Genomic DNA, 465,786 nt, shown 5'->3' on the forward strand with positions numbered 1-465,786 from the left:
GTAGCTGGTCACTATGGGAATTTTATACCGACATCGTACGTATTTCTATATGTATACACATTATTTATTTCCTTATTACTCTGTTACCTTTTAACATTTTTCCCATCATACTCTTAACATGCAATTTCCTTTATAACATGCAGTAAAATATAATGAATTGACCATTGAAAACAAGTGAAATATGAAAATGAAATGGAGGATCAAACACGACAAGGTGATACTGCATTTGCTAACCAGATCTAATTTGCTACCATCTCTGATGGTAAAAATCTTTCTTTATACTATCTGAACAACCAAACCATCAGAACCAGCACATTTGACAACCCTGTCTCAGAGAAATTATGTTTACATAGTACTAAATTGGTTTCCCAATTACATTGAGGTGACAAATGTAATTGCTGCCTGGATTATGTTCAAAGTGCTACTTTTATCTACCACACTGGAGTCACAAGCAGGTGGTTGAGTGGATGGTGTGTGTACAAAGTTCCGGAGTTTGACATCAGAGACCGGGGTTCTTATCTGTGGTTAGTTTTAGTCAGCAAAGACACCTTGTTTAAGGAAAGATCGTGGTTTCGGTTAAATGTTAATAAACATGTTGTGTCTTAAGTCACTGCAAACTAAGTGCTGAGAGTGTCTAAACATAAAAAAGTTCAATAATGCTGTGGTCAGTACGAGCGGACATTGTATTGCAAGATCAGATATTTTGGCGAAAAACAAATGCGTTGTCAGTGAACATTTAACTAATACGTTCAGTATCAACATTTTTGCAACTCACCATGATATGTTAATTAACAACATTTTCCCATTATGTTGACAGACAACGTTATCCAGTCTGCATTACGTTTCCCTCAAAACGCATGTTGCAAATTAGTTGTGGATAAACGTAGTTTCTAGAAGACAGGGTTGCTTGTGGACTTACAAAATTTGAAATGTAACCAAGCTCGTCAGAGTTTTGAAAGCAAAGACTACGATCCTGAAATCGCTTCTAAAGTTAACCAGTGAAGTAAAGTAAGGATTGCTGTGATTTCTTTTTCAGTTTGTTCAGTGCTGGAAGTTGTGTTTGTGGACAGGATATCAGCAGGAGAGAGACATTTTACTGCTAGCTGGGTATAAAGAACAAGGATAGCCTTAAATTAAACATAATAAAGGTATGTTTTCCAATATTTTTCAGGATGATGAAGGAAGCAAAATTGCACATCTAATCTGCCTTGCTTATTGAAGCTGAGGTTGCAATCAAAAACAACAGGAAGCTAAGAAACATTGTGAGTGAAAGAGGTGATTATACTGAAATGACAGGAACATTTTGCTCCTGCACATAGGGGTATTTTTTATGATTTCTTTCCGACCATCACAACCTTCATCCAACCGACTGGTGTACCCGCAGACCCCAGAGGTATACTTTTTGTCATGTCTCACAGGTGCTTTATTCTATCATTCCAATGTTTCATGACTCATGACTTTGTCAATCAGTTTGTTCCTAAAGACGTCATATCATTTTCTGTTTTAATTAGTGCTTTATGAAAATACCAATGTCCAATTCCGCCTATGCAGTTTTAATAGATGGAACTATTTAGAGTATTTATTTTATTTTGAGTTCATATTTGCCATGGGTCCTCATTTAAGGGGTGGGAAGGGGCACTGTGTCACTGAAGGAGGCAGACACAGATGCAGCAGACAGATTTCCTCATGTGCTCTGTCGACGGCCCTAAATACTGCTCTTCCTAAGGTATGATCTTCAAAATGAGAAATACAATACAATATGACTCTCAAATTAAATGTTTATGTTCTATTGTACAAGAGAAGACTGTAAAATAGTGTGTCATGCATACGATTGACATGTAGTCTGAGCCTGATCAGGACATGGTGCAAGTGTGGGAAAAAGCACAAATGTAACCATTTTTGAAGCTGCAGAGCGAGAGGGCGAGAAGGAGGGGTATGCAAGGAGGTTTGCTCTGTTTCTCAGAGTTCCAAGATGTGTTTTTTTTAATTAGATAACTAATAATGTTTTGAGAAGAAATAAGTTAACATTTTGCTTTGATGGTTGTTTCTTACTGTAGTTTATTCTTGGGGTCCCCAGTCAGTGGTCCTTGTATGTTAAATATGTTGGTAGGATGATGGGTTAATCACTACCTGAAGAAACACGCAAGCAGAGTTGATTCGTATAGGTTTTTTACTCATATCGCCTTTTCCCTTGGTGTCCAACTGGTGTCGTGATCTGCTTTCATGATACAAACACAGTTATTCAAAATTCTACAGCAACCCTCCTTCAAAAAAACAAACAAACAAAAAAAAAAAGCATGGCGAAGAAAACACATGTTCAAATCACACCAAAACACGATTTGCTTGGAAGCTGAGCAGCGTATAAAATTGATTCATGAAGCCACTCTATGTTACACAGGTATTTTATGGAGAAATGTTAATTTTCATCCTTCTGCTAAAATCCGGCATCATTGCCTGCTTTCATGTGATGCTCCAGGATGGTGTTATTGTTAGATATTGCACAGAATATACACAATAAGGACATTTTGTCTTTGTCACTGATGAGATGAAAGAGGTGAAAGCTTTATTGATTTCGACTTTCAAAGCAGGTGATGAAGAGCAATAAACCAGGCAGAGAAAGATTTTTAAGAGACAAGCGAGATTGTGGGGCTGCAGCTCAATAGCACGAACATCTCCATAATGTCTTCAGTGCACACTTAAATACTCAATATATGGTTTTATTTAGTGAATAACAATATGCACTTTTCCCAACTTTGATTTCACCACAAAGTCAAGGTTGTGTAACCTGTAGTACAGTTTGGGGTCTTCAAACTGAATTGTGTGACTTATTTGCTTCATTGCTCAATTGAAAAAATAAATAATGTGGTTGTAGAATGTTTGCACAGGCTGTTCCCTGCAGTACACATGAAATGTATAGGTTCTCTCTTATCCATGCATCATTGCACACCACTGGGCAAACAGCCTTCCACTGGGTAAAAAGCCTTCCAATTAAACCAGTTTCATGCTGACATCTAGTCTGTCAGAGTGCACATGTTTTATAACCAAGAAGTAATTAATCGTGGAGAATATAGCAGTAAAATATACTGTAACATGGAACAATGTTAATTTCCTTTCATTGCAGCTTCTAATTATGCAGACAACCAGAGAGGAAGAAAAAGCTTTCAAATTTTTAGTCTTGACGTAATAGTACATATCCCAGCTTTGATATTTGTTTATCGCAGCGTTAAGTCAAAGTTGATTTGTACAAGTAATGTAATGCATTCGTAGTCACAGCCAGGACTTTAATTTGCACTGATCTGACTATAACATACTCCCTCAGACCCTTATAGTTTAAGAATCTTACAGGGTTCATTGAGGATGTGGCACAGTACAGGATGTCTATTGTTAGTGGCCCTTAGGTATTAAAAAATAATAGTACTTAAAAAATGATTCAGTAAGGCTCTCACTGTGGAGTATAGAATAGATTATATAATAAAAGTACAGTATAGAAAGCCTTTAGAAGTTGTTCACTGAGGAGCACTGAATGTTTTCTACCATGGATCTTTCTTTCTTCCTCACCCTTGTACACAACAGACACTTTTCTGGAACTGAACCACACTGCACCAACTATCAGCCTAACTTTAGATGAATACGACTCAATAAAAAGTGTGCAGCTCAAGGTAAGGATTTTTTTTTTAACTTTTACTTTTTCCACACTCCATTCATTCATTATTCCATATTCATTTAAAATACATGACATTCTGAAGCATTGTTGTGGTGAAACATTGCTAATCCATTGTTGGATGTAACAAGGGCTCTCATTGGCATAATTTGAACTCTTGTGGTGTGCAAAGATGAATCATGTCTGAGGGGCGGAGGCCCCAGGTGTGACTCCTTTCTGCCATTTTGAAAGTGTAACAGATACCGAAGAGCTCTTCTGAGAGCACAAGTGGCTGTTTATTAGTAAAATAGGCCACAAATTTAAACATGCAGTCATCAATTACCAGCACAACATTAACTTACCCCAACAAACTATCATCTTTTTGTAGGTTACTACAAAAGCTTAAGGGAAGATGCTTAATTGTTGTTTGTTGCAGCTCCACAGATTATTTGCAGTGCACTAAATTCAGCTGCATTTACACAGAGAACAGTTACCCTTTTTTACCAAAAAGGTCAAAGGTCAGCTTCACTGTGACATCATAATGTCCTGGAAAAACACTCTGGCCATTATTCAACACCATAACTCAGGAACAGAAGGGGAGATTGTGACCATATTTCACAGTTGGTCAGACCATGAATAGGTGACATTTTTGACTCAAAGGTCAAAGGTCATTGTGACCTCAAAATAGGTTTTTAGCCATAATTTAAAATGATTTGGTTGATTCCAGATTTCACACACACGTTGACTGAGACAAGACAATGAGTAAACAATAACTGGCACAGTATGGGCTTTCCTCTGTCCTGGAAACATACATATCAGAATCAGAAATACTTTATTGATCCCCGAAGGGAAACTCTTTGTTACAGCAGCTCACCTTCACGTCAGTGCACACAGGAAAGTACTAGCAAAAAATATAATACAATACACTATAATACAGATATGTATCATCAATATAGTGATAACTTCCATTTAGCCCAAAAATACGCTTTATAGCTTTTTTATTCAATTCCTTCCAAGTATTCACTTCATATATTATATGAGTCTGGACAGACAAGGATGTAAACTGCAGCTTGACTGGTTGGCCGAGGCGTACAATTCCAGTCTTGTTACAATGACCTGATTTGCCAGCTGGCCCAGAAGTTATGTTAAAAAATAAACAGATTTGCATACTATCGTATTCTTTATATTATACTGCTTGAGAGATATGTATTTGGTTAGTGGTGAATTTACCATTCTAGTAGTTTATCTTGTTTTTCTCCAGTGTTGGTGTAGAGGTATACAGTAACAGCAAAAATCTTCCGAATCGAACCGAATTGATTAAAGACTAATGTAGCCCCTACCATTTCTTTTGACTGTGGGAAGTGACTGCAGGGCTTTTTGCAGATTGTCAGTTTTCAATGAAAAATGTTAAGCACATGGCCCCAATTTAGATAACATCATCATAATCAGTTAACATAAATGGTTAAGAAGTTGGGACATAGCACAGATACTGTATATGAAAACAGTGTTTTATATCACTGGTATGACACAATGTTGCATTAGCAAAAATCTATATAACCAACCTTATAGTCCCAAAAAAATGTGTTTCCCCAGCAGTTTAAGGTGTTTCGGGCGGCAAGTGTTGCCAGCTTTCTGCCCTGCCATGCCATTTCCTCAGAAGTTAAGAGCGTCTCTGCCATCTAAGTAACACTTTATAATAATACTTTGTAAAATTATTGTAGCGGAAATAAAGTACACACATTTATCACCTGATGTTTTTGCAGAACAAGTTCATGCCTGTTGTTTGAGGTAGTTACTGATTGTGAGAACTCAGTAGGAGAACATTTAATCAAAATAAATGATTAAATGCTGTCTTAGTGAATGCAGCAGCTAAGCTTCTCACTGGTTTTAACCAACATCATCACATCAAAGCACTTTGTAAACTCTGTTTTTAAATGTGCTATATAAATACAGTTATTATTATAATGTGAAAGGACTGAACTAGGAAAAAAGGATACATATATAAAATACTTATATATAATATATAAGTATTTTACCTAAATACAGTAGGCAACCCTTTTTTTCCATATCAGCTGCACCAAATAGGGCCTGACTCAGCCAAACAAATATGTCTAAAAATCTTGTATGTCTCTTCATCCACAGGATGAGGGATTTGAATTAGAATAACTGTTGCGGCTTGTGAGCTGGGTAAATGTATTGAGAATGAGAATAACTGGCACGGTTAGTGCCTCAGCAAGCACCCAACAAGCCCTGATTTATCTCTGCTGGCTGATAGGAGACAGTGGGACTAAGTCATGCAGACGGTGTGTATTAAAACAGCTGCATTATAACTCCATAAACCACACAAAAAGCAACAGTGGAACTGTAACACACACACACACACAAACAAAGGAATGCATTAAAGTGCAAGGAACCAACACACTCAACAGCAAAGTCATTAATTTACAGAATCAGCATAACAGTGGGCATTTTGTCATGAAAAGTTTGCCGTAAAGCAAATATTTGTCAGATTTACGCTCTTCCAAAAGAATTACACTGGAACTCAACTGATGTGAATTTGTTATGTTCAGTTGAGCCACGCTCTGTGAAAACAACTTCACATACTTTCAGAAATGCAAGTTATTTTCTTTGCTTTAGATTTTGAAGACTAGACATCCATACGGAGCCCTGGAGTGGCCATAGAGGGAAAAAAAAATATTCGTTCCCATGTTTTGATTAATTCATGCGCACGAGATAAGTGTATATACATAGAGCCAGCACAACAGACCAGCCTTGTCAATCAGAGTGTTGAGTAATGGGAAATGTTAATTCTGAAGGACTATGAGTTGACAGTTTGAGTCAAGCGTATAGAGGCTATATTATATAGATCTTTACTGTCATTGTGTCATTGTGCTTTATTGTCATTATTTATACATCAAAGGGTTTTTTTGAATATTTTGTTAGCTGCTAAGATAGAAATACCTTTTCAAATATTTGTACTTGTGAACCCAGTGACATTGCTTTGCTATTGAATAGCAAAGTGAGCTCCGTTCTATGTTCAAGACAGCGAAAGCAGAGAAAGCTAATTGTGAGGCCATTATAAAAGCACACAATACAGAGGACTGGGTAATTATGTCATCACCGGCTCTGAAGAAAGTTAGTCTTTTTCTTGAGAGCATGGCTGCTGGATGATATGAATAGAGGAGGAATTATCATACCTAAGCCGAAGAATGAGATGGATATATAAAATATGTAGTGCATGCCCTCATCAGCCAGCCGCATGACTACAAAGGTGAAACTCTCATCCCTTTGAATAAAACATTCTCTTTCCAAAGTGTGTACTTAGTCCAGCATCAATGAATATATCAGGCATGGTCAAAAGTTTTAAAATGTATACACTCTGCACTCCACTGTGGGATTCTGATCGCATTAGATAGGAGAAAGGAAAACAATGTTTCCCTTATAGCTGAAACAACTGATACATGGAATTAAGAGCCAGGGCTAGGGGTCATGCTGTGACTATATAGAGAAGGGGTAGATTTGAGCTGACCTTGTTGTGTCGTGTCACAAACCGGGCCGCACGGCCATGACAAAAGAGGCAGACGCACACATCCAAGCCAATTAACAAATAATTTATTAGAAAAGGAATAACACAAACCAAACAAACCAAATGGGTGTCTCAGGGAGGAGAGCACCAAAGCAACTGAGCTCCCAACAGGATTTTGGAAGGAGCACTGGTACACAGGCTCAGGTGTTGCTGATAACCCTCTGCCACGCCCACTAACAGGAGACTTTCTAGCCCTTACTCCAAAACTGGAGTTCGCGACAGTGCATCCGCAACCACATTATCACAGCCTTTAATGTGTCATATGTCCAGATCATGGGACTGCAGGAACAGTGACCACCTAGTCAACTTCTGTATGGGCATCGCAGAGTGTGCAGAAAGGTCAGTGGGTTGTGGTCTGTCTAATCTACCACTGGTGTCACCCCAGACCCCACAGAGACTGCGAAGTGCCCAGATCAAAGCAAGGGCCTCCTTCTCAACCACCGAGTAGTTTAAGTTTTTAGAATAGAAATTGATTGGCCTGTTAACTCCCTGTACATCTGCCTCCATCAACATGGCTCCAGCTGCTATATGGCTCGCATCCTGCGACACCTGCGACACAAAAGGATGGTCAAAACGCAGTGCAGCCAGCACTGGTGCTGAGCACAAAAGAGACTTGATATTAACAAAAGCTTCCTGGCACTCGGTTGACCACACAAACTGAGCCCTGGCCTTCAACAAGTTAGTAAGTGGTGCCACAACAGTAGAAAAATTCTTACAGAAAAAACGGTAATACCCCACCATCCCAAGAAATCTCATGAGCTCTTTTTTAGTGGCAGACCGTGGAAACTGCCAACAAACTCACACTTTGCCAGATTTACTGTGAGCTTTGCCTCTGCCAGACGGTTAAACAGCACTCTAACACACTGCATGTGAAAAAAACAAAAATCCCTGTAGACAACTGAATCATCTAAGTAAACCGCACAGCCGGCCAGCCCAGCCACCACACTGTTGGGACTCCACAGATTAATTCATTCATTTGGGGTGATTGAACTTTTTTTTGGGAGAGTGCGTTCTCTCCTGAGAGCCACTGAACGCAACATGGTCAAGTCTGACCTTTGACCCGGATGTCACCAGGTTAATGAAAATGTCAGTGATCCATTTGTTCGCTCTCTTTTCTCCTGGAATCTTCCACTGTAGCGGACAGCCCGCGGTTGTCGGCCTCTCAGCTGTCTGCTCACCAGCAGACACCCACCTGAACTCTCTCCTCCTGGCTTTGCCGTGTAATCTGCTCGGAGCAGAAACACACAGCAGAAACGAAGTCTTCTGATCTACCAGGGCGCCGCGAAGGCCTCTTAGATCTCTGCAACAAAGTTTAGCGCAAACACACAAAGCCTGCCAGCTAACTTCACATGCTAACAGGAGCACGAAGTAAGTTAACCACAGGACAACCACAGACGGAGCGACCGGCTTCCTCCGACCTCTACAAGCGGACACTGCACAGCAACAGATGCTTCCCAGCTTGGCTCGTCGACAATAGACTGACCGCCAGCTAACAGCAGCACCAAAGCTACCTCTCGTTCCCTCCTGATGGACGGTAACGTAACAATTGGGCATAGCATAGTGAAACAGTGTACTTGGCTAAGCACAGGACTGTTTAGTTAATGATGTAAGTGTACTGATGTGTTTTCACTGAGGTTTTGTTGTGACGTGTTTACCAGTTAGGTTAATGTTATGATGTTATGTTATGCTCCATACGCAGTCTTTGCATGCTAACTAACTCCTTTTTAACTTGGCACCATTATCCTAAACAGTTCACACACATACACCTCTATTTGGCCCTTAAAGACAACCACACACGGCTATTAATGGTAATTTGGTTATTAGTTATTAATTTAATTATTAATCTGAGTTCCAAATTGATAGTTTAGTGTATTATATGAGACTCAATCAATTAATTGGCTATCATTTCTCTTTTTTAAGAAGAGTGGTGCCCCCGAGGACTTTATACATTAAAGTTATTTAATCAATGATAATAATAATAATAATCTTTGATAATTCTGCCATAATTAATTGATCGCACCTACACAAGTGGGTGCCTCCCCCCCTTAAACATTGAAAATCACAACAACACCATTCATCAGACGTTGAAAAGTGGCTGGTGCATTCTTAACTCAAACGACATCACTTTATACAAATACAGCCCAGATGGACTGATGGAAGCTGCCACTTCCTGTGCTCTTTTGGATAAGGGCACCTGCCAGTAACCCTTCAGCAGATCAGATTTACTGACATACTTGGCAGCACCAACCTGGTCTACGCAATCCTCCATGCGAGGCAATAGAAAAGAATCTGGCTCTGTCACCTTGTTGACCTTTCGAAAATCTGCACAGAACCTGGGCGTCGTGTCATTTTTAGGCACCAACAAACATGGAGTAGCCCAGCTTGAGGACGAAGGCACTGCAATATCATTATCAACCATATACTCTACCTCAGCATCTAAATATTTAGGCTTCGCAGGAGAAACTCCTAAAAATTCTGATGGATAGGCTGCGCACCACCCACATCAGTTAGGTTATCACTGTTTAATTATGCATACTCCTCCTGCGCTTTTCCTGACAACATGCACTGCAAAAGCAAAGTTTGTTCAGCGTCTGACCAATTTCTTGCCTCTGCAATCGCTCAGAGAGAGAGAAAAAACATCTGGATCCCTCTCATTGAATTTATGCAAGAGACGCAAATTACTCACAACATCAGAGCTGGAGGGCCACGATGAACTTTCTTCCCCTCGCAAAACATCCCCAGAGAGCTTACCGTCTCTGACTAACCCCAACCTAGCTGTCTGAAGCGCTATCTTGGCCTGCTCTGTCTCACGCCGCAACTGCTCAATTGCCACTTGCTTGTCCACTTCCAGCTTATGCTTTTCCATTTCAATCTTTTGCCTTTCCAGCTCCCTTTCCACTTCCAACTTTTCCCTTTTGCATGAGACAGCTGTAATAAAAGCAATTCTTTTTGCTGCTCAAAGGTTACGTTTCCTGACAAAACTGATAGTGCCTGTGCTGCTAGTGACTGACCAGGTCCCTCTGGCTTTGCAACCAGCACACCTTTCTCAACCAACTGCAGTTTAACCATAGCCTTTACATTTTCTTTACGCCGTTTAGCACCAAGACCACTTAGGTCAATTTCATACTTGTATGCAATTTTCAGAAGCTGATCTTTAGTGCAATGATCCACTCACGTGGAGCAGCAACAAAATCCTCTATCCCTGCCATGATAGACAAGGTCTAAAGGCCCAGCAGAAGAGAAAAAAAACACACCCAGGTCAACTAGTGCACCAAAGAGACAATAATAGGGTCCCCCAAATTAATGTGGAAGTCACCCTCTACCTAAACTGCCTACCCCAAATGAATCTACCTCACTGACTCCTAGTCTTCATGTGGATTAGCGGTGGGCTATTTAAACACTCAAACCAGTAACCCGGTTAGGCCCCCATCAAGCTGGTTACTCACCTGACAACTGCTCTGACCGCACACCACACCAAAATAACAAACTAAAAAAACAAACCAATGAGCCCAAATGGACCATGTGTACTTACACTTATTTTAGCTTTTAGACTTATATCCACTTTGTACTTAATTTATCTGAACTGTATTATAGTGTATTATATTTTGGTTTGCTTAGTACTTCTATTACTGTGTGCATTGATGTGATAGTGAGCAGCTGTATCAAGAGTTTCCCCTCGGGGATCAATAAAGTATTTCTGATTCCTGTATTGTAGAGCGTTTTTAAGTTTTTGTTTACCCCCATATCCCCCTGTGTTTTCTGATGCATAGTATATATTTTTCATAACCTCATCCATGGCTGTTGTCATAAAAACACTCACTGTCTGCCTTTAGGTATTTTATTTCCAAGGCATATTTACATCATCAACAGTCTTGTCTTACCAGACAATGATGTTTACAGGTATACACTTAGTACAGGCATTTGTATTTTTACTGAGCAAAGATTCTACTAAACATTGCATTACATTAACATCAGCGCACACAAATCAATACTAAAAGTACAAAAACAAAACACATGACCCCTGTGGAATTCATTGTTGTTCAAAGGAAAACAATTAACAACATTGACTAGAGTAGATTTCACATCTGCGTATTTATCTGCAAACAGTTGTACCATAGCATACCAGTCCTCTGTCACTTGTCTAACACTTTCAGTCTGCTTTTCAAATCTAGGACAACATAGTAATCTATCAGTGTCACATACTGCATTATTAACAGCACCACACAGCAAAGTTCTCATCATATACATGACATATTTCTTTTTGACATACTTTTGCAGACTAGATACATTCTCCGATATTCTGTAGTGTTTTTTCCACTCCAAATGTTCAGAGAATCCTTAACTGCAGTATTCAGCTTATTATCCACTGTAGTTATCTGTTTTAGTGTTGCAATGAGAAATGGGTCCATCAACCATTTCTGCAAAGCATCTGCAGCAATGTCTCGAATGTCGTGTGTAGAAGGCGATGCAATCCCAAGACAATCCAGTACATATGCTTGCACATCTGCATAATTTTCATTAAAAATCTCTTGCTTAATTTCTCCCAGATGCCCTTTGATATAATGCAAGGGAAGTATGTCAGTGCATGAATGAGATTGTCTGTACCGTTCATCCGAAAAAATACAATACATATACACATGGTTTTTTTTAGGTCTTTGCTGAAGAATTTTGTGTAAATGATAGGCTATTGTTGCCTCTGTAATATTGCGAACAGTTGGATTAGATGGGGTATCATGATCAAAGTAGTCCAGAGTGTCCAAACAATTGGCATTAAACTGTGTCACTTTGCACGTATTGTCTCCTCGTCTTTCTTCAGGAGAAAGAAATGTCAAATTTCTTTTCCCCAAGTCTTTACCAATGTCATCCACTCAGGATTTATTGCTGCCATCATCTGGGATTTTGGAAAATAATTAGGCATGTCATAAGTTGGCAGCACATCACACCAGGCATAAGGCTCCACACCTGTACAAAACATATGCTGAATTTAGAACAATCGAAATATTCAACATTTACATTTTTTTTTTTTTTTTGCCTAGTCCTTCTGCACAAATGTTTAGAATAGCCCTATAAACGGGAGAGGTTTGAAATATTTGAGTCAGGCCGTGCTGGTCTGGGCAAAGGTCCGCATATGCTGGGGTCTGCCCGCTCCAGTTTGTTCTCCTTATCAGCCTCTGGAGTCTGCTCATTTATCAGAGTGTCAAAAAGTTCAGGAAAATCAGTCAGGTTTTTAGGGGATGACTTTTTCTTTCTAGGAGCCATAAGCAGATCAGCATCAGCAAGATTTATACGTCATTTTGGAGGCAAGACCCCTGAATGATTATCTGTATTCTCCATGGCCGTGATGTTGACAGAACCAGTGCAAAATGGAAAAGAAGCACGGCAAATCAGTCACTCAATCGACATACAGCTGTCGTCCAGAATCAATGCAAAATCTCTGTCAAATGTAGCAGCCGTCGCCCCCCAGTCACTATTAAGTATATGATATGCCCTCACAACAACACTATATAGCTGTGCCATGTCAGAGCCACTCCCACTTGGGACACCAATTTAACAACATCCATGCCCACACTGGGGATCAACAAATGGTCTTGGGAGAGGTGGGGGTTGTGAAAGGAAGGTGTGACCGGACACGTCCACACCCCAGACATGTATGTCACTCAAGGATGCTCGTGCACCATTGGTCATACGCATGTGCGTGAAGGTCATAGGGTCATGCGTGTGCACATGCGGGTCATCACCCCACATTCACCCTCCCGAAAATAGTACCCTTTATATACTACTAACAACCAAAAACAACCAACTAAATCAACTTACCTATCCCAAGATGCATCTCCCAAACACAGGGTGTGTCGGACACAACCATTACCATACGCCCAGCCAAAACCCCATGTACCTGCAAATAACCCTACATCAATAAGGGCACAAAACAGCCTCAAATTAATCAAATTTGGATGGACGAGCTGTGGGGCCACGCGGCCATGACAAAAGAGGGAAATGCACACAAGCAAGTGAATTTACAAATTATTTATTAGAAAAGGAATAACATAAGAGGAGAACTTAAACTAACAGTGGTGTGTGTAATCAGTAACATCAGCAGTGTGAGTGAGTGCATGAGTGGAGAAGTGTGTGGGTGCAATGTTGTATGGTGCCAAACATCAAAAACCAAATGGGTCTCTCAGGGAGGAGAGCACCAAAGCAACTTCTTTGATTTTACTGGTGGACTACAAACCAACCCTTAAAGGCCTACTATATTGGGGTGTGTAATATGACTTTAACCAAAATCTAACAAATTACGAGATAATAAAGAGAGTAATAAAAAAAAAACTTTATAAAGACTTTATATTCCAGATATTAAACCTGTTTCTTTTACATATTTGACATAAAGCCCTTTGAACCTGTAACTGTTTCTCCCCTGTCTCTAATAGACCTTAGATGCTCCACTCCCTGCCCATCTCTACCACTCTGCCCTTCAGTCTCTCTCTTTCTACACTGAACCTCCTGCATCCCATCAGCACACGTTCAACAGTTTCCTTGCAATTACAAGTCTCACATTTATCTGGCACTGACTTTTTCATGGTATACAAGGTAGCACTGAGTCCTGTATGTCCTCATCTTAACCTAGAAAGGATAACATCTTCTCTCCTACATTTACCTTGATTATTTCTGACTCATTTTTGGATTTTATAGTATTCTCTACCCTTGATGTCGTTATTCCAGATTTCCTGCCAAGATGTCATTATTCCCTGATGAGTTAGTGGTTTTGCTTCTGATCTCCCAAAAACAAATTTCCAAAATGTCATTATCATTTTTGTTAAATGCATTTTTAGCAAGTTTATCTGCGGTCTCATTTCCCTCTATCCCAACATGTGCTGGTATCCAGCATAAATGAACATCTATACCTAGTTGCTGCAGATTTAATAAGACCATATTAACCGCAACCAAAAGATCCTCTCGGACAGTTTCTCCTGATTATGTACTTTGAATTGCAGCAGCAGAATCTGAACTTATCACTACTTTAAGCGGTTTAACCTCCTCTACCCACTGAAGACGATGAGACGATGATTATTGTTGTCGGTTCTGTGTATCCTGATAACCTGTTAAAGATTCTCTTAACAATTCCTTTGTCAAATTCTGGGATGTATATACCCACTCCTACATGTTCGTTATTTGAGTGTTTTGATCCATCTGTAAAAATATTAAGATAATTATAGTAACTTTTCTTCAAATACTCTTGAACCATGCACCCAATTTTATTATTCCTCTCTGTCCACTCTCTCCTCTTTTCTAATATTTGAAGATTTACTTTGGGTTGTTGAAATATCCATGGGGAAATGCTGCTATGAAAGACTGCTGGACTGTGTTGTATAGTATCTAATTTGTACTGTTTCACCTTCTTGTTAATGTCCCAGCCAAAACCTTTACCAGAAAATGTTGTGTATTCCCAACAATTCTGCAGAACGGTTGATGCTAAGTTTCCATTTCCTCTTCCCTGTATTCTTATCCTGTATGTTAGTGATAACTTAGTTCTCCTCAGATGCGGAGGCAGTTCACTGGATTCAACCAGCACTGCATTAATGGCCGTTGTTTTGACTGCTCCTATACTAAGTCTTAGTGCTTTGTATTGTATCCTGTCAAGTTTTTCTAGGCGAGTTTTTGCTGCTGCTTCATACACCATGCAGCCATAATCCAAAGTAGCTCTCATCAAAGCCCTGTATGTATGTAATAATGCTGCTTTGTCAGCTCCCCATTCAACTATGCCTAGCTTGTTCAATTTAATTAACAGACCTTCTCTCCACATGGAATCATACGCTTTCTCAATGTCAAAGAATACTTTAGCCATCATTTCCTTCATATTAAGGGTCTTTTCAATTTCATTACTTACCTTAATTAGAGCATCTGCTGGATCTTCCTTTCCTAAAGCCGCTCTGATACTAGTTTAACAATCTTCCTTTTTCTAAAAAAATGTGACAAAGTGTAAACAATCCTTTTTTCCATCCATTTACATGATTGTGAGGTTAGTGTTTTTGGTCTGTAGTTTTCAGCATTTGATGTGTCTTTTCCTGGTTTAGCAAATGGTAAAATTAATGCCATCTTCCACTTACCAGGTAGTCTTCCTTCTGTCCATATCTTATTGAAAAACTTCAACACTATTTCTAATGCTCTAATGCTCTAACTGACTGAACATAGCATAACTCAATTGATCTTGTCTGCTGCCCTTTAATGCCCTTCTCATTTCCCTCAAGGTGAATTCCATATACAAAGCTGATTTCTACCTTTTTACCAAGCACCTTTTCATTATCTTTTAGGACTACTTCTTTCCTTTGTTTATGTATATCACTAAGGTGATTTCCATTGTGAACACTGGCAAATACTCTTCCTAGGAGGTTGGCTATTTCTATATCTGTTACTGCTAAATTGTCTCCATCTGCAAGTACTGATATTTTATTGCTTATCCTTCTTCCACTCATCTTTTTAGCCATATTCCATGCATGACCCACATCTCTCTCTCTTCCAATAGAAGATCAAAATTGTCTCTAGGTATTCCTTTCAGCTGTTTTAATTATTTTGCTTGCTATGGCTCTTTTCCTTTTATATTCCATCAAAATGTCCACATTCATGTTGTTTCTGAGGTTTCTGAAAGCACTATTTCTTTCTTTAATAGCCAAGCTACACTCATCATTCCACCATGGCACAATTCTCTTATTCCCTGTTATCAAAGTTTTAGGTATACTTTTTGAGGCAGCTTCAGTTATCATACATGTAATTTCACGAGCACATTCATCTACATTTCCATTTATTTTAATATTAGCTAATTTCCTGCAGTATTCTTTAGATTTGTCCCACTGAGCCTTTTTAAAGCACCATCTCTATACAGTGTAGGAGTACTTTCTTGGGTACGTCTATCTATATTTATATTACATATAATGGGAAAATGGTCACTACCTATGTTATCGTTGCATATTTTCCACTCACATAGACTAGCCATATTTGCAGAAACCAATGTTAAATCAATACATGGCATCCTTTTCCTATTTCTATCTAATCTTGTTCCTTTACCATTGTTTTTTTACACACAAGATTTCTGCTATCTAGCATTTCTTCAATCACTGTACCATTATAATCTGTATGATCACGTCCCCATAAACTATGTGTGCATTGCAATCACCGCACCAAACTTCTCTTTGACTTTCCTCTCCCAGTAATTCCTCAAACACTGCTGCTGTTAAAGTATGACATGGATTGGAACGATGAAGTATTTAGATTGAGCCTTGTGTTCTGTATACCTAGTATAACAACTCACATTCATGTCCACCTGAAGGATTTATTCTTCTGTATGCTAAATTATCTTCAAGGAATGTGATATCCACCCCCTTGTTTATTTTTCTATCATGTCTGACTGAATTGTATCCTGCCAATACAAAATCTAGATGTGGTCTCAACCATGTTTCTTGAATGCATATTATGTGTGGTTTGACCCAATGACCCATATGACCCATTCTTCGACATTTAAAGCATCTTAATGCCGGAGGAATTAACATTCTTAGTACATAGATGAAGAAGCCTAGCATAACTTTTCTTGGGAGGTTGTTTTCAAAGTCGATGGTTACTGACAGCATTTCTGCTCTTTCTCCATTTCCTTTAGTAGTAATACGTTTAGTATCAAGCACTTTCCCTCTTTTCAGTTCTGTTTTGATATCCTCCATTGAGACAGATAGTGGTATTCCAGATTTGACTCCCCTATATCTAGCAGCTGAGCCAGGTTCATAGGTTTTTACTTTTTTACCATCCAGTGTATTCATTTTCAGAAGAGTGTTTTGGTGTTCTTGACTCACTGCATGTACAGGTATATGCTTGTTAGTACTTTGCAAACTTCACTTTGCCTAGATCCTTTTCCAGAGCTTTAGCCACAGATATGAGATGGAAAAGCTCAACAAACACAATTATGACTTTCCAGTCATTGTTTGGATTAGATATTCCCTGGCTCTCTTTGCCATTTCATCAGACTCTGCCCCCTGAACTGCTTAAATTACCACTGAATCCATGTTTTTCTCTTTCTGCCACTCCATACCTCCATGACCCCATCCTTCATCCTCACTCCCAAAAGTCATGATTGATACATTCACGATACAGTTATTTGTAGTTACCCGCTACTCAATTCCGCCTCCTGCTCACTTTCCGGCCACCCTACGGGGGCGTGAGCAGCTTGATTGTCCACCAAAGCAACTGAGCTCCAAGAGGGTTTTTAAAGGAGCACTGGCACACAGGCCCAGGTGTTGCCAGTGTTGCTGATAAACCTCTGCCACGCCCAACTCCAGTACCTGCAAAGCAAGTAGCCACACAAACCAAGTACAAAACAGGCAGGGTGGATAGGGTTGTCACACTAGCTCTTGCTGTAAATTCATTCATGTGGAATGAGAGTCTTCAGTTGAAATGATAATCTTGGGCACTTGCCCTTTAGCTGCTGTCTGTTTATGTGGTTCTAGTTGCTCGAGCGATCTCCAGCTGAAAGAAATACTAGATTTTACATTGAATCCTTTAACACTATAGACAGGTCTCATGTCCAGTTACATACAGTAAGTAGTCTAAGTAATTAATAAATAAATGCATTTGTTTATTCACTTAATTTCTGAGAGTGAGACGCAAAGATCGATATCAATCTCTGTATGTTTAGTATGCTAAAATCAGGATGTGGTTAGATTAGCTTAGCATAAAGACTGGAAGCTGCTAGCCTGGGTCTGTAAAGTTAAAAAACAGGTCTACTAACAGCTCAAAAGCTTACTAATTAACATGTTATATATCATTTGTTTAATCCATACAAAACCAGAAATGTAAGTTGCAGTTAAAAATGTTTGTAATTAACAACTGTTTATTTGTAATAAACCTACTGTGACACTTCAGAGATCAGAGAAGCAAATCTCAATTAACAGTGTGGTTGCCATGGTGATGGTAACTGCTGAGTGACTCCTGGGTTGACTGGTCATTTAATAGAGATTAAGGTGAGAGGCATCACTCAAATTGGCTTGTTACTCAAAGAGCGTACTTCCTATCGCCTATATTTTTACATCATGAGAGAGAGTCGGCTAGTAATGGACTGGGAAATAGAGAGCAAGATAAAGATTGATTTTATTATATTTTTTTAAACCTCTTAGTGCAAAGTTCCCAAATACTGTGATCGGCAGGGCATCTCCCTGCCAGCACCACACTGCTAAAAGCTTTGGTTTATAATTTCAGGGGACTGTCACAAAGTCCCGTTTATATTTTCCAACTATCACTCTGTCACTACTTTCAGAACACATTCTGGCACTCCAGCCAAGAAGCCACAGTGCACTGTGCAGCCAAACATTTGATTGTTTGTAACAGCAGCCAGTGACATCAAGCCCACAAGCTGGCCACCCTCAAGTTAGCCAATGTTTTTTCTATGACGGTGGCAGTAAAATTTTATTTAAAATTAAAGTATAAAAAGAGATGTGATGAAAATGCCACTGCATTGTAGATGAAACTCATTAAAATTCATCTGGAATTTTCATGACCATAGATTTCTTAATTTCAGTGTTAAATCTGCACTAGACACCTTTACACTTAGGGTAGGTAATGTATTTCAGAAGCATTTTTTGTTATATTTGTTGAAATTCTCTTTATATCCTGACAGCAATCAATAAATCAAATGCTCTGAAAAAAAAGCAAAAAATCCTGTATCTGTGGCTGTTGCCTGCCTGTAATAAGCCCATCTAATTGGGCCGAATGAAATGACTGGCTGGCCTATCTGCCTGTCTACCTGCCTACCTGTACTCAATCTGTCCTGTTGGATAATCTAGCTGCCTCTTGCTAGTTTCTCCAACGTTACCTACCCTTGCTTTAATGAAGTGCAGTGACAGATTATTTATAATGAAGGTCTGAAGGACTTTATTACCATCTCATTTTTAGTATTTGGTTGGGGTCAAGGTGATAAAACAACAACAACAATACTACTACTACTGCTACTACTAACATTAATAATAATAATTCATACCACTACTTTTACCTAAATCCAGCTAATGCCCTCTTTGAGTCCATCTCTTTTTAGTATGTAGCAAAGAAACCAAGTGATACCACAGAGTACATCCACCACTGGTGTGTGGAAATAAAATCTTAACCTAAATCCACTGTAATATCTCTGTCTTGATTGACAGCGTGTTTGTGAGACCTACTTTGCTGCAGCTCATTTCATTGTTTATAAGACAACAGATGAGAAAAGTCTGCCTTGTCAAATAATTACCTGTAATGGTAATTATAATTTATGCATATCCATGTCAACAACAGCTATCACTGACAGTATAGGCTCATTAAACAATTCGAGGTTGCCCTTTGGTTGTCAGATTCAGTTTTCATCATTTCAATAGCACTCTGAAATGCATAATAATAGATATTTCTGACTGCATTTTGGTTTGTAGTCCAGTGAACCCTGTTGTATGTCCAGTTCCCTTCAGAATTAAACGCATCTCTAATGAACATGTGGATAAACCAGATCAAGTTGACTGGTTTACTGGTAATGTAGATATAGGTTTTAATCTTAAAGTGAGTTGGAAGAGGAGGGCTTTAAAATGTATAGTATAAAAAATATTGTATAGAGAACAATATTTAAAGATATGGGAGAGGGAAATATAAAGAAGAGCTGATATACTGTGTCCAGTATGCATATATGTACAGCTCAAAGCCACTGTGGAATAAGGTTCTCACCTGCAAATCCCCCCCCCCCCCCGGATGACGAAAAGAAAATAGACCAAGCATCAATGTTATGGAGCGTGACAGCAGAATCATGGTCCTATACTTATTTATAGTCTTGATTTAGATGGACTGAAGCAGCCTGAGGTAACAATCTCACAAAAACTCCTAAGAATGTCATGTTGGCTGTGCAACTGTCAATGACAATGATAATGGTGTCGATCATTTTGAGAATACATTTACTAAATAATGGAAATTAAAGCTTTGTATCTACCTGTCTATTGCTGCAGATGATGTACAACTATATTGGATTTTTTTATATTAAAATATTATGTAATGAGCATCATAATTAAGAATTTTATTTTTTGTCAAACTGGTCATTAAGTTCACAAGTTCAAAACTATTCAGTCATGAAAGAAGTTTTACAATACTCCTCTTCTTTCATTGATTTTTCCTACACTACACTACATACAGTGCACTACGGTCTGAACAGGGGGAAAAAAACACAGGACGTTTCAGAGAGTTAGCAAACCTATAAATGCTAAGCAGCAGGGAGCGTCTTTGGTCTCTGATGGCACCCATAGATATCACCTACCAACCCTCCCTCGTAAAATCAATAACCTGAGCCGTCTGTCAGATTCAGTATGATAGACGACTTCACACTGAATGTGTGCCCAGTCTGCTGGAGTGTTCATTGCAAGCTGTAGGGTATATATCCTACGTGTGATATGTTGCTCCAAGATGTTAGGAGCTGTGCAATGGCACGAATAATGAATGTGCTTTGTTCTTCTTTAGGCTCTCTAGTAATGACCGGCTAGCTGAGAATAATAACCCGGCTTTGGGAAATGCACATTTTTACCTTCCAGGGGCCCAACAGCTTGAAGGAATCATAGAGTCTTTTGCCGAGTTGAAAGGTTTTACTCTACATCATTTCAAACCTGACTTTCATCCTTCCCACTGTTGGCCGTATAAGGAAGCAGAGAAACACAGAAGCAGTTCATTAATTATATTTCTTGACTGCTGTACCTTATGAGCAATCCAGAAAGTTCAAGATTTAAATTGTCTTTTTTTCTGAGCTCACAGTGAAATGGAAAAACAACTTTGTTAAAGAATGAACTGGCTCTCTGCACCAGTATAACACACATTTCTTATGCTTAAGAAAAGAAAATGTTCAAAGGAGAATGTGCAATAACGGTAGAGCACATGACAACTTAAACTCTATCAAGGAGTGATGTCATGGACAACAACAGATAATCCTCCAATGGTGAAAGCAGCACTGAACCAGAAGGATGCAGCAAAAATGATTACATAGAAACTATGTTTATAAACAGCAAATACGTTTTAAAGACCAAACTTGATGCCACCTGAATGATGTTTTATGTCAACATAGAAAAGGACGAGTTTTTAACCAATGCAGTTTAATCATCAGGCAGGTCATATCAGCAAAATGTTCAGTAAAATCATATTTCCTTTGTTTATTATGGTGGCCCTGAGGGCCAAAACACAACAACACTGGACAAAACACATTAACAAAACAAAATAGAAAACACAAGACAGATGTTATTCTGGAGATGCTTTCAACAAAATGTCCCTTTTAACCCTGAAAACAAGCTAAAAGAAGTGGGTGTGGAGAGACAGAGCGGCTATTCTTAAACAAACGACATCAGAAGAGCCGTCTTTTCAGCGCTGCATGGACCTGCCCAGCCATTTGGATACACTACAACTACGTGGTTGACTTTTAAGCAAAACCGTGAACTGTTTGTTTGAAAGCATAACATTTTTCTGGTTTACCAGGTTATTATGTGTGTGCTCATCTGAAATCAAAATTAAACAATCACACAAATGCATCCAGTGTACACACTCACTGTACATGCGAACAGAACACCTTCATTTGTTTGTGCCATCATTGCTCTCAGGCTACAGCAGTAGTATAATACTGCATCAGAGTGCTACAGTACATGTGATTCAGGCAGTTAAAGTAAGATATCTGCGGTGGCTTCTGCTATGGCGCGCAGTTTTGCACAACCTGTAAACATGGAGACAAAGCAACCAGTCTCGTACCATAATAAATCTTCCAGTTAATTTTCAGTGTTGGAGTTCACTTCTTACTAGAGAGATAAAGAGCTGTGATACCCTGTGCTCACTATCTCAAATATCTCTGTCACAGACCACTGATCGTTCCTTTTGATATCCCACGGTATTTCTATATCCATGGAGGCTGGAGCGATTTGAGTTTGTCATGTAGCTTTTGCAAAAATTCAATAAAGAAGATAATTTCTCTCACATTTCACCCCTCATCGGTTTCTACTATTTCTCTTTAGCTGTCCCCGCTGTCACTTTTCATTCACAAATCTGGAATCTCCGTAATTTCCGATTTCCTACGTTGTCAAAGCACAAAACCTCATCACCATATCTACACATTCAGCAAGCCTCAGCTGGTGGATATTGATCTTTAAATGTCATCATTTTGTCTTTCAGCTTGAGCATTGCCCATGCCCAAACCACCGCTTTTCCTATCAGCATACTGATCTTTAATGTATATTCCCAGCTGGGAGAAGCTCATTCTTCCATATCTCTCTTCACCTACATCAGCATCTAGACTCTCAAGGTGTGTTCTGTCCTTACTGTTAAAGCCTGTGCCTGTGAAGAAGCATCTGTTTTCTGTATTTTAAATTTACAATAAATATTGCTATTCAGCTCGATCTCTCTAAATTAAATACAGTAACTCATGTCAAAGCTTGCCACCACATAATGGTGCCAAAGCTCTTGGGTTCACATGCTCGGGCTTTTCGAGGCTGCTTTGCTAGGATTGCTAATGAAATTGCAAATGAAAAGCAATGTGTACTGCCTTCTGAACTAATTAAAATTTACTGATCAGTAAACATGCATGATTGTATCCAGTATATTTTTCATAACAGTGCATCATACATGTGATCATCCTACAAATCCTACTGGTTATTTATACCTTATAAATGTAACTTCGCCAGTTTTCCAATGACTTTGGGTATGTAAAGTAAATGTAAGTAAATGTATGGATGTTCAGCACTGAGCAGACAATCTACTCTACAGATTTCAATTTAGTGCACTTCTCAGTTTTAAAGCCTGCTGGTGTATTTGAATATATTTCCCTGTTAAATAAATACAGTTTCAATACCTCAGTGTCAAAATGACTTCTGAGAACCATTTATTTCAGTTTGTTCCTATGCTGTGTATATTACTGTATCCAGAGGGTACAACATGTAGACCTACATTAGGCAAAATATGGATGAAATTGAAAAAGCAAATGAATGTACAGTCAGTTGTCCGCATGCTATTACAATATCTCATGCACCTTGTGTATTTTTGTCCTGTGCTAAACTTATTATAATATCCACACTATACTTGATGGGTAATTTGAATTATTTCAGCCCATAGTCTGCAATTTTCTAAAGGTTACAGGCAGAGCAGATGCATTTGTGTGCAGAATTGTGACAAAGCTGGGATCATTTTAAAGGTTAGAAAATATTTAAGTAAGGCATTAACTCCTGGACCCCTGGAAATAAAAGCTTCTCCTCAGAGTGCCTTCTCTGCTACTGCAGGGAGCAGTTTGGTAACACTCTACCAACTGCAACGTACAGCGTAATTCTTCCCAATTTGCGTGTAACAGTACGTACTGATGCATACAAGGGAACAATATATGAAGTTAGTTAAAAGATACCTACATTCTAAATTCTTTTTTAGTTCCTAGATTGTTTCCCGCTTATTCCCCAACTTCACATCTTGTTCCCTTGTATGCATGCATCAGTAGGTACTGTACTGGTACATGCTCCGTTGGTACAAAAAATGACACTGTAAATTGGGAAGAATTACACTGTATGTTGCGGGCCATAAAGCGTTACCATCTGTTTTTATCTTAATCATTAAAGCAAAATAAAGAGCATGCATTCACACTCTTATCAGTAGGTGTGGTAAAACGTAGGTAGCCTAGTAATTGGCACATTGTTGGAGATGCACAGAACAAAAGGCTTTTATTGCTTCCGCACATGTTAGGAGATATTATGGAGTGACAGTAATGTGCAATAAATTGATACTTAATTTGAGAAATGAAATGCAATTGGTGGCTGTTTGAGAGCATATTGATTTATACTTCATGGTAACTGCTTGGTGACAAATTGGAATGGTAGCACTGACAAATCGTTACACTCGGGCTTCATCTGTGTACAGTGCATGAGTCCTGTTAAGTGCTACTTTTTGAACCAACTTCCTTTTAATGGAATGCTGACATCAGCAAATAGTCATGCGAATACCATTTAAAGGAGGGTTGGGAACTGTGAGGCTGTGTGATTAGTCAAGAATAAGAGCCTGAAGTTTAATTAAAGTCATCAGGCAATTAGGAACCAGCACGATATTGCTTTACAATGCATTTCTGTCTTGTCCATTACCCAGGCTTAATCAAAGAAGTCTCTCCACTGATGTTATGAGCTATAAATGTTACGACACTATATGGGTCAGTCACATGGAGACTGCTGTTGAAATAGAGCATTTGTCAATTAATTGCAGACACACCATTTGTTATTTTTAGAATGCTTATGTAAATGTAAGTAAGCTGTAAGTAATTAGGTTGTACTTACGTGTAGATTTACCTTGATGAAATAGGTCTCATTAGTACTAGTAGTAATCGTCGGGCCCATAGTACAACACATTTTATTGGGAAATCATTATTCAAATGGTTGTTGTACCAAAGTGATGTTGAGATTGGCTGTAGTGCATATGTTAATTTGATTTACTGCGATAGAAAGTATTGTTCTTCACATTGTTTTCCCTGTAAGTGCCTTCTAAACTTTTAAATTATGGTATATTTATTGATGGCCAACATGTATCCATGGTTGATTGATTGCAGGGGTGTGAAGGATGAGGAACAACGGTGGGGAGGTGCAGACACAGTATCCACATTGATCTGCAATTGCCTGTGTGCCAGACGGACATGCAGTAATGGAGTGTGAAAGTGGAGAAGATGAAAAGTAACAAATGAGAAAAAATGAACTTGACCAAGTACACAGCCACTGTGAGACCCGGGATTCATCGTAATGATTCAATGGTGTCAATATTTATTACTGTAGCTCCATTAGCACTGACTGTGACTCATTAATATGTGTACAGCGGCTGCGGATGACCTTCACAACCACTGCTGTTTCTGTTCCAGTTACGTCAGATTGGATAGGACATGTGAAAAATTAGGAGAAAAAAACTTTCTTTGCTAACGGGCACATGCAATTAGTCCTTTAGCATCTGATGAGGTCCTGACATGAAATTCTAACACTGTAATTGAAAAACATCTATAAGATTATATTGGCGTATTGGATGTCTCAGCTCTACATGTATTTTTTTTAAAATGCCCATTGCTCATTTTTTTTAGTCAATTAAGGAAGTTACAGATTGGAAGAACAATAAATGTTGGAGATGGAAAACTATTTAAATAAAATTTAAAATGCCCTTGGCTGGCTGACTATAAAATTACCATGAAATAACCCTTAAATTTGCAATATAGTATCAGAATTCACTTAATTAACTTATATATAAACAAAGTGTTTTTTTTCCAGCTGAGTCACTTTCTTAGCACTTGGGTCTCCTTTTCTGTTTTATTATTTATTTATTATTCACCAATGACTGGGGGATAGTCTTAGTTGCCTGTATGAATATTATGTTTATGGTTTGCTCTGATATTAATATTCTATACATACTGTTAGGCTGTGATTTGTGCAGACCACATATCTAACTGTGTGCTGTGTAAAATCACCACAAAAAAAATAAAATGTTCTATACAGCTGCAAATGTATGTGCAGTAACCTAGCATTTTCGAATCTGTCAATGAGTGTAATAGCTGATCACATGCAACATAGAAAAATCCACCAAAGCATAAACTTAACATAATTTTATGACCATATCTGGCAGAAAATAACTCTGCAGAGAAAAATATTAATACAGTAATAGTGATAATCTTGACTGTGAACAGTTGGTGAATTATACAATACTACATTACATTATGCTGGTTGTGCTTTCATGTATTATCAATGATGTCTTTGCTTAAGCTTGTTGACTGTCAGTAAGCTAGCGTTGAGGCTGCTGGCTATTTGCTCAGTTTTAGTTTTTTATGCTGTGCTTGTTGCTGGCATTGCTTGAGATTCAATTTATTATAGCATGAATTGTTGGGGTTTTATTGCTGTCAGGCATACTGTAATGTCTTGTGCTGCTGGTTGCTAAATGGTGCTGGATTTCTGTGTATTCATATGCATGGTGTTGATTGCAAATTACTTTCATGTAGCAGAAGAGCTACATGAAAGATTATTTGTTGGTTATTTGGTATATGAAATATTTTTAACGATATCTAAAGTAATGAAATATGAATACTTATATTTGTGGGCAGAAGTGGTCATGGGCATATTTTCCACTATTGTTGATGGTGCTGGTTTGGGGTTTCTCCTACCAGCTCATTGCAAAAAAGGTATCTTGCAGAGGGTAATTATGGTTGTGCTCTTATATTTTTCCTTATGATATTGGATTCATGGGAAACACAGAGGTCAGTGCAGAAAGTACACAAGTGTTTGAATTAGAATAGCAGGTACCATTTTTTATTTGAGAGTACATTCATTTGTAATACAAATTATAGTAATGTCCACACTTTCTAAATATTATTTAAAAAAACGTGCAGGGCTCTGTACAGACCACGAATGGACAGAGAATTTAGGACATGTGAGCAGAAATCTAAGCACTTTTCCAGCAGCTACAATAGACCACATATTGTACCTAACACTGCTGCACATTTTTGCCTCCTCTTGCGGCATGTTTTTCCATATTCTTTATTCAGCTAAGCATTATAAAGTTTTTCATTGGGTTTCTGTGATGGCTTTACTGTTCTTTATCTAACAGCTAAACTTATGCTCAGTGTTAATCTGGCTAGCTCTCAGGGAGGTGAGAGGACTTTGGTTGCTCACACAACCGTGGTGTTGCATACACAAGCTGTGATGGTGTCAAATTGTTAGACGGGGGGGGGGTTAATCAGGGCTGTGTTAAACGTGTGCGGATGATGTGCTGTGACGGGGGTTGCAGATTGATGAGACTCATCACGTGTGTCCTTCATGTTACCACACTTAAGTGAGAGCAAGGAAACCATGTGTGGAGCTAATCCACTTATGTCTTCTGTCTCAGAAAGTTCACCACCAAAAACTCTGCCCATTTAAATGGAAATGACCTGGCAATGAGCAGTGCAAGCAAATCTGCAGGTGAAGGATTGGATGCACATGAGCCATATTTCCAAGGGATCACCTTGCTACTTATGTACTGTACTCCTTTTTTTTGTCTGATCCTCATTCAACAATTGTGGCTGATCTTGCACCAGAACAAAAAGGGCATTCACCAATGACACACAGAGATAGCTTAAGTGGTATGAATAGTACCTTCTGGCATTGTTGACTCTGCTTGAAGAGGTGTTGGAATGCATTTTGAACAGTTCATGCGAGAGGCCTGAGGCCACGAGTCAATCAGCGTCTTGGAGCTCATATGGCAGGAGCCAGCTCTGACATGTTAATTAGTGACGACTTTCCCTTCTGGCTGCCGTGCGAGACAGCTACAGCAAAGGTGAGATACTGCAGGGAAATATGCAGGATACTTCCTAGAGCTCAGGTTTTTGATCTGCTGGGATCGTTGTTATCATTGTTCAGTTTCATTTATGGAGATGAAAGTGGAGCTCCTCTGACATCTGCAGTGCTGACAGCGTCTTAAAAAGGCACAGTTCTGTTTGACTGCATACTCACAGTTCAATTTGGAATAACTTTCTTTTCTTTCATGTTGGTGTTTGGACATACAGTAGACTGACAGTACGTTGTGCATTTTTAGCAAAAACAATCTGAATAAGAACAATGTAGCGTCCAAAGTTACGAAGCATAAATTAATAACATCAGGTCTTTTTATTTATGTATTTATTTTTTATGTTACTTTTATTTAATTGTTTACAACTGTATTATATATAAATGGTAATACTGTCAAGACAATTTCCTGAGCATCACAAACATTTAAAACCAGAATGGTTATGAGCACGAAAATTGAAAGTGGCTTTCATGGTGAATGCCCAGTGTGAGCAGCCTTCATCTGACTGAATGAGCTGCCATGTTTAGACACCTTATCCTGTCTACTGTCATATATTTTCAGTCTGTGAATCCAAACATGAATTCTTTAGGTCGGGAAATGGGTGATTTTCTCTCTCTCTGTGTTACCAAGACTGCCCTATGCAAGCCAGTGATCTCAGTGAACCCCACAGAGAGTGCATGCCGCTCATTTTAATAAAGGCCTCAAGCAGCGCACGAGCAAAACTTAGAAGCTCCAGACATGCTGACCTTTTATCATGCAGTCATTTGTTTTTGTGCTCTTAAAGGAGAGAATGTAAAAGCCCTTGAGACCAACAGGAATGAGCTCTTAATTAAAGCAAGCTGCACATTACATTGTCCTGTCCCTGTGGCAGTACATTATGTTAGTTGCACAGGTAGCAGAATTGTACCCTTACAGTTCTTGTTAATACCCTCAAATGAAGGAGAGTCCATAATTGGTTGAAGTCTTGATTCAAAACAGGTATTCTCCTCCCATGCACGAATGAAAGGTCAACCAAGCAATATTTCTGACATGAGATTTTACAAAGTAATAACTTTACATTGATTACTCGTGTCAGTTGGATCCACTTTACCATGCCATCATTATGCCAGTAGCCTTGGCACATGAGAAATCATTTTCAGTGGAGAAAGTCACTTTGTGATGGATCTGCTTTGTGGCTTATGAGTGCAAATCTGTTGTTCACGTTCAAGCACATCAACTATTTCAACTTAATGTCAGTACTCTGTATTTGTAAAGAACTTGCCTGTGCAATTAAGTTGTTAACTCACCAAGGCACAGACACATATTCTGTGTTAAACTGCCATAAGGTTACAGATTTTCAAGCTCAGCTCCAATGACAAAGCATGTTTGTGTGTGTCTATGCTACTGTAATGCTTCTGTAGGCATGTCCGTGTACTGTACATACTCATGTGCAGTCTGTGTTCCAATGGTGACGATCAGTACCCTATTCTTCCCACAGTGTGGCTCCCTGCTGCTCCACAGACTGCAGAGCAAGGGCATAACTGAATAATGCAGCAAAATGTAGCCAAGTACTTACTTACTGAGGTATAAATGTGACTGTGAAAGCGCAATATCATGTAGTGAAAAATCCACAAGGCACGTCATTATAAAACAAAAGTCATTTCCAGCTGTGCAACCGTGCAGGATTCAAACCGTGTTATGACTGTCATAAATTTAAAGCAATTCAAGCATGCAAATATAGGATCACTATATCAAAAGTACAGTATATTTTAACCCAGAGGTTGAAGAATGTAGTTTCATTTCAGAGTCAAGTTATTAAGATATGGGCCCGTCATTGCAAAGAGTGGTTGTTACACAGTCTTTTAAAGGTCTTTGCAGATTATTTGAATTTCATCCAGTATAATGAGATGTTCATGAATAGCATCAGTAGTCCATGCATTGCATATCAGGAAGTATAACATGAATTGTATCCGTACAAATGTAAGTAAGCACTAACACATGAAGAAGTGTCCTTATATTCTAAATAACAAACAAAGATGGAGGTAAAGAGCGCTACTATGTGAAGCTGAAACTAGGCATGTATTAACTGATTTATATCTTGGCAAATCAGGTTCTGTTCAAATTGTCATCTTTTGTCAATGTTTGTTTGTAATCAGTGTAATTCATGGTGAGATCTGTTTCACCCATGACTGATGTTGCCTGAAGCAGAAGTATTGTTTGTGTTCAAATATTCTAACCTCAAGTTTCACTTGAGGTCAACTGTATCCCACGGTCTTCTTCAGTGAATGGAACTTGCTCAGGTGTCATCACATGACTTTAGTATGGAACTTCAGTCACATGATAAATGGTGAAACTACAGTATGTGAAGAAGGCCGTGAGATACGGTCATGATTTCTAGAAAAAGCTAGTGAGTGTGCCTTGAGTTTTTGAATATTTTGCTACACATATGTGTTGAATATACATTCTAAAAAGTTGTATTGTTGCTATGGTTACATGCAGTTTAATTGATTTATGTTTCAATTGTTGACCAAAACTATGTTTAAGGGTTCCCAATGTGTTTCCTGGCCACCATCCAGCCAATCAGGAAAGATATTCATGACAATGGTGTAAATAATTAAATCAGAAACCCCATTTTAACTGGATACATACACTGACACATGTGGCCAAAATATGCGACCTGAACATTACACCTATATGTGATTGTTGAACATCTTGGCATAAATCTGATGCTATAACAGCCTCCAATGACAATTAAAATAGCCGTAGACCAATACACAAAAAGATATGGACAGGATAGTCCACATACTTTTGTCCACATGTGTATGTTTTAGATGAAACTAACCTTGAGTGTCTTTTTTTGTAACATTAGCAGCCTCTCTCAGTTACATTACAAGTTATTACAATACAGTTAGTATGCAGAATGCCTTACCCATGCTGTTGTGTTTTGTCACTGATGAATAATGATGGAACAATCTCACCAAAAGTGCATTTTATGTAATTATGTAAATACATACAATGTTATGTAATTAATCATGTAATTTTATTTTACTGACAGGAGACTGTGTCATGTGCAGATTTAATGTAGATGCACATTATTCTGTTTTTTTTTTTTTGCTTGTCTGAGCAACCCTAATCCCATTAACATGTATTATATGTGTAGGGATTCAAATGGAAATTGCATTTTTAATTAAACATGTGATGTCAAATACATATAAGATTCATATTTGCAACATTGCACCCTTGCAGAAACCGTAAACAGTGCAAGAAAACCACAGACCTAGAAGTGTTGTGTGCTGTGTTGGTCCTCAGCTGAGCTACACACAGTACAAGTGCAAAAGATCAGGAAAAAACACACTCAATTTTCATTTTCACTTACTGCTTGGAAAAATATGTACCTTGCAACATTTCCCCAAACAATTCCAGATGGCATAACAGGCAAGTGAGAGGCATATTGCATTCAGAATTATATGCATCCCAGCCTTTGACAATCCCTCTGTTCCCATTTTACTTTGTAAGTCATCTGGATCACTTGCTCATTTCATTTAAAATAGGTGGCATATGCTAGTACAAAAGCCATTATAATATATGCAAATACTACTGCAACATATTCATACACATTCATGCATTCTACTGCATCATAAGCTCTGACTTTATACACTGGTCAAAGTTATTGGTGAAGGTCTGAGAAATGGAAAGTAAAACAATTGCAATTTTATGGAAGAAGGGAACAAATGCTGGCAAGTATTCGCTGAAAGCTGTGGCGACAGCGTGTCTGAAAAATGGGGATAAAATCGTTGAGTTGTCAGATTGCCACCTGGTATAACATATGAGGGAGGAGATGAGCATGAAATCCTCATAAACCAAAATGCAGCAGTCTATCATCAAAGTGAGATGAAAAGGAAATGTTTCATGCAAGGTCACAGCGAAGCAAGTGTGACATTAAAAACAGCTCAAGACGTTAATTCACTCTAATGTGCCATTTATATGCCATGGAAAGCTTACCTGACAATATATGCCTTGTAAAGCTTTGTGCAAAGGTCATTCGCAAGTTTCTCCGACACCATTTGAAACTTTTAGGGATATAACTTGTTAAAGTGTTGACAGTAGACATCAGAAAAACAGTCCTCAGCATGGTGCAGTGTCATTTCTGGCAAAACCCATTTTAATATTTGATCAGCTATTTGCAAAGACATGATGGAGTATGATTGCTATACACTGCCAACTGATGGCTTCATTTGTGAATACTTATTTTATGCTGTCAGAACAATGAAGAGTCTGGATATATAGTTATTTATGTGGGCATGTTCTTTTACGCTTTGCAGACATCTGCTTCTGTAATTTGCTGGTATTGCATAGAAGTTGTGCTGCAAGCAGGCTGTGGAAAATTAGACTGAAATTTATGTTTTCACTCATCCTCTGCACAGTGACTTGACTTGCTTTTCCCTTGCACTGAGACTTGTTGATCTGTCATGGCCAATGTACCAGCGGTGTTCAAAGACATTTAGCTGTGGGGGCAGTCAGGTGTGAGCGGTTGGACCTGGGAAGTCTGACGTGTATGAGCAAGACAATACCTGACCTTGGCCTCGCTGTGTGAGCTGCTTGGCAATGCATGTGCTCCACTGTGAATGCAAATGAAAAGGGTGAGCGCAGAAAGAACAAGCTACCTGGAACACAGAGTCACTGCACTCTGTAGTGGCTTCTTTAGCATGCAGCTCACTCCTGATATTGCCCTTGTTTTCTGATAAAAGGATTTCAGTCCATAAAAGGATGTGGACAAGTGCATCATTTGGGAAGAAAAAGTAGGGCAGTAGGTGGACTGAATGATCGATGTAAACTGGGTACTTTAAATGGTTTTCCATCTGTTCTCCTTGGAGACCAGTGCAGTCTCTCTGGGGCCCTCAGCAAAATTTCGTCAGAGGGCCCCCACCACTCAGTACATGTAAACCATTTGTCAACAGCCGCACTCCATGCCCCAATGCTGATGTGAGGTCCACAATACAATACATAGTGCATAATGCTTTAATTGTTCAAGTCCGACCACTAGTTCTTTTTTTCCCCAGTCTATGCATGTACATTAACCACAAACTGTACTGTAGACAGAAGATAAATGTAAGTGCTGTGTTTTGCTGCAGCTAGCTAACAAGATGCAATGACCTCATTTGGGTGTGTGTGGAGAATGTCTGTGTGTGTGCGTATGTGTCTGTGTTAAACTAATTTCAAAACTTACTGCAGTTCTTGCTTCTGGTATGTTCTGCTAAGTTAGAGAGCTGCAATGGAATCCTTCAACAAGTACTTCTACTTTTCAACGACCAAATGGTTAGTTTCCAGTAGATTTAAAAAAAATGTAATCTATCAATTGGTGGCAGCTAAAACAGGCTGAAAACTCAACAGTTTATTATCACCTTTTAAGTAAATATGGCCAACTTGTTAGCAAACAGTTGCCTATTTACAGATTAGAAGCGACATCAGCAGTCATTTGGAGTGTATGTACATCCATTACTCACTCCCCTTTTAGTTCTGTTTTGGTGGAGACCAGCTAGTTGCTTTGTCTGTATGCTGTTTGGTCCAGACCGTCCTCTACAAAAATACGGCGGTATAGGTTGTCTGTGCAAGCAGTTTATTACAACCCATATTTAGGTCCATTGTTAGGCAGCGACCTCTAGTGGCCGTAGTGATTATGACAGGACTTAAATTACATTAGTAAGTCATGTGACATGACATAACGTAACTTAACTTACATTACATAACTTACATAACTAACGTACTTATTTTTACCCAAACCATGATCTTTTCCTAAACCTATAACCAAGTAGTTTTGGTGCCCAAACCTAACCAAACTGTGACCATTTCACAACGTTAACCACGTGTTTATTATTGTTACCATGACAATGAAGGTCAGGTACGCCTGTCTCTGGTACTCTCCAACGGTCATATGTGTCGTTTTGGGAATCATTGGCAAATTACCTATTCTGTCCTTTTTGTACTGTTGGTTTATCTTTTTCACTGTTTTGAGTGAAAAAGCTGATCAGTGTGAAATGGTGCAGATGAGAGCGGTGAGACTGAACCAAAACTGTAAATTTATTTGGCCGTAAAACCAAAACAATAAGCTGAAAGAGTCGGGTGATGAGAGTTTGTCACAATGAGCTACCCCTTTCACATTACACGTCGTCATTTGACATTGCTAATATATATACAGGCAACAAAAATGATCTAATTCACTTAATTAAAATAACTGACTAACTTAAAACTTAAAATAACTGAAAGATTATGGTCATGGTTAAAAGAAACTGATGTTGACTATTGGTAGGAGAATTTAAAAATAGTAGACAGTGTCAAAGTCACACAGTTTGTAAGCTTGACCATGTACCTTATTTTCCTCCCTAAGAACTTGTAACAAGTACATGGAAGAACAAAAAGTCTTTTTAGGCCTCAGGTCTATTTTCTTCTGTTTTACGTGAACTCCAGTGATAGTGAATTGGGCTTTGCCAAACTGTGGGTGACCCACGCAGCAGTACAGTGGCTGAATGCATCCAGTGCAGACACTGACAGAGGACTGAATCTGCTGCTGAGGTGTTCCTTTAGCTTAGCAGCCTGTGAAGACAGGGTGAAACGCCATGTCTACACAGGTGGTGGAACGTGAGCAGTGAGTTAGAGCAGCAGCAGCAGCCTCAGTGCTCTGTCTGTAGTGAGTGTAGGTCACCCATGCTTTGGCAAACACAATCACTGTATTTACGCGCATAAAACGGAATAAAATAGCCCTGAAGCGTAAAAGTACGCTTTGGGTCACGTTTACGTGATACATGGCCTGTGTTCTGTCATACACGTGAGACGGACGACTGAAAACCACGGTTGAATCACCTCCTGTGTAGACACGCTGTAAGACTTGCTACTGAATGTAAACATACTGTATGTCATTTGAACAAATGACCAGTGCTGTCGTTTATCTGGAGAGGACAATTTTTTACATTGTTAGTTACATTATTCTGTCAAAAATAAGATAAATATGGGTCATTTTATGTGTTTAACTACTGATGTAATTTCTTTTGCAGGATGAACGTGGGATAAAAATGCTCTGGTTGAAGGTGGGTGGAGCTTTAATGGGAATTACATGAGGTTACTTGACTCTGTGTACTAATAAGAATGATAAAGGTGTCATTTGTCCCACCCTAACTGGTGCAACAAAGCTGACAGAGTCACAGAGTCTTTATAAGCCCATACAGTCTTGAGAAGTTCTGTGTAAGTAAAGTTCATTTTTAACTTCTTGAAATCAACTTCTTGAAGTTCAGATAATCAGAAAAGGCTGAGCAACATTATTCTACTAGAAGAAAGCAAATAAGCTGACCTGCTTGTTGCTAATTCATTCTCATTCATCATTCACATTATTTCTTTGTTTCCTTTGCACAGTTGAGGGAATTCACTGTGCAGATTCCATACTGTCATGCTGTGTCACTTTACAGTGGGAGCATGGAGCCCTGTGCATCTTGTGTACAAACAGTTTTAGCCGATTCATCACAATGGTGCTCTGAATATATGGTATGCTACCATCTTTAAAGTGTATTTCCTGTGAGTACCTGAGGTTTTAAATTTGACAGCTATGGGCAGATTAAGGCAACCTGTTTTAGGATGTGATTAGAATAAGCTTTAGACTGCTCCTTATACTTTAAATGGTTATCTGAAATGCAGTGTAGGCTACAATTACTAATGTGCAAATTCAAAAACATATGACTCACTTCGTCAACATGGGAGAGAAAAAGGGTGTACACTAGCAAGATACTAAAACAGTATTAAAAGATTATCATAGAATGGGAGACAATTTGCACGGAAACAACTGCTGGCAAAGTATTGATTATAATGTGGAATTAAGTTGGATTAGCCGCAGGATTTAGATTTAGGATTTAGAGTTACACTTCCACATTAAAGGCACACCCTTAGTCTGTAGGGACTAGATGTGGTATTTATTTTTCACTACAAAACATAAGTGTCGTGAATCCTAAGTATAACAACTACCACATAATGACATTTCTGCACATAGAGGGGGTATAAAGGAGTTCCTTGGAGCTTTACATTTAAAGTAGACATGGGCATCAACTGAAATAACTGTATTCGATCCTTTTTGTACCCAGATCTAGAAAAAAATGACTATTTGTATGGTTTTTGCTCACAGCCATTCACCGCAAGTGTTCTTCGATTTAATGCAACGTGTGATTGGCCCACTTCCGCAGCTACAGCGAGCAGCTACAGCTAGCAGCTACATACAACGGGCTGCCCCTCCACACACGTGGCAGCCTGCCCTGCAGACACCCGGCCTGTCCGCTCTGCCTAGCCCAGAGACACTCCAGCAGCGAAGCGGGCTCCGGAAGCGAAGTGACCGCCGGAAGAGCAGCAGGCAGGCCAGGCAGGACTGCGACAGCCAAAGGGATTGGTGTGTTGCATCACTTTATCCGTGTGATGCAACACAATTTCACACTTTGTTATGATTTTTTCCAATGGCAAGCAAGTGTGTCGACATGAAACTTTTAGAAAATTCAACATTTTTCTTGTGCATTTGCTTACATTATCAGAAATTACATTTGAGTTTGAATCAAAGAGATACTGTACTGTGTAGTATAAATGAAGTGAAATTCATTTTAGACTTATCGTTATAAATGAAATCTTGAAATTCAAGATTGCAAGGTTATGAGGTTGTTGATGTAAACATATCATTGATTGATTTTTCGAAATTTTATTTATTAATTTTGCATACCATGGTAGCCTCTGGTGACCCCTCTCTTCATCTTTAGCTGCACACCATTAACACTGCACATCCTGTCCTTCGGAGACAATAAAAGACAGAATGGAAGCTACTTCACTTGAAAGGAAAAGTTTAAGTACTAAATATTAAAAACTGAAGATGAGTAGACAATACAGTAGCCTTGTGGCTTAATCGAACCTTTCCTCAAGGTAAATGAGCGGTTAAAACCTTTTTTCAGGATGATGGTGAATTAGTTTTTAAGTATTTTACTTAACTCACCCAAAGTTTGAATCACGGGGAGACAAGAGGACTCATCTTCTCCACAAGAGACATGGAAAGAGTGGTAATTGATTAACTATTAATTTTATGAGTAGTGATATTGCTACTCATGAAATGGTTAATGAGATATTAAATAAAGATTCAAATTTCATGAAACAATTTCAAACCAGAAAGTATTGATGCCGACCACTGTGGTCTGTTTTAGGAGTGTAAAGGTACTGGGTTATATCCTTTTCAGTTGCTGTCACCCAACATGCTGTTAAGCTTTACTAAGCTATCTTATTACCTATATATATATTCGAAAAATCATTGAGAGATGGCCCTCATTTACAATGATGTCGAGCAACAGTTTAAAATATTCAAATATTCAAAATAATAAAAGATACAGATAAAGGAAAACAATTAATTAAAACAATTAAAGCAGTTAAGTAAAACAAGTATATAAACATGGTTCATAAAAGATAGTTCATAAAAGATACAAGATACATACAGGATGCAATGATGAGTGCTATAAACATCACCAGAAAAAAACCAAGAGCAGAATGATAAACTGCATCCAAGGGCTTAACGGTGGAGGCAGAGGCATGCCTATAAATCACATCACCATAATCCATAACAGAGAGATCATTTTCCTGCAAAACACAGGAAAGTTGGTTCTATTTCTAACAAATCTAACAATTGTTTGATATAATTTCATGACAAGATTGTCTATATGATATGTAAATGTGAGTGTGTTGTCTATCCAAATACCGAGGTATTTATATTCTGTAACTCTCTCAAAGCTGGATCCTTGTACAGTCGAAATACAAATGTTTTTGCTACCTTTATCGCTTGCTCTAGAGAACAACATAAACTTAGTTTTATGAGCATTCAGTACAAGTTTAAGATCCTTAAGCGCAGCCTGGAGAACATTAAAGGAATGTTACAAGTTCTCCACAGCTTACTGAGCAGAGTCCATGCAGAAGCCCTTTTTACTTAAGATATGTAAAAGCAAGGAATGATCAACAGTGTCAGATGCCTTGGAGAGTTGGCAGAAACAGTGCCACGCATGGACCTGAACCCAGATTGATGCGGGCTCAGAACAGAGTTAATGGTGAGAAAGTTTTTAAGTTGACTGTTTAGGAATGACTCTAGCTATTTTAGCTAAACAAGGCACTATGGATATTGGTCTATAATTACTCGGATCACTGTTATCTCCAACCTTATGCAACGGGACGACAAGAGCAGTTTTCCAGACTCTGCGAACAACACCATTAGAAATAGAAAGGTTAAGGATGAAGTGAGTTAATTTCTCAGCAACTAGTGCAGCAGAGATTAATAAAAAAGTGTCTATTAAATGCAGAACGGATCTCTAAGCATACACTAAGCAATCATCAAACTTGAGATGGGTAGGTGCGTAGGGAGGCAGCAGAATTGCATTTGTTAGATTTTACCAACTTCCAGAATTTTATTCATGAATAACGGTGATAGGGAAAACCATGGACTAGATCTATTCTTCACTCTAAACTTTTTAAAAAGGTGCATGATTATTTACGACAGAGAGTAACATATTAGTATAATAATCCAGAGTTAATTCAACACTAGGAATTCCAGATGTAAGATGTATGTCACTATCATAGAGCTCATTAAGAAAAGCTTGTTTATTAAAATGTCTTAAATTCCTTCCTTCAGTGAAGATTTCTTCATGTGTGTGCTCCTAATACATGCAATAGGGCAATGTTCACTAATAAAAAACACCACTTGCAATGATTTTGTCACTCCTGTTAAAATTAAAGCAGTCAGGGTAGATCTTAAAGGGTTCTTCAGATTAGGCCTGGTGGGTTCATTGATCAACTGAGATAAATTGATCCTTTAAATAATCAGAAGCATTAGTCAACCAGTCAATGTTAAAATCTCCCAAAACTAAATCTCCACCAACTCCTGAGACAAAATATCTGGCTCCTTAGCTTGCAGGTTGCTCCAATATTCTCACCAATTGGTCACCAACTTTGTCTGCCTGCCTTTTGTGCTGGACAGGTAGCGTAGCGCTGGTTTATCAGAACTTTTTGCTGAAAACAGCTGCCTGACAGGCTGAGAACAAGGCTGATAAGGGCTGTCAGACCAAAACAGTAAACGGCTCTGTAGAACTGAGTAAGAAAATTCAGCAGAAGAAGAAGCAGAATTAACTGTGTGTTCAGCACTATAAGCGACACCTTCCACATTACACATAGTCATCTGATTCATTGTTAATATAAGGATAATGATTAGTGCAGCTTTAATTATGTAATGAGGCTTGTGAGAATTGACCACAGCAAGTTCTTGTGACGGTCGGTATAAAAGTTCAAGTATTTGAAAGTGTGTTCCCCACTGCAATGTAAAGTAGCTGTACTGTAGTCTACAAGGGCAGATGGAACTGAAAACCAGTATTATATTACATACAGTATTCTGTGCAGTATTTCAGTGGCAAAGAGCACGACTGACAGTGCTGACAGGGCAATTAAACTGCACATTACAGAAAATTGTGTGTTTGATTTATAACTCAGCCATGACAAAAGTTTTGAAAGTGTTAGAAAGTTGACAAAAACTGTTGACAGACTTGCATTGTTTTGATTACAGTGTGCTATCCTTGCCTCTTCACACAAAGAGACAAAGCTCTTAACGAAGCCTGAGCAGAGTAGATAGATCCAGCGTCAACACTTAAATAACTTTTCAAAGTAATTATTCTGCCTTAATTAGGTGGGAACCTGGTACCATAAAAACAAAAAATTCTAGGTGAGGATTAATAATTTGATGTTATGCATCACGCTTCTAAAATAATTCAATTTTGGTAGATAAACATCCAGTAATATAATTAGCAAAGGGAATACTTTGAAATCCCTTTTCACAGTGAATTGGTGTTGGCAGCTGATACAGGGCACAGGGAAGCAGGGTAAGATAAGAAGGAAAGAAAAAGAATTGCACTGGTGATAAATTTGGTTCTTACCTCTAGGTGCCATTGAATTTCAGGTTACACATAGTTTAGGTACAAAATAAGCAAGAAAAAGTGGTCAGTGTTATGCCAAGGTATTTAAACACTAAGGGCTCCTTCAAAACAATGAGTGGGAAAGTGGCACAGGGTAAACATTAAAACTCATATGTTTAAAGACCATTCACCAAATCAGGCTAATATAGTCGGTGAAGCCTCTGCTGCCTGTACATTTTATTAATCTGACCGATTGTAGGTTGTTGTTTGGGTCTCAGGTTTCCTCAGGTGGGAGATGGTCACATAGACAAAATGAATGCAGTCCCTGGATAGGGGAATATCATCTCTTTGGGTTTTATTAAACATAAGGTCTGTTGTGGTTGTTGAGGCAACATAAACAATCACAGCAGGTAAAAAGCTGGTGGAGGAACCTGACCAAACAGAGAAGTAATTGGTTTGATGGGCTACTATCAATAATAAAGGGAGTGGAGAGTTTTGATGTGAGATGGGATTTCCTGTCTTTGTCTTTATTTATTACAACCAGTCTGAGCTGCTTTCTATCTTGTCTTCATTCTCAGAACACCGGTGCTCCTCCATGCATGTCAAAAGTGACAAAATATTTGGAATACATTTCAATACAATGCAATTCAATGCAACACCACCACAAAGTACAGCCTCAGAAGTACCAAAGCACACAAATAACTGAAGTAGAAGTCTCAGGTGTAGGTGGTTTCTGCCCTTCCTTTTGTGTCCTTTTCTTGCTTGAAGGTGTAAGGTTCATATCAGAGCAGTGGGCAAAGGACAAAGCTGATGTCGCTTTTGTCATTCCTGTGTGTGAGGGATACTAATTATGACTAGTATTGGGACTATTATATGAAACACATTGGGGATTTTTTCCCCCACCAATATCATTGTCATTTGGTTTCCAGGACTTCACACCCACCGCTACTGAAACCGACTGTTTGGGGTTTATTCAGACCCTCATTCCGACCCCACATTACGAAAGTTATATACTGGATATAATTAGTTTTTTTCCATTTGTGGCATGAGGGCAGGTCAGAATTGAAATGAACTGCAACATGTCAAATAGTTGCTGAAGTGGTACTTTACAGCTGTACACAGCTATGGTACATCAGATGTTGCCTAGCAACACTGTGTTCAATGCTCATGCTAACAGCCTTCATCATCATTTCAGTAATGTTGTGTGACTTCTTAATCGGCATTATTCTCCATGTTAAGTCTAGGCTGGGTGAATATGAAGTGCAGAGGAAGTGATCTAATAGCAGCAGAGAGGTGGTGCTAAATTGACCAAAAATGCGTATAGTTGACCACACCAGCTGATATCCTGAGAATAACATCAAGACCAACTCAATGTTGGAGTTGGGGATTTTTAATTGTGAGAGACCAGTGCCCCATCTGATGTGCAACAGATAACCATGAGTGCAAGTGGTTTCAAGCTTCACATACAAGAATTCCCCACCAGGAAGAATCACATGAACACAATTGTCCTACACCACAAAAAACAGTCAGACATGCAGCCTGGAATGCCACGTTGTTATTGGCTAATCCCTCTCCTCCTACCTCTCTGGTGCTGTCCAACCAAAATCCATAAACGTGTCCTGTAGGCTCGGTCAGTCAAGTTGCGATCAGGTGTCCATTACCTACACAGTCAAGACTCAGGTTTGCAACAACCCGTTCATATGTGGCACATGACCAGTGCGTTAGCAAACTACATGATGTGGAACAGTACAGGTAAATTGATCTGAGCTCTGATTCAGTGATAGCAACTCAGCTGGAAACATCAGAAAACTCAGCAGAAGAAGAAGCAGACAGGAAAGATTTTATGCTACATGTACTTACCAGTCGTGTAGCATGTTGTAGTGACAACCAGCAGCATCAATCAAATCAACTCACTTTATTTTGCACTTTTCATGCAAGCACTCCACATTGAAATGACAAGAAAGATCTATACGTGACCAGAAAGAAACTATTTGAATTATGACATGAGCACCAGCTGGAAGGTAGAGAGTGGATGGTTTTCTTCTGCCATGCTGCTTTCATTGTGTTAATAAATGTTTGAATTGTACAACAATGCCTGTGAAAGCCAACACTCACCCAGCATAACAGAGACCAATTTTCAAGTCCCAGCTGTGGTGGCAAATGGAGATGGACAGGATGGACAGGCACAGTTTCTTTGGCTCACAATTATTGTCCTCCAGTGACCACACTCACTTGGGCTCTCACCCGGTGTTTGTTCTTATCTGATTATATTGTCTGATTATATTTCAACTTGGCAGTGCAGCTCATTATTGTTATTTTAGTGTTTACATTCTTCAACATCTCACCATAAGTGATCTTTAGAAGTATGTGCCAAATCTTATAGATTTGATCAAAAATGGATTTTTCTGCATTAACTTTTGTGTCTTTGATGGTTAAATTTGCTTCTTGATAAGATGATAAGAACAAATCCATGTGTGAGTCTACAGTATGTGAACACCACTGGCAAGCTCTGATAAAAGATAGCTGGATTTTCCCCCAAAAACTCACAAAACTTTCTTGAAATGTCTGGACAGTTATTTGGAAAAAGTTGACTGCATGGTGCTTTTATTCAATGACTAAGAACAAGGAATAATAATGTTTTCCTTTATTCTCACAATAAAGGAGTAACTCACCATAATCGATCAGAGGAGGGATTATTTCTCAAGCAGTGTCGAATGGTGTAATCCAATAAAAATTCCATTACCATTCAAACAACAGGATTCAGTATATTCTGATCCTCACTTGTGAGCCTTTGTGTACTTTGGCCTTAACTACATAAGGATCCAGAACTATATATGAATGCCAGTGGGACAGAAACAAAGCAGTATCTTTACACAGCTGTCAACACACACATCTCAGGAGCGACTATAGAGCCTCACATACGACCTTGTTGCTGAGAGCTTTGTTTTTAAGATGTGGCACCTTATCCATAATTTCGGTTGACTTCCTCCTCACAGCAATACCCACAAGGTGAATGGAAAACAAGCGGCAGCGGCAGGGAACACAGTGAACATTAATGTGATATGCCACTCTGGAAAATGTTGACTTTGCTAGAGTTGAATAATGGTTCTCATTTTATGCACTGGGATGTTTGTGTAATTCATTTGATCTTTTCTTCAAGCCATTACAAAGGATTACAGATTACTTTTACCAGCTGTAAGCTGTGGTGTTATTCAGTATTCAATGCATTTAAATCAAGCCATTCTACCATGGCCAGCTTGTTCAAAATAGTAACTATTTATAATGGAGACAATATTATTCTCTATTCATAAAATTACTCTTTATTGATTGTTGCAGCCTGCAGTGTTCCAGCAGAGGAGCTGGTGCAGGAGACCAATATGAGGCTGAGAGAGGACCTGAGGAGGCTCCATTACAGCCCCAAAGTCAGGCTCGCTGTTCAGAAGGGGAGAGTTCAGTTTAATTAGGGAAACTTAAGGCTGCTTTTTATGAGAGCTGGAGGGGCAGCTCTCTTCCTCCTCCTCCCTCTGCATATTCATGATTCCTGTTTTATTCCAAAAAAGAAAAAAAAAGAGACGGATCACAGATCTGACAGTTTGGTTGTAGAAACCAGTCCCCTGCATAGAGGTACAATGCTGATTAACCTTAGCAACTGACCAAAACACATGCATAGTGTATGGAAATCTAAGAATTCACTAATTGCTTACCTAATGTTACATTAAATTACAAGGACCCTGCCTTACAAAAGAGACAAAACAATATTGTTATTTTTTCAGTAGAATGTAATAACATTTAATAACATTCCTTATCTGCTGGTACATTTTCTTTGTGTGTCACATTTCCTTTGTATTACTTTTTGTATGTTTCTGTTCATGAAATTATTTGTCATACAGTAGGCACAGTAGCAGAAAGTAACTGAGTACATTTTTTTTTACTGTACTTTAGTACAATTTTGAGGTACTTCATTAATACTTCACTTGAGTATTACCATTTTATGCTACTTTATACCTCTGCTCAACTACATTTCAGAGGGAAATCTTGTACATTTTACTCCACTACATTTGTCTGACCACTATATAGTTATCAGCTTCCAGGTGTGAATGTGTGTACCTGTGCGAATGTGATCAGGGCATTCCTGCAAAAGAGATGCTTCCTCTCAGTGAAACTTCCCTGAATACATAAAGGTTAAAAAAAAAAGGTGTGTTGTCACATTGATGCATCCGTACTAACAATCTAATATCTAATAATGTCACATATAATAATATATAGGGGCCACTTTTCTGCAGAACAAGTACTTTTACTTTTGATACGTTGAGTCCATTTTGCTGATAATACTTCTGTACATTCACTTAAGTTGGATTTTGAATGCAGGACTTTTTCTTCTAATGAGTAGTTTTACTTTGTTGAATTGCTACTTTTACTTAAGTAGAGGATCTGAGTATTTTTTCCACCACTGGTTAGGCATTGTGTATGTCAAATAGGAACAGAATCTCAACTATCCTAATAAGTCTTCCCATGTTTCAACATCGGCCTGAAATATGTCAAATACAAACATGAATAAGCACATCCACAGGGGCAGCTATCACCAGCAATACTTTATAAAAGACACCTGAGCAACCACTGTTGTTTTCCAAACCGATTAATGCCAACTAGCATGAGGAGCTACTGTCACAACCTTATCCCAAAATAGACAGTTTTATTACCATAAAAGAGACCAGTCGATCTGGAGCTGAAGCCAGAGGGGGTTGCCACATGTCAGGTAGATGACAGCCTGGACGTGATTCTAATTGTTTTCAATGATTCTGTTGGATTTTGATCGCCACAGAAGTGCAGGGAGAGGAGGGAACAAATGTGTGTTTTCTTGCTGGAGTTGCCATTTTTGGAAAGTCAGGGTGCTGCTGTGGGACAAAGACTCAGGCATGGGGAAATATTTGCACATCCAAAGTGGTTATCTAAGCGCACCAGATTCGAGGTTACATTTCATGAATTGACGAAACTTCAACACACTGCTCTTGCATAAACTCTGCTTCAGCAGTCATGCAGTACTTTAGTGTTCCCCACAGTGTGCAAGGCCTGCAGCACTGAAACATTCGTTTTGGAATAAAACGGCACTTGAGTGAAAGACATTGTTTTTGAGCACTGCCACATACAATACCCACAGTCTGCTTTAAATCATTTATAATGTCTTTTATATCTTCTAGCTTGTTGTCCATATCCACAAAACATGTATACATTGATATGATATTTATAGCTTCATGTACAGCTAGACATTATTGAAAGCATCATTTCTTTCCATTTCTCTTCCACTGTATAATGCATTACTGTAGATGCCTTATCAACCTTAGGAAAGTGAATGCTTTCCTGTCTTTGCAGAAATACAGTCATAAGCTGGATTCAAAACATACCCTCAGTGACACATTTAATACTACAGCATGTGTCCCCTTTCCCATAATTTGCTTCATATTTCTGCTCAGAGGAAATATATTTCACAGTCTAATATGTGTGGCTGTCAAAGAGAGTTGCTATCAAAGAGACTTTTTGCTCTCCATCCCACCCCATCATTTCACCAAGAGAGAGGGCTTCACCCTGCAAGTCACTGTCCTTTTCATCTCGGTGTGAAGGTTTTGTATGCACTTTGCTATCAGAGCTTTTAACAAGAGGACAGTTGGCACCACGCTCTGTAACCACTCTTTATTGTTTCACATGAAGTGGCAAAGTCCTTCACCAAACAGAATAGGCATCGCAGACCGCGCCTCCAGGTCCCTGAGGAGGTCATTACGATGGGGATGAGCAGCTCGAAAGCACTGTAGGATGGACAGCAGAGTGACAGCAGGGGAGAAGAGGACACAATGTGAGGGCAAAATATAAATTGAAATGCGCTGAGTTGAAATAGATCATCTTTCTGTTAAAGAAGAAACTTTTGATAGGTTGGGATCAGCAATCCCCCAGTTGAACAAATATGAATAGAATATCTCTCTGAAACTCCAAACCTATAAAAACGTAAATTACTGTAAGTCAATTTATTTCTAAGTATAAATGTGTAATATTTTGTTATATGATTTATGGATTATATGATTTAATTTGAACACTGCTGCATGTTAAGTACCATGGCTTCAATTTCTTCCTCTTTCTTGCAGTACATATAATCATACTTTTTGTTTTATTTACATGTAATACCAATGTATTGTTTCCCACCCATTTGATGACACAACTGAGTATGTGAATCTGCTTTATTTATTCAAACACTTAAAAGAAAACTATGTTTATGCGTCCCACAACAAACTCTTGTGGTTGTGCCAGTGATCACTTGTTGTTTTTACGTAGCAAAGGTGGATAAATCACGACAGTTGTAGCCTTGAAAATCCTTTAAGATCCAACATTCAACAGTGTTTATTTTTATTAGCCATGCTAGCAGCGTGATGTTAGGGATGGCTATGTCAGTCTGTCAGTCAATCAGTTCACCACTTTGGTCCAGACTGAAATATTGCAGCCATTAGATTGATGATATTTGGTACAGAAATCCATGTTCCACAGAGGATGAATCCTACAGACTTTGGTGATCCCCTGACTTTTCATCTAGTGCCACCACCTGGTCAAAATTTTAATTTGTCCAACACTTTCGTTTATGACATTAATTCCCATCAGCATCAGCTGCACTTTGTGTTCAGTGCTAATTAGCAAATGTTTGCATGCTAACATGCTAAACTGAGATGAAGAACATTGTAAACATTATGTCTGCTAAACATCAATGTGTTAACATTGTCACTGTGAGCTTGTGAGCATACTGTTGTTAGCATTTAGCTCAAAGCACCGCTGTACCTCACAGAGCCACTAGCAAGGCTGTAGCCTCAGCCTTTAGCATGATGCTGAGGGTTTCCTAACTTTAACCATGATGTTCTCCTAATCTTAACCAAGTAGTTTTAGTTGCTGAAACATACCTAACCTTAAATATAGAGATGGCAAATCAGAAATCCTTCATATTAGTCATTTTTGGAACAGCCATATTGGACTGACTAGTGATCTAATTTGGTGTTTAGTTGTGAGACCTTGTTGTATTAATAATCTTGCAATTAGCTCACTGGTAGACCAGGTAAATTTCTTCTTGGACAAGGAACATGTTTTTTGCTTGAGTTTCTATGTCATGCCCACAGAAGTTACTTTACACTGAGGTAGAGGGGTACAATTAACAGAGCAAATAGTGCTGAATGGTCAAAGTTCAAAAGAAAAAAATTAAAAAGAGGAAAGAGAGAGAAATTATTTAGACTGCCCTTGCATTACTTGCTGTCACCAATTACATCATCATATAAAATGTGAAGTCAGACAGGAATTTAAAGTTTGAAGGCACTTTAGATGTTAAATATTCATTATTTAATCTCAAACTTGCTCCCTATCTTATTCGGCTTTGGGGCGGCTTCCTCAGGGGAAGCCTCTGGTAGGCCAGAGTACCAGAGACACATTAACGCTTGAAATATTTCTGATTTTTTCAAAACCAACTCCTGAAGTGCTGTTAAAACACACCACACATTTAAGCCACTGCTTAAATGGCAAGGCAGAAACAGTTGTGTGCTTGGAGATTGTAAAAAAAAAAGAAAGAACTATGCCCCCTTTCTTTTAGGGGCATTACATTTTTAATACATTCATTTATTAGTTGAAATGTAATTATTATAACTCCCTGTCGACTCATATAGCGGTTTCATGAAAATAAGCCGTACTTAATCACTAATTACTCTGTGTATGTATACAGGTTTTTTTGCATTGTGAGTGCCATCATTATTTATTTACTCTGTGAGATCATGGATTAAGCAGAGGGTACAACTCCTATAACACAATTTACTTACTTAATATAAATCTTATTAAAATGAATTCATAATAATAATTCTCCAAAGCTCTGTATGCAAGAATAAGATGCCATATAACAAGATTCTTGCATATCAGTGGCTGTTTGCTGTATGCTGCTCACTGCTGGCCATTTGAACAAATACATGTTAATTCATGTTCACCTTAAAACTCTACTCTTTTCATTGTCAATATCTAGTACATCAATATATACAGTAGTGTACATGACTGTTTCTACAGGCAAGTTCAAATAATGGAGCAGATTACAGATTATTCTGTGAAGTTCTAGTTGAAATGTACCTACCTTTTCTGTATTTTCTTCTTTGTTTCTAGCAAATATAGATTCAGGTTGAACAGAAAAAGGCTGTGAGTACCCTTCAAGCTCATTACAGCCCATCATTCTGCTCTTATTTACTTAGCCTTTTGTAACAATCTGTTCTTTTATATCCTATGCTGACCTCAAGAAACCTATTCTCCCTCTCCTCTGGTCTCAAGCGAAGCTCTCTGAACTAACTGTTACAAAAATGCATAAGATTTTATTTTGAGATTGCTATTGGCTGAGGTGGAGAGACAGGGGTGACATGCAGCAAAACATCTTGGACAATGTCAGTTTCAGACATTACATCTACTTTTTATGGTCCTTGGCCTACTAAGACACATGACTATTCAAACTTCTACACCTTTAATTAAACAGCTGGGACAATGTTATGAACTTCCATCCCCCCTGGCAGTGGATGTCTGTGCATTTTCCATTTGATTTTAAGGCGATAGGTTTTTAAGGCAGTGCATGTTGTGGCTCACACAGGTTCACATCCTCAGGGTGGCTCCTGGCAAGTCCAGTCCAGAGGAAACACAAGAGGTGACTGAGTTGTAACAGTGGGAGCATCTGGGAAAGCCCGGCCTGAGGAGATCCGACTAGCAACAGCTGTGTTATCTCACTTCTCAAAAAACACTTTCATGCAAGCTTTTTATTCTTGCTAATTTTTTCATTTTATTACATTGTTACATGGATTTACACTAAAAGATTCTAGACAAGAAGATTCGATTATTAATTCAATAATATCAATCTACATGCAAAGGGTTGCCTTTATTTCATGGACTTGGAAAAGTATCTCCGTGCTTGCCGCCCCGCCAACCTTTCATGGCTGTCAGATTACGTCCTGGGTGCCCTGGCCTGCAGTGATAAGGAATTGAATTGTGCTGCAGGGATTTGGTGAAGGGAGATTGCTCTGTGAGTCTGGAGCCACAGTCAGGCTGCTTGATACGGTTATGCCTCCATTTTGCCGTTTCAGAACTGCTCAGGGATGTTGACTGTTTTCTGTGCATGAGCAGTAGATTCTGTAGATGGGAGGTCAGATTAGACAGACGCCGATGTGCAGCCTTGTTTCCAACAGGAAATTACAGAGTACAGGGCTGTTGTTGATGGCCATTTTTTTAAAGTCCTTTTGTGGAGATAGGCAAAAGCAATAATTGAATATTAAAGGTGTCTGTAGGTGGGTTGTGTATTAAGTGGGTGTATTTTCATGTCTATAAAGGACAAATGTGTTTTAATTTACTCAGATTATTGAAAATCGTCAAGGGTAAGGAGCCATGTAAGACAGCGACTAACTTCACCTTTCAGTTCTGGGTGATAACTGCCTTTGTACCAAGAATTAATTTACAAAAACATAATTAATTTTTATCAAAAGTGAATTAGTTCCTTTAATGTCACTTCCAACAATTTCTTTCTTTGTCCCTTTTGAAGGCTATTTTGAGCCCAGTATGAATGCCTTGATGTCACATCACACTACGTTTTGACATTTTTTTCCTTTGCATATGCAGTATGAGATTAATACATGTGCTACAGTGGTACAATGATATGCAGTATGAAAAAAAAAACCCTGATGATTAATTGTCTTCAATTAATAATAATATATATTTCGATTCATTCTAGCCTCCTTACAAGATACTATTTTTTTAAACCTTCACCTTGGGAGGTCACATGGCACTTTTGGGAGTAGAAAGAGTAAAATGTAGAATTTGCAGAAATGAAACGTCACAATTTTTATAGTAGAAGAGTGGACCTGTGGAAGACCTACCTGAACCCAGTGAGTATAAGTACATTTTCAAAAAGAGACTGACCCAAATAGAGAAAGAATGATGAGCCATTCATTAATTAATAACCTGCTGCAGTCGAAAAGAGCAGGAATAAGTCATTTTTCTTGCTCTTCACAGCTGATACTCTGTCTGCCTCAAAAAACACCTTTTACTCCACGTTATGGAGAGGTGATAGCATTAGCATCTGCTCTAATCCACTCGGGTATTAGACATATTGATATACAGACCTGGGACCTGCAGCAATACAACGGCTCCCATTAGAATTAATGTGATTTGGAATGTGAAGTGAATCAGTGAAGAGCTCTACTTTGTAGACCTGGTCTTTGAAGAAAATAATGCCTGAAGTGGAACACAGGGTACATGTTCATTAGTGTCTTAGAAATTCTCAGTAATATTTAAATAACCAAAGATAGCCACTTCACTTTACTTTAATTACCAGACGACCATAGCCAATATAATTTGTTTCCAGTACAGCATGGAAAACAAGCTCAGTTCACATCCATCACACAAAAATATGTTGTTTACATACAATATGTTCTCTATATACAATCTCTTTTATTACACAGTAGCACCAAGCATTTTAACTGTGTTATTTAACTGTGTTTATTAATGTTGAGGGAATAAAGCAGAATCTATAAACGCACAGTTTGCAAGATGAGTAAATTTATTTATTACAAATAAACATTAAGCGTATTCAGGACCTGAGGTTTAATGTCTTTAAAATAAAACTAAAAATCTGGCCATATTGTGTTCTCTCTGTTGTTCTGCTCTGCATGGTGTTAATGATTTGTGAGACTACATGATAGATGACAAAGTCTATGGTTCAATTCCATGAAGTATCACAGCTTTCTCATTACTTTACATATAATTGTACTGATATGTTCAATAATTAACAATGCCAATCTGTCATAAAAACGTTTCACAAGTTTGCATGTGGGAACTAACCAAGCTCCCGAATATCTGTGCTCTTTTTGAATGAGGGTATTTTGCACATTGCCAGTATGGAAAGAAGCCCTGTAGGTTGTCCAGATAACCCGCAGAGTTGGCCTGAGGGGGTATGGGAATAAAGATTAACGTCCCTGATGTTCATAGATCTCTGCTGTGAGAATAGAGGAAGCTCCTTGAAAAGCTCTTCCCCTGTTCGACCTGCACCTAACACATGCCTGTGCTTTTAATCATATTCTGTAATTTCTCACTACAGGGTGGAGACGTAAATGACTGCTGTGTGTCTTGTGTGTTGCTCGTACTGGCATCCGATGTACCAGAATGAGATCAGATTAAGGGCTTCCCACTGTAGCACTCATCAGTTCATACAGTAAATATGTATTAATCGAACTGCATCATATCAGAGAAGGACAACACTGATAGACTTATGTCAGATCATTAATAAAAAGCTCCTATCAGCCCTAAATACGTCAAGACCTACGTGCCACTTTGTTTCCCTGCTGTATACCTAAAATAGACAGAACCCCAGTCCTGAGGCATATACCACACTGTGACTTTGAGAATATTTCCTCTATGATGTACACACATAACAGGATGAACCAACCTGAATGCAACATATACCTGTTCTAACATGTTTGTCATAAGATATTATTATTTAGATTGCTGAACCTCGACTTATGTCATCTATGTGGTCGAAATACTGGAATGTGATTTTACTTTGTGTTGCAAAAGAAGAGGTTTGCTGCTTATGTCACTTCCGCTTGAAATATTTGTATCATCTTGTATCACAAATTGACAAACACTACAATGCATGTGCTTTGAATTGACTCTAGCACCAAAAAACAACTCTTCTTTTCAATACATTTTCACTCAGAATATTCTGCCTATTCAGAAATAACTCAACAACAGTCAATTATAATTATAATGCAACGACAGCATGTTGGAACAGCATCTCAGGAATATCTAGCCTTCAGTATCTAACCCAGCCTACCTGGCTTCACCAACCACACGCCCTCTGAGAAAGTAGCAAAAATATTAGACTGAACAAATGGAAGAAGCCTTGGGGTGAAGCCATTTACAGATTAATCCTTCTTTTTGAAAAAATTGTGTGTAATAAGTGCAAAGATAGAATGATTAAGTGGGAAATAACAAATTACTAATTAATAATTAGCAAACAACTCACCAGGGTAACAAATGTATGGACTTAAGTCTCGTTTTATTTGTGTTCCTGCATTGTTGTTGTGTTGTTTTTGTTTCCACTGTTTCCACACTTCCATTATGGTTTTACAATTTGAGTGAATGCAGATAGATCATAGGTAATGTTGTAGAGTTTTACCTATCCAGAAACCTACCTCTCTACAGTGACACACAAGAATGCATCTTCAACACAGCATTGTTACGTCTGAGTACAGTTCCAGCTTCAGAACAGTGACCTTATACATATATCATCAACAAATGCTTTCTGTGCCGAAGATGATTAAACATAAATCAAGGTTTGTTAAGTATAAAACTGGATTCTGGAGGAAACCCAATTGTGCAAATGATGCTGAAGGTTCAGAAATGGTAAGTAAATTGCTGCTTATCTTACATTTGAAGGTAGTTAAATGTTGATAGCAGGGTGTCAGTCTGTCAACAACTCTGAAATTATATTTCAAGGCATCTCTGTCTGCCATGGGCAGCAATAATGACAACTTAAATCATTTAGATGAACACATTTAGTTCCCATGAGACCTTGGTGCGATGTCAGACTGAGACTGACATGCCATAAACCCCATTAGGACAGAATTTCACATACCAACGTGTTTACAGTTGGAATAAATGGACAGAAATAAGCTAATATTGCGGTGTAAATGTGTTAGCACATTAGTTCAGCAGCATGCTGAACTCCCCAAGTTGGGGAGCTAAGTCATCTGTGTCATATGATGTCATCTGTTACAGAAATAGGCTTGAACTGTCAGAGCCAATGATGTTAGAGATGGAAACGTGAAACCGTCTGAATGTCAATGAGGGATGATTGCTGCAGTGTTGCATCAAATTGATGTGCACTGAATGAGACTGTTTGAATAAATGTCATTATGTGGTACAGGGCTGTTTAGGAACTGGAATCTTTCACAATAAAGTATGACTCTATTAAAAACGTATTTTCCAATTTTCACTTTTAATACAGTTTTGATTCTTTATTTGAACCTTCCACACACCATACAGACTGACTAAGCCATCACTGCAAGTCTTTATTGTCACCAAACTCCACTACCTGAATATGTTTGTTTTTTTATATTTCCCAAGCTGCGTTGTCTATTTTAGATGGATGACTTCTTGGAAGGAATGCAATGTGTGAGAGTGTTTTAGAAGTCTAGGTGTCACTCATGGTCTGATGCAATCTTGTGCAAATATGTGGAAGAATTATTAGAAGGCTTGAAAATTATTTTCATCTTAACTTTTTATGGTTCTGAGCAAATAAGTTACTTTAAATAACTGTCGGGCCTCATTACTGTACCCAGTTTGCATGAGAATGCCTTATGTTGGCTCAGGTTTTTACATTTTTTCTATTGTTTCCTTAATAATTAACTTAATAATTAACCATAGGATGAGTCAGTCCTTAGCTTTTTGTATCGCTAACTTCTTGGAAAAATAAAGTTTAATCAGTTTAATAAAGTTTATCTTTGTATTAGTACTTCTGCAATTTTTGATGCTCCTTTGCAAAATAAACTATATTCTATGTTATTTATGGCAATTGCTCCTTTCCTGACAATGTTTTCCACAATGTATATTCATTTTCAGCTACACTACAGGTGATTTTATTGCCTCGGCTTCATACACTGTGACGCTACTATTGTATGTAAAAGGAAGGATTTTAAGATTCATTAAAGCATTGAGTGCTAGGATAATGCCAGTGGTTCAGTGTTTATGATTCCACATGTCTACGTTGAATTACAAAAAGTGCACCAAAGTGGAACACTGATTTAACCCTTGTGTTTTGTTGACATTGGCTTCACTTCCTCATTGTTTGGGGTCCCACAGTAGTAAGTGTAAAAATAATAATAATCAACCATTTTTTTATTTTCTTCTTACCTTCTTACCCAATATGTAGAATATTGAAGCGGTAACCCTAATTGCTGCAAACTGGACTTGCACATTTGATGAAGACGACAAAATACAGAAATGAACAAATATATGTTCCTTTTGTTTGCCAAAATGTTATTCACAGACAAAAAATGTACAGCATGTAGTACTACATTGTGAAGCTACTTAGTTTGGAGTCAGTTAGACCCCAGAGAGGCCTAACTCCCTGTTAGACCTCATATAAAAAGGCTGTTATAAAACTCCAACAACAAGAGTTATTTGGGATTTGGGTGGGGTCATGCTGTATAAAAAGTACGGTCAACACCAATCACGGATGGAACACATCAAAATCCATTGTATTAACCATGTTTTACAGCTGAGGTGTCTGGAACCCAAACAGAAGTAAGGCATACTTTCTGTAATAAACTTCTGAAACATGTTATCAGTTGGAAATTCTGTTAGGTAGCACCAACTGACATTCATTTGCAAAAACTTGACAGCAGACCCACACTATTGTATAAATGAAAGAGATAGAGAAAGGATCTACAAATCTACAGTACATTAGAAGTATGTTTCAACCTTAAAATGTTATAATAAAAATAGAATAATTATTACATATGTCACAAAAACACTCAAATGCACATGGTAACTGTCCATAAAAAAAGAGCAGGAAAGTTTTGGTGGGAAGCCTTGAGAAACCCTGACATCACATTCGAACGCAATAATTCAATTTAATACTAAGAACTATGTCATGTCTTTATTCAGGAAGGTTAATGCTGGCTGAATGCCATTAATTAGAAGGGCTGCGTGAAGGTCACAAGTGGAAGCTGTCAGGATATCTCAGTTTTCACACATTTATGTTCAAAACGCTCTTGGCGTATATGTCAGAAATTTAATTGAAAAAAATCCTCAGCCCTTTGTTCCAGGCAGGGCCTGCTCACAGGCCACAGAGGAAATGAAAAAACACAACGGCAGGGAGGCCACAGTGTGAGCAGGAAACCGAGCAAAGCCTGCTGGTCACGGCATACTTGTATCATTTGTTTCTCAAAAAAGAACATTGTCTCTGTACTGTGGATGCACATTCGCCATTTTGTGTTTTGTCTGTGGTGTTGTAGCCTTGGGGGGACTCTCCCCCTGCGGTTCAAGATTGGATCTCTGTCTGGGAGGAAATGTTCCATCACAGTCTTCCTCATGATGACAGCATGGGGAAGACGCAACCCCCCTGGAGCTACACAGAGAGGCAGCCTGCTGGCTCAGCTCTGATGAAATTGAGGAGACAAGTACATTTCTTTTCATTATGTATATTACAATCTCTTGTTTTGGCTTGAGATGTTTGCCTGAGACACAGACACAGACAAAGTCAGGGTCAGGTCAGACTTTTAAATGCTCAGTTTGTTTGGTATAATACTGTATGTCAGTCTGGTTGGTTGTACAGCAGTGAAAAGAGACTGTAAAGTTGATTTTTAGTGCCCTGCTCAGCAAACATTGTACTGCATTAGGTAGAAATAGACAAAACATTCACTAATGAAGTCACGCTTTGCATTCAGTTTCCCTTTTATGTTTCCATGTTTAAACCTGTAACTGCAGAGCTACTATTGGAAACAGTCATGAGAGGCATCATTTCTGCAGGTTTCTTCAAAATCCAAAGAGATTCATGACATGACAAAGAAACTAATAATTAACTCAAACATCTGTCTGGGTTGGGTGGACATGATGTACAGACAGATGCAAACCAAGGTGTCAATTCCCACCTTTTGCATTATATTACAGCAAGATGTTCACAATATTGTGTCAAATGCCTGCCCAACCAGGACTTGCAAAATTTGAATTTTTTTAAAACTTGCCAGCAGAATTTTTAATCTGTACAAAAGTAGTTCACTCTGAGCCAAGCATTTATATACCCTGCAATCTGTAAACACTCCAAAGCCAAATAAATCTTTGAGCAAGTGCCATTGTTTAGGGATAATTGTGTCTAGAAACAAAGAGCTTATACCACAATGATGAATGTGGATGCTCATTTCCACTGAGCAAGAGAAGCATGGGCTGACCCACTTAAGACCCATATGTGAAGGTGATGTATAGAGGATGTTGGGGAGGACGGAAGGAATGAGGCACTGTGTGAAGATGTGAAAGAGAAGAACGCTGTTGGGAATTCCCTCCTACATTTAATTGCTCAAGTTTATTGCCAGTGGATACAGTGGATGCATGTCGGGCACATCATCTTCTTTCTTTCTTTCTTTCTTTCTTAATCAACAGCAGCTCAATAAACCTGTGAGATCAAGTTGCACTAAACGGATGGTTACACTTCTTCTTGGGATCATAAGTACATCAAGAAAGATATGGTTTAATGATAGTAATCAAATATTAAAAATGTAATGACTTAGAGCAATGAATCATTGACCAAATTCTGAGCCCTGTAGGTCCAAATAACAAAGACCCAATATTAGACTTTTTAAAAATCTCTGACAGTCACAGTTAGGGTATGGTATGCTGCTGAATACACTCGCTCCAGTCTGGAGTATTCTTAATTTTCCTATTCAGAGAAAAAACCCTCCATATTTGAGGTCAAACTCTAATGTGGTGGCTATGTTTGGCCTATTTGGATCAGCTGGGATTTGTGAGGTCCACAGATAGTTGCTGCGAGTCAATGATACATGATGCCTATAAGGATGCTGGGTAATTGCCGCTTACTTGCAAACATGACAAATTGCCTCCACCACAGCGAGGTCTCTCAAGTAAAACAAGCCGCCATGAGGTCACTCTGAGGTTAAGAGTATTATCAGCTATTGACCTTGACTGTTCACTCTCACTTGTGCATGGCAAGGGGTGGCAGGGGATTGAGACAAGAAACATGAATGCCCCTTAAAAGTCTGACTCCAGATGTGTTGGGTAAGGGCTGTATGTGCAGAAGCCCAGATGTACATAAAGCCAGCTCAATGTGCATTAAACACAATTTTACTATTAAATTCGAAGGACTATAACCTGGTATTTTTTTGCAGAGATATAGACGAGAAGATAGATATCGCTCTCAGAGCTGAGCTTAGAACAATAGTCCCACACATAACAGCGTAAATTTACGCTTTTTTACACTTCAGTTTGTACAAATTAAACAAATCAGATTAACGTGTTAATTAGTGAGCTTTATAGGTGCTGGTAGGCAGATTCCGTCACCATTTGACAGAGACAGGCTAGGTGTTTTCCCGTTTCCAATCTTTGCACTAAGCTAAGCTAACCAGCTGCTGGCTGTAGCTTCATATTTACCATACAGACATGACATCTAATGCTCGCCAAGAAAGTGAATAAGCGTAATCTAACTATTCCCTGAAGGCCTAGTCCAATAGCCCGCCTGTCTGACAGCAAAGTATTGTTTCTTTTCTTAGATATGAGTGCCTATCTAATGACTCGAAGATGTAAAAGTTGGATCACTTACACTTGGGTTTTTTGAATCCCTTAGTATTCATGAACCTCCCCGTCAAAAAATAAATAAATACATTATTTATTGCTTTTTGTGTCTCATCATTCATACAGAAATCACACCCTGAGACATTAAACTTAGAAATTTGAAAGCACAGCTTTTTCAATGACCCATCAATTTTTAATTTGTCCACGTCAAATTTGTCTTTGGAGCTCATATTTTTAGAATGAATTTGTTATGCCATGTTTCAGTGGGTGGTGCCCCATGTGTATCCAAATGGAGAATGCGGTGCAAGGATGATAACTTGCTAACTCCCTTGATCTTTGCTTGCCTTGGCTTCACGGCTGAATCCTACGTGGTAATGGTTGCTGCTATTTTAAACAAACCATGGGGGATGCATCTATTTTGCATTAAACCATTTCATTCTGACAACTCTCCCTGGGCTGCTGACAAATAAATGTTTCAGAGGCTGGATAGTTAAATACATGAACATATTGGACAAGAAAGCCCCTGTGATATTTCATCCATGGTACTTTTTACAATACAATAAAGTGTTTTGGAATACTGTATGCATGATAAGGCCATCCAGATCTCTCAGTTTAATAATGTTTTGGTCACCACTTAAAGAAACAGACGCACAGGCGGAAGATTTACACACCATAGTACGATTTCACCTTTTTTTCACAAGGTGGTTAAATACAGCCGAGTCTTTGAAATCAAGTCTTAGTCTAAATTTAACTTGCTCAGTCTTACCTTTCTGTGTATAAACAGGCAAACACAGGACCACCGAGACCCTGTAGGTGTGAGATGCAATTATTTGGAGAAAGCTGCAATGTTATAGGATGAGTTAGGGATGTTAATTACCTTAGTGGATTCACAAGATGCTGCCTCTTCCTTTTCTTTTGTTCACTCTCTTTGTGGGCTAATTAATTATGAAACAATGCACAGGTGATTCATCTGAGAGCAGGAAATGTTTAAACCTTTCTTCATCCTTTCACATGTACACAGCAGCTAGGAGAAGGCTCTTTATCATATGTCAGAGAAGTGCGCATAACTCCACATAATGTACAGGAAGCTTTTAATGGAGTGGCTCACTTCATGGGAAGAGAGTCATTTAAGGCACAGACATCAAAGCTGTCATGGATTTCCAAGTAGTCACCAATTAGGGCTTGAGACTAATTTGGTGATTTCATACTATTATAACTGAATAATACAAATGTCTACATGTACTGTACCTGGGGAGATAATGGTGGTGAGAGCATAGACTGAATAAAAATATGAACAAAGGCTAGCACTTGACGTCTCTTGTAGGCATGTGGAGGGAGGTTTTGAAGTGCTTTTCACACATGCAACCAGCAGCATTTCTGGGTTTAAATATTCACTACATTGATGGTTTCTTGCATCCACCATCAGGTCTCCCACATGGAAAAATTCCTTATTGAGACTATTCACTCATGACGTGAGACTATTCACTCATGACGTGACCGTTCTAGACAGTAGTAGCATAGTGGCAGCACTGTGGGAAAGCAACGGTGAGTTGGAAAATCATGACACCAATGAAAAAGAGTGTTCTCCGATCTCACACATACTGCCTAAGTGAACGAATTTAAAACCTATTTTGCAGTTGAATGCCTGTGTTATCCCCACAGCAGACCTGTCAACTTAACTGTAATGAAACAGGGAGAAGGGTGATGAAAAATGTATAGAAATCAGTGTAACCCTCGACACCCATCTAAGCCTGGTGTTGACCTTAAAGCATCACTTTGCAGCATTTTCTTTAATTGTGAAGCTTGAATCATATTAATAACACGAAAATACTCGGGTACTTCATGTACTGACGTGATGGCCACTTCTGCTGACAGTGCTGTCAGGAGCACACCATGAAGCCAAGAAGGGTGCTCAGGAGTGCATCAACATTTTATGACTGAACCAGAATAACAATGCAAGACTTTTAATTTATTATATTAATTATGAAACAATTGGTGATTCAACTGAGAAGCAAGATAAGTTTAGGCCTTGTCTTCCTTTTGTATAATATGCCAGCAAAGGCATTAACATATATGAGTGTCAAAGATAAAATCAGTTTGTATACTCCATTTTGAGAAACGTAAAGTTAGCGACACGAGCGACCACAGTCAAATGTATTCCTGTGGCCAGAGCGGGCAATGTTGAATCCTATTTAAAACTGCTGGCTAAGGATAAACGTAAATACAGTAAGACTGTTATTCACATCGGCGGTAACAACTCCCGCCAATCCGAGGTCACTAAAATTAATGTTGAGTAGGTGTGTACATATGCAAAGATAATGTTGGACTCCGTAGTTTTCTTTGGGCCCCTGCCTAATCTGACCAGTGATGACATGTTTAGCCACATATTTTCATTCCGTTGCTGGCTGTGGAGGTGGTGTCCAGCAAACGATGTGGGCTTTGTAGTTAATTGGTGGACTTTCTGGGGCGGCATTCATCCCACTTTGGATGGAGCAGCTCTCATATCTAGAAATCTGGCCGAGTGTTTATTAGTGGACCTAAACCATAACAACCCAGAGTTGAGACCAGAAGGCAGAGTTGCAGTCCTACACGCTTCTCTGCACTTCCATTAGAGCAGTTACCCACCCAAAACTCCTTAGTGACGGTGTCTGCCCCCCAACCACTTCAATTAATCAAATCACAAGTTAACAGAAGAGTAGTTATACATAAAAACCTAAAAAAAATTACCATAGTTGAAATAGCACAACAAAATAGGAGAATTAATTGTGGACTCTTAAAAATCAGATGTCTGTCATCTAAAGCTGCACTAATTGAACGATTTAATATCAGTTTATTATATTGACTTATTTTGTCTTACTGAAACCTGGCTGGGTCTTGAAGAATATGTTAGCCTAAATGAATCCACTCCGCCCAATCATATTAATATTCCTCACATTCCTCGAGGCACCGGCTGAGGAGGTGGAGTTGCAGCCATTTTCGACTCAAGCCTATTAATCAACCCTGAACCTAAACTATTTTATAACTCATTCGAAAGCCTTGTTCTAAGTCTTTCACACCCAACCTGGATAACACTACAGCCAATTATATTTGTTGTAGTGTATCACGGTCCTGGTCCTTATTCTGAATTTTTCTTATCAAGTTTAGTCCTTAAAACAGATTAAGTAATTATTGTAGATAATTTTAATATTCACGTGGACGTTGATAATGATTAGTACTTCGTTTATCTCATTATTAGATTCGATTGGCTTCTGTCTGAATGTACATAAACCCACTCACTGTTTTAACCGCACCCTCAACCTTGTTCTGGTATATGGCATTGAAACTGAACATTTAATGGTCTTTCCACAGAATCCTTCTTTATCGACCATTAGTTAATACCTTTTGAACTCCTATTAGGCAAAACTCCTACACTAGATGTCTCATAGTGCTATAGCTAAATTTAAGTAAGTGATTTCATCTGCATTTAATTAAATGCTATGTCTCAGTATTACAGAGAACTCATATGCTAATTTCAGTCCCTCCCAAGTTGATCATCTTGTTGATAGTGCTGCAGGCTCACTGCAAACGACACTCGACTCTGTTGCCCCTTTAAAAAAGAAGATAATAAAACAAAGAGCTAGCTCCATGGTATAACCCCCAAACCCGTGTATTAAAGCAAACATTTCAAAAACGTGAAAGGAAATGGTGTTCCACCAATCTAGAAGAATCTCATTTAGCCTAGCAAGATAGTCTTAAAAGGAAAGCCCTCCGTAATGCCAGAGCAGCCTACTACTCATCATTAACAGAGGAAAATAAAAACAACCCCAGGTTTCTTTTCAGTACTGTAGCCAAGCTGACAGAGAGTGATAGCTCTATTGAGCCATATATTCCTATAGCCCTCAGTAGTAATGACTTCATGAGCTTCTTTAATGATAAAATTTTAACTATTAGGAAAAAAAACACATTTTACCTTTTAATTGCATCAGACAATGGGCTTGTCTCTACACTTGACTGTTAGACCGTAGTGCTGCATTCGACATCATTGACCATCACATCCTATTACAGAGATTGGAACATTTAATTGGCATTAGAGGAACAGCATTAAGCTGGTTAAAATCCTGTCTATCAACAATGAATCCTCCAAGCACACCAAAGTTAGTATAAACGTTCATGCTTATGTGGATGATACCCAATTATACCTATTTATACCTTTGAGACACATTATGTAAAGATATAGTTACTCTAGATGGCATTGCCCTGGCCTCCAGCACCACCGTAAGGAACCTCGGAGTTATCTTTGATCATGATTTATCCTTTAACTTCCACATGAAACAAACTTCAAGGACTGCCTTTTTTCTACTATGTAACATTGCAAAAATCAGGCACATCCTATCTCAAAATGATGCAGAAAAACTAGTCCATGCATTTGTTACTTCTAGGCTGGATTCTAGGCTTATTATCAGGCTCCCTTAAGACTCTCCAGGTGATCCAGAATGCTGTGGCACGTGTACTGACAAGAACTACGAAAAGAGATCATATTTCTCCAATATTAGCTTCTCTGCACTGGCTCCCTGTAAAACCCAGAATAGAATTTTAAATCCTTCTCCCAACCTACAAAGCTCTTAATGGTCTGGCACCATCGTATCTTAAAGAGCTCATAGTACCTTATTACCCGACTAGAACACTGCGCTCCCAGGATGCAGGGTTACTTGTGGTTCCTAGCGTGTCCAAAAGTAAAATGTGAGCCAGAGCCTTCAGCTATCAAGCTCCTGTCCCGTGAAATCAGATCCCAGTTTGGTTTCGGCAGGCAGACACCATCTCCACATTTAAGAGGAGGCTTAAGACTTTCCTCTTTGATAAAGCTTATAGTTAGGGCTGGCTCAGGTGAGTCCTGAACCATCCCTGCTTATGCTGCTATAGGCCTAGACTGCAGGGAGACTTTCCATGATGCACTGAGCTCCTCTCTCCTCCTCTCCCCTCTCCATCTGCATGCATTCTTACCCCATTAATGCATGTTACTAACTCAACATCCCGTAGTTTTGTGCTTTCTCGTCTCTCTCTTCTCTCAGCAGGCTGAGGGTAGCGGACGCTAACAGACTCAACAAACTGATCCTTAAGGCCAGTGACATTGTGGGGGTGGAGCTGGACTCTCTGTCGGTGGTGTCAGGGAGGAGGATGCTGTCCAAACTGCATGCCATCTTGAACAGTGTCTCCCACCCACTTCATGATGTGCTGGTCAAACAAAGGAATACCTTCAGTGAAAGACTCACCCCCAAAAAGCACCACAGAGCGCCACTCCTGCCTGTGGCCATCAAACTCTTTAACGCCTCCCTCTAAGTGTCAGTCTGTATGACCCTAAGTCATTAAACTGGACATTGGATCATTAACATCACTGCAATACTTGAAACAATTGTGCAATATGTTGTGTTTAATACTGCTGTGCAATATACTCTTTTCAGTTTAAAATTCATTGATATTTATTCATACTTCTATTACTAATGTGCAATATCCACCATCTCATAATCATCTTAATAAGCTACACTTAACTTGACAGTTCATGCACTATTACTTATTACTTTTATTATTACATTGTATTACTATACCGTACATACTTATCATCAACCGGTAAATCCACTTTGCACTTTACACTTATTTTAATTTTATACTTATATCCACTTTGTACTTAATTTATCTTGCCTGTATTATAGTGTATTCTGATTTGCTTAGAACTTCTATCCCTGTGTGCACTGACATGATAGTGAGCAGCTGTAACAAAAGAGTTTCCCCTCGGGGATCAATAAAGTATTTCTGATTCTGATTCTGATTCAGATTTCTGTTGCTTTCAGCAGCTATTTCTGCCTCCGGAGCTGCAGAGTCTGGATCTATGATTGCAGGCCACCTGCTGCCCCCCTGCTCAACGATTGCTATAATTATTATTCTTATTATTCTTATTACTATTATTATCATTAATATTCTTATCACTATCATTCCCATGATTATTATTTTATTAATATTAATGTTACCGCTACCATTACATTATTATTATTTTAAAATTCTATGCGGAATTTGCATTGTGCTTCCCTCTCCCTCTCTCCCTTTCTCCCTCTCTCCCTCTCTCAACCCAACTGGCAGCAGTGGATGGCCGCCCAACGTGAGTCTGGTTCTGCCCAAAGGTTTCTGCCTCTTAAAGGAAGTTTTGCCACTGTCGCCAAGTGCTTGCTCATGGTGGGATTTGTTGGGTCTCTGTAAATAATATTATAAAGAGTACGGTCTAGACCTGCTCTATAGGAAAAGTGCAATGAGATAACTTCTGTTATGGATTGGCACTATATAAATAAAATTGAATTGAATTGAAAAAATTGTAATCTATTGTCTGTACTGATTAACAAACTGACCTTAAATAATCTCAAAATTAAACTCTTTTTATAGATACTGGTGCAGTCTTGCTTCATTGTTTATTGAGTTAAGGGGATCCCATTGAGGCTTCTGTCATCAACAGTGCTGTTCATCTCCAGATGCATACTCAGTGTTGGGCAGTAACACATTATTGAGGAAATCGTGCTGTAATGTGATTACTTTTTCAGTAACAAGTAGTGTAGGGATTAAAATCTGTAATGTATTTACAGTTACTAATCCAGTAATGCTTTGCTACTTTGACACCAGGACTTGGATGTTATGGGAGGGTTGATATCAATTTTGTTCATTTTAAGTTCAGTGGAAAGACTGGTCCAGGACGTGTTAGCCTGGTGCAGGGACTGGAGGCGAGATGGTTGGACAGAAGCTAGCCGGGCTAGCTGTTTGGCCACCAATTAAGCTAGCCATTTTGCGGAGTTCCTTACACCTCCAAAGTTGTTTTATTTACATGTTGTGGCTTCTTAGCTGGCCACCTAGCGCTGATAAGGCTACAGGAATCATTTGGTTTTGTTTAGCATTAAAAGGTGTGAGGAAGAGTGCTGCATGCTGTCACATGGGCTAAGCTAGCTGTTGATGGTCAGATAATTCCTCCAAACTGTACACTGGGTGCTTGTTAAACCTGGTTAAACCACAACCACCAATGCAGAAGATGTGACATGTGGGTGTGAAGGCTTTGGAGATTTTTAAAGGCACCATTGATGAAACTGAGCTCAGTTCCCGTAATGTAATAAGTAATGTAACTAATTACTTTTGCTGTTGAGTAACTTGTAAAGTAATTACTTTTTTATTGAGCAATATGTCATGAGTGGTTGATTACATATTTTCAAACGTGTCTTTGCTGCTGTAGAGCCCTTGGCGCCCCTAGGTGGCTGAGGAACGTTTTTTTTTCATGTTCCACCCCACCTCTCCCAGTTCCTATCACTCATTCTCAATCTTTTTTTTGTCTTTTTTAAATTCTAGCTAGCAGTGCCATCAACTGTGACCAGTTAATTGGCATCATTGAAGAAGTTAAATGTCTTTTATCATTTAAAAGACAAATAATATGACAATATTTTAGTTTCCTTCAACCTCACTCAACTTCTGCTCCATGAAATGTCATCAACAACATCAAAAACCAGGTGTCTGTGTTCCCAGAGGTTTCACACCAATTCCTGCCTCAATTCATCTGACTCCAATTACTGCCACCACTTTAATAACCTCAAGGACTCACATTAGCTTAGCTTAACAGCATGACATCAATGACCCGCAAAAGTGTAAATGCCTGGGACTCCGCATCAATCAGTAGAGCTAATGAAGCCTCTTGGAGAACTGTTGAAACATCGGCACTTCTAACAACAGTGGAGATTTTAAATGATGAAAACATAGTGAAAACTGTACAGGACCCTGGGATTTCCTTATAAACCCATGGAAGTCTTAGGACTGCAATGGGAAACACTACTTTAAAGGACCAAATATAGGAGAAAAACAGGGAAAATAAGTTTTGTTAATAATTAATTGTGGTAACCAAATGGTAAGAAAAGTCTATCTGGAGCTCAGCTGCTACAATCACTACTACCAGCTTTGAAATCAAATATCGGCACCCACTGATGAAGTCATAAGATAAATAAAACGCATGCAGCCATCTGCTCTCCTGAACCAGCCAAAGGAAGAGTAGCTGGGCGTTTCTCGCTGTCATCTGTCGCAGGGCCGAACCTCTTCCTAGAAAGGAAGATGATGTGTCTCTAGAGACAAAGACGCCTCAGGAGAGCGGCAGCTCTTAATCATCAGGGACCCACTTCTCTGGCATTTCTCTCATTGTTGCAAGCTCACCTCACATTGAACAAGTGTGCAGGGATCACCTGTCTTATACACAGCTGAATGGCTTTGACTCACAAGCACTTAGGGCCAATTTAAATGACAAATGTTGCTGTGTGACGGTTCACATGACAACGTTTGTTGCCCATTTCTACAATTAATACAACTTGCCTCCAGGAAGGAAGTGGCGGGTAATATATGCTTAGCAGCACAAAACAGAAGACAGGGAGTAAAGCTTTTACATTTTTTGACTGGTAGATAGAGGAGGGAAAGGAAAAATAGGTGAAACACCTGTAACAAGTTTACATCTTCAGTAAAGTTCTTAATTGTAATTATTTGGTTCCTAATTTTGAGAAACACTGGTACTAACAATACCACTCAAGTGAAACAGAGATGCCAGTGGTCTTGGCCATGGCTATTGAATAGTAGTAGGCTGAGGGCATCACAATGATAGACTGTTTGAAAGTGCTAGAAACAACATGTTTAAATTAATATTAATAGCAGGTTTTTAACATCTGTGAATGAAAGAGATCAGTGATACAAAGATTTAAAAGGTTTTTTAACAAATTCAATTGAATTTGCTTTGTGGCTTGAATGTCAGATGAACAATAGTGGCAAAGCATCTTAATCTCTAAATATAGCCAAATGAAAACAACAATAAATAGCAACTGAACAGCAGCATACAACTGTTCCACTGAGTGTGTTTGGGTATTTCATGCACCCTTTTAGTTAAGGATACATCTTTGTGTAACCTCCAACTACATGCTGTAATGTATCTGAAAATCATACTGTTAAATCTGTTCAGTTGCGTTATGCACCATTTGCCATGATGATTTAGCCTTGGGAAACGTTTTCTGTTCAAATTGTAGAAAAGAGAGATTGCTATATATGGCTCTAGTAGATTCCTGACTAACCAATTACTGGGGTTTTAGATTTAATTATTTAAAGTCTGCTTTTTTCTCAACATGGTAAGTGGACAAAACATGCTTGAGTGGACAATGACAGAGGGAATCCATTTCCAGTCGTCTATGCCCTCTGTTAGGTCTGTATGGGAGCAGGAGCCGGCCACCGTGGGATATTTCAGCCAGGCTGCAGAGAGCAGCCAGGAGGATGATCAGTTGTTGATCATTTGAGTCTAATAGGCAGACAGCGTGTTGGGATTTTGTCAATACTTTCTGAATTACTTTCTGATTAAACTGATTTAACATCGAAATGCTGACATTTGGTAATTAGCACAAAGCACAAAGTACAGCTGAGTCTGATGAGAACATCAATTTCTGCAGACACTTAGTCACAAACCAAAGTATTAGACATGGAAATTTTGACCTGATGATGGCGCTAGATGACAAGTTAAGGGCTCCCTAAAGTTATAACAAATCATCCTGAGGGAATGAATGTGTGCACCAAACGTCATATCCATCTATTAGTTGTTGACATTTCACTCAAAACCACAAAAGTTAACCCCATGTTGGCAGTACAGGGAACACGAAAATTAAATTTCATGGCAATCCATTTTGAGATATTTCAGTCTGGATCCAACTCGCAAACCGGCCGACAGTCATCTTTAGAGCCACACTGCTAGCATGGCTAAAAATCTTGATATATCTAATAAATAATTAAAAATGATTTCTTTATACATGAATGTGACTGTCTGTCAGGATATACTTGTCACATTGATTTCAGCTCTGCCAGAAACACATACAGTATAGCTTAAATATATGATGATATTTCAAATACCACATGTTCTATTTGACCACATCCCAAGTTGCTTGGCACACCTAAATGGCCAATATATGACATATCATACAAATGGACAGCAAACTTTTGGATTACGCTACAGGAGGGTTTGAGAAGTTTCTACGGATGGTTGTATGTATGCTGTTTCTGCCCTGAAACCTGGTATATATTAGCATCCAAGCACACTATAGTTGCTGTCCTCCATGAAAGAGCAAGATACAAACTTTTCGGAGCTACCTTTCAAGCATACAAGAGGAATATTTAATACTCACAAGAGATATTCTAGTGGAGTATTCCTTTAAGTAAATTAGTGGAGTAATGTTATATTTTTCCACTGTTCTACTGTTGGTCTTATTAAGATAAGTCTGATGATATTCTATATTTTTCTCATTGTCAACAAATGAAAACACAATGAATTGTTGGTTCTCATGCTGAGAACTACGAAAATTTGAAGAAATGTTTAACCTGTTTTGCTGTTTTCCAAAGGTTTGTTTTACAAATGTTGCACAGTTTGTGCAGTTTCTACACTGTTTACATGAACTTATAAATCAAAAACATAAGTATTTCTCTGGGTTTCTTCAAGAGTTTTGTCTCTGAAGTCAGCTTATATCAGCTATGATATAATTTTTCTGACAATTAACAATTAAACTTGTTTAGTTTTCTTTAATTAACAGATCAGCAAACCACTACTGAAACAGTTGTGGAAAGAAAGCGAAGACCATGCTCCATCTCAGGAGAGAGGTAAGAAAAGTTCCTCATAACGACAGTAAACTGAGTGATCAGAAAATTAGAATCACCAGTTATGGTAATGCAATTTGTAGTGGTGATATCAGAGTATTATACTGAAAGTTGTTCCAGATATTTTGACCATGTTTACATAGAAGAAGGAAAAACTCCATACACCATTAGCCAATACAACAACAGTAACTGCAGACTCAAAAATAGTTGAATCAGCTCTTCTCTGACACAACAAAGGATTTACTACAGGACTATCATATTGCATTACATGATATTGTACAGGGGTTTCAGTTTTTCTTTTCACTCCCTTTTGAAAGGAAAATGTTCACGTCAGGTCATTGTAAAGGTCAGCGACCTGAAAGATCTGCATCATGACTTGTAATTTGCTTATGAAGACTTCAGTCTTGACTTAGACTTAAAACCATTACTGGTTTAGGCCTGCAACTAAAGTTTATTAGGGCACACCTATATTAAACTAATGCAGCGTAATACAACAGCCTTGCAATAAATCCTGGCTTTGTTGAAACTGAAAGAAGAGTTGATTCAACTTTAGGATCATTTTGAAGGCTGTAGTTTGTGGTGCTGTTGAATTGTCTTGCATTGTACTGAGATGTGTTTTTAATATTTAATCTACCCTTAATTATTAAATATTAAGTATTGACTGATCTGATGATTACTTGTTCAATTAATCAATTAATTCTAGCCTATATCATGTCATGTCATAAAATACAGAAAAATGCTTGACACAATTTCCTGTAGCTTGAGATGACATTTTCAAATGTCTTGTTTTGTCCGACTAACAGTCAGTAATTCAAATATGTTCAAATAACAATTAAACTCACAGCAAAGAAATCAATTAAAATGATGTACAACAGAGAAAAGCTGCAAATTATTGTTTGGTATTTATGCTCAATAAATGACTTAAATGTTTCATCATTACTGAAATTGTTGTCATTTTGTTGACTAATCAATTAGCTAACTAATCATTTCAGCACTACACTGCTTACTAACATACTGTATTCACTATAGAGAGTGATTAATCCCTTTAAACAATCCCTTTTAATGAAGTCTGATTTATTCTAAACATCTGTTTACATTAGGAAAACCGACTGCGTTTCTGTTCATCACCAGAATGGCCGTCTCAGGCACTCCTGCTGCCAAGACCTTCGGCGGAAAACCTTGGCGGTATAGACTGTTTGGTTGACCCATGGTATGTTTCACAGGAAGTGCCAGATCTACACTTAAACCTAATTTTATTCTTTTGTAAGATTTGTATTTAGAGTTTAGAAGCCAAATATTCTTATATTTGATTTTGTTTTTACTCGACAGAGAAAAGAGTCCAAAAAATACTCCTACCAACAGTATTAGTTTAAGCAGCCTCATTGCATTGTTCACTGCAGACTAGAGAGTGATTCATCCTCTAAAACAATCACATCAGGTGATTTATTCACAGTTAACAGTAGAATAACCAGAAGTGTGTCAGCAGCCACCTCAACAGCTGGAGACCAACAACCAGAGAAAAGAGTTTCTGCAGGTGCAGAGTCTTTGACCGCTGCAGACTAAGTTTCACACCACATATTTACCAGTAAAAAATGTAATCGTTGTGTTATATTACCCTTGAGAGTCACTCTGACTCTGGCTGCTGATGGCGACGGAGAGCAGAGAACCCCTCAGAAACCTCACAGGAGGTAACAAGACTCATTTCACATCACTGGAAGAAAGAACTCAACTAAAGAATCACAGCCAGTTTCTCCCTCTATATTGCAGCCCTGTCAAAGGTTGATGACGTGGTGGAGTTCAATGCTCTCACTGAAGAAGAGGAGGAAGAAGCGAAGAAGAGAGCTGTCGAGAAGAAGGACGAGCTGCCCATTCTTTCCGCCTTAGTGGTCCAGGCAGTGTGCCAGACACAGGCCAAACAGGGCTCCACAACTACAATCACATTTTCTAAGGTCTTATTCAAAACCACAAAAATAACAAGAGTAGGGCTAGCTTTACAGTCCTTTCTTTTTGGTACCAACTGAAATGTGGCCTTAGCAGTATCAAAAGCTGGCATTAAATGTCAGATCGGATTTATTTATGGACAGGTCCTGATTTAAAGACTTTTTTTTGCCCATTTAGGAAAAGTTTTGTGGTTAAACATTTATATGTTCCTCAGTCGTAAGGTATTATATATGTACAGTTTCGGTATTGATACCAAAGATCAGATGAGGCACTAGCATTGAAAATTTTCAAATAACACCGAGCCCTAATCACAAAGAGTTAAGCAAAGAAGTCATGGTCGTTACAATACTGGAAAATATGTGCCACACTCTGAGCTTTCACAGCCGCTTGTCTGTCATGTTTATTGACCGTGTATGCATAAAAAGACAGAGACACAAGAAACAAAGCTGTTGATTTCTTTTTCCCAAAATCCCATAAAGAAGCATTAACGCCCCAGAATGAACTGCAACAAATTATGTGCAAAAATGTGTTTGTTTACATACTACATACAGACATTTGAAAAAGAGAGTTTTTGTCATGGTTTGAGGGTCTATGTTCTGTTATTTCCTGTTTTATTTTGGTAGCCTCATGTGTTGTGTAGTTTTACTTCCTCTCTTTTTGCTTTTCCCGCCATTTTTGATTATCTGATCAGTCTCACCTGTGTCTCATTGTCTCTGAGTGTATTTAAGTCTGTGTTTCCTTTGTTCACGGTCGGATTGTCATCGTACCATGTGCTCTGTGTTGGAGCAGTCCTGTGCATGCCTGCCTGTGTTCCTTGTACCTACCAGTTTGTCTTTAGTTTTGTATGTCACCTTGTTTTTGGATTGTGTCTCAGACTGCTCCCTCTGTTCTGTTGCCTGCCTATTTTTTGGGACTTGTATTAGCTTCAGTTATTAAAGCTAATTTTTGTTTCTTCAACCTGCCATCCTGGAGTCTCGCCTTTGGGTCTCTTTTGCACCTTTACAGTTTTAGAAATAAACTGGTATTTTTTTCTTCTTATGGGACTTTTGCATTTTTAGATGTTTTGTTGGACATTTGTTGCTCTGTCACATCACTAAACCAACAAAAAAATCTGTTACAGGACATAAATCCATCAAATTAATACTACAATGAGAGAGAATTTTCTCTAGTTTGTTTCTGATGGTTGTAACGTGTTGCGTTTGTGGGTCAGGTTTTTATGAGGGCACTCTCTGTTCAGGTGCCTGAGTTTCAGTTTCACAACTAGATAGTCAGCTGCTTGGATGGTTCTTGTTGTTTCACCTCCTCCTGATAGTTTCTCTTCTGTGCATCAAACACTGTGTGTGTTGAGGATTCTCACAGGTTGGTCAGGAGCTTGTCCCCACTGCCCCAGGAAATTGCTGCCTACGTGGGAAGGAGCTACCGATGCCCCGTCGACGACCACCTGGTTGATCTAGAACACCAGGACCTGCAGAGATAAAAGAACACAGAAAAACATCACACCCAGCAGGAGTAAAATCCCACAGTTGACCAAAGTTTTTGTCTCCTCATACAATACATAATTCATTTTACACCATACTGTACATAAAGACCAACAGCAAAACCCCTTCTTCCAATTTACTGTCTATTCTCCAGTACTTTAACCACTGGTTACATGCAACAACAATTTCCTCTCAATATTAAATTAGGATGCCACAGAATTTGAAAAGCTGAACTTTACAAGTCAGATACATTATCTTTATTTTAAAGGGTCATGATGAAACATCTCTCCCTTATTCGTAGTGTCAGTGCCTTCGTTATGACCTCTGCAGCTGTATTATGTGTATTGTCCCTTAATGTGCAGGTGTGGAGCCCGGGCTACCAGAGAGGAGGACTTCACCAACCTGCCTCTGGACCTGGTGCCTGGAGATTCATCCCAGCAGATGCTCCAGGATTACCTGATTGTAAGATCATCATCATCAGATGAACAAACACACACTGTCTGTTTCTATGTTGTTGTGTTTTTCAGTATATAACTGACAGCATGTTGTCTCTGTGCTGTTCTGCAGGAGACAGAGTTGGACCTCAGGTGTGACTGTGGTGCAAACACATCCGGCCAGCAGTCCACCTTTGTGACCCTGCCCAGGTGAGTGACATCACATCCAACATCCAACTGTTGTCCACTGACCTTACAGGACCATACAAGAGTGTTTTCTCTTTAACTACACCATGTTTTAGTGTATGTAGATAGTGATATCATCAAATTGTAAGTAACACTGAATGACTCTGAGAAGAAGCTGAAGTACCTTAATTGCCTCCATGAGTTGTGTGTCACAGCCGCTGCTGCAATTGTTGTTGACTGTGTTGGTAAGAGGGCCAAGTGGGCATCATTCCTGCTACTATGTGATGGCTACAGCTATTTCATAAACTGATGGGTCATAATGCTGCAAACAGAACATCAGTAGTGACTATTCAGTGACATGAACATAATTGGTAAATTTTATCAAATGCATTACAAGACCGTGCAAAATTTGTGTGTGTACCTCTGTCAACTAAAGCCAAGAAAACTGTGGCTTTTACGCTCTCTGTAATGTTAATGCACCAATCTTGGAGCTGGAATGTGGAATTAAAAGCCTGACGTTTAGACATTGTTCTGTGTGCAGAGGGAGCCTTGTTGAAGCCTTGTGAGATTTAATATTCATATATTCAAGATCACTGGGGGAGGGTATATATATATATATATATATATATATATATATATATATATATATATATATATAATTTTTTTAGACAGACCAAGACTAAAGTCTACCTGGTTCATTCTGCATGTATATATTAAGAGAAAAGAAGTCTCATGCAAAATTGTTTCTCAGTGTTTTCCTCATGGTTTCAAAATAGTAATGCACTGTAATCACATTTGTTTCTGCACAGAAATAATTGTACAATTTGTAATTAGAATAGTATCGAACTGCAGATGGGTGAATGTTATAGTCGAACTGCTCTATACAGATGGGTGAATGTTATAGAAAAGACAAAAAGGTACATTGTGATTTTGCATCTTGTCTTCCCCTTGTTGTCTTGTGTGCACAGCTCCAGCACAGCATGACAAGCATTTTCTCAAGAGCAGTTTAGTCTCAACTGCACTGATTCGAGACTGAATTGTCTGACCTCAGTCTGAGAGCAAAAAGGGAAATATAAGGATGAAAAGACACATGTGAAGGGTCCTTGCTTTGGACAAGCCAGCTATTCTGCAGCAAGTCTGCACAATGAGGGCTCATCTGATCTGTGCATAATGACAAAACACTTGCGGCTACAAAATTCAAAATGTACAGTTCATAAAAAGAGGATAAATTATTCATCCAATACTGTTTTTGATCCATCAACCTTTTTCTGAGTCGAGTTAATGCTGCATAAAGGCTGAACATGAGGAGAGAGAGAGGTTTGGGGGAGGAAACTCCAGACAAGGTGGACTTTTTCTCCAGCTATCCATCAATCATACAGTAGTAGGCCATTAGGAAAAGAGGCAAGTGACAACCACAGACTGTCAGCTTCCATAAATGCTATCAACACAACTCATACAAGATGAACAACAGAAAGAGCAGAGAGGGAGAAGACAGAGAGGGAGGGTCTTGACGGCCAAGCTGGATGTGACAAGTGTGCAAGTGGTCATCTAGAGACAAAGTCTCCATGACTGATCAGCTGTTAATGCCACTGCAGATGCAACATGGAGATCATTATTCCTTATCTCAAGGGTTGTTTTTGACTGACTTTCAAGCTTGGCATGGATTTTAAGAAACAGATGGCACCTGTCTGTAGATGCATCCTGGCTGACATCCACCATGCAATCCAACTGGAGATTGTAGTTTTAGTTATACAAACATTTCCAGGAGGCAGAATTTAATTTAATTCTTTGAGTTAACCTCCCTGAGCCAAAGTACCACAGATTTTGAAATCTCAATATAAGTCTTTGCAGCTAACTTAAATAATTTACCAGCCTATGGCTAGTAGCAAGAGAAAGTATAATATTAGCTTCCATCTTTATTACCTCAAGTGCTTATTTTAGTCTTAATATGTAGGGAAAATAAGTCCAAAAGAGTTTTAGTAACATTTGCATTTTACTGATGCAATTTATCAACATTTACTCAAAAGTATTTGTAGAAGTTTAGCCTTGTTTTGTCAATAACCATAGCCATTATAACAACATTGGACAAAACTGTCTTCTTTTAGTCATCAACGACTAAGCATCGTTTTTGTCAAGTGTAAGTCCAAACTAAGTATGAATATTTATTGGGCAACTTCAGCTAACTACTTCCACGTTAAAATCTGCCCATGGCACTTAAAGGACCTGCACACCCATGGCTACACCCACACAGGTGTTTTCTCTTATTTAGCTTGATTAGACAAAACCGTGTGGGTGTGTACAGACTATGCTTGACTGACATGTCTCTCATCTGCCTGTTAGTTATTTGGCACCTGTTATTGCAGGTTTACTTTAACCTTTATCATTATTTTTGGTTCTTGGAGTTTGGAAACCTTAGTATACCCCCAGAATAGCTCTGCCCAGCTTCAACCGGAGCAGAGGTCTAATTAGCCAGAGAAAGAAACGATAACAACAACACCTTTGTGGGTATGCAGGGTCTTTTTCATAGAAGACATTTTGACATTTTGCTGCTTCAGGGTCCTGGTATTGTGCATGCTGGTTCACTGTCACACTGACACGGCTGGGACAGCTGAACAGAACAGAGCCGTCGTTAATGTTATTACTAACACCTGTGCTTTTCATACTATGACAAGTCAAAATGTCTGCTGTGAAAAAGACCTATGTTCACCTTTAGGCCAAAAACAATAACGATTGCCCACCAAACATGATTTAAAATCAAAATTAATTGGCTGACAGAGGCCTTTTTTTAATGGGGAGGGACTTTGGATGCGTATAGAGCAGCAAAATGTGAGGAGTCATTTTGGCCTTCAAGTCCTATTCATTTTCTGGATAGACAATGCTACAGTGTGTAATGATGAGCATAAAACTTGAATCATCAGTACAAAAGAGTCACTGCACTGAAAAAGCCCATGTTCTTTGTAGTTAATAGGCCTGAAGTTACACTGGTACCAAACCGTATCAATGTAATTTTGCCCATTCACCAGTACAGTGCTTGGGATTATCAAAAACTCTGTGTGCATTATTTGTAGAGAGGAGCATGTTTAACATCTCAGTCTACCATGATAACTCCATTCACCATTTGCCAGTCATATTTAAAAGGTAATAGACTTGAAAGTCACTATATGTAATTCACCGTCATGAATTAAACAGTTGTCTGGGTTATTGCTGGACCACTACCAAGCCATTCATATTTTCTAACAGTCATAATCCAAAATAGCACGTTACGTTTGTGGGTCACACAAGGCTGTAATGTTCTCACAGTGCTCTCCCTTAATCACCAGACATTTTGAGAAGTCGCCCTTTGGCAAGTGCTTGCGTTATTTCATTCATTAGCTTGTCAGAGTAATGCAAAGCTATAGTTACACTCTGTCTCTCTCCTGTCCCGCTCGGCATTTTGCCTCTTACTTGCAACACATGACACATATGGATGCAGAGAAATAGAGTATGAGGAAGAAAATAAAAAATAATTACCTTCAAAAATAATCAAACTAACCAAGCATGAAGCTATAGATGACCTAAAGCAACCTGCAACCCAGCGTTATGTTGGGAGCCATCAGGCTTCAGCTGTGCTTGTGAGTAAAGCCTCTCTGCATTATTTCTGTCTCTAGAGCCACTGAGACTCTAATGTTTGTATAACAATGAAAGCTCCAAACTGCACAGATTTTATAAGGTAATACACTCAATAAAAAAAAAACTTTTCTTTCCCATTTACTCCATAATCATTACCTTTTTGCTCTTTGCTTTCCCCCTTCCCTCTTGTCCCAAGCTTTTACTTAGGTCTGATAAGACTGCACACACATGACATCATCGAGTTTTGATAGCAAATTACAGAATTGATCTGGAGCTCAGCAGGCAATTATCAGTGTACAACCACGGTGCATATCAATGAGCCCAAGCAAAGAAAAAAAAAAGATGACAATCTGTTCCTGCGGCACATTGCTAATATTCTACGAAGCTGTTTTGTTGTCAGTACTGGGGAGCTCTGTGAGGAAATTTCCAGATCACTAATGTATTTGATTTTCCCCACTGATCAGAGGAAACTGATTCCTGACCCTTCACATAGGCATGATAAAAAACCTGCAGTATAATGGGTTATTTCCTCTCTCTCTCCCCCCGCTGTTCTCTCTCTCTCTCTCTCTCTTTCCTTGACTCTCTTTCTCTCTCACATTGAGAGCTGAACAAACACCCCAGGTCTTTACAAAACCAATGCTGAAGCAGACATAACCGCCGACATTATTGACGCGCTGTTCCCTCCAAAAGGAGACGATAACAATGATGCTATTCAGTAACCTTGCTGGGAAGTTGGTAGCCACTGCTTGTTGATAGGTAACTCTCTCTCTCTTTCTCTTACCGCCTGTCGACTTGGAAAAGGCAATTAATATTCCTTTGCTGATTAGACGCTTTAGTTTTAGGCTGATCACGTGGAGCATACTGGCTGCCACCTCCCCACTCTTATAAGTCAGATAATTACCTGTTTAGATGTTGTTGAGGAGATGTGTGTGTGTGTGTGTGTGTGTGTGTATGTGTGTTCCTGTGCGAGTGTTGGCCTGCTGCCACAGCTTGTGAAAAGAAGCACCATGAAGTGGATCTGTCACTATGAGTTAGAGACACACGATGGCTGCCCACCAAGAAAAAAAAAAGAGAAAAGCACAGGACACTACACTGAACTATCAAAGCCACAGAAACAGGCTGCGTATATTCATGCTCTGCAAACAGAAAAGATGTTTTTGAGATTCTACAGACAGCAGCCCACAAATTTCATTAGTTTCTTAGGTAATTACACTGGATCTAATCAAAAGCTGTCATATTTCTGGAGTTAATGGGCTCCGCGTGGAGGCTGACGAGGTGAAGGGCTTTCTGAAAGGTCAGCTGACTCACCACTGCTGCTTACCCCCTTCAGCTTTACCTACCCACACATCTTAAATCTCAATCAGTGATAGGAAACGTGGCCATTCATTAGCTTGGTATCCAGCAGCTGTCTATTTCATCTCACCCCTCACGTGCCCACCACCACGCAACTGCCACCCCTTCTTTTCCGATCCTTCTTCCCCTTGCTCAGTAGAAACACTTTCCGTGGACCCCCAAAGGTACAGGGGGGTCGAACTGCTGGGAAACTGCTATTGAACACCTCCAGCTCACACACACACACACACACACACACACACACACACACACACACACACACTCCCTGCCTTTCCCCTGCTGCCTTCATATCTCCCTGCTCCACGCTGAAACCTTCACGATCCTTCAATGTCTCCCGGCTCTGCTCCTCTCTTTGTTTTTTTCTCCTCCACTGCCAATCAGTGGAGCATTTCTCATGGAACTACTTGTGGCAGGAGAGCGAGTGCGATTGTTTGAGTGCATGCTTGCGTGTGCGAGCATGCGCATATGGTCAACAAAGCCTTGCACTAAGCTGAGGGCGGCTCCAAGGTCCCCCCCTGAGGCAGAGCTGAGATTGAGTTCATTATTCAGTAGGAGTGGGTTCCAGCTGTGAAAGGAGAGAGATGGCGAAGTGCTCTGTCTGTGTTGTGGCTCCTCCAACCCTACTGTCCACTGGGAACCAGCACAAAATATTTCAAAGGACAAAGACTGCCAAACACATATGGACAGACAGCATTAGGCTGCATTTGGCTTTTTTTGCCTTGTAAATATATAATATAGTTATACAGGGAATGTTTTATTTTTGAACATAACATCACACTGAGTGTACTTTTATAGTTTATAGTTTCATTGTAATATAGAGTATATAATGCCCCCGATGATGTACACATGGAGCAGTACTTAGAGTACCAGAATTCTTATGTATCCCTAGATGGCAGTAGTAAGTCAGTGCATTGCCTGCCATAGAGAAGAGTGTCATTTAATGTGTGTGAGCATGTGTCTGCCTGTTTGTTTTCCCTTGAGGTTGATAAAGTGTGTTGGTATAATTTCAAAAAATAAATCCAAACAACAAGTAATAACAGAAGAAAAAAGATACAGTATTTTCAAAATAGTCCTGGTGCCATGCTGTTCCTCACTTACAGGACCAGGGTTTCTCCTTCACTCATGAATAAATGCAGACTGCGAGAGCTTTTTTTTTGTTGTTTTTTTTGTTTTTCCACACAAAGCAATTAACTCGAAATTGCTTTGTTAAAATTGCTCCTCAAACAGCTTAGTACATGCACAGGAAATGGCATCACAGCTACTCTGTATTTGTGAGAATTAAATGTATGATGTTCATCTCCCCTGAGAGGCGCATGAAATTGCATCGAGGTACTCTTATACAATACTATATGCTTGTTTCCATTGACTCTGGCTGTTGATGACTTCTGTGTTAAGACAAATGAGTATCATCTAACCAAAAAACATCAGTATTTGGTACAGGAAACACAAAAATATACCATTGTTTTAGTTATGGCCAACTGATGTGAGTTAAGACTCTTAAATCAATTTGATATATCCCGCTGAAACACACACAGACACAAAACAGCTCTACCATCTCATTACCCCGACAGAGTGCAACAAAGGTGCAGTTTACATGCGCCTTTTCAAAAAATGCAAGTCATTTTCAGCATGATGAGAGTGCAGTGATTCATGCAGCAAATGGCCTGTCATCCCACTGCTTGATTAACAAGCACTGAGACCCCGGGGGACACCCGTGGATCCTCATCACTTTATGGCCCTGGCAGAGGACTGCGCTCGCCCTTAGACGGAACCAACCTCCATTCAGTGCATTCCCTGCTTTTCCGACTAATAACTGTCAAAAGAAACAAAACGCGCGGCAGACCAGATTTGCTGACCAATCTTTACTCATTCCTCATTTTATAAAATTGCTTTCGACTTCTGAGGGGAATCTTGTGGTAATCCCACTGGGAAGAATGCTGAGGCTATAAGCTGAGGCAAACACCACATCGGCGGAGTTATTAGCCTGATAATGAGCCTGCAACTATGACAGGGTCAAGCAGGGTGAATAGCTGCTGCTAATTTTGGAGGACGGCATCGCTGTGCGAAGCAAGAGTAGCTAAATGCAGCCGAATGCAGTGCGAGAGCCGGCATGGTGAGTGACAGCGACATCACTCATGTCAGTCAGTGACAGGAGCTCTAAGGGCACAGTGCTCGAAAACAACCCACAAAGCATTACCTCAAACAGATGTACGACCCCGAGGTCATGTGGGGTGTGCGCTGTGTGACTGCATGTCAGTGTGTACTCATGGCAGGTGGGCAGGCCTCATCCAGTCCTGTATGTCAGGACCTGTACTGCAAGTGAGTGACACACAATGCAAAAGTGGCTATTAGACTGCCTTAGCCTATGCAATTCTAGGCCTACGTCTGCCACTAGCTCTTGATTCCCTCTGACACATCTGCACTAAAGCCAAGACTGCTGGACCACGCTGAGTATTACTCCTATTGACAGGTGCATGCCTTCTGTGTGTATGGCAACACTCAAATCGCTCAGGTGATTTTGTATAGGTGGAAGACTTTTGCTAATTAAGGGTAATGGTGAAAAGCAGAGGCAGACAAATACACCATATCCATAGCTCCAGTGTTAGTGCATATGAATCATTCAGAACATAAGTAGAGCACTTTATAACAGTCAGAAAAAGTTGAAGCGCTTCAATCAAATCGTAGCCACTATGATTGCGATGGAAAAATGCAGTCTGCTCTCAGCGTTCAAGGGAAAAAAAATGTAAGACTCATGGAATTATTCATTTGTTTTTTTCAAAAGCAGAGAACTGCAATCCTGGCAGCGAGAAATAGCAGAGAGTCAATGTGAAATGTCCTTGAAGACGTGGACTTCCTCATTCTTTTTGACTACTCAATAATAAAACACGACAGATCGTTCCGCATGAAAGTGAGGCATGTTGCCATCTCATCTAAGATACGTTTCATTGTCACCGTAAACAATGTTTCGCTTAATGAATTTATAACAGCGTGACAGGACATGGCTGCTTATATTTGAGTAGCACTAACAGCTCGGTTCATCAGAGGATAATGAATACGTGTTGCAGCATTACATGCATTTAGTAGACAAGAGGATATGTGAATAGAACTAAGTTCACAGTGATGTAGCTCTCAGTTTCTGCCTGCCATTAGGTCAAGAGATAATAACAGAGACTATGCTTAGTGGCTTTATTAGTACCAGTCTTCACCTATTAGTATGAGATCTATTATTTGTACTCACTAAAAGCACACTACACAACATGTAGTAAATTAATAAAGATAACTACCCATTCTTAAGGTTCAGAGAGTGCTTGTAGAGGGATTTTTGCTGGATTGTAGTATCCTGTGGCCCAGCTGTCAGCAGTCTTTGTGTGGGCAGTCTTCACTACACTGCCATTTGCTTTTACTTCAGTCCAGGAGAGAGCACAAAAATATTTTTCTTCTTCTTGTCTTTGCTACAGTTGATCGCTGGTGTAAACACTGAACACCACAAATTTATTTTCAATGAAATAAGACCTGATTTCTGATATGAAAAGGACGCAGTAGAGTTTTCATGGTATATGAACAATCAGTATCCCAGCAAAACACATTGTATGTGTTCTTAAGCGCTAACAAACACGTTAAATGGATAAAACATTTGAAAAGCAGACGTCAAAACAATCTCACCTCAAGGTCCATTTAGTAGCTGTTCTGGAGCTTTCCATCATATCACATGAGCTTCACGAGCTGATGAGGTTTGTTTAGTTCTCACTGGACTGCAGATGTTCAAAATTCATTGTTTTTCTGAACACTTTAATGACTTCTTGTCCCCGTTAACTTAAAAGCTCATCCTTGACCTTAGAAACAGCAACTGACACATACTACGTAGACATTTTATAAAAAAGAAAAGTATTTTCTTGCAATAACTCATTTGCAATCACTGCTTACTGTCTCTGTCAATAATAAATAACTAATTCTGGCATAAATTTGACAGAAATAGCGCACTTCTTTCCTAACGCTTCTATAAATTTAGTCTGCAAGATCAGAATTTTTATTTTACTGAACCAGAATTTAGAGTGATAGAATGTACTGTTTTATACTGACAGTCTTGTTTACAAACTTTCCACAAATTGCATACAGAGCAGCAAGAGGCCAAAAGAGAGCAGAACGAAGAGGGCTGCAGCGGTTGGCCAAAGGGAGGTTTATCTCAGCAGTATTGAGTCAGAGGGCTTTCAAGTAAATTTTTCTCACTGTGCTTCCGTCATTTGGTTTCTGTCAAAAATAATCACACTTTCTGTACAAAGGCAGCAACATAGTGCATGGCATTAAGGTCAGTAGCCTACAGTTATTCTTCAGACAGTGGTAGTGGTCTGACAGTCACCTCTGTTACTGAGTTTTAATGGGAAAGCAAGGCAAAGAAGTTGCCATATAGTCACATCATGAACTGCTGATGCATTAGGGCAAAGCACTGTTAAAATATAGCAACAGCACCAAAATGACCACAGCGTCTCACACAGATCCATTAAGCTTCACAGTCTGGTATTTAGGAGGGCTGTCTTGAGGTATTGTCATGTAGTCAGGTGTTCCTGATCTAAGCTAAATAATACCAGACTGCTGTGTTCTCTGTGCGGTCCAGTGGGTGACAGTTTGGGGTGCCCTTGGCCAACAGCTCAGCAGTGTCTAATGTCACATTTGCGCACTTTGCTATTTTATAAGAGTCATAGGCTACAAGCTAATTCTGTACTATGTGTGGTTTACAGACTGTACTGGAGAAAGTGGTGAGAGCTGAGATTACTCATGCCTCATCCTACCTTTTCTGACTTTTTCTTCTCTTTTGAGGACCCCCTCTCCGAAACACCCCCGGACCTCAGACTGACACCCACTCCACCTACTGAACAGCTAACCAATGTGATGAATTTCAGGCGAGCTGCGCCACCTTGACGGCATTTAATCATTGGGAAAAGACAGGAAACGTACTCATTCTTTATCCTCCTACACTCGCACCCCGCCTTCCCTCTGCCCCTCTGCCTCTGACTCTCATCTCTCCTGCCGTCTCCGGTGCGTCTGCTCGCTGTGTAGAGCGGCGGTGTGCATGTGTCGCGGAGCGGGGGGGAGCGCTGCACTGTTCTGCGCACCGGTTCCGCTGGACATCACCGAAAAACGGCACTCGACAACCGGGTGGTGGTGGAGGGGGAGACTGGACCCGGAGCAGGACCAGGAGAAGCACCGTGGCTCTTTATAGCCCGCTCTCCGAAAACATGTCCGAGTTTTTTCTACTCGCCTTTCTAGCCCTGTTCTCGGGATTATTTCCGTGCGCCGAGCCCTCGGCGGTGTCGGACGAGGAGAAAGGTAAGGAAGAACCGGGCCGTCGGTGATGCGCAGTCCGGTGAAACTTGGCACCGCGGGCCGTCTTAGTGCAGTCTGGTGTTGTTACGGACGCCAAATGTTGAGCAGTTGCTGGATATAAACCTCTATTTTCCTTGAAAAGCACAGTTCATGAATGACAAAGAGTTGATCATCTAAAATTGCTTGTCATTCATTTTTTGTCCAGTGTGGGATGCCACATTGGAAGTCTGCATCGTTTCTGTTGTAACCATTCAGGATGTTATAATGCGTGCCAGCTGATAAACCACATATAACGATACCGCCTTTATAATAACACATTGAACTTGCCCTGCGCATTTAGCAGCGATTTTGCATTTTCAGGAACATTCTTGAGGCTGTTGGGATACAGAATAGATTCAGTGGGTCTGACTGCAGGCGCGTAGCAGCGCTAACCTACAGTGCAGCAGGTGAAAATATCCCTGTGCCTAAGTGTATTTTGTCTGTCCCCGAGCTGTAGCCTGTATCTCTGCCGTGGGATCACCTCAACATCGGATGGAGACGCAAATGATGGGACTAGTTCTGCACGGTCAACTCTAGATGTACAGCGCGGTGTGCAACCTCGTAGTGATGTCGGGGAAGTCATTTTTGAGCAGCACATTGACTGTTGCATGTGTGAATTTGAATTCTGTCACAAAATGACAGCATATCTGTATGCATGCTGAGTGCTGTTTCACAATCAGCCGTCTTCTTTTGGTGTCATATGGGATGTAAGGATCAAACTCACTTCACATATTAGGCAATTTTATTTGCAGAATAGAGTTCAGGCACATTTTCGGTTTATGCTGCCTATATCTTCAACAGCTACATTCACTGAAGGCCACTTATTGAAAGTATCGGATGTAAGTTTCATAACCATATGGATCCTCAAAGGAGGAACAATCAGTAGGCTACTTACTTACAATGGAAATGTGAATTTTTGCATAAATAGTTATGCTTATACTTCAACTTATTTTAAATTTTTCAGGGCTCCCATTTGTGTAGAGACATGCAGAATTATGGGCACTGGACACTGATTGTAGTTACATGAAGCAATTTTTAAAAACAAAAAAAGAAGAAGCATACATTAATGCTAACGTGGCACATAGTATAATTATGCATTGATTGCTGGCCTCCAGGTCACAGTTCCCTCACTTCTTCATTACCTAGCATAGCAATAAGAGTCAAGACTGCTTGGCTTTTTGTGAGACCGTCCCAAATGTCACCAAATGCCCCCCCACCTCAGTGTGGAAAACGGGGACTTAGAGTTTGCCTGGCAATCACAGTAGGCAAGAAAAACACTGTTTACCTCTCTCTGTGCATGAAATGAAAAGATGAATTTGTCTCTTGAACTCCCTGAGGATGCCTCTGCTCTGAGAGGGGGGAAAAAAAGAACACACCCACCTGAAATTTTAAAAGACTGTTGGAGTTTGTGTTTGTCAGCATTGCAGCACTGAGCTTTATTAGTGTAGCTTGAATCAAAGTGAAGAAGTACGTGCCATCAGATTGTCTCATCTGGGCTAGTACAGCAATATTTAAATTGAGAGCAGTTAAGCAGTTAAGATATATTCAGACACACACACACACAGATCTGAAAGTATAGTTGGGACCTGCATCTTTGTCCGTAAACTGATGCCGTCCTGCTCCTCTGCATTTTCACTGAGAACAAATGAAAGCTCTCGTAGCTGTGTCTAAATGGGCGGTAATGATAATAGCATTTCTTATTTCTTCCAACACCAAAGCTGGTTGTTAGCCTAATTAGTCAGAAATTAATTTGCTTAGTTGTAGCAGCATTGTTATGTTGAATGCCAAGTAGTGAGCCCGCAGTTTTCTCTGCATGTATTTGAAGCATTTCCAGTTCTAATTCATAGAAAGGTATTGCCTCTTTGAAATGCCTCCACCACGTTCCACCCCTTATCACTTGTGTCCATCTAACATTGAGCAGGCTGACCTGGCCGGGCCGGCATGGCAGCACACTGCTGATCTGACAAAATGACAGGCTTGAGTGCTGCCTGTTTATTATAATTTATTTTAAAATCAAAATACCCTTGATCTCAGTCAGTGACCTCAGCACCAGATAAGCATCATCTAGTACAAACAGCTCGAGGTTGTTTGAAATGCATACTCCATTTAAAAGATGATAGTATAGTGGAAGACACAGATAGGTCCATGCACTAATGCAGGGAAGGCTGCGTTTAGGAGCTAATTAAGTGAGATAGTATCGCAGAAGTGTGAGTGCCTAGGTGTGTTAGTGTGTGTGTGTGTGTGTGTGCACAAAGGCCAGCACAAAATAGATGATGGAGAAGTCATTTAGTGTCTATGTGTAGTATGTTGACCAGTAGAGATGAGTGTAAAGGGAGTCTATAGGTTTTCTTCCTTTTAAACCTGTAAAATCTGTCTTCCTTCACATTTACAAAAAGAGTCACCACCTGTTTCCAAATTCATCTTTTCACATCAGAAAAGTACATATTGGGATCAACTGACAATACCACTAACGACATATGGACTAAACCAAACTGCACTAGGATTGTAGAATATGAATACAGTACAGAGAATCATGTTGTATATAGTTTATCCAAGAAGCATAGATCTTAATGTGCCCTGTTGAAATTTGGTATTTTACCACTCCCTGGAAGAAGAAATGCTGATTTGTTCATTGTACGACCTTAATGATATAGAAAATGAGTTTCATTTTGTTTTCTATTGTCCTATTATTGTTCTATTTTACTGGCAACCACACAATGCTTTATTTAGTAATTTAGAAAAAAGCATAAATTGATTTTTTAAACATGGCTGATGCACAATGACTGAGTTGGCTTTTCACACACAAAACATTTAAAGGGGCACTCCACTGATTTTACACTTTAAGTTCAGTTTACTCATCACAAGGAGTACAATTCAGCCTGTAAAAACAGTTGTATAATGTCTTCAGTGGCTCTGGAAGAGCTTTCTAAAGTCTGAAAAAAATGACCCCGATGATGTCATTGCATTATGGCAATTGCAGGATGCAGTGTTTTTGGAACTTGTCCCAAACTAGGGACTAGAAGTCAGGATATTTCAGTTTGTGCTGCTTCGATCTTGACCATTCCATTTAAAATTTGTCTCTTGTGAGTCCTGTAACTTTATGGAAGAGCACCACTACGGGAGTACCACTTAAAGTCAGCCAGTTAGTTGGGAAAAGCCTGAGAGAGGAGGAAAATGCCTCAGGATAAACTTTAGGCTGTAGCACTTATTTTCTTTCTTCTGCTATCGGGTGTACAATTTTTTGAAATTTCACAGATAAATATATGTTATTTGGAAGTATACTCATAATGTTATAACTAGTGTTTTTCTTTTGGTTTTGTATGTTGGTTACCAGAAGATGTCTTAAGTAATATAATAGTATTGATAAATATTTCTTAGACACAAAATGATTTTTACAAATGTTCTTTTTTCATGGATCGTGATAGTGTCACATAATCACTGAATCTGGATTTGAATCACTATGTAATCAAATCCAGACCGTTGGTGTTACAGCAAGGGGCACCATGTTACAAATCAGGGATTTGGGCATTAATAATCTCAGAAAATCAGTAACTAAATCTAAGCTTCCTTAGTGCTGCTGAGTTAAATAAATGTTCACTCTACTTAATGTCACCATTGTATTCTTACTCATTTAAGAGATAGCTTGGAAGCAGGAAATTGGTCGCTAAATTGCAGTCGGACATGATAAATTGCAACCAAATGGAGATTATGTAAATCACTTGCCTTTAGCAGCACTGAACCAAAAATCATTCTGTTTTTGTTGTTCCTGAGGCCTTTCTTTGACGTTCACCCTACACTGAGTTGGTGTTATATGAAGATCAGGATTTTTACAAGAGGTCTGCTGGGTAGTGACGGTTGACCTTCAATGGTTGGACTGAATTCTGTTTTCATAGCTGTTTTAAGCTTTTTCTGGGAAGCATTAACACAAAATGAGCCCGCCAGCTGCGAGGCCTCCTTTGTAGCTTGATTTTCTGTCCGCATCCTGTTCTGACATGGCAGCAAAAGTGTCAACCTCAGCAATAGGTGATCCTCAGGACGGATGGTGGCCCGCACTCAGTCTTCACCTAGTGATTGAAGAAACCACACGTAGATTCCAGTTCCAGCTGGTTTGGAAAGAGTAAATAAAGTGAAGGCAGAGGACGGGATGAAGGGGAGGGTGGTCTGAATAGGAGGTGAGGCAATAGTCAGCACTGTGATTCTTCTTGTGCAAGTAGAAGTCAGCACTGGCTGGTGTTGTTATTGGCATCCGTGTCCCGTGTTCTGTCCTTCAGGTGCTTTTTATTGACTATTACTACACAAGTTTGTCTTGGCTGGAAAACCAGACAAGTCGTCAGAACAGCCTGTCAGCCGGTAACATGTTGAGAGGGTCAGCTTGAGTTTGTACATGAGCAGATTAAGCACTTCTATCAAACCTCAGTGTTTAGGTTTCTTTCCCCTTAAAGTATTTCAAACAGTCATTCCTGGTTTTCTGAGGTTTGTCTGAGCTAAATGCTTAGACAGCATTTTTGCAGGATTGCATTCAGTCTTTTACAAGCTATGGAAAGACATTAAAACAGCTGACACATCTACCGTGTCAGCTAAGTGTTGCTGTCATTGAGCTCTTACATCTATCTCAGGGCAGAGGTGAAGTGTGGCCTCAAGCTACAGGAGGCAACAGTGAACCAGCCCCCACATGTCTCATCATGGTGTACAGTGTGATGGTGGGGCTGGGCTGACTCCTGCAGAAAAAAGTTATTGAATGAAGCCATTGGATTTTGATAGTGTCACATTTAATACCGCCTCTCACAGTCTTAATGGGTTACAATTGAATCAGTAATGGATTGGCTCAGGTTGTAAATTGACTTGTGGCATTGATTACCAATGGAAGGAGGAGCTACATTTTTGACCCACATGATCTATTTGTGTTGATGTTGTGGGCACTTAATTATGTGGGTGGCATGGGGTTTCATTTTAGTTTTTTTATTTTTTCTGAAATGTTACATAATTCAAAATGTGAATAATGAATCAATAAGTCTTTCTTCAGAGAAGCCCCATATTGCAGGAGTTGAATCCAAGAGCTGGGCTCAGCCGTATACTGAAATGTCTGCTTGATAAAAAAAAAAAAAGTGTAGATAAATTATTAATGGAGGAAAGCATAACTGTTTTATTGCCAAATATGCTAATGCAAATTGAGCTAATAAGGGCAGTGGCGGGATAAACGGCTCCTTTCACAAGTTGAGTTGAGTATGAGGTCATTAGTGGGTGATGGATAAGATAGAATGCATCATAAAATGTAAATGTAAGTCTGATATAATGTCTCTTGTGAAAGGGAAAAACCTATGCACATGCACAAGTGAAACCATCTGCTGAACACAAATGAACTATGAAACAGTCTCGTACTTTATATATTTTATGGCACAGCGGTGGAATAAGGATTGCTATGGTCTGCCTGGATAGTAAAGGTTAAAGTTAGTATGCAGCTGGGTGTGAAAAGTGAGGCCTGAGTTGAGCGAAAACATCTTTCTGGAGATGTCTCCAAGGGGGGAAAGTGTCTCCGTCTCAGGCAAAAAATCCGTCTGTCAGTTTGAAAGGGTGAACTGCTAGCTGGATGGAGGCAGCACCCTGAGGAGATGCCTCCCTGCATAACGTTGCTCAGCATGAGTTGACGTTCAATGCAGCAGCAGTGGATCCTTGTAGATCGTACTGTTGCTATCGCCTAGTTCCATTCTGTCTAGACTGGCCTAGAGGAAATGCAATGGTTGCCTTCACTTATTCAGCTTTTGACCAGTTGGCTAACGTATGCACTGCGGCGTATGCCTCATCATTACCTAAATACTAAGGTAGCAGGGGCCCTTCCTGCAGAGGTTGTGCTGCCATGGGAATAGGTGGTGAGAGCATTGTTCAAACATATATAGAGAGGGAGCCGGATCATTAACTTCACTATTTTATAGTTTAACCTTACACTTGACTGGCTAGTCGTTTTTATCACTGGTGTCTGTTGTCTATCCTTGCAAAAAGGACAGAGCTCCTTTGATTGATTAGCTGACTGGTTGGCATGCTGTTGGCAGACCTAAATCATTTTGGTGGAGGTGTTTTGCTGTTGTTTTGTACTTCACTGAAGTCTCCAAACTGACAAAATGACACAGAAAACGTTCTATTAGTGTAATGAGCTGTCACCGTTAACATGATGAAGCATACTGTTCTTAACAAGAGTTAAGGGGCTTTCTTTATCCATGTGTGAGGTGGTGAAGAGGTAACCATCTTTGGTGGGAGCAATTCACCCTGCACTGAGAGTTTGTTCATTGTTGTTTGAAGAAGCTATTATATTTCTTGGCACACTCACATCCAAATATTAAACTGGCAATATGGAGATCCCCTGGTTAATGTATGAGATTGTATGCGCTGAGCCGGTGGCCAAGCCCCAACAACAAGCATCTCGCTGATTAATACTTTAAGATTTCATCACTTTGTGTGGACAGAGAACATTACTTGCTAGTGTCCATACCAGACACAGCAGAATTTAATTTACGTGAATAGACTGGAGATTGATGCTCTGCTGTGTTGCAGCTCTACTTTGTGACTGAAAGTGATCAGCTCAGTGAGTTTTTGCGGGACAAAAAATTCTTGTCTAGCAAAGTTTTAAAATTGTGATTTGCATGGGACACACCTGGAATTATTGCCTGACCAAATAAAATGTGGACAAAAGGCAGATGCTCAGAAAAACTGGCTATTGCAGGCGGACCATGACCAATATGCAGGTCAGAAGTGCTGGTGTCGAGCCCCGAGTGGCAACGGTGGTGGCCAGAGGACCAGAGTGAGGGCTGCTGAAGCCTGGCTGGGGACTCTCTCTCCCAGCTGCCACCTGGCACAGACCGAGGGCTCAGGGCCCCATCATGCAGACTTGGCCCAGAAAACCAGAACAGGGGAGGGATTCATCCATCCCCCAACAAGCTTCATTCAGCAGGCAAACCTAAGGCCAGTTGGTGATGCTGCGCTGTGTCCCTTTTAAAAGAGAAATTGGCGCATTGAGAAATTAAGAAATATTGACCATTGAGGTGTTTCATTTTAATGTACACCTCTGCAATAATCCATAATTTTCCTTTATGGATTTACACATAAAATACTTATGCCATTACAGCTAACCACAGAACTGAAGATATTTTCTATTTTGTCTGATTTGTTTTTCAGTCATTCTCACAAGCCATTGCCTTTAAAGAGCTGCAGTATATTTCAGCCATTAACCAGAAGATGAATACACAGAGTGGAATGATCTTTAGTAAAGATGCAGGGCAGTGTATTGTGTACAGTATTTACATAAGGCACACAGCATTACGGGTTTCTTGGTTGCCAAACTTGCCAAAGGCAAACTGTCTCTCAGAGAAGCAACATATATTGTATACCCCGCACACAAACGTGAACACACAGAAAACACATGCACACAAACACAAATTTAGCGTTTCTAAAATGTGTGTGCCCTGTTGTGGCTGGCTTCCCTGGCAGAGTTCACTGTAGTCCAGTCCAGTTAGATAGAGAAAGGGGAATTACTGGCATCCTTTTCATGCCTGTGTGCAAAGCAACGAGTAGCTACATCAAGCCGGTTTATTGTCAACTACTATGAATTTTTGGAAGAATGTCTACCAGTCTGATTCTTTCAGTATCAATTTGGAGGAGCCAGTCTTAAGTCTATGTCCAAGCTTGATAGTGCACTAAAAGAGGTTTTTGGGTCTAAAATATTTGTGAGATTGCCACTAAGGATGAATAATTTAATGCACTTTCATGGCATAGTGCATGAATTGAAAATCAAAGATAAAACAGCACTGCTGCCCCTGCAGTACTTACACCTGCAGCAAGTACACCGTCACTCTCAACAGCTGTGATACTGTTGGCCCACAAAGATTAAGTTCAGTTTTGTGGCAGCACTATCACCGAGTTATTTTGTGTTAAAATTAGATTGCCAAATCACCACCAGCTGTCATCAATCTGATTCGGTATGATTCCCTAACATGCTTCCGAGCTGCTATTGATCTCTGGTCCCCGCCACCCTCCCTTCTCACACAGTGCTGGATTGGGAGTCCTATTAACTGTGTTCCCATCAATCACACTTCACCCATGTTTGTTTGTAGAAGTCTTTGATACGATTAGAGCGGTGCTCTCGCGCCCATGCTACGTGGTTTTCTCCCGTTCCATTTCTCGTGTAGGCTGATTTGAAATGCATGCACTCACTTCCCTCTTGCTTTAGTGATGCGCCTCACTGCTCCGTAGCAGAGACCAGAGATTAAGCACTTGGGCCTCAAACATGTCGGCTGTCACAGGTATCTCTCCCTGCTCAGTGCCTGATAAGGGCCACTTGTTCTTGAAACAGCCCTTGCCAAGAAGAAAACCCCAGAGAAATAAAAACCCCTCTGGACTTACTGAGATTTAATATGTTTCTCTTAGAGAGTACAGTCCTATGATTGCTTTTATGGCCTTGGATATATCAACTATTAGTGCCCACTATTATTTTCATTTTTTGAAGAATGTTTGGATTGTTTTGCTCATTTTTCACATTTCTTACTTTTTTTCTATTTAATGTTGATTCTGCCTACTTTTCCATGCATACACCATGATTACCCATACTTAAATAATAAACTGTGCCATACCTAATTCATTCCTATTTAATTCTAATGGAAAACATTTCCTGACAAGACAAAGAATGAGAACCCAACAATACGTTTTCTCACGATCACTTAATCTGAGGCAAACTAAGGGTCATGCTCTCTGCTATAGAAATTGACTATATAACAACATAGTGACATCATAACTACCACTCTTGCTTACTGATTAGATCGTTTATTGATCTTTGTACACAACAAATATCAATTGTAAATCATATGTATCAGAATAATCCTTTTTGCATTACTGTTTTTTAATATAATTTTATCAGTGATCTGCTGATTTGGTCCCCGCATTTCATACTACTATGTCATTTTAAATATTTCATAAAGTGACGTCTAATGAGTATTTCATTGTTTCATTGTTCAGAAGCTTGTAACAGCAACAGCTTGGCATCCATTTTTATGCCTCCGCGCCGGCGATAGCCATGGCAGGAGGCATTATGTTTTCCATCAGTCAGTTCCATTCTCGTGAATGTGATATCACAGGACGACTGGAAGGAATTTCTTCAAATTTGGCACGAACGTCCACTTGGACTCAAGGATGAGCTGATTAGAATTTGGTTGTCAAAGGTCAAGGTCACTGTGACCTTACAAAACACATTTTTGGACATAACTCAAGAAGTGATGCGGTAATTATTACAAAATTTCACACAGATGTTTAATGGGATACAACAATGAAGTGATGACATTTTTTACGCAAAAGGTCAAAAAGTGTGTGTGTGTGTGTTAGTGTGTGTGGTACACTGACCAGATACTTCACATGAACAAGTAGCTTACCAGTTTGTGTAACAACAAAGCCAGCTGAGCTAGTGTTGTGGTTTCTCTTGACTGTCCCTCAATATTAAATACTCCAACATTGCTCCAGCGTGTGTACAATAGACGCTATAGCCGCATTAGGTGAGGAATGTGCTAACGGCAACTTCAACAGGCTAACCTGCAAAATAAACGGTTGAAAAATGGTTTGTACTGGTCTGGTATGTACTGGTCCCTGTTGAGAAAGCATAGAGTTTTGCAGTTGGGGACATTTCCATCAAAAATAAAATTAATCCACTGGGTCTTCTTCACTTCCTTGGATGGTGTTAGCAGCCAACAACAGAGAAATTGGTGTGCCTTGCTCGCTTCCACATCTTCGTGTTAACAGAATCGGCATTAGCAAGGAAATGGCAAAGTAGATTCACTGTGTATTCACTCTTTGATCGAATTAAATGGCCTCCTACTTCCGGTGCCCGTGCTGTGACATCAAGAAAACACTTTTTTGGCCATTATTTAACACCATAACTCAGGAACAGAAAGGGAGATTGTGACCATATTTCCCATTTGGATGGACAGTGAATAGGTGACACTTTTGACTCAAAGGTCAAAGGTCATTGTGACCTCAAAATAGGTTTTTTAGCCATAATTTAAGAATGAATTAGACGATTCTAGATTTTACACACGTTGACTGAGACGACACAATGAGTCAACAATAACTGGCACAATACGAGCTTTCCTCCATCTCGTCCATTCTGCCTTTCATTTCCTGCCACATTCTGAATTTCGTATTGGAGCGTGGCTAGCTAATCGTGATCCTGTGAGTGAGTTTCACCTACAGCTCATAGAGAGGCTTTGTATCTAAAAATGCCAGGAGAAAACAAAAGCACCACATTTTGTGTAGAATCCATCTTTACATAGTAATCGAGTATATGTACCTGTTTAGCCAATACATCTATACTAATCCTTCATTAATCAGTTCAACATGTATTTTCACTGGAAACATACATATGTATCATCAAAATGTATCATAACTTTCACTTTATAAATTAATACATTTTATTCAATTCCTTCCAAGTGTTTATAACATATATTATAGTCTGTCTGCACAGACATGGATGTAAACTACAACTTGACTGGTTAGTGGAGGCAAACAACTGCAGGGCGGTAATTCTAATTTAAGACCATACCAGCATGCACTAAACAAAAGGCAGGGAAACACACGAATATGTTACTGGTCTATCTCAGGCTAACACACATACAATCACATTCATGTTCTATTTCACACCTACGGGCAATTTAGGGTCTCCACTTCACCAGACTTGCATATATTTGGACTTGGTAGGAAACCTGAACCACTTGAAAATATGAAAAGCAGTCAAAATTCACACAAGGCCAGAGCATTTTTCTGCAAAATGACAGTGCTAGCCACTCAGCTACAGAGCCAGGTTCACATAGAAATCTGTGTGAAATATTTTGAGTCCATTGACCTAAGTAAAGTGAAATTCGAATAAAAAAATCCTAAATCCAAGGGATACAAAATAAATCTGTCTGTGTAGAAATGTCTTCAAACATCTCTGTGTGTTTGAGTATCTAATGCAGGCATGCGTGCGTCTGTTGTTTGAGGTAAGGTATGCAGCAGTAATTAGGTGTAAATTGAACTTCATGCAGTAGGAGGTGGCCAATCAATGGTAGAAAATTGTCAAGTAAAGGTCACACCAGGATAGTGTTCAACTATTGGAAACACATTAGCTCACAGTCACAATCATTGTGAGGTGGTGGCTGAAAATTTGGAGTTAATACCTGCAGTCATGACCAGATTTAATAAACCCCTGCTTTGTTATAGAAAGAAGGGTGTTTCGTTAGTGTGTCCACGGATTGGTGTGATTTGGTATTTTCTCATTTCATTTGGCCCCGTTGACACATTATAAGTGTGTTGTGTAACGTTTTCTCAACGAAAAGTTGCCCCATGCCCCAAATTTTGACAGTGGTCCATAAGTAGAAATACGTTTTTAATTACTAAGAAGAGTGATCACACAATTAACTTCTTCCACATTACCAGTTGCCTTGGCAACTGTGGAACCCATGGACCTGAAAATATTCACTTACTTTTGCTGGCCTTTTCAAAGGAAGTGATAGATATTACCATGGCAATTAACTATCCAATCACAATGTGTTACAGTCCTGTCTGCAACAAACAACAGCAACAATTACGTGTGTGTGTCGCTCTTTTCAAACATGCTTTATTTCTGTTGAGAGATAGCTCTTGTGCGTAGAGTGACCAAACAGAATTTAAACTTTAACTTGTTTTATGCAATCCAATAAGTGCAGGCTGGTTTGTGTTTAGCCGGGGTGCTTGTGAGGTTAATACTGTGGACTGACTGTACTGTCTGACATTATTGTCTCATCATACTTACACTGTGTAGGGTTCTGTTATGCTCTCTCTTTCTGTCTGCCTATCTTTTTTCTCTCTCTTTCATATTCTGCTCCTCTTTTCATCCCTGTCCAAGGAATTAATTGCCTTTACTGGATAAAAATCAGAGGCATAATTCTAGGAAATCAAATTTTACAGTTTGGTGGGGCCAGCTGAACAGAAGGCAGCACAGGCGGCACTAGCAAAGGTATTTTAGGGGCAGAAGAAAGCGATGAAAAAGTGCAACATCCACTCGGAAATGTTTAATCACTGTCAAGTGATGGAAGCCTTCATAATACATTTCTTCATGCTGGGGTGACATTTATGTTTATGTGCATTATGCATGTGCACTTGTTTGAAGCACCAGATTGTATGAGGGTTTGGTGACAAAGGTGTTATCGCTGTTGTAATGGATGTTGTTGCTTTTGAAGTAACTGTTTGAAATGGCCCAAATTGATGTACAAACAGCAGTCAGTTTGAAAAAAGTTTGATGTTTGATGAATTGTTGTCAACTCTGATTGTTCAAGCCCTTGAAGCCAAGCACTGTGGCGTATACGTCCCAGCAGAGACTTCACATCTGTTCTGATCGTTAGCGAATCACTTTATCCTCATTAACCAGGAAACGCCAATAGAGAAAATAGGCCGTACTTTACTAGAAAGAAAAGTGATAAGCATTACATTTAGACACCCAACCTTGACAAAATTGCGACAGTTTCACTTTGTGGTTTTTGTGATTTTATGATTTCCTTTAGTTTTTTGTTTATCATCATATTAAAGAAAATGTATTTACAGTATAATGCACTTTATCATACAAATTTCAAATTACAGAGACAGATAAAAACAGAAATAAATGATCTAACCAATCAAAAATGAATCATAGACCTAAGTAAAACAGCATGACATAACCAAATTAAAGTGTTCTAGCCTGAGCTACCTTAAACCTGAGCATGTAAGGATTAACTTGAACATGGAAAGACATGGGAGAAACCTATCCACTCTAACCTATAAAGTTAAAGTGGCTGTATTTCAGTCACAGCCACAGAAAACATCTGTGATGTCTGTACAGAGCATGGGTGCGGTACCTTGTGCAAACCTTGATTGCTGACATGCATGCTCAAGTTCAGGTTAAAGTTTTATACAGTTTGAAGCACTATATAGACATTAATAAAACATTCAAACAAAAGAGTAATGAACAACATAAATAGCGTGTAGGCTACAGCTGAGTTTTTTCCAAGCTTACAAATGCACATTATCTGTGCAGTGGCCCCTAAATGGCAATATGTACAACTAAATAAGAACTATACACACTTTAAGCAAGAATTATACATGCCTATTAGTATTATGTCAATGTCAATATATGAATAAGGACTATGTTTTCGAGCATTCAATGAAGGGTATTTAGATTATTGATTAATCTGTGATGATGATGATTAATCTAGTCATTATTTTCTTAATTAAGAAATAAATGGTTTGGTCAATAATAATATGTCAGAAAATAGTGAAAAATGCCCATCACAATTCCCTACTACCCAATGTATTTTACTCAAAGAGCTTGATTTGTCCAACCAACAGTCCAAAACACAAAGATATTCAGTTTCTGATCACATAAGACAAAGAACAGCATTCAAATCCTCACAATTGAGGACCTAGAACTAAGGGATGTTTGGCATTTTTGCTTGAAAAATGACTTTAACGATCACGCGCTAATCAAAATAATTGCAGATTAGTTTAAAGTTTTAAATGGCTAATTGTTTCAGCTTGATTTTCATGTTGACATTTTTGAATAATTAATTTTCTATGAATGAAGCCAACTCGCATACAGTATGAAAACAAAGCATATCCTTCTAATCAATATCTCAGGTTACTAGGAGGTATAAATCACAAACTCAGTAAAATCAATAAATGTCTTTCCACATTTACATTTTCACTTTTATTCAGAGCAATAAATCCAAAAGCCGTGCCTAATGATGAAGCTGACTAAGTTGATTTAGTGGTGATTGTTCTTAAAGTGCCTCATCTTGTGGCTCATGAGTTTGGCTCAATCAAATGTACGGGAATTACATTTTGCCCCCTGTTATTAACCTCTGAGATTATACAACAATCAAGATGGATCTGTCTTCTTTGCGTTAATGTCGTGAGACATTGTAATGACGGTAATTGGCTATGTGACTCTTACCCTAATCTCTTATGCAGAGGTAGAAATTACCTGACAAGTGGCTTCTGTAACTAAACGACCTCTCCTGATATACAGCTCACCAAAGCAGCCTATTAACTGCGTTGACAAGTACGTCTTCTTGTCAGGTGTGTCAAGTCTTTTCTGTAACAGGATGTTCACTTTTCTCCTTAAAAGTGAGTACATAAAAAAAAAAATTCTAAAAATAAACATTCTTGCAAAAAGAGTCTTCAAGGGCTGTCTTCATCAGTTGTGGTAAGCATGACATGACAGTTCTCATTTTTAGATACTCTCTTCTTGACCTTAGTCTTGTTCAGCTAACCAACATTTTCATGTCTGACTCAAATTTACCTCAGTGCTCTGATTCATCATTCATAACAGTCAGTCCAGACAAGGCAAATCAGCTCCCTGAAGTCTTTGATGTAGTAGCTACAATCCACAAAAGAAGTCTGTTGAGATATTTGCAGGCAGCCTGGGTTTCCTGAGTGCACCAGTTTTCGATTTCTCTGCCATCACGCCAAGCTCCCTGACATAGTTATCCGAGGTCAGGCTCCAGCATCTGTCTACCCAAGACACTCCTCACACAGGACATGTCGCTTATCTCTGTGGTTACAGTATCCCTAAGGAGGTCTCAGGAGGATGTCATGATCCACATTAAAGAAATTGTTTAAACTTTTGGAAAATAAGCTTTTTCACTTTCTTGCCGAGAGTAATTTTCGAAGATCAATGCTGCTCTCATATCTGTCCAGTAAATACAAAGCTACAGCCATGAGATTAGTTTAACTTAGCACAAAGACTGTAAGCAAGGGTAAACAGCTAGCTTAGCTCTGTTCAAAGTAAAAGCAAAACAAAACAGAAGAAACAAACAAAGCAACACCTACCAGCACCTCTAAAGCTCACTAATGAACACTTTATAGCTAGTTTCTTTAATCCATAAAAAAACAAAAGTGTAAAAACAACACATTGTAGTTTTACGAGGGGCTGTAACTTCCCGGAGCTTTGACGTCACTCCAGGAAGTTTGGCAAGTCTGACACATTGCTCCCTGTGAAACCACAAGTTGTTCTTTGTTATACTCTTTTTTTTTTTTTTTTACAAACTAAACAAGCCACTAGTCTTTATGCTAAGCTAAGATAACCATCTCCTGGCTGTTGCTTCGTACTTAACGGACAGACACGAGTGGTATCAATCTTGTCATCTAACTCTCTGCAAGAATAAACGTATTTCCCAAAGGAAGTATTCCTTTAAATGCCGTTATTTTATAGGTGTACAGACGTTCAGAAGTCATGTGTAGTTACAGCCTCTTGCTACCTTACACGTAGAAGAACGATCCCAATCAGTTCCACACAGTGAAGTATACAGATTTGAAAGAAAAAATCTCTGATCTCAGATAAGTGCTCAGTATAGACAATAACCTGAGAGCATGTGTTGGAGTCTGTATTGGGAGAGAAGAAGTGGGATCGGTGCATCCTTGGTGACAACAATGTTAAAATGACAGTACCCTTTGCAGATCTCAATGCTGAAGTTGCTGGTTTTATTGTTAAAGAAATGAAACTGGAAGGAATATGATGTTGCTTTCTTATTGCTAGAAAAAAGAAGCCTATTGCACAGGTCAGCTCGAGTATGATAGGAGCTTATATATGTGTCATCTGAGGGTCAAGCCCTGTTTTTCACATTGTAGAGCTGTTGGAGAATATACAATGTGCCATGTGTGCAACAGCCAGTGGAGCTGCTAGGCTTCTTGTCTAAATTTCTACCAAGGCCTAAATTTGGCTGTTCATTGAATCTGCCCAGTATTTTGGTGTGGCCCTGTGCCCAATTCCTCACTGTCGTATTTTATGCCAATGCAGGAAGTCTCTTCTACTGCATGTTGAACTTTTGCTATGTGGCATATTTTGGTACATAGAATGCTGCTAATTTTTCTCAATAATTTGTAGGTTTTATTAATAACTTTCAATGCTAGTATACTCTATATACACATGGAAGTTAAAATTGTATCCATTGCTTGGACATTATCTGTGATTTTCAGACAGTGAGGAATGAGAAATAGAATTTAGGGTGTGGTTCTGTCATAGATTAAAATGCTGTCAACCAAATCAAACACTTTACGGAGTGTTAGCCAGCCAGTTTCTTTCAGATGCGTGATGGGACCTTTCTGCACCTCAGACTCTTTCATTCCTCAGTGTGAATGTCTGCTTCAGGCGGTGTTTCTCTGTGGAACACAAGCTCTTCATTATTAAAGGCCCCTTGCCGACCATCCTCCACACTTCTCTGACCTAATGACTTTCTGGAGAGCAGAGCCACAGCTTAAAGCTCATCCCTCTTTGGCTCTTTCTCTGTCTTCTTCTGGAACAGCAGCCAAGGCACTGCATCCTTGTTTTTATACCAATTGGTAGGATAAGAAAATGGGATTGGCCTTTTGTGGCAATAAATACTGATGTGTATTCTCACACATGCAGCAGAGAACTAAAGTTGAACTAGACAAAAAAGACTATAAGTGTATTTCTAGTGATTGTGCAATTAACAATTAAGATTAAGATGTATTTTAGACCATCTCTCTTACCATCCTGTTACCTCATTTAGTTGTTGAATGTCTTATACTTTAGCAAGGGCTCTTACAGTACACCATGAAAATTTTAACAAATAACCAACATTTTTATCATACATACATATTTTTTTTGGGCTGTGGCATCATTTTGCTGCTTTCAAATGAAACTTAATTCCATGATACCGTTCTGTTTTGTGGTGCGTTTGTACTATTTATTAGCAGGTTTACAATAAATTCCTACCAGCTGCAATTTGAAGCACTTTCCGCTGCTTTGCACACTAAAACTAGTTAATTGTTGATCGCCTGGATGCAGCTCTCCACTACTGTCCTAGAGTAAATAATCCCTAAAGCAATGTATGTCATTTTCATCATAATGACTCTCACTGGGTAATGAGACGTGTCTGCATTACATTTCTACTTGTAATTCTGCACGAATTTACATCATAAGGTAAGCAGGCCAGCAACTGCAGATGGTTGACAGAGGAAAAAAGGTGCACAGAAATATAATTTTACTTTTTGAGTTTTTCTCTCTTTTTTTGAGTTTACACTGAGCATTAGGACAGTCTTGCCTTCATGTAAGTAGTTCTCTACATTAAACAACTGAAAAGATTTTTGAATTTGAATCACCTTGTGTGATAAAAAAAGGACTGGAAATCAGAGTCAAAATCAAGTATAGCTGGAGGCGTACTGGCATTATTTCTTCTTTTTAAAATATTGTTTGTTGTTGGGAAATACTATAACTCTTGAAAAGCCTGTTGTCCGACTGTAGCAGAGAAATGTTATTACTGAGAGGAGAGACACAGAGGCCTCCAAAGCTTGCTCAGAATATTGAAATGGAACATCCTGTTATTAAGTAAATAATCTTTATTTATGTAGCACTTGTATGAAGCACTACCCCATGATAGTTACCCCAAAATGAAAATGCACATACCATAGGAGGCAAGAAACATATTCAAGTTCTTTGCAAATATTATTTTATCATTATTATATTGCTTTGCATATACATTAACCACATGGACCTTTTTTTACATTACAATTCTCAAAATGGCACCAACCTCTGCCTCTGTGGTTGCTATTGTAATATCCCTACCCCTGATATTTGCATTATCTTGAGGAATAAGTCTGCAGCTCATCCCACTCCTTGAGCATAGCATAGACATGCATGGTGAGCTGTGGCTGTACTGGATGGTCATCATGGAGAATATAAGAGTAACTTAATTTAACAACTTAATTTTGCCAGTTCTGGAAGTTTTTGTGAACTTACTTTTTGCCACCACATTGCACCACCATGTTTCTACAGTAGCCCAGAACAGACAAACCAAACACTGGCTGTAGATCGGCCCTTTCGCATTTTTCGTGGCCACCGTAGTTTCTCCTACTTGCTTGGATGGGGAGGATGACCTGAGTGGTATTCAAATGGTTGCAAACTACAATTTCACTGCTAGATGCCACTGAATCCTACACACTGGACCTTTAAATGTCTACTTTGGCCAACTAACCAATTAACTTATAATGCCTACTACTAATACAATAGAACAATAATTGTATATTGTTTCAGCACTCATTGCAATTTATGCATGTGTTTTCACTTATTTGACTAATTAGAACTGTGTGCACAGGCTGTGTATGATTTCCATCACTCTCCTGTTGCACCTGTTATTGTGGGACAACATATGTCTTTATCATTCTTGTTGGTGCATTAACTTTGGTGACCTCATGTAATTCCTTCATAGCTCCACCCAACTTTAATCTGAGCTGAGGTCTAATCAGTCAGTGTAAGTGAAAACACCTGTGTGAGTCTTTAAGGAAAACTAGGACAACCATTGCACTCTATATAAACCACGTCACTGCTCGCAATTTTTTTCAAGTTTTCATTACTTTAACTTTTTTATCACTAATGTTAGTAGGAGCACTTTTATAAACTAAATAACTCCACCACCTTGGAACTCTATAAAGTTGTTATGGCTAACGTGTTAGCAAACAATTAACGCTTACATTTTTATAGCTATCTATTGCTACACTTTGTGCCATCCAATGTTAGCTGCAGCTCAGTGTTTACAAGATAGCAATAGCTAGCTGGATTACTTGGATGACTTAAAGCCCAGAAACAAAGAGTTTAGAAATGCAATCAGCTGTTCATTAACATGATGACGATCATGTTAATGAATGATGTCGCTGCATGTTTGCATGCACACTTGTTTGTGTGGATTGTGCTTGTAAAACTTCATGAGTGCATATTATACACAAAGTACATACCCTCCCTGTGTGGTATCATAATTTCCATAGGATGTGCAGTCAACTGTTAATCTCACTAAATACTCTGAGAACTAGGCAAGAGGCATTAGAACAGCTGGGATCAAGCTGTAAAATAGGAAACTAGAGGGTGAAAAATCTCTCCGAAGAGAGAATGTTGAAACATTGTGAACCATTTCAATCAGCCCAGAGCAGCAGGAGACTGCAACTTCCACATTCAACATGGTCATATATCGGTGCAATATGTGCAGCAGTGATAAGAACAAACAACATCATGCAAAACCCTGCTGCTGTCTGAACTTTTCACATTTCTTTGAATAAGGATAGTGTTTTGTGCTTTCAACGTGAGCAATACTTCATATTGCTACATTTCTATGAAAAGCACAAAACACTAGCCCGTGATGAGAAGAGGTTCAAGAACCCAGTCACTAAAATACCAAACAGCTCTTGTGTATTTATGCATTGTTGGATATTTTATCGCCTTCATGTTTAGGGCATTCTACACTGGTCTTGGTCAGGTCATTTATTGAAGATGTAGGTCATTTAAGAAAAACAGTGAGCATATACAGAGTAGCATGGCAAGAAAAAACATTGAATGATCCTCAGGCTGTACTATTGACAGATGAGTCAAATGGCCGTCTTTCCCGCCTGACATGAGCCTCATTATTTTTAGTGAAACTGTCAGTAAGAATGTCAAAGATGGTGGTTTGTAGCTTTGGGCTATTTCCTGCTCTAGGAAACAATGTTTCTAGTTTTTCTAGAGAATGTGTTATAAATATATTATGTACAGTAAAAACAAGAGCAAGACTTCATCAAATGGTTAACTTATATATAAACATATATAAGTTTTGACATGGCTTAATTGAAGTGGAGGTTGAACTTTCATTTTTAGAAACCCATAATTGCAGCAACCAATTATGAACTTAATTTTTTACTTTTTGTTTTACACAGCTATGTCGGGTGTTGTAAGTTTCTTCAAAAAGGGCTGTGCTGTGTCGGCATAGTATTTATTTTAATCTTCCAAGGCATAACAGCATGTGATTGCATAGCTGTTCAGCTGAAGTTATAGTAATGTAGCTTCTTATTTAAGCCTGTCCTTGCAGTAGAAATATTATGGTAGGGCTTTTATTCATAAATACTCCATTTGCATTTGGTTATTACATCAACTATAGTGTCTTTGAAAATTGGATTATAAAATTGCAATCCTATGGTAATATTATTATTGGTATGCCTGATTCTGATATATTGTACCAGCCCTACATAATACAGTAAATACAAAAAGTATGAACATTTGCTGCTAGTTATTTCATTGTTCCTAATAATTGGTTTGGATTTAGGATCTCTCAATTAAAAGTATGCAAAGATACAAAAACTGCATTAAGGAGTAGCATTTGAGAAACAAATTAGCTGTATTTGAAAAAAAACAAAGCCTTAGCTTCCAAATCCAACTATTCTGTCACTGTCAATGACTTACCAGTCTCTGATTTAGCATTTACCTCCTGTGCAGCAATGCCACAGATTTTTCACATTGTGAAAACTCTGACATGGAATGATTTTTGTTGCCACGCCTGACAGCGACACACTGTATTTTAAGGCTGTGTAGGTGTCATACTATATACCATTGTCATCCTGACTGACTGGAAGACAACATATCGTCTTCAGTTATGCTGTGACAAAGCCTTTGTGATTTCATCACATAATTTTTGGCTCCAGAATATGCCAGAGGAGCTGGGGCCTTGCCACAGCATCCAGCTTACAGCTCTGTGACTATGATTATTACAATATGACTATGGGATTTACTAATAATGTTAATGTAGTCCAAGAACCCCTCTGTACACCAGCGTCCTGTCCCACCCCCACCAGTGCCCACCAATGAAAAAGTGGCCCTGGACCAGAAAATGGAAACCTGATACACTGAGCCAACACATTCAGTGTGAAACATTGTGTTTACATTTAAAGGGTGCCAATTTACTGCTTAAGAGCAACCATTATCAGTTCTATTGAGGCCGAAATAATTGACTGAGAATTTGATTTTCTCAGTCCAAACATGATTATGGTGTTGCTTAGTGGGTGTCTGCAAATGCTGATTTGTTGCAGGTTATTGAGGCTGGAATTCAATCGAAGAGGAACTATTGAGAAAATTACACTTCAACAGCTATTCACAATGTTTCAACAATAAATATTGGTGAAATAACATCAACATAATTAGTACAAATAAAATTCCTTTGAGTGTGTATTTTGATTTGGGAAAACAAAGAGAGGTTCCTCCCAGTCAGCCCACCTCAGTCTGACCACCTTATCATATTACCTTATAGGATAGCCCTTTTTTCCAAGCACTGGACTGCAGTGTATAATTTGATTAATAATGGCATCAATATAAACAATATTTATCTTAGATTATTTGTAAATGATGGCTCTAAAAGTGATATACCATGAGTGAAGGGCTGTGACACTTGTCCTGGTAGTCAAAACTGCAGATATTGACTAAAAATCCTCCAGCTCTAAATAATCCTTGTCTCTGTCCATCATTACAGTATATTGTGCTACTCTGAAGGAAAACAGTAGTAGCTGACATTGAAGCCTGTTGTAAGATGTCCCAGGTGGCATGCCATAAGGGCAGAAGCAGGTGGCAAGGAGTCTTCAACAATGACTCAGAGGAAAGTGCATATTAATCAGTGTGAAAGAGTTTCACACTTTTACACTAGACTGAAATTGTTCCCCTCTTTTCCAAACCTTGCCTTGATATCTTGGCCTCTGTTTTGTGCCAAATAAAACACAGAATATTGCTGCTCTCGCTCTACTGCAAACACACTTTCTTATTATCTTGGCAGTTTGTATTGCTTTAACTTTGCTATAAGCCTCATGGACACACAGAAAAGGCTATGCTTTAATTTAAGTGGGGGATGGTTGGAGGCAAAACGTAACCCTCACTTGTTTTTTCCTTTAATAGCATTGTTAGTAAAGAAGGTACTTAACCTGCTGTTCGATATTCTCTTTGTGTTAAAGCCATGTAAGGTTATTCATACTACTTGCAGGAGGTTTACAAATCAGGTATCACTGTGTGTGTGAGCTGCACAAATATTATTGTATAAAACCCCACATTTCCATTATTATCTGACAATTATTATCTGACAAGTACTTGGTCAATCTGCTGCTTCAAGACACTTTAGAAACAACATAAGGGGGAGACTGTCAAAAGTGCTACATGAGACAGAACCTTTACAACTGTTTTAAATTTAGCTATTGAATTCAATGTTTGACACTTATCTCACATTAGTATTGTAGGGGACTATTCCAGGCAGAAATAATAGTAATTTCTTTGATGGATGATTTGATAATGTTCACCCACTACACTGGTTGGCACAAATGTGAGAAGATAATAAGATCATCGGTCACAAAATGCAAGTCTTTAAGTTGGAGTCCAAGGCAAGTCATAAGTCGTGACAATTGCTCAAACTTAACAACGAAATGGCTTTCTCTAGAAATTCCGCTGCAAATCGGTTCATACCCTCTTTGGAATATATGCGGTCAAATCGGAAATTGTTCTGGAGGTATTAATTAGAAACCAAAGTGTTGATGAGCTGACCGATTGATAATCATCATCATTATTATCATCATCACATTTCTGGATGTGGTAAGGCCCAGTATTGTGTTGAAATGTGCTTGATTTCTGAGTTTGACATTGGCTCATGGTGTCATCAGCAAAGTTTTTAGATTGTGTTATGTCACGTGTTGCAGTAAAGAATGTACTCACTGTTGTCGGGTGCCTTGGCTGTAATGCTGTGCCATCGAAGTGACAGAGGCATTTCAGTGAATGGTTTCTAATCATGTCTAATGTTCCATGTAAGAGTCTACCTTGTCTCTGTCCTCCCTCATCACAGAGGCCACACTATGCTGGTGTTAAGTGTGTGTGTGTGTGTGTGTGCGTACTGCGTATGTGTGTTTGCAAGGCAGGGCTTGACAGCAGCACGTTTGGCTTCTCAGTGGACCATGGAGCTGCAACTCAGACTTGGAAGTGCTCAGATGTCTCTTCATAGCCAGGTCTCTTGGTGCGTGACCTTATTCCCTGTGACATTTTCAGCCATTAATCTGCAGATGTATAGTGATGGAGTACCTCTCTGGGGTTACATTGTGCTCATGTCACACCATTTTCTGGATAGCACAGAGGTCGTGCAACCCTGTGGTGGTGATGCTAGGATGAAATCTTGCTTTGATTCAGTCAGCTGCAATAGGAGGTTGCTGCTGAGTTATTGACATTTTCCATGATATTAACAGGATAAACAGAGTGCTGCTTAATAATGTTGAACCATTGTTTATTTTTGTAAATTAATTTTGATGTAGTGTCAATCACATTTTAGTCATTTGATTGTTGTCAGTTATAGTCTAGTTTAAGTCAATTAAATGAATTGAAATTTAATACTGTGTTGAACATTTTAGTAGCATTTTCAGTGTAATGAAATGGACACAGGAAAGCCAAGATAAATATTGTGAAAATAAAATCACTTTACACATGATGACAATACTAATTGGCTCTTTTAAAAGCTGTGCATATTAGAAAAATGTGTTTACATTTCCAATATATTATCAAACACATTATTTTAACTCTTAACACCAGCTTGTTTCTTTTCTGTTAATTTATTATGAAATTTTTCCATGAAATTCTTCTTTGTTGGACTGCTTACCTCGTAGCTGAGTAGTTTTCAAAAGAGATTAGATATTTAGTGAATATTTATGAGATGTGTGCTACTTTCCGTGCTACTGACCGCATTACAGCTGTATTACCAACTCATAGCTCATATGCCACTCACATTTGTAATCCCAATTGTGGTAACACTTATTTTAAGTCCTCCTATTTAGCATTTGTAAGCAGTATCGAAACATTTAATGAACAGTTTATAGACACATTATATTGTAGTTATAAGTAGATATAAGGACATTTTTAAGTGTTTACTAATGCACAGTATTTATCAACAATTTTATATTATTACCACTGTATTTTACTATATTGTCATTCATTATCTGTTTACACACCAGCCCCCACTTATGGGTGCTCAGAGGAAGAGATATTGTTGACAAATACATTAATAAACACTTATATCTGCTTACAACTACAATATAGCGTTATAGACCATTTATTAAATGCAGAATAGAGAGACTTAAAGTAAAGTGTTTCCAAAATGGTTAAGTGGCTCTCAAGATTCTCCTGCAGGCTGAGCTTGTTAGTGATTCACTGTCTCTTGCAGGAGCTAAGCAACATCAAGATAACCAGGGAAAGTAGGCAGATTTAGGCTGTCAGGTATGTTGCAGTGAAAGGTTGGGCCTGTCACTAAAACAGGGGTATGGAACAAAGCTGACACGCACTTACAGCAGCACATCTGTCCCCTTTTATCGACACTGCTTTATCTTGAGCAGTCATAACATTTTATAGATCTGTTGACGGACTGTCCAAGGCAGTCATTACATACTGCTCCTGTGTTATCACAGCCAGCTGAAATTGCATTAATGTTTGCTTTCTGTTCCATGGGCATTATGGCCACAGGTTACAGTGAGCCGGTGTCTTGCAGTTCCTGGTGATACATTTTCCTTTATAAATTGTGAAGTCATTGCTGCCTGTGGAAGACTTCAATTCCAAACATCAACGCTATGGCTTTGCATGGAACATTTATTTTTGTGGTGACAGCTGTTGCTGCAATCCTTAATAATGCTTTGGCACCCAACATTCTGGCAGGAGAAAAAAATCCCTCCTCCCCAAAAAGAGAAAATATCTAATTACACAATGATAATGGCTTTGCCTATTGTAGACGTTTTGAGCCATATTGCATTGTTTGCTTTCCAGAGTCTTTTCTGGTGTGTGAGAAATGGTAAATAATAAGATGTCTTACAGCGAGAGGAAGCATACTTGGTATTAAAGTTGGATCCCCTCCTGAGCTCTGTTTAATTGAGTGACAACTTTCAACTTCAACAAAATCTACTTTTGTAGTTTATTTTCATGGACATAGGAAACATTTGGATTCCAGTGACACTCTGTTTTGACCCCACATGTGGGCTGCAACCTCCATCTTTTGGTGTGGGTATTGACAGGTGGGCCAGAGAGAAAAGCCACAGTATTACACCTCCAGCTGTTCCAATTTCTCATCTCTGCTTCTGACATGCTGCTGCCGCTGCTGTAAGCTTGAAACTGAATTAATAATGAACAAAGTCAATAGGTCTCAGGATCTTATTCTCCCAGGTATCACCTTGAAGTGACTTTGCTCAGGTATTGAGGTACAGAGTATAAAGGGAAATCCTACATATTTACTGCTAGAGTTGGGACTATCTGTACCCCATTACTATGCGAAAATGTTTTTGTCACTGCCGGCGTTTTATCGTGTCGGACCTCAGATTTGAGCTCCTTATGAGGGAGTGAAGGGCAGTTTCCAGGACAATTAAATACGTGCCCACAGCAAGTGGCCCCTTTGCTTTAACAGGGGACAAATACAAAGCCTTAAAGGGAAACAACTTTTCATACTGTGTAGCATTTGTTACAAGTTTCCTTTGCATTCATTGTCCAAGCCTTTTGCAATCTCTGCTGAGAGACATTTCAATTTCAGTGTGTGTAAGTACTTGGAAATTAGATTGTTCTGCGTCTGTTTTGTTTTGTGAAAACTAATAAAATATGCATCAGCTGGATGCTATTTGGAGCCCTGCTGATCAATATATGTGCCTGTTTTTATGAGAATTCTCTGAAGAGAAGCCTTGTCAATCTGTCAGAGATCATTAGCAAGGCTGGTGGTGTGATAGATTGTGGCTCTGATGGGAAAGAAAATCAGGTAGGCCTGACATTAACCATTGCCAATTTTCTATCTGCCTCGTTACCAATTCATGCTGCTGAAAACAGATTCAGTAAACATTTTCCATTTTTCACTGCACTAGACCAGCAGTTCTGACTCTGATAAGTACAGGGATGTCCTAGAACAGAATATAAGCCTCTATGCATAATCCCCTATATACCTCACAGCTAGGATGCATTTCCCATTCATCGCATTTTTGCTTTTTCCTTTACTGCAAGACAAAAGCCAGAACATTAACAGGACAACACGACGGGAAACAAAACAATGAATACAGGACACTTACAAAAGTTTAGTCAAAGAACATGGGGGTGTAAGTAGTCGGGTGTTGTGTTGATTTGATGTTGGTGTATGTGTGTGTACTGGCAGACTGGAAAGAAGTATATAAGGTGGAAGGAGGAGAGAGAAAGGGAGGTGGCGGGCTAAGGGAGAGCATGGGGAAGTAATAATAATAATGATAATATTAATATTACTATCAACAACAGCAATACTACTACTACTACTACTACTACTAATAATAATAATACACTTTGGTTGGTTGTGGGTGACAGGTGTCACATAATAATAATGATGATAATGATGATAAGTATTATTTATATATTAATAATGTATCATATCAATAATAATATGGGCAAAATTATCAACAACAATAATGATAATACAATAATATCAATAGTGATGTTAATAACAATCACTATCACCACCATCCACAAAAATGAAACAGATGAACAATTCACCATTCATCTTTTTTATTTTAAAACCTTTATTGAACCATGCAAAAAGCCCTTTTGTGGTTACCTTTGAGGAATGTTTCTCCATGAAACTGTTATCTCAACAAGTAGACATTCAAAGCAAGAGAATCTTCCACCAGAAAGTGATTCACCAGAGGGAGTGAGTAGCTAGACACTGAACTAACATGGTGAAATATTGAGATGTGGAGGTCACATCTATTCACTGTAGACAACTTAGGTTCAGTTCCTAAGTCAGTTCAATTCAGTCTGTTTTTATTTCCAGAAAAGGTTCTCTCTTCAGCATGACCAGGAGCTTCTTTTAACCTTATAAATTGTTTTTCTTGCCGAAACCTGACATTTTCATGTAACCAGCAGGTGGAAATGTCATGTCCAATTTGTGCTTCTGTTATACAGTCCTTTTTATTACAATATATACAGTAATACATTTTTATAGAATGTAATGTTCACTTACTCTAAACTAAATCATGACTATGATTAACGCTGACCCCAGTTTATTGTTTTTATGGCGACAAAAGATGAGACAAGAAAGTAGCATGAATGTTCGTCCCCTGAACCAAACAAGGAGACTGGATGGAGAGTTAGCTCTTTTCTACCAACAGATGATGAATGTGGTTTAGAGATATACCTTTTTTATTTACCAATATATGCACATATTTTTGTGATCACCTGGCACACATCTATGATGTTCAAAAAGCAGTTAATTACAGTGAAAATGCATATTAATCAAACAATTTTACAAAATAATTATTTTGGTGTCATTTTTGGTTTTACTTGTGAAATGAATGTATTTTCCAGAAACCTATCTCTTGCAATTACTACTTCAACCTTAGAGGGTGTTCTGCATTCTATATCTAGATGTTTAGCCTGTATGCAAAACTGCAACTGTTTTTTGGATGTTAACTGCACCTGATAAATACAGTTTTTTTCTTTTATTTGATTAGCACTAATTTCTCTCCCATCTAACCTGTAAGATTTACAATAAGTACACGTATAATGCATGTACTTTTGCTGTTCTTGTTGCTATTAATGTACAGTCATCATGAATCAGGGCAATACATATAATAACTGCAGTTATTTTTACATATGAGACTTCCCTGCAGATAAACGTTTTTATAAGTACCAGCAGTTATCATATGCATAGGCCTGATTCATCATAAATGTACTTAAACTCGCACTGGAAAGTTAACACACTTAATGTACCTTATGACAGTATGGATTGGATTAAAACCATGGACATGCCATGGTGATTTAGTTCCCTTCTTCCTCCTGTTAAACTAAATCCATCGAACACATTCACACACTGTCCAATAAAACCACACTAGTGTACTTTTGGCCACCATGTAGCTTCATTGGAGCAGTCGCAGATTCAATAAATGTCGTGCTTAAGGGCACCACAATGGTACAGTAGTATTTCAGAGAGAGGGGACCTGCTATGTCTGGATTTTATCTGGCACAAACAGAACATAATCTTAATAGCAGAACTGCTTAAGACTGTACCCTTACACTGGGGAATAGTGTGTGTGTGTGTGTGTGTGTGAAGAATTTCATCATGGCAATGAAAAGACTGAAACTAGATTGCTTTGTATCTGGCATATAAATGGCTTGGGTGCAGCATTGCAAAAATGCATATACATATAGCAGAGAACATGTGGGCGAATTGTTCGTTGTCAGTGTGTTTGTGTCAAATCATCACAAACTGTATTCTAACTGTTCTGCTGTTTTGGACACTTGCTTGCGCTTGTACCTTCCTGTATGAAACTTGCTTTGTTTGTTTCTTCACATTAGGTAACTTTTGATTGTTCTTGGGAGTAGGTGAAAAGCTTTCACAACATGCCATATGCCAGGTGGTGGATGTGTTTATAAAAAAAAGCATCTTGCAAATCCTGAGTACTTTCATTGTTTTAATATACATGGACCCAGTGGGAATGGACCTTTTAACCTTGCTTTTGGCATTCAGTGCTAACGCTGTGCTCTTTTTCTATTTTGTGTCGTTATGTATTTTTATGTTGAAGACCTTGATTAGACTAAGGTGCCTCTCTTGATTCTCTTTTCCGAACTTAAAACATTATTAAAAGGATATATTGTAGTCAGGATATGCTAATGATATTTTTCTTTTTCAAGGCAGTCAAGTGTATGTGTCTGCTGCCTGAGTGAAAACACTGGTCAATTGGCAAGCTCAGTTAATGTCTGGCTGGGTGTCTCTTTCAATGTACTGTAGCAGTACATGCTCATTATCCCTCCTATAAAACTCTGCTTCATCCTCATTACTATTCCATGCACAATTGACTGGTAAAGATACAAAATGTGACAGTGATGATTTTCTGGCAATATTAAAAACTGACAGTATCATTACTGTAAGGCTCTCATTCATGGACATTGGAGAATCAGCAAAGCAAAACTCATCAGCCCAGGTCTTTGGTAGCTACTGTAGCTTTGGCAAATTCTTTTCACATTTTTTCAGTTTCATAATCAACCTTTTCAAAGATGATAAACATGAACTCTGATTAACTGGTAGTATATTTAATGTTTCAGAAAAAAATACCACAAAGAAAAACATTTAAGAAATGTATAAGCATAAATTATATTCATCATGGAACGCAATTGCTTTTTCATCACAATGATACCAGTGCGATAAGATGTGATGAGATACAGGAATTGTGCCAATCTCAATAGACCTTGATGGGCCTCAGAAGAAGTACATTATGGGTCATCATATGAAATTAATCCCCTGCTCACTTAATAATTACAGCATGAATACAGTATAAACAATGGAACAAGTGCCTGATTGAATTTATAATTTAGATGAAATTTGTTTTCGGTTGTAATTTTCATCTGGTTTATAATTGAAAATGAGAATATAGTGATGATCGCGTGCTCTTTTAAGGGGCAAACCTTCATGACTGCTCAACTGAGAATTCCTACAAAGGCATAAAGAATAGAAGACGATGTTCCACTAAAGTAGAAAAGAAATGCTTTAAATGTTGCATAGCTGACGCCTGGTACTAAGTTACGAGAGAGAGAGAGAGAGAGAGAGAGAGAGAGAGAGAGAGAGAGAGAGAGAGAAAGTGCGTGAGAGAGAGAGAGAATTGTCTTTGCTCTATGTTAAATGACTGAGGAGATCTGGCCAACATCCTGGTTACAGAGGGATGGAGACTAGACAGCAAGCTTGGCATGTCTACAAAGGGCATTGGGTATGATCTGGGATTGCAACACTGAAGTAATTCAACAAAGTAGTAGAATTCTTTGACTCCCACAATGCTGCAAAACTTCAATAATAAACTTTCATAGATTGAGTCAGAAGCAAGGCTTTTCTTAATGGTATCAATCTTCATATTTGCTAAATAGCACGAAACTGCAGCAAAACATCACCCATTGTGTATTGCAGTGAAGTTTAGAAGGTTTTTTTAAGAGCCAAACAACCACTAACTGATTTCCTGTGAGATTAGCTGATCATTAAGCAGTGGGTGGCTGCTGGCATTTGATGCAAACAGCCTACAAAACACTGCTTTTACCCGACCAAGCTGGACTTCAAATTGACTTTTGAAACTGCTGCTGTGTGAGTTGATATGACTTGCTGTCTGCCCTTGCAGGGATTAAAAGAAGGATGTATTGCTTAAACAATCTACTGTATCCCCAGACTTGTCTATTCCTTTTAGTTAATGCCATCCACTGTCTGATTGCCCATAAAAAATATAAAATTGACAAAATGAAAATTATCAACATTTTACATTTTGTGTTTATTGGTATGACACATTTGTTGCTGTTTGTTTGTGTATGTGTTTTGTGTTTAACTGTGTGTATCTGTGCAGGAAAAATGATACGTAGTATATAGCCACAGGTGCATTAGTCATTGAGATGTCTGGCTTTCATCCCCACAGATTTATCTCGACAGCAAGGATGAGAAGGAACGAGAGTGTGTGCACTGAATGATTGGCAGAGCTAGTGACAATTAAACTGTAGCTGTTAAGCAAAAGAGAGGATTTGTATCATGAGAGATGTCCGCTAATGTCCCTGTGTGTGTCAGTCCTGCCTCTGTCTACTGTGCCCCTCTAGGCTTAAACGGACAAGCTTTGCTTTCACCCATGCCGACCGAGCGGGCAATCACGCTATCGCAGCTCCGCGTCTGCTGTATTTTACTGCTATCTTTTAATTGGAGGAACAGGGAGCCATTTTATACCAAGGATGAAGGAGATGTGTTTTACCTGCCTTCAGCTTGCTAAGAATAGAGTGGAATAGAATAAGAATCTCTAGCCGTCTCTGTAATGTGATTTCACCCCTAGGCCACAATTTTAATAGTCAGGATGTGATTTCATGCTTCTTTTGTGCTGGCCTTGCACTCATTAACGGCCCTGTATTTAAAAATTGCCTTCACATTTCTGGAGGGGTTGCATTCATGATATCAGCAAAAGTGGTTGAGTATTAATCAGGTTATTAATGTATTTTTCCTCCCCTGTCCTTGCTTGCAGAGGGAAAATTCTAAATTAACTAATTCAATCGATTAATGGTCAATTATGCATATTTTAATTGGCTGGTAAATGCTGGTTGTGAAATTTATTTTGAGAATGTGTGACATGAAAGGTGAGGTTATGTTGCGTCTTGCAGAGGCAGTGTTGGATGGTTTCCAGAGGTCACATAGCTGAACAGTAGGGAGCTTGCTACCTGCTGTGCTGCCTCTCCCCTTCACACCTCTTCCACTGCCCCCCTCACCCTACACTGCCTCTTGATAGCAGCCAGTTTACCCTTAGGCCGATAAGCGGGACATTTACCACATGTTCATGCAGCTCTGATTTCTCTTTCTGTATAAATAGTCTTAATATAGTCGCCCTCCTTACAATGAAGGTGTTAGAGAAAGGACATGCTTTTGACCTTAATTGGTTATCCTACAAATACTTCAATGGGAAAGGCCAAGATACCTCTGACAAAATGCCGGCATCATTACACGTTTTGACATTTAAGCAATTTTTATCCAAATGAAAGGGGGTTGTAAGTTAATTTAAAAGTACAATAAAATGGCAAATAGATATTGTACATGTCTCATGTATTTGCACATAAAACAGGGAGTTGCAGCAGGACTTCATGTCATGTGATATGAAAGTTCAAAAGTCGGCAGAACAAAGACACAAGGATTCATCATGTCATGGAAGATGTGGAGGTGGCAAACTGACACCCAAATGTGCACCTCTGATCCACTCACTGATCCTGTTAGACTGAAGTCTACAGTTTTGCATGACTGACGTTATGTCATTAAACTAGCTGAATCACCCCAAAAATGATGTACATGCCCTGAACTGGAATATGTGTCTGTGAAAACAATTTGGCTCTCTAATAAGGGTGGGAATTTCACATAAAAATGTATGAAATACTTGCGTATTTGTCATACAATGGTAGGTAGCAGAACAATGTATCCAGGGATTTTAGATGACAACACTTAAATGGCATTTTTTCATTTCACTGGACCATAAAGTACAAACTACTTTTGTATTGTTGAAGTGAAAGGGTTTGTGTAACAGCTTTATATATTATACAACAACCTTATGGCTCAAACCTACCTGTCAACTGAGAAAACAAACCTTTACCTGCTGTAAAGTGTAGCTGACATTTGCTGTGACACTGTGCCAGGTGAACTCCCTTTAAGAGTCAGTGGATGTGATTACTAAGATTTGGTAAATCACTGTAATGGACCATTACAAACTATTGCAAAAGCTCTTTAATGTGTAAAACCACTAATCCATTAGCTTTTCTATTGCAAAGTGAATGTGGTCCAGCAAAGGCCATCTTGGTGCATCCATATTTATGGCAATAGGAAATGTAAGTTGAAAATGGATAGCTAATTTTTCATTAGCTAAGTGATACTGTATCAAAATGTGTTTATAAAATGTTATATCTGCAGTGAGATGTGATATTTAAAATTAGCGTTGAGGCGTGTATCCTTTTAAGACCATTCTGTTGTACAGAATGAGAGCTAATTGAAATGAGAGAGGTTTCTTTAGATAAAGCTAAACTAAATTAGCTTGTGTCTAGCAAAGTTGGACAGAAAGTGTAATTGAAGCTGATAACACATGACTTATCGATGAGAAGTCATGAATAAAGAGTTACTGATCATTGAAATTTAAACAATTTGAATTTTAATTATTTGCTGATTACCAATTACAAACCTTATGTATATGTGCACCAATAACAGTGCAAATAAGTGCTGTCATTGTAAACAGCCAATACACAACCTAACCAGCTTTGTATAAGTTGACTTAATGTAGTGGGAATAAAAAGCAACCACTTTCTTTGTCCCTTCTTTTTGGACAACTTGAAAAGTTGCTTCAATGAGTTGCTGAATAGCATGGCTGAACTAAGTCGTTTGAATGAGATGAACGAGCAGTCACGTTCTTTTAATGTATGAAGAATGTCTCAGGACTGCTTGTAAGCCAATTGAATCAGGGGCTTGCAATAACACTAGCCATAGTCAGGCTGCACAGAGACATAAAAAAAATATATCTATCACATGAGTGCATGTTAACACATGTGCAAAATGGCAGAAAAATTGGCTAAAATCTTATAAAATTGTTTTTGCCAGCTTTCAATGCATATTTCAATTTTCTGAGAGAAATATGTGGTCTACTTTTGAATTGAGGCACTTAAGGAACAGAAGTTGCAACATCAGCAGGCATCCACAGACTCAACTGGGCTGTCGATGCAGAAAAAATTGTTGAAGCCCAAGTGCTTTTACAGGAAAACTCAGAAATGCTTATGTAGTATTCAACTTCTTTTTGGAAAATAGTCTCACTGCCTACATGTGCATCAATACAACCGTTAGAAATATGATTAGCTTTCTTTCATTAATATTCCTGCCTTCTTGCTGCAGAACATAGTCAGATAAATGGACAAAGATGCCTCCTGCATTATGTTACAACATCAGTTACCCTCCAGTAGTTAACCTCGAACCCAATCCTTCTCTTCTCCTTTTGTCTATTGTGTAATAATTTCAACGGCACTTTGTGCACTTCCATACTTTCAGAGAATCATTTTAACAGTAGTGTCAAAACAGTAGAACAGGCACATTGAAAGTTTTTTTGTTGAATGTGCATAAATGACAAAATAAAGAACAAAACAGATTGAAGTGTCTTAGAAGAAGAACATCTTTGGCATGCGGCCTCAAGCAGCTGGATTGCCATGTGTCACAAAATGCAGTGAAAACTCAGAGAGTCATGCTTGAATGACTTGTGTGGTTAAAATGTCCTTCGGTAATGTGACTATAATGGGAGTCCACATATCTTGAAGCTTAATCCAACTGGGAGTATAATTACATTAACATAATCAGAGAACCATGTTTACATGGACTTCATCTTACTCACATTACTGCATTAATCACATTATGATTGGATTGTCTGTGTGCATGTAGACCAATGTCAAGTTTAAAATGGATAGTCAAAACTCTCTGACACAACTTCAATTTGATAATTTTTTTGTTGTTTTGTTTCCTTTTGGCTACTTGTTTTGTTTCTGTCATGTTTTTTTCTAATAGCTATATCATGTTGTTACGAAGATCAAAGATGCATTTAAATGAAGTTTGTCTGTAAAAAGGTGTTGCTTATATTGTTGAAAATGTAAACTGACTGAGTAGGTACAGAAAGCACAGAGCTCATGTCACATGTTGGTTGCTTTGAGAAAAGCGCTGTCCGTGGTGCTGAAGCATAGGACCTTTGTTGCATTGCACATGGATAGGATGATTTTCAGTATGCTGTGGCAGCAGACAGTTGTTCTGTATGATTTATTTCCTCATCTAAAAGAAATAGCAATTCATCAAAACAATATTAAATTGTGTGGGTGAGTTACTAAGTATTGCAAGCAAGTTAAAATTAATTTTCACCTTACCTTTAAGGCTTTTATAACATCTAAACATCTAGATGTTAAATTGAATTTTAAATTATCTTGTATCACTAAATCATTTTATTACCTCACCGTCCCTGGAATGACAATTTTAGTTTATTTTAAAAATGCGTCAAACCAATCTGACCCCATAGCTAAGTTGTCATCTGTATACACTCTAGCTGACGCTAATGTCATTCCACTGCATCTGGTGACTTATGCTAGTTTGACTGTATGTTGTTTTTAAGTAATGTTTTTAAACCTTATTTCTATTGATGCTCATTGTACAAATGAGTCCCTTATAAGCCCACACATGGCCTGCCCACCTTGCCAACTGCTGCATAAACGGTGGACATGATGAATGGATGTCATGCCAAGGTGCAACTGTTGCTACCTTCCCACCTGCTAGGGACATAGGTTCCCCTCTCTCTTTTGAAGCAGTGCATGATGGGAAGGCCATCTGATGATCTTGGAAGCGTTTCCTCAGCACACATTTCTGAGACAAACTCTGGATGTGTAAACACACTAAATAGAGAAAGGCAGAGAAGCTCTCTGATAATAGCGCTGTCCTCATACAATAAAACCATCTACTCTTTTGTCATATGGAGAAACATCAATTTAATGCTGTGAGTTAGAGTGGCCCTTCAAGAGTCCACTTTGTCTCTCCACTGTAATATCAAGTGATAATGCTGTTTGTCCATCACTCTCCTAAAATGGCAATATAGCCTAAATAAGTCTTAGAGATTTCTGGCGGCCAAGTCCTTTAAATATATTTAATGGAGTTCAGTTGTTACACACGTTTTACTGAGATGGTGACTATATCAGATACTTGAATACTTTGTATTTAGATATATCATAGGATAATGGTATTGGGTTATTTCTATGGCTGAACTGAAAAATAGTTTTGCTGCTATCATCTCAGATCAAAAAGATTGATATTCTTAATGCAGCAAACATCAAGATTGCACTGTAGCAATTCTGGAGACAAAGTGATATCGGATTATGAGGAAGCTGAGAGTGTGGGTGCTTGTTTGTATCTATGTGGAGCAGTGATTGGTGCTGATGCACAGAGGGAGGCTAGGATGAAACATTTATGCCCAAAGCAGCCTCCGCGACCCAGCTAGCCTGCAGCCACACCCGCGAGGCACCAGTGCACTCCTTTCAATATACCCGGGGGACTTGCTAAGAGGTGTGACAACTTTATTCTTCTTAGATGCTGCTACAATGTGACTTTGAGTATAACCGTTGGTCTTCAATAAAAGGAAATGATCCAATCCGGCAATGGAAAGATATATTTTTCAATGACTACCTCTGTCTGCACATTAATCACACCATATGCCAAAACCTAGTGCAGTAAGACTGTACATTAGGAATGTGTTACAGCATAACTACCTAATACCTTGAATTACAGTGTTGATATTGGAGCCATTGAACTGCAGGTTATTTTCAGTATTTTGGCTCAATTTCTTAAACTGTGAATAACTGCTCAGCAAAAAGGATTAACCTCCTTGACCCTCTTCCTTACTCATAATAGTTTTGCATTTCCTGGTTTTTAGTCTTTCATCCACCATATTTCTATTTGTCCTTTGTGTGGAAGAGCCCAGTTCCCAAATACCTCAATGGTAAAACTGTATGTGTAAAAGAACATATATTTTCTTGCTCCAAAACATCAGAGGGTAACTCTTTTGTCATCTCCACAACAGAATCCTGTGGCAGGGATTGATTGCTGCTCTACTGATTCCTATGGGCCCGCTGGGCTGTGCAAATGCCTTGACGTGGGGTGCATTTTTAATGTGTCAACTGAGACCTTAGGCAGAATCTCAATGAACTAAATTACAGGCACATTACAATAGCAGTGGAATTTTTTTAGGTTTTTGGGTGCAGTTCTCAACGTTAGGTATGGCTCACTGTTTTTGGCTTTGTTTTTGTTTGAAGGTGTTGAAAGAGAATTTTTTGAAGAGATAAACAAAGGTCCTAGTCCTGATTCACACTTAGGATTCCACATGATAACTTGAGATCTTGGCTACAGGCAAAATACGTTCATTTATCTATTGAAGAAGAATGTATTTTAATGAGGTACTATTATAACAGCTCAAAAAAGTGACATTGACTTTTATTAAAGGCTGATGCAAACAGTGTGCGCTGGATTTCTGAGGAAGATCATTTTACAGACGAGGTCCAGCAGTGGGTAGGGAAACACAACTTGTGTAGCTCTCCACACCAGGGGGTGAAGTTGTAAAGAGCTGCTGTCTGAGCTAACACACTGAGACCTGACCTGCATCCTTCGCACATCTGATAGGTTTGTCCTACACATTGGTTGATCTTGTGGGAGGAAACTGGCTTTTGCGTTAGCACATCACTTTATTTTACTGCAGCTCGGTGAGCACTGTCATGCTCCACAGTTGGATGTCCATGGATCTGTGGATGGCCAGGACAAACAAAACAAAATCACCTGAATAGCAACAAAGGCTTCCTATTACTGTCATAGAAATGCATTACATTATATAACTGTATTCTGAAGTATTGGATGGTGCAATCCTCACAGCACCAGAGTACTGCTTACCAAAGCAAACTAAATATAATTAAGCTGATCTGTGACATGTCAAAGATAACTCTAATCATTTAGAACCAAACAGTTTTCCAAGTACACAGAAAACAAAAAGGAACAGTGTTTTTACAAATGCTGTGCTCATTATTCTCATGTCCCTTTTAGCGTTCTCATAAGCTTAACTGACCTTCAGGTGATACTAATCATCTTTAGCTAATTACTGGCCTACCTGAGTAAACAATATGTTTTTTTCCATACTGCAATATAAACATTAATCATCACATACAAGTGAGTTGTAATGAGTTTGATAACAATAATTAGTTTGTTTGGTTGCACTAGAAAGGACACTCTTAGCATTGTTAATTACATAAGGTGATATTTTCTTTTGAGAAATTTCAGAATTGAGATAAACTAATAATACTAATTCAAATCAGACTGTATCCCCTCATCTCTGGTAGCACTACATTATATAGTTTATCATGGGGGGGGTCAACTCACCTAAATCGCAGAAAAAATACTTACTTACTCCTTAGTTGTGTCATAGCCCCTTAAGATTTTTCCAGAATCCTCAAATACTCTTCTAACCATCCTGATGAAAATTATGTCTGCTGCACAACACAATATATATATATATTTCCAGTTTCCTAATCCAAACAAAGATGCTAGCCGGAAATGACATATACCCTTGCTTAATTTGCACAATGTGAAAGAAAGCTATATTTGTCTTTAGGGATGTTACTTTTTAATTTTTTTTTATATTTTCAAACAAAGTAATACGTTAGTATTTTCTTGTGTTGTATAAAAAGAGCAAGGAGATATTTCATTTCCAGCTTTCTGTCTAGAAAATAGTCGCAACATGAGAAGCAGTTCAATTCAGAGGTCTGGAACCAGGCTACTCCTGTCTCTACTAGAGTGCTGATGTCCATCCCATTGGTTTTATGGGTTACCCCAAACACATCAACCGATTTTCTATTTTCTAAGATACTGTGCTCCAGTGGCTGGAATGCCTTCATTTTCAGTAATCTGGCATTTGTGACAGGTCAGGGTAACAAAACATATTTCAGTGAATTGTTCACATCCAGTGTACTATAGTTATCGCTGTTCCAGTCCATCTAGTCTGCTTTTGAACATTCTCTCTCATATAGAGTTACTTAATAGAAGCAGGCAGCGGGAGAAGCATTGAAATTCCATTTTCTTGTGACTTTAAGTGCAAAATCTGAAGCAATTTTATACTGTGACTGAGCACATACAAAGAAAAGTGGACTCACCAACACTGAACCTTGTTTTGTATCCTGCAGCTGCATGGGGAATAAGTGCGCCATGTGGACTTTACTGACACATTACATGATTTCTAGATGTTGAAGTTAAATGTTAATTTTCCATGAAACATGCATTTCAAAGGTAGGGCAACTGAAAGCAGATGACACTCCTCATTCTTATCGTTATGTTAACAACTTAGAATAAAACTTCACCAACAGATTTGTTTTCACATCAGTAGACTAGGGGACAGTGCAACTTTTGCCAAGTAGGCAAGTGGTCCAGATGGAAAGGCATTAGCAGATGGTGGAGGCTAGTGGAGAGGAACGGGCAGGGTATATGTTACAAATGGGGAGGGAGTCTTTCAGTGTTTGGAGCTAGTTTTCCAGCAGAGGTTGAATCATAAAGCTGCAGAATCTTTACTGAGCACTATGAATTCATTTTTAATCGTCTTTCCTTTTAAACCATCAACTTCAAGGACCCTGGGTAAGTCAGGATATAGCAGCGAATGAGCTTCTGCAGATGCTCCAGATGTTTTGTGACAGATGGGCTGACTTGTTCCTCATGTGGGAGGTGATCTGGATTCCTACGGTAAAAAACAGGTGACATGCTCAAAAAATGGCATTGAAGTACTCCGTGGTCTCTTCCATGACATTGTGTGGGAGCCATACTACCATGTAGTTGCTTGCTATTCCCTCTCCCATGGTAATAGAAATGTGGATTCATTGCTACTTGATATTAGTCACGTTTTTGCATATATGAACCAGTCTGGGCTTATAATTACAAGTTGCAAAAAGTAACACAGAATCTGCTTTAGTTCACGTGGGTGTCTTGAACTCATCCAATGGCTTCCAACCAAACAAGGGAGACCAGAGAGGAATGCGTGAGTGAGTGTATAAACATTCCATTTGGAGTTGTTTGTTGTCAGTGTTACTAGGTGAGGTCTGTGTGGGGCCATTTCAGTGGGAGATGTCACTTGATTAGAACAATTCATCAAGTCTGTATGGAGTGGATGAGGATGTTTACCAAACTGGGCAATGTGTTTTGTCTCAACACTTCATTTCATCTTCACATTTGACAGACCTGCCATACCTACCCCGTCGCTCATGCTGTGCAAAACTGTAAAATGAGTCATTCTGCAGTAAATAGGAGTCCCTTTAGCCCTTGAAAAACATTCAAACTAATTTCTTGTTAGGCACCAAAACAATTATTCTCACATCGTCACTTTAGTATCAGCACTTTGAGTATTCTCACAGGACTAACACAGTTAGAGATTAACTAAAACATGCAAAATATATTAATTCTAGACCTCTATCATTCCATTTCCATCCATCCCTCTGAGGATGCTCATAGCTAATTTGCCCTTGAAGCTACATTTTCCTTGTTAAGACTGGAGGGCTTTTCTTTCATCTCAGCCTTGCCCGTACTGCACATTTTGAGTATGTCTGTATGTGCAGCGAAAGGCCAAATGGAGCTTGAATTGGATATGCTGTTATATTCTTAGGCAGGAAAGCATTATTTTGTATCCCACTGACTGCCTGCTATGTTTGGCTAACATCTGCCATCAGGTAGAGCAACATTCTGCTTGAATTTTGCAGCAAATGTCTCGGGTTACTCTAAGAAGTGTGCATCCAGAAATTACGGGGTTACCTTTCACTTCTCGCTTGTTAGGAGGGTTAGTCACAAGTATGTAATGCCGGCAGAGGAAAACACCTTTGTGGTCTTGTGAACTATGACAAAATCTGTAGAAAAACAAATCTAAAGTAAAGTTATGGGTTCTTAAATACAAAAATAAATAAAGTAAAGTAAATACTGATGATGTGGAAGTATTTTATTATTGTACTAACCCAATTTAAATTTCACACTGGGAGAATTTGCATCTTTGCTTAAAAGAACTCTGTCCTTCACTGCTTTATCTTTAAAATGTCTTTTGAAGAGACTATTATAATTACACATTAACTGTAAATAAAAAAAAAAATTAAAACATGAAAAGAGGTTCTCTGTGCATCTTCCAGCAATGTGCAGCTGAATCATCTGCTTATCACATCAAGGACAGCAAAGTGGAAAAAGGACTGAAACACACTGATTGATTTACAGCCTTTAACAATACAAACAATTTCACTTTTGACTCTGAGGAAGATACAGCTGTGTCAAAACATCTGTAAGTATGATTTTTTTTCCCTCCTGAAAATCAGAATAAAGCAGAAAGGTCCACTTACCAGCTTTCAGGGAATTCAGTAACACATTAATGTCTTTATTCCTGCTAAAATGGAAGCTTGACTGTAAGCTCAAAAAATACTTTTTGTTTGTCAATACTGGGTGTATTTGAATTATGTTGGACTCTACAAACACATGCAATGTTCAAGATTATAATAATGAAAGCAGTGGAGCATTCCTTTAAACACTGGTATTATTCAGGCTCTGTGCTGTGGCTAAGAAATTGTGACAAGTGGCATTTCGGCCTCTGCTCCTCAGAGTGTGGCGAGGGGGTGATGAGGGTTCAAGATGCCAGGTGGGAAAACATTTTTGGCGGGACGAGTGGGAACTAGAGTCACCTTGCCTGGGGAACTTATGCAGTTTCTGGAGTAACTCAGTGTTGGTGCTGAGGACATGGAGTCAGTGACTCACACTGGCCCAAGGCCACTGGAGTCTATCACCTTCAGATGGCCATTTGCCCATTGGTGGAGAGACACTTTGACTGCTGGTGCTCACAGGCTCGGCCTCATACACAGAGCAGGTGGCACGAACATGCTGCCAACAGGGACTTCTTTTTTTGGCTTCAGTCTTTAATGAACATGGAACTCTTATCAGAATATTTCTACTCTGCACTAAGGACATTCACTGAGCTGATTTTTAATTACAGATAGGTGTTTGAGACATTTGATGCCTTAAAGCAAAGTGGCAATAGTATTTCTCTCCTGATTACTAAGTCATTACGTATTACAGTAACAGACGGTAATCTGGCTAAGAAATGAAAAATGAACAAAAGAAACATGGTTCAGAGCATCAGCTGCAATGTGCAGCAATGGCATTGCTTTTTGGCTATATAAATAAGATTGACTTGCCTTGACTTGAGATTACTAATAGTAATAATGACCAATAATTATAAGCTATTCCTCATGATAAGTCCATCCCACACAATATCTGATAGCTGTGTGTTGAAATGCTACAGTGAGCTGAATGGTGCATGTGTGAATCCTTGGTGGTGTGTAGGGTTATTAATTGAGAACATCAATAACAACAGGCCCTGTTTCTCTCTCTCTCTCTCTCTCGAAGAAAGCATTCATCATATGAGGTCAGTGCAGCTAGGCAAAGAAAATAGGGCAGATTTGGTCATAATAAGCAGGGTCTTGCTGAACTGGAAATCTCCCCTACCCTCACCAAAGTGACAAAGTGCCATAACGTCAGCCACGCTTTGGTGTGAAATTACTACAGCATGTTTCTGCCTGTGGTCATGTACATGGGTGACAAATCTAATCAGGTATAAAACATGTCTTTTTTCCCCCTGTGTGTCCTTTTTTGTCTTTGCACATTTGTGGTAAAAACTATGAATGGAATTAGAACATGCAGGGCCTGGAACACAATAGGGAGTTCATAAATTCTGCTCAAAATCATTCACTCTTGAAATTGAACGCAAAGTAATAAAGTAAGGAATTTACACACATTTTGTTGTTATGGTTTAGGACTTTTCTGAGCTCAAAAAACACTTTCTTACAAACTAAAAGCTTTAACATGAAAACTTTGGCCCAAAAATGAATCTGTTGAAATTGGGTCAAGTATTGAAAGGACTGAAATAATTTCTGTTAGTTTACAATAGTTTGTAAACTTTGTTAGCGCTACTTGTCAGTAGTAAAATCTGATTACATTGTACCTTATACAATGTATTTACCTAATGCTCCCTAAATAATTGAAACATTAAATCACTAGTATTCCCAGCTATTAACCAGGTTATGTTATGCTAGCAAATGCTGACAGTCTTTGCATATTTTCTGCATTACAGTATGTAAGGGGTGTAACCCACCAAGACTTTTCTTATTACTTCCAAACACATATCAAATGTCACATTTTATCCAACAAATTAAGTGAGAAATGCTTTTTGTCAAACCTTTTCAATGGATATGGCGGACCCTCATAACCTTGTCCCAAGACACTAATGTGTGCAATAGGATGACCTATTTAAATTATAATAATTAATTATAATAATAATTTAACTTTGTTAAAATATCTTGATTATGCATAGTGAAATGAAGTTTAAAGACAAAAAACAGGTTTGCGAGACCCTGAGCAGCTGTTTGTGATGGCTCTGTCCTTAGCCATAATGATGTTAAAATGGATTCCAAAGCATCAGCATTAACAGGACTTTTCTGCTGTATAGTTTCAGATACAGACACTTCAGTCAGATTAAACTCTTGAATGTTTTTAAGTAGCCACATGGTCTTGCATCAATAGCATGATATTTTATTAACTAACAAGATGCTCTGCAAGTGTGTCTGAGTGATTACATTATAAACTTTATTAGAAAGTGTTGTGTACATTAACTGAATAGCAAGACAAGTCTAGGTTTGTAAAACAGACGTTTATATGTCTTCATAGATCTATCATTCTATGTTAATGTCATTGACTGCAATACTACAGGGCTCTGTTATTTCCCCTTTGTTGCATATTGTATGTACAGATGAATGTGGCAGCAAATTTTGTGAAATTTACCATAACTTGTCGTTGGTGTGAGTTTTTTGCCTAATGATAAAACTGATCATGACTAATTATTTTGAACATACCATGGGGATAGATTTTAGACAGAAGCCCCATGCCAGCTAAGAACCAGTATAAAGGGTATGAATGTTGGCTTTGTAGATAAGTATTCTGGCTTCATCCCTGAAAACAAATTATCATTTGAAGCACACAGTGATTCCTCATAAGGAGAAGCTGTATGACTGTACTGCCTAAGAAAGCTTATTTTCCTTAGAATTGACTGAACTTTGATTGTACGTCTGAGGTAGCTGTGAGTTTTTCTATGATATGTTTGTTTTACAACTACAAATATCAAACGCAGAAATGCCCCAAACTGCATTATTGACCAGGCTAGTACGATCATAGTAGCAAGACAGATATCTCTATCAGAGCTCTGTGATAGACAGGCTCTTTAAAAGACTACTCAGACTGACTATCCACTCCATGATGGATCCTCCCTCTGGTATTGAGTACCATCCGCCTAAGATGAGGTCAAATAAATACACAGTCCTTTATCCATCAGCTGTCTAATTACTGAACATGACTCATTGTTAGCTTATTTGCATTTTGATAAGGGTTCTTTTCTTCAAGTATCTGCTACTTTGTATTTTACCTTGTCTTCCCTTGCTTCTTTTTAGGTATCTTTGCTTATGTTTGACTGTATCTGCTACAAACCAGTTGCTCTATGGAAATAATTAATACAAAACTGAACAGAACTAAACTGAACTGAATGGAAGTGGTTTTGGTAATTTTGTGCATGGATTTTAAGGAGACCTTTTAGCCACTGAGAAATGTTTTCTTCCAGTGGTTTAATGTGAAATCTGGAAATATAAGGAACTTAAATGACAGCATGGACATTAGCTCTATGTAAAAAATCACATATGCTGTATAAATATAGAATTCATCCACATCCTGAAGAGCTCAATCCTCCTCTCACTGTATCAAATATGTAAAACAAAGCCTCATGCTGGTGCTGGTGGCAGGGCCGAAATTTGACATAAACAGCATGAATCGGTGGATCGATCTGACCTGATGTCACAGGTGTACAGGCTGGTTGTGCTTGAAGAATGGTTTCATACTTTCTTGAAAAACAACCTTTAGTACCAATGCTGCATGATCTCATGTCATGTGATCTAGACTTTAGGAAATAACGCCACAAAAAGCTAGAAACCGAAACAAAGACTGGCTAGCACTTAATTTAATTGCAGCTTTAGAACACAATCTACCTGACCAAAGCATCAACTGAATCATAGAGAAACCCTTGACATTAGTGCTGAGTTTAGTTGAGATTGTCCATTTATTATCTGATTTTCATATTTAAAAAAATGGTTGCATGTCCAAAATCCCCTATTTGGGCAATTTGAAGTATGATTCGCATTTACGTTCAGTTTTAGTCAAAACAAATCTGATTCCAGTATGATGGACTTATTCCTGCTCTCTAGAGTATGTTTGCTCTTATTTTGTTGCACTTGGGCTTCCAAGCATGATGCATTTCTGGCTGTCAACATCTATCTTCATTTACCCACAAACCCTTCTTAGTGTTGTTTCTTTTAGTCAGTGAAATTTAGTTTTCATGCCTCACAACCCTCAGTAGCTGTCTTGAGGACTGAGACTCACATTTTTACTTTCACTGTTGTTGAAAATGATTCTTCCTGTTTCATTTCATTGTTCATACCTGGCTAATTGAAAATGTTGGGGATGCTATACCTGGTAATTTTGAAAAAAAAACACACCATTCAATGCTTAACTAAAACAGTGCAACTTACTGCATGTACAAATCCATGGGCTACAAGGGTCATGAAACTGTATTACTATTCAGTGCCATTTTTCGAATGGTCTCAGTTAAAGCTGCAGTGCTGAACTTTTGTCTCCCCCTTCTGGCAGTGAGAGTAATTACACAAACACTGTTGACGTGTGCTTATGAGGTATGCCTACAGTGAACTCGCCCCAGACTCGTGTTCAGAAATAGCTACAAAAATACAGAAATTTCCACAGTTCCAAGACAATAATCCATTATTTAGGTAGAGTAAATGTAATAGCTACGTAGCCTACTCCAAATATTTTACCAACCTTTTTATCTGGAGCATCAGAAACTTTTCTTGGACACTTCTTAAGTTTTACTCCTAGTTGCTGTAGCCTACTCCGTCACTACGGTTGCTCCAGAGCCATGTAGAGAGAGAGTTGTGTCAACTCTGTTCTATTTCAATTCAAGTGGCTTTATTAGCATATTAACACATGCTATACAATCAGAATAAACAAAATAAACAATAAACAATACTCAATAATAAACATTTCTCTCCAATGGACCTTTTTTTCTAATCTAGAATTGAATAAAGGGTTTCTGCAAGGTCCCATCAGCAAACTGTAAAAACAGTCACTTCAGAGGTACATTGGCTTACAGATTGGAAAGTCCATTAGTAGAAACCAACGTTATTCATTAAATGAAGTCATATGTTGAGTCTGGTGGCACCACACCTGTTTCCTGTGCAGATGTTTGGCAAAAATGAGTCATGGCTGTACTTCACACTGGAAGTGAGTATATATTACCTGTTACCTGCTTTTTTCTACAGGATTTAAGTGAGATGGCTTTCTGTGCCAAAATCATTTAAACTGTCAGTGTACGAGCTGCAACACGGTTTTTACATCTTGTACATAATGAGGTCTTTATCAAAGCAACATTCCCAAAGCCTTTTTATTAAATATGTATAAGCTTAAATTCAGGTGTTGACATAATGTTGCCTTGGGAGTTCAGTGAAGAATATGTCATGTGCTTGAACCATTTAGTAATAAACTGTGTTTCTTTGAATATCCTCATATTGCATCATTACTGTCTTGTTTAGGCAATATCACCCACAAGGAGATGCATCTAAACTCACACTAGCATTCCCCTCCTTTTTTAATATATATATATTTTTTTTTTAAATTGATTCACTTTTAACAACTTCAATTTTGAATGACCGTTTCATGTCTCCTTCCAGCACCCCACTGTGCTTGCACTGTGTTGGCATCGCAACTGTGTCTAGGAGGAATAGCAAAATGCCAACCCCCATTCAAGCCTCACAAAACAGCTACTAGCTATCTTGTACCTCTGAAAAGCAGCCGTGAAACAACCCATGGCTTACATTTTGACATTGCTGACAGCCAGCAGCTTTAAACAATCCTAAGGGAGACCAGAGGTGAATAAACAGTACATTTAAAGGACCAGTGTGTAAGGGGGATCTATTAGTAGAAATATAATATAATATTCTTAAGTATGTTATATTAGTGTATAATCACCTGAAAATAAGAATTGTTGTTTTCATTACCTTAGAATAAGCCCTTTATATCTATAGACGGAGAGGGTCCTCTTCCACAGAGGTTGCCATGTTGCACCGCCATGTTTCGACAGTTGCCCAGAATGGACAAACCAAACAGTGGCTCTAGATAGGGCCTTTCACGTTTTTTGCGAGTTTCGCAGCCACCGTAGTTTCTCCTACATGCTTGGAAGGGGGGGTGATGTGAGGAGTATTCAGTTGGTTGCAATCTGCAATGTCACTGCTAGATGCCACTAAATCCTACACACTGTTTCTTTAAATTCAGTTAATCTCATTCAAGACAAAGTTTTGCCTTTTTGTTTGACATTATTTCTGCAGTTTAATTCATTAATGGATGTCTAAAAAAAGGTATTTTTTCTTTTACATTTCCACAGTCAGACACATTTTTTCAGCCATTCCAGGTTTGTTGTCATGGCTTTCAGCTTAAAACAAGAAACTAATGAGAGGACCGTCAAAAAGAGCACCCCCATAACAATGTCCTTCAAACTTTGCATCAAAGTTCCATTATAGTATTTTTCTGTTTGCCACTCAGTGAATAAGTTGAGTACCCATACAAAGTACAAAACCCTCTCTTTACCTGTCATGTTTGAAAGCTTGAAAGCCTTTCTCATCTTTTCAAGAGTAGGGATTGCTATCATTTGTCTTGGAAAGCTTGAAAGCTTTCAGCTTCTTTTTCAAGCAGGAATTGCTGTAATTCATTGAACAATAAGCAAGACAAAGTGTTTGACAGAATGGTAAGAAATGCCAGTTAAGAGTATAGGAAAGAAAAATGATGCCTATGCTACAGTAAATGGACTGAAACCTACAGATTAGCCTGCCTAATTGAAGGGAGACAAACAATAATAGCTAGGTGTAGCTAGTAAGTGTCCACAAAGTCAGGGGACTAAAATAGCCATATTTGCTATTACTGTATACATATGAGTGTGTGAAATATTCAGTCATACTCTTTATAATATTTTGTTTATATCAGTTTATACAGTGCTGTGCCACGTAACAGGCTTGTGCAGGATATAGTGTTCAATAGTGGTTCAAGCAACTGCAGCTTTGTTCTTTTTACCTAAAGTAAATAGCCTAAATAATTATTACAAATATAACTACTATTCTTTCCTTCCTTCCTTTGGCTCCTTCTTCGGAATCAGAATCATAAAAACTTGATTGTTCATCACAAGACTATTGAAATGTGTCTTTGATGTGGCTCGCTAGTAGCCTGGTTTTCATGTTTGCCAAAGACCAAGCTCATACTGTGTGACTGTTACATTCTTAATTGGATTTCATTAAAAATGCAGTGGGTAAACAGGACTTCCACAGGGCCCAGAGAGAGTCAACACCTTTGGAAACACCTTGTCTGCAAAAATGAAAATATTTATTAGATTAGGTTTTTGCATTCATTGATTTGTACACAGTAGGAGCTGTAATAAAACTTGTTTAAAGCACACGGCTTCAAACTGTCTTCATGTTGATTTTTTTTTTGTGTTTCTCATTAAACAGTAAAGTAGTTCAGCAATGGTGACTACATATTGGTTTGGTTCTGTGCTACAAATTTTAGGCTGCAGTTTTCACACCAACAATAACAGAATCTTTATTTGCACTATTTGTTAGTGCTACTGTGTCATCCTGCAATCCTGATGTGGGTGTGTTATGAATATTCTGCTGACAGTGTTGACTTGTGAATGACAAAAGCCAACTGTCAAACATATCTTTCCCCCTTTATTTAGAAAACCTCTGAACAGTACACAGAGTTAAAGCTCACTCCTAAAATTGTTGTTGAGCTATGCCAAAAAATTATGACTAAAAAGGGATAAAATAGTTGGATGAATTCATTTTATGAGTTACTAAAGGGATATTTTAAAGTTTTAGTGATGTTAAATGTTTTTGATGGAATAACCAAAAGTTAAACAAGACATTATATAAATATTACAGGAGTATGATACATGGCAAACTGAGTGAATGTAGTTATTGAGAAAAGAAAATAATTGTCTTTATACTTAATTATTATTTATTATGCACAAGGAATTGAAATCTAAACCTTAAATGTGCCGTGACTATAAAGTTTAAGATATAGGGTATGTTTCCTTATTTTTACGACGATATTAAAACCCAGTGTTTCCCCTGGATTAACTGTGTGTGTAACTGGATTAAAAGGTGTGATTGGTTTTGTCAGGAGACTCATTAGCAAACTCACACTTTACTGATCTAAAATAAAGTTATGTTAAACTTTGATAAGTTTAGGTGATAAGGTAGCTTAAATTCCTGGCAACCTATACAGCTCATTATTTTTTATTTTCAATAAGCCTCTCCTTTTCAGTCAGTCACCACTGACTGTCGTTGGCACTTGGTGATACAGTCTTGACCTCTTATAATTTGTATTAGTACATTTTTTAAAATTGTTTTAATAATGTGTGTTAAGTATTTGGGCAAATTTTAAATACTCCTATAATGTATTCAGTATTTGTGCCCATTGTGGAATTTACAAATAACAAATTTCACCATGTTGTAGCCCATAGTTGGTTAACACTGTAATCAGCTATGGGTATGTCTATATAGCTAAAGTTTATGTAGTTTTATGAATGAAACTTTATATTAGGAGTGACATTACCCTTGACAGAGTGACAACAGAGACAGAGAGAAAAAGGGCTGATGGAGGAAGACCTTCATGCTGGTTTCGAAGCAGCAGCCGGCCACAAACTGAATGATTATGAATCGGCATCTATTGTTAAAGTGAACTGTGAAACATTACAGCCTATTTTGTAAATTGGAAGCAGTTTTAACATGACAGTGTGAATCAACACTAATCTATGTGGTGATGTTATATTCTGTAACTGGAACGACATCCTCAGATCAGTTAATATAATTAGGACACAAGTATTTATATAATTAGGACACACGTATGTATGTATGTGTGTGCCTATGTATGTGAGAGATGAGTGGGGGTGTGTTTTTTTAATTTATTTTATTTTTATTGATCCACTACCCCTCAGAGTTTCTGGTCACGTCCCTGCCAGGTAATTCACAGCTATATCTTAAGTACTAGCGTTGATAGATTATCCCTCTCCTTTGGTCATACCACATCAGATTTAACAGACTGCTGCGCTCATAAATAATAATAATAATAATGATAATAATAATAATAATAAGAACTTTATTTATATAGCACCTTTCAAAACAAAGTTACAAAGTGCTTTACAATAATAAATAAATATAATAAAAAATAATATAATAAAGCAAAAAAGATCCAGAACTTAAGATATAAACATAATAAAAAATGTAAATAATTACAACAAATACCATCAGATTAAGAAAAAGCCATACGATAAAAGTGAGTCTTAAGAAGAGATTTAAAGGAAGATACCGAGGATACCGTGTTTGTTTGAGTTCCACAGCTGAGGGGCCCAGACTGCAAAAGCCACCTTTTGTCACCTTTAGTCGAGATTTTGGAACCATTAGTAGGGCCCTGCCAGATGATCTCAAGCAGCGATCTGGCTCATAGGGAGTTAGCAGATCACAGATATAGGCAGGAGTCTGACCATTCAAGGCTTTGAAAACAAGCAGTAAAATCTTGAAATCAATTCTAAAACTCACAGGTAACCAGCGAAGGGCAGCAAGGATCGCTGTTATATGGTCGCTTCTCTTAGTACGTGTTAAAAGCCTGCCAGCAGTGTTTTGTATCAGCTGCAGTCTTTGGATGTTTCGCCTGCTGATGCCAGAATAAAGTGCATTGCAATAGTCAAGTCTGGGAGAGATAAAAGCATGGATGACTTTTTCTAAGTCTGCAGAGGAAAGGAATGTCCTGATCTTGATTAGCTGTCTCAGTTGTGCAAAGCAGGACTGCACCACTTTAGTCACCTTAGCATTAAAGGACAATTCTGAATCAAATATGACACCTCAGTTGCGGGCCTCTTTTCGAACATTATTGGATAAGGCACCCAGACTAGAGGATAATTTATTAGTGCTACTATTACTGAGGCCACATGGGGTAGTTATAATTACCTCTGATTTGGAGTCGTTCAATTTCAGAACATTTTTGGACATGCAATTTTTAATCTCGGTGAGGTAGGACATAATATAGGTGGTATGTATGTATCCGTGGTACCAGGCTTTATCAGGACATACAATTGGGTGTCATCTGCGTAGCAATGGAAGTCAATGTCATGACTATGCATGATTTGACCCAGGGGTAGCATGTATATGGTAAACAAGAGGGGACACAAAATAGATCCTTGGGGGACCCCACAAAATAGAGGAGCACAAGAGGAGGAGGCAAGTACCACAGAAAAGGACCTGTTGGACAGATAGGAGATGAACCAATCCAGACCCACATCACTGATGCCAACATAGTTCTTCAGATGGTTGATCATGGTCCACTGTGTCAAAGGCTGAGCTGAGGTCAAGGAGAATTAAAATGGAGTACAAGCCAGTGTTGGCTGCAAGGAGCAGGTCATTGGTGACCTTGACCAGAGCAGTCTGAGCGGAAACCAGATTTTCAAAGATTAGATTGTTATCCATAAAAGTATAAAAATCAGTTGAGTGGAGACAGCTTTTTCTAAAATCTATGATAAAAATGGCAGCTTGGAGATGGGTCTAAAATTACTAAAATTAAATCTGTGCTGTATGTATGTTGCCATGACAACTTATTACTGCTATGTGAAAAACCCTATGGTTCCTCCCCAGGCACTGTTAGAAGATAAGGACAATGTAAAATAATTCAGTTCTGGGGGATTGTTTATTTGTAATTGTAAGAGTTAAAATAACCTGATGCACTAATATGATTGGTCTGATTTAATTTTTTGTTAGATTCATTATATTTTTATTGATAAGATATCAAGACAAACACAGAGGTTGTCTTCAAATCTGCTCAGTGTGCCATAGACATGAATACACACACACATTTTCTCACTCTGCTAACTGCTAACAAGTAGCTTGGGCCTCCATATGGCAAAGCTAATGAGCTCACTCTGTATTGGTTCTTTTTGTTGTTGGGTTTCCTAAAATGAGATTATTACATACCATGTTGCTGCACAGTGCTACAGTATAGTTGTGTTTGTGTTGATGATGTTTAGCAAGGCCCCCAAAAGGTCACATACGTTTTTAATAACTTTTCTGCTTATCTGATTTTGCCCATGCTTTATTTAAAGAGAGTATGTATGGTGCTGCACCTATTAACCCAAATCCACAAGTTGTTGACAACCTTTATAATCAGCTGTGTAAAGGCCATATACCTTTAAGGTCATATATATATATATATAAGTAATGAAGGAAGTTACAAAATCCCACCACAACTGGACATTATTCTTGGTAATTTAGAGCAGTAATGCTGGACTGTTATTTTCACACTTAGACTGGTGAGCAAATGAAAAAACAGCTTTCACTGGACATTATGTTGCATTTGTGCTTATTAGTACTACCATATTTATCTGTGGTTGATATAGCCAAATCAAATTTAGCACGTATTGTTGTCTATGTTATCATTTTGATAAAGAATGTAATCAGCCTAGAAACCTCATTGCACATAACAGTATTATAGTGCTGTTGAAAATGAGTGAAAACATGAAACTGGATTAAATGAATTTAATCTTGCATGCAGCGTACAATATGACGGGTTATTCGTTTTCATATGGGAGTGATCATCACCATGCCATGTCAAAATAGTCGCCTCATAATCTTTTAATCATATCTGTCTGTTTTGCATGACAGGGCACATCTGATGACCTTTCTATATTTTTTCCCAGTACCCCATGTCATGAATCATGTAGTCATAGAGCTGTCACAGCCGGCTTTCACTCTCGCACTGTACTCTGTAATGAGAGAGGAGGGGATGCTTAACAATCTCCCATTGCTCATTCCATCCCTCCACCTTCAGCATCGGACACACCAAATTGATTTTAATCAGGCAATAAAGTAGATCTGATCCTCCCTCTGTTGACTCACTTTCATGCCCCAAAGAGGTCGACCTGATCGACTTTTCTGATGGATTTTACTCATAATTGCCTATAGCCCTGTTCAATACGGACAATCTCTTTCATTTTAGTTGCATTCAGAGAATTAGACTGATGCTTTATTGGTGTTTGCTGTGAGGTTTTAACTGTTTATTTATTAAATACTTTAATCCTTTAATTCCTGTCTCCCTGAGCTGCTCAAGAAGAAAAAGATGTGCAGGTCTGATAATATGCGAGTAAGCTTTTTCTGATGGCTCATTCTGAAATGAGCTTGGGAAGTCAGACACAGCTGCATTAAAGTGACGCTGAAATAATCAGTAGTCTGTCTGCATTTGCTTGTGGATACCTTTATTAATTTTCACTTTTATTTTTATATACAATACAAATATATAGTATATAATACAAATATAAAAATTATACCAGTTACTGTATAACAGTATACCAAATCCTGTTTTTTTTAGCAATCAATGAAAACAGTGAAAATAGGGCCACCAGCCATCCCTTGCATTCCATCTCTCTGTTATTTCACTAAAGCACCACGTTACAGAATTAAAGGCTCTATCAAATTTGCATTCAGTAGGCTGACACAAAATCCCCAAAGCTGTGATATTCAGTCACTCATGGAAAAAATATTTCCATTTTAAAATGTGACCTTTATGCAAAGTTAAAGGTCCTTTGTCCATCTTAGTATTTGCTTCAGATTGCATTTAAGATTTAAAGTCCCTTTGGAAATGCTTGCGTAACCTGAATATTGCAAAAATTATGGGCAGTAAATCTTGACAACAATAGTTTCACATTAAAATGTAGTTGAATACATTTTCCATTGTGTTCAGAATTCCCATGGTAGGTTTGTAAAAAGACTGAAAAAAGCTAATGAGTGGGAATAGGTCATGATCAAAACCACAAATGCCTGGATTTGCTTTTACATTCTTAGTTCATTCAGGATTCTACAAGGGCTGCCATATAAGCCTATAATACAAATCACATTATATATCTGCGGGGCAAAAAGGCTGTTCTTCCTGTCCCACAGCTCTGGAGAGGAATTTAGATATTTTCTCTTTTCGGAAGTATTAATGGAGCCAGATTAGTCTTTGCTTCAGGCCGAGATGTGGAAAGCACTCTGTTCTCAGCTTTGTTTAACAAGTAATATGTGTTCCTTATCATTTCCTTACTTTCATTAGCTTTGGGGCCTGTGGCGCACAGTACTGCCACATACATATACGCTCTGCCATGTTAATACATAATTTACATGTAAAGGTAAAATGGCTTAAACACCATCACTATATCAATTTCTAACTTGTAGGACATTACAGTGAACATGAACAGTAATCATCCACAATTAGCACGTGGGAGCAAGAAATATAAAGAAAAGAGACACAAGCAAAGAAAGTCTTCCTATTTGGAACTCCAATTTTTGCTTTATAGAAGTTTCATCTTAGTGAAATTGTATTTTTTGGTTTTGTCCACACCTTTTTTGTCACTGTTAATGGAAAACTACACTTTATTTCTACTAAACTTACTTGGGTTTCATTTTCACTGGCCATCAGTTCTAGCAGTTATGATAGTATTGTAGTCACTGCTCATTGCTGAGATCTAATCTAAACAATGCTAAAGAAAAGGGCCAACAGGGGAATGATTATACAGGTTGTAAAAGAACCGCCATTTTACCCAGTTTAGCTACCACTTTATTAAAATATAAACTTGTAATGCAGCTAAGAATTCCTCACTGTGCATGAAAACCACAAGTGTGTGCAACCAAGTAAAGGAGGTCAAAGTTGAACCAGAACTGCGATGGATGTTTAACAAACAGTTTGGGTTGTAATTTTACATTCTGCCTTCATTTTTCTTCCAAATAAATTTGACTAACCTTGGGGTTTATTTACAACTTGATTGTCTGACTGCTTATGCTTGTTACCTCATTGGACCTATTTTTAACAATGCAATTACTTTGGTGAGTGAAAAATTGTCCAATAGAACTACAAAAGAGCCACGAAAGCCACACTTTTGGGCAATAACAAAAACAAAAAAAAAGGTTATAATGGAATTATGTGTTGTGTCAATCTGCAGAAATAGTTCATCAGAGGAACAGCTAATATTTCACTATTTCACTACATGGACATCGCTGCACAAAATAACCACATACATCAGCAAACCCACACTGATGTATGTTGTTGATCAATACCAGTCACACCTTTGAAACCTCAGTGGCAGCTGAGATTTCAAAATGTCTAAACAGCAGTCCAATAAATAAATCTCTGATATGGAGTGCTTCTTCACACCCTCAGGTATTTCAGGTATTTAATACTTCCTGAACTATATACAGTCTGAATTTATGTTAGTCTCACCTACATGTATAGGTCGTATTGCTGTCATCTGCAACATGCTTTCCATTACGTGGGAGTATTAGAAATATTAAACCAGCATATGAGTTACAATGGAATATTTTACTTCTTGGCTCTACAGTGTGATCACTGCAGATAGATTTGTAGATGAGAAGAAGATTTTTCTTTTGTTTATTTTGGGTTACATTAGAAGAAGATACTTAATAATTGCCTGAAATCTAAAATGTATTCCCTATTTGCAATGCAGTTACTGTACTTGCTTTGTGAATGTTATACAGTCAGACTAAATTAACATACTCTGATCTACAGCAAATGTTTTCTCAAACACCTTCACTGAAGCTTTTTTGTCACCCATTAGAACTAAAAAGAGAGCTGGATGTAATTTTTCAAATCAGTTCCTAGTGCTGATAATGCAGCAGCAGTATTATGTAAACACCTGCAATAAATACTGGTTCTTGGTTATATCTGAATTAGCCACTTTAAAGCTTCCTGAGTAAAACAATGATCGTGATCAGAGAATTATAAGGCCTTTAATGAGACCAGTGGAATATACATTCCCACATTCATCCAAGTGTAAGGGTAGACAGTACAGAATGGCACAGACCATACAGACATGACATGAACGGCATTTTCTCCAGTGCTTGGTTCATCTCACAGTTTAAACAGTCACACTGCTAACATGGCTAATAAGGCTGGTTTGTGTTGTGAGGCACATTGGAAGAGACATGCTTCTCCATTTCCAATGGAACGAAGCTAATCAGATTTGTGTAAGCTGACTCCCAGCTGTGCAATTTTGCAGAATTCACTGAGGAGTAAAGCGGAAAAACTTAAATAAAGGGCAAGTCCATCTTGATCACATGCTTCTATGGTCCGGTGGCAGGCAATGAGACAGAAATGTCACTGTGGAGGTGGGCGTGGTTAAGAGTCAGCTGCAGAGAGGGAGAGGTGGGGGAGTTTCTCAGGTGAGCAGTGCCAGAGAGAGATTGTCGCAGCTGTGTCTCGTTGGACTAATTATGATTTCCCCTTTATAAGCAGTAGCCTGCTGGACTTGAGGCCTCTCACACACCCCCAAAACAATTAGGCAGTGATGTAACGACAGCTCACAAGAGCGCCTTGGGATTGAGCAGATCTTAAGGCGAGATCATCACGAGCGAGCCGGCCTACCTTCAAGCATAGGCTCATTGCGGTGAACATTGTGTGTGTGTGTGAGTGAACAGGACAAAAAGATGTTACCTGAGAGCTGTGCGTGGTGTCTGTCTTCTTCCAAGAGACCCACGGCAGCTGAATCCTGCCACAGTCACATTAGCAATGTGAAGTGGTTTATTGTATACCATTTATACCATGTAGACAGTTAAACCAATGTGCTCTTTGCTGATTCTGGCCTTTTATTAAACATTGCATTTTGGCTAGTTAATCTCCATTGAATACATTTTGTTTTATATTCATAGATAGCTAAAAGATATTGGAAATTGTGACAAAATATCATTATACAGTCAATAGTGTTAAAATAGTGTTTTGCAATTAAAAATGAAAAAGGCCAAAGGTTTCTTTCCTGTTGAAGTAGCGTTAGCAAATAGCAAAATGTACAGGATGGCAAATCCATCTTAAAGAAAATCCTTCTGTCAGTCTCATTCAGCCATTTATCTCTTATGTTTTTGCTCCTTTATTACTTCTTGTAAAGAGCTTCATGAAGATGTAAACGAGTAGGCCTGCAGCATGATATTCAGTATTTATACTTGATTAAGATCAACTCCAGTGGGTGATTAGGGGATAACATGAATCTAACAATCTTTTTTTGTTTTGTGCTGGTGTCTTAATGTGTGTGTTTTTTTTTTTTTTGTTTTTTTTTACCAGTAGTCTTATGTGGGAGAGTATACTTACTCTGTGTGGTGGAGATGTACTACCCATTCCTTATTTAATTTCCCCAATTAGACTTTGATATTACAGAACCCATTAAAATACATTCCTCTAAGTGCCATGATGTTATTTTTCAGTGTCATGAAAATGATCTTTGTTCAGGTAGTTTAATTTCAAGTAGATGTTCATTCTGTTAGCTTTTGTAATGTCATAATAGAACTAGGTAAGGTAGTGTTGCAACGTTCTGTCTTTGAGAGAAAATTTACATTTAAACTTATTTGTACAGTTTTAATGAGGCTAATCCATCTTGAGGTTTCAAGGTAGATATGGAGTTGTTAGGTAATGGATAGCTCACTTGGTGTCTGTAGTGGTACAGTTGGGGCCAAGGAGGATGTGATCCCTCACCATAACACCTCTCCCTCTACTCAGATAATGCAGTTTAATCTGGAGGCTACACCCAAGGCACTAACATGCCCCACAGAGTATCAGCCTGCATTGGACAAACTCAATGGAAACCTTGACTGGCACTTCACCCCTCAGTAATGACAAAAACCCTGTCTGCTTAAGCAGCTATTACTCCACCTGATTGGTAATCATGACATGGAGTGGGGCATAAATCCCTCAGACTGCTGCTGGTTAAGATAGAGGTCTTTGAAGGAACTCTGTGATTAGGTGACCTTGGATGGAGCATGGAAAGGGGGCAAGGGGAGGCTGGGGGATGTACTTTTCTATTATTGGCAGTATAATGACACATTCTCATGCAAATTAAATTCACATATATAGGCTACATTCAAACCACTGAACATTTCATAGCCCTTAAAAAGGTGTTGAATGATTTCTTACAGGAGTGTACATTACAATTCACTTCAATGGTCTTATCAGCCCCAAATATAATGCATTTTATTTGCACAAATTGAGATGCCAGAGGTTTATCCTGTTAGTCCAAATTCATTTGTGGTGGTGTGTGAACACTGTTGCCCCAAGAAGCAGGTTTCCTGCATTTTCTGGGTAACATTGCTGAGTCAAAAACAACTAAAATAAATGCCGCCCTACTCACTGAGCTCTCCCAAAATCAAATTAGCACACCATCAACGGTTTTAGCATTATATGATCTACATCACATATACCCTGCATTGGAGCTAGAAAACTACATTGCTACTGTGTACATTCATGGGATAAATAAAGGTGTCGACAAAACATCAGACATATTTTGTAAGGTTTAAATCTTTTTTTCTTTTTTTTGTAAGGTTAAAGCTTACTTTACTTGGTCTGTTTTTATCTGTTTAGTTGATGACTGCTTTCCATTGAGTAGTTTTGATTACATATGTCTTGACCCTTTTTTGCCTTATTCCAAAGTCCTCTGGAATTGCAAACTTATTTTCTTGAGCAGATTTATACCTTTAGAGTAAGATGGATACATGTTTGTCTGGTACTCTTTGAGACTTATTCATATTTGGTGTCTATGCAATTTCCTTATTGAAATATTTGGGGCTAATTATAAATACAAATGGTTATTTGTAAGTATGATCACCTGGAGTTGAATTTATAATTTGGTCCCCACACCTGTGCAAAATCAGATACAATCTATATAGAAACTTGGTTTCATGTGGAGTATAGCTGATGCAGATGTGTCAAACATGGCAGCTGTGCCAAATAAAGAAGCTGCTAAGGAATAAATGTCAATCAACTAGTTGTATTTAGAGACAAATATGTGGATTTTTTAAGGCTCTGATATCTTGACTGGCATCACAAATTACAGAAGTGTGTCAACACAAGTAGTAAACATAACACAAAATCCTCTGAAATTGGGAGTCAGAGATACTAAAAATCAGTCCTATTTATAGGTTCCTGCTAGTGCAGTGAACTGTACTTGTAAAAAGAGACATATCTTCTATGGTTTGTTTACGGTTGATTTTAAATTTATAGATCCATTTGAGTCAGGATGTAGCCATACTGTACCAATAAGCAAACCAAGTAAAATACTGTCACTCACAGGTAGTTACATGCTATTCTTCAGAAGAGCAGGGGGGAATAGCAGGTAGCAGGGTAGACAAGGTGGTTTTGAGAAATGTGAAAGCATTGAAATGACAGTCTTAACGGAAATGTTGCAATTTAAACGTGTAACTGCAGTGTGAATGTTTGTGTTGATAAGATGTACTTTGATCACATTTGGGAATTGCCCATGTATGTGTTCATTAAGCAACTGCACTTGAGTTGGAGCTGCACAAGTGAAGTATTAAAATGTTGGACCATCATAATGGCAAATCCTAAGAAAATAAAGGCCAGGGTGAAAATAACTAAAATGATCCTTTACTCTAATTTCATTAGATTACTTCTCACTGTCCTTTTGGCGCCACCAACATGATAATTCACCTCATAATTATTTCTTAAATATGCTCAATACCACTGTTTATTAGCCCAGTCCTCAAGATCGACTTGTCCTGCATGTTTTTGCTGCCAACTTGTTCTAACACATCTGATCCAATTAAGAGCTACACATTAACCTGACATCTTAATCAGATCAGGTGTGAATGAGCTTGGTTCAAGAACACACTAGAAGACTTTCAGTATCCTTGCATGTGGAGTAAAAGGGCAGTAAATAGCATACAGCTTAAGATCAGTCTTATGAATCATTCATTGTTTACTGGTGCAGGGATTTATGCCAATGAGCAGGAGGCCCTTCCACCAATGTCTTCTGAAATGTTTCATATGGTGCTCCCTTTTAATAATTTGTTGACATGCTGCTGTTTTAGAGAAATAAAAGTGACCTCTCTCTGTGGTGAAGGGCAGCATCTAATGAAGGCCACAAAGTCTTACAGCATTGATTTCTCTACCCATTTCATGGCTAGAATGCAGAGTTGTTCAGCATTGCCATGGGGGAGGGCCTCGGGTATGAGCTGCCGTTTCTCAAAGCCAGTTATACCTCTGATTCTGTAAATACAATTACTTCTCTAAGTACATCATTATTTTCTCTCTCTCATGTTTTTCTAACACAGCTTGCTATCTTGAGTTGGCTCTGTGATTTCCAAGAATTTCTTTAAAAAAATCATTATTTAGGATTCACGAGGAAGAGAGTTGGAGTTGCTCCAGAACTGACATGCACATAACTGTGGGCATGCGTCCAGAAGTGCTGTGACATTCTGAAATCGTTCATCAGTGAGCAGAGTCACGGTACTCTCTCTAGTCTTCATATTCTGATCAGACTTGACGTGGATGGCATTTAAGTCTAAATACCACATGGCATCTGTCACTTCTAGAGATATGCTTGTAATAAAGATTCATAATGCAGGTGTGAGGCATCATTGAGATGCATCACACTACATTGCATCTTTTGGCAGATTAAAGATATGAAGATTAAGGGAGAGGCTGCATTATACTGTTGTTATACTTAATAAACTGCTTAGTTTGGCTCATAGCCCTATACTCATCCATAATGCATATGACCTGCAGCTGGCCAGGATGCTAAGTCTGCTCTCACAGTGTGAGGATTTAAAATCAGTAATCTATGTGCATGTATGTGGATGGAGTTGGGTTTCTAGTGTGTGTTTGTGTGTGTGTGTGTGTGTGTGTGTGTGTGTGCAGAAACTCTCCAAGTGCATTTACATTGTTGTGCCCCAGTATACAGTATATATATTTTAACCTGTATGTTTGAATTATTTTACACAATTCATATATCCTTGAAAGTTAGATGAGAAAATTAACATAACTCTCATGTATGTACAGTAAATATGAAGCTACAGCCAGCAGTTGGTTAGCTTAGCACAAAGACCAGGAACAGGGGGAAACAGCCAGCCTGGCAAAAACTAATGAATCAGTCAGAGACACTTGCGTCAAGGAATTGACCCTTTAAGGCAAATGGTTACACAGATTTGTAGATTTTGTAGATGTAGATTTGAATCTACACAATCTATGTGAAGCAACAGCATGTTGCCTCATACCTCAGATAAACATGCGGCAGGATGCTAACAGTAACTTGATTCAAGGGAAATATTCAAGACTAAATTTACATGGCATATGACAAGCAACAATGTTGCAGTTACCCTTGAATGCTAACAAAACATATTTCATCTGAGAAGTAGAGACATTACACCTCAGGTGAACATTTAGCGAGATAAAAACAGTATCTCAATTCAAGGGCTCAGCTTAAAAGCATGCATGAGTTAATAGAAAACCCCAAAACAACCCCTTCAAACTACGAGGGGAAAATATGCCCAAGGCCAACTCAGCCCATACAGGAGTATTCAAAACATCCCTTTGGAGAGCAGGCAGCAGAAGACACATGGTTTGTGTGTTTGTATGATAGTCTACCTATTAATGTTGTCATCCAAAACAAGAAGCAGTGACTGTGCCAGGTTAGCTGCAGCAGCAAACTGTTAATTTGGCAAGCAGGGAACAGAGAAAGGACCCAAATGCAGACAGCCAAGGCATACAGAATGATTTCAACGATTTAATGATATGTAGCATACAGACAGGTACATGTAGGCAGGCAGCCAGACTGGTAGGCATGCAGGCAAATATACAGGTAGGCTAGCAGGCAGTTAGGTAGGTAGACAGGTAAGCAGGCAGGTACAGGTATAGGTCCAGAAAACAAACAGCACAAAGCAAAATCCAACATTGCAACTGGGACGAACTGACAAAAACAAAGGAATCACACAGACTATATACACTCAGGTGAGGGGAGATAAGACACAGGTGAAACTGATCAGGGCGGGGCAGACAATCAAAACTGGAGGGGAAAGACACAAAGGAAGTAAGTAAAGCACAAAACACAAAGGAGAGGTGAGTATTACAAAATAAAACAGGAAATGACTAAACTCAAGAACCAAAACCATGACACAAATGGCATTGGCATGAGCGTGATCAGAGTAACAGTGATAAATGTAAGGTTATAATGTCCACATTGTACACCTGCCTGAATATGATGTGGATGTTCCTAGCCACTCAGCTGGGAATGAGCCAGTCACTGTGAAGCATATCGCAAACAGCTGATGCCACTTAGCCAATACAAGTGCAACTTCAGTGCTCTGCCTGAACTAACACTATGCTTCATATCTGCCTACCAGCACCTCTAAAGGTAACTAGCTTCCTGGAGTTTTGTTGTCACTGTGAGATTGCCAGGCAACCAGCAGAGACTCCAGGAAGTAGGTGGATTTTGTTACATTTAGGATGTTTAGCCAGGATAGCTGTTTCCCCCCGCTTCCAGTCTTTGTGCTAAGCTAAGCTAAGTTAACCGGCTGCTGGCTGTAGCTTATTTACTGTATAGTGAGTGTGGTATCAATCTTCTCATCTAACTCTTGCCAAGAGAGCGAATAAGCATATTTCCCAATATGTCAAACTATTAATTGAAATTTCACTATGTGGGTTGGTGCAAAATGACAGCTCTAGAGGGACACCCTTAGTCTTTGATTCTGACTCCAAAACCAAGGCATTTCCCATTTTTGTCTCAAATAGTGTAAACATTTCCTGCTACCAACCCTCATTGTAGCTGGGGCGCCCCGATAACCTAATGCATACTACATAACCGCAATGTCCTTGGTTCAGTTCTGACAGGAGATTTTGTTGTATGTCATTCCCTCCCTCTTTATCAATGTTTTCTGTCTGTCTCTACACTGGCAACTACCAAATAAAGGCAAAATAAAATGTCATTGTCACAGCTGAAATACATTACAACTTATACAACCAGCTACAGTTTTTTTCAGAGAATTGTTTGTTTAGGTTGTTTTTCCCCTTTTAAGAGTTAAATTATCTTTGTGTGTGTCAGTATATACATTATGTTTGTTTATGCAGATATATTCAGCCACTATTTCTCTTTGCTCCCAAAATGGTTATTGGGTGACTTTGAGTACCCTGAATGCAACATAGGTCTAATGGACTATCACTGCCTTGACAAGTTCCCTCACAGCTTTTTATGTAGAGTTGAGCAAGTTGGGTGAGCTGCAAGAAGCAGCTCCTTCAAGAAGCAGCACCTTCTCAACCTGCAACTGTAAGATAGGCCTGACTGAGGAATATTCTCAGATCTGCTTTTTTCAGCTGTACAACAAGGCTGACATTTAATTCACCACTTTAAGCTGTGTACTGCACCGCTGCTATTATAACACAGGTTTTGTTTGAATAGACCTGTGGCTTACGACTTATCCACTATACCATATTGTGAATTGTGTGTCTGATGCAATTCAGGGGATTGTAATGCCTTAGTGGTTTGTAGCTTACCTCATTGTAATATAATATTGTTTAGAAAGTTAAATAAAGACCTAATCTCATGTAATTCAGAGTTTAATAGGAGTGAGCAAATAGGAGAGTGGATGCTATATTGCAAAATTCAGGATGAAGAGATTTGTAGTTGCTGTCTAAGTGCTCATGATGCAGTATACCGGATGTGTTTAGTAATTGGGTCAACACTCTAGAATTCATACCTCATCTCAAGCAAAAAGAACTTGATCAAAATATAAGCTGCAAGGAGTGCTGGCTGGTCTTCCTTCACCAGATTTTCAAACTGTCTTCCCTGTCTGCCTGTCTTCAAATAACTCTTTGTTCTTCTGAAAATCTGGCACATTTCAAAGGCTCAATGGCTTTAATGAACCACAATGTTGTGCCAGTGGTGGCTGTTGGGTGTCAGGAATGAAGCTCATGATAATGTGCCCGGCTGAGTGCCACTGTGTGCTTCCCACTGTTATGGTAATGAAACCAGTTTGGGGGGTTTTTCCACTCACTGAATGCAGCTGCTGCCTTTTTTTTCTATTTGCTATTCCTGCCATCGCCACTCATTTGATGTTTGTATTGAATGATCTGTAAAATACATAATGTTGTGTAATACTGCACCTTTATGTATCTCATGCATATACAGCAGTATACGGAAGAGGAACAAAAGAACAACAGAGCAGTTACTTTCCCTCAGTTGTGTGTTTGTCCCACTACTGTCCCCCCACAGCTGTAGCGACAGTGCAATCTGTGTCAAGGAGAGGCTGTTTGGAGAAGCAGAAGTGAAAGATGAATTGACATAAGAGGTCATTTGGTTGCCTCATATTTGGCCCCTTAGCTTTCAAGGTGAAGTGCCATGAAAGGAGGTAGAACATCAATAGGTAACCGGACTGCTCCAAGTCCAGGGGCAGTTTCTTTCATGGCTTCCATCGCTAGTTGAGTAAATGGCCGTTCTGTCACCAACCCTCTGCTTTTTAATGGCAATCAATTCAGCTTTAAAGGAATAGGAGATATCCCTCTACAGACGTCAGCAAACTGAGCATGCCTCTGCCAACCTCAAGCCCAGCATGTGGTTTTTGATGCCATGCTATTTTTTGAAGGGAACTGTAAATAATGCAGTCGACATATTCAGCTCATATATAGTTGATTTGTTATGTGCTAGAGATGTTAGGTGTTTAAAAAGTGCCAGTGTTTAGACTGGACTACTTGTTTCTGACATAATATCAGATGTAAAATAACAAGTTCTGGGTAGTAATTAATGTCACAATATTGTGTGACCCTAACTGTATTTTACCACTTAAATGTCAAATCATGCACACTCCATTATATTATTAAAGGCAGGTGCTGTATTAATATTTATTGCAATGATAATCAGTATGCATCGAAGTTGACAGCATGTTTTGCTGAAGATCACAATATTGTGTTGCTTGATAGTTGCTTGAATTTGACAGGATGTTTTGCTGAAGATCACAATATTGTGTTGCTTGATGGAAAAGAAGCATATTTGACTGCAGCCAAGTATCACAAAAATAATCTGTGTTATTATGACGTTAGGATTGCTTTGAGAAATATATATTTTTCAAGATACATATTTTATGTTGGTGCTGTTCCACTGTTAGGAGGCCAAATAATAATCATGAACCTATTCCTCATGCAATAGGCTACCTTGAGATACCCTTTTCCCCACTCATGACGTGCATTTAATTTTTTTTTCTTTAAAGGTTTGATGGCTTTGGTGTGCAATTTTAAGAATGTCCCCCTTTTAAAACCTGAAAAAAGGCTTTGAATATTTTAAGAGACCTTGATTTAAATTGTAAGATTTCAGATATATTGCATCAGTGGGAATAGGAGAGGTAGAATGGATGAGATGTTTGACCTTTTCAGATTTGTCCCCTGGTAGTGAATTTGCTGGAGGGTGCCGGGGAAGGGAGCAGCAGTGCGTTGAATTATCACTCTCACTGTTCAAATGCTGCAGACCTGATCTCCCACTTGCTCCACTCCCACCACTAATGGGTTAGAAACACACTGGGAAAAAGATGGAGGGGGGGTAGGGTTTAGAGTCTGTCTGATTGTCTGTGGGTTAAGCTTAGAAACAAATTACTGTTTTTACTCACCGCTGAGGCGAAATAGTGGCAGGTCACATTGTGGTGTCAAATCTTTAGTAAAAGCTTGTGTCATTCTGCAGAATGATCGAGCTGAGTCTCTGACAGCTACCGGCAGGAAACATGTCAACACTTTGATGGATGCTTGCTATATTGAAAGGCTATGATGACTTTTTAGTTGACTGGGCTTTCACTGAACTCCCCCAGTCCCACCATCAAATGAAAGCACTACACCAAGGAGGCAAAAAGATAAGAACAACTTGCCAAACTGCTTTGTAATAGTTTGCCAAGGCACAAAGGACATCATGTCTTTGTTAGAAGAGAGTAGCTGTCAAAATCACAATGCCTGGTCAGCATTCATGTCTGCGTCTTTTGGTAGCATTTTAATCTTGTGGAAAAGAAATGTATGGCCTCCTTCTGACAAAGAATTGTGGTTTGGAAAAGATATGCTCTATTGATTGTCAGCCTTTAAAAATGTACATACAGTATAGATCTGCAGCCTCTTGAAAAACACTGGCTTTATCTTGTGGGAATAATGATAATTTTGCTCACGTCAATACCTCTTCACCAGATCCATTTATGGCATGTGGTTCTAAAGAAAGTCCAAGTGAAGCCACTTCCTCTCTACTCACACTCATGTTCAAGTTTACATCCAGCACACATTTTCTGGTGAAACATATGATCCACCTGTTCACTTTCATCACCTCATGCTGCATCTTTTCTGTCTCTTTCTCCACCCCTTCTTCATGCCATCCAGAAGCCATCTCGTGTGACATAGGGGAGTTTCACTGTCACGACCAGGAAACCTGCATCCCCGAGGCCTGGCTCTGTGACGGCGAGCCTGACTGCCCGGACGACTCTGATGAAACTGACAAAACTTGTAAGTCACTCATTCCATCCATTACTCACTAATGCAAAACTGTCAAATGTAATTCTGCCACAGCGCCTCGATTGTCAATGAGTGTCACCTTTATGGTATAAGGACTCGTGTTGACACGCATTAAGAAAATTTGATGTTCCACCAAAAAGGTATCCTTTTTAGTATCAAACACTTCCGCCTCTGTAGGCTTGAAAGGTGTTAGAAGTCTGTGGTTTCCTCTGTCACAGAGACCAGCTGCTGTGGTCATTTTGAAGACATGAAGCTCTCTCACATCTTGTTTGTAGCTGCCTTGGAAGCAGGCTACAAACAAAGCAGTGTGTTTAAGTATACGTCGATGAAACTGTGTTTGAAACATACTTTGCATCCAACTGAACAGCAGGATGTTGAGGATTGTGCTGCAGGAATGGTTTGAAAAGTTTTGTATGGACATTTTATTAGTTGTATTTTCCTATTTGGTCAGCATGGTAGTGCACTGTAACTGACAAATTTAGGCTGACCACAGCTGCTGTTAACTACCATCATTCCATCTTACATTAAGATTTTCCACTAAATATCACTTTAGGACGACAAGACTTCTGTGCCTTTGTTGGTTTCCTCCAAGTGCTAAGGTTTCCTCCCCTCCAAAGACATGCAGAATATATATGCATTAGCAACTCTAAATGAGTGTGAATTGTTGCCTGTTTATATACGTGTTAGCCCTCTGATAAAAAGGGGACCGGCCTGGGGCGTACCTCACTCTCACCAAATGTATACTGGTATAGGCTCCAGCCTCTCTTCAGTAGGAACAATTACTTTTTTAAATAGTATGATACTGTCAGTAGTAGAAAACCATTTAACTCATGGATATGTAAACCCAGTGTTTTGCTGTATTGTGTTTGTCTGGTGTGTAACTCTGTGTCTAGTATATTATGTATTATATCATCTCGTAAGTGACAGAGCACTCTTATTTTAAACATTCAATGATAATCTCTCTGAGTATGGAGTTACCCTAAAGATAGTCCAATGACTGAATCTGATGATGATTTACAAGGTCAGCAAGTCACTGATGTTTTTTTTATCCAAACTTTCTGCTGATATCACCTTATCACAATTGCACGTTGTTTTAAACAACACAGCAGCATGATTGCAAAATTGCAATTAAGCACTTTGTTTTAATGGCTCTTTTATCTATTTTTACATCATGGGGTGTGTGCTTGATGATTGAGGTACTTATTCTCTTATTGCGACCAGTGGCACATGATTTGTTTTTTCAGTGCAGCAAAATGGGCTGTACCTCCTGTCCAGTACATTGAACTGAACATCAAACTGTGATGAAGAATTAACTGTCAGTGCCAGATGGACACCATGTCTATGCTATAATGCCAGGCTGACTGCAGGTTTCAAACTTGTATAAACTCCAACACTCCAACTCCAGCAATTGGAAACTATTTTATAGTTGAGCAGCTGTAACTGTGACAGGCCAATCACCTATGACCTATAGATAAATGTATTTCTTATCCCATACTTGTTCAAAATCTATCTGATATCTGTCATCTTGGGAAAAAAATACAAATTACTTACTGATTATATTTAAAATTTACCAATCACATGAATCATCATTTGCATGACAGACATGGAATTAGGTTGCTGCAGAATGTAATTGAAATGTAATTGTTTTTTTTTATATTCTGGGATAAGTTTGAGTCAACATTTCCAGATATTATAACATCGGGGAAAAAAAGCATCCAAAAAGTGTTTTTTATCTACCATCTACTATTTGACTACTACTTAATTCCAGAGGCAAGACAGCACAAAAACAGCTATTTATTTCAGAATAAAACAGAAGTCAAAAATGGAGTATTATTGGGAGTGCTGTATTATTCAGTGAACAAATAGAAGTGCTATACTATGCTGTGAAGTAGCCGACCGCAGTCATGTAAACCTTCATTTGTCCTTCACATCAGAAAAGGTTGTGGCATGCATGCTCATGGGTATTATTATTTACGCACTTCTGGGACATAGATTTCCTTTAATGGGTAAACAGAGCAGTAATTTCACGTTATTATGAGCTGAATTAGCCTTTGTGAATCATGATGAGACTGTCACTGTCACACAGTCTATCACAGCCAAAAAAAGGCAACAATACCAAATTATTAACATTCACTCCAGGTTCCTCATCAGTGTGAGTTATTGGGTATAATTAGGACTTTATAATTTTGGCAGTGGCATCTGTCCATAAATTGACCACAGTGCACCATAATTATTAATGCCCTAGTGTGCAAGAGGTCATATATTAAGTTGGCAACTTGTGGTAGGCAATGCTTGTTGCAGAAAAATATGGGTGCCTCACTGCTCATGTCAAAACTATATAATTACAGTCACCAGCTGTTAATGTGTTTACAGCTGCTTGCATGATCTCTAATGTATGAATGCAATAGAGTTGTGGATTGTTGAGGGAGTTTCCCAGCCTCGAGGTATGCTGAGATAAGGTAACATAACGTTGTGACCCTAGCGTTGTGACCCTGGCATTGTGAGCCAGGAGATATAGAAAAGAAATGGAAGGATGGATAGTCTTTCCTCAAGACTGCAAAAGCAAATGTAGATATTGTGCCTAGTACTGTTGCATCTTTTCCCTTGGATACTTTGTTGATAAAGTGCGTTGCTTTAGGTTTTGCTCATGGCTGCACATACAATAAGTCCACCTTTAATATCTTGTACTTTTCTTGTTAAATGCCTACTTTTTTTCTCTAGTTATTCCACACACTGATGATGTCATAAGGGTAATCTTAGTTTAGAATGCCTGTGTTACAAACTGGGGGTAAAGGCTTTAAAGGAAGAGGGTATTTAGGAGGCAATGAGGGTCTAATGAAAGGCACTACCCAGTTGCATTACAGGAAATGTAAGATCAAATCTTCAGGATATCTCGGCCTCTGCAGCATCAATTTTGACCATTCTTTTTTAATCTGTCTCTCACAAGTCCCCCAACTTCACGGAAACATAATACTAAATTGCTGGAGTAGCCAAAACTCCTAGCAAAAAAAGAATATAAAGAATATAGTAAATAAGACGGTTGTGGATTAGTATTTCAACCTGAAAAACAAAAGAGAGCTATGAAGAAGAGTTGGGTGCATAGTATAAACATTTAAGATAAGTTTAAAGTAAGTTATCTTAATGTCCTATTAATGTCATATTTAGTTTTACTGTATGTAAAATTGGTATACTGGGGCCCCATTGGCAGTTCCCAGCAGATTTCTGATATCCTATCTGATTGGTTTCTCTGTCACCTGTGATCTTTCAGTCTCCCTTTGTGAAACATATTTTAAATATAATAGATATAATATAACCTCTACATGGGTTGCTGTGGGCCATGTTGTATAATCTCCAGAAGGCAATTAATTATCACTTTGATTAATGTTGGCTCCATTTTATTTACAATGCCTGGAGAAAGAAGATCTTGCATATTCATCTAAGGAATTTGGCACAGCTCATTATCATGGATTATGTATTGATAGAAAGGGGAATTAGATCAGCTTTGCCCTGCAAACAGAAGACGGGAATGGAATGCATTCTGCCTTCTTAAATGATAGCCACGGCTGCAATAACCTGTGAAAAAACATCCTTTATATAGGATGATATGCACTGAACAAAGCCATTGAGGATTAAAATAAAAGCACAAGAAATTCATAGTGTAAAGCCAATAGTATTTTGATTTCATGTGAATATTTTGGGCATTATACAGAGGAATTTATTATCTTAAGAAAAAGGCAAGGTAATACATTGGTGCCACTCCTCCCTGCTCTGGCTCAGTCAGGGATATGTAATCACTGCATCTTCAGGGTCTGTGGGGAGGAGGGAAGGGAAGGCGGCCTTGGATTGCAATACCCAGAGACTAGAAGGAGGCACCGGTTTATCCGCTCAGCCGTGGGCCTCACAGGACTGGACAGCTGACGACAGTTATTCAGGGAGCCGGAAAAACAGCCTGCCTTCAGGAATGGCTGGAGAAAACCCAGCAAAATGGCAATTCAACAATTGTGTGCAGTACAAGCAGATGCTTACTGTTCAATAAAGAGTCAAACCTTTGCTATGTTATGGGGCTGAACAGCATCTTGTGTGGTGACAGTTAAAGTGGAAAGAGTAGGATAATCACATTCTTAGTTTGGGCATCATACTTGCAAGGACGTCTAAATGTCAAGTCTGTCTTGAGACATACAGATCTGCTGTTTATTGTGCATTTGAGATAAAGTGGGACAGCCATAATTCACTTTCTGTAAATATATTTTCTAGTATAATTGTATAAAAACTGTTGGTGTTAATGGCTGTCAGCATGCAGCTCTCTCCCTGTATTGATGCTACACGCTTGCAAACACTCTTAGAACTTAAATCCTTCACGAATCCTTCAGGAAAGGATTTCATGGACTTTTGGCTCATCTCAGTAGTGCTGCCATGAGGAGCTTTGTGAATCTGGTGGACGTGGAGACCAGTGAATCCTTTGATTGAATTGTCACTCCCAGAGGAAAAGACAATAAAAGGGGTCAGCAGCTGACTTCAAAAACATGGCCACAGAAGCTGTGTTTCATGGCTGTAGCTTGGCTCGACCCAATCAACACCGATGTTGATCTCAGTGTCCTCGAGTCAAGGGGGGAGAAGAACCGTTCAAAGACAGCTCTCCCTGGGGTTCTTACATTCATTCCTCTTTGTCGACAGGGGAGGCCATGTCTCCACCTGCCTTTCTCTAAAGTCACACCAAAATTAATACTACTATTTCTCCATGTTTGATGAATGTGTAAATAGTTAATTGTTTGCTAACATGTTTGCCATAACAATTTTACAAGGTGACAATATGTCAATATGTTGTTTAAGCTTGTTTTGCTGCCCACAAATGCCCATGCAGGAAGCAATATGCCCTACATCTAGCGAGGCAGACAGTAAGTGTGTAGAGGTCGGGTGGTGGATGGTCATGTATCGCATCAGACATAAATGCAGGAGACTGCAGTTTGTAACTGTAACCTTAGCAAAGTCTTTTCGTTACCTAATCTTTACCGTACCTTAACCTTAGTTTATTTGACATAACCATGATCTTTCCCTAACCTTATCCCACTGTTGTTGTCATGCACAGTTATTGTAGAAAGCATGAATTTTAATTGAGGATGTTCTTGTCTGGTGATAAGGGTAGTATATAACAGCTTTATGCTTGTTTGTCTGTATGTTGTTTTGGCTCTGCATGTAGGTACAGTGAGATCCTTTGACAAGCACACTTAGATTCCTCTAACCATACTCGACCAATAAACTTAATTCTAATTCTGCAGTGCATTTTGTAGATGTTAAACTCACATTGTCATTTAAACTTTTGGAAGTAGCTGACAAAGCCCCTTTGGAAACACTGCTTACAAGTGCAGAGCATAGTTCGATCTGTCTGTCTGTGATGAAGCTGCGGTAACTATTGTAAGTGTATTCCAGGCTGCCTATCAACATCCTGCAGGATATTTTATCTGGCAAGTCCCATATTGAAATAAATGTATCACAAATGTGTCTGGCTCCCGTGAGAATTGGCACCAGTAGGATGGAGGTTTAGGGGCTAATGTAGCATAGCACCTTGTTATTGAGCTGAAGGACACGGCCTTTAGCATTACGTTACACACACACACACAGACACACACACAACCCTTCTGTTGACTCATCAAAAAAAATAACTAAAACATGCTATTGTTACAAATGCAGCATGTTTACATTCAAGCATCACTTCTGCATAGTGTGAGAATTATTCACTGAAAGTGCTAGGCTCTTTGAACATCTATGAGACCGTTAAATCTGCATGATTCTGCTTTCACATTACTGTCTTCTGTTGATGATCTGCCCAAGTTATTAGAAAGCTCACAGGTTATGTTGTCACGCTATCTCTACAACGTTTAATGTGACTGTGTTACTGCAGCAGAGTTAATTGGATGTCATGTTTGGTTCCTCAGCCCTGCATCTGACGCCTGGATTTGATTTGAGATCAAATGCACCACATTGTCCTTTGTTATCAATGTATTTGACCTGCCACACATGTATCTTATTTGCAGGCACCGTAATCGGCTGGTTTTTTTTTTGCAGCAGGAAGCTTTGATATAAGACTTCTAATTTGCTGTTTTTCACCCTCTCCCTCCTTTACATTTGGAACAGAACTTATGTACACTTCCTCAGGCTTGTGCCATCTGTTTTACTGGTAGTTTCAGTAGGCGGGGAACAGACACAACAAATACTGTGTGTACTTGTGTGTCTGTGTGCTTGGAAACATGAATTCCCATGATGGCAATGTACAATGTACTTTTATGGCATACTTGTATTAAAGGAAAGTCATCCTCTTTGCCTTTAACATATCATTTGCTCATATTCAGTCCTCTTGCTACATTGCCCCTGTTTCTGCAGTTTAACACATTTCCGTATGTTTGCGCATTTGTCTAAGGTGAAACCATTAGTGTGAGAATGAATTTCGTAGCCTCAATCTTGCACCCACACCATGTCTCATCCATGTCAGAAGTAATGCACTGGGAGGAGCACATTACTGCTTTGTCTTTGCTCTCCCATCTCAACAGTTAAGCTGCCCTGACACATTCTCCCTTTTGTACCTCATTGTAGTATGAGTATTATACAGGACAGCTTCCTAGCTTGTCACCTGAAGAACCAAAGGAAAGAAACATATTTTAAAACTTGACATGCATGCTGTCATGGACCCAATGTGACATTTAAGTACTAAAGTCTACATTATCTCCCTGCTGCCACAGCAGAGAATATAGCATCACAGCAGTATGAGCTTTAACTCAGAGCAAATACAGTGACACATACTTACCATAACATCCAATGAGAATAATAGCCTGTAACATCACAATGATGAGTGCTGTTCATCTCACAGTTATACAGCCAGGACTTGACTCTTAATGAGCATGGATCACATTGACATTGCCCTTTATTTATTTATTAATTATAAAAAATGGGTAGTGTAATAGATAGTGAAAGGAATGAGCTAATGCCTTCTCTTATAGCCACTCTATAAACATGGTCATAGTCCAATGATTATTTCAAGGGAGCTGGGATAGTGCCAGAGGATATTTAGAGAAAAATGCACGTCCTCCTACTCACTGTGTGTATTTTACTCTAACCATGGTCCTCATTAAAGATGGCTTCAAGCTAAAAAAAAAAAAAAGACTTATTTACTCACTTATGATCAATTGATTTACACTATAGGCCAGGCACAATTTGGGCCCTGAAACTCATTATATAGTGTGGAATATAAATAAAGGCAAAGGTCAAAACTTTTTACTAAAACTATTAGAATTAAATGGAGGAACCCAATGCCAGCTCTCATTTGAAAGACATATTTTTAGTTCACAGTGGCATCCACTTACCATATCTAGACTATAACAACAAAACAACTAAACCAAGACAGCTTTCAGATTTCCACCTAAATTCATTAGTGATTATTACAGTAGAAATATGAAAGACAGCCTATTTACTTGTTACTGTTACCCACTTGTACACAGTATAGAAAGTACTGCAATTTATTATTGAATCACATGTCCTCCAAACTAAATGTTGTTTGTCATTGCTTTAGGAAATGACCCAAATGACCCATTTGTTATTTGGCACCTCTGTCTATAGCTATGGTTAGGCTAAAAAAATATCCTTGTATAAGGGGTCGCTTACAGTGACGAACCAACTGAGAATTATCATCTGACTATGCAAGAGCCAGATATTTCCCTCAGGACTTGGTAGAGACCAAAAACAGAGCTAAAAGGTTGCTCCATGTTGGCTAGATGTGTAAATAGGCAACTACATGCTAGCATGTTTGCCATAACAATTTTATAAGATGATAATGTTAATATTGTGTTTAAAACTTGTTCCGCTGTCCCCTAGTGCTGCTTTTAGGTTTTCAAGTTTGGTCTTAGTTAAAAGAAACATTAACAGTCGGGAGAAGATAGAATGCGGCCAGCAGTCTCTTGTGTTAAAGTCTGTTGAACGTTAACTTAGGTAAACCTTATAGGCATGTGAACAAATGACCAGTGTTATTATTTTTCTTCTCCATAAATTCTCCTTGTTACATGCAAAAATGCAATTTTAAGCTCAGCAGAAGCTAATATGAAGCTTCAGCAGTATGAGTTTTACACAACAAATCTTCCTGCATGATGGTCTGTACGCTACCGTATGTGCCTGTTTGAACATTTGCTGTATAGAATGTGTTGAAGAGCCATCAGCTTAGTGTGTGGATTGTGAATTTGCAATGCAATGCATGTTGTCATGAATTCAACTTGACATGATGGAAGAATGCCAGCATTAAATACTACACTGTACACTCCTAATGAGATCATTCTTCTCAGTGAATATTGGTTTTAGCCTCTCTGACTATGACTCTGAATATACTGTATGTATTATTCATTTGAATCTGGCCCCAGAACAATAAGATTGGAACATTTGCATAATGGTTTGTCACAAAAGTATCTCTATTGAGTAATTATGTTGCTGTTTTCCAAATAATGATAAACTGGCCTTTTTGCATTTTTTTTGTATGGTGTTTCTGAAGTGCAGCATTACTACATTGTCCTGAGGCTACTCAGTCCTTTCTGCAGACTGATGTATTGATTCTTTATTATACAGTAGAGCCCGGATGTCACAGATGCCAACACTCGGCTTCATTCCACTGAACAGTGGCGACATTTTTCCTCCCTTTCTAATAGATTTGATTGAATACTCAGCATAATTTACAGCAAATAATAAGATACGGCATACAGGAAATGAGCTGTCAGAGGAGCTCTGTGCATATTACTTTTATGTTTTTGCTCTCATTTACTGCACCCAGTGCATATAACATGTAGCGAGTAATATTGCATTTGCATTTCTGAGCTGGTTGATTTTGAGCGAAACCATGAATCATGCAGGAGCAAACTGCTCATTTTAAAATGTAAATGCAACAGAGTAGGGCTAAAATGTAAGGTATGACATCAGGACAAAAAGTCTAACAGGTCATTTCTGATATTAGAAGAAAAACTACATCTGTATGAATGCTGCCTTTTAGAGGGAATGCACACATAACTTGATGCAAATCAGACATTAATGGTAACAGACTATGCAATAACATATTGGTATATTCACTCAGTATTCTGAGTGAGAATCTGATAAGAAATGCTGACTAGAATCAGTGTGTACAGTGTGTCCCAATGCCGTGGGAGCATTATGTGAAATTAATTTCCTATCATAATACTGTAAATAGTATTTGTGTGACCAGTGGGTAACAGTTGTGCCTCAAGAGAAGATACTGCACTTTCTTAACAATATAATGTTGTTAGCTTCAGTTCTACTTTTTTTTTGGTTTTGTTAAACAGCAAACACTGTTGGGTAGTAATGCATCCTGCCCTCCCAGAATATTAAATGTTACTGAGTAACATGTGCAGTAATGCAGTTACTTTTTTTTAGTACTGGAAATATTCAAATGTGAAATTTACTATCATGTTACATTTACTGATCTATGTTATTTCGTCATTTTGGGGGGTCGCTTGGGACTTGTTCGCTGTGTTACAAGAAGTTGGATGGGAGGGTGAATTTCGTCACTATCTTGTCTAAGTGGAGAGACTGGTCAGGGACGTTAGCTTTTGAGCTTGAAATGGGGGAAAATGGCTGGCCTCTCCTGAAAGAAAAGGAATGCACCTTCCAGTAACTTCGAAGTTGTTTTATTAACATGGTGTGTCTTTTGATCTGGCTTGCTAGCCTCCGGTAGACACATTCAAGAATAACCTGGGGTGTTCAGATTTGGAGGGTGTGTAAACCTCTGCAACTTCACTGTGAGGAGTGCTGCATGCAGTCACTGGGGCTGGCTGATAAACCCACAATGTTGTTTTTTTATTTCCATGCATGTTAAATACAGAACATGTGACCTTTTTGGTGTGGACGCTTTTAATTTGTTGGAAGGTACCTGAATAAAATATAGTACTGTAATTTAAAGTATTGTAACTAACTACTGCTGTTCAGCTTTTAAGGTGATTGAGGGTGTTCACATTTATGTTAAAAGTTGTCAAAAATGTATAGGACAAGTAGCCAATGTAGTACAATACAGAAACACAATGATCCTTACTGACAGACAAGACAACCAAGGAAGTTTTTAGAACCAAACATTGAAATGTTCTTGATTAGCCAGGTCAGTTTGTCCTCAGTCCAAGTCAGCATGTGTTTCATGTGCTGAAGACCAGACTGAAGGTGTAAAGCTGCCGAAACAAGCAAGAACTGAACTGATGGCTGCAGTACAGGCCTGGCAGAGCATCACCAAATGCTGGCCACGCGTATCCACAGAGATGCAAAGGCATACACATTTTCCCACCAGGGACACCAGGGTTGTTCAGTTCATACTGTGCCATTGGCTGCTTTTCAAAATCAGAATCAGAAATACTTTATTGATCCCCGAGGGGAAACTCTTTAAAGCAGCTTCATGTGATTAGTTAGGAGTCAAATGATTGCTCATTGTCTTGTTGATGCTGAGAAAGGAGATAAGACCTATACATAGTCACCTTTGGCATCCACATCTTTCCCTAAGTGTATTGAAAATCATTTAATTCAACATTTAATCCTGTAGTCATACAGTAAGTTTGTTTCTTTCACTGAGTAAAAAATCTCAGTCGTTGGGGATTCTGACTTGTGGAAAATATTGCCTGTATGTCTGGGGTCAGACAGATACAGCAAAATAAGCTAGTACATAATTTCAAAAGCCAAGGATGTAAAGGTCACACAGGAAAATAATTATTTTAAAGAGCCCTCCGTGTTAAAACCACTGCACCTTTTAAAAGCAGAATATGCTGGGGAGAGCTGTATGTTTACTGCTGCAAAATGTGGCTGCGACATTACTAAACCCCACTCTTGTTTACCCCATTGCACTTTATCTGTGCACATTTTAGCAGTCCATTATGTTACCATGGAACAGTTGGAAGTCTCAGCCACATACTTTGGATGACGCATGTTGCTCATGACAAGTAGCAAGATAAGTAGTGCACCGCCACACATCCAGAATTTGTTTGCCTTTCATATATGAACACAGAGCTGGGTACAAACAGTCCATGTAATCAAATCAAGCTGAGATATTGAGAAAATGGCTCACCAGCAGTACTGTTACATGATAGTCATGAATATATCATCCCTTTCTATCAGTTATTCAAGTTAAGCCACAGCATCACAGAGCCCAGACATCTTACAACCCAATCGTCCTCAAGCTTTAAGCATGGCAACAATAATGACTTAACCACAGACCGGCAACATGCAAAGGTGAACTAAGAGTTAATTATTTCCATGAGTTCTTGATGCTTCATCTTGCATGAACACACACACACACACACATACACGCACAAATCGGCACACAAGCAGAATAGCTGAAATATTCATTATTTTTACACTTTATATTTATTCTTCCACACCAGTGGCATAGCTTATGAGCCCAGAGATTAATGTTATCAACATTGCACCACTTCTGACATCTTCTCTGTCATGGTTTGTTTTTATGAACTGCTCGTCCATGAATTTCATGAAAGTTAACACTACTGTAGCTACTAGTTACTAGTATGGTTAGGCCGACTGGATCGACTACTGAGCTCTCTGCCATTGTAACATTGTGATTCAACCACCCCACCCAAAAGAGCCTGTTACTGTTATAAAGCTATTATGGGAAGTCTACATTGGTGTTGCCTCAGGTCAGGCATCAAGATGCTACTTTGAACTTTAACCATAAATTCAGAAAATTAAATCATTATTTCTTAGGGATGTGATGAATCCCTGAACATAGAAGTTCAAGGAGCTTCCTCTGCTGATAGGTTCTCTGTTTGTTTCTTTTAGGAATTCATTATTCCATACAAATCTGCAGTGGCTCAGATTAACATGATTATCATAATGAACATAGCTGCTGAAATTCCCCTCTAGAAGCCTCTCATTTTACATTAAATAGAGGTATTAGTTTGGCCCAGCTAATTCCTTCTCATTCACTTCTCAAAAAGTAGGCAAATAGCAGCATGATTTTAATTAACATGTCCTAAAATCTAAGGTCTTGATAGCTGCCCCTACAGTCTGCAATGTTCATTAAACCCACAAAGCAAAAGTGTTGATATGTGAAATGTGATTCAGCATTCACCCTTCAAGCTGACCTGCTGTACCACAAAAGTCATGTCTTAGAATTCTTTGCTGCAAATTATGTTTTCGATATGATGCACATATTCATTACAGTTACAACACACATATGGGGTTGCTTGCAGCAGTGCCAGTAATATATGTGCAGTATTTAGACTACATGGGAATGTTTTATTTTAATTTATAGTTGTGTTATTATAAAATAGACATTAATAAATATTGATGCTGAACTTAAACGTTTCCCGCTTTACCTGAATAAGCACATCTTTATTTTTTTTTAGCTTACCAGGGGAACATCTGCCTTCCACTCAAGGTGTTATGATTAAACTGGTATTTAAGTGTGCTTGCCCATTTCATCTCTGGACATTATTCATTTATCAAACCATTACTGGGACTGTGCAGTTTTCATCTAAAATAATTGGAGATTTATACATCAAGAATTGCCTAATACTACAGCTGATCTGTTTTCAACATTTTTTCTTTTTATCTAACTTGCCTGTCTATCTCTATATCTGTCTGCACTGAGCCATTTGTATTTAAAACTTTGATTTAATAACAAACAGCTCTAGTTTGCACCAGTGAATGTGAGAGTGAAAGTGGGTAGAGGCACAGAGCAAAATGAATTTGCTGACTTTTAAACATCCGATTTCAAACAAAATCACCCAGTCAGTGCAACTCAGGATATTTGGGAAGTTTGAAACATTTTCAATTAAATGGATGTGCCCACAACTCAGTTAAAAAATCTAAAGTCACTGACATCTTAAGGCCTTTTTCATGAAAAACATTTTGCCACGTCAGAGTAGGAAGCACAGGAGTAAATAATAAAATTAATAATGGCTGAATTCCACTTAGCTGCTTCAGTTTCAGGGTCCTGGTATTGTGCCTGCTGTCTCACTGTCACGGTTTACTGGGACATAGAACAGAGCCATTGTTAGTGTTATTAGTGACACCTGTGCTTTTCCAACTATGAAAACTCAAACTGTCTGCTGCAAAAAAATGTCCATTCTTTAATGTTGACATGGATTACTTTAGAGGCACAGTTAGCAATTAAAGGCACTATGTGTAGGATTTGAAAATGTCTGACTTTGGTGCCAATTCATTGGTGATATAAAAAAGACATTGTGGTAGACAGCCGTGCAGGCTGATGCATCCCTCCCTCTCCGATCTGACCACTGAGACACTGAGACTGCACCAGTTTTCAATGTGATCTTAATTTTCTACAAACAAAAACCCATGCCATCAGAATAATTTCAAAGATGATATAAATATAATAATAATTATAGCTTTTATCTAAATATATATATAAACATATATATACAAATACACATTAAATATTTTGCAAATTGCACATCCCTTCACAAACTGTAATTTAAATAACAATCACATTGTATACATTTATTATTTTCTTTATAATATTTTTTTTATATTCTTTAATATCTTATTGTCAATTTAATATTTTATATTTGTTTATTTTATGATTCTTGACCTGCAGAACTTTATATTTCTTATATTTCTACTATTTCTTTCTACTGTTTATTGTTTTGTACCAAAATACCAAAGCAAATTCCTTTTTCAGGTTTTTTCAGGTCATCATCCCTAATGGCCTCTAGGGAGTTGTAATTACTTTTTGTTGATTTGTCAAATTTGTCCCAGCTAAAACTGAATATATTCTTGTACCATGACACTCCAGCTTTGGTCATACTGTGTGCACTATGGATTGCTTATGAGTATGTTATGTGAACGGATCAGGCACATACAGTATGCAGGAGGGTTTAAGCACCATTCAGCACCTTGGAATGAGAAGCTAAGGAGAGACAAGCTCAGCTGTCAGAGGATGTGTTACATGGCACAGTGTACTATCCTGTATATACGACTTTGAGCGATCATCCAACATAGTACAGTAGTTTGGGAATTGACAAAGGAATTCTGAGCACCTCAGCCGTTGAGACACCATCTGTGTACCCCTGCATGACAGATCAGAGCCACTGAATATTCATGCACCATTCCTCTCCTTATCACATTAGATTAGAACCCATGTGGCGAGAAAGCAAGGGGAGAGGCTGACAACACTGTTACTGTGTCAGAGACCTTTACAGCAGTGTGTTAAATAGCACATTTGCAAAATGGACATGTGTTATGGTGAGGCACTGGGTTGAATGTTCTGTGACAGTATGTCCCTCCTCTGTAGTGAGTGAAAATTCCCTGTGTATTTTGAAATGTATGACAGTACTAGGATCTAGCACTTATTTGAGTGTGATTCCAAATGTGTGAGATGTATGAAATGTTTCAGTTTCAAAAAAGAATTTTTTTCCTTTTAATTCTTATAACATGATTGCTGAGATAAAAGTCAAGCGTGTAAATGCAGCATACACACTTAGCCTGTTCAAGACCATTCTCGACATTTTTAAGATGGAATCCTCAGTGTATATCTATTTACTGATTGTGGGGAAATGATCATTTAGAAAGCAAGTTAAGTCTTTTTAATATGTATGATATATTGTATATATGTATGAAACATAGATATTTGTACACAAAGCCTGAAAGGAGCACAAATATCAAAAAGTCCATCCCGAAATGAGCTGGAAAAGAAATGAAGAGTGATGCTTTAAACACATTTTCGGAGCCCAGCAGATAAGGCTGCCAACTTGCTCATGTATGAAATATGAACTCTGAGAGACAAGGTCACTTATACGTGACTCACCTAAATATGGCATAAAAATAGTGTGAATCACTGGGGCTTGAAGAGAGAGCCAAGAAATAATTATTGAAGAACAAGATCTCCTGCTACTGTTTTTTAAAGCAATAAAAATGCTCGGGAGGAGAAACTAATATGAGTCATTATTTTGTAAATACAGACGGACACCTTGTCCTCATATCCCCTCTGTAAATCAGCAGGGGACGACAGCCCTCTTTGTAATAGCCACATTGATTGCGGCATCTCTTACCTTACAAAGTAGAAATGGATGCCGTGTATAAGTAACCACCCAGTCAAGATGTTCCACGTGGGTGATAAATCTCCTCATTAAGTGGCTGCAACGGCACCTTGGTAATTGATATCAATGTAGTTAAGGTGGCGATGTGACACATTTACAGTGCTGGTGCACTGGTCAGCTGTGTTTTATGTGCTCTTGTGGCTGCCACATGAATGAGGGTCACCTATGTGCCTCATGAATCCTTAAACAGCTGCTCTCCGCTGTTTGCCTGGCTGGCAGGGAGAGTCGGACAGTTTGTTATAGGACTCCACCAGTGCGGTTGCAAAGCAGTGTGGCAAACATCTGTTGTGTGTGTAAAGAGCAATGCTGTGTATAAATACATTTGCATATGCATAGGTTCTTCCACCTCCTATAAAAGAGGTCTTGAGGTATCAGCACTTTGAGAAGGCACTCAAAAAATACTGGAAAAATGTGTTTACCTACAAAAAATACAAATGATAATGACAATGAAATATGCATATGTATTTCACATATGGTCTCACACTGTTAGTGTGCAGAAAAAAACATTGTTAAAGCTCATTTGGCTTTGCAGTAAACTGATACAGTACATTAATAATGCTGAAATAAATGGAGATACAGTTTTTTGACTCTTTGTTTCTCTTCTTTAGGTGCACAGGAGGTGGTGATCAGATGTCCCCTCAATCACATACAGTGTATCGGGACAAAAAAATGTATTCATTTCAACAAACTCTGCAATGGGGCTAGAGACTGTGAAGATGGCTACGATGAAGGAGTTCACTGTCGAGGTAAGAGTTAATGATGCTTTCGTATGCTGATTCTTTTCACCGTTGGTTTAGAATACATATATTAATAAGTATTCTCATTATTATGTTAATTAATCAGATCGTGCTCATCTTATTTGGATTATTAAGATTGTGAAATTTATTTTACACATTAAATCTGTATTACATTTATAAAATATATAGCTGTGGAAAATGCTTCACTTTTATTCACTGTTAATTTGCATAAAATATTCATTATTCCAAACTTCTGTCAAGTAAATTTAAACTAAAGTGTGATTTTCGTTGATTATAGGAGAAATGATCATTTTCACATTCACTTAGATAAGCACTGCTTAGTCTACCCTTTGTAACACTTAAATTCAACTTTTAATGTTCTGTTCTTCTGTTACAATACCCACTGCAGGGGGTTGGGCTCATCACTCCTCAACCCCCAGGAATTCTGTCTAAAACGTTCAGCAGCCAATTTCACAATTTTAAAGCATGTGTAGATGAAAAGCCAAGACAATAATCATGGTCAATGATGAATAAGTATGGGTGATCAGCATAACTTGCCAACCTCCAGACATCATAGCCCAAATCGGTAGACCAAACCTAACTAGGGTATCTGAAGATCTTCCCCAAGGAATTTGTTAATTTCAGAGACAGTTTTTCTGCATTCTAGAGAATTTATGGCGTCATTTTGTTGCCGAAATGGGAGAACAGGGGAAGAGGGGGTAAAATATATGTGTGAATATGATTGAATTTTGTTTCACGTATATTGTTAACGGTTGCTATTGGTGATTTGATTTTCAAATTTGTAGTACTCACCTCAAGGGCGTCAGATTGGCTTAAAAGGGGATCTGGGGGTCTGGGGTCCTCCGCCAGAAAAAAAGGATTTGAATACCATTTTCTGCATTTCTACATGCTTTTATCATATTCTCAGCTACCTAAAAGCAACACATTATGATTAAGATTGCTATCATGCTTAGTTTAATAATTCTGTAAGTAAAGTGGTAAATACATATCAGAAAAGGCTGTCTTACTCTCTGCATGTTTAACCCAGAATCCTACTGAACATCACATGCTGTGGAATTCAATTATGGATGTAAGCTATACTTTGAAGAATGGGACTGGTAGATCTGTGGCACATTATTTATGGAACTATCAACAGATAATGTTCCATTTGCAAGTTCCATCACAACATATAAGAAATGAAATATAATCATGTGTGATTGTTGATAATATAAATGCTAATTCATGAAATGGTGGCTTGAGTTGGCACTTTGTAACTTTTGCGGTTAAACTGGTTGCCAAGGTTACTTCTCATCATCCTTCCTGTCAGACCAGACAAGAGACACAGTGGGACAGTAGCACCAGGTGTTGGGTTGTACACAAGTTTTTGTTGTTGCTTGCATTCTTAGCAACTATACCAAGCTGCTATGGGCACCTGGCTTTCTGTGATAAATCAGCGTCTGCCTCATAATTGTTGCAGTCTTGGCACAACATTGGCCCCTGTCGGGCAGAAACCACGACCTTTTTTGACCTGTAAGACAGTTAAAGTCATGCTGGGCTTTGTCTCTGTGTGAGTGTTAGGTGCAAGGATATGGTAGCCTCTGAGTCACAGCTGTGAAGAGTCCAACAGCCTGTTTGTTGGCACCGAGCAAAAAACTCTTGCTCCGGCCTTTCACTCTTCCCACTATTGCTTGAACTGATGAATTTACTTGGTAGATTGCCTGCGACCAGAGAATGGAATCAAATCAATATTGATTGAAGGGGCAAGATATTGTTACAATATGCAACATGTCTGTTTTGATTTAAAAATTACCATTTAAGTAGATCACATAAAAATGGATACACCTATGATAAATAAAGTGTCTATACAACCTTTCTTAGGGCTGCATGAAGGCCTGGTGTCCAGAGAAACTGTAATGTAACAGTAATAGCATACATTTGATATCCTGCTCTGACTACTTTCTAAATCTGCCGAATTGTTCCTGAGCTACAAAACGATCTTCAGGGTAAATATCTTAAGGTCTGGATAAGAGGTATGCAAATTGTGTTCATGTCAGGTCAGGTTCAATGAAAATGCAAAATGGCACCTGGGAGAAACGCTCAAGTCAAGTGGACCACGCAGGAAGTTTTTGTAGGCTAAGATATTTCCCATTCCTTGTGCCATAATGCAAAAGTGTATCAACAAAGACAGGAAAATGGCAGTTAATCCACTGATGGTGGAAGGACAAGGTAATAAAAATCTAAATTATCAGCTGCTATATCAGCTACCTAGTTCAACTTTATTAATGTCCATGGGAACAAGTCCTTCACATGAAAGTACAAAGTAGCCATCATGATAACACATTCATACTGCTTGCAACTTGTTAATTACTCTCTCTATTACAGATCCCCCAAAGGAAACCAATTAGACACTTTTCTAATATACTGCTTGCATACAATTAAACTATAATAGCAGTAAGCCTCACCTTGCTGTATCTTATGGGAAGCACTAATGAGTCATTGGCCACAGTCTCCCAGAGAAAGTCAAATAAATTTGGAAAGAAAGAAGATTTAAAAAAAAAATGGAATTCTGTTCTTATGAATGTGTCTTTATTTTGGAGACGATGCAAACATCCTCCAAAAGTAAATCAGTGCAACTTGCAACTCGAAAGTAAAGAAAGAAAGACTGGGTACAGAAAAATAATAAGGCTCTCATTGCACAAAACTTGATCCTTTTTTTCTTACTTTACAAGCCAATGTATTGAATATCTCAAAGACCCATGAGGTTAAAATAAATAAATAAATAATAAATATATATATATATATATATATATATATATATATATATATATATATATAATCTTTTTTGGCTCTTTTAAAATATAACATCTTATAATAATAATGGTCATACAATCTTATAATTATATTACTATTCATCAGAAATAGAATTCATGACTATGACATCTATAAATATATGGGGAAAGACCTGTATGTTACACTACTTATACATTTGGTCTTTTTCACTTGTGAATCGACAGCTTAAAATAGTTTTATAGACCATGGTTTCAAGACCTCCAATCTCCACTTAAAAAAAACTTTATTTTTCTCTCGAAATTAAAATGCAGTGAGTTAAATGAAGGATAGAGTCACACATGAATTACCAATAAATCCAGAAGCATGTATGCTCTCTTATGCATCAGCTTAATTTGGATGTACTGCTTTGTATTTTACATTTAAGATGTTTGTTCAAAGCATCAGGCTTAGAATGTCAGGAATTTTAAAGCCCACGACTACCAAACAGGAGATCTTCTGCATATTTCATTCTGTGTCTGTTTCTTTCGCAGTAAGGATAACTTTCTGTTTCACAAGCAGTGTTCACTATTAACGATAATTCTAAATTGGGCCTCAAAATCTGTGTAGAAAACATTAAAAATATTTCCAATGTAAATTGATTAATTGTTTTTATTGTTCAGTATGTACAGTGCATCCGGAAAGTATTCACAGTGCTTCACTTTTTCCACATTTTGTTATGTTACAGCCTTATCCCCAAATGGATTAAATTCATTATTTTCCTCAAAATTCTACATACAATACCTCATAATGACGCCGTGAAAGCAGTTTGTTTGAAATCTTTGCAAATTTATTAAAAATAAAAGCGGAAAAAATCACATGTACATAAGTATTCACAGCCTTTGCTCAATACTTTGTTGAAGCACCTTAGGCACCAATTACAGCCTCAAGTCTTTGAGTATGATGCTACAAGCTTGGCACGCCTGTTTTTGGGCAGTTTCTCCCATTCTTCTTTGCTGGACCTCTCAAGCTCCATCAGGTTTGATGGTGCACAGCCATTTTCAGATCTCTTCAGAGATGTTCAATCGAGTTCAAGTCCGGGCCACTTGAGGACATTCACAGAGTTGTCCCGTAGCCACTCTTTGTTATCTTGGCTGTGTGCTTAGGGTTGTTGTCCTGTTGGAAGATGAACCTTCGCCCCAGTCTGAGGTCCAGAGCACTCTGGAGCAGGTTTTCATCAAGGATGTCTCTGTACATTGCTGCATTCATCTTTCCCTCGATCCTGACTGGTCTCCCAGTTCCTGCCACTGAAAAACATCCCCACAGCATGATGCTGCCACCACCATGCTTCACTGTAGGGATGGTATTGGCCAGGTGATGAGCGGTGCCTGGTGTCCTCCAGACACGACGCTTGCCATTCAGGCCAAGGAGTTCAATCATTGTTTCATCAGACCAGAGAATTTTGTTTCTCATGGTCTCAGAGTCCTTCAGGTGCCTTTTGGCAAACTCCAGGCGGGCTGTCATGTGCCTTTTACTGAGGAGTGGCTTCCGTCTGGCCCCTCTACCATACAGGCCTGATTAGTGGAGTGCTGCAGAGATGGTTGTTCTTCTGGAAGGTTCTCCTCTCTCCACAGAGAAACGCTGGAGCTCTGTCAGAGTGACCATCGGGTTCTTGGACAACTCCCTGACTAAGACCCTTCTCCCCCGATCACTCAGTTTGGCCGGGTGGCCAGCTCTAGGAAGTGTCCTGATGGTTCCGAACTTCTTCCATTTAATGATGATGGAGACCACTGTGCTCATTGGGACCCTCAATGCTGCAGAAACTTTTCTGTACAATTCCCCTGATCTGTGCTTCAATACAATCCTGTCTCGGAGGTCTACAGACAATTCCTTGGACTTCATGGCTTGGTTTGTGCTCTGACATGCACTGTTAACTGTGGGACCGTATATAGACTGGTGTGTGCCTTTCCAAATCATGTCCAATCAACTGAATTTACCACAGGTCGACTCCAGTCAAGTTGGGGAAACATCTCAAGGATGATTGGTGGAAACAGGATGCACCTGAGCTCAATTTTGAGTGTCATGGCAAAGGCTGTGAATACTTATGTGATTTATTTAGTTTTTTTATTTTTAATAAATTTGCAAAGATTTCACGTTGTCATTATGAGGTATTGTTTGTAGAATTTTGAGGAAAATAATGAATTTAATCCATTTTGGAATGAGGCTGTAACATAACAAAATGTGGAAAAAGCGAAGCGCTGTAAAAACTTTCCGGATGCACTGTACATTGTCTGGCCTTTTAAATTACTGCTGTGGGTTCCACACTTCCTTAACATTGTGAACTGCATACAGCCACTTTTCTTGTCTATCTGATGTCATTTCACATATCGTTTGTCAATGAATGGGTAACATTCAACACCTGTGTTCTACAGTCCTTTGATCTAAGAATGTGTGATCTGAATGCTAACTGACTGCAGTCAGCTGCTTTGACTTCCTTGCCTAAAGCAGTAGAAAGATTGATTCTTTCTCAGGGAATAAATTAATCTTGTAGAAAATATGAAGTTGTTTTCTTTCTGCACATTTTTTGACTTCCTAAAGAGAACACATTACGTTCTCTGAGTTTATGTGGCTCCAACCTTCTGCTTAAGTTCACTCAGGGACAGATACCGTACAGTATGCTTAGTTCCACATGGACAGACCAAACTCATTGGGAAGCAGGAGAAATTGAGGTCACCAAAGAGAAGTTTTAGAAAACCAGCTGGGTCTCTTACAAAACTTTTTTTCCCTCCCTTTACCACCCACCTCTTATGAATATACATGCTGAACATCCCGAGAGGCCTTGATATGAAGGTGCCCAGATGGAAAACCACCAAACTCTTTTCGTTCACCTTCAGGAAACTTGCTCATTCTTAATCGCATGCTCATGGCTGTGCTGTGGGATCTCTAATGTTTCTACTGCTTGCATTGAGGAAGACAAATGTCAGACTTAAATAAACACAATTCAGCTTCAGACTTCATATGTTATCTTCAGGGCAGTCCCAGAAAGTGAGCATAAACAAATTCCTTGAAATGAACATGGTGAATTAAAGGAACAGTCTGGAGCTGCTTAGAAACTGAATTTGGAGACTTTGTCAACCCGTATGTCTTAACATTCGGTCTCTCCTACTGTAGATTTAGAAATTGAAGTTTAATTCTGATGCCAGTCTTAATCCATGTCTGTTCAAACAGTTTACTCAAAGTTTTCACTTTTGCACCAAAATGTGTTACATATTAAAGTATCTGTTTTTGTTGTGGGAACAAACCATGTTGACAAAATAATTAGATATTTGTCAGAACTAAGCTCTTGGGTTTGCATTCTGCTTCTTTGAAACAGTGAATCTTGCTGGAGACGGTATCATGATAGCACATATACAGCAGTGTCATCAAAGATCACTGATAGATTGACGCCGACTGCTGTCACATTGCTGACTATATATAGTGCAGGAAATTACATAACTGATAAAAAAACTTAATTTACTATTCATTTCCACAGCTGTTTGGTTATAGTCTTAGTTATTGTATGAGAATCGTCTTCAAATTTAATTTAATTTTACAGCTTATGGCATTTGATTAAATTTAGATCTTCATTCAGTCACTTTTTACTTCTTAAAACATCTGCGCCCCATTTATCAAATTTCAATCTCCTAGTATTTTTTCTTCTGACTTTGGTTTCCCCTGGTATGTAATATTATGATAGTGGTGGTGGATAGACTGCAACAATTTTAACTGAGACTGAGATTCTACATATTTAACTACTTGTATGCTGACACTAGCATATCATAACTGGCTCTTTTCTGTGCATATTGTGTCATCACAAAGAGTGAATACAGCTCTTTTAGTGTGACTACCCAGAAAGATCATCAGCATTAAGTTTTTTGAGTCAGATACAGGTAATAAAAACATCATAGCTTGGGCTCAGTTTTCATGGCAGTGTGAGTATCAATACCTCGAAACAAATATATGATATATGTTCTTTCAGTTTATTTAAAGGTCCAATGTGTTACATTTAGGAGGAGCTACTGGCAGAAATGGAATATAATATTTATAAGTATGCTTTCATTAGTGTATAATCATCTGAAAATACGAATCGTTGTGTTTTCATTACCTTAGAATAAGCCGTTATATCTACAGAGGGAGTGGGTCCCCTTCCACTGAGGTCGCCATGTTGCACCGCCATGTTTCTACAGTAGCCCAGAATGGACAAACCAAACAGTGGCTCTAGATAGGACTGCTCGCAAGTTTCGCAGACACCGTAGTTTCTCCTACACGCTTGGAAGGGGAGGGTGATGCGAGTGATATTCAAATAGTTGCAAACTGCAATTTCACTGCAAGATGCCACTAAATCCTACATACTGGACATTTAAGGGAAAAAGCAGTTCTGCTGTGATGAGTTTTTTTTTCCATCATATTCTTGGCAGTGTTAAACTGGAATAAAGATCATTTCAAATACTATCATGTATTGAGCTGCCTTAGTTTTCATAGCACAAAGTCTTATTCAGCAAGCATTTAAGAACTAAAAGTTCACTAATTATGAGTGAATGTTTAATTCAAATAAAATAGAATTGGGTGAATAGTTATTCATGTAAAAGGTGACTGGTAATATTAGAACGACATGCAGTTCACAACTTCTTTCACTTCTACTACATTTAGACAACACATTAATAAGTACTCTCGTATTTTTATTCCTGACTAAGCTCGAGCCAAACCATTACTTTCATTAATAACCTCATTTAGTAATAGCTCATGGTTACTTGACATTTACTGCAGAATCAGTCATCATGTGTTGATGGTGAAGTGCAGGGCCAAAAAAAAATCGTACTCACACCGAAAGCAGGTCAACTGGAATATCAAAAACAACACACAATGGATATAATTCATGCTGTGTTAACCTTCCAGCCTTAAAAGAGTGAGGCCTGTGAAGCTAGTTCAGACAGCTTGAGTCGCACTGCAAAAATCACAGCGGGACTGTGACTCGACTCACACACTGTATACACATATCCAGAGCCCTACTCTAATATAGTGTTCTGTTTAAGCTGTCACGCATGTTCTCATTCTCTCTTTGCCAATGAAAGAGCTGCTTCACTGCTCACAATACAACCATAGCTGCCACAGTTATTGCTGGTGCTCACTATTCTATTTCATCCCCCTGTAGGCTCATTCTAAGGTTTTCCCCCAGTGGGGAAGTTTATTGCTCCCTGATCTCTCTCCTCTCTCTTTGTGCTAAGCTTTCAAGTGTGTTGTTTCAGGGAAAAATGGATCTGTATCAACTATGTACTATCTACTATGTCTACATTTGTTTCACGTGAGCTGTCTGAATTAACTATGTGCTTCTATGATTGTTAAAATGTGTGGATTTGAACCCTATTAATCCACCTGTTAAAGTCAGGCTTATGCATGAACCAATTGCTGCATCAGTCAACACATCAGTAGCCCTGGGTCTTATGAGCAAAATTAACTATAATGCTTGGTTGTAACAACCCTCCAGACATTTTGCGAAGGTAATCCAAGTAACATGCACCTTGCAGATTTGGTTGTGTCCCACAGAGGCTGTAAAGAGTACACTACTGCTATTGTAATTGCACAGTATATTATATACTGGTTATGGTACTTGTAAATAAATTATATTCTAGATGTTGACCATTTACCCCTATGAAGTCAAAAGGGTAAGTGACATGGTTTGACTGGAGTAAAAGTTGAATAACATGAAATTTGAAAGAGTGCAATTTCCAAATCACAAGACCCGGAATTTATATATATATATAAATTCCGTTAATGTATATATACATTAGCAGTGTCTTAACAAGCTGTAGCAAGTGAAATTTTAAGCTTAAGCCAGTGCCTGTTAATTTCACCCACTACAATAACAGTACTTAGTCTACAGTCTAAGTAAATTTACTCAGATCTAGCTAATTATCGTTCATTTTGCAAGTGGGCAAAATAATGTGCATGCTGGTGTCCGTATTATTTATGCTTGCCAAAGATGTTGATCAGGGCTGCCAACTTTTCAGTTTAGTTTGGAGTGAGATTCGGTATTGGTGAAGTTAGTGCATTTTATGAGTAGGCCTTCTGTTACAATACCCACTGCAGGGGTCGGGCTCATCACTCCTCAACCCCCAGGAATTCTGTCTAAAACGTTCAGCAGCCAATTTCACAATTTTAAAGCATGTGTAGATGAAAAGCCAAGACAATAATCATGGTCAATGATGAATAAGTATGGGTGATCAGCATAACTTGCCAACCTCCAGACATCATAGCCCAAATCGGTAGACCAAACCTAACTAGGGTATCTGAAGATCTTCCCCAAGGAATTTGTTAATTTCAGAGACAGTTTTTCTGCATTCTAGAGAATTTATGGCGTCATTTTGTTGCCGAAATGGGAGAACAGGGGGGAAGAGGGGGGTAAAATATATGTGTGAATATGATTGAATTTTGTTTCACGTATATTGTTAACGGTTGCTATTGGTGATTTGATTTTCAAATTTGTAGTACTCACCTCAAGGGCGTCAGATTGGCTTAAAAGGGGGGATCTGGGGGGGTCTGGGGGTCCTCCGCCAGAAAAAAAAAGGATTTGAATACCATTTTCTGCATTTCTACATGCTTTTATCATATTCTCAGCTACCTAAAAGCAACACATTATGATTAAGATTGCTATCATGCTTAGTTTAATAATTCTGTAAGTAAAGTGGTAAATACATATCAGAAAAGGCTGTCTTACTCTCTGCATGTTTAATCCAGAATCCTACTGAACATCACATGCTGTGGAATTCAATTATGGATGTAAGCTATACTTTGAAGAATGGGACTGGTAGATCTGTGGCACATTATTTATGGAACTATCAACAGATAATGTTCCATTTGCAAGTTCCATCACAACATATAAGAAATTAAATATAATCAAAATATGAAATATAGTCACACACTGTCAATAGTTTTATCAAGATCACTTTAAATGAACGTGTTAGCTTTTATTTATGTTAAAGTCCAGTTTCTAGTACAATGAGTACATTATGATATATACCTTCTCACTGTAACTTAAAAATACATGCCTTTTTAAAAAAATATAAAAATAAAAAAACATTGTACTGTCACCATTTTATTGTCTTAAATGTAATAGCTTATATAGGAACACAATCCTTCTTACTGTCATGTATCCACACTTAACTTTTACATTTTAAGATGGTAAAAGACATCAATTAATCAATGATAGACAGAGATCAATTCATCAAACTTGCTGTTGTTGGCGACACATTTTTCTATCGCAAAACTCTACCATTAATGTTACCACTCTGTCACAAACTGTCTGCGACTCACAGTGCGAGACTGGGTCCATTTCATTACTATCTCGCATCAGCGCAACTCAACTCAACTTTATTTATATAGCACCTTTCATACAAACATGCAGCCAAAAGTGCTTCACATGGCAATAATAAAACAACACGGACAAAAAATAAAAACAAAAATAGACAATAATAGAGAAAATTTTGCAAGACTGAAAATTACAACAATGAAACAATAAAATTTTGAAAATAAATAAAAATCAGTTAAATATAATACAATAAACACCAGGGATAAAAAATAATATAAAAACCAATGAATAAAACTTAAAAACTAAGGCTATAACATTACTACAAATTAAAAGTCAGATTAAAAAGATAGGTCTTTAATCTCTTTTTAAAAATACTGAGAGAGCTTGCCATTCTAATATCCAGGGGCAGTGTGTTCGACAGTTTAGGGGAATAAAAACAGAAGGCACTCTCACTTATGGGACACACAAGGAACATGCAAACGAAAAGCGGTGGAGGACCTTAGTGATCTGGCTGGAACATAAAATGTAGGGAGATCTCTGATGTAGGGAGGAGAAAGGTCATTTAAGGCTTTATAAACAAGTAAAAGAACTTTAAAATCAGTTCTAAATGATACAGGTAGTGGCTTAAGCAGTGGAGAAATGTCATTCATTGTCTTTGTTTTTGTTAAGACTCTGGCAGCAATCTGAACTAGCTGTAGTTTTCTTACAGACTTGTTAGGTAATTCAGTAAAAAGGGAATTACAATAGTCTCAATGGCCAGTAATAAAAGCTTGAGTATTTCAGCATCTTTCTGAGTTTGGTAATATTTCTAAGCTGGACAGAGTTGATTTTTGCCGCAACATTTTCATTTTCACTGCAAGATAAAATGGACGTGTGGCATGATAGCGTGTGAAAAGTGTCAATTGTGTGAGTCTCTGAGAGTTGGCAGCCCAGAATTGTTGATTGATTTTGTGGAAGAAGAAACACTATCATATTGTTTTGATCTTTGGAAAAAATAAGGATTGGGCTTTGTGTTTTTACTACTCATAAATGACCAACAGATTGGTGAGTCTTTTTTACATAAACGATCTAGATGATTGCCTAGGTGATCCATCAGAGAGGTACCTCTGCAGGTAGCTCAACAGAGTTGTCAGAATCTTAAAAGTTAAACTTTTAAGCACATCATATCATCGTTTTAAGCGTATCATCTTAAAAGCTTTGAATTGAGACCTCCAGGATTCAGAGCTGTGAAACGGCTTGTCCTGGCAATCTGTGAAGCTAACAGCAACGTTAGCTTAAGCAGCTACAGTATCATTAGGTGTTGTCAGCATGATATCAAAATATTGTCAGACATGATTTGCCAGCAGTTTATGACTGGCCAACTATGCAGCTGTTAACAATGAAAATAAGGCCACTTTTAAATGTCATGATTAAATTTGAGTAATGTCAAGTACCACAATTATATCTAAATGAATGTGGGCTAAATTGGTCAATGTTTCTTGAACACCAGGCAAATTTGCTTAGATGGTGACTTTTCTGACTGACAAGTTTAAAAAAAAAAAGAGAGAACCCCATAAGTTGGTGATGTTTATTGTTTTACTATGTAGACCACCAATACAGGCCTGTTGTTAAATTTGTAGAAAATAATTATAATTGTATAATACTGATCAGAAAAATAGCAATTTTTCATCAAAATGTTTTCCTCAAATTGTTCAGCCCTACCGTAAACCCATAGTTTGAATTACAGCAAAAACCTCACAGACTTCACTGATTAGTTGGATTGTATGTAATCCATCAGAAGTCTTGACTGCAACTGTTTGTATCACATTTTTTCACTTTCAAATAGCCCTGGTTACCCTGAAAAAGAAATTGTGCAAAACATTCATATTTGAACTTACAGCATCTAAGAGGCAAAAAAAGGAACTGATAGAAAAAGACACTGTTTTCCCTTGGAACAGCAACCAACACAGATGAGATTGCAATCATCTCCGATTTAGATTTCGAGATGCTTTGTTTAAATACAATGTTAGTGGTCTTCTACAAAATCCAAGTCCCAATCTTTCTTTTCAAGTTTGGGTGCATCCAGACACAGAAAACATTAAAAGTTAAGCCATTATATCCATGTTTACTCATACCTATTGAGAATATAGATATTATATGCAGGATCCATATTGGCTTTGATCTGCAAAAAAATATAACACGGTTAATGACACAGAAAGTAAAAACAAACAAACATTGTTACAAATTGCTTCCTAAAGAGTGCAGTTGGTTGTGATTATGTTGGTTGACTTTCACTGTCAGCCTGTGCCAGTCTCACTCACTCCAACAGAAAATCATTTGCAAACTGAATTGCCACTGAATGTTAGGTAGGGATGAGGTGCGGCTGCCTCTCCCAGTGCTCTGCTTTGACAGGATCTCTAATGTATTTGATTCCAAAATATATGGATCTATTTCTGCCACGTAAGGGTAATCTGGACTTTTATGCAGTGATGATTTCCATGTCATAGCACAACTTGTCAAAGGCAATGTGTTTGCCCTCTGCGGAGAACACACTGATTTAAGCTATTTGGGGATTTGAATTATAGTTGCCTTCTAAGTACATTGGCTGAAAAGTAGCAGAAAAAAAATCTCATTACTGACGTTGAAGTGAGAAAGCACTGACTCCCCAGATCATCTTATTTGGCGAACACATACCTTAATCGTTTTTTCTATTAGTCTCTGACTCTGACATTCTGACACTAGAAATAATTCACAAAACATCAGTATACATTTTTCTTTATTTTCTTATGGTAAAGCTCCTGAAATAAACAATGTCAAACATGCACCTTCACTCCCACCCTCTGTCTCTAAACAACATTCAATTATCTCACTTGATTAACTTTTCATTACAACAAGTCAAACAAACAAACACTTTTCTCCAGGGTGAAGGAGCCTGTGATAAGTGATGCGCTTGTTACGAAATGACTAGCCGTGAATACAGCTCAGTGATTTTTTTAGTGTTTCTCAGTAGGTTGAAAATGTGCTGCCAACCAGCCTTGTAGACTGTAACGTATTAGCATATTTATTACATTTTTGCCCCTCTAATGGTTGGAACTTTTACAGTAAGTACTCAAAGTGATCACGCTCCTCTCTCCGGGTTTACTCTACAATGTGCTATGCTTTTAGTGTGTTATTCTACCTCACTGTAGTCACTTTACCAGAGAAGATGTGGTTGTACTTTTCGATAGTGTTTTATTTCCTACTTCTGCTTTCATTACAGATGCATCTGATGATTTAAAGGTCATTTCCAAGGAATTTGTCAAAGTATTACATGTATTTAAGCAGATTTTGCTTTGGTCTTTGAAGAGTTGACATTCCAGGTCTTGTTATCTTGGTAACTCTGGTTAGGAGTGACTGCCAGGCCCCACTACACACTATATAAATAACAGCAGACACTGGCAATCAATATTTCATGCATCTTACTTTGTTGTTCCACAGTCTGGCAAGATATTGTCACTCATATCATTACTTTCTCTAATATGAGGGAACAATCTGGTGTCATCAAATCCTATTACAGCGGATTTTCTTCCTCAGGAGTGGTTAGAATTAAAATTTCATTGTTTGCTGGAAGATTTTGACACCCACACCGATGATGTTTCTTCCAATATTTAAGGGCATGTCAGAAGCCTGGCAGTGCACCAGTTCTCAAATCCCTCAGCGAATTGTGCTTTGAGGGATTAACAACATTTACTGTCACATTTGAGCCCTAGTTTGAGCAACAGGATTACATTTTTTGAAAACTACATGTATATGTGCATGTATCTCTCAATTTCTTGGGAAAATTATACCTTCTAGACCATCCGGACAGCTCCATATCACATCAAAGCTGACACACTTAAGCTTCACAGATAACTTTCTAAAGCCTTGTCAATAAATTGTGTCACTGCAATCATCGCACATCTTATACAAATATATACAATATTTCCCTGCACACACTTCTGACTCTGAACCCTAGGGAATTTATGACCCAATTTCATCGTTGTGAAATCAATCTCGTCACTCTTGCCACCCAGAGGATACCAACCATAGCTACAGACCTACAGAATGGGTTAAGCTCCTAATTTATGGGTGGGAAAGCAACTCATTAAAGGTTCTTGAGCCAGCCATGGGTGTACCTTCTGTGTTGGGTTTGCATCTTAATTTGGTCCCACATTAATTACAAGCCTTGACTGCAAACAAAGTTTTGGGGAAAGGCTTGCTATTCACAGAAAAAAAGGCCATGGCCATCCCTAAAGGGAGGCCATAATTAGGCCAGATGGGGAAATCTGACTGTTAGCCTTGGGTTAGTCTTTTCTCGCCCATGGTGAGGCTTCTTGTTTGTATTGGCAGAGGAACAGTGTCACACTCACCATTCATACTCTACCATCTGTGTGGCCGAATGTGGAAGGCCTGAGAAACTTCTACTCAAGTGGTCTGCTAGATAGAATTCTATGTCCCAAATAAGCAGAAAATCAATGCCTCTGTAGTTTTTCAATGATATGAATAAAACAAAAAAGTTGAACTGAAATTTGAATTCACTTTTGTGTAAGGTAATATATGATGATATTGCAACTATTGTGTATATGTTTTCATTTTTCTAAAGTGGGTGAAACCATTTCTGGAAGTATTTGTGGAAAACAAAATTCAGGCCACTGGGTGGGCATCCCCCATGTTGATTTAAGAGATGCCATTGCTAGGAGTCACCTTCCATGGTGATCTGCTGTCTGCACCACATCATAGCCCTGTATAGTCTACGAACGTTACAAGATGTGTTTTCCCCCTTTTTTAACAAGGCCCCATAGCATTGGTTACGTACTGTTAGTGGTTTCCTTTACAACAATCAACACTTAGGATGACCCACTTTATGGTTAAGTTGATATTCCACTTGGAAAATTGAAGCTTACAAGGTAGGCTAACTAACTTCCTCTCACAAAGTGGAATCCTAGCTTGCTAACATTAACTTGCTCACAGCAACAGGTAGTTCTGTAACCTCAGCACTTTGTACTGTGATTCGAGGGTCACACAGCAATGTATGGAGTCACGGAAAAAAAAAAGTGCTGAAATCACAGATGGATATAAAAGCAATGGCTAACAACATCGACCCCACGTCTGGTTAACAGTCAGTCGGAACCAAAGATTCACACTGCATGGAGAACCTTAATGTAGGGGCCACTGTCACTGCAGAAAAAAACAAAACATACATTTTTTCTTTTAATTAGAATTTTGAAATAAAATGTTCAAAATAAATACTGATGATATACAGTATATATACAGTACAGTATACAGTATATATACAGTACAATATATATACTGTATATCATCAGTATTTATTTTGAATTTTAATTTCAATTTTATTTCAATGGTTGTATACACTAAGATTTGTATCATCTCAATACAGTTAAAAATATAATGATATAAATTCACACATCTCTACATGCTGCAATTGAATTGGCTGGTCCCCCTCCCTATAGACATATTGAAATTACAATTTCCAGATCACTAATACAATTTAAGCAAATCATAACCTCTATAACAAAGCAGTAAAACCTCCTCAGAGCTTCACATACCTCAACTGACATTTTTCTTTTTTTTTTACCAGCCATAATGTGAAAAGAGATGGAATTAATTGTGTGCCATTGCTGGAATCATTCTGTTGATACATTTGATTAGAGCAAATTAGACTGCTGTAGACTGCAGATTAGACAGGGCTTGCTGTTGTGAATGCATATGCCTCTGTGTTTCAGACTGAGGAATATTTGACTGCATATTTCAGATCTCTACATTGGGAAAGTGTATGGGATGACTAGGCTCTCACTGTTTCCTGTTTTATATCTGTTTTGACCATAGAAATTTTAAGGTGCAGTCATTACACTTTTTGGAGAAGATAATAGAACAAATTAAGTATGCTGTTTCTCACATCATCTTTGTGGTTACAATTCATAATGTCAGTGTACTCCATCCTTGCCAATGCATCTTTCACTGCTGTATTATTCCTCATTTGCAGGAGACGGCATGTTTTCATTAATGCCAGTATTTAATAATATTAAGTGTAGACCATAGAAATTTTAAAGCTCTTGCTAAGTACTGTAAAGCATATTTCTTCCACATACTGTATATTTGCAGATCATAGTATCAAGGCAACTACATGTACTTCACTATTGACTCATGTTCTCAGAGGTAGCACTGCATAGCTCTATGGGAAAAGCTTCAAGCAGGCTCAGTGGCAGATATACAATCCCTGCAGCACTCTGTGTTTGCCAAGAGGGAAAGCTGATCATCTGCCGTCTTTGAGCAGATATAAGGATTAGCTTTGAATATCTTCAGCCCGGCATGTAGTCATTTTGCATACTGCTTCACAACAGGGATGCATGCTAGTTACCGTACCACGCGATGAATAATAATGCACAGGTCACATGGGGTCCACAAACAAGCTTGAGAACGAGTAAACAGAGATGGCTGGAAGCAACGTTAGTTTTCGACCCACCTGTCAAGGGCTGACAGGTGGGTACTTTTTAAAAGTACTTACAAACTCAAAATATTTTTACTAGGTAGCATTTTAATACACATTTTTCATTGTGCTGTATGATTTTAATAGTTTTTTATTTACATAGAAATGTGGAAAGGTTTGTAGAAGTTCATATAGAGAAAGGATGTAACCATACAGAGATAACATTATTAACCTATCAACTTATACATCATTATTACACATTCTCTAGTCTATTTTTGCCCACTTGCTGTTAATTCCTGTCCTGCTTCTGGTCTACTCGAGAATTCAAACACAAATAGCCTACAGATTTTTAGCAGAGACGCTACAGTTTCAGAACGCAGCTTTCTTTTACACCCCTGTAGGGCCATCGTAAGAGGCAGCCAGTCAGGAACCTGTTTCATACAAACCCATTGTTTTTCTTTGATTTGATTGACATACAGTGCATGGCAGTCAGAAGGGGCAGAGAAAGTCTGTTTATACTGAGCTATTCAAATGCTAATGTCTCAGAAAGATAGCAGCCAGTGACAATGTATCTATCCAAGCAGACACATTTTACTGGCATGTGGCTCTTTGCAGGTGGGTGTAATTTTGGTTATTTTCAACCTGTGCCTTTTTCCCAGCCATTGGCATCATGATTGCTGATTGTAGTGAATGTTTTGTCATTTCGTTGTAGAGCTTTACATGGCTCCACTTTACCAGGAGTGCTGCTCTCTAGTCCACCCCAATATGTCCGGCACAATCTCACTCCATATAACCCTCAAAATAACCAAAACACATCCTGGTCCTCTGAATTAGTTTGACATAAATGTTTTGCTTTCACAGCTAGCGGCTCATATTTATAGAAAATGTGGTTTGAAGGCAGAAGCAGATGGAGTGACCTATGTGACATCTAGCTCACACATAAAATAGCCTATAGTAAAGTGTAGTAGTTTCCTGTTAACTAAAGTTATGTGAAAAGATGTTTTAACCACTTTTCAGCTGTGGCTGTCAGTTTTGCCTTCATTACATGACATGATTGGTGAACAACTCTCATTGTTAGCTGCAGCTACAGAGTAGCTCAAGACTGAATTAAGGTATAACCTTTAAAAACATTCAGTCATCCTGATAACAGAAACCACACAGCCAAGGTCGAAAATAAATGTAATTATGCATATAATTCACTTCATTGTCATAACTCAAGCTGAGGCTGAAATGTAGTGTATATTCTGAAGAAAGACATTTCAATGGGAAAAAAGGTTTTTCACTGCAAGGTTCTAATTTAGTTTACCCCTGCATGGTAATTACTAGTTAAACATGACTAATTCAGAGTTGAACAAAGCAAGATAGAGGCCATGGTCATAATCAGCTCCACATTACGTCAGTGGCTACATTAAGAAACGCTTTAACAGTGCATTCATTGAGAGGGTAAAACTTTGATGGTCTCTTGTTAAATTCAGCTGAAATGCATTTTGAAACTGTAGATACAGCCACAAAGTAACAGTTGTATGTTTTTCTGAGCGCTTGTGTATTTTTGTATGTACATATGTATGTACATCTGACAGATTTACTTTTTGTCATTTAGAGATATGAAATCCTTTTTCACATCTCTTAAAATTAAAACAACTCTCTCTAAATTAAAGTACAGAGTAAAGGAATGAGCTATTTTGTGGTTTTTTTGCCATAGGTGTGCAGACAAACAGAACAAGAAGCTGTAAGGCAGTGCATAATTATCAACAGAATTGAGCTTTTCAGAAAGTTGGATCAGAGAAACCGGTATTGCATTCTTCAACCGATGTGATGTGCTGCGATAAGTCCTCACATCCACATAAACATTTTGTCTTTACTTTAATAAAAACATAATCTGGCAACATTACATTTCCTGCAAAACCTCTTAGCCAATGCAAATTAGTTGTATATGAACATAATGTTTGGGAGACAGAGTTATATTCAAGGGTTATATGAGTGCAGTAAGCTCCCAAACAGGAACCAGTACTTTCAAACTTTAACATATAAGGAGAGTTTCTTGCAGGCTTTAATATTTTTTACATTTGGATTTGTTAGGAGCTTGCTTAACTTTCTGACTTGTTTGGTGTATTGAAAACTCTCTTCGTATTAATGATGTTAGTTTGTCACCAAAAGGTAACTTAAGGTCTGCCTGTGTGTCTTGGTGGGGATCAAATAACTTGGCTTGTGAAAATCTATCCAGCATGCATTGTTGGAAACTTTCATTTTCTGTGCAGTTTGAAGCTGGGGTAGTTTCAGTAGTTAGAAAACAATTTGGCCCCATACTACATCACTAAGTACTTTTTTTCACACTGAGTAAGAGCATACATGTGTTTATGGACTTGATATCACTATGCAGGATTTTGTCTTTTGATATGACAGCAACAAAATGTTAGTATTTTTCTGACATTAAGGTGTGTTTAGGCTACTATTGAACAGCAGTAAACAGGCTTTGTTTTTTTTCAACTGTAACTCAAAGTATTACATTATTCATGTGAATAAATATGTAATTTATATCATAAAAAATACAGTCGCTTTTAATAGTTCAATTAAATAAAAAACAAATAAATTTTGTTCATTCATGAACAAAAAAAAATATATAAAATATAAATATATATATATATATATAATATATTGTGTTTAGGCTACTATTGTACAGCAGTAAACAGGCTTTGTTTTTTTCAACTGTAACTCAAAGTATTACATTATTCATGTGAATAAATATGTAATTTATATCATAAAAAATACAGTCGCTTTTAATAGTTCAATTAAATAAAAAACAAATAAATTTTGTTCATTCATGAATAAAAAAAAAAAAGAAAATATATATATAAAATATATAGAGAGATAGAGATCTATATATGTAGTTTGCAAAATAATATATTAATTAAGATGTATCCTATAATAACATCATTTGTCTGGCTCTAATACTTGGACTCATGATTTTGTTTCATGTCTTGTCTAGTGTTGAGTCTTATTTTTGGATAAATGCTTGCACATTCATAGTGTAGCAAAACCTCTAGGTGTGCCTGGCAGTCACACTTTTCTAGTGGGTAAATAAATGGAGATTAGAATTGTCACAAAGTGGTTAATGTCAACAGCATATCCTTAAAACACAGAATAGCAATGCCACACCTCTCTGAAATAGTTTGTTTCCAGACTCTCTTTAAAGTGTATTGAGCTCCAGCTCTTTGCTACCCCAGAATCATTTCACTATTCCACTATCATCCAGTAAGGGGTAGTAATGAATACCCAAGCAGGCTCTCTCTGGTCATTGAAGACCAGTCTACTGGGCATTTACCATTTCAATACCTTTTTGTTTGCTCGCTCTCACCTCAAAAAATGAAAATTTAGTCATTTTCCACTCAACCCCCTGTCAGTCAAAACTCCTCTAAGGGCTATATGAAAACCAAATACACCAAAAGTTCAACCCTTTAGTTTCATCTCAGCCCTCTCTGAAGCCGTGAAAGGTAACAAGGCCATCGTTTTACAGCCTGCATATTTTAATATCAAAAACAGTATTTTGTACACACTTCAGTGGAGTTTATACTGACATTTCATGCCTCTGGCATGTTAGTCAACAGTTACTTACCACATTTCATTGCTATATTCTTCTTTCCCCTCACTTACAAAGTGTTTCTTATGATTATCAGTTATGTCAACTGTTGTCTCCAACAAGCTCTCACTGAGCTTTATATATTGCTCTCCTAACAATCCACCCGCGCCAATTCATCTCACTGTGTCTGTAAGCTAGCAAGAAAGTTAGATACTGTTATGAAAAATGGACTTCTGATAACTCAGTAAGTGTTTAAAAGTATCTGATCTACTGACATCACATAATTCCAACTCTTTAAAATCAAAACCAAAGACTGTGTTTTCATTCAGAAAGTAATGATAACTGAAGCTTTGATTGTCATTCAGTTCCCACTGCGCTGCTGAATATAAACACACCCTGTCAAGAAATGATTTGGTCCGCTGCTGCAGCATTTCATAAAGTCTTGAAATGGTTAGCACAGGAAAGACCAAGGACAATCAATGCAAGCTTTCATCTTTTGGGCCGTAAGTTGACATTAATTAATGTTCAGTAGTGGCATATCAATCTTTGTTCAATTAAAGCTTTGTTTTGAGGGTTATACTTTGTGTAGCTGTGCTATGTTGCTGAACGTTCATCATGCCATAATTAGCTGTTCTTTGTTCCTTTCTGAAGAAAGATTTGTGCTATACAGAGCATCATTACCAATCACAACATTCAGAAAATACATAGGAAATGACAATGTTGGCACTTCCTGAGGGCTGCTACCAGTCAATCAGTATGTCAAATGATGACTTTACAATAGTCATACTCATCAGAAGTCTTTGATTGCTTGGTCACAGTTTATATGGAATGGCTTTTTACTCTACACCTCTTTATCTCCTGTGACATTTACTAATTAACAAAGTGACATTTCTTTCAGTTGTTTTTCAGTAGTGATCATGTAGTTAACAGTTACATAAAAACTTTTTTCTTCAAATAATTTCCAATATATTCACAACATTTTCATTTCCATGTCGTTATTCATAGAGTCCACGAGACGACAAGAGGAAAATTAAAAAAGTAGTTTCCCAAATCAAAAAGTAATTTTCCATTCCACTTACCCTTTCATACCCCTTTTCTCCAATTCTCTTTTTTTTTTCTCCCTTTCTCTTTCCCCCTGCAGAGCTCCTGTCAGCCTGCCACGAGCTCCGGTGCCGCTACGGCTGCGTCATGACGAGGAATGGCACCTTCTGTTTCTGTGCTGACGGCTTTGAGGTCGGCGAGGACGGGACGAGCTGCAGAGGTAGGATTCAGCTGCGCTGGTGAGGGCCTCCTGCCTCCCCCCCTCCGTTTTGCCTCCCTCTTCCCCACACCAATCCTTCCTTTTGCCCTCGGCCAGACTTCTTTCAGATGAATAAGCAGGAGGTGCTTCCATCTGTCTGCAGGCAGGCCCTCTTGTACAGTGCATTATACCCCCAATACACATGCATACACGCACATACTGTATATGCAGCACATAATTTCTCTGTGTCTTTTTCCCTCCCTCTTTACGCTCTTCATATGTGCCACAGGCCTGATTTCTGACAGCCAGTGAGGAAGTCAAAGGTGCCTCTAGAGTTGTAGTTTCTTACTTGGACTCTGCATACACCTTATACCAACGACATGGCATAAAATTGCATAATTATGCTGGAGGAAGGGGTTTAACAAAGTAGCACTACTTCCTGAATTTGATCCTGTTTGAGGAAGACATGAGAGAGTGGTTTATAGGGTACTGCAGCTCCAAAAAAGGCACATAGGCTGTAAAAGTAATTATGCCTGAGGTGCCAGAGTGAGGCCACATTAAGTATACTTTATGTATTTGGGTCATATTTGAGCACACCTAATTTGTTACAAATGACTCTCTTCCTTTTTCCATAAGATCATGATGAATGTGCCATGTATGGCGCATGCAGCCAAACCTGCACGAACACCTACGGGTCATACAGATGCAGCTGCACAGAAGGATACATCCTGCAGCCTGACAGGATATCTTGCAAAGCCAAACAAGGTGAGCGGCACCACTTGCATTGGGAAACAACATAATCTGCATACTCTGTATGTTTCATTTCTAATAATAAACAGCGGTGTTGTTCAACCAGAGTGGAATTCTAGCTTATCATCACCTTAGTGCTCACTAGCTTTGGTAAAGCATAGTTATTGTGGTTTAGCAGTGACCACATCTATCACCTACATGGGAATGGGTAGACATGGTCAGGCCAGGATAATGATAAAATTAATGAGCATAAGATTTTAAGTGGGAGCAGTCTGGAGTGTTTTGTGTGGAGACAATGCCCAGTGTCACCCTGATTTATGTTAATGCATGATGCTGGTAACAAATCTGTCCTGATGAGTAACACAGTCTATTTAGAAATAAAACAACCAAAAGAGGTATTGTGCTTTGGTGGTCCGCCATCCACAAGCAAATAAGCTCAACCTTGTAGTATATTTTTGTGTCGTGCATTGAACCATAAAGTGAAGGAGATTTTTTTTAGGGTGTTGTCACTATGGCATATATGGGTTGAAAATAGCTAGAGGCCCAACACACCTAGCTGGGGAGAACACCACTGTTGCAGCTTTTAATCAATGTGACTGGTGTCCTACCAGGAATAAACTGAATATGATTACCCATAAACTTAACTGAACCCAATTCTCACATGCATTAATATTAATTTAGCAGAGAGCGATAGTGGTACAGGGATAACTATGGGGTTACCATTAGTTGTAAAAGCTCATGAATATAAATTTCAGACAGAGCTCTCTGAGGCTAGAAGATGAGGAGCAGCAGGGAATGAAAAACATAACGTTTAAGATTGAAGTTAAAACTCTGCAGCACAAATGTTCTTTTTGGGGATTTAATCTTCATTTAATCTTTTCTCATTTGGCTCTGACTAAAGTGAAAGTAATATATTATATTATATTAATATTTTGTGTTTTATTTGTGTTCCTAACATACATCTGACTCAACAGCACCCTTATGGATTTCACTGACTCGTGCAAAGTACCAAACTGTCGATTATGGAAGTGTGGGGTAATTCTATGTTGCAGAAAAACAGCTTTATTGCTTACTTACTTATTGTATCATTGTATATTTTCACTGTATTATTATATTTTTTTCTTCAATATTTCAAAGACTTACAATGTGTTAGTCTTTGTCTCAGTACTTTCCAACTTTCCCACACTGTCCCCATTTGTTCCTACTGATGACTTAAATCATCAAAAATGTGTCACAAATATGTAGTTAAATTTTCTTTCAAAGCCAAGTAATTTAAAAACAGCTGCACTTTTTCAGAAAATGCATTTGTTGGGGACTATTTTCAGCTGCAGATTATTACACATTTGATTTGCTGGTGAGTGTTTACAGCATCGGGATGGTTGATGTAGGATTGACTCAAAATAAGCTACAATCTAATTTTAGTAACATGTCACCCCAGTGCAATGGTGTGGCTCATTGATGGGTTTTTAATAGCATACAAGCACATCATTAACAATAGAACTCTGTGGCACAGAGAAATAAGATACAAAGGCATTATATGTTAGTTAAGGCTGGGTGATATGGCTTATAAATAATATTCAATATTTTTATGCTATGCCGCGATATACGATATATATATCTCTATATACATGTTTTCTCTAAAATAACATACTGTAAATTCTCAAATAGTGCAAACATATGATGATCTTATAGAATATGATGCATTGCTGTAGAATAAAATACCCAACAGTAAAATGCAACATACACATTAATGCAGCAGTAACATTAATCCAGAAACATCATATATAATAGTAAAATACTGACAGAGACCATTTTACTGCACAATGAGTACTTGCAGAACTTTTACTTGTAGTGGAGTATTTTCACAGTGGGGTTGGTATTAAGTTAGTACTAACGATTATACTACAACCTGAGCTCATCTACACACTTCATGGCTGACTAAAGGAACGTAACTCCCTCTGTATCCCTCTGTGGCGACCAGCAGAAACACTGAAAACTGGAATATGACGATATGCTCATCTGCTATATCGCACATTAATTCATATTCGAATTTATCGAATATATTCGAGATATCGCCCAGCCCTAATGTTAGTAGGATCAATTCTACAATTCTATAGACTTTTTGACAATAAGAAAAATGTAGAATATCACTGAACAACAACTGAAATTAAATGGCATTTTTATTTCTGCTATAGTACACAGATCTTCTCTGTAAATCATATGTCCTGTGTATTCCTGTGAGAAAAAATTAGAAACCAAATGGGAGAAATGTATATTTTATGAGTTTTGGTTTCATAATGACGTATTAATTTGTACCACTAGTTCTCTGTCTGTGTAGATGGAAAATGTGGTTCCATATAGCCAATCAAATAGTTTCATGTTAAACTATACTTGCATGAAGCAGTTACGTAGTAAACATGCACTGCTGACGTCAGTTTGCAGGCTGGATAGCTAATTAGCTGGTCAGTTGTAACACACCAAACAGCATATAAACGTACCTGCAAATGTCACTTCGGTCTGTTTAGATGCGTGTGGTCCTTACACTTCAATACAACTTCTTAAGATCCTGTCTGCTCACTGCTTTTAAGCTACAGCAAGTTTGTTTACTTTCTCTCATTCTCCTACCGGAGCGCAGCCTGCCAGCTGCTGTCAAACACGGACATGCCTCTCCAGAGCGAGGAAAGGGTGTATTTCTGACATGTGAGCCAAAACTCGCACTACACAAAGACACCCTTCCAGTATTTGCATTTGCATTGGTATCTAGCATTATTGCTGCATCAGCTAACATTTTCCATGCTTGATTAAGAGGGGCCAGACTTATGTCAGAGAGCCTGGTCAAAACCCCATCAACCCCCTAGTGTGGGAGAAAAATGTCTGACTACTAAAAGTTGATTCAGAGGGGAAGCAGTTATGTGACCAGACATTCTGATTTATTGCCTATATTAGGAGAGTAGCCCTTGAGTTGAACTTGTGTGGAAGATCGGGGTAAATAAGGGCCCTATTTCAGGGGTTGAACTTGATGTCAGAGAATGTGCACGGTCAATTAAGCCCATAAAGCAGCTTATCGTAGTTTTACCACCATGAACTGTCCTGCCTTGGCTCCCAGCAGGAGAGAAGGGCTCAGAAAAAGTCTACTTCGCCACTTGAATTGATGTGTTTCTCGATTTGTTGTGTTAGTTCAAATCAATCAGTTTTGAAAATCATTTTTGTTTGATTGTTTTGGGGCTGTTTCATCTGATGTAAAAATTACAGTATATTATACTTTTTCTCGCTTTCTTGCTTTTTTCTTTCTGTGAGTCTGTGTGCAATTGATGCTTTCTACCTCTGACGGTGAAGGATTCTTTCTCACAAAAGCATTCTTGCTGTCTTTCTTTGTTTCTATTTTTTCTCTTTCTCTGTGTTTGTGTGTTCCTTCTAAGTATATTGGCCATTGTTTAAGTTCATATTCAGAAATTGTTTTCCTTCTATTACTTTTTTCAAATGTAATCTTGTTTTCCTTGAGGTCAGATGGTCCCTGGAGGTTTCAACAGTACAAATTGTGCTACCAAACTAAAGAAACAAAACCTTCCATATTTTCCCGTTCACTCCAGATCCTGGTGACAGCCGCCCAATGCTTCTCATTGGTGGTTCAGATCGTATTGTCATCGCCCATCTAAATGGAACAGGCCTCCAGCCCCTGAGGTCTCTGAGTGTAAATGGAACACTGGCATTGGATTTCCAGCACAACCAGGAAAGTGTATGCTGGGTTCTGTCTACAGAGTCCTCTGGGCAACTCCGCTGTGCTGAAATGAGGAATCTGCGAGGATTCACGCGGGAACAGGAAATAAAAACCCAACAAAGTTTGCAACGTACGTTTTCAGCTATTCATAGTTTCCTTCTCTTACACTACATACTCCTTTTCCCTTCCTTTCTTTTCTGATAAATGTAAGTGATTATCTGCTCTCAAATCATGAACACTCTCACCTACAAGAATATAGGATAGCGGTGCATCTTTTCACCTGAGATACACATCACCCAGCTCTCTCTCTCACACACACACATGCTATCTCTGTTTCTCTTTCTCTCACTCATTTTTTCTCTCTCACCTGTGAGGTCTCTCTCTATCTCTTTATTGTCTGAGCGGTTGAAGGCTGGTTAGCCCCAGCGCTTCTGGCCACTCACCTTTCCCCTACAGCTGTCCTTCAAACCTGCAGGCTACACCAGCTTCACTACTTCAAAAGTGCTGTCGTTCCCTCTTTTTAGTTGATCTGGTTCAGATTCTCACAAATATCATACACTTTTGATATTAAATGTGTATGGTTTTCACTGGCTATTTGTCAATTTTTTGAGGCTCTGAGTCAAAGCCTAAACTGTTACCTACAGTTTAATACTGGTGCATTCATTTAGAATACCTGCATCAGAGGTGTCAGGTTATATTGTCCTTTACAAAAGCATAATGGAAACTTGTCAACCAATAAGAATTCACAGTGCCCATTGTATAATTTAAAGGGGCACTACACCAATTTTACACTTCAAGATCAGTTTACTCATCATGGTGCGTACTACTTCAAAAGCTTTTGTATGATGTATTCTGGGCCTCTCGGTGGAGCTTTCGAAATTTAAATTTTATCTCAGCTTGTGCTTGAAGTCTAGATATTTTTAACATAAGCCTTTACATTAGGTTTGAATGGTGTCGACATTTACCAGGCATGGAGGGTCTGACAAAACATGCTATTGAGTTGCATTATGGTAAGTTAAGGCCCAGTATTGTTAGAGCTGGACTAGGGACTACAAGTTAATACAGCCTCTGCTGCACAGAGTTTGATTGTTCTTGTTTAAATATGGCTCTCTGGTAGTCTTGTAAAGTGTTGAAAAATGTAGTGTATTATATATTTTTATTCAACTGTTTTACACAAGAATCTAACCCCTGTTTGCCATTGCAGATGTGGAGCACATGGCCATTGATTGGCTGACAGGCAACTTCTATTTTGTTGACCGCGTCACTGACAAGATATTTGTCTGTGACCATGGTGGGGACACGTGTGTTACTATCGTACAACTAGACCTGCTGAATCCTAAAGGAATAGCTCTGGATCCTCTCATGGGGTGAGTGTTCTGCAGCCTATATACAGTAATACACCATCTCTGAAAGTCCTGCAAGGCTCATTTATCATCATGCATCTTTTGTTAAAGAAAAAAAAAAATCACGGAAGAAGAGAAAAAATATTCACTATGCATAACAATTGACTTGTCTGGAAGAATGTGAGTGAGTTACAATGAAGGGCTTTAAATGATTCCCTGTCTTTCGACTCAGCCCTTTTTTCTTTGAGCTGTGTAATTTGGTGGATAGCTGGTGATGCTTCAGACAGCTTCTACTGTTGAGACATTCATTTGTATTCACTGATTTCACCCCACATCCCTCAGTAGAAAATGCCCCTGCAGGGCTTTCCATTACAGGATTTTTGTCTCTGTAGAGATCACAAAAAAGCTAACCAACTGTGGAATAAAAAATATCCCCACACTGCTTACAGTGAAAACTGAAACATTTTCAGCATGTGGTTGACAGTCACAGAGATCACAATGTTGGAGAACTTATTATGTGGGTTTCTTAGCATTTTCCTGTGTCATCATGCAGAATAACAACAAAAAAAAAGAAATAAAATCAAATTTAAATAATTTGCATGCAGCGGCTGTACCAGAATGTGAACCGGTTATCAGTAGCCCGTGAGCAAGAGAATAGCAGGGCCATTATATTACAAGGACAGGCACCAAGCTTGGAGACAGAGCACATTTTTTATTAATACACCTTTTCTGATAGAGATTTTAGAAACCGTGGTCCACTAATAATAATGATAAACCTTTTCTTTTTAGTTCTCAAGCTCGTAGCACAGTGATAACCGCCTCCAAACATCAGTAACAATGGGAGCATCTTGCTGCTGTGCACTAATTGTGTTAAACTGTGTCATGATCAGCCCCCATAAGGCAGAGACAATGTAAACCTTGAATCTTAACATGTAATTAATTGAGAAAACTGTGATATATTACTACAAAAAATGTAATCACTTCAGACAAGTACAGCCTAGCAAATGGCCAGAATTTGTATTGATACCTAGAACAGGAAAACCAACAAAAAAGGAAGAGAATGAAAAGGGATGTTGCAAGAACAGATAGACTTTTGAGAGATACAATCAGCTATAACCACTTACAAAAAAGGTCTAAAATCAAAATCATAATTTCAGAGTCTGCTGGCCCACAAGGGAGCTGGACATGCAGCCTGCTGGCTAGAAGTTTTCCAAGGCTTTTTCCTGTCTCTAATTGGTGAGACATGGTACAGCTGTTTTTGAAGAAGAGCCTGAGAGAGGTCTGTCAGCCTGGAGCAATGGAGTGAAAACATGAGAAATCAGGGAGGTGTTAGGTAGCAGCACAGTGTGAATAACTGTGTTTATAGAATATGCTCTGGTTTGACACTCCATTGTTGTTATTTGATTTTATCTCTGTCTCACTGCCTTTCTCATAATCAGATGAGGCTTTTTAATTTTGCTAAAGGAAAGCCATTTAATGGACAACCTTTTCTTATTTTCTTTAAAACTTTTTGGAGGAGAGTTTGATTGATAGTACGGTTTGTTCATCTATTTAAATTCTTATCAGCACTACAAAATTAAAGCTACCTGTGAGTCCCATTTTAGTTTAATATATACTGTATACCGTGTATATCTATGACTCGTAAGAATGCACTTTGTATTTGAAAATCCAATGCAATTATGCTTGACAAGATTAGTGAAGCTTAGGTGATGTAACAACGTATGGTAAATTCACTGGTGTGTGTTGATCAGTGCAAGAATCAAGATTCCGTGTTAGCATTACAGCACTGAGTCAACCCTGTCCCCTGGAAATTAAGTTTAAATACTACTCATTTGTTTTGCCCAATAATGGGATTAGTTTTGCAGGTATTTGGTCATAGACCAAAGATCATTGGCCATAAGTCTTATGTAAAAATTAAGATGCTCAAATATGGTCAGTAAAAGACAATACTAATAGTTTACAGCCATGCTAGCAGCTCTGTGATGCTATACTTTAGACACCAGTGTTTTAAGTTAAATGCTAACGTCATCAAGCTAACAAGCTCACAATTACAATGCTACAGATGTCTAGCAGGCATAATGTTCACTATGTTCACCATTTTAATATATCATGTTTGGGTGTTAAAATGTGCTTAATAGCACTGAACACAGAGCTGTGGCTGATGGGAATGTCAATAATTTAGCAGGTATGTGGTCATAAACCAAAATTTTGACCTGATGATGGCACTAGATTAAACATTAAGGGATCCCCAAAGTTATTACAATTCATCCTGTGGGGACCATGGATGTCTCTACCAATTTCCATGGCAATCCATCAAATAGTTATTGAGATATTTCACCATAACCCAAAAATGTCAACCCCATGGTGGCGCTAAAAGAATAGTCAGGGGATCACCAAGTCAGATCGATTCATTATCTGGGCACCATGAATGTCAGCACAAAATGTCATGTCAACCCATCCAATAGTTGTTGAGATATTTAAGTCTGGACCAAGGCTGTTTATTTTGCTGACCAACATCCATAGAGCCAGGCTCCTAGCAGCATTACATTGCTCTCAAAACGTATTTGCTGTTGCAGATTAGTAGTATATAAATGTCATTTCTAGGAGATGGCTGCATCTAGATTACCAAAAGCAAAGAAAAAAAAAAAAACCCTGATATATATATATATATATTTGTTGTATTGTTAATATAAAAAATATTCTCATGCATCTTAAACTGCTAAACTGCAAAAAATAAAAACTACTAAACAAACATCTTATAGCCTTCAAGCCACTACCACTGTCAAAATAAGTGAAAGAATTGTTCTGGATTTTTGTAGAATTGTATTAGAAAACACAAATCTAAAGAAAGCCATCATTTTACAAGAGTTAATTTCCTTCAAGAGAAAGAAATGCTCCAATACTGTGTTAATGGGGAACTTTCATTTGTGTTGAAATGCAAGTAGCTACTAACAGCAGATACGTATAGTAGTTCAGATCTATTTGACAAGAGTTCTTGACTATTATCATAGATGTTTTATTGCAAAGGTGAATTTAGTGTAAGTCTGAAAACTGCAATTACGAACAAAGCAGCTGAAGGAAATTAAGTATCTCCTGCCACTGCTGTGTAAAAAGGACAGAAAGCTACTACTACTAAGAAAATTCAGAAAACAACTTTGGGGTACATGCCTTTCATTAATTGCCAGTTGTAACAGTGTCGATTCAACCTTCTGTTTCACTGTAAGACACATACTATTTTTCACTGGTCCCATGCAGTTTATTTTAACAGGGGTACTCATTTCCAGAATCCAACATGGATCTCGTTGTAGCTGCAGAATGCACAAGTACAGCATCAGCACCATCCTAATCCCAGAAAGCTACCATTTGTATGCCACGTGGAGGAGCACCTGTTTGGGGAGCTGGGTTCCTTGCTGACGCTGACAGTTCTTCAACATAGCCTGGTCTGGAGTTCAAAGGGCAGCCCCTCTCTCTCCTGACTTGACTTGTACAGATTAAGTTGGCTTCCTGCTGCTCTCTGGCTGTAGCTTATTATCATTGGAGGCTGTTGGAGCTCCGTCCTCACAGAGCCACAGCAAGCCAGCGTAGCAAGCCTTCCATGTTAATTACTGTATGTGCAGACCTGAGCATTTTTGAATACTTACAGTGACAGTCCGTGAGATCTTTACTTTTAGTTAAAGACATTTCAGTTATCTGTCTGATGTTATTCAGTCCCTATTGTAAGAAACAAATTAGACAACACAACACCTGTTTTCCATGACTGCTCGGTATAAGGCTTAAATTCCACTGGATACAGAGTATCTTTTAGAATTGATTTTCAAGCCCTCCTCACGGTTTTTGAGGTACTAAATGGTTTGGCTCCTCTGTGCATCACACATTGTCTATCATTTTATGTCTACTCACATACCCTGAGGTCCCCCAAAATTACCACAAAGGAAATGGGGAATACTGCTTTAGTTGCGTTTGCCACCAGGTTATGGAACCTCTATGTATCAGAGAGGCAGCATCACTGGGCATTTTTAGAAGGCATTTAAAAACATTCTGATACTGTTTTAGGAAATCTTGCTTTAATTTAATATTCATTATACACCCCTTTTATATATTGTTTTAATTTATCTGTATTTATTGTTATTGCTTTGCCTATTTTTATTGTGAAAGGCACCACTGAGCACCATTGCACCATTTTATGAAACTTGATTTATAAATACAGAATTTTCATTAAATTATATTTCATTTTATTATCAACCATCAGTATCCAGTGTTGTGACACATTAGTTCTGGAATGATCTGCTGATATCCCTTGAGTTTATGTAGCTCTCGTTTTTGTTTCTTCAAAAACTACTTGGTTTAAGTTTAGAGAAAGTTGTGTTCATGGTTATTAACAGCAGCCTGTAGTGTCAAAATGAACTTCATCCCTGAGGTGTTTTGCAGTGCTATAAGAACATCACACTACTTCCTCCTTTGCTCCTGACAGACAAGAGTCAGACAGTCACACATTGGCTGTTGCTGCTTTTACTAAACACTAAATGAACTATAACCTTTTAGAAGGCCCACCAAGAGAGCCTAAGACTTAACAACCAGCCAACTGAAAACTGGGTGTTTTTGGAGAAAACAAAAATGCTCCTTCGAAGCTAAATTTGGCTAATTCTAACCACTAGGGGGCAAAAAAAAAAAAGACTCCATAACAAATTTACAGAAACCCTGATATTCTATCTGTTTATCACGTCGTTATGGCTAATCTGTTAACAGTTGTGAGAAATAAGTAAGTGCATTACCTCAAGTACTGTACTTAATTTCACTTAACAGTATTTTCATATTGTGCTTACTCTTCTCCACTGCATTTTAGAGGGAAATATTTTTGTTTTGTTTTACTCCTACAGTTGTTACTTGATACTGTACTTTGCAAATTGAGTTTTAACATGTTAAACAAATGAGACATAGCACCATCTGAAGCACTACTGCGGATTTTAAATGCACACCTAATGCTCAGATGAAGCACTTTCTCCATTACTGCCTGTTAGCACTAACAATTGCCCACATGAAGCAGAAATAGAGAATTAAGGGCAAACTACTGGAGTGTCTGTGCCACCTTGGAAATGTAAGACAAATATTCACTCTTACCTATGGTTTGGATAACCACCCCCTGAGAAAAATATCCAGGGCTAGATGCCCAACTTTCTTCATCATCCACTCCTTTGGTGGATGCCCAGCACAACATTTCATTTCATGTCATGCTGGGCAGGTATCACACAGTTGCACTCAGAATGAATAGGCTGAAAGCAACATATCGACTGCAACAATTTTTTTTTTTTTGGAATTGTCACAACAGAGAACTTTTTTTTCAAACAAAAACTCACATCATAATAATAATTTGAAAGATGCTAAAACCATGTAAATGCTCTACCCATAGGGGCTTAATTGTAAGTTAAAATGTTGCTGGCTGTCTGAGAAGCTATTCTGTTTCACATTTGTAGAGCATTGCTGACATAGCCACTGATCTAATATCAACACCTGATCATAATTAGAGTCTGACAACCTAGTGATATGGCTAAAAAATATAGTTAGCTAAGAATATACTAACTCTTGGCCTCAGAGGTAACACTGGTTACTAGTGTAGGTAATGCGCTTGTTAGCCAGGCAGGCTAATGTTTGCAGCTTACGTTACAGCAGATAAACACATCATTTAATAATTTCCTCACAGTTTGTGTGTTTTTGGTTTTGGATAATAATAATGAATAGTAAATAATACACCTCACCCCCAAACTCTTTAAATGCTCAGTCTCACTAGAGCCCCATGCACACTGCCTCACCAATTCGACAAATCAAAAGCTTGACTGTGCCTTGTTATGGTTGCTAAGCTATGATGGCAGTCATTTGCAGCTGAATTAACATATTACCCTTTAAAAGCAAAGTGTCATTCTGTTTTATCGAATGGCTTGAGGTAAATGCAGCATCACACCAAATAGCCAGAATAACGCACAAATGTGTACTGTAAGGAAAAGTCTGTGGTTGGGATTTACTTATTGTATGTAAGTAGGTCTTAGAAGATCTGGAGCAAAGAATGAGACCCTGATCTCCCAACAAAGTAGACATCATCCTTTACAGCATTTAATCATTGAAACACTCGCACCCTCTGCAGAATGCTCTTCTTTACTGACTATGGGAACGTGGCCAAGGTGGAGCGCTGCAACATGGACGGCACCAACCGGACCCGGCTGGTGGATTATAAAATTGAGCAGCCCACTGCTGTGACATTGGACGTGGTCAAGAAGCTGGTGTACTGGGCAGACGCCTACCTGGATTACATCGATGTGGTGGATTACAATGGCAGGAACAGGCACACCATTATCCATGGGAGCCAAGTGAGTGTCACATTTCACTGTAAACGCGGCTTTTTGTCTTCCATGGGCTCCACATCATAAGGAGCCATTGTGGACAAATGTCAGTGGGAATCTCAACAGACAACTGGCTTCTCTTATCAGTACTTTCTCCCTCTTCATTTGAGAGACTCCAAATTGTTACATGAGAGGGGATTTCAAATTTTCTGTTTTAGGGCACCGTGCTTTATCACTGCAAGACAGGTGGTATATTCACTGCTTGTTGTTATAATTCACTTTTCATTTTCATATAACAGGTCTTTTGAATGGGGAATAGATGGTTTATTAAATTGAAGGAATTGAGGCACATGTGGGGCTGCCTTCCAAATGAGCATATCAATAGTATCTTTCCTGTAGTGCACTTTTGAGGCCTTTCATCACAGATTATGACTATTCATTAAAACTCCCTTTCAAGCAACTTGAACTAGATATTTTTACCTTTATACCTTTTATGAGGAAAGAAAAACATGCATTTCAAGCACCTTATTATGTATGCAGGTGTTCTTTGCATAATTTTGCCTCCTCCATTAGCTTGTGGCCTCATTAGACAGAGGATCTTCACATCATTGCATCTACATGACAAATTGCATGCAGCTCCTTTCTACATCTTTTCCATAGACTGTATTCGGTCTTTTCTGTCATAGCCAATGGTATCAGTGTTCAGAAGTAACAACTTTTCTCACAGTTTTACTCACATTACTATGCAATTGTATGTCATTTTCCAAATATAGTTCATTACAAGTACATTACATTTTTTTTTTCATATTTTACTAGAATTCTCACATTTGAAGTGGATCATACTTGAGAATTGCAATCTGTAAATTGTAGTCAGTTCTCTCCAAATTGTCACAGTAAAAATTACATTTAAAAAAAAAAATCTTCTACTCTCAAAATATCCTCCATTTATCCCTCTTATAAGGTCGACCCTGTCTGGCTGATTCTGTAAACATATTCAATCCAGCAAGTACCAAATAGCATGCGTTACATATGCTGTAGGTAAATATGCAAGTACAGTATATGCGCACCCTTTTAAGTTTTTTATGTGTGAGATTGCTTTGAAAGTTCCCATATAAAAGTGGAGTGCAGAGGCCAAATTCCATAGAGAGAGATGGTTGAGTGGTTTGCTTGTTATTTATTTATTTTTTCTGATGCATGTTTCTTGGTGCCCCTGATGTTAAGGTGTGACCCAGTGAGCTTAGGTATACTTCCTGTGAACAGAGCTCATCCAGCCATGTTGCTTTGTGTGGGTGTCAGCCTGCTAAATGTAGCATGGAGGCTGTGGTGTCAGGGCCAGTGGCCTCCCCATGGAGTCCAGCTTTTGACCCTGTTTGGGCTGCCAAATTTACAGACAGCCCTACCACCCTCTCCCACCCCCCTCATGCTTGCTGCATGATTAAAGATAAAAGTCTTCTCATTAATTTATTTTTGGTATTGTTTTCTTTGTGTTCCTCTTGTGGTTTTATTTATTTTTGACTTCAGGGAAGATGTAAAAAAAACACCATGGATTTTCTTGTTTTTCAGGTGACGTACATTTATGCATTAGCTGTGTTTGAGGACTACCTCTATGCTACCCACTCTGACCCTTCCAAAGGGAGTTCCACTGTGGAGCTGCTGCAGATCCACAGGTTCAACATCACAGCAGAGAGCAGGACACTAGCCAGCCTGGGGAATACTAGAAGACTCTGTGTTTACCACAAACTCACTCAGCCAAAAGGTAAAGGACATTTTCTATATAGTTTAACATGCAAGTATATGTCAGAATCTTCCCCATCTTGTGACTCACAAGCTGGAGTCTGGGCTTTTACAGAAAGAGGAGGCATCATTGGCTTATAATGTTTTCTCTGTCTTTTCTGATTTTGTCCACAGTCAGGAGTCATGCATGTGAAATTGTTTCATACGGAAAGCCGGGAGGATGTTCCCATATCTGCCTTCTGAGTGGCAGCTACAAGTCCAGAACCTGCCGCTGTCGTACTGGCTACAGCCTGGGCTCTGATGGACAGTCGTGTAAAAGTCAGTACATATTTTGCCTTGGATGTAAATAGGTGCATCATTGTGTATTTTAGTACATATCCTTTATTAAAACAGGATTGCCAGTGGCAGTGCTTGGTGTTCTTAATGAACAAGAATCCTGACTTATGCCTGAAAAGGACATTCTACATGAGTGCTCTTTTTGATATTGACATGTGCCTGTAAAGGTCATGTGTCACATTAGAGCCAAGGGTGTGCCACACATGCCTCGGCCGTAGACTGACAATAATAAAGATGATCGCTGGTGGACACAGACCCATTTGAAAGTAACCTGTCGCGAGCCTGATTGATTATTGCCATAATGAGGTCTTAAGTTTGCCTGCATTTGTTGGCTGGTTTGACCAATTGCTGGACATTGTGTAGTTGACAATAAAAGCAGAAGATCAAATTGATGACACAATCTGAGGGCCCACCACTTTTCGATCGGGGTAACGAAACATTGGGAGGCCTGGCATGACACATTTGATTCTTCCCTCATAGATGTTCTGATGACACCAGCTATCTCTCTCTTGCTCGCGCTTTCCCTCTCCCTAACCATAATGAGATTCGGTGCTAAATAGTAGTGCTTCTTCATACAGCAGTCACCGTGGGGTTTGATATCTGGGTCTCTTGCAATACTTAATTGTCTCCTGGGTAGTTGGTCTCTTCCTCACAAAATGATAAATTGAAGTGAGGCATGTGTGGTCCTCACCCCCAGCATCCTGGTCTCTTGGGTAGGGGCTGAGAGCGCGGAGAGGTCTGCTTCTCTCACTGGAAGCCCTCCTTCATTCCTCCTCTTTGCTCTCCGGAGGATCCCAAAGGGTTCGAGAACATACAGCCCCCTGAGCGTCTGGCGGGCCGCTGAGGAGTTGCCTCAGCTTTCTAGGCCTCTCTGTTTGCTTCTGATCTAAAATAACATGGTGTCTGGGTAGAAAGGCAGTGTTCACAGCCAAGGTAAGTATTGCCATTGTCTGTTTGCTCAAGCATTTTCCTTGTCCTACTGTCAAGGCAGCTTTGTAGCAGGAGCGTAATTGAAAGGGGGGAGATTATAGTCATTGGCACTGATTACTGGCTCTATTAAGGTGAATGGATGGCACTGGCTCTGGCTCATATATAAGAACAATGTGGCCGATAAGACGGTTTAATGCTGGTATCAGCATTGATGAATTAGACCAATTAATTGACAATAATAGTAAAAAAAGGGTCCGTCCTTTCTTGCCTTGTAGAGCCCAAAAACGATCTCTTCCTGTTCTACGGTAAGGGGCGTCCTGGGGTCATCCGAGGCCTGGATATGAATATCAAGTCCAGCGATGAGCACATGGTGCCAGTCGAGGACCTGGTGAACCCTCGAGCTATCGACTACTTCGCAGAATTGGGACACATCTACTTTGCTGACACCACCAGTTTCCTTATTGGGCGGCAAAAAATAGATGGAAACAGCCGAGAGACGATACTCAAAGATGGTGGGTGTATATGCTTTTTTTATACTAACTGCAGCATTTGCCTAGAACAAATTAAGATGACTGAATGCAATATTTTATATTAGTAATTATTTTCAGACATTAATGTAAGGTTAAAGCTATTTCACACATTCTTAATCTACTCGAAACACAATCTCACAATGTACTCAAAATGTACTACTGATATCTTGTATCTCATCTCAAGAAAAAAATAGAAGAAAACTGTTGGGCAAACAAATGCTCTGCAGACAACAACATATTGCCAGTAATAAAGCACCATATGTTTCGATGTTAAAAAATAATGCACTGTCACTGAATAACAATACAGTTTCTTACCAAACAATGTTTTATTGCCCAAGTGAGTAAATGGTAAACAGTGAAGGAAAGTACTGCATATTTAGAAACTGATTTTATTAATATTAATTCCTTGATGATTGAATTCGTAATAATTTCCCTTACTGTCTCCCTGGACATAACATTATCAGAATGTTATCTTTATAGTACTCTTATTTTACATACATTAAATACAGATTTGTGGAACAAATCAAAGTCACAGTACTGCATACTGTAAATGTTTTCTTTATACAGACCTTAGAAATGTTCAAATTAGATAACGTTTGTATGTGGTGATTCTGTTGAATTCTGTGCTGCTGATTCTGTTGTAGAACTAGACAATGTTGAAGGAATATCAGTGGACTGGATTGGGAATAACTTGTACTGGACCAACGATGGCTACAGGAAGACAATCAGTGTTGCCAGACTGGAGAGAGCCTCCCAGACCAGGAAGACTCTGTTGGAAGGGAATATGTCACACCCACGGGCCATCGTGGTCGACCCTCTGAACAGGTCAGGAAAAGAAAAAAAAACAAAAAAAACACTGTGAATTGTGTCCTCCTTGTTAACCTGCTCAAAAGATGCTCTGTGCTTTGTCTCATACTGGCACTTCACATTGCCGCTTGTAATAATCGTCACGGTCTTGGATTCTGGATTAAAGGCTCTGTTTCCGCTGTCTACTTTTCTCTTTTGGGCCATGTGAGATTATTTCTCTGACTCTTCTGTGTCCCTGTATGTGTGTGTCTCACTAACGGACTCGAGTTGCAATGCTCATCAGAATGCACAGATTTGATTGGCTGAGTAGCATCACGTGAGATGATTTACAACGCATTCAATTGGTCTGTGAGTTTCCTGGGCCGCTAAACCAATGCCATAATGGCTAGAAAATCTGCGCTGGTTAAAATAGAAACACTCCATCAAAATGTATTAATTCTCAACAATTAATCTATATTCTCTACAGCAGGGGGGAAAGAGAAAGTGCAGCGCAGTTTGACAGAAGATGGGTCAGAAATTAACAGATCTTGGAACAAAAGTGCCTTTGAATGCTCATAAACTTTTTTTCTTTTTTTTTTGCGGTTCTCACTTGTTATTTTATCAAATATAATTTTGTATTTATTTGACAATATAACGTAATAATTATACATTATTTCAGAATTTAGTAAATGCCCCTAAAAATCTATTCAAGGGAGAATATGTCAGTGGTGTGCCATGGGATGATTCATGGTATCCAGATTTCTGATTCTGATTCTGAAGTGGCATACTAAAATTTGTTTTGAGCTCCTTCTTGCCTTGTTGTTGTGAAGACATAAACTACATTATGATTCTAGTTAGCAAAGACCATTGGGCCTTTTTGTAGATATAAATATCACTTTGCTTCAAGTTAATCTTGAATATCATCTGTTTTAGCAGACATCTGCTTCAAACTGAGAGAACATCTGCTGTTTTAATGAATACAGGGTTGTGGGGTTTTTTGGAGAAAGAAAATGGCGGCTCATCTTGTTACTAAAGCTAAACCAGCTACCAGCTACTAGCTGTTTCTCCGTAGTCTTCATACATCATCTCCTTCGCATTCCTGTACGAATTTATATATGGAGGACCCAGCCAGCAGAGATGGTATTTAACATATAGAGGAGATGCTGCAAAACTCAAATTCATTGAGTGTTTTAACGGTCTTAAGGATTAACACTTGAAGGCTTAAATCGTATTAACACACACCAAATCCATAGCAGTCAGAGATTTTCAAGCCTTAAGAGGGTTGTTCCAAACATTTTGTCATACACAGCTGTTTCACTGCTATGGACACATACACCAAACCAAAACTTATTCATACTTGGTTTAGATTTGTCAATTTGATTGTCACTAACATTTATCAATATCTTACTATACTAGTCCTAAATAACAATTAAGTCTGCTATTGGCCTTTCCTAGTGTTGTGTCTTGTTCTCTATCCTAACAATGACACTGATTTAAACTTTCAAATACAAGTCACATAGGTACATGTCAGAGTGGTGCAGACTGGATATCAAAGGAAATTGATGTTTATCATATTAATAAAAACACACTGATTAAAACATCAAATCTATGCCTATGCCTCGTGTAAAGACACAAATAAACTGAAACAACTGTAGAGTGAACACAGCCATACACTTTTGAGACTAATGAGAAAATAGCATGCTGGCCTTTTTTCCGAATTTCACCCCTGACAGATATACCACGTCACTTTTTTGTAAAAGTATTAATAACTTTTCCTCCGGCCCTCCCACTGACAGCAAAAATCATTAGAACAGCTAGTGTTGGGCTTCTGAGGGAGCATTCAGCCTGAACCCGACAGTCCTTTGATCTTTATCTTCTCTGCTGGAAGGGTCTCTTCAGGTAAAATGGATGCACCCCTCTAACTGATTTCTTGACTGCATTCTTGCTACCTTATTTTCTGCTCTGTTTGCCACCTCAAGTCTGTGTTGACATGATAAGGACTACTAGTATCAACTTAACAGTGTCATACATCTCTATCTTTGCTACATCAGGAATCTCATACATCTATTCACATAAAAAATCCGCACACAAATAACATTTTACTTGAGTGGTGCTTTTCTTGGCTTCGGTCAGTTCTGGATGCCTGGATGAGTGTGTGTATATGTTGTGTTGTCACTTATTGTCTCAACACTATTGTCACTTATTGGCATAGACAGCTTTGTACCAACTTTAGTGCATGGGGGTTTACTGAGTGTGCTACACTCTATCGCAATCCATCGTTCCTTTTTGTCATTTTTTCACCATTCCTATTTTCCAATTTTAAGTTTATTTATGAAACACATTTCATATTAAGTACATGTATACACCCTCTGAACATAGAATAGCAGATTGCATTAAATGAAAATAGGGCTACAACTAACAATTATTATATTTTATTTTAATCTACTGGTTATTTTTCTTGATTAATTGAAAATGGTTTGGTCTATAAAATGTCAGCAAATTGTGAAAAATGGCCATCACAAGTACCCGGAGTCCAAAGTGATGTCTTCAAATGTCTTGTTTCATCCAACCAACACTCCAAAACCCAAAGATATTCAGATTACTATCGCAGAAGAGAAATACTCACATTTAAGAATTTGCTAACTTTAAGTTTTTGGCCATTTTTCTTGAAAATTACTTACTAAAAAAATAATCCATTATCAATATTGCTGCAGATTAATTTTTAAATGATTGACAAATTAATTAATTAACTAATCATTGCGGCTCTAAATGAAACTATGGAACATGAATGATATTCAGTTGTCACACTGATTCTTTAGTATTTACATTTTTCTTATTATTACAATGCAGCTGCATGATGTCCATCTGACGTGGTGTCTGTGTGCATGTAGGCATGTGTGTGTGTCTGCATGTGAGTGTGGAGCATCGCTGAATAATTCACGAGGTCATAAAGATGACTTCAAGACAGAGGGAGTCTTCATTCACCTCTGTATCCCATTCTGTTTCATCTTCCCTTAGCCAGCCCTCCATCATTGATGAGAAACAGGGGGCCACATGGCTCAGTCAGCAACACTCAAACAGAGTAAATCCCTTGGGCATGGTTACTAGAGAACAGATCACGTCAAATTGTTGACCCAATCATGTTTCAAATACCACAGGCCCACTGAGAGTTGCAGTCTCGGCATACACAAGATACACAGAAAACCTTTTTTTTTTTTCGTGGGGAATATGAGACTTCTAACTTTGCCTTGATGTGCAGTCAAGCAGCTCTTTAACTTGATAAGCCTGAATAATTTCTTAGGCTACGATGCACTCTCTTTTGACTGCCAGGGATGTTTGATTATTTGGTTTTACATATGGGAAATCTGGTTTCCAGTTTATTTCCATTTCAGTCAGGAACACTCGTCATAATGTTAAAACCAGTTTTCTGAACTAATGGTTGTATTTGGCAGTACAGGTTGTGTTCTCTATAATGTTCCCTGTATGAATCAAAGCAGCATGTGATAGATTCACTGGGGAGCACAGTCATGGCTTCCCATGGGTGTACAGAACAGAACCCACAAGACACATTTCACTCTGATATGGAATACATCATTTTGAGAAAAGCCTGCAGAAGCATGCTGTCACATGTGTACTGATAAGAAATCAAAGCAGGAGGAGGCTGCTGAAGGGAGCAACAAGCACAACCATCTAACATCAGTGTGTCAAGAAATAAAGGCGGGGATGAATGAGGAGCAGACAGCTGAAATGAACTGCCTTAGTTTGAATGTGATCAGTGTTAGTTTGGATCTAGTGATGATCTACTGATCTGCATGACTTACAGATCCTGCCTGAACTAAAGCAATGCCTTATTATGTCAGTTTATTGGTGCAATAATTGTGTGCATCTGTGTGTATGGTAGCTGGATGTACTGGACAGACTGGGAAGAGGATGAAGTCAATGACAGCATAGGGCGGATAGAGAAAGCATGGATGGACGGATCCAACCGCCGCATTTTTGTCACCTCCAACATGCTGTGGCCCAATGGTCTGACACTGGACCATAGCACCAGTACCATGTACTGGTGTGATGCCTACTATGATCACATTGAGAAGATTCATCTCAATGGGACTGGAAGAATGGTGAGTTTCAATATGTAGAGCTTATATAGAGTAGTTAAATGATGTAAAAACTTATTTGCAGGAATCAGTTTAGCTGTGATTCTGGTAGACTGGAACATCTTAATCTAAATATGTTCATTTCATTGCGTCAACACAACTTGACATCCACCCTAAAAAATAGTCACCAAACAGAAAACAGAAAAATCATTAATGCAAAATGTGTGATTCTAATTTTTATGGGCTGTTTTTTTTCAGATTTTGAATTATTTTCTATAGTTTGTATTTCACAAATGCTTTGTTAATCATGTTTGAATTCAATTTGTGTCTGATTGAGGAACTTCTACATCCTTTTATTGAGTTGGTCATTTACATCCAACTTATTGTTATATTGAAAGAAAATGGAAAGTGTTTTACTGTCAGATCAAAAATTTGATATTAAATCAGTGGTTGCCTTTTCAGTTTCAGATCAATAATATATGATAATTTCAGGGTCCAAAACTGATTTGTATATTTTAGCAATAATGTTAATCTGCAAAGCAGTGAAATGATTGAAAACTGCTCCCCAACAAGACAGCCCTTCATCCCCAACTGCTCCTGTCGACCGCAGTTGTACTGGCATATTAAGCTAATGAATTATTTGTAAATGCTATTTAATCAATGCCAAGATTCTAGCAAACATTATTATAAGCAGACAGCACCGTGTGAATAAATTTGTGCAAATAAATTGAATCACATTCATCATACTGTATACTGTGATCATTTCTAAGTCCATATTCAAACAGCTAGAACCCTGTTTAAGTTGATTGATTTTTTTGTTGCTGATGGGGTCTTTCCATAGCTCTCCTAATCTTTTGATTACACTGCATGTTTGCTTCATGTTCCAGGTGGTGTACAATGGAAAAGAGCTGAACCATCCATTCGGAATTTCCCATTATCATAATTTCATCTTTTGGACGGAGTACATGAATGCTTCGGTCTTCCAGCTGGACTTGTCCACCGGTGATGTCACTCTGCTGCGGAGCGAGAGACCACCACTATTTGGCCTGCGTGTCTATGACGCACAGAGTCAGCAAGGTTGGCTGCTTTTCCTTCATTTACTCCTTAGCCAATGCCACTGAACCATAGCTTCCCTAACAGAGAAGGCATCCAGGCATTTGTATCGCCTGTACACATTTCTGTAATGGAGAGCACTAATATGATACGCCAGAGATTTTGCATGTATGTCTTTTGGTGTCAGATTTCATGTGTGTGAACCAGTGCATTGATCTACAGTGACAGTGACTTTAAAATCACTTGGGGCTTCACTCTATGAAGTTAAATAAGGTGACCAAGGTTTGGGGGGGGGTTGCTCAGTTGTAACAAATGATGATGGATTCATGCTGTTAGAAAGCTGAAAGGAACAGATAGGAGAGGGCTCGGATATGGCTGACAGTGGAGAACTGCATTGGCCTTCACAGCAGGCGTTTCTTTTGTTATCCCATAATAGGCATGTAAAAACAGTGCTCACCCACTCCAAAATCAGGGGAGGTTGACACTATTGCTCTAAATGTAGAGAAGTATAATTTTACACAGTCCTGTGATGTGGTTTTAGACACAAGACATGAGTTTGTTTCATTCTCAAGACAATGATTTCAACTTTAAAGCCAAGAATTTTGAGTGGGAAAGTGCCATACCAAGTACATGATGCAGATGATCGGTTGGCTACTGCATGCACAGCTTAGTTCACACCATACAGAGAATTTTTGCTAGACATTTCTCCATTGTTCATGTCACTGAATAGATTAATTGGCTGTCCAGTCCTCTGAGTATTACTGATTGGCTCTTACAAAACTTTACAAAAGCTTAATCTCATTGGCTCAGGCACTGCCTTTGGGCTCTGTGTTAAATATAAGTGACAAAGGTGTCTTATGCCTTAACTTTATATGTGACAGTATTTTTCTTCCTTTGGAGAATGTCGGCTTTGTCCGCAAAGACAAATTATTCCTCCAAGGAGGATAAAAATGTCAAATGTCTCTCACCCACAGTGTTCCCAATAATTCACTTGACATGTGGTTATAGATCACGTGGCATACACCTGGCATGTCTCTCCAAGACAGGTAATGAGTTTTGTATCAATGAGATCATTTATTTTTTTTGCAAGGTTTAAAGTGACCCCTGAACCTCTGCTGTTCACTGTACAAAGGAAAAATAGACAAAACAACAACAGAAACTTGTGGCACTTAAGGTGGGCTTTAGAAAATGTAGCTTTAAATGAGCAAGACACCTTATTTGGGATCTATTTCTCCAGGTGACAACGCATGCAGTGTGAATTATGGGGGCTGCGGTACCCTCTGCCTTGCCATCCCAGGAGGCAGAGTGTGTGCCTGCGCTGACAACCAGGTTCTGGAGAAGAACAATGTCACCTGTGCAGGTAGGAGGACATAATGAATCAGACAGAGTGAGAGGCCTAAGATCATCTTGTCCCAGTATACTGTAATTCTGACTTCATCCTATGGGACAAAGATCAAATAATAACCTTATCTATTCACATGCAAATCTGCTAATAAACAAATAAATACAGATGGGATATTATTCCAGTGGGTTTCCAGAAATATAAACCAACTCCCAGTAGTTACACATAGGGTCATGAGACATTATTAACATGTTTTGTGGGCTATTATAGCTATGCCAATAATTTCCCCTAAACACATACTTCATAGGAAGTCTCTGGCTGATTTTGTCTCACCACTGTTTCTCCCAGAAGCCTCCAGCAGTGGTTTAGAGCCACAGCGATGTAAAAGTGATGAGTTCCAGTGCCATAATCATCGCTGCATACGGGCCGCGTGGAAGTGTGATGGAGATGATGACTGTCTGGATGGAAGTGATGAGGAGACCCACAGCTGCTGTGAGGATCTTGCAATTTGTCTGTGCTGCAGACCAACACAATGCATGCAAACACACATAAATTTACACTGTATGTATAGATACTGTACATGTCGATACACTTACATGCACAACCATGCTCCAAGCTAGAAAAGCACAAGCTTTTTAAGGCTGATTCTCTCTTGCTGTCTACTTCTATGTTCCTAAATGTCACTTGAGTAGGGGTGAAAAGTGTTCCGCCTCCACACTGCTGTCTGCCTTTTGCTCTTGCTGAAGTGGTTTTGCTTAATCAGTCAGATAAACACCATGTTAGACGCTCGGATGCTGGTTCATTTTTTTTTTTTTCTAAAAGCAAGCTATCATAATCTAATCCTCTGCTAGAATTATCAGGATTGAAGAATCAATTATCTGCTCTGCTTGGATATCATATACTTTAACAATCTACTAATGTGGTTTGTTTTAGTGGGTATGGAGTGTTCCTGAGAATTTATCAGGCCCAAATTTGACTTGAAAATTGGTGAATGTGGATGTCAGCTGTATAAAGGTAATGTTGTGTTTTGAATAAGTAATAACAAATGCTCCATGGCAATTTGTTTTGTCATTGTCATAAAGCAGAGGAATTTGACTTCTGATAACACGTATTTAATTTTGGGACACAATCAAACTTTGATTCAGATTATGGAAATGTTACCTGTGACAAAACATAAGATGATCACAGAACTCATATGACCAAAACACTGGTCTCAGTGTAGTACGGTCCTGCAGCATCTGGCGTTGAGAAATTTCCAAGCAGCACCGTCTTAGGTATTATGAATTATGTCTCAAAATCAAAGGTAATTTATCATGCACATACAGTGTCACAATATCACAGAACTACACAGAAATTTCCTCACATTAATTTAGTATGATTTATGGGTGGTGAAGCTTAATGAATTTGAGTGTTCAGTGTGTAATTACAGTTAAATGACATGATTGAAAAGAAAAGAAAGAGCTTGGCTGCTAGTTCCAGTTAAGTATATTTTATATTTTAAAGTTAGTGTGTAAAAGTGGCTATATATCAAACAAAAATCAAGGCACTAAAACCACATAACAAATGTACTTAAGACCACTTAAGGGGACTCTCAATACTTACTCTCAAGGACAAATCACTAAGGAGAGAACATGAGCGAGATTTTCTAAAATATAATTCCCTTTTATTGTTCCTAATGGCTTGCTGGTCTATCAATGCAGATTAGTTGGGCTGTGGATTCCACTGAGAAACTGTGAATATACTCTATATGAACATGGAACTTTTCCCCCACAAGACTGAGGAAGATCAGATGGGCCAGAGAATTGATAGGAGCTTTAATATTAAGAAAGCACATTTCAGCAACCTTGGCTGTGGCTATAGAAATAGAAAATGTGTTTTATACTTTTAATTAAAGTTTTGTGAAACATTCTACATTTTTTTCATTCTTTATTTTTTATTAGCTTTTTTATTTATTTCAGGTAAGAGCTGCAAGGTTACTGACTGACTTTTTTGCTGTTTGAACTCTTTGCAGACAATCACACCTGTCCCACTGATCAGTTCAAATGCAGCAACAATCGCTGCATTCCCAAAAGATGGCTTTGCGATGGAACAAATGACTGTGGTAACAATGAGGACGAGGCCAATACTACATGCTCAGGTATGTACCGTACCACTTGTTTGTCTTCGATTCAATGTAGCTGTGGCGGCAGTTAAAATGAGTGATCAATTTATTATTTTATATTATTATATTTTTCTGTAATTTCAGCATTTTGGCAAAATCTGTCATCCTGTATCATTGGTTCTCTTTGCACACTGATTGATTTTCAATCTGTTTACACTTTTATTTGCCTCAAAACAGACATCAGTTATTCTATTAATGAACGCTAAAGTGTATTTTTTTTAACTAGTGATATTAGAGTGACATATTGTTGTTTCTGGATTGTTCAATTGATTAATGTACTTTTGTAATTGACTTAGTAATACATCTCAATCAAGCTGATGTAGACTGTGAGACTTAAAGATTGAACAGCTCTCTCATCTAGTCAGTAAGGCATAAAAATCTCTTAACATCTTTTGATAAAATTCTCTCACTTCAGATGTGCTTTATTCATCAAAGTCTTGAACAGAGGTGTCCAGTGTTGTCAAGGCAGTCATCACCATAATACCTTGCGGCTCCGGAGTAGCTTCAGTACAGCACAATCAATCTCATTGTGTGAGAGTACTCTCCAGTATCAAAGAGCACCTACAAGAGGCAACTGTATTTCAGAAATACTTACAGTATATAGCATTGCCTCCCATGTCTTCAATGGACAGGAGGATCTTTTTATCCCCAGAGGATCAATCAGTGAGCATTAGCAAGAGGATGATGAATCTTTCCTCATCGTCAGATTGACATGTATATCCCACATCAGCAAGACATCACTTGTGTGCTGTCTATGCGTGTTCACCATGGCCATGCAGCATGTAACTGACAGCCTATCAAGCAACAACACATTTCCCTTGGCCTTCAGACCTTTTGTGCTGTACCGTGTGATTGAGTGATAAAACGTTTGCACTCGGCAGACATTGACATCCCGGTGATGTAGTGATCATTAGAGTTGTTGCGCAAATCCTGCATTGACTTATGTACATGTGATTGAATTAAGTGCCTTCTTTTTTCTTTCTCAGCCCAGCCCTGTCAGGCCAACCAGTTCTCCTGCCAGAATGGACGATGTATACCTCGAGCCTGGAGCTGTGACCGGGAGGATGACTGTGGGGATATGTCTGATGAAATATCATGCAGTGAGTCACACATGGCTATTTACCACATGTCATTCAAGTGTCACTCTGCCACTGCTATTTGTATTGCTCTGTTTGGTCAAGATGTAAAATAGGCCAGATCTGTAAATGAATGGAATACTAATAATATCATTTAGGCAATCACTAGTTGTTTATTCCTCACATGTAATAATGTTATGCCTAGTCGGGGTATATTTAAAGCTACAATGATTAAGATGTTTTTTTTACTGTCATGATTATAAAATATCTGTGAGGGGTGATAGGGTTGTAAATTGACATTACTGACTCAACGATTACGTCATCAGGCAGTGCAATTTCAATACTCACTTTCCATTCTGCACTTGGAACTCTCAAAATGTGACTTTATGATTTATGCAGTCGACTGTGCCAGAAACTTGTCAACATTTTTGCAGTTCCCCCTTATAGAGGTGTCTTCAGGTTTCACCTCTAATGGATAGACAGAAAATGTGTGCTGAGCAGCACTCACACTTTGATCTAATTTGATTGGTGCATTATTATAAAAAATGTTTTTTTCACACAATGTCCTTAAAAGCACACCACCGAAGCCATAAGCTGATGGAAATAATTGGACCTGTTGACTTGTTATTTTCATTCTCATTTAAAATAAATGTTGCAGTTGTCCACCTATAGTGATTTATGAAATCCATAACACACAACCATATGTCCTGATACATGAAGTAGAGGCAAAGGATTTAGTTTTTAGCCAGCTAGCAGCATGGATCTAGGAATGGCAATGCCTGTCGGTCACTTGGTCTGTCGGTCGGAACGCCACTTTAGTTCAGACGAAATATCTCAACAACTATGGGATGATCAGAATGATTTTTCATAACTTTGGTGATCTGTCAACTTTTCTTCTAGCGCCACCATCAGGTCAAAATGTTTTTTTTTTTGTCCAATACTTTGGTTTATGACTAAATATTAGCGGAACTAATGACCTTCTCGTCAGCTTCAGCTGTACTTTGTGTTTAATTAGCACAAAGTGTAGCTAATTATTACATTTATGTATGCCAACATGCTAAACTAAGATGATGAACATTGTAAACATTATATGAGCAAAACATCTGCATTTTAGCATCATTGATTGGTAGCATGCTGACATAGCATTTAGCTCGCCTGCCACGCTTTGCCAATGTACAGCCTCACAGACGCACTAGTGTGGCAATTATTTTCTGTGGCTATGTTAAAATAAGGTATTGAAAGTCTTTGAATCTAATAATCATTTTGAAAACCACATTTTGGTAAGAATTAAGCTACTATTATGCAACTGGTTTCATAAAATTCCAAATATCTTTGTTGTTTGTTGCAACACTTGCCAAACATTCAAGTACTTCTGAAAATTCTTTGAAAAGAATGCTACTAGCAGCCGCTTATCACTTTTTGTGAGTTGAATATTTTGCTAGTCTCTTTTAGGAGTCTCTAGATGGACCCTCACTGATGGCATCAGCTGAGTAAACTGCGTACTTTTGTACAGCAGTTCACTGTTCTTAAGTTGTTTCTCAGTGGTATTATACAAACTGTCAGCTACAGTTAGTAAAAATCGCTGTCTGCATTCTGGATTAATCTTGGAACACAGAATGAAAAAAATACATGGTACGCCATGATAGCTTGAGCTTTGTGGAGTTCTTTGAAGATGTATTAACCTTTTTTATGCAAGGGAAAAGAGCATTTTAGGCTGTAAAATATGTTTTCAGCAGTGAAGTTGAACTGGGTGAATTACTAGAATACTTTTAAAAGTTGGGGGTAAAGGTTTTAAGATTCCCCTTTAATCACTATTTGTATTAAATCAGCCTTTTACAGTGATTGATGTTTGCCAAACGCTGCACTGTGCTGTATTGCCTCAGCCTCCCTTTGTGTGTTCTAAGCTGCTTCAATACGTAGTCACAAACAGCCAGGGTGTAAGCAGTAATTAAAGTTCATGCTCGGCTTCATTCAATCATAATCAAGCTGAGCAGCAAAACATATTCTCTCCCATACTGTTGTCTGAGCTTCCTCAGGCATTACTTCTCTGTAGGCACTCTACTGTGCAGCTCTGGCAGCTCACTTAGCTTCAGTGGAGCTACTGTGGGTTTTGGAACACCTGAAGCTCAGTGGTGGCCGCCTTAGAGATTGATGCTAATTTGGATTTTGTTTGTCAGTAGTTTAGTAGTTGTCACACAGTGTCTCATATTGGGCTCTCTGTTCACTTGAAGCCGTCATTACTTATGGATGCCAGTGTTCCATATTTTGCCAGGCTCACTGTTTACTTGAAACCTTCGTTATTTATGGATGTTCGTGCTTCATTTTTAATGAATGTTAAATTCCAACCAGTCATGCGCTGTCAGTGAGACCTAACACATTTGTGGGAAATATAGAAGACACTTGTCTGATAAAGATACAATACGTCTCCTCGACAGTACCTAAGGTATTCCAGGCAGCAGCAGCAGATGCCAACAAATCAATTCAAATGTAGACTTGCATTTCATACAGAAGTCAATAAAGCTTCAGGCATCCAGTAAGCATATTTGAAAAGTACTGTATATACAGTATCTCAAAATTGGAAACAAAAATAGTATCCTATGGGAATACAAATGTCAATCCTGACAATGTCATCAGTCCACAAGTCCACAAGGATCAGTCTCCTTGACTGCAGTGATGGATGTTGGATCAGCTATTGAATGGCTACAGAGGTGGTAATTTATTTGCTTTCACCAGCTTGAATTGTCACGTTAAGTTTGTATATATAGCCCAATTTCACGTACATGTATATTGGCTGTAATGGGGCCACATCGGCAGCAAACACTTAAAAAACCTCAGGGAATTGTATCTTTTCTTTTTACATCCACTCCCAGAGTTTGCAGGGGGTGCAATAGGAGCCGTTGGTGGAGATAAACAATTACAGAAATTAAAAGGTGGCTGTCACTACATGGTGACTGTAATTTGTCAACCCAAGTCATTTAGTTAATTACAATAATCACATCAACCCCAAGACAAGCATCTGCAAATGCATCATTTCTATCTCCCTCTCTGCCATGAACTTAATGTGGAATCAGCTCATAATAGGTTCAGGGTTTGCATCATCTGCATATATACCATGTCGACTCAACCATGATGTGACTGTCGGGTTGCAGCTCTTTGTGCGACCCAACAGAGTGGGATGATTTCAGGGCCAGGTATGTTTTTACATGTATAGTTTTGTGATTGGAGGCATTGATCAAAAGAGGACATGTGAAAACAGAACTCGTTGTGAATAAAACATGTTCGTGCAAGGCTCCCTTTAGTACAAAGCATTAATCAAAAGAGGAATTTCAGATTATTCTCAAGTTTTATTTTCCTCTTCCATCCAGGGCCACCTATAACACCGACTCTGACAAGTATTTAGCACCTGAGCTACATTTCAGATTGGAGATCATAACTTTAGTTGGGTTGCAGTAATGTGGTCACCACATATAACCATATGCATATTTTTAGCCATGCTAGCAGCATGGCTCTAGGGATGGCAATGTTGGTCGGTCGTTCAGTCGGTCCATCGCTTTAGTCCAGACTGAAATTTCTCAGGAACAAATAAATAGATTACGATGAAATTTTGTACAGACATTCATGTTCCCCAGAGGATGAAGCCTACTGACTTTGGTGATCCCCTGACTCTGGCACCACCATGAGATTGACATTTTTGTGTTTTAGTGAAATATCTTGGCTGGAAATTGTCTTGAAATTTGTTAAAGATAGCCATGATTCCAAGAGGAGGAATCCTGTTGACTTTGTTGATCCCCTGACTTTTCATATACTGCCACCAACAGGTCACAGTTTTCAAATGCTGCACAACTACAGATGACTCCTCCAATGACACTGCCTTGATTCAATCTCAACAATCTCAACCACAAAATGTTATAAAAGTTATATAACCTCGCTGATAAAACTTATATAATAATATGGATATATACTTATCAGTATTAAAATAAACTAACTTACTCACATGATAATGAATAATAATTAATTCTGTAGGTTGTGTAAGCTATCTTCTGATTTACTGGTGTGTAGAATTGCAGTGCAAGTATGTGTTGTAGCTTGGACTGGGATTGTATTTTATGTGTACCTGTATACATCCCTTTTCAGCCTTCCCCACCTGTGAGCCCCTCACTCAGTTCAGCTGTTCCAATGGACGATGCATCAGTGTGAAGTGGCATTGTGATTCAGGTGAGGACAAGAACCTTTCATCATAGAAATCAAAGTGTGGTCATGCATTGATTTGTCTGTTGATTCCAACATTACGTTTATTTTGGCCAAGACATTTTTGTGTGTTTGTGAGGTCACACCTTTCATGAGTGTTTGTGTGTAGATAATGACTGTGGAGATGGCAGTGATGAAATGGGCTGCATCCAGTCCTGCTCCAACACCCAGTTCCAGTGCACCAGTGGCCGCTGTATCCCAGACCACTGGGCCTGTGATGGTGACAACGACTGTGGAGACTTCAGTGATGAGAACACGACCTGCCGAGGTGGATCAGCATGTAAGAGTGCCCGCATTACCTTTTAAAATGCTGTGAAGTGTTAAGTCAGATAAAAAGTAGGTAGACTAACACATCCCGTCCAGCACATCAAAATGTTGGTAGTATGAAGCCAATGTATTAATATATTAATATACCCTATTACAGTATATATTAAGTCATCGCTGGGATTTTCTCTTTATTAATTTCTTGAAAGATCTGCCTCGCAGCATGGTTGTCTGGTAGAACCACATTTATGAGAGTGTAGCTGCCCCTTATAACTGTTTTAGTGTGCTAATGATTATATTTGCAATTAAAATCAATGTTTAAATTTAGGTGTTGTAATTACAAATTTAACAATTTATCAGCTTGAGTCCAATAACTTTGTTTTCACACTCACATGTGACTAATCTTATCTAGCTTCTGTTCAGGGGAATTTTACCATCAGGATATGAATCATGTAATCTAATTACCACAGAAACCTCATGCAAGCTCCTAGAAACTCACAGCTCACTTGCTTGTCACTAGAATGTGTAGACAATTCATCAAACCATTTCCTGATGGGAACTGCAGGCTCTCCACTCCCCCGTGTCTGCTACTGCTTTTACCCCAGGGGATTGAATCTGTCTTAGCTTTGCCTTGGCTGTTGAAGAAATGTTGTTTTGGGTTTGACTTTTAAGTAATAAGCAAATTGTTAATCAGATTCAGACCATCATCTATACTGAATGCACAATGCCATGACTTAAATTAATGCATATTGCTGTTTATTATGTTCTGCTGAACAATGTACTATGTATTACGATAAAACTGATCAAGAACCTGTTTGGTGTTATTCTAGTTCTCTTGGTGTTAGAACTTCTTTATGTGATTAAAATATACAATTCTGTTTCTATGATCTGTAAATATTAAACCATTATCAAAAAATGTGTGATGTATTTCACACTGCCATTTAGTTTATGTATTCATTATCATCAGAGGATATGTCTAGTGAAGACCTGCAATGCAACACATACAACATAATGGTGTAGTGGTACCAGTTTATTTTATTTGTAATAAAATACATCTAATACACATCTGGTCACTATAAGATATAGTGACCAGAGTCATTAGACAAGACAGAAACATCTTAGAGACATAAACCTTAAATGCTGGAAGTGAAATTACGTCCCTCTTTGGAACCAACTGACCCGTTATTGCTGCCAAGTGCCCTGCTTGCAAAGATAAATATTAGTAAAGTGTAAAAAAGATGTCTTGTACAATAATAGTTTAATACTGTTGTGCTTTTGCCCATGACAGTTTGCCGTAAATCTGTGAAACAGTCATTGTTAAATGACTTTTGTTTCAGTGCTGCCATCTGTGATTGAGTGCAGTGGAGAGGAATTCCACTGTGTCACAGATGGAACCTGCATCCCAGAACGCTGGAGATGTGACGGAGACAAGGACTGTGAGGATGGGAGTGACGAGAAGGACTGTGAGGGCACCAAAAGGATGTGCGACCCCAAGGCCAAGTTTACCTGCAAAGATACAGGTAGTGAATACAGAACACTGCTAAACAACACACCAAGGTCAGAAGTGAAAGATACATTGACAACAGCTATTTTTATATAAAAAGGAGCTAAAGGTGGTGCTTCCTTTTTACTTTTATTGTGAATTGTCATTTTGGTCAACAAGTAGTGAAGTGATAATTGATACCTACAGTATAGATGTTATATGGCTCTGAAATAACCTAATGAATGTCTGACATACATAAACACTGTCATAGTGTTGATTTGTACACTTAATTTGTCAACTGACATTGACAATTTTGGTTGCTCTGTGGTATAAAATCAGATCAGGCATGAAAACATCAGCGTCCATTTGAGTTCAGTAAGTAAATCTTGCATCAGTCGCCAGAGACAGATGTTATAGTTTTAGCACCATGGCAGCCTGGCTGAACTAATTTGAGGACAGTAACACACAGCATCAGAGAGAAAGCCAACTCAGCTGACTTGATTATTGACTTTAGTATTACATAGAAGTTATGTGAAGATACATGGAATAAAAACAGATTTTCCTCTTTTTTTACTCTGTGCATGAGTTATATCATAGAAAACAATCATGAATTGTACTAGTAAATTAAGCATGATGGTGTGGAGTTTGAACATAGCCTAAAGCTTTAACTCTCATGAACAGATGACAAAACCTATTCCTTATTTTTTTTAAATTGCAGTTTATCTGCTTGGACTTTCACAGTACTTAACCTTCACATTGAAAGCTGTAATAAACAATATCTTCTGAACAAACTAAATAAAAACTTCAGTCTTTTGCGCAGGTCTTAAGAGAGGGGGAAAGTATCTCAGTCATTTTATGAACATTTTTTGTGTGTGTGTGTATCAGTTACAAATTAAGCTGCCAAATGGCTCTCTTCCCTTTCATAAAGGCCCCACTTTCTGACAGGCTCTAGAGGCTTAACCATTCTCCACTTTGGAGCAGTGCAGTGAAGTTTGCATGTACTTGTTCGGCCAATTAGGACTAACCATTTAAATGGCCTGTTTAAACTCCCCATGTGCCCAAACCCAGCATCCGCTTTCTTTCAGCAGCTGAAAGGAGAAGGTCAGAGAAAAATTCTGTTGCTTTCTGTCTTTAGCTCCGCAGCTTTCCGCTCATCCCTTGACAGTATTATCAAGAATGAAGGCAACGCTGCGCAGTGAAGGGTTGGTTGGACCACACAATTATTATTCACTCTAATTCTGCGATGTCACACCCCTGTGCTCTGGTGCAGTTCGTTCTGTCCTCCCCAGAAGAACAGAGTGCTCTCATCAACAATATTCAAAAGGGTTTCTAAAAGGGGCCATCTTAACAGTTCTGATGGATGAAAGAGAGAAAGAGCTGTATTTATTTCTTTTTTTTTCAATTTCCCAGATACAACAAATATATGAGACCTATGCCCAATTTGAATGCTGGAAATATGGATGCTTTTTCCTGAACATTCAACCTTTGGGGATGGATGCATTTCCACATGTGAAAGATAAAACTCAAAAGATAGAGATTTTCAATGTAGAGTTTGTGCTCAGTTCAACAAAACAAACTTGGTTTAGCCACCCACACACAAGTTTATTTGTTACATTTCCATTTGGAAAAGGGATATGTAGGAAAAACAAGAAAACTCAAACAAAGAATAGTCGAACAAATTTTATAGAAATGAACCATCCAATCTCTCCTCTTAAATGTATTGGAATTGAGAAGGTATCTTAATCAAAGAGAGATTATTTAGAGAAGTTTCTCCTGCAAATGTAGGCATTTTGGATTTCTAAATTGTGCTCTTTAAGCCCAAGAGGGTTCAATTAGCAATTAGATTCTGTAGAGTTCAGAGGTTTCCATTTGTGGGATGTGTTGAGGTCAACTCTCAATTGACGTCGAAATTAGTTTGGGTTATCCATAAGTGTTTGGAGAAGAGATTTTGAATATATTTGGTTCTGAACAAAATAGGTTGAAAGAGTATAAAATGTACTATTTGGTATTGAAAAATGGAGATTCGGCCTGTTTACCCAATGATGTTGTTATGTTATGTTATTATATCAGAGAGTCTGTTTGTTCTTGCCATTACAGCCTCTACCCATGTCCATGTGTTACACTTTGAATATGCTTGAAATGGTTTAGAGAAGTGCTCTATACTCACACAAAAGTATTTCACCTCCACCATCTTCTTCTCAACCATGACTGGTTGTGTTGGCAGCTACTGGCTATTCTAGGGCAGAATCTCTCCTAAAGAGCAGCAGAATAAGTTTTCCCCAGAAGTGGGTGTTGTTCATTGAGGACCTAGTATGTACCTTCATTCTTGCATTTACTGATTATCAAAACACATGCATGCATACTTCAGAGCGCTCTTTTGCAGTGGTAAGTGGTTAACCCAGTAGAGACCGTTAGAAGGTTCTGTCTGTGCTCATACAACTTGGGTAACATATGCATGTAGGTTGCATGCTCCAGAGTCTTATTTTGTATGGGGTGCTTTAGGTAAACATCTACAGGTGTATTAGATTCCACAATTATTTATTATACTAAACATGAAATTAAATTAAATTCATCTTATATTTTGCCAAATAAAGAAGACTGACACTTCAACTGTCTTTAATGCATCAAATCATTTGAGTTAGAAAACAAAAACAGGTATAGGACACCAATAAATATGAAGGTCTTTATCAATGTAGCAACCTTCATGATGATGAAAGTTAAAAAAAAAGCACAACAGAACAACTATGAATTTATTCATCCATTATTTAAAAATAAATCGTCAGCCATGCATAGAGGAGGAACCAACATAAATAAAAAGTTACCAGCTCTGTAGGAAATCTATGCTGCATTTTTGTTGAATTAAAGATGAAACTTTTAGATGTTTGAGCTTTTCTACATTTGGAAAGAATATAAAAAATGTATTTCCTACTCAAAATAATAAGAAATGGTTATGCTTAATAAACCCACTTAGATGTACTCCCTCCCTTTTGTGCCTCCCACTTGCTGAAATGTTTTGGGTTTTTTTTCATCCACATCCTTGTCCCCTCCTTTGCTTTCTACAGATAAATACACTCATAAAACCCATCAGGTTGAAGTGGGACTTTCTTGATTTATTTTACACATGGAAAAGCATGTGCACTTGAATAGCATATAAACTTGCATTTTCATATGTGCAACTGCACTGTGTTTTTGTAGGGACAACTTGAAAGCTTAGAAGTGATATGAAGCCAAACATACACACAGACACAGCAGTCGCTTCAGCCTCCCACGTCAGTTTGCACTGATCCAGCACCAAGCATAAACCAGTGGGATCTCAAAACCCTATGATGTACTTGATGGAAAAACTGTAAATTGGAATATGCTGTGATCCAAGCTTCACCTGGGAGAGTGCAAAAATTATACATCCCAATATCTGTATTGTTTTCTTCCTCACCCCCCTCAGCAGTTCCTCCTGCCTCTTTCTAACCTGCACAGTGAGGGAATTGCAAATTACAGTGTAGTGTAGATTTCAGCATAAGGAATATAGATCTTGTGTCACTATTTTCACTTAAGTTGAACATTTAGTACAGAACAGAGAAAGAGTTTGTTGTTGATTGAGGCCCCCTGGGGAAAAAAGCTTGGCACTTTTGCTATCTAATGTTTATTCCAAATATACGAATAAGGAACTGAGTGAAACATTGGTCTAATCCAAATTTGGAAAATGCAAACACTAAATACTAGTTCAATTTCAGTTATTTATGGCAGGGATCTTTTTTTGTGAACCCCATATGATCCAAAGCATATGAATACTTACTACAATGAAATTACATCATCTGAACTGCAGTGAAACTTGGAACTGTTAATTCTCAGTTTTTAAGTGCTTAAAACAGTTAATGTCTGCCTATGACATGTCAATCTCTGCAGGCAAGTGTATCACCAAGAGCTGGGTGTGTGATGGGGACATTGACTGTGAGGACCGCTCAGATGAAGAGTCCTGTGAGTCTGCTGTCTGTAAGCCACCCAAGTACCCTTGTGCCAACGACACCTCTTTCTGCCTCACACCCGATAAGATCTGCAATGGCAAAGTGGACTGTGCAGACCGCTCGGATGAAGGACCCATCTGCGGTAATGTTTGTTTTGCATGTCATATCTTTTTGTTTTGTTTTGTTTTGTCATCCTGCAAGATGCTGAAAGTAATACTCTATTCAAATACATTACATGGCCAAAAGTATGTGGATAACAGAACATTACACACATTTCATTGGTGAAAATCTCATTCCAGCACCATGGACATTAGTATACTGTTGAAACAGCTGCCACTCTTCTGGGAAGGCTATCCATAAAATTTAGGCCCTGACCTGGCTCATGGTCGCCGTTCCAGTTCAGGGTTGAGGTCAGGGCTCTGTGCAGGCCAGTCAAGTTCTTCCCCACCAAGCCTAAAAAAACCCCAAAACATTTATTTTTGCACCTGGCTTTGTGCATTCCATCCAACCATCCATTTCCAGCTGCTAATCTGGGTCTGGGTCACGATGACAGCAGACTAAGCAAGGTAGGCCATGTAGTATGGCCCACTGTTTTGGCCTTTCTGCCTTTCACAAACTGTTTCCACAAACTTGGAAGCACTGTATTGTCAAAAATATCATTGTATGCTCTAGCATCACAAATTCGATTCATTGGAACTAAGAGGCCTTCTAAAAAGAGCCCCTGACCAAAAGTACACAAGTGGAACTTTTTATGGCTACACTTCAAGTCTACAGGAGGTAAGTGTTTGACACTGAAAAGATATATTTTTGGGGAAAGAATGAAGTGAAAAGACTAACAAAACTGTAAAAAATTATGAATTCCAGGGACCGATAAGCATTTTGGATGTTGCAATGCTCCCACTGTGTTTGACCGCCATTTCTTGCAAGGATAGAAATGCTGGAGTTGGTGACATTGGTTTAAAAGAAAATAAAACAAACAACAGGTGCAAATGAATAAACCACATTTACAATGCAAATGAAAACTGCAGCACATTCTTCTGTGCAACTCTTTATTTAAATATAGCTTATTATTATTATTATTCATAATTTTACTTTTAATCATCTTAGTGTTGCAAAAAATAATAATAATAATAATTGGAAAAGCTCAAGCACTGTCACATCCTCCAGGAGGTTCAGGAGATGTTACCTGCTGAGGCACCTCACAGCACTTGTGCTAACTCTTGCTTAAATGTTTCATCTTACATTATATAATGGGATGTTGAGGAACATTTCCCAGTGGGGTCCTGCTATATCCTCTCCTTCACATTCAGCAGCTTAGAGCTGGACGAAGAACCGGTATGTGTTGTCTTAGAGACCAAAGGGACAGAACATGAACCAATACTCTGGCTTCCTGATGATGGCAAATGTGGAAGTGTTTGTCTTGCAGCCTTCAGAGGGAACAAAAAGGATCTCATGTGACTAGCCCTAGCCATCTAATCTCTTAAAGTGAGCAGTGTAAACATGGAGGTTCATTTTCTAGAGCGTCACTACCTAAGCCGCGGGGGGCCCTACAGGACCTTCAAGTGTCTGCGATGTTGTAGCTGAAAAGAGGGCTTCTGCCTCCTTATAGACAATTATGTGTTCAGTGGGAACTTGAGGGTCTGACTGATTTGCACCAGCTCAGCAGGACTCATACCTGCCATTAACACCTGTGACCACATTTCTCATTCTACAACACCTTTATCTTCATTAGACTGTGAACACGCTCCTCATGTTTGACGTACGATCACTAGCTCTGTGTTAAAAATCTGTTATCCATGTGACATTATGTTCAAACATAAAACTTTTTAGATTTCATGCAGTTATTGGCAATTAGTTGGTCTGTAAGATAGTCAGATATTTATCTATCTTACAGAACCAGCACACATACGATATTTTTCCAATGTTCTTTACTCTCTCCTCCAGTGTCTCCACAGTTTCTAAAATGTTTAGGCCTTTCTTCACCCCAGATATGTGTCTTGTAGCCAGAGGGGGCTGCAGTCACCAGTGCACTGTGGCACCAGGGAAAGGGGTTGTGTGCTTTTGTCCTCCTGGGCTACACCTGGACTCAAGCAACAAGACGTGTGAAGTGGTGGACTACTGCAGCCATCACCTGAAGTGCAGCCAGGTGTGTGAGCAGTACAAGACCACAGTGAAGTGCTCCTGCTATCCAGGATGGATGCTCGACCCAGACGGAGACAGCTGTCACAGCACAGGTAACATACCCTAGCTTTTTTTAATGTTTGTTTTAGTGATGCTATTGGCTGTCATGATGGTTTGTGGCTGTTGGTCTGTGTCTGCAGTAATATTAAATTGTATCCGAGGGCATACTACTAAATCTGAAATCTTTGATTCTGAGTTGGAATCATTGTTCTCAGACTGTAGTCCTGCAGTGTTGGTGCCTTTAATGAAAAATATGAGTTTTAATATTCACACCATAGATAAGAGAAACCGAAAAGGAAAACAATAAAAGTCAAACTACAGAATATGAAATGTTCTTGTGTTAGTGTCTCTGAGTGCTGAGAAAGTGGAGAGGTGGTCTGAAGAATAGTAATATATAGTGATTTAGGGTACTGTCAGGTCAAATTCAATCAGTTTCAAATCTGAAGAGGCATCTGGGCGATGAGTCCTGTCTGTTTCTATCTGTACTGATGCTGAGTGAAGGTAGTGTGTTCTTCCTTCTCAAACCACCAGAGCTTTGTTATTTCATTCAGCTGTGCTGAAGTTCAGGCTCAGGCCCAATCCCATACAAACACAGATGTTTCACCAGTGTAGTATCACATTTTAAGTTCAAATTTATTCTGTTATTGAATAATCTATTTAATAAGATCAATCTGTAACCGCTTGGAATACAATAGTTACACACACAAGCTTCTCTATTTCACTCCAACAGCGATGGCAGTTGCAGCTCTAATCTTACATTATCGCAGGAAAAGAATACACAGTTTTCTCTAGAAGCCAATCAGAATTCTTCAGCTTCCGTTTGAAATCAAATTTTGCATACAAACACAAACATTCCAATTTAATCTTGAGAGAGGTGTTATTGGATTCCTTGTGAAGTCCCGAACACACATCCACTCCTCCTTTTCTTGTGCACATTGCAGTAATAAAAGATGTTATACAGTACATATCTTCTCTCCGATAGCATTCTAGCTATTTTGGTTACAACACTGAAATGTGTCATTGAAGCAAGGACACCATTTTAATTGCATTTGTGTGCACACCGTTCTGTTCCCTAAAGAACGAGTTAGTCTAGAGCGCTGTGAAGATAAGGCTTGCAAAAAGGCCTATTTACAAGGTTGTGTACGTATGTGGGTTCTGTGTGTTGATGAATTAGTTTGAAGTGCCCATGTCTGATAAATTCCGAGTTTCAGTTGAACAAACATTTCTCAGAAATAATCTTACTGATTGAGCTAAACCTCAGTCGGCGAGGCCAGAGAAGTTCAGTATGCAACTGCTGTTGCCAGCTTTGCCAGCTTTAGGACTTGTCACCTGATTTAGCAACTTCTTAGAGACACTACAAAATGTATTTCTCAAAAGAGACGACTTACAATTGTATCTACTTTTTTTTTTAAAAATGGAAAAATGTAATGTGTTGATTCCCAAAGTGTTTTGCAACAAATTGGTTTGGCTGCAACACATTTGCACTACATGGTGGATCAACAGAGAGGGAGAAAGCAAGCTGAGTGAAATAAATATATGGCACTAAATTAAGGTAAATTGTTTCAATTCCCCTGCAGACTTTGACTTGATATAAACTAACTGCTGTAATACATGTCCACCATATTTTGATGGAAAACAACACATACATTGCTTGCCAGTGACATTCAGTTGTGGAAAAAGTACTCTGATCAATTACTTAAGTATAATATGTAATACCACAGTGTAAAAATAATCTTTTACAATGCCCTGCATTCAAAATTTGACTTAAGTTAAAGTACAAAAGTATTAGCAAAATATACTTAAAGTACCACGCGTAAAAGTACTCATTATGCAGAATGGCCCATTTCAGATTAATGTACACATCACTTTAATGTTGCAGCGAGTAAAGGTGGGGCATTAGGTATTTTCTTTGATACCTTACTTTTTTAGCCTGGCTTTAAATCAATTTATTTACAGAGCACACTGTAAAACACCAAATTCTGACCAATGTAATTGGCAATGATGTCAAAAACCACATGTAGGTAACTTAATGAAAAATGAACAAATAACTTTTAATAAGTGCAAAAGGCACCGCACAGAACAAATTAAATATAGGTGAAAGTTTGCTTCATATTCAGTCTGAGTGCACCTTTAGACATTAGCTGGTACTGTAGGATGAAGAGGAGTGACTGAAGATTTAAGGGGCCTAGAGGTGGAGTAGGGGCTGAGGAGGTCAGATACTGTCTGACGAATGATAAACTGTGGCCTTGCCTATCAAGGTGTAACCAGTGATTTTAGAGGAAATGTATTTTCCTCTAAATACATAAATGAATCTAATGTGTAGAGGTCATTGATACATTCCAGCCACACTCCTGTTATTGCCACTGCAAATACTGCACATGATGTCACACATTGTCAATTAATAATTTACTCAAAACATCACTTAGCCCTAGGTGGCACTCCTATAAAAATATGGTCCTTGTTTCCTGTTTCTCTCCTTGGCCAGATCCCTTTGAGGCTTTCATCATTTTCTCAATCCGACACGAGATAAGACGAATAGATCTTCACAAGCGGGACTACAGCCTGCTGGTGCCGGGGCTGAGGAACACCATTGCACTAGACTTCCACTTTAATCGCAGCCTCCTTTACTGGACAGATGTGGTGGAAGATAAGATCTACAGGGGAAGGCTCTCTGAGTCTGGCGGTATGCGCACACACGAGTACACACACACACCCACGTACACAAACATTTGCTACATATCCAAAGACTGCAGTGATGTATTGGCTAAAGAGTCATGCCTTGCTCATCTACTCCAGCTGCTGTAATCGAAGTCTAAGACACTCTCGGTGATAACGCTCTGTTTTACTCTACTGTCTTTACACATACTCAGCTCTGATACAGGGAGTGGATAGTGCCTCTCCCTGAAAATTTATCTCACATTGACCAGAGTTAAAAAATACTGTGGAACCAGAAGTCTTTAGCTGTTGTGGTACAGTATCTCCCCCTCATAAAATGATGAATCAGAACTTATCCTTCGCTCCGTATTTTTGTGGGTGGCAGTTCACATTCACTGGGTTCTCTTGCCTTTATTTCCCTCTGCGGAGCCGTAGAAATCGCCTCTTAGCTGTACATATTCCACTCTTTTGTGAGACACACATAAAAGCCTCAGCATCTGAGAATAATTGTAAACAGTTAGATTATAAATATTGTGGGAAAACCATTTCACCATGCTTAATGGAACCCTGTAGAAAGCAATCTTCTTTATATGGGAGAGCTTTCCTCAAGACTTTTCGAATTTTACTCTTTTGCTTTGAGAATGTTTTACCTGAACACTGTAAAAAGACACCTACGCTGCCCCTTGACTACAGTGTATATCAGTGTTACATAGTTATGTTATTAGGTTGTTGATATTGTTGTTTCAGGGGTGACAGGGATTGAGGTGGTTGTGCAGCACGGTCTGGCCACCCCAGAGGGCCTGGCTGTGGACTGGATTACAGGGAAACTGTACTGGATTGACAGCAATCTGGACCAGATTGAGGTGGCCAAGCTTAACGGAGATATGCGCACCACACTGATTGCCGGAGGGATGGAGCATCCACGGGCCATCGCTCTCGACCCAGGGCAGGGGTATGTTATCCACTAACTCCCACATACAGAGCTTGCTGGTAGCTGTGCTATCCATTAGGCACTGAGATTATTGAAATAAAGTAAAATTACAACCTTCTTGTATTTCTCACTTCCGCATCTGCCTTGATGTATGAAGATGTCTGCTGTGTTAAGGTCCATTAAGGCAGCATATATGGAGTACATCAATAACAGTGCTGTGTACTCCATTCCAGTAATGACAACTGATGTAGCTAATACCCGCCCAACCATTGCTCCTGCTTTATATGCTTTCCTACCCTTTCACTCTTGTTCCCCAGCAATGTTTTTCTTTAAAACATTAAGACCTTAAAATAAAAAGCCTAAAATATGCTTTTTGTGCATCATTCCCCTCTGGGCCAATTTTCAAAATCATGGTTCTGTACAGATCTGTGGCTCTGAAATGGCAGCCTTTCTTTCGTCCCACAGTCAGGAAGCTAGACTTTAGAGAAAACACAACATCTATTACAGTGCAGAGCTTTGATTACACTTTCTTTTTCTTGGTATAACAGGAATAGCTTATGATAAGCTTTATATTTTGCTAAATTAGGTTGTTGGACGGTGTCACACGGGGTAACAGGTTTGACTAATTATTAGCCACTGAGGGGTGTGAAACAAACAAGGAAAACACAAAGAGGAAAATCCTCACAACAAATTCACAACACACAGGGCCAGAGGCATGCCTCTTATGTTGCAGGTATCTTAGGTGGCCTTACACAACATAGATGTTTGTCATGTTAAAATGGTATTTTTTCATGTTACAATGACATACCAACTTTTTTTGTAACATAACTAATTTTCTTGTTATAATGACATACCAACTTGTTTACCTCCTTATAATAAGAAGCACATTTCATTTTTTCAAGCATTGCATGTTTGCGTGTGTATGTGCCTTGCGTGTGTGTTTGGGAGGTGCTCACTAATCTGTATGTGTGTTTTTCACTATTTATGTTTTTCTTACATTTTAATCTGTTAATGAGATTTACTGAGCGCTGAAAGGTTTTATAGAGCCTCTTGGGAAAGAACATTACAATGCATCATAATTGTTCAGCATTTTGTTATTGTAGATAACTGAAAATAAACAGCGAGTATTTCACTGTTGGCATGGCCTTAAATTTGCGCAAGATTTCATGGTTGGTTGTGTAGGGATATAATTTTATTTCAGTGATCAGTTAAACCTATTGTGGTTCTCTGATGTTCAGGACTAAAAGTACTTTAACTGGATTTACAATCATAGGTGTGGTAACAAAGATGCTGAGGGTGATGGAAATGACTCATAAAATGATAAACAACTTCTCTTTAGGTGCTCGTTGTATTCTGTTATGGTTCAAATGTATAAAAATGGAAAAGTGCATGCATACTACCTACAGCAGCAAACAGCAGTGTTTACATGGACATAGATCACATGCGCAAGGATCAGTATACTGTCTCCCACTTTTTCTTTTTTGGAAATCCTGTTTTTGAAAATTTTGTCTCAACTGTATCACGATGTCCTTATGTAACGACAGAGCAGCCATCGAACTGTTATCCACTCGTGCAAGGCACAGATAAAACAAATCTGCAGCAAAAGCACTGACCGATGCTGATTTGTGGGGCAGACAGATTAGACAGACATGATTGACATCTGACAGTATTTCAAACCTGGTGCATCAGTCATAACATGTTGAATAAACCACCACAAAGTCTGCTCTTACTTGCAGTTTAAGATTTCCTGGCTTTTTGAGGATGTCGACCAAATAGTTTAGCTTGTTTAAATATTCCACAGAAAATTATTGTTGGTCCTCAAATAGTATAATTATTTCCATGCAGTTGTCAATTTGTTCCAGTGTGCATGGCTGGGAGTTGTGTCCACGCAGCCTTCTATGTCCTTCCAGCTGATCAATGAGAAATCACCAAGGTGTTATTTCTTACTTGGATTAAATTAATTTGGCAGTGATTGTGAAAATATGGTTATAAATTATATTGTAAATATGTAACAAGAGCTTGTCAACTTACACAATGCTGTCAGTTTGTATGAGTTTATTTTTAACATGAATTTTTATTGTATTGTAGCATCCTAAGGTAGGGATGTAGGGAAGACTGCCAGCATGCACCAGGACAACACACTCATGTACATAAGTCTCATTTTATGTGTGTCCCTGCATTGTTACCGGTGTAATTGTATTTTGCATTGTGTTCTACATTGTGTTTTCACTGTTTTCACACTTCCATTGTTGTTTTACAGTCAGTTATCACAAGTTAATGCAGTTAGACAACAAGCGGTGCAATGTGCACAATTGGCAACGTTCTCTCTGGAGTGCATGCTGTTGTGGCAGTGTTAATGGTTTGCCTTGTCATTCAACTTCAACTTCAGCGACATTACCACATTTAAGTCAAGATTGATTTTATATTGTATGTGTTTCTTAGATATAGTTATTGAAATAGTGGCAATGTTTTTACTGGCATCATCATTTTCTTTTTCATCGTATTGCATTTTCCGAGAGGTTGATTCTAATTACTGGGCAATAGGTGTGCCTTTGCACTGTTTATTTTTGTGTTCCTGCATGTGCAATTATGTCCACATACTTTCTAGAGGGTTTCTTTGTAGAGTAATAAAAATAATTTAGTCTAAATGTCAATAGAGTTAGAATGCTTATATCTGTTTTTGACTATTGAATATTGTTTTAAAATATCATACAGGTGAGAATTGTTACCTAGCAGCAGCTGCTGTAAGTCGGAGAAATTAGTTCTGCAAGGAGAGATACCGATTTTAAAAATGTAGGGGTGTCTTAGTAGGGAAGCACTGTGACTCTACTGGTTTGTCAAGGCGCCCTGGGTGGAGAAGGGTGGGATCTGAGCAGAGTAGCATGATCCTTTATGCACCTGAAGGTACATTAGCCTTCCATTCAACAAAATTGCCCTGAGCTCAGCCTTGAAAAAGGATGTGATGTCTTGCTTTTGACATGAATTATAAATAAATATTATAAATTAAAAAATTGTTTGTAGTCTTTGTTTTGTGTGATGTTTTGTGATGTGTTAAACTCAGTCAAACATAATATGTACTTTGATCTTGTTTTGAGAAATGTTTGAGGCAATGCCAATTTAATTTTTTTCTTTTTTTTTAAAAAGCTTTTCCACTCAGTTTTGTAATGATGTCAATGGGTTGTATCATCTTAACTGTGCATATTGGATACGCCTTGTTCTATGTCAGGCCAATAATTGGGACTTATTTTTACATGTGAAACATTTGAAAATGTGAAAACAAGACCTACCTTCCACCTGATGTTCCTGTTTGTTACCTGTAGCCCTTGTGACTTATCGTAACATGTTTATTGACATTAACAAAGTGTATTGCTTGCTTAAAAAAATCACTAAATACATTTTGGTTCATTCAGGTACTTTCCTGTTTGATAGATTTGTATACATATTTGTTAAAGATGCAAATTAAATAAATTAGTAGTGTAGTTATGTTTATCAGAGAGTAATTACAAAGTAATTAGGTATTGATTGAAACAAGTAGTTCTTTACTTTCTGAGTAACTACTGCAATGATGGAGACACAGTTGGTAGATTTTATGTTCTTCCTATCTACAGAATATAACACATTTTAGATGAAGGTAGTACAAATTATACAAAAAAAAAAATCAATTTTCTCTGTTACTGTGTTGCTAGTATTCCACATTAGGTACTTACTTTGGATAAATGCATCTGACAACTAGCCAGTGGTTGTATACTGTGGCCAGTATATTTCAGATTAAAGCAAAACCCAGACATTCCTAAAATCAATTTAACACTCTTAAGAAATGAGTAATCTGCTCATGCACTCTTTCCTATAGTACTCTTTCACATTTGGGAGGATGACTACATTTCATGGCTGTACAGAAGAGGATTAATGGGTGCTTTTGGTGCCTAAAGGCGCATTTCCATTCCAGGGCAATAATTCTAATCTAATTACTTGAATCCACTCAAAGGAGTGGGTCATTGATCAGGGAGGCCTTATCAAGTGAATAAGGCTATTGATCTGGACAAGGATATTTCTTCCTAACACTGTTTCATTGTTGTCAGTATGTGATTTAAGCTTGAGCACCCATTTTCTCTGTTGTTCTAGCTGACTTTGTGGACCAAGGGAGGACAGAGGAGATGTTTGTGGGGTTGGAGTAGGACTCGGGATACTGTAGATGGTCACATCAATGACGATGTTGATTTTCAGGCCTCATTGAGCTGTGAAAAGTCATAATAAAACAGATGGCCTCCCATTTCAAAGCCTGTCGCAGATGTTGAGGGCTGCGCTGGATCGCTGGTGCTATTGTTGGACAGTCATCACTGCCATTGTCTGTGTTAATGCATACAGTTACAACAGCATTGTATATGTAAATACTTGCTGTATAATAGCATTGCCAAGTACAAATGGCTGAGGAATTGCTCTCAGATTGTTATTGGGGCTTACAGCCCTTTTTTGTGGATCTGTGAAAAACAAAAAGTAGTCCTCAGAAAAACAAACAGACAATGATCAATACTAACTGTTGCTGTTCGGTTTCTGCTCCAAGGATCCTCTTCTGGACTGACTGGGATGCTACTTTCCCCCGAATCGAGGCTGCATCAATGAGTGGAGGAGGTCGACACATTGTGTTCAAGGATATGGAAATCGGTGCCTGGCCTAATGGACTGACACTGGATCATTTGGAAAAGAGGATTGTTTGGACAGATGCACGGTATACCATTAGAGTTTTCATGTCGTGTGCAAAAGCATTCACACCTTTTATAACTTTTAATATATGTATGACATTATATACTGCGAAGGATTCACCATCCCCTGAGTGAAAATGTTTCTTGAATCTCCATTCTCCCACTGGGCATAAATAATGGAAGACATGTAATATTTAGAGATCTTAGTACAATGGCCATATTTGGTTTTAAGTGGGTCTTGAACAATTTAACAATTCCATCAGTGGACTGGTGGGTTACACTTTGATCTGCCTACTTCTACTGTTCCCTTTCAATGCATTTGAAGAGCAGTTTAAACTTTGATATGGCTCTTTGTGTTGGTCTCTTCTGAACAGCTCTGACGCCATTTTCTCTGCGCTCTATGATGGAAGTGAAGTCATTGAGATCCTTAGGGGCCATGAATACCTGTCCCATCCCTTTGCTGTGTCTCTCTTTGGAGGCAATGTCTACTGGACTGACTGGAGGACGAACACTTTAGCAAGAGCGAATAAGTGGACTGGGCGAAATGTCACAGTCATACAGAAGACAAGTGCTCAGCCTTTTGACTTGCAGATCTTCCACCCCAGCAGGCAGCCACAAGGTGAGAACAGTTTTTCTGGCTTTACTGCTGGAGATGGGACACTCACAGAAAAGGGATATTTCACTATGTTACTATGGAACCAGGTCTATATAAAATTTGTCAGTTCTGCTTTCCTAGGATATGCAGCATGGACATTTAACTCCTTAAGCACTGCTGTCAGTGCATGGCATCTAGTTGTAACTATACATTGTTTGAAAGCACAAAGCCTCATAATTATATCTGTATGAGCCATTTTTAAGATCTTACTATCACTGCGACTGAAGTTGCTTATTTCGAGAAAACAGAAATTTAACATAAAACATTTTTACCATGTTGTATCTCCATAAATTTAGTTCAGCATCACTCAGACTAATTCTGACCTTTTGATTGCAAACTCCAAAGAATTACCATTCAAAAGAGTCCAGGATCATAACTGCAATTAAAAAGGTTCAAGAACAGTAACCATTTAATTTTGGGCATGTCATTTTCAGGCTTGTGCACAAAAAAGGGGATGCTTGTTAAGGGGTTTAAAGTGCAAACTCATCACATCCTATCATATTACACGGTATAGGTAAACAACAAGAATTCAGATTTTGGCTATAATCCTCCTGTGCTACTGGATAGTGAATGCGGATACATTATCTTTTAAAACACAATTCATTCTCATGTTGCAAAAGGAAAAAAAATCCAGCATAATGTGATTAATTTCCGCTTCATTTGGCCTGTCAATCAATGAGCATGTGTCTGAATGAAAAAGGTACTCATGCATAGAATTAGCTAGTTTGAGTCAATGGTACCTTTGAATGTGTTTTTCTCACCATCCAAATTTTTCTAATTGGCTCATACCACTATATCAAAGCTTTTGCTTTTTTACTGAATGTGAATAAAAAGAGCTGCAGAATAAGAACCACATCTGCCAGTGAATAATTGTGTCATATCCAATAATCAAATCAATTAGTAATGTGAATAATGTGTTGTGGTGACAGGAAATATATGAAATAGTTCTGAAACGTCATTAATATTACCAGCGATTTCTTTTCACTGAATGCTTCTGAATCTGTATCTGTCACAGTGGAATAGGAAATCAATTTTGTGAGAAGCTAAGTAAGCCAAGATTCTGACCACAAAATATACTCTGATGATATGGTGTCTGACAGAAGGCCTACATATGTGAGCCAATCTTTATTTGATATGCAGATCAACTTGCTAGATATATTGCCAAGCTGACATTAATAGCATACAATCTGTTTTCAGTTGACTTTATTGCGTTTTTTTAGGTTGTTTGAATTTTTGACTGATTTGTAAGGCAGAACCCCCAAAATAAAACACTGGATTATGGTTCATTTTTGGTCATGTGTGCCAAGACCACCTGATTGATGGATTTGTTTCTATCACTATGCCTTTTTCAGCATTGCCAAGATTCAAATGTATCCCCCTCAGCTTTCTTCATATGTAAGACACCATCCTTAAAGGGCATTATTACGGTGGTAATCAGGTTTGCATCTATTCAGTGATTCCACTGCTTCTCCTGTGTGTCATGAGTTAATTTGCTTGTTTCCTTACTGTCACCGGGGGGGGGGGGTTATCTGGCTATTTTCCACTCTAGCCAGAACCAAGGCCTAGTGATGTGATGCTCCACTAGACCCTGAACATCTGGATCAGAGAAAAAGAAAGGGAGGGATGGATAAAGAAGGGAGAATTGAACACCAATATGCAGCTGGTCAGGAGCTCCACTGGAGGCGTAAACAGCCTGTAAATACATTATGTGTCATTTGAAAGGCAAGGCTGTGTTTTAACATTAGAATGGGTAACAAGTGTTTGCAAATTAGGAGGCACATTGGCAGTCCCAAGCCTCATAGCTATAATAGATAATTGGTTGATTATAGACCATGCATGACAAAGAAAGATACGTGTATATCCATTGCACCATTATAAACAGCAGAAAGTCTTCTGACCAATAAGATAACAATCATTTTGCTGTTAGAGGTGTTGCTGACGATAATTCAGTTGGATCTTTTTACAGTCATAATTGTTTTTCTCAATGTGTGCAAAGCTTTACATAAACAATATAATATTTACGCCAGTTGGAACATACACAGTTATTTGCAGGCAGACAAGCCACACTATAATTGTGTCAGCAGTATTATCATGACAAATATGATAGGCTTTGAAACAAATAAGCACAACAAATATAGGTCTCTCAGTGGAAAGAAGCACTTGCATACTAAATTGTATCATCACTACACTGGGTCTTCCCTGAATATGACTTTTGGATTGAAAATGAGCATTTTTCTTTATTTTTAGAGAGTGCCACCAATTTTACTGCCGTAGCACAGCAGTGGGCTCATTTTTTAATGTATTTGTTGCAAATACATCTGACAGTTTAGAGCAAACAAACACCTTGGCTCTGTTATTGCTGCCTGTCATCCCTCAAGAGCATGATTCAGGTGAATGCAGCGCTGTTTAGATGTCTCCATTAGCATACTGAATCAGCTGGGTGCTGTTTCCAGCTCACAGACTTGGATTTTTTTGTCTTAAATAAGTCACATTTGAGATACAATGGGCTGTGTGTTGCTGAAGGAGCCGGGGAAATGAACATTGAATGAGCTTGTTTGACATGAATCATCCAGAGTAGATATGGGATGTGTTTGATGCGTGAAATGTGGTTGCAGCATGACGGGAAATAATTGAACTGTGGGTGACTTTCTTTAGTTTTGCTGAGGTGATTTATTCTGAATAGGGTAGAGTGAGACATTCATGAAAACTGACTCCATCAACTGTATTGCTCCTATAAGATCACCGTTCAGTTTAAAGCTGTTGAAATTCAGCATGCTATGCTTGTCTAGTAGAAATTGTCAGCAGTTAAGGGTCTTAAACTGGATATTCTGCTGCTCTAGAGTAACAGGGTAACTGAGATAATGTCCTTCTAAAACATTACACATATTTTTGTGTTGTTTCTCTTTCTTAGAGTCTGTGACCTTTTATATTTGTTTTCAGAACCGTCATGCTTTCGGGCTTTATCTCTTTTTTGCTATTATACAGCAGAAACAATATTGTAATTATAGTTGTTTTCGGCAATGCTTTTTTGTCAGTTTCAAAGTATGCATTTCCTTTCAGTGGCAATCAGACAGGCCCCTAAATGTCATATTGCAATGACTGTTAGTCCAATTCACATCCAGTATTTATCCTGGCCTGTCTCACCATCCTATGTGTTCTGAAATGTTCCCTTTTTCTTTCTCTCGCCTCCCTTCCCATCAGCCTCTAACCCATGTGAAGAGAATGATGGACGTGGTCCCTGTTCACATCTGTGTCTCATCAATTACAACCGCTCTGCCTCCTGCACCTGTCCACACCTGATGAAGCTTTCACCCAACAAACAATCCTGCTTTGGTGAGCGAAAACACCTTCCACATTTTTCATGCTTTCTCCTTATGTTATCAGAGTGAAAATATAGGATACTACGTAAACAACAGGAGGTGTTTTGTTTCACATATACATTTCTTTACATTGACATCAACAATTACATCATGTTACTATCACACTCTCTCCTGGATCTGAAAAATGGTCAGCAAAGGTGCACTTTCTTGAATGATTGATTTCTTTATTATCTCACCAGCATTGAAAAGGTTCCTCCTGTATGTGCGACGGTCTGAAATCCGCGGTGTGGACATTGACAACCCTTACATGAACGTCATGACGGCGCTAACAGTGCCAGACATTGATGATGTCACAGTGGTGGACTATGATGCCCAGGAGGAGAGGATCTACTGGGCTGATATCAAAACCCAAACGATCAAACGATCCTTCATCAACGGCACCCAGCTAGAGACCATCATTTCTGCAGGTGGGTGCAATCCAGGCATCCATACAAGATCTCAAAGTCAAAGCTGTTATATGTACTACAGTGTATGTGTGTACTAATCAATATTAGTTGGTACACACATACCCTTGTTGCAATCTCCCCAGAGAGTTTTTCTTTTTCTTATTCATGGAGTAGTTCATATTATTAATTATAGCATAATACTTGTTGTGATTAATATCTAATTGTAATGAATTGTAATAATTAATTGCTGTTTCCTTTCTTTGACGTGATTGCAAGGTGCAAAAAATATATAAGTAAAAATATACCTCAAAAGTATAGTTATTTGTTGAAGACAATTCATCTTTATTTTGCGTTAGATGTAGCATATTTACCTGATCTTATTTACATTATAGTTTTGTCAAGCACACAGGCGTGACAGTTTTTTTATGCTCTCCCTGACAGACATAGTGAACTGCCGCGGTCTGGCCTTAGACTGGCTTTCCAGGAACTTATACTGGCTCAGCTCTGAAAATGACGAGTCGCAAATCAATGTGGCTCGCTTTGATGGGTCCCTGAAGACCTCCATCATCTACGGCATTGATAAGCCAAGGTGCCTTGTAGTGCACCCCGCCAAGGGGTAAGTAGATTAGAGCAGTATGTGCACTTCATCAGTACCTCACCTTCAGTGCGTACTATTAGGACTACAGACCTCACCTGTGCAAAAGAGGGATCATAGCCTTGTTGTTGTAAAGAGAACATATTTCACAAGCTTGAAATGATTGCGCAGATCTTTACAAGGTTGTTAGGTGGAACAAAATCTATTGGCTTACATTCAATTTTCAATTAATAACAACAAAACATTCATTGACTGTTGTTGAATGTTGTAAACCTCATTATATCTTATGCCTAACTGGACCACTAACTATTCACGTCACACCTTCCCACACAGAAAAATCTATTGGACAGATGGCAACACCATTAACATGGCCAACATGGACGGGAGTAACAGCAAGGTCCTCCACCAGAATCAGAGGGATCCTGTAGGTCAGTATGAGAGCTTTGGATAGCATACTGAGTTAGACCTCCTATTCAGCTGTACCTCAAATGTGACCAAGCTGAGAAGATTGTTTTTTTACATGTGTAAAATTACATTTATTCTAAGTTCTGTCTTTTCAGTTTACATAAACTCAGTATACATGCACGCTATAATCTGATTTGATTTGAATATAATTAACCAGATTAAAGCATTTACTATTAACTCAGTTTCTCAAATAATCCAAGTGCACTTGATTTGTTTGATTATTGGGCTACTGTGGAAGAAAGCGTGGTAATTTGTCAGTTTGCTTGGTTATGGATTGAATTTATGGTAATTTAATTCAATTAAATTTTCTAGCATCAACAGCTGTGCCGCTGCATGCACCACTTTGCATCTATGTTCACTTCATTCCAAATTCATTTGAAATAATTCCCCAATTTGAAACTTAATTTGACAAAGATAACCCGATAAAGGTGTTTACATGAAAGCTGTAATAATCTCAGTTTGCCCTAATCTGTTCAAAATCATTTATTTCCATGCATGTACATGCATTAACTTTTACAAATTGAATCAGTAATGTTTGTACCTGTTGACATTGTCCCCTTTCAACAACAAGAATCAGAAAGAACACCCATCTCCTTAGTTGTGATGTAACCTCAACAGGCAATGTCAAAGGGTAAAGAGACCAGGCAAGACAAAAACATTTCCAGGAAATCATTTACTTTTAAATCAAATCAAAATAAAAGTAAAAAATTGCCATTTTTGTTACTGCTGATATAATGTGTTAAAGCCAGCCCGACAGACATCAGTCCTGGATGAATCATGTACTACAACAGAAAGAATTATCACAAAAGAAAGTAGCCATCCACTTGGGGGAACATGATAGCTATGAATGGATGAACCTGGTTTGCTATGATATTAAAATATGTTCTCCTCAAGAAATCAATCTACAGGTACAGAGTGAAAGGATCCACCATGGCACATTGTCATATCCAAAATTGGTGGTTGTACCATACAATTGCTTTGCAATGTTAATGGATTTGCTGTGGACTGCGTATTGCTCAAGCCCAGTGTTTTCCACGTCCATCTGCCAAGGGCTGCCTTCCACATTGCCTGATGAGGTTTTGTGTTCTGGTTCATCTTTTGTACACCATTGAGATTATTTCCTTTGAAAAGCTGAACAACTACAGCAATGCTCAAACCCGCCCTCCTGACTCCAACGATTATGTCTTTCTCACTGACTGTTGGATCATCTTTTAAGCCACTCACGAGTGTGGACGTGGTGGTGCTGCTGTTTATGTAGTTTGTAGTGACATATGTGCAAATAGAAACTGAAGGTTCACTTCTTCTGGCTAGGCTTTCTATTTTTCTGGTCACTTAGTATATACCTACCTACTGCATGCACACAGCAGACACATGCCATCTTGACTGATCTGTGATGCTTTAAGCCAAAGGACACTTCTGCAGAATCCAGTTTTCTCTGGATTAAATATTTGTTTTATTAATTAAGATTTTGTGTAATCCTGTCTAAATCATTAAGCTAAACCTGCAGTCGACACTGTTTAAAACGGATATTACATCTATCGTTTAGAATATTGGTAGCTATAGGTTTAGGGTAAAGTAAAAATGTGAAAATCAATTTGAACCTCTAAAAGTCACCTTTGTAGTAATGTCAGTTCATTCAAAACACAATTTAGAATTCTCTATTACTGAAATAAGAAATCAAATAGTTGATTAATGTAAGTTAAAGCATAAATACATAACATTTTTTGTAAACACAGAATAAAGAAAACAGGGTCGAGAACAGAAAACAACTATGCAAAAACTATTTTAAGGAATCTAACCAGGACAATGATTAGGATGATTGTCCACACAAATTCCTTCAAGCTGCTGGTGAGTAGGATCAACCTTTACTGTAGGTTTCTAACTGGCAGTCTGACTGTGCAGGAGTGTAGTACCGGAAAGGAATAATCGAGCAGTGGTTGTGGATGTCCTATGCTGTGATGCACTGACAGTAAGGGAAGTGATTGATGTAGGATTTTATTGTTGATGTATCATTGAATTTTGGGGGCCTGAATTTTCACCATTGTCGACATCTAAAAATATACAGGGAAAATATGGTAAATGTACAGCATCTTAGATTGAAGAGATTGTGAGTTTTTTTAGTGGCACATTAGTGCTTCTTGCTGATATGAAATGTAGGTGTATTTTTACAGGTGTATTAATCTTGCCTAGCATGCACAACCCTGACTCCTTCACAGAGGATATTCACTATAATTCATTCAGACACGTTTTCTACATGTTCATAAGACTAATATTTCTGCTATTATACTCTCTTACTCATGTCAAGTATGTGTAATCTCTATCTGAATATGATGTGTGCTTAAGTGAACAATTATAGCTTAATTTAGCAAAAACAATCGGCTTGACTTCATCTCAAGTAGCTGTTGTCACACAGCTCAATGTCAAACTCCCCTTTTGTAACACAAACAGCACCATTTTCTTCATTGTATTTCTTCATTCTCCCTGGCCTGTCAGCAATACACATAGCAGGGCACATCGTATTTCACTGGCTTCATTTATGATTATGGGGTAGACCTGGGGACAAGAGTAAATTAATGACGCATTGTGACTGTGAATCTGCCAGACATAAATCCAACACATGGTGGGAGACAGCGAGTTGTCCAGAGGTCCACAATTCGAAATTGCTTTCAGTTTCCACCAACAGTGGTATGAAAAACCATCATGTTAGCCAGGGAATGTATTTAAAAGCAGTCAGTCTTGCTCTTGATCATTTTTCATGCCAGCTGGTGGACTTATAAAGAGATCCCGCACAAATATGTGCCAGCAAACACCTAAACATTTCTATTAGCCCTCACTCAACCAAATACATAGAGACTACAGTATCTAAATGTTAAGGCAGTTCTGAAATGTGCTGTTGCAATACTGTTTAAGTTTAGTCAAAAGAAAACTTTTATTTTATATGCACCTTCTCAGTGCTGTATATTTAACGTAGTCAGGATTTGCAACTGAATATAGTATCCCTATCTGATGAAATGTAATACAGTACAAAGGATGGTTACAACTATAATTTCAGTAAAAATCTCCTTTGTTTACTGTAAAGTCTCAAATAATAATATTGTAATGATAATATAAGATTTTTTACATGTTAAAATGTTACATGTAGCATGTCTAAGCTACCCTTGTTTACAGCTGATTTACTATGTAATGATTTTGTTTTCCATTTATCACTTATTTTGTGTGTCTCTGATTAGTGTTTTGCTGGTGTTATTAAAAATCCTGCCACGTTTTGAAGTCAAGCTCTTTATCCTAGTGAATCCTAGCACAATGAGTGCTAACCCAGTGTCCTCTCTCACTTGTCTTCCTCTCAGGTCTCTCAGTAGACTACACTGCCAACAAGCTGTACTGGATAAGCTCGGCCAATGGCACAATCAACAGGTGCAATCTGGATGGCAGTGGGCTGGAAGTGCTGGAGACTCTAAAGAGGGAGTTAGCTAAAGGCGCAGCTCTGGCCGTGATGGGTGAGTGGAGCTTGTCACGAGTGCATCAGATTGCCATTGGGGATTAGTCAGAGAGTGTGGAGGGATTACGTGTTTAACCAGTTAAGTGGCTGTAGAATGGAGCTATTCAGCCAGCCCTCACAACAGTTGTGCTTCACTTTGTTTGAAGTAGCAGGGGCATTAGATAATTAAAACACAGCGCAGCAGTGATTGATGATTGATTTTCTCACAACCTTTCGTAATGAAAAGGGAGGAGGATGTTCATTATGTGTTTATTCTTCGTATCAGTGCTGAATCCAATGTGTCACACCATCGATCAACTCATAGGTTTATTTAGAAATCTCCTGAAATCTAAGTCAACATGTTCTGGAAAGAAACCTCACATTACAACAGTCTTTAGCTCACAACGTCTGGCTGATACCTTTTTTCACCTTTTCCTTTTTTTCAACATACATACAGGCTTCCAATTAGCACCATATGTTAGTGTTGACTGAAACTGGTTCTGCCACTAGACCATACAGAAAGTGTGCAAAGCTGCCAAAATTCAGTAAAAGCATTGTACAGTAACAGTTAAACTGAGTGCAGTGCAGACATCAAACAAAATTATTGGTGTAATAACCAAACAGGAATTTGGGCTGTATCTGTATTCTTCAGATATGTGACAAATACAATTTGATTCATCTCTCTCTCTTTTTTTTTGTTTGTTTGTTTTTTTTTTTTTTTTTACACAACAGATCAGAATTTGAAATTTAAATTGTCTCACTTCCACACTGCTGCAATCTTGACAATTAGGAAGCTTTCCAGTGAGCTAGGCAAATACATTTTCCATGCCAAGATTGGTAATGAGAATGGAGCAACATACTGAAAAGAGAGTTTTTGTGTGTGTGTGTGTGTGTGTGTGTGTGTGTGTGTGTGTCTGGACCAAAGTGTAATTTTTATTTTTTCAGGAAAAAATAAAATTAAGAGTGTTGTCAGGGTGATACTTTGTATTCTTGAAGCATGCTATTAATCATGGCTTGTCTTCGTTTCCTGTGTGGTGGGTATCTGTCAGCATGTGCAGAGAGCATTAATTACACTGTTAAAGAATAACACAACAGTGGCCGTTAGTGTTCGGCAACTCCAAGCCACATATTTTTGGTTCATTTTAATAGGCATTTTTTACAGCAAAGACTTTGACTATGGAGGTCTTCTTATATGGACGATGGACACTTCATTATTGCATTTCACAAATGAGAGATAGAACTTGAGTTGACGTAAACTAATGACTTGGTTCCTGCACAGTAGCAGGTACAGCAAAACAGTGAAATGATGTCTGCGAGTCTCCATCAATCACAAGTAATGACGTTTTGTTATACTGAGGAATGGTAGCATGAACAGCACTGGATTGTATTACTTTGTTAAATAGAGAAATTTCACAGTGGTTCAACAGTACATTTGCTGCATGGTAATGAATAACTATAGAAGATAGCAATCTAGTGGATTTGTACATTTATATTACTTGGATTCATGCAAGCATGAACGTGCATTTAATACTCATAAGGCCTATTTTAATTGGATATCATAGCTTTTTAAGTAATCTAAGCATGAGATAACTGGCTTCACCCATTGTTAGGTGTAAATGCTGATCTATCAAATATTGTAAAGATATTAAGTCTTAATCTTAATGTTAATCTTAGTGTTTATAACACATAAAACAACTCATATCTTCTTTTAACCCTAAGAACCGTTTTCATAAAGTAGGTGATAGCACTTGCCTCATTGAGTGTAACAACAGCATGTTAACTATATGTTTATATTTGCATACATTTCAAACTAATTGTACTAATTTAACACTGCAACATTAATGTTTACTATAAATACTGCTCCTGAGCAAACAGCACATTTGAATTTCCTCTTAGCCTGAGATTTGTATTTTTGCATTTGGTGTAATGTTCACTCGTTTGTTGTCTGTCAGACATTCAGTTTCTCATACTGTACCAAGTTGCCTTCCTCCTTTGCTATAGACCATTAAGCATATAATTGTAAAACATATAGGTCAGCAGAAAATGAGGCTGGGGGAAGACAGCAGGACAGCAGCCAGACATGTCATTTTCCAATCCTGAGCTGCTTTTGCTGTTGGCAAGGGAATAGACTGGTGATGCCCATTACAGAGAAATGTCCCTTCTGCAGATGTTTGTTTTGTCTCCATGGTGAAAGATGCAATTAAGTGCATTTGCTGACCATTCACTCTGTTTACCCCAAAGTTTTCTGTATTTCCTCACTGCTTCTTCTTTGTCTTACTAGCTCAACAAATTGTGATTAGATACCTAATGGAATAATAATTTCAAATCATAACTAGTGTTAGAATTACAATATGGATATGCAGGCCAATACATGTGCAATCTGCTTTGCTAGGGGAATAACTTGTTAGGTATCATCAAGTGAGTATGGGTAATTAAGGGCTCTTGAGTCATCTGTGGTGATTTAGCCAGTCAGCTTAAATTAGCATTAATCTAACAATTACTACTCTCTCTTCTGGTCTGTGATAGCTTGATCGATCAGTTGGTCGTGTTTGAAGCGTCATGTGTAAATAAGGGAAGCTTGAGTTCTATCAGGATCTGTAGCTCCCTCACTAGCAGGAGGCGCAGAGGGGTTTTGCAAAGGTTGTTGTACTGCAGTGATATCTCTGGAGTGCAGTTCTTAGAGATGAATCAGACAGTAATTTTGTCTCTGATTGCTGCAGAATAAAATATTACCTTCTTCTGTACGGGGTTTGTGATGATACACCCACAATTGCCCTGCAAAATTAAACCCTGACTGTCAGCTTCAGAGAGCAAAATGACTGTAATCGATTGAACTGACAATTCATTTGATGAGCATGCAGCAGTGTGTTAAACGAACATGTTGGGGTGCTTGTGTTTCCTTTTGGCTTTTTCATTTTGCGTGCATATCTTAGTGATTGCTCAAGCTGGTTGTGAAAAGATATGATGAAGGAACTAGTGACACAAGGTCGATCCACTCAGGTCCTAGGGCTCTGTAATAATTGGATTGGCTTGAGGGAAAGGTGAGGGCTTCTATTTAGAAGGTGTGGGTGATCCATCAGCCTGGATTCAAACTCGCAGTTGAGGTGGAAATTGAATATGATCTGCCACAAGCGAGCAATCACAGCTAGCCAGCGGCCGCCATGGCATCAAATTAACACAGGGTGCAAAGCTAATCTAGGCTAGCATGCCCTCCAGGGTCAAATGTTTTGTAAACTGCATGTAGACTGTCATTCTCACTCATGGGAATTTGCCTGATTTGTGGAAATGAGTTTTACGTTCCCTGGATGACATTGAGCCTGAAGCTATTAATGCAAGTGGGAATTGTTTCTGTGTGTTTTTTATTCTAAATAAATCAAAAAGGGCGAGATAACAAAACAGTGTCTCACCTTCAAGCGATTGATGGTGTGAAACCTAAAGGGAAACCACTCTGATAGGCAAGATAGCTGAAAATGTTTGGTGAATAAAGCGTGGTGTACTGGAGAGGAGTTGTGCAACTTGTTTTAATTTTGATGGACTTGATGGATTGAAGCTCACACTGATCTGCACCTCGCTGTGTGTGTGTGCGCACACTCAAAGTAAGAAAAGTGAAACCTAAAGGGTTGGTTTGTAAATAGAAATATGTTGCTAAATTGTCTGATAAGTACAACATATTGTCTTGAGTGCAAAATTATGCTTTTCTCATCTATGTTAGGTTGCTAATATATTGTAAGAGGGTAACACACTGCACCAGCTGGTGTGCACCAACAATGCTGCTCAGAAGGGTTGAATTAGCAAAAAACATTTTAAAAAATTGTATTGACCAGTAAGTTATTTAATAAGTTTTTTTGTTGTTGTTTTTGTTTTGTTTTTTACTCGTTCAGGAAGATGATCCTTTACAATAGCCTACTTAAACGTTTCTGTATAAATATAAATTTGTCTTTCCATCATGTTGCCTATTTTAATGCCTGCCTCCTCCCTGTAAAACTTTTTAAAAGGACTAAAATCAGGTCCATCTCCACCCCATTTACAGTGTCTATTATGAAGCGAGAGGAGCTACCTCTTTGCACTTCAGTAGGACTTTAAAATTGAGAGTTCCTGTCACATCTGTAGAGTTTGTGGCAAAGGGCCTGGACTGTGCATCACTGATTTCTGCTGAGGACAGAGATGGGGGTTGGAGGATAGTGTGGTGGTGGTGGTGGCTGGGTGTTCTGGGGTTAGGAGCCTATTGTGCATGTGCCTCTTTACAAAGATACACTCATCACTTATGCTCACGACAGCAGCACTACTGAAGCCTGGAGATTCACTGTCACACAGAGCCAGACAGGCCAGCCACTCTGTCAGGGAGTAGATGGTGAAATATCATGACACACAACAACTACAGTGCATGTCCTCAGTTGCCCTTTGTTTTAAGTGTTTGGCTTTTAGAATCAAAGATTGGCTCATAAAAGAAAATTTTACCTCATTAAGTATGGTCTTAAAGTAAAAAATTAAAGATGAGGAGATGCTGCCTCAGAATCGTTAAATGTTTTTGCATCTTGTATAACCAAAATTAACAAATTGTGTGAATCTGCTGAATATCAGTGGTCAAAAATTATATGTGCATGCCATAGTCATAAATATATGAATTAAGTTTAAATCTTCAAAATCACACGTGCCCATTTCACTTCATAATGGCAACTTCCTCAAATTGTTCCCCATAGTGCATGGAAGAGCCTTTGTTGTTGTGAAAACCTTTCCCGAACATCAAAGCAACTATGTTTCAAGGCTGCAAGATGCACACATCATCATCAGCAAGTGGGCAGAGCATGAAACAGGGTATCCCTCTATTTAATCTCAAATCAGCTCAAAGAATGCTTCAGTTATTAAAGGGCTTTACGGCATAAGAGTGCAGCCTTGGTGGATTAGAGTGAAAGCAGAAGCACGATGTTTACACTTGGCATTGGTATTTGATTGTGCTGTAGTGTTTTGGAAAGCGTGTTTGCATCACAACTTGATTTGCAGACATTTCTTAGTGAAGACAAAATGTTGCATTATTACTTGAGGCATTGCAGTTTTACTGAATCTGCATCTGTGGCCATACTTTTGAAGCCAGTAACATTGATGGTTACAGGCGGCAAACTCTGGTGGGCAGATGAGGAATCGGCTCAGCTGGGAACGGTTACCAAGAGAGACGGACGGAACCTCATGATCCTGAGAAACAAGACGAGTGGGGTGGTTCATATGAAGGTGTATGACAGGGAGGGTCAGAAAGGTAAGCAGACACATATCAACACACAATCACACAAATAAAGACACAGAAACACACACACTACCCACCAACACTTACTGTAACTTATTGCTTGCCTTTTACTGGTTGTGCTTAACATTCAGGAAGAAACCCGTGCCAGATAAACAATGGAGGGTGCTCACAGCTCTGCTTCCCCACTTCCGAGAACACCCGTAGCTGCTCCTGCACTGTTGGCTACAACTTGCGTAGCGACCGCATGTCTTGCGAAGGTACATTTTCCAAAATATATACTCTAGAGCTGCCAACATGTTTCTATTAGCACTGTATTTTTTATGACTGCAAATTAAAATATACAGCACATCTTTGAAATCTTTTTGCACTCATTATTCACTTATGTTCAATGCATGTGATTAATCTATACATAGGTCAAAGGGCATTCATAATTTACAATGCTTTAATGCCTTTCTTTAGGGTATAATAGGTAATTTGTCATTCTTTAGGTGTTGACTCATTTCTGATGTATTCCATCCATGAGGGAATCCGGGGAATCGCTCTTGACCCAAATGACAACAGCGAGGCCCTCATGCCCATCACAGGAACACTGTTTGCTGTGGGAGTTGACTTTCACGCAGGTATGATACCATGCATTACACAGAGGGATTTTCACTTTTGAATCAGTGTTTGATTTTGAGTATAAGGCAGCAGATATACCAGAGATCCACTGAAGCTTGAAGAGTTGTTTTGCCTGACATACGGTTAAATGTACACACTGCATTTTGGTCCTGCTGTTTTTAAGAAGAAATGTGCAGTTGTTTTTCTGGCTTTTAAATAGCTATTTCCTTTGGTTTACCTGCAAAACAAAGCAGATTCTATGAATGTTTTTTATTGCTTTTATTTTTCAACTGTTTCCCTTTCTAAACCAGCAATTTTTCAAATGTCTATTTAAAAGAAAGGCTTTAATGTCACACTTGACACAAAAAGGCATGTACATACCTAGACCTCTAACCATAGATCTACTGTATGTCTGGACATTAAGTACTCGTGCAAAAATAGAAAGCACTGTATGTATATATTATAGCCCAACCATAATGTAATTTAATAATGTAGAAACCTTTTATGAAACACCAATAAAAATAATAATAGATTTTCACAGTGACTAGACACACTATCCCTCAGCTGGATGATGAGGTTCAAGACCCATGATGGTATGCACATGCCCCCCTAAAGCGTCTGGGACATGAAATCCCTCCAGGCGAGCTGCTCTGTAGTGGTCTTTATTATGTCAAGTGGAGAGAAAGTTGATGACAATTGCTGTTATGTCTGCCCATGTTTCCCCTCATACTTCACTCTACACAATCAAATTCAGCAGGAAATGATTAAATATAGTGTAGGACGTAACAGTTTGATGATTTTCATGTACCAGCATTTTAAAAAAATGAATACTGTATAGTGTTTTGGAGGGAAATCCTTTATGTAGCATTACCAGTGTTGGGGGGAACATGTTAAGCTACTCTGGTTAACTCATATATGTTTTTATACAAGATATATATAAGCTAACTGTTAATGTTGTTACTAAGTTACATTATATTACACAACACACTTTTTTCCCCTACCTTAAATTCCTACAATACAAACCTTTCCTTCTCAATTTTAAAACAATGAGGAAAGCTCTTTGTTATATTGGGCTCTAACCTTTTGAATAATGGTCTGTGGGCTTGTGGAGTGCATCGTAGATGAAAGAGTAAAAAGTTCACATTACAATGAAACCTCAATATGAATAACATAAAGCTATTTCCTCACAAGCCTCTGAAACAATCCTAATACAAAGCAATACCCAAGGTATTGTATTAAATTAAGGTACCGTAATGTACATCGCAAAACATGAACCCATTAGCTTGTGCTGTTGTTTGTTACATCCCTGCTTCCTTCCACATAATATATATGATAAAAATGATAGATTTATTACACCAACAAATGCTATGAATATACTATAGGCTGGTAGCGTTCAAAAAATGTAATGGGTTGCCACTGAAGCATGATAACGAAAGCTGTGTAAAGGAAATTGCATATGCACATCTGAAAACAGAAACAAACAACATACACACACAAAGGTTGATATACTAAGGATGTGCCGCAATTCTTTTTAGAAAAGCAGAACAGCACGAGATAAAAATTGTGGGTAATTCCACATGTATTCAATGACTTTCCAATGCAGGTTTACAAAAAATTAGAGTAGGAAACTGATTTAATATTTCTAACCAACTGAGTGTGGCACAGATCAACAGACCACCTCTGTCACAGCCATGAAATCTGGTACAGATGATGAATTTATAATAGCTTTGGTAATCCCCTGACTTTTCCTTTGGTGCCCCCATTTGGTTGATATTTATGGGTTTTGTACAAAATATCTCAACAACTCTTGGTTGAATTGCCATGAAATTTGGTACACACATTCATGTACGTATGAATTGTAATCACTTTAGTTGTCCCTTAACCTTCCCTCACCTAGTGTCGCTATGCCTATGTAAGTACAACCTCACAGACCCTCTAGCATGGCTGTAGACATGTGGTTTGGTAGAGCAGATCTTTTAAACATACAATAATCTGGTGGCAGGCATTCAAATTATCTTAACTGCAAGGGCACTCTTTTCAATAATTAATGTTAGTTAATGCCGGAAATGGGGTGTACATACTGTCCACTCACATAATCACATATAAGTGCTACACTTTACTGGACTAAGACTTTCCATGTAGACTCTTTCTCTTTCAGATAGTGTCACAGAGTTCAGGAGAACAAGAACAGGTTGGGTCGCTCATTGCACAAGTGAAGCTCATGAGTCAGTCTGTCATACAGTAACTAACAAGAGAGCCTGAAATCTGATTCTGAATCTGAGTGACTTCAAAGGTCGATAGCAATCCTGATATGTGACCACAGCTTTTGGAAAAGAGAAAGTAAACCTAGTCCAAGCCAAAATTAGACATGTCACGTCAAATCAAGTCAATTTTATATAGCCCAATATCACAAATCACAATTTGTCTCAGGGGACTTTATGGCCAAAGTACAGAACAAGATTGCCGATTGTCCTCCCCTTTATTACTTTGTGCAGGTGAACATGCAAATGCATTACTAAGCCCATCCAAGAGCAGCAGCTGATAGCTCACGCACATCATTTACATGTCATTACAGAAGCCAAGCTGCCAGAGCAGAACAAATAAAAGCCCTGCAGCTGTATTCTGTCATATGTGAGCTACTTGTTAACAGAGTGTGAAGGCAGTGGGAACAAGAAAGTCCAAATAAACATATAACACAACCTAACCTCCTAACAACCTGTACAGAGCCAAACTGACAGGCATGTATGGAGATGCACTTGAAGACTGCACCATAAATAAGTTACGTACTATTTTATATGCTTATGTAATAGGGCTGTAAAATCAGAAAGGGTCCATAACAGTTTTACCAACACCATGTTTTGCATGAAGCAATATATTGCCCTGTAAAATTTGGCTGACAATTGCCGTTCCTTTTCGGGCACTTTATGTCAACAAAGTGCTGTGGATGAACAGTATGGATATTTTCGCCATCATACTTTATTGTCCCACATGACATTTGGTGAAATGGGCCATGCTGCAGTAAAATGTGGTTTCATGAGCTGATTTGTTTGACGGTATAAACAGCCGCATTCATCGTCCCATTTTCTCTTGTCATTAACTGTACTGTATGTTTTGCAGCAAATGACACCGTGTACTGGACAGACATGGGCCTGAACAGAATATCCCGGGCCAAACGTGATCAGACCTGGAGGGAGGACATCATTACTACCGGCATCAGCCGGGTGGAAGGCATCGCTGTTGACTGGATTGCTGGTTAGTATCATGACTCCCCGGGCCCTGGAGTATATTCTCGTTGGCTGTTAAGTTGGTATTGATTGGTGAAAACTCTCACTTTATGTGTACTGCTTCTAGTTATGGCATTAAGTAGAATTGCTAAAAAAACATTAAATCTCCACATAAAATCATTCACTGGGCAAATGCATGTGCAGGATTGCATGTAGTACATGTGTAAGTTCATGATGGGACCTTCTCATGTATCTTGTGCTCGTGAGGATCAGTACACCTCTGCTATGTTACACAACTGGCCGTTGTTTTTTTTTTACACAGGAAATCTGTATTGGACAGACCATGGTTTCAATCTAATAGAAATATCCCGTCTGAATGGTGCATACCGCTCAGTGGTCATATCTGAAGGACTTGATCAGCCTAGGGCCATCGCTGTACATCCACAGAAGGGGTAGGCGATGTCTTTCTTGTGTTTTCATATTTGTGTTTTCACTATTTTAGAGCACTATTTGCTGAAATCAGTAGCACCCCTATTAACAGTGGTGCAAGGGTTTCAAAAAGCATATATTGTAGACAAAAGCCATGTTTACATTTGCCTTTAGAAACTCTAATGACGGGTAGCAAGCAAATTCACTTTTTCAGAAATTGAACCCAAATCAGGTAATGGCCACAGACAATAGTTATCAATGTCACAAGGGTATTTGATGGCAAAATCAGATGGACAATTGACTGGTCATGCTGAGAGGAAACATTGCTGTCTCTTGATGAAAGTCCAACTAATATATTATTTCTATTTTTTGTGTAGACACTAAAGTGCAGAAATCAGTGTGTTTGTGTGATGCTACTATGCTGGCCAGGTATCTCTTCTGGACTGAATGGGGCCAGAATCCGTGTATCGGCCGCTCCCGTCTGGACGGTTCAGACCAGGTTACCTTGGTCAACTCGGGCATCATGTGGCCCAATGGAATTTCCATAGACTACGAGGTACAGTTGCACACAGATGTACAAACACTGTCACCAACCTCTTCCCCCACCACTACACTACATACTGTACTTCCTACCTCATCTCTGTTGTGGCTGAAATATGACTTTGCCGAAGAGGGTCGGATTGTGATATGCATTTTTAAATTACTTTCCAGGAAAATACATTATACTGGTGCGACGCCCGCACAGATAAGATCGAGAGGATCAACCTTGAGACAGGTGAGAGCCGGGAGATTGTACTGTCTGTGGCCAACGTAGACCTGTTCTCAGTGGCTGTGTTTGGGCCTTACATCTACTGGTCTGACAGGTAATTTATTATTTTCTTACATGCACACACATGCAATGGCCTGCAAATCCTGCAACACTAACCTGACGATAACCCTTCCCATCAAAGGTCTCGTGAACAGCCGTTCCTCATAGCGAGGATCGCTTTCTATTTTTGTAAATACTCTAAGCAGAAGTCATCAGCAAAGGCAACTTGTTCCGCACCCTTCTGTAAAATCAGACATACCGTTTAATTTAATGAAGCCTTATTATACACCTGCAGTTCTTTGGGACAGTGTTATGGGATCTCTGAAGCAACAATAGACTGAGACAGGTTTTAAACTATTGTTAAAGAAATGGTTGTTACTAGTTAATCACATGTAACTTGTGTGTTTGTCTATTTTGCATGTTTTAACCTGTCTTGTGTGACTTAAAGATCAATCAACTCATTCTCTCCTCCTTACAAGCTGTTAGCTTCATTGTGTTTTTATCTTCAACAACTTGAATTGTATGTCAGGACTGGGTGACTGCAGTCTTGGATTTTGCTTTACTATTGTCAAATAAAATTATCTGTCATTATAACTATCCAACTTCGTCATTACCCTGCCCCAATGATGAAGTCAGAATAGAGACTGCTTTCTTCTCTGAAACTTATACCACTTATTTTGCCCCCCGTCTCTCATGGTGTACTTAAGGGCTCACTCCAACGGTTCAATCCGACGTGGCTTCAAGACTGACACCAGTGAGGCTGTGACCATGAGGAGTGGCCTGGGGGTCAATTTGAAGGATGTGACAGTCTTCAATAGAGGCAGAGAAAAAGGTAGAGGTTTCAACTTTACAGTCTTATTGATTCACACAATGACTTTTACTATTGCAGTCTTTGGCTATACTTGCTTTTGAAAGGCTTTTATAAAATCCACTTTGCAAATACTATATGGCTGCTACATTTCACCTATGATTTTCATCTCTAATCTATAGTCACAAACAATTTAAACATGATTGCAAGGGGGCAGAAAATGAGGCAAACCAGTAATGGAACATGTGTTGGGTTTTGAAGGCACAAACCCCTGTGCCAGGAGTAATGGAGGCTGCCAGCAGTTGTGCTTCCACCTGGGTAGTGGTCGGCGGACTTGCTCCTGCGCCCATGGCCGTTTGGCAGAGGACGGCTTTGCCTGTGTGCGCTATGAAGGTTATCTACTATACTCTGAGAGGACCATACTGAAAAGCATCCACCTTTCAGATGAGAATGACCTCAACTCACCTATCCAGCCTTTTGAAAATCCTGCTTTTTTCAAGAGTGTCATAGCCCTGGCGTTTGACTACAGTCAGAAGACAGCCGGGACCAATCGCATCTTTTTCAGTGACGTCCATTTTGGAAACATCCAGATGATTAACGATGACTGGACAGGAAGATCTATTATCGCAGAAAGTAAGTGTATTTCACATTCCCACTGTGTTTTCACATGATTTGTATGTTATGTATGTTATGTCATTAAAAAAAGCCTGCCAACGTCTTCACCGCACACATACACTTGCACTTACACACACATATTCTTATGCTAATGTTTCAGCCAAGTTTCAGTCATCCATTTCTCGTGCATTTCATAGAAAAGGTGTGCTTTAATTTGAATTAATACAGCTGTCTAAACAGCCACGTAATGGCTCACGCTTTTTCTTTTGACTTATGTGTAACGTGCTTCCAACATGCTTCTATAGTACACTGTGGCACTATGGCTGTGCAGATCCAGTATGGCGACTGACCCAAGACTGCAGCTGCTGCTGTTGTGATGTGCTGCTGTAATTACCTGAATATTTTATTTCATTTTTAATCATGGGGGACAAACGTTGTTAAGAACACAATATTCACATAGCATTAATAGAATGTACGTAGGTAGCATAGCTTTAATAGAAAAATTTCTGCCGTTACTCCTCTGAAAAGACCATTTAATACTAAATCAGTAGGGTATAATACCTATGTTTGAAAGCTTTCTGCTTACTGACTGTCACAGATTGAATGATGGGACCCATCTCTCTCTATTCCTTCACTAAATCTCAGTCAATCCTGTCTTGATAAGCATGACTGGAGTCAGATGAACAGCAAAAGCCTCTCTTCTGCTCGGCTAGCATCTTCTGCCATTCTGTGAAGTTTCTACTGGTAGCAAAGCTCAGCACCTTCCCACCCCCTCCTCACACTGGGAGACTGGCAGAGTGTTACTGATCCACTCCCACACATCCCCCCGACCCATCTCCCACACCTCTGCTGAGGGAGCTTTCTGCTTATTTATTTATCTTCTAGAAATGAACAAGCCGGTTATTAAGAACCATCTGTTGTGATCTGCAAGTGTCCTTCACACTTTAGCACTTGCGAAATGCAAAATCAAAGTGGTGCAAACAATTAATTTGAACACAATCAGAATTTTTTTAATCCATAATAGATGCCCATGTAGTTTTGTTAAGGGAGGGGCAACAAATTTCTTGTATGCATGTAAATTGCATACAACTGTGGTAGGATACCATGACCATCCTTGTTTCCAATTAGCTTATTTAGTGTTGAGTGAAAGCAGCACATCCATCTGGTCCATACTCCTTTTGATGAAACCAACATCTTTAGGCAGCTTCTAACCCTGTACTGTATATAAAAGCAATACTCTGCTCTATTTCCCTCTAAAAGTTTCTGCCTGCATCCCGTCATTGAGAAAAGGTGAAGATGTTAATCATCCATATTTCCCTAATTAAACTCCACGTCCCCCATTAATTACTCCCTCGCGCCGCCAACAATTTGTGAGAAAGTCCAAGCTGCCAGACGGCTTTTATTGCATACTATTAATTAGTGATCGGCTGACTCAGGTAGTGTCTCAAGTATTCTAGAGCATGGTTTATGGGTTTTTAGATAAGGGGATACAGCCAAATTCTCTATCATTGGCCACATGTTCACCATTAAGACAAATTAGGGGCTGCGTTGACAGATGAAATTGTGTGCAAAAATGCAAGAGTTACAAAAAAGATGAAATCAGGCCCACGGTATTTGCCAAATGGTGGACACAGATGTCATGTGAATACTAAGACATTGTTAAAATTATTTAAGTTTCTTTTGAACTGTTGTTCAAATGTTGTTGCTCTCATTGAGTTGAGAAAAGAGTACACGGCACTTCTTTTGCCTTTCTAAGTGTGTTTCTCTTATAAAAGACAATCTCAGGTTTTGTCCAACAATAAACAAATGTACTTGCACAAGGAACAAACATACACACAGAACCTGGTTCATACAGGTTATCTTTCTAAAGCCCTAACAGACCCAACTATTTTCTTTATTTTCCTCTCCCAGAACATAATTAAAACAATCCCAGTTAAAGGCTTCCACAAATACCCTACAGTGGTCCATGGGGATCAGTAGTCATATTCATGTACATGAGTACATGACAACTCTACAACGCTGTATTACTGCAGTTATTCTGACCTTACTTCTTCAGATTGACGCTTGTGCAATATTTAAACAGTGGGGGTCATATTCAATAGGTCATTTATGGAACCATTACCAAAAAAACAAAAAGAAATCTACAGTAAATAATCAAACATGAAACATGATCACTGTCTCTCTCTGGATGTTTTCTCCGTCAGTCACGTTCTTGCAGCAAACCGGGGAAGCTGCAAAGGCCTTTTCATGTTCTGTGTTCAGGAAATTGGTTCGCGATGAAAACATATTCGGTTGCTGAGTGACTGTTGCATCAACAAATAGCTGTCCAATGTAGTGAGGCATGAAATAATTTCCTTGTCAATCACCCAAGGAAACGTACTCCCAATTCTAAAATAACTGGAGCATGCCATCTTTTACAAGCAAAGTCAATATTTTTACTTAAATCTGCACTAGGAAACTTTGTAGTTTAGTGGCTCCAGATGGCAGCAGCAGATAACTTAAATTTTGGAATTTGGGTAGATTTCATTACCTAAAGGCCACATACCATGATATCAATACATGCTCCCCAGGCCTAAATTTAAAAAAGAAAAATCTTGTTACTTGTTTTGTATTTAATATCATGTTACAATTGGTCTCTTATTCTGCACTGATAATATTTCTCATTTATACATTCCACACATATTTTGCTTACAAAGGATGCAGTTCACTTAGTTGCAGCCATAACGTGATGTAGACCGATAAGACAGATGTATTTTCCTCATTAAGATATTGCCAAGCAGCTTTGAAAATGAGTGTCACCCAGGTTGGCCTGTGTTTTCATTAAACCATGCAGTGTCTGAATTAGGTTACTTAGTTGGAACTTGAGCAGAGGTCTTATGTCTGTTCTTTCAGATGTGGGTTCAGTGGAGGGCCTGGCCTACCACCGGGCCTGGGACACCTTGTACTGGACCAGCTCCACTACCTCCACCATCACCAGACAAGCTGTGGACCAGAAACCAGTAGGTGCCTTCAGGCGGCAGGCAGTGGTCACTCTCTCGGAGGAGGACCATCCACATGTCCTTGCCCTGGATGAGTGTCAAAAGTTAGTAGCTCTTCTAAGTCTCTAAACACTCTCTCTCTCTCACTCTCTCTCCAAATTATTGGATTATCAGTTAGTTAATCCAAAAACGTCTAAACTGCCCTAAATTCAGCCTTTGATACTGTCACCCACAACATTTTTATTTATAAGTAGATATATGTTCAGCTACTCTCAGTTTTATTATGACTCAGGGTCATCATTCTCAAGCACAATATTGCTTTTCTTAGCTATGCTGACAACACCATACTCTATATAGCTTTTGATCTTCATTATCTTAGCCCTATTTAGTGTCACATTGAATCAGGAGCTGTGGTTCTATTTAATTGTCCAGAAGAGTATATAACAACATAACATAACAGCATTCTGTTATTTAAATGGCATTACAGAAGTCAGGCCTTTTCTTTCTCCTAATACAGAGAAGCTTGTGTATACTTTGGTACAAGTAGGCTTGACTACTGCAATGCCCTTAGATTTTCCCAGAGAGTCAATAAATAAATTACACCTAATACAGAAGATTGTTGCCAGAGTTTTAGCTAGAAAAAAGAAAATAAATCCATGCACTGGCCTCCTATTACTTTTAGGACCGATTTTAAGATCCTTGTACTTGTCTATAAATCTATCCATTGACTATATTGTTGATTCACTGCCAAGATATGTCCCAGGTAGAGCTCTCAAATCCACAGATTGTCTACTGCCTCTGGATCTCAGGACAGAAACATCAAGTGCATGCTATACCTGCTTTTTAGCATTCCCTGCCATTTTATTATGAATCATTTTTTTGCTAATTTGAAAAAATAATTTAAACAAAACTTGGATGGAAAGTTTTGGGGTTTTTTTTCACCACAGGACAGTTATTATTGCTTTTCAATAACCATCAACCAGACTTTTTCAGTGCCAAGGCTTTGTTGCATTATGCTGCCTGGAGCTATAATCTGAGATGTCCTGTAAGTAAGATAAGTAGATTGTGTTTTGGTGAGCATTTTTACACTTCAGGTGTACAGTAAGTGTTTGTAGCTTTTTGAATACCTGATTTAACAGTTTCATTTGTGTGCCTGTTTTTTTTTAAAAAAAAGCTCAAGGAAAAGGTGTTTTCTGTTGTTCAAAAAATAGCACTTCTATATTCCTGTTACATCCAGTTCAGATTTAACACTTGCATATTAATAAATATAAAAATGTTACTGTGAGCAGTCTGAAAAGAGTGAATATCTTGCTCTTCCTGTTGCACTAACTAAATTAATTTCTTGACCTCAGACTATATCCTTGGTTGGCAATTTGGCACCATATCCATCCCACTCCAGAAACACTGTCTGATAATTAGAATTCAAACTCAAGTGACTAATTTGCAGTCCCTGGTTGTGACTTCTGACCGGAATCCTTATTATCGCACTAGAGTAGACTTCCATGACTTCATCATTGTATGAAGTGAGAGCCCAGGAGCTAAAAACGTTTTTTTTTAATAGAATTTGAAACATATCCACCTCTTTATTCTGTGGTTTATCTGCATAGCTGTGGGTTTAAAATGTGCACCATCCATTTTGCAAACACCATAAACCAAGATATAAATCTTCCAGTTATTTACTCCATTGCTATTATCTGTGTTTCTCATATTCTTAGAAGTCCTCACAGAGGTAATATGAATAAATGACCTCTATCTCACAACCTGTGATGCTAATCCATTTTATCAAATTGAAACTGAGCTACACTTTATCGGTGATGAGCTCCTTCAAGGCAAAAAGGGGAAGCCGATGAAAGGAAAGGGAGGTCTTGGCAACTATGGGATTATGCTGATGACTGACTGATACGACTGTATAAACCTCCAGCAATTTAATTCAGGGAAGAAAGATTTTCTTGTTTATCAATGTTTATTTTGCCTGCATGGCAGAGAGATCCCTGGTTGACATGTTGGTATAGCAGGTCTTATAAAAAAGCCATCATTCCTGCGCCCTTATTTAATTTCAAACTACACATATTTGTTTTGTAGCTCTTGCTGAGGTGGTGTGAATTTGTAGAAGTACTGAGATGGAGTAGTGCTTCTTTTAGAGACGGAGGGAGTCTCTTATGACGTCTGTGTATTAAGATGAAGCCACTTGCTATTGCTAAATTACGAAGGAAAAGACTAGTCTGCATGCTCACTAGTAATTAAATGTTTGGTTTGGTTGTTCTCACATTTTAGCCTGATGTTTTGGACCAACTGGAATGAGCAGAGACCCAGCATCATGAGATCCACCTTAGCGGGAAAGAACATGAGAATTATCATCAGTTCTGACATCCTGACGCCCAATGGACTGACTATTGACCACAAAGCAGAGAAGCTCTACTTTTCAGATGGAAGCCTTGGCAAAATTGAGAGATGTGACTACGATGGTTCCAGCAGATATGTGAGTATGAAAATAATGCCCCCCAAGTAAAGGATATTAATTGTGGTAGAGCCCAATTTCAAGCAATGGGTTTTTCTCTCTGTAAAACATTTGCTTTTGATTTTTCATAACCCTATTTTAATTTCTATTAATATACAAGGTATGAACACTGTTTTGATTAAAGTTCCACATTTTTGTATCGTGCCCTTTGAAATTCCCATGGAATCCCAATCAAAGAATGTTTTTACAAAAAAGACCCAGTGACTAACAATTTAGAATGTATTTTCCACATTTGTTCCTCAGTGATGGAGATGTTTCATTACAAAACATCTGAGAAACAAGGCACATATTCAGGGACAGAATGTCAAATTGATCTGCCATTTTCTCCTGAAATGGAACTATTTTTTCTGTCTTCCATTTAATCTCCCATCCCTATTGAGCACCTGGATCCTCTATACAGCAGATAAGATCTGAAATACCTCTTGATGTTATTTCTGATATTTCATCTCTGTGGGTACAGATGGTTTCCTTAATCACAGAAGTCATTCCCTGCTAAAGTAAAGAAGCTCAGTGAGGGGAGTTGCATGCATAATGTATAACATCCCAACGGGATATACATCTTCTGTATCCCCAGTGTGTAAAAGATTATAGTACAAGATGGCCTTTTTTCAAGTTTTCAGTTTTTGCTTGACATGACCTCTGCAGCTCAGCACCTTGGCCCATCTCAATTAGTTACCCATATATTTGCTAAGCTGGGTCAAAACGCTCAGAAAGTCTTCACCTTTGGGTCCCCACCTGCCCTTGCTGCAGTCTAGTCAAGCTAATGAAGGCTTTGCATTGAGACTGCTTTGGGTGCAGATTCTCCATTCCAATTAGAATGTGTAAATTAAACAGAGGTACCTAATTGTCAACTTCAGCACTTACCCAAACTGCAGTTGTGAAAATCTTAAGACACCCCATCCATTGTATACAAGAAGCTTATTGTGGAGATGGAAGCTTAAGGTTCCTTGTTACTTAGTGTCTTCTGATCATTTTATTTCATTTGACAATGATCTGATGTGTTTAAATCAGCAAAAATTGCAAAAGGCTGCAATATTTCCTTTTGGAATAATAAAATTGGTTAGGTCCTGGAAAACATACAATAAAACACATTATAGAACATCAATTTTGTATTGAGTCATATGAATGTAGGCTTGGATGGCAGTGGAGTGTCTTCGAGGGCCCAGCTACCCCTCTTCTCTGCAACAGTGCCCATACATGCTGACAGTTTGGTTGGCAACAGAAAAGAACTAGAGCTGTGGCATCGCTCACTCCTCTATGCCATTTTGAGAGTGGAGACCCATGTCATTAATGCAGGCATTGCTTCACAAAGGGCAGTGGAGAGCATGATAAGAGAAGATTTCAGCATGTTTAGCGGGGAAAAGATGGCCTTTTTACCATGACGAGAGGGAATATAAATTGATGGTTGTCTAGGAACAGTTAGTGTCATTTGAGTTCAATGTCAGCATTGTACTTTCTGGGCATGTTTATGTTGCCATGTAAAACTGAGGCTCACTGAGGTAATCAGTTTTGAGTTTGTTGACATGGCAATTGAAGTACCTTATTCTAACATTGTTGAATAGTGAAAGAATGTATGAAGTATGTTCACATTAACCCAAAACATGAGTTTGGCACAAAAGTAATGTGTTGCTGGCTGTAAACCTAATGTCTCCCAAATCTAATTTCCTATCAATATGTTCTAGCCTACCCCATCTGGTGTTCAATCTTTCTCTCTCTTTTTCTCTATCTCTGTCTCTCACTTGCCTGATGGCCAGTTGTTGCTTCCACACGCTGGGCTCCTTTAATCAACACCTGTCCTATTAATCCCAGTATGGCACAGGGCTAATGTGATGCTGCTTACAAGCCTGTCCCACTAATGGCTAACTACAGAGCTGCAGAGCACCCCCCCCCCCTCACACACACACACACACACACACACACACACATCACACATACATACATATACACAAAACTGAAGAGTCCTACAAGGAGGCGTCTGATGGATTCCTGCCTCCCTGCCAATGACACTGTCATTTACTCCCCCAACATCTGGGTTAAGCAGTCATGTGGGTGGCGGGGGTGATGTTTTGATTAATGAGTCGAAACATTATTCTCCACATTTATTCCTAGGGTTGCACTCAAAATTCTGTCCATGCTTTCTCCAGCCAGATCTTGAAAATAGTTATTGGTTTGTAGATGGTAGTGCAAATATTGACAGTATGAAGTGTATGAGTAGCCCTTTTGTAATAGTTATATCATCTATTCTGGCATATAGAATGATCCACATATACTGTAAATGTGCTAGTACCAGAGCAGCATTTGACAGCACAAGCCTTAAATTTGAAAAGCATGATGGAAAGCAGTCCTAACATGAGTGCTTTGCTCCACAATGTTTAGGTCATAGTTAAATCAGGACCCGGAAACTTCTATGGGCTCGCCATCTATGCAGAATTCATCTACTGGTCAGACTGGGCCCGCAGGTCTGTGCTGCGATCCAACAAGTACACGGGCGGTGACACCAAGGTACTCCGAGCAGATATACCCCATCAACCAATGGGAATCATAGCTGTGGCCAGGGACACAAACAACTGTGAGTATTTAAAAACCAACCATGCAGTGTTGTGTCTGCAAATATTAGTGTATTATATGTTTGCAGGTGCCTGGTGTTCATGTGTGCGTGCTTGTGGGCAGGAGTTTATACATGTGCATATTCATTATGTTAGTGTGGTTTAGGACAATAGACCAAAATAAATATGTTGCTGTATGCATTTTTTACTGTAGCAAAATGAGAATATTAGAGGACACTGCGCTTATCTGTGCCACTCCTACAGTTTGCATGCACTTGGCCTGCATAAAGTTTCCTACCCCACTGGCTTAACATTTTTTCATTGCTACAACAGGAACAGGAAGTAATATAGTCTGACCCATTCTGGCTATTTGAGGCCAATACCAATTTTTTAAATTTGGTAACAATATATCTGCTGATATTCTGTTTTTTACAATAACTTAGCTTAAAGTGTTTTGGCAAGGATTTCTTAAAGTTGGTTTTGATCATTTGTGATCAAGGACATGCACTGAGGCAGGACATTTACACAATTCTTTATATACAGTTGAACAACTTTATTGTTGAAGATGAGTCAAGGTACATTTAAAAAAATAAGTTAATTTTGAACAGTAAACTGATGTAAACTTAATGAAATCATAATAAAAAATATATTATGTCAATGTCAGAAATCAAATATTCTACACAGATAGGATCTATCTGTGATCAGCCAACATTGGCGGATAATATCGGCCCACTGGTATATCATATAGGCTCTACTAACTAAAAGCAAAATATTTTAAAAGGGCTCCTCATTTTGATGTACAAAAACAGCGAGAATGATAAATGAAAGTGGTCTTATTTAGAATGGCTAGAAACCTAAGTTTCAGAGGTAATTAATAAAAAAGTAGCCTATGTTGTAAAGGGAGTCTCTAAAGTCTCATATAAAGTTTAATTTCCAAGTAGGACAAAGGGAAATGGGCTTAAGTGTGTCCCACTGGTTGCCGAGAGCCACGTTGTTCCTACTTTAGGGGAAATAATCACATCCTATGACCTGCATGGGTACAGCTGCAAGTCTACGGCATAATGTGCAGTGACCAGCAATGGCGGATCGGATAATCAGTTTATCCTTTTTGGTCTTTACATTATTAACCTCTTATTGCGTTTTCTTTGTCATGAATATCCTCACTATAAATAATCATACAGATGGTTTACCTGAGCTGCAAAACAGAGGAACCGTTTCTTCTCTCATGAATAAAATACTCATGGCTTGAGGGCTGGTAATAACAGAGGGTCTCCAATGGACACACATGTCTCTGAACACTTGCACTTGATACTACATCTCTCGTTGCTCAGCTTCTTTTCTACATTTTTACTCAGGACTAGACAAGTACTTACATTTCCTTTCACTTACATTTTCTTTCATGGGTTATGTCTGCAGTTTGGTCATGCAGTTTAGTGCAATACATGATTCCCACAGAGCTACACACAGCTTTTTCACATAGCACCCCAGGCAGAGAAACACAAGGGTCTAAAGATAGAGGCTGTCAAATGCTGTACAGACTGAAAAGCCCCTTGAGGCAAATTTGTGATTTGTGATATTTTGCTACATAAATAAACATTGACTTGAATTGAAAATGTGCAGCATTATAATACATGTGCTACCTGTCAGTGAGGATAGTAGTCAGTATTAACAGAACTGCCCTTTTATTCATATGTTGACCCCTGATGATCCTTAAGATTAAAACAAAATGTAAGTGTAGCATCTTATTCCTGTAAGTAACTGCAATAACCAACAATGTCATGCCATAGCATTTCACATCAAGACCTCATCTGTAATTTAATTTTACATAAGAAAATTTATATCTGCTATCTCACCCATTAACAGTAAAGATCAGGTTTGGTGTCAGGCCCTCAGACTCAACAAGCAAGAGCTCCTTTTCTAGATTTACCAACCATTTAGGGGCAACCTATGGTAAGCAGAGAATCCAAATTCTGTGCCAACTTCCCATGGGATTTTTAAAATGTATGTTGAATATCTCTTAATAATACAGTAGACAAGGAAGGCTGAAGCTAAGTGTGTCTGGCAGAAAGGTAAGTCACAATGCTTCCTCAGAAGATAACTCCATGAATTTACTAAACATTTCAGATGGCTGACATCTAAAAGAGAGTGTGTTTCACTGGGAGATTTGTCCTTTAAATGCTTCTGACGGTCTAATCAGTTTTGTTTGATTGTTACTGAAGGTGAGCTGTCCCCATGCCGACACATGAATGGAGGCTGCGGTGACCTTTGTCTCCTGACCCCATATGGGAGGGTCAATTGCACTTGCCGTGGAGAACGTGTGCTGTTAGACGACAACAGATGCGTGTGTAAGTCTTGAGGAGCTTCAGATTTAATTATGCTGAGTCCACGAATGCTGACCCTTGGAACGTTTTTAGTACCAGATAGTGATTGTAATGGCACTCTTTATAGATTAGTTATTTTAAAAAGAGTCATTGTTTACATTAATATGCATAGGGTAACCTGGCTTCTGTCCATACTGGAGGTCCATTCTGGTTGAGATTTTATTTGTGGTGTTTACATGAACCTTTGATATCTTTGTACATAACCACACATAAACAGGAACAGCTGCTGTCTCGTCTTCTTTGACTAAGCAGCAAGTTTGGTTGCTTAAAGTCACAAGACAAAAGCATTTTGATGGTGTCTTGTGCCCTAATTTGACACGTTGCTGGTTGAATGTGAAATGATAGACCATAAGTTGAGAGGAGCTGTTCCAACGAGGGAAGTTTGGCCAGACTAAACATGGCAAGTGACTCAGAAGAGCAGGATGGTAGCCTGGATGTCATGGTAGAGGACAACGGGCTGTCTACCACACCCTGTTTCCACTCATTACTAGAGCAACAAGAAGTTTTAATTTATGCCTGATGTCTAAAATCACGAAAAGTACATTGTTGACATTCATCATTAAATCAGTGTACTAGATCAAATGAGAATTAGCTACCAGTTGAATGCAGTTATGACATTTACAAATGTTGAGTAAGTGTGTTCTCAATAGAATGCATTGAAATGTTTCCTCTTAGTTCACCTGTATGTATGAAGTTTGTTCAATATACACTGCTGAGCTTTGAGATTTTGACAGTTATAGATCATCACCTTCATCGTGTTCTTCTGCAGCAGAAAATTCCTCCTGCAACACCCACACTGAATTTGAGTGTGGGAATGGCGAGTGCATAAACTACCAGCTAACCTGTGACGGAATAGCCCACTGCAAAGATAAATCAGACGAGAAGATGCAATACTGTGGTAAGAAACACTTCACTACTCTGTCTGAAGCAAGAGTATCCGAAAAATATGTTGGTTTGATTTAGAATTCTTGTAGAAATAATTGCTAATAAAAACACCTGTTGATTGCTGTATTTGGTAATTTCTAACATATTTATGAATTTTACTGGGTTCAGTCAACAGGAGCTGTCGGAAGGGTTTCAGGCCCTGCTACAACCAACGGTGTGTGGCCAACAGTCGTTTCTGTGACGGGATCGATGACTGTGGGGATAACTCTGATGAAGCTTTCTGCAGCAGTGAGTCACAGCCGTTTGATCTCCTGTTCAGTCCGTCCTGCCTCTGAGCGCAGAATCCAGCCACACCAATGCTTACTTAATACAGCACACTAGGCCACATGCTGTGCTAAGCCTTCACTGTCTAATGAGCCCCAAGATCATAAAGAGTGCACAAATTCAAAGAGGCTCCCAATCCACACCCTTGAAAGCTGCTTTTGAGAGCATGGAAAATTGTGTCCCTTCAATGTGGCCAGACTGATTTTGTTTTGACCTTGATGGTGAAATAATCCAGTAAAAAGTACAGTCGTGTTTATTTCCCTCCTCTAATTGGACTATAGTGAGAAAATATAGAGGAATACTGTTCCAAGCTGATTGAGTATTAATGCAGACCTTCCAACTCAGCAGTCTGGGATTTCAGGAAGGAGGTTATCTCATTAGGGTGTGTCATCCTCAGCCCTGCATTTTAATGGGACATCAACAATACCTTTATCTATTAACATTACATTTAATTATAGTATTATATAAGTTATATATCGATAATATAATGCAGAGAGCTAAAATCGCCTGAGCCATTGTGCAGTAGTAAATGAACAACAAAATCAAGATGCCGCTCTTGCATATTAAGTGTGATTTGCTCTTGCACAGCACTAAGAGGGTCATGACATCCAGGCCCTTTTTCTTAGCACAGGTAGTTCAACTGCACAAATACTGCAACTCATCACAAACCTTTTTCTGTCTGGCAGTTTGCAACCCGGAGCTAATTTTAACCACCCCCAGAAAGAGGTTCTAAGTATTGTTGTGAGCTGCACCTGTAACTGTTTCTGAGTGCTGTTTCTGTTCTGTTATCTTTTTGAAATGCTAATTCTCTCCCCCAGATGTCACATGTGGCTCATCAGAATCATCGTGCAAGGATGGGAGCTGTGTACCTAGCTCAGCCTGGTGTAACCAGGTCATTGACTGTGCCGATGCCTCAGATGAAAAAAGCTGCAGTAAGTCCTTTAGCCTGTGATTTGCATTGCAGGTACCCTAAAACGAAAATGCAAACGCACAGCTCTACCTGTAGCAGATCAGATGGATCCAGTAACTTAAATCTGTGCTTGTCTCTTGGGTCAGATTGAGAACTGCCCCTCTCACCCTTACCTCCACCATTACTTCCATTGTGACAAGACAGTTATTGTGTTGCTGTCTTTTGTATTCAGATCACACCGACTGCTCTCAATTTTACAAGCTGGGGGTGAAAGAAAAAGATTTCATCAGCTGCAACTCCACCTCACTGTGCATCCACCCCTCATGGATCTGCGATGGTGCAAACGACTGTGGAGACTATGCTGACGAGACCAGCTGCCAAGGTGAGCACCCATCACAATCACACACAAAGACACACATTGTGCGTGTGCATTCACAGACAGATTAAGGAAACCAGCTTCAATTAGAAAAGACTTAAGACAGATCTCATTTTCAGAGATGATTATGACAGTGGAATAAGAGATTCAGAGAGAGCTTTGGAAAATATAATGACCTCAGTCATTGCTAATGCTCAGAGGACTGACTTGGTTTTGTTTTTCATCCTAGTTTCCCATGGGCAGAAGTGCGAGGAAGGCCACTTTGCTTGTCCAAGTGGGAACTGTATCTCCAGCGTGTGGCTGTGCGACGGCCAAAAAGACTGCGAAGACGGAGCAGATGAATTCCAGTGTGGTAAACCGACAAATCTTACCTCTCATGAAAGAGCTTCTACACAATAAACTGAAATTATGTTTTGTTTTCTAACGGGTAGAAATAGATGAGGTATCTGGTTTCTGTGCACAACACTGTTGGTGGTTGGAAGTATATTTATTTTCCATTAACAAGAAGCTATTTGTTGTAATGTTTTTGTCATTTAAATAGATCCAGGCCTGCAACAAATATTTCACACAGTATATACATAAGGAGGAGACAGAAAGACAGGAGATGATTGTTTGTCATGCCATGAGGCAATTTCTCTTCACTTTGTTTTGCTCCCCCTTATTGCGTGTTTGAGATTTCTCATGTGGGTGTTGCTGCTTGTTTGAAAGTCTAATTCCGACCCTGAATCGAGAATGAGGCTGTTTAGGACACAAGTTTTTCTCCTTCTCTCTTTGAATTATAATGTACAGCACTTCCAGTGTAACAATTAATTAATGAGCCATCAGTCACTGAAACGTTTATACTGAAGATGGAAGTGTGGCTTCAGTAGAAAGCAGCGACATATGAAAGGATTACACATTACAATGCCACTCCTCTGCTTCCCTCACCAGAGGCAGCAAGAGCATTCGTACTTATGCTTTGATCCATGCTAATGTATGCAGAACCTACCATAACAAAGGCAAGATCTCTCCAATTAAACAGGAAGACCATAATGAAATCATGGTATGGATTAATAATTTGCCCTCAAAACCAATAGCTTGTACACATACCCATTCACATGTCATTGCTTTTGACATCAAAGCAAAATGTGCTGGGTGCTTTAATGTAGGTGGTCAGAGTAGCTGTTAAGCTTCATCACTGTCACACACATGCACAAGGTGATTAGCTTGAAAAAACGATTGTTAATTGTATTTTTTTTGTATGTCTGTAACATTTCATTTTTACCATTCAGTCTTAAACCAACACCAGCCATGTTCAAACCCCGGTCATTGATGTTCAGTCGCCTGTGGACACCACCGTGTCTGCTAGTGTTACTTTCCACAACATTATCTGCTGAACATCACTGCCTGATTGGACATTGGATAAAAAATGTCTCCGAGGCGCAGAGTTAAGTTATTCTGGACCTCACTCTTGTGCATCATTGCTGCATCTTTTTGCTCAGGAGATTATGAGAAGGGCTCATAATCTCCTGAGCAAAGAGATGAGCTGCCTGTATTGAGTTGTCAGCCTATTGTATTGTCTAGCCCATAGACTGTATGGTCTAGCCTATTAAAGTGTAAGAAGTCATAAAGCAGTCAGCAGTTATTGCTGTCATCTGTGTGCAGACCTGGAGGATTATAGCATTGCATTCTCTGTGAGGTAAGAGATATGTAACTATTGCAAGTTGCAATTATCAACACCAAACACATCCCATTCCACACACACAATGAGGAATTCTGTTGCATCCCTGTTCAACTTTTTTGCTATCTGTGATACTATCTAGAGCCACCGCTAGGCTCTACGGATGGCTTTGTCTGTCTGTCGGTCAGTCAACCACTTTAATCCAGACTGAACAACTATTGGATGGATTGAGATTCAATTTTGTTCATTTATGTTACCCAGAGGATGAATTCTAATGACTTTGATGATCCACTGACTTTTCATCTAGCACCACCATGAAGTTGACATTTATCGTTTTAAGTCGTTTTTAGGATTGCTATACAGTTTAGTACCGATGTCCATGGTCCCAAATGATGAATTTTTGGTGATCCCTTTACCTTTGACCAGCAGGTCAAAATTTTCACTTATGCAGCACAAAATGTTGTACAGACATTCAGGGTTCCCAGGAGATGTAGCCTACTGGCCTCGGTGATCCCTTTTTATCTAGTGACACCATGAGGTTGACATTTGCGGTTCTGAGTGAAATCTCCTGACAAATATTGGATGGATTGCCATGAAATTAAATTTTGTTGATCCCTTAACTTGTCATCTAACGCAATCATCAGGTCAGACCAATTTTGTCCAATATTTTGGTTTATGACCAAATACCTCCAAAAATAATTCCCATCAGCCTCAGCTGTACTTTGTGTTTAATGTTAATTAGCATGGAACCACAATAAACTAAGTGGTGACCATGTCAAACATTATACCTGCTAAACATAGGCATGTTAACATTACCATTATGAGCATGTTAGCATGCTGACATTAGCATTTAGCTAAAAGCATCTCTGTGCTTAAGTACAGCCTCACAGAGCTACTAGCATGGCTATAGACTCATGTTTATGTGTGTTTAATTTTGCCTTCAAACCAGCCAGACCGTTGTAGTTTGGGACTGGTGACAGAAGGATAATTTCAAGAAGAACAACACAAATAAAATGTGACCCTAGAATTTACATGTCTTTGCCTTTGATAGTGTTTGACTAATGTTGGGATTACAGTGGTTAAAGGGGGGCACCCACTTGTGTAGGTGTGATAAAAATTATTATGGCTGTCAGAATTATCAAGGATAATCATAAATAATAACTTTAATGAATAAAGTCCTCAGGGGCACCATTCTTCTTAGTGAAGAGAAATGATAGCCAATTAATTGATTGAGTCTCATATAATACAGTAAACTATCAATTCGGAACTCAGATTAATTATTAAATTAATAACTATAACTAGAATTACCATCAATAGTTAGTAGGTTGAAGGATTCAACATAAAAGAGGTTGGCAAATTACTCACTCTTGTGAAACATTAAAGAAACCATTATAATAATACACAAGCATTTATTAAAAGATAAAGCAAAAACACACAATATGAAGACTAACTCTAAATACACTAACTAGAGAACAAAGGGCTGTGTGTGTGTGTGTGTGTGTGTGTGTGTGTGTGTGTGTGTGTGTGTGTGTGTGTGTGTGTGTGTGCTCGTTTCTGTGTCCAAGATGGCTTCTTGGATCTAAGATGGTGTCAAACAAAAGAATGTGTGTGTGTTTCTTTGTTCTGCCTCCGTATGTCTCGCGTGCACGACCACACGTGATCAGAAACAAGAAAGCGTGTGCAGTTCCTCTCCGTGGGAGGGAAAGAGAGGAAGCTTTGGACGTGTCGGTTGTGTACGGGCCAGGCAGGGAAGAATTGCAGTCCAATGTAGTCTTTTGCTGTGCAGTGTCCGTTTATGCAGATGGGTGGAACCCGGTCTGTTGTCCTCCCGTTGGTGCTAAACTTTGTTGCAGAGATCTAGCAGTCCCTCGCGTTGCTGCTGTAAGATCAGAGTTCACTTCTGAAGGAAGGCAGGCGCCTGTGTTGCAACCTAAACCGTTGTCCTTCTTTGGTAGGTCTGCTCCAAGCAGACTTCCCCAGTTCCGGGCGTTGAGCGAGGAGCAGAGAAAGTGAGAGAACAAATGACCACTGACCCCTTTTATTGACCTGGTGACATCCGGGTCACAGGTCAGACTGACCAATGGCCGCTGTAAGGCTGCGTTCAATGCTCTTGGGATTTTGGTGATGCTGAGTTCAAATGCTCTAGGGATTTTGCAAAATAAAAGAGCACGCAGTCTCCTAATGAAAGTTCAGTTAAAAATCACACAAATTAATGAATTCATCTGTGAAGTCCCAACACTTAGATGTTGCAGATCTTTTACTAGTCAGGTTTACTCTTCCTGTATAATTAAGTAGCACCTTTGTTCACATTTCAGTTGCAACAGATAGAGGAAGGCAGTTCAGTGCAATCCAGTTTTAATATTTGATGCTCTTCGAGTTATCTGACTTATTTTGTAAATTGGCCATAATGTTGTTAGAGAGATGCATAACACATGAAGACCATTTCCATTCCTTAATCTAAAAATGTCATTTGTGCCTGTTTGAAATGATAACATCCCATGCTTCAAATGTGCTTATATCAGAACTGATTAGAATGCTTTGGGAAGTTCTGAATAGCTTTTTCAGGACAAACAGACAATATTCCCATTCCTCTGAGTTAATTATCATATATATAGCTCCAGCCACTGATAATCTGACTGCAAAGGCAAAGTGGTTTGGGGAAAATGTCATTACATTTCAGAAATTTCAAATTCTACATCTGATTAGTTGAAATAGTCATTTGTCACTTCACAATGCATAATGCGCTTTTCTACTGTGCGAAGCACTATTGAAAACGAGGCATGAAAGACTGTCTTGGATACATTTAATGTGCTGTAGACCTGCTATTTTGTTATACACTTGAAGCAGCTGTTCGCGTTTGAAGTGCAGATTTTGTATCATGTATGGAAAGTCTGGATAATCACAGTTTCCAGATTTAGCCATTTAAAGTTTATCTCATCCTTATCTTACATTGTCGTATCAGGGCACGTAACACTGGTGTGATGCACAAAGTCTGACAGGAAGGAAAGCAATGCAGTGTGAGAGACCCCCCATCCTCTGTAGGATCCATAATTCCTTGTACTGTGGTGTGACCTGGAGCACACACCCCCCTTCCTTCTCTCAACATCTCCTCAGAGCTCTGGCAGACTTTGCCAGGCCTGACATCTGAGAGAAAGAGACCACAGAACAACTCCCCAGGGAGAGTGGATGGCTCAGTGACACAAACTCAGCACAGATTATGAATATATCCACATTTTACACAATAGCTTTTACACAGTGATCAGCAGAGTGTTCTCTGACTTGTCTTTGTCTTTCTTGTCACCCCTAGCAGCCTTGTTTCTTTTCAAATAAAAGAGAAAATATATCTTAATAATTAATACTTACGTGCTTTGATATTGATAAGATATTTAATCTAGACACTTGTTTTGTGTTCAGTTGATGTTTTTATTTTCCTGCACAGAAACCGGGAGCATTCAAAATGTTTTCTTTTGTGAGAGAAAAGGAAAAAAATATATTTACAGTCCTATGTGTGGCAGCTACACTCATACAACTACAGAGGAAAACAAGGAAGCCCAGGGTCAAAGAGAAGCCAGCCCACTTGTGTTTTGATTAAAATCCTGTTGCCCTTTCTATACGGTATGCCGCTTTTGTTGTTGTTTCCTCCTCACTTTGTTTGATTAAAGGCATTGAAATTCCTTTCCCACTGCCCTCTGCAGACTCGTCATGCTTGTGGAACCAGTTCGCTTGCTCAAAGAACAAGTGCATTGCCAAACAATGGCTGTGTGATGGGGAGAACGACTGTGAGGATGGCCTTGACGAGAGTGTGCAGATATGCGGTTAGTGCCCTTTCAGATGTCATGAGGAATCTGTTGGTATAAAAGGTCACATCCGCTATATTACATGTGACAGCTCCATGTGTTCTCCTAGCAGAGCTGGAGGTGAATGGACAGAAATGAAATAATCTTAATGAGACAGCAAAAGAGAGCACAGGCATTTCTGATGATTCGAGTGGGCACTGAGGCAAATAGATTTTTCATCACTGGGGCCCAAGAGGCACGACTATTTCAATGGGCAAATGAGATGTGTGTGTAATGAATTCTACAATAAAATAAAAAGAATCCAACCACAATAAAGAGACTAGAATTGCTGTGAACATTGGTTGTGTAATTGGTTTGTAATGGAGTGTCGAGGAAATATTAATGAACTTGCCTAAAGGTTTCCCAGGCGCAATTCTTGTCAAAAACAAGATATGAGTTTCAGCTATACAGTACATGCCTAATTGAACTACTGTACTTACCTTTGTTTCTCAGTGCAGACAGATTTTTCTATTGTTCTCTTTTTCTTTAAAGGGCAGTTCTAAGATAAAGGAGAGTATTGATGACTTACAGAATTCAAGTAAATAATTGTTACTCACAGTCATTATTTGTTAACTTGCATCAGGGGAACCACTGCACAATGAAAATGTGAGTTTGTTTAGGTCATAAAGGGGTATCAGTTCAAAACCATAACCACAACCTTTATTTTCTTAGTTCTAATGTGGTCTGATATCTCCTATAAAGGCAGAACAAGTGCTTTAATTTATAGGAATTAGTGGTAAGTGTTCACTGACAACTGAAGGTACCAGCCTAACAAAATACATCTGCTTCAGTTCAGCACCCTTTGTACTCATTCTTCTCTGTGGTGCATTTGATCCATTGTATTTTTTGGCTTTTGAAAGTAGAGCATGTGGTCCTGTTTTCTTCTCAGGCTCAGTGACATGTGCTCCAGGGCTGTTCAGCTGCCCTGGGTCGTATGCCTGTGTTCCGAAACGCTGGCTCTGTGATGGCGAAAGGGACTGCCCTGACGGGAGTGATGAACTTTCTGCAGCTGGCTGCGGTAAACTCTAGTTCAACACATTGAATAGCTCCCTGCAATTATAAAAGAAATCATTGCTTGTTTACACATTATTGTCCTTGTATAATTTTAGATTATCTCATAGAAAATGAAACCACCAACACCTACTGTAAATCCCTGTGCAAGTTTTATTTCAAGCAAGGAAAAGAAAACGAAGAAAAAGTAGTGAACAGTGGAAGTTTTTACTTAATTGCAGCCTTCTCTAAATGGTGTAGTCTGGAATGCCTTCCACCAATTGGTACTGGACCATTTATCTGAAACTTTATTGTTTCTACTTTGATTCAAACTTACTAAACAACAGAAAAGCTATTAGAAAACACAGAGACGAGTGGAGTAGTATAAGGCTTACTAATGTTGATGTTTTATACATATTGCATGCCATGTGTAGAAAAAAATGTTTATCCATTGATAAAGCCTTGAACCAACTTCTTTTCATGCATTAGCACCCAACAACACATGTGATGACAGCTCGTTTCGCTGCCACAACAAAGCATGCATCCCCCAACGATTCGTCTGCGACCATGATGACGACTGTGGAGATGGGTCTGATGAGTCAGTGGAATGTGGCAAGTAGATCTATCTTGCTCTCTTGTTCTTCATATTCACCAATAGTATATGAATACGGCCTCATTGAAAACTGCACTAGGCAAGTTTCCTAATATAGCGATGGTGGACGTCTCTTTTCTTACTTTTACCATTTGAACGTTTGCACATTCTTAGTAGACAGGTCAGGACAGCCTAGAATTAAGTCCAGTTAAAACATTCCTTACAGTCCTTACATTGTGAAAATTTGATAACAAACATAGTAGGGGACCACACTTGCCATGCAAAAACTAATTATAAGCACATTAAAATAGAAAAAAATTAATTTGGAAGACAATTTTTTACAGTTAATGCATTCCCTGGACCTTACGAGATACAAAAACATTGTTTCAAATGATGGAATGGTTATCTATATAAAGGATTTTATATTGTTTATACTGATAAATATTTTTAATTAAATAAAGTGTGCAAAGACGTCTTCTTTTTTAAGCATTTGAAGGTGAAGAGAGAGACAGAGAGAGAGCGCGAGCAAGAGAATAAATAAAGAGAGGGAATGACGTGATTTTCTGATTGTTTCACGGCGGTTACGTTCTAAAGCACAAAAAAAAAATCGCCCACACCTCTGCACAACCCTGTGGGAAGGAGCCACATTGAATGCAGCCGAAGCCAGGCTTCATCCTGTCTGCTCCGTGTGTGAGTGAAGCTCAGCCCCGTCCTCGGTCAAACAGACACACAGCCCTGCACATAGACAGACAGCAGAGGAGAGTTGGAGACAGTGATGTTGCTACTTTTTTATAAAGTCCCGACCTCAGTGTTTAGCCCCCAGCCAATAACAGGCTGGGGGCTACACACCACTGCCCAAAGGTTGACCCCAGAAACACAGCAAACTAATAAGAAACTAAAAAAATACAGGCAGAGGGCAGCATCTCTGCAGATACTGACACCGCCACACACTTCTAGTGGGTCATAAGGGATCACTGAGAGGGATTATTTTTGTATGAGTCTATACATTGTTTTTAACAAAATCCTACTCATTCTGTCTAAACCAAAGCTGTGTCACTGTCAAGCCCAAGTGTAACTTGATGAAAAAGTGGATCTCTCTTTCTTCAGTATATCGCTCCTGTGGATCAGAGGAATTTCGCTGCGGGGACGGCCGCTGTCTTCTCAGCTCTCAGTGGGAGTGTGATGGCCATGCAGACTGTCCCGACCATTCTGACGAACTGCCTCTAAACCTCAAATGTCTGGCCGCAGGTAAGACTGCTGTTTGGCTCCGTGCTAGAATCTCTTCATCAGTGTCACAAGCAGCACTACTCGCCCAGGAAACTGGCGGGGACATATGGCGGAAACAAAATTTGCTACAACCAGCAGAGCTTTCTTGAAAGGAATTAATCTGTCAAGATCCATTGTCAGGTCAAAAACATTCCCCAACTTTGTTGAGAAATTACAGGGCATTGTGCCAGTGACTGTCATGTCTTGCTCTTTTCAGGAAGCTTGTGCAATGGCTCCTTCTTCATGTGCTCCAATGGACGCTGCATCTCTGAGGGGAATCTCTGTGATGGGAGAGATGAATGTGGCGACGGGTCAGATGAGAAGAACTGTAATGTGAACGAATGCTTGAACCGCCGAGTCAGTGGATGCACACAGGACTGCCAAGATCTTCCTGTGGGATACAAGGTAAGTGACTAGTGGACAAGTCATGGTTCAGTTGCTAACAGTGCATTCCTCCTCAGTATCAGTTGTTGGCTATGGTTGATCAATAAACCGGCAAAAGCTTAAACAAGGCTGCAGTAAAATTGCAAATGGAAATATAACAATTGGAAAAATATTTAAAACAACCTATAAGATGGTGACTGAGGTTTGGTGCTAAAGCAAAACGTGCCCATCCAAATGCAAACTTGGTGAACCTACTGCACATTGGGTGTCCATTTGTAAATATGAGTCACAGCTATAATGTGTCCTATTTCAGACAGTGTGACTTGCATCAAGTCTAAAGTATATCACTACAGTCTAACATTTTAACTTATTGACCTTCTGTTTTAAGCACTAGCATCATTAGTAGCAGGTAAAATGTGGAGCTTATATTAGTAACACTGCAGACATGAATGATGAATGACCATTAATGAATCAAGCCTAACTTTGCACATCATTAAACATAAAGATGGGTGGGAGTATACATACATTTAATCTCTCACTTTTTAAATAACCTTGAACGCTGTAAGAGTTATGAGTGTGAGAGTTTAATGATGCCAACAACTGTCTGGGCGTCTGGGTTTGTGCCGTACCTGGAAATGGTGGCATGTGATGTTAGAGTCGAATCCAGGTCAAGGCCATGTCTGCTGGAGTGTTCCGGTGGCCATCACTGTTGTCAGACTGCCGTAGTTTATGCCTTCATCCCTGGATTTTCCTCTCCAACTTATCCATAAGACTGTGCTCACTGCATCAAAAAAGTGGCTGAAAGCACAGAAAACCTCCCTTCCCTGTCATGTCAGGGGCAGAGCTGGACAGAGAGGACATCAGTGCAGACCCTTAACTCATCCATTTGTGGCCTGAACAGGGAGATCAGCAGAAAGGCCCTCAAGGTTATAACTTTGGATAAGAAAGGGATTTGCAGTGGGTCCAGAGCAGCTGATACAAGCACTTTGGGTTATTTTTTGGGGGGCCTAGTTACTGAAGTGCAATGGAATTTTTGAGCCATGGTACAGTATGTCTATATCATGGCTTTGATTCCATTGTATATGTTGGGTGAGGGTTTTGATACATTTTCATTGCTGACCTGCATTCATTTGAGAAAAAGGTACTGAGTCTGAAATATATTGTCTGTTATTACAGATTGATCTAAAATTACTTTAAAAGCACACCTTGTTTAAGTGCACTGCTTTTATAACATGGCCACAATGAAGCATTTTACAAAGAAAGAATTCAAATGTTCAGGATTTTTAAACATGCCTAAGCCAGTCAGAACATAAAACTTGAATGATGTGTTTTATAATTCACTTTTTAATAGCTAAGTGGGAGCATCAGAACAGCTGAACTGAGACTCTTTCATTTCCTGCATTCATGATCAAATCTCTACCATTTTCCTCATTTTCATTGTGTTTTTATGTCGTCAGTGTAAATGCTGGCCTGGTTTCTACCTGAAGGATGATGGGAAGACTTGTGTGGATATTGACGAATGCTCCACTACCCTTCCTTGTAGCCAGCGCTGCATCAACACTTATGGCTCCTACAAGTGCCTGTGTGTGGATGGCTATGAGGCCTTGGAGCGCAACCCCAATACATGCAAGGCTCTGTCAGGTCAGCATGATTTTTTTATCTCTCAACTTACAGAAATTCAGTGAGTGACTTTAAGTCCCACCGGTTTCTAACGCTGCATGTTCCTCATTTAAGCTGAGGAGCCTTTTCTCATTATGGCGGACCACCACGAGATCCGGAAGCTGAGTGTGGATGGCTCAAATTACACCATCTTGAAACAGGTAAGCGAAATCTACATCACCACAACTGTGCCTGTAGTGCAATTTTCACAGGGTAGAGGAAGAGTGTTCACCATTATTAGATTGACTGCTAAGAAGCATCAACAGATTGTCAATCAAATTACCTTCATGTTCTCTTTTTGCGTTTAATTTTGAATCTCCCCTGCCTCTTGAACCCAGTATGTCAGCTATATATTGAGGAAGAATGGGTTTAAATGGCTGTTTGAAAACACACATTTTTGTCACAGTGTAATTATGTTAAAATGCATCAAAAGGTAATGCAAGTGACACCTAATTAAATTGTGAATACAATGTTTTGTATTGCAGAAATGGTGGGCAATAATGTTGAGAAAGAATGGGACTGAAATGATGTATTTCAGACTTCAATAAAAATACTAGTGTTGAAAAATGTGCGGTCTGCTGCAGATCAATCAGTGTGCTCCAGTCTTTTTACTTTCTGAAATTTGTCTATCCTTGGGGAATTAAATTTTTCCCTAACTAATCACTAGAGACCAACGTATCTGCCTGAATCTAATTTCATTTTAAGTCGACACTGATGTGTAACCATGCCAACCATGATGCCAACATACTTTGCCTGATATAAGAGAGAATCATGGCACCCATGGTACTTACCATTTGTATGTCATATGGACTTCATCCACAACAATACTGAACAGCTTCTCTCTGTAGATTTCAGCATGTTCCTCCATTTGTCTTTCAGGAGCCATGCCTTGGGGGTGTCGAAAACAAGCAAGCATTGGTCATTTAAAATATTGCTGTGGCTGTGCACACCAAGTTGCATCGCCGTCAAAACAAGCTTTGCAGCTTCCTTGATTTGGTTCCTCATTAGCACAAGTAATGGAGAAATAACAATCACTATTTGCTTCTCCCCACCCACTTCTTCCTCCTCAAGTACCAGAGGGGCAAGTTGGTAGATGAGATTCTTCCCAAATCCATTTGGGGAGAATGTAAAAAACATTTTTCCTTTGAATAAATACCTTCAAAGCAGAGTGCTGTTCGGATTTCAAAGTAATTGGTACTTTTAATTGATTTAGAACCGCCTCGATAGCAGAGTCTGTCTTGTTGGTCGCCATTGTTCTTATTATTCGTCACTGGTTCCAGCGCACAGCTTGACAATGCTTGACAACAGCTTGACAACGGCATTAGTCCCACCCTTGGCGCTGATTGGTTAATCGTTAGTCCCCCCGCAGTACTCACTGGATCGATCACTTTTTATTTGAGAAACCGCTGTTTCATGCCGTGATGCCAGAGCAGAAGAATCAGTGAACTCTGTCAAAGGTCTGGGCGCAGGCAACAATGAACCCCTTTTCACTGAAAATTATATATTACCTCAATTAAAGACATTCAATATAGAGTTTATGTGGTTAAACCTGTAAATATCACACAACCTCTGTAAAGTATTGGCATGTCCACTGTCCATCATAATTTCCCAACCCCCACCATATGGGCAGAGGAAACTGGCCATTCTGATTAGTAGGGAGCAAAATCACCCTAAAAGCTATTTCAATTATTCCTAGGTCTCATCACAGCTGCTCCGGGGGAAATGCTTGAATCTGACTGTTGATTATCACAAATGGTTGGCTGTGATTTACTGTAAATCAACCTACGGGTATCCTACAGTCCCCTCTCACAGTCATATTAACCTCTTGACTCTCTGTACGCTGTCTGTATCGGAGTTCTCATCAGCCACAACTCACTTTAATCACTGCATGTTAGCGTTAATGGAAGCTAGAAAGGGAAATATGCACATGGCTTTGCAAAGTGGTGGAGGATACTTCACTGACCTCATATCACTTAACCACACCATTACATACCCTGTTCAGATTATACATTGATGATATTATGTAAATTTCAAATGAGCCAATATTTTCTTTATGCCTTGCTTTTGCTGTTTGCATAACTTTGTCTTCCCACCACAAACACAAGTGACTCACAATATTATTGTATAACTCCAACACATTGTTAAAACCCATTCAATGTGTTTTAAAGCAGCTCTGTTTATGTTCTCCTACCTAGTTTAAATTTTTCACTGTGGTTAATTAGAGCTGGAACATCAAGTTCTCGCTCTCATACAGTAGGGAACACGATTACATGGGAGAACACTTTTTACCTTAAGTCAGTTAGGCTTTCCATGCGCTGTCTGAAAAAATTACAGCTCATGGCAAGAAATCAGTGAAATAAGGTTACAAAATGTTCTTAGAACAACTGTAGTGTTGAGAAATTTATATGAAATTTAGAAACAAAAGTAGTTGAATATGTGGAACCGGAAATCAATGGCATATTTACAGTGATGTCGATATGATTACTTGCACTGTAAAAAAAACTGTAAGCACACACTTGTATAATATTTATACTATCTTTTTTTTAATTTTCATATCCATTTTCAGAATCTATTGTTACAAGCTTGTGATTAATTTTGTAGTTGGTTGGTTTCTATACTGTCTACAGGGAAAATGAATGGAAAATGTATCTCTGGATAGAGGCACTGATAAAAGGGGCATGCAGGTTTCATCTCTATTGCTGATGTTTGGAGTGGAGAAGGATTCCCCCAGGGCACTTTGGCGCCTGTCTGTAAGGGTGTTGATGATCTGATGAAGATGTCTCATTTCGCCTGTCAGATTATCTGACACCTTTTTTCTTTGCACCCACAGTGCGAGACAGCAGAGTGGGGGCACTTGTTTGGTTAGCACCACACTGTCTGACTGACAGTGGGGTCCTGTGAGCATGACAGAGAAGGGAAGTACCTCACTGTTCTGCTTTGATAGGACTTCGACTTCACAGAGCATTTGAGACTTCACTGGCTCTGTTTAGCTGAAAGCATTGGAACCTATGGGAAAACCACCTAAATCAATATTGCTTGTACAGTAAATATCACATCACACACAGATACTGTAGAAGTTGAGCTTGTTTTTATATATTTCTCATCCTGTTGATATTTCCACCTGTAGGCATTTCAAATAATTAATTAAACTTAACCTCACTGGTTTGGTTTAATCTTTTTCAGTGTGACACGTGCTGCTTTTGTCGTACCGCAGCAGCAGCTTCAGTCCTCTGTTTGTGTCTACACAGGATGTGTTCAGGTTCAGTATTGAGTATAGGTCACCTGCGTTTCGGAAGCTCTCAGAACACACAATCACTGTAGTTACGTGTGCTAAACGGAAGAAAACACCTTGTGTTGCGTTTACATGCATATATTGCTAGTAAAACGTGAGCCGATACACCGTCTGTGTAGACAGCTGTATTGATTAAAATAGGAGCGTCTCTGTCAGAATCACATAAGACAGATGACTGAAAGACATGGCTGAAATGCCTCCTGTGTGGACACGCTGTTTGGGTTAATATCAGTCTGTTAACAGCGTTTGGGTTCTGCATGTTACAATAAACACCATTTGCCAAATTGCATTAAGATCTTAAATTCAACAGCCTTACTCCATTCTGAGTTTTTTTACACTCTCAAGTTTGCATCATGGATATGCTGTAAAAAAGAAATTTACAAGGGATTCATAAACCCCTTATTTTATAGACCAGTAACTTTAGGAAGTAAAATGAGATAACTTTAATAATTTTTTCACCCTCACAGGGAACTTAAGATCCCTTATTGCATAATTTTTATTGAAATACAAATAAACAAATTACATTTGTATGCACTTGTGCTCTCTCTCCTCTGTATTCTCAGGGCCTCAACAACATCATCCACATAGACTTTGACTACAAGAAGGAATTCATCTATTGGGTGGACTCAACCAGGCCAAGTGGTCGAAAGATCAACAGAATGCGCCTCAATGGGAGTGACCTCAAGGTACTACAGGATTTAGTTGCTGTGACTTTATGCATATGGTGCCTTGTGCCACTTTACCCAAGATTCATTGGCTTTACTTTGCTTGCTCCCTTCCAACTTGTATTTAATAATCTTTCCTTGCTCTATCTAGCTATATTTTTGTTATACTAATTCATTTGAATTTTCAAGATGCATTTCAACAACAACTTTTTGTATCGTGAAGATGAGTCATTTGTTTGAGTTTGGAAAACCAAGAATGTCGCTTAATTGGCTCATCATCACTGCTTATCTGATGATGGCTGCCATTTATCCTTTTATATAGTCAATATAATGGCTTTGTTGTGTCGGCAGCCAACGGCCTGTTAAAGCCATTGGTGATTTTCCTATTATCACTAACACACATTCATTGTTGTGACGTTCATATAAATGTAACAAGCCTATTGATACAATGGTGCTCTCTGGTGTAATCACCAAGGTTTGTTTGGGTCATGGGATTGGAGCCCAGACACTGGGGACACTGGGACGTTAGCAGAGCACCTGCTGGGCCCCCATCCCACATCTCATTAGCATTGGTGTGTGGGGGCATTAGGCTCATTCAGCTCAATTACTTCCACAGTCTCTGTTTGAGCCACTGCCACAGCTTAGCAAGAGGACAAACTGTCTGAGACACAGATCTGGGAGCTTCTCACATTGCGTTAATTAAAAGAGCCACTGATATCCAGCTACTGGTATAGGCTTGCCATATGAGGAAGAAAAGATTGGAGATCAGAGTATTTCTGTGGATTTTTTCTCTGCCAAGAGAGAATTTTTATCTGACCAAGGCAGAGATTAATTGAATTGTATGGTTTAATTAAATCAATATAGGTTAATTTTAGATTTTGGTCTTTTATCTAGTTTATTTCATCTATTTATGTAAGAGTAAACTGCTGTTGTGCTACGCTCTGTGGGCTGAAACTTTGAAGCATTTTGCAGTTACACTTCTGGCTATGCAATCAGTCATGTCACAGCAGGTATTTTGCATCTGATAGCTGATAGAAAACAATCACTGTGACATTAATGATTGGTTTCAACCCATAAAGTGAGATGTGGCAGTAGTTTTCTACCTTATGTAATTGGGTTTACCTTCAATGTCCAAAGGTAATTTTATCTGTGTCCATCCTTGGTGCTATGAGTCAGTGATACATCTTGCTTTAGTGACAAGAAATGGGCATTTATTTATGTGAAAACACTTTAGATTATTCAAATTATAAAAGACAAAATGCACCAATACCATTGATGAGTCTTCTGAACAACATTTCAGTTCTGTATTAACATGTTTTAAATGGCTGAAAGCAAAAGGTTTGTGCCCAAGGTGAGACAACTTTCAGTGACTGCATAGATCAAACATACTCTGGTTTTATCTGGTCTTTCTCTCTTTATGTTTTTATTAGTCATATTCAAATGTTGAATTTCCTCACAAGTTAACCTTCATTTCCACATGAAGCAATCTCTTTGATCAAGACAGCAAAATGCTATGGATAAAGTGAGAGAGACTTTATTAATGAGTATTAACTCCTTTTTGCCCAAGGAGGCAGTTTTGATGGAAAATACTGCACAGTGAGTGACACTTAACTTAGTAACTGTTTAAAGCTCAGTTTGGTCCAAATTACTGCTTAGGGGACATCCAAGACTTTTGCCAAGACTGTATATTTTTTGCAAGCGATAACACAAAAGGCCTTAAAGCACATCATGTTCCTTAATTACAAATTGCATGGGTGCTGGGATTTTTCTTTTTTTTTTGTTTATTTTTTTTTGTTTTGTTTTAAAGGCATTGGCTTTATCTCCCAGTTGGCATAATGATTGTTTATTCTGAACAACTACGTCTGCAAACTCAATGTCTCTCTGCTGCCCACCACCCTTCCCTACCTCGTTTAATTACAATATTTATAATTACATAGTTAACAAATACTCACATAAAGGGTACTTTTTGGAAATTTAATAACATTTTCTGATGGAATGTACATGTCTACATTGCCATTTTTTGGCGCTTGCACCTGTGTGGCAGTTACACTGAAGTGGGTGAAGTGGTGCAGCTTAGGATGTGTTTACACAGATCAGGCAGCGCAGTGCAATTTTGGTAATCATGTTTGCATGAAATTACATCTGTGTATTCAACTGGTCAAACCACCTCATATTGCGCACACAAGTGCAAAGAGCAAATTTTATGGCTTTTGTTGGTCATAAAGGCCTCTTCAAAATTACTAAAAAAAATCAGTTTCATGCACATTGACTTTTTTCACTCTAATCTAGTATATTAGCAGTTAGTTCAGTTGTAAATGCACATCAAAATACAATTTGAATGTGATTAAGAGTCATTATAAGTCTGCACTGCGTTAGATTAATTATATTCTTACTAATGTCAGCCACAACTGTAGTCGTCATACAGCAGCAGTAATGATTTGTGCACTACATCTGTAGTCTCTAATTTGAGAAATGTGCTCTGCATAATTATGCATGGATCAAACTACATCGGTACCTTAATTAATTAGTTAAATCTTTAGACACAGCTCCTCAATCTGACAAAATGAGTGCACAAACTACTGTGCTTTTCTTCCCACCAGACTAGTAAACTCTTTCACTTCCAAGTGAAATCATTTGGATTATAGCAGGCATCACCAGAATCCTGAGCTCGAACAAAGATGTCATGACATTTTTATCTTTTAGCAAAATTCAATACACTGTTCTCTAAACAAAGAAATACCTAAATATGACTAAGAAGTAGGTAAAAGCAATACAGACAACCTTAATAATAGAAACACATTTTATAGTCATACTGTTTGCTGGAAATATCCTAATTTTACAGATTTTGTTGTCTGCACATACACAAATTTCAGTGTAAATTTACATCATCTGTCTTTGCAAGCCAATTTTGGCTGCAACATTTTAATCTCATCTGACACAGTGTTCTGTACAGACACAATTATTTTAAAAACTGTTCAGCTTCTGGTTTGCAGTTATGGTCATTAATGATTGCCCTGTAGTACCCTTTAGCAGCTTTGCATCACAGAGGAAATAGCCATTACTATGGTAAAACATGTAGACCAAATCTCAAACACATCTGTCCCACTCATCACAAGAATTTTCATTTTAGCTATTGATGTCAGTAGGATATGCGTGTAATGCGACTGAAAAAATAGAAGCACTTGTATTTGTTTTGATGGAGGAGAAGATCATGTCTCACTGAGAGCATACTCATGTCTCCAGAGTGATGTTTGTGGGACATAAAGTGATTCAGATTGTTCCTACCTGACAGAATAAGACCTACACAGTTTGTTCTTTATATTCTGTCTGTTTTGTATAGTTCTTTACATTCATCAATGGAAGATAGACTAAAGAATAGACAAACCTTCATATTAAAACGGATTTTCCTCTTCCTGCGTTACTAGATAGTCCACAAAACAGCCGTGCCCAGCGCCTTAGCAGTGGATTGGATAGGGAAAAATCTGTACTGGTGTGATGCGGAAAGGAAAACACTGGAGGTATCCAAAGCCAATGGCCTCTACCCTACCATCCTGATCAGTTCCAGCCTCAAGAACCCCACAGATCTCGTTCTGGACCCCCAGACAGGGTAAGCGTATTGTCTTTTCTGTAAAGCTCTCCGTAATGCTTTAGTGTTTTGTGAATAAGGAGTGAATTCACAGCTTCGGGGAGAACAGGGATGGAGTTACACTTCAGATGCTTAACCTGGAAACTGTTTCTCACTTGAGGAATTTCATTTTGTGTCAGTGCAAATTTTTATTCCTATCATGTTTGCCCACTGTAGTACATAGTGCTTTGAACTGTGCTACTTATGAACAGGTACGTGTTCTGGGTAGACTGCTGTGAACCCCCTCATATTGGACGCGTTGGCATGGATGGCCGAGGACAAGCAGTTATCATTGACACAGAGATCTATAGCCCCACTGCTCTCACTATCGATTATACCAACAAGAGGCTCTACTGGGCAGACGACAACCACATCCTGCTTGCCAATATGGATGGCACCCAAAGACGCAAAGGTTAGACTAAGGTGTTTTCCATGTTAAAGGAATAGTTTGACATTTTTTTCAACACTAATTTTTTCAGTAAGTTAGATTATTTTTTGTTGATACCATCCCATATCATAAACAGCTCTACTTGATCCAAATCTGACTTTAAATTGTGGTGTATTTGTTAAATGGGCATATAGTTAGACTTTAAGGATGAATGACTGAATGTGCCATTACGTATTAGTGCTTAGGAATGACTATTTGAATATCACTACTGTTTATGTTTATGATGTTAAATGTTGGCAAATTAAAGATGGTGGCACAGGTATATTAAAAAATATCAAATCATCAGGTAAATACTGATACTGATAAATGAATATGTTGTGGATGCGACTGATTGGAAGTTTCAGTCCTTGTTGCTGTAAATTGTCAAGCAAATTTGCACTGCAAGTGCCACACAATTAATGGCACCCTGGTTGCTAAATTGAATAAAACTTAAATTTAATTGAAGCTTGCCATGGCCATTTGTCCTTCTCCAGTGTCCTATGATCACATCCAAGGGGTAATTGCTCTGACTTTGTTTGAGGACTTTGTCTATTGGACGGATGGGAAGTCCAAATCACTACGACGTGCTCACAAGACAACTGGCGCGCAAGGGATGGAGCTCCTCAACTCCTGGCAAGCCATCAAATCCATCAAGGTCTACCACTCCCTGCGCCAGCCTGAAGGTATGATTTCCATCTGGCACTCATGTTCATTCTCTCGTCCCATGCCAAGCAGTTGTTACGGGCCTCCTTTATATATAGTTTTAAGAAGAAAATGGTTTGCGTAATACTGTTTAAACTCAGTTATGTACTTCTGTCCTTCTGTACAGTACCCAAGCACCAGTGTCAGATTGCAAATGGAGGATGCAGCCACCTGTGTCTTCTATCCCCCGGTGGGGAACACAAATGTGCCTGCCCTACTAATTTTTACTTGGCTGCTGACAATAAGACCTGCCTCTCCAACTGCACCTCCAGTCAGGTCAGCTACATTTCTCTTCTCTCCCACTTCTAAGTTTAGTCTGACCATGTTGTTGCTCTTCTATTGTGATCAGTACTTTTTCCCTAAAGGCAAATTGCTTTACTCTTCTGACATGTACTGTAGGTGCTACTAAATGGTTGTCTATTGATTTTGACTTTGGCTTTGAAGAATGTTGAAGCTAAAATGGAGAGTCAGGTACTCATGTTGACTTGAACTTCTGTGTTTTTTTCAACATTTCTCTGTGGTGCTGATAGTTTCGCTGCGGGACAGATGAGTGTATTCCTTTCTGGTGGAAGTGTGACACGGTGGATGACTGTGGGGATGGATCAGACGAACCTGCTGACTGTCGTGAGTGCCATTTTATTTCAAGGTTGGCTTTAAAATAGTACTATACCAGAAGAAGTCAACTCCCATTTTGGTGAGCTTTGAGGGATATTAAAATTTAATTGGAACTTAAGGCTCTTAGCTCCTTATTTACTTTCAATGTAATGACTTTTGTTGTTGTTGTTGTTGTTGTTGTTGTTTACATGTTTAGCATTTATTGGCACTCTACCTCTTTCATATAATGCTCTGTAGCGATTTCTGTATTCTCTGATCGAACTCTTAGTATAGGTATGATTTTCTTTCCAACAGCGGAATTCAAATGTCAGCCTGGGCGTTTTCAGTGTGGTACTGGCCTTTGTGCTCTTCCTCCATTCATCTGTGATGGAGAGAACGACTGTGGTGACAACTCAGATGAAGCTAACTGTGGTAAGGATGGAACAACTATTACTGTTTAAGTAGAACATGTAAGAGGTTCTTTTTAATTTTGTCTCATTTTTTGCTTCTTGCTGATTGCTGTGCTGTTTATGCATTTGATTTAATTTTCTGTTGTTGGTACTGTTTAGTGCTAAAACAATTAGTCGTTGAATGAATTAGTTGATCATCAGAAAATTAACAACCACCATTTTTATAACTGATTTAATTGTTTGAATAATTTATCATGCAGAAATGCCAAACATTCGTTGCTTTCAGCTTCTCAAATGTGATAATTTGCTGTTTTCCTCTGTTTCATATTAATGTAAATTGAAAGTATTTGGGCCTTGCATTTGTCAGACAAAACATGCTATTTTAGAATGTCACCTTGGGTTCTCAGAACTTGATGGACATCACATTTTCACTGTTTATCATTTCATAGTGTAAACAATGTATCCATTGAAAAAATAGTTGATAAAGTAGATGATTTAAATATGAGAATAATAATTAGCTGCATTCTTATTTTTTTCTTTTTATTTGAAACAAACTGCAAATGTAAAATGCTCCATTAGTAGACACCGTGTGTTTACAAAACCTTTAACAGTAAATGCAAAGGTTTTCATAAACTGGCTATATTGTAGGTTGAATCACCACCAGTCAGTATGAGTAGATTAGATCCTTTGTTTTGTTTGCTCCTAGCATTTTTTATTGATGCAACCTCCTTCTGCTCCTGCCTGTTTTCTCTTTCAGAGACATACATCTGTCTGTCAGGGCAGTTCAAGTGCACAAAGAAACAGAAATGCATCCCTCTTAACCTGCGCTGCAATGGTCAGGACGACTGTGGCGATGGAGAGGATGAGACAGACTGCCGTAAGGCCCTGCATTATTACTTTCAGACTTATTGAGCTTTTAGACTGGGTAGTTTATGAATATATCCCCCATTTTATCAGGCCGTCTCAACACTGCATCAGAAACGTAGATAAAAGTCGCTATTTTTAGGTTTTTTATATTTTTGTTTAAAGATATAATCTAGTGGATTAAGATAAATCACCGTAATTGTCTTTTTTTGACATGGTTAATTTATTCCCTGCTTGGACAGACTATATGACGCCATTACATAGTCTTCATTAGGTATTCCAAAGGCAACCCTTGTTATGGCCTGTTCCTGTGGAAAGGGATTAGATATTGAATCACACAGAGGATAAGAACAGATTTTCTCTGCCATGATGTAACTCATCAGAATATCACACCCCATTCAGGTCTTTCAGACTGCTGCATTTGTCTTGCATGTGATTGCAAGAGGGGTGAGAGTGGGGGTAGAAGAAAGTAAGCAGGGGAAAGACAGACTTGAAAAAACACTTTAATTAAAGTGAAGCTAATTACTTTGCCCCTTCTTAGACTTCCACAATGACTGGATATGGCTTTGAATGCACTTTTGTAATGAATACTGCACCACTGAAATTAAAATGCTATCTGAAACAATGTGAGGTTTTATAACAAGCAACTACTGCAACCTTGCTATAATAAACATTGAAATGGTATGTGAGAGAGATATGTAAGTGTTTTGGAGAAATGAATGGCTTCCTCACTGGTTCTTATATCACTGTAGTTGTATGATTACTCAGGTTAATTCTACAAGTACAAATATCTTCCAGGATGATAATATGGATTACCTTCCTCTTTCGCACACACACACACACACACACTACCTGTCTCTCTGCCTACAGCTGATAGCACCTGCTCCCCAGACCAGTTCCAGTGCAAGGCCTCCATGCACTGCATCTCCAAACTCTGGGTTTGTGATGAGGACCCCGACTGTGCAGACGGGTCAGACGAGGCTAATTGCGGTGAGTTGTGGAAACCCACTTAACCATAAATCACACCGTAGAAAAGGTTTCAGTCGTAGTGGGAGCCGAAACGTCTTGATTCTGAAAACAGTGTCCAGATGACTACGACTGAAACCTTTTCTATGATAGAACACTCCTGGACGAATGAGGGACTACACCGTCATAAATCACACCACTTAATTTATTTTTTGGTTAAAGGGGGAAGAATCTGATTTAATCTGAACTAATTTTATACTTGGTTTCACTCCTGGTCTGACTCAGTGCTTCTACTTGTTCTCACCACCTATCTAATTGTGCTGAGGGAGATTGCAATGAAGGACAGATGTCCCTTTCATCAATAAGAGCTCAGCATTATGATCTCAGTTTGCCTGGTATTTTTAGCAGCTGTCAGTTTGTCAGTTTTTAAATACTGACTCACAAACACACACACACATAAAATAAAACTGACTTTCTTTTCAATACCACAAGTTTTAGGTCAAAGCCATCATTACCAGAGCAGGTAAACAACTGTGGAAATGTTTTCTTCCTCAATAGAAAGGATCATATTTGCTTGACATGCCTCTGTAAAGAGCCAGAATTCTTCGATCAAGACAACTCCACAATAATGCAAAGCTCTGTAAAAATTTTTACCGGTAAACAGTTGGATCAATTTCACTGTCCTGTTCCAAATAAAATAAGCCAGATGAAACCACTATTCCTTCTGAAGTTTTCAGAGATCAAATATATCCTCATCGTCATGAAAGATGATGTCATGTTGTGCATATACAGTATTGTGTCTCTCTTGTTTATCTCATCACCTTTTGTCTCTGAATGTTCTGCTCAGACTTAAGACATAAAAATGTTGGAATATCTAAAACCAAAGCACCAGTGCTGGACTGATGTTAATTTCCATTTTAAGAATTTACTCTTCTCATCAAGCTTTTAATTTGCTATTGAGGTTTGAAAGGATAGTTTGGTATTCCACTTCAAACCTAGAGTGAATAACAAACATGGAGTAAAGCACAAAATGCAACTTTTGTAATAGCTGTTAATGTGGCAGTATTGTAGATATGAAATTAAGCTGCTGTCGATCTGCTGTCAAACACTCTGCTGTGAGCAAATGCCTTTATACAAAGTGAGACTTAACATTTTCATGTTGTTCAACTCTTCACCAGCTGGACAACCTTATAAAACACTAGGCTAACTGTAAGATTGGAAAAGTCTTTATAGTCCCTTCTTGTGGAGTCACGTGGGTACACAAATCACACAACTTAAGTGAGAGGATTTGTGCAAACTGATTCATGTTGGAAATGAAGAGAATGCTATAGGTACATAAACAAAAGATAAAAAACAGCAACACAGGACACAAATGAAAAATGCAAATGATACATTATTGATCAGTTGCAGAGAAAATGTGACTATTTTGTCCACCAATAATGTGCAACATGCAATAATGTGATTGAAACCAGTGGGTGGGTGTTCCACCTACCATACAAACATATGCATGCCTGCACATGCATGGGACAAATCAGTCCCTGTGTGTGTGTGTGGTTGGGCCAGGTGTTGCCATTGCTGCTTCATAAGTGTGATTATGGAAGAATAAGGACTACTGTTAGCAGTGTTATCAGTATATGTATATATGAATGTATATACCTAGTTTACTGATGCTTGACTTCAGCCCCTCAAACCGTATTATCTGCAGTTTTTGTCAGTGTCATCTTATAATTGATCACCTAAAAAGTGCTCGCTACTTCAGTGCACACAAAACAGATAATGCTGCTTTATAGCTATTTGATTTTCACTTTGAATTACCTCAGACTATTTAAGGAAGTTTTGCTTGTTAGCACCGTAATGAGCTCTGACTTGGCAGGAAAAAATATAGCTTTTATTCCTGTGTCACATCTTTTATATGCTGTAAGTGACTGAGGTGCCTTCTAATGAATTGCTGCCTTGTGTCTTCTGCCGCTGCACTCAGCTTTCCGTCCTGATTCTCTCCTCCTGCTGTCATGTTGGAAAGAGATCCAGGCAGAATCTGCCACCCTCCTCTTTTGACGCATCTCTTCCCTAACTAATAGCAGCGTTACCTTGGCCATTATCCCTGATGATGTCTGCACTGAAATTACTTTTTAAAACGAAGCTCTGTTTGACTTTGAAAACCCATTCTGAGGAAGTATTGCTGGAGCAAATATCAAAGCATCTGTTCTTCTTGAAATTAATGCAGATATTTTGGATAATTCTAACTTTTAATATTTATCACTGGAATGCCTGAATTTTAAGACTGAAATACTTCCATATTTTTTCAACAACTGCAAGCCACTGTTGACACACACACACCAAAATTCCAGGCAGTCAGTTCAAGCAGCATATACAGTAAATAAATAGAGTCAAAACACAGTTAGACTCTCAAATACCCTTCATTGCATTGTGTGAGTGACATTTTGGAACCTGGATCCAGACCTCTAAATTGCTGCTCCCATCTCTGAATATTTCAGTCTGATGTTTGACTTCTGGAGTAGGAAGCATTACCTTAGTCTTGTCTTGTGACCAATTTACTTTTATGCTTATGTGTTATTGTGTACTTATATGTACACTATTTTCACAGTTTGCGTACAAGATGATTACTGTCATATCTACCTCAGGTACTTGTTAGCACTGGCAGGACACTGAGACAGAAACACAGTTTGGGTTTGTTATATAACAGAGCCAAAGTCTAATTCTTCAGCATGTGTTGTGTTCTGAAATTCTCTTGGATGTTTTCTTGAAGAAAGTTCAATTTTGCCAACTTCCTGTCACAAATTCAATTGAGGATGATTGGTAGCATAGTCAGGTATTTCATCTTACGGTATGTTAGCCTCTGGAGTGCATACTGTGTTTTGAACTCAGTGTCAGAGTTTCTCTGGGAAACCCTGAGGAAACGATGATTACACGTAGAAAATATGATAGCTAGCACACTATTAATATTCATGCTCTTTGAAGCCATTTTCATCTTCGTGTTTGTTTGCTCCTGATGAAAAAGATGAAAAGACCTGCGGACCTCATGAATTCCGCTGCGAGAATAACAACTGCATCCCAGACCACTGGAGGTGTGACAGCCAGAATGACTGTGGAGACAACTCAGACGAGGGGAACTGCCGTGAGTACCTGACTCCTTCACTTTCTGTCAGCTCAGTTTGTTCGTTTATATACACTGTTGACGTTCTACACTCACTTGAAGTGAAGAATTGGACTTCTCTGAAGACACCTGAGTGCACCTCCCACCACCACAACCACCTCCCTCCCTCTCTCTTTCACACACACACACACACACACACACACACACACACCCTTGTATCTGTACACCCTGGGTAATGTTTCCCACTATCGAGTCAGCCAGGCTGAACTCTCTCTTTAAAGCATACTCTCATTATCTGTGCTGTGTCTGAGAATAATGCGAGGCTCAGACTCCTGAGCTCTTGATATCATCTCTTCTCTGTAATTTACCAAGCTCATACTCCCTTTTGTTTATACATTCATCATCACTTTTAGAAGAAAACTTTTATTTACTCATGAAATGACACTGGTAACCCACCTCGTTAAATTTCAGATTTTTTTGTGCATCCAAGTCCTTGCATGTGTGTGTGTGTGTGTGTGTGTGTGTGTGAGTGGAATTGTTTGCCTGTACATCATATGAGTATGTGCATGCCTTCTGTGTGTTTTTGCTGAGTATGCATCATTTACGTGATTTATTAGATGCTTATTCCCCATACCTATTAATGTCACTTAAAATGCAAATAAAAGCCAGTCAAGTGTTGGATGGAAAAGAATTAAGCAGGTGGACCAGCAGACAGTGGAGAGGCTGCAAATCAGATTTTGCTGCAATGCCTGCTGGGAGACTCTGTTGCAGCACAACTCATAACACACACCCTGCGTTAGCTAACAGTCCATGATAACAAGGGGAGGGCCCAGACAGTGAATCTAATGCAGCTGTTTAGCTGCGCCCTAATATTGTCCTCAGGGACGTACTTGCGCTAAATGGCAGATACAAGATATTTGGCTTCAGAGAGTGTGTTGCCCCCTCCATTGTGAGAGCAGCAATGAATGTATTTACATCTTGATCAGCTTTGCCAGTTTCTCCACTTCTAATAATAAAATGACTCTAATTAGCTAAAATGATGGTTTGCAAAGGCATTAGCATGTGATTCTAAACACAGAACATTTGGCTAATAACTGTGTCAAGTTATGTATGTGTGCTGTGTATAATGCTGGAAAAAGAATCACTTTGGCATGATTTTGTATCTGTTGTGTTTTTCTCAACTTAGAGCCAGTCACCTGTAACCACAAGGACTTTGCCTGCGCTAACGGAGACTGCATCTCCTCCCGATTCCGCTGTGATGGAGACTATGACTGCCTGGATAATTCAGATGAGGCCAGTGTTTGAGATATGTGTACCACTTACTTATAAATCAAAGAGGAGGGTAAACCCACATGAGTGCTGCTAATGAGGCACAGATATTAGCAAGACACTAAATTAAGAATAAAATACGGCGCACATAGCTCCAAAAGAAGAACCTGTTAAATCAAACACTAACATTTCAGACATTTTGCCTTTTCTGGCATATTGCGAATAGAAAGCATTAAGCACTCTTCTTATATATCCATGTGCTAATCAATCCATTTTATCATTAACTGGGTCAATGCTGGCAAATATAAGAATTACAGGTCATTTTACACAAAATGTAATATTGTGAACACAATACAAAAGGAACAGTGTACACAGACAGCTGCAGTATATACTTATGGATACTGTCATTTAGTCTGTAATTGATCTCTTGGAAATGTGTGTTAGTATCTGAACTTGGCAGCCCATGCACAGATTAAATATCCCAATTGGAAAGGGAAATGAAATGGGATGGGTATATTGCCACTTGCAAAGAAAATAATCCCATTTAAGGCATAATTCATTGTGTCGATCCAATTCTCCTCGTCGTGGTTGCTACATTCCAAAACAATGCTGGACAGAAAATATCACTGTGATGAGTTATTGTTCCTTCAAGTACATTAGTGTATGAAATACCTTGTGTTTATTTGCTTCTGCTTTTCAGCAAAACAAAGACTGCTTGTTTTGTTCAGAAATATGCTTGAAAATCTCAATTTATAAAGCTGCAAATTGCCATTGTAAAATTACACTCTTGTAATATGTGAATAAATTAAATGAAATGTGCCTTTATCTAGCATTGCATGGTGTAAAGAGATTTTTGCAGGATTCATACAAAGAATGCCCCATCAGTGGTAATGACACAGTGCAATGCATAATTAAAGGACAAAGGCTTGTTATTACGATTCATTATTCTTGTTAATTTATTGCTCTGTTCAACATTTGCACAGTAATTTTTATATATAATCTCTCTCCATGCAAAGCAGTGCAACCCTAATTAACCCTTTATTATGTGTCTCCCCACTGTCAGCTTTCTGGGTCAGTGCAGGCAAATAGTTTCAGGAAAGAAAGTTGCCTTTCAATCAGCATTATCATACACAGTGGTTATTAAATTGTGTTATTCATTGTGGGCATCATGGGATAGATTGTCCACCCTGGTTTGAACATCCAATATTTTCCTGAGCATGGAAGAGTACTGTGTTGAAGATTGACAATAAGACAATGAACAGTTAACCTTGCCTTGAGGAAAGTATTTAACAATAATTACATCATTAGTGTTACTTGTAATTCATAATGTTGGGGACACTGGGTTCCAGAGTCCAGTAAGGATGTTTCACAGATTAAAGGTGTTTTCTTCTAACAGTTAACGTACACTGTATAATAATCTTATTATGACAGTGATTTTCCACCATTTACATTATTACATATTATAATGTATTTACATTATGTTTTTATTGTATTTGTTTACAGAAAAACTGCGAGGCGCGCTGTGCAGATGACCAGTTTCGGTGTCACAACAACCTCTGCATCTTACTGAAGTGGCTGTGTGATGGTCAAGAAGACTGCAAGATGGGGGAAGATGAGAAAAACTGCCAAGGAACAGGTGCAAAACTAATCCTCTAGTTTGTAAAAGAATCATGACATGACTTACCACTGAGTTGTACTTCTGAGCACCAGTTAATGCAGACAACATGCCAGTTTCAGGAGTTCATACAGTTCAGGAATTTTTATTGTTCTGCTGAAAGAAAAGGTTCTCTTGTCAATGTCAGTAGCTGGGGGAGTGTGATTCAGTGAAAGATTCAGTGTTGCCATGTGTAAGGTCATTGCTATCCTAAAGAGATAACAAATATAAAAATGTTCCTTTAAAAAACCATCCCTTATTGCATGGGCATAAATCCATTATGCTTTTAACACTGGCCTTATTATCACACCACATAAACTCAGTAGGAACTGAAAACAAGAAAATAAAACGTTCTACAGTACAATATGAGATAATTTTGCAGAGGAGTATAAATGGCCTCAGTTCTGCTGATTTGCTCTGTTGAGTTCCGCTGTTAAGTACTGTGAAGCACTTTGTTCAGCTGCAGGTAGTACACAGTATGAGCTCACTGACCTGCAGGTCATACTGTATTTAGAAGTGACAAGTTCCAATAATTTCTCTCCAAGAGCCACATTTTTAGTCAGCATTACCATGATGAGGAGTTTTCCACTTGTTCATACAGACAACAAAAAAGTGAAATGGTCTCACCTGAGTGATTTCTAGTAGAGAAAAGGCAGATTGTTGATATACCTTGCCCTTCTCCAGTAATCCCTTCATGTTCGGTGAACGAGTATGTGTGTGCCAGCGGAGGGTGTGTGTCAGCCAGCCTGCGGTGTGACGGACATGACAACTGTCTGGATGGCTCGGATGAGGTCAGTGCAGCTTCACATGATTCCAAAAAGCAACTGCAAAATGATTTGTATTTTAAGTAGTGCAGCTTCACAGTGTACAGTAGTTCAGTGGTGAGGAGCTGCTTGTCCAGTCATGGATCAACACAGGTTAAAACATGAATCATTCCGTGTTTTGGTTTCCTCTGATTGCAGTTGACAACATCACTAGAAGGGACAGTTTTCATGATTTACGGTGATTCTTTGCTGGCAGATTGGCTGTGTGAAGGAGTGCAGAGAAGATGAGTTTCTCTGCCTGAATCGTGCTCACTGTATCCCTCGGCGCTGGCGCTGCGATGACATGTTGGACTGCATGGACCACAGTGATGAGGAAAACTGCAGCCAGGGTAGGTATGAGTGTGACCTCACGTGTTTTTGCTTTTGGTGGCTGATATTTGGGGTTTTGATCCCTGAAGGTAAAAAATGATTCTTATATGCTAGCTCAAATTGTCACACTGCAAAAATTATCATTGAACTGATCTTGAACACAGTCTTGTGAACCATTTCTAAGCAACAAATATAAAGGGGACAGAACAACAGAGAGTAATATAGGACAGGTAAGTTGAGAGCATGTGGTGGAGGTTTTTAAATACAATGAGAGAAAGAGGTCTGAGATGAGATGAAAGACAGAAATACATTCAGACTTTTGTGAGGCTAAATGACCCAGGGCCGTCTTGATCATTATGTAAAATGATCTGTCACTATAATCTTGTCAGACTTTGAATGCAACCTTGAATGCACTTTTCTACATAATTTCAAGTGTTAAAAGTCTAGTCTTATGTGTGTAATTGCAGGTGCTTTCTTCTGCCGGGCTGATGAATTCATTTGCAACAACACCTTATGCAAACTCCACACGTGGGTGTGTGACGGCAAGGATGATTGTGGAGATAACTCTGACGAAGACATAGACATGTGTGGTGGGTTGAAATTGTCACTCACAAGCCTTTCCTTTGACGACAATTGATGCATATTTTATAAGCCACTACTTTTCTATTTTCCAAGAGGGAGTATTTCATTGTCTTTTCATACAAGATTGCACACAGTTGTTTTCTTTTGTCTTTTTTTTTGAAAGACATATCCATTAGCTTTTCCTGTCTTTTCATCTCCAGCAAAACTTCCCTGCCCTCCTACAAGGCCATTCCGTTGCAGAAATGATCATGTGTGTCTGCGCATAGACCAAGTCTGCAACAAAGTGGATGACTGTGGTGACAACTCAGATGAAGAAGAGTGTGGTGAGCACAGAATGCACCAACACAGATCTGATATTAAATCTGCACTAAGCACATTTGTATGTGAAAAAACAATTTAGTTTATGGTCAGTTTATTAAACAGAGTGCAGAATTCTATTTCTATTATTTGATAACCTTGCTCCCCTGATGCACTTTTCCTTGACCCACAGAGGTGCAGATATTGTTTCATTCTGATAGAAAAGCTTAAAACATTAATTGGGGCTGGGACAGGACTTGGCAACCCATGACCACTATTGGTTGTGAACTTTTTGCTGAAGACAGGAAATTACATAACGAAACTTGATTGTGAACTCCAAACTGTCCCCTAAACCAGTGGCTCCCAGCCTTTGTAGTGTGTGAAAGAAGCAGTGTTTACTTACGACTCCTCATCACATTTTGCCTGTCTATGAGTTGAAAGTTTGAATGAAATAGTGATTTTTCTATCTCAGTTTGTTTAACTTAAATAATTTTAGAGGGCTTATGAGGTAAATCTATCCAGTAAAAAGAAAAAAATTAGATTTTTTTTCTTTTCTAACTTCATCATTTCATGACCAATTGTGATCCCCTTACAGAGGCCTGACCCCCAGGTTGGGAGCCATTGTTCGAAACAGCAGCAACTGAGTGCTGCATCGAACAAAAGCTGGACCATTAGCACTGCATTTATAGCCTCTCATACTCATGCGGTATCCTCTGGTATATAATGTGAAACACTGACCAGGTTGGTAAATGTTAACAATGTCCAGCAGTTTTCTGATGACATGTTAAATGGGGTCTTAAAGTTGCACAGGCCCACAAGTTAGGCCTGATTCATAATGTACAAGAATCGGCCTTGAACTGTGCAATCATACAATCCTGAACAGTTTGAGAATTATGGAAAAGCATATTTTCACATTGGGGTTTGACATTTCTTTTTATAGCCTACCAATAGTTAGCTTCATGTCCTGCAAATCATCATCCGTCAGGTTGTTTACAATGAGCGATTTACAGGCTGCATTGTAAAACATTTAGTGAACTTAGCAACATTTTGATGTTTGTGTTGAAAACGGCTTTTTATTTTCTCTGATATGCCCAAAGGCACAACCACTGCCGGCCCTCTTATAGTGTCCTGACATGTTCCCTCAACAGAAGCCTGCTGTGAATGATCACACAGAGCAGATGGGAAAGGAAGGGACAAATCACTTCTTTTCATCTTTCACTCTTTCATTCCTCCTGTCCTCCATTCATCTTCCTCTCTGATTCCATTGATACATCCATCAATCTCCTGCCTCACTCCATTACCTCTCACCATTGTATGCTTCTTCCCTCCACCCATCCCTTCAAACTCACCTTAATCCTGTCGTTCCCTCCTTCCACCTCTCTATCACTTAATTTTGTTCTTTCCCTTCCTTCTCTCCGTTGTGCTTGAAGAACTCTTTATTTTTTGGCATATTTTGCTAGGAAAGATGAAAACTGCATGATGAATTCCAGTAAATTGATGACCAAAAACAAAATACGCAAAGTAACTCAACCTTTTTTTTCCCGGCAAGATAATTAGCAAACCGCTGTCTCTGTGATAGTGTACATCTTTTATTTTGAAAACAGCTACAAATTGACTGACGGTTATAGATCAATTATTAGCGTTGAAATGTTCAGAAAGAAAAGGTATTGTTTGCTAAATCATCTGTTTTGCAGCAATTAACCAAGGTAATATGGGAGATTAGAACATCACATTTATTTTCAAAATGCAGTGATGTAAAAGTGAAAGTAATAAGATAAGTAATTAATTGTCAGTAAGCTCTGTCCTAATTGGAGCACATTTCAAAATGTCCATTTTCTACTACAATGTCTTTTGAAACTGAAAGTAGCATATTTGCACTTGATATTTGGTACTGCATGAGTTAGGTTATGAGTTCTTGTTGTCTTGTTCAACTGACACTGTGTGTACTGAAGCAGAGGTGGTGGCCGGAAGACCTCGGCCTTGTGGGAAGACAGAGTTCACCTGCAGTAACCAACGCTGCATCCCAATCCAGCTGCAGTGCGACCTCTTCAGTGACTGCGGTGATGGCGGCTCGGATGAGCAAGACTGCAAGTCCTGTAAGTATAGCACGAGTTGACTTGAGCAAACAGATCAAAGAAGCGTTTGGAAGAGATGAAAAGTACTGAAAGTCACCATGATGTTATCAGGAAGCTCAGCAATCACCTCGTTTTTAAATGTGATGTTTTTTTATTTATGGTAATATATGTATGCCCATGTTTGAGGTGTGTACTATATGAAAGACAATGATGCCCTCTTGGCTTTTGTACATCAAAAGAAAAACACAGCAGGTGTCTTAGATGCAGAGGACTGAAGTGTAATCAAAGTCCTGTCTTTATTTGTAGTTTCCAGCGGAGATGTATGCGGAAAGAAAACAAATCCCTGTGGAGAAGATGCGATTTGCAACCAGACAAATGCTAATGCTATATGCCAGTGCAAACCTGGGTTTAAGAGGAATCAAAAGACAGGCCAATGTGAAGGTAATATAATCAGTTTCATTCTTTTTTCCCATTGTAACAGTTAACCGTACAGCGATTGCTAGTTCAGTCACTACAACACTTTTTACTGGACTGGTGGGTTAACAATGAATTTTTCTTAGATCAGCCAGATATGGCATGAATTACACTTGTTTTTGCAAATACTGTCAGGTGTCACATATGAAAATATATTCCTTGGGGTATAATTAAGTAAAACATTTCTATAGCTAATATTAAGATGTAAAATACATATGCTGAGAGCAGAAAAGCTGCTTCTCTGAAATGAAAACACAAATAATGTGGCTATTTCAGTTGTGTCAAATGATGTCAAAACATGTCCAACTAAGGCCTCTAGTTTCACGACAATAAACTGGCAGTCTTCCCCATTATGTGGAGAACCTCTTGACAGGACGCACAGACTGACAGTCCCCCTAGTATTATGCTGATATATCTGAACTGAAATATCATTAACTCTTGATAAGCTACAACAGAATGTACATTGCTACATGATACGATAAATTAAAACAAAGGTAATGTTGGATAAAGTCATGAAATAAAATACCGGTGACAGAGAAATACTGTACAATAAGTTATTTCGGTACTGTAAAAAAAATACAGATATTGCTTTCCAAATGTCAGTGATCCCCTCTCCCACCCACATCTTCTCCTTAAGGAATTTTTTGCTTGCTCTTGTCTACTTCCATTGAACTCATACAGTTCAGAATATTGATTACAGCTTTGATTATTTAGGTAACCCCTTCAGCTGGTTCTTGTTTACAGTTTATGGCTTTTTTCTGCTAGTTATTGTCTCTATGCAAAGAGAAAGTGTCATTTACTGCATGCATATAAATTCATCTTTACAAATGGGTCGAGGGACGGCACCACTTATCATGAGGACAATTAAAATAAGGTTCATACTGTATTTCTTGCATATCATGTCCTGACCATGGCCACTTTTGGCCTCGAGCTGACTGTTCTGTGCTGGAATATATTTGTCATTTATTACCCATCATCTCTGAATGCATAAAAAGTGTTTCATCAATGATGAAAAATATAAATAAATATTTTTTATATAACTTTTTAACTAAAGAAACCTGTTCCTGAGTAAATCAGTCTTTCTTTTTTTACAGAGATGAATGAATGTCTGCAGTTTGACACATGTCCTCATTACTGCACAAACACTAAAGGATCTTTTAAGTGCACATGTGACCGAAATTATAAGGAGATCAATGGCAACTGCATAGCAAAAGGTATGATCATAAAGTTTAATATCAAACATCCTTTGATCTATTCTGCATACATTTTAATTTGGTGATATGACCTCATTGTAAAATGAGTACAATGTTACAATGTTAAACTGTATTTGTATGCACTGTGCTTAAACTGTTGTCTAATACCCAAAATGGAATTTGGCAAATTTTCTTTTGTTTTCTGTTTTTTTACATATTAATGACTCACCGGGCAGGACCAGAAGATCGAGTGCTCTACATAGCTAATGATACTGAAATCCGAAGTTTTGTGTATCCATTTAACCAGAGCCACGGACACAAACTGCTCACTCACATTGAGGGCAATGCCCGCATTATCGGGATGGATGCACTGTTTCACCACCAAAAGTTTATCTGGGCTACCCAATTTAACCCTGGTGGAATTTTTTACAAAGACACTCTAGAAAGAAGTCAAACTAAAGCAAATGTCAGAAACACTGTAAGTATATCTAACGTGTTTTTTTTTTCAAACATCACAGCAATTTTTTTTATGTATGTTGCATATTTTCTCAACTCTAAACAACAACTAAAAAATTAAAAAAACATGCTATTTTTGTTTTGTTTATAATACCTATTGTTATAAGTCAAAATAAATAATATTAACGCATGTTAAGCTGTTCCATACAGTAGACTGCACTGTACTAAAGGTCTCCTTGCTATGTATTTTATGAAACACAACTTAAAGTTTATGAGCAAAAGCTGAATAAAGCACCTGACTGTGGCTATTATTGGTTGCAGTGTTCAGACTTCCGTCGACCCAGAGATATTTCTGCTGACTGGATCACAGGCAACATTTATTGGACTGATCATTCTCGGATGCATTGGTTCAGCTACTACACAGCCCACTGGACTAAATTACGATATTCCATAAATGTGGGGCAACTTAAGGGACCAAATTGCACCCGCTTGATTACTGACATAGCGGGAGAGCCATATGCCATCGCTGTCAACCCAGCGAGAGGGTAAGTTGAGCACATAGCTATTCTCTTTTCCTGCTGACATCTCTCAAGACACATGCCCTGTAGACAGGTGTGTTATATTAGAAAAATTCTGGTAGCACATTCAATTTTTTTCTCCCTACCATGGAGATTAGTAAGCGGGACACTAACAATCATCAGCTACCAACTCCTATCAACAATTAGGCGACATGTCTTCTCCAACATGCCGTGCTGTTGCCTCACAATAAAAGCCTTTCTCTGGCTAAGCACTAGAATTTGAAGCAGCTACAGAAAGTGCACCCTTGGCCATCGAGATATCTATGAGATGCTAAATCAAAGATTGATAAAAAACATTAAGATATGGACCTTTTTCTGTGTACTTTTGTCAGTGGATCAAAACAGTGTTACTTGGAAAATATAATCAATCATACCCATTGCTTAATGATCATTTTAAATGTAAGCATATTATTATTACATTGCCTATTACATCACTTAACGTTACTCAGACCAGCTCCATCAAAGCTACCCTCCAACAACAACAAAGCCACCACACCCACATGTGGTAGTGATACATCACTCCCTCAATGAATCTTGAGGCTTTCTAAATGTTCTCATCAGCCGCATCACCATCTAATACTTTATTAGTTGGCAAGTAATGATTTAAGAACATTATTTGTCCGCAATGTTAATTCGTTTTTGAATTACACTTACATTAGGCTGTTAGACATTACATCACCAAGGACAGAAGGATGTATTAGAATCTGTGATGACAAATTGCAATAACTGTGACAGAGTTGGACATTATCAGGCTATATTCATTTTATTTGCATTCATTTGTTTGGATATATAGGTACAAAGGCATATTTCTATGCATACTGTCCATGATATTTTACAAGAAGATGGTGTCAGGGAGGTACAGTATATCTCTTGTCTGTTGCAGGATGATGTACTGGAGTGTAATAGGTGATCACTCTCATATAGAGGAATCAGCCATGGATGGCTCCTTACGCAGAGTGCTCTTGGACAAAAAACTCAGGAGACCCACCGGTAGGTATTTCTTTAAGCCCATAAGCTATTTACACTGCTATATATTTCTTTCCTGATGTTACCTTGGTATCTTAAAAGTTAACTGTTAAGTTTTCATGAAAACAAAGTAATAACATTCAGTGCGTCTCATCACTCATTGTGTGCATTGGGTCCTTGTGTAAGTTCATGAGAAACAAACAAAATGGTCACAAAAGCATTGCTACATAGTGCTACTGGTCGTCAAAACTCCACAGGATACTTTCATTATTTGGCAGTTGCAGTTGCACATGTAGTTTTGACACATATTCAAGTCCAATGTATTGTATGTACATGTATGTTTGACCACCTGTCCTAACTTTTATACTTCATGCTTCATACTTTCATACTTATTTTAAAACACTTAAATAAGACACTCTTCCATTTTGAGGGAACATGTCTGCAGTACATTGACCTTTTGAGGTCAGTTAAAGGTGGGGTGTGTGATTCTAAGCCAATACACGTCTTTTTGTCAAATTCAGCCAATATCTCCTCACGGTATGCTAGCTGTCCGTTCAGTGTGTGCGCTGAAATTCTGGTGTTTGGACACAGCCCTGGTTCTGTAAATGGGAAACAAACAAAGTGGCCACACAACACTATTCCAGCCATGATTTGTGTGTCAGGTAACGTTAAATTACTTGCCCACCAACATTCAGCTTACTTTCTAGTTTGCCAAGATATGCTGCTGTTGGGATGTTTGCTACAGTAGCAGGAGAGTTGTGAGTATCGCTGTCTGGAGTTGGTTTGCTGGCTCTGTGAAACCGTCTCGTCCTCTCTGGCTGTTAGCTTCGCAGCAGCAACTGTAGGGACAGTTTGCTAAGCCACAAGCTAGCTAACGTTAGTTACATTACTTCCTGTGTCGTTGTTCGCTCCTTATCATGGTATTGGTCATGGTATTGGATTTCTCCAGAATCGCATACTCCACCTTTAAGTGATCGTACATGATTGTACATATAATTACTGAGCTGAACGTTCTCCCAACATTGAGAATGGAAGAGTGATGGGGTAATGATAGGTTAAGAGTAACACCAAAAGAAATTAAATTATGCTTTAAATATACAGTATATGAAAAGAATAATTAATAACATAAATACATGTTGAACACTTGTATTTTGTTTTGCTACAGATTCACAATGCTTTGTCATAAATAAGCATTTAAAGTTGGTCAATACTTGAAAAAATGGCACCTCTAAATTTTACAATATCAATGCGACCATATATTGAAATATTCTGTGCACATATATGTGTCCATACCACAGAAATAAAAAGGAACAGACATTGTTATTTACAGCAAGGACATTATTTGATCACAAGCACAGAAGAGGAAGTAATGAACCATGGTAACCTCTGTGACACATTTGATGCACTACATGCACGACTGTGTAATTCATAACAAACTACTGAATATACAAAGCACTGTAAGATGTTGAATTGGCTGACTACATAATTCGCTAATATCCACATATTTACACTTTCAACTGAACAAATGCCACAGAAAAATATAAGTAGAGCCAGTGCAGTCACACTACTGTCGATGTCTGTAGCTTTCTAGTCGAAGCTTTTATATGGTAGCTAAAGATATAGAAAACAACACCAAGGAAATGTATAAGTAAGGAATACTTTGCAGCCACTCGGAATTTGTTGCTGTGTCTATAGGGAGACACTTAGTGCTGATCTAGTTTTGAAGCGTTGCTTTGGCCTCCTTTAATTCAAGGGACCCATGCTCTGTCTTGGTCACAGAAAGAGAAATTCATCATCTGTGGAAAAACGCAAACCTATTTAAACTCCCCAGCCAGGTGCTCAATTATCCAGTCAGACTTTTGAGAGAAAGTAAAAGTCAGTGTAATGTAAGCACGCCTACACTCTGCTATCCAAGGTGCAGTGCACAACAAGATGGTAGATCTACTATGTTATATTGACACAAGCAAAACGAAAGTTGAATGCAAACAGCCGGAGGAAGATAGAAACACAAGAAACCCTGTCTCCACATCCTGTTGATCCGCTACATACGTATACTGATTCTGACCTTAAGGTTTCCTGTATTTAAGGATTCCATGATCATCGCTGTGTAATTTGTCAGGTAAATAAATCTCTTTCCTTCATCCTCCCACAGGGCTGGCCATTGATTATTTCAACCAACGATTATACTGGGCAGATCCTGAGCTCTCACAGATAGGTAGCATGAGATTGGATGGCTCGGACCCTCTGGTGACAATCAGTGACAGACACGGTAAAGCCAATTGGAAAACAAAGCACAACATCTTCTTTTAAACACACATTATTCATGCTGTACTTTGGTTCCCTCAACTTTTTATCAAAACAATTGCAGCAATAACACTGCTTGTGTGTCTCAGAAGGGTGAGCTTGATGTTATCTGCTTTCTTTTCTCTGCCGGATCTACAGGAATTTCCCAGCCATACAGAATTGATATATTTGAAGACTATATCTATGGAACTGGACTAAAACATGAGGTCTTCAAGATTCACAAATATGGCAAACAGTCGGTGGAATTTCTCACTTTGGGGATGGAGAAGCCCACTAATGTTTTGATCTCCCACCGTTACAAACAGCAAGATGGTAAGTTGTCTTGATAATCAGACTATTTTTTAAGCTCTCAAGTATTCATGGTATATGCATATAATGTATTTTGGGGAATTACAGAGAGGAATTATAGAGATTACAAATTCAGAACGGCCCCTAACAGGATAATTATATTTTAACCTTTTTCATTTAATTTTTTTTATTGTTTTCATTTATATTTAGATTGTGATGGTATAGTTCAGTTCCAGTTTAGTTTTTGTTAGTTTTCAGGGTGTATTTAGTTTTAGTTTAACATTTTACGTTCTTACATTTTTACTTAGTTATGTTCTCATTGTCATTTTCATTTCTCTGCTCTCATTGAAACATGATACTGTTAAAGGTGTGCGACATAAAAAAACACCCATCTGTTTCCTGAGATACAGTCAATCGATATAAGCATGTCCTTCCTCTCAATGTAGTAGACCAACTTCAGTTATTTGTTACATCTTTGGTGTTAATGGCTATAGAACATCAGACAGCTCATTCTTGGTCAGTTTTTCACTTAAAGGGCAGCTGTTCCATTCCCCAGAGACTCATTAGGCCAGCCGTGTAGTGTGTGGTGTGTAGTCTGTGGGCAGAAGATGTGCACAGCCTGCAAAAAGCTATGACATGAAAGCCTGATATCTTCAACAAAACCCTAACAACCATTTCGATTTGTTCTGAGCTTCCATCCTCATGTGTTGTGTAAGGCATCTGAGCACCGGTTATATCCACTATATACTGTATGTACCAATGTTGTAACCATTAATGACTGTCAGAGAAGTGGGTCGACATAATTATATAATTTCATTAAAAAATAACTTAACCTCTGAATCTATCTAAATCACATTTGCAAATGACCTCAGTTGATTTGGCCTCTTTAGCGCTCTGTTTGATGTCTCGTATTGCTTTAAATTCGAACATTAATTAAGTAGTCATTGCCAGACCTCTATCATAGCTTAGACATCTATCATTGTGGAAGTGTTTGTAATTTTGATTCATTCAGAATACTTTTTCATGAGATGTTTGCATTGTTTTGTCTACCCACTGTAGGCGCCAGCAAGAAGAGCACTTCAAAGTGCCGCTAATCAGTTAGACAATGAGAAGTTAACATGTTCCACAGTCGCTGATTATTCAATCTGGAGATGAGGCTTGTGTGAAGTTATTCATATGCTTTAGCCTTGTGCCTCTCTGGGCTTCAAGAAAATAACACCCTTCAAAACAGAAATTAAAACACTTGAAATAAATAGCTTTACTCTGAGAAAGAACAAACACACTTTTCACAAACAAACAGGTCTTTCTCATCTCAGGCCAGACTGACAGATTATCTTCTTGGCTCTTTTTAACTTTCTCCACAGCATCAAACCCATGCCTGAGAATGTCTTGTGACTTCATGTGTCTGCTCAACCCAACGGGTGCCAGATGTTCCTGTCCAGAGGGGAAGGTACTGGTCAATGGCACCTGTAGTGATGTCATCATCTCAGGTAGGCCTACTCTTGCATTTTCATGCCACAGTTACGATGGCTTGTTGTTGTATGACTTAGCAGCAGCTATACTGGTGGGGGCAGTGTGGCTTATAGGTAGAAACCCCTCCTTGATTTCGATATACACTGAACACTCTTAACAGCAATGTCAAAATGTAGCACCAAAATAAAATTTGAGCATACACCCATAGTTGTTCATAGCTGGGACCAAAACACACTGCATTGTGAATATTAGGTGTGTCTTGAGGTTGAACAAAGCCACCTCTTGAATGCAGTTTTTGTTCATGCGCATCTACTCAAAACTTCAGGTTCACACCTCTACAGCTGTTGCTTACCAAGTTGTTTGACATTAGTAGCATAGCACTGTTTGATGTGATTGACTGCTACACACTGCAGCACAGTAAGTGATATGGGCTTGGCTGTTGAAGGTGAACTGTGCCGTCCCCCCTGCGAGAATGGAGGCCGCTGCTTAGCCAATGAAAAAGGAGACTGGAGGTGCTACTGCTGGCCTGATTTTTCAGGGGAGCGCTGTGAGGTCAACCACTGTACAGACTACTGCCTAAATGGAGGCACCTGTATGGGCTCACCTCTGGGTAAGTCCACTTCAAAATATACTGTCAAACAACATCTGCAGCGTGATTCCTCCCTGCAGTTTCTGCAGGGCTGCACGGATTGCATTATATTTTACAGGTGTTCCTGTTTTTGTGTCCACCCCCTGTTGATTCATCTCTACGTTGACATTTGTCAATAGTGTGTGATATTATCATCACTAAAATCTAAGCATCCAATATGAATAGATGGTTCATGTGTTGTAATCCTGTGGCAGAATCCTTTATATTCAGCTCTGGGCAGACTAAACTTACTGAGAAAACCTGTCACCGCCACAAACAGACATTTTCAATTCAGAGTTGCCCGCCCATTTCCTCCTGCACACTGACCCAGTGCATGATGGCATTCAACCACATTTTTCTTCCTTTAAACTTCCATGCCTTTCTCACTTCAGCTCAGATTTGCCACATTACATCTGCCAGTTGAGCAGGTTTTGTCACTGATGCTCCCGTCGAACAAGCTTCAAATATCAACCTTCTTTCATATCAAGGTCTTCTTTCATGCTTTCAGGAACAACCAGGTCTACCCCACAATTTAGTGAATGTATATGAATATGTTGAGATGTTAGCGGTGGAATTAAATCAGGATGTACAGCTGTATTAAAAATGCTATCGTTGATTTACAGGTCTGTACATCATCTTCTCATCATAGCAATTACCCACAACATCTCCATTTCCATTTGTTATGAAAAAAAAAAAGATTCACCATAGCAATTGCCCTGATACAAAAAGTATCCCACATAAATGTTTTATAATGGCAGTGCCTTATTCAAGTGGTTTGAATTAATTAAAGATTCATTGAATGACATCCAGTAAATAAAATTAGAAACCAGGCAGTACATTTGAGTGAGTCATAGCAGTTACGCCAAACACTTAGAGTGGGCTTTTGATTTGTGACGTGAATGGTTTTTCTTAAACGTTTATTTTATTCCTTCAAATCTTTCACTCTCCACGGGTCTTTTTAAATCATAGCATTAAATCTGTTTTTTCATCTTTTTTTCAAATTCTGTTTAGGTTTTGAAAACAGCTCTACGTGACATAAAAAGAAGCCAGGATAATCACCTCTGCTCATTAAATGAAATAGAGTCTGTCTATCAAGATAGCATAAGAAACATGTTACGTGCTGTGGGATCACTGCAGTAGAGCTTCAGGACTGAATTAGAGAAGGATGTGCTCCTGTTGGTGACAAATCAGTCTTATTTTGTTTTTCATTCACCAGCTAAGTCCAACATGCTACATGCCTGGATGATGAATTGTATTCCTATTTATGGTGGACATCTGAGAGGAAAATGAAAGTGTTGTGATATCTGTTGTGCTGCTAGGGACAGAGTGCATTTTGTTTCATTCATGCTTGGCAATTGTTTGGGGGGTATTTTCATATAGGAAGAGGTCTTGCTGCATTGAGCACATGTCTTTGAGGCAAAAGAGTATCGGTCTAAATGAGTGCCCAAAGATGAGCAAGGGAGCAAATATAGTCAAATGGGTTTCCTCAAGTCCCCACTTTGGTGATAAAAAGGGACTGAAGGCACCTCACAATCAATTAGAGGCTGGAAATGTTCCAGTTTTATCTATAAAAACACAAGGTGTCATTGAATTCCTGCTCTTCTGGCCCTTTGACTGGTTTACCTACACTCTAATGTAATGTTTGGCAACAAAATACATACTTAAACCATAGACATTCACAACTGTTCTCGTTTTGCTGTTTTTATGAGATATATTTTACAAGATTTACTTACAATTCAGATCTGTGTGTTTCTAAGCTATAACTAACTATGTCATGCAGTACAGGTGAAATACACAATCCCATCCTGAAATATTGTAGGTTATGTGTTTTTCCACAGTATGTTTGTACTTTTGAGTATAAACATCCACATTTGGCAATGTAAAATAAGTAATCATATATTTACAGTTACAATTTAAAATATGCCATTCACTATACCTTAATGTATACCCACACCAAATTGTATTTAAATTGAGTTCCCTTCATTTATTAGCACATCTGTGCTCTGCACAGAAGGTAATTATTGAGTTTATTCTACATATCTATTAAAACATACTGTTTGTGATAGGTATGTGAGTGCCCAAAGACATGATCTCTTTTCCAAATAATTAATTAAGTGTAACAAAAAGTCAATATTATTAACCAAGATCGGCATGTGCTTTCCATCTGCAGTCGGTGGTTTGATAAATAGACTGCACATTTCCAAAGTGCTGTGTGTATCCAGTGTGGGAACCTTAATTAATTATGTGAAACAGAACTGGATTCTAGTGAAATAAGGAGGCAAATTTCTGTGCACAGGTCTACTTTATACAATATTTTCAAGGTGCTATCAGTAAAATGTGGCTCTTAAAGTAACATTTTGTGACAGCCAGAGCAAAATATAACAACGTTCTTCACAACCTTCCATGTTTTTTAATACTATAAATGGATTTGACTTTCAATTTTTAAACCTACCGCATGTTAGGTAACTGCAGAGTACTTTGAAAAGAAGGCCTGAGGCTGCGTATCATAACAATTTGGTGGCGAATCCCCACCACGTCTTTAGCTTTTACGACTTTGGTGAAGTCGTTAAAGCTAAAGACTGAGCTAAGCATGCCTCACATTCACAGATTTACCATGTAATTCATTCCTTTACAAATTGACAAACAGCAAGAAAGACAAGACACAATGCATGTACTAGTGCATTTTTATGAAATGTTACTGAATACAAGGCTGTGGTGGGCTCAACAACAAACTAGTATACAAAATGTAACGCTATCTATATTATGGGTTTACTTACCACTTGTCCAACAAATAAGTCTACTTCAGTATTTAATTTTTTTCAAAACCTGAAGTTCACTCCAACCTTCAGATTGTGTACTAATCTTCACTTGAGTTTTATAGAAATGAAACCAAGTGCTTAGGACACAATTGGTAGTTCAGGGGGCCTGGGAGTTTTAACCTTTTACAGTAAAAACACAGAGCTGGGCAGCCTGTTAATAAAGCTTAAAATCCCAGCAGCCACTGAGTTAACTGAGAAGTGACTGGAGGCAGAATGATTGTCTCTTGGACATTTAAAACCAAGATTATCCCAGCCACAGAGTTGTGGAGTGTGAAATGACCAACTAGTGTAGTGTGACCTACATGGCGAGACCTGTATCCAGGGCAACTTGGTTGACTAATATGCAAGCAGTCGTGCCTGGGTAGCGACAATTGATGCCTTTTCTGAACATCCTTTAAACCAGCCGTGACGCTCCTGCCTGTCCACTAGGAAACTGCGAGTAAATCATGGTGGGGAGTGTACTGTTTTTAAAGGGAATATGAAAAGCTGAATTGATTGAAACATTTACACCTTCTGATAATGTGTTACTCCTACTAACAATAATTCACACTCATTCCACTCCAACAGTGCAGTGGGGCGCAGCACAAAGCTTATATGGAAGTAAAGTTTCTATAGTGGTACACACTTATATGTGCCTGTGGCACAAGCTTGTGGTTTGCATTTGTACTATGTGTATGTGAGGGGTGAAACACACAACAAAGGTCCCCAGCCGGACACGAACCTTGGACGTGGCATACAAGATGCCAGAGCAAGTGTCTTATGCAGGGTGTCTGGGTTCACTGCTAAAACCGTCACTGTAAAATGCCTTTTGGCCTGTGGGTGTTATCAGGGTCATCAAACATTTACAGAGTGCAAATTTAAATAGCATAAAAAGAGTATTCACACATAAATCGTACGTGACCATGAATGATTGTATTAAATTGTCATGTGGTTTTAGACCAGTCAAATTGCTAGTCACTTGAGGGGTTTTATTGGTTCGGATGTATCTGATCCACAGTCAGGAGAGTTTATTTGTAGAGAGGTACCCTAGCTGGTAAATGGGTGGTCATTCCTTTAAGTACGTTATATAAGAATATGTACGATAAAACAAAAGCTATAAATACTTATTGGAAAATTAAAAATATGAAGAAAAAAAACACTAGGAAGAACCACCGCTCCCTGATGTTGAAGCCACCTGAGTTCGTTTGGACAACTGATTAGGATGCTCTCTGAACACCTCCCTGTTAGAGAGATTCCAGACAGAAGAAAACCGTGGGCAGACCCATAGGTGCGGCCACCTTGACCCATACATGAGGCCATAGATATGTGGCTAAAAGTGATGGATACATCTTTGCCTTTACTCACACTAAAGTACTGGATGTTTTTTACTGCTTCTATTTAGCACCTGTGTTAACATGTGTAGCTGTGATTGACAGATTGACAGCCAATCGTGCACTGGGGCTGACCACAAACTGTTATATGTTGGATATTGTAGACAGACACGAGCATAAGCATGTAAGCTAATATTACCTGTAGATAAAAGGAAGTGGGTTTTTTTAGAAAAACAGGTCACAAGTATGTAGATGAATAAAAAAAGGGTCAGTAATAAACAGCTGGGCCATGTAGCTTTTAGTAAACGATACTCAAACAGGAATTGCATTTGGTGGGGTCTATTTTCAGTCGTAAGCACTAGAGAGTACTTACAACAGCAGGACAGTATATGTGAGACAGACACAAAATAAACTCCAGAGCCCATGTTCACTGTAATGAAGGGACATGTCACCCAGCGCGTGCAACAACAACAGTGTGTGCACTGATGTGTTAATAGTATTTAGAAGTTTTTGAAAAACAGTGATGGTCTATAGCACAGAGGAACAAGTTATATTAGGATTTGGCTACTCAGAGAATAAAAGTGTGAGTGGGATCAATGCATTGTTGGTTTTGGTTTTTTCATGCTCTCTTTCCTTTTCTTTCTTTGTCCAGGTAAGCCTACATGCCGCTGTCCTGTTGGTTTCTCAGGCCCTTTCTGTGAGAGGAGGATTTGTGACAACTACTGTTTAAATGGGGGAACATGCGACGTCACTCAGGGGAACCAGCCAGTGTGCCGTTGTATGGCAGAATATACTGGGGACCGTTGTCTTTACCGTGAGTCCTGCTCCTATTTCTTTGTGGCAGCAAACACAACAAATGATTATTATCATGCGCTTGGCCTTCATATGATTGACATTAGCCTTTCAAGTCTAGCCGCAAGAACAATCACAACAAAACATTGATTTGAATTCAGTTATGCCGCATAAAATCTATAGAACTAAGCATTTCAAAGTTCACATACAGAGTATGGAACAAAAACAACCCCCTAAAGTATTTTCTTTCCACAAACACCACATTTGCCTCTATTTGCAGATAAACAAAATCAAAGTACTACAATCAAACAACCTTTGGGTGTTTCTGTGCTGAAGTGATAATGTATTTTCTTTTGCATTGCTTTGTCATAATTGTTTGTGGGAAAACAATTTCAACTGCACATCATTAGTATTTTCCTACCGTTGCTTACCCAAGGGGTAATAAGTTTTCATCTCTGGCTAAGATGTCATTTGATATGGATAATTAAGTCCCATTAAAGCCCAGCTTAAACTATGTTCCTAGTTTCTCATTACACACTACCCTCTCTCTCTTTATCTCTCTGAATGTGGAACAGACATCTGTCATCACTACTGTGTGAACTCCAAAGCCTGCACGCTATCCAGTAGCGGCTATGTGGAGTGTGTGTGTCCTGCCAGGTTTGAGGGAAACAAGTGCGAGGTGGACAAGTGTCTTCGATGCCACGGAGCTCCCTGCCTCATTAACGAGGAAACAGGAGATGTGGTTTGCAAGTGAGTGCTTGGTTTCTGCTCACTATTCTTGTCCCTCATCCCCTTTGCTATAATGCTAAAGCTGTATAGTCCTCTTCATTTATGAAAAAACATTAGGTCCACAGTGTATTCTCCGGTCTCAATTGCTGTATCTGCAGGCTGCTGGCTGAATGAATTGATTTGATTAAATCTGAAAGAAGTATTGGGCCACACACCCTACAGCAATTTAGGTTCTGGTAATGTAAGTGAATTAGAAGCCAGGTGAACTCTGTTTTATATGAATTATGCATATATTTGACAAAACCACCAGTGGGTCGTTTTTGCTTCTTGTAAAAGTATAGTTTTTTGCTTGTCGCTAGCATCCATTATTTCTTCACCCTCCAGTTGCACAAATGGTAGACTAGCACCGAGCTGTCAGCTGTGTGACGGATATTGCTACAATGGAGGCACCTGTCACCTGGACCCCGACACCAGCCTGCCTTTCTGTCAGTAAGTCACTGCTTAATGGGTGAAGGAAAGTGGGGGGAAAAATGTAATGTTCTCCACTATTATTCACACTCTCACTGTTTCCATTCAAATGTTGGCTCTGTGCCCCAGAAAGCCTGGCCTTAGATCACCAAGGGGTACCATTTCCCTGCTTGGAGAACAGTACAAGATATATGTCTTCCTCTGGAAAGAAATCCTTAAGTTGAGGGAAGGTTTGATGTCACTATGCAGAGGCCATGGCACAGCAGGGGGCTGAGTACCAGTATACCATCTTATGCTGTGTGACACCTCACTGTGGCTTAAGGTTTTTAGGCAGATAAAAATGGTTTCAAAACCCCTTCAAAGCTTGCCATTCTGAACATATCACACTGTTCCTCCTTGCAGTTAAGAGCTGATGTCAGGCCTTTCTGACTCTCTTCAGTAGTAGGTTTTAGAAGTTTGCTCTCTAAAAAAAGAAGCTGAGGTATGTGTCAGTGGTAGAACATGTCATAAAATTCAACAGCAAAAACTTGTAAGAGACAAAAGCTTGACTGGCAGACACGAGGAAATCATTGTGAACGACTACTCAAAGCGCTGCCCATAGATTAATACCACCTCAGCTTTAATCACATGCAGTGCTGTGTTAACAATATCTCCAAGGAGGAAATTGGAAATCCATTTCAAAAGCCAACTCTCTATTCTTTTAACTGCCCAATGTCCACTATAGTTAAAATGAAATTTGTGGCCATCACTCACAAATTCCAGGGGATAGAATCAATTTCTATGCAAATGATCCGATCTTATTCGATGAGGTTAACAGATCCTGATAATGTGGTTTATTATTTGCTGCAAAGAACAGAGATTATGTGAGATGATGGATATGTCTGTGTCAAGAAATCATAATGTTTGACCTTAATACTCTGAGTAAATGAATATTTCATCAAGCCTTCCCGAAGCGAAAACCTTGCAGGGCAGAGCTGCTTCAACTGTAGTGATGATTCTTGCATTAAACACTAAAAAAAGGTTGAGGAGATGTTCATGCATCAGTATGCAGTAAAGACAGCTATGGTAAACATCCAAGCCCTCACCATCATTCACTAAGAATTATTTAAATGTTCTTCTTGAAAAGCATTTCATAGCACTTTTTTCTCTACAATGCAGAAAATCTCAGTTACTTCAACAACTGTTTTAGCCAGTTAGATCAATAAACTTACACCAATCAGTAATAACCACAGCAGTATGTTTTTCTAAAGTATTACCTACCTATGATGCTGTAACTAAGAAGACTGTGTGCACAATAGCAGGAGTATGTCTTTTTCTCAGATAGTATGTTTAAAGGATGTCTTTGCAGGATTGACAAACATCTTCCATTGGACCTCAGTTTGAACAGGTCCCACATTCTTCTTAAATTAAATGACATAACATGGTTTTATTGTTAGAGTTAGAGTTTGGTTTAGTCAGAGTTATGCAGGTGCAAAGGATTTTGCTCACTTCCTTACTGAATGGATTCTTTTGCTGCAAAGTCGACATACAGCAGTAAGTTTTGGTTCCAAAAATGTACCTTCCACAAACCTCCACTTTGAAATATTATAAACCTTTTCTACACTGATGCACTTCCACAGGGTTGAATCCATTCAACAATTTGCAACAATTTTCAATACTAGGTGTCAAATTGCAAAATAATTATAGAGAGCCAAAGTCATGATGTCATGTCCGGGCTAGCTCCTGTTCCACTAGCTTCTATTATTCAATGCAATCATTGAATCATCATGAATTTAACATTTCTTTAATCAGTCTTTCTGAAAAAAATATGAAGCATGTTCTTGATTTTAACAAAGTTAAAAATCTGTGATCATAATTACGTTATGAGTACAGAAGAATCTATAACATCCATGAAAATCTATGAGTGTGGCAGCGTGGGAACTTACGTCATCGCAGCTTGGTTTTGTCCATATCCGTAAAATTCACCACTGCTCTCTTCTAAAGCCATTTTTCCAAATTTCTTGCTGTAATCTCTGCTCTCAAAAAACTTCTACAGTGTTCGGTCCTCTCTGTCCTGCTGTTACTATAGACTTGTCTGAGCTAGCCACAACTCGCTCATGAACTTGCCTCTTTTGTCGACCCGTGATATTTAGCCCACAAACATCTAGAGCCACTCAAAACAGGAATATTACTAAACTACCGTCCCTATCTAGACATTTGAAGCAAGCCACAAGACTTACTGTTGAGAAAGGCTCTGATCCAAGGCTGGATTATTTTAGCATTGTTACCAATGTCAATGGGATTTTGAATGAGCTTTTCTTACTTCTGGAACAGAACCTGGAGGTTCAGGTTTTACTTTGGCTCTCTATATGAACACATCTTTTATTCATTTTTTCAAATGCTTGTGATTGTGTTTATGGAATACTTTAAGTACAAGGAAGTACAGTTATTGAGTTAGTAATTAAGTTAGTAAATTTGCGTTTTTCTGTGTTTGTGGTAGGATGTAATATTCACAATACAGTGTCTTCTACAATGTACTTATATGATTGTATTTTTGTATTCTTATACATTTTGATATTTGGGAGATGTTTTGCCATCCCTAGCTATTTGGAATTAAGCAAAAATAACATTTTGTTTTTGTGCTGTTATATTTTGTTTGTTTTCAAATTATCAATTGACCACAAATCATTGTTATTAGTCTTCTTATTACAATCACATACCTTAGTTCTCAAGAAAATACACTGAGGTGAGACCACTGTAACAGACTCTTCTCTTGCAGATATTCCCGTCACTCGATGAGCAGTGAAATTGATTTGTGTTCATATTATTTATTTTGCTAATTTGCTGGATGCAGACACAACATTGACTTACTCCGTCTTATGACTGAAGCTGCTGAAAGGGATTAGTGTGTCAATCTCCATTCATCAAGCAGCCAACAGTTCAATATACATTCTCTGGGCCCTTTTATCACTCCCAACACAATGTTTTGCAGCTGCACGTCAGGGTTCAAGAACCAACGTTGTGATGAGCTGGCCAACCCCTGCGATTACTTCTGTCAGAATGAGGGGATGTGCACATTAACAGCTCTTAACAAACCACGCTGCAAGTAGGTCCTTCTCACCTCTCCAGCTGTATTCAGAGCCCACTCACCCCCTTTGTCCACACTCCCACCCCAACTCCATCTGGCTCCATTTCTGCCTCAGTCCTGTATATGGGCTGTTTGTCACAGTGCCGCCTTGTAGCAACTTATCATGTAATAAGTGATGGATAAAGTAATGACTTTTTCTAATTTAACATAGGCTGAAAATAGTAAACTGAAAGATAGTGTCATGACTTCCAGTTTTGACTGAAATGTGTTTTGTCACACTGTCCTGGTTCCGAGGACCACAGTTTGGCTAACTAACTGTAATTAGTAATCTTGTAAAGTTGTTGTCAAACACTGTGTTGCCCTTTGTTTGCCCTGTTACCAGCAATGCTCGCAGCTGTACTTTGCATTTGAACACTGCTTTCTCAGTCACTCATTTTATCTTTTGTAATAATGTTGACTTCAAGTAAAATTAATTACCTTAAGATGGCTTTATTAACTGGCATTTTAGTACCCACATTTTTCTTATTGTTTTTTTAGGTAACCTTTATTTAACCAGGAAGTCTCTGAGATATGTTATGTCTTTGACAAAACAGATTTAGCCAAAATGGCACGTAAAATATGTGACAACTTCTTTAGATTAATCAATAATTAATGCTGTAGCCTAATGTGTTTTAAAAGAATCGGTCGACATTTGGAGAAATATGTTTACTTGCGCTCATGCTGAGAGTCAGATGAGAAAATTGACACCACTCACATTTCTGCACAGTAAATATGAAGCTACTACCAGAAGCTAGTTAGCTTAGCATAAAGACTGGAAGGAGGGCGAAGCCTGCTATGTCCGAAGGTAACCAAATCCAGACTTCCAGGAGTCGCCGCTAGTTGTCTGGCAACATCAGGGTGACTACAACACTCCATGTAAACTCCTGCAACATGTTATTTTTACGCTGCTTTTTGTACAGATTAAACAAATGAGATATAACATGTTAATTAGTGCACTTTAGACGTGCTGGTCAGCAGATTTTTTTTACCTTTGGACAGAACTAGACTAGCTGTTCCCCCTGTTTCCAGTCTTTGTGCTAAGCTAAGCTAACCAGCTGCTGACTGTAACTTCATATATACTGTGCAGACATGTGAGTGGTATCAATCCTCTCATCTAATTATTGGCAAAAAAGCGAATAAGCAAATTCCCCAAAATATCAAACTATTCCTTTTATATCACTTTAATTATTATTATTTTTATTATTAGTGGTAGTGGCAGAAGCAGCAGCAGCAGCAGTTAGGCACAGCAGATTTACAGTAGACATTTCTATTTTTTTCATTCATATTAAACTAACATCCTTCTCTTAGAGCTCAATTATTACTATTTTTATTATATTTTGTACAGGTATTAGCTGATGTGGCACTTATTACATAATCAGTTGCTGCATGACGCTGTACATTTGCTGCCCCTCACTGCCACCCATCTACCCATCTCATGCAGTCGTCACCCAGCACACAATAATCGGGGGGAAACTGAAACGTGACACTGTCTGTGTGATGTGGGCATCAGTCTGTGCATTTGCAACCAGTGCATGATAGCAAATTGAATATGTTCGTTATTGACCAGTCATCACGTATGCGTAAAACTTACTAGGCTGAACATCTCATCAGTAATTGGTGTTTATCTTTAATGTCTTTGCCACAGGTTAAGAGAATTTTGTAATTTCTCAAGGAATTAGTCTTTTCATGGTTTATGCTTCCCAAAGGAGATGAAACTCCCCATGGCCCCAATTTTCCATTAAAATTCATGTCACTGTGACATTTCGTTCTACAAGGGCGTGATACATTTCCCCTATGTATGGGGCTGCATTCTTATTTTTGATAGCTTGATGTTCTGATTCTTAGAGTGCATGTAATTTAGACTAATTTCATTCCGTCATCATCTAGTCGCACCCACCAGTTCACTCATGCTTTACAGACCCATCTGCGTCAGTCGTGTGAAATTAGATATCACCTACTCTAACAAGGGTCATACATCACGCTCATCAGATCCCATTGGAACACAAATGAGATGACGACATGTTGTCCCGCTGTCATCGTTTGATTTCTTTCTACACTGAATATTCAACATGTACATTCACACACACTGTTTATGGAGACAACATGTATATACATAGTGCTCTCTCTCTCAGGTGGTGTTTTGTTTGTGTTGGATCAAAGCACTTCATAGCAAGACTGAATCATAATGTGTTGTATATGTAAGCCACGGTCACATCATAATGTAGTTCATTTTGTAAAGGTGTTTTCTCAGCAGTCTTTCTGCTAGGAAAAGTATTCTAATAGTAGTTTATTTTTACTCTCTTTTGACCTCCTTCAGATGTTCAGCCAATTGGGCAGGGACACAGTGTGAGAGACCCGCCCCTAAAAGCAGCAGATCAGACAATACAAGCGGAGGTGAGTATTGGGAATTTCAAGATGTCTTACTATAAAACCTTACAATTTACTGTGTGAATAAATGTATAAATAATTTCCACAGTCTCCCCATGTCAGTCGAATAATTACTTGTACATCTGAAATCATCACATTTTTAAACATCCACACATTTTTACAGGCAAGTTTATACTTACTCCAACTTACTCTATGCCTCACAGTTGGACTTGGTCCTGATTGGCACCCTGACTAAAGAATTACTGCACTTCATCCAATCTAGCCAGTTTGCAGTATTTGAACAGAAAATGTTTCACTCAGCAGGTTTACCTCATTTGAATTAGAGGAGCTGCTGTTGTCAGCCCATCAGAGTTCAGTAATGTGGTTCTGTCTTCAAATTAATTTCAAGTAATACATTGAAATCTCTTAAGTAAAAAAAAAAAAAACAAAAACGATATAATTCTGATTCTGAGCTCTACATACCATGTTAACTTTGGGACTTCTTCTAGTCAAGATTTTTGCAGGTGGTCAAAATGATGAACGTCGTTATAGAATCTATGCATTTACATAAATATCACTGTATAGCCCATATGTATTGGACAGCTGCTCTTTAAATGGAGTGAAGTGTGCAGGCAACCAAGCCCAGGGGAAATAAAAAATTCTTAAGGAAGCCACGGTCAGGCCTGGTTACATACAGAGTGTCACTATCTGAACCCATCTCAGCTCCTTTGAATCGTTACTCATCTCTCCACACCATCTCTCCTCTGTTTGTCTCTCAGGGAGCATAGCTATCATTGTGCCTCTGGTCCTGCTGGTAATCTTGATTGTCATGGTGGTAGCAGGTGTTTACATCTGCAGACGGAGACAAAGGTAAGTAAAGAAATAAAATATAAATAAGAAAGAAAGAGGCTTCTAAGCAGCAACAGATGATGAGAGATCCAACACCACACAGCTTTGAAGATGAATGATCATCTTTGCTTTATAAATGAAAAGTTTGTTTGTTTCAACATGTTCAGCAGGACACCTAACCTCTGCACTGAGCCTCTGATTATAATTCTACTTTTAGGTCTGCCCAGCAAAGTTATGTGCTCTAAGTGTGCCAAGTAGTGTGATGTGATTTGTTGTGTGGAGCTGTGCAAAGCTGTACAGCATGTTGACCTGTTGTGTATCGTGTTAATGATGTCTGGCTCCACACACCTCAGGGGAAAACGTGTCCAGAGGCAGCCCATGACAAACGGAGGGATAAACGTGGAGATTGGGAATCCGTCATACAACATGTATGAAGTGGACCATGACAACCATGCTGATGCAGGCAGCCTGCTGCGACCCAACTTCACACTGGACCCTCACAAGGTTGGCTTATTGACCTCAATATTAAACTAACCACAATTCCAACAGCAAACTAAAGCTTTACATCTGTCTGAAGAGCAAATTTAATGGTTTTGTCTTAGTTCTTTGGTTGTTTTATGCAGTGCAGCATTACCACAGCGTATTGCTGCCACCATGACAAACAGAAAATATATGCTCAGTTTGTGGCTTAGTGGTAGAGCAGGTCATCTGCCAATCGGTAGGTTGGTGTTTCGATCCCGGCTTCCCCCAGCCCACATGTCGAAGTGTCGTTGGGCAAGACACTTAACCTCAAATTGTGCCTATGGGTTGTGTCTTCAGTGTGTGAGCATGTGTGAATGCTACTTAAGCACTACTTGACAACCTGACCTAACTTCTTTGAAAGTGGTGTTTACTATCTTCCAGCTTTATATAAATTTAACTTAATATAAGCTTTTGTGTTTTGTTCTTTATCTCTGTTCCAATAACTGTGACAATGTGAAATCTTGCATTGTGGTAAATAAAATGGAATTAAAGTTATAGTAGAGTGTTCGTAAAAGCTGGCTAGTATGCAGAAATGTACAAGTACCATGAACCAAGAGGACTTTTCATCTGGCTGGTGATTTATTCTGTTCATGGCCCCACACTAACACTCAGCATATCAAATGAATCATAACACCTCCACTGATGTTGTTATCTAGCTCACCTGCTAGAGCTTCAGGCCTAATGCTATTGCTTCTTGCCCTGCCAACTTTGACATCTGCTGTCAGTCCAACCTGGCTGTATTTTCAACAGAGGCATGCTGGCTTGAATCTAAACTAGCTTCTGTATTCCACTACACTCTCTTGGTCCCCTACAATTCCCTACTTCTTTATTTCAGTGCAGTTTTATTTTGAGTTAAACAAAAATCATAGAACCCTTAACTGGACTGATTTATAAAGTTTCTACATAGATAACAAGTAGATGACCAGGCATTTGTTTGGTGTTAGCTGTGATTGTGAATTTAATTTTGCACTGTAAACAGAGGTGGTGCTTGTTGTGTTGCAGGGCTGGTGTGTAAAATCCAGTGACCCTCGCACCTTGGGCATCCATTCTGTGCCCAAGGAGGTAATCCCTGGACAGGTGAATTTTACAAACTTCCCTTCATTTTCCCCCCAAAAAACAACCCTCATATAGGCGAGCAGTGTTCTCTGTGCAGTTACCTGGCAAATATTTTAAACAAGTTGATATGATTACCTGTACAAAATGTAAATCAGGCCAAAGTGAGTCATGGTAACATCCACAGTCATCTATAGCTGTTTCCTACATCATTTTGTGAGATCAGTACTGAGTACTCCTAATGTCAAAAAAGTAAAAAACTAAGCTAACTAAGCTACTAATTTGAAAACTAGTCTAACTAAGAGATGTCTAGCACTCCCCTCCCCTCACCTTGCCTATTGAGTAGTAAGCTACTACTATACTAAACTATGCTTGCATGGCTTTATGTTTAAACTGGCTTCTTCCTGTATGATGATGTTATTGCTTGCTGAGTAACAATCCACTAATACAGTATGCATGCGTCCTGTCTGCTTTTCTTTGTGCTTCTTCAGTTAAACTCAAATAATAATCACAGTGGGCTTTCCTTAAAGCTGCACAAATCTATATTTTCTTATATTAACATTAGCTCAATTGACTAAAGAGGTTGCTTGTAATAATGAACCCACAGAAAATTATGCCCCAGCGTAATTAGCGTAGCCTCATTGTTTTGGTTTTCTGCAAACTGACCTGCAAACTCTGCTCTTATCAACCTGTTATCAACTGTTTTCATCAAACAAGCTCCGATAAACTGGCTGTATGCTACCTGCTCAGCACTAAACAGCAGACAGACAAAGTTAGCAAGTAGCTACAGTAGTGAAAATAGTGAAGCATTTAGCAGCTAAAGAGCCAAGTATTTTATTCTATAGCTGGTGAAGACCAAAACAGAGATTTTAAAGAAGAGTGACTTTTGGACTTAGATTCATCAGGTATACAAAAGACAACTCCAGACGAATGATAATGTTGTTCTGTATCTGCTGTATCTCTGATTGGATTAAAGTAGGCAACTGTTTGCTAACATGTTTGCCCAACAACTTTGTAAGATGGCCTGACAGATGTTGTGTTCTCAGCTTGTTCCACTGCCCCCAAGTGGCCAAAAATCTATGAATGCAGCTTTGAGACTCCCACTGTTCCAAAGTAATTCATATAAATAATTTTTTCCTGCCATTTTCTTCCCTTCTTATACAGCCCATGAACTATTCCAACCCAGTGTATGCAAAGATATATATTGATGGGCAGAACTGCCGGAAGCCAGTCATCAGTATTGACGAGAGGAGAGAGCTACTCCCAAAGAAACTAGAGGGGACAATTCATGAAACCGCCGCATAGCCTAACTTTACACTTTGTACTTCTTTTTTACCACAGTGTACAATGTATAATATGAAGGAGGAAACAGGATTTTTTTTCTATTTCCTATGAGGCTCTTAGGTTTCACTGGTTTAGCATCAGCATAATGTCCTTGTTGGTGTGCTGAAGAGTTTTATTTTCCATTTACTGTTTGCTTTCTAATGTTTGTCAAACATAAGTTATACAGCGCTACATTGTATACTGTATGACACTGAAGTAAAGCTGCTGATTTGCAAAAACTGTATTAACACCACAAGCCACACATGTGCACAGTTTAAACCTTAAAATGCAGTGCTAAAATTTGTACCCATATCTGTTTCTAGTTTAAGTGGAATACTGACACTGTGTCGATTTGTGAAGGTAATGAAGGCAGGTTGGCTCAATTTTTCTGAACAAATGTAAGTATCGTAGAGAAGAGTTGCGTGGGTTGTTTCTAAGGCTTTTGTCTTTTTTTTTTTTACATGTCATATGACGTACGGACCACAAAGCTTCGCAATTGAGCAGTGAAGCTGGATATTTTTGAGATTTTGTCTTTTTTTTCTCCTCGGTACCTGTCGGATCTACTAACTGGATTTCCAGTAAAGGCCATAATATCAATATGATCTTTTCTCACACAGTATGTAATTCCATAGGTCTTGTGTCTTTTCCATTTCCACGGATATCAAGTTCATCTGCCCTATTTTGATGGTAATATAACACATTCTTTATCTTTTGGTGAAAGAGATTGAAGCCCACCTTGAATGTTCTACGATCAGATTCCCAGATCATGTACTGTACACTGAAAAGACAGATACTGAATACCATATTTTTCTAGGTCTCATATGTCTCAGCAGATGAATTGAAGATTTAGACAAGGAAGATATTTACCACAGCTACAAAAAAAGGTTATTAAGAGTTATTATAAAACACATCTGTTACTTAAGAAAAGGAAGATGATAAATATAAGAAATTTTATAATTTTGTATTTGATTTGTATGTTGTTTGGCTGCTTGTATTTTGAAGAAATGTATTAAATGTAAGTAATTTTTATATAAAATGTAAATCGATATTGAATAAAGGGGGCTTATTTCCACTTTGTGTCCCTTTCTTAGGCCACAGCAGATCATGACACACCTTATCTTCCACAAACTATTATACAATAGACCTTTAAAGTAGTTTACATCATAGGATGTTAAGAAAACTATACAGTATAGTAGTATAATAGTACCGTATACAATATAAAAGTAATAGTATGTGTACAGTCCTGTCAGTCTGTTGAACCAGTGAATTGCCTGAGTTGTTATATTTCTGTGGTTCACATGTTCACTGACCTGACAAGTCAATCAACAGTGTGGGCAGAGGAAGGTGGCTGAAGGTGCCCTCACTGTGTGTGCAGGAAGGCCATTCATTACCTGGTGGTGGGGACACAGTGTCAGTGTCACCTGCTGAATGATAATTCAGTCTACTTTTACTTTACTTACAATGGCTGTCTCTCCACACCCTTCACCTCCTCCCTCACCATGGCAACCAGAGGAGGCAGAAGCACTCCTGCCTTTTCTCCATTTGTTTGTGTTATCGGCTGGATCTGCCATATCACTCAGCTCACCACATGTTGATGATGGTACAAATAGATGCCAGCATTTCCAGTTTTCTTTATTTGACCTCCACAGTAAACCTTTGTAGTAATGAGGACGCCAGTCAGAAATCCACCTAGGGACATTTCCAAGATGTTAAAAGTATAAATCTGTATTAATATTTTTATTGATTAGCCCATTTTCTACCAATCACAAAGATCCAAAATCACACCAACCATTTTCCAAAACATTCCTGATTTTTAGATTGATAAATGGATATTCCTTTTTTCCATACAGTCGTTGACTTCGATTCCATGTCTTACTGGGAACGTCATATCTGGACGCTGAAAGAAAGGGTGCACACATAAGCTGGATGACCAGTTTTTGAATCTGTACCTCCTCTTTGCCTTGTAGACCAGTGAAATTACTGAGGAATTTATGTGGTAATCGGACATGTTTCTCTTGGATAAAGACAAGATATTTTGGTGAGAGGACGAGGAAGCGCTGCACTGCTGTGAATTCTCTAACTTTAGCCAGAAAATTAAATACAACATCAAATGAATTAAATGTTGGGCCTCTTGTGGTTCAGCATGTGAGGATCTTGTTGCAAAGTTCATCTCCGTCTCTATTATAATAGTGGTCTATGGGGGCTAGACAGGATTTTCTTCCTTGCAGTACTGTGGTTTGTCACAAGGGACAAAGGGGCAACCAGCTGACTCTGCTATCCCAATGTTTTCTCAATATAGTTGTGAAGATGGAGTTCAGGGATGTGGAAGTAATTCCTTCACAGAACAGCCAATGTTAGGTCAATGGCATTTGGAGCATTTCCATGACTTTGACTGACATGAAACTCTCCTGGTTGAATCTTCGGGCTACTCCATTACAAAATATCTGGTTCTTTAAACCAAAAAATAATTTAAAAAATTTAAGAAAAATTTGAAATGTTAATTTAGTTTGGAAAAAATCCAGGAACCAGAAGCACCTTCCACCTCTTAACATCAATGATGTAAACCCATTGACATCATCAAGCAACCAGAACATGTCATCAGTGAGTGTCCTCAAACTATATCTATGTTGCAACTGTCTACAGTTGTGCAGCAGGAAAGTAGGACTATGAAATAGTGAATATATTGTTGTATACTTATAATCTTATTAATATAGGTACTATAGTCCCAGTCATGTTTCAGTGCTCATGTACAAGTTCTCTGAACCCATCCATACACTTGAGGGACCTTACCAGTGATTCATATATTACTGAATGTTTATACAGAGAAAGCATTAAGTCTTGTATGTGCCCGTTCAATAGTTCTGACATCCATTTGAGTATTGGCTGCCTAAAAACATTCCATTCACAAAATAGTCTATAGAATAAAATATGGAAGAAAACAGATATGAAAATCATAATAAACATATTGGCTGTAGTAGCATACAAAAATTGGTTGTTCAGCACCAAAGTCTGAGGTTTCAGATGTCAGTGTTTCCCACTAGCTCTTGAACATATCAAACATACCGACCTGAATGCCTTTTCAAAGCAATCTGTACTTTCACTTCTATTGACTTACAACCAAAGCATGACTTTGATATTGAAATAGATCAGGGAAAGGTGCACTAAATAATGTTTTCACAAAATGACGAGCTGCAGAGGTATTGACACTAATAATTATAATAATCACCAGTCTCACTTATTACTATTATAACCGTCTGATTTAATTGTTGAGTGGTTGAGAATTAACTTCAATGCTAAAATGTCGCTGAATTAAATCATCAGCCATGAATGTAAAAATGTAGGAAGCCATTTGATCAGAAAATTTCAGATGACCCAATAATTGCTATTTTATCATCAGCTTTGTATTTTGATAGTGTTAATTGTTAGTGTAAAGTGTTAATGGATAAATCAGTAAAAAACTCAATTATTAAATGTGCTGAGTAAGTGAGGGAAAATGTTCTGTGATATTGAGACTATTGTAAAGAGTACATGTACAGTACATTGAAATTTGCCCCAAGCTCTCTCCATACAAAAGTCTTCAACTAATGAAGACCTCCAGCTCGGCAGTGATAGAACTCAGCTGCGCTGGGAACTAGGAAAAGTGAGGAAAGGACCTCTGGCCCACTCACTCAGTCCCTAAAGTGTATCAAAAGAAGAGAAAAACAGAAATTTGAAAACTAGTCTAACTATGAGATGTCTAGCACTCCCCTCCCCTCACCTTGCCTATTGATTTATTGTCTCTTTTCCACTTAGCAAGCATCACCATTCTCCTGCATAAACATCAGAAAAACCCAGAGGGCTCATCTCTCGGACAGAATCAATAACAGCAGGAGTCGTATTCACATTATAAACAACAGCTCCTGCATACTCATGCTACAGCCTGCACCAAGGAAAGCTGCTTATCTGTCTGTGTGCGGTGAGAGGGAGAGAGACTGTAAGAGTAACTAAGAGAGGAAGAATGAGGTGATGGAAACAACTGCAAACTTGCCTCCAGTTAACATAGCTAATAACATTTCAACACTCACGTTGGTGATTTTAGTTTTTCACTGTTGGACAATGAAGAACAGGTGATGCTAACTCTTTTTATTATAAATCATAATGGAATTAAAACGACTAATGGCCAATAATGTCTGACTGACAACAGCACATAACGTTTTAAAAGGCCACACTCAGACAACTTCTGTTACATCATATTGTTACTTACATAATAAAATACAAATACCAACACATTCTGATCAGTCACCATGACTATCATTACAGTAACATGACCAGCTGATCCCAGAGCTGTGCAGGAGAACTAATCAGCACTGCTAAACAGCAGTTGATGTTTGTCAGACTGCTGTGGAAGAAAGTCCCTCGTATTATTCCAGCTGTGCATCGTGCTGTATGTTGGATAATAAAACTGGTAAAATGTTTTCCCCAAAAGCAAAAGAAGTACATTTTAAAACAATTAAGAAAATATATCTATTTTATAAATGCATTCCTCCACTAAGAGTTTAATTCAGAACTCTGCTGCCAGGCTTTTGACTAGAACAAGAAAGAGCATATCGCCCCAGTTTTAGCTAACCTGCACTGGCTCCCAGTGTCTTTTAGAATTGATTTTGAAGTTATTTTACTTGTTTACAAGACTCTTAATGGTTTGGGACTGGCCTACATTACTTCTTTGTCATTTTCTAATCCTTTATGACCTCTTAGATCCTCTGCTGCCAGTTTTTTAAATACAGACTATCACACAAATAAGAAAATCTGCAGCTCTGCCTTTTTTAACTATGCACCAAAACTCTGGAATTCCAAACCCAAGGCTGTAAGAGATGCAAGCTCTGTGAACATTTTTAAACAAAAATTGAAAATGTACTTCTTCAACATTGCTTTTAACTAAACTGTCACTCTTCCTTCGTTTTATTCTTATCTTTTACACATTCCATTGTTCTTATGCCTTTCTTTGTTTTATTTCCATCTTTCATATATTCTGTTGTTCTTAGCATACCCGTTTTTGCTATTTGCTGCCTCTTTTGCTTGTTATTCATTTTATTGCTTGGTTTTATTGCACAGAATTTGCACTTGTTTTAATTTGCCTGTTTTTATTATTTCTCTTGTTTCTTTCATCATGTTCATTATATTGTAAAGCACTTTGAGCTACACCACCTGTATGAAAGGTTCTGTATAAATAAAGATTATTATTATTATTGTTATTATTGAATGTAAGATTTGCACATTTTGAATTGAATCCAGAGAACACCTGTAGATTTTCATCCGCTTTTTGAAACAATCTGCACTTATGGCTGTGCTCGAAAAGCAAAATCTCAACTTTCCAATATAGTAACATTACTTTAAGAATTTTAGTGCAAGTCAAAAATGTAGCTTGTAAAGAATTTGATTCTGCTTGCAAAATTATTGTTTAAACAAATGAAGATTTTTAAATCTCCTCCTTTTTTTGAAGCATTTATTTAAAAAAAAAATGGTCGTTTTATTAAAATGCTGGAGACATATTAGTAAAAAATTCATTAAAACTACCTGACTCCCTAGAATTGTATTTTAAGCGGCTCTATGAGGCTATACTTTGGCACAGCGGTGCCTTGAGCTAAATGCTAAAACCAGTATGCTAACATGCTGACAGTGACAATACTAACATGCTAATGTTTACCAAGTAATGTTCAGCATGTTCAGCATCAGTTTAGCGTGATAGCATGCTAACATTTGCTAAGTACCACCAAACACAAAGTACAGCTGATGCTGGTGGGAATGTTTTGCAGGTGTCCAAGTGTTGGACAAACTAAAATTTTGTCCTGATGATGGCACAAGATTAAAAGTCAGGGGATCACCAAAGTCATCAGCATACATCCACTGGGTGGCACAAATATCTGTACAAAATTTTATGGCACCCGATGCAAATGTTGCTAAGATATTTCAGTCTGGACCTAAGGAGATGGAGCGACTGACCATCCAACTTTGACATTCATAAAGCCATGTCCCTGCTTGGCTGAAAAGGCAGTAAAGTATGGAAGACTTGTCTCTACAGAACAGGGTTACGTAAAAAACATTATGGTGTTGCCTGTCGTGTGTGAGTATTTCATTTAGCCATAATTAATTATTGGGTTGGACTCAAATGAACACCCATCACTAAACTCAACTAATAACGTGACACACCGTACATGTTCAGAACATTTTGTTCCAGTTTACCAGACAGGGATTTAGTGCAAATTAGACTAAAATTAAGTTCAATGGAGGTATTAATTGAAAGTATTCTTAGGCTAGATTCAGGTTGAATTTTTTGTCAGGAAAAGTTGGGTTTTTGTCTGAAAGTTCAAAATGTTCCTTTTGGCTTTACTTCAAATATCAGTAATGTCAAGCAACAATCATCAAACCTCTAATGTTTTTTTTTTATATGCAATTCACGGCTACTACTAAGGAGCCCAAATGTTTTCCAGGGCCATGAATGTTGCCATTATATCTTCCATAATATTCAATATTAACATACACTGCAAACAGTAAGAACCAAGAATTACATTTAGGTAAGATCATATATCAGGAGGTTGGGGGTGAAAGGTAGACATGCTGACCTTGTAGGAATAATTTGGAAATCACAGTAACAAATGATATCATTGACATGGTTCATGAATCAGTTTCATTACCAAGCGCTTTGGAACGAGTCTGCTCCATACTAAAAAGACCTGTAAAATGCATTCTGAAACTTTACTACCCACTCCCATTTATCCCATTTCTAAAGGCTGTTTACTAAAGAATGGATCTTTTGTTCTGAAAATGTTGGTCAACAAGTCATCGTATTTAGATGCAGCAGAGACAGCTCTAAGTGGAGGATGTTCTGTGTCCTCCCAAACACTGACTAATGACCAGATTAAGGGGGAAATGGGGCTGAATTGTAATCCCCACGGTGAACGCTGCACTTTCAGTAAGCTTGGCCAATAAATCTGTGGGAGGGTCCACTGTTTCTTTGGCAGCTTTTGTGTTTCTGCAACAATTCTGCTCTTGGCCCTTGATCACATGCAGCAGCACACAGCACTAAAGACCGCATGCTGATTGGGCACTGCACATTTCTTCCCCTTAATTCTGACACTTTGACACCTGTATTGACTATAGGGCACTTTTCTAAAAACAGAGAGCAAAGGAACAAAAGACAAAGTAGCAGAAAGCAAACAAGACAAAAAAGACACTGACCATACCCACTCTTACTCACCAACTTCATTTACATACATGAGAAATTCACTCCAGTAACCTGGTTCAACACATGAATGTCAATAATATATTAAAATGTATTTGCATAAAAGTAGTTATATGTTGTAGCGAAGACTGTTGCCACCGTGGGTTCTTCAGCACAGTGCGGGCAGTAATGCATTTCACAGGTAACATATTTTATTACCACAGACTGCTCACACACACACAGTCTTCTTGTAATAAACACAAAACCCAACCATGCGTCTCTGGCTTGCCCAGCTCTATCGCGCTGGTCAAAGCGATTCTTCTTCTTACATAAATCCAAACAATGAATACAAACAAAGCCCCACAGCCAGCCTGGATGTCCGTCATGGTGTCCTTGTGTGTGTGGCAACCCCGAGGTCCAGCACTTCTGCATATAAAGGAAGAGCACAATTAGTCAGAGCTGAAACACAGCTGAAACAATTAGCTGGCCCTGGCACTGCTCACCTGAGCCACTCCCCCACCTCTCTCTCTCCCTGCAGCTGACGGCTAACCATGCCCACCTCCACATATGTCTTCTTATGTCTTGTGTAACTCCCGTATTTTACTGATACTGTGGACACGCACAGTAATGTGGGTAAACACTATTTAGGGATGCACCGATATATCAGCCGAACATCGGCAACGGCCGATATGCGCCTTGTTGACTGCTATCGGCCTATCAGCAAACAGGATGACATTCACCGATGACAGTGGCCAATGTTTATCTGTTTTGTCCCAATTTTGCACATGCTGAAATTTGTGTTGGTTATTTGTATTGGTTGTGTAGCAAGCTAAAAAGGCTTTTGAAGCATTTTTTTAAAATAACCTTTTTATGTGAAAGAAGGTTATATTAAAGGTTCTTTCATAAATTTGTATGATTGAATTTATGCTCATTCAAAGATGAGGAGCTGGGGTTAGGGTTAGGGTTAGCATGACTGACTTTAAAAGTTTTTCTTTGTTTCCCTGGCACAAAAGGGGGAATAAATAACCAAAAAACAACAACAACAAAAAAACATCGGCATAAGCTATCGGCCAAATTGTTATTTTAAACATCGGTATCGGCCCAGAATTTCACAATCCTTAATACTATTTTATGTAAAAGAAAACATATCAGCCGGCAGTGCTCATTATTGCCTTTTCCATACTAGAAGGATCATCAATTCTTGCATATACAGTATATGTAACCTGTGACTACAGAAACACACTCAACAGTTCCTTATACCCAGAATACAAAATAGGATTTTTTTCCAAGATACGAACAAACGTGACAAAAAAATCATTACAATAGCATGTATGACATATCTGTTTCATTTGTTGGGACATGAGGACATAAAAAAAGTGATTTGAAAGGATTCATACAGATAATGCATAACACATATCTAGATACATAAATATACATACATATAAATATACATGCACATATATTTCTGTCCTTAGTAATATGAATAACAAGAACCTAAAAACACAATACAGACCCAGTGTCAGTACCCACCTACCTACAGTATATGCCCTATAAACCTATAGCCTCATGGCTGCAGAAGATAAGCAAACAAACAAACAGATTAATCATAGTATGAATATTATCAAACTTTTGTCATAGTTCCCTTCCAGTAATTCAAACACAGAAAGATTTTATTTGAAAAGTAATTTGAATTTGTTTTTGTTCCCAAGCTTATGATGATACACATATACAAAACATACTACAATTATACGTTAACTCATGCACATACACACAGATATAAGATACAACATATAATAACAGTTGCCTACTCTAGCTGAACATACAGGCTCTTAGTGTACAGTGTCCACAGTAGCAAAGCTGCTATAACCAGAATCAGAATCAGAAATACTTTATTGATCCCTGAGGGGAAACTCTTTTGTTACAGCTGCTCACTATCACGCCAATGCACACAGGGATAGAAGTACTAATAGAATAGAAATAGAAATAATAATAAAGAAGTCCACAACGAGACAATTATTTCTAATAAGAAATAAGAGATGTGCAAATCAAAATATAATTCACTATAATACAGCTAAGATAAATTAAGTACAAAAGTGGATATAAAGTATAAAAACTAAAATAAGTGTAAGTACCAAAGTGGATTTACAGGTTGGTGAGTACAGTACAGTACAATACAATGTAATAATATAAGTAATAAGTAATAGTGCAATAATGAGTATTGTCAAGTTAAGTGTAGAAGATTAACCAGATTTTTAGAGGAGGATATTGCACAGCAGTAATAGAGGTATGAATACATATCAATAAACAGGGAATTTTAAACTGAAAACAGAGTATATTGCACAGGAGTATTAATCAGAGAATATTGCACAATTATTTCAAGTATTGCAGTGATGTTAATGATCCAATGTCCAGTTTATCGACTTAGGGTCATATAGACTGACACTTAGAGGGAGGAGTTAAAGAGTTTGATGGCCACAGGCAGGAATGGCTTCCTGTGGCACTCTGTGGTGCTTTTTGGGGGGATGAGTCTTTAGCTGAAGGTACTCCTTTGTTTGACCAGCACGTCATGGAGTGGGTGGGAGACACAGCATGTAGTTTGGCCAGCATCCTCCTCTCTGACACCACTGACAGAGAGTCCAGCTCCACCCCCACAATGTCACTGGCCTTAAGGATCAGTTTGTTGAGTCTGTTAGCGTCTGCTGCCCTCAACCTGCTGCCCCAGCATGCAACAGCATACAGGATAGCACTAGCCACCACAGACTCATAAAACATCCTCAGCATTGTCCGGCAGATGTTGAAGGACCTCAGCCTCCTCAGAAAATAGAGGCGGCTCTGGCCCTTCCTGTAAAGAGCTTGAGTGTTCTTAGCTCAGTCCAGTTTATTGTCCATGCATACTCCCAGGTACTTGTAATATTCTACAATGTCCACACTGACCCCCTGGATGGAAACCAGGGTCACTGGTGCCTTGGCCCTTCATAGGTCTACAACCAGCTCCTTAGACTTTGTCGCATTGAGCTGCAGATGGTTCTGCTCACACTATAAGACAAATTTACCCAACCAGTTAACAACTGATTGTATCCTGGTGGTGCTGTTTAAATATGCAAACAAAACAATATATCAGAAAGGACTGGGCCCAAAAAGATAGCTTCAAAAATAATGCTTTCCCATGGAATCTCAAATTGGATGCATTTAGGTGGCTTCTGAGGCGCATAAGAGACGTTGGGAATGTCTCAGTTGGCAGAGTTTCCTAGGCATTAGATAGACTCTTTGAATTAATTTACCGTTTATGCAAATTTGGTGATTATGAGAGTTGGAGAAGTTGCTCCATTCTCTCTGCCAGTTTCCATATAGATTGTAATCTTGCAAATCAGTTAAGTAAAACTATTTATAGAGGCCCATTAAATTTTCTTGCATTTTTTTACATTGGCAAGAGACAAAAACAACAAGTTTATACTTTACGCAGGTTGTTAAATTCAACAAGAGGTGAGGTGACAATGGTTGGTACCAGAGACACCATATGTGCATTGCTGTATGTTGTAGATACATAATCAAGGTGTTACCAGGCAAATTAAAACCTGCAATTTTGCTTCTGAAACAAGAGTTATTAGTAATTAGTCATTATTTGCACAACCACAAAAGACCATGTGTCGTAGGTTGAGCTTGACAGTTCATTCTTGACCTTAGAACAAGCAGTTCTGGAGCTTTCTACTGTATCATAACATACAGTCTTTAGAACAAGCGAGTAAGTGGACCTTGAGTGGAGATTGTTTTGTCAACTGACAAGTTCTAAAAGTGTTCAGAATAATGGATAGTTTGAACATCTACAGTTCCATGATGTTATTTTTTTGTTTTTTTGATGACAACAGACTCAAAAACACTTCGCTGACAGATGTGTCCCACACTTTAAACATATGGTAAACAACAGTTTAACCCAGGGACAGGGACTTTTTGTCCCAACCAATATTATAACACTAAATAAAAAGTATAATGTTAATATAATAGCATAATGTAAGTGTAATACTGACATATTATTTATACAATGTTAGTTTATTCATTATAATTTTACATAATAGTATACTATATAGCCTACCACTAGTAGGTTATAATATTAATTCGACATTTATAATTTTTGTAGGTTTTGTTCCATGTGCAAGAAAACGTCTACATTGGAGTCTCTAATGTGGTAATGCAAAGTACTAACTTGACAATAATCATAACCATTCATGCATAACAATGAGTTCAACATTTGAAAGTTTGCTGTAGTATGTCAACCTTTTTTTGATATACCGCCCCATCCAGGCTGTGATTGGTCAGTTTACGAAAAGTGACATTGATGAGCGCATCGACTTTATAAAAAGTTGAACATGTTTCAACAAAAGGTACCCAATATAGCTAAATAGCCAGCTAGCCAAACCCAAACCTTGCTTATCTTATCCCTATTGTCTTCTGTCTTACTGCTTCAGCTGCAGAACCTTGACTAACAGTTGAACTGGTACCGCTGGACTCACTGGGCTGCTCTCTCTGCTCTCTCTCCTCTCTGCTGCCAGTGCCTTCAGGCTCACTAGGGTGAGATTATTGACTGGTAACAGCGCCAAATGAATAATTTGTTATTTTAAAACATTTGGCTGCATCAAGGGACTTCAACCTCTGCTCTCTCAGCTTTTCAGCACCACCGTAGTTTTTTTCTGTTTTTATTTGTCCATCTTGCTCCACTCCACTATTTATCCAAATGTCACCACTTAACAGAGATGGGAAAGGGGCAGGGCCCAGATAAAGTTAGAATGGACTGGACCAAATTGTAACTGGCTAGGAGAGAGAGACTGACAGATGTAACACCTAACTGCAGGCATCCGACTCGCCTGGGCCAGTCAGCCACACAGCATTTGGATATTTTTATTTAAGCGGGGGCTGGGGTTAATTCAGAATATGTATATTTTGCGTTGCATCTGGTTATGTCTCACCTCTGATATAAGCTCTTTTGGTCTCAGGTGATTTGTTGTCAACCCACAGAACTACCGGCCCACTGATGATCAGTCCGACTATGGTTTAACCACTGTTTTAAATCAATGAGCAATATATAAAAATGTGCAGGTAGCCATAGCAACAATACTTCTTTCTATGCTACATTGCATGATTGATTGATTTGTTCATTTGAGTGTCCTGCACCGTATGGTGCCCAACCCGTTTGGGCTTACAAGACACTGGACAACAACAGCAACCAGGATCACCACATGACGGCAAAAAGGCAAAAACCTTCTCATTAAAGAGCCAACTTAACATTAACAGATTAACATTACCTTCAGACAACCAAATCAAATCAGGGTTCCTCAGCTGCATTTTTTCATACAAACGATTTCTCAAATCGCTGTACATAGGGCAATGGAATACAAAATGAAATTCATCCTCCACAACACTAAGATCACAAAAAATACATAAACGCTGCTCTTCAGGAATACTTTTATATCTGCCTACCTCAACTGCCAGAAGCAAGGTACCAGTTCTTAACTGAGCACACAAGGACCTCTGCCCTTTAATTGTATATAAGGCTCAATGTAGTAATCCTCTTTAATTTGAACATAGTTTCTGAGCTTTGGCTTATTCCAAATCTCATCCTTCCATTGTTCCTTATGGATCTTTTGTAGTTCTTCTTTGACTATATTTATGTTTCACTGCAAATTACTGCTGAAAATAAAATGTAAATCAGAGAGAAAAAATATTGCAGAGACCTCTCTTGACCAAGGGTAACTGTGTGCTCAGTCCCAATCTTTTTGCAAATCAACTCTCACTGGTGAAATTTAACTAGCTATGGATTGAACTGACTACAAAGAAACCATAGAAATTAAAGGAAATTTGAACACAGCTATTCCTTTTTTCCCATTTTACAGTAAGTGGCCATATGGTATAAATGTAATAATACACTCTGAAGTGTCTTAAACACAGTACTCTACCTTATCAGGATACCTTGTTGTGCCTAGTTTAATTATTGTATTATATATACAATTTTTATGGCAACAGAGATGTGAAAGGTTCATGTTTCCAGCGTAACCCCAGGTAGATCTTAACTGCAGCCATTAGCCATGGTGTGCATTTGAAAATAGCCACTGTCTCCACCTCTCTATTTATTATTTTCCTCCCTGTAGGCTGCCTCTCAGATGTACTAGAGAGGGGAAGTGGAGAGAGGAGGGGGGTATGTAGCAGAACAATTTTTCCCTACCTGAGCAATATAGTCAATGAGTGGGAAATGAAAGAGGTGGACTGGAACAGAGGAGTCAGTATACTTTATTTGTTCTGATATAGCCAGATATGCATGGCTGGAGGGATTGTACACAGAGTGGACACATCTGACCTATTAGCCACAGACTGACCACCTCCATGGACCATTACTCGTGATGGATCTATACTAGCAGACTATAGTGTGTGCCAAGTGAACAGGGTGGTGTACTCCTCTCTGCAAACATATTCATCCAAGCAGGGGAAAAAAATAATGTCAACAGTTCAAAAGTTGCTCAGGGCTCACTTTTATCTCTCCATTCCTCAGTGCCAAATTGGTCGTTTGCTGTCTGCCAGTCTGTGGCCTGATCTGGAACCTTGCAAGGTGGCCTAAAGTAGGAGAGCATTTGAAGCGTCTGGCTGATCAAAAAAAGCAGCCTGCCTCTCTGTGCCATAGTCACAATTGGCAAGTCTGAGCTCTGCCTGGCTGCAGCAATAATCGCGCTATTGATTTAAATCCACTTCATGTCAGTCGCACAAGGCCCTGCCACCTTACAGGAGGCAAAAACCTGCTGTGGTAGCAGATGTTGAGGAAATGATATGTTAGCTTTTTTTTATGGAGTCTCTCTGTTATTTGAACCCCACAGCATGGTTGGAAGTGCCAGAGCCACCGACCCTTTCCGCTGTGAGAGGTATGAGGGGTGACGGTCAGAGGAAGTTCAGTTCAATTTTGTGGCCTGGCAGTGTGGATACTAGATAATTGTGATTCCTGCCCATAACTCCTCAAATTCATAGAACTCAATGCACGTATCGGTCTCTGGAGCTGTGGGCTTAAATGAACAGGTAAAACTCTCTATTCTTCTTCTGATCTTTTGGGATCTGTCAATGTGAATGTGAACATTTTCATTTTAAAGCCCATTGAGTTTAGATGTCTGTCTTGTTCTGGGTTGTTAAATGTGTAGTTTCCTGTATGCTGCTTTTATTGCCATGGCCACAAGCTTTAAAGAGATTACGCCTCAATCTAATAACTGTTGGAAGAAAGAAAGAAAGAAAGAAAGAAAGAAAGAAAGAAAGAAAGAAAGAAAGAAAGAAAGAAAGAAAGAAAGAAAGAAAGAAAGAAAAAGGAGAAAAAAGATGTGAACTGTAGCAGGATAAGACAGTCTAGCACTAGGACCCCGGCAGCAAGCAGAGTCTATAAAAAGGGGCTGAAAGCTCACCTTTCTTCCTGCATTGCAACCTATCTGAGAGACGGCAGCTGAGGCCAGCTTTTGGTAAGACTGGGTGGTTTCATTTGATCTAGCATGTGTACTGAGGGACAACAACTTGGTGTGATTGCTGAGGCACATCAGCCAAGAAACATGATTCCAGTCACCTGTGTGCAACTGTGTTCCAGTCCAGCAATTGTTGCAAACAACCAGGGGCTAAACTCTCATCAGATTGTAGCATGCCTTTTTTATTTTTGCTGTGACAAATAGGACTTGGCAGTAGAGAGGCCATTTTGAATCCATGCCTACTTGTGTGTTTGAGTCCCCCTAGCCTTCTGTGTGCAGGAAACTCTTGAATGATGTAGTGACGAAGTTTTTGACTAGGTGGTGTGTACTGTAGTAATGACATATTCATTTATTTACTGCATCGAGTTTACTGCATCCATTTTGGCCTCTATTGAAGCATTCCCACTGTGCCTTTTTGGCAGTGTTTAGAGGTACCCTGTGGAATGTTTGGCCACTAGTGCTATGTAGCAATGTTTTTAGGAGTGAGCCACCATTTTGTTTGTACCATGCACGAGAACATACATGCAAGTGTACCAGCAACTGCGTGATGTTGTCATCTGATCGACAGTTGAAGGCAGTAATGTGCAACGAAGTGTAGAAATGCACCAACAAAGGCAAGGAAGAAGAAAGCTGCCAGCGAGTGAACATACAGTAAATGTAAACATAGCAGGATTCAAAACGTTCAAAGAAAGGAAGGAAATGTACTTTATAAAATTATGACCTGTATTCTTTTCTACCATACTAGCTCTACTAGACTATACTAGCCAAAGATGCACACTTTTCCCTAGGATGCATTCCATAAAAAGATTATTTCAACAAACTGTTGAGTAAGTGCCAATATAGTCTTTAAAAGCCCAACACTAACTTTGCACTTTAACTTGACTTGTTTTAAACACACACAATCTTACTTTTAATTATGAAATAACAGCAACAGCACTGAAAAATATTGTACTGGTGCAGGATATTCTAGTAGAATTTTCATCCACTGGTTAATATATGGAAATTATAAGTAAATATGTGAAAAGTACATAGCTGAAGTCAATTTACAGCATACTGTATACCAACTGTCTTTGCATGTAAGGTTAAGACAAACATGGTAGAAATGTAGAAATAATCATAGACTTTGTCAAATATATTCCATTTCAGATGCCTAAGAAAGCAATACAGTGATTACTTTTATATTTTGTGCATTTCATTTCAACCTTATGCATAATATAGGGTGATGTTGACCTCTTGAAAATGTGTTATTATAAAGTAGCTAATTACATTTTCCCTAAATAGTTGAGCATTGTTGCAGTGGCATTGTGACATGCAGTAGGAGGTAGGACACATTTTTGACTTTTGATTTGGTGGTGTGGTGTAATGTACACCACATGTATTATTCTGTCATTTGCATGTGAATGTGTGCATGTTTGCTGTTGCTGCCACCCCAAACAAGCGAACACATTTTGTATCCCTGGAAACAAACAGAGCAAACAACAGAGTTGCCGTGGTCACATTCTGTTTGGAAAGAATAAGTATCAAATTGCACATTCAGGAATAATGGCTTTATTTTTGTCTACCTGCATAGTGCACTGATGACATGCTTTCTGAAGAGCTACTCAGAAACAATGCTGTTTTGTCTGGACTCATGTGAGCCTCGTTATCTCAGCTTAGTGTGCATGGTTTGATATTGTAAATTAGACAATGCCAGTCAGAAGAATCAACAAAATAACAGCAGAAGCCTGGCTGAAAGGATGTACGTAAGAACACTTAGGTCTTGAGGAGCATCTCTGAGCTCTACAGAGAGATTTTGAGTAGATTAATACAGGCAGTTTGGGTATGACTGAATAGACATACTGTATATTAATCTGGATATCAACAGAGGATATTTTGCATGATCCTGTTGCAATGTTCCCTCTTGGTCAGTTTATCGGTTGAAGACCAATAGTGAAAACCAAATGGAGCAGTGATGTATAAAACACAGCCATGCATGCACAAAGGAGCTCATGTTGCACTATTAAGCTAATAACACATGTATGCTTTAGAAGAAGACATAAACAGGTGTACTGAATTGTCACCTTATTCTTTACACTACCAAGATTGAATAGTCTGTGTTGCTCCATGAAGGACATTTCTGAGACAAAAGCATCTGACCTGAACAACAGAAAAGAATTCTGAGAATGTCAAGTGTAGGAGTGACTGGAGAATTTGGAGGATAGGACCTCATTAATGGAGTAGCAAAAACCTTATACATATCATAAGTACCTGCTGTGCCATAAAGATACACAACTGGCAATAAAAACTGGGCAACATATGCAGTACATGGACAACTAGAAGATACTGGACAGTATTCATTTAATGAGACAGACTGTGTACAATATATGTAAAACAATGAGAACATACTGAAAAAATATACATAACGCATGCAGTGTATACACACTGTACCTTTAAATAAGATGCAAATGCCAGTCCAGCGCTGATCTTTAATATGGTTGCAATACAACAGAATATTAACAGAATTGGATCTCAGGCGGTAGATAACTGGGTTGGTGTGGTGAATATGAGAAGTAAACTGCATTAATGGTGATTTGTGATGGGAAGAGTCCTTGGGAGGAGCTCTAGCAATAGGCTGGTCCAATGAGCAGCTGTTAGCCGTTCATCAGACTGATAGTCTGATGAAAGAGACTGACCTGAAGCCTGCAGGAACAGTCTGTAGCTAAGTTGACGGGAATTTTTGAACCTGGTATAAATGTTGTGATGGGAGGCAGGCTCACCCTCTGCAGCACCCTCTGTTGAGGTCTGTGGTTGACAGCAGTGTAGTTCCCATACCATGCAGTCAGCTCTTCTCTGATGATCTGAGGATGGGGGGCGTAGTCCAAACTTTCTCAGCTGACTGAGATAGAAGAGGTGCCGTTATGCCTTCTTCTCTAGAGTCACACTGTGCTCTGTCCCTGTGACAGGAAGTTTAGAAGCCAGCTGTACAGGGAGCATTTCACATCCACCGCTTGGTATAGTCAGAACAACATTTTGCAACAGGACACTGTTTACGTTTAAAAGAATAAAATAATGTTATTGTACTATTTTTTGCTGGATGAACAAGCTGATAAAGTAAACAGTGCCACAGCAGCATATTTTCTGCATGTCTGCAAGTCTATGAGTGTGTTAAGGGCTGACACTGAAACCATTGCACAGCTGCACTCGGGGTAAACTGAAGATACATTAACTGATGAAATTTTCAACATGATCAATCATTATGATGGCAGAAACAAGGTAATTTGATTGAAAAAAATACCCTGAATAGTCCTTTTAAGTGGGGGCTTTTTGACTAGGAAACAAACATCTGTTGAAGGTCAAAGTTCTTTCCAGGAAGATGATTTGCTATTTGACTGACTTTAACCTTTAATTTTATTTGCATTTAACCTTTAACTCCCTAATTAATCATAATAAGAGCTAATTTATGACTCACTTCAGAACTGAACATTCACCCATGTTAAAACTTTAATACCACCATCATACATACAATACTTGACAGCAACCATGACAACCAAGACATATGGTAACAAAGAGACATTAGGCAATCGAATGGATAAATAGCATATTACATCTTACTGCAGGCACCATATGGGATACTCCTTATTTAAATGTAGAAGGAACAGAAGAGAAAAACATGAATGGTCTTGTGTTTTTAAGTTGTTGTATTTGACTTGACACTTTAGTTTACTCACATCTAGCTGAACTCATGGGCTGAAATATGGAATTAATTTGAATGATATGAAGAAAAGCTGCAAGGGCCCTGAATAATTAACAATGTCTTTTTCACTGGTCATTTCCTTAGTCGATGTAAATGGATATTTCCAGCCAGGGAAGATGCTCTGCTGCACTAGGATTGATTTGAATCACTAAATATCATGTTTGTACACAGGGCCTGTAGCTACTTTATAGATTCTGCATAGTGGTATGTGGATATATAGTAAAGTATGCTAATATTTTTGGTAAATATTTTATAACACAGACTTTAAGGTTGATCTAATGAGGATTCCAAAACAATCATATCTAATGAACATGAATTTTGTTGAATGTTATTTAGACCTACATTCATAGTGATCATTATACAATGAACATTGTTGACTTGTATGTACATAAATTGAATATTTGAATTTATTCTGATAACATACAAACACTGACTTTGTGCTGAGTTAAAGTGAAGCAAAAGACAAAAGGCAAGGCAGCTTTATTTATATAACATACAGTATTTCAAACACAGATGCATTTCAAAGGGCTTTACATTCTGTAGGCAAAGAAAAGCATTAAGAATGACATCTAAAACAATAACCAATAAAAACTAAACTAAAACAAATTAAGATGGAATAAAATACATGAAATGAAAATAAATTACAAATAGACCAAAAATACAGTTATAGTGCAGTAACAGTGTAGTAATAAGTTACAAGTAGCCCCAAATGCAACAAAGGAAATAAAAGTGCAGTGGAGAAACCAATCAATAAAAAGGCACAGGAGGACAGCAGAGTTTTAAATTTAGATTTAAAAGTGGCTGTGGTTGGGGTGACCATCAGGAAGTTGATTCCATCTGTGTGCAGTAGCTAAAAGCTGCTTCACCTGTTTGGTTCTGACTAAAGTTCTGACTGGTTCTACCAGCTTTCTAAAGATTTGAGGGCCCTACTGGGTTTATATTCTTCAAGGAGATCAGAAATGTATTTTTGCTTAAGATTGCTGAGGGATATATGAACTAGCAGCAGCACTTTAAAATCTATCTTTAAAATCTAAGTAACTGGAAGGAATTGTAAAGATTTAAGAACAGGAGTAATTTTAGACAAGAGGTCATTACAATAGTTCACCCTGCTGGAAATGAAGGCATGAATGAATTTCTCTAAATTCTCTAAATTTCTAAAATTCTTGCTTTTTGTTTGAGACAAAAGATAACCAAACAAATCATCCCCCAAATAGATGTGGTCCTCCTTTTGAACCAAAAACTAATATACACAGAAATTCCTAAGGAAAGTTGTGTTTTGGCTCTGTACTCAAACTATACAGTATATTAAAGTGAGAACTGTTGTGTTTGTTTAAATCTGATCCAAAGAACAAACAAATAATGTAGCCCTCTGTTAAATGTAACCCTGAAACTTCCAGAACATCGTGTAGATGAATGTAAGGTACATTACATTCCCAAGGTGCATCTAAATTAAAAACAATCACTAGTTTTAAGCTAAGCTGACGGTGTGGCTGAAGGGATGGCAATGTCGGTCAGTGAGTAAGGAGTAAACATTGTATCTGCTAAATATTAGCATGTTAGTATTGTCATTGTGAACATGTTAGCATGCTAATGCTAGCATTTGGTTCAAAGCACCGCTGGGCCTGACTACAACCTCATAGAGCCGCTAGCGTGGCTGTAGACTTTTCAGTCCTGTTAAGACACTGTGACAGAGGGACAAAATGAAAGGAACAGACAAACAAGCACATAGACAGGGACTCATTTAAACAGTCACTACATACATAGTAATACATATTGTACTTGTGAAATGAAAACAGTATAGTCTTTGCCAGCTCTATGTGAAATAGTAGTATAAGACTGTTTTAGCCATTATATGACTACCAAGAGTTAATAGTCTTTCCTGAGAATTTTGTTGAAAGCATCTCATAGTGGCATCATCATAAGGGAAATCACAATTTTTGCTCTCAATGACCTTATCACCATTTACCAAACTCTTCACACCTTAGGAAGAAATTCTGAGAATCATATAAAAGTAAAACCAAGAAGAGCAAGGAGGCAATGAAATGACCAGCCAGGTCAGATGATTCATCCCAGCTAATGTGTCTCAATTTGGAAACAAATGAGTAAAATGTTCAAAAAGGAATAATGTACCTTTTCTTATATGCAGATGTATAATGAATACATTAAGAACAAAACAGCAGTGAAATGAATAAATTCATTGACATGAGGATGTTTTTTTTTAATTAGTGAATCTGAGATACAAGCCAAGATCAAGACACCTGTATATTTTTGAATACAACCTTTAAGCTTTGTGAGAAGTTGCCCCCAGCTGTTTTTGACTATGCAAGTATAGAAAATAAAAGCTGTCCTCTTCTGCTCAGTGGATCAAGGGTGATTAACTGATTTAAATAAATAGCTTGGACCTGAGTTGTCATTACGCGTACATTCACTGTTCCACAGTTTTAGCACCTTTGTGCTTTAAAAAGGACCCTATAATCAAAAACAGCTCATTTCATCTTGGCTTCCTTTTGAAAGCATTGGGACTAGTTAATGTACTGCATTCATTCTTCCATTTAGTTTGGCATTGTGTGTCAATTTGTCAACACAGTACATTTGTCTAATTTCTGATTTTTACTTGTGCAAGTCTCTGGTGCTCAGGCTGTTTGCAGGTAGTCTGATACCCCCACACCTGATAGCTAACCCAAGTTTGAAGATAATCCCCTGCATTGCATCAACAGATGGAAGGTGGCCTGGTCATAGGGAGGGAAAAATAGCAAACTATTTTGGCAATTTTGACAATCTAAAGCTGATGCTTGGTTGACAGCCTGGCTAACATTTCTAGAAGATAACCTAATTGCACAAGTCATCAGATCCCCAATGTGATGGACCTATTTTACTGAAGTTAGCTAAGAACAAGACACAAATCACCAAAACGTTACAACTGCACTGTGGAAACGTGTTGCATATTACCATAAATCTCAATTTCTGTTGCCACTTGCTTATAGAAGGATATGGGATACAATGACAGCATTAATATTATAAGGGCTAGATGAAGCTCTTGTTGATGTGGACATATCATCTGTTGTCACCTAAGGTTTCCGAAGCACCTTTCAGAAGCCTGAAGTTGAGCCAGAAAATCCAAATGTCAGAAGTGGGGTAAAATTAAGGTGGACTGAGAAAGGACCAGTCACCACAGCTGGGTCAGATAGAAATGTCAGCATACTTCATTTTAACCTTAATATATAGCCAGCATCTATAGTCAAGTTTCTATCCAAATTTTGTGCAAATTTTAAAGCTTAAATTGGCAATATGATTTCATTATAATTTCAGTTGAAATACCAAATTTTACCATTGCATGTCACTAACATATTTAATTGAAGGGTTCCTTTAAAAAAAAAGTGTGTAGGTGGGGGCCCGCCCCTTTCTATTTAGGTTTTTTAAAAACTGAATCAAACAACCAATCAGGCTTAGCTAGCACATAACTAGCCAATCACAGTGACTCTGTACAAACAAGGGTCATCCAGTTTCTACGTGTCTTGGTTTGAGAGCCATGTAGCGAGGTGTGTTACAACGGCGTGTAGCAGGCTACAAAAGAAGCCAAAAGAAGGAACACCTTGGAGGAGGGAGAGAGAAAAAGAAAGTGCAAAATGAAAACAGAGGTATGGTGGCCCTAAGGGGCCTAAACACAATGATATTTCACAAAACAACATTTCAGAAAACACAAAATTTCACAAAACAAAACGACATTTCACAAAACTCGACATATTCATCTTTACACATGTTGAAATATAGCCTGGTCATTAAATGCTGTTGAGCAAGATTTTTAAAAATGTAAAATAGACATCTAAAAATGTAATGTCAGTTTTAACTGACTAAAATTCATTTTTCAGATAAATGACATGGTCAACAATGGCACATTTTGCCGACCAAGACATTATCTTAAAAAAACAGGAGTGGAGAAAGGAGTCAATAAGTTAAAACTATTACATTTTATTCAGCGTTGTTCACTCATTTGTCATTCATCAGACTTGAATTTCCTTAATGGATGATAAAGTGCTGTAATCATACTGTATGTTAAATTGGATTTTTAAATATATTTATCAAGCTGTAACCTGACAGGGACAAAATGCAGGTGGCAGCTGAAGATGAAAATATAGGTCTAACAAATAAGACATAGTTGACTTATGGATCTGTGATTGTAAAGTCATAGTCCGACCCAGTAAAAATTACTGTTGGTGATTTGCAGTTGAAAAGGTGTCTAAGTACTGTACATTTTTAGACGTCTATTTTACATTTAAAAATCTTGCTCAACAGCATTTAATGACCAGGCTATATTTCAATGTGTGTAAATATTTCAACATCAGTGTCAAATTCTGTCAAAACACATTAAGACTACATTCAGCCTATATTATATATGATAAAACTCACCTTTAAACTACATTTAGTCCAGTTTTAGAATCTTAAAGTCATTTCAGCTGCACCACAATCATCCTCACTCAGAAATATTCACATAATCTCCAACATGATATGATAACTATGACAGGAATGTTCTGTTAGTGCGACCAATCACAACATGACAAGTGATTGTTTACTTGATTGTTTATTGATCAGTGGCCTATGTGTCTTCATGCAGATTTGTTTTATTTAATAAGTGATTACTACAGTAATGTATGGTAAATGTTTCGGTGCAGGGGAACTGTTGACAACCTGACATCTGCCTAATGTCCACACAGTCACAGTGTTATAGATTAGTGTATAGATTTTATTCAGAGCTGGGGATGAATCCACGATGTCCAGAGATCACTGTCTCTGTCCCTACATTGATGACAGATTGATCGTGAAAGTGGTCATGTTGTTGAAGTAAACCTGCCAGCAAGCAGGTTCACAGAGTCAGTCAAGTTACCACTCTTTCTGGAACAGAAAAGAGTCTCCCTCATCTCAGGGTTAACAAACTCAGAGTTTTCACTAAAAACGCTGTTTCTGTATTATGGATGATATAGAAGTTGTTTTTTATTATGAACCCAGCACCACATTTTGAAATAGGCCGATTGTCAAACAGAGATAAACAGAAAGACATTCATCATACTGGTTTGATCATGGTATTGTCTCAATTTCTTTGACCCTTCTAATTCTGCTAATGTATTACCACTATGCAAATACTTGATTGTACAAAATGTTTGCAGAATAGTAGACTATAAAACAATAGTTATAACATTTAGGAAGTGCAGCCTAATAACAGGTTAGGGTGGCAACATAAAACACAAAACTGAACTTCAGCAAAATCATAATTTGACACATGCTTTATACTGTATGCATGCACCGTCCACATTTGCACACTATTTCATGTGCCACTGAAACCAAAACCCCTTGTTTTTGCTTTGATTTGACTAAGTCTGAGAGAGAACATACAATGACCACGGGCATGATCTGAGAACAGGAAAAATTATCAAAGAGCCACCGGCAGTCTTGGAGGTTGTGTTCGTTCCGGTCATAGACTGGTCCTGATAGTTCCGCCGTGTTCTTTTTCTGGAAGCTAGACGCTGATGCTAACTGCATGGCAGGGGGACGCACATTCAGCGTTATTGGCTAAATGCCAATCAATATCCGCAACAAGTCACTCCCTAGCTTCCTATTTTTACAGGAAACACGTAAATATGCGGAATCAAAAAATCTGTTCTCTTTATACATCCATGTTTTGCTCCCCCTGTCTGGACCGGGACCGAATCGAACACAAGCTCCGAGACCGATGGTGGCCAATTTGAAAGGGAATACAGTACCAAAGTGGTTTTCTAGCCGGGTTTGCCTCCTGAGATCCTGCAGCTGAGTCATCTAGTTAATAGCACGGCTGGCTGCACGGGTCTAACCGTGCTAATTAGCTATCAGCAGCTAACTGTTATAATTAGCAGCAGTTAGCGGTTATATTAATGATAATAATGGATTACATTTATGGAACGTCAGTGTTTTACCTTGATACCCAAAGTGCTTCACAGTGAAGGGTGGAAACTCACCTCAACCACCACTGATATGGCCAGGTTAGCTAACCTTACTTAAGCAACAAGTAAAGCTATGTCCATCAGGAAACTCCATAAATCACCTTGGTACTGTACTCTGTTGTCAAACTGGCCTTATAACATTTAATGACATCTTTATGACAAGTCCAAATGTTTCCACTTTACTTGAGGTCAAAGGAATTATTCATGACACAATTATAATGGTCTAATGACAGTCGTTGTCAAAACCAACCAAATATGACAGTATAATGTAAACACATAAAGCTAAATAGTTTGTTTAAGTTTGATAATTAGGCCTGCTATGGCATGTTTATGTTATGTTTTCTTGATTAATGTCAAGTTGTCATGACAGACATTTGTGTCTTGGTTAATGTCAAGTTGTCATAACGAAGACCTTTTTGTCTTGATTAATGTCAAGTTGTCAAAACAAAGACATCTCAAACAATGTCAACTTTGCATTAAAAGTGACATAATTGACACGAATGACACTTAATGACAACAGTCATAAACCTTCATAAAGACATGTTCATGACAGGTGTCATGTCATGGTTATGATGGCGTCATGTCAGTCTTATGAACCCACCTTCAAATACCAGTGTTACCAAATGGCCATAAAGACTACAAAAAGACTACAAATACACTAATCAGTGAGTCTGAAGGTACCATACAATTCCTTACATTCTTACATTCTTTTAACTGCAATCACCTGTTAACTTTTTTAGATAATTGTATTTATAAAATACAATAAACTATTCTCTCTATATTCAAATGTGATTGCATCACCATGACATCCCCCAGGGTTAAATTCTTGTTGTGCCTCTGCTCATTTATAAATGACTTAATGCCTAGGGCTCAAAACATTTCTGATATGTTTGAAGAATATAAATGTAGAAGGTCCATTATTTATTATGGAAACAGTCAGCTAGTAGTGCCTTGGGTAAGAACCATCTTTGGCCAGAGGGCTGCAGAAGCCCATGTAGATACTTTCCCAAATATTTCTATAGTACTAACACTAATAACTAACTTGCTTCAATGCTAAATAATTTGCTTTAATGTTTGCAACTGAGAATATCTATCTAATACAAGATTAGCATGCAACAATTAACATTGCTGTTCTTCAATTTAAACAGATCTGTGTGTTTTATGAAATTAAGAAGTTCAAGCTTCTGAAACCCCAGGTGGGTAGATTTCCACATGAGATTGATTAACTCCCTGAAAAAGTGAATAAGGTATCTTTAGACATTAAGACAATATTTCTGAGACAATATAAAAAATGTTTGGACATAAAATGATTGTCACAGACATGCCAGGCTCCACCATCAGTTAATCACACACACCTGCTCCCCATCAGCACCTCATCACTACTAGGTTAAAAGCACATCACTCACCTCAGCCAGTTGTCTGATCGCTTTCTACGAAGGACTCTACATGGGATTATCCATACTTTATCCCACTCCAGCGTGTTTCGTACTCCAGCATGTTTCTCACTCCATCCTACTCCAGCGTGGTTTCCACTCCATTCTATTGCAGCGGGTTTACTCCGTCTCCGTTCATCATCTAGTTGTGAGCTTACTTGCATACCTGTCTTCTCTGGCTGTAATCCAATAAATATCCATCTGTTTCCATATCGGTGTCTCCTGCCTATCTGTCCATAACAATGATCACAAATGAGCACAGTGACCAGGGGTTTTCTAATGATGGCAGGTGTCTGGGTGTTTTAACATGTGTCTGTTTTTTTTAAACGTATGTGATTGAGCTGGGCAAAGTTGCATGTATCGTAATTTTAACGTGCAAAAACAATTTCTTATTGTAATTTATATAAAAAAGTATATATACTTTATTATATTGTATATTTTTTGACATTGCTAAATTCAGTGTTTGGTGGGGCTGAAGGTGTGGACTACTTATTTTATAACATATACAGATAGTGGCTTTCCTTTGCACACCTAATAAAATAATAAAAGCGGAATATTATAATGCCTTTGGTAGTAATTTTGCAAGGGCAATGTTTTTTTTACAGTGCATGCATTATCTTCAGTGGTTAAGCTGTAGGGGAAAAAACATGCAGAAAAAAAGTGTTTACTGGGCTCTCTTTGGTTAAACCAATTTGTTTCACAATCCATCATTTTATACTAAGTTTTGACAGATACATGCCTTCATTGCCTTTTGGGGATTATAGTCATTCCACTGAAGCCATCTGAGAATTGTGGTATTTCAAATGAAGACGAAACAGTGATAGTGCTGTGTTGTCCACTCCATATTAAATCCCCAAGTGTCTTATTGCCTATAGCAAGCTACATTCAGTCAACATCAAACCAATTAGAAATGTTGTTTGGAGAGAGTGTCTGAATATCTCGCCAGTGAGACATATTGTGTTTTATACTCTTACTGTGTAATATGTCTGAAAATAATAGCCTGCACAGAGAGCATATACACAAACTTCAGTGATGGCAAAACAACAAAATTTGCATAAATGTAAAGCTACTTATATTTTTTTGCAGCTGCTAATCATTTGCTCAAAACTTTTTTTCATGTTTGTGTATGAGGGGGAAAGGATATGATATACAGGCAACCCTCTTTATTTCAATCTGGAAAATAGGTTTGAGTCAATCAGACATAATCCAGTCATTGGTTCTGCTGTAATCTTAGTTTACTCAAATTTATCATTGACCCTCTCAGTCTTCAGTGGATCTGCTTCCGTGGCAGTTCAAGACTATGACTTTGAAACCCCATGTGTAAAAGTTTTATGTAATTGTAACCTTGTCAAAATTATTCTGATGGAATAAGTTATCCAGATCAAGCCTGGTCATACAGTTATGGTGACATTTGAGTAAATGTAAGTAACTAAGTAGCTTAAGTTGTAGCCTCTCAATAGTGTTTTTTGTCTAGCCTGCTTAAGATGAAAGCATGAGCTAACCTTTTATTTTAAACACGTTATGACTCTACAAATAGCCATGTCAGTCGTTGGTCGTCTGTCCACCACTTTTGTCGAGACTGAAATCCAGCAGTGCTGAGATAATGTCTGCACCTATCCCAGATGAGCTGAACATCTTCTACGCACGCTTTGAGAGCAACTCCCTGGCTGAAGAAGTGCAAAAGGCCCAGGACCCCTGCCCACTAGTTATATCCAGGGCAGATGTGTGCAAATCCTTTAAAGGATTAACCAATGCAAAGCACCTGGACCTGATGGCATCCCTGGTCAAGCTCCAAAGGTGTGTGCAGATGAACTAGCGGAGGTCCCCACATGTTTCAGGGAGACCACTATTGTCCCTCTCCCACCTGGACCAGAGGAACACCTGTGATAATCCTGTTCATTGACTATAGTTCAGCATTTAACACCATTGTACCCTCAAAGCTCATCACCAAGCTCAGAGACCTTGGGCTCAGCACTGCGCCCTCTGTGATTGGATTGGACGGCCCACAGAGGTGGTCAGAGCCCTGACATCTTGGTGCCAGGAAAACCTCCGCCCTCACGTCAGCAGAACAAAGGAGTTGATTGTGGCCCCCCTCTTCATCAGTGGGACTATGGTGGAGAGAGTTAGCCACTTCAGGTTCCTCAGTGTACACATCAGTGAGGAGCAAACCTGGACTCACCACACCAACACAATCATAAAATCAGCAAAACAACAGCTCTTCTTCTGCAGGCTGCAGAGGCTCAACATGGACTCCAGGATGCTCTGCAACTTAATATCCTGACTGGTTGCACTGGTATGGCAGTTGCTCAATCACCAAGACAAAGCTGACATCCATGCAGGACCTCTACACCCAGCGGTGTAGGAAGAAGGCCAACAGGATCAAAGATCTGAGGGATTAAAGATCCCAGGTGCATATAATCTATTATTATCATTGATAAACTGTAAGTAACCCAAAAACATTACACATTTTATGAGTTTTGTATGTGCAGGAAATTACAAAGTCATGTGGCCTTCATCGTCATGGTAACAATAATAAACATGTGGTTAACGTTATAAAAAGGTTGCAGTTTGGTTAGGTTTAGGCACCAAAACTACTTGGTTATGTTTAGGAAAAGATCATGGTTCAAAATAATGGCCTACATAAGTTAAAAAGAAGTCAATGTTGATTATTGGTTTCAATGGTTGAATAGTGGTCTCCTGGTGCTTAGGGGCGTTATGCTCAGGGGGATTTACTGTCAGCCAAGTACCCAGCAGAGACCCCGCTGAGGTCAGCCACGGATCTGCCCGGCCCCCCCGCTGGAGGGGGCTGGATCTGTATATACAGTATATGTGTGTATATATGGGCGTATACACTGTACAGTATATGTGTGTAAACCATCACAGTATATATTTATGTGCATACCGGTGTAGATTCTGTTCCTACCTGTACATAACCGGTTCTCACCAAGCACATACATTTACTACATTACTGCACAACCTCAGTCTACGTCTAGTATTATATTTCATATTATAGGCCTATTTTATTTTATTTTATTCTATTTTATATATATTCTAATTTTTCCTCTGTACTTCAACTTTTGCACTATTTATGTCTTGTCTTAAATTCTCTTTTTATTTACTTGTGTGATTTTCTTTTGTAAATTTTTTTTATGAGCATTGTTGAAGGTGGCCTGAGAACAAGAATTCCATTGTCAATGACTGCTTCACTGTAATTGTTGTGCATATGACAAATAAAGAACTATACAGAAATCATATATATGAGAAAACATCTCAAGTTTTTCTTCTTAGATAAATGCAATGCACTACAATATGTGCTTGCCTTCTAAAAAAGAGTGGTACGCCATATCAGTACGAGCCACAGAGTAATTTCAACAGTCTCAAAAATCCTGCTCAATTTAATTTACAGATGATTTGATAAAGTGATTGGCTGCGTGTTGATTTTTATTTTATGAGCAACTCTACCTCTTAACAATTTCAATAAGAAACTGATTGTTTTGTGATTAGTGTCTGATTATTGTATTGAATTATAGAAAATGATTTATGTCGTTGAGATTGCGGGGAAATAATCACATGAAGTGGCGAATTATCAATTGCAGTTATTTGTACAAAGCAAACATGTAAAGTTACATTGAATACATTTTTACTGTGAAGACACTCTTCTGTTGGAGGCTGAATGAATTAAAAATTATTTGACAAAGCCAATTATACACATAATAATATATACCCAGTGGTCTCCACACTGTGTTTGCTGTTTAGAACCTCCATTTTCTGCTATTCATTGAGTTGCAGTAAACAACATGTTAATGTTCCCTCATGAATGACAAGTGTGCATGTCATGCTCACATAAAGAACAATTCCTTAGACTTGATGCAGCTTTGTAGGAATATGTATTACTTCAATTGTACCTTCTATCCCATTTTCTCTTTTTTTTTAATTGTAGCATTTTACAATAAAGTTTTAAAACCTATTGGGGGCATTCTACTAATTTAACACATAAAGGTCAGTTTTCTATAGTCAAGTTGAGTACTACTCAGCCTGTGAAAACAGTTGTACTGTATAATGTCCTCTGTGGCTCTGTCAAATAATTCCTAATGATGTCACCAGGGGTTATTTCTGCTTGCATTTAATGGCTACATATTTACAACAGAAAGCCTGAGTTGCGCAGATTTTAAAATAGATGGACATTTGGGGCAGTTAGTAAAGATTTTATTGGTTCCATTATGAGAAATGTTGTACCCAGCATTTTTAGTGCCTGATCCCACACTACAGCAGGTTCTAAAAGTCAGGATATCACAATATCTGCTGCTTTGATTCTGACCATTTTGTATCTTGTGGGTCCCCTAACTTAATGGAAGCATAGTACTATCCCTCTGATTGGCTTCTGAAAAGTCCTACACAAAGCTTATACACACTGGATACAAAAATTAAGATGATCCTTCATGTCTCCCTCAATTATTTTTAATGGCATGTAATTCTGCTGTTTTTGTCTTTTTTTTTATTTAGTGTTTTTACTATGAATGTGATATCTCTAATATCTGATCAAATATTTGCACTTCTCTTGAAACTACTGAGACAGGGACATTTTTATTTCCATTTTTATCTGGGTACGGTTACATTTTTCAATATCAACCTTAACAATTAATGGGATTATAGAATTCATTAAATTGCATAAATGATTATACACAATGTCAGTAGTCAGTCAATAATTTTGCAGATCCACTCTTATGTGAGGCTTCTACAATAGTGACACTGTAATGAAGATCAAATTCAGATTCAGATGACACTCCAAGCATCAAATAGAAACAGATAAGTTTAATCTCATTATCATATAAGCTTCAGGGTACAGTACCTGTGGGGACAGAAATTAATATGAAATTGCTGCTAGAATCTTGCATCAATTTCACAGCAGGACTTTTTTGGCTCTGCCACTTTACATATTCTGCCACAGGTGACCAAAAACACACCACATGTTGTATTTGAGAAAGGATTTGAGGAAAGAATAGGGGACATTTTAAAATGTCTGAAGTCTGACGCTCTCATGCACCTCTGCTTGCTACCGTGTCATCTGGCAACAGCAAGTGTATAATATATAATGTATATAATGTAACATTAACATCACAGACAGGGATCAACAACATTTTAGAGAAGGGGTTTTTCTTTTAGAAATTCACTCTTTAGCCACAATGTTTGATTAAATTGTATTTTTATATTATCAATGATTTAATAACATTATTATATATATGATATATATGATTTTTTTCATCACTTAAATATGGACATACTGAACAATACACCCTGGATTGGTTGCCATCTATTAGAAATTTAGAGTCTACAATTAACCGAACTTGTATGTCTTTGGACTGTGGGAGGAAACTGGAGCATCTGGAAGAAACCCCACATGTAACACGTACAAATTCCACTGGATTTATAGAACAACCTTCACTTTTATGCAATAGCTTTTGAGTCATTTCATGTTATTTTGTTCTTCTCTCACAATGTATCAATGTTTTTCCAGTTGTTTACATAATCTTATTTTCTGGGTTCCAACCTGCGGGTGGCTGGGGCCTTTCTGTGTTCTCCCTGTGCTTTTGTGGCTTTTGTGTGCTCTGGTTTCCTCCAACAGTTTGGTATTTATTTTCTTCATTATTCCTGTTACTGTTTGTCCTGTTGTGCAACACACTTTCCAACTGTGTTGAGAAAAGTGCATTATAAATACAGATAATCATTACTAGCCAACTCCATGCATGGACTTTTATTTGATTAATATTGAATTGTTTAGTTGAGTGTTTAAGGTTTTGTTTTGTATTGCATTTATATAATTTATACCATCTGTGTTTAGTCAGCACTTAAGAAATATCAGATGCCAAGATTATGGATGTGATTCATAAGTGAAGAAAAATGATTTACTCTAATGTACATATACAGTGGTGTGCAAAAGTGTTTTCCCCCTTCCTGATTTCTTTTTTTTTTTTACATGTTTGTCACACTCAAATGTTTCAGATCATCAAACTAATTTAAATATTAGTCAAAGATAACACAAGTAAACACAAAATGCAGTTTTTAAATCAAGGTTGTTGTTATTAAGGGAAAACAAAATCCAAACCCACATGTCCCTGTTGTCTTGGGGATCATCAAGATGTTTTCTGGCAAAAATTAGACAAGCCTTAATGTTCTTTTTGCTCAGCAGTGGTTTTCATCTTAGAACTCTGCCATGCAGGCCATTTTTGCCCAATCTCTTTATTATGGTGGAGTCATAACCACTGACCTTAACTGAGGCAAGTGAGGCCTGCAGTTCTTTGGATGTCCTTTGGGTCTCTAAATGGCTGAAGAAGAACAAAATGAAGACTTGAGTGGCCTAGTGGAGATAAGTTGAGCAAACTGTTTGCGAATGTTTATTCAACATCTGTTGCATAATAGCTGAACCTTATATGGATTCAGATGTGAATTTGATACAGCATTCTAGTGAGGCTGACAAACGAAAAAGAAGAAGAAAATGAAGACTTTGGAGTGGCCTAGTCAAAGTCCTGACCTGAATCCTATTGAGATGCTGTGGCATGACCTTAAAATGGCAGTTCATGCTCAAAACCCCTCCAATGTGGCTGAATTACAACAATTCTGCAAAGATGAGTGGGCCAAAATTCCTCCACAGCGCTGTAAAAGACTCATTGCAAGTTATCGCAAACACTTGATTGCAGTTGTTGCTGCTAAGGGTGGCCCAACCAGTTATTAGGTTTAGGGGGCAATCTCTTTTTCACACAGGGACATGTAGGTTTGGATTTTGTTTTCCCTTAATAATAACAACCTTCATTTAAAAACTGCATTTTGTGTTTACTTGCGTTATCTTTGACTAATATTTAAATTTGTTTGATGATCTGAAACATTTGAGTGTGACAAACATGCAAAAAAATAAGAAATCTGAAGTTTGGTCTGAGATTTATGTCAAAGTATCACCTTTGTGCACTAGTCCATATTTGTTGGGTGTTCTTGAATCGTTCTTTCTTTGACTTGATGCATTATTACTTCTTAGCTAACTGGGAAATAAATTCAATAGTCCACTGATGGAGAGAGAGGGAAGGGCCGAAGCAAAGGAAAACCCTTACTGAGCTGAATGTATCACAGGAAATTGTGCTGCTTCGAAATATAAATGTTACCCTTCCATTTTTTTCATGCATCAATGGCTATGAGCAGTGGCTCAGAGTCAGCAGGGCCTCTGGAAGCACTCAGGTTGGGAGTTCTTGTGTAATTGTGGATTCTAAAAAAGAGGGGATTTAATGAAACCAAGCATGGAGGCACCAATAGTGGAAAAGTGTCATGTTTCTGCATTGTTCACTGATTCATGTCTATGGTCATTTGGAGAGGTCATTGTAACTGCTTTGAAATCAATATGCAGCTAGCAGCTTAATGCTTGCTGCTCAATTTCTTTTTCTGGCATTTTTGCATTTGAATAAAATGCCTGTTTCTAAATGTTGAAGTGGAGCATCCATATCCCTTTTTGACGTCTGTTTACAGCTGTTGCCTATTGTTTAATTGGAAACACAAAACTCTATTCAGAGACTAGAGGTATTTTTGATTTTGATTTACCTCACTTTTGTGCTATAATGGAAAGTCTTCATGCTTCAACATCTTCCCCATCACTGATGTGCTGGTGCTCGCTGTGCCTTGCTTTGGTCACTTAGTCCCCTGGGGGGTTTTGAAAGTTTGACGGATTGTAATGTGATTGGTTCCCATGGGACCAATACATATGTTGCATGTGTCGTATTATATACTATAAATTGTCAAATAAGGCCTGGAGAAGGGTGTGCAAGTACATGTAATATAATGGCTCACATGGAAAATTCTTCATAAAATACATTTACATTTACATTACAACAGAATCATGTGATACTCAACACTCTGCTACTCCAAGTTTCTCATTTACAGAAATACTGTTTTCATTCAGTAATTAATTCCAATTGTTTTTACTATACTGGTAAGTCAACATTTCCTGTAGATGTTTCAAATTAAAAGCCTACCAGAAATGGGATGAATTATGCCCTTTGAGCTGCTGGAAGGCTTTTTTGGGAAATATCTGTTTCATCTGTGGTACCTTAACATTGATCCAACACAGCGAAATGGAAGTAGCTGGACATACTTGGTGAATGAAAAGTAGCATTTCTGTCAAAAAGTCAACCTCAGAGTGGTGAGTATTTGACTCTGTTGTTTTGTCGAAATTTCACATGTGAAAATATGAGAAACTTCGTTTTCATAGGGCTTAACCATGCATGTAAATTAGAGGTGTTCAATACATGTATCAACAAGTCTTTAACACCGGATCTTCACGTACTTTTGAGTTTTTAGTTTGGCTCATGTCCCATCCGTTAACATGGAGGGGGGCGGGGTTTATGACCTATACTGCAGCCAGCCAAGGCGATCGAGATGTTTTAGCTTCACTTTCAGGGAGCTGTCATGTCGTCCATCTTTATATACAGTCTATGTAATCAGTTCAAATTAGATCACCTGAAAATTCTTGTACCACAGACTGATCCCGATATCCTGGTTCTGACAGAAACCTGGCTTAAACAGAGTATACACAATTCTGAGGTTTCCCTACATAACTATAACTTAAAATTGGAAGATGGGGTGGTGTGGCTATATATGTGAAGTCACGTTTATGTGTTAGTGTTTTAAATGCTGTCACCATACCTCATTCTTTTGATTTTATTGCTCTGAAAGTTAACCTAGTAACAATTCAATTAATGTGGTGGGTGTATACAGACCACCCTCAGCTGTCTCTAGTGTAATTAATAAACTAGCAGACTTACTTGGTCAGTATAGTAACTCAGAGATGCTGGTTCTACGTGACTTTATTCTAAACTGGTTAGAAAATGACTCAAATAGATAAAAGAGATGTGGTCAGTCTCAATCTGTCACAGCTAACTGATGAGATGAGCTTAAGGTTAAAGATTGATCAAGCCCCTGGTTCTCCACGGAATTATCAGTGATGTTCAAGGCAAGGGACAAAGTCTGGCCTCTAGCGAGATGTACTGGTGAAACAGCCCATTGGCTGACTTCTAGGCAACACAGAAATAAATGCACCTCCTTCTTGAGAAAAGCAAAAGCAAATTATCACATATAATTTATCTCTGATTCTTTTACAAACCTGTCAAAAGTTTGGAAAGCAGTAAACGTAAATAAAAACAAATCCTCTATATCTATTCCTTCTCATGTTACGTTTAATGACTGCCAAATAAATAAGACATCAGAGATTTGCCATGCTTTCAACACACATTTTGCTGCTGCTGGAAATCAGTTTGATATGGTATACTCAGGATCTGCTTTTGGCTCATGATTAAACCATACCCCTCAGTTCACCCTACAGGCCTTCACCTCCTCTGTTGTTAAGGAGGCACTTCAAGCTATTGACTGCAGGAAAGCAACTGGGAAGGATAAACTTCACCCTTGTTTTTTAAAGGTCTGTGCCCCAAATATTGCTGAGTAAATTACATATCTCTTTAACCTCTCCATTTCTTCTGGAGTTATCCCTCAGGTCTGGAAAACTGCACATGTAGTCCCACTGCATAAGGGTGGTGATAAAAGTGATCTTAATAACTATCGGCCAATTTCCAAATTGTCCTGTCTTGCTCAAGTCCTGGAGTCATTAGTTAATAATCAGCTCAGATCTTTCCTCTCAAGAAATTTGGTGTTATGTCCACTCCAATGTGGTTTCAGAGCTAAACAAAGTACTGTCACTGCTATTACTTTGGTTATAAATTATATTGTATCAGCTGTTGACAAAGAGAAATATTGTGCTGCTCTCTTTGTAGAAGCATAGCATTATCAACAGTGTCAAATGCTTTTGTTAAATCAACAGAGTCTACGTGATACCAGTTTTGATTATAAGTTCTGTAAATTGTTTCAGGACTACCTGTCTCATAGACAGCAATGTCTGATTTTGGGAAATGATCATTCTGTATTTTTACCACTGTCAAAGGGGGTTCCACAAGGTTCAATTTTGGGTCCTGTCTTGTTCACAATTTATATTACCAATATTACATACTTTACAGCAAATTGTAATGCCCATCTTTAGGTGGATGATACAGTTCTGTATTGTTTTGCAAATACTGCACACTCACCCACTGAGATACTACAACAAGCCTTTGACAAATTGCAAGATGCATTTTTGAATTTGAAATTAGTCCTGAATGCAAGCAAGACTAAATATGTGCTATTTTCCAGCCAGAGCTATTGTGGACAATAGTTTGCACATTACCACTATAATTGGACAGAATACTTAGAGGGTTTCAGAGTACAAATATCTTTTGTTAGTGGTGCCTGCAATGTGTTTTACTGGTGACAGCAATCTTAGAGATGATTATTTGAGTATTTGAAAGCCTCAGGACCAAGTTTTTTAAAAAGTTTGGGTGGACTGACAATTTGAGAGTTCATTCTGTCCACACTGCTTTCCTCTGTTGTTGTTGTTGTTAGAGGGGCAAATTGTTGGTAAATTGACCTGAGCATCTTGTATTCTGAGCCAAGTTTAAATGACAGTGTTGTTGGCAGAGAGGTAGGAACTGCCTCCCTTTGGGAATCTTTAGGCTTGGAGAGGGAATCGGCAGCTCTATACAATGGTGGGCCATGCGTCTAAGTAGTATACTATTAGCCCTGTATGGGACCATATATGAGACCACAGACAGAACAGATTCATTGGTAATCACATTTCTTCAGACCCTGTCACTGAAGATGTAAAGGAGAGGGGATGGAAGAAGTGTTTGTCACTGAGGCCTTTCATTCATAAACTTGCAGCGACTTGCAGTCTGTTTCATATGGCTTTTTCCAATAAGTGAATTTTAGATTGCTCATTGAGCTCTCAAGGCCTTTTGATCCATATTTGATGAATATTAGAGACATCATACTGACACAATGTTATAAATTAATCCTCCTTTTATCTTTATCTTACTGGCGCAGAGTTTAAAAAAAAAATTAAGCAATAAAGCACATGGTTCAGTTACATCTATTTTGGAGTGTCATGAAAAAGTCACATATCAATCAATCAAGTCTGAATCAATAATGAGCAAATACACAAACTGTTTGGTATTGCTGGGCTAGATGTTATCATTTGCACATTGCTAAATGACATATAATGATCTCATCAACACATTCAATGCAAAAGTTTAAATCTGGGGTACAAGTCTGATAGATAATTATGCATATTAATTATGATCATTCACCTAGTATCTAAATGGTGGCATGTGTTGCCTAAAATGGATTGTAGACAAGCAGTCCAGCACTATTAAGTTAAAAGTTTAGGATTTACTAATATCCTACAGTCTAAAATTGCAGATGCAGGAGCTATAGTTCCCCTGAATAACAGACTACCAAGCAGCACACAGGATTTATTTAGTACAAATAGGGCTCAGCAAAAGTTCAGTCAGAAAGACTGCTTAATATTTTCTCCCCTGGTTTTTCATTCATTACACTTTAAATGTTGTTAGCACATATTAGCTTTCTTAGTTTAATCATCCAAACAACAATAAAAATTCCAATTCTTCATATTTAAACAAAATCAACAACAACCACCGACAGCCATAGTCCTTACAAGCTTAACTAATGTGTTGTCACCGGATAGAATTAAATAACAGCATTAATCCCTGAGGAGCTACGTTAGCAATAGTGACAGTTGCGTCCAGTTACCTAACGTTATAGTTCCCTCAAACAATGAGGGGATTACCAGTCACTGGTCCGTCCGGGCCGGTAGCAGACTTATCCGCTCTTCTTTAAGAACGGAGTGAATGTGGGATCCCAATATATTACCAATGTGTAGCTAACGTCAACTTTTACTGTAGCTGTCTAATGTTGAGTGCTGCTGTTTTAATAGCATCCCTACAATGTACTGTACTGTACTATTTGATTGGATACAAATGTAAATATTTACCTAATGTCTTATAGTGTAAGGATGATTGAAATGTCCTTTTATGGTAAGTGTTGCAATATAGGGCCCCTATAATTATTAAATGATGGGGGGGAAAAGGAAAGGGGCCCGGCAACTATACAATTATACAAGGGGCCAGTAAAACTCTGATCTACTGGCCAAGTGGCCCAGTGGGGAAAAAATGTTACGCTGGACACCGAGTGGACACTTGGATGACAAGCTAAATGTTACCTAAAGCTAGCTAGCCAAATCCTAAAGATTACCATAGAAAATGTTACATGAAACACCACCACACAAAGTAACCTAAATATATAGCTAATGTATTGCTATATGTTGCAAAATGAATTCATTACTTTATCACGAAAGATTCATCACTTGACATGACCATAGACTGATTCTGTATGAGTCTCACTCCACTCCGCAACAAACTGGCAACCACTGGAATGGAATGGAAGGGGGGAGGGGAGTGCCTCATCTAGTGGCTGAATGTTATCAATGTTATAACGAGAAGCTATAAATGGGGCCCGTCAGCATTTTGGTCACATTTACTTACATATTTGACAGCCAACAGATCCACAGAGCAGCAGCAGGTTGTTCCTGTCATATATCCCTGTGATAATGTAATTTTTATCATAATTCAAGTTAACTTAAAATTTTACTGAAATTACCCTACAATTAGCTATCTTTCTATCTGCCACATAAAGCAGGGGCTTCAGCTATTTCAACTGAAGTTGACTAAATGTAACTAAACAGCACATGTTCTTCTTCTGGTATTTTTGGAAGTTGACAAACAGCTTTAGGTGCATTACCACAACCTCCTGTATTGGACCTGATCTGCATCTAGCACAGGAAAGGATGCATGCAGATTCGTGATCTTACTGACAGACAGGTATATCTGTCCAGGGTATGAGTCACTTAAAATGACAAATGTGAATTGGGTCTAAGATAAGGCTAATTGACCCCAAAAAAACTACTAAAAAAACAACCAACAACCAATCTAAAGTGATAGGACAACATTTCAGAAGCACAGCTGTTATTTTAAATTAAGCAAATGTAGAAACATTTAACAAGACTCATGTTTCTAAGATCCAATACAGTTGCATTCAGCTTAATCAGTAACTGGCTGCTGGCAGGACAGTACAGGACGTGGGGCCATAAAGTGTGCGAGGAATGGGCTACACAACAATCACCATGTTATCTATATATTCCTACTGAATGCCACGCTGCATGCCAAATGTGCTATTATCCACATTCTTTGATACCATTACTAGGCCTGTCATGATAACTATTTTTGTTGTCTATCGCAATAAATGCGATAGACAACATTATTGTCATTTTAAGGGCAATTGCATCGCATTCCATCACAATCATTTGCATAAAACATCAGGGTTTAATCGGTTACAGCAAGGGAGAGATAGAGAAATCTTTAGCCAAATAATCAAACTCACTACAGGGATATTTATATATTGTATGTTTGTAGTAAAAATGTTTTTTAAAAATCTACAAAGGGAGGGAGAAGATCAAACAAACTATTCAAATATTTACAACCTATAGGAACACTAATCCAGAGATCTGGAGAGAAAGAGTGAGAGAGAAGCTCAAACCTGCCTGCCCCACACGCCAGACCTACTGACTGTCTGCACACGGTGCAAGAGGAGAGACGAGACTCTGTGCATTGCCCTAGTCAGCAATGCAATAATATACAACACATCTTGTTTGTAGCGTCCATGTTGCTTCCACATTACAACTTAAAACTCATGACACACCGAAGTCGGAAGAACGACCATCCGAGGAGCACGTGAATGCACCATTGGCCTGTTGGCTTGGCTGGAAGCGGCGGTCGATCGAGTCCGATTTAATTGGTCCTCGCTCCTGCATTTCAGTGCCGTTGCTACACTACGTTAGCCTACTGCATCACAACAAAATGAGCAGCAGAAAAAGGAGTGCAATTCCAGGCAACGGGGCGAGTATTGATACAAAACAATGTTTTGGGGTGTACAGTAAAACATCACATTTTTGCTAAGCTGTGTAAATTATATATATTACATTTTCTAAGTAAAGAGGCCATGCTTGTATATAGGTAGTCTGTTAGCCCAACAGATGTTTACAGAACTGCATCAATTTGTGTAGCTGCCAGGCTGTCTGGACTCAAGTCCAATTCAATCGCTTCTCATTCACTCACTGTAGGTAGCATGAGCAGTACCCTACGATCACGGCGAGTGGGAAAAGTCGAGGCTTCATGAGCAGTCGACTGGCTGACCCGGTACATACCGGACACGAAAAAGAGTTGTTCAAAAAGATTTGTTTGTTTATATTTGCCCATCACTAGCCGACTGAGAACGTGCCATTTGCCTGGACATCATTCATCTTTTAATATTAAGTACACTTAAAACAAAACTGTTTCTGATAGTCTAATAATAAATAATAGTCATTAGTTGATTAGTTGGTTTTATTGACAAATCTGAAAAAATGTGTTTCCCATATGCAATCATGTAGAAGTATATCTTTAAATCTAGAGATAATAGTTATAATTTAATTTAATAAAATAATTAATTGAATATGGGAAAAAAAAACATTAAAAACAACTAATCGACTTACAAAGTCAAATAATTAATCGACTATGAGAGGGCGGCCCTAGTCAGCAAAAAGTGTTATTGGTGCACCTCTATTTCTAACAGAGCTGTAAATTGGCCCACTGTATGTTCCAGTGGCTTAGGTTGAACTAGGCTAATATGATCCAGTATCTTACACATTATTTGCAATTAGTTAAATGTGTTTAATATGTATTAGTTGTCTTATAGTTATTTTTCCCTCAGATACCTAACTGTACACTTAGTCATCCAAAAGGTAATGCCATTCCCAGATTATGTCAAATTGTGCATAATGAGCCAATTTGTTACTAATTGGAGTAATTTAATAATAATTATAATAATTGAAAGACTAATTTAGTTTTTTCTTAAGATACTATGGCCTCTATTGATTATTTTTTCTCTTTCAGCTAGAATGCTGGGATCTACAACTGTACATATCCTGCATGCGACATATGTGTTGCATGCAAGATATGCAAACTTTGTGGGGCCCAACAAACCGTGAAAAAAACAAAAAACATAACACTGTTATTTGTGCTTGTTTATTTCTTTTTTTTTCTCCCTTCTTTTTTTTGGTATTTTTTACAATTTAGGATCTCACAGCACCAACTCTGGGTGGATGCACTCTACAGCAAGCTTTGAACCCTATTGTAATGACTTTCTAATGCTCTAAGATCAGAAACCAAATTAGAGGAACATCTACAACCCCTGGGGCCTCATGTATAAAACGTTTAAAACAAGACTAACTTAAATTTGTCCTGGCAAGGTATGCTAATTATTTTTGTAATTTTGTAATTTAATTTAGTTGGATAAAGATACCATTTTCAAACTTATACAGTACTTATATTTCTGTGACACCTAATTATTAAAATATTTAGTCCTACTTGCAGACTTCAAGACATGCAAGGGAGAAGTGTGGGCTTGAGCGATTCAGCAACTGTCTATCACTCAGGGCTCATGTTCACTGTGTATGTTCAGTAAACATGCTCCGTTCCCTCACAGTGAAACGATCTGAGACAGGCTCAGCCATCCGTTTTTCATATTGCAGGTTTCACCACACACTGTGAACTGTAGTGACACACACAGAGGTCTGTGTTTATACCAGAAAAGGTCCCCGAGAGGTAACAAGAACATGCACACACACACACACACACATAAGCTCCGTTCAGTCAGTGTATCCTTCTAGCTGTCCTCTTTTCAAATCAGTAAGGTGGTGTGTATAACAATAAGTGTTAGGCTATGCATATAAATCTAGATAATGTTGGGCTATATATATATTGCAGTCCAAGACCAATGTTGTTGAATTATGGCAGCTAAATGTTAGCAATCCGAATCAGGTGTGTGTCAGCTGTCTTGAAAACACCCCATTTCTCCTGCAAACAAATGACATGAATCAGAAGTGTGTCCGTGCACGTTCGCTCACATGACTGAGAGCTCAACTGAACTGACTGAAAACGGATCATTTCAGGAAGCGATTCAGTTCAGTTTGTTCACCCAGAAGGTTCGTTCTTTTGAAACGTTCACGAACGACCCAACAGTATTGTGCACCAAAATTGGCAACTAGCAGACATATCAGAATGGTATGTATATATTTGCGTTTCATGTGTTTTTTGCCAAACTCTATGCGGGCTTTCATATGTCTTGCACTGAGGAGAGGCTTACGTCGGGCCACTCTGCCATAAAGCCCCGACCGGTGGAGGGCTGCAGTGATAGTTGACTTTCTAGAACTTTCTCCCATCTCCCTACTGCATCTCTGGAGCTCAGCCACAGTGATCTTTGGGTTCTTCTTTACCTCTCTCACCAAGACTCTTCTCGCACGATTGCTCAGTTTGGCTGGAGTGCCAGGTCCAAATTTGCAAAAATTTCTACATTTCTGTTTTTTTCTGTCAAGATGGGGTGCTGAGTGTACATTAATGAGAAATAAAATGAACTTTTTTGATTTTAGCAAATGGCTGCAATGAAACAAAGAGTGAAAAATTTAAAGGGGTCTGAATACTTTCCATATCCACTGTATATCTCCTAGGGGGATTCTTAAATACTCAGTGTGCAGGTAAATCAGATTAAAATGTGAAATCTAACATTTTCAGTCAGTAACAGAGACAAAAGGAATTTTTAAATAAAAGGACTAAACACAAAAAGGTGGACAATATTTAAATGTACCTATACCTATAAATGTAAAAGTAAACACATTTATTCAAATAAAATCAACAGACTGCAAGAGGTAACAGCTATGCCCAGAGAGCTGCAGAGTTCATGGGGTGGTAGGGGAAAAGGGGATAAAGGGTGGGATTGTAGGAATGAGGAAGAGCAGAGGTGGTAACAGTGTTATGGCTACAGATGTTGTTTTTTAACAACCATAATAAACATAAAAAATAAAGTCAACATTAATTCAAAAGCAGTGACACTGCCAAATGTAAGCAGTTCACGGCGTTTGGAGGTGGTCTTTAAGGCAATTAGCTACTGTACTTAAAAACAAATTTCCTGTGAAAGGTGTGAAATGAACTCCATCTTTCAAAAATAGTCCAGGACTGTCTGTCTAATGTGAGGGTGCTCAATCATAACACCATTTAAGCTACGAACAAATGTAGCTGCTTTGTAAAACGTTGATCAGTCAAATTTGTCAACACTTTGTCAGCTTGTTATTGTTGACCAAATCGACTGGTTTCATGGCAAAATAGCTATTAGAATTTGCGATTTCAGCCCAATTTGGAGGTCTTACCTGAGGCGGAGGTAGGCTGACGTACTAGGTTCTGCAATCACTTGTGTTGGTGAACATTTGTAGGATTGCGCACAAGAAATTGTGCATGAAGATATGTTGACTAATGACACAATATGTTAGCCCTGTTACCCTAGAAAACCATAATCATATATCTTGGGCTGTTTACATTTTGGTGCAGTGGGTTGATTTAGTCTGTGAGAGGGTAACACTTTGCTTTAATTGGGCAAACTCAACTGGATGATCCAGGTCAAGTCTTTTCACCTGCAGAGACTCCACAGCCACCATTATTAAATGGGTCAATTTGTCATCCCCCTTTGTTTTTCACAGGTTACTTGACCCATTTTAAAGCTAAAAAAAACACAACGGGTGCAACAATACTGAAAAGTTTTAAGTGTAAAGTTGTCTTTGTCTCCAATCTTGTCAGTTGTAGAGCTTGGACAGACTGTGTAAAGGGATTTACATTGTTTGCTAGTAATAAATGCATTGATGAATATATCTTCTCATGATGTAGCATAGCTAACTTTCATCAGATTATCAAATTAATTTAGTGTATTCACTTCACTGGCTAGGAAACTGTGTGTGTGACACATTTAATTGTCTACATATTAAGTCAATTGCACATAATAATAATAATAATAATAATAATAATAATAATGTGAAAAGGAAAGAAAATTTCTTACGTTTTTGGTCAGAGACAAAACAATTTACCTTAAACTCACTTAGCATCAGTACTCATATGTAAATGACAAACGTTTAGAGAACTTTTCTGATATGCCATGCCTATGGTTAAGTTACAGTTAAGTTTAGACCTAAAAACTAAGGTGAGGAAAGACTGCCTTCAGTTAAAAGAAACTAACATTGGAAAGGGACAGGGTGTGAATTGCAGTCTACGGTGTTGAAGTCACACTATTTATGTCGGACCTAAAAAAGAACAAAGGAACACATACAATGATATGCTACACACATTATTGATTTCAACTCCATGGGCATTTTCAAACCTGTCTCCTAAAATGTACGTTTAAATGCTACTAATCTGTTTTCCCAATTACGTTATGGTAGGATTCGTAACTCTGCCTTAATTATGTTCACATGTGAAGGGAGGGAGCGGTGGATAGTGGGCATATAAAGCACAGGACTATGACACAGGATGTGAACCCTGGTCTTCAGAGTCCTGCTTGTGATTAGGTTAGTGGAAGATCATAGTTTCAATTAGGCTAAATATTAATTAATGTGTTCTGTGTCTTGCTTCAAGGCTGCGGATTAAACGCAGACCATATTCTTTCATTAACTTTAAAGCTGCTATAGTGGACATTTTTATAATCAAACAAAAATGTGACAATGTGAAAGGGGTCGCTTGTAGTGATGAACCTTATAATCACTTTCAGCTCATTGTTTAGCTGTCCAGCCGGCAATTTTACTGTTTTGGTTCACTCTCACGGCTCTCATAGTGTTGTTTTTGGCCACAGCAGGAAGCTGTTTTCAGCAAAATGGCTCTACAAATCCACTGTACACTAACTGCTCAGCACTAAACAGCAGACAGACACAGTCAGCAACTAGCAGGTGAACAAAGTGGCGCATTTAACAGCTGAAGAGCCAGATATTTCCCTCGGGGTGAGATATTGGACCTCAAATGAATAATGTTGCTCCGTAACTACTGGATGTGTAAATAAGCAACTGTTTACTAATGAATTCACCTTAAAAGGTGATGGTATGTCAGTGTTGTGTTTAAAGCTTGTTTCTGCTGTGCCAAGTGGCCAAATAAATCAAAAAGTTATTGCAGATTTAACCAAATACTGTGAGTGCCTAAAAGTTTATTAATGCTTTGCAATGAGCGGACACTGTATTGCAAAAGTGGACACTTCAGCAAAACTAATAAAATGCACTCTCACTGCACACTTTGTGTAATTCAGGCAATACTACATTTCCCCTAAAAATGTCTTTGCTGTTGCAAATTAGTATTTTATATACATAATTTCTAGGGGACAGGGTTGTCCTTTTTGAGGCTGAAATTACTGGTGGTGTTATATTATACTGCATCATCTTGGAAGATGTTAAAACATTTTCATCAATTCAGTACAATGTAGTTAACAGTCTTTGTAACATGTTTTAAGCAATACATTTCTAACATTTATGTGTTTAGAAACAAATTTCTGAATTTCCTTTACACAGACTTAAAGAAAAAACTGAATGTAATCCTAACAAAACAGGAATTATTGCAAGAGGTGCCCCATTATGGGTAACCTAATAAACTAGTACCTTGGTGCAAAACTAAATTCATGTTTAGTAAATGTTAATAAATTCCTCTTTACATCAAGGTTTTAGGGAGCTGGAGGCACCATCATTAGCTATGTTAGCAGGGAAAATGCTTGGCTAACTTAATTTAGCAAGATTTGCTCTGTGGTAGTATGCCCAATTGTATAATTTTACATTGCCTGTAGCTAGCTAACTGTCTGTAGACATCCAGAGATTTATAATATTTGAACTCAGGCAAAGTGTATGTACCGACAATTAGGATGACACTTAGGTGTCCAGGTGTGTTAAGAAAGCAAGCTAGAGGTACTTCTCTCTTTCTTCTCATAGAAGATCATCAGTGAGAGGCGAACATTATTTAACCATAACTAATCTACATTTAGTAAAATTACTTTGAGTATCAACTACTGTATAAACTGTCAAAGAACAACCATACATTGTCCATTCTAGCTTACACTTCCAGTATTACACAATTTAAAGCAAGACAAAACACACAACAGTGTTAACTGTGAAAATCACACCATGACTGCACCTCAATTGTTGCAATTTCTGTTTGAAGACAGAGAAATGAAAAACAAAATCATCCCATTATTCACAAAATTTAACTCTTGACATGAAATTTATATAGTTTGATCATTTTATACATGGACCTTCATTCTCTGCACAGCACAAACAAGCTAGTTCAATTTTGTTGCACTGCATTTAAATAAATACACAATTTATCTAAAGCAATGTGACATTAATGTTGGGTTATATCACGAGTTCAACAGACCTCAGCGCAATAATACTTTCATAGCATATCTTGTTTTTTAACTTTCGTCAGCTTTTCAGTGGACACATGATTAAAGGCTGATGCAAATTCCCATCAGCCATAACTAATGACAATTTAAGATGCAGCCATAACACAAACTGAGCGACCTCAAAGTGTTTTCTGGGAAGCTTCTATGAAACCTGATTTGTATCTGTTTCAATCACAGAGTGGATTCAGTATTTATGTTTGCACACACATTAGTTTCCTGATTTTATTCTTATCCTGATTTTGGTCATGTTCAGGATGTTTAAGAAATTATGTTCACAGTAGTCAGGTTTCCGATCGGGCCTGTACCAACTGACATCACTGTTTACTTAAGCAAACAGGGATCATAGACCTGGATAATACCATGGGTCTTATCCAGGTTACTGAAACTAGGATGTTTACCTGCGATAAACACATAACCGGGATACACAACTGTGGAATTGTGGTGGACCTTTGTTGGATTTTGATATCAGTGTGACCAAAGCTGTGTGTACATACAGTATATCACACCCCTTTAATCATCTGCTGCATTTTATGGATTAGTGGTGCAATCAAAAATTGTAATGTTTGGCACTACATTCCTGGTATTTTGTTGTTTTGCATATAAAGTAAGGCTTTTCATCATTATTGAAACAGATACTGTCTTTTCTGTTTTCTTCAAGAGTTGTGATGTTGTTCTAGATGTGTTGACATCCACTGTAAGAATACAGGACATAGGCAGATAAAAATGGGTACACATGGCTTTCTGGAGTTGAAAATAGCATGGGCTGTTTGTCCAATCAGTTTAACTAAGATCTTAAGTAATTCTGTTTGAGTCAGATGTGTTTTTGCAGGATTATAACAGAAACCTTGGAGTGAGTCAAGGATTTTTATTTTATTACTTTGTCTCCTCAGATGTATGCCTTTGCCCAGAAACTGGTGAGGAAAAAACATTTGGTTTAAGGTAGGACATCTCACTCTATTCCTTAGTTTTTATGGTTGTTGTGGTATTGATCTCTCTGGATGAAGAGAACATCACTTTGTTATGGGTTTTAAGAGAAAGAAAATCACAAACAGATGTATGGAAATAAGTGATTGATGCTCTCTTGTGGTTTTGAAATTTTCACTTGTATTGACACAGGTGAGGTGAGACAGGTGTGTACTTTGTCAATATACATTGTAGACATTAATAATTGAAGGTTTTGTGCTAGACATGTGGCAAAGTGTCCTCCACATTTTGTCAGCAAAAAGCTAGAATTTTATATAATATATGCTACCAGTATCTGCAGGGTCCGAAATTAACACCCATCAAGCACCAAATGATTTCCCGTTTGGCGAGTAAATCTTGGAAGGCCATCTGCCATACTGGCGGGTAAGAGTTTGTACCAAAATAGTTATGTAATAAACAATGCTGAGAGTCTCTACCACATGTAATTTACGGGTGTGCTGCTTTTGTCCTCTGCTGTCTGTGTCGGAGTTTGACACACACACACTACCATATGTGTTTTTACGCGCATCTAAACAGCGACGTGAAACTAACCGTCTCAAGCACGAGCTTTGCAGCACTCAGATACTCCCCTGAAATTAACACTTGCCACCGGTCTGCGGCACCGGTCTGCTGCAGCAATCCGGTTTTACGCCAAAGCATGTAATACACACGGTCATGTTAACAATAATAAATATGCAACGTCCAGTTAGACTTTCAAAATAAAGCTTGCTGAGAAACATTTCAGGTGATGGTCACAGTTTGGATAAATTTAGGCACAAAAACTACTTGGTCAGGCTTAGGAAAAGACCATGGTTTGGGTTAAAATAACTACATCCTTAAAACACTGATTATTGGTTTCACTCGGGAAATTAACCCCGGTCAGTACATTTAATAGCAAATACTTAAGTAGAATTTTGAGATCAAGACTTCTTGAGTTGCATTCAGGCTTGAATTGATTAAGCGTTGATCAGTATATTAAAATAATTTTGCTTCAAATTTTGCTCTCTCCTCTTTAAGTTTATATTCAACATAATACCTTATTATCTCAATGAAATGTACTGAAACTAATGTATATATAACACAAAAAGGCAATTTATTATTTTGGCCGGTAAAAAAAAATGAGTCAAAAGTTAATTTCGGACACTGCGCTCATTAGTGGTCTGTGACACTATATACAAGGTTACATAGTGTTATTATTGCTGCTAGGTGCCATTTCTTACTGAACTTCATTGTTCAGTCTTCAGTGGTCTGTCAAAGAGTGGCATCCCATAAAAACTTGTGATACATTGCACCAGTTTTGTTTTATATGTCCTACACACATCTTTGATTGTAAACAGAAAAGCTGTCTATTGCATCCCCGATTTTCCAAGGGCTTGTGCCGATTGGCGACCTACGGTGTCCCTGAGGGTCAAAACACGACATTTCACAAAAGAAAACATTTCACAAAACGACATTTCGCAAAACACAACAACATTTCAGAATTACAGAAAAAGAGGGACAACATTTCTTGTTTGTGATTGGACAGAACCCGTCAGAGCGTGGACCTGGATACAGAGCTGGCTGACTGTAAAGCAGAAACATGGCCTATGTGTTAAAAGGGAGACTGTAATGCGAATGCTTCATGAACTGAACCCATGTGGAACTTTGTCACGGACACGTTGTAGGCATGTAGACGGGTAAATGACAAATTAAAACTGGACGGGTTCTCCCGCAGAATCATGTGGATCAAATGTGGTTTAAAGGTGAGTTTTATAATATATAATATAGGCTGCATGCCGTATTAATGTGTTTTGACAGTATTTGACTGTGTTGTTGAAATACTTACACATGTTGAAATATAGCCTGGTCAATTAAATGCTGTTGAGCAAGATTTTTAAATGTAAAAGTCCTGTTAGCCCATTTATACCAAACCGTCCTTATCATGTTAATGGTGCTTTGACGATCTGGGGACAGAATGTAACACTAACATAGGGCTTAGGGTAGGTCTAGATAAGGAAAATGGAAGTCATGTCCATACAGTCATTCATTTTTTTTTTATGTTACATACATACATAGAACAACCTTTCAGTCATACAAATATCACAATGAAGAGCAATTGGGTATGATCAATCATGGACAAAAATGGGAATTAAAATGGTAATAGTTCTTAAACTTAATTATTTTGACGGATATCATTATTGGCCCTTGTAAGTAAAATACTCACAAATGGAAGTATGTTAAGATCTTCTTATCAAGGGTGTCAATTAATCATCTGTAGTTAATTTTTAATTAACCATAGGCATCTCTTGACCATTTGAAAATCATCCAAATGACTGCCTTGGGATGGACTCTCCAGGGCAGCAGGTTTAAATTATCCCAGCCAGAATCAGTTTCATCTTTGAACCTGAGGTCAGCACAACTGCAGAATATCAAGGCCTATCAAACATATCCTCTAATTTCTTTCGACAAGCACTTTCCATGAACATGCAATATGAAAGAAAATGGTTAGCTATGGTTAATAGAGGATAACATGAAATACGTACATTTAAGATATCCTAACAGAACGGACAAATCGAACGATATACTGTATATGCAGAAATATTATGCAGTTTTAATCAAAGCCATTTAGGAATATGAACCTGACCTGTGTTGAAGTCAAATGCTTTTACACCTATCCACCACCCCGATCTCATCCATACAACTTTATGTGGCAGCATTAAAATGTCATGCTATTTCCTGCTGGGACACTTAATGTAACAAAAAGTACTTTTAAGCTATTAAAACAAACAACTGCTGCTGTCGTTTACATGCGAGGAACGTCTGTACAGTAAATAAAAATTAAGACTGCAAATCATTAAATTTAGGATAAGAATTATGGAATTAAAATATAAGATTCCACCAATATGATAATTGTATCTACCAGGATGTCAAACAAATTGAATTGAAATACTTAAAGATGTGAACAAAACATAAGTATATAAGTAATAGCACCACTACTGAAATTGTTCGTGTAGTGTTTTGTTTGTTGTTGATGACATTGGCATTTGTAGTCTGGCCTCATCATTATCAGCACGCTGTCTTATATCATTTATCACAACATTAGAAATTAATTGGACTTACATATATATTAATAATCCAGATAATTTATTTTTTGGACTCATATTCAAACCTCAAAAGAGATTCATTACCTTCTTAGCAAAAAAAAAACTAAGTAACATCAGTGAGAATCTAAAGCCCATGCCTGGTGAGCACTGTAATTTTGTGAGAGTGGTTTATTGCAAGACATTCATCATATTATTTACAGCCTTTAATATTGTAGAGAGTAAGACGGTGATTGAGAGTAAAAACGGTATGTAAGCACGCATATATCCATGTGTTAAGTTTCAGATTTAGTGTGAAAATGATAAAAGATTCTATTCCTGAGAGTTCCAGAGAGAGATGGTAGCCTATTTCAAACAAACACAGACTTGCCATATATGCTGATGATTCCTACATGCATGCTGTTCTTCTTCACACAGGCTTCTCCCTTTAACAAGTTTTAATAGGTTTAAACCAATTATCACCTTTTTGTTGTACAGTGTATAGCATATGTATCTAATGGGAAGATACAGTATATGTCAATTATCCAGGCTCTGAAGAAAACACATGAAAAATGGAGGTAACTTGAATGTTTAATCAACAGTTTGCAGGTTTATTACACCAATCAGTGCAATCAACACTCTTTTCATATCATGATTTACAAAATGAAAAAACCCTAAATGAAACCAAGTGGTCTTTATTAGACAAAATACAGTGAAATAAAATACTTTTAGTGTGTCTTATTTCAAATATCGCACGTCTCAGGTGTTATGGACAGAAGGGCAGGAGACACCGAGATGGAGGAAGATGATATTTTATTGACAAACAGCAAGGTAAACACCGTAATGCAGATATGTGGTGAGGTGATGGAGCAGTAATGGTAATCTAATAGAGCACAGATACAGTCCTTTGTTTTACGGATGTGTAGATCGTAGATGGGTGGATGGCCGTAGACAGGGTGGACACATGGAGGAGGCAGGTAATATCACAACCGGACAATGGAGCACAGAGATTGGGACAACACGCTGGAGTAATTCAGGTAGGAAACTTGAAGCTTTGGAAATCAATGTAAGGAGTCCTTTGGGTAAACGAGACCGGACAATAGGCTGAGGTGAGTGGTGTGCTTTTATCCCTGCTGTGATGAGGTGCTGATGGGGAACAGGTGTGTGTGATTAGTACTCTGGTGAGAGAGTGCACTGTGATTGGATGAGAAAATGTAGCAAGCTAAGCTACAGCAACATGGCAAAAGTAACTTACTACATAGAAGCTTCATTTTCTTTTTTATATATATATTTACCAACTTCATTCCAAGTCAATGCTATCTCAGTGAATCGTAGAAAAGGTTTCAGTCGTAGTCATCTGGACAATGTTTCCAGATGACTACGACTGAAACCTTTTCTATGATGGAACACTCCTGGACAAATGAGGGACTACACCGTCCTATCTCAGTGAACAATAAAACTATCAATAAGCTGTGCTCTCTGCTCTAAAACCAACCACGCTTAATTTTTTTCACTCTCTGCCAACAGAAAGTGAAAAAGTAGCTAGTCCTGCCCAACACTGTGTGTCAGCATGGAGTGAACTCCAAACTATAAATCCAGGGTGATCCAAAAAAAAAAACCATCAGCTCATACAGTAGAGAATTTATCAGATCAGACATCATGAATTAAGTTTTTTCTAAATGAGATTGTATATACTTATTCTATGTAATAGCATAGTTACATAACCCTGCTGTCTATACGAATTATTCCTAGATTTTTAGTGTTCCAAAACTTAACAGTTCCACTTTACTTGATTAAAGCAATGCATTGCTCTTGTAAATTGCATCTTCTGACATTTCGCTCCTTCAAACTCTTTTTTTTTTTACTCTATTAACACAAGAAATGGCACAATAATAACACCTACAGAAAATAAATTGAAAAGAAAAACAATTAACATATATGTTCATCATGAAAATCAACAGATAAATACATGTTCATGTTCTATTGACATCCAAAACACTCTTCAGAATGCTGGTTGGGTTTAGCATGTTTTCCTGATAATCTTTGCAAAGGTTTAGGGCTGTCCCACTGCGGAATCTGTAAATGCTTAAGGGTTCTTTTGTGGCATTGTTGAGCCCTTTCTGCACACTTTTCTTAAGTATGTAATTCTGCAGACTTTCTTTAGGGAATTACCCACAAATCATAGTGTTAATAATAATGGCAGCAGAAATCCCAAATCATAAAAATACACACAATAAATAAACATTGAATGTTAATTCATGTTGTGTTGATCTCACTACAACTAATAATATGATATACCACTGATATTTATATACATGTATGTGGATTATAGGTAGTCTGCAGATGAATGAAATGTCCATCTCTGCATTGTGCTGTTTATTTACAAGTTGTTAGTGTTTGAATTAACGCTGTGTTAACAGTCCTTTCACATGTGACAGCATCCAGCTGGAAGGCCTTCATCTACCTCACACTCCAGTTACCTGCCACTCATCAACGTGCAAATAGTGCCTGTGTAATCTGCAGCTCATTCTCACTCACCTGTTGCTAATACGGCAAAGCTGTAGCGCTGGGGATTGAAATAGAGGAGCTCTGTCCATCTGGAAGTTTAGTTTCCAATTAATGGCCAAGAATGTTTTTTTTTTTTATATGCACTGGGAACGTCAAATCTTGGTGCATAAAAATTCAGTACCTTTGAATGAGTCTTAAAAGTATTTGAGGTTTTCAAGTATTGTTCTAATTTAAGTATTGTGCGCATCTTTGGCCACTAGAGTGCAAGCCACAATAATAGTTTGTGTCTGAGTAGTAAAGCTATTTACATTTAGTTGTACATCAAGTTCGTCAAATGTGAATTATGGACTATTTCCTCTAAAGTTTAGAATTCTGTTTTGCTTTTTTTATTTAAAATTTTGTTTATTTTTTTCATCTTTATTCATTTATATTTATGTTTGTATTTTCTTTTTTACAGGAAATAAAGAATTATCCTTCATCACATTTATTTTAAACCATTAGCAGCAAAACCAAGTATATATTATACATTTTTAGACAAGCACACCGACCACTAAAATGTTCCTGATTAAGATGTTTTTGATGTTTCATCGCAATCATTGCAGTGTCTGTACGATTCAGACTTGACTATAGTGTTTCAGGCATGTTTTTTTCATTACCACTATCAAAGTATTTCCCTTTATGGAGGACATAGTGCTGCTTGTGAAATACTAAGAACCCCACTAACTCTTTAGAACTGAATCCATTGGTTGCTTGCAGCACAATGTCATCTTGACTTCAGTTTGTCTTCCAAAATCACCTTGTCATAAGTAGCTCTGTAAGCCCCTGGTTTTGTGTACTAGCTGCCCCTACCATATGGCTGTTGATTGTAGCGTAGGATGGCACAAAGCCAGAGATAGCACACTGCTCAGTTTGTCCCCAGCTCTCATAAAGCCACACCGCTGCCAGCTGCACAAAAAGTCCAGTCAAAACGTATACACACATCTTTTTCATGAGTGTACATTTTCATTTCCTACTTCTTAATGCTCACAACATGAGTTCTTGAATACAGCCAGATACAGATGTTAAGGTCAAAGTTGCATAATTTCAACAATGTTTGTTTTGACAAGATGAAATTTCTTTAAGCAAATACGATACAAGACAAACCACGTACATGATACTGTAAGAAGATTATGCCATATACAGATGTTGTGAAGTGGCAATTCCACATAATTTCCCCGTTTTCCTTGAGGCATGGTAATCACTTTGAATGGAACAGGGTCTTGGGTTTGTGGCCTGTGGTACGTTAACTTCCCCCCCGGTGTGAACAATTACAAGAGTGTAAAGGGGGGCAGAATTAATCACCAGTGGAGCTTCCTCAGAGGTTAAATTGTTAGTTATTTTGTGAAGTTTCAAGCAGGCTGTTTAATCAGGCCCAGTTCAGTTTGATGTCTCTCTGTGGGAAGCACAGGGGATTCTTCAGCTCAGCTAGAAACAAGGGCCTTTGGGAGGCTAATCACATACTGATTAAAATAATATGGTATGAGCACATTCAGTGAGGAATGCAAGCCCATTAAATAATAACAGTAGAAGCCTTCAATGGAATTTCCTTGAGTATTCATCACTCAGGTGTACCCCCTGTAACAAATGAGTGGAGCACATGATTAACATCAGACAATGAAGCCTACTGGGCATCTTCAATGACAGATACTCACAGAGGCACTGGCCCTTTGTGTCTTGTGTGCATACAGTAAATCAGAGACACTTATGTAAGGGTGGCACACTAAATGAAGGCCTATTGAAGCCTTACAAAAGCCTCTCTAGAATATTTTCTTCAAAAATAGAAAACAGAAACTTCGATGAATAAACCATTTTGAATCCTAAATTGTCATTACTATTATTTTTACAGTTTTTTTTTATGTAGGGTGCTGATTTATTCTTGTTCTTTTTATTATTGCCCAAGCAGCAACCACTGCGGAGGCCCTATTGTAATGCAAGGAATTATTATTCTTTGTTCAAATGAATCACATTTGTGAGGGGCTAAAGGTGCTCGAAATCTCATGAAACTTTGCACACTTGTCAGAAGTGGCGGCAATTTACATCTGATATGGGTCTTGTGCATAAGCATGGCAAAATGGCTACATAGCACCCCCTACAAAATTTTTAAAAAGCAGCCCCTGGCCTACGTTTCACCTACATGTATGAAATTTGGGAAGTGCATGTACCACCCCAAGACATACAAAAAGGGTCTTGGAGCCATACCCTAAACCCATCAGAAAGCCAGCCATTTTGAGTTGAATGTGAATTTTTAGGCCATTTTTCGCCATTTACAGGCTACGTACTTTAAAGAACTCCTCCTAGAGAATTAGTTGGATCGACTTCAAATTTTCACAGTGCAATCTAAAGGCATTGCGATGAAAAGTTGTGCTAAGTGTGAGTTTTCGTTGAAGGGCGTTAGCATGCTAACATGCTAAAACAACATGGTGAACAAGGTAAACATTATACCTGCACCATTAACATAGTAGCATGGTCATTGTAAGCATATTACTGTAGCCTGCTGATATGAGCATTTAGCTCAAATACAGCCTCACAGAGCAGCTAACATGGCTGTCTTGTTGTAATACTGATTTCATCCACTTTCTATCTGTCTACTCTGAAGTTCAACAACTTTTTCTGATTTTCTTGTATGTCAGTCCATGTTTGCTGATTCATGAATACATATATGCTTTTTTCATGTTCTGGCTGTTCAAATTGAAAAGCTGCTGTATATACAGTATACTGACAACATCCAATATATATTATAAAGTTGGAGGACAAAATATGATCTAATACAATATCCCTACAACATTTCTTACCCTTGTGGAGCTTTCAATTGCTTGTTGAGACTGAGAGTGGTAGATTTAAGTCTGTGGTCATTTCTGAGGCCTACTTTTGATTGTATTGCACTGAACACCATTATATCATGAGCTGTACCTAATTTTTTGTTACTTTCCAAGTATACATACAGAGAGATGTATAGGGGAAGAATGTCACACTATACCGCTAACTGCATTATAATGCAACAAATAGATCATGGATAGGAAACATATTAAATTTGTGTGTGTACCAGTTAGATGTCCTTTCTCTTTGTACACTCACAGATTAGGGTGTGTATGGTTATAGCATAAATGTAAGAGCAATCAAGCACTGGATAGACACAGTGTTTCATGTAGTACGATTTCTTGAACACAGTTCTTCATCTGACTGTCCATCGGCATGTGAAGGGAGCTGCTTTGCTTGTTATTCTGTCCAAGAGCATGTGAAATGAGAGTGAACAGACTTCTAACCTCACTCTGGGGCCCATGGGGCCTGCTTACTCGACAGTCACTGTGCCTTACAGCAGTAGATGGCCCGTGGAGATGGCAATGCATTCACAAACCACTTTGGTGTGACCACCAATGTCACTTTTTCTGCTGAGGATGTGGAACCAATTACCACTATGCATTTTTGTGCTTGTGTTTTCATTAAATGAATGAGAAGGTGGCAAGACACCTCCTGAATATTGTTGCTCACATACTGCAATTGAATGACAATTTTAAAGAGCTCAAAGCCATTGTATTGTTGTCTGAATTATTTTAGAGGAGGTTATTATGGGAACAAACTCAAAAGTTATTTGTAAATGAATTGTGCTGGAATCTTTCAGGTTTTGGCACAATATGCAGAACTGCAACAATAAAGCTAAAAAGGACACACTTTTCAAGGTTGCACACAAATACTATAGTTATAAAAAAATACATAAGTGAGTGTGACCACTTCTGCATTCACTCCTCTGAGCTAATAGAGCTCATGGCATGGCTAAAGATAACATGTCCTCTAGCTTCCTCCAGCTAAATCTCCTCATCAGTGTTTCACACATCAGGTTGTTAGGGAGGGATCCAGGTCAAAGCCTTGTTAGATCTCAATCTCAGTCAATTTACACAGGATGACGGCTTAGAACGATACAATCAACAACCTCCTGGCACTGTGGCATGGATTGCTAATTAATTAATTTAGCTTGGGCCTGACAAAGGAGATCTTATGTGTCACCATTGTTTCATCAGTATTTAATAAATGACTCAGGAGAGAGAACAATATGCTGCTGACTATAGCTGCACAAACAGGAGGAGCTGCTGAAAATGTAAATGACCATGACAAAGTATAACCACAATTTTCACAAATGCCATCTTTGAAGTGCTTGCACTGACTTTTATCTCATATCTGCCGATATGAAGACAAAAGGTCTGTGCTACCATGAGTGGCACCACGCCATAGATCCACATTAGAAGCCTGACTGACAGAGTGGATGTAAATCCTCACTGTCTTTGCCACAGAGACCATCTTCCCCTCATTGGAATTCACAGAGCCTTCCTCAATAAGAGGAGCAAATTTATTTCATTTCCATACACTCAATTCTATTCATTTACACAGTCTCTGGTGTATCTACCCAGAACATGTACCTTTTCTCAGTTTAACAATCATACCCAGTGCTTGGGGAGAGCCACTGCTGTGGAGAGCTTGAACTAGGAAATCAGCTTACACTGGTAATTAGTTTGCCCATTTGGTTGCAGTTGACAGTTGAACTTCTTTCATCAAAACACCACAGGCCAAGGTGCCTCGCATTGCCAGCAGTAACACACTAGCCTTGGTCACTGATGATTGTCAGCCCCTCCCATAGAAACATGTCCTCATACCTGTATCGTCCTAACTATCTATGTCATCCATTTAGCAGGGGATGAAATTCCATCTCCTGTGCACATTTTCCCTCCAAAGAAAACAACCTCTCTGTGACGGAGATGTCAAACCTCCTGATTATCTGTGTAACAGTGCTTTGTCTGCAAGCCAAGGCCAATATTGTGAGTAATAAGGGGAAAAAAGGCTTTGAAAAATGTCAGCTTGTTTCCCCAGGTGTCCACAGTTTTTTTTCCTCTGAAAGACTCATTAAATTTATGCAAATGACATTGTCACCCCTTGAAACATGCAAATGCAGTCCTTGCATTGTGTTGAGTGCTCTGCAGAAAGTGACATTTTCTGTCCTCCTAGTAGTATAAAGAGTTGTAGCATGTTGGTTGCTGACAAAGTCTGTAAATATTTAGCCCTAATCTTATTTCCTGTTTCAGTGGGTGTTGTTTTTCTTATATACCTGATGGAGAGAAGAAAATATAGTGGACCCGCTCCTAGCTTAGGGCCTTATACAGATTCATGGGTGTGCATACGTATACATACAGTTTACCTGCAGTTATCATCTTAACCAATCAGAAAACTCTTATCTCCATATCTCATTTACTGCACTATCTCTGTGATGCTCTTCAGTGGGGACATTTAGGGAGGCATTTGGAGAGCAAGACAATCATTAACTGTAAGACATTACAGGGCCTGAGATATAAGGGGTAATTAATGAGTAGGTAGTGCAAAACCAGTAGATGCCTTCTGCTTCAGCGTGTACCACAACACAGTCCCGCATACTCTGTGTTTTTTAGACATTTGTTACAATTTTAGTATGATAGACCGTTTTTTCGTAGAGCTTTAAATTGTTTATTTTGTTAGGTTTAAATGACATAAAAAGCAGTAAGAACACACTTACAAAAGAGGTCATGTTAGGTTATAGGTAGACATCCAGCTAGGTAATTTGCTTAGCTTTAGCTTTAACTGGTAATACGGTGACTGAATAATAGCCTACTTCAATTTTTGTTTCATCTTTAATGCAAAGGTATCACATTTATAATATAACAAGACAAAGAGTCTACTGCCACACGAGTGGTGAGGCTGCACTTTGGCATAGCATGTGATAGCCATCTTTGTTTAGCATGTTAGCATGCTAAAATGTGCTAATTAGCATTAGACACAAAGTACAGCGGTCCTTAATTCGTACGGTATTTTGTCATAAACCAATACTGCGAAAAATTTTAATTTTGACCTGATGACGTCGATAGATGAAAATTCAGGGGGTCACTATTCTTGCCTTTGGGTCAAACGCCTTAAATTGGTCACATTTTAAAATATTCTCTGTTGAATTTAGACCTACCTCTGTCTTTGTGGTAGAATCTGTATAGAGCTGTGTCAGGGTCATTTTATGTGGAGTGTTTATTGCTGTGGCTGAATGTCTCAACCATTATGACTGGTCATTAGAGGTCTGTAATGTATTACATTCCTCAGAGTCAATAAGGTTATTAATTTTGTATAATTTATTTTTCTTATTCCTTGTTTGAAATGATAAAAAAAATTCAACTCTTCATATTGACATTTGAGAAAGACATCTTTTTGCAACCTGCAAGCTTCAGACTTCTCTCCTCTCTGTTTGTTTTGAACTTTCGCCCAGAGTAACAAGGTTCAGTGCAGGAGCTGAGCCAATAACTGACTGACTCAAGCAATTTAACCAATCAGTATAGATTTATGTTATTGGTTTATCGCCAAAGGAAACAGGGTTGTATTTTATCTTCTTGTCACTAGATGGCACTTCACAGAAAATTTGCATTTTAATATTGAATAGTGCAGCTTTAACATAAGCCCTTATATAATAGAATTGTGTATTTATTATTTTTACTATGGCCGTTTATATAATGTTTGTTCACTACTTTTATATTGTAATAAATAATCGCTTAATATTTATCTAGAAAGTAGAGATGTGGCTAGTACAGTACATAGGATTAGGATTACTGTAATGATAGATGGTAAACATAATCACCCTCAAACTTTCTCACCAGCCACCACTGCTGACTTAGTCTAATTGGCCCTGGTTGTTTGTCCTTTCTTTCCTTCTTCTGCCTGAAGTGCAGTTTATAATTTTTTTCACCCAGTCTGGGCCTTCCATGATCCCATCCTTGCCTCCAGTGTTGGCCACACATATTGTATTTACAACTAGGCTGTTGATGCCTCCAGTGAAGCTCCACTGTGGCACCCGCTGAGTAGCCCGTGAGACCATCTGCATATTGCTGTTCAACTACTCTTCATCTCTGGTCCAGATCTGCAGGGTCTAGTGGAGCATCAGCATCTCCAGGCTTTGGTTCTGGCTGGAGTGAATATCAGCCAACTCCCCCCAGTTGAGCTCTTTAAAATAGGATTAGGCATGCCTACTGGCTTCTTTGGAAACACAGTTCCCTTGGCTCACACTTATCTCTGATGAGCAGTCATGAACTGATGGTAGAGGAATGAGGAACAAAATTTGCCTTTAGAAAACATAGATAGTACATAAAACTACATAGTACATAACATAAATAGCACATAGCATGTTGTAGCTGATCTGACTTACAGCATAACCTTGGTTCACTTGATTCTTTCAGGAATGGAGGTCACAATTGATCTAAATACCATGTCACGGCTCGTTCCTGCAGGGTTGTGTGTGCATTTTCAGTTACAGAAATTTTTCATGATGAGCTTAATTGCTTTTGGGGAAAAGGACATTCCAGTAAGAGTGTACATTTAATGTAATATTTTACATTGGTGGTAAGTTTTTTGTTTCATTAAATGAGCTAAAAAACAATCTAATGTATTGTTTTAATGAGTTATAGTGGGTGAAAAGGCGCTACAATAACATAACGTAAGATTTATTAGCTTGTGAAAGGTGACCAGTAAGTCAGTTCCTGGTTGCTGGTTTCAGCATTACTGCTTGATTCCACCGGGCACGGCTGCGTTGTGTTCCAGCTGCAACGCTGCCACCGGAGCTGATCGCGAATGTTCTAGATAATGCTTATGATTCCACCAGATGCGCCGCAGCGCGTTTCAGAAGCAGCTCTCCGCTCTGTTCCGCGGAGAAAACGCATCTAGTCTGTTTTTAAGCTACACAAAGCAGACTGAACTGGGCAGGAAGCCAGACACAGAAATAGCATAGAGCATCGGGTCAATTTTGTAAATATAACCCCCTGTGCAGACTCCAGATCATGGGTGTCGCAGCTACAAGTCCCACCACACAAAATTATTAGTTTAGACCCCCTCACTTTTGCCATGTCGTAAATCAGTGCATCGATCTGTCCACTCAGTGCTACTCATGTCAGTGCTTTATTATCAAATCCATTCTGCTTACATATTCAGAGAATGCCCAAATCAATGATATTCCATACCCCGTTTTCACTGCTACCTTCACCCAGGCAGATTGTCACATAGCTCACACACGAGCATGCCACTAATGTTAGCTAGTCATTGATGCCTGGATGCCAGGTAGCTGAATTGGTGGGTCACACAGAGAGTTGAGGTGGGTACGCTGTTCTGGGGAGTGGCGCTTGGTGCGGATGGCCAAGTCTAGCAGAGCACTCGTTACTTGGGGCGGGTGCCATTTGCATGCCAGTTAGGGCTGCCGGCGGTGAAGACAGGTAGCTGGGCTGTGGGGAGAGGTTCCAGTGTTAGGTAAGGTTAAATGAGTAGTATTAGGATGTGTGAGGGCCTCTGCATAGTCTACTTGTGTCTGTGCTTTATCGGTAACTGTGTCTACCCATGTTGTTTTTTGAGGTGCCAGAGAGCTGATTGCAGTATCCAACCAGATCTGGAGCACCTGCGCCCAGTGCTCTACAGGATATAAAAGTCCCAGCTTCCAGCGTGGTTCGCTCTCTTCCCTGTCAGCGCCTGCACCCTATTGCTTTGCTTAGCATTTAGTTTTACTCCAAAACACCTTATCCTACACTATCCACACACATCCACATGAACACTACTGATTTCACTGACTAACACACATCATATCCAAAATTACAGTTCAGTTTATTTTCTTTACTACAATAAAATAACTTTTATTGGCATTTTGTGTCTTTTTCCGTTTTTGTCATGGCCGGGTTATGACAGACGCTTCAGTAGTCACTAGGCCAATGTGATGTGTACTCCACAGTAAAGCGGTTGAAAGCATCACTTATTTCAAGACATTAAGATTTTGCCACTGGGTTATTATCCCTAGGTTCTATCATTATAATTACTGTTACACATCTTTTCATTTTTTTCAATTGTACTTAAGTCATACAAAACAACTTTGTAAATTTGCAAACTTTAATGGTGATGTTTTCATGAATGCTAGATATAATTTTAATTTGTTAAACTGTTGCTTGTGTAGTGGTATGTTTTTGTTATATAATGTGGATCAGGCTAAATATACTTTAGAGTAAAAGCACATTCTTAGAAGAATTCATCAGTTTCCTATGTTAACTGGAAATATAGTGGTGATATAAACTTTTAACAAAATAACAGTTAATTATTAATGAAACTGTTAAGATGGTTATTTTGCATAGATCTTAGCAGAAAGTCAAAAATGAAAAGATAATGTTTTGTGCTGGTTTTGTTTGGATATTTCCTTAAGACAACCGTTTACTGAGAAACTATACTTGTCTTGTGGGTATTGCACAGGTATTGTGAGGCCAATACCGTACGTATAGTGAGGCAAGAGTAAAAAAACATGACTGATCGAATGCAGCTATTGGCCACAAATGCATTTGATCAGCTGATTATGTTTCATTTGGCCTCACTATATTAGCCTCACAATACCTCTGCATTTGCTTGAGGAAGGCCTTCTCAGAGTTTGCAACGTTGCAAATAAATTATATCTCCTAGGGGGATTCTTAAATACTCAGTGTGCAGGTAAATCAGATTAAAATGTGAAATCTAACATTTTCAGTCAGTAACAGAGACAAAAGGAATTTTTAAATAAAAGGACTAAACACAAAAAGGTGGACAATATTTAAATGTACCTATACCTATAAATGTAAAAGTAAACACATTTATTCAAATAAAATCAACAGACTGTGCAAGAGGTAACAGCTATGCCCAGAGAGCTGCAGAGTTCATGGGGTGGTAGGGGAAAAGGGGATAAAGGGTGGGATTGTAGGAATGAGGAAGAGCAGAGGTGGTAACAGTGTTATGGCTACAGATGTTGTTTTTTAACAACCATAATAAACATAAAAAATAAAGTCAACATTAATTCAAAAGCAGTGACACTGCCAAATGTAAGCAGTTCACTGCGTTTGGAGGTGGTCTTTAAGGCAATTAGCTACTGTACTTAAAAACAAATTTCCTGTGAAAGGTGTGAAATGAACTCCATCTTTCAAAAATAGTCCAGGACTGTCTGTCTAATGTGAGGGTGCTCAAACACCATTTAAGCTACGAACAAATGTAGCTGCTTTGTAAAACGTTGATCAGTCAAATTTGTCAACACTTTGTCAACTTGTTATTGTTGACAAAATCGACTAGTTTCATGGCAAAATAGCTATTAGAATTTGAGATTTCAGCCCAATTTGGAGGTCTTACCTGAGGCGGAGGTAGGCTGACGTACTAGGTTCTGCAATCACTTGTGTTGGTGAACATTTGTAGGATTGCGCACGAGAAATTGTGCATGAAGATATGTTGACTAATGACACAATATGTTAGCCCTGTTACCCTAGAAAACCATAATCACATATTTTGGGCTGTTTACATTTTGATCCTACCTTTCAGTGCAGTGGGTTGATTTAGTCTGTTAACCAGCTTGACGCTGCTGACCATCCCCCATGTCGTTACTGCCATAGTGGATGATGAGGACATCTGGTGCTGCTCTTCCTTTCAGGGACTGGGAAAAGAAGGAGAGAAGATCTTTCCACCACAGATCACCCCAGCCAAACCTACAGTCACGGACGTCCAGCATGCTGAGGTCTCAAAGTCTCTGTAGCTCTCTTACTAGTGATCCACACTGTGATTACGGGAGGAAATAAATTAGTGCTAAATTAAATGCTTCAGGTAATGAAAAATATAAAGTATACTAACTATAAAGGGTGGCTCAGTTTTTCACGTTTACATTACTATGTCACATCTGTAGGAGAAAATGGAACAAGGGAGCAACACTTGAAAATATAAATCCATGTTTTTGTTGAAGACAGACATTGTAAAATCAGCAATCTAAAGTCAAGTAGCCAAGACTGGTATTTACAGTTGATGTTGTGTGTAGTTGTGTGGCCGCTTACTCCTGTATAAACCAGCCACAGTCCAACAAATGCTAGCTTTTTTAGGCCTGACAGGGTATATGTTCCAGCACATGTGGAGCTCACACAACCCCTGCGTGACATGGTGGCAGAGATGGGAAATCGCAACCTCACTGCCGCCCTATCTTGGACTCAACCAGCAGAAGAGGCCTTCACCCTCACGAAACAAGCACTGGCACAAGGTGCTGCAAGACATCACCTGACTACACAAAACCCTTCCATCTTGATGCTGCTACAGGAGAGACAGTGGAAATGTGGCCTTCTATGCTGTAATAAAACAGGATCCACACACAAAAACACATCTCACAATAGACCAAGGTCTCATACCACAACCAGCCTCAGCACAGCTGGCTGAAATAGTGGCCTTGACAAGAGCCCTGGAGTTGTCATGAGCTGCTGACAGGTAGGCCAATGCCAGGGCCACCCAGGGAGGGAGGTCATATGCCCCCTCTGGATGTCTGGCAGATTGACTGTAACGAATACATGACTGCATTAACTAACTTGTCCCGAGTTTTGTGTAAACGGGTACAGCTGGCCGAACCCGAAGCAACCATCACCGAGACTCCAGCAGGACAGGTAGGGATTGGGTACGAGTGAAAGTTCATAAGAGAAAGTGGACTGATCCCAGGTGGACAGGACGCAGTCCAGGTAAAAGGAAAAGCTGGAGTAATTTGGCACCACCTGACACATTGTGTACCAGCCCCACCACCCTCACACACATTAGCAGAGGTTAGAACTGAATTGGCTGAACACGAGTAAGGGCTCTAAAAGATAAAACTAAGAACTTGACCCAAAGAGTTGAGAAGCCCTGACTGTCATGGCCGACCCTAGGGGTCAATCGTGGCACCCTTTTCGCCAACCAGGCCTCTGTGGCCTAAAAGGAACAATTGGGACCGACTTCTCTTATGGCCTGGCAGAATAGGATGGCTTTAGATATGCTGTTGGCAGAAAAGGGCGGAGTCTGCAAAATGTTTGGGGACTTCTGCTGTACATTCATTCCCAATAATATTGCCCCTGATGGAAGCATCACCAAGGCTCTAGCTGGCCTTACTTTCCTGTCTGAAGAGTTGGCTGAAAATTCAGGCATCAACGATCCGTTTAGTAATTGGGAAAATCATTATTTTGGTAAATATAAGGCCCTCTTCATGTTACTAATTGTTTCCTTTGCTTGTTTCGCAGCCATTTTAGTGTGCTGTGGCTGTTGTTGCATCCCCTGCTTACGTGCATTGATCATCATTACCACAGCCCTTACTAAGAGAAAGACCCTCTGCCTTACCAAATGCCCCTGTTAGGTGAAGCTTTGGAGTCAGATGAGGAAGAAGAGTTACAGCTACCTGTACCTCTTAAGAGGTACAGGTAGACGGGGAAGGGGGTTGTAGTGTGTAGTTGCACCATTTTTGATTGAGTTTACACCTTAAATGGTGTAAAAGGAGGGATTTGTGAGAATTAATAATTTAAATGAAGGTTGCTTGCCTATTATATTAATACCATGTTGAAACTTTTGTACACACATACACACACACACAGGGCATGAGGCTTAACAATTCAAAGTGTTGTCCTGCAGACTTGCTGACTGCAGGGAAAAGTTGATTAGCTGTTGCAAACAGGCTTACATTTATACAAAGAAACAGGGATATCAGAAAGAACCTCATGTACTGAGGACAGTATGTATTGTAATGACCATGAGAGGAAAAGTATCAGTTTTGGGGAACAAAGCAGAGACTTTAGCAACTTACAAACAGAGGAAGTGTAGGATTCCTCCACTAGGGCGCTGTCTCCACACGAATGGTGGAATCGTGTGCCAAGAGGCTGGGACCAGCCTGTGCACCACCGAAGGGAGAGCTAAGTCTAAACCACAGCTCCTCCCCACCTCTGTAGAAACCTATCAGATAGTTGTATATTCTCATTTAAAACTCTGTGTAATGTTCACAATAGCATTCTTTTTTAGGATGATGGCTACAGATTAACAGCTTGCTGACTGTGGTTTTCTGAATAGAAAAGATCCTTGTACAAGATGCTTTTAATCCTCCAATGCTTTAATAAATGTCAAATTAAGGAATAGCTTCTCTCCAGACTTTTCTTTTGCAAATAAACAAACGCGCTGACACATCACAGAAATCTGATCTATTTTAAATTTTAGTGATGCAGAAACTGTTGTACATGCTTTTATCTCCTCACACCTTGATTATTGTAACAGCCTGTTCACTTGTCTTAATCAAAAAACTCTGACACGACTGCAGACTGTACAGAACTCAGCTGCTAGGCTGTTAACCAGGACCAAGAAGTCCGACCACATAACACCTGTTTTAGCATCTTTACATTGGCTCCCCGTTTGTTTTAGGATTGATTTTAAGATCTTGTTGATTACTTTTAAGGCTCTCCATGGCCTGGCTCCAGACTATATTTTAGACCTTGTAATCCCTTATGAACCTTCATGTAGTTTGCGATCTTAGGGCAAGGGTCTTCTCTCTGTTCCTGAATCCAGGATGAAAACTAAGGGGGACAGAGCTTTTGCTATCAGAGCCCTGAGGCTCTGGAACAACTTGCCCGAAGAAATTAGGTTGTCTGAGTCAGTGTCTTCGTTTAAGTCTCTTCTCAAAACACATTTTATTGGAAAGCATATCCTGATTTTTCCTGAACTGGCTGCTTTTGTGTATTTTATGTATTTTAGTTCTTTATATTTCATCATTCACTGTGGTATTTTATTTCTCTTGTTGTGAAGCACTTTGTTTTGATAAGTGCTCTGGAAAGAAAGTTTTATTATTTATTATTATTATTATTATTACAGATGGCCATGACCTCAACGAGGACTGAAAGAAATAAACATCTTGTAACAAATAGAAACATGTATTTCTTTCTCAACAGTCATATCTTGCACTGTCATTAGCAATATACAAATCAAAATAGTGGTGTGGGGAATTACAATCTATCTGTAAGCCGTTATGCACCAACGCATCCACACTGACAATCAAACTACAGATTTTCAAATGTCTTGTTTGGTGTAATTCCTTAATAGGTTAAAAAAGCGGCAATAATAATTATGACTATGCAATCACATGTAGGTAACCTAACGTTAGCTTATTAACATTAACTTATTAAAAGTAACGTTATAATTAAGTGACATCCAAAGGTAGTCGTTGTTTATTTTGTTTAAATATGCAGAAATTGATGTTCGGATGATTAAGCTAAGATTGCTAATATGTGCTAATGTCAGTGTTGTTTTCTCCACACAAACTGGCAACTATACCACGTGATACCAACGTCGCTATACTCTTGGCTCACAAGACTTGTTAGAAGTAGGAACCAAATGTCAGACATCTCACACAGACATAAACAAAACATTAATTTTGGATCCGTCAACATTTTTAAAATGATTAATTCACAATCATAATATTTTTTTTAGCAAAAGTGATAATTATATTCTGCACCTTTCAAAAAGCTCTGTGGATGTTTTTTTTTTTTTAAATATTCGTCTACATTAAAATGTTCTCAATATAACCTTGAACAGAAATTGCAATTGCATGCAAGCATAAAGAGATCCTCAAGTTTAAATAAACAATGAGTGGCGATTATTAAAGATGTCTCTGAATTAGTCATCGAATCAATTTCTGTACTTTTAGCTTTTAATATCTTCAAATATGTGATCTAGGGCCAACCACTTCTTCTGGATGAAATTACAAAATTTACCCATAATTTTTCTCATGCTATTATAGCCTGATAAAGGTTTCAAACCACCTGTTAAAAGGCACCAGAATACAGGAAATGACATCTACTCTGTTAAAAATTTTACATTGTGTTACACTGTGCCATCCACATTTTCAGTGCTTCCTACCACATGTTCCCGATTGTTTATCAACAACAATTAAAACAGACAAAACAAGAAACCATTTAACTATGCAGCCTACTTACCCATCATAGAAGCACAAAAATCATCATCAAGTCATATAACTTAAGTAACTTAAAACTTCAAATAAGTCAACGTAGACTTTTGGTTTCACATGGGACACAAACCCCGGTGTCCTGGGTGAAAGTCCTGTGTTTAACACATCCATCCACCCGAACTACCTCCCTATGCAGACTTTCTTGCTCTTTGTACTGCTCCAGTCATAATTACTACAGCCGCCGCCTTACAAGAAACATATAAATGGGTCGTAATAAACTGCTTGCACAGACAACCTACACTGATGTTTTTTTCTGGTGAGTATGGGCTGATTGTAATATATCTGGTGCCATCTAGCTAAAAAGGGCTTGTTTTGTAGGAAATGTTTGCCTGTTTTTGTTTTTACACAGGGCTTATTAAACTACCGTGCACTGTTTCCCATCTAGGGATTTGTTGGGTCTCTGTAAATAATATTATAAAAAGTATGGTCTAGACCTGCTCTATAGGAAAAGTCCAATGAGATAACTTCTGTTATGAATTGGCGCTATATAAATTAAATTTAATTGAATCTAATTTCTTGCTTTTTTATCTTTTTTTCTTGCTTTTTTTACTTTGATATCCTGAATATAAATTTGGATCAATATGAAGAATGACATGGTTGCCCTTTAACAAATTAGCATTTGGATGCAAATATTTCAGTCATATTTGTTTGAAGCTAGAATAAATGGCATGCTTTGTGTCTAAGGGAAAATAGCCGACATTTCATATCACATGTGGGCAAAAACACATTTCTGTTCTGTGAATAAAACCCTACAAATCTCAGTCAGACGATCCAAGGTCAAGAATGGGTCTGTGTGTTGCTCTTTTGATATAATCATCTCAAACTTATTGATCACACTAGAAAATGACCTGCAGCTGTATTGTCAATCTTTCTGGCAGCCCACATTGTTGTCCACACATTTGATACAGTACTCACTTGGAGTGATGACAGCATGACAACACGATTATTTGATCAGAATAAATTGCAGTTTTAGAAATTGTCATGAACACCTATGCCTTTTGTATCTATAAACTGATACAGTATCACAGAAAAACATGAGAATATTACTCTGATACGGTAAAATATTGAACAAAATACAAGAATTTATGATCAGGAAACCTTTTGCAGTGATGATCTTGAGCTTCACTTTATTCCACCTGACCTTAGTTTTACACACCTATCAGATTATCTCAGAATCTAGAATACATCACATGCAAGAAAATCACAGGCAGCATTATGCTCTTGGGTGTGATCTCTGACCCAACAGATTTGAATACCATTCTCTGTGCTAGTTCCTTGGAAAGAAGAATAAATTACTGTGATTCTCAAGGTCATGTAGAATACAGCTTTCCATATGAAATTCTCTTGAGCCTTTGATCAATCACCATGGGGACATCCTTGAAAAATAACCTGGGGATCTGTGGCTTGGTTGCAGTGACAGACAGTCTCATAGAGTCCAAACTAAGGGTCTGAAATGGCATGAACTTCTTTTTTTTTGTTGTTGTTTGATGGCTACTAGATAAGAAATACAGGTTTGGCTCATCTGTCCTATTTGCAAGTCAGACCAGATGTCTTTTTCTCTTCGGTCTTGGTTTGAAAATATATTCATGAAGCCACAAAAGATGTCATTGTGTTGCTTCAATGCTCCAACTATAATGTTCCAACCCAGTGTTTTCCAGCCTTTTTTCCTTGGGACCCAGCCATGCTTTTGTAACTTTTCCAATTTTGTAATGTCTCTTCAATTGTATAATTGAAGTGAATGTTACATAAATATTCCTTCAAAGAAAGAAAATGTGATATAGGCCTAGTTTTGATTTACTGTAAAACTATATTACTGGGGTCGTATTTGCTGCATTCCTTTCTAGGCCTGATGTAATAAATCCTAGTGCTTTTTAGATCGGGTCATCAGTTAAGTAGATTTCATTGTACTATGGCTATGCAATTTGTATTAAAAAGAGAATAAGAGTCTACAGCCATGATAGCAACTGTGGGGCTGTACTTAGGCACAGTGGTGCTTTGAGCTAAATGCCAACATGAGCATGCTAACAGCCTCACAATGACAATGTTAAAATGCACATGTTTGGCAGGTAATGTTTACCATGTTCACCATCTTAGTTTAGCATACTAACAATTGCTAATGAGCACTAAACACAAGTACAGCGGAGGCTGATGGGAATTTGTTTGTCAGTTTTGCAGATATTTGGTCATAAACCAAAGTATTGGACAAATACATTTTTTGACCTGATGATGGAGCTACTGTAAAGTCAGGGGCTCACCAATGTTATTACAATTCATCCTGATGGGGACATGAATGTGCTTACCAGATTTCATGGCAGTCCATCCGATAGTTGAGAGATGTTTTTTGAAAAAAACAAAAATGTCAACCTCATGGAGGAGCAAAAGGAAAATTCAGGGGATCACCAAAGTCACTAGGCTTTATCCTCTGGAAATGTATCCAATATTTGATATGAAGATATTTCAGTCTGGACAAAAGTGGTCTACCAGTTGACAAACTAACAGACAGACCGACATTGCCATCCAGAGTCACATCGCCAGTATTGCTAAAAATTGCAATTGATTTGATGGATGGTATGGCGGTAGGCTAAATATAACACAGAAGGGGTGGTTTGTCTGCTTTCCATCTTAAATCTACTCATTTGTAATTTTTATTTTTGTCTTATCAACCTTTATAACGGACGGTGCATGTTTTACATGACAGCAAAACAAGTTAGTTAAGTGTCACTAATTGCATAATAAATTAAATGTCAAGGTTATATCTAAGAGTTAAGCCAGTGCTGTGCCAGGTGGTAAGGTCATTTTGAGTGATAAAGGACTGAGCGTTCAGCCCTTTCAGCTCCATTTATACAGCCGGGCATTGAGAAATCCTTCTTTGCATATGATGACATTTATGATATGGCCCAAATGGAGAATGAATATTATAAGTAAAGCCATTGGCCAGCTTCTCCTGAGAACTCTGTGTTAAGCCCCAAATGAGAAGCAATGACACTATTCCTGCCAACATTTTTATGGTGGATGTAGAGCTTTGTGTGAAATAGTGGGCTGGATCAATACTGCCTCTCCTAGGATTTCTTCCATTCAAGATAACCTTATCCCAGCAGACAGGGTGCCCCCACCCAAAGCACTTGATGTGAATGACAAGGAGCTAACGCCTTTTTCCAAAGAGGCTTGAATCTTTTTGTCATTGTTACCAGATAAGAGAGGAAATTATGTGGAAAAACACTAGGCTTTTCGCCAACTTGTGCTGCACCTAATTTCTCTTCTATTACTTGTTATTTAACCAAGGTCATTACATTTCAAATAGTCATAGCTAGAATGGCACATAATATCAAAACAATGCTGTAGTTTATGGTTCAGAGACGGATGAAACAATAGAGAAAATGAACAGCTATGTGTCTTAATTGATGGCACAGTCTTTTCAGGTTGTGATGATGCTTCTTTTTGATCATGGTCTTGACTGAATGACAGGATCAACACAGCATCACATTTGGGCACAGCATCACATTATTTAGGCTTTTGCTGTCAGAGCTAAAATAAATTGTATTTTTTTGTGTGTGTTTTGTCATTTTCTGCTCCTTTTCCCCTAATTTGGGATTCTCATTTCCCTATGCACTGCAGTCCTGCTTACTGCTAACCCTACTGTTGGCCTGAGGAGGGCTGCAGACACTTGCTACAGATGCGACACATATCACCAGCTGCTTCTTTTTACCAGCCAGCAATGAGCTTCACAGGGTGTAACTCATTAGAGGGTCATGCTATCCCATGCTATCCCCACAGTTCCATCCCCCACTGTGCAGGCACCCCAACTAACCAGCCAGTGGTGAGATCCCTCTCTGGCTTCCCACCAGCATGTTGTATTTTGTATTTGTCCTATTCATCTTTCATTTACCTAAAGGACCTTTTGCTACAGTGGTTCAGAAAAACTGTGGGGTAGAAAGTTCTTTACAACATCCTTAACAAAACATTGTATATTTACTTATAAAGTATTATATATAATTGGATTTGTATGTCATCACTGATGAGGTTTGTAGAACTGATTTGCTTGAAATAATTTCTTGTCTTGTGAGAATTAATAATTTAAACGAAGGTTGCTTGCCTTTTATATTAATACCGTGTTGAAACTTTTGTACACACATACACACGCAGGGCATGAGACTTAACAATTCAAAGTGTTGTCCTGCAGACTTGATTAGCTGTTGCAAACAGGCTTACATTTATACAAAGAAACAGGGATATCAGAAAGAACATCATGTACTGAGGACAGTATGTATTATAATGGCCATGAGAGGAGAAGTAGCAGTTGTGGGGAACGAAGCAGAGACAACTTACAAATAGAGGAAGTGTAGGATTCCTCCCCTAGGGCGCTGTCACCTCAAGATGGGTGGAATCGTGTGCCAAGAGGCTGGTACCAGCCTGTGCACCAACAAGGGAATGCCAAGTCTAAACCACGGCTCCCCCCCTTCATTTTACAACCAGTCAGATAACTGCACATTTCTATTATACAACCATGTGTAATGTTAAGAAGAGCACTCTTTCCTAGGATGTTTGCTACAGACTAACAGCTTGCTGACTGTGGTTTACTGAATAGAAAAGATCCTTGTACAAGATATGTTTTGATCCTCCAATGCTTAATAAACAACAAATTGAGAAACTTTCTCTGGACTGTTCTTCCACAAAAAAACAAACGCGCTGACAGTCTCTTACTGCAAGAATGCCTTGGTGAGATGTAATCTCCATCAAATAGGGAGGTTGATGGTTTTCATCCAGATCTTGATCATCAATAATGATCCCTTTATTTGGCTCTTATCAGGACTGCCCCCACTTCTATTGCCAAGGGAAGGTTTCAGCATACTCCATCAGTTGATGAACATTTAACAGCTGTGGTAACAAAATCTACATTATAGTTATTGTCAAGCTCTGAGGGTGAGAGCTGACATTTCAATCTCAGAGTGTGACTTTCACAACGTGGAGGTCAATACCTGCCGCATCCCGATGGCTCCACTTGTGAAGGGAGAACCTTGGCACATAGAAATGTCTGGTTCACCCCCTCTCACATACAACTTAATGACAAATCCAACAAAAAGGTTCAGACAAATATATCTGTTACATATGCAATATGCAGCCAGGTTGTGCAGTTTTTCAGATTTGCCTGTGGTTTAAGGTCTACAAGAACACATGGGGTTTTTGTACGGTGATCTAAGTCTTTCATATAAGGATTTGCTTGAGAAAGTTTTTGATTTATTGTTTCTTCATCTCTTTGACAAGACAGTGAGCTGCCAGGAATGCAATGACATCTATGGCCAAAAGTATGTGGACACCCAAACATTCCATCCATATGTGATTGTTGAACATTTGACTCCAAAATCATGGGCATTAATATGACCAGGTGTGTCCACATATGTTTGGCCATATAGTGTAAGTCGAAAAATATAGAGGCTACAGCAAATATAGAAAATAAATCTATATTTCTATATAGCTATAAGCTATATAGAGTATGTTACCCATACCTGTGATTATTGTAATGTATGTGCAAAACCAATGGAGCAGTTTCCTGATATTCCACACAAAGTAAATTAGTCAATATATATGAAATATATATTTATTTATAGTTTAGTAGTCATGCAATACAACAGGATAAAGTAGCATATATGTATAGAAATTATATAATTGAAGAGGATCAAAAGAAAGATTTCCATCAATACATGTTGACTTGTCTAGTTGACAACATACAAATTAATGCAAAGCATATTGAGTCTATTGTCAGTTGTTTTGCATGCTTCAGGTATGTTCGACAAAGTAGATGTATGATTAGCTGCCATCAAAGGAAGTTTTGTTGCTTATTTCATCCACTGTCAGGGGCATAGAGTGTAAGTTATAATGAGGTTAAAACTTTTTTTTTAATATGCAGATCAAAAAAACAGCTGTAAAATGTGTTTAAAAAATGCTGGACATCTGCTCCAGATGGAGGATGAATGACCAGACTTCTGTGTTATTTAAGAAATAAGGGCCGGTTTATTCATGAGACTGTTATCAAATAAAAATCTGTATTAAGTGCAGAGAAAGTAGGATTTTCCTGAAGAAAAAAAAGCAATGTATAGACTCATACAAAAATAATCCCTCTCAATCATCACTTATGACCCACTAGAAGTGTGTGGCAGTGGCAGTATCTGCAGAGACACTGCCCTCTGCCTGTATTTTCTTAGTTTCTTATTAGTTTGCTGTGTTTGGGACGTTTCTGGGCGTCAACCTTTGGGCAGTGGTGTGTAGCCCCCCAGCCAACAGCACGCAGGCTGTGAGGTCGGGACTTTATAAAAAATTAGCAACATCACTGTCTCCAACTCTCCTCTGCTGTCTGTCTGTGTACAGGGCTGTGTGTCTGTTTGACCGAGGACGGGGCTGAGCTTCACTCACACACAGAGCAGACAGGATGAAGCCTGGCTTCGGCTGCATTGAATGTGGCTCCTTCCCGCAGGGTTGTGCGGAGGTGTGGGTGATTATATTTGTGCTCTAAAACGTCACCACCATGAAACAATCAGAAAATGACGTATTATTTCTCAGATTCACTGCTTCTCTCTCTCTCTCTCTCTCTCTCTCTCTCTCTCTCTCTCTCTCTCTCTCTCATCCATTGAGACAGGGAGGAGGGGCCAACTTTGAATCATGTGTTTGCAGCAACCTAAGAATCATACTTATTCTGCCTTTAATAAATACATACATGATTAGTCATGGTAAATGTAAAATGTGTTAAATGTGTATTTTATTGTCTTATCATTTTGGGGTGGGGTCATTTTTTAAAAATCATTTAGAACAATATTCTCAGGATGGATTCCCCATTATTGTTTATTATGTATGTGCCAGTTAATTATTTATTGGTGTTTTAGTTATCCATAGTCTAGCTACTGACACATTTCCTCCCATATGTATTGCATAGCAAGTATAATAAGCTGAAAACAAAGCAAGAGCACTTTAGTATGATGGCCATGCAGTGCAGCTTCTATTCTATAAGCAAACGTTTCAGCAATGGCCTACAGTACCTTCTTGTGGAGTTTTGAACTCTAGTAGCGTTATGGAGCAGGTTTTTTATGAGTGGGTTCCAATTTTATTTATCTCAAGCACGCGCATTTGTGCACAGGTGACCGGATACACATTCTGCCAGTGGTTTCATACTGTTCCACTGAACTGGTGGTGGTAACATGCCAAGATATGCAGCAATGCGCCAATAAAGGCAGTAAAGAAGAACACTGCAAGCTAAACATGGATGTAAACAGTGTAAGATTTAAAATACTTTAAACAATCTGCTGTGAAAATTTTTTATGAGGAAGGAAATGCATTCAACACATTTGTTAGAGGGAGGATACACACAATGAGTTTTGGTGAGTTACACTGAATGTAATAACTTTTGTTAGTTTACAAGGAAACTGCACAGGGCAAGAAGTAACATGGAAGCATCTTATTTATTGCTTCCAGGGAAACCTAATGTACAAAATAATACTAATAAGAAAAATAACGACATAGAATAGAAATACAGTCTACACATTTTTTTACAAAATGTATACAAAAAATTACAATTCTTCAACCCTGTATTGGTAGTAATACAATAAATAAATAAGTAAATATGTTTTCTTAGTAATAATTTACTTACTGACTTGTGCTTTCTTAATATGATGATGTGGTTGTTGCTGTTTAATGAATAAATATGTTTCTGAATGAGTAATTACACGGTTAACAAGCACTGTTAGACATTTATCAGCATATTAGTTGGTCATGACTGTCTTATAACCTTAACAAGCAAGCTGTTAACTCATTTAGCTGTCATTTTAATCAGCATTTATTAAGCATTACTCCTTGGACTGTAAAGTGTTACAAGTTCCATGGACATATCAAAAAAAGAGACTCATTATTACAGAATATGTCAAAGAGGTTACAAAATTAGATGGTTGCATGAGATGACGTGCAGTCATGTGCTTACAAAATCTTTGTCGTGACAAATAAGCTGTAACTCAGTTCATAGCATTACAGCAGTTTCCCCTCAAAGACATGAACAAAGCAATAGACAACACTAGGAGGGACAAGAGACAAAGTAGACTCATGAATGGGCTGTCAGATATTAAGTTGGAATTTGGGGCTGCTGAAAGGTCTCAGTCTGTCATTCTACCCAAGGCAGTGCCTGAGCCAATGAGATAAAGGCCTCTGTGTTTGTGAGAGCCAATCAGTAATACTCTGAAGAGACCCAAGCCAATTAATCTCTTTGGTGACATGAGCTTTGGAGGAATGGCCCGGTTAACTCCTGGTGGCGTGCTGAGCCTGGATCGAAACCCTGCTGCTTTCCTTTCATCTTGTGGCAGACGAAACCATGATGTTCCCTGCAGCAGAGAGAACTTTCTAGAGGTTTTGTCTCTGTTTGAAACTGTACCTGTTCTTTCAAGCGCTGAAAAGACAAGCTCTATCCTGGAATCACTTCAACAATCTTTTGAAGAATTTGCTGTCAGAATAGTTTATGCAAGGGGAGTATGCAGACACTTACAGCATCTTTTCAGCCCTTTTATATGCCTCTGTAGTGACATACTAGACTAACTGGCAGACCAACGTGTCGACTCTCGAACCTCCTGTAGATCAAAGCTAAGGAGACAGTTGGGTGTCCCACATCATCTTTCAGGTCTGGATGTCACATTGTGTCTCACTCTTTCTCTTCAAGCTCCTGGAGTTTTGTTGAGACCGCTTGACAGCAACCACCCTAGGTCTAACAATTTTAGTAAGCCTGACGGGCATGAGCATCCTTAGCAAATACTCCAAATTACAGTGAATGATTGGTGATTGGTGTTAAATGATGTGGATAAAACAGCAGAGATTCAAGGAGAATGAATACATCACAATTCTAATCCACTGCTCAATATTATCCTCTCTCTGCAGAATAACCACAGTGGTTTTTTTTTAAATAGTGTGATTTGATTGAAATGTAATTTAATTTAGAGAATGGCGCCAATCACATACTTGAACTTGAAAGCACCCATTGAGTGCATCTCTTTCCTGGCACAGCTGTGGTTCCAGCCCATATTGCAGCCAAGATTAATGCTGTGAACATATGGTAATGTACACACTGTCGTTCAGGGTGTTCTCTGTCACAATTGCAGGTAGGGGGAGGAATAATATATCATTAAGGCTTGTGGTTTGATACGAGACAGCAGTGGTCTTTTTGAACGAGGAGTGACTTTTACATAGAATACTAATACATCAAACAGTTTTCTACGATTGACACTGCACAGACTGCTGATGTTTCTGTTGCATTTTAAATATTCAAATGCTGCTTTCTTTCATAACCTAGTGCTTGGGCTGGATTACTTCCGAAAACACTGACTGTGCCATAATGACAAGAGGTCTGATTTAGTATACAGAAAATGATGTTGCGTAATTTAAAACTTCTACAAATGATCAGGGTCGCCCAAGAGCTTCCATTGTCATTCCTCCAAGGTGAAAGTTAAATTGGGTCAAATATCAATCAGAATATAATTTATTCTTCACTATACTAATATACACTATATAATAAATTAATAACTCCTATGTGAATACTGCTGTTATTCTGTTCAGCAACCATGAACATCGTTCATGTCTTTTAGCACCAAAACCTCAAGTCTTTTGGGACCCTTATTCAGAATTTGGAGGACACAGATTCTTTAACAAGACAACCAACAATGCCGGCAAATATGCACTCAAATGGCCGATGGTTTCGTGGTATTAGGCAGTACGCGGTGCCCATTCAGCAACGGGTGCTCTACTTTAATTTAAAGACTAATCAACATTCTTAGGATAAGAGTGGTAACTAACAGCAGTCTGGAGGAGTTCATACGCAGATGAGGCAATGTTTTGACAGGACCTAAGCCCCCTGATAACCAAGCATAACAGATCTGTCTGCTCTATTTGTCCATCTTTGCTGAGCGCATAATCCTACATGTCTCATAGCCAAACGAGCCTCACTATCAGTTTGATATATGAAACAGAATGTGACAGAGGGGGTAATGGAGCAGGCATGTCGTCTTTATGCATTCAGGCGGCATACCCGAACACTTTGACGCCGCTTGCTACCCATCAGCCCCCTCTCCACCCACACGCCATCCTGGACAAGGCCTGAATCAAAGAGAGGTCAGGATGATTGAAGATAATCTTGTGTCTTATCATGTTTACTAAGATATGATGTGACACTGTGTGTGTGTGTGTGTGTGTGTGTGGGGGGGGGGTGAGAGACAGACAAAGAGACCTAAATGGTGTTTAAACAGTAATAGAAGATCACTGTGGGAGTTCCATCCACAGTGAACAGATCTGGTCTCTTAAAGAATGCACTGCATTTGGAGGTGTCTGTGTGTGTGGGGGGGGCTTATATCACAAAGCATAGCCATGCTTCATCACAGTATCTCAATTTTCAAAACCATCCCCTAGATTAGTTCCATGCTTGCTTTTCTTATTCAACCCGATTCTGTATAACTCAGCATCCATTTAAGTCATAGGTTTGTCTTCTAAAGCGCTACATCATACTGCTTGTAGACTATTGTGTCAGCATGTATAAATTATAGAAAAGAATCGTATTAGTCAAAATTAATATTTGCATATTCCAAATTAGTGTAGAGAGCATTATTAAAGCCCACACAGTGAGTCATTTATTTCTTACAGTCATAAATGTGGTATCACAGAAGCTCTTGGGAATATAAGGAGCCATTAATATTTAGACCAGGCAACCACTGTGTACAGAAAAGTGTGTGCATTTCCAACTAGACTTCCATGCTAGACTTCTAGTGTTCGGCCGCAATAATGGAACAATACTCAACCACAACCCCACATGGAGAGGATCAGTATATTACAATATCTCTTCAGCTCCCATGTATTGTACATGTGATATGTTCAATAACGTTCAAGCTCCACTCTGTCATCTGTGCACCCAGAAGGCTAATCGTTGGGTAAACAAACAGTTCCAAACGTGTTGTAATAGGAGCTCAGCTCTCTGCTGAGGTAAGATTATGATGACAGTGAATCAATGAGCTTCAATAACAAGGCTCTGATTTAAATCCTCTGTATGGGCAGAAATCCCTGCTGTCTAAATGTAGGCATCAGTAACCCTTTTTTTCCCCCATCATGACAATGAGTGATGCAGGATTAATAGATGCCTGTGTGCTCTTTATGCTCACCACTTTGTCATGTTGAAGTGTTCAACTCCTCTGATGGAGATGTTAAAGGTCAAATATATGGAGAGGTTGTAGACCAGACAAGGAAATTGCTTGGCATGGTTTTAAAAATGACCACAATATACTGTATTTGCGTCAGGTTGCTAGCAATCAAATCATCCTAGTGATTAAAAGATTGTAGGTGTTGAGATTTGTGACTCTCAAACAGGAGATGGTATCAAGTCTAAAACTAAGAGAGAATCTGATGGCTGCTGCACTTCACTGAGCCTTAGGTGAGCGTTCAATAAAACACAACAAAATGATTAGACTATTACATTTAAAACATTTAACTATAAAGATATCTCTTCATATATAAATTTACCAACATATTCGTAGTAGTAGAACACTGAAAATGACAAAAACAACCCAAAACATTTACAATACTATTTCACATTGAATACTTGTAAATAATGTCTATCAAACTGATTACAATTCTAAAAATATATAGTATAGTAGCATAGTATATAAAATATGAAGATGATTCTGAAAAAAGAAAGAATGTAACTACAGTACAATACACAGTACACAGATGAACATAATTTAAAGTACATCCTATAGCTTTATGTGTAATAAAAATAGAACAATAAATACAATTACTCTTTCATCAGTGAGAAATATTGGGTAATACTGTATCCTAGAACCTTGATGTAGATCACAATGTTGGCTATTCAAACCCATTCAACCTTAAAATCCTAAAAACATGCATATGCTTGAGCAGGGTGTGTGACAGACTTACAACTTTGCCTGAACACTCTACCTCCCTCAGTATACTTTGTGTGCCTGTGGCCGAAGATGTGTGAATGTGTGTGTTCGGCTTCCCCGGGGAAGGAGGAAGCAGTGGTATTCAGCAGCCCATATTAAAATGCCAGTCTGGCCTAAAAGAGTTAGGGAAGGCACAGGCGGCTGTCCTTGATTTTTCTCATCACTCTCCCACCCCAACACACACGCATTCACATGCACCCAACCTTCACACTTAGACACACACACACACACTTCTCCCTCCATGCTCACTTCAGAGTAGGCCAAGACCTGATGAAATCTGTTTTCTCTGTCCGTCCCTCTCTATCTCTTTCTTGCTCTCTTTTTCATTGTCTCTCCTTCAGCACAAAACAAGAAGGTGAGAAGCTTGCAGGAGGGAATTAATGGCCCTGTTTAGATATATTATGTTTGTGATAATCTACTGGGATTTCTACATACTTAATTCATGTCATAAATATTAAATTTAATATCAATCCATCAGGGTGTTACTTACACTACTTATCTGTCAAACAAGTGGCTTCCTTTACATTTGCATTGATGTATTTCAATTATGTGTTACTTGCATTAAAATGTACTAACATTAGACATACAGACAGTAGAAAATTGGATTAACTCTGATGGTGAGCTTGTAGCGCTTGAACATAAATACTTGGTGAACACCCTGGACCACAGTGGAAACCAATATTTTCACATTGATTTAGACAATTGAAGGGGATCTTTGTGTCTGTGAATCACAGGCTAGCAACAATAAATAAGAATCTCTGATTCTGCTCCTCTATGGTGACAACAAAAGTTAACAAAACAACAAGGAGTTCAAGTTGTGCAAATCTTTCCATCCTCTCTTCCGTCCTCTTCCTGTTCCTCCGCTCTGATGGCCACTGGACCTGCTGCTGCAGGATGTAGTTCACTCTCCAGCTCCACCATTTCAGCCTGTAACCGCATCTCAGTCTGACTCATATCCTCCACGGTACGAGAGTCCAGAAAGCGCAACTGTGCATCAACTCATGCACCGCATTACTTTTGTATATAGCCTCCAGCTTGTTTTTTATGTCCTTGGTTAACTAAACGTCCTTGACACAGCCAACACATCTTCCCTGCATGGCTCAAGCATGGGGAGGAGAAAGAAGCTTTCTCCAGACAAAATATCAGTGAAGTCACTGACTAGTTTAAGTGCTTTGGGAACAGCCTGCAGGACATCAATGTACTGCTGTTTAATGGAAAGGTTGCTCCTTCTGTCATCAGACAGGACGTGTCTTACTGCTTGCACTTGCTCAAGGATGCTCTCTGCTATTGCTTGTTCAGAAAACAAACCAGTGATTTACTCGTTTAACCCTCATATTGTGTTCGTTCCTTGTTTCTTATTATGGTGTTCATAAAGCAAACATAAAGCATAAATTATTATTAATTACACTTATTTTTGGAATTTATGGTGCATAGACTTCAGTTATCTGAAATAATACCACTTGTTTTTCAGTAAAAGAACCTTTAAAATTATGTATTAAAAATAAAAAAATATATAATTATGTAATATTTTAATTATAGTTAAGACCAGAGGAAAACATATTGAGGGATTATCGCAGACTGGTATCTGTTTAGCCAGGATTTTGAAACCATCTAAAAAAGTTTATTGGTACCATAGTCCCATTTGGTGACTGCCATGAACATCTGTTGCTGGTCAAAACTGACTGATGTGATTTTATTCGGAAAGAACAGTCATGACAACTTATTTCTAAATGAAGATCTTTTTCAAAAACATATATTCAACCTAAAAACAGATTGTAATAACATGTACATACATTTTGTGTGTGTGTGTGTGTGTGTGTGTGTGTGTTCATGAGCATGAGAGGCAATGTGTGATCATTTTGGCGTGCGCCTTACAAAAGTAGGCATGGCATTTGTGGCAGGTGAGGCTAGTTTTGATGTGGCTTGTGGCACAGAGCTGGGCACATAAGCACGAGAAAGAGATATGTTCTGGTGCTCAAGAATGAGCTTTAAGGATTGCAGCTGAACCATGCGTTGCGTAAAGTTTGAATAAAAACATAAAAAATCAACAAAAGTGGTCATCACTAATTTTATATGTTCACATGCCTAGTGTGGAGGAGAATGAAGCCTTTAATCAGTCAGATGAAATATATCATATTTAAGTTGGTATCTGCAACACAATAGGAGGGTTAAATTATTTAGTATAAAATATGACTGCAAAGAATTTTTTTTTGAGAATAGCCTAATAATAATAATGCTGAAATCAAAATCATTGATCACACTATTCAAGTGTCATAGACACGCCAGGCTCCACAGTTAGCCAGTCACAGCACTTTCCCTCACCAGAGTACTAAAGCAGATATAAAAGCACACCACTCCCCTCAGTCTCGTTTTTAAGGAGGACTCTTTACGTTGGTCTCCACGACTTCGGAAGACTTACCTATTCTACTCCAGTGTGTTTCCCCAGCCACCGTGCTTCATCGTCTCTGTGTGAGTTTACCTACCTTCCTCGTGTGTTCATCCTGTCACTGGCCATCTACCCAACCACGAGTTGCAGGCCAGTAAGACAAATGACTGTATCTGTGTTCCAGTATTCATTACATTAATACTTCATTACTTACCCACTTACTTGCATTACTGTGTTTACTGTGCTGTTCTCCAATAAACTACCATCTGCTTCCATATCGGTGTCTCCTGCCCTTCTGTCCATAACATCAAGATAAAAACAAACAAAAAAACTAAATTTTGCATGGCTTTGTTATTTAAAAAGTTGGCCTGAAACATGTGCAGCTTATAATAGCTGTTATTTCATAAGTTGACATTGCCATTGCCCACCAGATTACTCAAGAAAAAATCAAAACACAGAAAACTCAAATTTTAAGATCATTGACTTGAAATAAATAATTCACCGCAACGACTCCAACTGCCCAGCATGAACCACAGATCTGTCAGTAGCAATTAATTCATCTGTAGAAGTTGATAAATGTAGCACTATACCTTCTGTAGCACTTTTTAAGAAATGTGTGCTGCAAATATCTGGGAAGAGACTGGAAAACTAATGATGTTATTTTTAGTAACTCACCACATTTAAATTAGCAATAGACACAATAAAAAAAGAATCACACCTGCAGAAGGAAATTTAATAAGATGCTAGGAGTAACAAATGACATTCAAGCCCCTCTGGCAGAGATCCAGGGAGCTACAACCCACGGGGATAGGTGGGGGGGCGATAATTTCTTCCCCGAGGCCCCACTGAGCCCAGCACCCCAACTCCCCCCAGGAGAGAAGATAGGTTGAGTACACACACACACACAAATAAAGTAGAGTTATTCACCCAAGAGACTCCTGAGCCATACAGGTGAGACCACACATGTATCACTTCAATTTATCATTCTCACAGGGCAGGCTTTGCAAACACACCGTAGTTGTTCTAGATCAACTGATATGAAACATGGCCAGATGCTGGCATCCCACAGCTTGCTGTCCTGAGATGGCAAAGGTGCAAAACAGGGATTAAGTCATTGTGGCTTGCAGCAAGTATAAACAAACAAATGGCATCGGTATGCTTCAATGCAACATTGTTATCTCTGTCCTGAAAGAAGCAGAGTGACGGCTTATTTTAAATTTCTAGGCCCATACAAGTAATATGTTGGGATTCATTTTGGTGCTTTTAATCAAAACTTAAACCCAACTAACTGATTTCAGTGAAAAACTGGAAACACTCAAACTAAGTCACTGGAGATGATCAAAGTTCTATGCAGTAGAGTTTAGTCTTTCACAAGCGATAAACCCAAGTTCTGTACCGATAGCGTCTTTTATAGCCCAAAAACGTCCCTCCTTCTCTGGTGGATTCTCCACCCATTTTTCTAAGAATAATCCAACTTTTTCAAGAAACAATGGTATCATACTTAGATAACTGGGTTCTGGAAAGTACCAAAACTTTCCATGATCTCATTCGAACAGGAGACAGGAATAAGCCTTATTTTTCCTGCCTCAGCCGCTTCAGACCAGTTTCTGATACCACTGTCTTCAGGGTGTTTCGACTGTATTTATTTAAAACTTTAATACTTTCACACATTATATGTTCTAATACATTTCTTCAACTTCAGTAGTGTTATACATCACAACAGAATTGGTGTTAACATGCATACTTAGTCTTTTGTGTAGATTTAATCAGTATACTAAGTGCATAGGCTGGTTTTATGATAAATTCATAACACATAGTTCATTTAATTAAATTATCCACCACATTGCCCTCATCAGCAAAATTCAAAACACAGCATTGCAACATGCCTTGTAATACACAGACCAACACAACAAGTAAGTCTGAGTTATTAGTTTCTGAGCATGGGAGTTCATCTTGACTAGAGGATCAGTATATGTGACAAAATAATAGCATTAGTCTTTTCTGAGCTTGCACTACATCTCACAATGTTCATCAGCGAATGGAGCTGGGTATAGACAGTATAATCCCCCCAAACCGGAACGTGGAGGTAATGTCGGTAATGTGATAACATTACCGACATTACCCCCAAACGTTCCACATTTAGGTAACATGAGGCACATGAGCCAATTCCATTCACTGATGAAGACGTGCATTTGAAAGCTTTGAGAAAGCTAGTAAGTGGACTTTAAATTGAGATTATATTGTCACACATATAATTAATTGTTAAAAATGTTAATTTTATGATACTGTGACAGTCATTAGTAATGTTTTTAAACACTGATGTTGAAGAAGTGAAAGACAAATACTGTATCTAGAATTACATGGTCAAAATTACAGATTAAACATGCAATTTAGATTAAATCAGTGGACGATGATTTTACCAAGGAAAGCAATTTAAAGGAGCCTTAAGACTTCAAGCTTGTGTTTAACAAAAGGAAAAGTACAGAAAGTTCAATGCCAAAGCCAAGGGACTAAATGTCTGATGGTATTACATTAATTTGCTTTGGATACTCTTATACTTTAGATTTTAAAATGTTCACTGGCATAGGGCACCATTAAATTTCACTTCTATATATTAAAATCAAACATCCTATACTGCATGCACCAAAAGTAACAGAGGAAAATTCACCCGGGCATAAAGCGCTGTATTACATTGAAGCGAGAGACAAGAATTGGTTGCAAAATGCTGTTGTTCTGGCCTGCTTTTTTAAACGTTTGATACTGTAGTTGTGCATAAACGGAGGTGCTGCTCTGTGCAAATGCAAACACAGCACAATTCTGTGATAAGGATAGACAGTCAGAGGCCTATTTAATCCATGCAAGACGAATCAGGAGAGGGAGAGATACGGTGGCCTTTGAACCTAAACACCAGCTTGGCTGAGCAATTGTCACCATCAGCAAAAAAGTCAACTCCCAAAATAGGTTGTGCTCCATATGCTTCAGGTTACCACTGTACATAATCACCACAGGGGCTTCCTGCACCAGCTATAAAATAAACACTTGACATAGATGGAAGTGGTATTATGTGACCATGGACTTCGTATGTTTACCTTCTAGTGCTTTTTTCAATGACCACCATTCTCTATCGAGTGGTAAAAATGTATACTCCTGCTGAGTTCAAGATGCATACAGTAGGTCTGAAGTATCTGGATGGCTGTGTCAATGATCCTTACAAACACTGTTCAGCTGAAAACAGTATTTTAACCAAACAGTATATCTTACAAAATGTCCAGGTTTTCTAATATGGGGAAATGTGAAGCAGTTAAAGCAAATGGAGGGTGATCAATGTGCGCCTTATCTACCTCATACTGCGCAGTTATTCCCAAATTTCTCTTGTTTTCACTTCATTGCTCCCAACTGACAAACCCTCTGCTCTCTCAGACTTCTACTGTCTGACACAGCTGAAGCCGTGTCTCGCCAATTAGAGAACGAGGGGCCTTGGAAAGCCATCCTGCTATGTCTGTCTACATTTCAGTCTGGATAATAGCTTGGATATGTCACTGGTTAGGTGAGATATATAAGGTGCAGTCTGCCAAGAGAATACTTGCACTGGTGCAAACGTAATGATCAATAATTTGCACAGTGTTCCACAGATGATTGCAGTCAGAACAGCCTATGTGTAGAGACATCATCACAAGATAGGCTTCTTTCACCATCAGTCAGCAATCTGACTGACTGTTTTTGTCATTATGTGTATTGTGTTGTACTGATTGATAGTGAACTGTATGTCATAAAATAAATCACTTTGTCTAGCTTAAAGCTGCACTAATCAATATTTTTAAATTAACATTGAATCAAATAGCTATATGTAATATGAAAGGTGTCGCTCGTATTGGTGAAACCACTGAGAATCATCACCTAACTCTGCAGTTCCCTTTAGGAGCATTTTAGCGTCTTTCAGCTCATTGTTTTGGTTTTATGCAAATTGTGGTCTCAACCCTGTTTCCAAATTCAGCTGGCAGCTGTTTTCAGGTGCTCTGATTTAAAAAAAACACACACATCACACACATGGCACACCACCAAATAGCAGACAAAGTTAGCAACCAGCTGGTGAACATATTGGAGCATTTTGCAGCCAAAGAGCCAGGTATTTCCCTCAGGAGTTAGTGGAGACTAAAACAGAGCTAAAAGGAGAGAGAACGACTCCAAATAAATGCAAATGTTATTTTGTGTCTGCTGGAAAATAGGTAACTGTTTGCTAACACACAGCCCATAACAAATTTTAAAAGGTGATAATGTCAGTGTTGTGTTTCAAACAGCTTTGTAGAAGTCCTTTTGGTAAGTATTTTCATTTTCAACAGATAATCAAATTTAATGTAAGTATGACACACACTTTCTGTCATGTTTAATAATGCTTGTTTGCTCACATATTTTTGTTGCACATTGCATTTGTAATGTCTTCTTGTTTTTTGTTTTAGGGTGTGGCGCTGGAAGGTCTACTAAAAGGCTATATTATATATTCACTAATCTACTGTATATAATTTTTGTACATAACATTTGTTTTTGAGTAGCATAAATGGAACTACAATCCAAATCTCGTTATACAATTGTATAATGATCTATAAATCTATATCTATATCTGTATATACTAATTTGCTGCCTGTATGCTGGTGTTGAGTAGCACTTGTTAGTTTTAACACGAAGACCCACTTGAAGTGAAAAAATTGCGTAGTACCTCCTCCACCACATCTCTCATTACAGCGGGCATGTCAAAGCTCGTTAGTGTAAGTATTGCTTGCATTGTGTAATCAAGCAACCTACCACTTTCTCCAAGAACTTCAGTGACTTTGTGCCTAGCAGCACTTTTCTCTGAAGCTGTTATCTTGGAGGGAAAGGGTCATACAAAAGAGGACTTCCAGAAACTAAAATTAATGATCTTTTCCAAGTACAAAACTTGCCCACCACTGCATTACTTTTTTGTTGTCAGACTTTAGGCAAATCAGTATGGAGCCTCCAGGCAAAATTATTTGCAAAAAGTTAAAAATTCTCAACCTTTGACGCTTCCCTTTTCTCACATCATGACTCAATCCCACACTGCCTGCTTCCTCACAATGCCTTGAGAAGTGATTCTTTCGTGTCCCAGTGAAAATTAATATGGGCCAAAATCTCCTTGCACTGCACTGTGGCCGGTGGGTCTTCACCTATAGGAGTTGTAAAGTCTTCAATGCTGCGTAGCCAAAATATCACCACATTGCTGAAGGTCTTGGTCCTTTTTTATTAGCATCTTTGCTTTCTGAGCCAGGGCTTTTGGGATGTCTCTTTCTTCTCTGATGGTCCATTCATTTTAAATTGCATCTTCCCAACTCGAGCAACCAAAACAGTGGCTTTCTACCATAACCCATCTTATACTATGCATAGCTCTACTGAACTCTTTTCCCATGACATGACTGGGTTGTTGTGGGTCAATTTATGCTAGGATTTCTGTCAGGCCTACATACTGCAGAGCAGATATGGAGCCATTTTATTTAGTGTTTTAATGCCATCGGCCATCTAATAGGTGACTTTATTTCTCACCCCATCACTCTCCTTCTTTACACTTCTGTCAGACCTGCTTGCAAGAATGATGTGTGGAAATCACATTGTGTCTTGTGAAATGTTTTTTTTTTGTTATTACTAGTTCATTAGGATGTGGTACTTGTTATTAGGGCTGAAACAAACGATTACTTTCATTGTCATTTAATCTGCCGATTATTTTCTCGATTAATCGATCATTTGTTTGGTCTATAAAATGTTAGAAAAAGGTGAAAAATGTTGATCAGTGTTTCCCAAAGCCCAAGAGGATGTCCTCAAATGTCTTATTTTGTCCACAACCCAAAGATATTCAGTTTACTATCATAGAGGAGTAAAGAAACCAGAAAATATTCACATTTAAGAAGTAGGAATCAGAGAATTTTGACTTTTTTCTTAAATAATTACTCAAACCGATTAATCGATTATCAAAAGAGTTGCTGATTAATTTAATAGTTGACAACTAATCAATTAATTGTTGCAGCTCTACTTGTTATCACTGTAAATATGAGCTGACTTTTACAAGTGGAGCACGGAGCATGGAGCATATTATGTTTACTTTCAAGATTATCAGTACTTGGCCACATAATGCCAATTAGAGAGGATGAATCAGCAACATTGTACTTGAAATTTGTGTCTGCTTTTTGTTAAATGTGTTCCGGTTTTGAGCTTTGTTCTCAAGGATTAATGATTTAATGATTTAGGACTTTTCATGATTAATAATTTTATAAAGTCTTCTAATTCATAAAATATATTGATTGCAATGGTCTGTATACACAACATGATCTTAGTCTCTCTCCAATAATTTTAAAGCTACAATATGCAAACTCTTATCTTGAGGCAGGAATTGGATCATTTGTTTAGCCCTTCTCCCACCCCAGCACTTGTCACTCATCTTGATAAGCAGTCTACCTTGAAGCAGCAGTTACCCTGAAGCTATGGTAACCGGCATCCATAAGGCCTCCACAGATGCTGAAGGAGTCAGTGAATGCTTCCAATCTGCAGTAAATAGCTTTTCTTTGCTATTTACCATTAGTATATATTCCAAAATGTGGGCAACATCATTGGAAAGTTAATTTCAGGTGAATTAAGGTAACTACACACAGAGATTATGTAACAAAAGATATCAACAATAATGATTACACAAAAAATAGAAAGATGCTTTACAGTATTAGTTCCATATATTACAGTATATATATTTATTAATTTTATGCACTTGACCTTTAGCCACACGCCATTAACATGGCTATTCATTATAGCATATTTAATCAGTATAGCTGACATCCTTCACAGACATAACAAGGTTAAAAAAAGGCAGTGACATGGAAATGTAGTAAAAGCTCTATTCTTGAGGATGGCATCAACAGAAAGCTCACCAGCCAGTCACAGCTGAAGGTTGGAACTAACTGTGGTATGAGGGATAATTTCAGTGTCCTAATTTAGGAAAATAATGGACAAGGTGAAGGCTCAAGTTCATTAATTTACATATCTGGACACCTTAGTGTGCCCTATTGTGTTTAGACACTTTCCCAAGAGGTTGCCCAAGGTTGCCTAAAGTTTAACTTTGTGAGTAACCTTGATTAGTTTAACACAGTGGTTCTCAGGTGGGCCCCACTGTAGAGCCATTGAATAGGCTATTTTTTTCTTGGCTTCCAATGTGAGGCTTCACAGAAAAAAGTTTGAGAACCACTTACGATTAGCCTTAGCCATATTGCTTTGGCCCCACTGTGGCCTTGTATTTGTTTTAGCTGAATTTTAGAATGTATTTTTGCATAGAATAAGAATTGTGGATTTTGTCCCCCATCTCTTACAGTGTAGACATGCTACAAAGGTATTGCTTCACAGCTAAAATGGAAAGGAGAAATGATTACAGCAGCCCATAAATCTTTCAATGTACATATGGAATGTGAGTATTGTGTTATGTAAGATGGACTGGATAAATCCTTTAAGGTTAGGAAAACATTGACATTGACATGTCAAACAAAGTCACCAACCTTCCCCTAGAATGTTTTGTCAAAGTATAAGAATGTCACACCACCGCCTTTGCTAAATAGAGAGAACAGTACAAGAGGTCGCTTGTCAGGAAAGCAAAAATCATTAGTTGTTTTGTTTGAATACAATAACCAATGTAGGCATTTTCTGGTGCATTCCAGCATATTGTATAATGTAGCTTTAATATTACTTTTGTGTGAATGGTTTATGAAATGTCATATTTGCTGTGTGTTGTGTTAAAATCCATGTTCAAAGTCTCTTTGTTTTAGCACAACATTTTATTCTCCTTATAACATGAATGTTTTATCCCCTCCAATAAGCTGCGGTTAAAGGCACCAGCATGTTAAATCAGTGTTATTGGATCTTTTTGTCTTGTATGCTGGTCCTCTGTGATGCTCTATGCCTTTTTTGAGCTTTGGTGTTAAGACAGTGGCTTTTTCAGAAAAATTGTGTGGTTAAAAAGCATGCTCTGAATCCAAGCCCTCTGCCTCTCCTTTGTTCCTCATGAATATAATGGCTCTGCTTGTCCTTCAGAGCTCCCAAGTCATGCTCACTGGTAATAAGAGGGAAGAGAGGGCTTTTATCTGCTGATAATCAGGCCAGCATGCTCTCCTTTAAGTGCTCTTTTGGGATATTACTCATTTTTAAGCACACCCTTTATGTGAAAGTAATCTAGCAAATAATACAAATTTTAATCACCAACGTGATTACCAACATACAGTAGGTGTATAGGTGGATTAAAAGAGAGGCATCAAAATTCATTGCGGACTTGGTGGAAGTAGTGGGAGGTGGAAACAAAGACTAAATCATGGGAATATTTGTATGCAGAGGCAGATGCTCTGCATTCTAAACAAGTGGGGCTAAGGTTAAAAATTCAGGACAAGATACTTACCATAGATTTAGAATTAAACACTAGTTCTCATACACAAAACCCAACTGCAAACTTGCAATAAGGCTTTTTTTTCTCAGCTGCAGCAAGTGTGCAAGGACAATGAAATGATGAAATGCAATGCAAGCAAATGCTTGAAAGAAACAAGAGTTATTAAAGTACCAGTGTACACCAATGGATAAGTAGACTTACAGTGCAGTACGTGTTAATTGTAGTTTGATAAAATATATCATGTATTTTAAACTTTTGTAGTATTAAATACGTGATTTAGTTTGTCATTGACAGTGTCCTTCTGGAAGAGCAGGAAGTCTGTGTGGGTGTAGTGCTCTAGGGGTTTTTGCCTGTCTTTGACATTTAATCCACTGAGACTGTAGCCTACTGCTTATCCATCTGCCTGACTGCAAACTACGGCAGTTACTCAGGGGTCTTTTAAATTTGCGGTGATTAGGATTGTGGATGCCACTGAACTTAATCACTCCTAATTCTATTACTCTCGCTTGCTCCCTCAGTCTCCCTCACACACATACTTACATGCACACATCTCGATAAGGGTCATAAACTCTGAGCAACACCTGGGAGGACTATGACAGAAATTGTTGTCAGGAACCATATTTGTATTCATCTATTAACATAAAGTATGAAAACAAAATCTAAGAAGGATGGTGTTAAACCCCAAGGACTGTCCTCCCAGGTAGGGCCAAGGTTAGGAGATAACCACAACCAACTGCTCCAAGGATGAAATGACTCCACCTGAAATCTAAGCTGAGCATTTCATTTATCAACGATATAAGCCCCACTAACTTCAAAAGGAAATGGCAATTAGAGAGAAACTTCAAAGCCAATACAACTGCATGAATAAGCAAATATTATAAGGAGGTTTTCAGTGACAGGTGCATGGCTATATTTCATATTTCACCAGTAATTTAATGAATTAAATAAGATGAGTGTAACCTATGATAAATTCTGAAAGTTTCATGTCTAATGTGGTGAATCCTTTGATGTAAATGGCACACCTGCAGTATATTCAGCCTGGTGATGCTCATGTGCAGTCACTGTGATCTGATGTGGTTTGATGTGAGGGGATACTTTGTAACTAATAACAATTATGTTATATATATATATATATATTAAAAAAAAACTTCGTCCTTCACCCTCCTTGAGCTCGGGTCCTCTACCAGCGGCCTGGGAGCTTGAGGGTTCTGCAGTTTGGGGGGCACTGCCTGATGACCACGGGCACCACTGTCGCCTTCACCTTCCAAGCCTTCTCCAGCTCTTCTCTGAGCACTTGGTATTTATCGCATCTTGCCCATCTCCGTCTTGTTCCAGTAGCCCATTTCTCATCTCGGTGCTCTGGTTCCCCAACACCTGACGCAGACCTTGTTTGAGCCGGCATCTCATATATTTTATTGTCACTCATCAGATAAACGGTTGTGTCACCATTCACATGGCCCAACGTTCAGTGCTGATTCTGATTGCCTTCAGTTCAGTATTATATTCAGTCTGTCACTAGTCCAAGCTGTTATGTTCAGTTCTGTACAAAACTGAGCTATACAAGCACTGCATGTAAGGTTAATAACTCAGCAGCCTATAATTTTCGATTAAGTTTCAGATTATGATTATTTCTGTGGTTTTCCCTGTCTTTTAATATGCTTTTAACAAGGAAGTAACATACTGTGAATCACAGCTGAGCTGACAACAGTGCTTTCATTCACCATTGAGGAGCTCCACTGCTTAAAGCTACTGATTGGGTCAGTGACAATGGTGAAAATCTGTTGATAAAGATTAATTCGTACATGTACTGAACACCTCTACTGATGACATTCCTATCAGCCTCAGCTCTACTTTTTGTTTAGTGTTCCCAGATTTTCCTAAAATAAAGCAAGTAATCAAATAATGGCCCGAGGGAAAAAATAAGGGTGGCCAAACTCATATATATGCGCATACCAACTAAACATAATGTACATTTCCATTGCTTTAATTTGATAAATTCAACAATATAATACTTTTTTGTCATCTAAAGTGTTATTGTCCTATTTCAGTCACTGTGGGTATATGTGGCTGAGGGCAACTCTGTTGCTGACGTGCAGCGCTAAGCGTATTGTGTCATTTCCGGTCACCGGTGTTTGTGTTTTACTAGTAGCGTATTTCTGCTGCTCTAGCTCATCACAGTTAATTTTGTTCGATTCTTCATTATAGTGATTGACTATCTGCTATAAACGTACACTAGTTCTGCTCTAGTACTCATAGCTCTCTCCTTCTTTTAACGACTTTCTTGATAATACCATAGTTTACACGCTCTTCATTTTTTGCTAGCTACCGTTCTTTAGCTTAGCAGCTAATGATGGCTTCTCTCTCCTTCTCATTCTCCTCTCTTGCTTGGTGTGTCAGATGTTTAGCTATTCCTCTGCCTCCTTTAGTGATAATGGTACATGTAATAAATGTAGTTTATTTGTAGCATTGGAGGTGAGGCTTAGTGAATTGGAAACGCGGTTTCACACCATGGAAACTCAACCATTAGCTGCTGTAGTTAGCCAGCCCCCAGTAGCCGGTGCAGACCGACCAGAGGTAGCTCCTGTTAGCCGTCTCCCGGCTGCTCAGGAGCTGCGAGGCTGGGTGACTGTCTGAAGGAAGCATAGCCCTAAACAGAAGCCCACGGTTCACCACCAACCTGTTCATGTTTCCAACAAGTTCTAGTAAAGTTAGCGACACCAGCGACCATAGTCAAATGTATTCCTGGGGCCAGAGCGGGGGACGTTGAATCCTATTTAAAACTGCTGGCTAAAGATAAACGTGAATACAATAAGATTGTTATTCATGTCGGCAGTAACGACTCCCGATTACGCCAATCGGAGGTCACTAAAGTTAATGTTGAGTCAGTTTGTACATATGGAAAGACAATGTCGGACTCCATAGTTTTCTCTGGGCCCCTGCCAATCCTGACCAGTGATGACATGTTTAGCCGCATGTCTTCATTCCGCCGCTGGCTGTCGAGGGCTTTGTAGATAATTGGCAGACTTTTTGGGGAAGAGCTGGTCTTATTAGGAGAGATGGCATTCATTCCACTTTGGATGTAGCAGCTCTCATATCCAGAAATCTGGCCGAGTTTATTAGTGGACCAAAACCATGACAACTCAGAGTTGAGATCAGGAGGCCAGACCAGAGTTGCAGTCTTACATGTTTCTCTGCGCTTCCAGAGCAGTTACCCACCCAAAACTCCTTAGTGACGGTGTCTGCCCCCCAACCACTTAAATTAATAAAATCTAAAGTTAACAGAAGAGGAGTTAGAAATAAAAACCTAAACAAAAACTCTGAAATAGCACAACAAAATAGGTGAATTAAATGTGGACTCTTAAACATCAGATCTCTGTCATCTAAAGCTGTACTAGTGAATGAATTAATATCAGATTATCTTATTGACTTATTTTGTCTTACTGAAACCTAGCTGGATCATGAAGAATATGTTAGCCTAAATTAATCCACTCCGCCCAGTCATATTAATATTCACATTCCTCTAGGCACCGGCCGAGGAGGTGGAGTTGCAGCCATCTTCGACTCAAGCCTATTAATCAAGCCTAAACCTAAAATAAATTATAACTCATTCGAAAGCCTTGTTCTTAGTCTTTCACACCCAACCTGGAAAACACGACAGCCAATTCTATTTGTTATAGTTATATTGTACTGCGCTCCTGGGCCATATTCTGAATTATCTGAATTCTCAGAGTTTTTATCAAGTTTAGTCCTTAAAACACACAAAGTAATTATTGTAGGTGATTTCAATATTCATGTAGACGTTGAAAATGATAGCCTTAGTACTGCATTTATCTCATTATTAGATTCGATTGGCTTTTGTCAGTGTACATGAAGCCACTCGCTGTTTTAACCACACCCCCGACCTTGTTCTGGTATATGGCATTGAAATTGAGCATTTAATAGTCTTTCCACAGAATCCTTCTTAATCGGACCGTTACTTAATAACTTTTGAACTGCTATTACTGGACAACACGCCATTAGGCAAAAATTCTTACTTTAGACGTCTATCTGATATTGCTGTAGCTAAATTTAAGGAAGCGATCCCATCTGTATTTAATTCAATGTTATGTCTCAGTATAACAGAGGATTCCTATGCAAATCACAGCCCTTCGCAAATTGACCATCTAGTTGATAGCACTGCACTCTCACTGTGAACGACACTTGATTCTATCGCTCCTTTAAAAAAGAAGATAAAAATAAAACAAAGAAGGTGGTGTGGTATAACCCCCAAACCCACAAATTAAAGCAAACATCACGAAAACTTGAAAGGAAATGGCGTTCCAATAACCTGGAAGAATCTCGTTTAGTCTGGCAAGATAGTCTTAAAACAAAGGAAAGCCCTCCGTTATGCCAGAGCAGCTTACTACTCATAATTAATAGAAGAAAATAAAAACAACCCCAGGTTTCTTTTCAGCACTGTAGCCAGGCTGACAGACAATCAGAGCTCTATTGAGCCATGTATTCCTATAGCCCTCAGTAGTAACGACTTCATGAGCTTCTTTAATGATAAAATTTTAACTATTAGAGAAAAAATTCACCAAGTTTTGTCTTCAACTGGTGCCAACTTGTCTTCAAACACAGGAACCTTGGAAACAGCTGTAGAGTAGCCTGCTGCTTTGCTCCTGTCAATCTTCCTTAGCTGACTTCGCCGATTAATTCATCTAAGCCATCAACCTGTCTCTTAGACCCCATTCCAACAAGGCTGCTTAAAAACGTTTTACCCTTAGTTAGCACCTCTTTACTGGATATGATCAATCTGTCTTTATTAACAGGCTATGTACCACAATCCTTTAAAGTAGCTGTAATTAAACCACTTCTTAAAAAGCCCACTCTTGATCCAGGGGTTTTAGCCAACTATAGACCTATATCTAACCTTCCCTTTCTCTCTAAGATCCTTGAGAAAGCAGTCGGCAATCAGTTGTGTGACTTTCTAAATAACAATAGTTTATCTGAGGATTTTCAGTCAGGATTTAGAGTGCATCATAGCACAGAGACAGCACTGGTGAAAATTACAAATGACCTTTTAATTGCATCAGACAATGGACTTGTCTCTGCACTCATCTTGTTAGATCTTAGTGCTGCATTCGACACCATTGACCATCACATCCTATTACAGAGACAGGAACAGGTAATTGGCATTAAAGGAGCCGCACTAAGCTGGTTTAAATCCTATCTATCAGATCGATCTCAGTTTGTACATGTTAACGGTGAGTCCTCCACGCATGCCAAAGTTAGTCACGGAGTTCCACAAGGTTCTGTGGACCGATTCTATTCACCTCATATATGCTTCCTTTGAGCAATATTTTAGGAAACACACCATAAACTTTCATTGCTATGCAGATGATACCCAATTATGTCTATCGATCAAGCCAGATGAAACTAACCAGTTAACTAAACTTCAAACATGCCTTAAGGATATAAAGACCTGGATGATCTGCAACTTTCTGATGTTAAACTCAGACAAAACTGAAGTTATTGTACTGGGTCCCAAACACCTAGGAGACACATTGTCTAAAGATTTAGTTACTCTAGATGGCATTGTCCTGGCCTCCAGCAGCACCATAAGGAACCTCGGAGTTATCTTTGATCAGGATTTATCCTTTAACTCCCACATGAAACAAACTTCAAGGACTGCCTTTTTTCATCTACGTAACATTCAGGCAAAAATCAGGCACATCCTGTCTCAAAATGATGCCGAAAAACTAGTCCATGCATTTGTTACTTCTAGGTTGGACCACTGCAATTCCTTATTATCCGGCTGCCCGAATAAGTCCCTTAAGATTCTCCAGTTGATCCAGAATGCTGCGGCACGTGTACTGACAAGACCTAGGAAAAGAGATCATATTTCTCCAATATTAGCTTCTGTGTACTGGCTCCCTGTAAAATCCAGAATAGAATTTAAAATACTTCTCCTCACCTACAATGGTCAGGCACCATCGTATCTTAAAGAGCTCATAATATCTTATTATCTGACTAGAACACTGCACTCCCAGAATGCAGGGTTACTTGTGGTTCCTAGAGTCTCCAAAAGTAGAATGGCTATCATGGTTATCAGGCTCCTCTCCTGTGGAATCAGATCCCAGTTTGGGTTCGGGAGGCAGACACCATCTCCACATTTAAGAGTAGGCTTAAGACTTTCCTCTTTGATAAAGCATATAGTTAGGGCTGGCTTGGGTGAGTCCTGAACCATCCCTTAGTTATGCTGCTATAGACCTAGACTGCCAGGAGACTTCCCATGATGCACCTCTTTCCTCTCTCCTTCTCTCTCTCTCTCCATCTGTATGCATTTTTATCCCATTACTGCATGTTACTAACTCGACATCTTCTCTCTCCCGTAATTTTGTGCTTTCTCGCTTCTCTCCTCTCTCCTTCTGTCGCTGTCAGCAGGTATTTCTGCCTCCAGAGCCACAGAGACTGGATCTATGGTTGTGGGCCACCTGCTGCCCCCGTCTTCCTGCTCGACAACTGCTACTACAGTTGTTGTTATTGGCTCTGTTACTAATACTGACACTATTTTTCCTATACCTGTCATTCCTTTTATTATTGTTTTATTAATATTAACACTACAATTACTATTCTACTATTTAAAAAGTAATATTTATTATTATTCTAGGTGGTATTTGCATTCTCCAAAACCTCTCTCTCTCTCTCTCTCTCTCTCTCTCTCTCTCTCTCTCTCATAACCTAACATGGCAGCGGCGGATGGCCGCTTCACAATAAAAACCTTGAATGGATTCTGTCCACTGTTATGCTAGAGGGCTGTTTCTTATTTAAAGCAGATACAGAACGTGTTGAGCTTGTATTAACACCATAATGCAGTTACAAAATTTAACAGAGCAAATGGGAACAGATCAGTACAATATACTTATCAAACAGAGGGAATTAGAAATATGGCCTGTCTCCAATATAAGCACATAAAGCCTAGTAACCTCTGCAGTTGAGGGCCCTGGCTACTATTTGAGAATTTATGGTAATTAGTAAATGTTAGTAAATGCTAACATGCTAGAATAAGATGGTGAACATGATAAACATTATGCCTGCAAACATCAGCATGTTAGCATTGTCATTGTGAGCATGTTAGCATGCTGGCGTTAGCATTTAGCTCAATGCACTGCTGTCCCTAAGTACAGCCTAACAGCACTGCTAGCATGGCTGTAGACTGTTATGGCCTTTTTCACACCTGAAAGTCCAAACCAAGGTTCGTGTTTTGTTATATTGTATACATTTCATCCAGTTAGTTTTGATTAGACATTGCAATTAAGCAAGCACACTTAAGAACTATACATGACAGGCCTATGTCCTTTTGTCATCACCTACGTGAGCTGCGTCTCCGACTGGCCTGTGTCTGACGTCGGTGTGTTTTCGGGTAACCTTCTATTGAGTTTGAATGAATGGAAAATGTTGCTGCTATAATAATATTATCATGGCATTAATACCAGCAGCACCAACTTCAAGTGCAATACTCGAGATTAGTTCGAATAATGAATGTCCTTGTCATGCAAAAATATTGTTGCATTGTTTTTCCTTTTTTCCAGTTTTGCCAATAGCCTTCCAGAACTTCCTGTAATTAGTCCAAAAGTCTGAACCGTCCAAAAAAGTGTTTTCACACTAGAAACGAACCGAACCATAGTTCAACTCGATATGGACCGAGACCACCTCTTTTTTTCGGACCAAGGTTTGGCTGTTTGGTCCAGACCGTGATCCGGGGAGGTTTCACAACTGTAATTTTGGTTTGGATCAAACTGAAAAGTCCGAAAGTCCAACCAAGCGAGGTAGGTGTAAAAGGGCCCTTAGTCTTGTTAAAACTTGAACAGAATCCTCAGTGGCATTTCAACACTCTAACAGAGTTCAGCAGCAAATGATAAAGGTCAAAGCATGCACTAAGAAACACTATATTGTTTAGAGATAGCAACACTGTCAATGTGAATCCTGGTGATAAGTCACCTTAATCATCATTTGAAAATGTAAACTTATCAGCATGTTACTGATATTGCAAAACTTTTTGTTTGACTTCTAATTATACCAAAAAAGAGTCTAAAGCTGAATCTGAAAAGTTTCTACCTCCTTCAGGAGGAATAGAGCTGCTATGCGGCATAGCAACCAAGTTAATTCCTACACAATGCTGGACTAAAGAACAAATCAGGAACTAACTGCTGATTAATGAATATCTGACATACTGTTTGCAGGAGTGACTCTGAATTAAGAACTATATAATAGTTTATCATTACCATACTATTATTTACCACCATACTAACTTATCATTAACTAATAATGCATTCAGCAACTATGTGCGTAGTAAGTGTTGCTTATGTGCTTCTGATTCAGTGTTAATCAAGAGCAATCCATTGCAGATATCTAGAAACTAATAATTGAGTCACATGTTCCTTAACAAAATGTCTAGCAGTCTCTTCTTAAGTAATTATTTAGGAACCATTTGTTAGTTAGTTAGTTAGTTAGTTAGTTAGTTAGTTAGTTAGTTAGTTAGTTAGTTAGTTAGTTAGTTAGTTAGTTGCTTGGTGTGTTGCTTACTCATTGCTTTGTAACTACTCTTGTACTTCATTGTAAAGTAGTATCAGATGCTGTGAACTGTAGAAAGCTGTGAAATACCAACAGGTGGCTGGTGAAACCACTCCTGGATCTGCAAGTCTTTCTGAATGGTGAGGGGACTCTTTGTGTCTATGCAGGCTTGGATTATCCATGCTTTAGCTCAGCTAAAGGGCTGAAGATTAAATACTGCAAGTAGCCTGGGGCCAGCAGACTTGACCTGTGGGGCCAAACAAACTGTTATATTTGAGTCCAGAGGCTCAGTCAGATCAGGGGAGATTTATTCCTCTATCCTACCGTGGTTTAACTCAGGGGGCCACCTTCTAAATCAGCAATAAATCAACACTGCTCCTTGTGTGAAAACCTTTGTTTCTTCGGGCTCCCTCATCTAATTCTTAATTTATTGTTTTATACTGAGACTTCAGGCTAGTGGTATATTTGGGAATATCAAGGATCAGACAAATGGTCCCCAAATCATTCAGTGCATAAACACACACACACACACACACACTCACTGCTTCATCATAATTAAAGATGGACAGTCATCCAAATTGTAGAAACAATTGACTGATTGGCACATGAGGAAAGGTACACATTACACATGGACTCACTCCACATAACGAATGCAATTTCTTGATTGCTGTGGGACACCTGAACATGTAACATAAAATACATATTTTTCCTCTTACCTGTAGTGCTATTTATCCATCTAGATTGTTTTGGATTGAATTGCCAAGTTTTGGAGATATTGGCTATAGAAATGTCTGCCTTTTTTGAATATAATGGAACTAGATGGCAGTTTAATGTAGGGACTATTTTCTTTCTACCGATCCTACATGAAGCTGCTCACAACAAGGTCTGTGGATTATTTTAGTAAATATCTCCAAAACTCGGCAACTCACACCAAAACAATCTAGATTTTTAAATAGCACTACAGGTAAGAGTAAAAATATGTATTTTTGATTTGGGGGTGAACTGTCCCTTTAAGACAATAGAGTGTATTTAAATTTGGATTCAGTTGGATTCAGAAGCAGTTATGAGTGACAGCGTAAAATTTACATACAGTATACAACAATAAGTGCTTTATCACTTATTTGTCAGCACGTTTGAAAATCCTCGGCTTCAACTCAATATAGGCGCTTTACTTCCCTGTAGAATGAAATTCAAATCTTTAGTGCTGGGACTTTAAAACTTACAGTAACAAAAGTCACCCTCTCTAGAGATACAGTAGATGCCAAATAATCTTAGAAAATTTGTTTTGGACAGAATTTAAATTATTAGGGTTAATTCTTGGTCCAGTTCTATTAAACATCTATATGCTCCCACTAGCCCACATTCTGGAAAACAACAAAATACCCTACCATAATGTGGATGACACGCAGATTTACATAACAATACATCCAAATGATTATGGACCAGTCACTGAATAAGTGCATTGAACAAATCAATGATTGGATACACCCAAATTTTCTACAATTACATAAGGATAAAACTGAAACTGTTTTTGGTGCCAAAAAAGAACGATCTAATGTCAGTGCTCATCTTAAAGCCCTAATGTTTAAGACTTTAAACCATGTTAGAAATCTTCATTCACTACCACCTTAAAAATATATCAAGACTTAAAGGACTCATGTCTCAACAAGACTTAGACAAACTTGTTCATGCTTTTGTTTTCAGTAGGCTTGATTTTTGTAATTGTGTCTTTACAGTGTAAAAAATCAATCAGACAGCTGCAGCTTATTCAGAATGCTGCTGCCCAAGTCCTCACTAAAATTCAGAATGTGGAACACATCACCCCAGTTCTCTGAGCTCTGCATTGTTTTCCTATGTATCAAAGAATTGATTTCAAAATACCTTTATTGACTTACAAAGCACTGAATGGTTTGGGGCCAAAATACATCTCTGATATGCTGCTCTGTTATGAGCCATCCAGAGCTCTTAGATCATCTGAGACAGGTTTGCTCAATGTCCCCAGGGTCAGAACCAAACATGCAGAAGCAGCTTTCAGTTTCTATGCACTACAGACCTGGAATAAACTTACCATAACACTGAGGTCTGCCAGAAACCCTGTGTTCCTTTAAATCAAGGCTTAAAACTTTTCTGTTTGCCACTACCTTTCCCACGGTCATATACAGATGTTACATTATACTGTATTTCTACTCTTCTTATTTATTCTTTATTTTATAAAGTTTTGTTTAATATTTTTATGCTTTGTTTAAAGCGGCAGAGCTTTGTATTTCAGGATCGGGACTCTCCTGCACCCATGCACTGTTAGGTGGAAGCTCAGTAACAGTTTTTCTGCACAGCAGGCATACCAAAGTGCATACAAAATACAATACCACAGCAATTGAGGCTGCTGTGATATTTAAAGTAATGATGTGACTGTGATTATGGTAGTCAACCCCAATAATGTGTGAAGAGAATGTTGGGATTTACAATTGATAAACGGGCACCAAATTGTGAAGGTGCAATCAATTAAATTTGGCTAGCAAAATTATCAAAGATAATGAATAAATTAATTATAACTTGAATTAGTTAATAATTTAATTAATTAGTCCTCGGGGGCACCACTCTTCTGAAAGAAGAGAAATGATAGCCAATCAATTGATTGAGTCTCGTATAATATACCAAACTATCAATTTGGAACTCAGATTAATAATGAAATTGTTAACTATAACCAGAATTACCATCAATAGCTAGTAGGTTGAAGGCTTTGGAGTTCAACATAGAAGAGGTTGGCAAATTATTCACTCTTCTGCAACATTAAAGAAACCAGCATAATTATACTTGGCCCTAAACACCTCCGAGACACATTGTCTAAAGATATAGTTACTCTAGATGGCATTGCCCTGGCCTCCAGCACTAACGTAAGGAACCTCAGAGTTATCTTTGATCAGGATTTATCCTTTAACTCCCACATGAAACAAACTTCAAGGACTGCCTTCTTTCACCTACGTAACATTCAGGCAAAAATCAGGCACATCCTGTCTCAAAATGATGCCGAAAAACTAGTCCATGCATTTGTTACTTCTAGGTTGGACCACTGCAATTCCTTATTATCCGGCTGCCTGAATAAGTCCCCTGATATTCTCCAGTTGATCCAGAATGCTGCGGCATGTGTACTGGCAAGAACTAGGAAAGGAGATCATATTCTCCAATACTGGCTCCCTGTAAAATCCAGAATAGAATTTAAAATCCTTCTTCTCACCTACAAAGCTCTTAATGGTCTGGCACCATTGTATCTTAAAGATCTCATCATATCTTATTATCTGACTAGAACACTGTGCTCCCAGAATGCAGTGTTCCTTGTGGTTCCTAGAGTCTCCAAAAGTAGAATGGGAGCCACAGCCTTCAGTTATCAAGCTCCTCTCCTGTGGAATCAGGTCCCAGTTTGGGTTCGGGATGCAGACACCATCTCCACATTTAAGAGTAGGCTTAAGACTTTCCTCTTTGATAAAGCGTATAGTTAGGGCTAGCTAGAGCTAGTCCTGAGCCATCTTTTAGTTATGCTGCTATAGGCCGAGACTGCTGGGAGACTTCCCATGATGCATTGAGCTCCTCTCTCCTTCTCTCCCTCTCTATCTGTATGCATTCTTATCCCATTAATGCATGTTACTAACTCGACATCTTCTCTCTCCCGTAGATTTGTGCTTTCTCGTTTCTCTCTACTCACCTGCTGAAAGCGACAGAAAGGGAATTTCTGCCTCCGGAGCTGCAGAGTCTAGATCTGTGATTGTGGGCCAGCTGCTGCCCCTGTGTTCCTGCTCGACAACTGCTACTACAATTGTTATTATTAGTCTTATTACTATTATTATCATTCATATCACTATCATTCCTGTTATTATTACTTGATTAATATTAACACTACCATTACATTATTATTATTTTACTATAAATAATGTACTCTGCTATGCTATGTTATGCCCAGTTACATGTTCGGTGGTTACGTTACCAGTCCGTAAAGGAAGAAGTTGCTTTAAAGCTGTTATTTGCCTGTTCTGTTGGAATAAGACAGGCAGGGAAGAATGTTGGTTTCTACTGAAGGAAAGTCCTTGCTGTGCAGTCTGTCTGTGCAGATAGAGGAACCAGTCGCTCTGTCTGTTGTTTTCCTTAGTTGCTCCTTAAAGTTGGCTGGCAGACTTTTTACTGGCCGTTGGTGCTAACTATTGTTGCAGAAATGTTACGCAGGTCCTCGCATCGCTGCTGTAAGAGAGTTTTCAGCTCTGCTGTGTGTTTGCTCCAAGCAGATACACTGAGAGGGAGACAGCAGCTGCTGAGCAGCAATGCTGTAGACAAAGCCAGGAGGAAAGAGAGACAGAACAATGACTGCTGAACCCCTTTATTGACCTGTGGGACCAATGGGAGCTGAAAGCTAGGCCCATAGGAGGAGTTCCCACCTCCGGGGATTCTGGGAGACTGAGTTCCATGGCTATCCTTTGTTTACAGAACAAAAGAGCATGCAGTCTCCTAACAGAGTTCAGTTAAAGTCACACAAATGAATATTCATCTGTGGAGTCCCAACAACAGTCATTGTTGTGTTTTCACCTTGAGAATTGTCCTCTTTTACAAAGGCTTCCAAATTGCAGCAAAAGTTCATATGCTGACACTTTTAAAACAATTTCAGATTCAGATCTCACTGCCTGTACCTCCAAACAATTTCTCAGTGTGGTAAGATTATGTTTTTTGCAGTAAATGCATGAATGGAACAACTGGATGGGGAGATGAACACCATGGAAACTAATTTCACATAAATAAGTCAGGGTTTCTCAAGGGCTCAACTTAAGGCTCAGGCAGTATTTAACAGGTATTGGTGGTGGGTCAGGCAATGGCAATGAAAAAACCATTGCTTACCTTGATTATGTGTGTTGAAAGTTTGAGGCTTGTCCACACTGCAGTCAGCACCTGCTGCTTTTTGGTTCAAAGTATCCTCTTGGGAGTGCACTGTGCTGTATATTATTTACCACCTTAATTCGGGTATTCCTTTCCATCAATTTTAGCAGGTCCTCAAAACTATGAAAACCAATCCAGAGTTACTGGCTGTGCATAAAATGACTTACTCCATCTGCCAATGTCAATTTTAGAAAACGGGTCACATTTGAAATAAAAGCACTGTGAATAAAACACAAACTAATAAAGAAACAGATTTACAAATTTGACAACGCAAAGTGGCATAAAGAATTGCACTGCAAATACAGAAAACACAAGAAAATAGAGAAACACTGCAAGTTCTACACACCATGGAACTAGGTTGTGATGCAATACATTTTAACAACACACATTTTAAATTGTTACAGTAGAGATGCACAGATGTTAGTAATAACATTAATGATGGCATCCCAGGAAGCCATGACAGTGTGACAGTGAGCCAGCATGCGCAATACCTGGACCCTGAAACTGAAGCAGCTCAATGGACTTCAGGCATCATTCATTTTATAATTTACACCTGTTATTTTACTACAGTGACATGTCAAGATGTCTTTTGTGAAAAAGGCCTATAAAAGCTTTTGAGGCACACTAACCCAAAGTGTATGTACTCAAACTAATAATATCTGAATCAGAAAGTCAGAACTAAAAGACACATTGTTACCATTGTTATTATTGTTAAGTGCTTGACCAATTCATCAGATTAGTGTCCCTCAGAAATTTCTGTTGCATTGTGCTGGATTTTCTGCCTCTAAGGCACATAACTGTCATATTATGGTTGTACTATGCTCTATCTTTCACCAAGTGATTCCACTTTTTTTTTAAATACCATTGTGTGACTACTAAGTTTGTGTCAGCTTTAAGCTTGAATGAATTCAGTGTCCCAGTCTAATGTAACAAAATGACATTAGATTTATTGACTCAAAACTGCAATCTGTAACCTCATTCTCCATACAATATACTTAATGTACCTTGTGTATAGTTTCATCAGAAAATTAAAATTGTTTTCTAAAGCTGATTATTTGAATTTTGGTCTATAAACTCTTTTATTAGGAGAGTTGTCATGCATGTGGATATAGTATATATACACATACATCAGTCAGAAGGATGAGCTCTGAATGGATCCTGAATTCACTGAATTCAGTGGTTCATGTTGTGAATATTAGTCATATGTACATATGTATTGTCATTCTTGTGTTTGAAGGATCAGTATTAAACATTTACTTTCTCCCAGAGCTATAGGTCACATAACTAATACTACCCGTGGTAAGTGATAATCAGTTTAAAATAAAAGAACACGCATCTCACTTTGTAATGCTTTATGAGTTATGCTGCAACACATAATCTAAAATGTGTTGTTATCAGGAAGTTACCCTTATGACATTTTAGGCACGCATGGATCAAACACAATCTAAACAGCATGCAGGCTTTTAATTCAGCTTATTAATCATCTTTCTAGGAATAACAAAATAAATTTAATACAAAATATATTCCTGAACAGGCACCACTTGATGTCAGAGTGAAAATCTTATTGTGTTGGAAAAACTTCTTTGACAGTTTGTTTATAATCATAATGGTACATCAGAGTGATGGGGAAATTATAGGTTGTCTTTGCAATCATGCTGATTCAAGGCAGCACACTCTGTTAAAACCTTTTTGTACAATACGAATGTCATTCTTAGTACAATAAAGCACGAAGGGTCTGCAGGCTTGGGCAGCCACAAGATGACTCAAATAACAAATCCCAACTGTAATTAGCTTTTAAGCCGTCTAACATGACTTTTTCCATGACTGCAGCCTTCAGGTCCTGACAGGTGTGATTAGTAATAAATTATGAAGTGAAGATATGCCCCCACTGTCTTGACTAAATAGAAGCAAATTTAGCATTTGACATTAAAAGAGCTTTGCCCGCATGGCTTCGTCTTCAAGCTTATTGAGTAATATTGGTTGGATTTGTGACATCAAAGTTCCAGTTAATTTTACTGAAATACTATTACTGTACAAAAGACATTTTGCATGTCTCTGTTGGCAGGATTTTGTGCTGCTCGTCAGTAAAAACCATTAGGTGCAGTAATGTAATGACACAAATGGTGATTTGCCCCGAGATGAAGTACAAATATGTCAGCCCTGGCTCTCTTCCACAGTTTCACTTCAGCACAAAGTGTTACCTTGAGATTAAGGCCTGAAACTGGGCCATTAAAATGAGAAATCAATCAACAACCCTGACAAATATTATTGCCTCCTCTTGGCAGAAGAGCCGCCATTGCTTCGATCCTAAACTACACCATAATGATAAATCATCTATATGAGCTGCTAGACAAGTCACTAGCCAGCAGTGTCAACCTGAATTTCAAACAATGAGCAATAGGAAATGCTTTGATATTTTCACCAAGAATTAAATGTGTCATGTTTATTAAAATGCATACTCTCCCATCTCCTTTATCAGTATCAGGAAAAACAGCTGAGCTCCAAAGGTCCAAGGGTGTGATGCACTTAACACTACATATCACATGGGAAACCACAAACATGCTTTTCAAACACAGTGGATCTTATACTCACCATGCTGTTGGCATACAATTCATGTCACATACAAATCTAAACACGAATTTTCAAAATTTGGCTCAAAACAAATGTGATTTGTGATTTAGATCCAGCACACAGGGATTGGACAAATGGTCTCTTTACAGTGCAAATATAAGATTATAATGATCTATATGTATTCTGCCAATACCCACAACACACACACACACACACACACACACACACACACACACACACACACACACACACACACACAGAAATAGTTTTTATTTTGTAGTGTGTTCTCTGTATCACTGCGGCCTAGTTTTTTTTCACTTGGATGCATTGACAATGATGTTGTTTTTCTGGCTAGGCAAAGACACAACATGCTCTTTATCTCACATTAGCACATATCAGTTATTTTTGGTAATAAAAAGATGAACTTATAGCCATATTGATTTTCTAACACACTCTTTCAGGCCAGTGTTAGCAAAGCGATTCATAAATTGACCACCCCATATTTCTTGGTGAGTAGGACTCTGGAGTACATAGGCTATTTCATATAATATTTTAATATTTAAATGGGACAAAGAATTCAAAAGACCATGAAAATGGACATGTATGATGCAGTATGTGTTGTAAATACAGGTTTGAGAAACAAGCCTTTAAAGTGGAGACAAGTGAATTGAATTGTTAAAGGAACAGTATGTAGGATTTAGTGATATCTAGTGGTGAAATTGCAATTTGCAACCATTTGAATACCACTTGCATCACCCTCCCCTTCCAAGCATGTAGGAGAAACTATGGCTGGCTGTGAAACTTATGCAAAACGCATCTAGAACGTCCCTATCTAGAGCCTATCTAGTATATATATATATATATATATATATATATATATATATATATATATATATATATATATATATATATATATATAGAATAATAATAAAAATAATTAATATAAAAATATACAGGCTCAGTTTGAAAACCATTTCCGGGGGTTTTTGGGTTTTTGGGTTTTTGTTCTACAGGTTTCCAGGGGTGGGTTTATCGAAAACTAATTTAATCTAATTTACATCAGGACTGAGACCTTAATTTACAATAAAGGCGCCAACACCAACTGTATAAACAGATGTTCTGGGTTCAGTCATTAATACTGTAGTGAAAGGTGTAATGTTGCTGATATGATGTCAATATGACAACCAATAGATCATTTTTAATGTCTATTTTTGCTGAGAACCACATGCATCACACCAAATCTCTAGATGACGCACCGCTGCAGCCACTGCTAACATGGGCTATGTGGTTGCTCTAACCTGTTAACATGGGCACCAAAATGAAAAGCAAGAGGTTCCGTGACACACACAGATTTCTCTCAGGAGTTGGTGGAGACTAAAAACAGAGCTAAACGGAGAGTGAATACTGGACTTATCTTTGTCAGGTGAATGAATGCCAATGTTGCTCCATGTTTGATGCGTAAATAGGCAATTAAGTTTGCAATATCGACTTCAAAGGTGATAATACGTCAGTGTTGTGTTTACAACTTGTTTCAGCTGCTACAAGTGGCCAAAAAAAAACAGTTATTGCAGGTTAAAGTGAACATAATTATTACATCAAAAAGGCTGTATCTGTCTTAAAGGATAATCCCTCTTTATTAAAACTTGAACCATGAACTTATTTTCATGGTTTTGGCCCTAGTTTCTATTGGTTCTAAAAACCATTATACTATATATATTGTTGAAATCACTCACAGTCTGTTAACTGTAATAGATCCAAAAATTTACATTTTGGATAATAATTTTACAGTTCGCCTATGTTTTTCTTCCAAATAATTACGGCTAACTTCAGGGTTTGTTTACAACCTGTCTGATTGTGTGTTCCCTCTTCGAACTTCTTTAAGTAGTTGTTGGTAAGAGCTCAATAGACTGGCCACACAAAATACGATGTTGGCAATACTTTACAATATAGTGCATGAAACTGTGATCAGTTACTTAGAATTGTATGAGCTAATTTATGCTGCTTATTAATAAATAGCTACTGTAAAGTCAGTGCACATGCGCCAACGTGCATGCTGCCTGTTGCCTGTAGCGGCATCTCGTCACCAACCTGGACAAGCTGGCAAGCACGGTGAGGATCATGTTTTTTGACTTGGCCAGTGCTTTCAACACCATCCGGCCAGCCCTGCTGGGTGAGAAGCTGGCAGAGATGCAGGTGAATGCCCCCCTTTGTGATGGTTGACTACCTGACTGGCAGACCACAGCATGTACGCCTGCAGCACTGTGTGTCGGACAGCGTGGTCAGCATCACTGGGGCACCTCAGGGGACTATCCTCTCTCCCTTCCTCTTCACCATCTATACCATGGACTTCAGCTACCACACAGAGTCCTGCCACCTTCAGAAGTTTTCTGATGACTCTGCTGTGGTGGGATGTATCAGCGGTGGTGATGAGACTGAGTACAGGGCTGTGGTGGGGAACTTTGTCTCATGGCGTGAGCAGTACCATCTGCAGCTCAATGCGACAAAGTCTAAGGAGCTGGTTGTAGATCTACAAAGGACCAAGGCACCAGTGACCCCGGTTTTCCATCCAGGGGGTCAGTGTGGACATTGTAGAGGATTACAAGTACCTGGGAGTACACATCAACTATAAACTGGACTGGGCTAAGAACACTCAACCTCTTTACAGGAAGGGCCAGAGCCGCCTCTATTTTCTGAGGAGGCTGAGGTCCTTCAACAGCTGCCGGACAATGCTGAGGATGTTTTATGAGTCTGTGGTGGCCAGTGCTATCCTGTATGCTGTTGCATGCTGGGGCAGCAGGTTGAGGGTAGCGGACGCTAACAGACTCAACAAACTGATCCTTAAGGCCAGTGACATTGTGGGGGTAGAGCTGGACTCTGGCGGTGGTGTCAGAGAGGAGGATGCTGGCCAAACTACATGCCGTGTCTCCCACCCACTCCATGACGTGCTGGTCAAACAAAGGGGTACCTTCAGCTAAAGACTCATCCCCCAAAAAGCACCACAGAGTGCCACAGGAAGTCATTCCTGCCTGTGGCCATCAAACTCTTTAACTCAGTCTATATGACCCTAAGTCATTAAACTGGACATTGATCATTAATATCTCTGCAATACTTGACATAATTGTGCAATATTCTGTGATAATACGTCTGTGCAATATACTCTTTTCAGTTTAAAATTCCCAATTTATTGATATTTATTCATACCTCCATTACTGCTGTGCAATATCCTCCATCTCATTATAATCTTAATCTTAATAAACTACACTTAACTTGACAGTTCTTGCACTATTACTTTATACCGTATTATTATCATCAACCGGTAAACCCACTTTGTACTTCACACTTATTTTAATTTTATACTTATACCCACTTGGTACTTAATTTATTTTCTGACCTGTATTATAGTGTATCATATTTTTTGCTTAGTACTTCTATTCCTGTGTGCACTGACGTGATAGTGAGCTGCTGTAACAAAAGAGTTTCCCCTCGGGTATCAATAAAGTATTTCTGATTCTGATTCTGAAGTAGTTCAAGTAGCCCACAGTTTGCCACATTTTCTGGTGTAAACTATGCCTTGCGTGTGTTTCAGTAGGTCTACTAGGTACAAACCATCCAAACCTAGTTTACCACCAAGTTTAATTATTGTGGCTTTACAGCAGTAATTCAATTAACATTTGTGTGTAAAACCAACATTTCCACCACAATTAGATTGCAGGAAAACAGAGAATCAAATTTGTGATGAAATTGAGAGAGACTTTCTGGGGTTGGTTTATCGACTTTTTTGCCTTGGAGAATATTAATTTTGGCTGTATGGCTACACCTTAATAAACTCTGCTTTAGTTTAGCTCTATGATGACAGTGAGCGTATTCCTACAGGCCCATTGTCAGCGTAATCATTGTCACATTTACTGACAACTGAGCATCTTCAGAGACTTTTGCTTAATGGTGTGGAGTCTCTATTCCCATTTATGATGATGTAGCAGAGTAATATTCTCACTAAATTGTTCAAGGTCGTGGGACTAATAGTGATCCTGTAGACCATCCCTTTAATACCATTCACAGAATCAACTAGAAACTCTCTCATTAGTTCTTCATCTTATTGAACTAATTTGATTTGTTGTAAAAGTACAGTGACACTGAGGATATGTAGGTCTAACTATCACACGTTGAATTAAATTATATTCAAACTAATTGTATTGTAAGAAAAGAATCATGTTCTTCAGGGAGCAAAATTAATTCTTCAGCCTGTCAATGTAGGTAATTGGTGATGATGAGCTACTTCTCCATGGCTTACAATATACCCAGTCCTCATTTAAATGCACCCAGAGTAAAATGCAGCCAACCACATCAGTCCTCAAAATGAAGTGCTGTTTTTCTAACCCAAATGTACACCGCTACATATAATCTTCTTATATACTGCAGGTGAAAACACTGAAAACATGTAAACCGGTATGCAGGTACTCTGTGTCTGTGTGTATACTGACAGTGTGTGTGTGTGTGTGTTTGTATAGAGGTGTGTGTGTGTGTGTGTGTGTGTGTGTGTGTGTGTGTGTGTGTGTGTGTGTGTGCGCACGCTACTGTTCACTACAAAGATTCACAGGTGCTGTTTTTCTGAAACACCCAACTCATTCTCCTGCCTTCACCATCCCAACACTCCCACGTCTATACCCTAGACTCTCTCTAATGTCCTTAGGCTCTGAGCAGTTAGAGCAGTCATGTGTTACTGATCCTGGTCTATGAACACACAAGTGCTGTCAAAATTCACTGAAACAACACACCAAAGGAAGGAGTGGGAGGTCAGGCTCTAACAAAACTGAAGAGATCTGGATAATTTGTGTTTTATGCACCCATGCCCTCCAGTAAGACACACTAATGGGGAGTAAGTAAAGTAATTTGCTGCTATTTATTTCAGCTACATGTGTTTTGGGATCATATTTGTGTTCACATTGATTAAAGTGAATAAAAGTTCCCCACTGAGGGCCCTATGATTGGGACTCGAGGCCAGAACACAAAGCTCAGACAAATGTGCAGTGCAGACTGGGCGTAGTGGCACATATATTTGGTATTTTTATATGCAGCAAACCAGCAGCCCACTTGGAAAACAAGGTGTGCTCAGGAGGATTCATTAGCATAAATTATCAGTTGGTGGGTTAAAGGTATGGCTTAGGGGCTAGAACAGTATCAGTCATGACCAAACACATCGGCTTGATCCCCTGATCCCTTTAAAGCAGTCCCCTCCTCCAGTACATCATACTATGGCGAATGGCTTGAAGAGTTTTGACAGTTTTCTAGGAAATGCATCTACCTAATCAAATGTAACACACAAACATACAATATACAAGGTTTGGTTAACAGCTACAGTACAGCTACAGCTAGGTATGATTACTTTTCATTGATGGAGACACCTACTTACCCAACTGACTACCTACCTATTTATTTACAACATATCCAGTCTTTATTTGCCCTGTGTAACTGATACTGTGATACAGTTGCTCAAATAAAATTGACGGGAGCTATTAGTACAGTGTGTGGATGTTCTGTTAGATTCTTAACTGATACTGTAACACCTTAGGTTGAAATGATAAGGCCTAGGGCTAATATGGCAGGTGGCTAACTAATAAGACCAAGCAAAAGCACCACCACACACATGGGATCATCCAGCTGCTGAACTCAAGATGTCAAACTGTTCAACTGGCAAACACATTTCCTGTGGATGGGGCTGTAGAATTCATGGAGTTCTTCTGGGCACAAAGAAACAGAAACACAGGATGGAAAACAGCTGGTGACCTTCAATGGTTCACTGACTGTATGCCAAAGAGGACAAAACCTGTCAGGCCTCAAATGGCGGACCTGAATTAGCTACTCGAGCATTCACCTAATGAGAATTCAACTCATTGAGGAATACAAAGCTGAATCTTTGGTAGAGATTCACTGCAGTAAATGTTTTTTCCTCTGTGGCTTGGAAACGGAATAAAGCCAAGCATTCGATGAACACATTATCACCTGAAAGTTCGTGGTATGCAGTTGGTTTGATACTGTACCTTGGTTTGAGTACCTGACACTATAAACTGACAAAAAGAAATATTTGAACTCAAATGCCATTCTCAATGTCAAAAACATCAGCCATTCCAACAAAAACTGTTGCCTTGGCAATACTTGGCTTCAGAAAAGCACTTTTCAAACAAGTCAGGACGAGGATTGTACCTAATTGCCAAATTAATTAATAAATGTAAATTAGAGTGCTCACTAAGACTGAACCTAGGGCATGGTGTCAACTACCTTTTATGAGTGTATCGGCTGCTATTTCTAATTAAACAAGTAGTTTTAATGAAGCTGAACCTTTAGAAAGCCAGAAGAGATATTCTTCTCAGGAGTGGGCAGACAACATTTTTACTGCAAAGTTGTTAGTAAAGTATTTTTCTTTCCTTTTGACTGAAATATGAATCGATTATTGTCATTTTATGTTTACTTTTACTAAAACTATTATCAGTTATAAGCCTATCTAATATAATTTGGTGTTGGCATAGATTTAGGGTGACTGATCCCTTAACTCCCAGAGCACCTCGGCTTCCAAGTCCTGGGGCTATTATCAAATTCTAACCCCTGCTTACACCCTCCTCAGACATATCTCATCTGACTGATTTCATATTTTAATTGACAGAACTGTCTATTAAAATATACAAACTATTCTTTGCCATTGGTCAGAGGTTGGCGACTAATGAAACAGCATTGCATCTCAGAGCCAATTCCAATAAAAATCTGCTGGATGAAACCAACACCCTGCAGCTTGATGCGTTTCAGTGATGTCTGGCTTCAACAGAATGTTACCACTACTGCCAATTAAAGCTCTCACATCAGCATGAGATACATTTAATACACCGTGGGGTATGACTTGTACTAAGTCCAGCGTAAGCTGAATACCGTCAAATCTAAGGTTTTAACATAACTCAACCAAATGATGTAAGTCTGTGTAAGCTTGTTATTCTTCAATGAATGTTGTAATTGACAGTCAGTTATGAATGGCCAATAAGTGTGAATTCTACTGTTCCACAGATCAAATATACAGCAGGTGGACACCATAGTGTACACACACCTGCACACTATAACACAATAAAATAGCCATGAACCAAATACTACCCCTGTGATACTTCAAGTACGTTTTGAGAGCTGTTTGCCATGATAATGTTGAGGCCATACAGAATCTTGTGCTATTGAACTGCATTGTGTTGTAAGGCATTCTCGATATTCTATAGCTCTATACATAGTGTATTGGACAGAAAGGTTAATTTGCCCTCAGTTCTTGCTAATATTGTGTTCACTCCCTGGTTGCTGATGGACCTTACTAACTGTAATATATTATTTTATCAGATATTTTATCAGCTTATATTTAACCTTTAAAATGCAAATACCGATCTACATTGTTTGGCCTTACGACTATGGACTTACTTTATATTCCTTGCAGAATATACACTATGCTTTGTCCCTATTGTAGCATCTTTCTTAGACTGGTGTTTTAATACCTGTATTAAAGGTATGTTTAATTCCTATCCACAAAGGAAATGGTGAAATGGGGCAACCCTTGCTTCGTACCAAGAAACAATTACGTGATAAAACTACAAAAAACAATTAAAATGCATTGACCTAAAGGTACTCCGAAGTCCCGTAACATTTGAGTAAATATAACAAATCAAGCCATTTAACTGTGTCTTGGCATCAGAAATAATGGTAAGATGGTCGTATCAAGAAACAAAGACAGACAACATTAAAGCTAGGGTAGGTAATGTACTTCAGAAACATTTTTGTTATTTTTGTTGAAATTCTCTTTACATCCTGACAGCAATCAATAAATCAAATGCTTGGAAAAATAACTGAAAAAAATCTGGTACCTGTGGCTGTCACCAGCCTATAATAAGCCCCTCGCTGTCATCAATTTATCTTGTTTTTAAATTTGTATTCTCACTGTATTTTGTAATGGGGGGGGGGGGTATCTTTGCCAAGTTCAGTTTCAGCATACATGTTTAATAATGGGCCTGTTAGTTTCTCTTTAAATAATTTATAAGCATCAATCGGAAGCCTGTAAGATTATACTGCCTTTCATATTAGGAATAGTTATATTCTGTGGATTTAGGTCTCCTTATGTAGCTTGTGTTGCCAGAACCCAGAGAATATCCAATTCATCACTGAAAAGTGTCTGGTTGGTTGTATTCTCAGGATGATGGATGGACTGAGGGTCTTGTAGTCATTAACAAATGTAGCTGACTTTTTTGGATCTGCAGCGACTTCCCCTTGGTTTCTAATAGCACTAATGGCTCTTTTTGAGGTAAGGCTCTTAAATCGTCAGACTAGCACTTTACCAGGTTTTTCAGCCTGGTCATATAAAGTTTGTTTGAACCTAATTATACTGTCTTAAACTTTTTAAAATGTAAAGCTCCTTATATTCAGCTATAGATGCAAACAGAATTTGGTTTGTATTTAATTAGCTGAAAATGCATCCCTTTCCAATTTTTAGAATGTTGGTGTCCACCCATTTAATAGTCTGCTTAATTATTGGATCAAGAACTAGTGAAGCTTATTATTTTATCTGTAATATACACAATGAATTTGTACCTGATGGCTGCTGATGACTCATCTGATTTTATTATAAAGAAAAATAACATAGCCTAAACTCATTTTAACACGTCACTTACAATAAATGTACCATTAAATTGTATAAAATCTTAGTTTAAAATCTGATCACTGTCAAACCTTCACTGACAGTGTAACAATGATTAATTATGAGAAAAACAAAACATGAAAAGAAAATAATGATACTAGTATTAAGAGAAACAACAATAATAATGCAGAAAACTGATTCCCATGGCTCTCAACCCTAATAAACCAGGTTGTTGAATTAATCTCCTCTCCCGCCTAACCTCTGTGCAGGCCAGTGCACTGATTGATTGATCCCATGTTAGTAAAAGAGTTGGTAAACTCAACCAAGCTTCAGTGCAATATTCACAGATAACATAAAATAGAAATGCATGAGTGACTTCCACCAAGAAACTGTTCAAATCTAAGCCCAAATCAGTGCATAAATGTTCAGATAGCTGTTAACAACACGTTCAGAATATCTCTTTGCTGTGTGTCCTGATTTATTCCCACGAGAATCTTCTGTTGAGAAAACCCCCCAGACTGTGCATCAAACTCACTTTAGCTAGGTAGAATGCTCCCTTTGTGCAGCTCTACCAATTAATCAGGAAAGAACATGACGTCTTCCCTGCACAGAGCCTTGCCTTTGGTTTGGCTGCTTGCAATACTTGAACTTTTTCCTTGAATTTTAGAATCCTTATGGTAACGCTTAGGAAAGTGAAAGTACTGGGTTGTGTGCTGTCAGGTAGTCTGTGTGCTTTCTTGCTGTTGTGTGGTGTCAGGAAGACCCTGGCTTTTCTCCACCAAAGTGATTATATTGCACTTTTCCACTTTTTGGGCATGCCAATCAGCCTAAGGCAAGATCTGCATTGATGCTTTCAAATGGTCATGTGCTCAACTCTGTTTGTACGAGAGCCACTATTCTGTTATTGTCTCCGTTACTGTAACCATTCGAAGTTACCAAAGCATTCCTGTTTTATAATAAATAACGTGTTTACGTTTAAGTGAGAAAGCCCTCTAAAGGTCACAGTAATATGGTGGCCAACTAGGGCAAACGCACTGCAAGTTAAGAAAACACATGGAAATAGATTAAACACAAGCAAATTAAGAAAACATCTTCATTAATTTGACAACACATGAGCAGCATTTAGAAAACACGCTGCAAATACAGAAACGTGCTGCAAATGCACAAAACGACAACAGAAGTGTTTCCAGAGGACACTAAAAAGGTTTGTGACTCACAAAGTGGTCAGTTTCATCCCTTCATTCTCTCTTCTGTTATTTTGTTTTGTAGGCTAGTGTTTCTCCACTTTGTGCAGTTTGATCTGCAGCGTGCACTGTCCTCTCATGAGCACGCAGACTCAAAGGAAAAGTTTGTAAGGCATTGTTGAAACTGAAAATGAAGGTAAATTTGAAGGAATTTGAAAAAAAATGTTGGAAAACTACTGTTAATCAAAGATAATAACCAGGTTCATCAGTGATGACAGACAGACAGTGGCCTCTTATGAACAATGGAGGTGACCAAGTGCACATAAATAGCGCTTCCCAGGTTAATATCTGTCATAAACACTAAATCTCCTCACAAATCATTAAAATTACTGATAGAATTCTCTGTAAGGTCTTACGAGGTACATGCAGCGGCCACGTTTCAGGGCATGCACAGAGTAGAGCAGTGGCAGAAATCAGAAACCCACAACATAAACATGGATGATGCACAGACCCGACTTCAATGACTTCATGAGTAACAAACATGGACTGTATTAAACAAACCGTGGCAACAACAAGCGTGTCCAAGCCTGTTCAGCACTTTTTAGTGTCCTCTGGAAACACTTCTGTTGTCGTTCTGTGTCTTTGCAGCGCCTTTGTGTATTTGGTTGTATTGTGTGTATTTGCAGCGCACGTGTTGCAATGTGTTTGCCTTTGTCAGCCACCGTACAGTAATTATGACGGGAGCAAAGGAGGAAGTAAGGTGACGTTGTTATACAGTGACTTTAGCAACAGCTGTTTGATTCCCATTTCCAACCGACAGTCAACAGGTTTTTTTCTGCTGTTTGACAGTGACAGTAGAGAGAGACAGGAAAGGCAGGGGAGAGAGAGAGTGGATGACATGCAGCAAAGGGCCCGGTAAGAACCCAGTAAGGACTCAGCCTTGATATGTGGTGTGTGCTCTACCAGGTGAGCTACCAGGGTGCTCCCATTGTTCCATAATTTAAACCATCATTGGTTAACCAACCAATTATTGTAACCATGATGACAATGATGATGACGAAGGTCTTGCAACCTTAATGAAGCAGTCACTGTAACCCAAACCAGGATTAAAACCTAACGGAGTGGTTTTTGTGCCAAATCAGAAAGAGCTTCCATGTATCGCTCTAGAGGGCATGGGCAAACATGTATTTTGTAGTTTAATTTGGAGGAATTGTTTTATTCTTTACTTTTTTCTTAAGCATATTTAAATACAGTATGTATGAAAAGCTATTATAAACTGTTGGTCTCATTAACTGGCTATTAGAGGAGAACTGTGAATTTACCCAAAATGGCCAGGAGCTGCACATACTATTCAGCACCTCTGTGTCACCTCTGCCTTTTTATTCATAGGAATTCTCCCAGTGTGCTTGTTGCTGCAATATAATATATTCTTATAGACTAAATGAATCTTTCCGTCTGCCCCGTCGATGCATTAGCCCTCTGTGTCTTCATCTGACACAGCGTTTATGTGTAACAATAATCTTGAAGCTATCACTGCTCTAATTAAAACAAGCAATCTAATTAAAATCTACTTGGCTCATCTGAGGTTTCAGTTTTGAGTTTATTTAGCTCTGAACTCACTGTGGTTGCACAGCTGGAAGTCGGCTTTGGAGGATCTGACTAGTTTTCTTTCATTAGAAAACTGGGTGCAACATTGATGTGCGTCAAAGTGCTTGTTCACAGTCTCATTAACCCCGCAGGCATTAGTGCTTTGATGATGTTGCATCATAATTTCCATGTATGAAACAGGGCACAATAGTGCTGCATTCATCAAGTGAGCAAACAAGTAAAGCTCTGGTTTTCTGGACTGTGAGGATTACACTGTCATCAACATGAGGGAGGAAAGAGTACCTAGGAAAACTGCTTGCAATTTCCTGTGTTGCAACTGTCACTCTAAAATCTACTCTTGTGTTTGGTTTGAGGTGCAATTTTCACTAACATCCTCTGCCACACCACATGCAACCAAGCAGAAAATGATAGCAAAGCATGTTTTTAAAATGTGTTCTTAAGGGTGTACAGTAAGTGGCCTATTTGGCTGCAGTGGAGGAAAGGATGGTTGTACTTTGGAGTTATGGTTGGCCATTTCTACCACTTAACCCTAACCTTAAAGATTTTATCCATAGACTACTAAATGTCTTCATATGTCAGAGATGAACACAATGTGCTCCTGATTAAAGCTTATTGCTTCTTCTGTCTGACATAACTCATCAACAAAGGCCCAGCAGTAAAAAAGCAATTGATTTGATTGGCGGGAGGTCTGAGCTCAAGCTGAAATTGGACATTAAAATGACACAGTCCATTGCTCCCACTCACAATATTCCTCCTCATGTCAAGGGAGACTCTGTGAGACTGTACAATTAATGCTTATGGGCAGAAACTTGCCTCATTCACTCCCTCACTGCTCCCGTATCCCAGACAGAAAACAGAGAAGAAAAAAAATAAAATCACACCATATAATTAAACTCTTGTTGATTTGTGGCTGTATTGTGTTATCACTTACATGACAATTTGGTGAAAGTTGTTAAAGACAAGGTAATTGAGCATTATCACAGGGATTAAATATACCTGACTGGAAAGAGAAATGAAAAAGCAGGTTCCCCAAAAAGTAGTAGTTTTTTTGACCACCCCTATACATGTCAGCCCTCTGTTGCTTTGACAACTTGGCAAGTCTGATTACCATCAGAACTTTGCTGAGGGCTTCAAATGTGCATTTATCCACGTCTCATATCATGGCATTAAAGCTGTCTATTTCCTCGAGAGTCTTCGACCATTTCCCAGAGCAGCGTTGGTGAAATAAACCTGCCTGTCTTCAGCACTCTGTCTTCTATACACTACACCGGTCTGTTCCACTGTTGGCTTTGACTACAGTTTAGTCGTCAGTCGTCCCCTCTTGAGTGAAACAGTTTTGACTGATTTTTTTTTTAAACATAGCAGCTTTAAAAAAGCAAGTATTAGGCTGGAGGCTATTAAAAATTAAATGGAGTTTGTTAGATGTCTTTGTGGGCAACAAAACCTCCCAGTATTTCCTCTCAGGATGAGGTCAGACGACCTATCGATATGTGTGGTATTCATGTAATACCATTGCATTTGTTTATCTCACACCACACAGAAACCTAATTTCTTTTGCTTTCCTGGTGATAAATTATGTTTATAGGAATGTGTGGAGAGAATCTATTATCTGGCTGTTTTCAATTCAGTACAGAAAGGAAGAAAAATTGACCTCTAGTCTCTTTCAGGCACAATAATAAGCATTTAGTGGCTCATAATAGAATACAAACAAACGTAGTGTTCGCCGAAGGTTTTTGCAAATCTGAGCTCAGTTTTTAAAACCATTCGCAATGCATTCAGAAATACAAAGTCAGAGAAACAATATAATGCAGCTACTACCTAAACACAATCATAATGTGGATATTTGGACATAAAGAAATTCACATAACCTTACCTTATATTAACCTTACCTTATACATAGCATGTATTGGAATTGGCCTTAACAAGAGTGCTGAACTGTCAACATGCACACAGATGTCTCTTTCTTGTTGAGTCTTACTTCCCCATGAGTCTTACTTTCCCAAGATGCAACAAAGTAAGGTTGGACTTTTAAGATTTTAAGGGTTGGAAAGAATAGAGAGAGCATGAAAATTCAATCTGCACAGTCAAATTGATGGCAAACCTCTCGACGGCCTGCCATGGAACAGATGGTATTACAATATGAGGACAGCACTATTAACAGATCTATCCATTTTGTGCCTATGTTGGGAGAGTGGCACATCACTGCAGAGGGGTTTACTGAGCCAAAACTGTCAGATGGCCACTCCACCTTTCATGTGGAAAGGGAGTTGGTCTTTGCAGAAAAGACGGCATACACAATGAGACATTCTGTGTTCTGCCATCACCAAGTGGCATCTTGTCACTTTGTTTCTCATGTTGTCTTTTGATTATCATTGAGAACATGGTGTAGAAACCTCACTCACTAACTATTATAACAATGTAAGAGACCATATGCCCCCCATCCAGGCTTTGAAGACTGTCTTGCAGTAACTTACAGTGTTCGTATTTTGGCATTCAGTCTTTGTCCAGGCTCAAAAACCACTTTGCACTTTCCACTAAAGGACTTGTGAATTATATCCTGTTGGAGAAGAAAGGCAAAGTTAAGTGCTGCATGAATATTTCATATCCCCATTGTCTAATTGCACTTAATTAGTGTGATTAAGAATTTAAGAGTTGCTTCTACAGTGAATCTAGAGATGAAGTGGTAACTGTCACTTGTGTTGAAAATATAGCTAAAAGATTCTTTGTTATCAAAAGGCCTATATGCATTTGCATTTAAAGGTCACCCATTGGAACATTACGTTCATAGGAACACTGGTAGGGAGGGTAAGAATAATTTTCAAAATGGACATTCATTGCAGTAACTCAAATTGCTCCTTTGCACTCTTGTCTAAAAGCTTCTCCAAATATAGTTAAATGCCAAATATTAATCAAATGCTCACAACCCAGAGACTTCTTCTGTTCTGGTAAATAGCAACTGCCAACAGAAACTCTAGTACTACTTCTTTCAAAGTGCATCTGTTAAGTGAGTGTCACCAGATATGGTGTGATATTTTATTTTGCTGAATAAAAAAAGTTATATGAGTTTTTGGGATGATCTCTGCCTCAATTTTGCAGATAAAAAATGAACTGCTAAGGGTTTTTGATTAAATCAAAGGAACACATTTTTTGGTTCTACAGTTAAAAAAAAGAATTCATATTTTATATTGCCCATTGTTAAATGAGAAGCTCAATACCACTCTCACGTTTGTACAGTAAATATGTAGCTGGAGACTAGGGTTGTGGGTTGAGAGAGGACATTAATTAGTGGCGATTGTGGAGGGTAGGAGCAGTGTTTTTGGCCTTACTCACCAAACTTCATTCATAAATCCCACAGTTTCATTTCCTGTTGATGTACAAAGGCACTCACACAGTGAACTTGCTTCTTTTTGATGTTTTATAAATCAAGACAGTCCTGCGGTAAATTTGCATGGTTGATTGCCAACAAAACAACGCTTAACGTCGACGAAGTGAAGGGACAGTCAACTAGTGAGAGTGAGAGAGTGAGAGCGCCACAAACAGCTGTTTCTACGCGCCTCCCCGGCTTCTTTGCCATCCACAGAGAAGATGCAAATGATAAAATGTGGGACCCGGCCATTCAATATGTGTACCTCTGTAGCAAACACTTAATCACAGGTTAGTTAATGATGTTACTGAGTAAATGGCATGTGTGCCGATTGTGCCTGTAGATCGAGGCAAATCCGAAAAGAGTCTTAATGATGGTGTGACTAAAGTTTTTACTGTGAAAAAATATGACCCTACCATAAAACACTTGCTTTTAGAATGGAGTTTAGTTCAACAGTCTGTCCACTCGAAAGACTGGTGAGCAGAGGGTATTTTAACATTAATAATTAACATAAATTGAGCAATAATTTCTCATTGGACAGACTACCAAAATAGCAAAAAATAAAGTGTCTTAACGACATAAAAAGTGACAGATGTCAGAAATACATACAGATTCAAAACTATATGTCAGGTTAGTCCACTTAGTTCGTTTCACTGAAAGGATACTCATCAGCCCCTATTTCTTTAATTTTTTCTATATAACATAATTGTTTGCCTGACTGGCCATAGGATTTGGGCTCCTAATAGCTAAAAAGCAATACAGTATTATTATTTTATGCTAATAAATTTGCATTTACCGTCAGTCAAATTAGAGGAGCTGCTTTCACCCAAAAGGGGGCGGGGGCTTAACGCAGGGGCAAAGTACCCGGATATGCTGCTCTCATCTATGGGTAGTGGAACAACATGACAGACAGGCTGAGGGACAACAGAGCAGGAGGGTTTCTTTCTATCTCATACAAATTGCCTTGTTTTAATAGTCTAATCTGTAATATTTCTCTCCACTGCACTGAAATGATTCTCAAAAATACGGAACAAAAGCGCGTCCCATATCAGTTCAATACGGAACACGTTTTTTAGTTTCCAATGCCGTATTTTATGGGACGGTTGGCAACCCTACTGGAGACAGCAGCCGGTTAGCTTAGTGTAACTAACTTAGCCTAAAGACTGCAGGGCAAAAAGGCTAGCATGATTCTGTCTAAAGGTAACAAAATTCCTCTACCAGCACCTCTAAAACTCACTAATTAACATTTAAATCGTGTTTGTTTAACACTAGCCAGGCTAGCTGTTTCCAGTCTTGAAGCTAAATTAGCTACGCTAAGTTAACCCGCTGCTAGCTCTAGCTACATACATTACTGCACAGACATGAGAGTGGTATCAATCTTGAGACATGTTTGCCAATCATGAAGGGATGCAGTCACCAAATTCAGCCCCTCACATGTACCACACCAGGTAAAGTAACCAAATAATTAATATTTCTGTAAAGCTTTTTGTCTAATCCCAGTTTTTGGTTTTTTTTTTTAGTCAAGGGATTTGAAAGAATGAAAGTTACCTAGACATCTATCTAGTTTCCTGCTAGTAGTGAATAATTTAATAAACATCTCCCCAACAAAGATATGATGTCAAGATGAGGATTCGCTTCCAGGGAAACACAATTTTAGGGCATACATTTAGCACAACACCTGTTTTGCAAGACACCCTTGCCGCACAGCCTAGAATGACAAATGCAGACTCAGGGGACACAGGTGCTGCATTTCAAAGGTGGAAGGAACTTGATATGAAAAACATTGAGACCACTGCAGAGTTGCCATTATATTTAACTCATTTTCAAACTTCCAGTGTCACAGTCACTATCCCTTCATTGTTTTGTTAGTTAGTTGCAAGTTTACTGTCATTTGCATAGAGATTGTATATCAAAAACACTTTTGTTCACGATCACTAGAATTAGCACAAGAACACTACACTTTTTGGTATGGTTTTGTTAAATTCGTGTATTAGACACATACCTCAGTGTAAATAAAAATAATGGTTATACCTGCATCATTGTACCAGGCCACCTTAATGTTAGGCAAATACAAGATAAAGGGCAAACTGGAATGGTAAAACTGGCACACATTAAGTGATGTTTCATTCACCCTATTGTAATGCACAAGGCCTGCTTTGCTCCCCATTAGCCATTGTGTCAGAGGGGGGCTCACATCTGATGAGATGCATTAGCTGGACTATAGGGCTCTCTCTGGAAGACTCTGATCCCATTAGAGTGGGTCATCAATGCCTTGTTTGGTTCCAGACCTGCTGTAAGTCTTAAAATCAAGAGACAGAAATGCCAAGATTCTTTCCCTCCCTCTGCCACAAGCCTCACCAAAAACTACTTTTTTGTGTTGGAATATGCTGTGCATGTTCAAATTGCTATGGTTTGGCTGTTTGAATGAAAACTGACATTCATCCCAATTAGCTGGCCCAACACGGAACCCATCTGCAGAAGAAACCTCGAGTCTCTCTCTCCATCTAGCCCAGCTCCACGTTGCGGTTGTCCTAGCAACCAACCAAAACATCCAATACATTTTCAGTTCCCATCTTTTAGCCAAGACTTTTTCAGGGCAACAGTTTCCTACTAGGTGTGACAAGATGTGAGATCTGCTTCAGAGTTGTCATCTGCAAGATCATAAGTAAACCCTTAAAAAGAACAACCGGGGTCCAGTCTGTTCTCACAGTAAAACAAAAAGTATTTACCTGTGTAGTCCTCCTATTTAGCATTTATAAGCAGGTTCTAAACATGTAATAAATTGTTTATAACACACTATAATGTAGTTGTAAGCAGATATAAGTGTTTATTAACGTATTTGTTAACAAGTATAAGTCCTCATGGACACCCATAAGTGGAGGCTGGTGCATAAACAGATAATTAGTAAAACAATAATGACATAAAATATGGATTTATGGGAGAAGTTATAATTGCTGACAAATACTGTATATTAATAAACACCTAAAAATGTCCTTATAGTTGTTCACAACCAAGTGCTAAGTGCTAAATAGAGTAAAGTGTTACCCCAAACGCATTAAAAAGGTCAAATATTTACAGGCATTTTGACTGTTCTTAGTGTAGTTACCAAATATCAGCATGCAGGCTCTTAGCAGAGAAAACTTAAAATGGCACTACAAGCTTTCAGTAAACAATGCCAAATAAAGGTTTATGCCACTGGTGGGACCACTGGCACTCCATGATTTAATTAATTCACTTGTGGGACTTTAACTCTCCTTTTATTAGGAGACCGCATGCTCTTTTGTTCCACAATCCTGCAAGTCATTGCACTCAACATTCCACAATCAATGAGACCCACTGAATGCAGCATTCCAGCCACCATTGGTCAGTCTGACCTGTGACCCGTGATGTCACAAGGTCAATAAAAGGGGTCAGCGGCCACTGTTCTGTCTTATTTCTCCGCTCATCTCTTTACGTCCGGACCTTATGGTTTACTGAACTTCGTCGTAGTCTGCTTGGTGCAGATCCACAGACAAAAGGATAAGTCTTTGTCTCAAGATTTCTGGTTAGCTTGCGGCTAACCAAGAGTAAAGAAGCTCTCTTTCCTCCTTGCTTCGTCTCCAGCACTGCTGCTCAGCAACAGCTGTTGACGCCATGTAATCTGCTCAGAGCGGAAACACCGAACCAAACTCTCTCTCTCTCTTACCACAGCTGCAGGAGCCTGCGTAAGATTTCTGCAACAAAGTTTAGCAAAAACGGCTGCCTCACGGAGTCTGCCAGCGAACTTTATGAACTGACTTTGAAGAGAACCACAGACGGAGCTACCAGGTTCCCCATCTGCACAACGGACTGCACAGCACGGTTTTCTTCAATCAGAAGCAAAATTCCTCCCTGCCTGGCTCATCCAATGGAACCGCAAGATAACAGCACCATGTTCAAAGCAAGTGTTCTTCCTTTACAGACTGGTAATGTAACCACTGAACCTATAATTGGGCATTACATAGCTACACATAGCTTAACAGTGTACTTGGCTAAGCACAGGACTGTGTTACTTTGTGAATATATATGTATTGATTTGGTTCATTGAGTTTTATTGTTGTGATGTGTTTTCACTGTTAGGTTAATTTAACATGCTAAGTTGATGTTAGTGATGTTCACACAGACACAGGGTCTTGCATGCAACTAACTATCCACTTTCTAACCTGGCACTGTTTATCCTACACAGTTCAGACATCTATTTCAATTTGGCCCTTTTCACACTCTTTAACATACATGGCCTTACCCCATTTTGAATTAACTTTATTTGTCTGACGACATGCGGCCTTGGCAAAAGCCGCCATTTTGGACCCAAGCCGACATCTTGGATCTCTCTCACACACACACACACACACACACACACACACACATACACAAATACACACCACTTGGTTCTATAGTTTAGAGATTTAGAGTTAGACTTCATAATATGTGTTTTTGCTTTTATTATCTGTTAATAAATGCTTGATTTACAAGGAACACAAAGTTATGATAGGAATAGAAAAAAATACCTTTTGAGACCTTGGTGATGGTCTTAGCTGTTTCTTGTTCTTTCTCTGGGTTACTGTGGCTCTCTTTCTCTGAGACATGATTTTAAAGATGACTTTTAGCATCACTGCAAATACCCCATAACTCCATAAAAAATAATTTTCACTCACAATAATCACAATGCTAAGGTGCACTCAACATTGTCGAAGATTTAAGTCATCAACTATTCTAATAACACAATGTGCATTGCTAGTTTTATCTTATATGTGCAATATATGTTTTCAGGAACAATCAGCCTTCCATCATAGTGTGAACAGTGTCATTACCTCAGGGACATGTTCTGCAAGAATGTGCTTGTTCACAAATAGTTTGTACATTGTCTGTACAGGGATGATGTCTATCAGTAGATGAAAAAACTAAAAATTGTATACTTTTTAAACATCTATCCACAGAAGAATTAGGGTCAAAGGTTTTGTAATTTGTATTTCTGAGCATGTGAGTTATTTAATCAGATGTCCCTTGAATGAAAGGCCATTGAATATAAGAAATTCGGAAAATATGAATGCTGTTAGGCGAGGAGGTACATCACTTGACCTCAACTCTTAGTGACTATACTTACTCTGGTGTAAAGAAACATTTTGAATTCACACATTGAATTCATTAATGTAATACAGAATGAATCAACACAATGACTTGAGTTGTTTCCTAAAGGAAAGGTGATTCGTTTAATATTGAGGCATTTTGAATGACATTGGGGGTTAACCATGAGAGTCTGAGTTTAATTTAGCAAACTTATTTTTCTGCTTCTTTGCCTTTTTTTTTACTGATTTGTTGTGAAATTGAACTGTTCTTTGAGCTTTTATTGATTTACATGTATGTTGATATTTTAGAGTGATATAAGTCATGTCCTAATATGGAAGGAACAGTAAGTATGTCAAAGGTGTCTCTCCTGTGGTATATACAGTACTGTACATAAATAATATCACAACCTAGAATGTTGAGGGGGGGAGCACAAAACAGGAGAGAGAAGATGTCGAGTTAGTAACATGCAGTAATGGGATAAAAATGCATACAGGTGGAGAGGGAGGGGAGGAGAGAGGAGCTCAGTGCATCATGGGGAGTCGCCCGGCAGTCTAGGCCTATAGCAGCATAACTAAGGCCTACTCTTACATGTGGAGATGGTGTCTGCCTCCCGAACCCAAACTGGGATCTGATTCCACAGGAGAGGAGCCTGATAACTGAAGGCTGTGGCTCCCATTCTACTTTTGGAGACCACAAGTAACCCTGCATCCTGGGAGCGCAGTGTTCTAGTCAGATAATAAGATATTATGAGCTCTTTAAGATACGATGGTGCCTGACCATTAAGAGCTTTGTAGGTGAGGAGAAGGATTTTAAATTCTATTCTGGATTTTACAGGAGAGCCAGTGCAGAGAAGCTAATATTGGAGAAATATGTTCTCTTTTCCTAGGTCTTGTCAGTACACGTGCCGCAGCATTCTGGATCAAGTGGAGAGTCTTAAGGGACTTATTCGGGCAGCCTGAAGATAACGAATTGCAATAATCCAGCCTAGAAGTAACAAATGTTTAGTTTACTAGTTTTTCGGCATCATTTTGAGACAGGATGTGCCTGATTTTTGCAATGTTCACAACAGCGCCTGCTTGACAGGCTGAAGAAAAAGAAAAGTCGAAAAAAGAAAAGAAATCCTGCTGTAATCTCTAATATATTCACAAACTGGAAGAATATGTTGCATTGTTTCAACAAACACCAGCAGAGTAAAGCTCACTATCATGCAGTGTCCATAGACACAGAGAGGGTCATTAGATGAGCAGTCTTTTGGCCCGAATTGGGCCAAGAGACAGGCAAAGGCAAAGCCATTGCCTCGAGCGGATGGTAGGATCAGTGAGGTATGTGGCAAGGCCGATGATTTCAGTCCATGATTTTAGTCAACTGTTGAATACTCGTGGGAAAACTAATTGGCTAATTGGTTAATGCATAGTCATGGCTATTTTACTGTAGTCCACACTGCCAAAAATTAGTTTCTCAACTTGTTGTTAAGAAAGTATACTCAGAGTCCTTGTAGAAACCATCAGTTCTGCAGTAATTCAGCAGTCTTGTTGAACCTGTGTACCCGTTGGCCTAGGTACAAGGACTTTGTACAGTTTGCTTTCATTCCAACTTTGTTAAAACTATCATTAACTTTGAACTCTGCGTGAATCCAAACCAGATTGTAAGCTGACTGTATTGTTACACCTACCCTACCCCACCCCTACCATGCCATGTTTTTTTTTTTGTTTTTTTTTTGCTTGACTGTAACTGCAAATCTGTATGGTTGTTACTACTTGATTGCACTCTTCTGAGGGAAAGAAAAAACATCTCAAGTGACAAGGAGCTGTGTTTTTGCACAAAGTATGGGTTGACCTCATTAACCAAGTGTGTCCTATTGTTTTATGAATATCCTCCACACCTCACATTTGCAGTCTTAATGGGCACTTCAGCACTGTTGGTAATTACTGGAAATCTGTAACACAAGTAGGAACCTGGAAAAAATCCACAGACCACAAGTGTGATTATTGGGCCAGAGCCAAACACTCCATTTAGTACCATCAATGATGTCTCTGGATGTTCTGTATCACATTACTATCACTCTTTTGTTTAACATTTTGTTTTAGTACTGAGGGCAGAGCTGAAACTAATACTGAGGTCACCCTTGATTATTGCTGACAGGGTTGGAGAGTGCTGAAACATAATGCATTTCACCATCATGTGATAGTTTGCAATTTCTTTATATGCAAAGCTGCTTTTTAAAAAAGTGGTGCTCACCTTCACATTGCAGTCTTTACAATTATAGGAGAGGCCCAAAACATCTTCTTATAACTTAGTTGTGGATAATTATCAGGATACAGATGCTTTGGTCAAAGTCTTCATGAGGATAATATTTATTAATATTTATAAGTCTGTGCTCCCTTATCTAAATACTAAACGATAGCAGTACCTCCACAATGTCATTAACCCTGTGCTATCTCCACCATTAACCACCATCAAATGTAGTCAAAGTAGCTTTAGCATCTCCAATACCACCACCTCCTTGTTGCATATCCCTGGAAGGTTAGCTTGGGTTTATTATTTTTGTCTGAATGTTGAATGGGAATTATTCAGCTTTTTACCTTTTTTGTTTTTGAATGTTGATGGTGGAATGATAATATTTTTTTGTTCAAATAATCAAGGGAAAGGTACTTCAGGCAAATCATCTTCTGAATACAGAATCACATCTCCACCGGCACAATACCCCTGAGATGTCATGCAGAACATTTTTAAATGAAAACACAGAACACAAAATAAACCAAGTGTGACCTGGGAGTATGAATAATAACTGTTAGCAGAGTTTTATCCTTTTCTAGATATACTCAAACTTTAACAAAATTATGATATTAGCAAAGGCATATCAGGAAAACCAGCAACTCTCAATTCCCTGCAATGCTCAAATTGCACATGTCAGCACCACTGAATGAGTGGTGGGAGCTAGATGGCATTTAATAAGAACGTAAGTTTTCTAACACCAACATTTTTGCAGCTTTTTAATATGGTCTGTGCAAATTTCTCAAAATGCTATGCCCGCAGGACTCATTAGCTGTCATTACTTTAAGTATTAGGATGGTGTAATTCATCTTTTTATAATTATCAAAAAATCCCATGAAGAAACCAACATCAACAAAGACTTTATCCCACAAACAAACTGTGAAGGCAAAGTCTGATATAAACATGATTTGTCTTGCACTATTCCCACCAATCTCTTAGATGTCCAGTATGTCGGATTTAGTGGTATCTAGCGGCGTAACTGCAGTTTGCAAACATTTGAATACCGCTCGCATCACCCTCCCCTTCCAAGAGTGTAGGAGAAACTATGGTGAGCATGAAACTTGCGAAAAACGCGAACAGCCCTATCTAGAGCCAGTGTTTGGTTTGTCCCTTCTGGGCTACTGTAGAAACATGACGGTGCAACATGGCAACCTCCATGAAAAGGGACCCGCTTCCTATGTAGATAAGAACAGCTTATTCTAAGGTAATGAAAACACAACAACTCTTATTTTCAGGTGATTATACACTAATGAAAACACACTCATAAATAGCATTTTCCATTTTTGCCAATAGCTCCTTTAAAATGGCCTTAGACTGCCTGTGCTCTAAAGAGACAAGGACATAAATGTCTTTAATCTGAATAAATGAACACAGGCTTTGCACACCAGTGGATGGATTTTACACACATACAGTGCCTGGCAGAGGAATGTTATGTGTTGATGTCACTGGTCAAGTACATAGTTTAACCAGCCTCTTGAGTGAAGATAAGGTATTTTCACTTGAAAGGGATATTTATTCATTGGTCATAACAAAAAGTCCTCATACCTAAATAATAAAATAGTTCAAATAGTTGTCAGTGCCTGCTAAAATTACTCTACTCTTAAAAAATGACTCAAATGAGCAGTTTCTTATTTTCTCACCCCTATTGTTAAGGTATGGTTAAAGGTGCACTTGTCAATAGTTAATAATGAATCAAATGTCTATGTGTAAGGTGAAAGGTGAACCCACAAAGAATTATCACCCAAATCTCCAGTTCCCACTCAGCTCTTTGGAGCATTTCAGCAACTTTCAGCTCATTGTTTTTGATTTTGCCACTAGCTTGTGCTCTCACTGCTCATCAGCTTTGTTTCCAGCCACACCCCGAAAAAAAAAGACTGGTGGTAACAACTAGTGCAGCTTAATACTACAGGTCCCAGAATTCATACGGCAGCAAACCCTCCTCGAGCAGCTACTTTGTCAGAAATTCAACAGGAGAGCAACTGGTGTGTCTGTTTACAGTGCAGCCACACAAACAACAAGTCTGTCAATAATTGGCATTTTTCTATCATGTCATGAGCAACTGCAATATAATATAATATATTTCAACAACAGCAGAGCACAGTAAATGCAGTTGGTTACTTTGATGAGGAGTTGGAGATGTGCAGCCTGTTGCCTGCAACTCTTCGTCTAACAGCTCACTGTGGCTGCTCCTTCTTGATTTCATTACTCCCGGCAATATTTAAAACTGATCTGCTGTCAAGAAATGCAAAACATTACCATGTCTTATTTTGTAGATGCATTTTTGATGAATGATTGATGTTAGCGCTACCCTCTGTGACAAAGATGTTATCAATGACATCAAATTGCACTGGACTACATGAATGCCTCATGGCCTGTGAATTCTTTTTGTGTAGGTAGGCAATTTGAGGACCACAAGGGAATGGTGGACTCTGTCACTAACAATGGAAACCACTACAGAGGTAATTTCAGAATGTAAATACATTAAATGGCTGAAACTGGTGAAAAAATGCGGACCATAAATACTATAATAATAAGACAGGCTTTGATTTCATAAAAATATTAAGGATTATAACTTTAAATCCACTGCACGCCATCTCCACAGTGCAGTAGACTAGCTGGTGGACATAGTGAAGCACCCAGCAGCTAAAGAGCCAGAAATTTCCAATGCCTGCTGGATGTGTGCATTTTATAAGGTTGTGTGTACAGCTTATTGCATGGCCAATTAACAGTTGTGGTCATGGTTAACAGAAACTAATGTACCATGGTTCCCAGTGTCAGTCACTCTCTGTACATGCATGTATTGTACCCCCTAACTATACACAGTTCCACACTTTCTTCTGTCTGTCACAGTTCAGGTTTTTCTCATAATACAGCAACAGAGAAAAGGAACAGAAATTCATATTCACTGTTCTGTTGTATTCAGTGTGTTCTGAGATGGTGGTGATGTCGGCTAGGCTGCCTTTCACTTCATTTAGAGGGGAATGAAGATGAGAGGGAGGGGGTGGCTCATTCTCATCCCACCCAAGTGAGATTAAAAAATGTTGCCCTCTCTGGGGAGAAATCCCAGCGGAAGAAGCTCATTCCCCAGAGTGGCTGGATGGTAGGAATCTCACCCTTTGATAAGCTATCATGAGCTGTCTCTGCTCTCAATCAGTACATATCCACCTTGCTGCCTGACTCCTGCTCTCTTGATTCTCTGCCTCAGCGATGGGAAACAGCATCAATGCTGTTTCCACCCTACGCTGCTTTGAGAGAAGGCCCATTCTCCCTGAAATCGAGTGAGAATTCTTCGGAAATTGAAAATTGAAACTCTAAACTGTTAAAATAAGTGAAAGGCCACTAAAGTTTTTATTTCCCCTGGAATAGGTTTTCTCAGTAATAGATTTTCTTTTTTCAGGACCATGGATAGTGCCAAAGAAGGAAAATGAGGGAAGAAGAAGGAAGATGTTTCTTCACACTAGTTATCATCTTCTTGATAATATCATTAATGAGATTACCTGATTAAATAAAGGTTATATATAAATATAAACTGTATATATCTTTGTTCAAAAATGTTAATATGACTTAAGTTAAGAATTCTTCTACCAACCATTGTTGGGTCGTCATACTTGGTGAGAAAAAAAAATATGATAAGGATCTCAACCTGTTCTCAGCCTTGTGTATACAGGACAAGGTTTTAAAACAAAAAGAAAAGAAAAACAAACTAACACAAAAACACACACATACAGAACATAAAGGCAATACAAATAAAATTACTTTCATTGAGCAAAGATTGGTCTTGATGAATACAATTTCAGTTCTCAGGAACAACTGTCAAACTTTGAATGCAATACCTGAGGAGGACAATCTCAGGTTATTCCTGGGAGAATTGGATCCTAAAATCTATTGACTCTGTTCATTAGTAATTCAGTGTCTAGCTTACAGCATCTGCAGCATCATTTCAGAAGAACAGTCGAGGAAAGTGTACAGCTGGAGCAGTAATTCTGTGTCTTTTCTTTCTGGCCTGCCTGTCAATAGCCACACCACCTGTCACCGGGGGTTGCTACATCTGTCAAATACCATTTTCTGTTGCTTAAGCATTAACCAATTTCAATTCAGTATTCAATACAATAACTTTATTCATCCCCAGTGGGGCAGTTAAAAAGTCAACATCCGCAATATCTGGTTCATCGGCTATTAATAATCTTTCTATATGAATAAAATTAAAACTAAATCAGTAATTTTTTTGCAGCAAAGAACCTCTCATAGCTAACAAGAAAGACAACAATATTTTATACTCACAGCAAGAGTTCATTTAAGGTGCACTGCACAGTATGCAAAAGAATAGAGAGATAACATCAGGACATCAAAGTCATGCATAAAGCCTAATTTAAGCAGACACTGCAAAAGATCTGTGAGCCAAGGTGTTTCACAGATAGCATGTAGTTTGAATTAATCTACTCTGCAATGAAAAGAAGTTATCTGTCATTTTAATTTACCCAGAGAAATTTAGCCTCTTGTAGGAGTGAGTACAATTAAGTTTTAGACAGCTGTACTGAAATCCATAGTAATATGTTGAGAATATAATGACAAAGCTGGGTGATAGTCCTTGAAAGTTCCTCCTCTTATGACATATCTGAATTAAATGAATCAACATTTGCTTATGCATACGTATATTGTTAATTATACTGCTATTAAACACAGTCATGCCATACTGATCCAGGAGTAAACAGATACCAAGGACACTAGAGGAGAGGAGAACTGTAGGTGTTGTACATGTGCCATTACCTGAAATGACACTCCATCTGAGCATTTGTGTCCCATTGACTTTGAGGCATAGTGTAATAAACTAATATAATGTGGAATCGAATGGAACCATTAGCCCCTTAAAATGTAAGCAGATGTCGAATTGGGCAGATGTTGCTTGTTAGTTTCATTCAGTTTGAATGATCCACAACAAATTGTGTGACACAGCTGTGTTACTAAGTACAAGCTTTTAATAAAATGATCGCAGATGTTTTTTTATTTGTAGGTGGATTCATGGTTGGGAACACAATAGCAGAAAGTAACTGAATAGAATTAATAACATTGGTGAATACACTGTTGGAAGACTTCCAAAACAACTTCCTAGGGGATCTTAACTATGGATAAAATGAATAACATAACCTTGTATGTCTGCAAATCTATAAGATCAAGATCTGGGAGTTCATGGACAGTATAGTAAAAAAAAAAAAAAGCAAGCATTTGTACAATCTATATTTTTCTTATTATCAAATTCCATGAAAAGACCAAACCAACAATGTTATGGTTTATCTGTCAATACTTTCTGACTTGTCTACCCTGTCTGTGACACTCAGCCCAAGCTTATTTGTTACTACTAAAGATGTAAATCTTAAAAACAGTTTACAAATATATAGTATATTTTTTTAAAGGCTCAGCAATTTAATATCTGGACACTGTGGTTTTTTAACAAAAGTTACTCATGGGAGTAAGTGCATTTGTTGGGGACTATATTCAGCAGCAGATTAATACACATTTTGCTGCTCGAGTGAGTATTCAGGACAGTGTGTGTGAGATTTACTCAAAATATACTACAGTACCCATGTTCACCATAGTGAAGAAACATAAATAACATAGAATGAGCTATATCAGACTTTGGCTACACAAACATTAATTGTTAGAAGGATCAATTCATTGTTGGTATTGGTCTTTGTGTTGGAGTTTTTGACTATAAAAAATATAGAATATCGCCACCCTTTAACCTTATAACTATGTCATGACTCCCTGTGGTTACGCTCCTGCCATTCCTAACATCTTAACCATCCATCATTACAACTAATTATTACCTCTCAGTACTGAGCACTATACCTACTAGTATTATATTCTGATTATATATACACAGGTCCCTCAACAAATGACATGTCAACTGGCCAATCATTCACAATTGGAAACTAGGCTAACTCAGCTTTGAGTTCACCCAGATGCATATCTCTTAAATGCTTTAAAAACTGGAACCCAAAATTGGGAAACAAAAGGAGAGAAGAACAACAGAGGAACACAGCGTTGAGGAGGGCTGTATACCCTGGACACATATACATATACAGTAATTGTTGACTCTTAAACTTCTTTCTCTTCAATTGCATGGTCTGGCAAACTGTTAGTCATCAACAATTCATGTTGCACGGTAAAAGTCGGATGGGTGATGTTTATTTCCAGTACCAGCTCTTAAATATTTATTCAGCTTGTAAGATCATTTATAATTTTGTGGTATTGTAATGAGTTTTATGGAAAGCATAACAGAGATTCAAAGGCTTGATTATTATGCTATGAAATTAATTTAAAATAATTTTAGACAAACAAAAACCAGACACTGATGCATTCAAAACCAGAATTTCAAAGTTAAATAAGTAACTTCATTTATATCTCTTTGCAAAGCACAAGGTCACTCAAAATCAGCCTCTGTAATTCTAATGGCAGCCTAACACTGAAAAATAGTATTTGATGATGATGTCTTTTATTTTAGATTTTTTATTTGCAATTTACAAATAAAGATGGCTAAGGGATACCTGCTTTAGTCTGCCTGAACATTTTTCAGAAAAGCTGTAAAAATAGTGCAGCTGTGTATGTGGATTCTGTGCAGGAAATTTCGTCCTTTGTTGGTTTTATGTTTGGATACAGGCAGTGCGAAGAGAATTACCTGCTCAATGTTTGTTTTTACCCAGATAATGCCTGACTCATTTTATCAAGGGATAAATGTTGTTTGCCTACTCTTTTTGAAAAAATATAATAAAGGGAACAAAAGCCAACTCTGCTAAATATGATACATAGCAGATATACACTGAAAATATACTGTGTACATGTCTTACAAAAAGGTGCTTGCAAGTGCCACCATAAGGCCTTGATATGTCCTTTAGTTAAGTTTAATCCATGTAGATTTAAGATCAGTTTATTACACAAAACAACACAAAACCTTATATAACCAATCACAGGTGCTAACAGCAGATCAAGGCCTAAGACCATGACCGCATTTTTAAAAGGGGACCAGTGCCGAAAGAAACCTTTTAAGCAGTAACTCTCCTTCTAATGCTATTCTAAGCTAAATAAGATAAAAGAAATGAATTTACAATAAATTAAAATGGAAGATAGCCAGTTTTCATCATATGGAGTGAGTCACTCACCAAGTGACATAATGAGTGTTTGAATAGAGTATTCTTCAAGTGCAACCAACAAATAAATTGTGCATAGTGCTCCGTAGTTGTTTAGTGTTATTGAATCCTATGGCTGTAAACTGTTTTTTTGTATCACTTCAAGTCAAAAAGATCCACAGCGGTCTCGACCCCATGACGGCAGACTATAAAAGAGGAACACCATCAAGCTGAAATAATGAGTTGTTGGAATTAGATTTAATTTACTTACCAGTGTTGAACCATATACAATTACAACTACATATTTATTTTGTTGAGATCCTCTCATTTTTGCTCTTGTCTCTGTGCATGGTGAAGTGGAAGCATACCACATAGGTTATCACCAATTTTCCACTCAAGCTGAAACATTTAACTCAACTCAAGCAGATATGTCTTTTGCAATTTGCAAAGGTGAATTTTTGCCTCCATTTGTTCTTTTCAATGACTGCATTAGAATTTTTGTTTTGTAATGAAACTAAATGGCTATCTCTGCATTTGCTGGTGACAAACATAGGGATTATTCTCTCAGGGTGAGCAGAGTTTAAGTGGAGGGCGGAGTTTGAGCAAGCAGTAGAAACTAATAGGATGCAGTGTGTTAAAGTTAATAATGCACCATCCAGTGACATAATGGATAAAAATCTTAATTTTAACAAACTTGTCCAAAAAAATGGTTAAAAAAATACATTACAACTTGGCAAATTTTAGACAAATAAGAGAGTGTCTTTATTACATGTTGGGGGCAGGCTGGAGAAACAGTCAGTAAAACCACCAGAGTCCTTGTATAAAGAAACCTTAAAAGTCCTGGATAAAAAGCAAATCCAATATCATCATTGAGGAAAACATAGAAACACAATCTGGGCTTTCTTTGAGAATTTTAGATTATATGAGAAGTATCAGTATCAGTGACAGAACTCCACAGGCAAGTTAGTCTTGTTTACCTATCATGCATTTCTTTGGCTGGAGAAAAAAGTCAGGAAGACCCACTGGGCGAACTGTTTTTGATGCCTCTCTTTAGCCTGAAGGCTGGATATATAGCTTCTGGTCATACTTCATGCAAACATGATGAACTTTGAATTCTGCATTAAAAAGGTACTGTATATGAATCAATTACATACTATGGGAACAATAGTCTCCTAAACAGTGGGTATGGCTAACTCTTGAGCTCAGAGGCCCAGAGGCTCTTTACCTTTTGCCAATATAACCTTTATTGCAACAGTTCTGTGTCCAAAACTCAAATTTAAAAAAGTGCTTTCAAAGGAATGGGACAGGCAAGAAATCAAAGGGCTATGTTCCCAGGGAAATAATGTTTGGAGTTACTATATTTGTTTATATACAATTGTGATTTATTATATCACAGATACTGTTAATAGGCCTAACTGTTGGTCATGTTGTCATGATATTTTTGCACTCTGAGTATAAAATGACATCTGTTAAACAGCAGCCAGCTTACATTATTTGACTGAATGACTACATTTACTGTAGCATATTAACTGCATTGAATTGTGTCACTGGATTCCCACTAGTGATTTGTGCTTTGTTTGTTAATAGAAAACCAATAGTCTTACATTTTTCTGCTATGCGGTTCACATTGTCTACATTGAACCATGTGAAGAAAACAGCCTGGATTGTCAGAATTGTCAAGGGCATGTCTAGTTGTCACCTGACTGTGTAAACTGCAAACGTCACAGTCAAGAGATCTCTGAGCTCCAGTAGAGAATCTTTATTCTACACCAGATACGGGAGGGATCCGTGTTAAACAATGGCATAATAATTTCTCCTGACCTTCCTGAACAGGAGTGAACTTTTCAGGCATGACCTTCTTCATACAAACAGTGTGGGATCAAGCCTATTATCCATAAACATTGAACTGACTCTTCTTTCCAAAGGTTCTGATGTCACCATAATAGCTGCGCTTGATATTGCAATCTCTGATCATTATTGTATCTTTTTTAACCTGTGCTGTAACTGTGAACAAGCTAAAATTACCAAATTTGTTCAGAAGTGTCACATTAATGAAAACACTGCTAACATGTTTATGCAAGGGTATTCCCAGGCCCCTTGTCTCCCTGTGATGACATGGTAAACACTTTTTATGCTACATTATCTCAAATTTTGGTACAAGTTGCACTAGTGAAAATTAAATGGATATGTAGGCCCCATAAATCACCCTGGAGGAATTCTGAGAATGTGAGGATGTAGAAGAAGAATCTGTCGGAGAGCTAAGCACAGGTGGCGAAAAACCAATCTGCAGGTTGATCTTGAATTTTATAAAAATGCAATCTACTTGTAAAACAATGTTCCAGACAGTCTTACATTTCATGGTTAATTACCAATAGTCAAAATAGTACTTCTTTCCTGTTCCTCACTATTGATACAGAGATCAATCCCACAAGATCACTTCTCTCAGAATTTGCTTCCTCAAACAATGAGTTTGCAGTTTTCCTTCAGGAGAAAGTCTCTCAGATTAGACATAGTACTTTAACTTCTCATAACATTTCATCTATAATATCTTCACCTCAAACAATGTATGACAAAAATTGTAACGTGTAACTTCCAGCCCATAAATTCTCATGGCCTTAGTACCGAAACAGCTCAAGTTAAAGTAATTTATGACCTTAAATTAAACACAGATGCTAAGAAACTCTCAGTTCTGTATTACTGGACCTCACAGCTGCCTTCGACACCATAGATCATGAAATCTTAATTGACAGGCTCCATGACACCATCAGATTATCAGGCTCTGTTTTAAACTGGTTCTCCTCCTACTTCAAATATAGGAGTTTCTTTGTGTCCATTCACAATTTTAAATCACAAGAGATCCAAAATCTCTCTTGAGACCCACAATGGTCAATCCTTGGCCCATTACTTTTTTAATCTATACATGATCCCACTTAGTAATATCATTAAGAATTATAACATATGTTATCACTCATATGCAGACGACACACAGTTCTATATCTCTCTTTCTCCCAATGACCTTAGCTCAGTTGACAACCTGATAAAATGAATTACAGGCATAGATTATTGGATGGCGAAAAAACGCATTACAGCTAAACATGAACAAAACTAAAATTCTTTTTTTGTTGGCCCCAAAAACACAGTGACAGGAAATAACTTCATACCTTTTTTCACGCACCCTAAAAGCCACTGAACATTTCAGGAACCTGGGTATCATTCTGGACGCTGACCTTAACATCGAAAATCACAAATCAAATATTACAAGATCATCATTCTACCACCTGAGAAATATATCAAAAGTAAAAAGATTCCTATCACAAACCGATTCTGAGAAACTGGTTCGTGCATTCATTTTGAACAGATTCGATTACTGCAATGCTCTTTTCACTGGATTATCAAAACATTCAATCAGAAGGAATACAAATAGTTTTAAGTAATCGCAACATTCCCGATTTGAGTCCGGCTCTGTTGCATGTCGGCCCTCCTCCCTCTCCCATCGTTTCCTGTCTTCTCCTTACTATCTAACAATGCTTGGCAGTAACGGCGCTACAAGTAGCAGCGTTACTAATTTAATTATTTCTCAGTAGCGTGGTGGTGGTAGCGTTGTTGTTTTCTGTAGCTCACTACAATTTCCATGTAGCTTTCCCAGCACTGCTATCCACTATCAAAATAAGGGCACAAATGCTCCAAACACTACTGAAAAATTCAAACATATATGTGATATGAAATCAGTCAAAGTTACAAACCCAAATCATTATCATATAACTCTGCAGCTCCACACCAAACAGCAGACTAGCTGGCTGATGAAGGGGTCAATCTAGTGACCTAAGGATCAGATATTTATCTCAGGAGTTGCTGGACAATGCCTTTAAATAGAACTTGTGAGATCATAATTTTGACATGGGAAATATGCTCAGTGTTCAAGTGGGTTAAGTCCTGAGAACACAATTTCTTGCTGAGTCGATTCATTTCTGTGAAAAGAGTGAGAAATTCTCTTAGTAAGAATTCATGTCATTCTTCATTGTTCTTCTAAATTGTGTGTTTTATGGTGTTTTGTGATATGACAGGTTTCTTGCTAAGACATTTAAAAAACAACTGGAGTAGAACTTGAGTTATACAAGCTTAAACTACGATTGTTAGAGAGATTACCACGGTTTCAGATGAGGCCTGCATCCTTTTCTTGTTGACTAGCAACCACAGGCATTTAGTGTATATTATGGCCTGTTAGTAGCTGGTACAACCATTAGGCTTAGTGGTAATTAAATCCCCTAGATCTAACAACAAAATAGTTAGTGTCAGTGGTAGCTGTGCCTTGACAATTAAAACTGTTGTTTATTTGAACTACATCACCATACAATGATGATATAAGTTTGACTAAAAAAATAGGTATGTATGCATTATTTTTCAAGGTCTGATGTGTCTTATATATCTTATAAATACATTGCATTTAAACAGAAAAAAGTGATGTCATGTAAGTCACTCAACCAGCCCAACTGCCTTTTTGTGTGAAAATAACAGAAAAGTAACGCAAAAAAGTTTTTACTTAATGAGCATACTGTAGAACAGAAACATGTTTTTCGCAAAACCAACAAAAGTAAATCATCCTCACATCAGTGCAATCATTTTTCACTTTAATTTGAAAACTGCCTTAGTTCTATTTTAATGACAAACTGAAAGTTCTCAGTCATTAACAACACACAATGAAGGCCAAAATCGATTCAGGAGTCCTCTGGAGATGTAATCCCTTCTTACCCTAAGCTCTAATCAATGTAACAAGCACGCTTGCATTTGGTCCAAGTTAACTCTGCTGTGTTTACATAACATTGTCTACATTGTTGATCTTGCAACTCCGGGTCAAAAACAGCAGTACTATATGCTCCCCTGACTTATACAGTACATACATACAGTATAAAGGCAATACAATAATCAGTGAGTATTGAAAATAACAAGATTGGAGCAGATAGTTGAAGAGGTGACATTTAAGCTTTTGCTAATTGTGAGGATTAAGTGATTGCCTCCCTGTGGAAGAGAGACGATATTTTTTAATATCTAACTGACTTGCATAATAGGAATGAGAGACTGGAAAAAAATGAAAGAACTTGGAGTAACAAACCCCAGACTATCCAAACAACAGTACTCTGATATAATGAAAGAAGCAGAGCTTCAACTGAAACAATAGTATCTTTACCAAAACTCAGATGTCAACCTTTAAATGTACATTTGATGTACATGTGCACAGTGTATGGCAGACTTACCTGGCCCTATTCCAAAAAGAGAAAAACCAAAAGGACAAGGCCAGCAAACCACCGGAGAACAGAGCTCACACAGACTGAACCTTAAAAGAGAGGAAGAGAAAGGTCTTTTCTTCTTTTTCTTTCTCGTTTAATGGTGGGTGGCTGCCAACATGGTCGGCACACAAACAACCATTTGTTTGTGATTCAAGGTGGCCATAGTCTTTTCTAGAGATGAGTTTAATGGGTCTGATTATAATTATCAACTGATTTGTGAAAATGGTTTCGTGGCAACACTCTTGGCCATATCACCACATGCACTGATGCTGGAATAAACAGTAACTAGGGTTGTAGTACAATTTACTATATACTATATGATTAATATTTTTCATTGGTAATGAATATTGCAAATATTTTATTCAATATTCCACAATAAATTGCAACTTTATGTATTTTTAAATGTATGTCAATATATTAGACCTCCGTATATGAAAAATATATTACCATTGTGTTAGGGTAAAGTCTCAGGAGTGAGCCTGGACTGTTACAGCAGCCAGACTCCAGTGCTGAAGGCGGTGTGAATTTCTCTGGCAAAGCTCAGTGATTGGCACCGGATGGATGAGTCCAGCCTGAGGCAGTCCAGTGTTGCTGGATATCAATCACGGTTGATAAATAGCCCTCTCCACTGAAAACAAATGTCCCCTCTTTTACCACTGATTTAGACAAATCAGCCAAAGGACATCAACATCCAATTGATCTGGCTTGCTCTCCACTCATCAAAGTACACCTGTTAGCCGTCTTTTAGAGGCAAAACAAATGTCCTCTAAAACGCTGGCAAGCTTAAAATTGAATTTCCCAACTACATAGCCACCTACATAAAAAACACCTCTATGAAGACAGTCTATCATTTCTTACACGTGTTAAACAATGGCATAGTAATTTCTCCTGAGTTTATTACTGCTTCTGAATTGCCCCCTTTCTCGCTCTCTCACTAACTATCATTCAAACACTGAGGCTCTTCTTCGCTCGCAGTAGAAAGGCTGTCAGGGTGAAATCTAAATAGGTAATTATCTGACTTGTGTGAAGCAGAGAGGGAGAGAGAGGCGGCCAGCATGTCCTCGTGACCGGCCTAAAATCAAGCCCACTTCTCAGCACAGGAATATTAATTGCAGTTCCACCTTGTGTCTGAGGCCTTTATTGGATCCCTTTGTTTTCCCAAACAAGCCAAAATGAGGGCAGCTTTTTCCCTTCACACATCCACCCATTGATTGTTTACTTAACAGGTTAGCATTTAAGGGCGGCTTCATCTCAGGCACTATTAATTGGGTCCCTAAACTGACAATGAATGCTGATTTTTTTCCACCCATATTAGTAATTTACCTGTAAGTGTGTGTGTGTGTGTGTGTGTGTGTGTGTGTGTGTGTGTGAGAGAGAGAGAGAGAGAGAGAGAGAGAGAGAGAGAGAGAGAGAGAGAGAGAGAGAGAGAGAGAGACCGGTTGCCCTATACTTATCCTTGCTTCTCACTAACTGAATAGACATCTGTTTCTGGTGACTTACTGCCCCCAATAGGCGATAACAGTGAATACTGAAACATGAATGAAAATGGACTCATGCTATTGCCTGGCTCTAAATTTGAAGATACTGGCATTGAGCAAATACTATCTTCATATTACAGCAGATGCTCAAAATAGACTCTGGACTACTTTGTAAAAACAACTTGTAAAAACCAATAATTTACAAGTCACTGACAGTATGAGATAAATTTGTAAAACTGTACATAGTACATGATAAGTGGCCTTATATAATTTGATTTGCATGCATTTTTCTATAATTGTTATAATTATATTGGAACTTTAAATCAGGCAAATATGTCCACATAGAGACATTGATTTAACTATGAACTATAAACAATTACATTAAATTAATTTAGCATGAATTAAACCTTACTATTAATTAATTGTGGGGGAAATGCCCACAGAGATGCTCCTTGCAGTCAGTTATTAATAGCAATCACACATTTATAACAGAAGACATTTTGACATGTCACAGCCGGAAAAGCACAGGTGTTAATAACATAATAACAATAATAACACTAATAATGGCTGATTTCTATTTAGCTCCTTTAGGTCCTGGTATTCTGCATGGCATTGATTACTGGGACACTTAAATAGAACAGAGCCATTGTTAATATTATTAGTAACACCTGTGCTTTTCCTACTATGACAAGTCATAATGTCTGCTGTGGAAAAGGCTTAGTGAAATGTTACAGCCTTTGCAGTATCACTCCAGGTGACACTTGGTGGACAGCAGCAACCTCAACCTCATTTTCCCATTAGCTTCTTTAGTTGTATGTTGTATGTCCATTCATTTGCATTACCTCATATACTCATCATAACCCCAAGCTAGCACATAGGAAGTGCAATGGACCACACAAAATAGACAGCTCAACAAGATAAGTAAGAGTATGTGACCACAGGCAATCGTACAGCACAGCTTAGTGGGATTAAAGATATACAACCGTGACAGATTCACAATTTCAGTATGTTATGGTGCACACGAACAGTTCAAACACAAGCTCCTTATTGATCACATATCACATCTCATTTCTCTCACAGTTGGTGTCTGTCAGATTTGCCTGAGGTCATACCACCTCACCCCCTGTCTCAGTGTGGTCTGGAGCCTCTTGACTGACTGGTAACAAAGATCATCCTCCTGGCTGCTCTCTGCAGCATGGCTGAAATAGCCCACAGTGGCTGCTGCTTCCATACAGACCTAATGGAGGGGGGAGACGACTGGAGATGGATTCCCTCTGTCATTCTCCACTCGAGCATGCCAGACTCTATTTGAAGAGATGGACCATGTTTGAGTCCACATCTCTAATTAGCCACATAGGCCTTTGCCTTGTTCAGAGGGCTGTTACACTGCCTAATAACAGCCACTGCAGAGCCCTGAAAGGAAATAACTAACACTCTCAGTTTAGAGATGCCATTGTCTTGAAGTCCAAAATAAATGGGAGCACAGAATTGCATTTTGTAAGGATTTGCAAGTATGCAAATAGCATTATAAGGAGATGCAGTATGTGTGTGTAAGTTAGAGTGTCCCGTAACAATGAGAGAAATGCCAGAGAAGTGGGTCTCAGATGATTAAGAGCTGCCTCTTTCCCCAGGCGTCTTTGTCTCTAGAGACACATCATCTTCCTGATAGTTTCTAGGCTGAGCTTCGGCCCTGCGACAGATGACAGAGAGAGAAGCCTAGCTACTCTTCCTTTGTCTGGTTCATGAGGGCAGACGGCTGCATCTAGCTTTATTTATCTTACAAATGACTCTATCTCTAGGCACTGGTGTTTGACTTCACAGCTGGATGATTGAGAGGGTGTAGAACTGATCTGATCTCCACACTCTTCCTCTCTGTCTGTTGTAACTTAAAATTCATGAAGCCTCCTCCCATTAGTTCCAAAACAGGTATTTTTCTTCACTTGCCAACTCTCATGCCGCTAATCACATTTGATCTGGTCTGCGTTTCAATTCCTATTCTATTAAAATATACCTCTGTGTAATCAAGAAGCCTCTGCATGTTTCTGTCTTTCATTTTTTTTCTTCAACAGACAAAAACATGATCCTTCATTTCCTAATTAACCAACACAGGGGCTTGTAGAGAAGAGAAAATAAAATGAAGCATAGATAGTCCTCTGAGTAGAGGCAATTAGCACCTTTTCCTTAGCTGCATGTAACATCACGGGTTGCATAAATAGTTGTTTTTTATTGTTGCCCTGGTGTTTTTTCTTCTTTTTTTTTTCCTTACCTCCTATGGAGACTGACCTATATGGAGAAGAAATGTCAAGCACAAGGCAGGGAACAGATGAGAGTAACAGCAGAGAGAGGAGACAAAAGCAGACCAAAGCCTGCACTCAGACCCACTCATGCAGGAAATGGAAAGAAAAAATAAGATCTCTACGCTGCCTTGGAGAGGTCACCTCTTCTCACAGTTACATGGTGTAAGCAGTCAGATGTGTGTAAGGTGCCACATTACTTTTCTGTTTGTTAACAAGATCAAAGCCTAATTACAACCAGAGAGAATATTTATAGCTGTGCATGACACAGTTGTGGTTAACAAATACCAGGATTGCATTTCACCTCTTTTGTATTATGACTTGTGTTGAGGTCCAACAGTACAACCCCAGGCTGTAGATGTAGGTGGCAAGACCTGAGCTATGTTTTCATGCAGTTTTCTTTGTTCTTATTCTGTAACCACATGGTGAGTGCAGTGGGCAAAAACACATGAAGTAGATACTAGCAGCCACAAACTGTGACACCTTATTAACTTGCCATATTTTAGGACTCAAAACATTACTTCATTATATGCCAACTATTACAGAAGCTTTAAAGCAGGATTTGGCTGCAATGAATCCATCAGGATGCTAACACATCCCTTCAGAAAAAGTTAATGAAAAATACACAGCACAATGTGTGAAGCTTCAGATGTAAGACTCCCCTTGTTTGCTTCAGTGATTAAGAGCCAGTAAATAGTGTCACTGCATCTCTGAAGGTTTATGTCACTATCATCACCATCCAGGGCTGGACAGTAATCTGA

At 38.6% G+C, this 465,786-nt stretch overlaps 1 protein-coding gene and 1 long non-coding RNA gene across 10 annotated transcripts; both read left to right on the forward strand.

The window, feature by feature from the left end:
• Positions 1-81,509: 81,509 nt before the first annotated feature.
• On the forward strand, positions 81,510-321,467 carry lrp1bb (low density lipoprotein receptor-related protein 1Bb). Of its 9 annotated transcripts, none has more exons than XM_044217317.1 (92): positions 81,521-81,809; positions 147,092-147,214; positions 162,927-163,064; positions 184,330-184,449; positions 185,065-185,193; positions 188,769-189,026; positions 190,101-190,263; positions 196,376-196,598; positions 198,135-198,327; positions 198,480-198,623; positions 199,847-200,083; positions 200,746-200,926; positions 204,789-205,008; positions 205,872-206,061; positions 207,275-207,397; positions 207,731-207,871; positions 209,391-209,516; positions 210,527-210,640; positions 214,751-214,831; positions 214,974-215,144; positions 216,466-216,648; positions 220,515-220,715; positions 222,562-222,807; positions 225,240-225,437; positions 226,157-226,361; positions 230,902-231,066; positions 231,415-231,659; positions 234,897-235,028; positions 235,255-235,482; positions 235,903-236,077; positions 236,390-236,484; positions 239,869-240,018; positions 245,110-245,250; positions 245,370-245,495; positions 245,727-245,858; positions 248,956-249,090; positions 249,385-249,514; positions 249,921-250,047; positions 250,203-250,354; positions 251,007-251,131; positions 251,369-251,740; positions 254,615-254,804; positions 256,975-257,179; positions 259,595-259,787; positions 261,984-262,109; positions 262,915-263,043; positions 263,199-263,318; positions 264,173-264,286; positions 264,497-264,646; positions 264,870-264,992; positions 269,996-270,115; positions 271,026-271,154; positions 271,616-271,738; positions 272,826-272,966; positions 273,202-273,389; positions 274,826-275,009; positions 275,103-275,188; positions 278,883-279,005; positions 282,410-282,591; positions 282,822-283,021; positions 283,531-283,719; positions 283,866-284,014; positions 284,269-284,362; positions 284,648-284,764; positions 285,500-285,619; positions 286,477-286,596; positions 289,592-289,708; positions 290,874-290,980; positions 292,460-292,592; positions 293,295-293,401; positions 293,631-293,763; positions 294,211-294,333; positions 294,526-294,648; positions 296,575-296,718; positions 297,004-297,138; positions 298,266-298,385; positions 298,601-298,842; positions 299,142-299,365; positions 300,282-300,388; positions 302,517-302,633; positions 302,807-302,980; positions 304,321-304,446; positions 304,875-305,039; positions 309,839-310,000; positions 310,554-310,728; positions 311,092-311,196; positions 314,147-314,260; positions 316,599-316,675; positions 317,428-317,518; positions 317,851-318,001; positions 319,022-319,096; positions 320,237-321,467. In XM_044217317.1, the coding sequence occupies exons 1-92, from the start codon at positions 81,719-81,721 to the stop codon at positions 320,375-320,377; spliced, it is 13,932 nt and encodes a 4,643-aa protein (XP_044073252.1). In that variant the 5' UTR covers positions 81,521-81,718; the 3' UTR covers positions 320,378-321,467. The 9 variants fall into 9 exon arrangements, with proteins under 9 accessions (XP_044073258.1, XP_044073254.1, XP_044073255.1 ...); XM_044217315.1 differs by having other exon boundaries at positions 81,522-81,809; positions 207,728-207,871; XM_044217316.1 differs by having other exon boundaries at positions 81,522-81,809; positions 207,728-207,871; positions 296,578-296,718.
• A 123,439-nt stretch (positions 321,468-444,906) lies between these two features.
• On the forward strand, positions 444,907-453,202 carry LOC122886052. Its single transcript, XR_006380244.1, has 3 exons — positions 444,907-445,429; positions 451,238-451,303; positions 452,242-453,202. It is a non-coding gene; the product is annotated as an uncharacterized LOC122886052 (long non-coding RNA).
• Positions 453,203-465,786: the final 12,584 nt, after the last annotated feature.

Source organism: Siniperca chuatsi, linkage group LG12, assembly GCF_020085105.1.
Source record: "Siniperca chuatsi isolate FFG_IHB_CAS linkage group LG12, ASM2008510v1, whole genome shotgun sequence".
Lineage (NCBI taxonomy): Eukaryota > Metazoa > Chordata > Actinopteri > Centrarchiformes > Sinipercidae > Siniperca > Siniperca chuatsi.

Excerpts from the sequence above, each read along its gene's own strand:
- lrp1bb (XM_044217315.1), top strand. The coding sequence starts at position 81,719 with ATGTCCGAGTTTTTTCTACTCGCCTTTCTAGCCCTGTTCTCGGGATTA. Across the intron at positions 198,624-199,846 it reads TGATGGACAGTCGTGTAAAA|AGCCCAAAAACGATCTCTTC; the intron begins GTCAGTACATAT and ends CTTGCCTTGTAG. Across the intron at positions 235,483-235,902 it reads AGAGACCATCATTTCTGCAG|ACATAGTGAACTGCCGCGGT; the intron begins GTGGGTGCAATC and ends TCTCCCTGACAG.